Raw genomic sequence first — 552,868 nt, forward strand, 5'->3', positions numbered from 1 at the left:
TATCAAGGTTGCACTATATTTAAATCATACCATATATGCTTAGCATGCTTATGTTTCTGAGATATTTTTGCAACAGCAATAGGATGCAATAAGTTCATGCACCACAATAATCGTTTAGAGTACAAGATGATCTTGCTTAAGTATATGTTTCCTTGGTGTGGATAAGCTTCTTAAAGTCCTTAGTTGCCTTTCACAGTGCCTCTCAAAGTCAACACTTCATCAGATACTGTATATTTTGAGAGAAATATTTTTAAAATCATTGCACTTCAAGGTGAGTGTTCTTCAGGTTTAAATTCTTAAAAAATTAAGATCTAATCTTGTAGATTAAACACACACACTGGATGCTGAATTAATTTCAATTTGCTTCCAATTGCTCACTATACATATGCATATAATGTTGAAAGCCATACTTCAGTAAAACTGTGTAATACATTCACAAGAATCTATTATAGCGACCCTGTTAATTATCATGCTTAATGTCAGATATGTGAAACCTTAATAAAATTAAACAAAAATTAATTTTTTGCTCAAGAGAGAGGAAATGCACCATCATATGGTATATAGTGTGAAATTATTCTTAACACAAATTATCTACATAACATTTTGTCTTCCACATATTAAATAATATCCAGACTTGCTAGAATATCCCCATTTTTTAATGCATTTTTGTAATGACTGACTAATTCCTCTGAATTAGTTATTTAATATTCTTCTTGAGTGGTAATAATTTTACCAGCTGTTTGGCTTAAATTCTGTGCTGAATCAAACATGGAGACGTTGGGATTTGTGAACCTAATCAAAAAAAAAAAAAGTATGTTCTTTAACTGATGTTTTTTTCCTAATAATTTTCAAAAAGGGAAATCAGAAGCTCATAAAAGTATTATGAGCTGATTTGCTTGTAATACTTTTTGTGAATTCAATAAATCCTCTTTCCACCATGATTGGTGGAATTAAAATCCACAACTCCAAGCAAAAAGTTTAGACTGGTACAGAACTTTAGCCAAGTGGCGGGGGGGGGGGGACTGCTCAAGGAACATAACTAATTCAGAGGACATAAAAATGATTACACAAGAATGTAAAAAATGGAGATATTTTAGCATTAGATGTGAACGTTATTTTTACTAACATCCCAGCAAAGAAATATTGCAGGTGTTATTACCACAAACCAATAAGATTATTTAATAGTACTCTTGTACATCTCATCAAATTAATGTTAGAATTAGATTGACTCTAACATTTTTAAGTTGGAAGATAAAATATACATACAAAAGAAGGCCTCAGCACGAGTAACCTGTTATCAGTGATTTTGCAGATCTCCATGTAGAATTTTGAAGGAGAAGCCAGCTGGCAGGCAGCTTCAAGGCCTTCCCTATTGATCCATTTCATGGATAATTTATTCATAATTAGGAAAAATTACTTAAATTCAAAGAATATCTTACCAATATTTATCAGACTATTAAAGTTCAAACTTGAGATGCATAAAATGCATCAGCAAGAAAACAAAAATACTTCGTATGACAACCATACTAAGTGTCATGTGAGCTTTAAGCTAAACAAGCTAATGGTTTATTCAAAGATCCAACACCAGAATACATGTAATATACAAAAATAAGTGTAAATGCGTACAGATGAGATGAACGCAAGTATAAAGCGATAAACAGGCGCAAACAAGTGGCTAAAGGGAAACATCAAAGAAACTGAATTGGCAGAGCATATGTTAGGGTGCACCCAGGCATATAATGATAGGGACTTTGAATAAAGAAAAAGACTTTTACATCAAGAAATTTAGCCAGGTTGTGTTAAACAGAAATAAGAAGAGAAACAATAGGAGAACAATGGGATTCCCCACACACACAGCAATAAAATTAGGTATGAATTAAATGGAGCATTGGAAAGGGAGGAGAGAACAATAGGATTACAGATGCCTTTTATGACATGTCAGTAATTGAGAAAGACAAATTTATAGCCCTTGTTCTTACTTATTGTGAGTATGGACAAGAAAGTGGTTAAAAGGTTTGTAATGCAATGCTCATTTACTGAAATATTTATTGTGGTATATAAAGTGTACAGTTCAATTCCTAATGACCTATTTCCTATCATTTAAAGACATGATTAAAGCAAAATGTAAATGATTATTGAATTTCAGGAGTGAAAGAAATAAATAACTTAGTACAAAATTTCAATGAATTGATGTGGTGATGGTTGGAATTTTTCAATCAGATATCTTTAAAAGTGCCCAGCTGATTTTGTGGCATTATACTGTATATGTTAATATAATCTACTTTCAAATAGCCTTGAAAAGTTATCAATTAGGGTTTGGTACATAATTGTTTTTAATGTATATATGTGATTGGCTCACTAAAACTGAATTCTGTGAATTAAAATTATATGCACACAATTTCAAAGAGCTAATAAACTGACACTGGTCTGTCCCGACTATGTTAAAAATATACCTAGATATATTTAAATATAAGAAATATTTTGAGCAAGGTAAAAGGACTTGCAAAAATGAAAAAATAAGAAATTAAAATGAATAAGCATATAGTGAATGTGATTATATCTGTTCTTAAATGAAAAGAGTTTCCCAAAACTAAAAAAAGTGGACAAAAAGGGTACATTTTTATGAACATATGCAATTTGATATTCACTGAGGATTGCTACAAAAAATAGCAAAATAATTAGTTTTCCCTTCATTTACAGTATTTGCCTGTTGTTTTCCAAGTGGTTATATATGCCAGTATATTTCTACCTAATTTTCTTGTTGTAAGTTCTTGGTTTAGCTACACAAGCTACAGTTCATATGGTTTTTTGTTGTGTATTATGTCTATACAAATGTGAATTCATGTGTAGGTTGAAAAACCTTGAAGAACTCATGGCTACCAGCATCACTTTTATCTAAATCTTAAATGCTACTATGCATTCACAATCATGGCAACAAAAAAATATTGAAATAATTCAGCTTTTTCATTTATCAACATATATAACAATTTTATATACATGCACATTCTTATAAATTGTCTGCCAGCACTTCAAATGGCACTGATTCCTGCTTGAACTATTGTGAATAAATTTTGAATTTGTGTAAACTCATCCAGTTAATGTAATGGAATATAAATTTTCACCAAAAGATATTTAGTAGTAATTTTTTTTTATTTTTAATACTGAAAAATAATAAATAAATACCCAAACATCTATCACTATCTATAAGTGTTGGAATCTTAAACCTGTTATTACTCAACATTTTTTTCTTTGGAGGGAAATAACTATGGCAATATGCAATTATTTAACTGCACTGTCAAATACATGAAAGTACCTTGCAATAACATCAAAAAAAAAATTCTAAGATATAACAACAGTATCTGATCATCCTTAACAAAGATTTAAAAAAAAAAAAAAATGCTTCTCATGCAGTTTGAATTCATGGCAGAGTCATTAAATATTTCATGCTAGATGCCATACAATATGATGATGATGTTGATGAAATTTGTATTAATGTTTGATAAATGAAAACGTTCCATCTTCGGCATTATAAATGCTTGTCTTTAGATATGTTTTTGTTCATGCTTATTCACTAAAGCATCCAGTAACTTCAGCCGAGCTTTCAGATGCTGGGGGGGAAAAATAATTATCAATCTAATTATAAATGGATTTTTTTAATGCATATTATATATTCATAATAATGATGACATAAAAATACAATTGATAACTCTTCAGTGCAAATCAAAAATGATATGTTTTTTTTATTTATATATATATAAACATACTAATACTATTGAGGCAAATCATCAAAACACCAAGATTTGGGCTGATTACAACAAAACATTTTTTTTTGTTGTTGTTGTTAAACCACTACATCCTTAAATTCTTATTCAATTCATTTCAATAACTTTCTGAGACAGCTATAAATGTAAGGCAAAGTTAAAGGCTGATGAAAATTTAATGAAACTAACTGAAATTAATTTGACAGTAAATAACAGAGCTATGATGCTCAATACATTTTGTGTTGATGTAGAAGTTTATCTGTAGAAGAATAAGATAAATTTACCTCAATATGATACGTAGAACACTTCCATATATGATACTCTCCAGAAATTAAAACAAATAAAAGATTAACGCAAAATGATTACAGTAAAAAATCAATTGAAAACAATTCAAAAATTGAATTTTTAATTAGTTTTCAATTGATTTTTTACTGTAATCATTTTGCGTTAATCTTTTATTTGTTTTAATTTCTGGAGAGTATCATATATGGAAGTGTTCTACGTATAATACTGAGTTAAATTCTTCTATAAATGATATTAAGAAATAAACCGTCTGTTGCAGCTCTTCAAATCAAATCCTCATCAGTGGATCAAAACTTGTCCAATTTAGTTTTAAGATTAAATGTAAAAGATATCTGACCAGAGAAACAAGTTGTCCAAACAGAAGTCTCCCCACTGTCACCCACCGATGAGGAACCAACAAGCTCCAAAACAGTGCCATCTGGGGCAATATCCGCCAAGAATAAGTAACAGTAGTCTTCTCCATTGGTGAAGCATTACTTATTCGAAGTAGTGCAATATCATGGTAACTTGTGAAGGTATTCACAAAATGAGATGTATTTAATGATGCCAATTCCTAGTTTCTTAGTAGCTGGCTGTGTGTAGAAATGATGCACTTGCACCAACTTACACCTCAGTTAACTATTTTGCAACCTGAGTCTTATAGCCCTAAAGTGCTGTATAATAGTCTGGTTATAAAATTCCCTTGTTTTCTGTGAAATGGAGCAGCTGAGCCAAAGTGGTCACTGGATTAGAAAGATGGATGTGGCCAATAATGCTAATCTCACACCTGGAAGCAAACATATCATCAATGAAACTTTTCACTCCAAGAAAAGTGCTTCTCTTCCCACTACATATAAAACTGGGACTAATGAAACAGTTCAGTAAGATCACAGACAAATATACATCATTTCATTTTTTTCCCCCTTTTGAAATAAGTTTACAATAGGTCACAAAATCAGAGAGATGTTACCACACAATGATAATTTCACAACCTCTGTATATCTTAGAAATGAATGCAGGCTTAACATTTAAGAGTGTTGTGAAAGACTTTATATCAGTAATCTCTCTCTAATATAGTGCAAGGAAGCTCTAGGCTTTTGCTGCATTAACTAAAAGAAATTAAAACAATAACAAAATAAGATAAACTACCTATTTGGTTTCCTCCTCAAGTGGACATCTATCTGCCTAACCTTTCTGAATTTCTCCAGGCTGTCAGCCTGGAGAGCAAAAGAGAAAACCAAGTTTTTTATATGCAGAGGAGGCAATATTTGTAATGTGCTTGTGCCAAGAGAGATTAGAAGTCAGGGTAATCCCCAAAAGAGATATATCAACTTCCCTAGAAATCGGAGATATAAGACAATACTGAGTTTTAGAAGGATTGAAATGAAATCAAATCGGCAAAACTATGGATAGGATTTCCAGTCAATGGAAGAAGCTCTTTAATATACAAGAGGAAAAGAGTGGAGGAAAGAACTGAACCTTGGGGGCCACCAGTATTAGTGGAGAAGTTAGAAGACAGAGAGCCTTCTACCATCACCCTCAGTGAGCAATCAGAGAGAAAACTGGATAACCAATTACAAGAAACAGTTCGAAAACCATAAGTTGGAAGCGTGTTTAGAAGACCTTTATGCCAAACATGATTGAAAACCTTTGAGATATCAAGATCATTGATCAGACGGAAGGTTTCTAGGTAGTTTAAGAGTCGGCAGTTCATTGATTTCTCCATTACTTTAGAAAAAGTAAAAGTAATTGCAATGAGATGATAATTGGATGGGAGGGATTTGTCACCCTTTTTAGGAACTAGCTGGATATGAGCAAATTTCCAAGCAGAAGGAAAAACACCTGTGGAATAAGAAAGTGAAAAAAGGTGGCAAAGAGCAGGAGTAAGTTCAGAAGCACAGGTTTTAAGAACCAGTGGAGAAATACCATCAGGACCTGGAGCTTTCTTAGCATAGAGATTTGTCAAAATCCTTCTGACATCCTTTTGAGGGAAGACCACAGGAGGCATTGAATGGAGTGTGTTGAGAATGGTGGGAGGTGTTTTACCAAGATCATTAATACATGAGTTGGAAGAAAAATGGGATGCTAGCAGGTCAGCTTTATTCTTGGCTGAAGTGACAACAGAACCATCTGGTTTTGACAGAGGTGGGAGCAGAAATGAGCAAAAGTTGTGGCCAATAGCTTTGGCAAGAGACCAGAATGCTTGGCTACCATTAGAGCAAGAAGCAAGTTTTCTACACTTAGTCTGTTCAAAATCTAGTTTGGACTGAATAATAACTGCTTTACAATTTTTGCGAGCTTTGGTGTAGGCAGAAAATGAAACTGAAGAATTGGATGTAAGCCACTTGCAATATCCAACATTCTTCTCTTGAACACCCTTAGCACATTTATTGGAAAACAAAGGTTTAGATAAAGGACGAGAATTTAAAGTGGAGTGTGGGATAAAGGATTCCATTCCTACAAGAATAATTTCACTGACATGATCTGAGCAAACATTGACATCAGAAGTTTTGAAACAGTAATCCGACCAAGGAAAGGAAGAAAAGAAATCTCGCAGAATATCCCATTTTGCATTCTTGTAATGCCGAACAACACAAGGTTGGGAATCGCCATGAGATAAAGGCTCCATTGGAGAAGAGACAATCACCAAGTTGTAATTTGAGGTGCTTAAAGGACCATTCACTTTGACCGTGTACTTAAAAAGGTTGTTTGTGAGAAAGAGATCAGGCATGTTGGCTGTATGGTTAGAATTGTCCAGTATTCCTGTAGGTAAATGAACAATCTGTGCAAAGTTATTAGTAATCGCAAAAGTCTCAGTATCTCAACCAGCTGGGTCGGTGTTACTAGAAAACAGAAGCCAGCTGGAGTTGTGAACATTAAAATCACCAAGGAAAATTACCTCACTGTTTGGAAAGTTGGAATGGAGAAAGTTAAGTTGCAAAGAGCTCCAAGTGATTAGTGGGGTTGGGAGAACGGTAGAGACAACAAATTAATTTGACAGAATGAGGTAGAGAGATTTTAAGCCAGAGAAGATCGAAAAGAGGAGATTCCAAATTACCAAGTCTCTGACAGGAAATATCGGAATGGACATATGCACAAGTACCACCTTTGAGGCAAAAGGAATCTTACAGCGAATAATTTTGGCAACTGAGATGAGCAGTAGTTGAATCAACCGATAACTGAGATTCTGACAGAAAAAGTACATGGGGTTTGGCAGATTGTAAGTTGAAATGGACATCGTTGAGATTAGAATTGAGACCATGTATATTTGTGAAGTGAACTAGGAAGTGTTTGGGAGGTTTAGATCTTTTTGCAGATAAGCTTGCTCTATTAATTTCACAATTCATGGTGTATTCAACAGTAAGAAAAAGTGGGGGAACATGCTGTATGAAATAATGAAATTTTTGGATATCGCATACACATAGTAAAAATATGTTTGTTATTTGGTTTTTAGTTGCATTAGCAACTAAGGCCATATTGCTCTGGGGATATGTGGTGGTCATTCCCTGACCTTTCCGCATCCTCCGTATTTGGTGGGCACGGGCTCGAACCCCGGTCTAATCAAGAAGCGTGTGCTACGCACTGCTGCTCCTGCCTATGGAGGCGCCTGGTAAGAATATACCCAGCTCCTTGATATAATGTGGCCTCGACAATGCTTCCCCCACACATACAAACTACTTACACTCTCTCCAATCACTATCTGGCAGAGTAGAGGTAGCAAGATTACACTAGCTGATTCAGAAGCCTCCTAAAGAGTTGCCCATAGGTTCGGTCCAGTGTACTAACTAGCAGCTGGCCTGCGAACACCGTTTTAGAGCTGTACCCTCGAAATGTAAGGAAAATTGGATATCGTCATGATGTTCATCATACTGCATGATGGAAGGGGTGACCAGAACTTAGCTCTAGAGACCAAACATGGGTTCCACCACTTCAAGCCTCCAATAAGCAAAGTGGTGGTATTGCACCGGTTGATGAGAGTCATCTTGTCCAAACAGTAGCCGAGCACTCTAGTCTCTTGCCCATTTATACTCCCAGCTCTATTAAAACCTGATAGCTATATTACCTTCTCAGCTAAAGATGAAGCTGATTTACTATCATACTACTTTTTATCTAACTCTTGCACTGACGATCTTGGTAAACCACCTTCTGTTTCTGGTACACTCCACTCAATGTCTCCTGTGGCCTTCTGTCAAAAGGATGTTCAGAAGAATTCTGAATATTCTTGATGCCAAGAAAGCTCCAAGTCCTGATGGTATTTCTCCACTTGTTCTCAAAACCTATGCTACTGAGCTTAATCCTATTCTATGTCAACTTTTTAACTTGCCCTACAGTGTCAGAGAAGAGCCACATGGGGCTCTTCTCTTCATGAGGTTGAACTTTTTTAGTTTTGTTTTTTATTTCTTTTCACCAGCTGTTCTCTTAATTTTACTTAACTGTTAATAAAACTTCAATATATTCCATTGCTTTGCATTAAATTTCTAGAAAAACAAGCAGAATTAAATCTGTGTAAATTCAACTGAAATCCAGTCCAGTTCTATCCATTATTTCTGTGGTTGCCTAACAAAATTTATTGTTCTCATGTTTTAATTTTTTCATTTTTATCGCTGTCACATGTAAATGGTGATTTTGATTTTCATCATCATTACATGTTACAAATGAGGAAAAATAAGTGTTTATTCAATGCACCTTTACACTAGGCTGACACATAACAAGTTATGTGCATACCATACTTTAAAGATGTTATAAGTCCCATTCACAATATTTTAGCTATCAATTATGCATTCCCAAATTATAAAATCATTCAACAAACTAAGCACGTTATGTATTGATACACTAAACTGAACTTTCTTAAACTCATCCATAGGCTGCTGAGTGTCCTGAGAGATAAATGAATAATGCCCAAATTAAAATTTGTGCATTATTTGTACACTGTTTGGGGTATCTTTTAAAGCCTTTTACTTTGAAGTCTGAAAAAAATTTCTGAAGGTAAAGGGCATTCTTCACTACATCTTGAAAATCACTGCACTATAAAATACAATAGTTAATGCTAACACACATCCGCCAAGTTTTATAAATAAGAATTCACAAAACTCATCACAAATCTATTTTCTATTCAGAATACACCAGACTATTATTCTACAATGTTTCTTCCAAATTAATGACAACAATGGACTGCATTTTAATGTAAATTTTGAAAGTTACTTGAAATTTGATTAATCATGTCAGATTTTTTTTTTTTTTTTTTTTACACATAAATATATGAAAATATTAGGTGGAGGTGTTTCTGGTTTATTTTGTATTTTTACAGATTTCATAATTAGGTTATTTTTATATAAAAATATTGACAAAAACAGAAATATTAGTCTTTTTGTCAAGTACAGATTGCCACAAACTGGGTTAAATTTGTGCATTTTTGACTTCCTCAGTAAGCAGCCAGTTTTCGTGGCTGTTGTTCTTTTCAACATCTTGCAGTAGCAGTTGGACATCATATTGACAGTCCATCACCCTTGGTATATTTTTTCTATTTCTTTTATATCCTAATGGAATCCACACCCCCAACTCTTCACTTTAACTACTTAAATTTTATGTGAAATAGTTAAGATGAGAATGCAAGAAGAGTACCTTAACACTCATATTGCAGCCTAGTTTCCTGAGCTTCTCCAGCATGTCACGTACAACTGTTTTGTAATCTGGGTGTTTACTGTTTCCCAAAAAATATGTGTACTATATTTTTAAAGCCAGTTCAAGCATCTCTTCCAGTTTAGTTCATGGATTCTTCAAATAAAGTCTAACAGCAACTTGCAGATTTAAAGTCCAACAAAAAATTTCTGCTTTCATTTTTTTGTATGTCAGAATTTAGCCAGTGCAAATATATTTGAAACAATTTCCTTCTTTATTCAGGGCTTAGATTGACTCTTTCATTACACTTGATCATCATGCAACACAGCGGCAACCCCCCAAGGCAGAATGCGCTGGTCCCACAGGAACTAGTAGTTGTTGGTGACTCTATTGTCAGGGGAAACAGGAAACATGGTATGTAAAAAGGATAGGTGGAACAGAACCAGGGTATGTCTGCCAGGGGCAAAGGTTGATGACGTAGAGCGGATATCATCTTTTAAGGGCACAAAAGGTGATATTGTTGTACATACACGTTGGCACTAATGATATTAAGAATAGGAAACCGGCAGAATTACTTAACAAGTACGGGTCACTGTTGAAAAAAGCCGTGAATTAGGGTTGAATTTGAAAGTGTCTGCAATTCTGCCCAGACACGATAGGAGGGAGTATATGATGAGAGCCTTGTCAATCAATTCGGCCCTGGAAAGATTGTGCAAGGCTCAAGGGGTAGAATTTTTTTTCAGCTTGGTCTGTACTTGTTAACAGGAGAGACTGCTTCTACAGGGATGGGATACACTTAAATAGAAAGGGTGCAAAAATATTTGCTGATGGTATCGAGGCAGTGTTAGGTGGGTCGGAAAACTGCTAGCTTTGGGGGGGGGGGGGTACAAGGACTAATAGATTAACAGTAGCCACTGGCAGATGTGAAAGTGATTCTTGCACTGCTTCTATTAGAATGAGCAGCAGCCTGGAAAACAAGATGCAGGATATTTCAGAGACTGCTGGAAGTCACTGCGTTACAACATGGGTTGTGTTAGGGTAGCTAAGAATAGGAACAGGTGCATGTATACTTGATGTACACCGGATGCTAGGAGTTTGGTAAATAAATTTGAGGTATTGCTCAAAACATCAAAGGCAGATATTGTTGGGATATCAGAGACGTGGTATCATATAAGGAATGCAGAACTGGAATTTGTGGAGTACAATGTGTACAGAAAGGATAGACAGGATAGGAAAGGAGGAGGGGGTTATGCTATTAGTTAAGAAATACATAAAATCCAAGGAAGTGAAGCCAGTGGACATCGCTGGACAGTGCAGTGTCGAGTCAGTTTGGTGTGACATAAGCATTGGGAGATCAAAAGTGAGAGTAGGAGTGTGCTATAGGCCTAATGACTCTGATGAGTATAATAAAAAATTGTACAGGAAAATAGAGTGGGCCAGTAAATCACAGTGTCTTATAATGGGGGATTTTAATTTCCCAGATATTGACTATATAAAATGGAATTTGTGGGTTGGTCACTCACACACTAGCAAGGCTTTTGTGGATTTATTGGATGACTGTTTTCTACATCAGCATGTTCGAGAGGCAATTAGAGGGAGTAATACTCTTGATCTGATTATCAGTAGTGATTCTTCATGCATTAAGAATCTGCAGATAAAGGAACCACTGGGTGACAGTGATCACAGTGTGCTGAAGTGGGATTTACTCAATGAGGTAACTACCATCAGGGGTAAAGGGAAGGGTTATTGCTTTCATAAAGGCGACTACGATGGTCTGAGACAGTATTTAAATTCTATACAGTGGGACCAACTGATGATGTTACGAACAGCAAATTCAAAATGGGAAGCATTCCAAGAATTTATCTTGGAAGTTACTACGCTTTACATACCAACTAAGAAATATTATTCAAGGTTTAGGCCTAAATGGATGTCAGATGAACTAATGAGACATATGGCAGAGAAGAAAAATGCATGGGATACATATAAATTAATGAGTGACATGGAAGCCTATGATAGATATAAGCTGGTCTGTAACCAAGTCACAAAGGAGATTAGGCAGATTATAAGAAATCCTTGCCAAAGGATGCAAAGAAAAACAGAAAAGAGTTCTTTACCTATGTAAACTCTAGAAGGAAAGGGATGGATCAGATTGGTCCACTGATGGTTCAACTGTTGATGATCCTGCTCAGGTGGCTAACAAACTAAACGAGTATTTTGCATCTACATACACATGAGGAGTTATTCAGGAAGGGGAATGCCAGAAGTGAAGTAAACTCTGGCAGTGAGCTACATGATTTTGTAATAACTGAGAGGAAAGTGGAGGAGAAATTGTTGAAAATAAACATAAAAAAGGTACCCGGTGCAGATGGGATCTATCCAGTTATATTAAAGGAGGCAGCAAAGGAAGTAAGCAAACTCTTAGTCATAATTATGAGAGCTTCTTTAGACTCAGGGGAGGTACCCATAGACTGGAGATGTTCAAATGTGACCCCAATTCACAAAGGAGGATCAAAGGCTGACACAAGTAATTATAGACCTGTGAGTTTAACTTCTGTTCCAGGAAAATTAATGGAGGCACTTGTCTAGATGATCCCGCAGAGATCATCTAGACAAGACTTCAAATATAGCTCGGACACAGCATAGTTTTGTTAAGGGAAAGTCTTCCTGACCAACTTGATTGGATACTATGATGCAGTCACAAAAGAACTGGATGCAGGGAATAACTTTGATATTATATATTTGGATCTCAAAGGCTTCTGACACTGCTGCACAAATTGGAGCAGTGCAGCATTGGAGGCAAATTGCTGCTATGGATAAAGGGATGGTTGAGGGGAAGAAGACAGAGAGTGGTAATCAATGGACACTCCTCATCATGGACTAATGTTATTAGTGGAGTCCCTCAGGGTTCAGTGTTGGGTCCATTGTTGTTTTCTGTGTTTATAAATGATATTGATGATGGTATATCAAGCTTAATGTCCAAGTTTGCAGATGAGACAAAGGTTGGCAGGGTTGTTAAGGACACTACTCACAGTATGCTGCTGCAACAGGATCTGGAAAGGTTGAGCAGATGGGCTGCGAGGTGGCAAATGAAGTTTAACATTGACAAATGTAAAGTACTACATATGGGAAACAGTAACCCCAGAGCAACGTATCAACTCTATGGTACCACACTAAAAGTGGTAGAGAATGAAAAGGACCTGGGGGTAATTGTGCAGGCAGATATGAATTTTTCTTCTTTTCAGTGCAGACGGGCTGCAAGAGTAGCTCATGGTATCTTGTCAATGATATACAGCAATTTTTCTAGCAGGGATAAGGAGGTGATTATTCCCTTGTATAAGGCAATGGTCAGGCCACACCTGAGTACTGTATACAGGTCTGGAGGCCTCATTTAAAGAAGGATGCAGAGCTGCTGAAACGAGTACAGAGAAGGGCAACAAGATTAGTGAATGGAACAAAGGGTTGCCTTAAGTTTTGCAAATTACGGTGTCTGGAGACTAGGCACCGGCGAGGTGATCTGATAGAGGTGTATAAAGCCTTGAATGGTTTCAGCATGCTCAATGCTGATGGGATTCTTCCTCTTGCTCAGAATAATCACCTGAGAGGGCATAAATTCAAACTGAGAAAAGACAGATGTAGGATAGATGTGTAGAAATTTGCCTTTAGCCAGCGGGTAGTTGGTTGGTGGAACAGACTTCCATCCCTTGTTGTGGAAGTTGATAGCCTAAATAAATTTAAGGCTCAGTTGGACAGGTATTTTGAACGAAAGGAGGGGTGAAATGGGAGTGGGGTTTTTTTTTTTTTTTTTGGCTGATGTTGCATAAGCTTGCTTTCTTGCATCATATGTCTCTACTAATGCTAATTTAAACATAACTTTGTATGTAAGGAGTAACAGCACTTGTATTGATCTATTAGTAGTTCATCTTTAATGTTCTTTAAATCTGGTATCAGAAATTATCATGGTGGCCACCATTTCCTTTCCTGACATTCTCTTCTTGCTTGACTGCATGCACAGAAAACAAAGCATTTTTGCAGAGAAAGCAAGGCATTTTTGTGTAATCAAGTTGCTGGCCAAATAGCAGAACAAAAATTTTTAAATCATCCGCACTAGCTGACCATGATCATTGTACTGACTTTTTTCCCAAAGGAAGCTTAACATTTTCTTAGTTTTCTTTTAAGTGTGCTGAATGGGTTATAGGTATGTATATATATTTGTTTCCATTATGAAGAACTCATTTAAGGCCTTGCTTTGACAAGTCAATAAACAGCCTCCACTCTGTTGGTTGGGTAGTAGAAAATTCCAAAAAAAAAAAGTTCATAACTGCAGGAATTTTCTTGTAATATATCATTGAGCTGTCTTCTGAAAAATGGGGAAACAATTCTCAATTGGTATAAACAGCTGTTGCCTGTTTGGTATAAACTGCGGTGAATTTCTTCATCATAATAGTTCACATCATCCTCCAGATCACAAATGTCAGATTTTAGATGTTCAAGTATAACAGGTAGAGGTGGTACCAGTACATGATGTCTATACCATGGAGTAGTGGCCTTACAGCTGAAGTAACATTGGGAACACACTGTTCTTCGTGCCTGTTACATTCACAGAATAAAAGTAGCAGCCATTAATATGATCCCAGAGATCCCTCCGCATCATGGGAATGGCAAATGTTATGGCTTTCTTTTTTGCCTCATTTCCACAATCACAAGTTCTCTACACACTTTACCTTGGGGGAGACATTTATTTAATTCCAAAATATTCAACATAAATTTTTCATAAATGATAAGAGTAGTGATATAGGTTTGCAGTAACTATGTTATGATGAAATCATAATATAGTTACTGCAAATGTAGCAAAATATATTTAAATTATTAAGGCAACCACAAATCGCCATTGTCAAAGACATAGAATATGAAAATCACGTTAGAAGCAAATATTAGTTAGCATTACTGCACAGAAAACAACTGATTGTGGAAGAAAACCTTAGCAGGTTTATATTAGAGAGTCCCTGCATAACTTAGAGATGTGCTTTAAGCTAATGCATAGAGCTGTGCATTGTCTTGTTGTAATATAAAATTTCTTCCACAATGTGCAAGTCCAGAGGACATTGCATTATGTTCAAGAATGTTTTTATAGCCTCTTTTCTTAAGATTCCTTCAATTCTGACGGTGTCACCCATTCCAGATAAACAGAAGTAATCCCAGATCACGATGGAACTACCATTGACTTGACTGTACGGCACTAAAAAATTTATCACCATTTTTTTTTTTTTTTTTTTTGTGTAAACATCTTTGGTGGCACCTACTAAATTTCAGAGAGTAGTAAAATCAATTTGTCACGATTTTGCTCGCAGACGCATTATAAGGCTATGTAGGTCATTACCATGTTTCATCAGGGTCAATGTCGTCATTGTCTTGACACATCATCTTACATATTTCAATCGTTTTGCGAATCTAAATCTGATTCATACAATTTACGATATAGTATGAGCCCTTCATTGTCATTGTAGATCTTGACATATTTCATCTCTGTTTCCTCATTGCAAAATGGAATGTGCAGCATTGCCATCTCATGCTTGTACTTGTTGAGATCCTGCACCAAGTCAGTTTCAAAAGCGTATTATTCATGGATACTGTCGTTTCTTGCAGATCTCAGAGCTGTATGTGCAATTTGCGACAAAGCATGACAGAGTAACATGACAGTATAATTGTAACAATATAAATACTTGTATTGTTGCAATCATACTATTCAACAAATGGCTACAATCAAATGGATAATTAGGCTAAACAAATGATAACCCTACAAAAGAAAACTTCGTCACTAGCAGGAATACTCGCCAGGGCCTCTGCCTGGGTGTCTCCTTCTCTTCTCAGACAAGTATTCCTTTCTTTAATTCAGCCACACCTCACCTATGGAATCATCTCATGGGGTACCACCAGCCAAGAAAACCTTGCGAGAATCAACTCCATTCTCAATTGATGTGTTCATTTAATTTTGGGCCTTCCCTGGAACGCATCGGTTAGTTCGAGATACAAGGAAGTGAGGCTCCTAAGCATCTACCAGCTATTGCAGAAAGCCGAGGCGATCCTTGTTTACAATGCTATGAAGACAGCAGACTTCCCCTCTCTTCAGATCCTTTTTCATAACCACAGACGAAGAAAAAATATCATACAATCTAAGAAATGAAGAAAACCTGAAGATTCCGCTTTTCAGAAAAGCCATAGGTTAGAAAAGTATAAAATACAGAGGTGCTAAAACCTGGAACAAACTTCCTGCAAAAATCGAAAATGTCACTTCACTAAATCAATTCAAGAAACTACTAATTGAACACATCACTAGGGATGTCTGATTCAAATTACCTTCCACTCAACACCTGGATTTTAAAAACACCAACATGGAAATAATATACAAATGTTAAAGGAAGCAGTTGACAAATAGTTTGTAAATTTCTGTGCATGTATCTCATCATTTTTCTTTTCTCTCCTCATTTAATTGTAAAAATTCACAATGATGTTATAAGTAGTGATACTTTTCAAAGTCTTCTATAAAGAAATGTACAAAAACTCCAATTTATTTATGTCTTTCCTGTTGAACATTACCTGTACAATTTCAGAACTGTACATTTTTCAATTGTATATTTGTATATTCATAATTTTTTAAGGGAACACCCCCTAAAAAGCCACTGGCTTATGTGTTCTCCCTCACTTTTTGCTGTTTTCTCCCAAAAAAGTGTAACATAAATTAGGGATAAATAAATTATTATTATTAGCAACTAAGGCCATATTGCTCCGGGGATATGCGGTGGTCATTCCCTGACCTTTCTGTATTTGGTGGTCACGGGCTCGAACCCTGGTCTAATCAAGAAGCGTGTGCTATGCACTGCTGCTCCTGCCCACCTGGCTACAGAGGCACCCAATCATGTGGTAGTATAACTTGAAATTAGCAATCACATTCTGGTCTATGGGTTGTAAGACTAATTTCATATTAGGAAAGAGGAAGATAGATTTCATCTTTACCATCTCATCACTAATCCAAGCAGAAGAAAGCTTGGATTACTTTGACCTTGTTCCAAGAGTTGTTCTGCTATAACTTCTGCTCTGCATTCAAGATTTACCCCAGCCACATTAACCTGACAGAGAAAGAACTGTGAATTGCTGACAATGCTCCAGGTCACCCAGACAAACTTGATAAGATGAATTAGTGATGTGATGGTGAAGATGAAATCCATCTTCCTTTTTTCTAATATGAAATTAGTCTTACAACCCATGGACCAGAATGTGATTGCTAATTTCAAGTTATACTACCACGTGATAGGTGCACTATAGCCATAGCAGCTAATGTGCCAATAAACAACCATACCACACACACACACTACCACATGATCGCATTCACTAAATGCTTGGAGGCCATTGATAGAGAAAATGGTCCACTTTAAGGGAATTTTGCAAGTGCTTCAATGTCAAGACTGTAACAGACAAGTGAGTTTCTACTGTACAAATGTTATAAGAAGGAAGGAATGGCTTGAATGTATCACAGATTTTCCTGGATTGTAAGAGGACACTTGCAAAAAAAAGCAGGACTGTTGAGTTAAGTAACAAAATAAGTTTGGTTGTTGATGTTATTTATGGATTTTTGAAACAAAACCTACTTTGTTTATAATGTTATTTTGCTATCAGCACATTCAAGTTTATATTAGATGTGATTAGTGAAGTTCATTAATTGAAGGAAAGTAAAAAATGTCATTAATTTTTGAATTATCTCCTAAAATTGTCTGCATAGTTAGAGGATCTTGTGAGAGGACGTGTGATTGAAAAACTGTATGATAAAGTGGACATTCTAAGAAAATATGCTTTATTGTCAGTTGAGAATGGTATCTGTGACACTGGGGAGGATCATCTTTCATCAGAAAAAAAGTGTGTCAAGTGTGTGTGCTCAATATGTAGCCTGGCAAAAATGACTTCTTCATGGCTATTTTGAGCAAAGACTTGATTTCCATTGTTTGGCTTGTTTTTTTGATTTAATTTGTTTGGTTTTTCCAGATTTTAATCCATTCAGTTTTGTTGGCTTGTAGTCATTATGTAGTCCCTGGTGGTTTATTAGAAAGCATTTGAAAGGCTTTTGGCAGCTTGGTCAGCTAATTTCCTAGAACTCCAAAATGTCTCGGAATCCAGAAGAATCAAACTAATTGTTACTCACCACTAAGATGAGACAAACATGAGAGAATTTTTCTTACATGAGGGTGGGAAGAGTAATTCTCTTGCTGCAGGTTATATATGGCACTTAGAATCTGTGAAGATGATGCATTTTGCAAGGTGATATGTATCAATGTGTTTTGATGTTAACAATATGGCAGACAGTTCAACAGCATATATGCTGCATTCTACTGGGAGAGAGAGAGTGAGAAATTGCATCATTTGGTAGGGCTACTGCAGCTCCTACATGTCTGTCTGTTTTAGAGCCATCTGCATATAGAATGATATTAAAATTATACAGTGATCTAGTTCAAGGGTTGCCATAGGTCATTATTTCTGTATACATAAGCAAATAAATATATTTAATATAGTTATTTAATCTTTGTTTAGTAATTTTTTTTTTTTTAAATATGGATAAAATTGAAAGAGATACCTTGTAATCATTATATATACTTTCCATTGGCACTTTATCTTCTTTCTGGGCTTTCCTAAAATACAAAGAAAGGGCAGATGTAAAATTCCTACGTTGTACATTACAATGGACAACAAATTGAACCCTTTCTTTGCTTTTCTATAAAACTTAATAATATTTATATTTTTTGAATCTCAAAATGTAGTATATACCATTTTAAGAAATATTTTAAAATTATTTTACTGAAAAAATAGAGGTACAGCCACCCCTCGGCTTACGTAATACTCAACTTATGGAAATTCGAGCCAGCAAAAACTTTACATAAGTTTTTGCTTGCTGGTGCAAACTTAAAAAAATCGTGGAAACGAATTTTGCATCCCATAGGAATAACTGGAGGGACCGTGAAAATATAATGTGAACCCAATAACACGGTTTTTTCAGTAATTCGTTCCAAGACCTCAGAAGTTGAAAAATTTTTGCTATATAACTAAGCTATTAATCTCACTAAAAGGTCATTTTTATAATGGAAATTGCATTACACTTTCATCGTTATCATATTATTATTATTAGCCATGTGGTGCAAGGAAGCCAGAGGCTTATGCTGCATCAGCCAAAAAATTCCCGAGTTATTCTGAGAGAGAGAGAGAGAGAGGAATCCCTTTCATAAGTGCGGTGGACCCCAAGCCAAGTTTGTGGCAAGCAACAAGTGGTTTAATAGGTTCAAGCATCGTGCTGATTTTCAAAACATTAAAGTACGCAGTGAAGTTGCCAGTGACGATTCTGCAACTACACAGAAATTTTGTGATGTGTTGGAAAAAACCCCTTCTAAATCTCCACAGCCCTCAACTTCTGCAGTTGTGTGCTTATCGGCTGGAGAGTTTATTCTGGCAATGAAGCTCGAAAGGTAAAACTTGCTGACGTTATGCCTGTCTCCTCTCTCTTTTTGAAATTTTATAATTTTCAAATTTTTGTAATTTTGTACACTTTTGTAATTGTTCCTGCGCATGAGATAAAAAACTTGAATAAATAATTCTATTGACATGTTCATCGAACATTTCTTTTTTGCTTCAATCAAATTTGCGAATGCTGCATAAGCATTTAGAGAAATTCTGACTTACTTAGAGTTCCATGGAATGCAACCCTTACATAACTCGGGGAGTGGCTGTACTATACTTTTGGTGCAAGGTGACATAAAAGTCACAAACAAATGTTGAAATTCAGTGATCTGGGTGGATATTCAACCTGGTGGGTTGTATCCTATCTACTCACATAGGAACATCTTATTCAAAAAGCAGTAGTGGTGAATATTTGTTTATGTCCATTGCTGCTCCTTTTAGTCCTGGAAGGAGAGAGAGAGAGAGAGAGAGAGAGAGAGAGAGACTCCAAATGGAGTCTCTCTCTCTCTCCTTCTTCCCCCCCCCCAGGTTACCCAACCTGCAACACAAAGATAGGCACTGTGCCACTGGGTAACCAAGCAAAAATAAAAAATAAAGAATATACAGTCGAACTTGGTTATAAAGAGCATCAACATTTGTAGCCTTGCACTTTCTAAATTTTTTTTTCTAGTTATGTTCTTTTCCAGTGCCAATATGTAAACATATTTATTCTTTCATAATGTTGATACTGTTGAAGAGGAGAAAGAAAACTTTTTACACACTTCAACATTTTTTGCACCACGTTCTAATTCACAAATAATTCTGACTTTTAGGCGAATCAAGAGATGCTTTCTTTTATTAGTAGACATGTTTCCGAAGGAAGGGCTCATTTCTAAGTGATTTTACTTTAAAATGACAGTAAAGTGATCTGTATACAAAGTTCTTAAAAGTCCGATTTCCAAAATTCTTAGAAGTCTCAAAATAAATTTATGGTTCAGTGAATACAAGCCAATCTGTAAATAGGGTAAGACAAGCAGAACAGCAATGCACTATTGTATAGCCCCCGTCCCCGAAAGGCGAGATGATAAACTGGTCGCTAATCTGATTTTTCGAAAAAACCCAATTCTCTTTTTTTGACTACCAGAGCAATTAAGAATGTTTGTATAGTTACCAAAATTTGTATGGTATATCCATGTAGTACGCTTGTTATAACAGTGAGCAATTGTATGGGAATACGCATAAATTAAAATCATTATGGCTTTTTGCTCAATACAGCCATGATCTTGTTATTTCCATGCTTGTTATAACCAAGTTTGACTGTATTTCTAGGGAGTGGCAGTATGTTACAAGAGGTCATCAGTAAAGTGCATAAGCAAATCAGACTTTTGATTTTGTAAAGATTAATATTAGCACCAAAAGAAATGACATATATCACATTAGATACTATTTAGTCACTAAGTTTCTTGGAATTCTGGCCATTGCTTCATCAGATGTTGCATTTTTTTTTTCTGTGAAAATTTCGTAAACCACTGGGGTGTTTCAAATGTCCCAAGCAACCAATGAAGGTTTAATACCTTTTCCACAAAGCTGTGGTAGTAGCAATAAAAGTAAAGAACCAAATAATACCAGTTGAGAGCCTTTTAACTTAAATTCAGTCAGTTTCCTGTACAAAAATGCCCTTCAAAGATTATATCAAAAAAGCAGAAAGGCAATGTTATGGTTCAATGCTATGAACTCTCAACAGTAGCTAGTGGTTGGATACTGTCATATGCCTTCATGAATTACACCAAACAGTATGAATAAAAAACTATTTTACTGCATCTTAAATTTTTAAACTTTTACACAAAATAAGAAAATGCACAGATGTGATTTATTTATTATTATTATTTATTTTTTTGCAGTTATATGATAACTGTGGAATATATTTTTTCCCCCCAGTTATCGTATAACTGAAGAAATGAGTACTTTTATCCTATTGATGCAGAAAATGATATTAAAAGATGTTATAACAGATTACTAAACATGAATGTCAACATTTTTTCATGTGTGGACTTTACTGTTGTATGGCTGAGCAAACTTTGTGCCATGCACGAGATGAACAGATTGCTAAATATGGATTTTCACAATTTGGGGAAGCAATTATATTGAGGCATATTCTTCTTGGAAGTCATAAATTCTTATGGGTGGGATGCATATACAGGTGACCTCCGCTTAACGCTGATAATTCGTTCCGGAAAAACAGAGCGCTAAGTGAATCCGCGGAAAGCGAGCGCCACATTCCCATAAGGTAACATATGTATTTGTGAGTTGTGGTCGGTGCCATAGGATATTTCCCAATCAATAATAAACGATAGTGAAAAGATGCAAAAATATCGGTCAAAATATTTAATATTCAAATATTTGTACATATAAAATATTCTGCATTACATACGTATACAATTATGTGGTAACTACTTACGTATCAAAATTAAACTTAAAATTCCAATTAAAATAATGAATTTAATTGATTTAATTTAACTGATGAATTTAATCATGAAAAATGTGTTGATTTTGGGTTGAACTTTGGCCCTCTTCCAAATAAACTAAAGGAGTATTAATTTTAAATCCCCCGCAGCATTACCACCCAACAATAAAGTCAACCGATCCTTCGCCGCTTTGAAACCTAGCATGTTTTTTTTTCTTCTTTCAATATGAAACTTCTTTTAGGCATTCATTTCTACAAAAGTCCTGCTTCATCTATGTTATAAACTTGTTGAGAAGTATAACACACAATACCCCTCTTCAATAATTTTAACAAGTTCTTTTTTGAAAGTTTCGGCTCCCTGATCTGCACTTGCGGCTTCTCCCTGGATTTTAAATCTATTCAACCAGCCCTTACTAGTTTTAAATGGTTCCAATTTTTTTTTTTTTTTTTTAGATGAGTTTTCTTCAGATCATCATATAGGCTAATCTCTTTCTCTTTTTTATTATTTATAATATTTAACTTAACAGAATTCTGCATTGGATATTATCTTCAATAAAATTAAGTTAGTCTTTCCATTTAAATCCTAATAGCCGGCCTAGTCCTAGTTTCTTGCAGTGGAACAGCTATCTTTCCCGCTGCTAATATTAATTCTTTATTTTTTTATAATTGTTCTTACAGTTAAAGTTGCAAGTCCTAAATTATAGCACACATCCGCTTGTCTTTGACCGGAATCATTCGCTTCAAAACGTCTAATTTAATTTTCAAATTCAGTAGTATTTTTCTTACATTTATAGTCTTTGTACTGCGCCCAGACGTTGTTTCTTTTTCATTCTTATTGGCCATTATTAACTCTTCGAAAATGTAACTGCATAGGTTGCATTAATTATGATACAATGTTCAAGTAAACTGTCCATTACTCACGATGTCTAATACTGTACTGAGTGATGACTAGACTTCGGATAAATGCATATAACGCAAATATCACAAGCAATACATTAGCATTAGCATTAGTAGAGGCATTTGATGCAAGAAAGCAAGCTTATGCAGCATCAGCCAAAAAAAACAAAAAACCCACTCCCACTTCACCCCTCTGTTCGTTCAAAATACCTGTCCAGCTGAGCCTTAAACTTATTTAGGCTATCAACTTCCACGACAAGGGATGGAAGCCTGTTCCACCAACCAACCACTCGCTGGCTAAAGGCAAATTTCCGCACATCTATCCTACATCTGCCTTCCTTCAATTTGAATTTATGCCCTCTTAGGTGATTATTCTGAGCGAGAGGAAGAATCCCATCAGCATTGAGCATGCTCAAACCATTCAATGCTTTATACACCTCTATCAGATCACCTCGCTGGTGCCTAGTCTCCAGACACTGTAATTTGCAAATCTTAAGCCTTTCTTCGTAAGAGCACCCCTTTGTTCCATTCACTAATCTTGTTGCCCTTCTCTGTACTCGTTCCAGCAACCCTACATCCTTCTTGAAATGAGGCCTCCAGGCCTGTATACAGTACTCTAGGTGTGGCCTGACCATTGCCTTATACAAGGGAATAATCACCTCCTTATCCCTGCTAGAAAAATTCCTATATATCATTGACAATACACCATGAGCTACTCTTGCAGCCCGTCTGCACTGCTCAGAGAACTTCATATCTGCCTGCACAACCACCCAGAGGTCCCTTTCATTCTCTACCACTGTCAGTGTAATACCACAGAGTTGATACGTTGCTCTGGGGTTGCTGTTTCCCATGTGTAGTACTTTACATTTGTCAATGTTAAACTTCATTTGCCACCTCTCAGCCCATCTGCTCAACCTTTCCAGATCCTGTTGCAGCAGCATAGTGTCAGTAGTGTCCTTGACAACCCTGCCTACCTTTGTATCGTCTGCAAACTTCGACATTAAGCTTGATATACCATCATCAATATCATTTATGAATACAGAAAACAATAATGGACCCAACACTGAGCCCTGAGGGACTCCACTAATAACATTAGTCGACGACGAGCAGTGTCCATTGATTACCACTCTCTGTCTTCTGCCCCTCAGCCACCCCTTTACCCACAGCAGCAATTTGCCTCCAATGTTACACTGCTCCAATTTGTGCAGCAGTCTTCCATGTGCAACAGTATCAAAAGCCTTTCTAAGATCCAAGTATATAATATCAAAGTTATTCCCTGCATCCAGTTCCTTTGTGACTGCATCATAGTATCCAATCAAATTGGTCAGGCAAGACTTCCCCTTAACAAAACCATGCTGTGTCCGAGCTATAACTGAAGTCTTGTCTAAATGATCCTGCAGTGCTTCTTTAACTAGTGCCTCCATTAATTTTCCTGGAACAGAAGTTAAACTCACAGGTCTATAATTGCTTGTGTCAGCTTTTGATCCTCCTTTGTGAATTGGGGTCACATTTGCACATCTCCAGTCTATGGGTACCTCCCCTGAGTCCAAGGAAGCTCTCATAATTATGGCTAAGGGTTTGCTTACTTCCTTTGCTGCCTCCTTTAATATAACTGGATAGATCCCATCCACCCCAGGTGCCTTTCTTGTGTTTATCTTCAACAATTTCTCCTCCACTTTACTCTCAGTTATTACAAGATTCTCTAGCTTACTGCTAGAGTTGAATACACCTCTGGCTTTCCCCTCGCTAAATAACTCCTCATGTGTGAATGTCGATGCAAAATATTCATTTAGTTTGTTAGCTACCTGAGCAGGATCATCAACATTTGACTCATCGATATCAAGTGGACCAATCTGATTCATCCCCTTCCTTCTAGAGTTTACATAAGTAAAGAACTCTTTGCTGTTTTTCTTTGCAAAGATTTCTCGTAATCTGCCTTCGCCTGCCTAACCTCCTTTGTAACTTGGTTACAGATCAACTTGTATCTATCATAGGCTTCTGTGTCATGTGTTAATTTGTATGTATCCCATGCATGTTTCTTCTCTGCCATATGCCTCATCAGTTCATCTGACATCCATTTAGGCCTAAACCTTGAACAATATTTCTTAGTTGGTATGTAAAGTCTAGTAGCTTCCAAGGTAAGTTCTTTGAATGCTTCCCATTTTGCATTTACTGTTGGTAACATTATCAGTTGGTCCCACTGTATAGAATTTAAATACTGTCTCAGTCCATCGTAGTCGCCTTTACGAAAGCAATAACCCTTCCCTTTACCCCTAATGGTAGTTACCTCTTTGAGTAAATCCCACTTCAGCACACTGTGATCACTGCCACCTAGTGGTTCATTTATCTGCAGATTCTTAATGCATGAAGAATCACTGCTGATAATCAAATCAAGAGTATTCCTCCCTCTAGTTGCCTCCCGAACATGCTGATGTAGAAAACAATCATCCAATAAATCCACAAAAGCCTTGCTAGTGTGTGAGTGACCAGCCCACAAATTCCAGTCAATATCTGGGAAATTAAAATCTCCCATTATAAGACTCTCTGATTTACTGGCCCACTCTATTTCCCTGTACAGTTTCTTATTATACTCATCAGAGTCATTAGGCCTATAGCACACTCCTACTCTCAATTTTGATCTCCCAATGCTTATGTCACACCAAACTGACTCGACACTGCACTGTCCAGCGATGTCCACTGGCTTCACTTCCTTGGATTTTATGTATTTCTTAACTAATAGCATAACCCCCTCCTCCTTTCCTATCCAGTCTATCTTTTCTGTAGATGTTGTACTCCCCAAATTCCAGTTCTGCATTTCTTATATCTGTGTGACACCAAGTCTCTGATATCCCAACAATATCTGCCTTTGATGTTTTGAGCAATACCTCAAATTCATCAAATTTATTTACTAAACTCCTAGCATTGGTGTACACGCAAGTATACATGCACCTATTTCTATTCTTAGCTACCCTAACACAACCCATGTGTTTACTTGTACCGCAATGACTCCCAGCAGTCTCTGAAATATCCTGAATCTTGTTTTTGAGGCTTCTGCTCATTCCAATAGAAGCAGTGCAAGAATCTCTTTCACCTCTGCCAGTGGCTACTGTTAATCTATTTGTCTTTGTATCCCCCCAAGCTAGCAGTTTTCCGACCCACCTAACACTGCCTCGATAGCATCAGCAAATATTCTTGCACCCTTTCTATTTAAGTGTATCCCATCCCTGTAGAAGCAATCCCTCCTGTTAACAAGTACAGTCCAGGCTGAAAAAAATTCTACCCCTTGAGCCTTGCACAATCTTTCCAGGGCTGAATTGATCGACAAGGCTCTCATCATATACTCCCTCCTATCGTGTCTGGGCAGAATTGCAGACACTTTCAAATTCAACCCTATTTCACGGCTTTTTTTTTCAACAGTGACTTGTACTTGTTAAGCAATTCTGCCGGTCTCCTACTCTTGATATCATTAGTGCCCACGTGTACAACTATATCACCTTTTGTGGCCTTAAAATAATACACTTGATAATTTTTTAAAATGTTGATCTCGGAACTATATAACAAGTCACTGTACTGCAATTAAATTAGCGCGTGAGAGAATTTAACTGAGGCGTGGAAATATTTCTCAAGTCGGCTCTCATTTTCAAGCTATCGACTCCATCAAATGAAACGATTTCGTTAAATATGCCAAAAATGCAATCTGTAAAAGAGCGTTATAGTGATCTGTGACAGCGTTATAGTCAGATATACGGGTTATAATATAAGAACAGCGTTATAGCGAATCAGCGCAAAGCGAACCGTGTTATAACGGGAGCCTGCTGTAACAATATTTCTCTGCCCAGCATGGTATATTAACATTCTATTTGGGTGTAAGAAATAAATTTTGTTCATCCAGACATTCAAGCATCCACACAAAATGTGGAAATGTGTATTTTGCTATACGAACATTAAAAAAAAAAAAAAAAAAAAAATTGTTTGTACTCTGGGACAGCCACACAGAATCACGAGTTTATAGAATAGGGAGAATAGTAATAGTATTTGTCATACAGTACAGACTTAAAAAAAAATACTACACTTCCCCCCCCCCCCAATACACACAGGTAACTATCCAACTGACCTTTGAATTTATTCAAAATGTCAGCCTCAACTAGTTCCAGCAAACTGGCAAAAAGAAAACTTCCTACAATCTAATCTAAACCTCAATCCCTGTAATTTGAAGTTATCACCCCCCCTCTCCTAGTTCTGGAATTCTAGAATACAAGAAGAATAATGCCATATTTAGAAGTCACATGAGTGAGAACCATAGTTGATTTTCCAATGCACATATACCCTTAAATTTGAACACTGAGCTACAGCCATCATTTTGTTTTCAATGCAATACAAAATACAATAACTTGGGGGGAGGGATAAGTTCCTTTTATACATATGTAGAATTTCAATACACAACAGAATTCTCAAAAAATGAAATAAAATTTAAGTTCTTAATCTGGCAGTGGCTGTGCTGGACATCTCACATCCCTCACAAAAAAAAAAAAAAAAAAAGTAAATTTTTTTATTGGCTCAAGCTTAATGATTGAAACTTTTTCTACCTTCCTCAATACATACCCAGTTTTACTTGAGATATTTTTGAAGGCAATACTCTACAATTTTTGCAGAATAATTAGGTGAAAGTACCAAACAGAATGCTTCAATATTTTGAATGTACGTTGAATGATTACCATTATAGCTGAAGATAATCCATTGTTATATTTTCTAACTCTGAATATTACTTGGAACATTTTAGGACTTTTGGTGAATAACTGGCCGCAGGCAGAGGCAAAAGTGATTCTTGCACTGCTTCTATTGGAATGAGCAGCAGCTTGGGAAGCATAGTGCTAGGGATTTCTAGAACTGCTGGGAGTCATCATGGAACAAGTAAATACATGGGCTGCATTCACATAACTAAGAGTAAGAACAGGTGCATGTATACTTGCATGTACACCAATGCTAGGAGTATAGTAAATAAATTTGATGTTCTTGTCAAGACATCAAAGGCAGATACTGTTGGGATTTCGGAGATGTGGTGCCACACCGATATAAGGAATGTAGAATTTGGAGAGCACAATGTGTACAGAAAGAACAAATGTTTATATTTTCATGGCGGTCTCCAGGGTTCTCCCCATTAGCCACTGTAGCATCTGTATGAGGCATATATCAATGCCGACAGTGCAGTGTGGTAAGTGTGGGTAAAGTGTTGTTTGCCGGCTACTGGCATCTTTGGAGGCATGGGGCAGAAAAGAAGTTTGTTTGCTGTCCCTAGCCACGAGGAGGCATGCCAGGGTATACACAGCACACTGACGATATGCCCAAGAAGAGGTTCCTCTGAAGAGGAGCCTTCCCTTGGCACAAAAAAAAAAAAAAAAAAAAATTTACAGCTTGGAGGAAGCACCACAGCTGGTGCTGTGGTGCTTCCTCCAAGCTGTAAATATTTGTTTTCAGATGTAGTACTGTTCTGATGTTTGGGTTGAGATGACAATCAAAGAGACACTGTTTTAGGGGGTGGGGCTGCAGGAGACTGAGACCGAACAGCTTTCAGTTGATGCTCTCATGCCCTATCAGCGGAATAAGAATGTAACATTTAAGCCTGTCAAAACCATTGAATTTTCTGTTTTATAAAGATCTTAACTGCTGGTAGGAACTGAAATGTAGTACTTCCCAAGTCTGATTTGGTCCATTCCTCTTGCCTGGCCTCTGTTATGCCTTTTATGATACTGCCGTTACCTTCTTTTGGTGATATTTCTATATTTATGCTGAAATTGTTTATCCTAGCTGGTATTTGTCTTCTTCTGTGATAGTGTAGATAATGGTAGGCCATTTTGTACTGTATCAGTTGTTGTTGTTATTATTGGTGTAGATGTTTATTGGCACAAGGACAACTTGGGCCAAAATTTGCCTATTCTGGTATTTGGATAGATAGTAGTAGTAGTAGTAGTAGTAGTGGCACTTGATGCAAGAAAGCAAGTGTAGGAGCTTATGCAGCATCAGCCAAAAAAAAAAAAAAAAAAATCACACCATACCCTCCAAATGCCTGTCCAGTTCCTCCTTAAATTTATTTAACCTATCAACTTCCACAACGACAGATGGAAGTTTGTTCCAGCAATAGATGCTGGAAATTTGCTTTATTTGATTTTAGAAATATTCATATAACCTGGCTTGTTTAAGATAAGCAAAGAGCTCGTCCAGATTAGCATTGTTTCCCAACATGTGGGTTAGTGATAAAGGTTCTTGCATTTGCGTCAGAGAGGGGAGAGTATGATTTCTGATGTGAGAATGAATTGAACAGTCTAAGAGAATATGCTGGACTGCAAGTTGTGATGAATAATGCGTGCATATAGGAGGATCGTCATCCATGAGCAGGAACAAGTGGGTCAGGTGTGTGTGTGTGTGTGTGTGTGTGTGTTGTGTGCCCTTTGCATAGTCTTGCCAGTATTACCTCTTCATTATTATTATTATAATTAGTTATATGGTGCAAGGAAGCCCGAGGCTTTTGCTACACCAGCTAAAAAAAAAAATTTTTTTTCTGAGTTACCCCTGTTAGAGAGAGAGAGAGAGAGAGAAGAGAAGAGAAGAGAAGAGAATCACCAAGAAAGAAAACAATGATGACATCCAGCTCAGGACCCTGGGTGTGCAAAGCCCATACTCGCCAGATGTGAGCCCCTGGGGAAAAATGCCTGTTTTGCCTGTAGCTGGAGTTCCATAGTTGTGGTTTACGTTTAATTCAAACAATTTATTGTTCATATGGGCCTTCCAAATGTTTAACCACTGGTCTCTACAGATATGTTGGATATGTGTTAGTAAATATATATAGGGTACTTGGTAAGATGAAGGTGCGGTACTGTTTGGCTGCCTGGTCTGCTGTTTCGTTACCTACGATGCCAGCATGTCCCGGAATCCAACAGAAGCTTAGAGTATGATTCCTATTCCATAAACGATTTAGACGAGACTGTATTTCTTTTATTATGGAATGTGGGGTTGAGAATATATTACTTATTGTGGACAGCGCACCTATGGAGTCTGTATATATTAAACTACTGGTGTTGAGATGAATATTGATATTCTCAATAAATTCTCAATAAATCTTAATGCTGGATTGCATAAAGTTCTGCAGTATAGCTGCTGCATTCAGTCGGGAGAGATACAGACACTGTGAACAAAGGAAAAATTGCTGCAGAGCCTACAGCGCCGTCTGATTTTGAGCCATCAGTATATATTATGCAGCTCTGCGCATTGCTATAAACATGCCCTCCGTGCAGTTGTTTGATGTTACAGTTTTCCAGGGACTTTTTTCCCCACTGTTGGAAATATGTGTCACAGTAAGGTAGGTTTGTGGACAAGGGTGGATCAGATATTTTAGTTTCTTTGAGCGTGTTTTTAAAATGTGCGTTCTAGCAGTGAATCAACTCTTGTAGTCTAACACAATTTAGACACAATGGACACTGCTCATCGTGGACTAATGTTATTAGTGGAGTCCCTCAGGGCTCAGTGTTGGGTCCATTATTGTTTTCTGTATTTATAAATGATATTGATGATGGTATATCAAGCTTAATGTCGAAGTTTGCAGACGATACAAAGGTTGGCAGGGTTGTCAAGGACACTACTGACACTATGCTGTTGCAACAGGATCTGGAAAGGTTGAGCAGATGGGCTGAGAGGTGGCAAATGAAGTTTAACATTGACAAATGTAAAGTACTACACATGGGAAACAGCAACCCCAGAGCAATGTATCAACTCTGTGGTACTACACAGACAGTGGTAGAAAATGAAAGGGACTTGGGGGTGGTTGTGCAGGAAAGATATGAAGTTCTCTGAGCAGTGCAGACGGGCTGCAAGAGTAGCTCATGGAGTATTGTCAATGATATACAGGAATTTTTCCAGCAGGGATAAGGAGGTAATTATTCCCTTGTATAAGGCAATGGTCAGGCCACACCTAGAGTACTGTATACAGGTCTGGAGGCCTCATTTCAAGAAGGATGTAGAGCTGCTGGAACGAGTACAGAGAAGGGCAACAAGATTAGTGAATGGAACAAAGGGGTGCTCTTACAAAGAAAGGCTTAAGTTTTGCAAATTACAGTGTCTGGAGACTAGGCACCAGCGAGGTGATCTGATAGAGGTGTATAAAGCCTTGAATGGTTTGAGCATGCTCAATGCTGATGGGATTCTTCCTCTAGCTCAGAATAATCACCTGAGAGGGCATAAATTCAAATTGAGGAAAGACAGATGTAGGATAGACGTGCAGAAATTTGCCTTTAGCCAGCGGGTGGTTGGTTGGTGGAACAGACTTCCATCCCTTGTAGTGGAGGTTGATAGCCTAAATAAGTTTAAGGCTTAGCTGGACAGGTATTTTGAACGAACAGAGGGGTGAAGTGGAAGTGGGTTTTTTTTTTTGGCTGATGCTGCATAAGCTTGCTTTCTTGCATCAAATGCCTCTATTAATGCTAATGCTAACACCAGCGGGTTTGTTTTCAGTGGGGTTATTGTTGTAAAATATTATCCATTCAGGATAACATTTTAGTAGTGGTCAGAGTAGCGGTTGACTGGGATCATCTGGAAGCCTTTTAAGTCTGGCTGTGTAGGTGAGTAGTAACATTTTCCTCCTGAGATGGAGTGGAGGGTTGTTTGCCTCTATATAGAGACTTTGGACCGGGGAAGTTTGGAAGGCCCCAAGAGCAGTGCAAAGAGCACTTATTTAGTCTTATAAGCACACTTTTCCTAGCTAAGTCATAGATGATTATGCCATAGTGTAGACATGACCTGATGAGAGAATGATACAAGTGCAGAAGAGGGTATCTATCTGCACCCCATGCTATGGCAGAGATAGCTCTAAGTATGTTGAGTTTTTTCAAACAGATGGTTCTAAGATAACTTACATGCATGGAAAAATTTAGTTTCACATCTAGTGTTAAACCCAAAAAGCAGATATTGCTGGCGAGAAGGATCAGATGATTTCTTAATTTAAGTTCAGGTTCTGGATGTAATTTGCATTTTTGACAGAAATGGATCGCAATCGTCTTTTGTTCTGATAGATGGTAACCATTGTTGAGGTTTCTAGATTTATGCTGAAATTGTTCATCCTAGCTGGTATTTGTCTTCTTCTTCTGTGATAGTGTAGATAATGGTTGTAATTATTGTTGTAAAATATTATCCATTCAGGATAACATTTTACAACAATAAAGCTTATTTATGGAGAGCTGTAGCTGTCTCTCAATGGTATTAATGTTTGACGAATGGCATGATATCAAATCAAAATTTAAATCAAAATTTATTAGGGCCACCCGTTATTTCTAATACATGCCCATATATGTATTTTATCTGTAAATTGCGTGTGTTCCCGGGTGATTTGCCTGTTTTGCTGGGCGAAAAAAATCCCAGTTTCTGGGGTAAAACCTTGCTATCTATGCCTGAGACCGACTAACTCAGCCACGGAGTGAAAAAAGCCCATTAACGTTCCTTGCATCATTGACGGGATTCGAACCTGGGACTTTTCCACCTGGTGTGGGGAGGATGGTGACCATACCACTGTGCTACCCGTGCAGATGAATGGCATGATATGGCAAGATCGTCAACATACATATATATCTCTACGGTTCTAGGAATATTCTGTGTCATAGTGTTTAGCCTAATTGCAAAGAGGGTAGCACTAAGTATGGACCTTTGGGGCACCCCTTCTTCCTAGATAAAACATTCTGGTGATGAACTTGAAAGGTTCTGTGCTTAAGAAAATTCTGAATGAATTGTGGTAAGTGTCCTCTCAAACCCATGGAATAGAGCTCTCAAAGAATGCCATACCTCCATGTGGTATCAAAAGCTTTTTCGATGTCTAGACTGACCATCACTAGATGTTGGTTTTTAACATAAACGTTGCATATATTGGTTTCAGCTCTTATCATAAGATCCGAACAGGATCTGTTTTGGTGGAAACCATATTGGTTGCAATTTAACAGCATTTTACTTTCAAGGATCCATTTTAGTCTGCTGTCTATCATTATTTTGGGTGTTTCAAGACAGCTAGTGAGAGAAATTGGTCGGTAGTTTGATTGATTTGGCAGAAATGATTGATCCCTTCCCGGTTTAGGAAAAGCAAGAATTACTGTGTGATACCATGAGGAAGGATAACACATTCAAGGAAAATCCGACTATAGAATACTAGTAATAATTTTAAAGAAGTGTTATTGAGATGTTTGGGCATTATGTAATAGTCCCAGATGCTGCACTGTTTGCTGATCTGTTTAGGACTTCTTTGAGTTCGGTTAAGTTGAAGGGCTGATTATAAGAAAGAGGTTGTATGGTATTAAAAAATTTATTTTATATTTTTCTGCTGAGGTTTTAATTTTCAGGAATGAATTATCATATGTAGATGCTGCTGATATTTTACTAAAAGTTTCTCCAAGGAAATTGCCTATTTCTTTAGGGGAGTACAGTTCTCGTCCATTTGTAATCAGGATTGGAGCAGTAAATGGAAGGTATTTATTGTTTAATTGTTGGATTTTTTTTTTCCATATTATCCAACTGCTGGTGTCCTTCATGATGGTACTGGCAAATTTTATCCAGCAATCTTTTTTTTTGCTTTTCTTCTTATTTGTCTTGCCCTTGCCTTTTGTTTTTTATATAATATGAGGTTGGCTGTTGTGGGGGACCTACGAAACTGATTCCAGGCTTTATTTTTCTTTCTTTTGGCACTATTACAAGCCTCATTCCACCAGTGTTTTGCCTATCTGTATTGGTCTGCAGAGGATTGAGGAATTGTTTCAGAAGCTCCTGCCAGAATATATGTGCTCTGTGGCTTTGTCTATAGATTGTGTTTTTATAAATTATTATTATTATTATTATTATTATTATTAGCCATATGGTGCAAGGAAGCCTGAGGCTTATGCTGCACCAGCCAAAAAAAAAAAATTTTTGAGTTACCCTGAGAGAGAGAGAGAGAGAGAGAGAGAGAGAGAAGTAGAAGGAAATCACCAAGAAAGAGAGAAGAATGATGATATCCAGCTCAGGACCCTGGGTGTGCCAAGCCCATACTCACCAGATGTGAGCCCCTGGGGTAATTGATCATCAAAGGACACACAGATTGAGTATTTTGCCCAATTTGCTTTTCGGAACTTCCATTTTATTCTCTGTTCAGGACATTGAGATTGTTTTGTTTGAATTTTGCATATAATTGGAAGATGATCGCCTTTGTGTGGATCTTCTAAGATTGACCACTCCATACTGGGGAACGGTATGGGAGAGCAGATGAATAGGTCAGTTGCTGAGGTGGATCCTGTGGGAAGATGAATATAAGTGTGATGGCTATTATTTAATAAGGTTAACTGCTGTTGGTTCAGTAAGGTCTCAATCAGATGTCCTCTTTGATCCATGCAGGAAGATCCCCACAATGGGTGATGCCCATTGAAGTCACCGAAGAGACAGAAGGGTGTTGGCACTTGAACTATAAAATCTTCTAGTTCTTTTAGTGTGACAGGACTGTTTGGTGGAAGGTATATTGAAACTAGTGTTAGCGTTATTCCAAGAGCCACACGCACAGCAACAGCTTCCAAGTCGGTCTGTAGAGAGATAATTCGAGAGGTAATTTTAGAGTTAACTAAGATCGCTACCCCTCCATGTGCGGATCTTGCAGTATTCCTGTCTTTTCTATACATTGTGAGAGACGGTTACTTGCGAATTAAACTGGTTTCTTGTAAACAAACTATCATTGTATCTTCAAACAGGCCTATGGGGCTGGGAAATTCCATACTGCAATAATTAAAGACAAACACCAGCCAAGAAATAAAAAAAAATTTTTACTATAAAAATAATAAAATAATATAGGTTCCGTGTATACACTATCAGAAGACTAAAATATTACAATAAATTACGATAAAATAAACTACGATAAAACGTTAAAATAGTTGAAAATATACCGAAGCAATAAAATTATCTATAATTTTATTGCTTCGGCGGGGAGGCAGAAGTAATGCCACGAGTGGCCAAGCAGTTGTTACGTTAGTTGGGTTAGTAACTCTAATAAGAATAAAAGGAAAGTTGTCTTTTCTTAAAAAACTTAAAGAGAAACTAAGTGGAAATTTAAACAGAAGAGTGATTCCTTTAAAGAGCTCAGAAATCACTTGGCCACGGAAATGCTTGGCACCCGAGGCCGTACTGTATCAGTAGTTTGCCATTGATGACTTGGAGAGTGACCGTAAAGACGGTCCTACAGGCCCTTGAAATAACAAGGAGGAAAAAGTGTTGGGCTGGAGGATATCTCTTTACCCGGCTGTGATTAATCTTTTGGCCCCAAGCGCTGGCTGCTTAGCAAATTATTGGGATGAGAATACATTCATAATAGAACTTCAGAGTAGATGGCTTCATTCCCCAGGCTGTTTTTGTGATCTTGATCAGTTGGCCTGTTATCTTCTTTATTTTCTCAATGATGTATTTGACGTGGGCTATGAAGTTTAGTTGGTCATCTAGAATTACTCCCAGATATTTGTAGTTCCTGACTAGTTTAATTGATGTGTTATTTAACCTCATATTAGGTGGTCTATAATATTCCTTTCAGTAACATTTGTTTGGTTTTTTCCACTGAAATTTGGAATTTGTGCATGTTGCACCATTCAGACAGATCAGCTAGGATAGTATTGGCTTGCGCCAGGTTATGCCTAGAATTTTCAAATATGAGCACAGCCAGATCATTCACATAGTCTAACTTGATAGCACTGCTGTGGTGTAGACTGCATGTCTACAACACAACAATGCCATAGATTGTGTCAAAGACTGCATTCCAGCAATAGGGGCCTAGAACTGATCCCTGCAGGCAACCCCTTGTAACTTCTCTGGTTACTTTACATGTGCCTGCGGTGATGACCACGCTTCTTTCCTCAAAGTAATTTGCAACAAGTTGATATATATTGGAGCCGAAACTCTGGCCTCCCTGAACTGCTCCAGGATGCTTTGTCACCATATAGTGTCAAAGGTCCCTTTGAAGTCCACAAAGAGGCCGAGGATGTACTTGGAGTGGCTAGAGGTGGTTATGTCCATTACTTCTTTGATGGAATCTATAGTGCAGTGTCCCTTAGTAAATCCAAATTGCCTTGAGTAGTGCAAACTTCTATTATAGGCTGTTAGAAATCAGTGGACAATTAATTTTTCCAGGATCTTTCCCACGATTGGGAGCAGGGTGAACAACCTATAAGAAGACAGGTCATTGGTTGGTTGGTTGGTTTATCCGGGTTTTTTAGAAGTATTTTTAAATTCATTTTCTTCCAGGGCCTGGGGAAGGTTTCTTCTTTGAGGCAGGTGTTTGTTAGGTTTAGGATCATGGATGGGATACATGCGCAAATCTTCTTCAATACCTGCACTTCAACAAGATCATGCCCGGGACACTTTCCATTTTTCATAGACTGGATTCTGTCGCTATCTCTACTTGGGAGAATGGTTCCTCTTCCAGTGTCAGAGTTGGTGAGATGGAACCTCATGTTCGTTTGCAGCATACTCTCTGGGTACACGGCATCCATGATAATCCAGCAATGTGGATTATCTGGTCCAGAATGGCATTCATCGATTCCTCCCATGAGAGCATTTCCTGGTTTTGGTGTTCTAATATTGAGGAACATATTTCATTTGGGTGAGTCTTTTCAGTCACCAGTTTATATGATGTGCCCCATGATCTTAACTCAGGGTGTTCTGGACCAGTTTTTCCCAGGAGTCTTTTTCTTTATGTATTACATCGTGATATATTCTTCTGGCATCCATGTATCTTTCCTGGAGCCTGCTGATTTCTTCCAGGCTTCTGTTGTTTTGTTTTGCTCGTTGGTAGTCCCTGCAGACAGATGTTGTCTTTTCTCAGCAGGGTCAGCTATGCCGTCCACCAGGGCATGCGGTTTTTGCACCTTTGTCTCCACTTGACAAAACCGACATAATCAACTTCTGGACTTTGAGAGCCTGTACATTAGTTGGTAGGGCAGAGATTGTACAGAAAGCACATTTGATGTTTGGGGAACTTTCATCCCGAGTTGCCTCCTGGGCAATATGCAACCCAGTTCCTATTATGTTAAAACACAATAGGAACTAGAAACAGCAATTCAACTATCAACTACAGCTAGTATGTTAATCAGCAAAGCAAAATGACCAACTGGTCAACACAACTCAAATAACAAAAGATAATAATTATCATTGACCATTTGGCCTCATAGTGGGATGGGCAATCACATCTCCACCATGAGTTACCGTCCCCATCACGAGGAAGCAGGTCATTAGTATCTGGGTCTCGCTCTTCGCAAAAACACCAATCTATAGGAAGTGAGGAGGAATTATGCTGTTAGTTAGGAAACAAAATCTAAGGCATTGCATCCAGTTGGCATGGATAACCAGCACACTGTTGAGTCAGTTTGGTGTGAAATAAGCACTGGAAAGCAAAAATGAGAGGAGTACATTATAGGCCAGTGATGGCAAACCTATGACACGCATGTCAGCGGTGACATGCCAGCATTCATCAACACCCAACAACAACTATTCTCCCTGTCTGAGTTCAGTTCAGCTTTTGCATTCATGTGAACAAGAAGTATATTGAATTATTTTGTGCCAGTTCAACAATGCTGCTGTGATCTGATCTGATTGAGGTGTATAAGGCCTTGAATGGTTTGAGCAGATTCAGTGCTGACGGTATACTTCTGCTTGCTCAGACTAAGAACCTGAGGGGGTGTAGATTCAGATGGAGGAAAGACAGTTGTAGAATAGATGTAAGAAAGTTTGCCTTTGGTAAGAAAACAGTTATTATCAATAAGTTAATATCAATAAATATTTCTCATTTCTTGTGAAATTTGTAATTTGTAATACAAAGTTTTTATTTCTTTAATATTCTAGCCCTGTTATGGAGGAACCTCAAATTAAAAAATCCTGAATGAGTGATAAAGGAAGTGGTCAATGCTTTCAAGATGCACGGACTGAGAAGTACGGCATTATTGACAGAAATAGCTGTTTGTTTGTTATTTAGTTTTTAGGAGCATTAGCAACTAAGGCCATATTGCTCCGCGAATATGTGGTGGTCATTCCCTTGACCTTTCTGCATCCTCCGTATTTGGTGGTGATGGGCTAGAACCCCGGTCTAATCAAGAAGCGTGTGCTACGCACTGCTGCTCCTTCCCACCTAGCTGCGGAGGCACCGACAGAAATGTCAAATTATTGTGCATATTGTGCCATGAAACAGTAGTAAGCAGAACGTGGAATGTAAAAAGACATTTTGAAACAAATCATCAGTGCCTTTTGGAAAAAAGTGAGGAAGAAGGAAAGAAATACGTTTCTCAGCAGCTACACTGCAAAAAATGTCAATCAGAAAACTTCCTTAAATTCTTAAGAAGGCCTACGAATTTAACATTAGCAAGTTTCAGCATTGCTCCCTCCATAGCACAGCATGGAAAGACCCTCGGTGAAGGAGAATTTATTAAAGAAACTCTTCCAAAATGTGCACCTTTTTGTTTCAAGATATGCAAAATAAAGATGCTATTATTAAGTATATTTCTGATTTACCAGTCAGCAGAAATACCATTAAAGACAGAGTGATGACAATAATTTCCAACGTACAACATCAATTAAAAGGAGACTTAAATAATTGTAAATATTTTTCAATTTGTCTTGATGAAACTACTGATGTCACCTCATCGGCTCGGTTGGCCATCATTGCTAGATTTTCCGATGGTCAGACAATGACAGAAGAGCTGTAAAGCTAGAAACAGTGCCAATAAGTACATCAGGGAATGAAATATGCAACATTGTTCTGATAATGCTCTGTGACCTAACCATTGATACGTCTAAAGTTGTGTCTGTGATGGCAGATGGGGCATCCAATATGGTGGGGAAAAAAGGTCAGATTTGTGAAACTGTTTATGGAAGCCTATTGGACATCTAGTTGGGCCATTTCATTGCATTATCCACCAAGAGGTGTTTGTGTGTGTGTGTGTGTGTGTGTGTGTGTGTGTGTGTGTGTGTGTGTGTGTGTGTGTGTGTGTGTGTGTGTGTGTGTGTGTGTGTGTGTGTGTGTGTGTGTGTGCCAGGTCAGGATTCACAGAACTACATGACGTAATGACAGTTGTAACAAAAATAGTGAATTTAATAACTGCTTGACTCCTTTCACAAGCGAGAATTTTCTGCACTATTGCAGGAAGTTGAATCATCTTACAGCGGACTGCTTATGCACAACATTGTGAGGTGGGCCGAAAAAAGTACTTGAAAGATTTGTGGAGTGCTACGAAGAAATTAAGTTATATGTTGAGAATAAAAATTTGGAATAGTTTCCTCAGCTCAGTGATTGTACATGGAACAGCACACTGATGTTTTTTAAAGACCTCTCGGATCATATGAATGAACTGAACTTAAAGTTACAAGGTTTTGGCAAAAGTATTGGCATTATGTTTGGATACATAAAAGCCTTAGAAACTAAACTTCCAATTTTCAAACGAGATGTGGGAACTAAAACTTTAGTATTTTCCTTGACTAAAAAAATATTTCGAGTAGTTCAGCTTGGATGTGCAAAATGAAATGGACTCCTTGCATATAAAGTACCAGCACATTTTAAACTCAATAATTAATGAGTTCGGTGGAAGATTTAATCAATTCAGAAGTTTAGAACAGACAATTCAAATAATAAAATATCTGGATGTAGTAGTCTACACTACTATGAAATTAAATTATTTCCAATGTCTACAAATTGAAGGATTAGAGCTGCAGTTAGCAGAGTTCCAGGCCAGCATTTAGACTGAAGTGTTTGTTGACCTGAGATCTCAACTTGAGGATCTGAAAATAAATCGCCTGCAGAATGAAGAGTGCCACTATGAACAAGAAAGTTTGAATGCTTGGAACCAAATACCGGAAACTTTTAGCATCCTTAAAAATCTAGCAATGGCTTTACTCAATTTTTCCCTCTACATACTCTTGCGACACTTTATTCTCAGCGTTAAACAACATTAAAACGGACAAAAGAAACTGACTGACATATTAAATTAGTACTGCTTGCTTGGACTTGAAGTGCACAAAGTACCTACCTTCAATTTCAGACTTATCCATTAAGATTCAGCAACAAAAAAGTCATTAATCGATCTTAATCAAATCAAATGCCATGTGTTCCATACATTTTTTTTTTTTTTTTTTTTTTTTTTTTTCAGTTCAATTCAAAATTATTATTAAAAGTAGGGTAATTTTTAGTGCACTATTTTAAGCCCAATTATCAGTGTGCATATCGTTTTCTCTATTGTAAATCACAGATTTTTCTTTTACTTTTTCTCACTTTATACTTTTGCATAATTGTAGTTTTCCTCCTGTTTAACTAATGTGCTGTATGAAACTGTCTTAATAATGAATCTGTTTTTCATTATTATTATTTTACATGTGTCTGAGTTTGTTTTACTCTTATTTCATTTTTGTAATTATTTGATGTTTCAATTTATAATATGTAACACCACACGTGATTGGACTGTAATTTTTTTAAATAAATGAATATGTAAAGAATTGTTTCTCTTTTGTTCTGGTGGGGAGGGGGTGAAACACACCAGCATATTCAAGTTAGGCATTTTCCGAATTTTTGACACACACACACACCAAGCCTAAAGGGTTTGCCATCACTGTTATAGGCCTAATGAATATGAGGGAGTACAATGAACAACTGTACAGAGAAATAGAGCAGACTATTAATGTCTTATAATGGGGGATTTTAACTTTACAGATACTGGAACTTGTGGTTTGATCGCTTGGACACCAGCAAGACTTTTATGGATTTACTGGATGACTCTTTTCTACAGCAACATATGCGAGAGACAAGCAGAGGGAGTAATACTCTAGATCTAATGATCAGCAATGATTAGTATAAGTATTAGTAATGGCCATATGGTGCAAGGAAGCATAAGGCTTATGCTGCACCAGCCAAAAAAAAAATAAAAAATAAATAAATAAAAATTTAAAAAAATAATATAAAATTAAACAATAATAAGAGAAAAGGAAACAGACAACCTATGCATTTCCTTCCTCCTGTAGATAACTATCCAGCTAACCTTTGAATTTCTCCAAACTGTCAGCCTCTACCACCCATGTAGGTAACTTATTGCAATAATTTATAACTCGCTGGCTAAAATAAAACCCTGCAATCCAGCCGAAACATCTTCCCATGTAATTTGAATTTATGGCAATAGTTCTAGAATCATTTATAACCGTGAAAATTTTGTCCTCATTCATTTCACTTATGCCTCTCAGAGTCTTAAACACCTCAATCTCCTCTAAGGTGCCTAGTTTCCAAGCTCTGCAACTGGAAGAATATTCAAAGTCTTTCCTCATATGGACGCCCTTTTGCCAATCTCAACAGGTGAGTTACCCGTCTTTGGACCCTTTCAAAAAGCTCAATGTGTTTCTTTAGGTATGTCTCCATACTTGAACACAGCATTCCTAGTGGGTCTAACAACAGCTTTATATAATAGGATTATGACATCCTTATCTCTAATAGCAATTGTTAATATCAATAAATCATCGATAGAACACCATGGGCCTTCCTTACAACCCTCTACAATGCTTGGAGAGCTTCATGTCTGACTGTATCATAACACCCAAGTCCCTTTCCTCCACTACTGGTTTCAGTTCAACTCCACCAAATGTATAAGTTATTTTGGAGTTACTGTTCCCCAGGTGTAAGACTTTGCTAGATTAAAGCATAGCTGCCACTTTTCTTTTTTTTTTTTTTTTTTTTTTTTGATTTGGTAGTTGTTGGCGCATCGGCTTCTGTGGCCATATTGCACCTCCCAAGGTTTTTGCAGTACTTTGATCCAAGCCCGAGGCGGGAATCGAACCCGCGACCTTTGGGTTGCCAGGTAGGTGCTTTACCCACTCGGCTGGCCCGGTCGGCGCCACTTTTCTGACTATCCCTGAAGTCAATCTAGGCCCCTCAGAAGAATCTCTGCTTGGCAGTGATCATTAACTACTCTACCAATCTTTACATCATCTGCAAATTTAGGCATCACGCCCTCTATCATTTCATCAATGTTTTCAAGAAAATTAAAAACAACAGTGGTCCCAATACTGATCCTTGGGGAACCCCATTTTTAACATTAAACTCAATCTGAGAAATAACCATTTATCACAACTCTCTGCATCCTGCTATCCAACTAAGAATTTTCCCAGTAATTCCAACCATTCCAACTTATAAAATAACCACTCATGTGGGACTGAATCAAATGCTTTGCAGAAATCCAAATAAACAATGTTGAAATTATTCCCTAAATTCAGCTCAAGAGTGACTCTGTCAAATTCATGCATTAAGAATCTGCAGATAAAGGAACCACTACATGGCAATGATCACAGTGTACTCATATGGGATTTACATAAAGAGGTAACTAAGATCAGGGATAAAGGGAAGGGGTTTTTTGTAAAGGTGACTATGGTGGTCTGAGACAGTTTTTAAATTTTATTACTGTGGGACCAACTGATGATGTTACCAACAGTAAATTCTAAATGGAAAGAATTCAAGGAAGTAATCTTGGAAGCTACTAGGGCTTTCATACCAACTAAGAAATACTGTGCAAGTTAGTCATAAATGGATGTCAGATGAACTAATGAGACTCATGGCAGAGAGGAAAAATGCAAGGGGTGCATATAAGTTATCATATGACACAGAAGCCAATGGCAGATATTTCTGTAATCAAGTCACAAAGGAGGTTAGGCAGTCAAAGGCAGATTGTGAGAAATCTTTGGCAAAGGATGCAAAGAAAAAGAGCAGCAAAGACTTCTTTACTTAATGTAAACTCTAAAAGGAAGAGGCTGGATCAGATTGGTCCGCTTCATATCAATGGTTTGACTGTTGATGATCCTGCTCAGATAGCTGAAAAACAATGATCTGCATCTATGTTCACACATGAGAAATTCTGTAGGGAAGTGAAGAGCAGAAGCTTATTAAATTCTAACAGGGAAATAAATGATTTTGTAATAACCGAAAGCAAAGTGGAGGAAAAATTGTTGAAGATAAACATAAGAAAGTCACCTGGGGCAGATGGGATCTATATTAAAGGAGAGCATCGTTGGATTCAGGGGAGGTCCCCACGGACCGGAGATGTGCAAATGTATCGTCAATTCACAAAGGGGGATCGAAGGGTGACAAGAGTAATTACAGACCAGTTAGTTTAACTTCTGTTCTGGGTAAAATAATGGAGTCACTGGTTAAAGATGCATTGCAGGATCATCTAGACAAGACTGCAGCAATAATTCACACACAGCATGGGTTTGTTAAGGGAAAGTCTTGTCTGACAAATTTGATAGGATATTATGATGTGGTTACAAAGGAACTGGATGCAAAAAATAATTTTGATATCATATATTTGGATTTCAGGAAAGTTTTTGACACTGTTGCGCATGGAAGACTATTGTACAAATTGGGGCAGAATGGTATTAAGGGTAAGTTGCTACAATGGATAAAAGGATGGTTAAGTGGGAGAAGACAGAGGGTGGTAATCAATGGGTGCTGCTCTTCGTGGACTAATGTTATTAGTGGAGTCCCACAGGGTTCGGTGTTAGCTCCACTGTTGTTTTGTATATTTATCAATGATATTGATGAAGGTATATCAGGCTTAATGTCAAAGTTTGCAGATGATACAAAGGTTGGCAGGGTTGTTAATGACAATATGCTACTGCAACAGGATCTAGAAAATTTGGCCAGACGGGCTAAGAAGTGGCAACTGAAGTTTAACCTTGACAAATGCAAAGTACTGCATATGGGTAGAAGTAACCTCAGAGAAATGTACCAAATGTGTGGTACTACACTTAAGGTGGTAGAAAATGAAAAATACCTGGGAGTAATTGTGCAGTCAGATATGAAGTTTTCTGAGCAATGCAGACAGGCTGCCAGGGCAGGACATGGGGTTTTGTCAATGATATATAGGAATTTTGCTAGCAGGGAGAAGGAGGTGATTGTCCCTCTGTATAAGGCAATGGTCAGGCCACGCCTTGAGTACTGCATACAGGTCTGGAGGCCTCATTTTAGGAAGGGTGTAGATTTACTTGAGCATGTACAGAGAAGGGCAACAAGATTGGTGAAGGGAATGAAGGGATCCTCTTACCAAGAGAGGCTTAAGTTCTGCAAATTTCAGTGGCTGGAGACTAGGCACCTGTGCGGTGATCTGATTGAGGTATATATATGGCCTTGAATGGGTTGAGCACGCTGAATTCTGATGGGATCCTTCCACTTGTTCAGATTACGAACCTAAGGGGGCATAAATTCAAATTAAGAAAAGACAGATGTAGAATAGATGTGTGGAAATTTGCCTTTAGCCAGCGGGTGGTTAATTGCTGGAACAAACTTCTATCTGTTGTTGTGGAAGTTGTCAACTTAGCATTAGCATTAGCATTAGCAGAGGCATATGATGCAAGAAAGCAAGCTTATTCAGCATCAGCCAAAAAAAAAAAAAAAAAAAAAAACCACTCCCATTTCACCCCTCCGTTCGTTCGAAATACCTGTCCAGTTGAGCTTTAAATTTGTTTAGGCTATCAACTCCATCACTTGTTGTTGAAGTTGATAGCCTAAACAAATTTAAAGCTCAACTGGACAGGTATTTCGAACGAACGGAGGGGTGAAATGGGAGTGGTGTTTTTTTTTTTTTTTTTTTTTTGGCTGATGTTGAATAAGCTTGCTTTCTTGCATCATATGCCTCTGCTAATGCTAATGCTAAGTTGACAGGTTAAATAAATTTAAGTAAGGAGGAACTGGACAGGCATTTGGAGGGAATGGTGTGATTTTTTTTTTTTTTTTGGCTGATGCTGCATAAGCTGATACACTTGCTTTCTTGCATCACATGCCACTACTACTATTACTAACCCTAAGCTATAATTATAAGAGCATTCTTGGACTCAAGGGAGATCCCTACTGACAAGAGATGTACAAAAGTATCCCCAGTTCACAAAGGGCATCAAAGGATGACATGAGTAATAATGACTGGGGGAAATAATGGAGTCACTGGTTAAAGAAGCATTGCAGGATCATATGGTATCAAAAATTAATTTTGATACCATATACTTGGATTTCAAGAAAAGTTTTGATACTGTCGCACATGGAAGACTATTGCACATGGAGCAGTATGGCAAAGGGAAAGTTGCTACAATGGATAAAAGTATGGTTGAGTGGGAGAACACAGTGGTAATAAATGGACACTGCTCTTTGTGGACTAATGTTATTAGTGGAGCTCCACAGGGTTCATTGTTGGGCCAATTGTTGTTTTGTATATTTATCAATGATAATAATGAAGATATATCAGGCTAAATGTCGAAATTTGCAGATGATACAAAGGGTTGGCAGGATTTTTTATGACAGTAATGACAATATGCTACTGCAACAGGATCTAGAAAAGTTGGGCAGGTGGGCTGAGAAGTGGCAAGTGAAGTTTAACATTGACAAATGCAAAGTACTGCATGTGGGTAGCAGTAACCCCAGAAAAGTGTAGTACCAACTGTGTGGTACTAACCTGAGTGTAGTACCAATTGTTTGGTACTACACTAAGAGTAGTGGAGAATGAAAAAAGACCTGAGGGTAACTGTGCAGTCAGACATGGTGTTCTGAGAAGTGCAGACAGGCTGCCAGAGCAGGTCATGGGGGTCTTTTCAATAATATAAAAGAATTTTGCCAGCAGGGATAAGGAGGTGATTATCCCTTTGTATAAGACAACGGTCAGGCCACACCTTGAGTATTGCATACAGGCCTGGAGGCCTCATTTTAGGAAGTATGTGGAGTTGCTAGAACATGTACAGAGAAGGACAACAAGATTGGTGAGGGGGAACAAAGGGGTGCTTTTACCAAGAAAGGTTTTAGGTCTGCAAATTGCAGCATTTGGAGGCTAGGCACCAGCAAGGTGATCTGACTGAGGTGTATAAGGGCTTGAATGGTTTGAGCAGGCTCAATGCTGATGGGATTCTTCCTTTCTCAAATTACAAACCTGAGGGAGCATAAACTTAAATCAAGGAAAGGTAGTTGTATAATAGATGAGCTAAAATTTTCCTTTAGTCAGCAGGTAGTTAAGTGCTAGAACAAACTTCCATCTGTTGTAGTGGAAACTAATTGACAGCTTAAATAAATTCAAGGGAGAACTGTACAAACTGTTGGAGCAAATGGATGAGTGAAATGGGAAGTGGTGTCTTTTTTTTTTTTTTTTTTTTTTTTGGCTGATGCTGTCTGTTTAAGCTTTCCTTCTTGCATCATATGCCTCTACTAATGTTAATGCTAAAATACATAATTGGAAGACACATGAGAACTCTTGGTTGTTGGTTCCAGCAACCCTACTTGTAATAATTTTTATGTAGAGCTTTGTGAACTGAATGAATAATAAATGCCTAGAGTGTCAGTTATCTGGAATAACTGATGTCAGACCTCTTCCGGACAGCCAAATTTTCCGGATAATCGAACTGGAAAATTTGTCTGGTAAGATCTGTTATAAACAGTTAGTAAACTCGATCTTTCACTTATCAAAATAAAAATTTGCAAACATGACCACCACTATAACCGCAACTTACTGTACTACCATCAATAAAAAAAAGAAGAAAGATCAGCCATTCAAATTATTCCGGATAACTGACTTCCAGACAACCGACATTCTACCATACTCTATTTATTCAGGTTTTGTTTTTGTTTTTTAAATAAAAAAACTATCCAAGCTTTTAATATTAAATACTGCTGAATACATATTTCAGCATGTTGACTTTTGTAAGTAGTATAGCAAACAAAATTCTAAGTGTAAAAAAAAAGTGTCCATGCATAAGTTTGAAATATTACTTTCTGAACAGCTTTCTCTACTGAAAAATGGAAGTGACTATTAGTTTCATGCTCACACTTTAAGACTGTAAAGGTCTTTACATTAAAAATTGCAAAAATAAAAATCTCTCCAGTTCCTTCAGACACCTTTCTCAATCAAAATTAAACAAATGATTTAGTCATAGTGAGACTCTCAACAGTTTTCCTACCTGATTGTATTCTTGAATTTTTTTTCACTTTAAAAAAAGTGAAATTACCAAAAAAAAAAAAAAAAAAAAGCTGGAAAAGAACTGACTAAATTACCTCCCAGTATCCTTTAAAAACTGTTCTTCAAAATCTTTTAGCAACTTCCTCAATCTATACTTCTCTGATTTAGCTTTCATTTGCTGTTTTATCAGTTCACTTCTAAGAGATGGAAAAACATCAAAAAGTAATTATTATATTAAAATAAAATGAAAAGGGAGGAAATCTCATTATTAAATAATTTAAAATTTAATATATTTAAACTTATTTTTGTGCTAGCACTTTACATAAAGGTTACGACAATTATTTTGAAACTACGCAGGGCGGTGTTAACTAATTTTTATTATGATTAAGAATTTACAGGGAAAGAAAGCAAAACATCTATTTTTTTGAATGAATTTGCCTTGCTTCTACATTTATTTCCTAATGAAGAATCCCATATTTGTGTACCTTTGGGAAGACATTCTGCAGAATAAAACTGCTGTTCCCAAAGAGTGTTTCCCAAAACCTTTTACCTCACAGGACTGCAATTTCTGGGAATAACTTAAAATTTCTATCCTCATTATAAGTTTTGATTTTCTTTACATTATTGCTGTAACCAACGATATCGGTGTGCACGACGTTTCATCATAGATGCTGAAGTTCTAATTAGTCAGTTCATCCTAGGATGCGGAAGTACTAATAAGTCCGATTTTGGTCTGGTGTGAATTTGAGAAAAAATCCACAATAATCCCTCTGGAAATATTAGCGAGTGAATTGCATTATACATTTCAAACATCGCTGTATAGCTTGTCCTTGAATACAAATGAATTACTTTGAGTGACCGCCCTTTTACACATGTTTTATTGTGGACACTTCTTTCCAGTCAGTAAAATCATCAGTAGTCCTCCTTTATTGTACCTAAAGTAATTTGTTATGTTGGGGAAACGGTTTTTGCTCCTAACTGATGTAGCACTTTCCAATTTTTGCGAAGTGATTTATTTGAACATAACGTACATTAGAAGGTCATTAAAGAGTTGATAATTGGTGGGCAGCATTCCAACAAACAAATTTCTGTTTATATTCCGGGATGACCACACGGGAAGAGATCCCGAAATAGAGAGAGAGAATACAAGAAACCGCATAGCATTTAGCAGTCACTGACTTGATTGTGCGAAACTGATCATCTGTCAAAAACCACAGAAAAACAAGAGAAGTGATGGGGAGTAAATCTATTTTTCAGCAGAGTTTATCTTTTTATTGCAGCTCAGAACAGCATTATGACCGTGGATAGTGAATTTATTAGGCTTCTGAACCAAAACAGAATTTCTCCCTTTGCGATGATATCAAAGCGTAACAAGCAAATATCTTCTAACAATACTTTTTGAGCAACCCGTGATTCGTAATCTGTTAGCTTTGTATTGTTAGAAAATATTGCAGTTTTGTGAACAATACACATTTCAAGAAACAATCCGTTATTCATATCGAATGAATTTTTTTTTCTTCTTTTATACACAAGTTTTCGAAGTTTATGATGCAGCTATAAATAGAAATATTTTCTGGAAATTTCGTTAGAAGATCAAACTCAGGAAACTGCTGTTCCGATATTGTTTACTAAAAACAATTACAATAGAGCAAACTTTTTTTTTTTTTTTTATCAAATGCGCATTGCAGTGTTATCAGTTTTACACCAGTTTTTCCTGTTTCCAACAGATGAATTTCCTTGATTTTCTGTTCATAGTGCAATACACATTGAAGAAAGGAAATACGATCTGTTCACCTATCATAAACAGTTGTTGCTACTATTTCGCTTTATTGCTTCTTATGTCAACAACAGTAGCTCGCGGTTGTCTTTTAGTTTCTTTCCTCCCTTCCTGTCTCGATGTAGCTGTACGGGAGACGATGTCACGTGATATATATATTTCCCACGCTTCGCTCGTACCAAGCAAAGTTGTTTATCAGAACTGCTACTCTCTGTAAAAAGAAATTTGCGTGCTCTACATCAAGAAATGAAGTGTCGGGTTTCGTAAGCTCTAGGCTGGTTAGGGTGGGGGTAGAAAAATAAATTGAAAAGGCCTAAAAAAATGCATTTGATGACACATTTTTGTCATTTTCATGAAATTCAATAGAAGGTTTTGAAAACTGAAGTGGGAAAATTCAAGAAAACAGTTCTGGCTATATAGTGAGTTTCAGCTCTGTAATTAGAGTAAAAATTATAGAATTAACTTGCTGAACCCAGTTGGGGTTGGAACGTACCCCACCGGACGGGGTACGTTCCAACTGGTAAAATGCTATGTTAAAAGGTTGTGTTAAATGGTAAATAAAATTACCATTTAATACAACATATTCTCCAATAATATTTTCTTATAGCTGTATACAAGGTGTGACAATAAAGTTTTGAGAATAATTCATTTAAAAATTTTATTGTGAAAATTATACAGATGTGAGGCCATTGCCTTCAAAGCAGCCCCCTTCAGACTGTACACAAGCATTCCAGAGTAGGATCCATTGACCATAACATTTCTGGTACTCACTTTCTAGTATCTGTTTTAATACCCACATTACATTACTCTGAATTTCAAAAACTGACTGAAAATGTGTTCCTTTGATGACTCCTTTCAGTTGAGAAAATAAATTTTTAAGTTAAAAACTCTTTCACTACAATGGCGGAATGTGTGGGAGCACTGTCATGATGCAAAATCCACAATGAAGCAATTTCAGGTTGAACCCAGTTAACTCGCTTGCAAAGCCTTTCCAAAACTTGAAGGTAAAATTGTAAATTTACAGTTTAATTAGGTGGAACAAACTCTTTGTGGATGATTCCTTTTCGATCAAAAAAGCAAATTAACATGGTTTTCACTTTTAACTTTGACATTCTCACTTTTTTTGAGTCGCGAAGTAGCTCCCTTCCATTGTTGACTTTGCCTTTTTGTTTAGGGGTTGTAAGAAAATACCCAGCTTTCAACCCCTGTAATCACACGAGAAAGCAAATCTAGAACATATTCAATGCTTTCCAACATCTTCTGAGAATGTCGCAACCAAATTTTTTTCTGCTCATGAGAGAGGTTTTTCGGTACCAGCTTTGCACACGCTCTCCTCATCAACAAATTTTCGGTCAAAATTAATCTAATTTTGACTGAAAATTAATCTAAATTAAAGTAATTATCAGAGTATCTTACGATTCAGGAAAGATACCTATGGAATGGAGATGTGCAGATGATGCCTATTCATAAAGGGGAATCAAACAATAAAGTGAGAAATTACAGACACGTCAAGCTTGACTTCTGTTCCAAGGAAAATAATCGAGTCAATTTATAGAAGTACAGGATTATCATGACAGGAATACAGTTATAGAGAAATCACAACATGGATCTGTTAAGGGGAAGTCTTGTCTGACCAATATGATTAGCTACTATGATGCAGCAACAAAGGAACTAGATGCAAAATATAATTTTGACTTATATACTTAGATTTCATTAAAGATTTCGGCACCGTTCTACAAATTGGAGCAGTGTGGCATTAGGGGCAGATTACTGTTATGGAAAAAAGGGATATTTGAGTGGTGGGCACTGCTCTTTTGGACTAATGATATTAGTAATGTCCCTCAGAGTTCAGTGCTGGGCCTTTACCGTTTTCAATATTTATTAATGCTATTATTAATTAAGACATATCAGGCATACTGTCAAAGTCTGCAGTTGACACAAAGGTTGACAGGGTGATTAATGACAGGAACCAAGATGCAGTACTGCAACACTTCAAATAATCAGGCAGACAGGCGGAGAAGTGGCCCTTAAAGTTTAAAATCGATAAATGCAAGTTACTACTACATATGGGCAGCAGTAATTCAACTGGGTGGTTATCACACTCAAGGTGTTGGAGAACCAAAGAGACCTAGGGGTTAATTATACAATCCATCAAGTTCTCTGGCAGTGCAGACAGGCAGCTAGTACAGTCAGACAGTAAAAGGTTAAAAGTAGCCGCAGGCAGAGATGAAGGTGATTCTTGCACAACTTCTATTAGAATAAGTAGCGACCTGGAGCGAAGAGTGCTGGGGTTTTCAGGGACTGATGGCAGTCATCGTGAAACAGGTGGGTATATATGGGATGTGTTGGGGTAACTAAGAATAAGAATAGGTGCATGTATACCAATGCTAGAAGTATAGTAAATAAATTTGATGAATTTGAAGCGCTGGTCAAGAAATCAAAGGCGGATATTGTTGGGATAGCAGAGATGTGGTGTCACACAGATATAAGGAATGCAGAACTGGAATTTGGGGAGTACAATGTGTACAGAGAGGATAGACAGGATAGGAAGGGAGGAGGTGTTATGCTGTTAATTAAGAAAAACATAAAATCAAAAGAAGTGCATCCAGTTGATATAGATGAACAGTGCACTGTTGAGTCAGTTTGGTGTGACATAAGAACTGCGAAAGCAAAAAGAGTAGGAGTGTGTTATAGGCCTAATGACTCGAATGAGTACAATGAACGATTGTACAGAGAAATAGAGTGGGCTAGTAAATCAGAATGTCTTATAATGGGGGATTTTAACTTCCCAGATATCGACTGGAACTTGTGGGTTGGTCACTCACACACTAGTAAGACTTTTTTGGATTTATTGGATGATTTTCTACAGCAGCATGTTCGAGAGGCAACCAGAGAGGGTAATACTCTTGATCTGGTTATCAGCAGTGATCATTCGTGTATTAAGAATTTGCAGATAAAGGAACCGCTAGGTGGAAGTGATCACAGTGTACTGATGTGGGATTTACTTTTTTTGTTATTTGGTTTTTAGGAGCATTAGCAACTAAGGCCATATTGCTCCGGGAATATGCGATGGTCATTCCCTGACTTTTCCGCATCCTCCGTATTTGGTGGTGACGGGCTCGAACCCCGGTCTCATCAAGAAGCGTGTGCTACGCACTGCTGCTCCTTCACACCTGGCTACAGAGGCACAATTGGGATTTACTTAAAGATATAATTACCATCAGGGGTAAAGCCTCATTTTAAGAAAGATGTGAAACTGTTAGAATGAGTACAGAGCAAAACAAGGTTAATCAAGAGCATAAAAGGGTATTTGTACCACGAAAGACGTCAGTTCTGCAAATTGCAGAACTGAAGTATTAATAGTGCAAATAATTTCTTGTATTAATAGTGCAAACAGAATTGTTTGCACTATTAATACAAGAAAATTTGCATACTTTATACACAATTGGTAATGTGACTGGCAAAGGACTTTATGCGGTTTCTATTCATATGGTCAAGTTTACACTATATACATATACGAGAGGGTATCAAAAGGTTTGTACCCTGACCTAGAAAAAACATCAGTAGGAAGATGCCATTTTTAATATAAGTTGTCCACATATTCAATAACTAACATGTGGAATTTCATTTCCACTTGTGATCATACACAAGAGGTGGAGCCTGGAATCTGAGGAAGGATGCTATGGTTTACAAAGTGGAATATCAAGCAGTGATCAAGTTGCTGCATTTGCAGGACAAGAAAGCTCAGGAAATTGATGAAGAAATGAAAGCTCTATATGGGCAGAATTGTCCATCTTATGACACTGTAAAAAAAGCGGAAATGGGAGTTCCAGTGTTGCCGTACAAGTGTCTTTGACAAGAAAAGATAAGGAAGGCCATCAATGTCCACAGACATTGAGACAGTTGCAAAGGTTGAGCAGCTGGTGCTGAGTGATAGATGTGTGACAATTAATTTCATTGCAAATGCAGTGGGAATTAGTTATGGGTCTGCCCACAGCATTTTACATGACCATCTGTACATCTAAGGTCTCCGCACAATCAGTTCCAAGATTGCTGATGCCTTTGTAGAAGCAATGTCAAATGCAATGTTCTTGCAAACTGTTGGATTTGTGCTACTGCAGCACCCACCCTATTCTCTTGACCTAGCACCATCTGACTTTTTCTCCTTGTTTTGAGAAATGAAGAAACCATTGCGTGGACGCCACTTTAATTGATCTCAGGAAGTCAACAATGAATCGGAATCATGATTTCAGGCAAAAAGTGCAAACTTCTATGATCAAGGCATTAAACAACTGATCCCTAGAGGGAAGAAATGTGTTACTATACGTGGAAAGTACAGGGTTGTTAAAATTAAAGCTCTATATCCCTCTGTAGAGGGCTCTGGAGTGAGTTCTAAGGCTCGTACTGAAGAGAAATTTGAACAACAGTTACAATAAAGAATGCGCTCGCCATTTATTAGGGAAAAAATTAGTTACAAAATTTGTCACTATATGGCGCTGTGGCAATACAAATCACCTGAACAGCACTACAGTTGTTCAATGTGTGCTCCATTTTGGTCAACAAAAGTTTCCATTCGAAGAACAGTATTTTCTACAGCAGAACGTAACATGTCAACTGGAATAGCCAGCACATGACGTTTAATGCTGTCTTTCAGATCTGCCAGAATTTAACATCCTTCCCGATACACCTGGTTCTTCAAAAAACCACACAACTAGAAGTTGCATGGGGTGAGGTCTGGTGATCAGGGGGGCCAAGATGTCTGGAAACAATGACTGATGACCCATTTATCTCTAAAGTGTTGCCTTAGCAATTTTTGGACACAATGATGGATGTGGTATGGCACATGAATATGGTATTGTTGCAGCTCTGGTATTGTGTTTGTTTGTTATTTGGTTTTTAGGAGCATTAGCAACTAAGGCCATATTGCTCAGGAGATATGCGGTGGTCATTCCCTGCCCTTTCCGCATCCTCCATATTTGGTGGGCATGGGCTCGAGCCCACGTCTAATCAAGAAGCGTATGCGTAGCACACGCTTCTTGATTAGACGTGGATTGATTAGACCTGCCCACCTGGCTACGGAGGCGCTGCAGCTCTGGTATTGCAAAATTTGCCAACATTTCATATCGCTGTCCAGTGACGGAACAGATGCAGAGTCCAGTCGGTGTTACCATGTTCAAAAAAATATGGCCCAATCATGAATGTGGCCATAAATCCACACCACACTGTCACTTTTGGAGAATACAATGGGACCTCTTGGATCGATTTTCCTTCAAAAGAGGAAGGAAAATCGTTTTGAATATTTTCGTTAGATTCTTTTTAATTGTGTTAAATTGATTTTTAATCGCGTTAAATTGATTTAAATTGTGTTAAATTGGTTTTTAATTATTTTTTACTCTAATGTAAGTTTTCGATTTTTTCGTTTTAATTTCTGGAGAGTATCATACAGAAGTAGTCTACGTACTATATTGAGGTAAACACCTCTTATTATTTTACAAATACATGGATGTATAAGTTTGTTCTCTTTGATAACCTTTAATAAGAAATATTTATTTTGTTGCTTCAACTATTTCTTTATCTTTCATGACATTGGTGGAAACTTGTCCACAAAAAATTTCAAATTTGAAACTGCGACTTGAAGAAAATTGTGGTATCTCAGCATTTATACTTCTAAGAACAACATTTTTTCAATAGGAATTTGTGTACCATGTAGTCAAATGCAGCCATAAAGCACTTCCACACTGAGAAAAAGAACAGAAACTTTTACCCATGTTTTAGACTCTCCACAATCTTGGCAGTATTAGCATTAGCAAGGGCAAGAATGCAAGCCTATATGCAAGAATGCAAGCTTATATAGCATCAGCCAAAATAAACAAAAAAAAAAAAAAAAACCTTTTTTCACCCATCCCTTCACTCCAAATATTTGTCAAGTTCTGCCTTGAATGTATTTAAGCTATCAACTTCTACAACAACAGATGGAAGTTTGTTCCACCCGCTGGCTAAAGGCAAACTTCCGCACATCTATTCTACAACCGTCTTTCCTCAATTTTAATTTATGCCCTTTCAGGTGATTATTCTGAGCAAGAGGAAGAATCCCATATGTTTCCCCATATGTAGTACTTTACATTTGTCAATATTAAACTTCATTTGCCAGCTCTCAGCCCATCTGTTCAACCTTACCAGATCCTGTTGCAGCAGCATACTGTCAGTAGTGTCCTTAACAACCCTGCCAACCTTTGTATCGTCTGCAAACTTGGACATTAAGCTTGATATACCATCATCAATATCATTTATAAACACAGAAAACAACAATGGACCCAACACTGAACCCTGAGGGACTCCAGGGTTCAGTGTTGAACCCTGGAGAGCAGTGTCCATTGATTACAACTCTCTGTCTTCTCCACTCAACCATCCTTTTATCCATAGCAGCAATTTCCTTCCATGTGCAACAGTATCAAAGGCGTTTCTAAGATCCAAATATATGATATCAAAGTTATTCTTTGCATCCAGTTTCTTTGTGACTACATCATAGTATCCAATCAAATTAGCCAGACAAGACTTTCCCTTAACAAACCCATGCTGTGTCCGAGCTATAACTGAAGTCTTGTGTAGATGATTCTGCAATGCTTCTTTAACGAGTGCCTCCATTAATTTCCCTGGAACAGAAGTTAAACTAACAGGTCTGTAATTACTTGTGTCTCCCCCTTTGATAAGAAATATTTACTTGTGTCTCCATTGTCGATTGGGGTCACAATTGCACATCTCCAGTCCATGGGTACCTCCCTTGAGTCCAGGGAAGCGCTCATAATTATGGCTAAGGGTTCGCTTACTTCCTTTGCCACCTCCTTTAATATAACTGGATAGATTTCATCCATCCCAGGTGCCATTCTTATGTTTATCTTCAACAATTTCTCCTCCACTTTACACTCAGTTATTACAAGTTTATCGAGCTTACTGTCAGAGTTGAATACACCTCTGGCATTCCCCTCCTTGAATAACTCCTCATGTGTGAATGTAGATGCAAAATATTCATTCAGTTTGTTAGTTACCTGAGCAGGATCATCAACAGTTGAACCATCGATATCAAGTTGACCAATCTGATTCATCCCCTTTCCTTCTAGAGTTTACAAAGTAAAGAACTCTTTGCTGTTTTTCTTTGCATCCTTGTCCAAAGATTTCTCGTAACCTGCTTTCGCCTGCCTAACCTCCTTTGTAACTTGGTTACAGATCAGCTTATATCTATCATAGGCTTCTGTGTCACATGTTAATTTATATGCATTTTTCTTCTCTGTCACATGTCTAATTAGTTCATCTGACATCCATTTAGACCTAAATCTTGAACAATATTTCTTTGTTGGTATGAAAAGCCGAGTAGCTTCCAAGATTAATTCTTTGAATGCTTCCCATTTTGAATTTGCTGTTGGTAACATCATCAGTTGGTCCCACCGTATAGAATTTAAATACTGTCTCAGACCACAGGAGTCACCTTTACGAAAGCAAAAATCCTTCCCTCTACCCCTGATGGTAATTAAATCTTAAATAAATCCCACATCAGTACACTGTGATCATGCCACCTAGTGGTTCCTTTATCTGCAGATTCTTGATGCATGAAGAATCACTACTGATAATCAGATCAAGAGTATTACTTCCTCTAGTTGCCTCCCGAACATGCTGTAGAAAACAATCATCCAATAAATCCCCAAAAGCCTTGCTAGTGTGTGAGAGACCAACCCACAAATTCCAGTCAATCTCCGGGAAATTAAAATCCCCCATTATAAGACACTCTGATTTACTAGCCTACTCCATTTCTCTGCACAACTGCTCATTATATTCATCAGATTCATTTGGCCTATAACACACATCTACTCTCATTTTTCCTTTCCCAGAGCTTATGTCACACCAGACTCAACACTGCATTGTCCACCAACATCAATTGGATGCACTTCCTTAGATTTTATGTGTTTCTTAACTAACAGCATAATCCCTCCTCCCTTTCTGTCCTGTCTATCCTTACTGTACACATTGTACTCCCCAAATTCCAGTTCTGCACTCCTTATGTCTGTGTGACACCATGTCTCTAAAATCCCAACAATATCTGCCTTTGATGTCTTGACTAGCACTTGAATTGCCTATGCCTGAATGAGAACCATTCTCTTGTTTTATTCTGCTAGGTAATCAATTTTAAAAATGGAAGTGGAAGATTGAACTTTCAGCATAAGTGAGGATAACATGTCTTAATTTATCAGCTTACTTTCACAAGAAGTCTGCAATTCAGAAGCTCTTTACCTCGAATTCATCAATTTGTATTCATTCAAAACTTCTGGATCATTAACGGAATTTGAACCTGAGTCATAATCATCAGCTGTTTACAATCCACTGCAGGATGAAGGGCTTTCTAGTAACTTTCCAGTTTCTTCTGTTTTGTTTAATTGCCATCCATTTACTACCCACGAACTCTTAAATTTCATCTGTTCATCTCCAGTGTTGTCCTCCAGGTTTTCTTTTAGCTCCTCTTGGGTCCATTCTGTTATTTTCTTAGTCCATCTGTAATGTCTTCAAGCTATGTGTCCTGCCCAAGTCCATTTCAGTTCTTTAGTTTTGATAAGAATGTCCTTTATTTGTGTTTGCTGCGTGATCCATGCATTTCTCTTTTTATCTAACAGTCTGATTCCTAATATAATTCATTCCATTCTTCACTGTATAGTTTCCAGCTTCTCTTCTATTCTTTTGGTGAATGCCCAAGTTTCACTTCGATATGTCATGGTGGGGAGTATACATTGGTTCATTATTTTACATTTCAGACAAATTGGGATATTATTCTTCAGTATGTGACTATATTTCCCGAATGCTATCCACCCGAAATTTATCCTTCTCTTGACTTCCAGCCATTTATCATTATTACAGCTAATGACTTGTCCCAGATAAGTGGCATAGTAATTTGGGTTTGCCACCTGTGGTTCCCCCACATCTGCATTGTGTGTACTCTGTGATGGAATGCAGAATTACTGCATAAGCCAGAAAAAAGTGTAGTGGCTGGTTTATGCAGTATTGTGTTATGTTCTGTTGTTGTGTCTTTGGCTACTTGGCTGCAGGGCCCCTAGTGGGAACCTACATTTGCTGCCACCACCACTGGGAGGTGAGCCAGGCTGCCCTCATACTCTGGCTGATCTCCGCCAGGGTCGTCTAAGCTTTCTGGACGGAGACCAAATTAAAAAAAAAAAAAGTCAAAGTAGGCAAAAGGAGGAGGATGAGAAAAGAAGGAATTCTCCAGTGGTAAGAAGAAGTGGGAAGGGAGCGGTAGGAATCACTCCTGGTCTGGGAGCCCACTGATGGCCAGGGAAAGGAAAACAGTTTGTTTACAGAACAAGGAGGTCTGCAAAGTTGAGTAAGTGTAATGGGAAGTGTCTGAGGTTGATTGCTATCAGTTCAGTGCTGTCATTCCTACGAGGAATGATGTCCAGTTGGGTGTTCATTCAGTTCTGATAGTGGCTGGTGATGAAGGAAGAGCAGGGACGAGGAAAGATCATAATGGTTTCAGGAACGCCAGGTCTGGAAGTCTATGTTGTTGGGTCAGACGTGGAGAGATGATACCAATGCCTTTTGGAGACTGCTGAGGCGTATCTACCAAAAACTAAAAACGCTTCTTTTGATTTTAATAGGTTGCTTTCCGGACTGAATGTGGTTAAATTTATATCCAGCAACAATTCATTACGTAGGTCCAGGTAGATGTTACAAAAGTGCATTTTATGGTGGCAGTCCTCCAGTTCTTCGCATACACAATGGGCATTGTTTACAAGGCCAAAGTCCTGAAGTTGTTTTTTGAATGACCTATGTCCTGTCAGAAGAAAGGACATGGATCATTCAAAAAGCAACTTCAGGACTTTGAATGACCCAAGTCCTGTCAGAAGAAAGGTAGTATGTAAATTAGGGAAGAACCAGCCAAGTCTTGGTTTGTTGAGGTAGGAAACACTAGGTATAAATAGCTTGGTAGTACTACCATTGGCAGAATCATCCCAATGGATTGGCCACGGGAAAACAAGTTCCTGCCACGTATGTCGGAGTTCTTGTTTCAGATCTGCATCGACGATAGTTTTTATCCCCAGGAATTCAGTTTAGCATTAGCATTAGTAAAGGCATTTGATGCAAGAAAGCAAGTTTATGCAGCATCAGCCAAAAAAAAAAAAATAAAAATAAACATACATAAATAAATAAAAAATAACCACTTCCACTTCACCCCTCTGTTCATTCGAAATACCTGTCCAGCTGGGCCTTAAACTTATTTAGGCTATCAACTTCCACGACAAGGGATGGAAGTCTATTCCAGCAACCAACCACCCGCTGGCTAAAGGCAAATTTCCTCACGTCTATCCTACATCTGTCTTTCCTCAATTTGAATTTATGCCCTCTCAGGTGATTATTCTGAGCAACAGGAAGAATCGCATCAGCTTTGAGCATGCTCAAACCATTCAAGGCTTTATACACCTCTATCAGATCACCTCGCCGGTGCCTAGTCTCCAGACACTAATTTGCAAAACTTAAGCCTTTCTTCGTAAGAGCACCCCTTTGTTCCATTCATTAATCTTGTTGCCCTTCTCTGTACTCGTTCCAGCATCTCTACATCCTTCTTGAAATGAGGCCTCCAGACCTGTATACAGTACTCTAGGTGCGGTCTGACCATTGCCTTAAACAAGGAAATAATCACCTCCTTATCCCTGCTAGAAAAATTCCTATATATCATTGACAATACACCATGAGCTACTCTTGCAGCCTATCTGCACTGCTCAGAAAACTTCATATCTGCCTGCACAACCACCCCCAGGTCCCTTTCATTCTCTACCACTGTCAGTGTAGTACCACAGAGTTGATACGTTGCTCTGGGGTTGCTGTTTCCCATATGTAGTACTTTACATTTGTCAATGTTAAACTTCATTTGCTACCTCTCAGACCATCTGCTCAACCTTTCCAGATCCTGTTGCAGTAGCATAGTGTCAGTAGTGTCCTTGACAACCCTGCCAACCTTCGTATCGTCTGCAAACTTGGACATTAAGCTTGATATACCATCATCAATATCATTTATAAATACAGAAAACAATAATGGACCCAATACTGAACCCTGAGGGACTCCATTAATAACATTAGTCCACGATGAGCAGTGTCCATTGATTACCACTCTCTGGCTTCTTCCCCCCCCTCTCCCCCAACCACCCCTTTATCCATAGTAGCAATTTGCCTCCAATGCCACACTGCTCCAATTTGTGCAGCAGTCTTCCATGTTCAACAGTATCAAAAGCCTTTCTAAGATCTAAGTATATAATATCAAAGTTATTCCCTGCATCCAGTTCTTTTGTGACTGCATCATAGTATCCAATCAAATTGGTCAGGCAAGACTTCCCCTTAACAAAACCATGCTGTGTCTGAACTATAACTGAAGTCTTGTCTAGATGATCCTGCAGTGCCTCTTTAACCAGTGCCTCCATTAATTTTCCAGGAACAGAAGTTAAACTAACAGGTCTATAATTACTTGTGTTGCCCTTTGATCCTCCTTTGTGAATTGCTGTCACATTTGCACATCTCCAGTCCATGGGTACTTCCCCTAAGTCCAAGGAAGCTGTCATAATTATGGCTAAGAGTTTGCTTACTTCCTTTGCTGCTTCCTTTAATATAACTGGATAGATGCCATCCACCCCAGGTGCCTTTCTTGTATTTATCTTCAACAATTTCTCCTCCACTTTACTCTCAGTTATTACAAGATTCTCTAGCTTACTGCCAGAGTTGAATACACCTCTGGCATTCCCCTCGCTGAATAACTCCTCATGTGTGAATGTCGATGCAAAATATTCATTCAGTTTGTTAGCTACCTGAGCAGGATCAACAGATGACCCATCAATATCAAGTGGACCAAACTGATTCATCCCCTTCCTTCTAGAGTTTACATAAGTAAAGAACTCTTTGCTGTTTTTCTTTGCATCCCTTGCCAAAGATTTCTCGTAATCTGCCTTCGCCTGCCTAACCTCCTTTGTAACTTGGTTACAGATCAACTTATATCTATCATAGGCTTCTGTGTCACGTGTTAATTTATATGTATCCCATGCATTTGTCTTCTCTGTCATATGTCTCATTAGTTCATCTGACATCCACTTAGGCCTAAACCTTGAACTATATTTCTTAGTTGGTATGTAAAGCCTAGTAGCTTCCAAGATAAGTTCTTTGAATGCTTCTCATTTTGAATTTGCTGTTGGTAACATCATCAGTTGGTCCAACTGTACAGAATTTAAATACTGTCTCAGTCCATCGTAGTCGCCTTTACGAAAGCAATAACCCTTCGCTTTACACCTAATGGTAGTTACCTCTTTGAGTAAATTCCACTTCAGCGCACTGTGATCACTGCCATCTAGTGGTTCATTTACCTGCAGATTCTTAATGCATGAAGAATCACTACTGATAATCAAAATCAAGAGTATTGCTCCCTCTAGTTGCCTCCTGAACATGCTGATGTAGAAAACAATCATCCAATAAACCCACAAAAGCCTTGCTAGTGTGTGAGTGACCAGGCCCGAAATTCCAGTCAATATCTGGGAAATTAAAATCCCCCATTATAAGACTCTCTGATTTACTGGCCCACTCTATTACCGCGTACAGTTTCTTATTATATTCATTAGAGTCATTAGGCCTACAGCACACTCCTACTCTCAATTTTGATCTCCCACTGTTTATGTCACACCAAACTGACTCGACACTGCACTGTCCAGCAATGTCGACTGGCTTCACTTCCTTGGATTTTATGTATTTCTTAACTAATAGCATAACCCCTCCTCCCTTCCTATCCTTTCTGTAGACATTGTACTCCCCAAATTCCAGTTCTGCATTCCTTATATCTGTGTGACACCACGTCTCTGAAATCCCCACAATATCTGCCTTTGATGTTTTGAGCAATACCTCAAATTCATCAAATTTATTTACTAAACTCCTAGCATTAGTGTACACGCAAGTATACATGCACCTGTTCTTTTTCTTAGTTACCCTAACACAACCTATGTGTTTATTTGTATCCCAATGATTCCCAGCAGTCTCTGAAATATCCTGCATCTTATTTTCCAGGCTGCGGCTCATTCCAATAGAAGCAGTGCAAGAATCACTTTCACCTCTGCCAGTGGCTACTGTTAATCTATTAGTCCTTGTATCCCCCCCAATCTAGCAGTTTTCCGACCCACCTAACACTGCCTCGATAGCACAGCAAACATTCTTGCACCCTTTCTATTTAAGTGTATCCCATCCCTGTAGAAGCAGTCTCTCGTGTTAACAAGTACAGACCAGGCTGAAAAAAATTCTACCCGTTGAGCCTTGCACAATCTTTCCAGAGCCGAATTGATTGACAGGGCTCTCATCATATACTGCCTCCTATCGTGTCTGAGCAGAATTGCAGACACTTTCAAATTCAACCCTAATTCATGGCTTTTTTTCAACAGTGACCTGTACTTGTTAAGTAATTCCGCCGGTCTCCTACTCTTAATATCATTAGTGCCAATGTGTACAACTATATCACCTTTTGTGCCCTTAAAAGATGATATCCACTCTACAACGTAATCAACTTTTGCCCCTGGCAGACATATCCTGGTCCTGTTCCATTGTTCTTTGTTCTTTCTGATAGCATGGGAAAGCTCTGTGAAGGCTGTTCGGAAGTCAAGGAGGATCAGCCTGTTAATACTTGTAGTGCTGCTATTGATGTCTACAAGCCCGAGTCATATTTAATCACATCAACAGTTGTATCTGCAGGATAACGTTCCTAGTGCTGATGATGGCAGCACCATATGTTATGAGCCGTACAAAAACAGCTGAATAAAGAAGATGGAATGCAGTTCCCTTAAGATCCCAGTCTTTGCGGGTGAAGTGAGCAAGCATGTTGATATAATTTTTGGCCTTCACTTTTATGGACTTTAGATGTGGCATGTTGTTATTTTGTTTTTAGAAGCATTAGCACCTAAGGCCATACTGTTCCGGGAATATGTGGTGGTCATTCCCTGACCTTTCCACATCCTCCGTATTTGGTGGTCATGGGCTCGAACCCAGGTCTAATCAAGAAGTGTGTGCTACGCACTGCAGCTGCTGCTCCTGCCCACCTGGCTACGGAGGCGAGATGTGGCATGAAAGTTCTGCAATCATCTAGGGCAACACCTAAATATTTGAATGAACGTTGATTCTTGGGTGCATATCCTTTATAACGAATGGTTGGTGGTCTGTTGATGTCAAGACGTCCTTTGAGAAGTAGGGTTCTACTTTTATCTGTAGAGATTTCCAGCTAATTCTCTTCAGCCAAAACCGACAGGGCATTCAAGACTGTTGGCTCTGGTCTCAATAGCTGCACGAGTAGGGGCCCTCAACAACAATAACCAGGTCTTCTGAATATGAGTGCTGTGTGGTATGGGGGAAGTCCTGCAGGAGCCATTCTTTCAGAATCGCATTCCAAACAGCTGGCCCCAGAACACAGCCCTGTGGGCAGCCTCTGGTTACCATGAAAATTTATTTTCATCATAACTTTTCTGTTAGAGAAGTAATCTTTAAGACATCTGATAATGAAGGAGCAGCCAGATATTCTGGCTTGATGCAGGATCCCTGGCCACCAGACTGTGTCAAAAGCTCCCTTAAAATCTATAAAAAGCACCAGTACATAACAGGCATCAGAATTATCTGCTAAATTAGTGGTTTTCAGTAGGGCATCAATAATTCAGCACCCCTGCTTGAAGCCAAACTGGAGTGTAGAGGCAAGTCCTTTGGTTCATAAACAGACTGAAGACCGGTGAGAAGTAACCTCTCAAATACTTTTCCTAATACTGGTAATTGAGCAATTGGACGGTATGCTTTGGCTGTACCAGTGAGACGATTTGGATCTTTGAGTAAAAGCCTGAGGTAGGCACGTTTCCAACATGTAGGAAAGGAGCCTTCATTAAGACATGTGTTGAATAGTTGTTCTAGAACATCGGGTGCAACACACCAAGGGTGTTTGATGAACTCCCCCTCGATGAGTTCCAGTCCAGAAGCTTTTCCATTTTTGATTTTATTTATGGCTAATACAACCTCCTCTTCCGTGAAGGGTTCTTCTATGGCCGAGGGCAAGTAGCCCTGATTCTCAATGATGACATTTCTGTGTACTTGGGTGTCACAATCATGATTATCTTGGTAGATTATTCCATCTAGAATCTTGTTCATTGTCTCTTCCCATGAAAGTGTCTTCGAGGAGCCCTCAGAACAAATAAAATTTATGATATGCGTTGACCCTACTTTGTTTCTTATGAGCTTGTGAACCAAACCCCAAGTGATTTTATTGCAAGAGCATGCCAGGAACTTTGTTTGGCATGATAAATTTTGTTTGTGTATTCTCTCCGGATTACATTGCATCTTTTCTTGTACTGTGCTATTGCTTGCAATGGATGTGTTTTCTGTAACTCTTTCCTCGCACGTTGGAGAGAGGAGCGGAGATCTGTTAATTCTTCTGACCACCAGGGAACTGATTTTGGATATTGGGTACATTTTTTCATTGTGGCACATGATGCTTTATGGAGTAAGTCTTGCAGGAAATTAGTTTTCTGGTGGCTATTCATGGTTCGAAAGCACTCGTTGTTGTTGTTATTTGGTTTTTAGGAGCATTAGCAACTTAGGCCATATTGCTCCGGGATATGCGGTGGTCATTCTCTGACCTTTCCGCATCCTCCGTATTTGGTGGTGACGGGCTCGAACCCCGGTCTAATCAAGAAGCGTGTGCTACGCACTGCTGCTCCTTCCCACCTGGCTACGGAGGCGCCTCGAAAGCACTCAGCTGAATGGTCATGAAGGGCATATCGGATAATGTTCTCAAAAGTATCCCATTTGGCAGTTCTAGTGGAGAATCTAATGATATCATGAACATACATCAAATGAGCAGAGATACTAGATAAGTATATGAATCAAACTTTTCAATTACTGCTGCTTCGATTATTATATCCCTTTTTGTGGCATATTTGTTCTTCATTACTTTTGTTTTAGCCATATTCATATTTAGTCTGAAATCCTTACTAACTTTGCATAACTGATTAAGATTTTCCTCTAATTCTTTAGGATTAAATTGTAAATGGTTTAGATACTCTCCATTCACACTGACTCCTTTCTGCAACCAGTCTAATCTTCTGAAAGCTTCCTCAAGAGCAGCAGTAAACAACTTTGGAGAAACCCAAGGGGCTCACATCTGGTGAGTATGGGCTTGGCACACCCAGGGTCCTGAGCTGGATATCATCATTCCGCGCTCTCTCTCTCTCTCTCTCTCTCTCTCTCTCTCTCTCTCTCTCTCTCTCTCTCTCTCTCAGGGTAACTAGGGAATTTTTTTTGGCTGGTGTAGCATAAGCCTCAGACTTCCTTTAACCATATGGCTGATAATAATAATAACATTGTGTCTTCTTGTCGAACTCCTTTCTCAATTTTAAATTTGCTACTGTCTTTGTCTAGTCTAATAAAGGATGTAGCATTCTCATATATTTTCTTCAAAATCACCATTCTTCTCTTTATGGGGTATCTGTGTATCTTTATGGGATATCTGTGTATCAAAGGGGAGAGACAGGTAATTAGAGACCTGTAAGTTTAACTTCTGTTCCAGGGAAATTAATGGAGGCACTGGTTAAAGAAGCATTGTAGGATCATCTAGACAAGACTTCAGTTAGTCTTGTCTAGATGATCCACATGTGAACACAGCATGGGTTTGTTAAGGGGAAGTCTTGTGTGACCAATATGATTGGATACTATGATGTAGCCACAAAGGAACTGGATGCAAAGAATAACTTTGATATCATATATTTGGATCTTAGAAAGGCCTTTGATACTGTTGCACATGGAAGACTGCTGCACAAATTGGAGCAGTGTGGCATTGGAGGCAAATTGCTGCTATGGATAAGGGGATGGTTGAGTGGGAGAAGACAGAGTGGTAATCAACTGACACTGCTCTTCGGGAACTAATGTTATTAATGGAGTCCCACAGGGTTCAGTGTTGGGTCCATTGTTGTTTTCTGTATTATATAAATGATATTGATGATAGTATATCAGGCTTAATGTCCAAATTTGCAGGAGATACGAAGGTTGGCAGGGTTGTTAATGACACTAATGACAGTATGCCAGGCAGCAACAGTATCTAGAAAAGTTGAGCAGATGGGCTGAGAGGTGGTAAATGAAGTTTAACATTGACAAATGTAAAGTACTACATATGGGAAGCAGTAACCCCAAAGTAACGTATCAACTCTGTGGTACTACATTGACAGTGGTAGAGAATGAAAAGGACCCAGGGGTAATTGTGCAGGCAGATATGAAGTTTTCTGAGCAGTGCAGACGGTCTGCAAGAGTAGCTCATGGTGTCTTGTCAATGATATACAGGAATCTTTCTAGCAGGGATAACGAGATGATTATCCCCTTGTATAAGGCAATGGTCAGGCCACACCTTGAGTACTGTATACAGGTCTGGAGGCCTCATTTTAAGAAGGATGTAGAGCTGTTGGAATGAGTACAGAGAAGGGAAACAAGATTAATGAATGGATTAATCTTAATGGAACAAAGGGTTGCTCTTACGAAGAAAGACACGTTTTCAAATTACAGTGTCTGGAGACTAGGTACCTACAAGGGTTTTTTTTTTTTTTTTGGTAGTTGTTGGCACATCGGCTTCTGTGGCCACAATGCACCTCCCAAGGTTTTTGCAGTACTTTGATCCAAGCCCGAGGCGGGATTCGAACCCGCAACCTTTGGATTGCCAGGCAGGCACTTTACCCACCCAGCCAGCCAGGTCGGCCCCTGCAAGGAGATGTGATTGAGGTGCATAAAGCTTTGAATGGTTTGAGCATGCTCAATGCTGATGGGATTCTTCCTCTTGCTCAGAATAATCGCCTGAGAGGGCATAAATTCAAATTGAGGTTGTTGTTGTTATTGTTATTTGGTTTTTAGGAGCATTAGCAACTAAGGCCATATTGCTCCAGGGATATGCGGTGGTCATTTCCTGACCTTTCAGTATCCTCCTGTATTTGGTGGTCACGGGCTGGAACCCCGGTCTGATCAAAAAGCGTGTGCTACGCACTGCTGCTCCTGCCCACCTGGCTATGGAGGCGCCTCAAATTGAGGAAAGACAGTTGTAGGATAGATGTGTGGAGGTTTGCTTTTAGCCAGCGTGTGGTTGATTACTGGAACAAACTTCCATCTGTCGTTGTAGAAGTTGATAGCTTAAATAGATTCAAGGCAGAACTTGGCAAACATTTGGAGCAAGTGGATGGATGAAATAAGTGGTTTTTTTTTTGTTGAAGCTATATAAGCTTGCTTTCTTGCATCATGTGCCTTTGCTAATGCTAATCTATGCCTTGTCTTTCCAGTGCCCAAAATAACATCATTTGACTCCTTACGCTGTATGGAGTCAAATTCCTTTTCATAATCCACAAATGCCAGGCATAATGGTGTTTTATATTCATTTGCTTTCTCCATTAGCAGTGATATTACATGAAGGTGATCCATAGTTGAGAATCCTGTCCTAAAGCTAGCTTGCTCTTTCGGTTGATTCTCATCAAGTATTCTTTCTACCCTTGTGAACAACTTGCAGATGTGGGACAACAAGCTAATTGGTCTATAATTTCCAATTTCTGATTTATCTCCTTTCTTACAGCAAAATTATGATTGCATTATTCCACTCTGTAATTGTCACACCTTTCCTAATGTATTTTGTGAAGAGTCTTGCCATTTTATGTGTTATGTCTCTTCCTCCCAATTTTAACAACTCTACAGTAAATTCATCTTCACCAGGGTTTTCTGCTTCTTTATTTTCTTCAATGCATGTTCTACCTCATCATGAAGGATATCGGGTATGTTGTATGTGTTGCTAATTTGTGGTCCATCTTTTCCACTGCTGGCATCATTCTCTTACTCCTTATGTAACACTCTATATAGTAGTCTTCTGCTATTTGAATTATGCCTTCTCTGCTATTTATAAGTATACCATCACTATCCTTAGTTTCAGTATCATTTGTCTTTCTGCATTACTGCTCATGGCTGCTGATTTAAGTCCTTAATGCTTGTTTTACTTTTGTTGTGTTAAATCTGCTTATGTCCTCTCTCAGTTTCTTTCTAATGGCTTTGCATAAATCAGCCTACTCAATTTTGTCCTTTTCGGATTTGGATTTCTTTTTACCTATAGGTTTCTCAGGCTTTATCACTTTCAGAAAGTTATTGTATTCATCGCCGATATCCTGGTCCTGAAAGGTCTGCACAAGCTCAAACTTGTTCTTAAGTTCCAGTACATAAACTGCTCTATCTCCTCTTCTGTTATCTCAAAGAACTTCATATTATTTATTCGAGTCAGTTTTTTCATTTCTTTTCTTACATCTATATGAAGTGTTCATTTTACCATTCTGTGATCACATCTAATATTTACCTTGTTCAGGACAGTAACATCATTCACAATACATCTTGTTAGTGAGTATGAAGTCAATTTCATTAGATGTTAATCCATTTGGGCTCTTACACGTCCACTGTCTGTTCACTCTTTTCTTGAAAAAAAGTGTTCATTACTGACATTCCTCGAGATCTAAAAATTCTACAAGTCTTTCACCTCTTTCATCAATTACCAAATTTCCTATATTTTAACAAACTAAAGATTATAATGATTTATACACCAATTTCAGTGTACATTTCTTCAACCACTTTATCATCATGGCTCGATGTTGGTGCATAAATCATTATAATCTTTAGTTTGTACCTCTTAGAAATCCTGAGACTTGACACCCTTAGTGATGTACTTTTGAATTCCAATATGTTGTTTTTTATATATATTTATGGATCAGAAAGCCAACTCCACCTTTGCTCGTTTCACTGTTTCCATTGGTGAACAGCAGATATCTAACAGCAGTTACTGATAAACTTATAAGTGATTCATTTCTTCTTGTTTCTGCCAAACCGATAATATTCCAATTCATATTTTCTAATTATTTTTCCAGCTCTAATAACCTATCTTCACTGATAAGTAATCTTACGTTGTAACAGGTCAAGTTCAGTTTCTGTGCAAGGCAGCCTGGTCACATCCAGAGATTCTTAGCACACTCTGCTTCCACTCCGATCCTCTCACTGCCATAAGAGAGGGAGTGAAAGCCGCTGGGGACTGAGGGCCATTTAGTTCATCGTGTTATCATGTGATAGAGGGTTTGGTCTTTTCCTCTTCACGCTGACCAGATGTCTTGAAGAGAACCACTCTATGCCACCAAAAACTCTAACCACTCTGTTATGCCACCAAAGTGACATAACAGAGTTTACCATCAAGAAGGCGTGCATGAGTGGATTTGGGGGGGGGGGGGGGGGGGGCTGGCCAACCGGACTTCTCCTAAATCTTCTAAAATAGAAAGATATTGGAGTCATCAGTGTTTTAGACTGAGTGTCTGATAACACACAGAATTCCAGTTTCCCTCTAAGACCCCTGAAGTTAGTGTCACTCAATACTGATTGCTTGTTGTACTTTTCAATTAGATAACTCTGAAAAGTACTCAATATTGCTTTTCTCACAACTTCTAACCTCTTCTTTAAAACAGACTTTTCACTGACTTCTGCTGTTCTGCCATTTAACCAAAGACAGCCCCCCCCACACACATACACACCAAAATCTTTTATACTTCAGATTTTGCAATACAATAAACCCTCGATTTAATGGACTAATAGGGTAGAACGGGTGGCTGTTAATGCAGAAAGTCCATTAAATCGAATGTAACCTGGGGGACATTTTTTATTGTTCTTAATGTAAAAAAAAGGCTTTAATACAATATACAGTACTGTACAATATAGAATTGTTAAATTATAATAAAAAATATGTAATATTCTGTTGTAAATATAAAATGTTGCAATTTAGCCTTTGATTTAAGGATATTAGAGAAACAGTTTGTTTTTTTACACCGTAAATTTCACAAACATATGCTACTGAGACCTTGTTCTAATTTCTGTGCCACATTTAAGTTCACACACTTTCTTTTAACTCCTCTATCACTTGATATCATTTTAAATTGTAAGGATTGCAAAATTATTTAATAAATAGTCAATTCAGAAATCACGGAAACACTCTGTATACAACCTGACCGCATGATAGCTTGAGGCTGACCGAAACAAAGCGAGTCGGTAGACCTGCAGTTTTGTGTCCCGAATCATGTTCGGCTCGCAAGTCACTGCCTGCTCTTATCTGTAATCTGGAAAAATAGCTACTTGAACACGTTTTCAGAAAGAATAAAAAGCAATTTCCTGAACTTGATTGTAAAAGTAGGTAATTATCAAAACAATAATGGAAATAGGTAATTATTATTAATTTTTAATTAATAATAAAACTGAAGTTTTGTATAACCTAAAAAAAAATAATATGGTCGACAGTAATATGTACATTACTGTATTATTATTTGTCCGGTCCGTTAAATCATAGATCCGTTATATCAGGGTCTGTTAAATCGAGAGTTTACTGTACATCAAAAATCTTGCACATATGTCTTCTGAAATTTTACATTGTATTTCTTTTAATATCTTACTGCAAGATATTATTAATTAGCCTCACACTATACAAGTACTATGAATTGATTACACATAACAGAGACTAATGCTATTATCCTGCACTTCTATTTTGCAATGTAGACTACCACAGCACACCTGACTACCAATTTGTTAATGAAAATAATAAGATGGGGAAACTCTTTATCACAAACTATATTACCATACTGAGATGGAGAAAAGTCAAATCAATTTAAAAAAAAGATGCATTTTCCATTGCAAATCCAGAGAAATGGCAGCTTAGCTATGTAATTGCTAAGTTTAATTTCAGAACTGTTATTTATCTATTTTAATTACAATTATATCAACTGAAAATAAATTTAATTCCAATATGTACACTCTTAAAAAATAATACCCATGGTATCTTAATTTCATGTAGAATCTGACTCCCCCCTCTACTCAAGACAGAATTTAGAAAGACTATTTTAATTCTGAGATTGGAATCAAATGGATTACAATTTAAATTTGATTTAAATATTATCTCACAGAAAACTGTTTTCTTCAAATCAAATTAACATAATCTGCACTAACTGATGTTAAAACAAACATTAAAAATTCATACAAAAAGGAAATACTTACAATGGGAGTTCATGAACATTAGAGCTTTGATATTTAGTAAGTGCCCCATCAGTCCATTCACCCTCAGTTACTTTTTCAGGACTAAATTCTTGTTCATCATCTGCATTATCTTCAGCAATTTCACATTTACTCATTTCCTGTTTTAGAAAATAATTTTTATAGATTCTGAAAAATGTGTCAATTTAATATAATAAAATCCCATTAATATAGACAGTGTTTTAACAAAAATGATTTGATAAAATGCAACGTGGCAGCACTGCACGCATACCGGCTTAAAGGCTGAGTACAATGAGTAGTCGTGTATCATTGTATTCAGTGTGTCGAGGCACCACGAAGTAAACAACTACGTGTTTGTTGACTGCATCACAAAAAATGGAGTGGAAGAATATCAAATTCAACGAGAGCATGATGGAAATATGAAAAGTTAGAAAGGGCTTACAGAGATCAAGTTTTATCCTGAGCCCAAGTTTTCCGATGGCACAAGGCTTTTTTGGAAGGGTTTTTTTTTTTTTTTTTTTTATGAAAACCCCAAACACAAAAGGTATCAAAACCTATAGTACTTAGTACCGTGCATGGGTTGAAGGAGAAGTATGGGGGGGGGGGATGCCGGAAACTTTGCTCTAGAGACTAAACATGGGTTTCACCACTTCAAGCCTCCAATAAGCAAAGTGGTGGTATTTCACCGGTTGATGAAAGTCATCTACCACCTTGAAGTGTAGAGCTGTTTAAGATGAACCATGTGCAGGGAGACCTATCTCAACAACAACAGAGGAATATGTAGAATTATGTCTGACTGATGGTTGCGAGATTGATGGCATGTGAACTGAACCTGAGCCACCACGATATTTTAACAGAGCCAGCATGCACAAAATTTGTGCAAAAATGAAACAAAAAACTTACTGAAGAAAAAGCAAAATCAGAAGAACATTTGTCTCAATCTTCATGTTCATACTGAAAATGAGCTAGAGTTTCTTCAGCAAGTGATAACAGGTAACAAAATGGAATTTTGAGTAGGATTCAGGAATAAATCAAACTCAAAATTCAGACAGAGTGAATGAGCCAATTCAGAACCAAATCGGTGTTCATCTGGTTTTTTGATTCATACCTCAAGGTAAAACTGTCAAACAAACCTTCTATCAAGAAGTTCTTGAACAGCTATGGAACAGGATTCTACGCATTCAATCTGAAAATGCCAAAATGGATTTTGCATCATGAAAAATCTGCTCCGACATTGCATGATGTCTGTTACTGAGTTTTTGCCCTCTAAAAACATTCCAGTGCTCCTGCAGTCATCATATTCTTAAGATCTGTCTCCATGATTCTGCCTCCCTTTCCAAAAATCAAGAACTGCTTGAAAGGACATCATTTTGGAATGATCTAAAACAACCAGAGTACCATAACCAATGCACTGAAGGACCTCACAAAAGACTTCCAGCACTGCTTCCAGAGATGAAAGGAGAACTGGAGGCAATGTTTAGCTTCCTAAGGAAGATACTTTGAAGGAGAGAACCTTGAATTGTAGAAAATTTTATAATAAAAGATTTTATAAAATCAGTCTCATTAATTTTGTGACAGACCTTGTAAGTTCTAGATAATTTATGTTATTATTAGCTTTGTATGCATGAAATAGTTTTGAAGACAAATTCAGTACAAATTATTTTCAAAGTTCACTTGTGCATAAAATGTACTAGTTCACAAAAAACTAAGTGAAAATAATTAATGACACTTTGTACCCCATATTTTAATATGGTTGTGGCAGGATTCATTGGAGGGGGGGGAGAAGTTTTAAATGAACTTTACAGAAAAATTTGCTATCACACTCTGTTTTCCTCATTCTAGAATGAGTGTGCTTAAATGAAATCTCTCCCACGCCATACAACTGTATAGTGAAATGGCATCTTTTTACAAAAAATAAACAAATAAAAGGATTATGTCTGATGATGCACGTGGACTGAATTTATATACTCTGCATCATATTTACAATATGCAGTTTATTCAAATATATGATAAAGCCTTTCTTATAAATGAAGGAATGGAGAAGGATGGAAAGAAATGGAGAAAATAAATTACACATTTGTAAACTATAAATTTTGGCAAAGTCTGGTCGGCCTGTGACTGTTAGTAATCCTGAAATATGGCAGCTGGTATACTGGACGTGACCACCCAGGTGTGAACCAAGGTAAGTAGGGGTAAGGTGTGACACACACACACACACACACACACACACACACACACACACACACACACACACACACACACACACACACACACACACACACACACACACACACACACACACACACACACACACACAGAGAGAGTAATGCTGTCCCTCTGTGTTACTAGGCAATACTAGATAGTAGATGACTCCCTTCAACTGGTGCGGTACCACCAACTTGCTTATTGGAGGCTTGAACCGATGCTTAGCCTCCAATAAGCAAAGTGGTAGTACCTCACTGGCTGATAAGACTTATCTACCACCTAGTATTGCCTGGTAACATATTGGGATGTCATTCCTCCGTGTGGTGTGGGTACCATACCTCGACCTCTGCGTATACCTTGGTTCACACTGGGGTGGTCACCTCCAGTATACTAGGTGCCATATTTCAAGATTTGCACATGAGGGTTATATTCAGGGTTACTAACACTCCCACCACTGTGAAGGTGCAAGTAGAGGATTTGGCTGTCACAGACTGACCAGAATTTGCCAATATTTATAATGTTTATGAGTGTGTAGTTTATTTTCTCCATTTCTTTCCATCCCTCTCCATTCGTTCATTTATAAGAAATGCTGTATCATATATTTCAGTAAACTACATATCCTTAAATATGATGCAGGGTACATAAATCCATTATTTCTCAGTCTGCACGCATCATCACATGTAATCCTTTTTTTTTTATTTATTTATTATTATTTTTTTTAAAAAGTTGCCATTTCACTATACAGGGTATGGTGCAGGAGAGATTTGATTTAAGCACAATCATTCTGGAATGTGGAAAACATAATTAGTGTGACAGAGAATTTGAATGTAATATTCTTTTAAAACTTCTCTTTATTTTTAAACCCCCTCCCCAATGAATCCTCCTCTAGTCATATTTGAAATATTAGATACAAAGTATCATTAATAATTTTCACTAAGTTTTTTGTTGTAAACTAGTACATTTTATCACAAGTGAACTTTGAAAATAATCTGTTGTACTGAATTTATCTTCAAAACTATTTCCTGTATACAAAGGCTGTTATTGTTCGAGATAATGTATGTTAATAATAACACAAATTATCTGGAACTTATGAGGTCTGTACAAAACTAAGGAGAGAAAAGCTCCAGCAACCTCTCCCCCCCCAACTTTTCCATCATATAGAATGACTGATGTCTTTTGAGGTTACGATGGACATCCTGGTTAGATCCAATCTTCCTTACATTTCAAGGGTACTGCTCTAAAATTATGTTCGCAGGCTGGCCGCTGGATAGTCCACAGGACCGAACCTATTGGTAACTCTCTGGGAGGCTTCCGAATCAGCTAATGTATAATCTTGCTGCCTCTGATAGACAATGACAGTTGGAAGTCCTAATAGTGCGTATGTATGCGGGGGCATTGTCAAGGAGCTCGGTACATTCTTGCCATATCCAAGGATTTCATTATTTCACATAGCATGTCCTCCCCCACCCTTTCTTACTACTGAATATGTCACAAATTGTCAAACTAATAGAACAAGCTTATATGCGAAAAGATCTAAGCCTCCCAAACACTTCCTCATTCAATTCACAAATATATGTGGTCTCAGTTCCAATCTCAATGATGTTCATTTCCACTTATAGTCTGCTAAACCCCATGTGCTCTTTCTGACAGAATTTCAATTATCAGTTGAATCAACCACTGCCCATCTCAGTTGTCCAAATTATTCGCTGTATGATTCCTTTTGTACTTGTGCATATATCCATTCTGATATTCACAGTCAGAGACAGCAATTTGAAATCTCCTCTTTTCAATCTTCTCTGGCTTAAAATCTCTCTACCACATTCTCACAAATTCATCTGTTGCCTATATTGTTCTCCCAACTCCACAAATTACTTAGAACTCTGAATTCCTCTCTTTGAAACATGTCCAACTTTTCTAACAGTGAGGTAATTTTCCTAGGTGATTTTAATGTTCACAACTCCAGCTGTCTTCTGTTTACTAGTCACATGGAGCCAGCTGGTCGAAATGTTGAGGCTTTTGCAATTACTAATGACCTCGAACATGTTGTTCATTTACCTACCAGAATACCAGACAATCCTACATGCAACCAACACACTTGATCTTTTTCTCACAAACAACCCTTCTAAGTACATGGTTGGGGTGAATGGTCCTCTGGGTACCTCATATCACAACTTTGTGATGGTCTCTTCTCCAATGGAGCCTTTCTCTTGTGGCCATTGTCAACATCATCTTGTTTGGCTTTACAAGAATGCTGAATGGGATGATCTGCGAGATTTCTTTTCTTCTTTTCCTTGGTTGGATTACTGTTTTAAATCTTCTAATGTCAACGTCTGCTCAGATCATGTCAGTGAAATTATTTTCGTAGGGAAGAAATCCTCTATTCCACAATCCACCTTAAAATCTCATCCTTTATCTAAACCTTGGTTTTCCAATAAATGTACTAAGGCTGTTCAAGAGAAGAATGCTTCTTTTTCTCCCTACACCAATTTTAAAGAGTTATTAATCAGTCCAAACTAGATTTTGAACAAGTTAAGAGTATAAAACTTGCTTCTTGTCCAAATGGTAGTCATGCACTCTGGTCTCTTGCCAAAGCTATTGGTGCAACTTTTGCCCATCTCTATTCCCACCTCTGTCAAAACCAGATGGTTCTATTGTCACTTCAGCCAAAGATAATGCTGACCTGCTAGCATCCTTTTCTTCTAATTCATGTATTGATGATCTTGGTAAACCACCACCTACCATTCCCAGTACACTCCATTCAATGCCTCAAGTGGCCTTCCACCAAAAGGATGTCAGAAGGATTTTGAACAACCTTGATGCTAAGAGATCTCCAGGTCCTAATAGTATTTCTCCACTTGTTTTCAAAATCTGTGCTCCTGAACTTACTCCAGCCAGTTCCTAAAAATGGTGTCAAATCCCTCCCATCCAATCATTGCACTTCTACCCTTTATGAAGTAATGGAGAAAACAATTAACCACCAACTCTTAAACTATCTAGAAACCTTCCATCTGATCAATGCTTGCCAGTATGCATTCCATCAGTGTCAATCCACTGATAGAATACATACTGGCATAACGAATGTTAACCATATAGGGGCAAATTCAGAGGAAAAGTTTGGTGAAACTCAAGTAGTTGCTGTTGACCTTAAGATGGAAGCTTATTTAAAATACCTTTAGGCCAAACACGATCAAAAGCCTTTGAAATGTCAAAGGCTTTTGATAGTGTTTTTTTAACTGGGTATCCACTTTTCTCTCTGACCATTTACTGTGGGAAATGGCAGATGGCTCTGTTTACTAAATTCTCAACTAATTCTGGTGTTTCTCCCACTCTTTCATTTTCACCCCCACTCTCTTCCCCCTGTATATTAATGACCATCTTCCATTGACCAGAAATCCTATCCATAGTTTTGTTGATGATAGCACATTGCATTCCATCTTACAGTTTGAGAAACCTTGTCCTACACAAACAGCTTCAACTTCTCGAAATATCCACTACCAATTCCTTAAATGTTGATCTCCAGGTAATTCTCCAGTGGGACAAAGATAACTTAGTTGATTTTAATCCTTCTAAAACTCAGTCCCATCTTATATCACGAAAAAAGGATTCTTCAGCTCGTAGGCTTATTTTGATGACACTCTGATTTCTAGGCAAAATCATTTATCTTTTTTTTGTGGATTACCCTTGGTAATCCCCAAAAGAGATATATCTCTCTTGCTACAAGCACATTACAAATATTGTTTCCTCTGCATCTAAAAAACTTGGTTTTCTCTTTCACTCTCAGTGTTACTTTTCTTCCAAACAGCTGTTCACTCTGTACAAATTGCTAATCCGACATACCATGGAATATTGTTCCCACATCTGAGGTAGTGCCCCCAAAACCTCTCTCAGGCTTCTAGATTCCATTCAAAAGAGGGCAGACTCTAACAGTCTCTCCACTCGCTGTCTGATAGACATTCTGTTTCTGCTGTATGCCTTTTCTATAGATATTTCAATGGGCACTATTCTTCTAAATTGTCTTCTGTAATTCTCCTCTCTCTTCTAATCCAGTCCAAACACGTTTCACAACCAGTCAACATCCTTTTACTGTTCAACTTCAAACTGACGGAACCAACTTTTCTTCTTCCTCATTCAGAGGTGTGTGTGTGTGTGTGTGTGTGTGTGTGTGTGTGTGTGTGTGTGTGTGTGTGTGTGTGTGTGTGTGTGTGTGTCAAACATGTAGTTTCAGTTGATGGATAAAAATAAATAAGCTAGGTATGACGGATGCAAAACTCACAAAGCAGCAGTAAAGGATGCAAAGTTTATATAAGTATGTAAGAATTTAAAAGTCTGATACAGTTTGCATAGATTGAAGTGAATAATACACAAAGTGCCAAGTACTAGAAGGGTGAGATAGCAGAAAAAAGAAGTAGTAGTAGTAGTAGTAGTAGTAGCAGTGGCATTTGATGCAAGAAAGCAAGTGTATGAGCTTATCAGCCAAAACAAAAAAAAAAAAAAAAAAAAAAATCACACCATTCCCTCCAAATGCCTGTCCAGTTCCTCCTTAAATTTATTCAACCTATCAACTTCCACAACGACAGATGGAAGTTTGTTCCAGCAATTAACCACCCGCTCGCTAAAGGCAAATTTCTGCACATCTAATCTACATCTGTCTTTTCTTAATTTGAATTTATGCCCCCTTAGGTTCGTAATCTGAACAAGTGGAAGGATCCCATCAGAAGTCAGCGTGCTCAACCCTCAATCAGATCACCGTGCAGGTGCCTAGTCTCCAGCCACTGCAATTTGCAGAACTTAAGCCTCTCTTGGTAAGAGGATCCCTTCATTCCCCTCACCAATCTTGTTGCCCTTCTCTGTACACGCTCAAGTAAATCTACATCCTTCCTAAAATGAGGCCTCCAGACCTGTACGCAGTACTCACAGCGTGGCCTGACCATTGCCTTATACAGAGGGACAATCACTTCCTTTTCCCTGCTAGCAAAATTCCTATATATCATTGACAAAACCCCATGACCTGCCCTGGCAGCCTGTCTGCATTGCTCAGAAAACTTCATATCTGACTGCACAATTACTCCCAGGTCTTTTTCATTTTCTACCACCTTAAGTGTAGTACCACACAGTTGGTACGTTTCTCTCGGGTTACTTCTACCCATATGCAGTACTTTGCATTTGTCAAGGTTAAACTTCACTTGCCACTTCTTAGCCCATCTGCCCAAATTATCTAGATCCTGTTGCAGTAGCACACTGCCAGTACTGTCATTAACAACCCTGCCAACATATGTATCATCTGAAAACTTCGACATGAAGCCTGAGATACCGTCTTCAATATATTGATAAATATACAAAACAACAGTGGACCTAACACCGAACCCTGTGGGACCCCACTAATAACATTAGTCCAAGAAGAACAGCACCCATTGATTACCACCCTCTGTCTTCTCCCACTTAACCATCCTTTTATCCATTGTAGCAACTTACCCTTAATACCATTCTGCTCCAATTTGTACAATAGTCTTCCATGTGCAACAGTGTCAAAAGCTTTCCTGGAATCCAATTATATGATATCAAAATTATTTTTTGCATCCAGTTCCTTTGTAACCACATCATAATATCCTATCAAATTTGTCAGACAAGACTTTCCCTTAAGAAACCTATGCTGTGTCTGAATTATTGCTGCAGTCTTGTCTAGATGATCCTGCAATGCATCTTTAACCAGTGACTCCATTGTTTTACCCAGAACAGAAGTTAAACTAACTGGTCTGTAATTACTCATGTCACCCTTAGATCCCCCTTTGTGAATTGGGGATACATTTGCACATCTCCAATCCATGGAAACCTCTCCTGAGTCCAAGGATGCTCTCATAATTATGGCTAAGGGTTTGCTTAGTTGCATTGCCGCCTCCTTTAATATAACTGGATAGATCCCATCCACCCCAGGTGCTTTTCTTATGTTTAACTTCAACAATTTCTCCTCCACTTTGCTTTCAGTTATTACAAAATCATTAAGTATCCTGCTACAATTTGATAACTGTCTGCCATTTTCAAACCTTAATAATTCCTCATGTGTGAATGTAGATGCAAAATACTCATTCAGTTTGTTTGCTATCTGAGCAGGATCATCAACAGTCGAACCATCGATGTTAAGTGGACCAATCAGATTCATCCCCTTCCTTTTAGAGTTTATATAAGTAAAGAAATCCTTGCTGTTTTTCTTAGCATCCTTTGCCAAAGATTTCTCGTAATCTGCCTTTGCCTGCCTAACCTCCTTTGTTACCTGATTACAGAATAGCTTATATCTGCCATAGGCTTCCGAGTCGCTTGATAATTTATATGCATCCCATGCATTTTTCTTCTCTGTTACGAGTCTCATTAGTTCATTTGATAACCATTTAGACCTAAACCTGGAACAATATTTCTTAATAGGTATGAAATTTTTAGTAGCTTCCACGATTAATTCCTTGAATGCTTCCCACTTAGAATTTACTGTTGGTAACATCGTCAGTTGATCCCACTGTACAGAATTTAAAAACTGTCAGAGACCACTGTACTCACCTTTACGGAAGCAAAAACCCTTTCCTTTACCCCTGATGGTAATTAAATCTTTAAGTAAATCCCACATCAGTACACTGTGATCACTGCCACCTAGTGGTTCCTTTATCTGCAAATTTTTAATACATGAATGATCACTGCTGATAACCAGATCAAGAGTATTACTTTCTCTGGTTGCCTCTCGAACATGCTGCTGCAGAAAACAATCATCCAATAAATCCACAAAAGTCTGACTAGTGTGTGAGTGACCAACCCACAAGTTCCAGTCAATATCTGGGAAGTTAAAATCCCCCATTATAAGACATTCCGATTTACTAGCCCACTATTTCTCTGTACAATTGTTCATTGTACTCATTCGAGTCATTAGGCCTGTAACACACTCATACTCTTATTTTTGCTTTCGCAGTGCTTATGTCACACCAAACTGACTCAACAGTGCACTGTTCATCTATATCAACTGGATGCACTTCTTTTGATTTTATGTTTTTCTTAATTAACAGCATAACACCTCCTCCCTTTCTATCCTTTCTGTACACATTGTACTCCCCAAATTCCAGTTCAGCATTCCTTATATCTGTGTGACACCACATCTCTGCTATGAAAAAGGAGAAAAAATGTGAATATCCTATAAGTTATGATGAATTAAGAGAATTATAGGCTGAATTGCAAAGCCAATTAAAGGTGAGGGAACTGGAAAGTAATATGATTAATACCAAATGATTAAACAAATAAAATAAAAGGTAGGATAGCTGTCATCAGATATGAGTGGGCAAAAATCTGATGCAAGCTGAAATAAATATTGATCGGGGACAGGTATTTCATCAGGGGACTAACACCTGACCATGTATCAGGAACTGCATTTCTATACTTGTCCATAACAGTGGGAAAGAGACAAAATAAAGCAAAAAGATTAAAATTAGCACATTCTCTCACAGTATAGACAAGGTAGTCCCAATGCAGTGTCAATGATATAAAAAATTAAGGTAAAAATAGGGATAAAGCTAAAATAAAATATAAATAAGCATTTTCGGAGTAGGAAAAAAAGGTTTTTGAATTTAAAGTAGGTTTTAAGTAAATTTGGGGGGGAAAAATTTAGTGTTGAAATTTTGTGAAAATTAGATGAATTAAACGAAGAATTTAGAACAAGCACTAGGTATAGGGCAAGATATTAAATTGAGGATGAGGAAGGGATAAAGTAGTAATTAAATAAAGACAAAGATAGCAATAGAATGAGGATAGCTGGAACGTTCGTATCACTCTCGTACTGCACTAATAGTTTTACGAATGGGAAAAAGCTAGAAATAGAAAGTGGAAAGATAAAAAGTATAGAAAAAGATATTAAACATACTAGACTAGCCGGGGTTGTAAAGCCCAACCTTTCAGTAAGGGCGCTGAACAGAAGTAAAATAAGGAAACTAATACCAAATGCTTGTACTGCAGCGAAAACAAGAGCAAAAAATCATGTAAGTCCAAACAGGCATAAAAACGAGCTGAAACAGAAATTGAAAGTATAATGAGTGAATAGAGAATAGTAATGATACCTGGAATTTTCGAGTAATATGTAGCAGAAGGAAGGAGGCGAGAAAATATAGCACACATATATTTAATTGAGTAGATGAATGTATCAAAAGCAGTACCACATTAGCAACTTTGCTTCAGGCAAATAGCAATTTATAGCAGCAAAACAGACTTAATAGAGAGCTGAGAAGGAATGGAAAATAGTGACCTCTACAGTCATATTTAGATAAAATAAGTGCATAGAGATTTGTATTATCTCTACGATACAAATGTATTTCATCATTTGTATCTTGATGAAATACCTGACCATGTATCAAAAATCTTACATCAGATTTTTGCATTTTTGCTATCCCTATATTCGACGTATAACTAAATTTGCCCAACCATATCTGATGACAGCTATCCCCCTTTTATTTTCTTTGTTTAATCATTTGGTATTAATCATTTTATTTTGCAGTTCCCTCACCTCTAATTGGCTTTTGCAATTCAGTCTATACTTCTCTTAATTCATCATAACTTATAGGATATTCAAATTCTTTCTCCTTTTACAAACCTACATTACTTCTTTTTTTAATGTTATCCTCACCCTTCTAGTACTTGGCACTTTGTGTATTTTTCACTTCGATCTACACAAGTTTTATCAGACTTTTCAATTCTTACATATATATATATATACATACAGGGTGTCTCTAAAATACAAGTCATAATTTCAAGAATGAGTTACTCATATGTAGACAATAAAAATATTTTATATCAACATAGTTCCGGAAATGCTTGGTTTCCGAGTTTTGAAGGTCTGTCTATGACACTTAACTGTTCACATCATCTTATAGTAACAAAATGTGGACATTCTGAACAATTATAATTTCTCAGAATTCAGAAGGGAAAAAAAGTTACCCACCAGCATCATTTTTTGCTTTAAGGAATTTTCAGTTCAGCGGTGCTACCTTAAAACTCCTCAGTTCTGTTCAAAAGAGAAGAATTGAGTTAATTGATGATAATGCTTCACTAACTCATATCACTCTTAATCACACAGAATGAATGTCTGATGAATGTTTCAGATGAATGTGTTTTCTACAGATATTTCCATAAGTATCTATCTTCCCAGCAAGAATTGGCAATTCTGCCACATTTTCGTAACCTAGTTAGAATGTGGCAATTTGCACTTCATGGTATGTATTCACCAAGCTAACTTTTCTTATCACTAATAATGCATTTAACAAAGCATGTTCATGCAGGTGACAAGTTAATAAAAGTAATTTGATTCAAGGAAAACCAGGTTTATTCAGAATCGGCCATAAAAATAATCACTTGGTTTCAATTGGGTATAGGTCTAACCCTTCTTTAATTTTCATTAGTTCTCTAGTTCTATAAGATCAGCTACATGTTGTTCCAACATGTTAATGACACTTTGACAAATGAGAGAATTTTCTTATATCCATTGTACATTGCATTCTCCTTAAGTTTTTTTGTGCCGCCTGAAAATGAAAAAGATATTTCCATTGTTTAATTTACTCAAGCCTTTAAAAAAGGTTTATCTTTCAAACAAGCTCATTCACAGACATCTGGTTTAGAGATTTGTCAAATCACAATTGCCCCCCCCCCACACACACATAGGAATGCTTCCTTATATCAATAACTAGATTAATACCATGTTTCTCTATTTTGCATCTTATTTTTCCAACTGATCCACATCTTTTCTGAAATGGAGATCTATAAACAACAACAATACTTAAGGTGTAGCCTAACCAGAGCTTTGTATAATGGAATAATTATCCTCACCATCCCAATAAAAATTCCTGCACGCATACAGGTTTCCAGGTTACTACATGATGTCCTGGAGCCTGTCAGCACTGTTTAGAGAACTATGTATCAGATTGTACTATTATTTCTAGTCATTTTCATTATTAGCATTAGTTGAGGTATATGATGCAAGAAAGCAAGCTTATACAGCATCAGCCAAAAAAAAAAAAAACCTTCCCATTTCACGCATCCAGTCAGTCCATATGTTTGTCTAGTTCAGCCGTAAATTTATTTAAACTACTAACTTCCACAACAACAGATGGAATCTGTTCCAGCAATCAACTACCTGCTGGCTAAAGGCAAACTTCCGCAATCTATTCTACAACTGTCTTTCCTCAATTTGAATCTATGCTCCCTCAGATTCTTAATCTGAGCAAGCAGCAGTATCCCATCAGCATTGAGCCTGCTCAAACCATTCGTGACCTTATACACCTCCATCAGATAAACTCACAGGGGCCTAGTCTCCAGATGTTGCAACTTGTAGAACTTAAGCCTTTCTTCGTAAGCACACCCCTTTGTTCCTCTCACAAATCTTGTTGTCCTTCTCTGTACTTGTTCTAGCAACTCTACATCATTTCTAAAATAAGGCATTCAGAACTATATATAGTACCCAAGGTGTGGCCTGACCAATGCCTTATACAAAGGAATAATCACCTCCTTCTCTCTGCTAGCAAAATTCCTATATATTGACAAAACTCCATGACCTGCTCTGCACTGCTCAGAGAACTTCATATCTGACTGCATAATTACTCCCAGTCTTTTTCATTCTCCACCTTCCTGATTGTAGTACCAAAGAGTTGGTACATTTCTCTTGGGTTACTGCGACCCATATGGAGTACTCTGAATTTGTCAATGTTAAACTTCAGTTGCCACTTCTCAGCCCGTCTGTCTAACTTTTCTAGACCCTGTTGCAGTAGCATACTGTCTTTACTCTAATTAACAACCCTGCCAACCTTCGTATCATCTGAAAACTTGGACATCAAGCTTGATATACCTTTATCGATATCATTGAAAAATACACAAAATAACAATGGACCCAGCACCGAACCCTGGAGGACCCCGAAGAATTACTGATAGAAAAAGAAGCCGGCGTAGCAAATTTGGTGCAAATGGCATTGGAGGTAAAATCAAATCAATTCAGATGAAAATTCTAAACATCCAAATTTTACACAAAAAAGCATAGGGGAATGTATAAAGTTAGCGGAGCAATTAGAATCTTATTTTTTGAATGCAGATTCTTGAATGAAAGAAGCCCTAAGTTCAAAAGTGAGCTTCAAAATGCTTAGTTCCATGCAATGAAATTCACAAAGATTGGTGAATTTCATTGCATGGAACGAACCCAGTTTACTGATTTTTTAAAGAGAGCAGAAGATACACGAAATCTAGAATGGTGTATTTTTGTTAACGTTGTGTTAACGAAATGGTGTATTTTGTTAGCTTTTTTGAACATAACCCCCCTTTTTGTACATTTTCTTAGTCCTGTGTAACATGATTTCGCACAACACGACATTTTATGGGAACCTAATAACCATGTTACACGTGGGTTACCTGTAGTTGCAGAAAAGAAAAATGCACGGGATTCATATTAGCATTAGTAGAGGCATACGATGCAAGAAAGCAAGCTTGTGCAGCATCAGCCAAAAAAAAAAAAAAAAAAAAAACTCCCATTTCACCCCTCCGTTCGTTCCAAATACCTGTCCAGCTCAGCCTTAAATTTATTTAGACTATCAACTTCCACAACAAAAGATGGAAGTCTGTTCCACCAATCAACTACCCGCTGGCTAAAGGCAAACTTCCGCACATCTATCCTATAACTGTCTTTCCTCAATTTGAATTTATGCCCTCTCAGGTGATTATTCTAAGCAAGAGGAAGAATCCCATCATCATTGAGCCTGCTCAAACCATTCAAGGCTTTATACACCTCAATCAGATCACCTCACAAAAATATAAATTATCAGGTGATACAGAAGCCTATGGTAGACATAAACTAGTCTGCAATCAAGTCATAAAGGATGTTATCAAATCTAAGGTAGATTATAAGAACTCTGACAAAGTTTGCAAAGAAAAAAAGCATACACTTCTTTTTTTATGTAAACAGTAGAAGAGGATTAATCACATTGGTCCACTTGCTGTCAATGGTTTAACTGGTGATAACCCTGCTGAGGTTACTGACAAACTAAATAGTTATTTTGCATCTAAATTCACACATGAAAAATTCTTTAGGTAAAGGAATGCTGTAAGTTTATCAAACTGCACCAGGAAGCGGTAGAGTTTATTAAACTCTACTACTCCCTGGCAGTTATTACAAAGCCATTTTAAAATAATTTTGTAACAACTGAGAGGAAAATGGAAGAGAAATTGCTGAAGTTGAATGTAAGAAAGAAGCTGGGTTGGATGAGATCTGCCAGTAATATTAAGGGAGGCAGTAAAGGAGGTAAGCAAACCCTTAGCCATAATTATGAGATCATTCCTAGATTCATGTAGTGAATCTAGGTCAATGGACTGGTGATGAGAAAATGTATTCCAAATTCACTAGGGGGGGTATTCAAAAAGTAGCATGGGTAATAACAACAGACTTGTTAGTTTAACGTCTGTCTAGGGAAAATAATGGAGACATTGGCTAAAAGTAATGCAGAATCAGCTAGAAAGGAATGTAATTATACTGCAGAGTATGGAATTGTTGAGGGGCATTCTTGTCTGACCAATCTGATTAGATACTATGATGCAGTAACAAAAGAATGCAAAAATAAAAATTTTGATATCATATACTTGGATTTCAGGAAGACTTTTGATAGCTTTGCACATAAAAAGGCTGCAATACAAAGTGGAGCAATGTGACATAAAGGGATTGTTCAGTGGGAGAAGACAGAGTGGTTATCAATGAGCACTGCTCTTCGTGGGCTAATGTTATTAGTGGAGTTCCCCCCCCCAGAGTTCAGTGCTGGGTCCATTGTTGTTTTCGGTATCTATTAATGACACAGATGAAGGTATATCAGACTTAAGGTCTAACTTTGTATATGATAGAAAGGTTGGAAGGACAGTTAATGACAGTAATCAAGGTAAGCTTCTGCAACAAGGTCTATAAATATTAGGCTGACGGCCTGAGAAATTACAGAAGTTTAACATTGACAAATGCAAGGTAGTGCATATGGGTAGTACACTCACAGTGGTGGAAGAAAGAGGCCTGGGGAAATTGTGCAGTCAGCTATGAAGTTCTCTGAGCAGTACAGACAGGTGCAAGGACAGATCATGGGGTTTTGTCAATATGATATACAGAAACTTTGCTAGCAGGCATAAGGAGGTGACACTCTCTCTCTCTCTCTCTCTCTCTCTCTCTCTCTCTCTCTCTCTCTCTCTCGCTGTGTCTCTGTCTATCTGTCTGTACAAGGCTAAGGTACATTTTGAGTACTGTATACAGTTCTGGAGGTCTCATTTTAGGAAGGATATAGATCTGCTGAATTGGGTGCACAGAAGGGCAATGAGATTGGTGAAGAGAACAAAAGGGTGCTCATACCAAGAAAATCTTTAGTTCTGCAAATTGCAGCATCCAGAGACTAAGCCATTGTGAGGTGATCTGAGTGAGGTATTTAAGGCCTTTAATGGATTGAATAAGCTCAACGTTGATGGCATTCTTCCTCTTGCTGAGCTGAGATTACACATACACATGAGGGGGCTTATATCAAAATTAAGGAAGGATGGTTACAGCATCGGTTGTTGCGGAAGTAGGTAGTTTCAATTAATTCAAGGAAGAACTATACAAATCCTTGGAGGTGGGATGTATGGGTGAGGTGGTGTCTTTTTTTTTTTTCCCTTTCTTATGCTCAATCTTTCTTTCTTACGCCATTTTCCACTACTAATACTAAGATAAGATCAGGTGTAGGGGAGGAGAGGAATACAGAACTGTCTGATAGAGTAGAAAAAGACTGCATGTGAGAGATAGAGTGATGAAAAGTATTGAAGCTTATAACAGCTACAAGCCGATCTGAAATCATTTCAATGGACCCACAGTGTAATGCATGTGAGAATTTTAACCTACCTGATGTTAACATTACACCCTGAAAAAGTATTTTTATTTGTTATTTACAGATGAAACAGCTTTCAAGGTGAGAAGAAACTGTGCTAATTAAACAGGGAACCAGAAGATTATCTGTTGAAAAACATTTGAGCTTAAAGGCAAATAAAAGACTCCTTGGGTTAATGCATATATACAGGATGATTCACTACCAGTGCGACAAACTTTCAGGAGGTGTAGGGGCACAAATACGAATCAGAATCACATAGCATTGCAGGATCTGAAATGCCTTCGTCATGTGGTAGAGGACGTTGAACGGGAGATCGCGTGAACAGCGATCCCACTACAAGTCAGCATTTGCGAACCGTTTCTGTTGAAGAAACCAAGTAGCAAAAGTCCTCCGGAGTGGATAATCTGCAGGCTCCAATGATTGGACGCGTTGCAGATGGTATGAACTCATTTGGTTTGTTGACAGTATCCTCCATACAGTGGATTGGGAAATACCCAATCGTTGGCCTATCGCTCGAGTACTCTTACTCGGATTGCCTTCTGCAAGACGTAGGACATTCTCCTCATTGTCTGGCATCCTCGTCGTTTGCTCTCGATTCATGGTACCTCTCGTGAAACAACCAGTCTCACGTAACCTTCTGTGCACACATGCGAAAATCGTATGATGAGGAGCACGCCTGTGCGGGAAACGTTCCTGGTACAAGCGCAGAGCGGCGCACCCGTTACAGTCTGCAGCTCCATACGCGAGGTGCATGTCGGCCAGTTCAACGTTTGAATACTCGTCCATCCTACTGCCTCGGGAACCGGTTCGCAAATGCTGACTTCCAGCGGGATCGCTGTTCACACGACCTCCCGTTCAACGTCCTCTACCGCATGACGAAGGCATTTTGGACCCTGCAATGCTATGTGATTCCGATTCGTCTTTGTGCCCCCTACACCTCCTGCAAGTTTGTCGCACTGGTAGTGAATCACCCTGTATATATATATACCATTAAGAAAATACAGCACATGGAGGATTCTCAGGTAGATAAATACAGAACTGTCTAATAGATTATAGAAAAAGGATGAATGCAGAACTGTCTAACAGAGTAGAAAAGGGATGAATGCAGAACTGTCTAATAGAATAGAAAAAGTGATGAAAGAGTGATGAAAAGTACTGAAGCCTATAACTGCTACAAGCTGACCTGTAATCATATCATTGTACCCCCAGCGTAATGCATGTGGGAATGTTTTAACCTGCCTAATGTTAACATTACACCCTGAAAAGGTATTTTGCATTGAAATTTACTTATGAAACACCTTTCATGGTGAGAAGAAACTGTGCAAGTGCAGCAGAAAAACAGAAGATTATCTGTAGAAAAATCTGAGCCTAAAGGCAAATAAGACTCCTTGCATTGATACCATAAACTCACTAATTTTGAAGGAGGTAGCAAGAAAATGCACAGGACTATTAAGGTTAAATATGAGGGCATTGGACCTAGGGGAAATTCCCTTGGAATCTGCAATGCCAATGCACTGCAAATACACAAGGCCAATTCTAAGAGTGAAGTGGGTAACTACTGGCCAGTCAGCCTGACTGGTGGCATCATGAAGGCAATGATAAAGAGCACACAGGCATTAGCAGTGGCAAATAATGTAGGAAAATCTATATTATACAGCATAAGCAAAAAAAAAAAAAAAAAAACACACACCCCTCATCTGGCTTATTCATTGGCAGAGTTGAACTGACATTCAGGTGCCACTGTTGTTGTTGTTTGGTAGTTGTTGGCGCATCAGCTTCTGTGGCCATAATACACCTCCCAAGGTTTTTGCAATACTTTGATTCAAGCCCAAGGTGGGATTCAAATCCGCGACCTTTAGGTTGCCAGGTAGGCACTTTACCCACCTGGCTACCCGGGTTGGTTGGTTGGTTGAGTTTTATTGGCGCATCAGCAACTTAGGCTATAATGCGCCAAAACCTTGTAAAAAAAATTTGTAAAACATTCAGTGACCTAATGAATTAGGTCACTAAGTGAGGGTATAAAAACAAGTATAAACTGTAAAAGACAAAGATCAGTAAACAAGTAACAATAGTAAATCTTAAAATAATAAGATTTTTTTTAAATATGAGTAAAAAGGTTTACTGATTTTAGGAAACTAAAAATAGCAGACACATGGTCATTGTCGGATAAAATCTGACTGAGTGTATACGGCTCAGTCAGATGGTTAAAAGCGGTAAAACGAGCATTTCTAAAACTGGTACAGTCACATAAAATATGTTGAACTGATAAAATGGTGTCGCACTGCTCGCACATAGGAGGGTCATCAGCCCTCAGCAAAAAGGAGTGTGTAATATGACAGTGTCCTATGCGGAGCCGAGCAAGAACAACTTCCTCTTTGCGATCCCTGCGTAAGCTGGACCGCCAAGGATGGATCACAGGCTTAATTCGACAGAGTTTGTTTGTAGTAATCAGTTGATGCCACGAATATTGCCACTGAGATTGTAAATTATTACGGATCACTTGCCTGTAGTCTGTATAGGGGACTAACAGGTCAAGATTATCCGTCAGGGCTGCCGATTTGGCTGCAATATCAGCCAAATCATTTCCTCTAATCCTGATGTGACTGGGGATCCAGCAGAAGCGGATATCGAATCCACTTACATAGAGGCTGTATATTATCTGCTGAATTCGGGACAGGGTTGGATGATTAGTGTGTGACATCGCTGATAAAGCCTGTAGTGCACTCACTGAATCGGCATATATAATACACCGTTGGTAACGGTGTTTTCTTATGTGATCTAGAGATAACTCTATGGCATGCAGCTCTGCAGTGTAAATGCTGCAGTCAAGGGGTATCTGCTCTGATATGGTATTATTTGGAAAGACAGCAGCAGATCCCACATACGATTCTGACTTCGAGCCGTTTGTGTAGACTGGCAAGAAGTCAGAATGTTCTGCACAGTGTTGTAAATAGAGCTGAAGGTAGACAGATGACGGAGTATTACACTTCGTCGCAATCTTGAGCGAGAAGTCACATGCTGGTGTTTGTGCATGCCAGGGTTGAAGGGGCTCCTTTGGTGATCGAGCAACCTTGTCTACCGAGATGTTAAGCTCCTTGAGTAGCTCTTGAACATGAATGCCGAATTGGTGATTGGCGGTCCATCGTGTGTTGTAGAGATTTTTCCCATCGTGGCTCGAAAACGGATGTCCATGCGGGATGGTCTGGCAGGGACTTCAGCTTGAAGGCATATTGTAGAGACAACTGCATTCGTTGAAGCGACAAGGATGGTTCATTTGCTTCGACATACAGACTTTGGACAGGTGATGTTCTGAATGCACCAGTAGCAATACGAATGGCTTGATGATGGATGGGGTCAAGCCAATGAACAGTGCTATTTCTGGCAGATGCATATACCTGAGACCCATAATCTAATTTTGAGCGTACAAGTGCACAGTATAGACGTAGGAGAGTGCATCAGTCTGCACCCCAAGAGGTAGAAGAGAGAGAGCGGAGGATGTTAAGCCCTCTCGTGCACTTTGTGCGAAGCTGACGAATGTGTTGGACAAATGTCAGCTTTTTGTCAAAAATGAGTCCCAGGAATTTCGCCTCTGATACAACTGGAATGGTGCTTTGTCCAAGTCGTAATTCAGGCTCAGGGTGGAGGTTACGTTTGCGACAAGAGTTAAGACGGTCAATAGCTTGTTGTAGTTGTCTCTCAATAACCCTCATATTGCATGATTGAGAGAATGTGCTGAAGTCATCGACGTAGAGTGCACTGTTTATAGTTGGAGGAAGTTGTTCAGAAATAGAATTTATTTTAATGGCAAAAAGCGTGACACTTAAGACAGATCCTTGTGGTACCCCCTCCTCTTGGCAAAAGGGCCGCGAAAGGGAGGATCCTACACGAACTTGGAAATAACGGCAGGATAAAAAATTTTTAATAAAAATTGGAAGGTGGCCTCTCAGACCGAGGTTGTAAAGGTCTTTTAAAATACCAAATCTCCAAGTTGTGTCGTACGCTTTTTCCATGTCAAAGAAGATGGACACCAAATGTTCTCTTTTTAGGAAAGCATCTCGGATAGATGTTTCCAGTCTAATTAAGTGGTCCAGTGTGGACCTGTTTCTTCGGAAGCTGCACTGAAAGCGGGAGAGAAGGTCGTTTGATTCTAAATACCATAAGAGACGGGCATTGACCATTCTCTCCAATATTTTGCATAGACAGCTGGTCAGAGAAATGGGACGATAGTTTTTTGGACATATAGGATCCTTTCCTAGCTTAGCAAAAGCAAGAATAGTTGCCTTGCGCCAGGTATCCGGAAAATGCTCTTCAAGGAAGATTCTGTTGTACAGGAAGAGCACATGGTCCATGGATTCTGCTGAAAGATGTTTGATCATTTCATAATGGATGTTGTCTGGTCCAGCAGCTGTAGCCTTTGTACAGGCGAGTGCTGTTTTCAGCTCATTGATATTAAATGGCCCATTGTATGGGTGGGAACCCTTCGATGTGAATTTAAGGGCCTGTTTTTCAATGTTGTGCTTTAAGACCAGAAACTCTGGGGAGTAAGATGATGGTGCAGAGATGTTAGAAAATGTTTCCCCAAGAGCATTGGCTATTTCAGTAGAGTCTGCAATAGTACATCCATTATATTCAAGGACCGATGAGGGGTGTGCTGTGTATTTTCCCTTCATTTTCCGGATTTTTTCCCAGACCACCTTAGTACTGGTCATCTGGGTAATGGATGATGTGAAATGGATCCACGATTCCCTTTGACTCTGACGGCGGATGTAGCGTGCTTTGGCTCGGGCACGTTTAAATGCTAATAGGTTGACTGTGGTAGGATATCTTTGAAATATCCCCCAAGCCTTGTTTTGAGCCTTTTTAGCTGCTGTGCATTCTGGATTCCACCATTTTTCTGTTATGTACGTAACTGCATCATTGATAGGCTCCTGGCTGACTGCAGAGTTGTCAAACTTTGCCAGGTGTTGAAAGGCACTCCAGTCAGCTTGATCAAACTTCCACCGCGGTAACCTGACAGGAAGACAAGGTCTCCCAGTAATTAAGGTGGTTATCACAGGGAAGTGATCACTTCCATACCGGTTCCCTTCTACCTCCCAGGTAAGTGACGAGAGAAGAGAAGGAGAGCTGATAGAAAGATCAATGGCAGAAAACGTACGGGTAGGCATGTGGAAAAAGGTGTTTGTTCCCACATTAAGAAGGCAGAGGTCATTGTCAATGAGCATACGCTCTATGACTCGTCCCCTTCTACTAATGCTAGCACTACCCCACAGGATGTTATGTCCATTAAAGTCCCCAAGAAGTAAGAAAGGGGGAGGCAACTGCATTACGAGATCATCAAGGTCTTTCTGGCAGATGTCAGTACCAGGTGGCAAATATATAGAGCAAACGGTTAATAAAAACCCCACTGTTATTCGAATTGCTACTGCCTCTATGCTGGTAGTAAGTTGCAGATGCTGAAAAGGGGTATGGTTGCCCACAAGGATTGCGACTCCTCCATGAGCGGGGCCATCCCCAGTTCTATCCTTGTGAATGATAGTAGCGTTGTGCATCCTGGGGTCATCATTTGCCCTTAGGTAAGTCTCCTGTATGCAAAAGCAAGATGGTTTGTGCTTTTGCAGGAGTGCCTTGATGTCTTCTGCATTTTTCCGGAATCCACGACAATTCCATTGTAGGAATTTAGCCATTATTTTGGCTTGGTGGGTCCATCAGGCGGCTTCCGAGGTGCTGAGGGCTTACTTTTATCAGTCTTGGGTTTCTCTTTTTTGGGGAAGAATGGACGCTGTCCCGTGTCCATTTCTTCGTCCGCAAAGAGTTCCAAGACTGAATCTTCGTGTACCTCCTTCTGCTCGACATGCATGTTTTCTTGGGTACTAGGGGGGGGGGGACTACCCCTTTCTTATTCTTTTCTTTCGTAATTACCTTTGTTACTTGTGGAGCATTAGGAGGTACTGATATAGGAGTGACAGCTGATTGGTTTTTCTGTGCAGGTTTTTGAGAACTTAAGAGATAACGCGCAATGGGAGTGAAAGACTCCTTTGGAGGAGAAATGGTCATGTCCGTCTGAGTTCCGACGGAACATCTCCCTGCTACCTTCTGGGCGTAGGTAGGTCTGTTGATATTCAGGGGTTTCACCGATTTCCTTGCCTCCTGGTATGATATATTTAGCTCTGCCTTCAGCTGCTGAATTTCTTTTTCTTCTTTCCACCTCTGGCATGCTCGTGAGTAGGCTGGGTGGGCTCCCTCACAGTTAACACAGGTGGGTTTTGTGGTTGAACATGCTGTTGTTTTGCGGTCCTTTGCACCGCATCGAGCGCATGCAAGGACTCCACAGCAGGCCATTTGAGAATGTCCATACTTCTGGCATTTAAAACACCGTAAAGGGTTCGGAACGTATGGACGCACTGAACAATTGATGTATCCAGCTTTAATCTCATCAGGAGGTTTAGGAGAGTTAAAAGTCAGGATAACGCTCCTGGTTTTAACAATTTTTTCATCCCTTCGCGCAGTGATTCTCTTGACGGCAATGACTCCCTGTGGTTTTAATTCGGAGCAGATTTCCTCCTCTGTTACGTCGAGAAGGTCCCACTCCGAAATGACACCTCTCGATGAATTGAGTATTTTGTGTGGTGTCACTGTTATGGGTACTCCTCCGATTGCTGTTACTCGGAGTAGATGTTCAGATTGCCTGTCATTTTTAGTTTCAATTAAAAGGTCTCCAGAACGAAGCCTCTTAACTTATTTGGGTGAACCTGCTAACCCATCTAACCCTTTTTGAATAAAAAAGGGCGACATTTTACCAATCGGTCTTTCATTGGTAGAATGAATAATTAAGAACCTTGGGACAGGCCCTGATGGTAACTCGGTTCGCTGCCTCTTTTTAGCAATAATGCTATCTGTTTCTTTATCATTGGTTTCGGATAGGGACCGGGTTGGGGCCCCTGAAGAAATAGGTTTATCAGGATTCATAGAAATTTTATTTGGTTCAGTGCCTGGGCCCCCCACCCACCACGGAGCCCAAAGGGACGCCCACTACCCGGCATGCAATAAATGCGCTTGGGAGTGGGACGCCAGGGCTACCCAGACACCATACCCGCACCGCCGCCAGCCTGAATCCTGTCCCTCGGACCGTGAGGGTAGGGGCATGGCATTGACACGGTTGACCCTCGCAGGCGAGCCTACTAGCCAACTGATCCTAGCCAGGCCTTCCAGGACCTCCCGTCCTGTCGAAGCAGGGGCCAAAGTGGTGTATTGAAGCTGGACCCCTCAACCACCAGGATCCCCCTTTCCAAATTTCCACGGGTCGCAGCGCACGGCAAACACGCCGGATTCCATTGATGTAAGCCTGGAACCTGGGCTGTGGGCATTGGATCCCAGTGATGCTAGTCTGGAAGTCCAGCAGCATCACTGGGAGGTCCCCTCACCACGTACAGGTGCCCACGTCGAGGGGGGCTAGCCCGGTTGGCGACATTCAGGTGCCACCCTATATATAAGATACTATACATGTCTACCTATTCATTCCCTCCAATAGCCTTCTAGTTCTTCCTTGAATTTATTTAAGCCATCAACTTTCACAACAACAGATGGAAGTTTGTTTCAGCAATCAATCACCTACTGGCTAAAGGCAAACTTCTGCACACACACACACACACGCACACTCTGCCAACCATCCTTCAATTTGAATTTGCACCCTCTCGCGTGTGTGGTCCAAGCAAGAAGAAGACTCCCATTAGCAATGAGCTTGCTCAATCCATTCAAAGCCTTAACCACCTCAATCAGATCACCTCACAGGTGGCTAGTCTCCAGACATTGCCAGTTGCAGAACTGGAGCCTTTCTTGGAAATAGCACCCCTTTTTTACCACACCAATCTCATTGCCATTCTCTGTACTTGTTCCAGCAGCTGTTTTGGACCTGTATACAGTACTCAAGATGTGGATTGACGATTGCCTTCTTCAAATGGGATAATCACCCCCTTATCCCAGCTAGAAAAATTCCTTATATCATTGACAAAACCCAATGAGCTGTCCTAACAGCCTGATTGCATTGCACAGAGAACCTTGTGCTCTACCATAACTGTAGTACCACAGTTTGTACGTTAATTTGGATTTACTGTTATCCATATGCAAAACCTTGCGTTTGTCAACTTTAACTTCAACTGGCATTTCTCAGCCCATCTGACTAACTTTTCTAGATCCTGTTGCAGTAGCATACTGGCATTACTGTCACTAACCACCCTGCCAACCTTTGTATCACTTGCAAACTTGGACATTAGACCTGATATGCCTACATCAATATCATTGATAAACATTAAAAAAAAAAAAATCAATGGGTCCAACAATGAACCCTGGGGAACTTCACTAATAATATCAGTCAACAAAGAGCAATGTCCATTGATTACCCCCTCTGTCTTCTCCCGCTTAACCATCCCTTTATCCATAGCAGCAACTTGCCGCTAATGTGAACACTGCTCCAATTTGTATAGCAGTATTCCATGTGCAGCAGTATCATAAGTTTTCCTGAAATCCAAGTACAGTAGAGCATCAGTTATCAGGAATAATTTATGTCAGACCTCTTCTGAATAGGCCAAATTTTTTGATAAATTTAATTAAACAAGATTAAATCAATTTAATCTGACCTTATGATTAAATTAAATAATTAAGATTAATAAAATAAAAAAAATTATAAACTAATCTCGGAAAACAAAATATCCATCCAGGCATTTTTATGATTTCTATACAAAACAGGAAAATTAGAAAGATTTTTAAATGCTCTCAGTTTTTTTGACTTACCGACAACGATCACGGACAATCTGTGCATCCCAATCACTTTTGCACACATAGCAATTGTAACTTGCTATTTTCTCATCTTAAAACTTGGTGCAGGCATTTCTCTTTTAGTGCCTAGGGTTTTTCTCAGTAATGCTTTCCATAATAAGCCCTATCATCAACATTATAAATGTTTCCTTTCTCGTAATTTGCTTAACTGAAGTGAGCTTACTTTTAAAGGACACCGCTGTCAATTTGTCTGCAAAAAGTTATCTGCCTCGAATGTCTAGTTCACATAAACACTCAGTTTAAAATTTTTCAGCCAACCTGTGCTTGCCTTAAAATTACCTCTTAATTTTCGACAAAAATCCAATGCTTTTTCACAACACTGGGTCAGACACTGGTTGACCTAAACTTTGCTTCCGAAGAAAACAAAAAAATAAATTGAACTGTCTAAAGTGGCAATTTCAGGTTTCAACATAGTATTTTTCCTCCTAGATCCCCCTTCACTATCCATAATCGACACAAATTCTGTAATAGCATTGGAATTTTTCTTGATGTCGTAAATTGTTGGAAGTCCCCACATTAAACTCTTGGAGAGATTTCCTAAATTTTGACCTTTTTCTAATTCTATCAATAATTTCAGTTTTTTGTTGCAATGTTAAAACTGCGTGTTTTCTTTTCGTTCATATTTTATCGTAAAAAAATTAGAAAAATAATAAATCACCTTATCCATGCAAGCAAAATTTTTGTATATCAGTGACAAGACCCCATAAGTGAACAGCTCAAAGCAGCACTTCTTCAGGATGACTTAGATAGACTTCAACGATGGTCGGAAAAGTGGCAACTAAATTTTAATCCAGAAAAATGCAAGTTCTTACACTTGGGAAACAAAATAATTTGTATAATTGAATAAAATAAAATAAAATAAAATTGAATAAAAACAGTAAAGGAAAAAGAGATTTGGGAATTATGATTTAGTTGAACATAAAGTTCTCTGAGCAGAGTACATTAGCAGCAAGGAAAGGTCCACAGTGCCCTATTGATGATTTATTAAGCATTTTCTTGCGAAAACTGGGAAGTCATTAACCCGGCATGTAAGGCAATTGTAGGACCACATTTGGAATATTGCATTCAAGTATGGAATGGAGATCACACCTAAAAAAAGACAGAGTTGCTTGAAAGTGTTCAAAGATGGACAATGCCTGTGAGATTGGCAAAAAGGATGACCATATGAGTAAAAACTTCAAATATATAGGTACAGAGCTTGGTAACTAGGCATCTTAATTGAGTCTCCTCTAAGGATTAAGTTATTTCAATTTCATTTAAAAACAAAAAATATTATTTGGATAAATTTACTAATATTTCATTGTAAACATTTAAGAGTTTTCAGGTGTGGTGAAATCAATAAACAATATACATATTTCTAACAAGATTAACTCACTGACTTCAATTTAGTACCTCTAATGTTCTCTTATGTTCAGGAGACGTGAAATCCATAGCTTCATGCTCAAGAATAGGTTGGAGCTCCATTGAAGAATCCTTTCCTTTAGAGGATGATCGAAGAGAACTAAACCTAGAAATCATACGTTTCACACTTCTATAGCGATCATACAAAGGGTGCACAACCTCTCTATCTATTTTTGAAGTTGGTCTGCCATGAATGCTTTCAAATTTTAGCAATACCTTCTGAATAGCTAATTTTTCTTCCATGACCTCATCCCTTGTCATTTCCTAAAAAGATAAAATAAATAAAAAATAACTGGAATTACAGAGTTAAATTCTAGTGTGTGTGTGTGTGTGTGTGTGTGTGTGTGTGTGTGTGTGTGTGTGCACGTGCATTTACATATATACATGTGCATATATATATATATATCATTCCAAAAGAGTACAGTTACAGGGAGAAGTACTGCTTTATCTCACACAGACACACTGACATCTACCTTGTATATTAAATCTGTGCTAATATCCAGCATATGCTGCTTTCATCTATGTACATGGTATTAGAATTATTACTCGCCACTGATGGCACTATGAAATTCAGGAATGCTATGATACAGTGTCTTATATATTATGAAACCAAAATAAAGGATATACACCTAATTCTGTTTTTACACAATAGATACGTTCCTGAAAAATACGTGTAAAAAAAATTCGCGTAAAAAAAGCCATTGTACTTATGGAAGAAAAGAAGATTGGTTCCGGATCTAAAAAAATCAATAAAAATAATAAAAAAAAAAAAAAAAAAAAAAAAAAAACAAAAAACACATAAAAATATTCGTTTTAAGCTTATTATTTTATTTCATTTCAACAAAATACACATGTAATAATATGTAATGAAAATGTATAAAAATAAATTTGTATGCATATGAAATGAAAAAAATTCTTCATTAACAAAAAAAATCTGTTTTACACATAAAAAGATTTTATTCATTTTCACTTTCTGATAATAAACGGCGCATACGTTTGTGTATGACTGGAATATCACTGCTATCACGAGAAATGTTGTGGACATCATCTTCTTCCTCTATTAATGAAATTCTTTCTGTGATCTCTTGAGAAAAATCAGCACGAGTCTCCTCTGGTGCTGATGTTTCACCGGTTTTACGAATGAATTCAGTTATTAATTGTTGTGTTCGTGTTTTGGTTAGGCCGTTATATAATTCTCTGTAAGAGGCTGTCGACAACTTCAGTTCACGTTGAAACTTCCCAGTGCGTTCCTCATTAGGGTCATGTTTGACAAAATGATTACCTAATTTTATGGCCAGTTCCAGACCTTCTTTTATTAAATCTGCATTTAGAACAGGATCATTTTCTTCATTATCACTACGTTCTGAGGGATAAGGAGTCCCAAGGACAACCTCTACTATTTCATCTTCGCTTAGCACTTTGTCGGTTAACAATTCATCAATATCTTCAAACGATAGATCATCGAATCCTTCTCCACCAATTTTGTATGCCATTGTAATGATGTTGGGAAATCCGGTCGTATTAGGGATGATGGGATCTTTGCTTTTTACACATTGTGGCCAAACCGCTTTCCAACACGCATTTAAAGTTGCTGGTTTTAATTCAGTTAATGCTAATCCAACTGATTGATACAATCCATAATTGAGAATTTCTTCCACACATCAATGACTGTTAGTGTTTCATCATTCAGTTTGTCTAAAACATGTTGGAATGTTCGTTTTACATAGTATGTTTTAATTGTCGCAATTATACCTTGGTCTAGCAGTTGTATCAAAGATGTAGTATTAGGTGGCAGAAATAAAATTTGTACGTTTGGGTGTTCCAAGACAGGATGGCCGGGTGCATTGTCAAGAATCAGAAGAACTTTAAATTTGAGACCTTTCAAATTCATATAACGTCTGACTTCTGGGATGAAACATTTGTTGAACCATTCTGTAAAGATAGCAGTAGTCACCCAGGCCTTCTTGTTTGCCATCCAGTGAGCAGGCAGTTTATTGATATCTACACCTTTCATCAAATGTGGGTTTAGGACTTGATTTACCAGTAGTGGTTTCAACATACGATCTCCTGAAGCATTGGAGGAAAATAATAAGGTCACACGATCCTTAGCTACCTTAAAACCACCAGCAGTTTTCTGTGATTTGGCTACATACTTTCTGTTCGGCATTCGTTTCCAGAAGAAACCAGTTTCATCTGCATTCCAACACTTGATCAGGAGTGTATCCTCCATCTTCAATAATTTTTGCAAGTTCCTGCAGGAATACTTTAGCAGCCGATTCATCAGCAGATGCAGTTTCACCTTTAATTTTTATATTATGAAGAGCATTCCTTTTAAGAAACTCTGTCATCCAATCTGTACTCACAGAAAATTCATACTTTCTGTTTAACTGAGATGAAGTGCTTGGCTCCTTTTCTTTAATCTGTCTGTAAATTCTTAGTGCTGTTTGCTTGATGGCATTTCCATCTATGGTACTCTTTTTTGTGACTGATCTTCTAACCATATTACCAGAGCCTTTTCCATTTTTTCCTTGACAATATCTCTTGAATATGATGATGAATTAACATTTACTTTTGTTCCAGAACATACCGACTTCCTAATTGCAGCTTCATTTTTCTTAATACACACATGTAGTTCTTACGGTAGCTTCATGTATACCAAAATTCTTTCCTACAAACGTAGCCCCTTGTCCAGTTGCAAGACGATCTAAAATTTGAATTTTAAGTTCCAAAGAAATCGCTTTCCTTTTCATTTTGGTAATAGGCGAATTATTCGACATTATATAAGGGCTACCGAAAAATATCTCAGTTATATAAAAAAAAGGTATGAAAAATTTGTAAACTTCAATTTATTGACTATAGGCAAAATTAATAAATTTATATGTGCACAAATTTCACTAAAGATTCTTTCACTTTGAAATAGTTTGTTTGTTTGTTTGTTTCGGGATTTATTGGGCGCATCGGCAACTATGACCATAGTGCGCCAAATCACTTTGAAATAGAGCTTACTATTAAATGTCTTCCGAAGATACAATGCATGGGCGCCTCCGTAGCCAGGTGGGAAGGAGCAGCAGTGCGTAGCACATGTTTCTTGATTAGACCGGGGTTCGAGCCCGTCACCACCAAATACGGAGGATGCGGAAAGGTTAGGAAATGACCACCGCATATCCCGGAGCAATATGGCCTTAGTTGCTAATGCTCCTAAAAACCAAATAACAACAAAATACAATGCATGAATACCGTAGATGTGCACCAAATTCAATAAAAACGTTGATGATACCTAGACGTACACATTGGTAAACAAAAGCACGTATTTCAAAACGCACACACTAGCTGTTATCCAATCTATTGGTGCGTGTAATATAGAAATGATACTAATATGCCACAAATAAAAAAAAAATTTCTTAGAATTTAGGCAAAAAAAAAATTCATAGAAATCGTGTTAAATCAAATTCGTGTAAAAATAGTTCGTGCAAAAACAGAATTAGATGTATCTCTATTGAAAATTTCATATTTAGTAAGAATAAGCTTAGCTTTATGATGATTTAATTTGATTTTTGTGATTAAAAAAGTAAACATATTCTAACATAACAATAAGAAGACTACACATTTTGAAGGCAGCTTCCGACTTTTTTTTTTTTTTTTTTACCCCAAAAAATAACAAGAGAGTTTTGTGTACAGATCTACTCCTGATGATAGAGAAATGAGACCAAATGCTTCTTGTAATTAGATTTCATGCAACAAAGTAATGTCCACTCATTTCTAAAATTGAAAAATATTAATTTTAGAGAACAAACACATACGCCAATGAGCCAAAACATTATGACCACCTATACAAATCGAAGCAACTGCAGGTGAACTACGGCTGCGCGGGTCGGGGACACAGTATAAAAACACCTGATACTGAGCTCTTTATTCAGTATTACTCTTATTCTTCAGATGGGAAAGGCAGCAGATTTAAGCGAGTTTGACAAAGGCAAAATTGTAATGGCCAGACGACTGGGTCAGAGCATATCCAAAACAGCAAGGCTGGTGGGATGATCACAGTCAGCCGTGGTTAGTACCTACTGAAAGTGGTCCAAAGAGGGGGAACCCATGAACAGCCAGCAAGGTATTGGATGACCACAGCTCATCGATGCTCGAGGTGAGTGAAGGCTTTCCCGGATGGTACATGGCAACAGAAGGGCAATTGTGGCATAACTTGCTGGTAATTGGAATGCTGGTGACGGGAGTAATGTGTCACACAGTACATCGAATCCTGCTGAAAATGGGGCTGCGTAGCCGCAGGCCGCTCCAAGTGCCCAAGCTGACCATGGTTCACCAGCGACAGCACCTACAATGGGCAAGCGAGCATTGAAACTGGACCTTGAGTGACTGGAAGAAGGTCATCTGGTCCAAGGAATCATGTTTCTTGTTGCACCACGTGGATGGCCAGGTATGTGTGCATCATTTACCTGGGGAAATGATGGCACCTGGATGCACTTGGGACAAAAACAAGCCGGTGGTGGCAGCAGTGTCATGCTTTGGGCAATGTACTGCTGGGATACCCTGGGTCCAGTCATCCATGTGCCAGGCACTCTACTTTAGGTAGGTGGTAGACATCTACTTAGGTAGATGTCTACGACCTACCTAAACATCATTGCTGACCAGGTACACCCTTTCGTGGCAGGTCTTCCACTCTGGCAATGCAGTCTTTCGGCAGGATAATGTGCCATGCCACACCACCCGGACTGTTGGGGACTGGTTCGCGGAACATGAGGAAGACTTCCAGGTATTGCCCTGGCATCTAAATTCCCCAGACATCAACCCCATTGAGCATCGGTGGTTTATGTTGGAACAGCAATTCCGATCTGTGGCATCTCAACCACAGACCTTACAGGAGTTAAAGGATCTGCCGGTTATGTGTTGGTACCAGATACTACAAGACACATTTAGAAATCTTGAAGCATCCATGCCTTGATGGGTATGAGCTATTTTGGCTGCACATGGAGGACCAACATCATATTAGGTAGATGGCCATAATGTTTTGGCTCATCGGTGTATGTAAAGCATGATATATCATAAAATACAGGATACTACAAATTGCAGCATTAGAGCTGAAAAGTTGTTTATGGCTCTATTGCCCTTAAGTGATACTTGGTAGTTGAGTGAGAAGAATTTGTATATGCATAATAAAATCCAATTTGATTCATTCAAAAAAAAAAAAAAAAAAACTTCCCATATCACTTTTCATCCCCTCTAACAGTTTGTATAGTTCTTCCTTTAATTTATTCAAACTTCCCATCTCTACATCACCAAATGGGAGTATTTCCAACAATAAATCACCCGCTGGCTGAAGGCAAATTTCTACACATCTATCCTACAACCATCCTTTCTCAATTTGAATTTTTGTCCCCCTCATGTGTACAGTTTGCACAATAGGAGAATGACATTGCAGCTAGAGACTGTACTTGCGGTGCATAGTCTTTAGATGCAATTTCAGAAATGAAGCCTTTATAATCTCATTGTTCTTCTCTGCATCCATTCCAACAGGTACAGATACTTCCAAAAAAAGTGGCTTCCAGACCTGCTCTTCTGTATTAAATCACCCTGCCAACCTTCGTATCATCTGCAAACTTAAGACATTAAGCCTGATATATCATCATGAATATCATTAATAAATACAGAAAACTACAGCACCGAACACTGGGTAACTCTGCTAATAACATTAGTCCAAGAAGAGCAGTGCCCATTGATATTCACTCAGTTTTCATCCACTCAACCATTCCTTTACTGATAGCAGCAGCTTACCTTTAATGCTAAAAACTGCTCTTTTTGTAGAGCACCCTTTTATGAGTAACAGTATCGACAGCGTTTATGAAATCTAAGTATATAATATCAAAATTTTTTTTTTGCATCCAGTTTCTTTGTTTCTGTGTCATGGCATTTGATCAGATTGGTCAGACAACCTGCCCCTTAACCAATTCATGCTGTGGCTGTAGTATGAATTTGTTAACTGCACTCCTGTCTAAACTGTCCTGCATTACTTCTTTAACCAGTGACTCCATTATTTTCCTTAAAACAGAAGTCAAGCCAACAAGTGTGTAATGCTCATGCTTCCCTTTAATTATCCCCTTGTGAAATGGGGGATACCTTCACCAGTCCATAGGGACTCCCCTAAATCTGAGGATACTCGGATTTAGCCAAATCATGGCTAAAGGGCTTCTTACCTCTTTTGCTGCATCCCTTAATATAATTTTAACACATTTTTTTTTATTTAGCAAAAAGTAGGTTACTTTTTTGTATAAATTTTAAAAAGTTTTCAATTTCTTGCTTTTCTTTAAAAAACCAAGATCAATATACAGTTAGCACTGTGTCTGTTTTTATAATCAGAAAAGTTGTTAAAAAGTTGAATTAAATTATACATGCATCTGTTACTATGCAGGAATTTCACAAAATTGATTTGTATTGCTAACTATTAATCTGCCAGTTTTGTTAAATAATTAACAGAAATATATAAAATAAATTACAGTTTTGCTTGCTTGCTTTATATTATAATTTTATTAATTTATTTCCTTAAGAAAAGAGATTTAACTCAGATTTGAACCTCTCAAATCTGGCAGCAAAGGTTAAATTAAGGAAAAGAACCTTGCTAGATCTAGGAATTTTGCATATTTTGTAACTATATAATCTCTCTCTCTCTCTCTCTCTCTCTCTCTTGTTTTCCCCCTCCTCCCGAGGTAATTGCAAAAGGGTTTTTTAATTAAAGAATTTAATATGCAGTAGGACCACACAATCTTCCTGGGAATACTTTCTTTCTAACAGTTTACAGCAGGTGACAGGTTATCTAGAATTCACTTCCATTTCTCAGCTACCAGAACCAATTTAGAAGAGTGTTGTTTTGACTGCAACCTAATCCAGCACTCCATTTCATCTCACGGGTATTCAATGAAGTTAATGACTGCACTCAGATTTAGTCAGTCCAACTTTTTAACTTAACTGTCTATAAACCAGTCCTGTATGACATGGAGCAATGACACTGACAACAACAGGGCCCATTTCCATAGTACTACCACAGTACAGGCAGCATTAATTACCAGAAAAAAAAAGGTCCAAGTACAGGGACTCCGAATTTCAGGCATTACCACTAACAGGCCAAATGAACCCATAATGTCAGATTGCCTCTGCCAGAGTTCATGGCAGAGTATGATGCATTCTAACAGGGCCATCTCTGGGCAATTACCACACAACCAAATATGTCCATCAAAAAGAAACATCATAGAGAAAATCATTACTCCATACACCTTCTGCCACTTCTGAAATCCAGGAACATCAGTGACCATGATACTGGGCTTATGCAGCTAGCCTATCAGTCAACCCAAGACTATAAAGCAATCTACAGATGAATGACATGAGAGATGTTCTTGTAGCTTCTTGGACTAGCTCTGTGATGTCTCTGCAGATGGTATGAATGAGATGTGAACTATCTTTTAAGAGCACAAAGGGTGATACTGTTGGGGGGATTCACAGACTAAAAGGTTAAAAGTAGCAGCAGGCAGAGGTGAAGGTGATTTGGCGAAGGTAAAGAAAGCCAATATGAGAATGACGAGAAAAGTCAGATAACATACATGGAAAATTAGTTTCCCGATACAGCACTCTAGCACTGCTCGCTTGGTAAACAGACGGTAGGTGTTATCGGTCTGGAGCAAAGTCGAGAACGATATATTGATTGACAGATAAGCGTAGCAAACGATGTGCTGATTGGTGCGGGAACACAACACATTAACATCGGTTTAACAGCACTTAGAAGCATTAACGGTAACTTACCCTAATGAACGCTTTCCATAATGATGAAAAAAGGTCAGGTTACTTCCACTTGAATCCCATGGGAGCATGAATCCCTCCCAAAGTGGAGGCGGTAACCTAACCTTCTTTCTTTAGAATCACAGTCATATTTAGAAATGCATTCATTACCTTTTTATGATTGTATTTTTATTTTCTTGTTCAATAATATGCCCTAATGGTGAAAAAAGGTCAGGTTATGAAATATAACGAAAAATAAAGAAACCTTTTCCTTTTTTCGTAACTAAACCTAAATCAACAATATAGTAAAAACACTCATGAACGCCAAAAGTCTGCTTTTAATAATGAGAAAAAAACATAATGAAGAACATAAAAATGAACGGAAGGAAACTTTTATTTAGTTTTCATCAAAAAATTAACCAACATTTTATTTCCCTTACAAATTTCTTCCATCTTTAAAAGATTTATCGCTGCTATTACCTGTTTATCGTTCATCACAAAACTACTATGCACTGTTCTTTACTCATAAATACACAATAATGCCAACCAATGGCTACACAGTAGCTTGTCATCTGTCGTGCCAACCACACATCATTTCATTGTTTACCACGCCTACCTGTCAATCAATATATCCTTCTCGATTATTGCTCCAGACCGATAACACCTACAGTCTGTTTACAGAGCGAGCAGTGCTAGAGTCCGGTGTCGGGAAACTAATTTTCTGCGTATGTTTTCCGACATTTCTCGTTGTTCTCATGTTGGCTTTCTTTACCTTAGCCAGTGATTTTTGTACTACTTCTATTAGAATAAGCAGTGGCCTGGAGCGAGGAGTTCTGGGGGTTTAAGGGACTGATGGCAATCATAAAACAAATAAATACATGGGATGTGTTAGGGTAACTAAGAATAAGAACAGATGCATGTATACTTCATGTATACCAATGCTAGAAGTATAGTAAATAAATTTGATGAATTTGAAGTGTTGGTCAAGACATTAAAGGCAGATACTGTTGGGATATCAGAGACATGGTGTCACACAGATATTAGGAATGCAGAACTGGAATTTGCATGTTAATTAAGAAAAACATAAAATCAAAGGAAGTGCATTCAGTTGACATAGTTGGACAGTGAAATGTTGAGTCAGTTTGGTGTTACGTAAGTACTGGGAAAGCAAAAATAAGAGTAGGAATGTGTTATAGGCCTAATGACTCTAATGAGTACAACGAACAATTGTAGAGAGACAGAGTGGGCTAGTAAATCAGAATGTCTTATAATGAGGGAATTTAACTTCCTGGATATTGATTGGACCTTGTGGGTTGGTCAATCACACACTAGCAAGACTTTTGTGGATTTACTGGATGATTGTTATCTGCAGCAGCATGTTTGAGAGGCAACCAGAGAGGGTAATACTCTTGACCTGGTTATCAGCAGTGATCATTCGTGTATTAAGAATTTGCAGATAAAGAACCACTAGGTGGCAGTGATCACAGTGTACTGATGTGGATTTACTTAAAGATATAATTACCATCAGGGATAAAGGAAAGGGTTTTTGCTTCTGTAAAGGTGACTACAGTGGTCTCAGACAGTTTTTTAATTCTGTACAGTTGGACCAACTGATGATGTTACCAACAGCAAATTCTAAGTGGGAAGAATTCAAGGAAATAATCATGGAAGCTACTAGGCATTTCATACCTATTAATAAATATTAGCATTAGCAGAGGCACACAATGCAAGAAAACAAGCTTATGCAGTATCAGCCAAAAAAAAAAAAAAAAAAACCAAGCTCCGATTTCACTCCTCCATTCATTCCAAATACCTGTCCAGCTCAGCCTTAAATTTATTTAGGCTATCAACTTCCACAACAAAAGATGGAAGTCTGTTCCACCAATCATCTACCCACTACACTACAACTATTTTAACTCAATTTGAATTTATGCCCTCTCAGGTGATTATTCAGAGCAAGAGGAGAATTCCATCAGCACTGAGCATGCTCAAACCATTCAAGGCTTTACACACCTCAATCAGATCACCTCACAGGTGCCTAGTCTCCAAACGCTGTAATCTGCAAAACTTAAGCCTTTCTTCGTAAGAGCAACCCTTTGTTCCATTCACTAATATTGTTGCCCTTCTCTGTACTCGTTCCAACACCTCTACATCCTTCTTAAATGAGGCCTCCAGACCTGTATACAGCATTCAAGGTGTGGCCTGACCATTGCTTTATACAAGGGGATAATCACCTCCTTATCCCTGCTAGAAAAATTCCTGTATATCATTGACAACACACCAGGAGCTACTCTTGCAGACCATTTGCACTGCTCAGGAAACTTCATATCTGCCTGCACAATTACCCCCAGGTTCTTTTCATTCTCTGCCACTGTCAGGTAGTACCACAGAGTTGATACGTTACTCTGGGGTTACTGCTTCCCATATGTAGTACTTTACATTTGTCAATGTTAAACTTCATTTGCCACCTCTCAACCCATTTGCTCAACTTTTCTAGATCCTATTGCAGAAGCATACTGTCATTAGTGTCATTAACAACTCTGCCAACCTTCGTATCATCTGTAAACTTGGACATTAAGCCTGATATACCATCATCAATATCATTTATAAATACAGAAAACAACAATGGACCCAACATTTCACCCTGAGGGCCTCCACTAATAACATTAGTCCATGAAGAGCAGTGTCCATTGATTACCACTCTCTGTCTTCTCCCACTCAACCATCCCTTTATCCACAGCAGCAATTTGCCTCCAATGCCGCACTGCTCCAATTTGTGCAACAGTATCAAAAGCCTTTCTAAGATCCGAATATATGATATCAAAGTTATTCCCTGCATCCAGTTGCTTTGTGACCACATCATATCCAATGAAACTGGTCAGACAAGATTTTCCCTTATCAAACTCATGCTGTGTCCAACTATAACTGAAGTCTTGTCTAGATGATCCTGTAGTGCTTCTTTAACCAGTTGCTCCATTAATTTTCCTGGAACAGAAGTTAAACTAACAGGTCTATAATTACTTGTGTCCTCTTTGATACTCCTTCGTGAATTGGGGTCACATTTGCACATCTCTAGTCCATGGGTACCTCCCCTGAGTTGAAGGAAGCTCTCATAATTATGGCTAAGGGTTTGCTTACTTCCTTTGTTGCCTCCTCCTTTAATATAACTGGATAGATCCCATTAACCCAATGTGCCTTTTTTATGTTTATCTTCAATAATTTCTCCTCGACTTTCCTCTCAGTTAGCTCAAAATCATCTATCTCACTGCCAGAGTTTAGTTCACCTCTTGCATTCCCCTCCCTGAACAACTCATGTTTGAATGTAGATGCAAAATACTCATTTAGTTTGTTAGCCACCTGAGCCATCGCTATCCAGTGGACCAATCTGATTCATCCCCCTTCCTTCTAGAGTTTACAAAGGTAAAGAACTCTTTGCTGTTTTTCTTTGCATCCTTTGTCAAAGATTTCTCATAATCTGCCTTTGCTTGCCTAACCTCCATTGTGACTTGGTTTCAGACCAGCTTATATTTATCATAGGCTTCCATGTCACCCATTAATTTATATGCATCCCATGCATTTTTCTTCTCTGCCACATGTCTCATTAGTTCATCTGACATCCTAAGTAATTTAGGCGTAAACCTTGAACAATATTTGTTTGTTGGTATGCAAAAACTAGTAGCTTCCAAGATTAATTCTTTGAATGCTTCCCATTTTGAATTTGTTGTTGGTAACATCAACAGTTAGTCCCACCGTATAGAATTTAAATACTCTCTCAGACCTCCGTAGTCGGCTTTACGAAAGCAAAGGTGACTACTAGCTGCCTCGCAAACATACTGATGTAAAAAACAATCATCCAATAAATCCACAAAACCCTTGCTAGGTGTGTTAGTGACCAACCCACAAATTCCAGTCAATATCCGCGAAATTAAAATCGCCCATTATAAGACTGATTTACTGGTTGTTTGTTTGTTTGTTATTTGGTTTTTAGGAGCATTAGCAACTAAGGCCAAAATGCTCCAGGATATGCTGTGGTCATTCACTGACCTTTCCGCATCCTCCGTATTTGGTGGTGACGGGCTCGTACCCCGGTCCAATATGTGCTACGCACTGCTGCTCCTTCCCATCTGGCTATGGAGGGGCCCTGATTTACTGGCCCACTCTATTTACTTCTACAGTTTTTTATTATACTCATCAGAGTCATTAGGCCTATAACACACTCCTATTCTTAATTTTGATTTCCCAGTGCTTATGTTACACCAAACTGACTTGACACTGCACTGTCCAGCGATATCGACTGGCCGTACCTCCTTGGATTTTGTGTGTTTCTTAACTAATAGCATAATTTCTCCTCCCTATCCTTCCTGTACACATTGTACTCCCCAAATTCCAGTTCTGAATTCCTTGTATCTGTGTGACACCACGTCTCTGATATCCCAACTAATATCCCAACAAACACCTCAAATTCATCAAATTTATTTATAACTCATTCTCGTATTGGTGTACACGCAAGTATACATGCACCTGTTCCTATCCTTAGCTACCCTAACACAACCGATGTGTTTACTTCTACCACAATGACTCCCAGTAGTCTCTGAAATCCCCTACATCTTGTTTTCCAGGATGCTGCTAATTTCAATAAAAGTAGTGCAAGAATCACTTTCATCTCTGCCAGCGGCTACTGTTAATCTATTAGTCCATGTATCCCCCCCCCCCAATATTGTTCAAGGTTTAGGCCTAAATGGTTGTCAAATGCACTGATGAGACTCTTGGCAGAGAAGAAAAATGCATGGGATGTCTATAAATTATCAGGTGACACAGAAGCCTATGGCAGATATAAGCTGGTCTGTAATCAAGTCACAAAGGATATTAGGCAAAGGATGCTAAGAAAAACAGCAAGGATTTCTTTTCTTATATAAACTCTAAAAGGAAGGGGATGAATCAGATTGGTCCAATTAATATTGATGGTTCGACTGTTGATGATCCTGTTCAGATAGCAAACAAACTGAATGAGTATTTTGCATCTACATTCACACATGAGGCGTTATTAAGGAAGGGAAATGCCAGAAGATTATCAAATTGTAGCAGGGTGCGGCAAAGGTAAAGAAAGCCTGCATGAGAAGCACGCAAAAGTTCAATTAAATTTACCGGTAAAAGTACTTTGCCATAACGGCATTTGTATTGTTGCTCGCTCAGTAAACATACAGTGGGTGTTATCGGTCAGGAGTAGAAATTGAATCCCATGGGAGATTGAAACCCTCCTGAAGTGGAGGGAGCAACCTGACCTTTTTTTTTTTAGGATCACTGGTGGATTAGTGGATAAATTGTTTATTAAGGGAAAAAAAAAGGCAAAGGAAGCCCACAGGAGAAGCACGGCAAACTTCCAAAAGGTTTACCAGTGAAACTATGTTACGAACATTTTTTTACGACGCCAGAACTTCCAATATGACTCTGTTCATGATTCAATTAGTGATTATAAAGAAAAAAAGGTTAGCCACCCCCTCCACTTTGGGAGGGGTTTATACCTCCCATGGGATTCAACTTCTACTTCAGACTGATAACACCCACCATCTGTTTACCGAGCAAGCAACAATACAAATGCCATTAAGGTAAAGTACTTTTACCGGTAAATTTCATTGAACTTTTGCATACTTCTCGTGCAGGCTTTCTTACCTTAGCCCAGGGTGCTTAAATGATTTTATAATAACTGAGAGCAAAGTGGAGGAGAAATTATTGAAGCTGAACATAAGAAAGGCACCTGGGGTGGATGGGATCTATCCAGTTATATTAAAAGAGGTGGAGAGCATTCTTGGACTCAGGAAATTTGTCTTTAGCCATCAGGTGGTTAATTGCTGGAACAAACTTCTATCTGTCATTGTGGAAGTTGATAGCTTAAATAAATTCAAGGAGGAACTGGAAAAACATTTGGAAGGAATAGTTGTGTGAATTTTTTTTTGCCTGATGCTACATAAGCTCATACACTTGCTTTCTTGCATCACATGCCTCTATTACTATTACCCACTTTATGGTTCACTGAACACATTCTATGACTTGGAGGCTCTCCAAACTTTTTTTTTTTTTTTTTTTAATCATCTATGTGACATCCAACTACTACACCACATATAAGTCTAAGTTTCTCACAACCACCCATGCTGGATTCTAGTGTATAGCTGGTGCACAGGCAGACTGATGTGATTTATACTATTATGTTTGAACCAATGCAATATGGGACTTGACATAATTCACAATATATTAACACGCGCATGTGCACATGTACAAATGATAATAAAAATAAGTTTTAATTTGTGTAACTGCATTTTAACTTTTCAAGGGGCAAGTTTTTCTGAATATATGTTCAGGATGGGGATCATGATGCAGGCTCTGCATAATCAATTTGTTGTAGAACCTTAAAAATTTGTAAATGTGAAAGCTTTGTACAGAAATGCTTTTAACTATTAATTTGTTCTTATTCACCTCACTGTCTAATATTACAGTGAAATTATTATTAAAAATTAAACCAGAATAAGAAATCAAAAAAATTCATTAAAAATTTTTCAAAAAATAATTATAAAACAAATCAGTAATTATTATTTTTTGATGAAATAACATCAACTACATCTACTTATGTATTATCACTTTGATTTAATTTCATCAACTTCTGGTTTTTAATACAGAGAGCAATTTTAATTTTTAAGGTGTTTGGAGCTACATATTCGATGTCTTTCCAAAAAAGATCCTCCAATTTTAATTAAATATTTACAATATTTACCAAAATACATGACATACATTAATGTGTTTGGTGTTCCTAAACTCAGTTATAGAAGTCACATGAAACATTTTCTGCATATACATATCAGTATACAAAATGTCTATTCTGAAAATGTTCCAATGTTTCAGCCAGAGGTTCAGTGATGATGTACAGATTTTGTGCTTCGGTTGAACTTTGTGGATTATGCTGTGCTATTTTAAATCCTTTTATGTCGTGGTTCCCGAAAAGACAAATTTCAAATAATTTGAGGTAAAACTTGAGGTAAATTTTCCAGGTAAATTTTGAGTTCCCTTTATATACACCATAATCAGGTTCAAGCTTTCTAAAGATACTTTTCCAACATGTCACTTAGTTATGTTCACAAATGTGCTGATGTTCCGAGAAGCACTGAATCACGCATAACTCCTTTCATTTAATTTACACATATATTTTTCAAAGCTTACCTTCTTTTGAAAAGCAGTACATAATAGTACTATGTGTGTTCACAAAGGAACTGAATGCAAAAAATAATTTTGATATCATATACTTGGATTTCATGAAACCTTTTGATACTGTTGCACATGGAAAACTGCTGTACAAATTGGAGTGGTATGGCATTAAGGGCAAAATTGCTACAATGAACAAAAAAGAATGGTTGAGTGGGAGACAGCAGAGAGTGGTAATAAATGGACACTGATCTTCGTGGACTACTGTTATTAGTGGAGTTCCCCAGGGTTCGATGCTGGGCCCATTGTTGTTTTCATCAATGATATTGATGAAGGTATATATCAGACTTAAAAATGTCCAAGTTTGCAGATGATACAAAGGTTGGCAGGATTGTTAAAACAGTAAAGACAGTATGCTACTGCAACGGGATCTAGATAAGTTGGAAAATAGGCTGAGAAGTGGCAACTGAAGTTTAACATTGACAAATGCTAAGTACAGCATACGGGTAGCAGTAACCCAAGAGAAATGTACCAAATGTGTGGTACTACACTCAGGGAAGTGGAGAATGAAAAAAGACCTGGGGTAATTGTGTAGTCAGATAAGAAGTTCGCTGAGCTGCAGACTGGCTGCCAGAGCAGGTTATGGAGTCATGTCAATGATATATAGGAATTTTGCTAACAGTGACAAAGAGATGATTATCCCATTGTACAAGGCAGTACAAAGCACCTTGAGTACTATGTACAGGTCTGGACGCCTTATTTTAAGAAGGATGTAGAGCTTCTGGAACGAGTACAGAGAAGGGCAAGAACATTAGTGAATGGAACAAAGGGTTGCTCTTACAAACAAAGGCTTAAGTTTTGTAAATCACTGCGAGATGATCTGACTGAGGTGTAGAAGGCCTTGAATGGTTTGAGCAAGCTCAATGCTGATGGGATTCTTCCTCTTGCCCAAATTAATTGCCTGAGGAGACATAAATTCAAATTGAGCAAAGACAGTTGTAGGATAGATGTGCAGAAATTTGCCTTTAGCCAGTGGGTGGCTGATTGCTGGAACAAACTTCCATCTGTCACTGTAGAAGTTGACAGCTTAAATAAATTCAAGGCAGAAATAGACAAACATTGGTGGGGTGTTTTTTTTTGGCTGGTGCTGTATAAGCTTGCTTTCTTGCATTATATGCCTTACTAATGCTAATAGTAAAGTCTGCTGTGAAGGTGAGGAAGAAAAATCATCAGCATTAGACCAGTTATTTGGAACATGGATTTACTTCGTTTTGGGGATAAAGATAGTCTTGACCCAAAATGTATTATTTGTGGTGAAATTTTGTCCAAAGAAGTACAATGATACCTAGTAAATTAAAGAAACATTAAATTCTAAAACATCTGGTTAAACGTGCCTAGAATGTACTTTGAGAGACTTTTAAATAACCAAAGAAAACAGTCTGAATTTTACCAAAATAGCCAAAACTTCTAATAATACTCAAGAGGCCATCTACTTAGTAGCTCAGTTAATTGCTAAAAATATGAAGCCTCACACAGAAGCAGAGACACTTATTCTCTCTGCTTGCAATGCTATAGTAAGGACACATTTTGGAAGCAAAGCAGAAATTGAAGCTAAAAAATCCCTCTTCCTCTATAATACAATTACCAGATGGGTTAGTGATATGTCGGCTGATATAGAAGAAAGTGTATGTATCCCTGGAAGAAAAGAGAAATTTTTACACTCCAATTAGATGAATCAACTGGTATTGGAGGAAAGGCTCAACTACTCACATTTATTGTCCATAATGATAAAATAGTAGATTAGTTTTTTTGCTGTAAAATACTTGAAGAAACAACGACAAGCCAAGATATTTTCAATACCTTAAGTATCTGCTTGGAAACAAATGGTTTGTACTGAAAATCTTGTGTGGGAATTTGTACAGATGGTGCTCCATCAACGGTCAGCTCAGTGAAAGGAATTGCATCTTTAGTGAAGCAAGTTAACAGTGATGTCATAACAACACACTGCTTTCTTTATTGTGAAATGCTGGTTGGGAAAATACTGAATAATGATCTCAAAAATGTGCTAGACACAAATATGAAAATGGTTATCTATATAAAAAGTAGGCCTCTTAGATCACATATTTTTGCAAAGCTTTGTGAAGCAGTTGGGGCAAAACATGTTAATCTTCTCCTTCACACAGAAGCAAGATGGCATCCTAGAGGCAAAGTACTATCACGAGTGCTTGAACTGGAGGATGAGATTCATCCATTCTTTGCCATTTAAAAGCAAGGATAATTTTGTATGTTACTTTCAGATGATAACTGGTAAGCCAAATTGTCATATTTAGTTGATATCTTTAAACAAGGTTAATCCCAGTATGCAAGGCAAAGTTAAAAATATCTTATCTGCAACTAAGAGAATTAAAGTTCTGAGTCACCATGGTGAAGAGAAGCAATGTGCGTATGTTCCACACATTGCTACAACTAAGAATAAAGAAATAATACCACTAATTTCTGAGAATCTTGTAGCACTGGAAAAAACATTCAGTACTATTTTCCAAACTTACATACCAAAGACTGGTCAAGGAACCCATTTATTGCATCAGTTTCAAGCCATTCTAAGCTCAGTCTCATAGATCAGGAGTTTATTGAAATACATGATGGCAGTTTGAAATTAAAACATGGAGTATCTAGTGACAAATTCTGGATAGAGATGAAAGATGAATATCCTCATATTGCAAAGAAAGCTGTGGTAATTCTGTTGCAATTTTCTATATCTTATCTATGTGAGTTAGGATTTTCTGTGCTTACCACTATAAAAACTAACAAGAGGAAAAGACTACAAATTATTGAGGAAGAAATGAGAGTATGTCTCTCCAATATTCCACCTAATATCAAAAAGATCTGCAAGAAAAGTGAAATTCAGGCACAAGTATTTCATTGAAAAGTTACGTAAACCAAGCGTTTAAATAACTTCTATTGTACAGTATTGTTTTAATTTTGTGGTGATCTATAACCTGATGTTTATTTAGCACCTGTTAATTTTATAAAGAATAAAATTATTATATATAAGTATGTATATAATTTGTATTACGAATTGTAATTTTGTTTATAATTATATTATTATAATAACTATCATACAAGATGATACTCAAAAGTTCCCGAAATGTATTTATAAAATAAACTAGTCTCACCTTGGGTCTTATTTGCCACTGGCACCTTTGAAGTAGTCCCCTTAAGAGCACAGACACCGATCCCAGCACTTCTCCCATGATTTAAAGCGTCCTGAAAGTCCTTCTTCATCATAGTGTTCAACACTGCCTGCGATTCGATTTGAATATCCTCTAAGCTGTAAAATCTTTGACCCTTCAGCTTGATTTTCATTCTTGGGAAGAGGAAGAAGTCACAGGGAGCTAAGTCTGGCAAATAAGAGGGATGTGGGATGATTGTCATGTTATTGGATGCCAAAAACTGTGCCACAGCAAGATATTCCCGCACGTTGTCGTGATGAAGGACCCAGTTCTTCGTGTGCCACTCCTCTGAATGTTTCCTCCTGATGGCTTCCCTTAACTGCCTCAGGATGTCGCAGTAGAACTTTGCATTGACAGTCTGGCCAGGAGGGACAAATTCCTTATGGATAATTCCGTCAATGTCCAAAAAGCAGATCACATGGACTTCAGTCTCACTGTTCAGGTTTTCTTCAGTCAGGGCGAAGATGGTCTCTTCCACTGGGATGACTGTTGCTTGGTTTCTGGGTCTTGTCACCAGTGGCGACTGTAAAAAGGAAGTTTTGATCACTCCTGTCCCATTCTTGAAGGTCTCTGCTAACTCCCATGTGACGCTGCTTTTGGTTTTTATTCAGTAACCGTGGCATGAACTTGGCTGCAATCCTTCTCATGTTCAACTCATCTGAAACATGCCGTACGATAGTCCTACAATGCCACAAATGTTGTGGATGGTCCACCTGCGGTCTTCTCGGATTGCCGCCCGGACTTTTGCGATATTTTCCGGGGTGGCGCTCAATGATAGATGCCCCCAGAGTGATCATCATCATCAACTGACATTTGACCGTTTTTAAAATGGTTAAACCAGTAGTAGCTCTGCATCTGGCCTAAAGCGTTGTCACCAAAAGCTTGTTTCAACTTCTTATGGGTTTCTGCTGCTGTAGTGTTAAGAATGAAACAAAACTTGATGCAAGCACACTGCCACAGAAAATAAACTGTGCATAAAAATTCAATGACTCTATCCAGCCTGACGCCATGTGGCACACTGATTCACAAAGGATGCATGCAGTGTTAACTAGCACCACAAGTCCATACTAGATGTAGTTCTCGCACAACATTCAAATTTCAGGAACATTTGGGTAGCGCCTCATATATATATATATTTTTTTTTTAATATCAGATATATACAGAGAGAGAGAATCGGATCTAACAGGCAGAAAATTGAGTAGGGGTGGCCAAAAAATAAAAAAAAATTACTGAGGGTGCCATTATTAAAAAAATGGTTGGAAAAACCACTGTTCTAAACTATCATATCATACAATCTTTTAAACTAAATGCTTGCTCCATCCAACAAATTCTTTGGATTTGTTGGATGGAGTTGGATGGAGGAATGGCTGGATAGAGTCATTCCATCCAACAAATTTTCCATCCAACAAAAGTTTTGGTATAAAATTGTTTACTTAAAATTAGAAAGAGTAACATGTTTAGCTCTATCCTTCAAATGAATCAAACTTTGAAAATTTGTTTAATTTGCTAAAAAAAAAACATTTAACAGGCAAGTTCAGATGATATTAAATTTGATTTCTGGTTACAGTTTCTATCTGAATTGTTAGTACCCATAATACTGTTTCATTGTTGGTTTAAATTCAGTGACATGTATTGCAAACTATAATATATTGGTGCAGGGGAGATTGAAAGTTTTTAAAAAGTTAAAAGCTCAATACAGATCACAAAGGTTTTTGTGAAAGACAATATTGCCAATCTGTGCTATGACTCTTGGGTGTTCACAGAAAATTTCAGATTTGTAACTATATTTTTTTCCTTTACAGATGGCAATGAAGTGCGGAAGGTGAATGAAGATGGCGACTGTTCAGAGAATCAAGCACCATGCAGTTGCCGAATACCTTCATTTAAAGGAAATGTCACCAAAAGAAATCCATGAAGACATCAGCAAACATTAGGAGAATTTTGTCCTTCATATGCCATGGTCAAAAACTGGGTTGCAAAACTTAAGTATGGCTAAGACAGTGTTGAAGATGAACCCTGCAGTGGGAGTCCTATTAACGTGTTGACAGCTGCAAATGTAGATGCCATTCATGACCTGATCATGCAAGACCCCAGAATAACATTGAAGCACACTGAGACAACACTCCCCATGAGCAAACTCACAAATATTGTGGTGAATGTTTTAGGGATAAAGATTACTTTGAGATAAGTCCTAAAGCACTGAATGCAGAACAGAAGCACAAAGGTGAAATATTGTCACGAGACTCTGCAGCATTTTGAAGCTAATGAAGCTCAGTTTTGGGGGTGGCATGTCATTTTGGATGATATATAGGTGCAACTTGGACCCTGAAAAAAAAGAACAATTGAAACAGTGGATGCACTGTTTGAGTTGAGTGCAGAAGTTGGATGGGAAAATCATGGCATCCATCGTCTGGGATGCAGAAGGAGTGATCGTGGTTGATTGCCTGGAATGAGGTGCCACTATCAAAGCTGAGTATTATTCTAACCCACCGAGATGTTTCTTCAAGGAACTGAAGCTGAAGAGGCATGGAAAATTGGCTAAGGAGAGTCATTTTGCCTCGAGATACTGCACTGGTGCAGTGTCTTGATGCATTTTGTGATTCAGGCAACACTACATGGCTGTGGGTATGAACTGTTCAGGCTTGACGTAGCCGAGTGGTCAGGAGCAAGAGTGCATAGCACGCGTTCCTTGAGTGACTGGGGTTCAAGCCCGTGACTACTAAATACGATAAATATTGCCGACCAGGCTAGCCAGGTGGGTAAAGTGCCTGCCTGGCAACCCAAAGGTCGCGGGTTCGAATCCCGCCTCGGGCTTGGATCAAAGTACTGCAAAAACCTTGGGAGGTGCATTATGGCCAAAGAAACCGGTGCGCCAACAACTACCAAAAAAAAAAAAAAAAAATGAACTATTCCGCATTCACCCTACTCAACGGATTTGGCTCCATTGGACTATTTTCTATTTCCAATTCTCAAAAAGGACTTGAAAGAAAAATGTTTGACAGAACAATGCTGGGCTGGATGCAGTCAATAAATGGTTTTGGTTAAAATCTGAATTTTATTTGAGCAGGTTATGAAAGCTAGTGGATTGTGCCAGAAAGTGTGTTGACTTAAGAGGAAGGGGACTATGTTGAAAAATAAATTAGTTTTCAAAATTTTCCAACATTACTTCTATGAGAGGCTAGAAACTTTTCAACCTCCTTTTATAAGTAAGTTTTGACCCATCCTTCTAACATTAAATACAGTAACTATACAGTATTAAATACAGTAACTTAATCACAATACAGTTAGCTAAGCTAGTAGAAGTCCAGTCTGCCAGTAACAACAACCCAAGTTTTAGTCCCATTAAACTTTATATCCAATTGAAAACTTGCAGTACCATGGATCCACATAATGTGTAAATAAATTACTTGCAGTGCATTGTGGGGGCCTCAAGAATTTTAGGTTTGAGCACTCTCCTTAACCCATGAGGTCATCTGCCTGAGAGAGAGAGAGAGAGAGAGAGAGAGTGTGCGCATAATGAAAAAGCCTCACACACTTTGCCGTGTGTGTGTTTGTGGGTGGGGGCCATCCTTGGAGCTTGTACTTTGCTTATCTGAACTTTTCTAGACTCAAATTTAAACTGAAATTCATGCTGAACTTAAACAATATAAACATTTGGTAAAATTATTTCACTAAATTTTTTCAGTACTGCTTTTGTGAAGTATGGGTGGCTCATTCTTCAAGACTTCTGAGTTCAGAAACATCAAACATATTGATGTACACCATGGATTTTGGTAAATGTATAAAATTAAAGCTGGGGCATCTCTTTGAAAAGACCTTGTACACAAATTAGCCAAAAAAATATAAATCTTTGTATTAAGATGGGGGGGAAAAAATAAAAAACTGATATGGAATGATTATGTGTTGCCTTGTTGAGTATAAAGACCACACAGGCTGTCTGTTCGACTGGCGTAATTTGAAGCAAGAATGGGGTAAACATGTGAGCATCAGAATTAAAAAGGTCTTATAGTGGATGCACATTTAGCAGATGCCACAATTCAAGATACAAAAGACATAATTGGTTTCTATTTTTAGTCACGGAACACTTTTCATCTCACAATATATTTATGGAACACTTATGAAACACAAGTTTAGTGGAAGCCAAAGAACTGTTTGCTAATATTTTATTACATATGACGCACTGTCCATCAGGAGTATCTTTATTTGCAAAACATGCAAAGCCGAAATTCAAATAACTGTCATCATACTTTCATTTTGGTCTTTTATTAGTTGGTTCACTTCGATTTTTAGGGAACAAAAGGCTGTGATTGTTCATTCTCACTTTGAAGTGTGAATGAACAACAACTAGTATTGCAACTGTGGTCGTTTTCATTGACCACATTTGCAATACTAGAAGTACTTGCTTCTCGTTTTAAAGTTCCTTTTTTCGACCACAAATCTATGGTCATTTATTTTAATAATAATATTTCGAAATACTGATAATTATCAAAAAAAATTTATACAAGGAAGTGAGTTTAGTTATATCGGTTCGCTTCCCTCTCTCCTTCAACCGGTGTACTCCGGGCTAAATCACATACAAATGGCATATTAGATCACTACATTGCTACTTTTTCGTAAATGTCAAAAGCCCGCCAAATTAAAGTGTTCCACGGTCTATCTGATTATTAGTTTATGCCAGAATATCAATAGCAGAAAAAAAAAATAATGTTAAAAATTAGAATAATACAAAAGTGGTGTACGCTACAAATATGCAAAATTTGTTTATTTTATTTTTCTAGTTATTAATTACGATTTTTCATGGAACACTTGTTCACATCTCACGGAACACAATTTGGGAAACGCTGCTCTAAAGCATCAATCTCAAAGGATTTTAAGATTAAGATTAATTTCAAGATTAATGAAATTAAAGGCATAAATATGGGAGAAAAACAATACTTCAAGAGCAAAGCCATCATACTCTAAAAAGGACTGTATGGAAAAATAGGACATCCAGTGTGCAGCAAATAATATCTGAATTCAACCAAGCCCAGAACTGCCCATTTCAACCTGTACCATGCACAGGGAATTGAAGAAATTAGAACTGAAATTGAAGAAATTAGAACTGAAATTGAAGAAATTCCTATTTGGAAGCCACATGTTTCCAATAAAAACAGAAAAATCCACTTGCAGTGGTGCCAAGAATGTCATGACTGGACAGTGGAAAAAAGTCATATGGTCAGAAGAATCAAAATACACTTTGTTTTGCACTGATGGTAGGCAAAGAATGGAGTTAGAACTTCATTAAGTGATGGATCTCGTTTACCTTGTTAAGACAACCCAAGCATCCTTGTTAAGACAATCCAAGCATCATGGGGAATGTTCTGGTCTACTGATACTGGTGGAAGGTCAAATGTCACCCAGGGAGCACCTGAATTTTGTATTAGATCTATTGCACTCTGCAATGTTACACTTTTATTCCAATGATGATAACCACGTTATGGATGATAATGCAACAGTGCACATGCCAGAATTGTGCAAGAATGGTTTGGAGAATATCACACGGATTTCCACCATCTTCCCTGGTGCCCATATTCACCTGATCGCAATCCTATTGAGAATGTGTGGGATATGCAGGAGGAAAAAAAGCTATGCAGTAACACAATCCTATTCCTTCAACTTTGTCACAACTGTGTGATATTTTGCTGAAAGAGTGGTTACAGTTCGACCAAAACACGCTACAGAATCCACACCGTGCCACCCACTTGCTATTATTTGGGGGGGGGGAAGTGGCACAATTTGATAGTAAATAAAGGTTTGTATTATTTTGGTCAGTGTGTGTGTGTGTGTGTATATATATATATATAAATAATGTGATAATGCAACATTCTTCTCTATCAACAGATGAATGGCTTTTGGCCATTTCTCTAAAATATCCAAAATCTGTATAACGAGTTCAAATGTAATTTAAGTTGAACCTGCAAATTTAAATCAAGAGCACATTTGTTATTTCATTGGGGTTATATTAAAAAAAAAGGGGGGGGATGACCAATACCACATTGCAATATTTCTTTTTCATCCACATTGTGTTGTTAATTGTATTCTTTACCTGTTTAATTTTGTTTAATTTGTTTAATTTGTTTCATTTAAATGAATTCCCTTAATTACACATTATATTTCTAATATAATTATGGAGGATATTACATGGCTTTCAAAGTGTTTTAAATAAGGACTTTCAAAGTACAAAGTTTCAAAACAGATTGCACACACAAAATTAATAAAATTAATTAAACTTCAGAACTCATTATTATTGAATGTATACACATAATTAAGAGTTTTTTTCACATGGTGAAGTGTAGATTTTCAAATTGTCTACCATTTGTTTCTAACACTGTTCACAGAGCAAACAGATGATGGGATAACTGTATGCCCGTGTTTGATTTCATCCATTAATTGTTAAAGCATGGCTGGTTTTCCACCAATCACTACATCCTTCACATAGTTTCCACAAGTAGAAGTTGAGTGGAGTTAAATCACTGGAATGAATGCAGGGATATTTGAGACACCACACCAGACTGCAGCTTCTGATAAATTAAATGCCTTCCCTCCATGAATGTTTGGCTCATCAGAGAGCCAATATACACAATTACCATTGGTTCATCATACTACTGAACTTAAACCTAGCCCTGTCCAACAAAATAATTTTGTCCAAAAATCTTGTGTATTTGCCCATCTTCACTTTAAACCATCTAATTCACAAAACTTACCTCAGCAACTGGGATCATCTTCATTCATAACATGTAGCAATCTTGGCATATAAGATTTCCACTTACCTCTTTTAAGAATGCAGTGTCCCACAAGTATTTTCAAAGCAGCTTACCTAAAGCAGTGTGTCTTACCATATGCCTTATACCACTTCCCAACACACATTGCGACGTTATCCGAATATGTATCTGTTTCACAATACAGTGTGTGCAGGTTCTGCAACAGCAAGATCATGTATCCTGTTTAGCCTTTACAATATTTGTGTGTGAAAAGTTAGAGGGATGAAAACTTTCTTACAGATGGATGTTTAATGACAAGGCCATGTTTCACATTATGCAATCATTTAGGCCACATATAACCCTCCTGCTTCCTACAAATTGGAAAGGACAAGTCCTAAAGTTATTGTGTGGTTACATGCGATAAGGTGTTTGAGCCTTTCTTCTTTGCTAAGCAGTCAATTTTCTGGGCCCCTTATTTGGATATGTTTGAACTGTTTTTCATTCCACAGTTGCAAGATGATCATAAAAGGAACAATGTCATTTCCCAGCAGGATGATGCACCTCTGCACTGGTCTATTGAAGCGAAAAACTTCCTTAATCAAACATTTTAAGAAAACTGGTGTGGTCATAGAGGACCCATTGCTTGTCCCCAAGCTCACCTGCCTTCACCCCACCTGACTTTTTTGTGTGGCATGACATTAAGAACTTTGTATAGGCTCAACATCTGAGACATTAATAACCTGACCTGAAAAGGAGAATCACTGCTGCATTCAAATCAAATCCTGGATAAAACCTGGAAAAATTCTGGCTGCCCAATATCATATATGCCACATAAACCAAGGAGGCCAGGTTGAGATCCAATGAAGTTTGAATAAAATACATGAAGTAGTTTTCATGTTATTCTTTTTTACTTTTATGTCATTTTGAACTAATCACCCTGTATTTTCATGCTTCTAATGCCCATTCTTACTTAGACCAGTTTGTTCGTCTGCTTCTGCTTCAAATGCCAAAGTCTTGTTCAAGAATATTAAATATACCGAATATTGGGCATTATGTTGGTTGGCAATTAAGCACAATTTGTACTGATCATAACCAAGAACCAAGCTACTGAAGCAGTCTTGACTTGTGTAGCTTTGTGGCCTGAATTATGTATAGCCACACAGCACTGATTAAAAAAAAAAAAAAAAAAAACTGCCTGCACTTTCTTAACCTACATATATTGCCAAGTGTGGTACTTTCAATGAATATATTAAAAACAATGTTTTATAATGATGCACTGAGTATGTGTAATTCATCATACCTAGATGCTGATTTATGGAATTCTGACTTCTCAAACTGAGTTCCTATTAAGAGTAAATTGTGATGTTCTAGAGCCTCTGCTGTTGCAAGTTTGTGGGGAATTTTTATTTATTTATTTATTTATTTTTATGTTAAGATTGATTGTAAACCCCTCTGAAATACTTTTTTTTAAAAGGGTACCCACTGGGTTTTGTATTTACATATTTTCAATTTGGTAATAAAGTGATTTTAAATACATATATTGTCATATGTGTATTATACCAGGGCAGCAGACAGCTAAAATTCGGTATTGCAAAATTAGTGATATCCTCCATGCTGCATTAAGGTTTTACTGTATTATTTTTGGAAAATGACAGATTTATTACAGCTGTCTTAAAATTCAAATATGAATAATATTTTCTCCAAAGCAAAGAAATCTTTATGTTGGATCAATAAGTGCACAATTAAGAAAGTTTAATTATGACAAAAACAGTACCTCAAGTATTTCAGGTCTTTTACTTAATTTCCTCTTGTCTGATAAAATTCTTAATGATTCTTTAACAGATTCTTCTACAGTTGGCTTTGGTTTGTCTCCTCCAAATGCACCATTATCTGCTATTCTGGTAGCAGTCCCTTTACTATTGTTGTCTACAGAGAGAGAAGAATCTACCAAGGAAACCCATTCTTCTGAATAGGCTCCATGTTGTGCTTCCCCCCTTTCTACTGTGCTGCTTGTTTGAACTTCTTCTTTCAAATCTGTTTGTAAATAAAATTTAAAATTCTCACTCTCACAAACATAATAATATATGTTAAGAGATTTTTAAGCATATAAAATCTATCAACATTGTGCATGAATACATTTTATGGAGAATTTACTAGGAACACAACACTAATCACTGCTATGAAAATCAATAGTAGTACCGAATGCTAGTGTCATATGTCTATAGCACAGGCATTAAACAGCATCTCTTGTGTAGATTATGTAGTAAACAGCATCTCTTATATAGATTGTATAGTAAATAGCATCTCCTTGCCAGTCACTAAATAGCCAATTCTATGTACATACACTGCCAGTAGATATTACCAGCATTTTTTATAGTATGACTATGATGGTAAAATGGCAAAAAATTATCAATTACCAAAATATTACCAATTTTAAATGTGAAATGATAGTAATATTAACAGCCTGTGTTAATATTAATATTACTCAGCAGTAGCCACAGTGCAGTACTGAGAACACCAGATGAATAGATTTTTTGAATGTGTGTGTTTTTATATATCACTTCACAGGTCTTAACCATGGTTCTATTATTTTCAAAATTATCATGTTAAACTTTAATTAACCTGTATACTTTACTCATATAGACAATATATTTGCAGTCTTGAATTAACTGTTCATCCAGAAACACACTCACTGCACATCTTTTTACCTGAGATCCCAAAGAAAAGGAATTTATTTGACAAGTACCTGATATACCCATTTAACTAAAGCAGATCCCTGTATCCTAGAGAAACAAAATTTAGCATTTTCTGCTGTGTATGGGAGGAGGGGGTTAAAAAATTGTATTCATCCATAAGTAGCTGAGATAGAAAGATTAAAATTTTTTTGTTTGATACCTTGAAATCTCTATAGCAACCACACAAATTTTGATTTTGACCTGACAATTTAGTTTTTGTTTTGCAGCACTGAATGAAGTGTCACGATGGATAAAGTGGAATACAAAACAGTGACAAGGGAAAACACACAAACCAATCTACAAAGAATTGTTGCATATTGATATAAACAATTCAAATGTGGAAGAACCCTACTGCTTGAAGAAATCACAGGACTCCCAGCAAACAGTTGTAACAGAAGTTATTGTTGCTGTAAAGGAATTAGTGTCAAAGAACTAGCTGCAGAGCTCCAAATTAGTATAGACTGTGGAGAACATCATCCATCAACAGCTGCATATGAGTAAAGTGTCTGCTAGATGGGTTCCCAGACTTCTGACCTCCTTACTAGAAGAAGGACCAGGCACAAGGTACACATGAAATGTTGCTATGTGCCAGGAAAAACAAGGAGTTTTTCATGGCTAGTCACTATGAAGAAACTTTGAACCCAAAATTACATGAACATCAAAACAATGGAAGCATGCAGAATCACCTTGCCCCCACCAAATGCAGAGATGCAACCAAGTGCTGGTAAGGGGTGATGCTGTCAGTTTTTTTGGGATCAGCATAGTGTAATACTAACATATTACCTTCAAAAAGGCTGTACTGTGACATTCCAAGCTCCTCATAAAGCTACACTGCTATAAAAGAAAAAAAGATGGGGAAAGTTATCAAAAGGTGTGTGTGCCTGTTCCACGATAATGGCCCTGGCACATTCCTCATATGCTGCAGTGAGGTATGCCACGAATATGGATTTGAAATATCACTGCATCCTGCTTATTCCCCTGACCTTGCACCCTCAGAATTTCTTCCTCGTTTCTGCACTGAAGAAAACACTTTGCTGCTGATGATGACGTGATTTCTGTTCTGAATCTTGGTTTGGAGGACAGTTACAGGACTTCTACAAACCTGGCCTGCAGAAGCGTATTGAGAGGAAGCAAAAAAAAGTGTAATTTTGTCTGGTGACTATGCTGATAAAGTGTAATACACAATGTCTGTTTCAACCTTCTATCATAACTATTTCTAGATAACTACAGATGTTTTTTGAATCCCCTTCTTATATAATCTACAAAGTAAGACATCAGCTACCCATAGAAATAATATATTTGAATTAACTTTTTATATGGAAGCAAATCACTGCACCCCTTTATCTGTGATCTCCATGAAAAAGGTATTTAGGTTATTTTTATTTTATTTGTTATTTTTTTTTTTTTGGTTTTTAGGAGCATTAGCAACTAAGGACATATGGCTCCAGGGATATGCGGTGGTCATTCCCTGACCTTTCCGCATTTGGTGGTCACGGGCTCGAACCCCGGTCTAATCAAGAAGTGTGTAATACGCACTGCTGCTCCTTCCCACCTGGCTACAGAGGCGCCGATGGAGCTCAAAAACATATGTTCATACTGGATGACCTGGCAAGGATTTCAGTTTAAAAACATTATATATATTGGTAAATATTAATAGCTTGTAAAAATTTAAAACCATCTGACACATGGTCATTGTCTGATAAAATCTGAGTGTATAAGGCTCAGCCAGGTGGGTAAAAACAGTAAAACATATGTTTCGTGCTCTGATAAATTTAATACATTTAATTAAAACATATTTTATACGTAACACAGTGTCACAAGACTTGCACATAGGAGGGTCATCTAACTCACATCGAAGATGAGATGAGCATAGGAACAATAGACTCCTTTTTTGTGAGAAATAAGACAGTACAGCCACTCCCTAACTTACATAAGTTGAATTTTACATAATTCGGAATTTCCCTAAATGCTTATGCAGCATTCGCAACTATCCAAGCTGAATTTGATTGAAGCAAAAAAATTTTGGCAAACATGTAAATAGAATTATTTATTCAATTGTTTTATCTCATGCTCAGGAAAAATTATAAAAGTGTACAAAATTTCAACGTTATAAAATTACAAAAACAGAGAGGAGACAGGCATAACATCAGCAAGTTTTACCTTTCGAGCATCGTTGCCAAAATTAACTCTCCAACTGATAATCACGCCACTGCAGAAGATGAGGGCTGTGGAGATTTAGAAGGGGTTTTTACCAAGACATCGTAAATTATCTCTGCAGCTGCAGAATCGGCACTGGCAACTTCACCATATACTTTAATGTTCTGGAAACCAGTGCAATGCTTGAACCTATTAAACTGCCGGTTGCTTGCCACGAACTTGGTTTGGGGTTTGCCGTACTTATACTTAATATCATCATAAATACTTCTTGCTTTTGCTTTAATGGTTATTGGACTCAGGGGCACTTCCTTCTGAATCTGATTTTACATCCATATTATTAATAGCTTTTCCATCTTCGATTATAGCATCTGAACACTGTTTTGTGATCACTGTTGATCTTAGCATTAGCAGAGGTATATGTTGCAAGAATAAAAAGCTTATAGGGTACCAGCCAAAAAAAAAAAAAAAAAAACCACTTCCCATTTATTTAAGCTATCAACTTCTACAACAACAGATGCAAGTCTTTTCCAGCAATCAATACCCGCAGGCTAAAGGCAAACTTCTGCACATCTATTCTACAACTGTCTTTCCTCAATTTAAATCTATGCTGCCTTAGGTTCTTAATCTCATCAAGTGGAAGTATCCCATCAGCACTGAGCCTTCCCAAACCATTCAAGGCCTTGAACACCTCAATCAAATCACCTCGCAGGTGCCCAAGTCTCCAGATGCTGCAACTGACAGAATTTAAGCCAATCCTGGTAAGAGAACCCCTTTGTTCCTCTCACCAATCTTGTGACACTTCCTGTACTCATTCTAGCAACTCTACATCCTTCCTAAAATGAGGTCTCCAAATGCAGTGCTCAAGCTGTGGCCTGACCTTTGCCTTATACAAAGGTATAACACCTCCTTGTCTCTGCTAGCAAAATTCCTATATATCATTGATAAAACTCCATGACCTGCGGTGGCAGCCCATCTGCACTGCTCAGAGAACTTCATATCTGACTGCACAATTACCCTCAAGTCTTTTTCATTCTCCACCTCCCTGAGTGAAGTACCAAACAGTTGGTACGTTTCTCTTGGGTTACTGCTATCCATATGCAATATTTTGCATTTGTCAATATTAAAATTCAGTTGCCACTTCTCAGCCCGTCTACCAAACTTTTCAAGATCCTGTTGTAGTAACATACTGTCTTTACTATCACTAAATTTAGGCCTATATCTTGAACAGTATTTCTTAGTCGGTATGAAAAGCCTAGTAGTTTCCAAGATTAATTCCCTGAAAGCCTCCTATTTAGAATTCACTGTTTTTAACATCATCAGCTAATCCCACTGTATAGAATTCAAAAACTGCCTGAGACCACTGTAGTCACCTTTACGAAAACAAAAACCTTCCCTTTACCCTTGATGGTAGTTACATCTTTAAGTAAATCCCACATCAGTAGATTGTGATCACTGTCACCTAGTTGTTCCTTTATCTGCAAATTCCTAATGCATGTATCATCACTGCTGATATTCAGATCAAGAGTATTACCCCCTCCCGGTTGCACCTCAAACATGTTGCTATAGAAAACAATCCTCCAATAAATCCACAAAAGTCTTCCTAGTGTGTGAGTGACCAACCCACAAGTTCCAGTCAATATCTGGAAAGTTAAAATCCTAAATCTGAAATGCATTTATCCTTTAACATGTTCTTTTATACACGCGCACTGTCCCTTGAAATAGTATTCACTGTTGAAGAAGCAAGACCTAATTCTGTGCAATTTAATACTTCTTAATTAATCATCTTCATTTTTAAATCAATTTTGTTTTGTTTCCTAGCACTGTCAGCACTTGCACTTTCCATTGATCCCTTTCCATTCACCACTGTAATAAGTAAATGGAATAAAGAGAAGATTCTGAAATTTTATTTATGTTTTTTATATGATTGAAGATTTTGTGAAGGGGAACTCAACTCATTTCACCATAATATCGTAATTTAAAAACCCACAGAACTCCAGTTATCAGTATTATCACAAATGCAATAAGATCGAGGTTAGATTACATTTTCTGTTAGATTACACTAACAGAAAAGCCCAGTAAACCTGAAAGTGCAAATTGTTTTATGGTAGTGACCTCCAGAAACTTGTTTTAGAAAAATATCACAAAGGTGTTCAAAATTGATTCTTCTCTCTCTCTCAGGGTAACTCGATAATTTTTTTTTTTTTTGGCTGGCACAGCATAAGGCCCAGGCTTCCTTGAACCTTACGGCTAATAATAATAATATGATAACGATGAAAGTGTAGTGCAATTTCCATTATAAAAATTAACTTTTAAGAGAGATAAATAGCTTAGTTATATAGCGAAAATTTCAACTTCCAAAGTCTTGGAACAAATTACCAGGAAAAAAAAAAAAAAAAAAAAAACTGTGTTATTGGGTTCACATTACAATATTTTCACAATACCTCCATTTATTCCTACGGAATGCAAAATACATTTCCACAATTTTTTAAAGGTTGCACCGGCCGGTAAAAACTTATGTAAAGTCGAGTATTACGTGAGTCTGCAAGTGCCTGTACTGAATTTTAGAGGGATTAACCAGTATTATTTTCACTAATTTCTCCATGCAGTCCAGCTCTACAATCAAAAAAATGACTAGCTAAAATGTGATTTTCAATTATTTATTTTTTGTTTACATGAGCTAATATAAAAAACAGCATCAGAAAACAGTTTAAAAGCTCTAATGCAATATTTTTTCCTGGAAGAAAATATTCACAAAACCTTCCATCTAGATATTGACAACGTTTTTTTTACTTTAGAGCACCTACTTTGAATTCTTTGTTTGTCCTTTTGTGTGTGGATGGAGATGCAACATCCAAAATATCTGCAGAAATCCCTTCCTGATAAATATATTCTTGAAAAATTTAATTCTGTCTGTTCATTCTTCAGACTATTATTTATTTATATCAGATTTTTCTTTTAGTTCCATGTTGATAACTCCATAAAACTCCTTTAGTTCATTTAGTGAAACCTAAACCCAGTCACACCATATGAAACAGTTGGAAACTATCTTATTTATGAGTTTCCTTCTATCCCCTCCAATTTCTTCAGTAAGGTCTAACAATTTCTAAATTTTATCATCAGAAAGGTCTTTAATAAATCTTGTCAGCATTTCTAAATACTTCACTCTAACACACAGTATAAGCTACTTTGTGACTTTTACACTGAAACAACAATGCTACCTGCTCTAACTTTTGAATGTAAACATCCACTTAGTTTTTCAGATTGCCTTTATGAATTATAAACAGATAGCAGTACAGCAGGAAAACAAATTTTATAATCGGAAACACCAACAGTTCTGCCAGTTTCCACATTGGACCTGAGAAGGACTGGGGGTGGGGGACCTGCTGTTACCTATTGAATATAAGCATTGCTTTAGTTTTTCTTATTGTTTATGTGAAGCAGAAATAGATGGTGGCACAGTAATAATTGAGCCAGAATACGGAAAAAACATATTTCATAATCGGAAATGCCAGCAATTGTGCCAGTTGATATATTCGGACTAAAAGAATACAAAAAAAAAAAAAAAAAAAACCCTGCCTATGTTTACCATTGAATATAAACATAGACTTAGCTTTTCAGATTATATATATGAATGAAATGTAAATAGATGGTGGTACAATAATTGCACCAGCACAACAGGAAAACAAATACAAATTCTTAATTGGAAATGCCAATGAATGGCTGAATGCAATATTGTTAAAGTTAACTAAGTTTTCTTTGCCTCCCATTATAGAATTATCTGCAGATTGATATTTAAAGACTTTGTGGTTGAGATTTGAGAAGGTAAATCTGTTTGCAGGAGATGGTTTTTCAAACTTGAAGGTGGAATGAAGTGTGCTATCATCAGCACAACTATAGACTGGCTTTCCACTGAGTGGAAGACCATTAATGTACGAGTGGAAAAAGAACGAAACCTTGGAGAACACCACCATAAGTGGAGCAGTTAGAAGACACAGAGCCATCTATCATCAATTGCAGTGAGCAATCAGAGAAAAAGCTGGATATGTAATTGCAGTAAGCACTCAACAACCCATAAGACAGGCACTTGTTTAGAAAACCATGCCAAACATGATCAAAAACCTCAGAAGTGTCAGAAGTAACTGCTTAAGTTTCACCAATCTTTTAAATTAAATTTGTCCAAAGATGCATAACATATAAGCCATTATATCACTAGTGGATCAAGACTGACAGAATTATCAAAAGCTGCGCAATAGCAAACAAGCATCCTTATTTCAATTAACAAAGATAGACTTTCCTTCAGATAGATCACTGCTATCTGAAACTGATAAAGAGAGGTTTCCAGGTCTCCAAGACTCCAGTGGTGAAATTTCTTCAGATCACAATGAAGAATTAGCTCTCACAGTTTTGACATCCTTCTTAATTGCACAAACATATAAAATAATACAAAAATTATAAAACAGTTAGTCTAATTATGATCTGAAGAAATTTCACCATTGGAATCATACCATGCATTTCATGTTCAGGTTGAGTTCTGTTTTTCACTGGAACCTGGGGAGTTTTATCAGTTTCAGACAGCAGTGATCTCCCTGAATCGAGGCTTATCCTCATTAAACGAAGTAAGGAAAGGCCACTTGCTATTGCCCAGTTTGTTGAATATGTTTTAAACTTCATGTCAGGAAACAGTCAATGAAGTTGGAATTTGGAGTAGGCATCAAGAGTAATTTGGAATTTTGAGTAAGCTTCATCAAGGATACCAATGAATGAAATGTGCAAATGACAAAGTCATAATTCTGGATAGTCAGAAAATGAAAACAGCAATTCTGACCAAAATCTAAAACAAATGTTTGAACATAGCATGAAAATAAACCTTAAGGAGACATTAGAAGAAAGAGACAATAGCAATAGCAAAACGATTTGTATAATGATGACCATTATACAAATCTGAAACTGATAAAGAAACTTTTTGCTATCTATAAAAGTCAAAATAGCTTTGACATTTGATTAGGAATCAAATTTTAAACTATGAGAGCTAATCAAAGAGTTAGCAAGATGGCTGTTACAAAAAAACTAGCATTATTTACAAGTATTTGACAGTCAATTCCCACAAAAATCTCCAAGCTCCTCTCCCAATCCCAAACATGTGGAAAGCACCTGATACTATTAACAGTTTGGTTTTTGTTGAAAAATTGTAGAGAACACTTTGGTGTTCACAGAAGTTCTTACTGCATAAAAACATTAGCCTCTGGGTCTTTCCTTCATCAAGTGGAACATAGTCACAAGATGTAACTAACAACTTCATAATGATACCACTTCTGGACATTATTAAGGGAATGGGGGAGCCCATCAACACAGTCCTCCACATGTAGAATTACTCATTCATGCTCAGTAATAGCGTCACTGAAATACACAACTAAAACCAGCAGCCAGTTCATACACTGTCCATCATACATCATGCATGTTTTTCCATCCATGTCAAAATGACATTACCCACATGATAAAGCCATTTTGATAGGGCAATATATCATATACTTGTGCTTCTGAAAACATGGGAGCATTCCTTTCACATTTCAGCGTTAGTGTTATTAATGTTAGTACAGGTGGACCATCACTAATCCGGCAGTGTTGGGACCTGTGGGGTGGAAGATTAGTGAGTTTGCCGGATCGCCGGTGATTATTTTAGCACATACAGTTTACCCAGCGGCTAACTACCTCATCTGAGAGTGCGCTGACTCTCTTTAAAAATTACAGCTGTGAGTTACAGGCTCCGAAAAAACGATAAGTTTGCCTTTTTATTTACATAATTGTTATTTTATATTATACTTAATACGTAGTCTTATAGTTATAGTTACGCTGGTTATTTTTATTTTAATCTAGATAAAGAGTTTTTGTGGATTAATATTTAATATAGGTAAAACCGTTATTTCGTTCGAATCTTGCAGTCATTGTTTTTGTATACAAAGGGTACTAGGAAAGTTTTGCAATACAGCTTTGTTTATTTAATTTTTTCAAAGTAATTTCCTCTACATTCAATACACCTCTCCATCCTCCGAAACCAATCTTTAAACCAGTTCTGCCAAGTTTCACTAGGGAGTAAAGCACACTCGTTGTCCCAAGCCCGTAGAAGGTCCTCATCACTGGAAAACCGCCTCCCTTTTAGCTTCATTTTCACATGCGGGAACAGTGCAAAGTCGCAGGGAGCAAGGTCTGAACTGTAGGGAGGGTGCTCGAGAAGTTTCAGTCCTGTCGTGGTCAAATATTCGGTGCAGGCTTTGGCACGGTGAGCTGCAGCATTATCGTGATGGAGGTACCAGGTGTCCATTCTTGACTTTGGCCGCACATTCTTCATAGATTCAATGACTTTAGGCAGGCATTGTTCAGTATACCACTTAGCTGTGACTGTCTTCTGCTTGTCCAAAACGACACGTTCCACAATTCCACTCGATTTGAAAATTACAGCTATCATTTTCTTCTTTACAGACCGGGATTTTCTGACAATTACGGGTGTGTCGTCATCATCAAAGACCCAAACTTTGTTTTGAGCCTTGGTCGGCAGATCGTAATAGTACAGCCAAGTCTCGTCACCTGTCACGATGTTGTTCACATACCGAGATTGTCCCTTATCAAACTTTTTTAACATCTCCCGGCACCAAGTCACACGTCGTGTCATCTGCTCTTCAGTCAGTTGATGCGGCACCCAGAGAGAACAAAGTTTCTTCACATGCAAATGATCTTGCAGAATCGAACGAATTGCTGGTGCATTTAGGCCCAAAGTATCCTCTATCTGTTGGTAGGTCACTCGCCTGTTTTCGTCAAGCATTTTCCTCACAGCAGTAACGTTTTCCTCCGTAACTGACGTTCGTGGCCTTCCCGGCCTCTCAGAATCCTCCAGAGTGAAATTTCCCCTTTGGAATTCTCTATACCACCTGAATATCGCTGTACGATGTGGACAATCATCATCTAGTGCAAGAGTCATTTCTTCTAAGCACTGATCTATGGTTAAACCACGCACGAAATTATACCGCAAAACTGTCCTTATCTCATTTCGTGACCACGATGCCATCGCAAGCACTTTACACTCTCACTACTAATGAATAACTGAGCCCATCGACTTGGCGCGGCGGCTACTATGCACGTATGAGCATGTCTCAACATGCAGCAACAAGCAGCTTCCTGTGATTCATTGTTGCGTCATATTGCAAAACTTTGCTAGTACCCTTTGTATAATGGTAGGGAATTCAAATTTTTAACTGAGGTAGCTCTAACGTATAATTATATAGAGTAATACGCTTCACTGTTTCTATTAGATAGCGTAGTATTGACATTTAATTAATTTAATTTATTGATCTTATTAATTTAAAGTATCATGCCCAAAACTAGAGCAGCAAAGCAACCGGCACAAAGTGGCAGGAGTGCTGTGACTCGGGGGAGAACTGAGGGGGGCGATTCTCCAATGCATCACAGCCTAAAAAAATGTGCAACTTGTGAAATGTTTGCCGAACTCTCTGGAACGGAACATGATATTGCCATGGGGGATGTCTTTGTGTGCGCGCGATGTAAGGAGTGTAAGGAAATCAGGCGACAACTCAGCGTTGTTATGGGCCTATATGAGAGTTTGAAGAACAGGGTGGATGCCCTCGAAAGATATAAATTGAGGGGCCCATCAGGTTCTCAGCTGCTCACATCAACACCAGAGCTTGCACTTGGTCATCACACAACACAGCGGCAACTCCCCAAGGCAGAATGCGCTGGTCCCACAGGAACTAGTAGTTGTTGGTGACTCTATTGTCAGGGAAATGGGGAATATGCTTTGTAAAAAGGATAGGTGGAACAGGACCAGGGCATGTCTGCCAGAGGCAAAGGTTAATGACGTTGTAGAGCGGATATCATCTTTTAAGGGCACAAAAAGGTGATATAGTTGTACACGTTGGCACTAATAATATTAATAGTAGGAGACTGGCAGAATTACTTAACAAGTACAGGTCACTGTTGAACAAAAGCCGAGAATTAGGGTTGAATTTGAAAGTGTCTGCAATTCTGCCCAGACACAATAGAAGGGAGTATATGATGAGAACCTTGTTGATCAATTCGGCCCTGGAAAGATTGTGCAATGCTCAAGGGATAGAATTTTTTTCAGCCTGGACTGTACTTGTTAACAGGAGAGACTGCTTCTACAGGGATGGGATACACTTAAATAGAGAGGGTGCAAGAATATTTGCCGATGCTATAGAGGCAGTGTTAGGTGAGTCGGAAAACTGATAGCTTGGGGGGATGCAAGGACTAATAGATTAACAGCAGCCGTAGGCAGAGGTGAAGGTGATTCTTGCACAACTTTTATTAGAATAAGTAGCAACCTGGAGTGAGAGGTGTTGGGGGTTTCAGGAACGAATGGCAGTCATCCTGAAATAGGTGGGTATATGGGATGTGCTGGGTAACTAGGAATGGGAGCATGTATACTTGCATGTATACCAATGCTAGAAGTATAGTAAATAAATTTGATGAATTTGAAGTGTTGGTCAAGACATCAAAGGCGGATATTGTTGGGATAGCAGAGACGTGGTGTCACACAGATATAAGGAATGCTGAACTGAAATTTGGGGAGTACAATGTGTACAGAAAGGATAGATAGGATAGAAAGGGAGGAGGTGTTATGCTGTTAATTAAGAAAAACATAAAATCAAAAGAAGTGCATCCAATTGATACGGACTCAACATACACTGTTGAGTCAGTTTGGTGTGAAATATGCAATGCGACAGCAAAAATAAGAGTAGGAATATGTTATAGGCCTAATGACTCGAATGAGTACAATCAACAATTGTACAGAGAAATTAGAGTGGGCTAGTAAATCGGAATGTCTTATAATGTTGGATTTTAAGTTCCCAGATATTGACTGGAACTTGTGGATTGGTCACTCACACACTAGTCAGACTTTTGTAGATTTATTGGATGATTGTTTTCTGCAGCAGCATGGTCGAGAGGCAACCACAGAAAGTAACACTCTTGACCTGGTTATCAGCAGTGATCATTCTTGTTTTAAGAATTTGCAGATAAAGGAACCTCTAGGTGGCATGATCACAGTGTACTGATGTGGGATTTATTTAAGATTTAATTACCATCAGGGGTAAAGGAAGGGTTTTTGCTTCCGTAAGGCTGAGTACAGTGGTCTCCGACAGTTTTTAAATTCTGTACAGTGGGATCAACTGACGATGTTACCAACAGTAAATTCTAAGTAGGAAGCATTCAAGGAATTAATCGTGGATGCTACTAAACGTTTCATACCTATTAAGAAATATTGTTCAGAGTTTAGGCCAAAATGGTTATCTATTGAAGTTATGAGTAGATAATGAGAACTAATGAGAACTAATTATCAAGCGACTCAGAAGCCTATGGCAGATATAAGCTAGTCTGTAATCAGGTCACAAAAGAGGTTAGGCAGGCGAAGGCAGATTACGAGAAATCCTTGGCAAAAGATGCTAAGAAAAACAGCACGGATTTCTTTACTTATATAAACTCTAAAAGAAAGGGGATGAATCTGATTGGTCCACTTGACATCGATGGTTCGAATGTTGATGATCCTGCTCAGATAGCAAACAAACTGAATGAGTATTTTGCATCTACATTCACACATGAGGAATTTTTAAGGTTTGAAAATGGCAGAAGATTATCAAATTGTAGCAGGATACTTAATGATTTTGTAATAACTGAGAGCAAAGTGGAGGAGAAATTGTTTAAGTTAAACATAAGAAAAGCACCTGGGGTGGATGGGATCTATCCAGTTATATTAAAGGAGACCCTTAGCCATAATTATGAGAGCATCATTGGACTCAGGGGAGGTTCCCACGGACTGGAGATGTGCAAATGTATCCCCAATTCACAAGGGGGGGGATCGAAGGGTGACATGAGTAATTACAGACTAGTTAGTTTAACTTCTGTTCCGGGTAAAATAATGGAGTCACTGGTTAAAGATGCATTGCAGGATCATCTAGACAAGACTGCAACAATAATTCAGACACAGCATGGGTTTGTTAAGGGAAAGTCTTGTCTGACAAATCTGATAGGATAGTATGATGTGGTTACAAAGGAACTGGATGCAAAAAATAATTTTGATATCATATAATTGGATTTCAGGAAAGCTTTTGACACTGTTGTGCATGGAAGACTACTGTACAATTTGGAACAGAATGGTATTAAGGGTAAGTTGCTACAATGGATAAAAGGATGGTTGAGTGGGAGAAGACAGAGGGTGGTAATCAATGGGTGCTGCTCTTTGTTGACTAATGTTATTAGTGGAGTCCCACAGGGTTCGGTGTTAGCTCCACTGTTGTTTTGTATATTTATCAATGATATTGATGAAGGTATATCAGGCTTAATGTCGAAGTTTGCAGATGATACAAAGGTTGGAAGGGTTATTAATGACAGTAATGGCAGTGTGCTACTGCAACAGGATCTAGATAATTTGGGCAGATGGGCTAAGAAGTGGCAACTGAAGTTTAACCTTGACAAATGCAAAGTACTGCATATGGGTAGAAGTAACCCCAGAGAAACGTATCAACTGTGCGGCACTACACTTAAGGTGGTAGAAAATGAAAAAGACCTGGGAGTAATTGTGAAGTCAGATATGAAGTTTTCTGAGCAATGCAGACAGGCTGCCAGGGCAGGTCATGGGGTTTTGTCAATGATATATAGGAATTTTGCTAGCAGGGAGAAGGAGGTGATTGTCCCTTTGTATAAGGCACTGGTCAGGTTACGCCTTGAGTACTGCGTACAGGTCTGGAGGCCTCATTTTAGGAAGGATGTAGATTTACTTGAGCGTGTATAGAGAAGAGCAACAAAATTGGTGTGGGGAATAAAGGGATCCTCTTACCAAGAGAGGCTTAAGTTCTGCAAATTGCAATGGCTGGAGACTAGGCACCTGTGCGGTGATCTGATTGAGGTGTATAAGGCCTTGAATGGGTTGAGCACGCTGAATTCTGGTGAGATCCTTCCACTTGTTCAGATTACGAACCTAAGGGAGCATAAATTCAAATTAAGAAAGGATAGATGTGTGGAAATTTGCCTTCAGCCAGTGGGTGGAACTAGAAAGCTTGTAGTTGTAAGCTGTAATGCCTGGGAATGTTGTAAATGCCAAAATTTGTCAGCCAAGAGGATGGCTGTCTGAGTAATGGGATGGACACAACATCCTCTGTTTTGGTTAAAGGAATTGCTACAGCATGAGACGTGCAGTGACTCCAACCAGGTGCGGCAATGGTAATAGCAGGACCAATCATTAATCATGATATCGTGGTGTCATGCTGGGTTGACCAGAAGTGCTCAGAAATGGCTGAGTGCTCCACATCTGCTAAAAGGATGTGGTTTTTCGTGTTCAGAAACACGCTACTGAACCTCCTGCCAGTTTCCACAACGTAGCAGCCAGTGCAGTTATGGCAGGAAATAGATAGACTAATCCCCTCTGCAGCAGGGGGGGGGACTGATGTTTTTACTCTCCAGACAAGGGATCACAACTTCCTGTCTGGGAGTTGTAAGCACTTTATCCCATGAGCCTTTAAGACTCTAGAAATCTGTTGTGATAGGTTCGGGGCGGCCGAGGCAGAGTCATTACTGTGCATGGTCATGGTCCTGTAGATCCCACCTATCTAGGGCAATGGTGGGTTAGCTGCACCTTGCAAGATCTGTCTTAAACCCTAGTAATCGCAGTTTTGTTCGTGTGAACAAAAACATATCTTTACGTAACATTACATGTATTTTTAACTGCAATCTGTCATTTTCTTTTTCTTCTGTTTTTGCTCTGTTTTGGCACAATAATTTATTAATATTAATATGAATCCAGAGCATACAGGCCTTTCTGCTTATATAGCTAGTATCGTTGAATTAATCTTTCACTACTTATAACTATGTAAAAAGGGGTGGGGTTACTTTGTACACTTGTTAAAATACAAAATTTAGGGTACAAAGAAGAAATAATGATTAATATAAACATACTTTTTAATTCTTTTCTTGCTTTGCTTAACTCACTCATCATCTTCTTCACGTTGTGATAATTCATTTTTTCAGCATGAGAAGGCTGCAAAAGTTACAAATTATATATTGAACAGTTATATTTATACAAATTATATATTGAACAGTTATATATACTTACTCAATATTGTGAAAAAAGAAATTCTGTGTGCATGCATTTTTTAGAATGAAGCATATTTTTAAGAATGAATCACAGAAAAGTCAATCTGTACTTGATTTGTTTAGAAATTCCTCAGGATGCACGAAGTCATAATCTATATTTGATAATATGCCACGAGATATTTTTAACAAGCATTTTAAATACATCCAGGTATCAAATATTTGAAAATATTAGGTGTACTCTATTGTTGTTGTTGTTATTTAGTTTTTAGGAGCATTGGCAACTAAGGCCATATTGCTCCGGGAATATGCGGTGGTCATTCCCTGACCTTTCCGCATCCTCCGTATTTGGCGGTGACGGGCTCGAACCCCGGTCTAATCAAGAAGTGTGTGTGTGTGTGCTAAGCACTGCTGCTCCTTCCCACCTGGCTATGGAGGCACCAGTGTACTCTATTGTCTCAGAGGCATTTTACCAATTAAGCATCTATTACTTTCTTCCAGGTTTTAAAGGCATTTTTTTTTTACAACGGATTGTAATTTAGTTACTGTGCATTATATAAAAGGATGTTAAAGCTTACTGAAGAACATTAGCTGTATAAAAGTAATAGATAAATTTTAATGAACCAAACCAAAAAAATGTAGTTTTATAAACTCATAAATAAGTACAAGTTCCGTAAAGAAAATCATCATATGCTCTGGGCAAAATAATAGGTTCAAGAGAGAATTCACTGTACTTCCATTTTTCCCTGTCCCTCTCCTTCAGCCCAAAGGTATCCATTAACTATCAAATTGAAATTAAACACGTGCAGTTAAATTAGAGAGGCTCATCATCACCCACCTTTATTTATTTATTATCAACATTACCTGTGTCTCCACCCAAACTTAAACTGGGGTGGTTGTTCAATCCATTTTTTTCTCCCTTTCCTTATAGCTATTTATCATACTTCTATTTTTTTCCCACTCTCTTCAATTACTTCCTTATTTTTAATCCCATTTGCCCACTGCACTCTTTCGCCTCTCCTTCAACACCAACATTTCAAAACTTTAATTCTAATATTCCTATTTCTTGCTTCAGTCCTATAAAGTATGATGTTCCATACAAAACATTTAACTAAACATTTCTTTAACTCATTAGCCATTACATTTAACTAAACATTTCTTTAACTCATTAGCCATTACATTTAACTAAACATTTCTTTAACTCATTAGCCATTACATATAAAACATTTAACAATATCCATTATATGCAAACCATTTCACTAACCTCTTCTTTAACTCAATATCCATTCGTCTGGTAAATATTCATTGCCTCTCTCCAAATGCTACCTTTCCTATTGAAATTGCTGTGTTGAAATTCCTATTGAAATTGAAATTGTTCCTATTGAAATTACTTGTTAGCACACTGCCAAAATATTTGCATTTATCCTGTAATATCCTCTTATCATCATTTTAATAGTTGTTAAAATCATTTGCAAATCACCTATTCGCAAAATTTTACCCCCTAATATGCCTAAAAGAAGTGGAGATTTCTACAAAAAAGAAAATAAAATTTCAAATGTTACCAAAGACCAAATGAAGCAGGTTCTTGTTCCTAACAGATATTTCAATTTATAGCAAATTGGGGCCTTTAACTGTTCAATGATCTGAGAAAATAGGTTGTCGTAAAATAAGAGGTAAAGTGAGATATCCATAACAAGTACAGAGAAGGGCAACAAGATTGGAACAAAGGGTTGCCCTTACGAAGAAAGGCTAAAGTTTTGTAGATTACAGTGTTTGGAGACTAGGCACCGGCGAGGTGATCTGATTGAGGTGTATAAAGCCTTTAATGGTTTGAGCATGCTCAATGCCAATGAGATTCTTCCTCTTGCTCAGAATAATCACCTGAGAGGGCATAAATTCAAATTGAGGAAAGACAGTTGTAGGAAAGATGTGAGGAAGTTTGCCTTCAGCCAGCGGGGTAGTTGATTGGTGGAACAGACTTCCATCTTTTGTTGTGGAAGTTGATAGCCTAAATAAATTTAAGGCTGAGCTGGACAGGTATTTGGAATAAACGGAGGGGTGAAATCAGAGCTTTTTTTTTTGGCTGATGCTGCATAAGCTTGCTTTCTTGCATCGTATACCTCTACTAATTCTAATGCTGTCTATTTTTAAATTAAATATCTGTATAAGCTACATGATTAGTATATCAACAACATAACAAATAAGTGCTCAACACAAGAATTTTTAACTCTTTGCGCACCTCAGTTTAGCACAACTAAGGAAAAGTGATGTACATATGAAAGTAACTATACTCTAATTACTACAATACAACCAAGATATTATTTCTACCACTAACTTAAACACAAAATTAGTAAAATGTTAATAGCAAAAGTTTAAAATTTCTTTCTTGGCTCACAATAAGATAAGGTATCAAAAAAACTTTGATACCTTATCTTAAAGTAAGAACAAAAAGATCTTAAAGTAAGGGGCTAAAAAAAGGATAAAAATGACATCATTTGGGAACTTTGAAAATTTACTATTCATTAACCTTATGAAAACAGAAATTCAAATGAGAGAAACTATTGTAGTCAAATCATATTAGCTTCACATTGATTTAAAATCTTTTCGGCATAATTTTTGCCAACAATTATCAAAATAATGTACAAATTAGAAAACATTTAAGGCTCTTTTATTCATAAATCATGGAAGTTTTTAAGTGCCTTATACTATCAATTTGCTACCAATCAAGTAATGGCATCTTCATAGTGCTGTCACTCTTGCTTCTGCTCATCAGTTGGCAGTTATTTTACCAATTAAACTTTTAACAAAATAAAATATTCATACTTCAGAGAAAAGAAGAATTTACAACTACAGCTATTTACAAGCATTTTGCTGTATTTTATGATAACATGTAGATTTGAACATGTAGCAAGCATAACTATATAAGAGCTACTAAAAAACAGAAACAGATACATACAGGCTATACATTAATTCTAGTATAGCAAATAATTCTAATGAGTTTGAAGTACCAGTTAAGTCGTCAAATGCCGACATCATAAGTTTAACAAAAGTGTGTCAGTATTACACACTTTTGTTAAAATGTGGGTATGCAGAATTCAAATATAGTAATTATGATGTATATAGAAAACATAAACATGATGGCAGCAAGTGATGCTTCTGCTAAGAAAGCACATGGATTAAAAAACAGTAAAACTAGTAGACACAGGTTGGCAGGGTAATATTAAGTCAGAATGGTGTGCAAAATAGTGGGAAAACAAAAATGAGAGTCGGAGCCTGTTATAGACAAAGTTACTATGATAAGTACAGGTGACCCCCACTTAACACTGATAATTCGTTCCGGACAAACAGAGCGCTAAGTGAATCTGCACTAAGCGAGTGCCTAATTCCCATAAGGTAAAATATGTATTTGTAAGTTGCGGTCGGTGCCATAGGATATTTCCTAATCAATAATAAACGGTAGTGAAAAGATGCACAAATATCGGTCAAAATATTTAATATTCAAATATTTGTACATATAAAATATTCTTATAAAATAAAATATAAAATATTAGTGGTAACTACTTACGTATCAAAATTAAACTTAAAATTCCAATTAAAATCATGAATTTAATTGATCTAAATTGATTTAATTTAATTGATAAATTTAATCATGAAAAATGTGCCAATTTTGGGTTGAACTTTGGTCCTCTTGCAAATAAACTAAAAGGGGTATTAATTTTAAATCCCCCGCAGTTTAATTACCACCCAACAATAAAGTCAACCGATCCTTTGCCGCTTTGAAACCTGGCATGTTTTTTTTCTTCTTTCAATATGAAACTTCTTTTAGACATTCATTTCCACAAAAGTCCTGCTTCATTAATGTTATAAACTTGTTGAGAAGTATAACACATAATATCCCTCTTCAATAATTCTAACAAGTTCTTTTTTGAAAGTTTTGGGTCCTTGATCTGCACTTGCAGCTTCTCCCTAGATTTTAAATCTATCCCCTTACCAGTTTTAAATGGTTCCACTTTTTTTTTTTTTTTTTAGGTGACTTTTCTTCAGGTCATCATATTGGCTAATTTCTTTCTCTCTTTTTTTTTTTTTTTTTTTTTTTGTAACATTTAACTTAACTGAATTCTGTATTGGATATTATCTTCAATAAAATTGGTTAATGTCTTTCCATTTCAATCCTAATAGTCGGCCTAGCCCTAGTTGCTTGCAGTGGAACAATTATAAAAAAATAAATAATTAATTCTTTATTTTTTTATAATTGTTCAGTTAAACTTGCAAGTCCTAAATTATGGCATACATCCGCATGTCGTTGACCGGAATCGATTCGCTTCAAAACGTCTAATTTAATTTTCAAATTCAGTTTTTATCTTACATTTATAGTCTTCGTACTGCGTCCAGACGTTGTTGCTTTTTCATTCTTATCCGCCATTATTAACTCTTCAAAAATGTAACTGCGTTGGTTGCATTAATTATGATACAATGTTCGAGTAAACTGTCCGTTACACACCATGTCTAATACTGTACTGAGTGATGACTAGACTTCGGATAAATGCATATAATAAATAAATAAATTTTCTGTTTATACTCCGGGATGACCAAACAGTCAGAGGAGTTCACAAGGTAGAGAGAATAGAAGAAACAGCACCGTATTCAGCAGTCACGGGCTTGAACCCCGGTCACTCAAGGCACGTATACTTATGCACCCACGTGCCTGACCACTAGGCTACGGCGGCTAACGCAAATATCACAAGCAATATACTCGACCAATTTTTTAAATTGTTGATCTCGGAACTACGTAACAAGTTACTGTACTGCAATTAAATTAGCGTGCGAGAAAATTGCACCGAGGGTGGAAAAATTTCTCAAGTCGGCGTGGGAAATGTTTTAATGCTGTTTTGCTATTCATTTTCAAGCTATCGACTCCATCAAATGAAATGATTTCGTTAAATACGCCAAAAATGCAATCTGTAAAAAAGCGTTATAGTGATCTGTGACAGCGTTATAGTCCGATATGGGTTATAATATAAGAACAGCGTTATAACGAATCAGCATAAAGCAAACTGCGTTATAACGGGGGCCTGCTGTATAATGAAAAGTATACAGATATATAGAGTCGGGTAGAAAACTGAGAATAACTTATGAAGGGGAATTTTAACTTTCTAGATATCAATTCGAATTCATGGGTTGTCGACTCTCTCAGTAGTAAAACATTTCTAGATTTTTTGGATGACTACTTTCTACATGAACATGTTAGAGAAGCAACAAGAGAAGGCAATACTATTGATTTGATTATAAGCAGTAACTTTTCATGCATTAAGAATCTTCAATTAATAAAGAAACCTTTAAAGGGGTAGTGATTACTGAATATCGAGTACTGAATATTGAGTCATTGAACACTGACAAGTGTAAAGGGGAGGAATTTTCTTTTCACAAAAAGGTAATTATAATAGGGTCAGACATTTTTAAGATCTTTTCTGTGGAATCAACTGTCGGCTTGCTGCCGAGATTATCTGGAGTGCAACACTTTTTCGGGATCTACTAAATAGAACTTTCTTTATTGCTTAAAATTTTTGTTTTTTGTAACTTTTCAATTAAATTTAGTACTATGATTATTATTTGTGTTTCCCCCATTAAGTTGTGGAATTTGTTCATTACTTGCCAATTGAAGTTGTTTAAAAACTTTGCAAAGTTGACTTCTGCCATTGTGTTATATCAAAATTATTATTCTTAGTTATAGGGTGCAAGGAAGCCTGAATAAGGTAAATGTTGGAAGTGATCACAGAATGGTAAGATGTACACTTGATATAGATGTAGAAAAGTAAAGGAAAAAACTGACTTGAGTAAATAATACAAAGGTTGAGATAACAGAAGAGGAGGAAAAGCTGCATGTACTGGAACTTAAGAACAGGTTTGAGCTTCTGCAGACTGCTCAGGACCAAGATATCAACGAGGAATATTACAACTTTCTGAAAGTCAAAGTCCAAGAAACCTATAAGGAAAAAGAAATCCAAAGAAGAAAAAATTAGTCAAGAAACACTTGTCATGATGAACCGAAGGTGAGAAATGAAGAGCGAGATAAACACTGACAAGGAGAAAATTGAGTATACTGAGTTATGCAAAGCCATTAGAAAGAGACTCAGAGAGGACATAAGAAGATTTAACACAAGAAAAGTAGAACAAGCATTAAGGGAAAACAAAGGACTTAAATCAACAGCCATGAGCTGTTGATTTAAGTCCTTTGCATTTTTAGCAGAACATGGTACAGCCATAGGGAATGGCTCTGTGCATTCACTGCAAAGAAGCATGAGAAGATTAAATGCCAATTCAGCATTCTTATGGGATTGTACAAGAGGTTGAAGAATAGGGTTGATGCCCTCAAAGGATTAAAAGAGAGGGATCCATCAAGTACTTGGCCACTGAGGCCAATTTTTAAGTCTATGCCTCAGTATCACACACATTCTGCACAGCAGAGATCCTTGGTCCCAGAAGATTTTGATTTTGATTTTTTTTTGATTTGGTAGTTGTTGGCACATCGGCTTCTGTGGCCATATTGCACCTCCCAAGGTTTTTGCAGTACTTTGATCCAAGCCCGAGGCGGGAATCGAACCCGCGACCTTTGGGTTGCCGGGCAGGTACTTTACCCACTCGGCTAGCCCGGTCGGCTGGTCCCAGAAGAAGTAGCTGTGGCTGGTAACTTGACTGTCATGGGAAATAGGAAACATAATGTGCAAAAAAGGACAAGTGGAATAGGGCCAGAGTATGTCTGCCAAGCATATTCATAGCATGGGGTCCGCATCATCAATGAAGATGATGCGGAGCCCACAAAAGGTGATATTGTTGTACAACTTGGCACTAATGATATTAAAAGTAGGAGATCTGAGGTTTTTATTAACTGTAAAAGTACAGAGCAAGGTTGAGAAAAGGTTGCAAGTTAGGAATAAAACTGAAAGTGTGTGCAATTCTGCCGAAACATGATAGGAGGAAATTCACCATGAGAGTCATGTCAATCAATTCAGCCTTAAAAGGACTGCTTCCACAGTGACTGGATGCTGTTAAATAGAAGCAGTGCAAGAACATTTGTGTGTGCTTGGTGCAGAGACTGAAGTAATTAGGCACCAACTCAGTGTTCTGATGGGTGTCTATCACCCATCAGAACATTGACGTGTAGGGTATATGCCCTCGAAAAAATTAATATGAGGGGTGCATCAAGCTCTCAGCTGCCCAACTCAACGCCAGAGCTCATTCCTGTGCATCAATCAACACAGTGGCAATCTCCAAGGCAGAATGAACTGGTCCCACAGGAAGTAGTTATTGTTGGTGACTATTGTCAGGGAGAAGGGGAATATACAGGGTGATTCTAAATTATTGTCGGGATTTCTGTGGCCTATAATTTTCTAACTAAAACAACAAGATAAAACTGCTTACAGAATATGAAAGTGTACCTCAAAAAGCTTTATTACCTATAGAATCAATGCTGCAGAATGCTAAACAACTTCAACATGCACACCTTTCGTGGCATGTAAGAAGTCCAAGCGATATTCAATTTCCCTCCAAGTGTTCTCCAGCATTTGCGGTGTAACTGTTTTGATCACAGCAACAATTCTGAGCTTCAGTTCATCAAGGGAGGTCACAGTGGTCTTGTACACAATATCCTTCACACATCCCCACAGAAAGAAATCAAGTGGTGTAAGATCGGGTGAGCACGGAGGCCATGGAATCAGTCCACCATGCCCAATTCAGAGTCCAGGAAATGCATATCAAGAAATTCTCGGACAATAAGAGTTCAATGTGGCGGTGCACCACATTTTGCTAATGATTTTCCTACTGGGGTAACAAATGCAGCTGTAGCATGTCCAGATAGGTCACTGCTGTCACTGTTTTTCCTGCAAAGAAAAAGGGACCCAAACTTCCAAACGTGACAAAGCACACCAGACATTGACCTTTGGACTATCTCTTTCGAATTCTTGAATGGTGTGACGGTTTTCTAATCTACATATTCTACAGTTATGATGATTTACCCTCCCTGATATGTAAAATGTTGCATCATCACTAAACCTCCATCTCCAAAGGTAATTGACGTTTGACAAAATGTATTGGGCAAATTGGTAACGGCAGGGTTTATCGTTAGGCTTTAATGCCTGCACAATCTACAGTTTGTAGGCATGGAAGTGAAAGCAGTTATGAACAACCTCCAAGCAGTCGTTTGTGGTATACCTAACTGCAAATAAGCTCTCTAGTTGATTTTTTAGGTGTCGAAAAAAACGCTTCGTTGATTCGATCAACATCTTCCTACGAAGTGCTCGGCCTTTGCGCTCCTTTTTGGTGCAGAACACTACCATTCTCTTCAAGTTGCTTTAACCAATGTCGGATAGCATTATCTGAAGATGGATTTTTTCCATACTGCATTCTGTAATGACATTGCGTTGTGATAACGGACTCGGTTTCGAAAAACCAAAGTATGCACATCGTCTTCTTTTGAACAGTCCCATTTTGAAGTAATGCTGTTAATATCTCCCAGACATCAATGCGGAGAGTATGGCATTGCCAGAGGAGAGACAACTGGAAGATTGTTGTCTTCCAGTTGTCTCTTTTTTTGATTGTTTCCAATTTGAAAATTATAGGCCATGGAAACCCTAACAATAATTTAGAATCACCCTGTATTATGCAAAAAGGATAGGAGGATAGAAGCATTGTATGTCTGCCAGGGGCAAAAGTTGATGACACTGCAGAGCAGATATCATCTTTTAAGGGCACAAAAGGTGACACTGTTGTACACCTTGGCTTTGGTTTGGTTTGGGTTTTATTGGCGCATCAGCAATTAAGGCTATAATACGCCAAATCCAGGTCATATATTAAAAGATAAAACATTCAGTGACCTAATTAGTTAGGCCACCATGTCGAGATACAAAAGGTATAAAAGTAAAAAATGTATCAACAAAGAAATGACAATTCAATTTTAAATACGAGTAAAAAGGTTTACTGATTTTAAAAAGCTAAAAACAGCAGACACATTGTCATTGTCGGATAAAATCTGACTGAGTGTATAAGGCTTAACCAGATGACTAAAAGCGGTAAAATAAAAATCACGTTCGTGTCTAAAACGTGGACACTCGGTTAAAATGTGACGTATACTTAAATAGGTGTCACAGTTCTCACACATAGGACAGTCATCTGACCTCAGCAAAAATGCATGTGTAAGATGACTGTGTCCTATGCGGAGGCAAGCTAAAACAACTTCCTCTCTGCGATTCCTGCACAGACTAGACTGCCTGTCACCACCAAATACGGAGGATGCGGAAAGGTCAGGGAATGACCACCGCACATCCCGGGAGCAATATGGCCTTAGTTGCTAATGCTCCTAAAAACCAAATAACAACAACAACAACTAGACTGCCAATGTCGGATTACAGGCTTTATCTGATAGAGCTTGTTTGTGACTTGCTCATGCCAAGATTGTGCTACCCATACATGGGTAGCACAATACTTGTAGTCTGTATAGGGGACTAACAGGCACTAAGTGTTGTGGGGTTCTAGTGACCTGCCCACAACATCTGCCAGTTCATTTCACACAATCCCAATGTGGCTTGGAATCCAGCAGAAACGAATGTCGAAAGAACACTCAGACAGAGAGTGGAGCGTCTGCTGAATCCAGGTCACAAATGGATGAGGATTATACCTCACACCCGATAAAGCCTGCAGTGTGCTTAGAGAGTCAGTGTACACCATACACCTTTGATACCTATGGGTTTTAATGTGGTCCAAGGCTAACTCTATAGCATACAACTCAGCTGTATATATGCTGCATTCTTGGGGAATCTTTCCAGATATAGAAAGACCTGGAAAGATAGCAGCAAATCCAACAGACAACTCCGACTTCGAGCCATCAGTGAAGACAGGCAAGAAGTCGGAATATTCGGCCCGGAGGGCAGCGTAGAGTTGGTGGTAGACAGTAGATGGAGTTATGGTTTTACTCCATTTTTTAAGGGAGAAGTCGCATGATGGTAAGCAAGCATGCCAGGGTAGAAGTGGTTGCCTTGGTGACTGGGCAACATTGTCTACCATGATGTCCAGCTCTCTGAGCAGCTCTTGAACATGGATGCCAAAAGGCCTAATGACCTTAAGAATAAGAGATTTGTGGATTTACTTAACAAGTACAGAACAATGCTGAAAAAAAGTAATGATTTAGGGTTAAATTTGAAAGTATCTGCAATTCTGCCCAGACAAGAATAGGAGGGAGTTTATGATGAATTTAAGCATCTTTTGGTAAGAGGATCCCATCATTCCCCTCGGTACATACACTCAAACAAATCTACATCATTACTAAAATGAGGACTGCAGACCTGTACGCAGTATTCAAGGCATTGCCTGACCATTACCTTAAGTAGCTAAGGGATAATCACCACCTTTTCCCTGCTAGTAACAATTCCTCTATATCATTGACAAAACCCCCATGCCCTGCTCTTGCAGCCTGTCTGCATTGCTCAGAAAACTTCACATCTGACTGCAAAATTACTCCCAGTCTTTTTCATTTTCTACCACCATAAGTGTAGAACCACACAGTTCGTATGTTCCTCTGTGGTTACTTTTACCCATACGCAATACTTTGCATTTCTCAATGTTAAACTTCAGTTGCCACTTCTCAGCCCATCTGCCAAAATTTTCTAGATCCTGTTGCAATAGCACACTGCCACAGGAGCAAAAAAAGGTTGGCAGGGTTGTCATTAACAACCCTGCCAACCTTTGTATCATCTTGAACAAAATGCTGAAGCTATTGGGAGTGCTGTGGCTCAGGGAAGAACTGAGGGGGACAGTTTCCCTCTGAATCACAGCCTTTTAGAATGCACTGCTTGCATGATGTTTGTGGAGCAATCGGATACGGGACATGATATTGCCATGGGGGATGTCTTTGTGTGTGTGTGTGTGTGTGCACGATGCAAGGAGTGTAAGGAAATCAGGCGACAACTGAGCATTGTTATGGGCCTATATGAGAGCTTGAAGGACAGGGTGGATGCCCTCAAAGGATCTAAATTGAGGTGCCCATCAAGCTGTCAGCTGCCCACATCAATGCCAAAGCTTGCACTTGGTCATCATGCAAAACAGCGGCAACCCCCAAGGCAGAATGCGCTGGTCCCACAGGAACTAGTAGTTGTTGGTGACTCTACTGTCAGGGAAAAGGGGAAAATGCTTTGTAAAAAGGATAAGTGGAATAGGACCAGGGCATGTCTGCCAGGGGCCAAGATTGATGACGTTGTAGAGGGGATATCATCTTTTAAGGGCACAAAAGGTGATATAGTGGTACACGTTGGCACTAATGATATAAGAGTAGGAGACCAGCAGAATTACTTAACAAGTACAGGTCACTGTTGAAAAAAAGCCGTGAATTAGGGTTGAATTTGAAAGTGTCTGCAATTCTGCTCAGACACAATAGGAGGGAGTATATGATGACAGCCTTGTCGATCAATTCGGCTCTGGAAAGATTGTGCAAGGCTCAAGGGGGAGAATTTTTTCAATTTTTTCAGCCTGGTCTGTACTTGTTAACAGGAGAGACTGCTTCTACAGGGATGGGATACACTTAAATAGAAAGGGTGCAAGAATATTTGTTGATGCTATCGAGGCAGTGTTAGGTGGGTCGAAAAACTGCTAGCTTTGGGGGGGGGATACAAAGACTAATAGATTAACAGTACCCACTGGCAGAGGTGAAAGCGATTCTTGCACTGCTTCTATTGGAATGAGCAGATGCCTGGAAAACAAGATGCAGGTTATTTCAGAGACTGCTGGGAGTCATTGCAGTACAAGTAAACACATGGGTTGTGTTAGAGTAGCTAAGAATAGGAACAGGTGCTTTTATACTTGCGTGTACACCAATGCTAGGAGTTTGGTAAATAAATTTAATGAATTTGAGGTATTGCCCAAAACATCAAAGGCAGATATTTTTGGGATACCAGAGATGTGGTTTATTTGTTTGTTGTTTAGGAGCATTAGCAACTAAGGCCATATTGCTCCGGGTTATGCGGTGGTCATTCCCTGACTTTCCCGCATCCTCCGTATTTGGTGGTGACGGGCTCGAACCCCGGTCTAATCAAAAACCGCGTGCTACGCACTGCTTTTCCTTCCCACCTGGGTACGAGGTGCCTATCAGAGATGTGGTGTCACACAGATATAAGGAATGCAGAACTGGAATTTGGGGAGCACAATGTCTACAGAAAGGATAGATGGGATAGGAAGGGAGGAGGAGTTATGCTATTAGTTAAGAAACACATAAAATCAAGGAAGTGAAGCCAGTCGACATCGCTGGACAGTGCAGTGTCGAGTCAGTTTGGTGTGACATAAGTATTGGGAGATCAATATTGAGAGTAGAAGTGTGCTATAGGCCTAAAGACTCTGATGAGTATAATAAGACACTCTACAGGGAAATAGAGTGGGCCAGTAAATCAGAGAGTCTTATAATGGGGGATTTTAATTTCCCAGATATTGACTAGAATTTGTGGGTTGGTCACTCACACACAAGCAAAGCTTTTGTGAATTTATTGGATGATTGTTTTCTACATCAGCATGTTCGGAAGGCAACTAGAGGGTGTAATACTCTTGATTTGATTATCAGTAGTGATTCTTCATGCATTAAGAATCTGCAGATAAAGGAATCACTAGGTGGCAGTGATCACAGTGTGCTGAAGTGGGATTTACTCAAAGAGGTAACTACCATCAGGGGTAAAGGTTATTGCTTTCATAAAGGCGACTACGATGGTCTGAGACAGTATTTAAATTCTATACAGTGGGACCAACTGATGATGTTACGAACAGCAAATTCAAAATGGGAAGCATTCAAAGAACTTGAAGCTACTAGGAGCTACTAGGAAGCTACTAGGCTTTACATGCCAACTAAGAAATATTGTTCAAAGTTCAGGCCTAAATGGATGTCAGATGAACTAATGAGACATATGGCAGAGAAGAAAAATGCATGGGATACATAAAAATTAACATGTGACAAAGAAGCCTATGGTAGATATCAGCTGGTCTGTAATTAAGTGTCAAAGGGGGTTAGGCAGGCAAAGGCAGATTACGAGAAATCTTTGGCAAGGGATGCAAAGAAAAACAGCAAAGAGTTCTTTACCTATGTAAACTCTAGAAGGAAGGGGATGAATCAGATTGGTCCACTTGATATCGATGGGTCAACTGTTGATGATCCTGCTCAGGTAGCTAACAAACTAAATGAATATTTTCAATCAACATTCACATATGAGGAGTTATTCAGTGAGGGTAATGCCAGGGAAGTATTCAACTCTGGCAGTAAGCTAGATAATCTTGTAATAACTGAGAGTAAAGTGGAGGAGAAATTGTTGAAGATAAACACAAGAAAGGTACCTGAGGTGGATGGGATCTATCCAGTTATATTAAAGGAGGCAGCAAAGGAAGTAAGCAAACCCTTAGCCATAATTATGAGAGCTTCCTTGGACTCAGGGGAGGTATCCATAGACTGGAGATGTGCAAATGTGACCCCAATTCACAAAGGAGGATCAAAGGCTGACACAAGTAATTATAGACGTGAGTTTAACTTCTGTTCCAGGAAAATTAATGGAGGCACTGGTTAAAAAACACTGCAGGATCATCTAGACAAGACTTGAGTTATAGCTCGGACACAGCATGGTTTTGTTAAGAGAAAGTCTTGCCTGACCAATTTGATTGGATACTACGATGCAGTCACAAAAGAACTGGATGCAGGGAATAACTTTGATATTATATACTTGAATCATAGAAAGGCTTTTGATACCGTTGCACATGGAAGACTGCTGCACAAATTGGAGCAGTATGGCATTGGAGGCAAATTGCTGCTATGCATAAAGGGGTGGTTGAGGGGGAGAAGACAGAGAGTGGTAATCAATGGACACTGCTCATCGTGGACTAATGTTATTAGTGGAGTCCCTCGGGGTTCAGAATAGGGTCCATTATTCTTTTCTATATTTATAAATAATATTGATGACGGTAAGGAATATTGATTATGGACACTACTGACGCTATGCAGCTGCAACAGGATCTGGAAAGGTTGAGCATATGGGCTGAGAGGTGGCAAATGAAGTTGAAGGTGGCAAACATTGACAAATGTAAAGTACTACATAGGTTAAACAGTACTACATAGCAACCCCAGGGCAACGTATCATCTCTGTGGAACTACACTGACAGTGGTAGTGAAAAGGACCTGGGGGTAACTGTGCAGGCAGATATGAAGAGTTCTGAGCAGTGCAGACGAGCTGCAAGAGTAGCTCATGGTGTCTTGTCAATGATATACAGGAATTTTTCTAGCAGGGATAAAGTGGTGATTATTCCCTTGTATAAGGCAATGGTCAGGCCACACCTTGAGTACTGTATACAGGTCTGGAGGCCTCATTTCAAGAAGGATGTAGAGCTGCTGGAATGAGTACAGAGAAGGGCAACAAGATTAGTGAATGAAACAAAGGGTTGCTCTTACGAAGAAATGCTTAAGTACAGAAGACTACTCTACAAATTGTAGCGACTTGCCCTTAATGCTATGACATTAAGAGCAAGTCGCTGCAATTGATAAAGGGATGGATGAGTGGGAGACGGCAGAGAGTGGTAATAAATAAATGAACACTGCTCTACATGGACTAATGTTATTAGTGGAGTCCCCCATCCCCCACAGTTCAGTGCTGGGCCCATTGTTGTTTTGTGTATTTATCAATTATATCAATGAAGGTATATCGGGCTTAAAGTCCAAGTTCACAGATGGTACAAAGGTTGGCAGGATTGTTAATGACATTATACACGGTATGCTACTACAACAGAATCTAGAAAAGTAGTAGTAGTAGTGGCATGTGATGCAAGAAAGCAAGCGTATGAGCTTATGCAGCATCAGCCAAAAAAAAAAATTACAAAACAATCCCCTGTAAATATTTGTCCAGTTCCTCCTTAAATTTTTTAACCTATCAACTTCCACAACAACAGATGGAAGTTTTTTCCAGCAATTAACCACCCGCTGGCTAAAGGCAAATTTCCACACATCTGTCCTTCCTCAATTTCAATTTATGCCCCCTTAGGTTCGTAATCTGAACAAGTGGAAGAATCCCATCAGAATTCAGCGTGCTCCACCCATTCAAGGCCTTATACACCTCAATCAGATCACCTCGCCGGGTAACTAGTCTCCAGCTGCTGCAAATTTGAACTTAAGCCTCTCCTGGTAAGAGGATCCCTTCATTCCCCTCTCCAATCTTGTTGCCCTTCTCTGTAAACACTCAAGCAAATCTACATCCTCACTAAAACGAGGCCTCCACACCTGCACGTAGTACTCAAGGCATGGCCTGACTATTGCCTTATACAGAGGGACAATCACCTCCTTTTCCCTGCTAACAAAATTCCTGTATATCATTGACAAAACCCCATGACTTGCCCTGGCAGCCTGTCTGCATTGCTCAGAAAACTTCATATCTGACTGCACAATTACACCCATGTCTTTTTCATTTTCTACCTCCTTACTTGTAGTATCAAACAGTTGGTATGTTTCTCTGGGGTTACTTCTACCCATATGCAGTACTTTGCATTTTTCAATGTTAAACTTCAGTTGCTACTTCTCAGCCCATCTGCCCAAATTTTCTAGATCCTGTTGCAGTAACACACTGCCATTACTGTCATTAAAAACCCTGCCAACCTTTGTATCATCTGCAAACTTCGATACTAAGCGTGATATACCTTCATCAATATCATTGATAAATATACAAAACAACAGTGGACCCAACACCGAGTTAGGTAGATGTGCTGAGAAGTGCAACTGAAGTTTAAGTTGACAAATGCAAAGTACTGCATATGGGTAGCAGTAACCCAAGTGAAATGTACCAACTGTGTGTTAGAGAATGAAAAAGACCTGGGAGGTGGAGAATGAAAAAGATCTTGGGATAATTGTGCAGTCAGATATGACGTTCTGTGAGCAGTTCAGACGGACTGCCGGAGCAAGTCATGGAGTTTGTCAATGATATATAGGAATTTTTCTAGCAGAGACAAGGAGCTGACTATCCCTTTGTATAATGCAATGGTCAGGCCACACATTTGAGTACTGTGTACAGGTCTAGAGGCCTCATTTTAGGTTGCAGCATCTGGAGACTAGGCAACTACAAGGCGATCTGATTCAGGTGTATAAGGCCTTGAATGGTTTGAGCAGGCTCAATGCTGACAGGGGTATTTCCACTTGATTAGATGGCGACTCTGTAGCCAGGTGGGCAGGTGCTGTGCATAAATCTGCTGCAGTGACACAGACTTTGCCGTGACGCCGACCGGGCTAGCCGGGTGGGTAAAGTGACTGCCTGGCAACCTATAGGTCGCGGGTTTGAATCCTGCCTCAGGCTTGGATCAAAGTACTGCAAAAACCTTGGGAGGTGCATTATGGCCGCAGAAGCTGATGCGCCAACAACTACCAGGAAAAAAAAAAAAAAAAACTTTGTAAGTTGATAGACCGGTGTTCAAGCCGATGAGGTGTAGTCTTGAAATTGGAGTTTCCTTTCCCTCCCTGAAGTGTCAGGTTCAGCTTATTTAGTTGGTCTAAAATGTCTGCTAAGTAAGCAACTCTTTTCTTCCAAACTTCATCATTAAAGTAAGCCACAAGGTCATGTTTCCCTTGCACTTCCAGGAACAACTTGATTTCATCTTTCAACTCAAAGACACGATTGACAACATTTCCTTGCGACAACCAGCATACAGCAGTGTAGAAAAGAAGTACCTCGTGGTCAGAATTCATATCTTTACAGAGTTCTTTAAACAGATGAGTGTTGAGGGCTCCAAATTTAATGTAATTCACAATTTTGATCAGAGAATCAAGTACCTCTTGGAGAGGAGCTGGAAGGGTCTTACTGGCAAGAGCACATCGGTGAATCATGCAGTGAATATCCTTTGTTTGGGGAGCAAGTTCTTTCACTTTGGTCTGAAAGCCCAACTTTTACCCTAGCATAGTGGTGCTCCATTTATACAAACCCCACAGAAGTTTTTCCACTGTAGTCCTCCAGTTTCAAAAAAGGTATTTATCTTCTCCATAATATCTTCACCTTTTGTAGTAGTTTCAAGTGCACTACAAAACAGGAACTCTTCTTTGATGTCATCTAAATGAATATTTTTCACGAAGACAAGCACTGAGAACATGAACTTACATCCGTTGAGTCATCAACTTGAAAAGAAAACAATGGAGAAACTTTGATTTCATTCAAAACCTCCTCTTTCAGCATCTATGGACATATCTGAAATGCACCTCTGAATAGTGTTATTGGACAGAGATATTTGTCACATCTTTATCTCACTGGCTTCCCCAAGAAATAACTTCACCATCTTCAACATGCAGGGTTTGATGACCGTTTCTCCAATCGTGTAAGGTTTTTTTTTTGTTTGGCAATTTCCAATGCAACTTCATATGATGCTTGCACTGCTGCTGTGCTGTTGCGGAAAACTTCCTGTCTCTGATGTCTGGGACCAGTTTCATGGCGTCGAAAGAACTCCAAATCCTTTTTAGTATGTTCTGAATGCTTTGTCTCTAAGTGATGTTTCAGTTTTGAAGGTTTCATAGATTCAGCACTGAGAACGACATTGCACAAAATGCATTGTGGCTTCTCTATGCCATTGCTGATCAAGGTGATAAAGCCAAATTTTAGATAGTCTTCTGAATATTTACATTTTTCTCCATGGATATGGATTTAGCATGGACTGATAACGACCTACTGACACTCTTTAGATTTTATAAAGTGCAAGCAGTAGTTAACCCGCACTCGATAGTGAGTGACTGGTTTCTATTACGTGGCAACTAAAGGTGGTTGACTACTGGTGAACTAAGTTCACGCCAGTTTGCATTAGACGGTCCATCACAGACATTATTGAATTACATCACTGCAAACATGCCAGCGTCAGCAAAACATAAGGGGTGATCTCAACTGCGTTAAGAGAGCACTTCACCTTTATTCAACAGTCTGTATTCACACATTGAGACACTGATTAAAAATGAATTTTGATATTGAATTTTGCATCATAGTAAATATTTTTTTCAGTTTATAATTTGTAACATAGAATTTTATTCTAATGATAACACTGCATTTGTATATTTTATTTTTAGAGAGTGAATCAAGATTCACTCTCTTTTTTACTCTAAAAGCTGCAGCTCTAAAATTGATTCACAATCAATTTTAGAGGTGCAGCTGATATTAAATGGGAATGTTCTGGAATACTATGAACACTTGATTCTACTAACTGTTCCATAACTTCAAAGAGAGACAGCCTGTGGTTTAAGCTCAAAGTGCTAATAAACCTTGTAAGAGAATGGAAAGGAGTGGTGGATAAATGACTAAAGATTTCAAAAAACAGAACTTGTTCAATGCCAAATGAATACATTGGACTATAACAGCATTTCTCACCCTTTAAGTAGACTGTAGAGTACCACAAAGTATTCTCTAATTTAGGCACCCCAACAGAACAAAAATAATGTATGTACAGTAAACCCTCGCTAATCCAGATTAATTGGGTGGGGGGGAGGTCATCTAGAGGGGGAGGTCATTAAGCAATAATCCAGATTAGTGAAGTAAAAGATAGCCCTAAATGACAAAAAACTTAGAACACAAATAAATGGAAAATTTAATGATAGAGGTAGTGCTGATGAAAATAAATAAAAAAATATCACTGTAGAGCCTTTATTTAAAAATTATAAAAAGATAATACATTTATCTCTCGATAGATGGATAAATGTACAGTATTGTCTTTTTATACATTTATCAGGTAGAATTGCCATCGCATCCAACGCCACTGATCGTTGCTGTGAATACCACTTAAATACAGCTTCTTCCAGCAACACTGTGTGTGTGTGTGTGTGTGTGTGTGTGTGTGTGTGTGTGTGTGTGTGTGTGTGTGTGTGTGTGTGTGTGTGTTTTCAGTATTTGTGTATATCAACTCGCCTATCTTGCAACTGGCTGCAAAGATAGAGGTTATAATCTACATACAGTAAGACCCCCTGTATCAGAAAGGGATACGTTCCAAGACCTACCGTGGATGGCTGAAACCACAGATATAAGCGAACTCCTGCTAACCCCATATATAACGTGGTGTTCTTGTAAATACATATAATATATAATAAAGCTGCTGACCCCATATATAACAAAGTTTAATTGATAAATTAAACTTAAGTAAGATATTACCAACATTAAATACGATAATAATAAAGTACAGCAGACTCTCGATTTACCGGGATTGGATTAACCAGGACACTTCAAGACTCCAAATTTAAAAAAAAAAAAAAAAAATCAAGCAGAAATCATAAAATTCAAGTAATAACTAGAATAGGTATAAACAGATATTTTGCAAGTTGTAAATAAGTGACAAGAACTGGCATTATAAGTCATCATTGGGAGATAATGTGCCTATTATCTTGTAGTTCCCACTGTCTTCATACCTACTGCTCAAAACAAAAAAAGAAAGAAAGAAAAAAAGAGATCAAATGTTTAGTTTGATTTAGTGCGTCGTGTCGATTGTTGTGTTCCGTCGCACCGCAAAAGGACAAATTTTGTTTCATTTTTTTTTGTCAGAGATGTCGGAATATATATATATATATTTTTTTTTTTTTATAGTAACTTTATTTTCTTTTTTTTGTTTAGAAATCGCAAATTAAATAAAAAATTCAAACAAAAACTTGAAATTATTCAAAAGTTTGAAAACGGTGCATCCGTTAAATCTCTAAAGAACCATTATAATGTTGGTGACCAAACCATACACAACATTGTAAAAAATAAAGGGAAGCTGTTCGATTTAAAATCGACATCAAAAAAAATAAAGAGAAGCATCAAACTGAACACGCGAATAGTACATGTTAAGTTTTTTCGTGTTTTTTCCATTGTTAACTGCAGGTAACTGAATCAGTGGATACAGGGGCACAACTGTATATTTATATTTTTGTTGTACACGCTGTGTTTTGTAGTTATAGGAAATTGTATTGCAGTTTAGCTAACAGGATTCAAAATGGGGAAGTAATTAGCCAAAATATTTTAAAATATCTTGCCTTTAAAAAAATCTTGCAGTGGGGCAATGATGACTTCTAATTGAACTGCATTGCAATATCACAAATGAATCTGGGAAACAACCAATCCACATATGATTCACGAACATCTACAAGCTTGCCTGAAGTTATTGTACAGTTTAATTTAAGTGAATTAATTACTAATCCACTCTTTTTTGAAAATGTGTATGGAACAGGTTCTGTGACGTTCTATGTTATTGAGCAGCATCAACCATTTCTTGTTCTTATGTGATAAGATCTTCCACTGCAACAACACTGATTTTTCCAACAACTGCTTTCACTCATGCTGCTTTCCTCCACTGCAACAGTTGTGGAGCACATTTCACTAGTGAGAGGGTAGTGATATTGGGCTTCTATCACTGTGGTTACCTCATGCTCTCAATTTCCAAATTCTGTGATCTTTGGAAATGGGATTTTTTTGAATGATCAGGTCTAGTATACTGACATGCATGCCCTTACTGAAATCTTACTGAAATCACAACTGAAATCTAAAGCTGAATGCAGCCTGTCCATCCCTTGGAATGTAGGTACTTTAATTGTGACCACCATGTAGCACTTAAATTAAGAAGGTAATGTAATAAATTTATATACTTACTCTATATCCATGCTCTAATTCAAAGCTTTCTTCAAACTGTTTGATCTTCTTTTTTAGACCTGCATATACACAAGCAAGCAAGCATAAGTAACAGTACTAGGAAATTTAAATTGCAATGAAATTTATAAAGTAATATCCATCTTACAATAAAAGTTTAATAAAAGTAAGTAATTATTTCAAGATACAGTAAACAATAATCTTATTACTCTTATTTTTATTAAGAGTAAAAATAAGAGTAAATATTATAAGCTCACCGTAATTTTATGTCTATTTATTTGCATAATTTTCCAAAATTTCATGCTCAAAAGTTCACACAAGAATTTATTGATAACAAAAGGCATGTGGAAGTTTTCAATAAAAAATTTTATATATTTACTAAACTGTTTGAATTATTTACTTATTACAATAAATTCTATTTACCCTATAATTTTTATTAAAACATATAAGGTACAAGGGATTCCCACTTGTTCATACTCGATTTTTAAGTGGCATGAACTAATTATAACATAAAATATATAACTTAACAGCAACACAAAATGCAACAATACCAGTATTAGTAGTGGCTAGAAGACATACAAAAATTACAATATTTTGCTTACATTTGCTTTTGCTTATATTTGAAAGTGTCTGCAATTCTGTCTGGATACAACAGAAGGGAGTATACATGATTTGAGCCTTGTCAATCAATTCGGCCCTGGAGAGACTTGCTGCAATGACCAACTAATTTCTGGCTACAGATAAACTTTTGCACATCTATTCTGTAACAGCCATGCTTCCTCAATTTGACTTTGTCTCATCAAACCCCAAAAAGGTTTAAGCTAAGAAACTATACGCTTTCTTAGCTAGCTGAAGAATAGCCAGGTTCGCAAACTAAAAGCTTAGCATAAAGGTGCGGGGGGGGGGGGGAGAAAACACATTATTTGTCTGTCTTTTGTTGTTGTTTTGACTAGAATTCTAGGGTGTGTAAAGCGGGTGTTAGCAGAACATAAAAGCCACATCTCTTTTCAATAAAAATCTCAAATCTTTAATGAACATTATATACAGCATTTACATAAAAAATAAATAATTACATATAAGCATAACAATTTCCATATATAGTCGATTCCGGTTATTTGGGACACATCGGGACTAGTGCATTTTGGCTCGATTAAGCAGCTGCCCCAATTATCCGAAGTTTCACGTAAATAGTTAAAAATACAATGAAACCCCGCTTTACAATTGGTTCACCTTACAATTAAATTACGTTATGATGGACTCACCATAGTAAAGTACCATTCACTATACGATGTGTAGTAAGCATCGGTCACTGTGATCACGTTTGTGACTGAATTTAGTTTTATTAAACAGTGATTATAATTAGGGAAAATAGGAGGAATATTATCCATAGGCTATAAAAGTAAAGATATATATATATATTAAGCACAAATTTACCCTTTATTACCTTACCAATTAAAAAATTAAATGATATGTGAAAATCAGAAGAATATACGTGATAATCGGAATAATTAATATGTACAGTCAGTCCTCGTATAGCACGATAGTTGTGTTCCTAGAAATCCTAGTGCAATAGAAATAACAGGCCCTATGGGAAAAATAGGGTTAGGTGCTGACCACCTAAGATTGAACACACATTTGTAACCAAAACATTACCAAACACAATAAATAATTGTAATAAAATACTTATGTATTTTATTATGACTATTATGTAATAAAATATTGCTAATGCTTTTGCTTCTATTGTAAGCAAACTTGTTTTTTTGTTTGATTTTCTATCCAAACAGATGACAGCCATTCCATCTCTTCCAATTCTGTGTGTTTTGATCTAATGGATTTTAATTACCCTTTGAGTTGTTCCTGCTATGAAAGTTGTTTTTATTTTCTCTGCATTCTTTCTAATTCTCGGCGTTGCCTCATTTAGGCCAGTAGCATGTGCAATATCACATGGTCTTCATTTCGCTCAAAGTGTTTCAAAATTTCATATTTTTTCTCTATCAACAGAGGCAGACTGGCCATAAGCCTTACCGGAGAAACCACGGTGGGCCGGAGGCCAGAAGAGTATGGAAGCCGGTGTGATTTTGGCCATAAATGCTCGTATGAAACTGCTACAAATTTTCCCGGGTAAGAATTTTTGACCCAGTCCGCCTCTGTTTATTGATATTGCTTTTCTTTTTCTCTCTGAATCTGTAGTGTCTTCACCAGAATGCTTCCTTTTAAGTATTTTACTCATTTTTAGGGAATAAAGCACAATTACAAAATGAGGAGGCATGCTTGATACATATAAACAAAGCTGCGCGTGTGTGTGTGTAGCAACTGAATAAACAAAGCCGTAAAGGCAGAGAGACACTAACACCTCACTAGTTCATATTTTACTCAAGCACATTTCTGGGGGTTACTACCATAAAACAATAAAAACTATTTCCAGCTGCGTTTCTGCTAGTGGAATCTGTTATAAACTGGTAGTAAACTCGAACTAATTGCATTTGCGATAATATCAATAGCTGGAATTGTGTGGGTTTTTATGTTATTATGGCGAAAAGCGTTTTCCCTTCTCTGATATAAAAAACATAAATACATTTTCAGAATCTTCTCTTTAATGCTATTGTGTTGCAATTCAGTTGGGGTGATTCCGCATTCGACTGCCATTTCTTGTAAACACAAAGGCGAATCGTGCATAAGCGAATTCAGATCGTGTTATATACAATATTGTTCCCCTATTTATAAATCGCGTATGATCGAATTCGTGTAGTGTAAACATGTGTTATACGAGGACTGACTGTACTGTAATATGTACATACTAACTAGTTGACGTTTCTGTTCTCTGACATTTGCAAGTGGGGATTAAAATTTAAAACAGTAAAAAGATAAGCAATCAATAACAAAGAATACGGCATGCACAAATTTCAAATAACACGATACGTGCAAGTGAAAACGGAGTAACAAGTTACGAGGCTTTAAAAATCGGAATCAAGAGAAGATTCTGAAAAGTGATTTTTTTATATGATTGAAAATTCCATGGAAGTGTAAACACATTTCATCATAATAACCCAAAGAATTCCAGCTGTCGGTATTATCGCAAATTCAATAAGATCAAGTTTACTATCCATTTATGATAGATTGCACTAACGGAAAGCCCGATAAACAGGTGACTGCTAATTGTTTTATGGTTGTGACCTCCAGAAATCCGACTGAAATCCAACGTGGCACGGTCACAGACAATCGTAGGGTAATCTCCAGTGCTGCGGTCTCCTGCCCGATTGTTGTTGTTATTTGGTTTTTAGGAGCATTAGCAACTAAGGCCATATTGCTCCGGGGATATGTAGTGGTTTCCCTGACCTTTTCGCATCTGGTGGTCACAGGCATGAACCCCGGTCTAATCAAGAAGTGCATGCTACGCACTGCTGTTCCTGTCCACCTGCCCCGATTAAACGGCATGTTGTCCCAATTAAGCGAAATAAACCCTGGTTATTTTTTTGATTGGGTTCTGTTTTTTAAGATTTGCCCCAAATAAACAGCTGCCCCGATTAACCGGTGGCCCAAATAACCGGAATCCACTGTATTTGAACCATACTACAGTACAATACACTATCTCTCTCTCTCTCTAATCAACTATTCTCAATTTACAAATTATTAACTTCAGTTTGTATCAGTTATATCTTACTTATTATGAATCGTCAATGTTTACTCTATCATTCTCGTCCATTACTAATTTTTATCACTTACATCAGAAAAAATCATTTCAACTCTTATTACTCTTTTTATATTTTTTTCTAAGCTTTAACACCTGAAATGTATTACAACTGGCATCCTCTTACCTCAATAATATTCACTATAGATCACCCATCCTACCTTAATTACTCTCTAGTTATCATCTTAGTCATCCCCTTTACTCAAGAGGTTTCTCAATTAATAAAACTTCTTTCTCTTTACACCTCATCTGATATGTTATCTTGTGTTGGCACCTGGCCTAAACTAATGATATAGGTTAACATATCCTTACAATACTACCCCAATAAATATAATTTATTTACTAATTCCTTTATACTATTATTTTCCCTTTATTTACCCCTGTACCACACTTTCGTTATTTCAAAATTATTAACATTCATAACAAATTATCTTAACCTTAGTAACTAACTTGAGTAATGCAATATTAATGTTCTTTTTTTAAAAGAACTATCACTCAATTCCTTACAGAGCTAGATTACGAGTCCTTGAGTTCAGGATTCGAGAAAAAAACATGAACAGACTTATGTTCCGAAATGGACGCTACTTCCAATTTCCTTGCGTTCATGCTTCCTTCCTGGCAGACAGGTTTTCTTTCCCTTTCTTGGGTACTATGTTTCCTTAGTGGCGGACAGGCATACGTTCACTTCTGGGCACTCCGGTTTTCCTTCAAGGCTGACAGGCTTGCGTTCACTTCTGGGGCACTCTGGACATGACACACCTTGTGTAGAAGATATATTCACAAGTGTACATACTTGGCTCATTCTGTACAGTCAAAACTAGAACCCATGAGCAGGTCCTTTGCGAGTTTTCCTTCAGACTCTTTACAAGGGCCTACATTACTAAGCTCTCCTATCTTACTCTGTGCCCCCCCTGTGACAATTTCCCCTTACTCTGTGACAATTTCTTTATTTTCGTCTCGCATTTTCGTTACATTCCACTGTTAGGTGCCCCTAACAGCTGCGTATACCATTTCAACTACAAGATCAGTACTTCAATCGACGCTGTTTTCCATTGACATTTAGATACGTTGCAGTAGCAAGTACAGCTGTATACATCTCTTACTTTAGTTATCATAAATCAATTGTATCTTGTCTTCCGGAAATTATGAAAATCTGTGATTGATCAATAAAATATTTACAATAAAAAAAGTGCTTTTATTTCGTAATCAATATACAAATCAAAATACCTAAAAGAAATGTGAAGTAAGTTTCGCATAAACTATCTACGGTGCGTACTCAGCACACACGCCATTTTTTTTATTTGTCTCTCTCTTTAATTTAACAACTAGGGAAATATAACAGACACATTTTTTCATTATAAAATTTTAATATTGCGAATAAAAAATAACACGAAATATTTCCCATATCACAAATATCATAAAAACTATTACAAAACATTCCATAATATAAAAACAAATATTACATAAAAAACAAACTATTCTCTAAAAGGTACACAAAAATCACAGATTACATGAAAAAAAAATTATTACACAAATATTTACGAAAAATTTATTCTAAAAATTGCCATATGCAATTTACTTCTTTATTAATATTCGTTGTTGATCTTCTGCTTTGCTCAACAGGTGAGCGATGATTACAGAGGAATGATTTGATGTAACGATCCAGATCGAATTGAAGCAATGGTTTTCCATTTAGATGTATGGTCATCATAATCTGCAACGTGTTTAATTGTCAACATTATTCATTAATTCACTCAATATTATTCATTAGGCTGAAAGCTCGCTCGGCTTAAGCACTATTAATTGCAATGTTTCAAAGATAATTTTGGCTTCCTTAACTGAAAAGGCAATTTCACTTGATTTTAAAGATAAACTGTCTTCAACAAAATCTGTAAAATCAATTAAATTTTATTTCACATTTTATCAGAAAACTTAAATTTCTTATTCGGTTTTCACCGTTTTGCCAACAATATGAAAGTTCTTTTACATTCCACGATTTCGGGTAGCATATGGTTAAAATTTCTTTCAATGGTATCGTTATTTCCTTTATTTAATTTAAAATCACCCTGTTGCATTAATAACTTATCCTTTAAGGATAAAACAATGCATTTAATAACTTGTCACGATGTAAATTTTTTACTTTCGATTTTGATTCCTTCAAATTCTTTCCACTTCAACATGCTCTCAATTTTACCTTCATAATTTCTTTCAGGATTTTTCAAATTAGCAATAGCATTGATAGTTTGAATAATTAATTTATCTGCTTTTACCATAGTGAATCTGTTAAGCTTCTGAAAGGTAAGAGAGCTCCTGCAGGATGCTGCTCATTAGTGTTAAACGGTTAAGAAATTCCAGATTTAAAAGTCGTTAAGAAATTCCAGATTTAAAAGTCGGTTGGATAATTCCTTCAACCCACAATTGCTGTCAAGAAGCTACATCGTGGCCTGAACACACAACCGATCTTTATAGTTTCTGCATCAAGTTCTTTAGCAATCATCGTTAATTTGCACTGGCTTTTTGGAGATTGGTGATATAATGCATACAGTTTTTTTTTTTTTTTTTTTTTTAATTATTGCCTGTATGTCATTATATTTTAGAACATTTTCTACACAGTCAAAGCCTCGATGAAGTTTCAAAATCTGCCAACATTTCATCTTCGTAAAGTTTATATCTTAGCTGCCTCCCTCTACATTGCTACTGTCACTAGTTCTTTGAATACTGTGCTAAATGTCGGAATCACATGGATATCAGCTACCGTGACCATGTAAACATAGACAGGAGAAATTTACTGGAAAGCATGGATCATTTACTCACTTCTCCAAAAAACATATGCCTGTTTGTCGGAGTAAAGGGGAACTACAACACAGGTTGACCAGAAGCTATTGTCCGTGTGAGGAATCTTCTTCTTCGTATTGACTAGCGCAACTTCTCAGAATGCGGCTGCATAGATTTTAAGGACACCACTAACATTGTGAAATGGTAATCCCTTTCACCCTTAATTCGCACTTTCTAATTGCCTAAAGGCCACAGGTGAGAATAATGCATACAAAGTTGTCCCGTTCGTTATACAGAAATTTTCTTTGTTCAATGGAAACTATTTTAAATGTAATTACCAAGGGGAATTTTTAAAAAAAAAATCCTTATAAAGAAGTTGGTTAAACAGAGGTCCAACTAATTAAATCAAAAATGAAGCAGTTTTAAAATACATAATTGATCATCGATTGTGCCATTCAAATGCTGGGGATGTGGCCCCACTCACGCCACTGTAGTTTCGGCTCTGGATACTAAATAATTGCATTCAGAATTTCATTTGCAAAATAAATGATCGTCTCAACAATGGGCTCACAACTTTTCAAAAAAAAATAACAATGGGCTCTCGCAAGCCCATTATAGCTCACCACTGTGTGTGTTGTATGGTTATGTATTCTATCTCTGAATGCTGACCATACATGTATATTTGGCACCATTTACCTGTTTTGTAAGGATTATAAGTAAGTAATAAAATTTTAAGAGAGGAAAAAAATTTACTTACTATGTATTTTCTTTGTTAGATGCCTAGTGGACGCCAAAGTAGCTTGTTCTTCTTTAATACTGCAAAATACAGACAGTACCACACTGTAATATATACATTAATATATTAGGATAGTACATTATTGTATACAGGTAGGGTAAATTTTTCTGCATGTAGCAATGAGAAAACAAGGTTTGCTAATTAACAGAACTATCAGAAACTGTGGAGGCACTTCAATGCTAGAGACAAGTAAATTGTTAATTATTTAAAGCGTATACCATTATCCATACTATAGTTTTAATTTCAGACTTGAATTAAGAAAAATCCTTCAAAGCCTTCTAAGAAAGAAAGAAAGAGAGAGAGAGAGAGAGAGAGAGAGAAAACAGCAAATGTTTCGCAGAGAAAGCCAAGGGATGGTGGAGGGGGAGAAAGCAGCTTAAAACAGAATAGGCCAAACTCTATTAATCTCATAACCTTGGGTTTATGTACTGAATGACAGGTCTCTAAATGGAAAGCATTCAAATAATTTTCAAAGCTACTAGGCTTTTCATACCAACTAAGAAATATTGTTCACGGTTTAGGCCTAAATGGATGTCAGATGAACTAATGAGATATGTGGCAGAGAACCAAAATGAATGGGATACATATAAATTAACAGGTGACACAGAAGCCTATGGTAGATATCAGCTGGTCTCTAATTAAGTGACAAAGGGGATTAGGCAGGCAAAGGATGCAACGAAAAACAGCAAAGAGTTCTTTACTTATGTAAATTCTAGAAGGAAAGGATGAATCAGATTGGTCCAATTAACACAGATGGTTCAACAATTGATAATCCTGCTCAGGTAGCTGATAAACTGAATGAGTATTTTGCATTTACTACATTCACACATGAGGAGTTATTCAAGGAGGAGAATGCCAGAAGGGAGCTAAGTGATTTTGTAATAACTGAGATGATATTTCCACCACTCTCAGACTGTGCTTAACTGGTGGCCAATCATGTTCGATGACTCCATTTACCAACAGGTGCACGGCACGGCCATGGGTTCCCCAGTTAGTTCAGTCACAGGAAATATCACAATGGAAGAATTAAAAGGTCGTGCATTTACGAGTATACCAGATCCCATTACCTTTTGGTGTTGCTACATGGATGATGTGTTTGTAGTTATTCCCAGAGATTCGGGCAAACAACTCTTAGACCACCTTAACTCTCTATCACCTTTCATAAAATTCACAATCAAACTAGAGTCAGGCAATACCCTACCATACTTGAACACCCTGGTCTGATGTGAGGGCACACACCTGAGAACAATAGTCTATCGCTTGCCAACGTGTGCTGGCCAATTTACGTACTACCAATCAGCACACATGCACAGCCATCTTCTCGACACCACACCTGGTTCTGCAGATGAGAGGTTTGAGCCCGTCACCACCAAATACGGAAGATGCGGAAAGGTCAGGGAATGACCACCGCATATCCCGGAGCAATATGGTTTTAGTTGCTAATGCTCGTAAAAACCAAAAAAAAAAAACAAACAGCAGATGAGAGATGCACCGAGATTGCTAGGGTCAAGACAGATATTACAAGATGTGGCTAACCCACCAGTACTCTAGACAGGTGCGACCTACAGGCTCGTGACCACGTAGCAACTGACAGGACCGTTCGAGGTATTGACTCCACCGAGGGTGCCTTTATCCCATACTACCGTTCACATCAGGTTTCTACGGTCCTGAAATCTCATGGGATAAAGTGCGTACAACTCCCAGGCAGGAAACTATCATCCCTCATCTCCAGAGTGAAAATACCAGTTCCCAACTTACTACAGAGTGGACTAATGTACTGCATTTCTTGCCGTAGCTGCACTAGCTGCTAGGTTGGGGAAACTGGCAGAAGGCTTGGCAAACATATTTCAGAACACAAGAGCCATTCGCTTAGCAGACATAGAACACTTGGCCATTGCTGAGCACTTCTGGTAAGCCCGACACAACACTGACCCACACCACGATGTTGTGGTTGTCAATCGGTTCCGCCATTACTGGCGCTGCGTCTGGTTGGATTCACTGCACATCACCTTCTTTAATACTTCCATCAACAGAAACAGAGGATGTCGTGTTCATCCTATTACTGAAGCAACCATTCTCATTACTGACAAATGGTGGCAACTAGGGCTTCCATAAAACCGAGAAATTTCAAAACCGAGTTTAACCGAAGTTTACTCTTAAAACCGGTTTTAAAACTGATTTTCTCAGACTTAGGGAAAATAATTAAAAGCTTACAACACAGGTATTTATTTTATCTTGGGTAGACTGTACAAATCGTAATCAAATCTTTTAAACAAAATCTATCACCTCTTATAGTAAAAAAAATTTAAAAATTAAAATGCTCCAAAAAAGTAACCGGCTTGAGATTGTACAAAATTACAAATTGTATTCAAATCCTTTGAATAAAAACTATCTTCTCATACAGTAAACAAAAAAATAATAAATTTATTGCTCAGCTTTTTTCTGAAAATGATCCTTTAAAAAACACAGTATATTAAGCATTTTTCCTGATAGACTTGACCTTATTTTTGTGTTTTTGTGTTAAAGAGACTAGTGATCGAAAACACTCTCTCAGATTGGACACTTGTTAGTTTAATGGTCAGCAGTGCTCTATAAACTTTCTCCAGCTTTTCACTTCTACTGCTAGTTGCCTCCAAAAGTTTAAATTCTTTGCTGATTTCCAATTCACTCGGATATTTTGAAGGCTCTTCAGTTAATCTCTTTATTACACTATCATACTCTCGCACGAGTGTATCTCCAACATCAGAACTAGACGAGTCTTTGTTTTCTTCTAAAAGAACAGTTCGTTTATTTTCAGTTTCTTCATTCAATGCTAAGACTCCTTCGGAACGTTTTGCAAATAATCTCTGATAAATCTCTTCAGCATGCTTTTTCAAAACTTGCTTACTTGGAAAATCAAAAGTTCTTGAACCTGAATCTTCTTTCCTAAACTTTTTGGGGTTGTGTAGATAGCTCAGCAAAGCCACAATTTGGCAATTTTGTCTTGCTCTGTAACGCTGCAAAAGGCTTTGGTGAAACTTTAAAGCAAATGGGTTTTCTGCTGTATCAAGCTTAGCAAGCAAAAATTCGACTGAAGACTGCTTTAAGTAAGTCTGTATCTTCTGAGGTTATAGCCTTCAGAATCATTTCAACTGGTCGCAAAGTTTCACATAGCAATTCAAGTGTTTTCCAGTCATCGTCAGACACAGCTTCAGTTGACAGTACTGCACATAGAGCATTTGAAATGCAATTTTTCAATTTCAAAAATCTCTCAATCATATAGAATGTGCTATCCCATCTAGTCTTGCAATCTAATATAAGTTTATATTCTTTCCCATTAAATTTTGCTTTAACAAAATTTTGTAATATGTCATTTTTGGTAGGCGATTTTTGAAAAAGCTTGCAAATTTTTCTGACTGTTAATAGTTTGTGCAATATTGGCTATTGGATTGAAGAAATAAATGAGCTCATCGGTAAAGTCGGTTTGATAAAGCATGCCTTGCTGTCTTTCTTCAACTTCTTCATCATCACTACTTTCTCATTATTTTCATTTTCTTCATTGTCTTTGGGAGACTCAGACTGTGGCACCATAATTGATTTCTTTTTCATAAAGTACATCTATAACTGATAGATATATACAATGGGCTATACATTGTTGATGATTAGGTGTAATTTGCTTGCCAAACTTAATCATCATTGCTGCTCCATTGGTGGTGCAGGCAACAATATCCTCATCCAAGTTCAAACCAAATTCCTTTAAGTGTTCCTTCACAATTTGCTCAGTTCTTCTGCTATCAAGTGAACCATTAATTTCAATAAGACCTAACGACCAATGATTGTCTTTTGAATGCACATTTATATTCATATACCTTTTATTTTGTATAGACGTATATTCGTCTAGAGTCAATGAATACCGTGCACCCAAAACCAATGAATTTTTGAAATGCTGAATGAGTTCTTCTTTCTTAGTTTTATAATAATTCAGAACCATATTTTTAATTCCATTCACTGAGGCTGGTGGTAATTTATCGTATTTATTTCTCTGAAGGTGAAGGCTTGATTGTATAAACTCACTCTTGGCAATTGAATTTAAAGAAAATCCATCTAAAGCAGCTAATTTTGAAATCACTTCTTCCATAGATTTTTTAACGATAAAGTTTTCTAACGTTCTTACCATTTTTATGGGAGGTTCACTGTTATCTTGTTTAATGTCAATCTGATGCATTTTCTTTAAATGCAACATCAAAGATGATGTAGATCCTCCAGATGACTTCATTATCTTCTGACATTTCGAACACTGTGCTTCATCTTTGCTTTTTCAAGCAAAATAATTCCATACATTTGATTTCATCTTAGACATATTAAGAGTAATAAATATTAATTAGTAGGAATTTATATCATCGACAATTTTAAATAAAAATATTGAAGATAACAATGGCACAATACTATGCGTCACTCCCGCAAGCACTGAATGAAGACTCTAAACGAGGCAAGTTTCAAAATTTTCACGAAAGAAATTTTCTATTTATTTACTTGCAATTTTTTTTTTCCCCAATTAAATCTATTGTATTTTCAAAATTACATAAAAACTAAATTTGGTGAAGCTGCTTTTTGGAGAACATTTGATCGCAAATTTAATAGGAATAAAGAAGCAAAAAACTTTCTACGATTGAAATTTGATGCAATATTCAGTGAATCTGTTCTAGTGGGTAACCATCAAATAAGGCGCGTTCCATAACTTGCCTGGCGAACAAGATAGATGGAATGGAGAAATGTTGAACATTTTCTTTTATGCTATCGCTCCGACTCACTCGGTCATAAATGAGTACACCTGCATCGTTCCATGATACAGGTGGGAAGATAAAAGGTACCCCTCCTAGATTTGGGCCACTTGCCCATGAGATTCGCACCTAAACATAAAATAAAATAAAAACATGTTTAAAACATAAAGCAGTTGAACGATCCAGACAAATGAACAAACAAAAGAAAATGTGCGTAACAAAAAACTATAACTAAGAAAATATTCGAATCCGGTTTTAGAAGCTCGGTTTCGGTTTTAACAACTCAATATGAATACCGATTTAACCGGTTTTATAAAACCGGTTTGCAAGCCCTAGTGGCAACCTTGTCATACATCACAACCACAGACTTCAACTTCCAACAGTTAGTTGCTGCATCATGCAGTTCACTGTGCACGACTGCCATCACATGCTCTTAAGTTCTACATTCCCAAAACTTTCAATCCAATGGTTAACTGATGAAGGGCAACAAAGCCCGAAAGCTTTTGTATTACTGGTTACTGTATGTATCTGCATATTTTGTTTTTACTGTTTATCGTATGTATTTAACATTAAACCTAGTTTAACTACAACTCGTTATTATACTTTCCATTCCACTTTGTGCTACATAATGAAAATAGTACAAAAAGGGGGGTTACGTTCCAAAAGCTAACAAAATACATCATTTTTTATATAACTATCGGAAACTTTATTTTTATTAAAAATAGTAATAACTGAACAAACATCTTACAAACTGTTATACATATATGTCAGATAATGCACATTCATTTAATTTTCTTTCTCTTCATTGCTGCTAAGCACAATCAAAAGAGAATGTTTTCTCTTTTGATATCTTCACAGAATATCTTCACCTTTTGAACTTTCTTCTGCAGCATCTAGATTTCATGTATCTTCTCTCTGTAAAAAAATAAGTATTGTGGGATTGTTTGCTTTTGCTTGATAAATCTTTGTAAATTGCACGGTATGGAGCTAAGCATTTTTGAAGCTCCCTTTTGAACTTTGTGTTCCTTCCAGTTGAAGGATCTACATTTAAAAAAAAAAAAATGATTCTAATTGCTCAGCTAAGTTTATGCTTTCCGTACGCTTTTTAGTGTAAAATTTGGAACTTCAGAATTTATCTGTGCTATCATCCTCTGAATTGATTTGATTTACCTCCAATGCCATTTCCACCAAATCTGCTTTGTCAGCCGCTTTTCTACCAGTAATTCTTGAATGTCTTCAGTAGTCATATCATCAAAACCTTCCCCTCCAACAGACTTAGCAAGTTCTACTATTGCACCAATTCTGTTTTCTGCCGGTTGGATCATATTTCCTGAATGAACTGACTCTGGCCATACATTTTGCCAGCATGCATTTAATACTGGCAGTTTTACTTCTTTGAGCGATAAAGCTATGATTACGATACAGTCCACAATTGAAAAATGTTTCCATGCCTCCCTCCATCACTTTAACAGATTCAGAATCATTTTTTCCCAAAATCCATCATAACGATTTTCTGATGTAATAATGAGTTTTAAAGGTGCCTTGATCTAATGGCTGAATTAAAGAAGTTGTATTAGGTGGTAGGAACATTACTTCAACAGTTTGGATGCTTTAAATATTTTGGATGGCCTGGCAATAGTAATAAAATTTTGAAATCTACATTTTTTCACTTTAAATAGTTTTCCACAGATGGCACAAAACAATTTAGAATCCATTCTTTAAATAAATCGGCATAACCCCCCCCCCACACAAATTATGCCTAATTTCCTTAGAATAATTGTAATTCACAACAAAGAAATTATTCCAATATGCTTCTTAAGAACAAACTTTAGTAATAAATACCCGGAAAAATTTATAAATGATCAAACAAAAACCAAAATAACCTTAAAAGTTACAAATGGCAAGCTCTGAAGTCACAAATTTTTATGGTCTCAAACAAGCACAAGTTCAATAACAAAGAAAGGGAAATCCCCTAACAACAGGATTTCCTTTTTTTTTTTTTTGCATAACAATTAGTGAGTTAACAGCAATGATTCACAAAAAATAATGCAAATGTGGAAAAACTGCATCCAATATAATAGCAGGCTTTTCCCCACACAAAAGCTCAACAATACCGTGTTGTGTGCAAATCTCTAACCATGTTAGAGCAAAACTGTTATACAAGTAGCATGTTGTGCAAGTATTGCCGCAATTTATCAATCGTGTTAGAGCAAAATCGTGTTGTAGAAGTACCATGTTATATGGGAGTTGCTGATTATCCCGTTACTGCAACATAGTATCCAATCAGACTGGTCAGACAAAATTGTCCCTTAATAAATCCATACTGTGACTACAGTATAATATAATTGCATTCTAGGATGGTTCTGCCTTAATTCTTTAACTACTGACTCTCTTTATTTTCCCTGGAACAGAAATCAAGCTAACAGATTGGTAATTACTCATGTCTCCCCTCGTCCCCCCCGCCTTATGAACTGGGTGATATGTTTGCATCTGCAGTCCAGGGACTTCCCCTAAATCTAGAATGCTCTCATAATCATGGCTAAAGGTTTTCTTACCTCTTCTGCTGCCTCCTTTAATATAAGTGGAAGAAAAATATGAAGAAAAAAAAATGTTGTTTAAAATCAACAATTTCTCTTTCACTTTCCTCTCAGTTACCACAAAATCATTTTGCTCCTCCTCTGCCAGTATTTTATTTACTTCAAGCATTCTCATCTCTAAAAAATTCCATATGTGTGACTCAAAATACCCATTCAGTTTGTTAGCAACCTGTGCAGGATCATCAGCAGTTAAACTATTAACATCAAATGGCCCAATGTGATTTAAAAATTTCCTACTATTGTTAATTTAAGCAAAGAAGTCTGTTGCTTTTCTTTGCCAGAGACCTCCTTTGTGACTTGATTGCTGACTAGTTTATATCTACTGTAGGCAACTGTATCACCTGATAATTCATATGTATTACATGTATTGTATTTTTTTCTTAACCGCCACAAGTCTCATCAGTTCACCTGACATCCATTTAGGTCTACGTTGTGAACTATATCTCTTAGTTGATTTTAAAAGCCTAGTAGCTTTTATGATAATAACCTTGAAGCTTCTCTGCTAATTTTATATAATGAAATCAAGAGTATTGCTTTCTCTTGTTTCTTCCCTAACATAATGTCTCTTGTATAAAATGTAATTTGGTAGCATAATATATAACTTGACTTTGTGACATAACACATGTTGTTGCTTACCTGTGAATAGTTTAGTGCATTATTACACTTAGGTATCTCTTAGTTTAGTGTTGTACTGCCAAATTAAATAAAATTTTATTTAATTTAATTTAAACATAAATCATGCCTCAAACTAGGCAGCAAAGCAAAGAAAAAAGCTCAAAGTAGTAGGAGTGCTGTGGCTCAGGAGAGATCTGAAGATGCTAGTTCTCTCATGAATCACAGCTTAATAAAATGTGTTGCATGTTCAACATTTATGATGCTACCTGAATAGGATATAATACAACCAAAGGATGTCTTTATGTTTATATGTCTTTATTCAAAGTGACCCAGCATTACACTGGCTATCCAGCTGACATGGGTGGCCAGTGTAATGCTAAAATGGGAGCAGGAGTGTTACAGGCCAAATAACTGGGATGGTATAATGATGAGCTATACAAACAGAGCAGGCCAGTAAACCAAAATATCTTATAATAGGGAACTTTAACTTTCCATATACTGATTAGAACTTGGTAGTATTAGGTATTAGGAGTAAGTTACTGCAATGATAAAGAGATGTTTGAATGGTAGAAGGCAGAGAGTGGTAATTAATGGGCACTGCTCTTCTTGGAATAATGTTATTAACAGAGTCTCTCATGATTTTCAATGCTGATCCCTTATTGTTTTTAATATTTATTGGATGACTTCTTTCCATGCCAGCATGTTAGAGGCAATAAAGGAAAGCAAACACTCTTGATCTGATTATTGGCAGTGATTCTTCATGCATTAAGGATCTAGAGATAAAAGAACCAAAAGGTGGCAGAGATCACAGTGCACTGTTGTAGGATTTATCAAATACATAAAAATTAAGGGATGGGATTTTTTTGTAAAGGTGACAACAATGGTCTTAGACTGTTTTAAATCTTTCAGTCAGATCAACTTATTATGTTACCAATTGCAAATTCTAATTGGAACACATTCAAGGAAATAATCAAAGAAGCAATCAAGCTCTTCATACCAATCAAGAGATACTGTTCAAGTTTTAGACTTAAATAAATAACAAATGAATTAATAAGATTAGTAACAGAAAAAAAAAAAAAAGAAAATGGGATGATTATAAATTATCAGGAGACACACAAACTTACAGTAAGTGTAAACTAATCTGCAATCAAATCACAAAGGTGGGTAAGCAGGCAAAGGTACATTACAAGAAGTCTCCGACAAAGAGTTTTTTGCTTATATTAAAAAGGAAAGGAATGAACCAGTAGGCTCATCAGATATGAATGACATAACTACTGATGATCCTGTTCAGATCATTGACAAACTAAATAAATATCTGCATTTACATTTGTGTATGAAGAAGTTTTTAAGGATGGGAATGCTAGAAATACGAGGGGGAATCAAAAAGTTCGTACCCTTACCTAGAAAGGTAACTTCACAGGTACTTTAATTCTTTTCTATGTACTCTCCATCTATAGTAACACATTTCTCCCATATACGGATCAGTTGTTTAATGTCTTGATTATAGAAGTCTGCACTTTTTGCCTGAAACCACGATTCTACTTCATTGAAGACTTCCTGAGATGAATCAAAGCGGCATCCATGCAATGGTTTCTTCATTTCTTGAAACAAGAAGTCTGATGGTGCTAGGACAGGAGAACGCGGTGGGTGCTGCGTAGTACAAATCCAACAGCTGGCAAGAACGTTGCATTTGATATTGCTTCTACAAAGACATCAGTAATCTTGGAACCCATTGTGCAGATTGTTTGTTTGTTTTGGGATTTATTAGGCGAATCGGCAACTATGGCCATAGTGCGCCACCATCGTGCAGAGACCTTAGACATGTGCAGATAGATGGTCATGTAAAATTCTGTGGGCAGACCCATAACTAATTCCCACTGCATATGCGATGAAATGAATTGTCACACTTCTGTCACTCAGCACCAGCTGCTCGACCTTTGCAACTGTCTTACTGTCTGTGGATGGTGATGGCCTTCTTTCTCTTCGCTTGTCAAAGAGAAACAACCACACTGGAACACCCATTCCACTTTTTTACAGCGTCATAGGATGGACAATTCTACCCAGCACAGCTTTCATTTCTTCCTCAATTTCCTGAGCTTTCTTGCTCTGCAAATGCAGGAACTTGATCACTGCTCAATAGTCCACTTTTGTGAACCATAGTGTCCTTCCTCAGATTCTGGGCTCCACCTCTAGTTTACGATCACCTACAGGAATGAAATTTCACATGTTAGTTATTGAATAGACAACTTATATTAAAAATGGCATCTTCCTACTGATGTTTTATCTAGATCAGGGTACAAACTTTTTGATACCCTGATCTAGATACCTCGTACGCCGAGTTAAATTTCTGGCATTCCCAGAAATATAACTCAAAATATAACATTTTGAGATATCTAGAAGAAAGCAGTAGAAACTACTGGAGTTAAAAGTAAATAAGGCACCTGGGGCTGATGGAATTATAATAATTATATTATAATAAGCAGAGAAAGAGCTAGGTAATAACTATAGATCTCTAAGTGTGACTTCTGTTGAAGGTAGAATAATGGAGTCAATGATCACAGAAGAATTCCAGGATCATCTTGACTGGAATGTAGCTATTGCATGGCGATCACAGTACACAGTCATTAAGGGAAGATCTCATTGACCAACCTGGTTGGTTATTACGATACTCAAAGAAACTGGATGCAAAAAATTATTTTGACACAATACACTTAGATTTCATCAAAGCTTTTTATACTATTCTACATGAAAGACTGCTATACAGATTGGAGCACTGTGGTATTAGGAACAAGTTACTGCAAAGATAAAGGAATGTTTGAATGGCAGAAGGCAAAGAGTGGTAATTAATGGACACTGCTCTTTTTGGACTAATGTTATTAACAGAGTCTCATGCTTTTCACTGCTGAATCCCTTATTGTTTTTAATATTTATTAATGATATTTATGAAGACATATCTAGTGTAATATCAAAATTTGCAGAAGATGAAGTGTCAGTAGGGTGGTTAGTGGCAGAAATCAGAGTATGATGCTTCAACAAGAACTAGATAAATTAACCACAAATGAGCTGAGAAGCAGAAATTGAGGTTTAACATTGAAAGTGCAAGGTACTGTCATATGGGAAGCAATAATCCAGAATAACATAGCAACTGAATGGTACAACACCAAGCTTAATGGTATGATCTAGGGGTAATTATACAGTCCAACATGATGTTCTCTGAGCAGTGAAGGCAGGCTGTTGCGATAACTCATGGGATTATGTCAATGATATACAGTAATTTTGCTAGCAGTGACAAGGAGGTAATAATACCATTCTATCAGGCAATGATTAGGCTGCATATTGAGTACTGCATGCAGCTCTGGCAGCCTCATTTTAAAAAGATGTGGATATGCTGGAATTGGTGCAGATAAAAGGAACAGGATTAGCCATGGACACAAAAGGGCACCTCATCAAGCAAGGCTTCAGTTTGGCAAATTGTAGCATACAAAACTAGGCACCTACAAGGAGACCTGATTAACTGTTTGAAGTCTTAAATGGATTGAGTAAATGAAATGCTAATGGCATCCTAACTCTTGCTCAGATTAACTGTTTGAAGTCTTAAATGGATTGAGTAAATGAAATGCTAATGGCATCCTAACTCTTGCTCAGACCACACACATATAAGGGAACATAAATTCAAACTGGAAAAAAAAGGATGATTGCAGAATAGGCATACAAAAATTTGATTTCAGCCAGAAAGTGATCTGGTATTGTGAAGGTGGATGGGTGTTTGAATAAATTTAAGAATTTAAACAAACTATTAGAGGGGACATGTCGTACATATGTTTACCCTGTTTCTTTGCTGCTCCCAGACAATAGTCATCTCCACCCAGTAATTCTGTAATCAAGTACAGAAATCTATAAAATATGCCTGACGTGAATAAGTGTGTGTTTGTGTTAGTGGAAATGCATGGTCTGTAGTTTTATGTTATTTATGTCAGGCCTGTTTTAAAGATTTCTATACTTCATCAAAGAATTATGTTATTTAAGTCCTCTTTGCCAACAGGGAGCAGCCAACGCCTGGGCAGCTGCTGCCTGGTGCCCATCCCCGGCATAAGGAGCAGGGCCTTTGTCCAGCATTGACTTAGCATCCACCGGTGGTTTATCACACCAGAGGATGCTCACTCATGTACTCAGGTTGCCCAAGCCTGGGTACACAAAAAAAAAAAAAAAAAAAAACCCTTCCTACCACTGCATGTGCTTGTGCACATTTCCCCATGTACAAGTGAGTGTGCTATACCTGTAGAAAGTAAAAAATAAAAATTTTGAAGAGGAATTTGTAAAATAACCTGTTTTCTTTTTGTGAAGACCTCAAAGCAAAACTGTTGTAATATATTAAAATTTGTGCTACTGAATAATAAAACATCAAACTGCATTTCATTACTCACAGGGACAATATTATTCAGTTGCATTCTTATGAATTTATTGCTATAAATGATGACATTCTATTAATACATGGTACCAGATCCAGATCTCCTCCAAACCACTTGTAAACCTAATTGGCACAATTTGACATTTAAAGAACCATGACCAGTTATAATAAATGATGTAAACATCATAGGGAAAACCATCTACACCTATTTTCCATTAATGCAAATCTGACATTAGGGATGAAATACCTTGTCACAATCCCTATTTCACTATTTTCTCAACAATTTTGCCATATAGTATATAATTCATTAAGTACTCATGTATTTTATGAATTATATGAGAATTTATGAGAATTAGTACCCGAGTACTAATTCTCATAAATTGTACCTTATTATCCTTCCTTAAATGGTACATACATCCTCTGTATAAAATATACAGAGATGTGAATGGCAATAGATAGTTAAATTTATTATCTAAATTAAAGTTATACCATTTATTATGGTATAACTTAATACATATAATTTGATAGGAGATATGAAATTCATATAACGTAACTTGGTAGGAGATAAAACTAGATACTGAAATAGATATACAGTTGAACTTGGTTATAATGAGCATCAAGGGACCGACAAAATTTCCTTGTTATAACTGTTACTCACTATACAGTGATGAATTAAATCTACTTCCTATTTTTTTTATTTTTTTAAATTCTCACTAACTTAATAAAAAGATAGATTCAAAAAACAAAAGAAATATTAGAGAGAAAAAAATAATATTAGTATATACATACATATTATTTATATTAATATGCTTGTATTCTGTTTTTAAATCAATTCAGCCAACCATTCTCACATACAAAATTGCAGCATCCAAATTGTTTAGCAAATTTTTCCACTTGAGCCTTCAAGATTGTACCTATTTAAAATCCAGCATTTCTTTTTAGAGTGAACCATTGATGCAATGATGCTTCATCGGCTTTTGTAACCTCGCACTTTCTAATTTTTTTTATTTTACCAGTTATGTTCTTTCCAGTGCCGATATGTAAACATGTTTATTCTTCCACAATGTCATTACTGTTGAAGAGGACAAAAACTTTTTACAGACTTCAACATTTTTCGCACCACATTCTAACTCAAATAATTTAGACTTTTTCACGAATTGAGAAACACTTTCTTTTGTTAGTACATGTTTTCAAAGGAAGGGTTTGTTTCTAATTTTATTTAAAATGACAGTAAAGTGATCTGCATACAAAGTTCTTAGAAGTCCTCTTGACAAAATTCTTAAAACTCTCGAAATAAATTTATGGTTCAATGAATACAAGACAATCTGTAAATAGGGTAATGCGACAAGCGGAATGCCAATGCACTATTGTATAGCACCCATCCCCAAAAGGACAATATCATAAATCATCGGCTAAACACAAGCAATGAGGATGGTCATAAGTCGCCCTTTTGCCTATTCAAAGAATTGCGTTTTTTCGACCCCAAGCAATTAAGAATGTTTGCATAGTTACCAAAATTTGTACGGTATATCCGTATAGTGCGTTCATTATAACAGTGAGTGATTGTATGGGAATATACATAAATTAAAATCGTTATGGCTTTTTGCTTGTTACAGCCATGATCTTGTTATAAACAAGTTCGACTGTATATATAGTGTTATAACTGCATTGGGATATACGTTTAGTGTTATATATTTAATAGTATTGAAATTGAATTGAAATCATGACCCAGACCAGAGCAGCAAAGCAAATGGATCAAAGTAGTGGGAGTGCTATGGCTCAAGGGAGAACTGAGGGGAGTGGTTGTCCTCTGAATCACAGCCTTTTGAAATGTACTGCTTGTTTGATGTTTGTGGATCTATCAGGAATGGGACATGATATTGCCAAGGGAATGCCTTTGTGTGTGCTCGATGTAAGGAGTGTGAGGAAATCAGGCACCAACTCAGCGTTGTTATGGGCCATTATGAAAGCTTGAAGGAAAGAGTAGATGCCCTCAATTTAAATTGAGGAGCCCATCAAGATCTCAGCTGCCGACATCAACACAACAGCTTCCACTTGAACATCAGACAACAATGGCATTCCTCAAAGCAGAATGCACTGGTCCCACATAGTTGTTGTCGGTGACACTATTGTCAGGGAAATGGGGAATATATTGTGCAAAAAGGATAGTTGGAACAGGACAAGGTTATGTCTGCCAGGGGAAGAGTTGATGACATTCTAGAGCAGATATCATCTTTTAAGGGCACAAAAGGTGATATTGTTGTGCACCTTGGCACTAATAATATTAGGAGGAAGAGAACAGTGGAATTACTTAACAAGCATAGGTCAATGTTGAAAAAAAGCAGTGAGTTAGGGTTGAATTTGAAAGTGTCTGCAATTCTATCCAGACACGAAAGGAGGGAGTATATGATGAGAGCCTTGTCACTCAATTCAGACTTGGTGAGACAGTGCAAGGCTCATGGAATGTTTGTTAAGAAGCACATTAAGAAACAGTCTCTCCTGTTAACAAGCGCAGATCAGGCTGATCTGTGCTTGTTAACAGGATAGACTGCTTCTACAGGGATGGGATACACTTAAAAAGAAAAGTTGCAAAAATATTTGCAGATGCTATCAAGACAGTGTTATGTGCGTCAGAAAACTGATAGCTTGGTGGACATACAGTAGCTACTGGCGGAGGTGAAAGTGATTCTTGCACTGCTTCTACTGGAACAAGCAGCAGCCTGGAAAACAAAGTGCGGAGGATTTCAGAGACTGCTGGGAGTCATCGCAGAACAAGTGAATACGTGGGCTGTGTTAATGTAGCTAAGTAAAAGAACAAGTGTATGTATACTTGCATGTACACCAATGCTATGAGTTTGGTAAATAAATTTGATGAATCTGAGGTGTTTTTTTGAAACATCAAAGACAGATATCGTTGAGATACCAGAGAGGTGGTGTCACACAGATATAAGGAATGCACAAATGAATTTGTGGACTACAATGTGTACATGAATGATAGACAGGATAGGAAGGGAAGAGATGTTATGCTATTCGTTAAGAAGCACATAAAATCCAATGCAGCCAGTTGACATGGATAGACTGTGCAGTGCTCAGTGAGTATGGTGTGACATAAGCACTGAGAAAGAAAACTGGGAGTAGGAGTGTGTTATAGGCCTAATGACTCTGATGAGTATAATGAACAACTGTACAGAGAAATAGAGTGGGCCAGTATATCAGATTGTCTTATAATGGAGGATTTTAATTTTTCAAGATACTGACTGGAACTTGTGGGTTGGTCACTCACACATTACCAAGACGTTTGCGGATTTATTGGATGATTGTTTTCTGCAGCAGCATGTTTGAGAGGCAACCAGAGAGGGTAATACTCTTCATCTGGTTATCAGCAGTGATCATTCATGTATTAAGAATTTGCAGATAAAGGAACATCTAGGTGACAATGATCACAATCTACTGATGTGGGATTTACTTAAAGATATAACTACCATCAAGGGTAAAGGGAAGGGTTTTTGTTTTTGTAAAGGTGACTACAGTGGTCTCAGGCAGTTTTTGAATTCTATACAGTGGGATTAGCTGATGATGTTAAAAACAGTGAATTCTAAATGGGAAGCATTCAAAGAATTAATCTTGGAAACTACTAGGCTTTTCATACCAATTAAGAAATACTGTTCAAGGTTTAGACCTAAATGGATGTCAGATGAAAAATGAGACATGTGGCAGAGAAGAAAAATGTATGGGATACATATAAATTAAAAATTTACACAGAATCCAAGTCTGTAATCAAGTCACAAAGGAAGTTATTCAGGCAAAGGTAGATTATTACAAATCTTTGCAAAGGATGCAAAGAAAAGCAGCAAAGAGTTCTTTACTTATGCAAACTCTAGAAGGAAGGGTATGAATCAGATTGGTACACTTGATATCAATGATTCAACTGTTGATGATCCTGCTCAGGTAGCTGACAAACTAAATGAATATTTTGCATCTACATTTATTCAGGAAGGGGAATGCTGGAGGTGTATTTAACTCTGGCAGTGAGCAAAATGATTTTGTAATAATTGAGAGCAAAGTGGAGCAGAAATTGTTGAAGATAAACATAAGAAAGGCACCTGGGGTGGATGGGATCTATCCAGTTATATTAAAGAAGGCAACAAAGGAAGAAAGGAAAGCAAACCATTAGCCATAATTATGACAGTTTCATTGGACTCAAGGGAGGTACCCATGACTGGAGATGTGCAAATGTGACCCCAATTCACAAAGTAGGATTAAAGAGTGACATAAGTAATTACAGACCTGTTAGTTTAACTTCTGTTCTGTAGAAATTAATTGAGGCACTGGCTAAAGGGTCACTGCAGGATCATCTAGACAAGACTTCAGTTTTAGTTCAGATACAGCATGGGTTTGTTAAGAGGAAATCTTAACTGACCAATTTGATTGGATGCTATGATGTGGTCACAAATTAACTGGATAATTTTAATTTTGATTATTTTAATTTTTAAAAAAAAAATAATTTTGATGTCATATACTTGGAACTTAAGAAAGCTTTTGATACTGCTGCACACAGAAGACTAATGTACAAATTGAAGCAGTATGGCATTAAGGGCAAATTGCTGTTATGGATAAAGGGTGAGTGGGAGAAGACAGAGTGGTAATCAATGGACACTGCTCTTCATGGACAAATGTTATTAGTGGAGTCCCCCAGAGTTCAGTGTTGGGTCCATTGTTGTTTTCTGTATTTATTAATGATATTGATGAAGGTATATAAGGCTTAATGTCTAAGTTTGCAGACGATATGATATGAAGTTTGGCAGGGTTGTTAATGACACTAATGACAGTACACTACTGCAACAAGATCTAGAAAAGTTGAGTAGATGGGCTGAGAGGTGGCAACTGATGTTTAACATTGACAAATGCAAACATATCAACTGTTTGTAGTTGGTTTTTTTTTTTTTTTTTTTGGTTTTTTAGGAGTTTGTTTGTTGTTTGTTTTTTTGTTATTTGGTTTTTAGGAGCATTAGTAACTAAGGCCATATTGCTCCGGGGATATGCAGTGGTCATTCCCTGACCTTTCCGCATCCTCCGTATTTGGTGGTCACAGGCTCGAACCCCGGTCTAATCAAGAAGCGTGTGCTACGCAGTGCTGCTCCTGCCCACCTGGCTACGGAGGAACCTGTCAACTGTCTGGTACTAAACTCAGGGTGTAAGACAATAAAAAATACCTGGGGGTTATTGTGCAGTCAGATATGAAGTTTACTGAGCAGTAAAGATGGTCTGTAAAAGTAGCTCTTGGTGTCTTTTGACAGGACTTTACAGGAATGATATACAGGACTTTTTCTTGCAGGGATAAGGAGGTGATTATCCTCTCGTCTGGAGGCTTCATTTTATCAGGGATGTAGAGCTGATGAAACAAGTACAGAGAAAAGCAAGAAGTTTAGTGAAAGGAAGAAAGGGTTGTTCTTATGAAGAAAGTCTTAAGTTTTGCAAATTACTGTGTCTGGAAACTAGGCACCTGCAAAGTGATCTGAGTGAGGTATATAAGGCCGTGAATGGTTTGAGCATGAATGCTTTGAGCATGCTCAATGCTGTTGGGATTTTTCCTCTTGCCCAGATTAATCGCCTGAGGGGATGGACATAAATTCAAATTGAGGAAAGAAGTTGTAGAACAAATGTGTGGAAATTTGCCTTTAGCCATTGGGTGGTTGATTGCTGGAACAAACTTCCATCTGTCATAGAAGTTGACAGCTTAAATAAATTCACGGCAGTACTAGACAGACATTTGGAGCAAATGGATGGGTGAAATGAGAAAGAGTTTTTTTTTTTTTTGGCTGATGCTGTATAAGCTTACTTTCTTGCATCACATTCCTCTACTAATGCTAATACTATATAAATTGAGGTAAGGCTCCTGCTTTTACTTGCAGGGCATTTGTAGATACAGTTCTACATATCCTAGTTATTCCTAAAAGCATGGTATGCGAAACTGAATATAATTTGTTCTTAATTTTAACCTTGTTTGTACGAAACAATAGGTAGAAATACAGTTTTATAACATAAACTTGGAATTTTCTTATTCAGACTCCACTCTGATCTAGTCATTCTCTTAATAGTTACACTGAATGATCTAATTTTGTTAGCTAACTCTTTTAAATGATCAGAAAATTGTAGTTTATCTAGATATTTTAGACTTTTGACGCAATCTTTTTTGCCATATATTTTATAGTAGGGGACAATTATAATTAAAGGAATTCTTAAAAACCATCATTATAGTGAAGGTCAGATGATTGTGCACCTTGTATTTTTGAGGGAGGATGGAGGTGGGGCTGATACTATTTAAGCTTGCTTCCTTGCATAATTTGCCACTGCAGATACTAATACTAAAAAAAAAAAAAAAAAAAAAAATTCCCTCAATTTATCTGGATATATTATGATAATTTATATAACCAATGGACAAAGAGGGAAACAGTCAAATTTTACACATAACTTACCTTTTAGCAAAACTCTCTTGCTCAACAGGTGGAGAAGGTGGAAGATTTGGATCCAGATCTAAACTAATAAGTAGAATTCTGTTTAGTATATTTTTTTACTTTTCTAAGGTACATATATTTTTTAAGAAACTTAACAATTTGAACATAAATTCATTGTCATTATAGCATTATCTTTTGTCACATTATGAATAAATGATAGCCAGTGTATCTTTGTCACAGTGCCTATCAGCTTATTACAATTTGTGTTCAGTGTAGAATAATCTGAGCATCATTCTTATAGTTTCTGATGTGACTGTTATTGCAAGAAATTCCCAGGTAAATTTTAGTTTTTCTTATGCATATATATTTTTCTAGAGAGCTGTGGCTTGCAATGTGTATGAAATTACTAAAAACAACATTTCTGGTTAAATGCATTAGTCCATAATGATATTGATGAAGATTGTGATCATGAAGTAAAAATTATAGCTCAGACTTATTTGTGAAATACCAGAAGTGGTGAAGAGCATACTCCCAAATTCAGTAAACTATTTTCTGGATATTCTACACTATTACTTAGTCATATGCACTAGTTCTCCCAATTATTAGGATATCAGGAAGAAAAGGAAGGGGAATGACATCATAAGTGAGTCACTGACCCCAGTTTGGTCAATCACAGGAACTTAGTGACCTCACTTGTTAAGGGTTCTTCTGTAATTATCTACATAGATTCTAGTCCATTACCACTGACAGAAAAAAAAAGAAAAATAATAATAAAAGAAAAAAAAGAAAAAAAATTTTCTTACTTTGTTGTTGACTTCTTTGACTTTTCTTTTAAGAAAATTGAAAATCACCACCCCCAACCCAGATTACTTTGAAATGGTTTATGTTAAAAGCATAGGAGTATTCATAAGTGTGCTCCACTACCTCTGATACATATATTTTCCCACACCAGCATGAGGAGTTATTATTATTATTATTATAAACTTTCTCTCCTTTATCGGATTTTTTCTGCCCCATGATGGGTACAAGCACCAAGTGCATGGGGTGATTGGTTGCGGTCAGTTACTATTATTATTACTGTTGGTCGAGGAACTCTCTTACTATTCTACAGGTGTTCAGGATCGCAGCTTTCTGGAATTTCATGTAGGTCTTGGAGGCCTATTGCTGCTATGTTCTTATGGGGAAGCTTTGGCACATGCCAGTGGTTGACAGTGAGTGATTACCATTACTTGTTCCATATGCCACATTTATTTGACTTCCTGTCTTAGGTCTGTGTACCTTTTGACCTTTTCCTTGTAGGTTTTCTGCAGTTTGCTTGTGTTGGGCACTGCTACATTGATCAGATAGGATAGATAGCCTTTTTCTTCTTGTTGATGAGAGTTATGTCTGGTCTGTTCTGTGAGAACATCTTGTCTGTTATTATGGCACAGTCCTAGTAGTTTGTGAGCAGGGGTATCTGATACAGCCTAGGGTTCATACCCATAATACTGTAAACTTTCTTTGATCAACTGGTATTTTTGCAATAGCTTCTGATGCATTATTCTGGCCATCTGGTTGTGTCTGTGAATGTACTCCATCTGGGTGATCATCCTGTATCCCACAGTCAATTGCTGGATTGTTTCTGGGGCTAGGTTGGCATCTTCAACATATCATGTCAATCTGGATCCTTGGAGATGTATTTCCTGTAGTTCCTGGTGTTGATTACCTGGTGTTGGATGTTGAACATTAATCGGTCTCAGGGAATAGCTTCCCATTCATCAGCCATGCATTGGAAGCTGTCTTATCTATGTAGTCAAGATGGAGGTCAATGGAGGTCATGGTAATGTCTGCCGCGGAGTGTCTTCTTTGCCCATTTTTCTCTCTTTATTTCTTCTATCTGTGTGAGTGGGAGGGATCTCCTTGTTAAGGTTTAGTGTCATATGCACTTTCTCTATCTTTCTTGTGCCTAGGTAGATTGGTGCAGTGTTTACCTAGATAAACAAGCAGATTCTTAATCGCCGCCTTCTTCTTCTTTTGTTCAATGAGGTGGGTCAGTCCCCTCCCTCTTCTCTGGATTATGGTCAGCCTCTTGATGGCCAACTTCAGGTGGTGTTGGCACCTTTTGGTCATCATTGGCCTGGTTGATCTCATAATCTCCTCCAGCTTGGTGTTGGTCCAATCTATGATTGCGAAGTCTATGATTGTGAAGGAGTATATTAGTACTGGGACTACACAAGCGTTTATGACTGTGACTATTCAGCTTTGATTTCAGCAGGATTCTCAGTCTCTGATGGTATTCCTCGGTCAGGCAGGCCTTGATCTCCTTTGTGTTCTAACTGGTGAGCCTGCAACATCCCTAGATATTTGTAGGTCTCTCCCCTCTGTCATGGCCTCAATCTCTTCACAAGACTTCAGCAGGTAGTTCCATCTGACTGGATGTCCTCGATGCAATACATGGGTCTTGCATTTGTCTGGACCAAATTGCATCCCATTGTCAGTACTGAACTGTTCGGTAATTCAGCGTTGCAGTTGGAGTTGAGCAGTTGTTGCAGCATAGAGTTTGATGTCATCCATGTACATCAGGTGCGAGAGGATGTACAAGCACTTCCTCCCTGCTTTTAGGGCATTAGCATTAGTAGAAGCATATGATGCAAGAAGGCAAGCTTATGCAGCATCAGCCAAAAAAAAAAGGAAAAAAAACTTCCACTTCACCCCACCATTCGTTCGAAATACCTGTCCAGCTGAGCCTTAAATTTATTTAGGCTATCAACTTCCACAAGGGATGGAAGTCTGTTCCACCAACCAACTACCCGCTGATTAAAGGCAAATTTCCGCACATCTATCCTATATCTGTCTTTCTTCAATTTGAATTTATGCCCTCTCAGGTGATTATTCTGAGCAGGAGGAAGAATCCCATCAGCATTGAGCATGCTCAAACCATTCAAAGCTTTATACACCACTATCAGATCACCTCGCCGGTGCCTAGTCTCCAGACAGTGTAATTTGCAAAACTTAAGCCTTTCTTCATAAGAGCAACCCTTTGTTTCATTCACTAATCTTGTCACCCTTCTCTGTACTCATTCCAGGAGCTCTACATCCTTCTAGAAATGAGGCCTCCAGACTTGTATACAGTACTCAAGGTGAGCTACAAGACACCATGAGCTACTCTTGCAGCCCATCTGCACTGTTCAGAGAACTTCATATCTGCCTGCACAATTACCCCCAGGTCCTTTCATTCTCTACCACTGTCAGTGCAGTACCACAGAGTTGATACGTTGCTCTGGGGTTGCTGTTTCCCATATGTAGTACTTTACATTTGCCAATGTTAAACTTCATTTGCCACCTCTCAGCCCATCTGCTCAACCTTTCCAGATCCTGTTGCAGCAGCATAGCATCAGTAGTGTCCTTAACAACCCTGCCAACCTTTGTATCGTCTGCAAACTTGGACATTAAGCTTGATATACCATCATCAATATTATTTATAAATACAGAAAACAATAATGGACCCAACACTGAACCCTGAGGGACTTCACTAATAACAACATTAGTCCACGATGAGCAGTGTCCATTGATTACCACTCTCTGTCTTCTCCCCCTCAACCACCCCTTTATCCATAGCAGCAATTTGCCTCCAATGCCATACTGCTCCAATTTGTGCAGCAGTCTTCCATGTGCAACGGTATCAAAAGCCTTTCTATGATTCAAGTATATAATATCAAAGTTATTCCCTGCATCCAGTTCTTTTGTGACTGCATCGTAGTATCCAATCAAATTGGTCAGGCAAGACTTTCTCTTAACAAAACCATGCTGTGTCCGAGCTATAACTCAAGTCTTGTCTAGATGATCCTGCAGTGTTTTTTAACCAGTGCCTCCATTAATTTTCCTGAAACAGAAGTTAAACTTACAGGTCTATAATTATTTGTGTCATCCTTTGATCCTCCTTTGTGAATTGGGGTCACATTTGCACATCTCCAGTCTATGGGTACCTCCCCTGAGTCCAAGGAAGCTCTCATAATTATGGCTAAGAGTCTGCTTACTTCCTTTGCTGTCTCCTTTAATATAACTGGATAGATCCCATCCACCCCAGGTGCCTTTCTTGGGTTTATCTTCAATAATTTCTCCTCCACTTTACTCTCAGTTATTACAAGATTATCTAGCTTACTGCCAGAGTTGAATACGCCTCTGGCATTCCCCTCGCTGAATAACTCCTCATGTGTGAATGTCGATGCAAAATATTCATTTAGTTTGTTAGCTACCTAGGCAGGATCATCAACAGTTGCACCATCGATATCAAGTGGACCAATCTGATTCATCCCCTTCCTTCTAGAGTTTACATAGGTAAAGAACTCTTTGCTGTTTTTCTTTGCATCAATTGCCAAAGATTTCTCGTAATCTGCCTTTGCCTGCCTAACCTCCTTTATAACTTGGTTACAGATCAACTTATATCTATCATAGGCTTCTGTGTCACGTGTTAATTTATATGTATCCCATGCATTTTTCTTCTCTGCCATATGTCTCAATAGTTCATCTGACATCCATTTAGGCCTAAACCTTGAACAATATTTCTTAGTTGGTATGTAAAGCCTAGTAGCTTCCAAGATAAGTTCTTTGAATGCTACCCATTTTGAATTTGCTGTTGGTAACATCATCAGTTGGTCCCACTGTATAGAATTTAAATAATGTCTCAGACCATCGTAGTAGCCTTTACAAAAGCAATAACCCTTCCCTTTACCATGATGGTAGTTACCTCTTTGAGTAAATCCCACTTCAGCACACTGTGATCACTGCCACCTAGTGGTTCCTTTATCTGCAGATTCTTAATGCATAAAGAATCACTACTTACAATCAAATGAAGAGTATTGCTCCCTCTAGTTGCTTCCCGAACATGCTGATGTAGAAGACAATCATCCAATAAATTCGCAAAAGTCTTCCTAGTGTGTGAGCGACCAACTCAGAAATTCCAGTCAATATATGTGAAATTAAAATCTCCCATTATAAGACTCTCTGATTTACTGGCCCACTCTATGGGAGATCAAAATTGACAGTAAGAGTGTGCTATAGGCCTAATGACTCTGATGAGTATAATAAGATACTGTACAGGGAAATAGAGTGGGCCAGTAAATCAGAGAGTCTTATAATGGGATATTTTAATTTCCCAGATATTGACTGGAATTTGGGGGCTGGTCACTCACACACTAGCAAGGCTTTTGTGGATTTATTGGATGATTGTTTTCTACATCAGCATGTTCAGGAGGCAACTAGAGGGAAGAATACTCTTGATTTGATTATCAGCAGTGATTCTTCATGCATTAAGAATCTGCAGATAAATGAACCACTAGGTGGCAGTGATCACAGTGTGCTGAAGTGGGATTTACTCAAAGAGGTAACTACCATTAGGGGTAAAGGGAAGGGTTACTGCTTTCGTAAAGGCGACTACGATGGACTGAGACAGTATTTAAATTCTATACAGTGGGACCAACTGATGATGTTACCAACAGCAAATGCAAAATGGGAAGCATTTAAAGAACTTATCTTAGAAGCTACTAGGCTATACACACCAACTAAGAAATATTGTTCAAAGTTTAGGCCTAAATGGATGTCAGATGAACTAATGAGACATATGGCAGAGAAGAAACATGCATGGGATACATACAAATTAACACATGACACAGAAGCCTATGATAGATACAAGTTGATCTGTAACCAAGTTACAAAGGAGGTTAGGCAGGCGAAGGCAGATTACGAGAAATCTTTGGCAGGGATGCAAAGAAAAACAGCAAAGAGTTCTTTACTTATGTAAACTCTAGAAGTATGGGGATGAATCAGATCGGTCCACTTGATATCGATGGGTCAACTGTTGATGATCCTGCTCAGGTAGCTAACAAACTAAATGAATATTTTGCATCGACATTCACACATGAGGAGTTATTTAGCGAGGGGAAAGCCAAAGGTGTATTCAACTCTAGCAGTAAGCTAGAGAATCTTGTAATAACTGAGAGTAAAGTGGAGGAGAAATTGTTGAAGATAAACACAAGAAAGGCACCCGGGGTGGATGGGATCTATCCAGTTATATTAAAGGAGGCAGCAAAGGAAGCAAGCAAACCCTTAGCCATAATTATGAGAGCTTCCTTGGACTCAGGGGAGGTACCCACAGATTGAAGATGTGCAAATGTCACCCCAATTCACAAAGGAGGATCAAAGGCTGACAAGTAATTATAGACCTCTGAGTTTAACTTCTGTTCCAGGAAAATTAATGGAGGCACTAGTTAAAGAAGCACTGCAGGATCATTTAGACAAGACTTCAGTTATAGCTCGGACACAGCATGGTTTTGTTAAGGGGAAGTCTTGTCTGACCAATTTGATTGGATACTATGATGCAGTCACAAAAGAACTGGATGCAGGGAATAACTTTGATATTAGATACTTGGTTCTTAGAAAGGCTTTTGATACTGTTGCACATGGAAGACTGCTGCACAAATTGGAGCAGTGTGGCATTGGAGGCAAATTGCTGCTGTGGATAAAGGGGTGGCTGAGGGGAAGAAGACAGAGAGTGGTAATCAATGGACACTGATCGTCGTGGACTAATGTTATTAGTGGAGTCCCTCAGGGCTCAGTGTTGGGTCCATTGTTGTTTTCTGTATTCATAAATGATATTGATGAGGGTATATCAAGCTTAATGTCGAAGTTTGCAGACGATACGAAGGTTGGCAGGGTTGTCAAGGACACTACTGACACTATGCTGCTGCAACAGGATCTGGAAAGGTTGAGCAGATGGGCTGAGAGGTGGCAAATGAAGTTTAACATTGACAAATGTAAAGTACTACACATGGGAAACAGCAACCCTAGAGCAACGTATCAACTCTGTGGTACTACACTGACAGTGGTAGAGAACAAAAAGGACCTGGGGGTAATTGTGCAGGCAGATATGAAGTTTTCTGAGCAGTCCGGATGGGTAGCTCATAGTGTCTTGTCAATGATATACAGGAATTTTCTAGCAGGAATAAGGAGGTGATTACTCTTTATATAAGGCAATGGTCAGGCCACATCTTGACTATAGTATACAGGTCTGCAAGGGTAGCTCATAGTGTCTTGTCAATGATATACAGGAATTTTCTAGCAGGAATAAGGAGGTGATTACTCTATATAAGGCAATGGTCAGGCCACATCTTGAATATAGTATACAGGTCTGGAGGCCTCATTTTAAGAATAATGTAGAGCTGTTGGAACGAGTACAGAGAAGGGCAACAAGATTAGTGAATGGAACAAAGGGTTTCTGTTATGAAGAAAGGCTTAAATTTTGCAAATTACAGTGTCTGGAGACTAAGCACCTGTGAGGTGATCTGATTGAGGTGTACAAAGCCTTGAATGGTTTCAGCATGCTCAATGCTGATGGAATTCTTCCTCTTGCTCAGAATAATCATTTGAGAGGGCATAAATCAAATTGAGGAAAGTCAGATGTAGGATAGATGTGCAGAAGTTTGCCTTTAGCCAGCGTGTGTTTGGTTGGTTGGTGGAACAGACTTCCATCCTTTGTTGTGGAGGTTGCTATCCTAAATAAATTAAGGCTGAGTTGGACAGGTACTTGGAATGAACAGAGGGGTGAAATGGGGGTGGTTTTTTTTTTTTTTTTTCCGGCTGATGAACTATGAACTATAAAAACTGCATAAGCTTGCTTTCTTGCATCATATGACTCTACTAATGCTAACGGTTAAGTGCAGAGTAGGACATCGAGACTGATGGAGGGAACAAAATGGTCCTCTTACCAAGAAAAGTTTGTTTTAAATCAGATCACCTCAGTGATCTGATTGAAAACTGAGCATGCATGTTTGGCTCATACTATATACGCTTGCTCTCTTACATGATTTGCTACTACATATAAACACAGAATTGTTCTCAAATTAATGCCCTGAAAGACGAGATGCAAATTTTCACAAGTCCAGTCTAGTCTGGACTTGTTAAAATTCAGCTTCCTTTTTTAATAATTTTCTTCTTTTTTTTGACAACATTACTGTTCGCACTGCAATTTACATGTGTGGGATGAGAAAATCATGCTACAATTTAAAAGATCTCCTGTTGCTTAGAGAACTATTTACATTTGTCCCTAGTGAGCACAAACAATATTTAATGGCTACTCCTGCACCCCACGCCTCGAAAAATCCATCAAGTTATACCTCTAAACCAGCCTTTACATTAACTCAGTTCTGAGAATAGTGGTCATGAGGAGAGGGTGTTAGGAAACTGATAGTTGCCTTAGAAACAATAATTAGTACAAATATGGTATCATTTTAAATGGTTCCATCAAATTTCGGTTGCATACAGAGGTGGTCCCTTTAAGGAAATGGTTACTACTAGAGGTTTTACTGGAGATTAAATACACTTTGAACTTTCCTTTGTATTTCTTCACTTTATACCAGAAGGAGGAAAAACAAAATGTTTGCCCATTTATAAAGAAGTTCACTGCAAATTCCCCTTTTCATAACTATAAATTGTAAAATATGGTGTGTTAATAACAATAGAATAACATTAATTTATTTTAATCTTAAGTAATAACAGATAGCATAATAATAATATATTTTTGCTTACCATCTGTGTGACAAATAACTTTTGTATGCACTTGGTGACAATGGGGCCTCATAAGAACTATAAAAAATGAAAATGTTGAAATAAACGAATTAGTGATAAAACAAATACCAAAGTGAATGACTTCCACTCAGAAAGTGAATGCAGATTGTAAACTATAAGCAATAATGAAAATGAAAACATTTTCATTTATGTTTTCAGGTAATAAAACACATTTTACAATGCATTTTATAATTAAATAACCAAGAGAAATAATTTATGTTAAACTTAATTTTACACTAATAAATAGGGTTACAGTTAACTGAGGGCAAGGCTTCTAAATAGGAACTTAAAAAGCTCACTTGCTTTATAATTAACTATAACATAAATAGTTAATTATAAAGAAATACATATACACTACACTTACCCTTTTTATGAATTTGAGCCCTCCTTCAGAAACACTATCACTTGTTTATAGTATACGATATAAAACAGGTGGGCAGGGTGTACATAACAATATGATTTGCGCAATTCAGTGTGAGAGTGGACAAGACAAAATATTTAAGTGACTTTCAGTTGAGTACTCCTTCAGTAACAGTATTGCTTGTTTATAATATGCAATATAAAGCAAGTGAGCAGGGTTGTGTATAATATGCAATATAAAGCAAGTGAGCAGGGTTGTGCATAGCGATACTGTATATGTGGAATTCAGTGTGAGATTGGACAAAACAAATATTTAAGTAACTCTGAATGTGGCCTGGTACTCAGCACCAGATACGCTGGAATGAGTATCTCAGAAACTGCAACCCTGCTGGGATTTTAATGTATGACTGTATCTCAGGTATATCCAAGATTGTCCAATAACCAAATAACATTTAGTCAACAGCAACCCTGTTGGCCGGATGTTATTTGGGTCTGGAAATTTCTTCCATTGATATGAGAGGCCAACAAAGACCGACAGTACTTGTACTGGTAACAGGAAAGTTATAGTCATACTGGGTCAGCCATGGCTGACCCAGTATAACCATGATAACCAGAGGCATTTTAGAATACACAAATGATTGTACCTTGCTGTGGATGGGATACTGGGTTCCACTAATGTCAGGGCGAGAAAAACAATTACAGTGGGCTCAAAATGCCAGGTTGAGGATAGCAAAAACATTGCCTGTCTGATGAGATAATTCTGCCAAGTGCCAACAAAGAAGACTGGTAGTAGTAGTGGTATAATGGAATAGGAATATTGTCATGGTGCACACTGAGCCTCTTGATACCAATGTGAAGCAAACATTTGTATGCTACAAGTTACCTGGAAATTGCTAGGTGCATCCCTTCATGACTGAAGTGTATCCATCTTTGAAGGGATTCTGCCAACAAGATAATGAACCATATCACAAGGTCAGAACTACAGAGAAGTGCTTCCAGGAACATGATAAATTTAGTCTATTGTGGTGACCAATCCAGTCACCAGATCTCAATCAACTGAGCACCTGTGGGATGAGATGGAATTGGCTCTTTGGAGTAGAAACCAAACACCCACCAAATTTGTAACTGTGGAAAGCAATTGAGTCAACATGAACCAGCACCCCATAGCACATTTTCAACACTGAGTCTATACCATAACAAATCCAAGCTGATCTGAGGGCTATTAGGTAAGAGTGCCTAATAAAGTGACCATTCAGTGTATACAAATGAATGAGTACTGTGATTGCTCTATAACTGCATTCCTGTCAAAATGATTCTGTATTACTTCTTTAAGTACCGATTCTACTATTTCTCCTGGAATAGAAAGCCAAGCTTATAGGTTTGTATTTTCACATTTCCAATCTGTAGAGACCTCCCCTGAATCCAAAAGACAATTTCATAATTATGACCAAAGGTTTGTTTACTTCTTCTACTGCTTCTTTTAATATAATAGGATATATTCCAACAGGCCAAGATGCCTTATTTTTAGCTTCAACAATTTCTCTTCCAATTATAATTTGATATACTTATGGTGTCTCCATCCATATAAACTTCATATATCAATTTAGATGCGAAATATTTATCCAGTTGAAATGCAACCCGAACAGGATCTTCACTGGTTATGCCATTTCTAACTAAATGGCAAATGTCATTCCCTTTTCTTCTAGTGTTAATGTAAACAAAAAATTCTTTGCTACTTTTCTTTGCATTCTTTTTAGTCAAAGACCTCATAACTTTAGCTAGCTTAAACCCCTCAGTGACTTTATTGCAAGACTAGTTTATACTTGCTGTAGGTTTCTGCAACCCCTGATAATATATAATCAGTGAATGCAGAACCTTATATTTTTCTTCTATATTAGTCCCATCAGTTCATTTTACAGCCATTCAGGCCAAAACCTTGAACAATATCTCTTAGGCAGTATAAAATGCTTGGTATCGTCTACAATACTTCTCCGAACATATCCCATTCATAGTCTGCAGTTGACATCCATTAGATGGGCTAAGTGGCAACTGAAGTTTAAACTTGACAAATGCAAAGTACTGCATATGGGTAGAAGTAACCCCAGAGAAACTTATCAACTGTGCGGTACTACACGTAAGGAGGTAGAAAATGAAAAAGACCTGGGAGTAATTGTGCAGTCAGATATGAAGTTTTCTGAGCAATGCAGACAGGCTGCCAGGGCAGGTCATGGGGTGTTGTCAATGATATACAGGAATTTTGTTAGCAGGGAAAAGGAGGTGATTGTCCCTCTGTATAAGGCAATGGTCAGGCCATGCCTTGAGTACTACGTGCAGGTGTGGAGGCCTCGTTTTAGTGAGGATGTAGATTTGCTTGAGTGTTTACAGAGAAGGGCAACAAGATTGGTGAGGGGAATGAAGGGATCCTCTTACCAGGAGAGGCTTAAGTTCTGCAAATTGCAGCAGCTGGAGACTAGGCACCCGGCGAAATGATCTGATTGAGGTGTATACGGCCTTGAATGGGTTGAGCATGCTGAATTCTGATGGGATCCTTCCACTTGTTCAGATTACGAACCTAAGGGGGCATAAATTCAAATTAAGAAAGGACAGGTGTAGAATAGATGTGCGGAAATTTGCCTTTAGCCAGCGGGTGGTTAATTGCTGGAACAAACTTCCATCTGTCGTTGTGGAAGTTGATAGGTTGAATGGTTGGTTGGTTATTAGAAGTTTAATGGCGCATCAGCATCTAAGGCTATCATGCGCCAAGTCTAAGGTAATAAAATATAAATATGTAAAAATATAAAATAGCGTATCTAGTTAATATATTATGCACAGAAATATGGCATAAAACATTTACAATATGTTAAATATTTGGGCAACCTAAATAAAACTATGTAGATTAATCAGTTGTAAAAATCTAAAGACATCTGACACATTGTCATCGTCTGATAAAATCTGCCTGAGTGTATAGGGCTCAGACAGATGGTTAAAACACGAACGGCGTTCATTACTAAAATATGTACATTCGACTAAAATATGACGGATAGTTAAAATTGCTTTACAATGCCTACACACAGGACAATCATCAGCCCTCAGCAAATACGAATGCGTCAGGTGAGAATGTCCTATGCGTAGCCTAGCAAGAATTACTTCCTCCCGTCGGACCCTGCGCTGACTAGAATGCCAAAGCATTATTTCAGGCTTAATTTCATTCAGCTTGTTGGTAGGGCACCCATTCCAAGATTCTTGCCAACGCGCGCATAATTTTTTGTAGATCAGTTGCTTGCAGTCTGTATAGGGGACTGACAAGCGGATGCGACTTTGTGGCGTTGCTGATTTTGCTGCTGCATCAGCTAAGTCATTGCCTCTGATACCAACATGGCTAGGGATCCAACAAAAGCGAATATCGAAATTTAACTCTAAAAGGGAGTGTAATAGTTGCTGCACCCGACATAACACTGGGTGAGTGCTTTTTACATTGGATAAGGCCTGTAATACGCTTAGAGAGTCCATATATAGCATGCACTTTTGGTAGTGGTGGGTTTTTATATGATCCAAGGCCAGTTCTACTGCGTGTAGCTCTGCAGTGTATATGCTACATTCACTTGGAATACGACTACAGATTGTTTTACTTGGAAAGACACAAGCAGATCCCACAAACTCTTCAGATTTCGAGCCATCTGTATATACCGGCAAGAAATCAGAGTGTTCGGCAAGGTGTGTTGCAAAGAGTTGCCGATATATACATGGCGATGTGTTAGCTTTCAGCCAACTCCTAAAACTGAAGTCACAAGACGGAGATCGTATATTCCAAGGGGGAAGATCTTGCTTGACTGACGTTGATATATTGTCCAACGTGAAGCCAATATCATGAACCAGCTCTTGAATCCTGATACCAAAAGGCCGACTGGCAGTTTTACGCGTATTATATAGATTTTCCCACCGTGGCATATAAATAGATGTCCACGTGGGATGGTCAGGCAGGGATTTTATTTTTATAGCATATTGTAGCGACAATTGCTGACGTCGAAGCATCAATGGTGGTTCATTGGCTTCAACGTATAGACTTTGGACAGGCGAAGTACGGAAAGCCCCTGTGGCAATCCGAATGGCTTTATGGTGGATTGGGTCAAGCCACCGGAGTACAGAAATTCTAGCAGAAGAGTAAGCTTGGGAACCATAGTCAAGTTTAGAGCGAACAAGTGCTCGGTATAAACGCAATAATGTGCTTCTATCTGCTCCCCAAAAGTTGGAGGAGATAGCACTGAGCATGTTCAAACCCCTCATGCATTTTGCTCTAAGCTGACGAATATGGTGTAGGAATGTCAGTTTTTTATCAAAGATAAGTCCCAAAAATTTTGTTTCTGCTACCACAGGAATTGGATTTTGTCCAAGTCTAAGTTCCGGGTCAGGATGTAGATTCCGTTTGCGGCAGAAATGCACGCAAACGGTCTTTTGGGCAGAAAACTTAAACCCATTAGTTAAAGCCCAGGAACTAAGGTGATTGACTGCTTGTTGCAATTGTCGTTCAATAACTCTCATGCTACAGGAATAACAAAAAATACTAAAATCATCAACATACAAGGCACAATTTACTGATGGAGGAAGCTGTTTTGTAATGGAGTTAACTTTGACTGCAAACAGCGTAACACTGAGGACAGAGCCTTGGGGAACTCCTTCCTCTTGACAAAAAAGGCGGGACACACTGGATTTAACACGAACCTGGAAGAGTCGTTTAGATAAAAAATTCCTTATAAAAACAGGGAGGTGGCCTCTCAAACCAAAAGAATAGAGGTCTTTTAAAATACCATACCTCCAGGTTGTGTCATAAGCTTTTTCCATGTCAAAGAAGACTGATACCAAGTGTTCACGCTTTAAAAAAGCATCGCGAATCGCTGTTTCCAGTCGGATTAAATGGTCCAAAGTGGAGCGATTCCTTCGGAAGCCGCACTGAATCTTGTTCAAATGGTTGTTTGCCTCGAGGTAATATATGAGGCGGGCATTCACCATTTTTTCCAAAATCTTACATAGGCAACTGGTCAGTGCAATTGGACGATAGTTGCTGGGAATTTTGGGGTCTTTTCCTGGCTTTGGGAAAGCGAGAACGGTTGCTCTACGCCACGAAACAGGAAATTGATCCTCCAAATAAATTCGGTTGTAGAGATGTAGCAACAGCTCTAGAGAGTGAGATGAAAGATGTTTTATCATCTCATACTGAATTTCATCTGGCCCTGCGGCACTCACTTTCGAGGTAGCAAGTGCAATGGTTAATTCCACTTCACTAAAAGGCAGGTTATAAGTTTCGGCTTTGCTTGAAGGGAAGTTAAGTTTTTGTTTCTCCGCTTTCTTCTTTAACACTAGAAACTCAGCAGAGTATGAAGTTTCAGCAGATATAGTGGAGAATACCTCTCCTAGAGCGTTGGCAATAGCAGTTGGGTCTGCTAATGTACAACCATTATGTTGTAACATAGATGAAGGAGCTGATTTGTATTTACCCTTCATCTTCCGAATTTTATCCCAGACAACTTTGGTACTGGTCATCTGGTTAATTGAAGATGTAAACTTGACCCAGCATTCCTTTTGGCTCTGTCGGCGTATAAATCGTGCTTTAGCACGGGCACGTTTAAAAGCTATAAGATTTGCGGTGGTGGGGTAACGTCGGAATTTTCCCCATGACCGATTTTGTAACTTTCTTGCTTCTTTACAATCTTGGTTCCACCATGGCTTTGGAAAGCGTGGAAATCGGGAGGATGTTTTTGGGATTGCAGTTGCCGCTGCGTGGATAATACACTCTGTGATATACTTCACTGCTTCATCAATTGATTCTTGCTGAATTTGTACAGGATCAAATTCAGTGAGTAGTGAAAATTTACTCCAATCTGCTTCATCATACTTCCAGCGTGGAATTCTAAATGGATGACAAGGTTGTCCATTCACAATGGTAGATATTACGGGGAAATGGTCGCTTCCATAAGGATTCTGTTCCACTTCCCAGGAAAGCAAAGGTAGCAGAGAAGGCGAACAGATGGAAAGATCGATGGCAGAGAAAGTACGGGTAGGCATATGGAAATAGGTGTTTATTCCCATATTTAGTAACGACAGGCCGTTATTGTCGAGAAAACGTTCAACAATACGACCTCGTTCATTAGTTTCTGCACTACCCCACAGGGTACTATGTCCATTAAAGTCTCCAAGAAGGCAAAAAGGAGAGGGCAGTTGCGTAATAAGATCGTCGAGATCTACCTGGGAAATGTGTGTCCCAGGAGGCAAATATATAGAACATATTGTAAGTAAAGACCCTATTGCTAAACGAATGGCTACTGCTTCTAAGTTAGTGTTCAATTGAACTTGTGAGAAAGGGGTATGGTTGCCCACGAGGATTGCGACTCCTCCATGGGCCGGGCCATCCCCGTTTCTGTCTTTACGAACAGCAGTAAAATTTCGCAATATGGGGTCATCATTTGGCTTTAGGTACGTTTCCTGCAAGCAAAAGCAAACAGGTTCATATTTGCGCATTAGCATTTTGACATCCTCCATATTTCGTTGGAATCCACGACAATTCCATTGCAGTAGTTTAGCCATTATTACTTGGAATTAGTGGGACCGTTGACTGGCTTCCGAAGTGATGCGGGTTTAGATTGACCCGCTTTGGGTTTTATTCTGCCTTTGGGAAATTGAGGGCGCCCAATATCCATTTCTTCCTCCGGATGAAGATCTAGAATAGATTCTTCCACACTTTCAGCTTCTTCATTTACCTCCATTTCCTCCTGTACCTCACTAATAACAGGTGGGGTTTTTGTTTGAGGTGATTTTCCTTTAGGTGCTACTTCCTTAGTTGGTATTGAAATGGGAGTAGCGACTGCTTTATCTTGCTGTGCTTGTGTCAACAAGTATCTAGCTTGGGGTGCAAAAGAATCACATGGCGATATTGATATATCAGTTTGCGTCGAAATTGAAACCTTCCTCAAGACTGCTTGTGCATAAGATTTTCCAGTGTTTGCTGGTGTTAACTGTTTCTTTGCTTCCATATATGGTATGTTCTGTTCCGTCTTGATTTTTTGAATTTGTTTTTCGTCTTTCCATCTTTGGCATGCTCTTGAATATGCAGGGTGTTCACCGCCACAATTCAAGCATACTGGTTTCGAGGCAGAACATTCCTTTGTGTCATGTTCTTTTGCTCCACAGCGGGCACAAGCAGGAGATCCACGACATGACATCTGAGAGTGGCCATATTTTTGGCATTTGAAACATCGCAACGGGTTTGGAACGTATAGCCTTACAGGACAGTTCAGATAACCAGCCTTGATGGAAGTAGGCGGTTTAGGTGTATTAAATGTAAGGATAAGAACCCTAGTTGGGACTAATTTTCCCTCCTTACGCATAAATATCCTCTTAACGGCTGTTACACCTTGATCTCTCAGTTCGGTGCATATCTCCTCTTCAGATGTTTCAAGGAGATCCCACTCGGCAATTACGCCACGCGATGTATTCAATGTCCTGTGTGGTGATGTCTTAATTGGAATGCCCCCAAGAGATGTTGCTTGGAGAAGCAATTCTGAATGTCGCACTGAAGACGTTTCTACTAAAAGGTCACCCGATCTAAGTCGTTTTACCGACTTCGGGGACCCTGCCAGCCCTTCGAGACCCTTCTGAATGAAGAAGGGCGACATTTTACCTATTTCCTTTTCACCGGTAGAATGTATGATAAGGAATCGAGGTACAGGAGGTGGTGCAGCTTCTGTTCGGTGTTTCTTTTTTGATGACACATTATCTTCATCAATTTCAGGTAGGGACCTCGTAGAGGCCCCAGAGGGGTTTGAAAGATTTAAATTACTCATAAGAGTAAAGAGAAAATGTCTGATGCCTAAGTACCTCACCCACCACCGAGCCCAACAAGGGGACGCCCACTCGTGAACTAGCAGGTACTGCGTACACGAATGGGACGCCGAGTTCGCTTAGAGCACCATACCCACGTTACCAATAAGTCTTTATCCCGTCCCAGGACCATAGGGAGGGAGACTTATTGGAACGCAGTTGACCCTAGCAGTATAGAACCACCCGCCGATTGATCCCAGTCGAGCCGGTCCGGGACCACCCGTCTCGTCGAAGCAGGGGCCAAAGTGGTGTATTAAGGCTGGGCCCCTCAACCACCAGGATCCCCCTTTCCGCTTCCACGGGTCGCGGCGCACGGCTGCACACGCCGGATTCCAATGTTGTAACCCTGGAACCAAGGTATGGGCGTTGGATCCCAGTGATGCTAATCTGGAAAACCAGCAGCATCACTGGGAGGTCCCCTCACCACGTACAGGTGCCCACGTCGAGGGGATAGGTTGAATAAATTTAAGGAGGAACTAGACAGGCATTTGGAGGGAATAGTGTGATTTTTTTTTTTTTTTTTTTTGGCCAATGCTGCATAAGCTCATACACTTGCTTTCTTGCATCACATGCCACTACTACTACTACTACTACTACTTCCACTGAAAATAATTTAAAAACTATCTAAGACAATTGCATACACTGTTTCACGGCTACCTAATGGTTCCTTTATCTACGTAATGGTTCCTTTATGTATGAAAAATCACTGCTAATAATCAAACCAACAGTATTGCTTTCTCTTGTTTCCTCCCTAACATGCTGCTGTAGAAAACAATCATCCAATAAATCCTTAAAATTTTTGCTACTGTGGGATTAACCATTCCGCAGTCAACTTCTGGAGAGTTAAAATCCCCCATTATAAGTTATTCTAAATTACTGGGCCACCTCTATCTGTCTCCCATGGTTACTCATTATATTCCTCACAGTCATTTGGCCTATAATATTCCTAATAAATGAGAACACTCCTATTCTCATTTTTGATTTTCCACTGATTATGTCACAGCAATATTATACTAACTTGTCCACATCAACTGGTGTATTGACACATTCTATGTACTTCATAACAAAGAGCAGAACTCCTCCCTCCCTTTTCTCCTACCTGTATTTCTCTAAGCATTGTACACACCATATTCAAATTCTGTATCTCCTATGTTTCTGATATCCCTACAATGATCAGTTGATCAGTCTGCTGATGAGACTAGTGGGAGCCACATGTGTTCAAAGCCGCTAAGTTGACTTTTTTTATTTATTTATTTGAAATTACTGTTTTTGAAATTACTGTTTTGATTTAAATTTAGTAATATACTATTTTTTTGTGATTTTCTGATTGATTAATTTGGTGCATTTATTCTTTACTCGGCCTTGTAACTTGTAATTGCACAGAAAACCACAGTCAATTTCTGCTGGCATTGAATCGACAGTAGCATTCGAATCCACCACTATTGTTTTTGTATCGATATAGCAGATACTGGAAGTTTCTATGTAACTTGTAGCAGTGTAATCAGTATCAGCAAAGGATTATAAACTATAAATTATAGCACTACTTACATGCTTTAATAATTTAACTTGTCAAGTAGATCATAATATAGGATCATAAAAGGATCATAACAACTTAGATTTTATAAACGTAATGTTTTAACTTGATAGATATAACCACTTAAATTTTACAAACGGAACATTATAACATAATACATATAATTTAAATATTTGGTGCACTATAGTCACAGCAGCTTGTGTGCCATTAAACACTCACCCACACACACACACACCCCTTAAACTTAATAAGAGATATGAAATTCATATAATGTAACTCAGTAGGAGATAAAACTCAATACCGAAATATATACATATAAGTACCATGTTTCTATAATTTTAACTATATAACTAGCTGTGTGTGTGTGTGTGTGTGTGTGTGTGTGTGTGTGTGTGTGTGTGTGTGTGTGTGTGTGTGTGTGTGTGCGCGCGCGCACAGAGCGAGGTTGCGATTAGTGCAATTAATGAATCCCATAAAGTAGTCGCATTATTCGAATTTGCACTATTCGAAATTATAATTATATGTAAAATACAGTAATTGGTTCCAGCTCGATGGAAATAAGTAATGAAAAATTTTAAACATAAGTTTTTCTATGTTTATTAAATAAATATTACAGTAAAGGATAAAAAGAGTATACTTATAATTTAAATTTATTATTAACAAAGTCATATAGTACTGTAATTATAGAAAGCAAAATAAAAACAAAAAAAATTCTAAATATCATTCCTAAAGTTAAGCTTACACTGGGGAAAACATCTTTATTGTCTTTTGAAATATTTTAGCAGTGTAGACTGAACTGTTTTCTCCTTCTTTAAATCTTAGTACATATGCTGGTAGATGCAGAGTGCTTTATCCACATCTCGGCGAATTTGCATGCTTTGATCGAGGTTACGGTCAGCATCCATAATTTTTTGCTTCACGACTTGTACAGCTTGAAAGATATTGTTGAATTCCTTGAGAGTGAACTCCTTCGCTTGCACATTATCTCGTTCTTTGGCATCATCATTGGCTTCTTCAAATGCTCTTTGTTGATCTAAAAGTAGGAGATCATCATCAGTCAATTCTTCCAGGTGTGAATTGAACAGTTCCCAAACATAGTTATTTTCTAGTTCATCAAATCCAAGTTCTCTTTCAATATTTGTTATTTCTTCTATAACAGTTTCTTCAAAATCACTACTATTTGCACGAGACAAAATGCACTTCCACACTCCACACATGTTGTTAGCAGTTATCTGTTGCCAAGCATGCTGAATATTTTCTATTTCATGTCTGATGTTATAATTTTTCCAGAACTCTCTTAAGGAAATTGCATCTTCTCCTAGTTTTAGCAGTTGCCTGTTCAAATGTTTTTCTTATGTAGTAGGCCTTAAATGTTGCAATGGTCCCTTGATCCATGGGCTGCAACAAAGATGTGTTTAGCAGCAAAAAAATGATTTTTACATTTTCACATAATGAACCGAGTGTAGTTGGATGAACTGGAGCATTATCCAAAATTAGTAGAACTTATGCAATGCTGCTTTCCTTGCAATAGTTTTCAACATCTGGGCAAAAATAGCTTGAAAACCAGTCAGTGAACACAGCTTGGGTCACCCATGCTTTCTTATTTGATCGCCGAATAACTGGAAGTGATCTATAGTTGTAGCCTTTTAGAGCAAGAGGATTTTGGAGACTTTTAATTTAAATTCGCCTTGAGCATTGCCTCCCAATAAAAGTGTTAAGCAATCTTTACACACTTTAAATCCATGTTGAGTTTTTTCTTTCTTAGAAATGTAAGTTCTGCAAGGCATCCTTTTCCAGAATAAACTGGTTTCAATATTTGTTGATCAGTGTATCCACCATCTTCGATTATTTTTTTTAAAACATCAAGATATTTAGATGCTGCATCCTCATCTGCACTGGCCACCTCACTGGTAATTTTAACATTATGAAGCTGAACTCTATTTTTAAATCGATCAAACCAACCAGCACTTGCACTAAACGTTTCCTCTACTTCATTATTTTGTTCTTTCACTCTCTTAACCAAATTTAAAGCTTTTGTCTGAATGGCTGCTCTGCTAAGGGGAATGCACTTTTGATTGCAATCCCCAGCCCATACAGTTAAAAGAAGCTCCATTTCTATCATAGTAATACTTCTATTCCTTGTAGATGTTTGCAAACCACAAAAAGATGATGATGCAACTTGACATTTTTCTTTTATTTCCCCTGCGTGTTTCATAACATTCTGTGCCGTAGATTCAGGCATTCTAACATCCGATCCTATTTTACAGTTGCTATGACCCCGTTCACGTTGTTCAATCAAATTTCAATTTTTTGCTCTAATCTAATAACGAGCCTCTTCTTTTTTGCACTTGTAGTGTTTTTATCTGAAGGAATCTTCCTTTTGTCCATTTTGTTAAGGGCACTTCTAAAAACAATTAAAACTAACGTATATTACGACAGGCAGTAGCATGCACACACGAAGATAAGAGTAGCAGCTTCTAATGTGAGACTAATCGAGGCAATCATCTCGATTAGTCTAAATCGAGGCTAAAATCGATTAGCCTCAATTTTGGTTCGCATTAAACATGACCTGGTATCATTATACAATTTGCACTAAATCGAAAATCACATTATTCGAACTCACATTAATCGCAACCTAGCTGTATTGAATATCGAATCGAAATCATGCCTCAGACCAGAGTTGCAAAGCAAAAGGCTCAAGGTAGTGGGACTGCTGTGGCTCAGGGGCTGAGGAGTGGTGGTTGTGCTCTGAATCACAACCTTTTGAAATGTACTACTTGTTTGATTTGTGTTGAGGTGTCAGGAATGGGACATGATATTTCCAAGCTCAATGTAACAGGTGCGAGGAAATTAGTAGCCAACTCAGCGTTTTTATAGACCTTTATGACGGCTTGAAGAACAGGTCAGATGCCATTGAAAGATTTAAATTGAGAGGCCCATCAAGCTCCCAGCTGCCCATATCAACACCAGAACTTGCACTTGAACATCACTTGAACGTCAGCGGCAATTCCCCAAGGCAGAATATTCTGGTCCCAGAGGAACTAGATGTTTTCAGTGACTCTATTGTCAGGGAAATGGAGAATATATTGTGCAAAAAGGATAGTTGGAATAGGACCAGGGTACGTTTGCCCAGGACAAAAGTTGTCGAAGTTGTAGAGCAGATATCATCTTTTAAGGGCACAAAAGGTGATACTGTTGTACACGTTTGCACCAATGATATTAAGAGTAGGAGTAAGAATGACGGAATTACTTAATTACTTAGGCGGGGTACAGGTGAACGATGAAAAGACCCGCAAGTTAGGGTTGAATTTGAAAGTGTCTGCAATTCTATCCAGACACGATAGGAGGGAGTATATGAAGAGAGCCTTATCAATCAATTCAGCCCTTTTGTGGACTGTGCAAGGCTCATGGGTTAGAATTTTTCTCAGCCCGATCTGTGTTTGTTAACAGGAGAGACTGCTTCCACAGGGATGGGATAAACTAAAATAGAATATTTGCTGAATATTTGCTGAGGCTATTCAGGGAGTGTTAGGCGGGGTCAGAAAACTGCTACCTTGGGGGGGATACACAGACTAACATAGATTAACAGTAGCCACAGGCAGAGGAGGAAATGATTCTTGCACTGCTTTTACTGGAATGAGCAGCAGCCTGGAAAACAAAGCATGGGGGATATCAGAGACTATTGGGTGTCATCACAGCCCACGTATTTACTTGTTCTGCGATGACACCCAGCAGTCATCGCAGACCAAGTAAACACATGGGCTGTGTTAAGGTACCTAAGAATAAGAACATGTGCATGTATACTTGCACCTACACCAATGATAGGAGTTTAGTAGATAAATTTGAGGTGTTGTTCAAAACATCAAAGGCAGATATTGTTGGGACATCATGGTGTCTCACAGATATAAGGAATGCAGAACTGGAATTTGGGGAGAACAATGTGTACAGAAAGAATGGGAAGGGAGGAGGGGTTATGCTATTAGTTAGGAAACAAAAAAAAAATCTAAGAAGTGCAGCCAGTTGACATGGGTGGACAGTGCAGTGTTGAGTCAGTTTGGTGTGACATAAGCACTAGGAAAGCAAACTACTGAGAGTAGGCTATAGTCCTAATGACTCTGATGAGAAACTGTACAGAGAAATAGAGTGGGCCAGTAAATCAGACTGTCTTATAATGTGGGATTTTAATTTTCCCGATATTGACTGGAACTTGTGGGTCGGTCATTCGTACACTAGAAAGGCTTTTGTGGATTTATTAGAGGATTGTTTTCTACAGTAGCATGTTCGGGAGGCAACCAGAGGGAGTAATACTCTTCATCTGGTTATATCCAGATGAAGAGTATTACTCCCTCTGGTTGCCTCGTGTATTAAGAATTTTCAGATAAAGGAACCACTAGGTGGCAGTGATCACAGTGTGCTGATGTGCGATTTACTCAAAGAGGTAAATACCATCACAGGAAAAGGGAAGGGTTTTTGCTTTCGTAAAGGTGACTACAGTGGTCTAAGACAGTTTTTAAATTCTAAACAGTGGGACCACCTGATGATGTTACCAACAGCAAATTCTAAATGGGAAACATTCAAAGAATAAAGCTTGGAAGCTACTAGGCATTTCATACCAACTAAAAAATATTGTTCAGTGTATAGGCCTAAATGGATGTCAGATGAACTAAAGAGATTATTATTATTATTAGCTATATGATGCAAGGAAGCCTGAGGCTTATGCTGCAAGAAACAAAAAAATAAATAAATAAAATTTCTGAATTACCCTGAGATGGGGGGAAGAGGGGGGGGGTCAGAAGTGGAAGGAAATCATCAAGAAAGAGAATGATGATATCCAGCTCAGGACCCTGCATGTGCCAAGCCAATACTCATCAGATGTGAGCCCCTGGGATAGATATAAATTAAAAGGTAACACTGAAGCCTATGACAGATATAAGCTGATCTGTAATCAAGTCACAAAGGAGGTTAGGCAGGCGAAGGCAGATTATGAAACATCTTTGGCAAAGACTGCAAAGAAAGACAGCAAAGAGTCTTTACTTATGTAATCTATTTGATAATTGAGAGCTATTAAATGCTCGATAATTCATATATTCTATTATATTATAATTCAACAGGGATTACCTTTATTTTAGATATAGGAAGCTTCTTTTCCAACTCTCCTAGTCCAACTCGCTAATAATTCTTCAGGATGACGATATAAATGGCTAACCGCACAGGCTAACCTCGCACCCAGGGTCTGGGTGCAAGGTTTGCCTGTGCGGTCTTAGCTCCTTGAAGCTCTTGGAAAAGAGAAGTTTTTCCTGATTTATTTTCTGATTTATTAGCTTAAATTGTCATATTAACTTATTTTATAGAGTAGCTTTATATTCCTAGTTACGATACTTAGTTTAAAGTTTAACTTAAACAGAGATTTTGTAGGTATTACTTAGTATCAGTAACGGTATCAAATCCACGTGTTACAAATTGAACGAGAGGTCTTTTTTTTTAACCAAATTTAGTCGATTTATTAACCAATTGTTATATCAAATTATCTTCTATAAGTAGATTATAGACCTAGTCAGGATCCTTAGTTTATTCTAAATTGAGATAGCGAGATTTGGAAGCTAATCAATACTTACGAGTACCGTTCGAGAATTCCAGCCATTTTTACACGATAGCATAAGCTTAGTGTAGTATAGTGCATATTATAATATTGTCAATTAATCAGTAAATCTATTAATCTTGATAAACTTTATTGTCAATTAAATTGTATTTTTAACTCTATATATATATAACAACTTAATCGTAACAAATAATTAATACATAACTATAGTGGTATACGTGATACGGAAGTTGTATAAAGGGAACTCGTAGAAAACACTAGATACCGAAAAAAAATATATAATATAACTGTTTTGGGATATAACTTAAGGATTTAATTTTTGTTTTGAAATTTTATTGAATTAAATCGGAATCATGACTCTGACCAGAGCAGCAAAGCAAAAGGCTCAAGCTAATGGGAGTGCTGTGGTTCAGGGGAGAACTGAGAGGGGCAGTTACCCTCTGAATCACAGTCTTTTAAAATGCACTGTTTGCTTGATGTTTGCGGAGCAGTCGGGTACGGGACACGATACTGCCAAGGGGGATGTCTTTGTGTGTGCACGATGTAAGGAGTGCAAGGAAATCAGGCGACAACTCAGCGCTATTATGGGCCTTTATGAGAGCTTGAAGGACAGGGTGGATGCCCTCGAAGGAAATAAATTCAAGGGCCCATCAAGCTCTCAGCTGCCCACATCAACGTCAGAGCTTGCACTTGGTCATCAGGCAACACAGAGGCAGCCCCCTAGGCAGAATGCGCTGGTCCCACAGGAACTAGTAGTTGTTGGTGACTCTATTGTCAGGGAAACGGGGAACAAGCTTTGTAAAAAGGATAGGTGGAATAGGACCAGGGTATGTCTGCCAGGGGCAAAGGTTGATGACGTTCTAGAGCGGATATCATCTTTTAAGGGCACAAAAGGTGATATAGTTGTACACGTTGGCACAAATGATATTAAGAAAAGGAGACCGGCGAAATTACTTAGCAAGTACAGGTCACTGTTGAAAAAAAGCCATGAATTAGGGTTGAATTTGAAAGTGTCTGCAATTCTGCCCAGACACGATAGGAGGGAGTATATGATGAGAGCCTTGTCGATCAATTCGGCCCTGGAGGGATTGTGCAAGGCTCAAGGGGTAAAATTTTTTTCAGCCTGGACTGTACTTGTTAACAGGAGAGATTGCTTCTACAGGGATGGGATACACTTAAATAGAAAGGGTGCAAGAATTTTTGCTGATGCTGTCGAGGCAGTGTTAGGTGGGTCGGAAAACTGCTAGTTGGGGGGGATACAAGGACTAATAGATTAACAGTAGCCACTGGCAGAGGTGGAAGTGATTCTTGCACTGCTTCTATTGAAATGAGCAGAATCCTGAAAAACAAGATGCAGGATATTTCAGAGGCTGCCGGGAGTCATTGCGGTACAAGTAAACACATGGGTTGTGTTAGGGTAGCTAAGAATAGAAACAGGTGCATGTATAATTGCGTGTACACCAATGCTAGGAGTTTGGTAAATAAATTTGATGAATTTGAGGTATTGCTCAAAACATCAAAGGCAGATATTGTTGGGATATCAGAGACGTGGTGTCACACAGATATAAGTAATGCAGAACTGGAATTTGGGGAATACAATGTGTATAGAAAGGATAGACAGGACAGGAGGGGAGGAGGGGTTATGCTATTAATTAAGAAACACAAAGTCCAAGGAAGTGAAGCCAGTCGACATCGATAGACAGGGCAGTGTCGAGTCAGTTTGGTGTGACATAAGCATAGGGAAATCAAAATTGAGAGTAGGAGTGTGCTATAGGCCTAATGACTCTGATGAGTATAATAAGATATTGTACAGGGAAATAGAGTGGGCCAGTAAATCAGAGAGTCTTATAATGGGGGATTTTAATTTCCCAGATATTGACTGGAATTTGTGGGTTGGTCACTCGCACACTAGCAAGGCTTTTGTGGATTTATTGGATGATTGTTTTCTACCTCAGCATGTTCGTGAGGCAACAAGAGGGAGCAATACTCTTGATCTGATTATCAGTAATGATTCTTCATGCATTAAGAATCTGCAGATAAATGAACCACTAGGTGGCAGTGATCACAGTGTGCTGAAGTGGGATTTACTCAAGGAGGTAACTACCATCAGAGGTAAAGGGAAGGGTTTTTGTTTTAGTAAAGGCGACTATGATGGTCTGAGACAGTATTTAAATTCTATACAGTGGGAGCAACTGATGATGTTACCAACAGCAAACTCAAAATGGGAAGCATTCAAGGAACTAATCTTGGAGGCTACCAGGCTTTACATACCAACTAAGAAATATTGTTCAAGGTTTAGGCCTAAATGGTTGTCAGATGAACTAATGAGACATGTGGCAGAGAAGAAAAATGCATGGGATACATACCAATTAATGGGTGACATGGAAGCCTATGATAGATATAAGTTGGTCTGTAACCAAGTCACAAAGGAGATTAGGCAGGCAAAGGCAGACTACGACAAATCCTTGGCAAAGGATGCAAAGAAAAACAGAAAAGAGTTCTTTACATATTTAAACTCGAGAAGGAAAGGGATGAATCAGATTGGTCCACTGGATATTGATGGTTCAACAGTTGAGGATCCTGCTCAGGTGGTTAACAATCTAAACGAGTATTTTGCGTCTACATTCACGCATGAGGAGTTATTCAGGAAGGAGAATGATGTAGGTAAAGTAAACATTGGCAGTGAGCTGGATGATTTTGTAATAACTGAGAGGAAAGTGGAGGAGAGATTGTTGAGGATAAACATAAAAAAGGCACCTGGGGTGGATGGGATCTATCCAGTTATATTAAAGGAGGCAGCAAAGGAAGTAAGCAAACCCCTAGCCATAATTATGAGAGCTTCTTTGGACTCAGGGGAGGTACCCATAGACTGCAGATGTGCAAATGTAACCCCAATTCACAAAGGAGGATCAAAGGCTGACACAAGTAATTATAGACCTGTTAGTTTAACTTCTGTTCCAGGTAAATTAATGGAGGCACTGGTTAAAGAAGCACTGCAGGATCATCTAGACAAGAATTCAGTTATAGTCAGACGCAGCATGGTTTTGTTAAGGGCAGGTCTTGCCTGACCAATTTGATTGGATACTATGATGTAGTCACAAAAGAACTGGATGCAGGGAATAACTTTGATATTATATATTTGGATCTTAGAAAGGCTTTTGATACTGTTGCACATGGAAGACTGCTGCACAAATTGGAGCAGTGTGGCATTGGAGGCAAATTGCTGCTACGGATGAGGGGATGGTTGAGTGGCAGAAGACAGAGAGTGGTAATTAATGGACACTGCTCATCGTGGACTAATATTATTAGTGGAATCCCTCAGGGCTCAGTGTTGGGTCCATTATTGTTTTCTGTATTTATAAATGATATTGATGATGGTATATCAAGTTTAATGTCCAAGTTTGCAGATGATACAAAGGTTGGCAGGGTTGTTAAGGACACTACTGACGCTATGCTGCTGCAACAGGATCTGGAAAGGTTGAACAGATGGGCTGAGAGGTGGCAAATGAAGTTTAACATTGACAAATGTAAAGTACTACATATGGGAAACAGTAACCCCAGAGCAAAGTATCAACTCTGCGGTACTACACTGACAGTGGTGGAGAATGAAAAGGACCTGGGGGTAATTGTGCAGGCAGATATGAAGTTCTCTGAGCAGTGCAGACGAGCTGCAAGAGTAGCTCATGGTGTCTTGTCAATGATATACAGGAATTTTTCTAGCAGGGATAAGGAGGTGATTATTCCCTTGTATAAGGCAATGGTTAGGCCACATCTTGAGTACTGTATACAGGTCTGGAGGCCTCATTTCAAGGATGTAGAGCTGCTGGAACGGGTACAGAGAAGGGCAACAAGATTAGTGAATGGAACAAAGGGTTGCTCTTACGAAGAAAGGCTTAAGTTTTGCAAATTACAGAGTCTGGAGACTAGGCAACGGCGAGGTGATCTGATAGAGGTGTATAAGGCTTTGAATGGTTTGAGCATGCTCAATGCCAATGGGATTCTTCATCTTGCTCAGAATAATCACCTCAGAGGGCATAAATTCAAATTGAGGAAGGACGGATGTCGGATAGATGCGAGGAAATTTGCCTTTGGCCAGCGGGTGGTTGGTTGGTGGAACCGACTTCCATCACTTGTTGTTGAAGTTGATAGCCTAAACAAATTTAAAGCTCAACTGGACAGGTATTTCGAACGAACAGAGGGGTGAAATGAGAGTGGTGTGTGTTTTTTTTTTTTTTTTTTCTTTTGGCTGATGCTGAATAAGCTTGCTTTCTTGCATCATATGCCTCTACTAATGCTAATGCTAAATTTTGCAAAACAGGTGGAACATCTTCCCCACTGTCAGAACCGTAGTGTTCAGACCATGCGGTCTCAACAATGAGCGCTCAAGACTTGTCTTCAAACACCATACCTCTGGCAGCAAGGAAACCATTACATGGATTGGCATAAAATTATATTTTGAAGGTCTAAACTGTTTAATAAATATGGGCCGATTATTTATTTTGGTCCTGTAGCTAGAATTTAGAGTTAAATTTATCTGACAAGATAAATTTAACTCTAAATTTATTAACTCTAAATTTATCTTGTTAAAAAATCTGACAAGACCAAAATACATTTCATCACCATTCCACATGTCGAGTACTGGTAAAATAAACTTAACCAAATATGCAAGGGAACCGACATGAAAATCATAGCAAAACTCTTGAAAAAATTATACACATTCTTCAGAAATCAACCTTCAAACACCACATTCCAATCACAGCATGACCTCGTATACAGCATCCCATGCAAAAATTGCGACGCTGTTTATGTAGAATCTACCATGGGCGTAGCACAGCTTCAAGCAAAACAACACGAAGCTTCTGTGGGGGGCGGGTCGTTCAAATGCATTGGAACTTTTGTTCCGCGCAATAAATGAACGACATTCATTCAGCTTTAATGAAACAAAAATTATAAATATTCAACACAACTACCACAAACTACTTATTGCAGAAACCTTAGAGATGAAACTACATGAAACTTCAATCGATATCCATAGGCCATTCCTATTGTCCAACGATCGATCACTTATACGCATGCGTGAAGAACAAACACTACAGCATAAGACAAAAGTTTCGGATTAATTGTGAGTTGCTCTATTCCTGTGAACATGACACCCGACAAGTTCTAGTCCGACTTAAGGAATGTAGAGAATAATCCCCCCCCCCCAATATCCAATTTTATTAGACCCCTAAATTTAACTCTCAATTCTAGCTACAGGACCAAAAGAAATAATCGGTCCATATTTATTAAACAGTTTAGACCTTCAAAATCTAATTTTATGCCAATCCACGTAATGGTTTCCTTGCTGCCAGAGGTATGGTGTTTGAAGACAGAAGTCTTGAGCGCTCATTGTTGAGACCACCCGGTCTGAACACTACGGTTCTAACAGTAGGGAAGATGTCCCACCTGTTTTGCAAAATTTATTATATTGCCATCCTCAAGGATTATTAGCGAGTTGGACTAGGAGAGTTGGAAAAGAAGTTTCCTATATCTAAAATAAAGGTAATCCCTGTTGATTTATAATTATGTAAACTATAGAAAGAAGGGGATGAATAAGATTGGTCCACTTAACATTGATGGTTCAATTATTGATGATCCTGCTCAGGTAGCTGACAAACTGAATGAGTATTTTGCATCTACATTAACACATGAGGAGTTATTCAGAGAGGGGAATGCCAGAAGTTTATCAAACTCTGGCAGGGAGCTAAATGATTTTGTAATAACTGAGAGTAAAGTGCAGGAGAAATTGTTGAAGTTAAACATAAGAAAAGCAGCTGGAGTGGATGGTATCTATCCAGCCATATTAAAGGAGGCAGCAAAGGAGGTAAGCAAACCCTTAGTCATAATTATGAAAGCTTCATTGGACTCAGGGGAAGTACCCACTGGAGATGTGCAAATGTGACCTCAATTCACAAAGGAGGATCAAAGGGTGATACAAGTAATTACCGACCTGTTAGTTTAAATTCTTTTCCAGAAAAATTAATGGAGGCACTGGTTAAAGCATTGCAGGATCATCTAGACAAGACTTCAGTTATAGTTCGGAGACAGCATCGGTTTGTTAACGGGAAGTCTGGTCTCACAAATTTGATTGGATTCTATGATGTGGTCACAAAGGAACTGGATGCAAAAAATAATTTTGATATCATATACTTAGATCTTAGGAAAGTTTTTATTACTGTTACATATAAAAGACTACTGTACAAATTGAAGTAATATGGCATTAAGGACGAATTGCTGATAGATAAAAGGATAGTTGAATGGGAGAAGACAGAGAATGGTAATTAATGGACACTGGCCTTCGTGGACTAATGTTATTAGTGGAGTCCCCAGCTTTCAGTGTTGGGTCCATTGATGTTTTTTGTATTTATTAATTATATAGATTAAGGTATATAATGTTTAATGTCTAAGTTTGCATACGATACGAAAGTTAGCAGGGTTGTTAATGACACTAATGACAGTACACTACTGCAACGGGACCTATAAAAGTTGAACAGATGGGCTGAGAGGTGGCAACTGAAGTTTAACATTGACAAATGCATAGTACTGCATATGGGTAGCAGTAACCCCAAAGTAACATATCAACTGTCTGGTACTACACTCAGGGTGGTAGAGAATAAAAAATACCTGGGGGTTATTGTGCAGTCAGATATGAAGTTTTCTGAACAGTGTAGACAGTCTGCAAGAGTAGCTCATAGTGTCTTGTCAACGATATACAAGAATTTTTCTAGCAGGGATAAGGAGGTGATTATTCCATTTTATAAGGCAATGGCCAGGCCACACCTACAGTACTGTACGCAGGTCTGGAGAGCTTAATTTATGAAAGATGTAGAGCTGCTGAAACGCATAGAGAGAAGGGCAACAAGATTAGTGAATGGAACAAAGGGTTGCTCTTACGAAGAAAGGCTTAAGATTTTCAAATTACAGTGTCTGGAGACTAGGCACCTGTGAGGTGGTCTGATTAATGCGAATAAGGCCTGCCTTGAATGGTTTGAGCAAGCTCAATGCTGATGGGATTCTTCCTCTTGCCAAGATTAATTGCCTGAGAGGATATAAATTCAAATTGAGGAAAGACAGTTGTAGAATAGATGTGTGGAAATTTGCATTTAACCAGCGGGTGGTTGATTGCTAGAACAATCTTCCATCTGTAGTTGTTGAAGTTGACAGCTTAAATAAATTCAAAGCAGAACTAGACAAACATTCGGATCAAATTTATGGGTGAAATGTGAAGGGTTTTTTTTTTGCTGATGCTGTATAAGCTTGCTTTCTTGCATCATATGTCTCTATTAATGACACCATGTTTGTGATATCCCTACAATCACTGCATTAGATTACTTATCCAATAGCCTCCATAGCCAGGTGGGCAGGAGTAGCAGTGCATAGCACACGCTTCTTGATTAGACCAAAGTTTGAGCCCATGACTACCAAATACAGAGGATGCGGAAAGGTCAGGGAATGACCACCGCATATCCCCGGAGCAATATGGCCTTAGTTGCTAATGCTCCTAAAAACCAAACAAACAAGGGGGGGGGAACTTATCCAATAAATCATATTATTCAAATTTATTTACTTTGCATTTGTTTACAGGAAAGTGTATAGTGTGTCACTTTTGCTCTTAGTAACCCTAGCACTGCTCATATATTTACTTTTCCCTAATGAGGATCTTAAACCAGCCTTGTAATAGGTCACAGCCTGCAGTGATGTATCCCAACAGAAAAACTGTGAGAATCACTTTCCCCTCTACTTGCAGCAGCTGTTCAACTATTAGTCCGGATTTGATTCTCTGCTAGACATTTACGGTACATACTTTTAATTTTCCATTTTACTTACTATATATATTTTTATACTAATATGATGGTACTATATTTTTTGAAATTTATATTAAATTTGTTTGTTATTAGTATTCTCAATTCTGCATTCTTCATGTTTTTTTTGACCATTTTGATAAGTTGGGTAATGTTAAAATTTCACAATATTGTAAATTTCAAATTAATGAGGATTTCTGTAATTTAAAAAAAAAAAAAAAAAAAATTCTTTTATTGTTCCCTTGAATTTTAAATTCAGGAGGCTTTAATGTACTAAATTATTTGCTATATTTCAAAATTCACAAGAGGAATAACATTCTCAGGTAACGAAGGAGGAGTGCATAAGAAGACTGCATGCTTTCAAACTGTGCTTACTACTACATAACTGACAATTGTTATGTGCTCAGTTTGTAAGCTGTCAGCATTCATACATCATACACACTCTTCCTTTACCTGTAAACATAATTCTATATGTTAATTTTGAAGCATAGTAAATAATACTGAACTAATTTAGGTTTAATTATCATCTGAGATATTTTTATTTTGGAACATATGATTACAATATACTTTCATTTAATCATGCGACAGATTGCTTTTTTATTTAATCATAATAATATATATTTATGTTTTAATATACCATTAAGTGAATAACAAATTTTCATTCACTAACTACTGAAAATAATTTCTTTGCTGACCTTGTCTTTCTTAGATGATGGGGGAATGGTGAAAGGACTGCACATTCATCATCATCAAATCCTTTTAATGTTGGCCAACTAAAACGATGTTCTAAAGCATGAGAATCTAAGAGAAAAAAATAAATTTCATTTATTACATCCTATAATTACAATAATATTTCATGATAAGGGTGATTGAATTTGGTTTGATCTTTTAGTATCAATATTGCAGTGATATTTCATTGGTTTCAGTTAATCAAAATACTTTTCAACCATTCTTTTGCATTCTCACCACAGTAATTAAGTCACTAATAATGACTTAATAATGACTTTGTAGATAGTGACACTAACACTATCTACAAAGTCAGATAAAACCAAGGGAAACTCAGAAATGAAATACAACAAAAATTAAAATATACTCTTAAACGTTTTTCAAACTAATAGCATGAATAATACAGTGTGAATTGCTACAGATCTGTTTTCTGTATGTATATATGTGAAAATGTAAGTTTCAGAATAACTCTGAAACTGATGCACAACTCTCACCTGGATATGAGAAACTTGCACTAGTATTTCCAGCTAGTGTAAAATAAAATTGATATAATTTGCATGTTGTAACTATTTTTACAATTATTATTGTAGTGTTTTTTTCAGCCATAATCATGTGGCATTAATTGTACTCCTTGATGTTACATAATCGTTGCAATCGCTGATCAGAGTTGCAACACTAAGGATTTCTGTAAATTTAGTAAATTTCTTAATAAATTCATTTGTACATAGAATTTGAACCTAGTTTATTCTGCTTATAGTTGAAAGCCAATGTCAACTAAGCTATGGTTACCAATTTGCTTGGTATATAATCATATGATAGTGTCTGTCTGATATATTAATAACAAATGGAATAAAATCTGAATATATCTACCAGATGATGAAAATCAGTGATGTAACTAATCAGTTATTCGTTTTTTTAGGATAATAAAGGGTTTACAGTGATCCGTGTGGGATCACTGTGATCCCACATAGATCACTGTAATGATTTAAGGTCAAGAAATTTAAGGCATCAATTTAAGAAATTGATGAAGAGGCTTAATGTCCAAGTTTGCAGATGATGCAAAGATTGGCAGGGTTGTTCATTGCAAAATTGATGGCACTACAACAGTAGCATGCATCAATACTTTTCATTCCCTCCAATAGTTTGTCCGGTTCTTCCTTGAATTTATTTAAGTTATCAACTTCCAAAACAACAGACGGAACTTTGTCCAGAAATCAACCAGCCATTAGCTGAAGGTAAACTTCTGTACATCTATTCAGGAACCGTCCTTCAATTTGAATCAATTTATGCGCCTTTGTGTGCGTAGTCTGAGCAAGAGGAAGAATCCCATCAGCACTCAGTTTGCTTAAGCCAATCAAAGCCTTAAACACCCACCTCAATCAGATCACCTTGCAGGTGCCTAGTTTCAAGATGCTATAGTCTACAGAACCAAACCTTTTATCGGTAAGACCATCCCTTTGTTCGCCTCACCAATTTCATTGCCCTTCTCTGCATCCGTTAGAATAGCTCTAGATCCTTCCTAAAATAAGGCCTCAAGACCAATATGCAGTATTCGAGACATGGCCTAACCACTGCCATATACAATGGGATAATCGCCTCCTTATCCCTGCTGGCAAAATTCCAGTATATCATTTACAAAACACCATGAGTTGACCTGATAGACTGTTTGCACTGATCAGAGAACTTCACATCTAACTGCAAAATTACCGCCAGGTCTTTTTAATTTTTCACAACTCTGAGTGTACTACCACCCAGATGGTATGTTACTCTGGGATTACTGCTACCTATGTGCAGTACTCTGCATTTGTCAATGTTAAGCTTCAACTGCCATATCTCAGCACATCTGCCTAACTTTTCTAGATCCTGTTGAAATAGCATACTGTCAATACTGCCAAGAACCACCGTCAACTTTTGCATCATATGCAAACTTGGACATTAAGCCTGATATGCCTTCACCAATATCATTAATAAATATAGAAAACAACAATGGACACATTGTTGTTTTCAACCCTGGAGAACACCACTTTATTTATTCATGTAGGATGCAGAATAGATGTATAGAATTTTGCTTTTAGCTAGTGGTTGGTTGATTGCTGGGAAAACTTCCATCTGTTGTCTTAGAAGTTGATAACTTAAATAACATTAGTCCACGAAGATGATGATTACCACTCTGTCATCTCCCACTCAACCATAGCAGTCACTTACCCTTAATGCCACACATCTGCAATTTGTACAGCAGTCTTATGTGCAACAGTATCAAAAACTTTCCTGAAATCCAAGTATATGATATCAAAATTATAGCATCCAGTTCGTTTGTGACCACATTGTCGTATCCAATCAAATTGGTCAGCCAAGATTATCCCTTGGCTGACCAATTTGGTCCTGCATTATTTCTTTAACTAGTGACACCATTATTTTTCCCAAAAGACAATGTTAACTAACAAGTCTGCAATTACTCGTGTCACCCTTTGTGAATTGGAGACACATCCGTACATCTCTAATCAATGGGAACCTACTCTGAATCCAAAGACACTCTCCTATTTATGACTAAGGGTTTGCTTACTTTCTTTGCTGATTCCATTAATATATTTAGATAGATTCCATCCACCCCATATGTCTCTATATGTATGTTTAACTCCAACAATTTCTTTTTTCACTTCCCTCTCAGTTATTACAAAATCATTTAACTCACTTAACATTATTACAGTTTAATAAGCTTCTGGCATTCATTTACCTAAAGAATGGCTCGTGTGGGAATGTAGATGCAAAATACTGATTCTGTTTGCACATCGATATCAAGTGGACCAAAGTGATTCAATCTCTTCCTTCTAGTGTTTACATTAATTTTTGCTGTTTATTTCTGCACCCTTTGCCAAAGATTTCTCGTAATCTGCCTTAGCTTGCCTAACCTCCTTTGTAACTTGATTACAGACTAGTTTATACATACCATTGGTGTGTGGGTGTGTCATGTTATAATTTATATGCTTCCCGCGCATTTTCTTTTCTGCCAAGAGTCTCATTAGTTCATCTGACATCCAATTAGGCATAAACTCTTGAACAGTATTTCTTAGTTGGTTTGAAAAGCATAGTAGCTTCTATCATTAATTTCTTGAATGCTTCCCATTCAGAATTTGCAGTTGGTAACATCATCAGTTGACTCCACAGTACAGTACAGTACAGAATTTTAACACTGTCTGAAACCAATGTAAACACCTTTATAATAGCAAAAATACTTCCCTTTACCCTTGATGGTAATTACATTTTTAAATAATTTCTCACATCAATGCAACGTGATCAGACCAAGGATCTCTCTCTCTCTCTCTCTCTCTCTCTCTCTCTCTCTCTCTCTCTCTCTCTCTCTCTCTCTCTCTCTCTCTCTCTCATTGCCTCTCTAATATGCTGCAGTAGAAAATAGTCATCAAATAAATCCACACGAAGTCTTGCTAGTGTGTGAATGACCAACCCAAAGTTCTAGTCCAAAGTTAAAATTCTCCATTCTTATATAAGACATTCTGATTTACTGGCCCACTCAATTTCACTGTACAGTTCTTCATTCTACTCAAAGTCATTAGGCCTATAGCATTAGCATATGATGCAAGAAAGCAGTCTTATGCAGCATCAGCCAAATCATCACATTTCAACCCTACATTCGTTCCAAATGCCTGTCCAGCTCAGACTTAAATTTATTTAGGCTATCAACTTCCACAACAAAAGATGGAAGTTTGTTCCACCAATCAACTATCCACTGGCTAAAGGCAAATTTCTGCACATCTATTCTACAACCTTCTGTCCTCAATTTGAAACTGTGCCCCCTCAGGTTCTTAATCTGAGCAAGAAGGAGAATCCCATCAGTATTCAGTTTGCTCAACCCATTCAAGGCCTTATACACCTCAATCAGATCACCTTGCAGGTGCCTACTCTCCAGACACTGCAATTTGCAGAACTTAAGCCTTTCTTGGTAAGAGCACCCCTTTGTTTCCCCTCACCAATCTTGTTGCCCTTCTTTGTACTCATTCTAGCAACTCTACATCCTTCCTAAAATGAGGCCTCCAGACCTGTACACAGTACTCTAGGTGTGGCCTGACCATTGCCTTGTATAATGGGATAATCACCTCCATGTCCCTACTAGAAAAATTGCTATATATCATACCTTTAACATCTGTTTTCTTTAAAAAATAAACAATGGCAGATATTATCAGAGTTCAATCCAAACAAGAATGAATTAGATACCTTAAAGTTTCCAAAAAAAAAAAAAAAAAAAAAAAAAAAAACAACTCTCAACTTTAAAAACACATACACTTTCAAAACAAAAAAAAAAAGAGAAACATTTTTAAGTAATATCTCACTACCTTTATCTTCTATGTACCAAAACAACTGATTCGATTCACTTAACACACAATGCAAACTACACAAGATTCAGCTTCTAGTAAAACTTCATAACATCTTTTTAAAAGTCTCTTCTCTATAACTAACAACACTGAAAACCAAGAAGCAGTCAATTCAATAAACATAATAAAGAATGCAAAAGTTGTGCAAAACATATGAACAAGCAGCATAAACAGACACTAATACCAACTAGTGTCAGCAGCTCTTATCTCCTTGGGTCTCTTTCTGTTTAGCCCTTATTTTAAATTAGGTTTAGTTTTTTGGACAATATAGCATTAGCATTAGTAGAGGCATATGATGCAAGAAAGCAAGCTTATTTAGCATCAGCCAAAAAAAAAAAAAAAAACACACACACACCACTCCCATTTTACCCCTCCGTTCGTTCGAAATACCTGTCCAGTTGAGCCTTAAATTTGTTTAGGCTATCAACTTCAACAACAAATGATGGAAGTCGGTTCCACCGACCAACCATACGCTGGCCAAAGGCAAATTTCCGCACATCTATCCGACATCCGTCCTTCCTCAATTTGAATTTATGCCCTCTGAGGTGATTATTCTGAGCAAGAGGAAGAATCCCATTGGCATTGAGCATACTCAAACCATTCAAAGCCTTATACACCTCTATCAGATCACCTCGCCGGTGCCTAGTCTCCAGACTCTGTAATTTGCAAAACTTAAGCCTTTCTTCGTAACAGCAACCCTTTGTTCCATTCACTAATCTTGTTGCCCTTCTCTGTACCCGTTTCAGCAGCTCTACATCCTTCTTGAAATGAGGCTTCCAGACCTGTATACAGTACTCAAGATGTGGCCTAACCATTGCCTTATACAAGGGAATAATCACCTCCTTATCCCTGCTAGAAAAATTCCTGTATATCATTGACAAGACACCATGGGCTACTCTTGCAGCTCGTCTGCACTGCTCAGAGAACTTCATATCTGCCTGCACAATTACCCCCAGGTCCTTTTCATTCTCCACCACTGTCAGTGTAGTACCGCAGAGTTGATACGTTGTTCTGGGGTTACTGTTTCCCATATGTAGTACTTTACATTTGTCAATGTTAAACTTCATTTGCCACCTCTCAGCCCATCTGTTCAACCTTTCCAGATCCTGTTGCAGCAGCAGCATAGCGTCAGTAGTGTCCATAACAACAACACTGCCAACCTTTGTATCATCTGCAAACTTGGACATTAAACTTGATATACCATCATCAATATCATTCATAAACACCGAAAACAACAACGGACCCAACACTGAACCCTGAGGAACTCCACTAATAACATTAGTCCACGTTGAGCAGTGTCCATTGATTACCACTCTCTGTCTTCTGCCACTCAACCATCCCCTTATCCATAGCAGCAATTTGCCTCCAATGCCACACTGCTCCAATTTGTGCAGCAGTCTTCCATGTGCAACAGTATCAAAAGCCTTTCTAAGATCCAAATATATAATATCAAAGTTATTCCCTGCATCCAGTTCTTTTGTGACTACATCATAGTATCCAATCAAATTGGTCAGGCAACACCTGCCCTTAACAAAACCATGCTGCGTGTGAGCTATAACTGAATTCTTGTCTAGATGATCCTGCAGTGCTTCTTTAACCAGTGCCTCCATTAATTTTCCTGGAACAGAAGTTAAACTAACAGGTCTATAATTACTTGTGTCAGCCTTTGATCCTCCTTTGTGAATTGGGATTACATTTGCACATCTGCAGTCTATGGGTACCTCCCCTGAGTCCAAAGAAGCTCTCATAATTATGGCTAGGGGTTTGCTTACTTCCTTTGCTGCCTCCTTTAATATAACTGGATAGATCCCATCCACCCCAGGTGCCTTTTTATGTTTATCCTCAACAATCTCTCCTCCACTTTCCTCTCAGTTATTACAAAATCACCTAGCTCACTGCCAATGTTTACTTTACCTACGTCATTCTCCTTCCTGAATAACTCCTCATGCGTGAATGTAGATGCAAAATACTCATTTAGATTGTTAACCACCTGAGCAGGATCCTCAACTGTTGAACCATCAATATCCAGTGGACCAATCTGATTCATCCCTTTCCTTCTTGAGTTTAAATAGGTAAAGAACTCCTTTCTGTTTTTCTTTGCATCCTTTGCCAAGGATTTTTCGTAGTCTGCCTTTGCCTGCCTAATCTCCTTTATGACTTGGTTACAGACCAACTTATATCTATCATAGGCTTCCATGTCGCCCATTAATTTGTATGTATTCCATGCATTTTTCTTCTCTGCCACATGTCTCATTAGTTCATCTGACAACCATTTAGGCCTAAACCTTGAACAATAGAATTTGGACTGCCTTCTTTGTTTTTTTTTTTATGCAGAATGGAGATCTTTCATAAACAAGAATATTACCAAAATTCTCAAAATTGTTGCACCATCACCCTGTAAAATAGGTAAAATCATTCAAAAGTAAAAAAAAAAAAAATTAAATAGAAATGAAAAGATTAGCAATTTTATTTTTAGGTAATGCCCCACAACATCCTTCAGATGAAATTTTATGAAGCAACAATAGGAACATCAAATGCCTTTTCTTACCTCCTAGCACCACAGGCCTTATACAACCTATGAATCGAAGAATCCTACTCAGCTGAGTGCACAGCAACAAATATAATATTATGTTTTTACACTAAAATGTATGCCATACGGATAGGCTATGTAATGGGCATGAAAAAAAAAATATATAATAATAAATAATAATAATTGCTGGTCCAATTTTAATGAAATATAGGAAGGCTCAATAAATCATTCTAAATAAGCCAAATATAAAATTTCACGAAAATCCATCCACTGAAAATAGAGTTAATTAAATGACGATGAACAGACAAAGAAATAAAATTTCCAGACTTCTACTAGCCTGATTTTAATGAAATTTGGAATTACTCTACACATCTAACAGACTAATTATAAAATTTCATGAAAATACATCAAATGGATGTCAAGATATTACATGCAGATGGATGGACAAAGAAATAATTGCTTAATTTCTATTTGTCTAATTTTAATGAAATTTCAGATGGGTCAACAAATTTTTCTAAAAGATCTAAATTCATTCATTAAGCATCAAATTAGTACATGCAATTGAACAGACATGGTGAAGACAACAGGTGCATTATGCATATATGCTAATGCACCTAATTATAACATAAAAAGTACTTTTACAACTGAGCTGCAAGTTAGTGTTCTATTTTATTTGAATTCTTTATAATCCATCTTGTTTGAAAAAAGTTTTTAAATGGTGATGATAATACTTATTGATTTTGATGGGATCAAAGATTGGAAAGGGTGTCAAAATGTGTTGCACAACAGTAGAAAAAAAGATTTTAATTAGGGTAATATAAAATGTAGGCAGAAGATAAAACAGTAATAGTATTCCAAGGAAAGAAATATGTAGGTCAAAAAGGAAGTGAATAAAAATATGTAATTACATGAAGGCAGAAGTTTCTTTGATATTCTTAATAAATTTGCTAATTCTGAAAAGGAATTCCAAAAAAAATTTTATGTACTAAGAGAAATGAAGAATGACATTATGAATGACAATCAACATTACCTTTACTGAACAAAACAAAAGGATCCCATCAGAATTCAGCGTGCTCAAGGCCTTGAATGGGTTGAGCACGCTGAATTCTGATGGGATCCTTCCACTTCTTCAGATTACGAACCTGAGGGGGCATAAATTCAAATTAAGAAAGGACAGATATAGAATAGATGTGCGGAAATTTGTCTTTAGCCAGCGGGTGGTTAATTGCTGGAACAAACTTCCATCTGTCGTTGTGGAAGTTGATATGTTGAATAAATTTAAGGAGGAACTGGACAGGCATTTGGAGGGAATGGTGTGATTTTTTTTTTTTTTTTTGGCTGATGCTGCATAAGCTCATACACTTGCTTTCTTGCATCACATGCCACTACTACTACTACTACTACTACATTTTTGATTGCTTCAAAAAAGACAATATGATTTGGAAGGAAACAATATAATTTTTTTCTTTTTATGTTACAAGATTTGTTTGTAGTACCTACATACAAACCTACTACTACTAATCTCACATAAGCTGAGTCACTATTACTATTAACCTTCTCAAGACGACAATAGTGCTCTTTAGAAGAGGACTGAGAATTAGCATTAGATTCTTGGTTTTCTTCTTCTCACATAAGCATTAAGCTTCTTTTATTTAATTCAATTCATTTAAATTGCATATCAATTATCATTTCAAGAGCATTCAATTTTTTCCCCCAAATTAATTTTTTAATTACCTGTTAATTATTATTAAGTAACATTATAAACAGATGTATTATGGAAATTCTTCAAATATAATCTTTACATATATTTATTAAAAAATAATCATATATTCAGAACAAGCAGCATAAACAGACACTAATACTAAGTAGTGTCAATGATAAATTTCAAATAATAACTCATTTTAATCCATACAGAACTTAAAACCTTTTGGCTGAATGAACTTGTAAAGTAGATACAAAATGCTCTCCAACAAGCATGCATCTTCATTCTCCTCCAAAAGTATTGCAAAACTGTATCAAGGCTGGGAAATAAACATTTCATATCCCAAACTGCCTATATCACAATGAATTTTTTTGATTTTCTGATATTAGAGAAGGTGAAAAGTAATAATGCTACCAATTTTAAACACACACACCAACCGTTTATGACTGATTGAATAATGAAATAAAATAAAATAAAATAAAATGATAGAAAAGACTGTAAAATAATATTTACAAAAAACTTTTAATTATTTACAAAAAACTAAACTATAACAAAAATAAAATAAGTAAATAAGTTAAAATGCATTAAAATATAAAAGCAATAAAAAGAAGATAAAAAAAAAAAAGCATTATTAGAGCTTTCGGAGGTGTCTGCCTCCTTCCTCAGTAATAGTGAGACTTAAGCGACACATCCTTAAATACCAGGTTCACAGCACACGTGGATGACCAGGCGCATACTCAGCATTCCTTTCACTTGTACCAGAAAAATCTGCCATTGCCGAGCACTATTGGGAAAAACAACACCAGATCTCCCCCGACAATGCTATCATCCTTGACCGGGCGCATAGATTCTGGGACCGCAAGTGGCTGGAAAGTCTGTGGATTGGATCCTCTGGTAACAATAGCATGAACAGAGACAGGGGAGTTAGGCTTCACTCCCTTTTAGAGGCGGTGGTTTTGGCCAGAGATAAACGTTTTAATTTTCCACGTCTCCAGACGTGGAAAATAATCTCATATTGTGAATGCCTTCGCAAGTTGCCTTGATATTGCACTACCTGCAATAACAATGTTTCGCCAGTGGAGAAGACTAATGTTATTATCAGCGGTGCCACCACCCCTGTGGTATTGCCTGTGGTGGTGGTACCGCTGAGAAACATAATATCACAAGGGAAAATTTAAAAAAAATTACAATCTAAAATTCATATCTGTGAATATGAAAGCTTTCTAAAATCATTAGGGCATGCACAGTTTTCAGCTAATAAAAAAAAATAATAATAATAATAAAAATACTGGTAGAAATATGATCCAATTCATGTTATACTGTATTATATATGAAGTTGATGAAAACTTTTTACTCCTCATAACTCCTATCCCCTATATAAGACGGATACTATGTTATAAAACAGTTTACTATTCAATACTTACCTATTCCATCTTCATTATCTGTTATGAGATCCAAACTGGATGGTGGCACATATTCTTTGTTGTTGATTTCTAACGCTTCATTATTAGACTGATTCACTCTTGACTCAGGATTCTCTTCACAGATAAAGTTGTAAGGTTCAGAACATGTTTCAATAAATGGATCTAGAAAACTACTCTCCTCATTACAGTAATTTTCAGATTGTTGGTGAAAATAGTTATGATCATTAGAGAGTAAATTTTGTGTACTGCATTCAGGTATCAACATAGATTTCACTTCAGTAGTTATGTTCTCAAAGGTTCTATCAGGTGACTTCCTATCTTCTACTGGATTGTTAACATTAACCATTTCTGTATCATTAGTTGGTAAGAGCTTTGCCTTGCCTTGTATATGAAATCCATTTATATCAAAGAAATGTTGCTTACAAGTGTCATCACTATTCACACTTACCAAATCTGTTTCTTCTGAATTCAATTCACATTTCTGATGAAAAATAGGATGTGGTAAATATCTGCTTCTTGGCTGCAATACTTGTGCCTACAGAAAAGTATTGAACTTCTTGATTAATGATGATTAAGAAAGCTACAAATTTCAAATATAAATCTTATGAAGTTAAATATAACTTAATGTTCAATTTAACATACCAATAGTATAATTTGAGTATAATTAGGTAGGAAAACTGCTAGCTTGGTGGGGGGGGATACACAGACTAAAAGGTTAACAGTGGCTGCAGACAGAGGCAAAAGTGAATCTTGCACTGCTTCTATTAGAGTCAGCAGCAGCATGAAAAGCAAGACAATGGAGATTTCCAGAACTGTTTGGCGTCATAGTGGAACGTATAAATACATGGGCTGTGTTAGAGTAACTAAGAGTAGAAACAGGTGCATGTATACTTGCATGTACACCAATGCTAGGAGTATAGTTAATAAATTTGATGAGCTTGAAGTGCTAGTCAAGACATCAAATGCAGATATTGTTGGGATATCAGGACAGGAAGGGAGGAAAGCTAATGCTGTTAGTTAAGAAACACAAAATCTAAGTGCATCCAATTGAACTGGTGAACAATGCAATGTTGAGTCCATTTGGTGTGACATAAGCACTGGGAAAGGAAAAATTAGTGTAGGTGTGTGTTCTAGGCCTAATGAATCTGATGATTATAACGAACAATTATGCAAAGAAATAGAGTCGGCCTGTAAATCAGAATCTTTTAATGGTGGATTTTAACTTTACAGATATTGATTGGAACTTGTGGTTTGGTCACTCACACACTAACAAGACTTTTTTGGATTTATTGTATGACTGTTTTCTACAGCATGTCTTTGAGAGACAACCAGAGGGAGTAGTACTCTTGATCTGATTATCAGCAGTGATTATTCATGCATTAAGAATTTGCAGATAAAGGAACCACTGGGTGACAGTGATTACAATGTACTGATATGGGAATTACTTAAAGATGTAACTAATATCAAGGCTAAAGGGAAGGGCTTTTTCTTTTGTAAAGGTGACCTTTTCATTCGGAGGGGGTACTACACTGACAGTGGTAGAGAATGAAAAGAAACTGGGGGTAATTGTGCAGGCAGATATGAAGTTCTCTGAGTAGTACAGACGGGCTTCAAGAGTAGCTCATCGTGTCTTGTCAATGATATACAGGAATTTTTCTAGCAGGGATAAGGAGGTGATTATCCCCTTGTATAAAGCAATGGTCAGGCCACACCTTGAATGCTGTATACAGGTCTGGAGGCCTCATTTTAAGAAGGATGTAAAGGTGTTGGAACGAGTACAGAGAAGGGCAACAATATTAGTGAATGGAACAAAGGGTTGCTCTTACGAAGAAAGGCTTAAGTTTTGCAAATTACAGTGTCTGGAGACTAGGCACCAGCGAGGTGATCTGATAGAGGTGTATAAAGCCTTGAATGGTTTGAGCATGCTCAATGCTGATGGGATTCTTCCTCTTGCTCAGAATAATGATATGAGAGGGCATAAATTCAGATTGAGGAAAGACAGATGTAGGATAGATGTGCGTAAATTTGCTTTTAGCCAGCGGGTAGTTGGTTGGTGGAACAGACTTCCATCCCTTGTTGTGGAAGTTGATAGCCTAAATTAATTTAAGGCTCAGCTGGACAGGTATTTCAAATGAACGGAGGGGTGAAGCAGAAGTTTTTTTTTTTTTTTGGCTGATGCTGCATAAGCTTGCTTTCTTGCAACATATGCCTCTACTAATGCTATTGCCAAATTCCAACTAAGAAATACTGTTTAAGGTTTCGGCCTAAACAGATGTCACATGAATTAATGAGGCTTGTGGCAGAGACAAAAAATGTATGGGGTGCATATAAATTATCAGGTGACATAGAAGCCTATAGCAGATATAAGCTTGTCTGTAATCAAGTCACAAAGGAGGTTGGGCAGGAAAGGCAGATTATGAGAAATCTTTGACAAAGGATGCAAAGAAAAACAGCAAAGAGTTTTTTACTTATGTAAACTCTAGAAGGAAGGGGATGAATCAGATTATACCACTTAACATAGATAGGTTGACTTTGACGATCATGCTCATGTAGCTGATAAACTGAATGAGTATTTTGCATCTACATTCACACATGAGGAGTTATTCAATGAGGGGAATGCCAGAAGTTTATCAAACTCTAACAGGGAGTTAAGTGATTTTGTAATAAGTGATAGCAAAGTGGAGGAGAAATAGTTGAAGTTAAACATAAGGAAAGGCATCTGGGGGTGGATGGGATCTATCCAATTATATTAAAGGAGGCAGCAAAGGAAGTGAGCAAACCCTTAGCCATAATTATGAGAGCTTCCTTGGACTCAGCGTTCCCCATGGATTGGAGGTTTGCAAATGTATCACCAATTCACAAAGGGAGTTCTCAAAAGGTAACATAAGTAACTATAGACCTATTAGTTTAACTTGTGTTCCCGGGGAAAATAATGGAGTCACTGGTTAAAGAATCATTACAGGATCATCTAGACAAGACTGCAGTAATAGTTAAGACACAGCATGTGTTTGTTAAAGGTAGTTCTTGTCTGACCAATTTGATTGGATACTATGTTTGTTTGTTATTTGGTTTTTAGGAGCATTAGCAACTAAGAGGCCATATTGCTCCGGGATATGCAGTGGTCATATCCTGACCTTTCCGCATCCTCTGTAGGCGCCTCCGTAGCCAGGTGGGAAGGAGCAGCAGTGCGTAGCACACGCTTCTTGATTAGACCGGGGTTCGAGCCCGTCACCACCAAATACGGAGGATGCGGAAAGGTCAAGGAATGACCACCGCATATCCTGGAGCAATATGGCCATAGTTGCTAATGCTCCTAAAAACCAAATAACAAACAAACAAACAATAGCATCCTCTGTATTTGGTGGTGATGACGGGCTCGAACCCCGGTCTAATCAAGATTGGATACTATGATGTGGTCACAAAGGAACTGAATGCTTAAAATAATTTTGATATCATATACTTGGATTTCTGGAAAACTTTTGATACTGTTGCACATGGAAGACTGCTGTACAAATTGGAGAGGTATGGCATTAAGGGTAAGTTGCTACAATGGATAAAGGGACGGTTGAGTGTGAGATAATGAAGTAAAATAAGTCAACAAGGCACATAAGAAGTTCTAACGTCAGAAATTGTGAGATAATGAAGAATCTATTGCTAGGTTAAAAACCATATATCAATTTTTCAAGAGAAAATACTCTCTTGTTTAATAGTTAAGAGGTAATTGGATGAATGGAAACACTTAGTGCAAACAACTGATAATGAGAATCTTTGGGATATTGTTTATAAGTTGTTTCAACAAATTGTGGAGGTTTTGAAATTCTAGATTGGCTAGGCAGTATTAATGTTATACTTGATCACCTAATCAATGGCTCTCATTATCATGCAGATGAAGTTGAGTATTCTGGCTCACATCTATCCCTGGGGGCTCACATCTGGTGAGTACGAGGTTGGCATACCCAGGGTCCTGAGCTAGATATCATCATTCTTCTCTTTTTTGGTGATTCCCTCCTACTTCTCTCTCTCTCTCTCTCTCTCTCTCTCTCTCTCTCTCTCTCTCTCTCTCTCTCTCTCTCTCTCTCTCTCTCTCTCTCACTCACTCACTCACTCTCACGGAATTCAAATTTTTTTTGGCTGGTGCAGCATGAGCCTCAGACTTCCTTGCACCATATGGCTAATACTAATAATAATAAAAAAAATTTAAATTGTTATTATGTTAGTGATATTCAGGAGAAACCTTTTTCAATGGAATATCTCGATTTATCTGTTGGCAAAATTTGTAATAACAGGTGTCCTGGTATGGACCTCATTGAAGGGGAAGTTATTAAGCGTTTCTTCAAACTGTTTCTTGAACACCTTGTTTCCAACAAATGTCTGCCTGCATGAAGGAATTTTTCCCTCACCTTGGAACGTTGCCCTTCTTAAGATCATTTTGAAATCACCTGAGAAACCTAAAACTGAGCCCTCCTCTTATGGTTCAATTGCTCTTCTTCCAGGTTTGGGCAAGGTCTATGAACGTATGCTTTTTTTAGCAAATATTGCAATATACATAAGAAAATTTGGGACTCTCAAACAAACAATATGGATTTACTTCTGGTCATGGTGCAGAAGATGCTTTGAAGTCTTTTGTAAAACTGGTTAGAGATTCAAATGCTAAATATGTTCTTAGCATTTTCGTTGATTTTGAAGCAGCTTTTGATAGTATCTCTTGGGATAGTGTGTTATTAATGCTTCGCCTAGCAAAATGCTCCCATCAGCTTTATCACGTCACTGTGCATTATTTTAAGGAAAGGTCTTTCACAGTTAAGTCTAGTTAGAATTCAGTAAATATATCTACCATTCCAGGATATCCACAGGATCTGTTTTCTGGGCCACTTATGTGGAAGTTAGTCTTAGAAGATTGGTTACAGAAAAAATATGATCATGTTCATATGATTGCATATGCTAACGACTTGGTAATCCTGGGTGAAGGCACTTCACAGCTGCAAATCGAACAAGTCTAATGAAATAATAAAAGATCTGAGTGCCTGGTGTGACTTCCATAAATTAACAATATCAAAGTCAAAAACAAAAATATTGTTGCTAAAGGGGAAACCTATCTGTTCGTAGGGAACCTCATGTGCTAATTGGTTGTGCTAAGTTTAAAGTCAGTTAAGAATATTAAATTTCTTGGAGTATTCACATACAGAGATGCTAGATTTGATACACATATCAATTTTCTATCTGAAAAGGTTACAAAGTTTGTTAACATGATAGCAAGAATTACTAGGAAGGATTGGAGTATTAGAGGTAGGGCACTAACTCTTCTTTATGACTGTGTTTTCCATCCTATTGTTTCTTATGCTATCTCAGCTTGGATAGACTGTGTTAATTAAAAAAAAAAAAATGTAAGAAAACTGTATTCCATTCAGAGGATAATGCTCCTGAAGATGGCTCTAGTTTGTAGAACTGTCTCCACTGAGGCATTACAGATTTTCACAATGAAAATGCTAACTGATTTACAGAGTAATGACTTTCAATTATTCGGTGTGGAACTTCTTTTATTATTTGCAATCTTGAATTGGATTTCGCAAATGATCCTAAGAATGAAGCCAAGCGAATCTTAGATATCTTAATGACTCTTTGGAATTATAGATGGGTTAACTCAAATAAGGGTGAAATAACTCATAGGATATTTCCCTTTGTTGTTGATGTTTTACTTGAAAAATGGTTTGTGCCTAATCTACAAGCTATATTTTTATTAACCAGTCATGGCTCATTTTTAGCAAAGCTGATGCAGCTGGGTGTTTGGGAAAGGTCACATTGTCTGTAAATCTCTGGAGACATGTTTTATATTATTGTCATGAGTACTCAGATCTCAGAAGGGAATTTTTATGTGCAAATCCTAACCTTGCTCACCTGATTGAGGCTCAATTAATTAAGATTGAGCAAAGATTTCAGGCTTTTCAAAAATTTTCCTGGAATTTATTTCAGAGAACATCTGTATTATTTGAACTTAATGAAAAAATATAATGACACCATGAAAAATAAGACTATTTTTCATGGTGTGATTATACTACAAGTACCATTAAACTCTATATGTAATCTAGTTAAAATCAGTCCCACAAAGCAGAACTCTGTAGCCAGGTGGGCAGGAGCAGCAGTGCATAGCACACACTTCTTGATTAGACCAGGGTTCGAGCCCGTGACCACCAAATACGGAGGATGCGGAAAGGTCAGGGAATGACCACAGCATATCCCCGGAGCAATATGGCCTTAGTTGCTAATACTCCTAAAAACCAAAATAACAACAACAACTAAGCAGAGCAGTGCTTGTCACAAACCGTATCACTTTCACCCAGTCATTACATATTGCCCACACTATTTTCATCCAATCCTCATTCATCACAGATAAAGCAATGATGTCAACTGCTGCAACTATCCATACCATATAAGGAAATATCAAGGAAGAGGTCAAAAACATTTATATAAAAAAAAAGTTTTCATTGTTAAAAAATTTCGAAATTCCATGAGAGACTTACTCTGCAGGCTGATAGCCTGCGAAGTAAGTATCTCAACAGATCTGTTCAGTCCACACATTCTCTGAAAACTTATGGAATGTGACAGGAGTGAGGAATATGACAATCATGTAAATGTTACTAATCATTTGACCATAAGAACTTTTTCAGTGAATTTTACTTAATGCAATGCTATTGTGAATAATTTCTGTAAAATTATAACCTTGAAAATGTACACGATTATAATAAATATAAAAATTTCTTTAAACAACTGCTAAGATGACACTTACAGGAGACAATCGTTCTTTATTTTGCTTGATTTCACAATATTCTATGTCAGTGTGAGGGAGGTGTCTTCTGAGTTGACCCTCAGGATCAAGCAAAGGTTCTGAGGAGATGTAAGATTCTATTTCTCTTCTTTTAGGTTTAGGAGGGTGTGGACTAAGTTCCACTGTATCACTCTGAACAGAAATTTTCCTAATAGATATGGCTTCTTTTACCTGACATTCACTGGGAAATATACTCTGTTAAGAGAAAATTACACTGTATTAAAATTATGAATAGCACAGATATTTTTACTTTCATGAATTAAATTTCATTTGTACACAAAATTTTTTTGTTAGACTGTGTAATAAATACATATTTGTATGAAGACCAACAAAAAAAAAAAAAAAAAAATGTTCACACATAATTGATAGGTGTAACTATTTACTTCGTTGTTTATTTGAAATTTTTAAGTATATCAACTCTGATTATAACGCACATTATGTAAGGAATATACCGTATTTCCTCATGTATAAGATGCTCCCATGTATAAGATGCACCTTCATTTTGGGGCCCGAAATTTGAAAAAAAAAATGTATTACATAAAGTTATTGAACTCGAGTTTTATTCATCATAAAATTCATACAACTCCTCATCACTGTCAAAACTCCCATCCATTATCTTGTCCTCATCTGTGTCTGATGACGAATCACTGTCTTCATATATTGCCTCGTCCTCAGTTCCATCTATGGCATTTGGAATGCCACACTTCTTAAATGACTTGACAACGATCTAAAACTTGATATTATCCCAGGATCTTTTCACCCAGGTACAAACTTCTCCTATATTTGGTTTATTCGCTCTTCTTGTTAGTGTCAAATTGAACCCAGAAGACTTCATTCACTGGTTCCATTCATCTCTCATGGCAGCTCTGAAGGGTTTGTTAATGCTGACATCAAGTGGTTGGAGCTGGGATGTCAAGCCTCCAGGTATGACGGCAAGTTTTGTTTTTTGCTCTGCAGCAATCTTCTTTGTGTTTTTCGTTATGTGTGTCCTGAACTGATCAAGCACCAATAGGGCAGGTTTGCGTAACAGCCCACCTGGTCTCCTGCTCCAAACTTTCTCAAACCAGACCTTCATCCCATCTTGATCCATCCAACCTTTGTCATGAATGTGGACAATCACTCTTCGAGGAATGTCTTCTTTTAGCATTGTTTTGGGTTTGAAAATCAGCATAGGAGGCAGCTTGGTTCCGTCGGCACAACAAGTTAGAACAACTGTATAATGGCTCTCTTCGTGTCCACTTGTCTTCACAGTTAGTTTTCACCCCCCTTCTTATCAACAGTTCTGTTAATTGGGACATCAAATTGAAGGGGGACTTTGTCCATATTTGCAATCTGTTCCAACTCAAACTGATGTGTCTTCCGACAATGAATGACAAAACGATGAAATTCTTTTAAGGGCACAAAAGGTGATATAGTTGTACACGTTGGCACTAATGATATTAAGAGTAGGAGACCAGCAGAATTACTTAACAAGTACAGGTCACTGTTGAAAAAAGCCATGAATTAGGGTTGAATTTGAAAGTGTCTGCAATTCTGGCCAGACACGATAGGAGGGAGTATATGATGAGAGCCTTGTCGATCAATTTGGCCCTGGAAAGATTGTGCAAGGCTCAAGAGGTAGAATTTTTTTTCAGCCTGGTCTGTACTTGTTAACAGGAGAGACTGCTTCTACAGGGATGGGATACACTTAAATAGAAAGGGTGCAAGAATATTTGCTAATGCTGTCGAGGCAGTGTTAGTTGGGTTGGAAAACTGTTAGCTTGGGGGGATACAAGGACTAATAGATTAACAGTAGCCACTGGAAGAGGTGAAAGTGATTCTTGCACTGCTTCTACTGGAATAAGCAGCAGCCTGGAAAACAAGATGCAGGATATTTCAGAGACTGCTGGGAGTCATTGCGGTACAAGTAAACACATGGTTTGTGTTAGAGTAGCTAAGAATAGGAACAGGTGCATGTATACTTGCGTGTACACCATGCTAGCAGTTTGGAAAATAAATTTGATGAATTTGAGGTATTGCTCAAAACATCAAAGGAAGATATTGTTGGGATAGCAGAGACCTGGTGTCACACAGATATAAGCAATGCAGAACTGGAATTTGGGGAGTACAATGTGTACAGAAAGGATAGACAGGATAGGAAGGGAGGAGGGGTTATGCTATTAGTTAAGAAACACACAAAATCCAAGGAAGTGAAGCCAGTCGACATCGCTGGACAGTGCAGTGTAGAGTCAGTTTGGTGTGACATAAGCATCGGGAGATCAAAAGTGAGAGTAGGAGTGGTCTATAGGCCTAATGACTCTGATGAGTATAATAAAAAATTGTACAGGGAAATAGAGTGGGATAGTAAATCACAGTGTCTTATAATGGGGGATTTTAATTTCCCAGATATTGACTAGAATTTATGGGTTGGTCACTCACACACTAGCAAGGCTTTTGTGGATTTATTGGATGATAGTTTTCTACATCAGCATGTTCAGGAAGCAACTAGAGGGAGTAATACTCTTGATCTTATTATCAGTAGTGGTTCTTCATGCATTAAGAATCTGCAGATAAAGGAACCACTAGGTGGCAGTGATCACAGTGTGCTGAAGTGGGATTTACTCAAAGAGGTAACTACCATCAGGGGTAAAGGGAAGGGTTTTTGCTTTTGTAAAGGCAACTATGATTGCCTGAGTCAGGATTTAAATTCTATACAGTGGGACTAACTGATAATGTTACCAACAGTAAATTCAAAATGGTAAGCATTCAAAGAACTTATCTTGGAAGCTACTAGGCTTTACATACCAAATAAGAAATACTGTTCAGGCCTAAATGGATGTCAGATGAACTAATGAGACATATGGCACAGAAGAAAAATACATGGGATACATATAAATTAACTGGAGAAGTCTAAGGGGAAGTCTTGCCTGACCAATTTGATTGGATACTATGATGCAGTCACAAAAGAACTGGATGCAGGGAATAACTTGGATATTATATACTTGGTTCTTAGAAAGGCTTTTGATACTGTTGCACATGGAAGACTGCTGCACAAATTGGAGCAGTGTGGCATTGGAGGCAAATTGCTGCTATGGATAAAGGGGTGGTTGAGGGGGAGAAGACAGAGAGTGGTAACCAATGGACACTGCTCATCGTGGACTAATGTTATTAGTGGAGTCCCTCATGGTTCACTATTGGGTCCATTATTGTTTTCTGTATTTATAAATGATATTGATGATGGTATATCAAGCTTAATGTCCAAGTTTTCAGACGATACGAAGGTTGGCAGGGGTGTCAAGGACACTACTGACACTATGCTACTGCAACAGGATCTGGAAAGGTTGAGCAGATAGGCTGAGAGGTGGCAAATGAAGTTTAACATTGACAAATGTAAAGTACTACATATGGGAAACAGCAACCCCAGAGCAACGTATCAACTCTGTGGTACTACACTGACAGTGGTAGAGAATGAAAGGTACCTGGGGGTGGTTGTGCAGGCAGACATGAAGTTCTCTGAGCAGTGCAGATGGGCTGCAAGAGTAGCTCGTGGTGTATTGTCGATGATATATAGGAATTTTTCTAGCAGGGATAAGGAGGTGATTATTCCCTTGTATAAGGCAATGGTCAGGCCACACCTAGAGTACGGTATACAGGTCTGGAGGCCTCATTTCAAGAAGGATGTAGAGATGCTGGAAAGAGTACAGAGAAGGGCAACAAGATTAGTGAATGGAACAAAGGGGTGCTCTTACGAAGAAAAGCTTAAGTTTTGCAAATTACAGTGTCTGGAGACTAGGCACCAGCAAGGTGACCTGATAGAGGTGTATAAAGCCTTGTATTGTTTGAGCATGCTCAATGCTGATGGGATTCTTTCTCTTGCTCAGAATAATCACCTGAGAGGGCATAAATTCAAATTGAGGAAGGACAGATGTGAGGAAATTTGCCTTTAGCCAGCAGGTGGTTGGTTGGTGGAACAGACTTCCATCCCTTGTCGTGGAACTTGAAAGCCTAAATAACTTTAAGGCTCAGCTGGAAGGCATTTCGAACGAACAGAGGGGTGAAGTGGAAGCGGTTATTTTTTTATTTTTTTAAATTTTTTTTTTTTTTTTTTTTTTTTTTTTGGCTGATGCTGCATAAGCTTGCTTTCTTGCATCAAATGCCTCTACTAATGCTAATGCTAACACATGACACAGAGGCCTATGACAGATATAAGCTGGTCTGTAACCAAGTCACAAAGGAGATTAGGCAGGCAAAGGTAGATTATGAGAAATTCTTGGCAAAGGATTCAAAAGACAAACACCAAAGAGTTCTTTACCTATGTAAACTCTAGAAGGAAAGGGATGAATCAGATTGGTCTACTGGATATGATGGTTCAACAGCTGGGGATCCTGGTCAGGTGGCTAACAAACTAAACAAGTATTTTGCATCTACATTCACACATGAGGAGTTATTCAAAGTGGAATGCCAGAGGTGAAGTAAACTCTGACAGTGAGCTAGATGATTTTGTAATAACTGAGAAAAAAGTGGAGGAGAAATTGTTGAGGATAAACATAAAAAAGGCACCTGGGGTGGATGGGATCTATCCAGTTATATTAAAGGAGGCAGCAAAGGAAGTAAGCAAACCCTAAGCCATAATTATGAGAGCTTCTTTGGACTCAGGGGAGGTACCCATACACTGGAGATGTGCAAATGTGACCCCAATTCACAAAGGAGGATAAAAGGCTGACACAAATAATTATAGACCTGTGAGCTTAACTTCTGTTCCAGGAAAATTAATGGAGGCACTGGTTAAAGAAGCGCTATAGGATCATCTAGACAAGACTTTAGTTATAGCTCGGACACAGCATGGTTTTGTTAAGGGAAAGTCTTGCCTAACCAATTTGACTGGATACTATGATGCAGTCACGAAAGAACTGGATGCAGGGAATAAATTTGATATTATATATTTGGATCTTAGAAAGGCTTTTGATACTGTTGCACATGGAAGACTGCTACACAAATTGGAGCAGTGTGGCATTGGAGGCAAATTGCTGCTATGGATAAAGGGATGGTTGAGGGAGAGAAGACAGAGTGGTAATCAATGGGCACTGCTCATCATGGACTAATGTTATTAGTGGAGTCCCTCAGGGTTCATTGTCGGGTCCATTATTGTTTTCTGTATTTATAAATGATACTGATGATGGTATATCAAGCTTAATGTCCAAGTTTGCAGACGATACAAAGGTTGGCAGGGTTGTTAAGGACACTACTGATGCTATGCTGCTGCAACAGGATCTGGAAAGGTTGAACAGATGGGCTGAGAGGTGGAGAATGAAGTTTAACATTGACAAATGTAAAGTACTACATATGGGAACCAGCAACCCCAGAGCAACGTATCAACTCTGTGGTACTGCACTGACAGTGATAGAGAATGAAAAGGACCTGGTGGTAATTGTGCAGGCAGATATGAAGTTCTCTGAGCAGTGCAGACGGGCTTCAAGAGTTGCTCATCGTGTCTTGTCAATGATATACAGGAATGGAATTTTTCTAGCAGGGATAAAGAGTGATTATTCCCTTGTATAAGGCAATGGTCAGGCCACACCTTGAGTACTATATACAGGTCTGGAGGCCTCATTTCAAGAAGGATGTAGAGCTGCTGGAACGAGTACTGAGAAAGGCAACAAGATTAGTGAATGGAACAAAGGGTTGCTCTTAAGAAGAAAGGCTTAAGTTTTGCCAATTACAGTGTCTGGAGACTAGGCATCAGCGAGGTGATCGGATAGAGATGTATAAAGCCTTGAATGGTTTGAGCATGCTCAATGCCGATGGGATTCTTCCTCTTGCTCAGAATAATCACCTGAGAGGGCATAAATTCAGATTGAGGAAAGACAGATGTAGGACAGATGTGCAGAAATTTGACTTTAGCCAGTGGGTAAGTAGGTGGTTGGTGGAACAGATTTCTATCCCTTGTTGTGGAATTTGATAGCCTAAATAAATTTAAGGCTCAGCGGGACAAGTATTTCGAACGAACGGGTTGAAATAGTAGTGGGGTTTTTTTTTTTTTTTTTTGGCTGATGCTGCAAAACCTTGCTTTCTTGCATCATATGCCTTTACTAATGCTAATGCTAAATCGACAAAATGGTGGAGGAAGTTATTTTCTGGCTATTAGAAGTCTCAATTGTGAACAGCTTCATCGTGATGAAGTTGGTTTCGAAATAAGTTGCTTGTTCAGCTAATACAAGATATCCAAAATAAGAATGTTTTTTCTAGAAAAGGGTCATAAAGTTCAGATGCTAAAGAGAGATTGAATGGCCATCCTCATATTGTAATGAAACAAGAAAATCATGCAGTATGTAGTGACAGAACGGTTAGTGGTGGAAGAAAAAAAAGTTCAGTATTGTGAGACATCATGCTCCAGAAAACCAGAATTGCATCCTAGTGAATGTTTCAAGAAATACCACACACACTAAATTTATATAAATAACAAATATTTAAAATGTCCAAAACTTATTTCAATGTTCTATCAATCACTTTTATTACAATAACTCATGCAAACTCGAAAATAAATAATGTTTTTTTTTTATTATTATGTAAACCCCAAACATGAGAGGCATTAGAACCTACAGTACTTAGTACCATGGATGGGTATTTTGAACGAACAGAGGGTTGAAGTGGACGTGGTTTTTTTTTTTTTTTTTTGGCTGATGCTGCATAAGCTTGCTTTCTTGCATCAAATGCCTCTACTAATGCTAATGCTAATACTTCCTTCGTCAATTGACACTGCTTATCGTGGATTAATGTTATTAGTGGAGTCCCTCAGGGTTCACTATTCGGTCCATTATTGTTTTCTTATATTTATAAATGATATTGATGATGGTATATCAAGCTTAATGTCCAAGTTTGCAGGTGATACAAAGATTGGCAGGGTTGTCAAGGACACTACTGACACTATGCTACTGCAACAGGATCTGGAAAGGTTGAGCAGATGGGCTGAGAGGTGGCAAATGAAGTTTAACATTGACAAATGTAAAGTACTACATATGGGAAACAGCAACCCGAGAGCAACGTATCAACTCTGTGGTACTACACTAACAGTGGTAGAGAATGAAAAGGACCTGGGAGTAATTGTGCAGGCAGATATGAAGTTCTCTGAGCAGTGCAGACAGGCTGCAAGAGTAGCTCACGGTGTCTTGTCAACGATATACAGGAATTTTTTTAGCAGGGATAAGAAGGTTATTCCCTTGTATAAGGCAACGGTCAGGCCACACCTAGAGTACTGTTTACCGGTCTGGAGGCCTCATTTCAAGAAGGATGTAGAGATGCTGGAACAAGTACAGAGAAGGGCAACAAGATTAGTGAATGGAACAATGGGGTGCTCTTACGAAGAAAGGCTTAAGTTTTGCAAATTACAGTGTCTGGAGACTAGGCACTGGCGAGGTGATCTGATAGAGGTGTATAAAGCCTTGAATGGTTTGAGCATGCTCAATGCTGATGGGATTCTTCCTCTTGCTCAGAAAAATCACCTGAGAGGGCATAAATACAAATTGAGAAAAGACAGATGTAGGATAGACGTGAGGAAATTTGCCTTTAGCCAGCGGGTGGTTGGTTGGTGGAACAGACTTCCATCCCTTGTTGTGGAAGTTGATAGCCTAAATAACTTTAAGGCTCAGCTGGACAGGTATTTCGAACGAACAGAGGGGTGAAGTGGAAGTGGTTATTTTTTATTTATTTATTTATTTTATTTTATTTTATTTTTTTGGCTGATGCTGCATAAGCTTGCTTTCTTGCATCAAATGCCTCTACTAATGCTAATGCTAATGGGTTGGAGATTGGGAAGATGAAAGAAGATATTTGTTGACATTGGACGTGAACTTCTGTAGACTGTAATTTTCAGGAAATACGTATGAAGGAAGGTTGTTCCAGAAAACAGCAGTTGAATGAATAAACGAGGAAGATGAAAAGTTGGTCCTGTGAGTTTGAAGTTGGACAGTAAATGGATGTTGGCTGGTGACGGCACATGTTCGGACTGTTTTGAAAGAGAGAGAGAGAGCAGGAATTATAGAAGCCAATTCAGAAGAACAGTGCCCATGGAAGTATCTGTAGAAGAGGCATGCAGCAGAAACAGTACGTCTATGAGACAGCGAGTGGAGAGACTCTGTTAGAGATGAATCATTAATTAACCTAACTGCCCTCTTCTGAATGGAATCAAGAAGCCTGAGAGAGGTTTTGGGGGCACCACCCCAGATGTGGGAACAATATTCCATGGCAGGGCGGATTTGCAATTTATACAGAGTGAGCAGCTGTTTGGAAGAAAAGTAACGCCGAGAGCAAAAAGAGAAAACCAAGTTTTTTAGATGCAGAGGAAGCAATATTTGTAATGTGCTTGTGCCAAGTGGAGTGTCACGAAGGATAAGCATAGGAGCAGAAGAATCCTTTTTGCGAGATATAAGACAGGACTGAGTTTTAGAAGGATTGAAATCAACTAAGTTGTCTTTGCCCCACTGGAGAATTACCTGAAGATCGGCATTTAAGGAATTGGTAGCAGATTTTCTAGAAGTTGAAGCTGATTGAACAGGGCAAGGTTTCTCAAAATGGAAAGTGGAATGCAATGTGCTATCATCGGCAAAACTATGGATAGGATTTTCAGTCAATGGAAGAAGGTCATTAATATACAAGAGGAAAAGAGAGGGGGAAAGAACTGAACCTTGGGGGACACCGGAATTAGTGGAGAAGTTAGAAGACAGAGAGCCATCTACTATCACCCTCAGTGAGCGATCAGCGAGAAAACTGGATAACCAATTACTACTAAAAACAGTTGGCAAACCATAACATGGAAGCTTGTATAGAAGACCTTTATGCCAAACATGATCGAAAGCCTTTGAAACGTCAAGAGCAACTACTTGGGTTTCACTGAACCTTTCCACCGAATTAGTCCATAAATGAGTAACATAAGCCAGAATATCACCAGTGGATTGACACTGACAGAATCCATACTGGTGATCGTTGATCAGACGGAAGGTTTCTAGCTAGTTTAAGAGTTGGCGGTTAATTGATTTCTCCATTACTTTAGAAAGAGTAGAAGTAATTGCAATGGGACGATAAGTGGATGGGAGGGATTTGTCACCCTTTTTAGGAACTGGCTGGTTTGAAGAGCTCATATTCAGTATTCATTTAATTTTTCATAAACAATAAATAATGTATGAAGAGCTCATATTTGGTATTTATTTTTTTCATTTTTGTGAAGGACATGAACAGGAAGACAGCAGAAATAATGTTGGACCACAAAGGGTTAACACATTTCATGCCAGTCTAGCAGAAAGCTGCTTTGAGTGAAAATACCAATTTCAAACATGTTATATGTCACTCTAGCAGAAAAATGCTTTTTAGTGAACATTTGTTTTTCTCATTTGTTGCATGTACTGCCAATGGCAAAATTTAAACATGCAAAAAATTTTGCTCCACACTTCGAAAGCCAGCCACGGAAGCACATGAAATGCTGGTTAGAATTTATGAAAATGATGCTATGATGAAAAAATGGAAAAGAACATAGACACCAAGCCAAACTTGTTAATATCAAGCTGATTGCCTTTTTTGACAATTAAGGGATGGCATTACAAGAATTCATTCTGATAGGTGTCATTACATATGCAGCCTGCTACCAAGAAGTTTTAAAACAGTCAAAATGCAATCTGTCATAAATTACCCAAAAATTGGTGTATTAATTGGCTCTTTCACCACAAAATAAAGTGCCACACATCACTCACAGTGTAACCATTTCTGATTCCGATTCCTGTTATACAGCATTTGCTGAATTTTCCTGATTTGGCACATGCAACTTTTGCCTTGGCAATACCCAAAATTAAAATCGGACAAGAAAAATGATTTGAGTAAATTTAAGAAATCTAATCAAATATGATGGATGCCTAAAAATACTCACAAAACAACAAGTATATAGTTGTAGAAGGGGATTAAATTGAAGAATATTAATAATGTCAAGGATTATCAGGACACTGTTTATTTGTACCTTATCAAAGCATCTGGCTCTGCTCCACAATAGCGGTTACTATACGAGGTGTACAAATAAACACAAGTGGTATGTTATACAAATTCCTCCAACAAATATTGGTACAGAGATTGTCCAATAACTGACAGGTTGGTCATTCACACACAAGGGCTTTTATTGAGTTAATGGATGACTGCTTTCTACAGCAGCATATTAGAGAGGCAACAAGGCAGAGTAATATTCTTGATTGGATTATCAGCGGTGATTTTTCATGCATTAAGAATCTGCAGATAAAGAAACAACTAGGTGGCAGTGATCACAGTGTACTGATGTGGGATTCACTAAAAGATGAAACTACCATCAAGGGTAAGGGAAGGGTTTTTGCTTTAGTAAAAGGTAACTACAGTGGTCTCAGAGGGTTTTTAAATTCTATACAGTGGGACCAACTGATGATGTTACCATCAGCAAATTCTAGATGGGAAGCATTCAAGGAATTAATCATTGAAGCTACTAGGCTTTTCGTGCCAACAAAGAAATACTCTTTGAAGTATATACTTAAATGGATGTTAAATGAACTGATGAGACTCATGACAGAGAAGAAAAATGCATGGGATGCATATAAATTTTCAGTTGACACAAAGGCCTGTGGTAGATATAAACTAGTTTGTAATCAAGTCACAAAGAAGATTAGGCAAGCAAAGGCAAATTATGAGAAATCTTTGAAGGATGCAAAGAAAAACAGCAAAGACTTCTTTATTAATGTAAACCCAGAAGGAAGGAGATGGATGAAATTGATTCAATTGATATTGATGGTTCAACTGTTGATAATCTTTCTCAGGTTGCTGAATGAGCATTTTGCATCTACAGTTACATATAGTATAGAAGCGGATTCTAGAAATTTATCAAACTGTAACATAGATGTAATGGTTCTGTAAGGCCTGAGAGAAAAGTGGAAGAGAAATTGCTGAAGTTAAACACAAGAAAGCCTCAATTATATTAAGGGAGGTAGCAAAGGAAGTAAAGAAACCATTGGCCACAATTATGAGAGCATCCTTGGATTCAGGGATGGTCTCTGCAAACCAGAGATGTGCAAAAGTGTCAATTAATATTCACTAATAATATTAGTCCACGATGAGCAGTGTCCATTGATTAACACTCTGTTTTTTCCCACTCAACCATTCTTTTATCCATAGCAGCAACTTTCCCTTAATTCCATATTGCTCCAATTTGAAAAGCAGCCAATTACAGAACTTATGATAATTAAGACAAATGAAACCAGAGAAACTCTCATAAAATTATTCTGAAGATTTTTTTGCAAATATATTTCCTACGTAAATAATCAAGTCATTATTTTGAAAAGTTCAATGTGTAATCACTGTAAATAACATTTTTGTTTAAGTAAAAATTCAGTCCTGCAACTTTTTTTATCCTACTTTGTATAAAATATTTAATTTTTAAATTAAAAATTTATTTGCTTTTACTTATTTCATCTAGTGTTTTAAGTATTGTTTCACTTTATTAATTAATGATATTAATTTATCTTCTACAAAATTATATAGACTAAAAAGCAAAATTATCTTGACTAGAAAGCAAAAAAAAAATATATATATATATTAACTTACATAATTCCAAATACAGACTATAACACTTAATTGCATAACGATTTTTTCAAAGTAAATTATGTGATTATCCGAGATGGTTGATTGGTTGGTTGATTTGAGATTTATTTGGCGCATCAGCATATATGGACACAGTGCACCATACATATGGTAAGTATGGATGTTATTTCTTGCAGGTAGGGATAGGTTCCTAACTACGGCTACAAAATTATTATTATTTTTTTAATTAGCTAAACGAGGTGATATATATTAATCCTTTTGAATTAGATAGTATGAATCAGAGCTGTAACACTCTGATTCATACTTTCGTTATCAAATATTAATATCAACGTTCTACATTGATATTAATATTTGTAAAATATTAAGAGGAGTTTACCTCGATATAGTACGTAGAACACTTCTGTATGATACTCTCCAGAAATTAAAACGAAAAAAATCGAAAAACTTACATTAGAGTAAAAAAATAATTAAAAATCAATTTAACACAATTAAAAATATTAAAAAGAATCTAACAAAAATATTCAAAATGATTTTCCTTCCTTTTGTAATTTTACCTGACTGAAAAGTGCAGGAATATTGTATGTTCTGGCCTTCAATTCCTTTAACTGAGCCATAGTAATGTAGTCGGGTTTTTTTTTTGATACGTGGTAAACACACGCTCTTTGAGTAGACCGGGGTTCAAGCCCCTGCCTGCTGAATACGGTCGATCTGCCAACCCGCACTGGACCAGCGTGGCAGATTATGGTCCATTTCCCTCAGCATGAATTGTTGAGGAGGCTTCCATCCTGCAGTGGGTTGATAATGGCTGCACTTTACTTTTTTTTTTTTTTAACATTTTATTGTATTGATTGACCAAATTGGTAAACAGTGCCAAGTCTACTTCAAGATAAGTGGAGGTATCTGAAACAACTGAATCTAACTTATTAATATAATCAGGTTTATCTAGTATTACCACTGTATCTCCTTTATCTGCCCTCTGTATAATAATGTCTTTATTTTCCCGAAGTTCTTGTAAAGCTGAACTGTCATGTGTATTCAATTTAGGAAGTCGCGTTTCTTTTATGTTATTCATTTGGTTAACATGTTGAATAAATAAATCTTTTTTGTGGAACATTACGAAGTCTAAATTCAATATCAATTACGCATTGTTTTTTAGGTAGTTTTCGAGGTGGTAAATTATAATTTAATCCTTTGGATAAAAGTGAAATCTGGTCCTGCGATAGCGTACACGAGGAAAGATTTGTAACCTGTTGATATGTCGGTTCGTTGAATATTGGGTGAGGGGGTGTTCGTGAACTAGCTGACGTATTCTGTGGTAGTACGTTGTGTGTCTGGGGGGGGGGGGGTCACCCAACTCGCATGTACTTGGTCGTAAACCCGCAACGTGTTAGAATTCGCATGAAGGTGTCTTGACCTTTCCGATAATGTTTGCAATTTATCTACGTCTGTTTTTTTATTTCTGAAGCCTGTGCTTCCCATCGCAAATCTATGGAGGTCTTCAATACAGACCAATTGTTCGGATGCAGATGTAGCTGCAAGGAAGGAAAATCATTTTCAATATTTTCGTTAGATTCTTTTCAATATTTTTAATTGCGTTAAATTTATTTTTAATTATGTTAAATTGATTTAATTGTGTTAAATTGATTTTTAATTATTTATTTTTTTACTCTAATATAAGTTTTTTGATTTTTTCATTTTAATTTCTGGAGAATATCATATGGAAGTGTTCTACGTACTATATTGAGGTAAACACCTCTTATTATTTTACAAATATTAATCCTTTTGAGAAAAGTTATGCTGTTTGAGATATTTATTTTATTACCCAAGATTGAAGCAAGTGTAAGAGGGTCTTTCGTTATGTCAGTAGTGAGAAGGTTCTGGCTTTCTCTTACATGTTTTGTGCATTCGATAAAGATATGTTTCACGGAAAGTGTAGTGTTACAGTGATGACACTGAGGGGGAGTCTCTCCTCTTAAGAGATAACCATGAGTAGTGTTAGTATAACCAATTCTCAAGCGAGCTAATATTACCTCCTGCTGTCGAATTGAACTGAAGCTTGAAGGCCATCGCTCAAGATTTGGTTTAATACTTCAAAGTTTATTGTTAAGCTGTTACTGCCATGATAACTTCCACTGGTACATGCATTTTTCCTGGATTATTGGTAGTGTTAGTACAGCAGGCCCCCGTTATAATGCGGTTTGGTTTACGCTGATTCGCTATAATGCTGTTCTTATATTATAACCCGTATCTGACTATAATGCTGTCACAGATCAGTATAACGATCTTTTACAGAATGAATTTTTGGCATATTTAACAAAATCGTTTCATTTGATGGAGTCGATAGCTTGAAAATGAATGGCAAAATAGCATTAAAACGTTTCCCACGCCGACTTGAGAAATTTTCCCAAGCTCAGTGAAATTTTCTCACACGCTAATTTAATTGCAGTACAGTGACTTGTTAAGTAGTACTGAGATCAATATTTTAAAAAAATATCAAGTATATTTCTTGTAATATTTGCGTTATATGCATTTATCCGAAGTCTAGTCATCACTCAGTACAGTATTAGACATCGAGCGTAACGGACAGTTTACTTGAACATTGTATCATAATTAATGCAACCAACGCAGTTACATTTTTCGAAGAGTTAATAATGGCCAATAAGAATGAAAAAGCAACACCGTCTGGGCGAAGTACGAAGACTATAGATGTAAGAAAAATACTACTGAATTTGAAAATTGAATTAGAATTTTGAAGCGAATCGGTTCCGGTCAACGACAAGCGGATGTGTGCCATAATTTAGGACTTGCAACTTTAACTGTAAGAACAATTATAAAAAAATAAAGAATTAATTTTAGCAGCAGGAAAGATAGCTGTTCCACTACAAGCAACTAGGACTAGGCCGGCTATTAGGATTGAAATGGAAAGACTAATTTTATTGAAGATAATATTCCAATGCAGAATTCAGTTAAGTTAAATATTAAAAATAAATAAATAAAAAAAAGAGAGAGAGAGAGATTAGCCAATATGATGATCTGAAGAAAACTCACCTAAAAAAAAAAAAAAATGTGGAACCATTTAAAACTAGTAAGGGCTGGTTGAATAGATTTAAAATCCAGGGAGAAGCTGCAAGTGCAGAAGGAGCCGAAACTTTCAAAAAAGAACTTGTTAAAATTATCGAAGAGGGGTATTATGTGTTATACTTCTCAACAAGTTTTTAACACAGATGAAGCAGGACTTTTGTGGAAACGAATGCCTAAAAGAAGTTTCATATTGAAAGAAGAAAAAACATGCCAGGTTTAAAAGCGGTGAAGGAGCGGGTGACTTTATTATTGGGTGATAATGCTGCAGGGGATTTAAAATTAATACCCCTTTTAGTTTATTTGGAAGAGGACCAAAGTTCAACCCAAAATCGACACATTTTTCATGATTAAATTCATCAATTAAATTCATGATTTTGATTGGAATTTTAAGTTTAATTTTGATACGTAAATAGTTACCACATAATTATATACGTATGTAATACAGAATATTTTATATGTACAAATATTTGAATATTAAATATTTTGACCAACATTTGTACATCTTTTCACTACCATTTATTATTATTAGCTATATGGTGCAAGGAAGCCGAGGCTTATGCTGCACCAGCCAAAAAAAAAAAAAAAATTCCCCGAGTTACCCTGAGAGAGAGAGAGAGAGAGAGAGAGTGGTAGAAAGGAATCGCCAAGAAAGAGAAGAATGATGATATCCGGCTCAGGACCCTGGGTGTGCCAAGCCCATACTCACCAGATGTGAGCCCCCCAGAGTTAGGAAAAATCCTATGGCACCGACCGCAACTCACAAATACATATGTTACCTTATAGGAATGCAGTGCTCACTTAGTATGTCCAATTTTTAGCGCTCACTTAGCGCTCTGTTTTTCTGGAACGAATTATCAGCATTAAATGGGGGTCACCGGTATATCCAATTCTCAAGCGAGCTAATATTACCTCCTGCTGTCGAATTGAACTGAAACATGAAGGCCATCGCTCAAGATTTCGTTTAATACTTCAAAGTTTATTGTTAAGCTGTTGCTACCATGATAACTGCCACTGGTACGTGCATTTTTCCTGGATTATTGGTGTATAGTCTTCATGAGGGACTTTCCACTTGCTGTTGAGTGGTAGGTTAGTCGATTTTGCAGCATTGTCTGCTAGTTCATTCCCAGGAATTGCAATATGTCCTGGGACCCAGCAGAAGCATATGTTTCTCCCAAGTTCTGATAATGTATGCAAAGAGGTGATTACTTCTTTTACAACTGGGTGAGTGATGTTCATGGTGTTCTTCAGTGCTTGAAGTGCACTTAAAGAATCTGAGAACTCGATGTAATTCAGTGAAACCTGAATTGCTAATAGTTCAGCTGAGAATATACTGAACTCACATGACAACTGATATGCTAATGTGATGTTTGGGAAAATGCAACGATTCCAACATGTACTAAGACAAAGTTGGGAATCTGATCCACTGTTGCATGGTATAGTTGCAAGAAGTTTTTTCTATGTAAAGTAGATTTATTCTATTCATGAATGCGTAAGTCACATGAAAGTGGAGTGATGTTCCAAGGAGCAAGAGAGAGAGAGAATGGGAGGGTACACGCCACATTCTCTAAGGTTAAATTTAGTTCTTCTAAGAGGTGTTTTATTCTCATACCCAAAGGACGATTTGCAGTATGGCAGTTTTGGTATAACCTGTTATGCTCTGATGTGAAAAGTATTTGCTAGTTTGGGTGTTCAGGCATAGATCTAATTTTACATGCATAGCATAGTATCAGCTGTTGTTTTCTGATGGAGGGGGGGGGGGTTCATATGCTTTGGCACGTAAACTATGTATTGGAGACATGTGATATGCTCCTAAGGCAGTGTGTATTGCACTATGATGGATAGGGTCAAGCCAGAAAAGGGCACTGGGTCTTGCTGAGCTATACACCAGTGCTCCGTTGTCAAGCTTCAATCTGATTAAGGCTCTATATAATCGTAACAAGGTAAGGTGATCAGCTCCCCACTTAGTTGCTGAAAGAACCTGGATGATGTTTAGCTTTTTCTGACAGGATATTCTTAGTTTTTTATGGTCTAAAAAGGTAAATTTGTGATCTAGTGTGATTCCTAAGAACCGTATGGTGGGATGAACTGCTATTGGTTTGGTTGTCCATTTAATAGTAGTTTGGGATGTGGGTGGAGTTTACATTGGCGACAAAAATGGATGCTTGTTGTTTGGTTTTTTTTTAGGAGCATTAGCAACTAAGGCCATATTGCTCCGGGAATATGCGGTGGTCATTCCCTTGACCTTTCCGCATCCTCCGTATTTGGTGGTGACAGGCTCGAACCCCGACAAAAATGGATGCACAACCTTTTTTTTTTTTGGGGACAGAGTTGGTAGCCAGTTTGTGTCCATGAACTGATTTTATTTATTGCCCCTTGTAACTGTCTCTCAACAGTATTCATGTTCTTTGCATGACACGAATGCTAAGATCATCTACAAATAGTGCAGTCAACAGTCTTCGGAAGTTGTTAGCAATGGTGTTTATTGCAATTATAAAAAGTGTAGTGCTTAGAACTGAGCCTTGGGGAACTCTTCTTGTGAGTATACTTGGGATAACGAAGTTTTAGCCGACCGGGCTAGCCGAGTGGGTAAAGTACCTGCCCGGCAACCCAAAGGTCGTGGGTTCGATTCCCGCCTCGGGCTTGGATCAAAGTACTGCAAAAACCTTGGGAGGTGCAATATGGCCACAGAAGCCGATGCGCCAACAACTACCAAATCAAAAAAAAAAAAAAAAAAAAAAAACGAAGTTTTAAATCTGACCTGAAATTTGCATTTGTACAGGAAGTTCTGTATGAAAATCGGTAGATAACCTCGAAGTCCATGGCTATGTAATTTGCGAAGAATGCCACACTTCCATATGGAATCATATGCTTTACTGATATCAAAGCAAACCATTACATGGTTTTGTGATCTGAGGAATGCATTCTGAATGGAGTTCTCCAGTCTTACTAGTATATCTAGGGTTGATCTGTTTTGCTGAATACCAAATTGCGCAGCACGTAGGAGATTAAAGTTTTCTAGGTACCATATCAGCTGATGGTTTATCATCTTTTCAAGAATTTTGCAGAGACAACTAGTCAAGGCAATGGGTCTATAACAAGTGGAGTTTGTTGATCAAGGAATGACTGCAATGATTCAGCATTTAGTTCCTGTATCATTGAATAGTGGATATTGTCAGGTCCTACTGTGCTGCATCTAGATGTTGACAGAGCTCTATAGTGGATAGTGAATGGTAGGTTGTATTGTCCTTTCCCTTTTGATGAGAAGTTTAATTTTTGTTTTTCTGTATTTGTTTTAAATCTCCTGAAAGTTGGTGTATAACTTTCCATTGATGATGTTTTAGCAAAAGTTTCCCCTAAGATATTGGCAATTTGTACAGGGTCAGAAATGTTCTGTCCCCTCCATTCCATGATAGGCACAGGAGTCGTCTGGTATTTGCCACTTATTTTTCTGATTATTTTCCAAATTTTGTGTGTAGGGGTTTCTTGATTGATGGTTGAAGTAAAGCAGATCCAAGCTGCCTTTTTATTACTGCGTCTAATGTACTTTGCTCTTGCTCTGGAACGCTTATAGTGGATAAGATTAGCTATAGTTGGACTGTGGCAAAAGGTATTCCACGCTTTACTTTGCTCTTATTTTAGCCGTATGACATTCATAACTCCACCAGATATTTGGGTGCATCGGCAATTTTGAAGAGGATTTTGGTATTGTCTTTTCAGCTGCACGTAATATTGCTTTTGTGACATAGTCGACCACTTCATCGGTTGGGGATTCTTGGATTATATCCAGGTTAAATTTAGCTAGAGTTTTATAGGTCTGCCAATCTGCTTTATCAATAAGCCACTGCAGAATTTTAGTAGGTTGATAAGTGGGTTTGTTCATCAAATCAATTATTATGGGAAAATGATCACTATGCAAAGGATCATCATTTATTGTCCACTTTAGAGTAGTATATATAGGGTTGCTGAACAGATGGGCAAGTCTATTGCAGTATTAGTTCCAGAAGGAAGGTGAACATATGTTAGTGATCCATCATTTAGAAGAAGAAGAAGGTTGTTATCATCTAAACATTTTTCAATTAGTTTTCCCCTTTGATCTATGTGATTGTTACCTCATAGTGTGTGATGTCCATTTAAATCTCCCAGAATAAGGAAAGGTGTGGGAAGCTGGGCAATGAGACTATTTAGATTGTTTTGTCGGACGATATCACTTGGTGGAATGTATAGGGAGCAGATTGTAATGTGAATGTCAGCAGCTACACAAACAGCTACTGTCTCAAGTGGAGAATTCAGTGAGACAAGATTGGAAGGAACATGTGGGTTTACTAAAACCACTACACCATCACGTGCAGTATTTTGATGGGTTCTGTCTTTTCTAAAGAGATAGTTTTGGTGTATCTGAAGGTTTTAAATACGTCTCTTGAAGGCAGAGACACACTGGCATATATTTAGAGGTAAGATCATATATGTCATCAATATTGGCACGGAAACCACAACAATTCCACTGAATTATTGTATTCATTATTTGTTTCTTGTTACGTTGTAGTTCTCTGATTTTCACTTTTGTTTTTATCTTTCTTTGGAAAGATAAGGCTTTCCCGTGTCCATGTCTTCTCCGACAAAAATTTCTAGAATACAAAAATTTCTAGAATACAGTCATCTGCAGATTTTTCATTAATATCCATTTTCTCTTGATGTCTGGTAGTTCTGATTTGTTTTTCTTTGCATTCTTGATCTGAGGGATGTAGTTTTTCACTTGGTATGGATATTGGTGTATTGACTGCCTGAGTTTGGGTTGTACTGTACACAGTTTTGACGTAATTTGAGAAAGACTCTTTTGGGGGTACTGATAATTCAGTTTGCACTGCTGTTAACTGGTATGTTTTGGTGATTTGGGCGTATGTAGGTCTGTTTGGATGGGTTGGTGGTGAGATGATCCGCTTTGCTTCTTGAATAGGAAACATTGTGGTTTGTTTTGTATTTCTGAATAAGTTTTTCATTTTTCCAGCACTCACATGTTTTAGCATAGGCAGGGTGGTCTTTTTTAAAGTTTGGGCATATTGGTTGAGGGACAGTACAGGCTTCGCACTCATGTTCTATTGAACCGCACTTTGCACAAGTAGGAGTTCCCCGGCAAGCTGTCTGGGAATGCCCGTACTTTTGACATCAGAAGCACCGTAGTCGGTTTGGAATATATGGCCTGACATTGCATACCAGATATCTGGCCTTAATGGATGTTGGATGATGTGGTGTGTTAAATGTCAAGATGAGATTTCGTCTAGGGATCAGATTGCCAACTTTCCTGGTGGAGATTCTTTTTACTTGAATTACTCCCTGATCTTTGAGTTCTAGCATTTCCTCTTCAGATACATCTAATAAATTCCAGTCTGAGATCACTCCTTTTAGAGGTGTTCAGTGATCTGTGGGGTGTCACAGTTACTGGTAAACCTGCAAAGAGACTGATGTTCAAAAGTCACTCAGAATTTTTGGCATTGGAGGTCTTGATAAGAATATCTCCTGACCTCAGTCTCTTTATGGACTTGGGAGATCCAGCTCTACTTTCTAGTTCCTTTTAGACTCTGAATGGTGAGAGTTTTCCAATTGCATTTTCACTAGTTGAGTGAACTGTCAATAAAGTTGGAACAGGATGTGTCTCAGTTTTCTGGCGTTTGGAAGTTCCTGCAATGGAACTATCTTTCTTTTTAGATGTCAGTGGTGTGTCTGGCAGCCCAGATAAGTCAGAGTTTGATTAATCAGAGTCATGATGTTCTCTTTTTGGCCCAAGGAGATTATCTTTTTCTCCCAGGTTACCAGCCCTGCCACGTGGAGGCAAGAGTGGTGCCACCTAGTGACTCAAGCGAAGAGAAGGTTAGTATGTACTAAAAAGGGGGTTAAAGAAAGGTACTTTCCTTTCTAAGTTATATTATTTTAATAAATCTATTTAATTCTAATAATCAAGAGTTAATGGACTTACAAAACTCAGGAGAAACGTATATATGGTAAAGCGTATCAGATAATCACTATGAAGAGGCACTGTGGTCACTAATATCGCTTGGCACTCGAGGCCAATTATTCAAGAAACCTTACAGGATTATGGATCAGCAGTTGCCATAGCACCAAAGATGAATGTGTGGGCAGTATAAATATCTTCCATATCCATGTACATAGCGATTTGTTTATGTAATGATACATTATTAAATAGCATAAAGAAATTTTTCATATCTTTTCATTTACTGAAGACAAAACAAACAAAAAAATATATATTTTACAGTAACTTTAAGTAAACCCATCAAAACAAATAGTAATGAGAATGATAATACATTGTCTACAAAGTGACTAAATGACACGCAATAAGTTTTTTAAATTAAAGTTGTACAACAAGGAATTTTTTTTTTTTTTTTTGCTCAACCTCGGCTCCAAATGATTTTTCATTTGCAAACATGAGACCAACATCTGAGAGGCCACAGTAATGAACCCCCATTTCATCACAAGTCAATTAAATATTCCTTGCATATCAAGTTGCTTAGCTAAAGCTTCTGCTTTTACAAGGAGTTGTCTAGAAATTGGAGTGCTATGAGAACAGGCTTGGGTGTACCAATGAAATAGGACTTCTATATCTTTTCCAGTTGATTCTTTTTGTTGTTTCTTGCTTGGATTAGCATTTCCTATAAACTGATCGATGCTCATGCTCTTAGCACTCCAATTCCAGGGCCGCTCCTCCTCTTGCTATTTCATTTTTTGACTGCTTACTGGCCAAGTCCTTGATAACAGCGACTTGCTCTCTAAGAGTTAAGCCCTTCCATTTCTGTGACTTCACTGGGTAAAAATAAAATATTTAAAACATGTTTTAACTTCCCCATTCAGTGTCCTTGATTCAAGAAAGTGCTTGTTTGTTTGTTTGTTTGTTATTTGGTTTTTAGGAGCATTAGCAACTAAGGCCATATTGCTCCGGGATATGCGGTGGTCATTCCCTGACCTTTCCGCATCCTCCATATTTAGTGGTGACGGGCTCGAACCCCGGTCTAATCAAGAAGCGTGTGCTACGCACTGCTGCTCCTTCCCACCTGGCTAAGGAGGCGCCTGTCAAGAAAGTGCAACTGACTGTAAGGCAACATGGAGCTGATTTACAACACAAGGAACGACCTTGTTACAACATGGTCGTTCCTTGCACTTATGTAATGTGGGAACACTGACACATTGTATTTATGTCTATGTGTGAGAAACATCTTCAAGAAACAGAAAACTGAAAACTATTAGTTGATGTAAAATTAAAAACATAGAAGATTTAAAAAATTTATCAAACTGTAGGAAAACAATTAATCAGTACATCTGAAAAAGTAAACATGTGTAGACTGGAAAATGTGGCATGAATGTTGTTTTTAATGCAATATACAGGCAACCCCCCCACCCCCATAACACATTCTTCTACAACACAGTTTTGCTCTAACATGATTGATAAATTGCAGCAATCCTCACACAACGTGGCATTTTTCAGTTTTTATGTGGGAAAACCCTGATATTATGTTGGATGTAATTTTTCAACATTTCCGGTTTTTTTTTTTTTTTTTGGTTTTTTTTGTGAATCCCAGCTGTTGACTCACTAGTCGTTATGCAAAAAAAAATATTGGGAAATCCCCATATTTTATTTTATTTTAGGGAAATCCCATGTTACTACAACCTGAGCTATTGAACTTGTGCTTGTTTGAGACCATAAAAGAACTGTATTGGAATAATTTCTTTGTTGTGAATTCAATTCCAGCCCTAAATTATGCCTAAGGAAAGTAAAAAAAAAAAGCATTGCTCAAAAGAAACTTCATTTCTCTAGAATCAAAGATACAAATTTTGGATTGTCATAAAAAAGGGAAAGGTATCATATGTTGCAAAAAGTTAAAAATTAAAAATTCAAATGAACAGAAAATTAGAACTGCAGTTACTGCAGGATCTTTTATTTCCACAAATACGACAGCTCATCCCCGAGCGTCAATAACTGGAAAAAGCACTCAGTATTTGGATTGACGATAGCAGTAAATAACTGATCCCATTAGACGGAAATGTAATTAAACAAAAGACACTAAAAAATTATAACCATTTAAAATAAAATGAATGTTCTGTTAACCCGGAGTTCATTGCAAGTAAAGGTTTGTTTGAGTGATTTAAAAACCACTTCTCATTAGGTAACATAAGAATTCAAGGAGAAAGTGCATCGGCTGATAATGAAGCTGCCAAGAAGTATGCAGAGGAATTTCAAAAAATTACTGAAGAGAACAGATACACATCACATCAAGTTTTCAATGCCGATGAGACAGAGCTTTGGTGGAAAAAATTGCCCAACAGAATGTTTATTACAAAAAAACAGAAAGCTGCACCAGGTTTTAAGGCATTAAAAGATCATGTAACGCTATTTATGTGAGGTAAAATCAGGAGATTACATGATGCTAGTTTTTATTTACACCTTTCATTGCACAAGGATTAGAGGATATATAAACTAGCATAGATTTTATCATGTAATCTCCTGATGTTACCTCACATAAGTAGCATTACATGATCTTTTAATGCCTTAAAACTTGATGCAGCTTTCTGTTTTTTTAACTGTTGTATTAACCTAATACAACTGTGGTTGTATTAGGTTAATACCAAATACAACTTCTTTAATTCAGCAATTAGATCGAGGCATTATATCTACCTTTAAAACTGATTATATCAGAAAACTGTTATAATGGATTTTGGAAAAAATTGAATCCAAATCTATTGAAGTGATAGCAGCATGGAAATATTTTTCAATTGTGGACTGTATCGGAATCATAGCTGTATCGCTTAAAGAAGTAAAACAGTCAACATTAAATGAGTGTTGGAAAAATGTAAGGCCAGAGTCAGTCCATTCAAGAAATATGGTTGAACCGGCAGAAAATGGAATTGGCTCGATAGTAGAACTTGCTAAGTCTGTAGGAAGGGAAGGTTTTGATGATATGACTTACTGAAGACATTCAAGAATTACCATTAGAAAAAAGAGGCTGGTGAAGTGGATTTAGTGGAAATGCCATTGGAGGTAAACCAAATCAATCCAGAGGATGATAGCGCATATGAAAATTCTGAAGTTCCAAATTTTATACTAAAAAGCATACAGAAAGGCATAAACTTATCCAAGCAATTAGAATATTATTTTTTGAATGCAGATCGTTCGACTGAAAGGAGCACAAAGCTCAAAAGGGAGCTTCAAAAATGCTAAGCTCCTTTCCATGAAATTTACAAATATCTATCAAGCAAAAGCAAACAAACTCAGATTACTGATTTTTTAAAGAGAGCAGAAAATACATGAAATCTAGATGGTGCAGAAGAAAGCTCAGAAGGTGAAGATATTCTGCAACAGAGGAAACATTCTCATTTGTACTTAGCAGCAATGAAGAAGAAAAAAATTAAATGCACGTATCTGGCATACATATATATATATCACAGTTTGTAAGACATTTGTTCTGTTATTACTAATTTTAATAAAAATTAAGTTTCCGATAGTTATAACCCCCCCCCTTCTTGTACTAGTTCTTAGTGCTGTATAACCAGTGGTGAGCTGTGAATATTTTAACAATGGGCTTGCAGTTTTTCCGACTTTCTACCGAGTAATTTTGATCGGTCACGGAAGTGACGTCATCAGCGGCTTCCACTAGAGGCGCTTCCCACGCTCGCACTACTAGTAATGTGATTTGAGCACATGATGCATTTTTCGTGACCGGTATGATATCTCGAGTCAGGGGTTGATTTAGTGGGGTGGATAGATGCGGCTTATTACCCCCCTTAACCATGCGTATAAGTGAATGTGTAAAACGTTTCTAGGTCTATCAAAAAAGAAAAAGAAAAAGAAAACTTAAAAACCTGGTTGTCATGCCTCGCCTTACGATGATAACTGAATACAATAGTGTCTGGAGTTCTCACTTTTTAGAATTTTTGAATAGTATGACATCACAATCATGCTTCCTGAAGTTACTACTGCAGTAAGTATGATTACAACAATACAAATATTTGTAATCACTTTCTTTTTTTTTCGTCTCGCATTTTCATTACATTCCATTGTTAGGTTCCCCTAACAGCTGCATATATCACTTCAAATACACGATCGGGTACATCAATCGGTGCTGTTTTACAGAGATATTTAGATACATTGCACTTGCAAGTATACATCTCTTACTATAGTTATCATAAATCCATTGTATCTTGTCTTCCAGAAATTATGAAAATCTGTGAATGATCAATAAAAAAAAAGCTCTTTTTTATTTTGTAATCAATATATACAAATCAAAATTCCTAAAAGAAAAATGCAAAAGGATGTTTTGCATAAACCATCTACCACGTGTGCTCAGCACACGTGCAACTTTTTTACTGGTCTTTTTTTTAACAACTAGGGAAATATAATGGATAAATTTTTTTCGTGTTAAAATTTTAATAATGCGAATTAAAATTAACATGAAATATTTCCCACATCACAAATAACATAAAAACTGTCACAAAACATTGCGCAATATAAAAACAAATATTACGTAAAAAACAAACTTTCTAGAAAAAATACACAAAAAAAATCACAGATTTCATGAAAAAAAATTATTTCACAAATATTCAAGAAAAATTTATTCTAAAAATTGCCAATTTACTTCTTTATTAATATTTGTTGTCGATCTTCTGCTTTGTTCAATAGCTGAGGGATGATTACAGAGAAATGATTTGACGTAATGATCCGGATCAAACTGAAGCAATGGTTTTCCATTTAGATGTATGGTCATCATAATCTGCAATGCGTTCATTTGTCACAATATTATTCATTATGCTGAAACCTCACTCAGCTTCAGCACTGCTAATTGCAATGGTTTCAAAGGGATTTCTGGCTTTCTAAATTAAAATGGAACTTCACTCGATTTTAAAGATAAACTGTCTTTGACAAAATCTCTAAAATCATTCATTTTTATTTCATATTTTATCAGAAAACTTAAATTTCTTATTCGGTTTTCACCGTCTTGTAACCGAGACGAAAGTTTTTTTTCACATTCCACGATTTTGGGTAGCATATGGATAAAATTTCTTTCAACGTTATCGTAATTTTCTTTATTTTTTAATTTAAGATCGCCCTGTTGCATTAATAACTTATCCTTTAAGGATAAAATAATGCATTTAATAACTTGGAATGAGGTAATTTTTTTTTTTTACTTTCGATTTTGATTCCTTCAAATTCTTTCAACTCCAACATGCTCTCAACTTTAGCTTCATAATTTCCTTCAGAAATTTTCAAATTAGCAATTGCATTGACAGTTCGAATGATTAATTTATCTGCTTTTACCATAGTGATTCTATAAAGCTCCTGAAAGGTAAGAGAGTTCCTGCAGGATATCGATCATTAGTGCTAAATGGTTAAGAAATTCCAGATTAAAAGTCGGATTAATAATCCAGAATATTTAACTTCTGATTCAAAACGTTTGCACAAAGCGGATAAATTCCTCCAACCCACAATCGCCATCCGCAAGCTACATCACGGCCTGAACATATGACCGATCTTTACAGTTTCCACATCAAGTTCTTTAGCAATCATCCTTAATTCGCGCTAGTTTTTTGGAGGTTGGTAATAGTTTTTTTTTTTTTTTTTTTTTTAATTATTGCCTGTATGCCATTATATTTTTGAACATTTTCTACACATTGAAAGGCTCGACAAAGTCTGAAAATCTGCCAACATTTCATCTTCATAAAGTTTATATAATATCTTAGTTGCCTCAACCCCCCCTCCTCTAGTTGCTACTGTCACTTCTTTGAATACTATGCAAAAAGTAGGAATCACACGAATATTCATCTACTGTGACCATGTACACATAGACGGAGAAATTTAGTGGAAGTCATGGATCACTCACTTCTCCAAAAAACATATGCCCGTTTGTCGGAGTAAAGGGAACCACAACGCAGGTTGACCAGAGGCTATTATCAATGTCGGGAATCTTTTTAATCCTCTGACTGGCTATGGAAAGCATATTGAATAGCGCGACTTCTCGGTATGTGACTGCATAGGTTTTACGGACACCAGTAACATTGCAAAACGGTAATCCTTTTCACCCTTAATTCTCACTTTCTACTTAAATTGCCTAAAGGCTAGAGGTGAGAACAATGCATACAAAGTTATCTCTCCTAATCCGTTCGTTACATGGAAATTTTCTTCATTCAACGGAAACTATTTTAAACGTAATTACCAAGGGGTAACAAAAAAAAATTTGCTATAAAGAAGTTCGTTAAGTTCGTTAAACAGAGGTCCGACTGTAATTAAATAAAAAATGAAGCAATTTTAAAATACATAGCCAATTGATTGTGCCAGTAAAATGCTGGGAATGGGGCCCCGCTCACCCCACTGTAGTTTCAGCTCTGGATACTCAATAATTGCATTCAGGATTTCATTTGTAAAATAAATGATCGTTTCAACAATGGGCTCGCAAATTTTCAAAAAAAAAAAAAAAAAATGGGCTCCTGCGAGCCCATGCAAGCCCACCACTGTGTATAACACGGTTTCAGACTACACAAGATTTTATAGGAACCTAATTACCATGCTATATAAGGGTTACCTGTATTTAGAAAAAACGACCATTTAATTAACTGTTACAAAATGTGTTAGAAAAAGCAAAATTTGACTCAGCTCAGTTATACAAAAAAAAAAAAAAAAAAGCATTATATGCAAATAAGCATTGTGCAATTAAAAAACAAATTTGTAATAGAAACATGAACAGTTTGTGATTTTTACTTTTTATGCAAATAGGCATTATATACAATTCAAAGTGTTATGCAATTAAATGTTACGGTCTGTATTATGGCAAACCAAAACATACATCCACATACAAATGATGCCAGTAAAAAGTTTAGAAATAAAAATAAAATAATTCAAATCTGTTTCAAATTTAAGTAATTTTCATATTTCAGCTGCTTACTTTACATAAATGGACATCATGATCTTCACTACTTTCATTACCAAGAACTATTTCATCATGATTATTAAAATGACAAATCTTATTTCCCCAATGTAAGGACGGATCTTCATTATCAATTACTAATGCTTCTTGTGAACTGGAATGGAACTGTGGTGGCGATTCTGTTTTTTGCAATTTCCGATCTTTTCTTTTTCTTTTAATAGTTACTAAAGTGAAAAAATAATAAAAAAAAAAAAGAAATAATAATTTCTTTTTCTTTTAACTGTTACTAAAAAAAAAAAATAATAATAATAATAAACCAAATTTACACTTTTTGCCAATGAATTTTGTAGCTAAGTGCAACAGGTTATGCTTGCACTACAGCAACCTGCAACAAAACTGCAAACAAAACAGTGTAATGATCTTTAGTCAATTATACTCATATAGTTTGAAATTATATTTTTAATTTGCTCTGTTATATAGTATAGCCAGTTTTTTGTTTTTCCTTCATTTGTTTCAGTCCCCTTAAAATTTTTGTTAATTTAGTTCTTTTAATTTCACCTGTTCAATTTTAGTTTGATTTCAAAAGTGAGTTATGCTTTATTTTTTATTTCCATATTTTCTCTATATTTCTCTATATTTTAGGCTTGCCAATTAATTTCAGGTTACACTGTATTCATATTCTCTCTGATGCTTCAGGTTTTAGAGAGTGCCTACTGTATTTTAGCACACTTTTAGTTTATTGTTCTTTTTTCAACACTTGGGGGGTGGCATTTTCAAATTTCATTTTCAAAAGAAGAAATAACTGAATTTCTGAAATTCATGGAACCACACGAAGAAATTAAAATTACAAATATGCTAAAATATACTGTCTTAACACAAATACAGAATGAGAATACACATAACAAATAAGAAAATATACTGACATATCAATATTGAATTAATTTGCTTATTTGTTATCCTTACCATTGTTGCTTACATATTCAGTAACTACAATATTCAAAGATAACTCAAAATGTCCTCCTGTAGTTTTACAAATCATATATGGCAAGGCCAGTCATAAATGGCAGCAAACATAATATAGTATTAGTGGCAAGCTTATAAATCAGCAAAAAAAAATTTTCTATTTCTCCTAATTATTTTTTTTAATCTTTCCTTAAATTTAATCAAACTACCCATTTCCACAACACCAGATAGAAGTTTTTATTCTAATACTTAATTACTTTCTGCTTGAAAACAAATTTTCTCACATCTATCCTGCAACCATCTGTTTTCAATTTAAGTTTATTTCTATTATGATATCTGAGAAAGAGTTCGGATATCATCAGCATTTAATTTGTTCAATCTTTTCAAAGCCTTAAACACTTCAATCACATCTCCTCACCAATGCCTAGTTTCCAGGTGCTGCAATTTGCATAAATGAAGTCTTTTGTGTCTCTTAGACTAATCAATGTTGCTCTCCTCTGAAATCATTCCAGAAGATCCACTTTCTTAAAATGAGGTCTTCATACTTCTATATAGTATACTTAAGATGCAGCCTAATCATTGCCTTATATAATGGGACAATCTTCTCCTTGTGCCAACTGGCAAAATTTCCTATATATCGCTTATAGAAACCAATGAGTTGTCCTAGTAGCCCATCTGCACTGTGTTGGACCATTCAATTACCCCTAGGTCTTTTTTGCTTCTCACCACATTGAGTGCAGTACCACCCAATTTGTATGTTATTCTGGGATCACTGCTACCATATGTAGTACCCAATATTTATCAATATTATACATTTCATGTTAAATGCCACTTAATAATTTTTTTAAAAAATTGCTCATGTTAAATGCTACTTCTCAGCCATTCTTGTTCCTACTTTGTTTGTTATCTGAAAACTTAGACATTCAGCTTGACATGACTATATCAATATCATTAATAAATACTGAAAGCAATAAAGAGCCTAGCACTAAAACTGAGGGGCTTCATTAATAACACTGGTTCAAGAAGAGCAGTGCCCATTAATAAATACCTTTTCTCTTCTGCCACTCAACCATCTCTTTATTCATAGTAATAACTTGCCCCTAATGCTACAATGCTCCAATTTGTACCATAATCAAGTCTTTCATGAGAAACAGTGTCAAAAGCCTCACTGAAATCTAAATTTATGATGTCAAAATTATTATTTTATTTTTATTTATTTTTTTTTTTTCATCCAACTTCTTTGTTTGCTACTTCATATTAGCTAATCAGATTTGTCAGACAAGATCTTCCCTTAACAAATTTGTGCTGAAAATGCTGCATTAACTGTATTCCTGTCAGAATGATCCTGCACTTCTTTAATCATTGAGTTCACTTTTTTTTTCCTGGAACATAAATCAATCTTCAAGGTCTGTAGCTACTCACTTCACTCTGACTGCAAAGAGTGATGTGAATAACTTCACTTACTTCACTTTCAATCAAACAGTGAGGTGAGTATAGTTGCCCCTTTCTAAATAGACATCTGCACATCCCCAATCTAATGGGACTTTCACTGATTATTAAAAATTTTGAAAAAGTAGTTTGCTACTTCCTAAAAATTTCTCATAATCTACCTTAGCTTTCCTACCCTCCATAGCAACTTGACTCCAGACTACTTTATATTTACTATAGGTTTCCATGCCCCTGATAATTTATAATCATCCAACACATTTTTCTTTGCTGCTGCTGGCTTCATCAGTTTATCTGAGATACATAAAAACTTTAATAGTTTTTACAATTACTTCCCGTATGCTTCTCCCATTTAAAATTTTCAGCTGGTAATATCATCAACTGTCTAAGACCATTTTATATCTACTTTTATGAAAACAAAATCCCTTCCTTTCACCTTTGGCAATAATTATATCTTTAATTGATTGATGTTCGTTTCACTTTAATTGATGTTCATTCATATCAATATATTATGATTGGTGCCACCTAGTAGTTCCTTTATCTACTTTATCTTAATACACAAGGAGTCACTTCTGATACTTAGATCAGAAATATTGATTTCCCTTGTTGCCTCTCTAAAATGCTAGCTGAGAAAACTGTCATCTAAGACATCCAAAATTGCTCTGCTACTGTGTGAGTGAATAGCTCACAAGCTCCAGTCAATATATGAAAAGCTAAGATCAACCCCCTCAATTTTTAGACATTCTGATTTACTAGCCCATTCTATTTGTCCGTATTCTTAACCTAAGCTTTATATACATCACAGTCATTTGGTCTGGAACATACTCCTACTTTAATTTTTTTTCCAGTGCTTATAATACACCAAAGTGACACTGAACTACTTAATGTGCTTCTTAACCAAGATAATAATGCCAACCCAATGGAGATAGCCCCAGTCCTGTCTATCCTTTCTGTATACATATTGTAGTCACCATTTTGACATTCCGCATTCCATTTCTGAGGTGCACCACATTTCCAAAATCACTACAATGTCCACATTCAATGACTTAATGAATACTTCAAATTCAAATTTATTTACTATATTCCTACCATTATATGTATACATGGTAGGAGCTACAAGCATGTATACATGTACCTGTTTTATCTCTTAATAATCTTAACTCAGCACATATATTTGTTTGTCCCATGAGGATCCACAGCAGGTTTTGTACAATTACCCATGCCTTATTTTTTCGGGCTGCACGTAAGGCGATTCCATAGCCAGGTGGGCAGGAGCAGCAATGTGTAGCACACGATTCTTGATTAGACCGGGGTTCGAGCCTGTGACCACCAAATACAGAGGATGCAGAAAGGTCAGTGAATGACCACCGCATATCCCAGGAGCAATATGGCCTTAGTTGCTAATGGTCCTAAAAATCAAATAACAAACAAACAAACAGCTGCACATTCCAACAGAAGCAGTTGGAACATATTCTCGAGTTCTGTTGTAACTCGGGAATATGTTCAAAGTCCTCAGAAGACTCACCATCTGGTAAGAATTTGCATTTGCCTTAATGCCTGTCTCACAAAAATTGAGTTTAGCAAGGCTGTTCTGCAGACTCCAAAGCCTGGCTGAGTAAGATGATGACCCAAGAGTATGAGCATGAATTATCATTTTGTTTATTAAGCTTTACATCAAGATTAAAATTTTTCATCTGAGGAGGGGGGGGGAAGGATAATACAGTATTTTATTTTTATTTCTTTTTTTAGATGAAAAAAAAAAAAAAAAAGGAGATTTCAGAGTCAATGTGGCATTCTACATATAGGTGCTTCAAAAGCTATTGAAGTGCATTCTCCGGTGAGGTTGCAATTTCAAGATAAAGGCAGCTGGTTCATATTGCCCAACACCCCCACTCACTCCACACTTGATCTAAAGACATTTCTGATAAAATGTGGCACTACAGCTCAACCATCCACCTACACTCCTAATCTAGCACCATCAGATTTATTCTTCTTTCCCAAGGTGAAAACTACTTTCAAAGAAAAGAGATTTCAGGATGTTAAGGACATAAATAAAAACATAGCCACCAAACCAAACATCATCTCTGTGGACACCTTTGCTGACTCTTTTCAGAAACCTCTAGAATGGTGTAATAAGTGCACTCAATCAGGTGATTACTCAATGATTACTTTGAATAAAATAAAACAATTTTTGAGCTCTTTCACTTTGTGTTCTTTTTATTGCACCAGTCTGGTAACTTTATTATGACACATCATATCGAAGGATTTGTCGTTCCTACATTACGCAGTAAATTATACAGAAACAATCAGCACTCACATTCATATTCTTTCAAAAAAATCATAGTCCCACTTTAGAGAAGATACTAAATTGTATTCACATTTTGTCTGATGTCTACCACAGGAAGTCCTTCTAACATATATGTTATTGGTAGTAATGAAATCTCACTGTTCATTCGCTACACATTTGATAACATAATAAAAGTGGTAACACTTAACTGCTGGCTTTTGGAAGGCACATCTCTAGCAAATTAGTAAAGATTTATCTTATAAATTTTCGTTTTAATGAACAATTAATTAATTAATTAGGTTCCTAAGTAAAATAAGAAAAATCATAGGTAAATATTTGTACTTAATTCCTTTAATAAGCACATTGCAACAAACATAGTAATATACAATATGTGGATAAGCTATGTGATATGTATAAAAAATAATAACTGTTCGATTTTTATTTATCAGATTTTAATGAAATTTGGGATGGCTTGACACTTTTAAAAAAAAAAAGACAAATATAAACTTTTGTGAAAATCCATCCACTGGGAATCAAGTTGTTATACACATATCAACAGAAAGCCATGGTAAAGACAATATATAAATTTTATGTAAATGCAACCAACAACTAAAAATATCCTACTTAGAGAAAAGGCACACCTTTTTTTAATAATCAAAATTAAAATCATACAATGAAAATATGAATTTCAGTCTTCTAAAATTTTATAATTTTAGTCTTAACTTCAGTGTAAAAAATTAAACTAGAATTAAGGAGGCAAGTTTTGCACATATTATAAACCTCTATGCTATTTATTCAATTAAATTAAAAGCAACTGCTTTTACTTTAATTTTATAAAAAAATTAAATTTCATACAAAGTGAATTTCATAAGAAACAACCACCCAGTTATAAATACAACATTCTATTTTTATGACATTTATAATATTACTGAAGTAGAAAAAGTTCAATGAGAAATGATCTAATTACTTCGAATGAATAGTTCTTTCCATGGGGAAGATCTGTTGTGATTAATTCAAATTACTTACACTCTTTACACCCTGATAAAATGTTTTGCTATTCCACAATAACATTATAGCACCGTTACCAGAGCCTTGATCACTTGCAAACCAGAATAAAATCTGATAAGAACAAATATAATTTACCAAAGAGACTCTAACGTGAAGAATAGTATTAAACTCCGTGACTAATTTGTCAACTGCCTTATTATCAATTATTAAAATATGAACATTATGATAGTAATTAAAATGTAAAAATTAATAAATTTTGCGTAACTAATAGGACATGTGCCCTTTCATTAGTTATATTTGCAGAACACAGTTTACAGTTAATCCATTAAAGTATGTAACAATACTTAAGATATTAGCATCTTGTTTTTTTATTTGGTTTATGTGATATATCAGTAATATCACACAATGGTGATACTGAGGGCAGCTGTGATTGAATTGCTTTCTGAGAGCTGCTAAGTGGAATTTTCTTAATTTCTTAAAAATTATTGATTTTGTTATCTATTGTTTAAAATGTGTGGTGCAGCTGTTATGTTCACCATCTGATAAAGTTGGTGAATTTGTTCTTTAGTTGCTTTTCAAACTGATTAAAAAACTAGGACTTCTGCCATCACTGTTATTGTATGAATATGAGAGCAATCAAATTCTGCCACCACTGTATTGATATAAGAACAATATAAATGCTACTCAGTTTTCTTCTATGTCAACATTAATTTTAAGTGTTTTTATTAAGTTCATAGTCTATAAATTTATAGCAATAAAATGTGATTTTTTATAATGCAACTGTATCACAATACATAAAATAAGCTGAGAATTGTGTGGTGTTATTATTTTCTTATCTCTTAGTTTTGTGTGTTATTTTTAAATTAAATTTTGACTAAAATCCTGTCAGAGATAAGAACAGCAAAGCAAAGGGTTCAAAGTAGTGGGAATGCTCTGGTTCAGGGTAGAACTGCCCTTAGCAATTCTTCTATGAATCAGGATTATATTATGTGCACTACTTCTTCCTCTTTACAAAGCACCCTTTAGCTGGATAGGATACTGTCAAGGGAAAAGGGGGGGAATGCCTCTGTGCATGTTCACTGTAAAGAATATAAAAAGAACAAATTCAGCATTATTATAGGCTTATTTGAGGACTTTAAAATATGGGCCGATGTCCTTGAAGGAATAAAAAAAAGGATTCATCAAGAACAGCTGTCCAGCTTATCCCACGTTCCAGTATCAGACAACACAAGCACATCCTCTACAGTGGATGTCGCTGGTCCCACAGGAAATGGCTATAATTAGTGATTCTACTGAATAGGACAGGACATGACGGCCAGGAAGCTGAAGTTAATGAAGTAGAGCAGTAGTGTCCAACCTACGGCCTGTGCAGAAAGTCAACTAAAACAGCATTTTAAATTTTGTTAATTATTTGAAGAACCGTGAACATTCGATGCGAAAATAAGTGGAAATAAATGAATTTAAAAGCCTGTGCCATCTATTGCAGCAAATATGTGAGTGTTGAAGTTACGAAGCCACGTGTTGGTTAGTGAATTGTGTTTCTTTTATGTATTTTTTGTATCAAATATGCGCATGTCCAACCAGAGGCGCTTGTATATGAGTACTATCAAAATTTTCCCGGACACCAATTATGGCGCATCTTCTGCTTGACCTTTGTGGCTGTGAAAAAGTGTGCGTGCAGTACACTTCATGAAAATGTACCACGCTAATTTTTCTCGAATCACTCAGTGCAGCCCACGAAACAAATCTAGCTCTGAATATGGCCCCTGTAAGAGAAAAGGCTGGACACCACTGATAGAGCAATTATCTTCTTTAAGAACACAAAAGGTGATACTGTTGTATACATTGGTACTAATGACATTAAGAATAGGAGTTACTTAACAGATACAGAGCAATGTTGAGAAAAAGTCACCAAGTTAAAATTAAATTTGAAGCGTTTCCAACTGTGCCCATACACAGCAGGAGTACACAATGCCTTGTCAATCAATATGGTCCTAGAAAGACTTAGGCATACTGAAAAAAAATTCTATCCAATGGGACAGAATTTTTCTCAGCATTGGTTTTGCTTTTTAACATGACAATGTTTCTACAGGGGTGGGATTCATTTAAATACAAGGAACTCAAGAATACTGGCTGATGCAATTGCAGCAGTGCCGGGTGAGCCAGAAAACTGCTAACCTAGAGGGATATGCAGATTAATAAAAGCAGCTACAAGCAGAGGTCTAAGTGATTCTTGTGCTGCCTCTAAGGAACATGCAGCAGCCTGGAAAGTGGGGTGTCAGAGATTACCAGGCCTGATGGGGTCTTCATAGGACATACAAATACATGGCCTATGTTTCAGTTACTAAGAGCAAAAAAAAAAAAAGGTGCACATATATTTGCTTGTATACCAATGTTAGAAGTATAGTAAAACAATTTGATGAATCTGAAGTACTGGTTCAGTGAGTCATCAAATAGAGAGATTGCATGAATATCATAAATATGGTGCCACTAAGACATAAGGGATGCAGAATTTGAATATAGTCAATATAGTGGGTATGGGGTAGGAGAGGGGATTATGCTCCTGATTAATAAACACACAGAATAACAGGTGCTGCTTTTGTTAAGGTAGTATGTCCAGTTGAAACTGCCAGTGCAATGTTGAGTCAGTTTGGTATCATACAGAGTAGGAAATCAAAAATCAGAATAGCAGTCTGTTATGGGACAAGTAACTGACAAGCATGTTAAAGAACTGCATAGAAAAACGAGTGGGCCAGAAAATCAGAATGTCTTATAAAGGGGGATTTTAACTTCTCAGATACTGACTATAACTTGTGGGTTGATCACTCATACAGTAGCAAGGCTTTTGTGGATTTACTGGATGACTGCTTTATACATTAGCATGTTAGAGATGCAACAAGAGAAAACAATACTCTTGATTTGATTATCAGCAGTGAATCCTCATGTATTAAGAATCTATAGATGAAAGAGCCAGAAGGCAACAGTCATCATAATACATTGATGCGGGATCTGCTTAGAGATATAGACTACTATTAACAGTAAAGGGAAGAGATTGTAGTTTTTAAATTCCTTTCAGTGAGACCAACTCCTGATATTACTAACTGAAAATTCTAAATGGGAAACATTCTGGGAACTAATCATAAAAGCCACGAAGTTTTTAAAACAACAAAGATACTGTTCAAGGTATGAACAGTATCTCAGTAACTAAATGGAAGTTAGCCGAACTGATGACACTAATTGCAGAAGAAAAATGCATAGTTTGAATATAAATTATCAGAGGACATAGATGCCTGCAGTAAGTACGATCTACTCTGAAATCAACTCACTAAAGGGGTTAAACAAACTAAAGCAGATTATTCAAAGATTTTGGCTAGGAATGCAAAAAAAAAGTAGCAAAGAATTCGCTGCTTAAGTTAACACTAGAAGGAAAGGGATAAATCACATTGGTTTACTAGATATAAATAGTATAAATATTGATGACCCTGTTCAGTTTGCTGACAAACTAAATAAATATTTTGCATCTACATTTACCATGAAAAGTTTTTAGTGATGGGAATACCAGAAGTAAACCAGTTATAACTGGGTGCTAGGTTAAACTGTAGAAGACAGACAGTGGTAATAAATGAGCACTGATCTCCTTGGATTAATGTTATTAGTGGAGTTCCTTGGGGGTCAATGCCCCATTGTTGTTTTCAATATTTGTCAACAATATGGATGAGGGTATATCAAGCTTATTGTCTAAGTGTACAGACGATACAAGGGTTTGCAAGGTGGTTAATGACAATAATCAAGGTATAGTACTGCAATGAAACCTAGAAAAAATTATGCAGAGAAATGGAAAATCATGTTTAACATTGATAAATTCAAGGGGAATATAATCCCAGAATAACATACCAATTAGATGGTGCCACTCTCAATGTGGTGGAGAATGAAAGAGATCTAGGTGTAATTGTAGGGTCTGAAATGATAGTCCTGAGCAATGCAGAGAGGCTGCTAGCACAACTTATGGGCACACTGATGTATCAATCGAATTGACTGAAGTGTTTGAAACTTTGTATGGATTGAGTAAACTAAATGCTGATGCCATTCTTACCCTTTCTCCAACAACACACATAAAGGGGCATACACTTAAATATAAAAAGGATGGCCACACGGTAGGACACGTGTGAAATTTTGCATTCAGCCAGAGTGACTTGTATATACCACCAAGTTGTTTTGCTAAAGTGGTTAACATGAATACATTTAAGAAAGTAGCAGACAAAGTATTAGATGGGATGTTCCCCCCACCCCCCCTGTCCGATGCTATATAAGCTTGCTTTCCTGGCATCATTTTCCACTACTAAGAATATTAATGTCAATACAACAATATTACTGCATAAACATCAATACAACAATATTATTGTATACACATCAATAACACAATCTTATATTACTTGTATTCTGAATGCTTAATCATCTGAGAGACAGATGATTAAGTAATCAGATATCTGCTGAAAAAAGAAACACAGTTGGTTAATTTCCACCTGTTGTAAAATTTACAAAGGTATTTTCTGTGTGACAAAGCAATCTGTGATCGACATGAGGATAAGGCATACTATCATAAATATTAAATATTCATATTTTTTTAAACTGAGTACCATGTGTGGCTGAAATATTAATGAAGTTATTAACACTTCTCTCTATAACCATTCCAAGAGCATGAACAACACTCTCTTTTTTAACATAATTAACCTGGCAACAGGCAAGCAGGACCTATCAGGTGTCTTATGAGAAAACTTTTCAGCATTATTAGTTCAAGATGGACCTCACAGATGCTGTGTGCTGGTTTTTGCAACTTTTTATGCTTGGTAGGTATGCAGCACCTCACAGATGACACTTGACATTTATATCTTGATTGCATGTTGAAATACTGCTCTAGTTTAAGGTTTCCCAACAGTGTGCTCTGAAACTCTGTAAACAGTTTCTGATTCTTGAAGGAAACCCTTCAAAAATTTTGAAGAGTAAGTACCTGTAAGTAGATGAGAACTCTTGACAGAGTTTATTCCCAGCTGTGAAGTAAATAGGTACTCCACTTTCTCAAAAACAGAAATGACTAAGAGTAATATCTATCTATCTACATACATACATGTACATATATACCGGGTGGTTATAAAATAAGTTTCCCTATTCAGGAGACCCCAGTGTAAAAGTTATTCGAGTTAGCACTGTGAAAATCAGTGGGTATGTCTTTTAGGGTATGGGGAAGTGATTTGTAGAAGAAAAAAATTAGTTCAAATTTCCGTCAGGGGGAAACGGCGCTGCACATATGTAAAAGTTATTTACTTCAAGACATGCATGCTGCTTACACAAATGACATCCTGTTTGATAAAAGCAGAAAGGCCAATGCCACCATTAATAGCCATTATGGCTCTTACAAAAAAGGAATGCGCTCTTTTAGTAAAACTGTTCTACCAGAATAATAGAAATGCTAATGCAGCACTACGTGAATATTGGAAACTTAAAGGTTTGCATAAAGAACCCTTGATGTCAGTGGGGGCTTCAAAAACTAATAAAGATATTTGAAGTGACTGGGGAGTTAGGTGTAATTCTAGGCAGGGGACGAACATATATCAGAATGGAGGTAGTGGATGAAGTGGCAGTTGCTTTGTTCGTTTGTTATTTGGTGTTTAGGAGCATTAGCAACTAAGGCCATATTGCTCCGGGGATATGCGGTAGTCATTCCCTGACCTTTCCGCATCCTCCGTATTTGGTGGGCACGGGCAGTGACAGTTGCAATGAACTCCAGATCAGAATGCAAAACACTACCAGTCAGTAGTGCCAGAGCTGTGTCAGGAGACTTGAACTTTCCATGGTCTACTGTGCATAAAGTGCTTTGAATAATTTTATGCTAGTTCCTGTATAAAGTTCACGTAGTGCAAGAACTAAAGTCTTGTGATCAGCAACAACGAATATACTTTGCTCTATGATTTCTGACTTGTATGGAACTTGACGATACATGAGCTGAAATGATTTTGTAGTCTGATGAGGCACATTTCATTCTTCATGGGGCTGTAAATGCACAAAACTGCCAAATATGGAGAACCTCTCGTCCATCTGCTGTGCATGAAAGATCACTACAATGTCCATACATTACAGTATGGTGTGCATTCATAGCAGAGTTTATAATTGGACCATTTTTCTTTGAAGAGTCTACGGCAACTAGTGCATGGTACTGCACTCTTCTAAGAGATCACATTATTCCTACTCTGCAAGAAAGGCAATGCTTGGAGACCATAGTGTTTGTGCAAGATGGTGCCCCTTCCCACATTGGTCGACAAGTGAAGGAACTGCTCCGTTCAACATTTGGAAATGATTACATCATTTCTAGAGACTTTCCGCAGTTCTGGCCAGCCGGATCACAGATCTCAATCCCTGTGATTTCTGGCTATAGGGATACCTGAAAGACAGAGTTTACCATGGTGGCAAATTGCAGTCCTCCGTTTTCAGAATGTCATCTCAAATGAAGAAAAGCACATAGAACAATATCTGTAGATTTCTAAGTTTTCTTCCTTCTAAGTATTAAAATCTAATCCTAAGTTAATTATTCCATCTCATGTTTACAGTGCCAATTTCTTTCCTGGTGGCAGAAATTTGAACTATTTTTTTTTCCCTTCTACAAATAGCTTCCCCATACTCTAATTGACATACTCAGCGATTTTCACAGCACTATCTCTAACCGTTTGGACACTAGGGTCTCCTGAATGGGGAAATTTATTTTATAACAACCTGGTGTGTGTGTGTGTGTGTGTGTGTGTGTGTGTGTGTGTGTGTGTGTGTGTGTGTGTGTGTGTGTGTGTGTGGCACTTGAAAAGGGAAGTGCCTGACAGTTTCATGCATATACCTTATATTTATCCAGTTTTTTTTGTTTTTTTTTTATTTGGCAGAATTAATAAAAGTTTGTGCTTGTTTCTCCTTATATACATAATATATAAATAGAAATAAAGGCGTGAAATTTAAAAATTTAATTTTGATCCCTTATCAAACTTTATAAACAGGAAAATGGAAGCAACTAATCCTTACATATATTTTATATTAAAGGAGTTTTCTTATTTTAAATACTATTAAGAATTTTTGTTTCATTAAAAATGTGTATAAGACAAGATTATTAAACTTTAAAATTTTTAATTATAAAATAAAAAATTACAAATAATAATTAATGCAATCCATTCACTAAAGGTCCAGCATTAGAACATACTGTAAGCATAATTTTATAAACCAAAAAGTTTTTCCTGAAATAAAAATAAAATCTGTATATGTCACAAAAATAAGCTAGCCAAATCACCTTCATTATCAAAGCTTCTGTCTTTTCCAAAAAGGTGTTCGGTAACTGTCTCACTTATTGTCCGCTCAATTAAGCTGAAAAGAAAAGAAATATTTTACTCCTATGCTTAGATTATCTAACTGAATTACTGTGCTTGATGAAGAATTTTAAACACCGTGATATCAGCATCTTATAAATACCAAAGTTTTATATCAATGGAACATTATTAATGAAGGGGGAAAATGATCCCCTTGGAGATAGATATTCATTCCCCGATATAAAAAGTATATTTCCTCTCAAATTATACACTGCATTATCATTGATATCCAGGCACTTGCATATCTAAAGTAAACACTTATTTACAGGAAAACTAATAATATGTGCTGAAACCTTTAGCCTTCATGACAGCCTCTATTTTCTGTCAAACACTCACCACCAGTTTCTATAAATGTCATCCAATACTTTCTGCCATTTGACCTTCCAAGCAGTGACAAGTTCAATTGTTTTTTGGGCAGTCTCTCCTTACATGCATCAGAGTAGCATTAGCAGTGGTAAATGATGCAAGGAAGAAAGCCAATACAGCATTAGCAAAAAAAAAAAAAAAAAAACATATGACACTTTTCGCCTATTCATTCCTTCCAATTGTTTGTCTAGTTCTTCCTTAAATTTATTTAAACTATCAACTTCCACAACAAGAGACAGAAATTTGTTCCAACAATAAACCACCCACTAGCTAAAGACAAATTCCACACATCTATTCTGCAATCGTCCTTCCTCAACTTGAATTTGTTAACCCTCATGTGTGGTCTGAGCGAGAGGAAAAATCCCATCAGCAGTGAGCTTGTTCAGTCCATTCAAAACCTTAAACACCTCAATTAGATCATCTCATAGATGCCTGGTCTACAGATGATGCAATTTACAGAACTGAAGCCTTTCTTATTAAGAGCACCCTGTTCCGCTCACCAATCTCATTGCCTTCTCTGTATTCATTCCAGCAGCACCACATCCTTCCTAAAATGAGGCCTCCAGACCAGTATGCAGTACTCAGGATATAGCCTGACCATTGCCTTATACAATGGATTAATCACCTCCTTATTGCCGCTAGCAAAATTCCTGCATATCATTGATAAAGCCCCATGAGCTGACCTAGCAGCCTGTCTACACTGCACAAGAAACTTCATATCTGACTGTACAATTATCACAGATCTTTCTCATTTTCCACTACTCTGAGTGTAGTACCACACAGTTGGTATGTTACTCTGAGGTTACTGCTACTCACATGCAGTACTTTGCATTTATAAATATTAAACTTCAATTTACATTGATCAGCACATCTGCCCAACTTTTCTAGATCCCATTGCAAAAGCATACTGTCATTAACCACTCTGCCGACCTTTGTATCATCTGCAAACTTGGACATTGATAAATATACAGAACAATGGTCCCAACACTGAACCTGAAGCACTCCACTAATGGACACTGCTCCACGATGAGTAGTGTCCATTCATTACCACTATCTATTTTTTCCCACTCAACCATCCTTTTATCCATAGCAGCAACTTTCCTTTATTTCCATACTGCTCCAATTTTTACAGCAGTCTTATGTGCAACAGCATCAAATGCTTTCCAGAAATCCATGTATATGATATTAAAATTATTTTTTGCATCCAGTTCCTTCGTGTCCACCTCACAGTATCCAATCAAACTGGTCAGGCAAGATTTCCCCTTAAAAACCAATGCTGCATTTGAACTATAACTGCAGCCTTTTTTTTTTTTTTTTTTTTTTGTGAACCCCAAACACGAGAGGTATTAGAACCTACAGTACTTGGTACCGTGCTTGGGTTGGAGGTTGAGAAGACGAAAGAAGATATTTGTTGACACTGGACTTGAACTTCTGTAGATTGTAATTTTCAGGAAATACGTAGAGGAAAGGTTGTTCCAGAAAACGGCAGTTGAATGAATAAATGAGGAAGATGAAAAATTGGTTCTGTGAGTTTGAAGTTGGACAGTAAATGGATGTTGGCTGGTGGCAGCACATGTTCGGACTGTTTTGAAAGAGAGAGAGAGAGCGGGAATTATAGAAGCCAATTGAAGAACAGTGCCCATGGAAGTATCTGTAGAAGAGGCATGCAGCAGAAACAGTACGTCTATGAGAAAGCAAGTGGAGAGATTCTGTTAGAGATGAATCATTAATTAACCTAACTGCCCTCTTCTGAATGGAATCAAGAAGTCTGAGAGAGGTTTTGGGGGGCACCACCCCAGATGCGGGAACAATATTCCATGGCAGGGCGGATTTGCGATTTATACAGAGTGAGCAGCTGTTTGGAAGAAAAGTAACGCCAAAAGAGAAAACCAAGTTTTTTAGATGCAGAGGAAGCAATATTTGTAATGTGCTTGTGCCAAGAGAGAGATTAGAAGTTAGGATAATCCCCAAAAGAGATATATCATTTTTCCTAGAAATCGGAGTGCCACTAAAGATAAGCATAGGAGCAGAAGAATCCTTTTTGCGAGATATAAGACAAGACTGAGTTTTAGAAGGGTTGAAATCAACTAAGTTGTCTTTGCCCCACTGGAGAATTACCTGAAGATCAGCATTTAAGGAATTGGTAGCAGATTTTCGAGAAGTTGAAGCTGATTGAGCAGAACAAAATTTCTCAAAATGGAAAGTGGAATGCAATGTGCTATCATCGGCAAAACTATGGTTAGGATTTCCAGTCAATGGAAGAAGGTCATTAATATGCAAGAGGAAAAGAGTGGGGGAAAGAACTGAACCTTGTGGGACAACAGCATTAGTGGAGAATTCAGAAGACAGAGAGCCATCTACCATCACCTTCAGTGAGCAATCAGAGAGAAAACTGGATAACCAATTACTAAAAACAGTTGGCAAACCATAAAATGGAAGATTGTTTAGAAGACCTTTATGCCAAACACAATCAAAAGCCTTTGAGATGTCAAGAGCAACTACTTGTGTTTCACCAAACCTTTCCATTGAATTAGTCCATAAATGGGTAACATAAGCCAGAATATCACCAGTGGATTGACACTGACGGAATCCATACTGGCGATCGTTGATCAGATGGAAGGTTTCTAGGTAGTTTAAGAGTTGGCAGTTAATTGATTTCTCCATTACTTTAGAAAGAGTAGAAGTAATTGCAATGGGACGATAACTGGATGCGAGGGATTTGTCACCCTTTTTAGGAACTGGCTGGATATGAGCAAATTTCCAAGCAGAAGGAAAAACACCTTTGGAATAAGAAAGTGAAAAAAGACGGCAAAGAATAGGAGTAAGTTCAGGAGCACAGGTTTTGAGAACAAGTGGAGAAATACCATCAGGACCTGGAGCTTTCTTAGCATCAAGATTCATCAAAATCCTTCTGATATCCTTTTGATGGAAGACCACAGGAGGCATTGAATGGAGCATGTTGGGAATGGTGGGAGGTGTTTTACTAAGATCATTAATACATGAGCTGGAAGAAAAATGGGATGCTAGCAGGTCAGCTTTATCCTTGGCTGAAGTGACAACAGAACCATCTGGTTTGGACAGAGGTGGGAGCACAGATGGCCAAAAGTTTCGGCCAATAGCTTTGGCAAGAGACCAGAATGCTCGGCTAGCCTGTTCAAACTCTAGTTTGGACTGATTAATAACAGTTTACAACTGTTGCGAGCTTTGGTGTAGGCAGAAAATGAAACTGAAGAATTAGAAACAAGCCAATTACGATATGCAACATTCTTCTCTTGAAAAGCCTTAGCACATTTATTGGAAAACCAAGGTTTAGATAAAGGACGAGATTTTAAAGTGGAGTGTGGGATAAAGGATTCCATTCCTGCAAGAATAATTTCACTGACACGATCTGAGCAAACGTTGACATCAGAAGTTTGAAACAGTAATCCGACCAAGGAAAAGAAGAAAAGAAGTCTCACAGGTCATCCCATTTTGCATTATTGTAATGCCAAACAACACGAGGTTGGGAATAGCCATGAGATAAAGGTTCCATTGGAGAAGAGACAATCACCAAGTTGATCTGAAGTGCCTAAAGGACCTCTCACTTCGACCGTGTACTTAGAAGGGTTGTTTGTGAGAAAAAGCATATTGGCTATATGATTAGGATTGCCAGGTATTCTTGTAGGTAAATGAACAATCTGTGCTAGGTCATTAGTAATTGCAAAAGTCTCAGCAACATGTACATGATCCTGCATTACTACTTTTACCAGTGACTCCATTATTTTCCCTGGAACAGAAGTTAAACCAACAGGTCTGTAATTACTCATATCATTTTTTGATCCACGTTTATGAATTGGGAATACATTTGCACATATCCTATCCATGGGGCCTGAACTGAATCCAAGGATTATCTCATGATTAGGGCTAAGGGTTCCTTTACTTCCTTCACTGCCTCCCGTAATATAACTGGATAGATCCCATCCAGCCCAGGTGTCTTTCTAATGTTAAACTTCAAACATTTCTCTTCCACTTTCCTCTCAGTTATTACAAAATCATTTAGCTCCCAGTAGAGCTAGAGCTTGATAAACTTCTGATATTCCCCTTCGCTAAAGATTTCCTCATGTATGAATCAGAGTCAATAGGCTTATAACACACTCCTACTCTCATTTTTGCTTTTGCAGTGCATATATTAAACCTTTGACTCAGGTTTAATATATGCACTGCAAAACGTTTCACTGATCTCCCATGAAACTGTTTGCACTGCCTTAGAGTTTGTGCTTCTTAACCCCCCTCCTATCCTGTCTGTCCTTTCTATATACATTGTACTCTCCCTATAATCATATTCTGCATCCCTTATAACTGAGTGACACCATGTCTCTGAAATCTCCACACCTTGAGCGATGGCCTTCTAGCTTCAGTTCAATCCGACAACAGGAGGTAATATTGGCTTGTCTGATAACCGTGAGTTAAATATCACTCACGGTTATCTTTTAAGAGGGGGGGAGATACCTTCTCAGTATCATCACTGTAACACTATGCTTTCAGTGAAAAAAAAATGGCCAATTAAATGCCATTGTGAAGCTTCCTCCAAGGGCATGGTCAATTCTAAAAAATCAGCAGAGAATCTATGCTGGCTGGACCATCCATAGATTCAGGGAATATTTCCCTGAATCTATTGGTAATTTTGAAACCCAGTTACAAAATGTTACCAATGCCACAGATTTGGTCATACAGCCAAGCAGTGCCAGGAAAAAGCCCTGATCTGTGGCCACTGCACAGTCACTGGCCATGACTATAAAAACTGTAACAGCAGAACCACACAACCTGAAGCCTACCAGTGGAGTAAGTTGGCCAAAACAGATTTCACCAAAGTCTTAGTGACAATAATTGTCCCAGCTATCAAAAAATGGTAAAACAGCTTAAACTGAGAACCAATTTTGGGCCTTAATTTAAACTAGACTTGAGACAGGGCTCTAAAGTTCATCCAATTAAATGCTCAGAGAGCACATACAGTTGTGGATTAAATCAAGCTTAAAGAAGAGAAAAATAATATAGATATCTTGATAATCCAAGGGCCATATATTCATCAGGGTAGGGTTCAGTTCAGGGATACCATAGAACATACAGAATAATAGAATCTTCACATGAAATCTCACTAACAATAATAATTAGAAATAATTAGAAATCCTTCTCTTACAGTTACAAAGGTTAACTCTTTATTCTTTATGCACAAATAATTAGTCAAACAGGATCCTTTCATGTTGTATCCCTCAACTGTAGGCCAGGAGAGGATATAAATTCCAGCATTCATTATCTACAAAATGTACTGACAGTTCTTCCAAATTCTAAGATAATAGTTTCCATGGATGCCAATTGTCGGTCAAGCCTCTGGCAGGCACAGCAGTACAGTTGACAGACCAAGAACACATAATGGCCAACTACTAACAGACTACCTAGCCACTTCTACCCTAGAAGTAATAAATAAAGACCCCACAACCTAGCTACCTACAGTAGTACACTGTGGGAAAGTGATATAGACATAATTTTGGCCAATGCTTCCATATCTACCAAAATTACAGATTGGATGGTCCAAGAAGCTTGGACCACCTCACTCCATAGGACTATAACTTTTACCTTAAAGAGACAAATAGACAGCCAGACACAGCCACCACAAGATATAATCAGATATAACTTAAAGAAAGCCAGCTGGCAGACCTTCACAGATGAAATCCAAAACCAAATAGAACAGCAGCAGACTTAGATGTTTCGGCCTAAATGAATGTCAGATGAACTAATGAGACAGGTGGCAGAGAAGAAAAATGCATGGGATACATATAAATTAACACATGACACAGAGGTCTATGATAGATATAAGCTGGTCTGTAACCAAGTCACAAAGGAGATTAGGCAGGCAAAGGCAGATTATGAGAAATCCTTGGCAAAGGATGCAAAGAAAAACAACAAAGAGTTCCATACCTATGTAAACTCTAGAAGGAAAGGGATGAATCAGATTGGTCCACTGGATATTGATGGTTCAACTGTTGGTGATCCTGCTCAGGTGGCTAACAAACTAAGTGAGTATTTTGCATCTCCATTCACGCACGAGGAGTTATTCAGGGAGGAGGAATGCTAGAGGTGAGTTAAACTCTGACAGTGAGCTGGATGATTTTGTAATAACTGAGAGGAAAGTGGAGGAGAAATTGTTGAAAATAAACATAAAAAAGGCACCCGGGGTGGAAGGGATCTATCCAGTTATATTAAAGGGGCAGCAAAGGAAGTAAGCAAACCCTTAGCCATAATTATGAGAGCTTCTTTGGACTAAGGGGAGGTACCCATGGACTGGAGAAGTGCAAATGTGACCCCAATTCATAAAGGAGGATCAAAGGGCAATACAAGTAATTATAGACCTTTTAGTTTAACTTCTGTTCCAGGAAAATTAATGGAGGCACTGGTTAAAGAAGTATTGCAGGATCATCTAGACAAGACTTCAGTTATAGCTCGGACACAGCATGGTTTTGTTAAGGAAAATTCTTGCCTGACCAATTTGATTGGATACTATGATGTGGTCACAAAGGAACTGAATGCAGGGAATAACTTGGATATTATATATTTGGATCTTAGAAAGGTTTTTGATACTGCTGCACATGGAAGACTGTTGCACAAATTGGAGCAGTGTGAGAAGACCAAGAGTGGTAATCAATGGACACTGCTCATTGTGGATAATGTTATTAGTGGAGTCCCTAATGGTTCAGTATTGGGTCCATTGTTGTTTTCTCTATTTATAAATGATATTGATGATGGTATATCAAGCTTAATGTCCAAGTTTGCAGACGATACGAAGGTTGGCAGGGTTGTTAAGGACACTAATGACAGTACGCTGCTGCAACAGGATCTAGAAAAGTTGAGCAGAGGGGCTGAGAGGTGGCAAATGAAGTTTAACATTGACAAATGTAAAGTACTACATATGGGAAGCAGCAACCCCAGAGTGACGTATCAACTCTGTGGTACTACACTGACAGTGGTAGAGAACAAAAAGGACCTGGGGGTAATTGTGCAGGCAGATATGAAGTTTTCTGAGCAGTACAGACGGTCTGCAAGAGTAGCTCATAGTGTCTTGTCAATGATATACAGGAATTTTTATAGCAGGGATAAGGAGGTGATTATTCCCTTATATAAGGCAATGGTCGGCCACACCTTGAGTACCGTATACAGGTCTGGGGGCCTCATTTTAAGAAGGATGTAGAGCTGTTGAAACGAGTACAGAGAAGGGCAACAAGATTAGTGAATGGAACAAAGGGTTGCTCTTACGAAGAAAGGCTTAAATTTTGCAAATTATAGTGTCTGGAGACTAGGCACCTGCGAGGTGATCTGATTGAGGTATATAAAGCCTGAATGGTTTGAGCATGCTCAATGCTGATGGAATTATTCCTCTTGCTCAGAATAATCACCTGAGAGGGCATAAATTCAAATTGAGGAAAGACAGATGTAGGATAGATGTGCAGAAGTTTGCCTTTAGCCAGCGGGTGGTTGGTTGGTGGAACAGACTTCCATCCTTTGTTGTGGAAGTTAATAGCCTAAATAAATTTAAGGCTGAGCTGGACAGGTACTTGGAACGAACGGAGGGGTGAAATGGGAGCATGTTTTTTTTGGCTGATGCTGCATAAGTTTGCTTTCTTGCATCATATGCCTCTACTAATGCTAATGCTAATAACAACCAGTGCTTTATTTGTAAAAAAATGTGCCAGTACTCATTCTTTGCTATCAGGAAAAATTGTAAATTAAAAGGACATGAAAAGTACTGTACTCTAAAAAAATATTTCCTGATATTGTTACTTAGTAGTAATGTTTTTGGAATAAGAACAATAAATTAAAGTATATTAACACAGTTTATCAAGCATAAATTTATTATTCAAGTACATAAAAAAAAATAACTAAATGTTTAAAAAATAAGTAATAGGTAAAAATTAGTAAAACAATAAGTAAAAATAATGTCATAATAAAGTTTTTATAGAATATTCCAAATTTTTATCGAGTTCTCGTCCAACACACTATGCCGACTTCTTACTATTTGTGTCTGTTGCTGAATGACATTTCTGAAGCAGCCATGAATTAACATATTTGCTGGATCAAAGCATGTCAGCAGTGAGCCTACAATTTTAATTAAGAAATAGTAGTGAAGAAATTGTTTTTGTCATCAAAAAAAAGTAAGGGCTGAGAGTCATATTCACTGTGAAAATCCTCATTCACATTCACTCGATGAAATTGGTATCGTACTCAGAGCATTCATTAAATGCTCTTCAATTTTTCCAAAACCGTCTTTTTGATTAGGTATTCCCAAAATGGATGACTTATATCTCTTTCATTTAACTGAAGCATAATTCAAAATTTTCTAACTTCGTTCTCACTAAATGCCAATATTTCATGTTTAGAAGATTTAATACCTTTGTTGTCCTCATTTTCCTTCTCTCGTCATCAATATTGTCACTAGTTCTCAAATTTGAATTTATTTTTTTTTTTTTGAAAATGTCCAAAATGTTGGTGTCATTCAGATATTCAGCTACTGTGACCATGTAAACAGAGATAGGGAAAATTTACAGAAAAATATGGATAATGCACTTTCACGAAACAACAGATGATTATTTGTCAGGGTAAAAGTAAATCACTCTCTCCTGATTCTCGACATGGCACTTACAGTTGATTCACAGTGGTGTCCAACCTACGGCCCGTGTGGAAAGTGAATTAAAGCAGCATTTTAAATTTTGCTAATTATCAAAAAAATTTTCTCATAAAATGTTTTGTTTAGTAAATGTAATCATGTATTGTACTTAACAAAATTTTTGAATTTTTTCAATTTCAGGTGTAAAAAATTATTTTTATTTATTCACCTTATATTCATCTTAAGCACTGATCCTTTCAGGTTGTAAATTTTCTAAAGTGAGTATTTAAAGGCAAAAGTACAATATTTTTTTGAAAAACAAAAGAAAGTCATATTTTTATAATTTTAATAAAATCTAAAAAATAAATTAGTGACATAGATAAATTAGTTACACATAAAAGTATGGGGAATTTCCATTTTTTATATATTATAGCCTGACAATAAAAACAGAAACTTCCTTTCACATGTAACAAGATATGGAAAATGTAACACAATAATGTTTCTTGAATCACTCAGTGCGGCCCGAAAGAAATTAACTTTGAATATTGCCCCTGTAAGGAACAAGGTTGGGCACCACTGAAGTAGAAGGTGAACCAGAGCCCATTGGGAATACCCCTTGATCTGCTCACTGTTGACCAGGGCGACTTCTCTGTATGTGGGACAGGTAGTCGGATAGGTTTCACCAGGTACCACTAAGTTGTAGAATGGTAATCCCTTTAGCTCTCTCAATTCTTGCTTAGCAGTAGCACTAATTTCCTAAATTGCCTGCAGGCCAGAAGTTCGAACAGTGTGTACCCAGTTAAGTCTCTCCTAAGCTGTTCGTTATATGAAAATTTTCTTCACTCAACTGAAACTATTTTAAATGTAATTTCCAAGGGGAATTCAAAAAAAATTTCCTATAAAAAGAGTTCGTTAAACAGAGATCCAACTGAGTAATTTAGAATTCTAAAAATGGTTAAAAAGTTTTATATAGAAAATATCTATAGTAAAATATCGACAGTGAAAAATGCAAATTTAATTAAATAACTTGAAGCTTATTTGAAAAGTAGGTAAATGTGAAAAAATTTACAAATATTACAAATTTCGAAGTGTACTGCATCCAAATGTCACACGTCACTGTTAATAAATGTTCCGGTATGCTGTACCATTGTGTACCATCCGAAAAAAAAAAAAAAGCACTGATAACAACTATAGCCCAGATGAACACAATCTAAATGTCACAATTATGCTTCAAAAAGCATCCAATCTAGCAATACCCAAAAGAAAAATGCTGTTCCCTGGTGGTACCCTGAACTTGATATACTCCGGCAAAGGGTGCACCAGGCCAGAAAACACTTCCAGAGAGCAAGGGCAACTAGGTCTCAGAATGAAGTTGATGCTCTGAGAGATTCCTATAGGACTCTCAGACTGCTCTAATAAGAACAAAAAAGAAGGAATATTGGCAGGCCTTGGTGAGGACATCCAGTAACATCAACCCTGGGGGGGGGTCTACAGGATTATCACCAACAAACTGCCAAGCGATGACATGTTGAACTCTAAAATTAAGGGGGATGGAACCCCAACTCACACTTGGGCAGACTCCGTAAATAACATATTAGATCATTTATTCCAGTCTGAGAATCAGGGGTTAATCCAGGATCGGAGTGACATAATGGTCAACAATGTAAATTATAGCAATAGGTCAACAGAACCACCCTTCACCATGGAAGAACTTCAAACAGCACTCTTAAAAACCGAAAACAATAAGTGACCTGGACCTGGCTTAATTAAAATAGAAACCATTAAAAAGTTAGCAGAAATTTCTCCTGATACTCTACTGAACTTATTTAATCACTGCTTTGGCTGAGGGTGTATTCCCACAAGCATGGAAACTAGTTATAATTAGATTAACGTTAAAGAATCTGGAAAATATCCTACTGAACCTAAATCATATAGACCTATAGCTTTATTCCCTGTTCTAGGAAAAATAATGGAATGCCTACTCCTCTATAGACTTAATTTATATTATACTGAAGCCAACCTAAATTCTGAACGGCAATTTGGTTTGAAGCAAGGATCCTCAATGGAGGATGCCATGCACTATATCCTAAGAACAGTAAATAATAGTGATCAAAAGTACATGCTGGTAATATCTATTGACTTTGCTGGTGCATTTGATACTCTGTAGCCAAGTATCCTCAGAAGACTCCGCCAGACAAATGTACCACAAAAATCTATATCAATGTATAAACACACCTATCTTGGTAAGACGTGTAGCAGTAGGCACACAGTTCCAATAAAAAAAAAAGGCCCAGTTACGAAAGGTTGTTCACAGGGTTCAGTACTAGGTCCATTCTTTTGGACCTCTGTGCTTGATGAATTCCTGACAAAAGATTTAGGCCCTACAGAGAGGGTTGCCTTTGCTGACGACCTTGTCTTATTAGTAAAAGGTAACACCAGAAGGGTGATGGGAGAAAGAGCAAACGTGGCACTCAAACAACTGCAGGAATGGGTGCTAACCCAGATACTCATAATTTTGGCATAGAAAACTAAATGTATCCTACTGAAAGGAAATCTAAATATAAGACAACCACCAGTGATAAAAATTGGTGATACCTCAATTCACATGGTCCAAGAATTGAAATATTTCAGGCATAATTCTAGACTTCAAATTAAATGTTCTATTCACACCTGTCATACTTGGCCAAAAAAAGTCCAAAACTAGGCCAGAATGATTGCCAGAATCAGCCGGAATAATTGGGGGTCTCAAGCACAGAACCTTGGCACTCATTTACAAAGCAGTGTTTTTACCTGTAACCTCTGATGGTGCTGGCATATGGTTCCATCACACAGCCATAGTTAGAAATAGAGAAAAATTAAATAGCATTAAAAAACAATCTTATTAACAATAACTAGAGCATGCTGTACAGTTAGTATCCCGGAAGTGCAAGATTTGGCCAGTACCCTTCCATTGCACCTTGAAATTGCAAAAATTGCTTTATTATAGACTTAAAAAAGGAATCCCTATGGGTTTCCTAGGCATAACCCCAAACCTTAAGGCAGAGACATTAAGGCAGAGAAACAACAAATTGCCACAAAACTACATCATATACGATGTATATGATGTAGTTGTGTATGGTTCAGTTCTAATCGCAACAATGACTATTTCCACTTAGTCTGCCAAACACCATGTACTTTTTTTTGGCAGAATATCAGTTATCGTTTGATTCAACAACTGCTCATCTCGGTTGCCCAAATTATTCGCTGTATGATTCCTTTCGCCTTAAAAGTGGTAATTGTGCATATGTCCATTCCAATATTCTCTGTCAGAGACTTGGTAATTTCAAATCTGCTCTTTTCGATCTTCTCTGGCTTAAAATCTCTCTACTTCATTCTGTCAAATTCATCTGTTGTCTCTACCCTTCTCCCAACTCCACTAATCACTAGGAACTCTTTTGACTTCCTCTCTTTTCGACTTGACTTTCTCCAGTCCAACTTTCCTAACAGTGAGGTAATTTTCCTTGGTGATTTTAATGTTCACAACCCCAGATGGCTTTCGTTTTCTAGCCATGCAGACCCAGCTGGTCAAGATGCTGAAGCTTTTGCAATTACTAATGACCTCGCACAGATTGTTCATTTACCTACCAGAATACCAGACAATCCTAACCATACAGAAAACACGCTTGTTCTTTTTCTAACAGACAACCCTTCTAAGTACACGGTCAAAGTGCACTCACTTTGGTCCTTTAGGCACCTCAATCACAGCTTGGTGATTGAGAAGAAATTTGAAGACATTTGAAAAGAGCTTGGTCTCTTTTCCAATGGAGCCTTTATCTCATGGCTATTCCCAACCTCGTATTGTTTGGCATTACTAGATCACCTGTGAGATTTCTCTTCTTCTTCTTTTCCTTGGTTGGATTACTGTTTCAAAACTTCCGATGTCAACGTTTGCTCAGATCATGTCAGTAAAATTATTCTTGTAGGAATTCCTTTATTCCTCACTTCACTTTAAAATCTCGTCCTTTATCTAAACCTTGGTTTTCCAATAAATGTGCTAAGGTTGTTCAAAAGAAGAATGTTGCATATTGTAATTGGCTTGTTTCCAATTGTTCAGTTTCATTTTCAGCCTGTACTACAGCTCGTAACAATTGTAAAGCAGTTATTAATCAGTCCAAACTAGATTTTGAACAGGATAAGAGTAGAAAACTTGCTTCTTGCCCTAATGGTAGCCGATCATTCTGGTCTCTTGCCAAAGCTATTATTGGCTGCAACTTTTGCCCGTTTCTGCTCCCACCTTTGCCAAAACCAGATGGTTCTACTGACACTTTAGCTAAGGATAAAGCTGACCTGCTATCTTCCCATTTTGTTTCCACCTCATATATTAATGATCTTGGTAAACACCTCCCACCAGTCCCAGCACACTCCATTCAATATCTCCTGTGATCTTCTATCAAAAGTATGTCAGAAGGATTTTGACGAATCTTGATGATAAGAAAGCTCCAGGTTATGATGGTATTTCTCCACTTGTTCTCAAAACCTGTGCTCCTGAACTTACTCCTGTTCTTTGCCGGCTTTTTTTCACTTTCTTATTCCAAGGGTGTTTTTCCTTCTGCTTGGAAATTTGCTCATATCCAACCAGTTTCCTAAAAAGGGTGACAAATCCCTCCCATCCACTTATTGTCCCATTGCAATTACTTCTACTCTTTCTAAAGTAATGGAGAAATCAATTAACCTCTGACTCTTAAACTACCTAGAAACCTTCCATCTGATCAACGATCACCAGTATGGATTCTGTCAGCGTAGATCCACTGGTGATAATCTGGCTTATGTTACCCATTTATGGACAAATTCAGTGGAAAAGTTCGGTGAAACACAACCAGTTGCTCTTTACATCTTAAAAGGCTTTCGGGAATGTTTGGCATAAAGGTCTTCTTAACAAGCTTCCTTCTTATGGTTTGCCACCTTTTTTTGTAATTGGTTATTCAGTTTTCTCTCTGACTTCTAACTTCTCCACTAATGCTGGTGTTCCACAAGGTTCAGTTCTTTCTCCCACTCTTTTCCTCTTGTATATTAATGACCTTCTTCCATTGACTGGAAATCCCATCCATAGTTTTGCTGAAGATAGCATAATGCATTCCACTTTCCAGTTTGAGATTAGTATACTGTACCTCACATGTCACATCCATTGTTACATAGAAAAAACTGAACAGGCATAAACTTGACCAACAGCTAGTCACACTGTGTGCACAAGTCAACTTTGCATCTGCTATGTGATGCAGCTTGGTTTGGCCTTAAATTCTGTAGCTCAAATAATTATGCAGCCCATGAACAATTATGATCATGCTTTATTGAACAACCCTTGTATAGTTGTACATACCTGAGAGAGAGAGATCCATGTCTTCAGAAATTTTTTATGCTGTTTACTATTTATAATTCATGAAAAAAAGAAAAAATCAGTTAACATTTCTTTTTCTACATGTGTTAACTTCATAATTAAGAATGAAGTGCTAATACTTATTTCATTTCATTTTTTTGAATGTACATCTTCTACTAACAAGTAGAAGAAACAAGTGAGGAAAAACATTTAAGCTATAACAAATATTAACATAAAATATATATGTAGATTAACTGACCTTGATAGAGATATTAAATCTTTATATAAGTAATAAAAGTGATTATTTCTACAATTAGGAATAACTTACTTTCTGCATATAGGAATCCTAATTGCTATATGTAGGAATGGTTTTAGGATTATTCATATAAGAAAGAATAAGTAAAGAGTAACCTAATGGTTCTAGAAATATAAGAAATAAATGTAACTTGAATCTTTATTTGTGATGAATAATATTTAAAATGAGAGATACTTTTTTTTCTATAAACATACCAAAGAATATATAAGAAATGTAAAAGATTAAGTGGAAGTACTGAACTATTAATCAAAAGGTAATCCAGTGTAACATTCAAGATGAGCAAGAAACAACACTGAATGGCATGATTTTTTTAATGTTTCTGTTGGCAAAATAATTCTTTAATAAAACAAACAGTAAAACAGCATAAAAATAAATTGAATTTTAATGAAGTTTAAATTTAAACTGAATATTAATGATGGAATGCATAATTTGACTACAAATTTCAGGATACAGGCCTTAAAAGGAGCAAATTATACTAACCCTTCTACCATGGTTATGTGAGAATTATTTTCAACTTCTGTCAAGCTTCCATATTTCACAGGTTGAAATTTTTCTAAAGTTGGCATTGGAAATAATGGAGTTTCCAATGTGAGAGAAGATGCTAATCCTGAAGGTACTTCTGTTAACTAGATAAATGAAAGATTTAAGGATCTATAATGCATTAAATAACAAATAAAATAATCTGTAGGTAAACATATTTATAAAATAAATCATGAATTATTTAACATATAGCAAAAATTCTAAAATATAATAGCAGTATAAAATAAAGACAGTCCCTGACAGCAACAATTAAATACCTTTTAAATAATAAAAATGGAAATCTAATCTCCACCCAAGTGATTCTTGGCCAACGGTTCATGAACCCTTGGATGATATCCAAATGTGTACGCTATTCTGGAAGTTGTATATTTCACAAGTAAAGAAAAAACCGATGTAGAGAAAGTTTCAAATAAAAGTGGAAACAAAGTTATGGCCAATGGCCAACAAAGTTATGGGGGGGGGACTCTGGGGAACCCTGGGGAACTCCGCTAATAACATTAGTCCATAAAGCAGTGTCCAATAATTAGTCAGAAGCAAAGGAACAAAGCACCATTAATTTGGCTATTCAGGATTCAGTGATGCAGATGAGATAAAGTTTGGGGTGGGTGGAGACTTGTATGAATTGATGACTATTCATTTGACTATTTATGTGCACTGATGTAGTAAAAGACAAGAAGGACATGTCATGTGAATGAAGGTATTTAGACATGCCATACACATGGAGATACACTAGTGGTATATGACTTTCATCAACCGGTGAAATACCACCACTTTGCTTATCGGAGGCTTGAAGTGGTGAAACCCATGTTTAGTCTCTAGAGCAAAGTTTCCGGCATCCCCCTCCCCCCCAATACTTCTCCTTCAACCCATGCACTACTATAGGTTTTGATACCTTTCATGTTTGGAGTTTTCATAAAAAAAAAAAAAAAGACCCATTAACATATTGTGGCTTTGGGAGTGTTACCAGTTATAAACTTCTCATTCCTCCAGGCACATCTGCAAGAAGAGAAGCAGAGACAGTAAGATTACACAGTAGGTGATTCCTACATCACTGCTTACAGATTTAATCTGGTGGACTATCCAACAGCCATCCTGCAAAAACAGCTTTAAAGTTGCATCTTCACATAAGGAATTTTAAAATTCACCATAATGCCTATCATAACTTCGAATTATGAAGTATAAGGGTATTCAAGTTTTCAGAGCTCTCCCCCCACTCCCCACCACCATTTGTTCCTCCTGGGCATGTTTTGGAAGAGTCATTTATAGCTTTTCTGTTGATTTTATTATTATTATTTATTTAATATTATTTTTTTTTTATGTCTGAGGATATGTTTTTCTAGACTCAGGTGTCCAGAATCCAAATGACCAATATGTCAAAGTGTTCTGTGTCAGAATGGGAGTGAACTGGTATCCTTTCAGCAGAAGCAAAGCTTCAGTTTCAACTCTGTATATATATCCCAAATCAGCACAGCACCACAACATTTTGTATTCAAATTTCTACAGTGCCCAATATTTCTTCAGTTGTAAAGGGGAACATAACAGACTTCTCCCACTACTGAATCTATTATATTCACAACTGCTCAAAATATTAAATCTCCATATATTAATCAAAATGGATGCAAACCAGAGCAACTATCCTGTTCATTGTTTTAAATACTTCTGTCTCTCTTTCTTCTTACCTGCACAGTGAAGTGTCTTTTCCCAGTATCTTACAATTGCTTGTTACCATTCCTTCGGGACATGAAATGTATCAGATTCCAACAAAAATGCAATTAAACAATATGCAAGTTGTACAAGGTGAAAATCCTGGAATTACTCACAGGGAAAACCCTACTCCCTCTGGCCGAGATCAGCCGAGATCAGCAAACTACAGCCCCAACTGAGGAGACTTGTAAGATTTCCAACTGCCTCCAAGAAGATTTGAACTCAGCCCTCTCCAAACAATTGATGGAACATCATATGGTCAAGAAGGACCAAAGCCAACTGTCAACACTACTTATCTGTCTAGAGAGAAAGAGGATTTGAGAAGTCAGTACAATGACCATGAAATCCACACTTTCCCTTCCAACCAGCTAGGAGTAGTGTGGGGGGGGGCATCACAATTCCCTATGGTTTTGTAAATGCCATACACTAAATTTTTTGAGTACACACTACATTCTGCAATGCAGCTAAACATGGCTCCAGCCAGGTCCCAGCCTCTCAGACTCCTCATGGAGGGTTTGGATATTTCAATTACTGGAATATAAATTATGCTTTATATCTGTTAGAAAACAGATGTGCAGGACTTAGAACCAGCAAAACAATTCAAAGAAATTATCTTTTTGTGGAAAATGTACCTCCCAACCCTCACTGATAAGAGATACCATTGTCTTATCATACAGAAAAAAAAAAAATCTAATTCAAATTTCTACAGTGCCCAATATTTCTTCAGTTGTAAAGGGGAACATAACAGACTTCTCCCACTACTGAATCTATTATATTCACAACTGCTCCAAATATTAAATCTCCATATATAAATCAAAATGCATGCAAATCAGAGCAACTATCCTGTTCATTGCATTAAATACTTCTGTCTCTCTTTCTTCTTACCTGCACAGTGAAGTGTCTTTTCCTAGTATCTTACAATAATGCATAATTAGCTTTAAATTCTTGAATTCTTGTTTGTTGCCAGAACAGCTGATACTGATAAGATGTTCTGATAAGATACTGATAAAACATAGCAAAGTTTCAAATGAGAGGAAAGGTATAGCTTGGGATAAAAACCTAAATAACTTCATGGGGTGTGTCAGGGTGGTAAACTACAGAAGATTACTTGGTCTCAACTGTGTCTATAGTAATGTCAGAAGTGTAGTCAATAAAATGGCTGAATTTGAACTCCTGGTTAGGATAACTAATACTGATATAATAGGGCTAACAGAAATGTGGTACCATCCAGAAATCAGTGATGACGAGTTCTAGTGTGGTATGCATAGGCAACTCAGTTTACGAACAAGTTCCGTTCCAAGATGTTGTTCGTTATAAGTTTTGTTCGTTATGTGTATCTTGCATTCCTGAACTTTTACGATATGTATTGTATACGCTAGCAGCCATTTTAAAGCATTAAAACCATGTACTAAATATCGAAGGGTTTATACAATACATTTTATTATAATGTATGTATGCACATTATGGTTTATCATATACAATATGAAATGTAATAAAACAGGCCTACGTGCTCTGGATTCATAATGCGAAAATTTATTTTTATTTTGTTACACAGAGCATTAATAAAACTACAATAAATAAATTAGCTTTCGGCTGGGTGGCAGCCTTCATCGGATTAAAATACTTGAATGGCAGTTGGAATAGAGATGCACTGCCAGGATGGTGCGTGAGGCACGTGGTTAATTGTTTGTTGATGTTTGTGGCTGTGACGTATGGTGGTGACGTGGCCAGCGTTTGTCTATGGATAGAATTACTGACTCTGTGATGGGGTTAACTTGACAACCACTGTTCCTGTTCAAAGCGGTGTCCGAGCATTTTATATTTAGCGATTCCAACCAGGTACGCCTCAGGTAATGGTGGGACCTGTCCACAACCACGACATCGCGGTGTGGGTCGATGTCGTGGTGGGTTGTCCAGACATGCTCGGCGATAGCTGAGTGTTCTACATCTGCCAAACGGATCGCCCTTTTATGTTCTGAGAGACGTTTCTCGAGTCGACGTCCAGTCTCTCCAAAGTAGCAGCTCGTGCAGTCACGGCAAGAGATGCGATAGACCAAACCACTCTGTAGAAGGGTGGGGACAGGTGTTTTTATGTTGGAAAGGAGAGAACGCAGTTTCTTGCCTGGGAGTTGGATGCACTTTATCCCATGCGATCTTAGGATTCTAACGATCTTCTACAGAGTGGTTTGGTCTATCGCATCTCTTGCTTACTGCTCTGGAGAGACTGGACGTCAACTCGAGAAACGTCTCTCAGAACATAAAAGGGCAATCCGTTTGGCAGATGTAGAACACTCAGCTATCGCCGAGCATGTCTGGACAACCCACCACGACATCGACCCACACCGCGATGTCGTGGTTGTGGACAGGTCCCACCATTACCTGAGGCGTACCTGGTTGGAATCGCTAAATATAAAATGCTCGGACACCGCTTTGAACAGGAACAGTGGTTGTCAAGTTAACCCCATCACAGAGTCAGTAATTCTATCCATAGACAAACGCTGGCCACGTCACCACCATATGTCACAGCCACAAACATCAACAAACAATTAACCACGTGCCTCACGCACCATCCTGGCAGTGCATCTCTATTCCAACTGCCATTCAAGTATTTTAATCCGATGAAGGCTGCCACCCAGCCGAAAGCTAATTTATTTATTGTAGTTTTATTAATGCTCTGTGTAACAAAATAAAAATAAATTTTCGCAATATGAAATGTAAAATAAAATAAGAAAAGAACAAAAAACAAGATATCGTACTTGTTAATTTTAATTAAAAACATACAGTTACAAAATAGAAATAAAGAAAATGAGTACAGCACTAACATAATATATGTACTGTACATATATATGTATTCAACTTTTACTCATCAACTTCATAACAGTTCAATATTTTTCACTTAAGTGACACTAGGTGCAGATGAGGTAGATGTAAGGGTGTCTGATAATGAAAAAACAGCTGGGTTTTCCACTTTCTTTTAAAATATGTTTTTATAGAAGAATGCACAGTTAGTTTATTTTTTCTTCAAAAAATCTCACTGTAGCATGCTAGAGTCATAAACGCCTCTTTTTCACTATCGCAATTCTTGCATATTTTCATCGTCTTCTTCAAAGATTGCTGTAAATGTTCTGGGAGGCTGTGGAATATCAGGTTCTTCTGTTACTTCAGAATTTAGATGTTTCTCTATTTCAATTATTTCATCGGTTGTTAATTCCTCAAAATGTGAGTTCAAAAGCTCTCACATCAGTCACATCAAGGTCGAGGTCCATTTTATTCCCCAGTTCAACAATTTCTTCACCACAGGTTCTACTGGCTCCTCAAAGTGACTTAAATTATTCACAAACTGTGGACACAAGTTTTTCCACACACCACTTAAGTTTGTTTGCTTCACATCCCCCCCTCCCCAGGCACCAGCAATGTTTTGCAATGCATTATAAATGTATGCCTTCCAGAAATCCCTCAAGTTCTTCTCCTCTCTGTCTATAAAAGCAAAGGCTTGAGAAAAGGTCCGCCTCGGGTAATATGCCTTAAAGGAGGCTTGGTACATCGGTTGAATAATAGAGGTTGTATTAGGAGGTAAAAAAACAACCTTAATTTTATCACTGAAATTGGCTATGTAGGATGGATGGCAGGGGGATTATCAAGTAGTAATAAAATTTTGAAGGGTAAATTTTTAGAAGCACAATACCTTTTCATTTCCCTCACAAAACAGTTTTTAAACCAGTCTTCAAACAGTTCCATTGTCATCCAAGCCTTCCTATTAGATTCCAGATAACAGGAAGGAATAACTTCACTATTCCTTTTCAAGCCCTCAGGTTTTCTGATAAATACACAAGCAAAGGTTTAAGTTTATAATCACTGGCTGCATTACCACCAAGTAAAAGAGTTGGTCTTTCTTTTGCAACTTTATGTCCAGGTGCACATTTTTCCTCTCTAGAAATGTATGTTCTGGAAGGCATTTTTTTCCAGAAAAGTCCCGTTTCATCAACACTGTACACTTGATGAGCACTGTAACCACCTTTTACTATTATTTTTTCTAGTGTCTTCAGGAATTCACTTACAGCTTGAGTATCTACACTTGCCAATTCATCCTGAAGTCTTAAATTGTGCAACTTAATTCGCATTTTAAAAAAGTGAAAACCACCCAGAGTTGATTGAAAAACAGTCACTTGCATATTCAGGTAAAGCTCTTTTCTTCAAATAAACTCCTAGCCTTCTCCTGCATTATTAATGAGCTGAGAGGCACATGGTTGCCTCTCAAACCACAAACTTAAGTTTTTCGATCTCATGCAACAAAAAAAAAAACCTTTATTTTTTACACTTCTATTCTTAAAACAGGAGTTTTAAGAGTAGAAGTTAAGTTGTTTCCTTAACTGCCTCCACAATTTCTTTATCTTCAATAATTGTTGCAATACTCTATTGGTTCACACCATAATGACGAGCTATGTCCACCTGCTTCTGACCTCTTTCTGCCCTATTTATGCTGTCTAGCTTAGTTTCTAAACTAACGCGCGTCTTTTATTACTACTACTATCAGCACCAGCACTTCTATTTCGCTTTGGACCCATGATCGCTTAAATTTTTTAAAGTATATTTTTAAGTCACCAAATGCAGAACTGCACTTAATGGTGTCTGTGGCAAGCGTTTGCCACCTTGTCCACAGTACAGTACATTAAATCCATTGTGCCATGGACTCAGTGAGAGTTACAGTAGGGATCCTACTCTACTAGAGAAAGTGTGCCTAATATGATAGCCACTCCAATCCATTCTCTTATTTATTTTCAATAATCCTACTATTTATAGAGACACACAGCTGAACTACATACAGCCAAATGAAACATTGTATTTTAACAGATACATTTATGAGTACAGACATAACAAGTTCATAGCAATTTTCCTTCCCCATAGTCAACATCTGAAAGTATTTTACAACAGCAAAACAAGTACATATATAACAAGTTAGGGCTATGGTGAACACATAAGGAATTATATCCAAAAGAAACTAACTATCTCAGCAAAAATTCATGTTTGTAATGAGAAATGCAAGTTTTGTGGAAACAATGAGCAAAAATAAAAGGACTTTAAATAATAAATGATGAATAAGAAAGGAGAAATGAATTAATTTGTGTGCAAATAACAGAAAAATCCTAATATCCTAGACCTTATCTTTATGCACTCATTATTTAACGGCGCCTCCGTAGCCAGGTGGGCAGGAGCAGAGGTGCGTAGCACTTTGCTTCTTGATTAGACCGGGGTTCGAGCCCGTGATCACCAAATACGGAGGATGCGGAAAGGTCAGGGAATGACCACCGCATATCTCCAGAGCAATATGGCCTTAGTTGCTAATGCTCCTAAAAACCAAAATAAATAAACAACATTATTTAACCAGTGGAGCACTATGCTGGGAGGGGGGGAGGCAAAATCGGAGCACTCAATAGCAAGCAGAAGGACAGAAGATCCTGAGCAACTATTGTCATACAGAGTCAAACTTTCTTTAGTGTTAATGCATGTATTATTTTTGTTTGATATTAAAAGGCAAAAAAGTTAGGCTGTGGAAAAAGACTGTACTCAAATAGCTATAAGAAATGCAATTCTTTTAACCAATAAGGTCTTAATTTTTATTTGAAAAAAATTTATACTTTTGAGTATTATTACTATAAACAGGTTTTTTTTTTTTTTTTTCCTAACACCATACAGTACACTTACAAGCCATGCTTTTCCTTTTCAAACAAACATTAGTTAATAATTGCCAATCATTAATAAAAAAATATATATATATAAAAAACAGATAACAAAAAATTAAAACTATCCAACTAATCTTTGAATTTCTCCCAAGCTGTCAGCTTCAACTACCCATGGAGGCAATTTCTTTCTATAATTAACAACTTAATGGCTAAAAGAAAACTTCCTACAATGCAGTCTAAATCTCTCTGCCTGTAATTTGAATTTGTGACCACTGATTCTGATCATTTACAATTGATTATAATTGTTTTTAATGATATATTCATAAGGCAAATATTCACTTGTTTCAAGTTCAAGTTGCTTGTTATGTCAGTGTTAGTTGTCCTAATTAGGAGTTTATATTCACTTATGTTACTTATAACTTGCCTGACATTACTGTAGACACAAGACAGTGTTCTTGCATAGCTTGCTATTCTAAAACACCATTTGATGTGATTTTTATTTCCCCTAGCATTGGCTTCCCATTCTTTCGAAACATTGCTGCCCTCACCAAATCTTTCCAGTGATCAGCTGTTGAATCTAAAATAAGAATTTTTGAGATGTGTCAAGTGTTACTTTGACTCATATCATCAAATAAATATAAATCTATATTATTCCTATCCCCCTTAACTATCAATGCTCCTGAACCTTTTAGATATTCTCGATAATACTGACAGAAACCCATGCACCATCTCTGTTCAAATGTATTCCATCTCTACAAAATATATTCCTGTTTCCCAACGTTGAACTCACACTATAATATTACTCAAACTATGCAATGTATGTTGCTTCCCGATGCTCCCAATCAGTAACAGTTCAAATGAAAACTACAGTCAATCAAACTGTCTTTCACTACACTGCATCACATTCATCAAACATACTTTTCTTTTCTCTGCCATTAAATTTGAACTCAGAACATAATAATGATAATCACCTCAGCAACTTTGTTGTGCATGCATTTCTCAACTGATGCAAGAAACGATAAGCCCACAATTAAGAAATGCTGGAAGACCATGAAACATTTTGCCAACAGCCCAAGGGATACACCATATTTAAAAATAAAAATGAAACACTTAAATTTCTTTATGTGATTAGCATTTATTCTGATATGTGGAGTCACTGGTCAAATTTTAGAAATGAGAGGTTTGCAATCAAGGAATGCACACTAAGCATCAATGACAAAGTGATTATAATGTATAGTAATGTGAATAATAATAGCTCTCAGCTATGACTGGGAGCAACGAGTGAAAGGTAAGCATTACAAGGTATGATTACCAATGGACCATCCACTGATATCATAGCACAAGTTTGATCTGCATCAGGAAATACACTGTTTCAGGTGTATAGCAAAGTTCCAGTGGATGCATCAAACCAACAACTGTAAAAAGTAAAATTTAAAGATAATGTGTAAAGTAAAGATTGAAATTTCAGTATTTACTTTAAAATTAAATAAAATTAAATATGAAAAAAATCTTAGATTTTTTTAGCAGATTTTATACAACTGATTTTTTAATAAACACACTATTTTATATGCTCATATGATGAACTGTTAATTAGTTGGTCATCTAGAAATCTGGATCTTAAAATCAAATTGCCTTTCTAATTACTGATCATTATGAATAAATTTCCAAGTGAAAGGCTCTCAGCTGATTATATTTGCCACCAATAAGGCTTCTCTAATCATGTAAACCATTGTTTCACAAAATACCATACTTCAGTTACTAACTGGTTTTGTACAATGTCCAACCAAAGCTACTGACCCAACGAAGAATTCAATGGTGGATGATGTAAACTTAAGAACTGTGTAGTGACATACATTGACATAAGTCAACTCTTAAATATTAAGAATAAAAAGACATTCAAGAGTCACACAGATTAGAATATAATTCTGAGTTTATTTTGGTTTAATCATTAGAGTATATAAATTATATTAAGAATAACACAATTAAATGATATAAGCTTATGATAAGACCCCCAAGCTATTCAACTTTCTGCCCCACTTAAGACATTTTGATTTCTCTTTGGAAATCGTTTAAGTCTGGAACGTTGGAGTAAAACAGATGGTATTGTGGAATGTAAGGAAACTGAAAGGATAGCGTCCTTTCAGTCCACAAAGCTATTAGTCACACTCTAATGTACCAGGTGAGGGTCCAATGATGTGGGTAATAAAGTTTAGGAGTTGAATGCCTTGCCATAAACTTATACAGTTGAACTTCGATTGTTCGTCACCCTATTTACCATCAGTCTCTGTTAACCATCACTTAACCCCGCTACGCCATAATGCATTGTGATACTGACACCATGTGTCACTCAGTCTTTGTTTACAACTCACTGTATATGGTTATACTTTAACCTCTTGTTTCATATTTTAATAATTTTTATTTAGGAAACACATTGAAATGACAGAGAAACGTAAGAGAGTAGTGTTGGGATCATCACAAAAAACTGAAATACTCAATCGTCTAAGAAAAGGTGAAAGTGCTACAAGTATAGCATCGGTTTATGGAATAGGAAGAACAACAGTAAATTAAACAAAGTGTGATGCAGACAAAATTGAAAACCACATGTCGAAAACGGAAACCACTGACAGTAATATTAAAAGTCATAAAACAATGAAGCTTGCTAAAAATGAACAATTGGATACTGCAACGTTTCAATGGGTTGTTCAAAAACATAGCCAAAGAATTTCATTGTAGGGACCTATAATAATTGAAAAAAGCCATTGAAATCAATAAAAAACTAGGCGGAGATCCTTCATTCAGGCTAGCATCAGATGGTTAGACAAATTTAAGTTTCGCCATGGTATTCGACAGTTGTCGATCCAGGGTGAGAAGTTAAGTGCAGATAGCACAACAATTTCTGTTTATCGTGTAAAATTACAGAAGGAAATAGCTGATCGAAGTTTGGTTAAAGACCAAATATACAACTGCGATGAGACTGCCCTTAACTGAAAGGCACTACCTCAACAGACACTGGCTCAATGACTGAACATATGGCACTGGGATAAAAGATGTAAAAAGATCATATCACTATAATGGTATGTGCTAATGCCAGCAGTAGTCATAAATTGCCTTTGGTTCTTATAGGAAAACCAAAAAAGCCTAGATCATTTAAAAATATTAATTTAAATGCTTTTCTAGTTAAATATTTCTCACAAAACAATGCGTGGATTCATAATTGGTTTCATAAAATATTTGTAACATGTGTAAGATAAGGCATCAAAAGGTTTACCACAATATGCAATGCTACTGATGGACAATGCACCTGCTCATCACATACACATATGTGATTTAAAAAGCTATGATGGCAAAATATCATGTCACTTTCTGCCAGCAAACACAACATCTCTCATTCAACTAATGGACCAAGGTGTGATGGAGAGTACAAAACGTAGTTATCAAAAAATTTTCATTCAAAAACCTGTTTCGGCAGAAAATAAATTAGATGTGATAGAGTTTTAGAAAAGCTACACTATAAAATATGCAATTTTCAATGTCTCTGATGCCTGCCAATACAAAGAAGCTGGAATAAGTTGTGGCCAGAAATATATTCAAGTGATACAGAAACCATTCCAAAAGAAACTGAAATTTTGAAGTTTTGTTTGGATGTTCCTAGTTTAAAAATATTTTGATGGAGGAAATAAATGATTGGCTGGACATGGACAAAATGGATGTCGGATGCGAAATTTTAGATGACAATGGAACTGTGCAAAGAGTGATGGATGACAATTTTGGATGATTCTGAAACTGAAGAAGAAGAAAAAGCTGCTGCTGATGGAACAACAAACATAATTAGCCAATGTGAAGCTAAAACTATGTTGTCAAAGTGCATTGAATGGTTGAGGTACAAGAAGAAGCAGTGCTACTCAAATGTTACTTTTGCGTAAAATTAGTAACATTGCCTCCCAAAAGGCTCAAAAGGGATAATGAAACAAAAGAAGTTGACTGACTTTTTTTAGAAAAGAAATTTAATTATGTAATATTGTTTTCTTTTAAATTTCTTTAACACGTTGACTGCCAAGGTTTATTTGGGTAAACTGGTCTCCGACGCCAATTTGAGGCTTATGTTAAATTATTCAAAACCCAAATTATAACATATATTCATCCAAAAACTCATAAAAAAAGCTTATTGTGGCAAAAAAAAAGCATCAGGAATTATCGCATAGTTGGCGTACGTAACAGAAAATTCTTCATGGCAGCCAACTACAAGTTAACTCGACATGTTGTAACTTGCAGAATTCTCTTTAAATCAATCTGTGCTGTGCGTAAATCCGCTGCAGTGACAGACTTTGTTGTGAATAATACTGTCATATTATTCAGCGCTAAGAAAAACCATCGGATGTCTCAAAAAAAAAAACTGCATTATATATTATAGAAATATATATGCATAACACACATCCTTTTCCCTCAAATTAAGGGTTTCTCTGAATTTCGGACATTTTTTGGCAGAACCCGTAACTTGACAGAAAAGTTACACTGAATCTTTGATTGGAGAAAAAATTCTAAATGTTCCAAGAAGATTAGGTCTGAATGTAAAATTCATTATTTAGAATTTCAGTTGGCTATACCACCAACTGAAAAAAAACCACGCCCGACTAAGCCGTGTTGAGAATATACGAGAAATAAAAAATGTTGCGGAACACACTATTATTGTCCAGTGCACTAAGAGAAGCTAGCTCTTTGCGTGAAGAAAATATTTTTTGTGAATAAATTCTGTTTTCTGACATAGTGGTTGATTTTTCATTCTTATCCCAGAAGCCAACTGTCCATCAGTTGCATATATCTGCTATGAATATACTCGTAGCTGCGCCTGAAAGGCAAGTCATACCAGTCTGAGCTAACTCGTAGTTAGCAGATCTTCAAATACGAATTAACTCGTAGTCGGCACTCAACACGTTAATGACATCAGAACAATGTTGTATGTAATATTGTTTTCTTTTAAATTTTTTTATGACATTACTAGACGAAATATTATGTCAAAATATATTAAAATAGTCAAAATATTAAAAATAGGTATGTATGTAGAGATATCTGTACTATGATTTTTTGATGACCTGGTAAAAAAAATAAATAATAATTAAAGTTTAATTAAATTCATTAGGTTATGTATTATGTAATAAAATAAACAAGTTATGTGACCAGGTCTATTATACATATAATGTTTATACATATTCTATTATCCATTTATTCAATTATCCATCATGGTCTCGGTCCCCATACCCTGACGGACAATCGAAGTTCTACTGTATATAATTATGCCATTCTCAGTGTAATTAAAGCTCAATCAAATCATGCAGATTCTCACCACTAACAGCCATCCACTTCATCAAATAACAGAACATAAGACATTTCAGTATTCTCACAAAACCAAATTCCTGCTAAACAGGCTTATATCACCCTGGTGCAGACATGTGGCAAGGAGGACCCCATTGTGTCCTGCTGATCATTTATCAAACAATGCTTGCTGAAACAGAATGGTTTCTTGCATAGGGCAATAATGAGACTGTAGTTCAAATTATGTCCAGCACATAAGGAAGCCACACTGAAGAAGAAAAAAAGAAAAACAAATGATGGCTTTTGACGCGCACGCGCGCACACGCTACAGTGAAAGAATGGCCATACTAAAGAGAAAGGGCCATATTAAAACATCCTTCCAAGAAAACAAAGATGAAAAAATTTCTCACACATTCATTCTCTACATTCGCTGCCATTTGATTGCCATCGCTTGGCTGCTTTTAAAAGTGATGATCAATCAATCTATACATGGATGAATGCTTCAATAATAAAGTTCTTCACAAGAATAACAATACCCAAACATTACAGCTGACAAAGGTGATACTGCTCCTTTTATTTTCAGGTCCTTTCTAACCCTACAAAAACTTAATAATATCCTTTATTACTAAGCATAGAATATGAAGCTACAATCAAAAAATCCTAACAATGACTGTCTATTGGGACTATATCTTCCCAAGTGCTGTTTTTTTATACTTTATATATTACTAGAAAATCCTAGTGTATTACACAGACAATTTGCAGACAGAGCTGTTCCTCAGCTGTCAGCAAAATACCTTTCCAATAGTGACTTTGCTCCAGTAGGTTGACAGTAAGAGTGCAATTAAAAATATAATTAAAAAAACTACCTGTTTTGCCAAAAAAAGACTTGTAAATGGTGAAAAAAATTCATCAAATTTCCTTACCTTATGTTAAAACTGACGAACAAAACACACACACATCTGGATAGCTTCACAAGATAAAATAAAAAATAATAATAATAAATACCCATTGTCACCGATGAAATGGGTATTTATTATTATTTTTTGAAAAAAAATAATAAATTTTGAAAAAAAAACTTTGAAAAAATATGGACTAGTTTTTCATTTTACATTTAGCAAGCTTGACTGTCCACATTCTTCTGCCCTTTACAACTATCCACTGCTAAAACCAGTATCAGAAAAAATAGAATTTATAAGTAGTGAGAAGCCAAATGCTTCTTTTCTATAGATAAAAGTACAAAAACATAGAGGTATTTCCAAGTTAATATCTGGAAGTGCTACTAATTTATACTATAAATTAGCTTTGGTGGAAGCAATTAGCTTGTTTCTTCCAAAAGTATATATCAAAACTTTACATGTGGATCAAGTATGCTTTTACTTTAGTTTGTGGCCCACGTGATACCCTACAAGTCCACATTTTAAACAGCCAATAATTCAGAATATTTGTCTGTTACAAAAGAGGGAAGGTTTTAATGTTAAATTACATTATTATGTTTGATTTTCTTTTAGCCAACATGTTGTTAATTAAAGGAATAAGTTACCTCTAGGGGTAGTTGAGGTTGTAAGTTTGGGGAATTCAAAGGTCAGCTAAATAGTTGCTGATGTGAGAAGGGAAACACACATGTAGCTTCCCCCCCTCCCTTTTTTATAGATTTATATATATATTTATTTATTTATTAATTTTTTTTTGTCAGCAAAAGCCAGTATCTGCCTTGTACTATATAGCTAATACTAATACTATACACTAATCAAAATACTATGTACATCAAATTTGATGCTGAAATTCAGGTCCATAATCTTTGCTAAGTAACTATGCAAATAATATATAACTAAAATACCTTTTTCCTGTCAGGCAAAGTGGGACAAAATGGCTTCAAAGGTATTTCACTTAAAGGATTATAAGAATCATCTACTGAAAACACTTCTGTGCCATCTTCAAATATTATTTGATAGTTGCTGATAAAACATGCAACTATTTGATTAGTTAATGACTGTTCTTTAAGTCCATTAAAGTCATCTGTAACCCTGAAATGTTTGAAAACCAACAATTAAATTTGACACAAAATATCAAATAACATTAATAGTAATGTAATAATGAACAGCTATGATTCTAATAAAATCCATAAATGACATCATGTAAGTTCCGCTAACTAGTAATTAAAGAATGCCTACTTATCATTACCCTTAAGAAAATTAAGTTTAATCAGAACTTAAACAAGGTGTTTAATATTACAACAATAAGTGCACTACTTAACTTAAAACTACTTACAGGCACTAAATCTATGTTCCATTTAAGGTGTACTGTGTACATTCTGTTAGCAGAATGCCAACAAATCAAAAAAATGCCAACAGTCAGTAGCATAAATAAAACCTGCAGCAAGACAGCATTGCCATTAGAATAAGTAACAATCAGAACACCTGAAGGAATGTCTTTCTGCCTTACAAAGCATCATGATATTTAAGCTCCTCAAATTACCCACTGAAAACTCTGGTACCATATTTCAAACAGCAATTTTTGAAACAACTTGCAGCTTAGGGTGGTCTGAAACTGACATACATATTAATGAAGTTTTCAGATTAAGGATAAAATCAGAAATTTGAAAGTAAATGGTTGGAAATTTAAATCCATAAAGATTTTAAAATAAGACCAAATTAAATTCCTGGACAACTCATCAACATGCTCATTCCAACTGCACAAATGGTGTGGAGGTGGTGGCTAAACAATTTCACACTAGAGGACCAAAAAAACAGAAAAATCAATATATCAATGTCCATGAATTAAAATACTGACCAATAAAATAAATGTAAAAATGAAAAATATAAAAACAGCTGGAAAAACTTTTTACTTTCAATCTTTAGATTTCCTTTATTCCTTAATAATTTATTCTTAATAAATTAATTTTAAAAATTTATTTATTCTTTAATAATAATAATTTGGTTGGTATATGCAGGGCATTTGAAAAGTTCTGAGACTGGACACACAACAGCACTATACAAAGGGTACTAGGAAAGTTTTGCAATACAGCTTTGTTTATTTAATTTTTTCAAAGTAATTTCCTCTACATTCAATACACCTCTCCATCCTCCGAAACCAATCTTTAAACCAGTTCTGCCAAGTTTCACTAGGGAGTAAAGCACACTCGTTGTCCCAAGCCCGTAGAAGGTCCTCATCACTGGAAAACCGCCTCCCTTTTAGCTTCATTTTCACATGCGGGAACAGTGCAAAGTCGCAGGGAGCAAGGTCTCAAGAAGTTTCAGTCCTGTCGTGCTCAAATATTCGGTGCAGGCTTTGGCGCGGTGAGCTCGAGCATTATCGTGATGGAGGTACCAGGTGTCCATTCTTGACTTTGGCCGCAGGTTCTTCAAAGATCCAATGACTTTAGGCAGGCATTGTTCAGTATACCACTTAGCTGTGACTGTCTTCTGCGTGTCCAAAACGACACGTTCCACAATTCCACTCGATTTGAAAATTACAGCTATCATTTTCTTCTTTACAGATCGGGATTTTCTGACAATTACGGGTGTGTCGTCATCATCAAAGACCCAAACTTTGTTTTGAGCCTTGGTCGGCAGATCGTAATAGTACAGCGAAGTGTCGTCACCTGTCACGATGTTGTTCACATACCGAGATTGTCCCTTATCAAACTTTTTTAACATCTCCCGGCACCAAGTCACACGTCGTGTCATCTGCTCTTCAGTCAGTTGATGCGGCACCAGAGAGAACAAAGTTTCTTCACGTGCAAATGATCTTGCAGAATCGAACGAATTGCTGGTGCATTTAGGCCCGAAGTATCCTCTATCTGCTGGTAGGTCACTCGCCTGTTTTCGTCAAGCATTTTCCTCACAGCAGTAACGTTTTCCTCCGTAACTGACGTTCGTGGCCTTCCCGGCCTCTCCGAATCCTCCAGAGTGAAATTTCCCCTTTGGAATTCTCTATACCACCTGAATATCGTTGTACGATGTGGACAATCATCATCTAGTGCAAGAGTCATTTCTTCTAAGCACTGGTCTATGGTTAAACCACGCACGAAATTATACCGCAAAACTGTCCTTATCTCATTTCGTGACCACGATGCCATCGCAAGCACTTTACACTCTCACTACTAATGAATAACTGAGCCCATTGACTTGGCGCGGCGGCTACTATGCACGTATGAACATGTCTCAACATGCAGCAACAAGCAGCTTCCTGTGATTCATTGTTGCATCATATTGCAAAACTTTCCTAGTACCCTTTGTAAGCGGCTCAAGTGGAGCAGTAAACAATGGTTGGGGACTCTTCATTAGATCTAGTTTAATGAAGTGTCCCAACCCATGTTAACATTGAAATTGTGCAGAAAGTAAAGGATGTTGCATCTTGATGAACAAAAACAATATTTCATACACTTTAAAGCAAGATGCAAGACTGAAATTGGGAAAAAATGGTCAGGAAATGACGTAGCTTATCCAGAAAACATGGACTTCAGTATGACATTGGTATTCAAGCCTTAGAGATAATATTAGCCCAATTACAGCAAACTGAAAACGTATACAAGAATACTGCCATCTTTGTAACACATTTTCACTTCATAAACTTCTCCGATTTTTGATAGAGATCTCACTCTTGGCATTTAACTAAGAGGATAAATCCATTAACAACATGGAGGTTAAACAAGCTATGTATGCTTCTCTTCAGAGAAGCATATATAACTAGCCATCAATGGATGAGTCACAAAAAATTGCCCTTTTGCATGCATTAGAAAAGTGCATATATATGAAGGCTACTATTTCAAAAAATAAATTATACAAAGGTTGCTATTTCAAAAAATAAATTATACAAAGGTTGCTATTTCTAAAAAGAAACTGACCCTAACAATTCCAAGTAGTTCCAATTCAAAGTAACAGGTACAGTCTCAGAACTTTTTAAACGCCCCACATAAATGAGAGAGCAATCAATCTAAACTTCACTGCATAAAACCACTGTTTTTATGGTACCATTCACAACACCGATGATTCTGGGAGTTTGAAAATCATAATTTTTGTAAAAGTGAAAGGTCATTCCTGCAAGCCTTTTAGATGTCACTTTATTAGAAGGAAATAATACCTTGAACCATAGATTTCATGTGCTGATGAAGATCAGGTGAGAGGATTTTTCAGCATTTTCTTACAATACCTGATTCTATATAAAATACAACTGGTTCCTTTAAACAATATATGATTGTGCACTCTGTCAAAATTATATGAACTCATTTTCATAATGCAGGAACCTTGATTAAATTCAGATTAAACTTATTTTGAAATGGAGTAAAAAAGTATAAGTTGTTTAAATTAATAATTAAAAAGTGTAATAATGCAAAACAAGTTTTATTTCTTAACGCTCAAGATATACTGTATTAACATTTGTCAAAACAATTTCTTTAAAGAGTCAATAAGGAGTCACACGTAGTCAAAACTGCCAATGTTGCCCACATATCAACTACAGGATGGTCAATTTTTATTTCTATCAAAGGGGGCTAAAAATTTTCGAATTAAATTTCTGGCAGGCTCTGAATAAATACCGGTCTTAGGCCATAGTTGAAGGTTTATGTTGCTTCTGTTGTTTTTCAAATTTTTGCTTCACAAACAAACAATGAAACTACTACTACACACATATATATACACTCAAACACACATCTAACAGCTCATATGCAGTACGTTAGAATATTTCTCAATTTAACTGTGGAAATGTCCTAACCTGCTATGCAACAACTCTAATAATTATATGCAGATTCCATGGGTTTAGTTAAAATTAACTAGATTTTTCTAGGGATTCTTCTGCAAGGGATTTATCCAGTAAAGTCATTACAAGCTTGGGCCCTAGAGTACAGTAATTTTATGTAACTTTCTAATTTTTTTAGGCTGTGGTGCAACAACATCACCAGTACTATAGAATAATATGCACTTGGATTTATCCAAAAGTTGGGATAAACTAAAAGATCTGTGGACTGATCAAGTCATTTTCACCTGTTATAGACTGCTAGCATTTGGACCAGTTGGCGTTTTAATTATATTGGCCTTTTAGGTGCTCGTGTTTTCATGGTGTCAGTATTTTGACTTATTAATCATTTCCACGTTTTGGCATTCTACTGTGGAAGTATTTTAACCCATTCCCTTTACGTCAATGGGAAATTATGGGAGTGAAGTTGAAATTTCACATGTTTATTTAATGAAAAAACTTTCTAGCCTACAGGCCAGTAAGGTTCCCGGGGTTGACAGCATTTACCTTTTAATCTTAAGAGAGGAGGCCAGTGAGTGCACTGAACCTTGAGGCTCATTATGAGAGCCTCACTGGACTCAGGCGAGATTCCGCTGGATTGGAAAAGTGTCAACATATCTCCAATACATAAGGGCGGTTCTAAGAGTGAAGTGGGAAATTACCAGCCAGTTAGTCTAACTTCAATAGTAGGGAAAATCATGGACACTATGATCAAGGGTGGAATTCAGGATCACTTAGATATAAATGGAATTCTGAAGGATACTCAGCATGGTTTTGTAAAGGGAAAATCATGTTTAACTAATCTGGTTAGCAATTTTGACAGGGTCACTCAAGAGCTGGACTTAGGGAATAATTTCAACATTGTTTATTTGGATTTCAGAAAAGCATTTGGCTCAGTCCCACATGAGCGGTTACTTTATAAGCTGGAACAGGGTGGAATCCCGGGGAAAATCCTTAGATGGATAGCTGGATGGTTTCAAGGCAGGAGGAAAAGGGTTGTGATAAATGGTTATTCCTCAGATTGGGTTGATGTAAGAAGTGGGGTTCCCAAAAATCAGTATTAGGACCTCTGTTATTTTTGATTTTCATAAATGACATCGATAAAGGGCGTGATGTCTATATTTACAGATGATGTAAAGACTGGTAGAGTAGTTAATTATTGCCGCCAAGCAGAGCTTCTTCAGAAGGACCTAAATAGACTTCAGGGATGGTCAGAAAAATGGCCGCTATGCTTTAATCCAGCAAAGTGTAAGGTATTGCACCTGGGGAACAGTAACCCCAAAATAACTTATACACTTGGCGGAGTTGAACTAAAGCCGGTAGTGGAAGAAAGGGACTTGGGTATTACGATATGGTCAGATATGAAGTTCTCTGAGCATTGTAGAATGGTTGCAAGGAAGGCCCATGGTGTTCTATTGATGATTTATCGAACAATCGCTAGTAGAAATAAGGGCATCATAATCCCATTGTATAAGGCTATTGTAAGACCACACTTGAAATACTGTGTTCAATTATGGAGACTGCACCTAAAGAAAGATTGTGCTTCTTGAAATGGTCCCAAGACAGGTAACTCGCCTAGTGAGATCGGCAAAAGGCATACATATGAGGAAAGACTTCGAATATGTGGGTTGCAGAGCTTGGAAACTAGCACCTTAGAGGAGACTTGACTGAGGTGTTTAGGGCTCTGAGAGGCTAAATTAATTAATTAAATTGGCATCGTTTTGGTTATATCGCATATTGCTGTTGTTGTTATTTGGTTTTTAGGAGCATTAGCAACTAAGGCCATATTGCTCTGGGGATATTGCGGTGGTCATTCCCTGACCTTTCCGCATCCTCCGTATTTGGTGGTCACAGGCTCGAACCCCGGTCTAATTAAGAAGCATGTGCAACACACTGCTGCTCCTGCCCACCTGGCTATGGAGGCGCCTATATCTCATATTGTGAGTGCCTTCACAAAGAGTTGCCATGGTACTGTACTACGTTAAAATGATGCTTTTGCACTAACCTACATGTCAGTTATTCTACCTCGTAGCATGAGACCTTTGCCCTTAAATATTTTATACGCTCTGAGAGGAATAAGCAAAATGAATAAGGATGAAATTTTCACAGTTATAAATGATTCTAAAACAATGGGCCATAATTTCAAGTTACAAGGAGAGTTATTTAGACTGGATTACAGGAAGTTTTATTTTAGCCAGGGAGTTATAAATTACTGGAATAAGTTACCTACATGGGCGGTAGAGGCTGACAGTTTGGGGAAATTCAAAGGTCAGCTGGATAATTACCTAAGGGAGGAGGGAAATGCATAGGTTGCCCATTTCCTTTTCTCTTATTAATTATTATTATTGTTTTAATATTCTTCTTATTATTTTTTAATTTTCTTCTTCTAATTATTATTATTTTTCTTATTATTATTATAAATTTGTTTTTATTCTTATTATTTTATTTATTTTTTGTTATTTTATTATTATTATTTTTTATTTATTTTATTTATTTATTTTTTTTTTTGGCTGATGCAGCATAAGCCATAGACTTCCTTGCACCCTGTGGCCATTACTAATACTAATACATTCATTATTCTTACTGTTGCTGTTCTGGCTGTCCGCATTATGAATTTTGCCACTGAGACTTTAAACAATTTGACTGCCTGCTGAGTTAACTATGAAGTTGACACTTGCTTTAAAAAGTTCCATAGGGCTGAAACTTCATGCTCTAAAATACTCAAGTGTAATTTAAACACCTTTCAGCATCACTCATATTGTGAATTTCACTGTCACTGGGCTGATAGTGCAACTCCTCTAGACTATCAGTTCTTAACCATTTTTTTTAACATTGAACATAAGCAAACTACTCTTACATGTACAACATACCACAATTTGCTGAACTAATGGGTAGCAATGAATTTATTGAACAATGAAATTATTACAAATTTTCTGTGACACAACTCCTAGCTTTTTGTGATACTAACTGAGAACTATTGCTCTGAATTACTTGAGTCAAAAAGAAAATTTAATACAGCTAACTGAATTTAAGACAGAAAGGAAAATATTTCCATACAAAATATGCAAGGGCTGCCATACTCATTTATTTAAAATAAATTGAAATAGTAAATAAAACTTTCCTATAAAGGAAAGTTTATTCTTTATTTTTGTTCATAAATGAACAAAAATAAAGAAAAACATGTTAGTCCCAAAAATTAATTTGTAATATTTTTATAAGAGCCTCCTCATCACCCTTTATAAATTGTTTCTTATAAAATATTATGTTTTTGCTCGCTGTATTTTGATTTACACATTTACTAAAAAAAAATAAATGATACAGAAAAAATTTTTATTAAAGTTTCCCAAAATTAACACAAAATATTATCTAAAAATTACAGACCCTATTAATAGCATATTTGTAATATCACTTTACATGTAAAATGCTAGATGTGCTTTATGTGATTGGTGTGACTAGTATTAGATTACGTGACTAAGTTTGTTTGTTTGTTATTTGGGTTTTTAGGAGCATTAGCAACTAAGGCCATATTGCTCCGGGAATATGCGGTGGTCATTTCCTGACCTTTCCACGTGACTAAGTAAAAATTTTAAACAGACCACTAATGTATTTGGTACTTTCAAGCCTTGTAACAAAACAATATAAATATTGTTACTCCAAATAAAATTTTTGCCTATTCACTAAAATGTAAATATATTTGTATTAGTAGAGGAAAATGATGCAAAAAAGCAAGTTTATACAGCATCAGTCAAAAAAAAAAAAAAAACTTTCCCATTTCAACTAACCATCACCTCCAACATTTTGTCAAGTTCTTTCTTGGACTAATTCAAGCTATCAACTTTCACAACATCATATGTAAGTTCGTTTAAGCAATAAACCACCCACTGGCTAAAGCCAAACTTCTGCTCATCTATTCTACAACCATCTTTCCTCAATATGAATTTATGTAACCCCGGGGGCTCACATCTGGTGAGTATGGGCTTGGCACACCCAGGGTCCTGAGCCGGATATCATCATTCTTCTCTTTCTTGGTGATTCCTTTCTACCACTCACTCACTCACTCACTCTCTCTCTCTCTTAGGGTAACTAGGGGAATTTTTTTTTTTTTTTTTTTTGGCTGGTGCAGCATAAGCCTCAGGCTTCCTTGCACCATATAGCTAATAATAATAATAATAATAATAATAATAATGTCCTCCCCCCCATATGTGCATAATCTGAGTAAGAAGAATAATCCCTTCAGCATTCAACTTGCACAATCCATTCAAAGCCTTAAACACCTCAATCAGATCACCTCACTGGTGACTAGTCTCCAAATGTTGCAATTTGCAGAACTGAAGCCTTTCTTGGCAAGAGCACCCTTTTGGGTGCTCTTGCCTTTTGTTCCCTTCATCAATATCATTTCCCTTCTCTGTACCTAATCCAGCAGCTCTCCTTCCTTTCTGAAATCAGGCCTCCGGACAGGTATGCAAGTACTCAAGATGTGGCCTGACCACTGCCTTGTACAATGAAATAATCTCCTCCTTATCTCTGCTAGCAAAATTCCTGATCATTGGCAAAACCCCACATACTATCCTAGCAGCCTGTCTACACTGCTGAGAGAACTTCATATCTGACTGCATAATTACCCCTCCCCCAGATCTTTTTTTATTTTCCACTACCCTAAATGTAATAACCACACAGTCAGTATATTAAACTAGGATTATTGCTACCACGTGTAGTACTTTGCATATGTCAATGTTAAACTCTAATTGCTTAATTTTTCTAGATCTTGTTGCAGTAGCATGTAATCATTACTATCATTAACTACCCAGAAACCTTCACATCATCTGCAAACATAAGACATCATCTGCAAACAGCCTGGTATGCCTCCATCAATATCATTCATAAATTAAACAATGGATCCAGTGCCAAACCATGGGGAACTCCACTGATAACATTAGTCCACGAACAGCAGTGTCCACTAATAACAACTGTCTTCTCCCATCTGTCCCTTTATCCAGAGCAGCAACTTGCTTTTAATGCTACACTGCATCATAATATCCGATCAAATTGGTCAGACAAGATCACAACTTGACAAAATCCTTCTGTAACTGAAGTATAATTGTACTCCTGTTTGGATGGTCTTGCATTATTTCTTTCACCAGTAACTCCAATATTTTCTCTGGAACAGAAGTTAAACTAACAGGTCTGTAATTACTCATATCACCATTTGATCCCCCTTTGTGAAATGGGGGTATGCTCGCACATCTCCAGACTCTCATGAGTAAATGTTAGATGTAAAATGCTTATTCAGTTTGTCAACAATCTGAACAGGATCATCAACAGTTGAACTATTGATAACAAGTAGACCTATATGTCTATTTTTCTTTGCATCCTTTGCCAAAGATTTCTCACAATCTGCCTTAGCTTGCCTAACATCCGTAGTGACTGGATCTCAGACTAGTTAATGTCTAGCATAGACTTCTACATCATTTGATAATTTATATACATCTCATGCATTTTTTTTCTCTACAACAAGTCTCATTAGTTCATCGGACATCCATTTATGTCTAAGCCCTGAACAGGGCTGCCGCAAGCAGGTAGGCAATGTAATCGTCACTTATGGGTGGCAGTTCAGGAGGGTGCAAAAAAATTTTTGACACATACAAGTCAGACCTCTGTTTTAATGAATATCTTAATAGCCAAATTTACTATTTATCAATTTTTTTTTTATTTCCCCTTAGTAATTATATTTAATAAATATTGTACTAAAGTACATATACTAAAGTATATCATTATCAACTGATCCAGGTAATTGGCCAGAAAATCTGACAATGAAAAAATCCAACTATCTGATTCAAAATTATCCTACTCAAATTAAAAATAGAGAATATCCTTCCGATTTAAAGTCAAAGAAAATTTTTACGTGTTTATTATATGAGAATTCTGAAAAAACAGAGAAAAAGGTCAAAGATTACTTTATTCATTATCGAGAAATTTTATGGTTGGCAACTGTGTACTTTTGGGCCAGAGACTCTGGCTTTCCCATAATTTCTCCATGCTCTAGCTCAGGTTTCAAGTTCTCCGGCTGGCCCAACAAAGGGCCAAGCATCAATTATAAAAACAGTTAAATTTGCAGCCTACAATAAAACTTTTTCCCCATGAATACTACCAAACTACTTTTTTTGTGTGAACCATATGTGAATGAACTTCCTATTGGTCGGCGGGCATGTGTTTATTTCCACCTTCCACTTCATCTTTTACCTCAATGGTAACAACTTCAACTACAACTCACTAGCAACCTTAACTTACGATCTTTGATTAAAATATTGTGCCCCTAAACTCAGTGTTCAATAAGTACTACGGAGAAGCCCTATACTTACTAGTACGATAAGTTCAATTTGTATTTACATTTATAATATAAAAGTAATATATAATGTATTTTATTATTTTATTGGTTTTGCGTAAATTTTCTTATTGGTTTGTTTGTTAAACTGCAAATTCTTTAATCCTCTATAGATGTCAGATTCTGGAAGTGATAGTGATGAAAGGATAGAAATCACGGAATAAATCGAAATGCGGGAAGGCTCTATATGGAATCAGTTGTTGTTGTTTGATTTTAGGAGCATTAGCAACTAAGGCCATATTGCTCCGGGATATGCAGTGGTCATTCCCTGACCTTTCTGCATCCTCCATATTTGGAAGTGACGGGCTCGAACCCTGGTCTAAACAAGAAGTGTGTGCTACGCACTGCTGCTCCTTCCCACCTGGCTACGGAGGCACCCACGGAATCAGTATGGCATGCAGATCGAAACTGCATACAAGTCAAATTAGTGAAGGCGGAGCTGGGTTTTTTTTTTTTTTTTTTTTTGGTAGTTGTTGGCGCATCGGCTTCTGTGGCCATAATGCACCTCCCAAGGTTTTTGCAGTACTTTGATCCAAGCCCAAGGCGGGATTCGAACCTGCGACCTTTGGGTTGCCAGGCAGGCACTTTACCCATCTGGCTAGTCCGGTCAGCAGGCGGAGCTGTGTACTCATGTAAATTTTAATATGGAATGCCAGGAATTTATTGAATTCCTTAAACAAACTAAACATATCCCATTCTTAAAGACTGCACAGGATCAAAAAAAAGCATAATTTAAAAAAATAAATATAACTTTTTTTGTAACTTTGTTTTATGAAACTTCATGAAATAAAATTTTAAAAGTTTATTAAACTTATTTATCTGTCTGTATATAAAATATTACTTTCAAATTTCAAAAGTCAATCCCCCCCCCAAGTCTGTGAAAGAGTTAGCAATCCTACAAAATTCTGTATTTTGCTTTTGTTGCAAGATATTTGGCGATTGTAAAACCCAACTAAGTAATCAATTTGGATTCAGTAATTGGAGAAATTTATCTACTATTTTAGGTAAGCATGAAACAAGTGCAGTACATATTAAAAATCATAAAAAATGGTTTGATCTGGCACAGTCACTAAAGACAAACATTACAATCAACACTAGAGAACAGCAATTATATGATATAGAAAACAAGGTATTGGTATTCGTTGCCACTGTGTGGGAGGACATGCCAAGAATATCTACCCACCCCACCCCCACTAAACAAACATCATATTCAACAGATATAGGCTTCACAAGCAAATTACCTATAACAATGGCTACAAAATTCTGCCAAGCAACATAAAGTCTCTTTACATGTTTGGTAATGTGAATTTGTTATTTTATAGATAATCCTAAAAGGGAATCCACATTCTGTAGAGCTGCAAGACCAGCCACACCCACACTTCTCCATCAAACTGTAGTATACATCAATAATAGTATGTAATAATGAGTGACTGTTCTGACTAGTCCTCGTCTCTTTCCTGAGCAACTTACTGGAACCTTATACTTGAAGTTTCTCAAAACAGCCTTACCTGAATTGCAATAAAGTGTTCTCAACAACGACTCACTCAAAACTACAGGTACACCTTGTTTAATAACAGTTCCTTAAAACAAATATTCAGTTTGCAATATTTGTGCTTTTTTTTTTTTTTTTTTTTTTACAATTTTGTAAGTATCAATGAGCATCATTAGTAAAATGATGTCTGAGTTGGATGCAACCATTAGCATCAATATTTAGGTGGGACAGGAGTTTAAAAAAGAGTTTTAGAAACACTGCCTCAGATTATAAATTTCAAATATTAAAAGGCACTGGAGCAATCTACGAAATCATCTTTTGGTATTAATATTAGTGACACCATACAAGGAAGCAAAGCTTATACAGCACCAGCCACAACAACAACAAATACCTCATATGCTCATTCCTGCCAATAATTTGCCCAAATCTTCTTTAAATTTATTCAAACTACCCACAATATTATATGGAAGTTTAATTACATTATTCCAATGATCAATTACACTTTGACAATGCAAATTTCCATACCCTATTTCGCTTTTCCAGCTCTTCCACAACATTACCAACACAACATTCTACCATATGCAATTCTTATTATATTATATGTGACAGAGCTTTGCAACTTATGACCACAAGCAGACCAAAATATCTCTCCGACTCAGACCAGAGATATTTTCATTAAATGGTGGGTTAAATATGGCCCGGGGGGGGGGAGTCTAACAGTAGGACATCCCAAGTATACAGCATAAAGAAGACTTTCAGGTTAATAAAGCAATAAAATGCATCTACAGTGGCTAATCTTGTTAAACATTCTAGTCTCTACTTCACAGCTCAAAAAGGCAGTGATATAACAACAACATCGAATTTTCAACCCTTTTGTAATAATGTGCTAATAAGTACAATTCTTATTATTAAAAGAAAATACAATTCTTATTATTAAAAGAGAAATTTTTACCAAGAAATACAATTCTCTTTACTAAAAGACAACTTCTAGGCAAACAAAGCACAATACATAGTGACAGCCAGAATCAGTTGTTTTAAATACAGGTGACCCCCGCTTAACGCTGATAATTCGTTCCAGAAAAACAGAGCGCTAAGTGAATCCACGTTAAGCGAGCGCCGCATTCCTATAAGGTAACATATGTATTTGTGAGTTGCGGTTGGTGCCATAGGATATTTCTTAACAAATAATAAACAGTAGTGAAAAGATGCACAAACATCAGTCAAAATAATTAATATTCAAATATTTGTACATATAAAATATTCTGCATTACTGACGTATATAATTAAGTGGTAACTACTTGCACATCAAAACTAACTTAAAATTCCAATTAAATCAATCATGAATTTAATTGATCTAACTTGATTTTAATTGATTTAATTTAATTGATGAATTTAATCATGAAAAATGTGTCAATTTTGGGTTGTACTTTGGCTTCTCCCTGGATTTTAAATCTATTCAACCAGCCCTTACTAGTTTTAAATGGTTCCACATTTTTTTTTTTGGGTGAGTTTTCTTCAAATCATCATATAGGCTAATCTCTCTCTCTCTTTTTCTTTTTTTATAACATTTAACTTAACTGAATTCTGCACTGGATATTATCTTCAATAAAATTAGTTAAAAGTATCTCCATTTCAATCCTAATAGCCGGCCTAGCCCTAGTTTCTTGCAGTGGAACAACTGTCTTTCACGCTGCTAAAATTAATTCTTTATTTTTTATAATTGTTCTTACAGTTAAACTTGCCAGTCCTAAATTATGGCACACATCCGCTTGTCGTTGACCAGAATCGATTCGCTTCAAAATGTCTAATTTAATTTTCAAATTCCGTCTTTTTCTTACATTTATAGTCTTCGTACTGGGTCCAGACATTGTTGCTTTTTCATTCTTATCTGCCATTATTAACTCTTCGAAAATGTGACTGCACTGGTTGCATTAATTATGATCCGATGTTCAAGTAAACTGTTCATTACGCACGATGTCTAATACTGTACTAAGTGATGACTATACTTCGAATAAATGCATATAACGCAAGCAAAAAACTTGATCATTTTTTAAAATGTTGATCTTGGAACTACATAACAAGTCACTGTACTGCAATTAAATTAATGTGCGAGAAAATTTCACTGAGCATGGAAAACGTTTTAATGCTGTTTTGCTATTCATTTTCAAGCTATCGACTCCATCAAATGAAACGATTTCGTTAAATATGCCAAAAATGCAATCTGTAAAAGAGCGTTATAGTGATTTGTGACATTATAGTCTCAGATACAGGTTATAATATAAGAACAGCATTATAGCGAATCAGCGTAAAGCGAACCACGTTAAAACGAGGGCCTGCTGTACAGTAGAACCTCATAAATCCAGAATCCTCAGCACCCAGCACATGCTGGATTTTGAAAATTACAGTTTTTTGAAGGTTGTATACTTAGCCTAAGTATTTAGGGGTGATTTTCATTAGACAATATAATAGATCTGATTATTATATTGTCTAATGAAAAAAATGTCAACTGATTCACTGGATCAATCTGACAATCTGACGCAAGAAAATTTATCCTCTATTACAGATGAAGCCTTAGACGAAATGGCACCCTCTACATCTAAAGACATATTTGAAGGGGATCAACTAGAAATTTTTTTTTCCTTTTTTATGTTTATATACTAAAGTATGTTTATGTTTTTTATGTGAAAATTGCATTCTTAATTTCTCTATTTCTTATTTAGCTTCATTATTTTTGCATTAAATGTATTTAAAATAAAACTTTCTAAAAATCAAAATAAATGATGCACCTTCAATCCTCGAAAGTGGTTATTCTGAAAGCCTACTGTTTAACATGAAAGAGTATGATTAATAAGTATAATGCTGAACTAATATTGAATATCTTGCAAAATGAATTACTTCATATGTTGAAAACACAAGGTAACAATGACATACAGTCTAAGAAATAAATAAAATAGAAAGAAACTGGAAGTTTGGAAATTATTAATGGAATACAATACATAAATCCAGCATTTTTATTACGTTCGACTAACCTATTTTCCTCTCTGCCATTTGTGTGTCTTTGACTATCCTCAGAGAAATATTCAACAAGTACCAGACTTTTGAGGTTATACTGTACAATGATTTTACACACAAATGCACACGCACGCACAAGAATAGGCACATTTTGGCCTAAGTTGTCCTTGTGCCGATAAACATCTACACCACAACCAACCAACCAACCCACACACACACACACACACACTGAAATATAAAATTTTAATTTAAATGGAAAAAAAAAAAATTAATACAGAATAAAGAAAGAAAATACAAAAGGATAAAAAATTTTTAATGTCAGAATACTGAGCTGAAGTGTTCGCCAACCTGGAAGAAGTAATAAGAAGAAAGTGGAAGCATAAGAAATGAAGATGCTGAAAGAATGCAAAAAATATTAATGATTTTAACAATGTAATGATATACATAATCAATATGATAATGATTACATTCACGGTATAATATATAAAATACTAGTTATCACTATTGATGTTTAGACATATAATTTGTAGATTTTCTGCAAATTTCATGTTTTTTTTTTTTTTTTTTAATATTTAGTGGAAACATGTCTTGAACTGACATAATTTGTAGATTTTCTACAAATTTCATGTTTTTTTTTTTTTTTTTTTTTTTTTTTTTCATATTTAGTAGAAACATAACCTGAACTGATATAGTTGGTTGCATTTAGATTTTCTATGACCACTTTAAACACTCATCCCAGGCCTTACATTAATAATTCCCCCTTAATTAAAGTGACCATACATCCCAGATTATGTGGGAGAGTCCCGAATTTAAATCATTTGCCCTGCATTGCAAACTGTCCTGTAAAATATCCCAGATTGGACATGATATCCACCATAAGAAAGTGGCTTTTTGAAGAGGTATCATAAAAAATATGCTGATGATTCAAAAATAAAAGAATGGAATGACGAAAGAATGCCAACAGATATGAGGTGGGTCGAAATATTTAAATATTTTGACACAAGGAACATACCGTGCAGACATTTGAAAAGAATAATTGTATTTGCATATCTGCTTTATGTTTGCCGGGAACCAATGGTGCAACAGAAAGAGTTTTTTCAGTAATAAATAAGTTGTCAATGTCAGAAAAAACACAACTGACCGCAGAAATGCTGAAAGGAATACGACAAGTTAAGTGCAATTTTGCTAATTTTTATGAAGAATTTGCGAAGAAAGAAATAGCAAATAATGAATTATTAAGAAAAATTCACTCCACGGAAAATATATTTAATTATATTATTTAATTTCTATTGTTTTTATTGTTAAAATAAGTATGTATTATTATTATCATTATTTCACAGAATAATAATATAGGTATTTCTGTAAAATAAAACAAATATATGTGAAAAAAAAGAAACAAATATAGGTTATATATATATATATATATATATTTTTTTTTTTTTTTAAGAAGTGTGATATTTTATTTTATAAGTTTAGTTCAAAGAAGTAAATGCATTTAATTTATATTTTGCATGTGACAATGTTTTTTATAAATAAAAAATTAAAGAAATATGTGTATATTGTTTTTTTTGGGGAGGTGTAAATTTGATGTCCCGCATTGGAATACTATGGATCCAGTCACTTTACCCTTAATGCTAAAAAAAAAAAAAAAAAATCCTGTCTAAACATCAATGCTTGTAATGACTTTCTTTACAACGTTTTATGCAATAAAAAAAAATGCCAAAAAGACACGATAATACATATTTAATATATTAAAACTATACATTCTAATTAGCAAGTGAAGAAATGTTGTTTATCCAACTAGTACAAATTAAAACAGCCTTATTTACCTGAAAAGGTTAGGACCAAAAACAATTCCTAAAGCTGACGCTCCCATCCTGTTTTGTTCTTCATGCTCTGTGACATTTACTAAAAAACGGACAAGGTATTTAAGAACACTGAAATTGACTACTGGTAGCTTTTCCACTAGCATTTTAAGATGGTCAGCACAGCCTTTATCATTTGTGCTATCTATAAAAAAAAAAAAATTAAATAAACAATTAAAAAAATAAATTTTTTGTAGATGGTATTATATATAGCATTTTTTTTTTTGTGATCCTTTTTCTCAAAAAGATGAGAATACATCAAAAGTTAAAATGCATTATTTATTTATGCTTACTTTAATAAGCTTGTTACATGGCCATGACAGGTAAATCCTTATAATGTACCGTATACCAATTCCTGTTCCTGCATAATTCAAAATGCACTGAAAATATCATAATGCCTTAGAGCAGCAAGAAGCAAATCACAACCCACTGGCATATATAGCACACACCAAAGAATTTTTGTGAGTAATAAACATTTTTTTGCGTTCTCATTATATTTTTTTTTTACTTTCTTAAAATGAAGTGCACTTCTTTTCAAAAGGAAAGAACACGAATATATATAGGGTTCAGTTATGTATGCAAATACAAATAATAATAAAAAAAAAGCAATATTTATTCTTTTTATTATCTGTAGTGAGTGGCACACTTTAAATAAACTCTGTACATATTTTTTTATATTCTTTGGTTTGGAAATGAATCATTTTATTATATGCATTTGTGCACTATGAGAGGCAATCATTGAGTAATTACCCTCACCTAGAAACATTTCAGTTAGGAATTTGAAACTCAGTTGACAATTTCATCCTTTCATGTAGATACTTTCTAGAGCTATACAGTTTTCCCATTTTTGGATAAAGCTCTTGAACAGAACTTCTTACTTTGAGCAGTAAACCAGGCTTCCACTTCATTATATACTGTCTCATCAGTCTGAAACCTGTGGATCTGGAGTGGTTTCTTCATTTTAGGGAAGAGGAAGACATCTAAAACAGAAGTCAGGAGATTCACGTGTACTCTCGCACCCCTCTGCGTGCGAGAGTACGCGTGAACAGGTGAAGTTTTTACTGGCTCCAGAGAAGTTTTGCTTTTTTATTGACTTAAACTGGCATATTAATTTATTTTTTAAAGTTGCTTTATGTTCCTAGTAACAATACTTTAGTTTAATTTGAATTTAGATAGAGATTTTGTAGGTTATTACTTAGTATCGGTAAGGGTATCAAATCCACATGTTGAACAGGTTTTCCAGCTCCCGTGAATGCAAGTTTTTAATTATGCTTAGCCACTTTATTAACTTAATTGTTAGATTAAATTATTTCTATAAGTAGCTTATAGACTAGTCAAGCTCCGTGGTTTATTTTGAATTTAGATAGTGCAATTCGGAGAGTAAATAATACCTCGTGTCCGTAGATTAACCATTCGTAACTTGTGCCATCGTTATATGATTCAAAGTGCACACTGAACTAGATAGCGTAAGGTCTAACGGAAAACTAGATAGCGTAAGGTTTAATGGAAAACTAGATAGTGAGTATAGTAGTAGAAATTAATCCATAAAATTTATTAATCTTATTAAATTTCATTGTCAATTGAATTGTACTTTACCTAAATAAATATAGCGACATAGTTTTTACAAACATAACATCATAAATTAATACATATAAGTTGACAGGGGATAAGAAAGTCATATAACATATCTCGGAGATAACATTCGATACCGAAATACATATATATGCATCTAGCATCAAGAATCTGCAGATAAAGGAACCACTAGGTGGCAGTGATCACAGTGTGCTGAAGTGGGATTTACTCAAAGAGGTAATTACCAACAAGGGTAAAGGAGAGAGTTTTTGCTTTCGTAGAGGTGACTACAGTGGTCTGAGACAGTATTTAAATTCTATACGGTGGGACCAATTGATGATGTTAATCAACAGCAAATTCAAAATGAAAAGCATTCAAAAAATTAATCTTGGAAGCTACTAGGATGTTATTGTTGTTATTGTTATTTGGTTTTTAGGAGCATTAGCAACTAAGGCCATATTGCTCCGTGAATATGCAGTGGTCATTCCTGACCTTTCCGCATCCTCTGTATTTGGTGGTGACGGGCTCAAACCCCGGTCTAATCAAGAAGCGTGTGCTGCTCACTGCTGCTTCTTCCCACCTGGCTATGGAGGCGCTGGAAGCTACTAGGCTTTTCATACCAACAAAAAGAAATATTGTTCAAGATTTAGGCTTAAATGGATGTCAGACGAACTAATTAGACGTGTGACAGAGAAGAAAAATGCATGGTATACATATAAATTAACATTTGACACAGAAGCCTATGATAGATATAAGCTGGTCAATAACCAAGTTACAAAATAGGTTAGGCAGGCGAAGGCAGATTACGAGAAATCTTTGACAAAGGATGCAAACAAAAACAGCAAAGAGTCATTTACTGATGTAAACTCTAGAAGGAAGGGGATGAATCAGATCGGTCCACTGGATATTGATGGTTCAACTGTTGATGATCCTGCTCAGGTAGCTAACAAACAAAATGAATATTTTGCATCTACATTCACACATCAGGAGTTATTTGGGGAGGGGAATGGCAGAGGTGTATTCAAACTCTGGCAGTAAGCTAGATAATCTTGCAATACCTGAGGGTAAAGTGGAGGAGAAATTGTGGAAGATAAAAATAAGAAAGGCACCTGGGGTGGATAAAATCTATCCGGTTATATTAAAGGAGGCGGCAAAGGAAGTAAGCAAACCCTTAGCCATAATTATGAGAGCTTCCCTAGACTCAGGGGAGGTACCCATGGACTGGAGATGTGCAAATGTGACCCCAATCCACAAAGGAGGATCAAAAGGGAGACAGGTAATTACAGACATGTTAGTTTAACTTGTGTTCCAGGGAAATTAATGGAGGCACTGGTTAGCATTAGCATTAGTAGAGGCATATGATGCAAGAAAGCAAGCTTATTCAGCATCAGCCAAAAAAAAAAAAAAAAAAACCACTCCCATTTCACCCCTCCGTTCGTTCAAAATACCTGTCCAGTTGAGCTTTAAATTTGTTTAGGCTATCAACTTCAACAACAAGTGATGGAAGTCGGTTCCACCAACCAACCACCCACCCGCCGGCCAAAGGCAAATTTCCGCACATCTATCCGACATCCGTCCTTCCTCAATTTGAATTTATGCCCTCTGAGGTGATTATTCTGAGCAAGATGAAGAATCCCATTGGCATTCAGCATGCTCAAACCATTCAAAGCCTTATACACCTCTATCAGATCACCTCGCCGTTGCCTAGTCTCCAGACTCTGTAATTTGCAAAACTTAAGCCTTTCTTCGTAAGAGCAACCCTTTGTTCCATTCACTAATCTTGTTGCCCTTCTCTGTACCCGTTCCAGCAGCTCTACATCCTTCTTGAAATGAGGCCTCCAGATCTGTATACAGTACTCAAGATGTGGCCTAACCATTGCCTTATACAAGGGAATAATCACCTCCTTATCCCTGCTAGAAAAATTCCTATATATCATTGACAAGACACCATGAGCTACTCTTGCAGCTCGTCTGCACTGCTCAGAGAACTTCATATCTGCCTGCACAATTACCCCCAGGTCCTTTTCATTCTCCACCACTGTCAGTGTAGTACCGCAGAGTTGATACGTTGCTCTGGGGTTACTGTTTCCCATATGTAGTACTTTACATTTGTCAATATTAAACTTCATTTGCCACCTCTCAGCCCATCTGTTCAACCTTTCCAGATCCTGTTGCAGCAGCATAGCGTCAGTAGTGTCCTTAACAACCCTGCCAACCTTTGTATCATCTGCAAACTTGGACATTAAACTTGATATCCCATCATCAATATCATTCATAAACACCGAAAACAACAACGGACCCAACACTGAACCCTGAGGAACTCCACTAATAACATTAGTCCACGTTGAGCAGTGTCCATTGATTACCACTCTCTGTCTTCTGCCACTCAACCACCCCTTTATCCATAGCAGCAATTTGCCTCCAATGCCACACTGTTCCAATTTGTGCAGCAGTCTTCCATGTGCAACAGTATCAAAAGCCTTTCTAAGATCCAAATATATAATATCAAAGTTATTCCCTGCATCCAGTTCTTTTGTGACTACATCATAGTATCCAATAAAATTGGTCAGGCAAGACCTGCCCTTAACAAAACCGTGCTGCGTCTGAGCTATAACTGAATTCTTGTCTAGATGATCCTGCAGTGCTTCTTTAACCAGTGCCTCCATTAATTTACCTGGAACAGAAGTTAAACTAACAGGTCTATAATTACTTGTGTCAGCCTTTGATCCTCCTTTGTGAATTGGGGTTACATTTGCACATCTCCAGTCTATGGGTACCTCCCCTGAGTCCAAAGAAGCTCTCATAATTATGGCTAGGGGTTTGCTTACTTCCTTTGCTGCCTCCTTTAATATAACTGGATAGATCCCATCCACCCCAGGTGCCTTTTTTATGTTTATCCTCAACAATCTCTCCTCCACTTTCCTCTCAGTTATTACAAAATCATCCAGCTCACTGCCAATGTTTACTTCACCTACGACATTCCCCTTCCTGAATAACTCCTCTTGTGTGAATGTAGATGCAAAATACTTGTTTAGATTGTTAGCCACCTGAGCAGAATCCTTAACTGTTGAACCATCAACATCCAGTGGACCAATCTGATTCATCCCTTTCCTTCTTGAGTTTAAATAGGTAAAGAACTCTTTTCTGTTTTTCTTTGCATCCTTTGCCAAGGATTTCTCATAATCTGCCTTTGCCTGCCTAATCTCCTTTTGTGACTTGGTTACAGACCAACTTATATCTATCATAGGCTTCCATGTCACCCATTAATTTGTATGTATCCCATGCATTTTTCTTCTCTGCCACATGTCTCATTAGTTCATCTTACAACCATTTAGGCCTAAACCTTGAACAATATTTCTTAGTTGGTATGTAAAGCCTGATAGACTCCAAGATTAGTTCCTTGAATGCTTCCCATTTTGAGTTTGCTGTTGGTAACATCATCAGTTGGTCCCACTGTATAGAATTTAAATACTGTCTCAGACCATCATAGTCGCCTTTACGAAAACAAAAACCCTTCCCTTTACCTCTGATGGTAGTTACCTCCTTGAGTAAATCCCACTTCAACACACTGTGATCACTGCCACCTAGTGGTTCATTTATCTGCAGATTCTTAATGCATGAAGAATCACTACTGATAATCAGATCAAGAGTATTGCTCCCTCTTGTTGCTTCACGAACATGCTGATGTAGAAAACAATCATCCAATAAATTCACAAAAGCCTTGCTAGTGTGCGAGTGACCAAACCACAAATTCCAGTCAATATCTGGGAAATTAAAATCCCCCATTATAAGACTCTCTGATTTACTGGCCCACTCTATTTCCCTGTACAATATCTTATTATACTCATCAGAGTCATTAGGCCTATAGCACACTCCTACTCTCAATTTTGATTTCCCTATGCTTATGTCACACCAAACTGACTCGACACTGCCCTGTCCATCGATGTCGACTGGCTTCACTTCCTTGGACTTTATGTGTTTCTTAATTAATAGCATAACCCCTCCTCCCCTCCTGTCCTGTCTATCCTTTCTATACACATTGTATTCCCCAAATTCCAGTTCCGCATTACTTATATCTGTGTGATACCACGTCTCTGATATCCCAACAATATCTGCCTTTGATGTTTTGAGCAATACCTCAAATTCATCAAATTTATTTACCAAACTCCTAGCATTGGTGTACACGCAGGTATACATGCACCTGTTTCTATTCTTAGCTACCCTAACACAACCCATGTGTTTACTTGTACCGCAATGACTCCCAGCAGTCTCTGAAATATCCTGCATCTTGTTTTTCAGGCTTCTGCTCATTTCAATAGAAGCAGTGCAAGAATCACTTCCACCTCTGCCAGTGGCTACTGTTAATCTATTAGTCCTTGTATCCCCCCCAACTAGCAGTTTTCCGACCCACCTAACACTGCCTCGACAGCATCAGCAAAAATTCTTGCACCCTTTCTATTTAAGTGTATCCCATCCCTGTAGAAGCAATCTCTCCTGTTAACAAGTACAGTCCAGGCTGAAAAAAATTCTACCCCTTGAGCCTTGCACAATCCCTCCAGGGCCGAATTGATCGACAAGGCTCTGATCATATACTCCCTCCTATCGTGTCTGGGCAGAATTGCAGACACTTTCAAATTCAACCCTAATTCACGGCTTTTTTTCAACAGTCACCTGTACTTGCTAAGTAATTCCGCCGGTCTCCTACTCTTAATATCATTAGTTCCAACGTGTACAACTATATCACCTTTTGTGCCCTTAAAAGATGATATCCGCTCTACAACGTCATCAACCTTTGCCCCTGGCAGACATACCCTGGTCCTATTCCACCTATCCTTTTTACAAAGCATGTTCCCCGTTTCCCTGACAATAGAGTCACCAACAACTACTAGTTCCTGTGGGACCAGCGCATTCTGCCTAGGGGGCTGCCTCTGTGTTGCCTGATGACCAAGTGCAAGCTCTAGTCATAAAATCTATCCAGTTATATTAAAGGAGGCGGCAAAGGAAGTAAGCAAACCCTTAGCCATAATTATGAGAGCTTCCCTAGACTCAGGGGAGGTACCCATGGACTGGAGATGTGCAAATGTGACCCCAATCCACAAAGGAGGATCAAAAGGGAGACAGGTAATTACAGACCTGTTAGTTTAACTTGTGTTCCAGGGAAATTAATGGAGGCACTGGTTAAAGAAGCATTGCAGGATCATCTAGACACGACTTCAGTTATAGCTCTGACACAGCGTGGGTTTGTTAAGGGGAAGTCTTGTCTGACTAATTTGATTGGATACTATTATGTAGTCATAAAGGAACTGGATGCAAAGAATAACTTTGACATCATATATTTAGATCTTAGAAAGGCCTTTGATACTGTTGCACATGGAAGACTGCTGCACAAATTGGAGCAGTGTGGCACTGGAGGCAAATTTCTGCTACGTATAAAGGGATGGTTGAGTGTGAGAAGACAGAGAGTGGTAATCAATGGACACTGCTCTTCGTGGGCTAATGTTATTAGTGGAGTCCCTCAGGGTTCAGTGTTGGGTCCATTGTTTTCTGTATTTATATGATCTTTACTGATGTAGTACATCAGGTGGTATATCAGGCTTAATGTCCAAGTTTGCAGATGATACGAAGGTTGGCAGGGTTGTTAATGACACTAATGACAGTACACTGCTGCAACAGGATCTAGAAAAGTTGAGCAGATGGGCTGAGAGGTGGCAAATGAAGTTTAACATTGACAAATGTAAAGTACTACATATGGGAAGCAGTAATCCCAGAGTAACGTATCAACTCTGTGGTACTACACTGACAGTGGTAGAGAATGAAAAGGACCTGGGGGTAATTGTACAGGCAGATATGAAGTTTTCTGAGCAGTGCAAACGGTCTGCAAGAGTAGCTCATGGTGTGTTGTCAATGATATGCAGGAATTTTTATAGCAGGAATAAGGAGCTGATTATCCCCTTGTATAAGGCAATGGTCAGGCCACACCTTGAGTACTGTATACAGGTCTGGAGGCCTCATTTGAAGAAGGATGTAGAGCTGTTGGAACGAGTACAGAGAAGGGCAACAAGATTAGTGAACAGAACAAAGGGTTGCTCTTATGAAGAAAGGCTTAAATTTTGCAAATTACAGTGTCTGGAGACTAGGCACCTGCGAGGTGATCTGATTGAGGTGTATAAAGCCTTGAATGGTTTGAGCATACTCAATGCTGATGGGATTCTTCCTCTTGCTCAGAATAATTACCCGAGAGGGCATAAATTCAAATTGAGGAAAGACGGTTGTAGGATAGATGTGCGGAAGTTTACCTTTAGCCAGTGGGTAGTTGATTGCTGGAACAAACTTCCATCTGTCATTGTAGAAGTTGATAGCTTAAACAGATTCAAGGCAGAACTTCACAAACATTTGGAGCAAGGGGATGGGTGAAATAAGGGTGTTTTTTTTTTTTTTTTTTGGCTGATACTATATAAGCTCGCTTTCTTGCATCATGTGCCCTTGCTAATGCTAATGCTAAAATGCTAATAAGGTGATTGCTGAATATTTTTAAAACCACACCTGATTTTACTGTGTCTGGACCTCTCCAAAGAAGCAGTAGACAGCAATGTATCATGCTGACGTCGCTGCCATGGAAGGCTATATCACCATGTTGTATATATATCAGTATTAATGGTCACCAAGAATGTACATGTGTTCACAGGCTGAAAACCCTGGAGTAACCCACCATGGGGAAATTCAACACCCTTCACCTGAGAGTGGCTAACTACAGTCTTGAAAGAAGAGGATTCTAGAAATTCTCCCAGCTGTCCCAGAAACTGAACCCAGATGTCTCCAAACAAGTGATAGGTATCAACGCATAATGCCAACTAGGCTGCCATGGAAGGCTAATGACACTATAGTAGTACAAAAGAGAACTACTATAGTCTTCTGGGCTACAGGACTTTCCACTATTTTCATCCATGCTATTTTTTTTTTTTTTTTTTTTTTTTTTTACCATTAATCCTAACTAGAGAAAGTCCCCTTTCTTAGGTAGCATCAAATAGTGTGTAGCGTGCAGTATTTTTAATGCTTACTAGACACCATCAATCCATCTTTCTCTTAGTCTGCCTCAAAGACTGTTAACATTAATTTTTGCTTTAGAAATCTATGCAGCTAATCTACCTTTTCCAATCTGTTCTACATGAGCATAACATCTGGTTTATTTTACTTACCATTTTGATTGGATATTATTTACCAAACTTTTTTTTTTATTTACTACCACCATGATAAAACAGTGATAAAACCCCCCATTTGTAAGGTGGTTCACTGTTTCCACTGTCAGTTCATTTATTTTTTTTGAAATTCTTATTATTAAAAAAAAAGAAAGTTACTGATGCAGGCCAGAAATATCACATTACCTTTAACAGCATTTAAGAAAAACTGGTGCATGGATAACGGAATAATTGGATCTGGCAACTCTCTCAAAAACAATTTCAGGAGTGCAGCAGCAGATGGAATATCTCCTTCTGTTTCCAATGGGGCATCCCCTGACTGATCAAATGAAACCTTTAATCGTTCTATCAACCGGGCATTACCACTGGTACGAAATAAACCTTCATAATTCATTCCTGAAAATCATAAAACAAACATTATATATAATGGATAAACCTTATTACCACATAAAGAACATCATGAAGTTACCTAGCAAGAAATTAACTTTCTAATGAATGATTTTTATCTTTGTTCGCAATATTTTTGACTAGGTATTAATCTATTCATTATCTACACATATATTGAGTCTATGTAGTTATAGATTTGTTAACCCATAACTCTGGAACCATAGGAACTGTTAAGAAATAGGTTTAATATGGCACCATTCATACAGACATAATAAATACATGTGTTTTTCCATTTCATTTCAGGAGAAGAGCATGAACTGTACAAGGCATGATCTTGTTGATGTAGTAGTGTTCAAGCACAAGAGTGTAGTAGAGAGGGAGATCATGCACAAAAGTGTAGTAATGCACATGCATTTTAGTGAGGCTGGTTCAAGACTGCACGATTGTTAAATACTGATAATGATGTTTTAATTGTCAAAATAATTAACTGTGAAATCCTCTGATTTATGCTGTTGTGTAGGAGTATTCTTTAAGGCCCAACATACTGAAATGGTCAAACAACAACATAAACAGTCCGTGCATTTGATGGACTGTGGTTAAAGCCTGAGTGACAGGCTTGAACCACTGAGTGAAATGTGCTCGAACCACTTGAAACACTAAATATGGTTAACAATTGTATTCACCATAAAAATGATTAATTATAAAATCTTCTGAAAAAATTCCATGTGTTGATCAGATCATCCTCACTGAGTATTTGAGCAATATTCCTTAATGCAATGAAAGCTAGATTTTAAACCCCAGTTTCCACAGAAAAGCAACACAGACATTTTTTTCATACCAAGTGCAACCTAAGCACTGTTGCTTAATTAGCAACTGTTCATGAAGGGCCCACTGCATTCTTTATCCAAACTGACACCATCTTGAATTTCTCCAGTAACTGGCACAAACAACAGTGGATAAACAAATCCATTCTGGGTGACAAGCAATGAATGTATCTGCAACTTCTCACTGAATGGCACCTCTGCATGATTGTCTTTAATCGGTGCCATCAGCCACAATCACAACAGAAAGAAAAAATGTGAACAAACCATACATCTTATGGTTCCAGACATATGGGAGATACTTGTATATGAGCAATTCTTATGTCATATTATATTAATGAAAACCAATGAGATGCATTTCAGTGCACCTACTTCTCTACTGCACTTTTTCTGCCATGTGTGTCCTTATTATGCATGGTAACTCAAAAGTAGCTTTACAACCTTAGAGGTCTATAACTTTGTGTATTTTGAACTTAGTAAAACATAGTCAGATAGCTGCATATAAACTCATAGACACAAACTTATATTACATGATGAGCAGAACTCGTGTAATATAAAGATTCATTATTACTTACTTTTTCTGTATGTGTGTTAGAAATACGCATGATTAAGTATAAACTTTAAAGTTTTCTTTATACAAGAAAGAGCATTAGCATAATCACTTACTCTGGTTTGCTGTTTATCTATTATTTTATAAGAGTATTTCAATTTCAATAATCAACAATTATAAAGTGAAAACTGAAAAAAATAAAGGGAAAATACTAATCTTCTTTGACATTTTGCCATGGAAACTCTGGAACCAGGTGAGTCAAAAGTTTGGTTAGTTACTACAGTTTGTTCATAGCACTGCATTAAGAATAAACAGCAAGTTAAAAAAATGAGCTCTGGAAACCTTTTACACATTGTGATATTTATGTTTATGAACAAAGAGGAATATGGATACTGTTCAGATATTCTTTCAGTAAAATATTGTTTGTAATAGTGGGAATTCTGAATATTTCTTTTGAAAGAGTTATTTGTCTGAAAATAGACAAATTGAACAACATTATCAAATACATTCATATGGATCTAAAAGTGATTGTTTGGCAAAGCTTTGTGGTATCTTTTCATTCAGGAAGGAAGAAAAAAAGGGAATTTTAAAAGACAAAATGTTGTGTCAGACAAATAACTCCTTCAAAAGAAATATTCAGAATTCCCACTATTACAAACAATATTTTACTGAAAGAATATCTGATGTTTGTTTGTTTGTTTGTTTGTTATTTGGTTTTTAGGAGAATTAGCAACTAAGGCCATATTGCTCCGGGATATGCGGTGGTCATTCCCTGACCTTTCCGCATCCTCCGTATTTGGTGGTGACGGGCTTGAACCCCGGTCTAATCAAGAAGCGTGTGCTATGCACTGCTGCTCCTTCCCACCTGGCTATGGAGGCACCCAAGAATATCTGAACAGTTTCCATATTCCTCTTTGTCCATAAACATAAATATTACAATGTGTAAAAGGTTTCCAGGGCTCATTTGGTTCTTCATGGTTTTTAACTTGCTGTTTATTCTTAATGCATTCTATGATTTTAGGAAGTTCAGTGTTAGCTGAGATAAAGGAGGTATGGGATTTATTTTATTAGCTGTACTTTTTTGCTGTTCAAGAGATTAAAAAGATATTTCGATATTTTCAAAAAAAAATTTAAACTTTCTGTATGTGGCTAGTCAAGCAAAGCCAAGCAGCAACCAGTATTTTAAAGTGCAACAAGGAAATTTTGTAAATTGTAATACCTAAAGTACTTTGCTAAATTGATATTATCCTCCAGATTATGTTGAAGCATTGGGTCAAAAAAAAAAAAAAAAAGAGAGGGAAAAAAAAGATTGTTTTAGCTGTAGGAAGTTTTAAAGATAGCCACCAATTTAGTTTTGTTTATCATTAGAAGTTGAAGTTATCAAAAGAGTAAACTGATACAAATTTATGTTGAATAGATTTAATGTAAATTACTTGTTTTTCTAAAATATACTTCGATCTATTTTGTTTTTCCACAATGTTGTCTTGCATTTTAATTTATATTACGACAAACAAAGGACATTATAAAACAAGAAACTAAGCATTTCTAAATCAGTGCTGACCACTTTTCAGCAACACTAGATAAGTTTAGTTAATTAACGACTGTAAACAATAAATTAGCAAGAAGCATTCCTATCCAAATTTTATTTTAAATTTTGTTAAGTGCTGCAGTAGACCACTCTGAACCATCTTGAAAACCACACTGTTCAAATGCAGGCATTTACCATATGCTGATTATTTTTTATGTTATTTTGTATTAGAAAGTAAGGTAGAGTGATATGCTAAAAGATTTTGTTGTCACATGTCCAGTGCTTTTTTTGTAAAAAAAATAGGTGCTGGTACTCATTCTTTGCTATCAGGAAAAATTGAAAACTAAAAGGATGTGAAAAGTACTCTAATAAATTTTTTCCTGATATTGTTACTTTAGTAGTAATGTTTTTGGAATAAGAACAACAAATTAAGTATATTAACATTCAGATTATTAAGCATAAATTTATTATTCAAGTATATAAAAAAAATAAGTAAAAAATAAGTAAAATAATTTCATAATAAAGTTTTTGTAGAATATTCCAAATTTTTATTAAGTACTCATCCAACACACTATGCCAACTTCTTTTCTTATTGTTTGTGTCAGTTGCTGAATGATATTTCCAAAGAAGCAACGAAGTCTGCTGAATCAAAGCTTGTCAGTAATGGGGCTACAATTTTAAGAAATAGCAGTGAAGAAATTGTTTTTGTCATCAACGAACCTCTGGTTGAGCTGACGATCAGATTCATTTGTGTGAAAAATCCTCGTTCACATTCACTCGATTAAATTGGTATCATACTCAGAGCTTTTTATCAAATGCTTCAATTCTTCCAAAACCATCTCATCAATTAGGTATTCCAGAAATCCATGAAGTGTATCTCTTTCATTTAACTGTAACCTAATTGACAATATTCTAACTTCATTTTCACCAAATGTCAACATTCATGTTTAGAAGGTTTAATACCTTCATTTTTCTCATTTTCCTTCCCTCGTCATCAATATTGTCACTAGTTCTTTGAACTAGTTAAATTAAAAAAAAAAAAAAATTTTTTTTTTTTTTTTCTTTTTTTGAAACTGTCCAAAATGCTGGTGTCATTCTGATATTCAGGTACTGTGACCATGTAAATAGAGATAGGGAAAATTTGTGGGAAAATGTGGATAACGGACTTCCACAAAACAATAGATGATTGTTTGTCAGGGGAAAAGAAAATCATTTTCTGCTAATTCTCGAATATTGCACTTACAGTTCATTCAGAGTGGTGTCCAAACTACAGCCCACAAGGAAAGTGAACTAAAACAGCATTTTAAATTTTGTTAATTATCAAAAAAATTTTCTCATTAAATGTTTTGTTCAGTAAATGTAATTGTGTATTGTACTTAATAAAATTTTTGAATATTTTCAATTTTACTTTTACATGTAACAAAATATGAAATCGGTATTGTCATAATAACATCAAAAGCAATCCTTTCAGTTAAGAATTATTTCAAACCTGAAATAATTCTTAAATAATTCTTAAACGCTTAACAGAGTTTAACTGGCAGAAACTATATACCTCCAAGGGAAGCTTTATCCTGCTTAGCTCAGGAACTCAGATAAGAAGCACTGACCAGGGCATCAAAATAAGTTCGGATTACATCAAGAACATCCCCGTGGTTCAATTGTGACATCAAACTCGCTTTTCATTACAAGCAAAAGGCCTACTGACCATGGAAAAGAACCAATAATCAACAAGATCTCATCACATATAAAAGGGAAAGAGCTTTATGTTTAAAACAAAAAAGAATGGCTCACAGGAAGCTGATCATCGACAGGATGCGACTCTCTAAAAGAATACACGCATTTAAGCTTGTTTGTTATTTGGTTTTTAGGAGCATTAGCAACTAAGGCCATATTGCTCCAGGGATATGCAGTGGTCATTCCCTGACCTTTCTGCATCCTCCATATTTGGTGGTGACAGGCTCGAACCCCGGTCTAATCAAGAAGCGTGTGTACTACGCACTGCACATTTAAGCAAAATCAGTCTGCAAGGGAAGAGAAGACCTTCATGGAATGGGCAAAATTTGCCTTCGAGCAGCCCAATCAGCCACATAATCAGTCCGTCTTTCCAGTGGTAGGATCTACAAGTTACCCTGTATTCTCTAATTTCCCCATCTCAAGAGACCAACTGATCGAGATCATAAAGAAGCTACTGCTAAAGTCAGTAGTAGGTCCAGACGGGTTTCCACTGTTCATTTTGCAAATATGCAGCGTTTACATTGTTGATATTCTGGTGCATATTTTTAATCAAATCATCACTAGCGCAGATCCCCCCAGAAATTTGGAACGTGTACCAAATTTCTGGGGGGAAATTTCTTTGTGCCCTCGGAACCAAAATGTAAGCATCCGAAGGACTACAGGCCATCACCATCACATGTGGATTCCTGAAACTCTTCAAGAAGGCCATTAACACTGCATTTACAGAACACTGCTTCAACCACAGGCCTCCCTACCGCCACACAGTAATCAAAAGCAGGTCTACTATCAAGTAGGTAGTACCAAGCTACTACCTACTTGATAGTAGGTAGTAGCTTGGTACTACCTACTTGATAGTAGACCTGCTTGGTAGCTTGGTAGCTACCTATTTGATACTTGGCACACAAGAATACAAAGAACCCTCGGCGCCGGAGCGCAACTTCATGTCGTCTTCTTCAATGTAAAAGCAGCATATGATTGTGTCAACATAGATACATTAATACATATCTTGGAGAACTATTTCAACGTGAGTGGTAATGCTCTACGAATTTTACAAGCAATTCTAAAATCTAGACAGCTTCTAGTCACTCATCAAAACTATCAATATAGGTGCCTGGTCACCAGAAGAGTAGGCGCTTCCGTAGCCAGGCGGGAAGGAGCAGCAGTGCGTAGCACACGCTTCTTGATTAGACCGGGGTTCGAGCCCGTGACCACCAAATACGGAGGATGCGGAAAGGTCATGTCCCAGAGCAATATGGCCTTAGTTGCTAATGCTCCTAAAAACCAAATAACAAACAAACAAACAAACCAGAGGAGTAACACAGAGAGGAAGGGGTCGCTTCCCCCCTTATTGTTCGCTGCAGCCCTTGAATCCTTCCTTGCATCACAAGACTTTCTGTCTTATGCAGAAAACATAAAATTCTACATATCATCATCTAATCCTATTCAAGCAGCTACCATCAATCAGCCAATTAAAAAATACAACAAGATTGCATCTAGAAATGTATCTAGATGCAATCATTCTAAAACTTAATCATGCTAAATCAGCTCAAATGACCTTTACAAACAAAAGGTTAAGGAACAACAAACAAATCTTTATTGCAGGGAAACCTGTAAAAAAAGTCATTTCAGTAAAGACTTAGGCTTTACGTGGGATGAGGGCCTCACATTTCAGCAGCATCTTAGTGTCACCAATACAGCAATGTGGCTGCTATGCCAAGAGCTCACAGAAATACATGATTCTCAGCTTATCATTCAATATGTCTAATGATGCCTTTATCCCATTCCATTATATTCCTCCATCATATGGTCCTCAGCACCCAAAACTCACTTCATCAAATTTCTCAGGTTAGAGTACTGGATCCTTAAATGGCTTAATAAAATAACAGGGAGACAGTATACCATCTCTAGATCGGTGCTCTACTCCAATTTAGAAGTGATACATTGAAAACAGCAGATTACTGGCCAAAATATCATAACACTCACTAAACTCATAACCAGATGCATAGATTCCCCCAGAATGGATGACAGCGTTGGGACTCCCAGGACAGCAGGACTCTGCCAGGTGGGGGGCCTCGGCTTCCTCTTCAAACATGGCTAGACAATCTAGGTTGCCTGAGTACGATGTTCTCCAGAGACACTAGCCAGCTTATCAACAGACTAGTAATTGATCTAGACAAGTTCTGTGACTCAAAAGGATACAGATCAGAGAAACTACATGAAACTTTCACACGGATAGAGCTATGACATCTACTCCCACTGTAAAAGCTGTACCTAAATTTGTAAATTTGTTTACTGTTAAATCGGGTACTGAAATTTGTAAATATTTCATATTTATGGCTGTTATTATGTAAGTTGACCTTGTTACATCCACTGATTCATATTTTTCATATATAATATAAAGGATATGTGGTGGTCATTCCCTGACCTTTCCGCATTCTCCGTATTTGGTGGTGACGGGCTCGAACCCCGGTCTAATCAAGAAGCGGAGGCGCCCAGAAAAAGTTGGACACCACTGTTTAGAAGGTTGACCAGAGCCCATTCTCAGCATCAGGAATACCCCTTGATCTGCTCACTGTTGACCAGCATGACTTCTCTGGAAGGGTACAGGTGTTTGGATAGGTTTTACAAGTACCACTCGGTTGTTGAATGGTAATGCCCTTAGCTCTCTTAATTTGTGCAGCAGCACTAATTGCCTGAAGGCCAGAAATGTGAATTATGCATACCGAGTCAAGTCTGTCCTAATCCGTTCATTATATGAAAATTTTATTTGCTCAATGGAAACAATTTTAAATGCAACTTCCAAGGGGGATTCAAAAAAATTTGCCATAAAAGGAGTTCGTTAAATAGAGGTCTGACTGAGTTATTTAGAATTCTAAAAATGGTTATAAAGACTTATATAGAAAATATCTTAACAATAGACAGTGAAAAATGCAAATTTAGTTAAATAGCTTTAAGCTTATTTGAATAGTAGGTAAACATTTGAAAAATATTACAAATTTCGAAGTGTACTGCATCCAAATGTGCTGGTAATAAAGGTGCTGGTTTGCCATACCATCCCAAAAAGAAGCACTATACATATGTATCAATGTACAGCTGATGGAACAAGTACAGAGAAGAGCAACGAGACTGGTGAGCGGAACAAAGGGGTGGTGTTACCAAGAAAGGCTTAGGTTCTTCAAATTGCAGCTTCTGGAGACTAGGCACCTGCTAGGTGATCTAATTGAGGTGTATAAGGCCTTAAATGGCTTGTGCAAGCTCAATACTAATGGGATTCTTTCTCTTGCTCAGATTACTTACCTGAGGGGGCATAAATTCAAATTGAGGAAAGACAATTGTAGAATAGATGTGCGGAAATTTGCCTATAGCCAGCAGGTGGTTGATAGTTGGAAGAAACTTCCATCTGTTGTGGAGGTCAGCAACTTAAATAAGTTCAAAGAACGAGACAAACATTTGGAATGAATGGATGGGTGAAATGGGAGGTATTTTTTTTTTTTGGCTGATGATATATAAAGCTTGCTTTATATAGTATCAGCTATATATTTGTCATACAAAGCTATATGCATTTCTTGCATCATATGCCTCTACTAATGCTAATTTGATAAGTTCGTTAAACATCAAACAAGACACAACCCTAAACAAAGGAGAAAATTTCAAACTTATATCAACATACACACAATATTACACTTAAATAATGAGACAAGGACATGTGCCCATAATAAAAGTAAATATTGACTGAAAACTAGTATCTTCAAAGTTTCTACTAATAACTACTACACTTCAACATAATTGATTATCTCCAGTCATGTAGCACACTGCTCAATGAAAGTCAATGTTCTGTTAAATTCACTCTAGCACATCAGATATCACAAGATCAGCAGTAACTTTTTCATTCTTCTTCTTCAATTTATGTCCATCTGTTGGAAATGATAGGTGCTAAACATGATCCATAATAATAAGCCAGAGTCAAAATCCAAAGGTATGAGATCTGTAGATCATGCTGGCTATGGAATTTGACCAGCAACTCTCACAAATTACTTCATGATTGCAACTGCAGAATGAATATTTCCTTCTGTTTTTCATACAATAATTTGGAAAGTTTATCCAAAATTGAAGGCTGCGAAAAGATTTTTAACACAAATTAGCAAAAAAAGATGTGCAACTTTTTCGCTTCAAAAAAAAAAAAAAAAAAAAATATATATATATATATAATAATTAATTTACTGACATCAAAGGTGACGGCAGCTTGTGTGAAAGTTGAATTCTGCCTGGATAGAATCTCAGTTTCTGATTCATTAATCACTATAACAATATACAGCAGTTTAGTTACATTAGCATTAGTAGAGGCATATAATGCAAGACAGCAAGCTTACATAGCATCAGCCAAATTAAAAAAAACAACAACCTCCCCATTTCAACAATCCATTCACCCCAAATGCTTGTCTAGTTCTGCCTAGAACTTATTTAAGTTGTCGACCTTCACTACGACAGATGGAAGTTTGTACCAACTATCAACCACCCGCTGGCTAAAGGAAAATTTGGACACATCTATTCTACAATTGTCTTTCCTCAATTGTAATTTATGTCCCCTCAGGTGAGTAATCTGAGCAAGAGGAAGAATCCCATCAGCACTGAGCTTGCCCAAACCATTCAAGCCAGCATACACCTCAATCAGATCACCTCACAGGTGCCTAGTCTCCAGATGCCACAATTTTCAGCACTTAAGCCTTTCTTGGAAACAGTAACCCTTTCTTCCATTCATCAATCCCATTGCCATTCTCTGTACTCAATCCTTTTTAAAACGAGGACCCAGACCTATATGCAGTACTCAAGGTGTGGCCCAACCACTTCCTCATACAGGGGGACAATCCCCTCCTTGAGGTGATTGTTACATATATAAAAAATTATAGCATAAATAAATCACTTCCTTATAAGTTTAACTTTTACTTTTTAATGATGTAGTATGTTTGTAACAACACTCTCCTTCCTTTTCTCCACTTATTAGTGTAGCACAAATAACTTTTTTTTTTTCAGGGGTTTATACACTGTGCCAATTTTGTTTCTTAAAAGTCTTCTGCAATGCTTTATTAATCGCATTCAAGTTTATTTATAATTGTAGTAGTATTGGCCATATAGTGCAGAGAAGTCACAGGCTTTTGCTGCAATGGCAAAAAAAAAAAAAAGCCAACCAAGTAGATAGGAAAACAAATTATATGCTTCCCCTCTCACACAGGTATGTATCCAGTTGAGCTTTGAATTTATATTTATTCAAACTGTCAACCTCAACAACATGTAACAAGTTGAGAGGGCAACTTGTTCCAGCTATCGATGATTCACTGGCTAAAAGAAAACTTCCTACACTCTAATCTAAACCTCAAGCACTGTAATTTGAATTTATGATCCCTAGTTATGGATTCTTTAGAACAGTGAGAATTCTAACTTCATTCATTTTACTAATCCCTCTCAGAGCCTTATAAACCTCAATCAGGTCACCTCTAAGATGCCTGGTTGCTAAGCTCTGTAGCCCATATAATTGGAGTCTTTTCTCATACAGTCATCCTTTTGTGAATCTCATCATCAGCACCCTTTCAAGAAGCTTGATGTCGTTTTTCAGAGTTCTCCATACTTGGACACTTTATTCCAAATGTGGTCTTACGATTCCCGTATACAGTGAGATTACGACTTCCCAATCTCTAAAGGATAACGTTCAATAAATCATTGATAGGAGGACCATGAGTTTTCCTGGCTGCCTGTCTATGCTGCTCAGAAAATTTCAACCCCACCAAGTGTATAGTTTATTTGTGGGTTGCTATTCTCCAAGTGTAAGACCTTGCATTTGGCAACATTAAAACATAGCTCTCACTTCTCTGACCATCTTTGAAATCTGTTCAAGACATCCTGAAGGAGCTGCTTGGAATTGATCATTAACGACTTTGCCAATCTTTACGTCATCTGCAAATTTTGATCTCATGCTTTCTATCCCTTCATCATACGATTTATGAAAATGAGAAACAATAGCGGTCCAAGAACTGATCCTTCAGGGACCCCCATTCCTGACATTACATCAATCAAAAGAATATCCATTAATCACAACCCTCTGCCTTCTGCCCTGCAGCAATCCATCTTAAAATCTTACAAGTAATACCAACCTGTTCAAGCTTAAACAGTAACCTCTCATAACAGACCAGGTTTTCAAATGCTTTGCTATAATCCAAATAAGTCGTGTCATGTCGAAATTATTCCCTAAATCCAGCTCGTGAGTAACTTTGTCAATATAGCCTACTAAGTTAGTTAAGCATGATTTATCCTTAAAGCCCTGTTGTGTGTCCTTATGAATCTCCCTGTATTGCACTCTTAATCACTGCCTATGAGATTCTTTCTTCCACTGAAGTCAGACTAACCAGTCTGTAGCTATCAATGTCACTCTTAGAATCACTTTTATTTATTGGCGATACAATGGCACTTCTCCAATCCGAAGGAATCTCCTCAGAGTCCAAAGATGCCCTCATAATTAACCTCAATGCCACCTGTTCATTTGTGCTCTCGCTCAAAACTACAGGGTATATGCCATCAACTCTGAGAAACCTCACGTGCCTTTATGCTCAAAAGTTTTTCTAATAAATTTCATATGGCTTGGCCTCACTCACAAAGTCTCTTCTCAGCATAAAGGGTCTTTCGTCAGTAAAGACAGATACAAAATACCTGTTCAATTCATCCACAGCATCAGCTAAGTTGTCTAAGACTTTCCCACACTCAATGCACAAGCATCCAATTTGATTCGCTTTTTTCTTCCTTGTATTCATATACACGCAAAAATTCCTTGTACCCATTCTTTGCTCTCTTAGCCAATGCTTTCTCATTCCCAGCCTCCCTGACCTTACTTGTAGTACCATTACATATCACCTTGTACCCATTGTAGGCTTCGGTACTTTTCATCACTCTGCAACTGTCCCATGCTATCTTTTTCTGCCCTATTTGACCAGCCAGCTTCGCAGTCATCCATTTCAACATCCTCCTCCCACAATATTATCTTAAAGATATGTATGCACTCATGGCTTCTGTGATTTTTCGTTTAAAAAGTATTCCATAATTCAAATGTATTTGCCATCCCTCAGAAATCTACCCAATCCACAGATGCCACATAGCACCTTAAACTGTAAAACTCCCCTCTTCTGAAATTAAAACTCATGCTTTACCTTTAACTATTGCAGCATCTTTCTTCATTTTCCAGATGACAATTGCATAATCACTTCCTGACAATGGAGAAATTGTGCCCCGGAGAGATTGTGCAAGGCTCAAGGGGTAGAATTTTTCCTGGCCTGGTCTGTGTGCTTGTTAACAGGGTAGACTGCTTCTACAGGGATGAGATACACTTAAATAAAAAGGGTGCAAGAATATTTGCTGATGCTATCGAGGCAGAGTTAGGTGGGTTGGAAAACTGTTAACTTGGGGGGGATACTCGACTAGTAAATTAACAGTAGCCGTTGGCAGAGGTGAAAGTGATTCTTGCACTGCTTCTACTGAAATGCAAGTGAGCAGCAGCCTGAAAAGCAAGGAAATGGGGATTTCCAGGACTGCTGGGAGTCATAATGGAACAAGTAAATACATGGGCTGTGTTAGGGTAACTAAGGGTAGAAACAGGTGCATGTATACTTGCATGTATACAAATGCTAGGAGTACAGTTAATAAATTTGATGAGATTGAAGTGCTAGTCAAGACATCAAAGGCAGATATTGTTGGGATATCACAGATGTGGTGTCACACAGACATAAGCAGTGCAGAATTGGAATTTGAGGAGTACAATGTGTGTACAGAAAGGATAGACAGGACAGGAAGGGAGGAAAAGTTATGCTGTTATTTAAGAAACACAAAATCTAACGAAGTGCATCCAATTGATGTTGGTGGACAATGCAATGTTGAGTCTGTTTGGTGCGACATAAGCACTGGGAAAAGGAAAATGAGAGTAGGTGTGTGTTATAGGCCTAATGAATCTGATGAGTATCATGAGCAATTGTGCAGAGAAATAGAGTGGGCCAGTAAATCAGTGTCTTATAATGGGGGATTTTAATTTCCCACAAATTGACTGGAATTTGTGGGTTGGTCACTCACACACTAGCAAGGCTTTTGTGGATTTATTGGATGATTGTTTTCTACATCAGCATGTTCGGGAGGCAACTAGAGGGAGTAATACTCTTGATCTGATTATCAGTAGTGATTCTTCATATATTAAGAATCTGCAGATAAAGAAACCACTAGGTGGCAGTGATCACAGTGTGCTGAAGTGGGATTTACTCAAAGAGGTAACTACTATCAGGGGTAAAGGGAAGGGTTTTTGCTTTCGTAAAGGTGACTATGGTAGTCTGAGACAGTATTTAAATTCTATATGGTGGAACCAACTGATGATGTTACCAACAGCAAATTCAAAACGGGAAGCATTCAAAGAAATAATCTTGGAAGCTACTAGCCCTTTCACACCAACTTAGAAATATTGTTCAAGATTTAGGCCTAAATGGATGTCAGATGAAATAATTAGACATGTGGCAGAGAAGAAAAATGCATGAGATACATATAAATTAACAGGTGACACAGTTAACCAAGTCACAAAGGAGGTTAGGCAGGCAAAGGCAGATTACAAGAAATCTTTGGCAAAGGATGCAGAGAAAAACAGCAAAGAGTTCTTTACTTAAGTAAACTCTAGAAGGAAGGGGATGAATCAGATTAGTCCACTTGATATCAATTGTTCAACTGTTGATGATACTGCTCAGATAGCTAACAAACTAAATGAATATTCTGCATCTACATTCACACATGAGGAGTTATTCAGGTAGGGGAATGCCAGAGATGTATTAAACTCTGGCAGTAAGCTAGATAATCTTGCAATAACTGAGAGAAAAGTGGAGGAGAAATTGTTGAAGATAAACATAAGAAAGGCACCTGGGGTGGATGGAATCTATCCAGTTATATTAAAGGAGGCAGCAAAGGAAGTAACCAAACCTTTAACCATAATTATGAGAGCTTACTTGGACTCAGGGGAGATACCCATGGAGTGGAAATGTGCAAATGTGACCCCAATCCACAAAGGAGAATTGGGGTCACATTTTGGCTGATGCCTCCCTATCAGCAGAATATATATATTAAAAAAAAAAAAAAAAAAACACCCTTTTAAGAGAAAATTGAGGTCTGCCAATCCCACATCACCATTATCAGGGGCACGTGACTTTTGTCTTGGGGCCAAAACATATAAAGTGCTGAAGGTGCATCGGATGTACCTTCAGCATTTTCAGTTAATTTATGATGATCAGTATTTATGTTCTTTTTTTTTTTTTTTTTTTACATTTAATAACTAAATACAAAAATCTAACATTATTATTATTACATGACACTAATAACATTGTTATATATTGAGGAAGATACATAAAACATCATAAGAAAGCAATACAAAAAAATCCAGTATTACTAAAAATGGACATTTTCAAAACTCAATGTGAAAATATATATTCATGATGGTAAAACTATTACGAAAATATATTTCATGATAGTTTTAATCTGAGTAGGTGGGGGAGAAAGCAGTATAAAAATGAAAGGATAACACATAATGCAGTTCAAACAATCTTAGTCAACACTGTGCTGTGTAGGTGCAATAACCTGTAAGGACTGTTTTTATTTTTAAATGGAATGATAAGTTTGGAAGAAGTGAAACTTATACTTAGAGCTCCCTACATGGCTGCAGGCCCTACAATATGAAGTAATGGGCTACACGCACAACACATAGGCTCAATGTGGGCCATTCCCCCACCTTTATTAGGTACATTTTACATTTTATGCCTGACTGAGTAAAAAGGTTTTTTCCTATGATAATTCATTTTACAGCTTGCTTTTTTCTTTTTTTTTTTTTTTAATAGTTAAGTTCTTTGTAATCATACTGTGCTTACAGAGAACATACTGAAACCCTAAGCCAGGCATGTATGGTTGATGAGACTCCAGACAATATTTCAGCAATCCGAGTTTCATCTATTTGTTGCACAATTAGAGAAAATTCATGAATTAAGTAAAACCTAATTACCGTATTTCCCCATGTATAAGACGCACCTTTTTTCGAAAAATTTGCGGTCTAAAAACTGGATGCGTCTTATACAGTGGTTGTAGATTGTTTTTACTTGCATTTCCCGCTTTTTCGCACTTGCTGTCTTTGCACTTGTTACCGGTATATTAGATTACGTTTTGCCATGTTCTGCCCAGAAATGGCTCAGAAAAGATTTTCGTACAGTGCCGAATTCAAGTTAAAAGTGATCCACTTTGCAAAAGTGAATGGAAATCGTGCTGCTGAACGTAAGTTTGGTTCTCCTCCTCCTCCAACTGAGAAAACAATCCGAGACTGGCTATGGGAAGAAGAAACCCCTACTGAAAACACCACGAAAACACCTGATTTAGAGAGGGAATTGAAAATATGGATTGAGGAGCAAAGGGCAATTGGAATTGCTGTGTCCACAAAGATGGTTCAGCATAAGGCAAGAAGAACTGCTGATGAAAAAGAAGTTATTGATTTCAAAGGAGGACACAACTGGTGCTTCAGGTTCATGAAACGGAACAGACTAAGCATGCGTACACACACCAGACTTTCCCAAAATATGCCTGAAAGCTATGAGCAGAAGGTCCTTGAATTTCATCGTTTTGTCATTCAATGTCGGAAGACACATCAGTTTGAGTTGGGATAGATTCCAAATATGGACAAAGTCCCCCTTCAATTTGATGTCCCAAGTAACAGAACTTTTGATAAGAAGGGGGTGAAAACTAACTGTGAAGACAAGTGGACATGAAAAGTGCCATTATACAGTTGTTCTAGCTTGTTGTGCCGACAGAACCAAGTTGCCTCTTATGCTGATTTTCAAATGCAAAACAATGCCAAAATAAGACATTCCTCAAGGAGTGATTGTCCACGTTCATGACAAGGGTTGGATGGATTAGGATGAGATGAAGATCTGGTTTGAGAAAGTTTGGAGCAGGAGACCAGGTGGGCTCTTACGCAAACCTGCCCTATTGGTGCTTGATAAGTTCAGGGCACACATAACAAAAAATACAAAGAAGATTGCTGCAGAGCAAAAAACAAAACTTGCCGTCATACCTGGAGGCTTGACATCCCAGCTCCAACCACTTGATGTCACCATTAACAAAACCTTCAAAGCTGCCATGAGAGACGAATGGAATCAATGGGTTTTATTGGCGCATTAGCGACTAAGGCTATAATGCGCAGGAACCAATGGATGAAGTCTTCTGGGGACAATTTGACACCAGCAGGAAGAGTGAAGAAACCAACTATAGGACAAGTTTGCACCTGGGTGAAAAGATCCTGGGATAATATCAAGATTGAGATCGATGTCAAGTCATTTAAGAAGTGTGGCATTCCAAATGCCATAGATGGAACTGAGGACGAGGCAATATATGAAGACAGTGATTTGTCATCAGACACAGGTGAGGACAAGCTAATGGATGGGAGTTTTGACAGTGATGAGCAGTTGTATGAATTTTATGATGAATAAAACTGGAGTTCAATAACTTTATGTAATACATTTTTTTTTTTCAAATTTCGGGCCCCAAAATTGAGGTGTGTCTTATACATGGGGAAATATGGTATATGCAAACGTTGAATGGCATTGTCACATATAAATTATTGACATCAAGCTGCCTTTACTGATGAAGCACATTCCTCCAAGTGGTAATGCCCTCTGGCATCGTGACATTGATGTGCCGCATGGAATCAAACTTCTGACACGTGCATTTCACATTTCATGCAGCAGGCACTCCTGTTACTGACAGGCTGGCCAATTTTATGCATTCAATGGAATGCAAATAGACTTTTCAATTTGCATTTCGCTTGCTGACAGATCTAAAGGGAGTTTTAGTTTCAATTTTTAATTAAAAATGTATGTTTTTAAATATAAAATATGGATTTTTCTCAGTTGTGTTCAGAAAAGATTGAAATAAAGGTGGCATCAAAAAAGTGAACAATTCTAATTATTTTTTTGCTAATTTTTTAAATGTCCAAGCACACAGAGAAAGAACAATCATTCATTCAACTGCTGACAGGTCAATAATGAACAAAATAATGAATGAATTATTTTTAAAAAAAATTTAAATGTAGTGCCCATTCAGAAATGTAATACTATGTGCAAATGTTTCAGAATGAATTTTTAAAACAAAAACAAAATTATTATTAGTGTGTGTGTGTGTGTGTGTGTGTGTGTGTGTGTGTGTGTGTGTGTGTGTGTGTGTGTGTGTGTGTGTGTGTGTGTGTGTGTGTGTGTGTGTGTTAGAGAGAAAGAGATTTTTTTGTCTTGGTGTGGAATATCTCATTCCATGCTAATGACAGTGGGTTAAAACTCAAAAAAAAATTTTTTTTTTTTTTTTTTAATGAATATGTGTGTGTTGTTTTGAAGAGTGATTAATAAATGTTTTATAAATAATTTTTAATTGTAAGCCATATTTATGTTTTGTACAATTTCAAATTGTATTTATAGTTTAGAATCATTTTTCAAATTGCCTATGACCAGGGATTACAATACCGGTCAAAATCTTAATACCGGTATTTCGGTATTTTTAATTAAAACCGGGATAGCGGTATTCCAAAAACACAAACATTTTTCTCAATAAATTTTTATGACATTAGGTGCAATAAAGTAAGGAAAAAAACAAGTACTGTAATTACTTAAATTCATGTTTTTAATAAAATAATAAATATTCTGAAAAAAAAAAATTAAAAATGCAGTTATTCTAAAAACAAAAAAAATACGTATTTATACTGCAAAATTTAGTTACGTTTAAGCATTCATTCTAACTGTCCGAATAAAGTGAGCTCTTAAGGAACATAAGCATATAGTGTTATCATTTAAACTGGATCTAATTTTGGTACATATTTGATTAGCAGCAGAAAACGCCCTTTCCAATTCTATGCTGGATGATGCTATAGTACTAGATAGTCGTAGACGATCTCAATCCATATTTTCTAGGCTTAATTTCTTATTTTGGAAAGAATTTGCAGAACACTGATGTTCTGTTCCATGTTGATCTTTCAAGGTTGAATTCTGTTCATCATTTTGTGCAGGAGAAAGATGTTTTATTAAGCAAAGTATAATTTTCATTATAGTATCTTTACTGAATCTGGCAGAGAGCAAAGAGTGGGGTTAAGGTATAAAGAAGAGAGCAAAGAGTGCAGTTAAGGAATTCTTCACACATATAAATGCAAAGAAGAGAAAGTCAAATCAGATCGGGACTCACATGTAATTGCGTCGGATAATATTAGATACCCCAGCTGAAATTGCAGATAAACTCAACAGTAACTTTGCATCAATATTTAGAGAAGAAAAACCCTTTACGTCAATGAGCACATATGGGAGTGAAGTGTAAAAATATGTAATTAATGAATTTCACATGATTATTTAATGAAAATAACTTTTGCACCTATAGGCAAGTAAGGCTTCTAGGGTTGTGGCATATACCCTATAATTTTAAGGGAGGCGGCAAGCGAGTGCATTGAACCATTGAGGCTAATTATGAGAGCATCACTGGACTGAGGAGAGATTCCATTAGATTGGAAAAGTGCCTATGTATCGCCAATACATAAAGACGATTCTAAGAGTGTAGTAGGAAATTGTGGAACCGGTCAGTCTAACTTCAGTAGTTGGAAAATCATGGAGGCAATGATCAAGGGTGGAATTCAGGATCATTTATATTGAAATGAAATTGTGAAGGATACGCAGCATGGTTTTATAAAGGAAAATTCATGTTTAAGAAATCTGGTTAGCTATTTTGTCACTCAGCGTCGCTCAGCTGGATTTAGAGAATCATTTCAACATTTTTTTATTTAAATTTTCAGCAAAGCATTTGACTCAGTCCCACATGAATCTGCAGATAAATGAACCACTAGGTGGCAGTGATCACAGTGTGCTGAAGTGGGATTTACTCAAAGAGGTAACTACCATTAGGGGTAAAGGGAAGGGTTATTGCTTTCGTAAAGGCGACTACGATGGACTGAGACAGTATTTAAATTCTATACAGTGGGACCAACTGATGATGTTACCAACAGCAAATGCAAAATGGGAAGCATTCAAAGAACTTATCTTGGAAGCTACTAGGCTTTACATGCCAACTAAGAAATATTGTTCAAGGTTTAGGCCTAAATGGATGTTAGATGAATTAATGAGGCATATGGCAGAGAAGAAACATGCATGGGATACATACAAATTAACACATGACACAGAAGCCTATGATAGATACAAGTTGATCTGTAACCAAGTTACAAAGGAGGTTAGGCAGATTACGAGAAATCTTTGGCAAGGGATGCAAAGAAAAACAGCAAAGAGTTCTTTACTTATGTAAACTCTAGAAGGAAGGGGATGAATCAGATTGGTCCACTTGATATCGATGGGTCAACTGTTGATGATCCTGCTCAGGTAGTTAACAAACTAAATGAATATTTTGCATCGACATTCACACATGAGGAGTTATTTAGCGAGGGGAAAGCCAGAGGTGTATTCAACTCTAGCAGTAAGCTAAAGAATCTTGTAATAACTGAGAGTAAAGTGGAGGAGAAACTGTTGAAAATAAACACAAGAAAGGCACCCGGGGTGGATGGGATCTATCCAGTTATATTAAAGGAGGCAGCAGAGGAAGTAAGCAAACCCTTAGCCATAATTATGAGAGCTTCCTTGGACTCAGGGGAGGTACCCACAGACTGGAGATGTGCAAATGTGACGCTAATTCACAAAGGAGGATCAAAGGCTGACACAAGTAATTATAGACCTGTGAGTTTAACTTCTGTTCCAGGAAAATTAATGGAGGCACTAGTTAAAGAAGCACTGCAGGATCATCTTGACAAGACTTCAGTTATAGCTTGGACACAGCATGGTTTTGTTAAGGGGAAGTCTTGCCTGACCAATTTGATTGGATACTATGATGCAGTCCCAAAGGAACTGGATGCAGGGAATAACTTTCATATTATATACTTGGATCTTAGAAAGGCTTTTGATACTGTTGCACATGGAAGACTGCTGCACAAATTGGAGCAGTGTGACATTGGAGGCAAATTGCTGCTGCTGCGGATAAAGGGGTGGCTGAGGGGGAGAAAACAGAGAGTGGTAATCAATGGACACTGCTCGTCGGGACTAATGTTATTAGTGGAATCCCTCAGGGCTCAGTGTTGGGTCCATTATTGTTTTCTGTATTTATAAATGATATTGATGACGGTATATCAAGCTTAATGTCCAAGTTTGCAGACGATACAAAGGTAAGCAGGGTTGTCAAGGACACTACTGACACTATGCTGCTGCAACAGGATCTGGAAAGGTTGAGCAGATGGGCTGAGAGGTGGCAAATGAAGTTTAACATTGACAAATGTAAAGTACTACACATGGGAAACAGCAACCCCAGAGCAACGTATCAACTCTGTGGTACTACACTGACAGTGGTAGAGAATGAAAGGGACCTGGGGGGTGGTTGTGCAGGCAGATATGAAGTTCTCTGAGCAGTGCAGACGGGCTGCAAGAGTAGCTCATGGTGTATTGTCAATGATATATGGGAATTTTTCTAGCAGGGATAAGGAGGTGATTATTCCCTTGTACAAGGCAATGGTCAGGCCACACCTAGAGTACTGTACACAGGTCTGGAGGCCTCCTTTCAAGAAGGATGTAGAGCTGCTGGAACAAGTACAGAGAAGGGCAACAAGATTAGTGAATGGAACAAAGGGGTGCTCTTATGAAGAAAGGCTTAAGTTTTGCAAATTACAGTGTCTGGAGACTAGGCACCAGCGAGGTGATCTGATAGAGGTGTATAAAACCTTGAATGGTTTGAGCATGCTCAATGCTGATGGGATTCTTCCTCTCGCTCAGAATAATCACCTGAGAGGGCATAAATTCAAATTGAGGAAAGACAGATGTAGAATAGACGTGAGGAAATTTGCCTTTAGCCAGCGGGTGGTTGGTTGGTGGAACAGACTTCCATCCCTTGTCGTGGAAGTTGATAGCCTAAATAAGTTTAAGGCTCAGCTGGACAGGTATTTTGAACGAACAGAGGGGTGAAGTGGAAGTGGTTTTTTTTTTTTGGCTGATGCTGCATAAGCTTGCTTTCTTGCATCAAATGCCTCTACTAATGCTAATGCTAATTTGGTGGGTCTGAAGGACACTTATCATTGAATATGTTTCCGATGTAACATGACTGGTTACTTGAGTGGTTACTTTATAAGCCGGAACAGGTTGGAATCACAGGGAAAATCCTTAGATAGGCAGCATGATAGCTTCAGGGCCGGAGGCAGAGGGTTGTGATAAATGGTTATTGCTCAGATTGGAAGTAGTAAGAAGTGAGATTTCCCCAAGGATCAGTATTAGGACCACTGTTGCTTTTGATTTTCATAAATGACATCGATGAAGGGATAGAAGACATGATGTCTAAATTTGCAGATGATATAAAATTGGTAGAGTAGTTAATGATCACTGCCAAGCAGAGCTTCTTCAGAGTGACCTAGATAGACTTCAGAAATGGTCAGAAAAATGGCAGCTATGCTTTAATTCAGCAAAATGCAAGGTCTTACACCTGAGGAACAACAACCTCAAAATAACTTATACACTTGTTGGAGTTCAACTAAAGTCAGTAGTGGAGGAAAGGGACTTGGGAGTTACAATACGGTCAGACATGAAGTTCTCCAAGCATTGTAGGGGGGTTGCATGGTGTTCTATCAATGATTTATCGAACATTTGCTAGTAGAGATAAAGACGTCTTAATGCTGTTATATAAAACTATTGTTAGATCACACTTGGAATACTGTGTTCGGGTATGGAGACCGCGCCTAAAGAAAACATCAAGCTCCTTGAAAGGGTCCAGAGACAGGTAACTCGCCTGATGAGATTGGCAAAAGGGCGTCCATAAGAGGAAAGACTTTGAATATGTGGGTTGCAGAATTTGGAAACTAGGCACCTTAGAGGAGACTTGATTGAGGTGTTGAGGCTCTGAGAGGTAAAAGTAAAATGAATGAGGATGAAATTTTGACGATTATAAATGATTCTAGAACTAGGAGCCATAATTTCAAGTTATGGGGGTGGGGAGATGTTTAGACTGGATTCCTATAAGTTTTATTTTAGCAGGCGAGTTATAAATTGCTGGAATAAGTTACCCACATGGGTGGTTGAGGAAATTCAAAGATCAGCTGGATAGTTACCTATGGGAGGAGGGAAATACATAGGTTGTCTATTTGCTTTTCTTTTATTATTATTTTTTTTATTTAATTTAATTATTATTTTACTCTTTTCTTTTTTTTTTTTGCTGGTGCAGCATTAACTTAGGCTTCCTTGCACACCATGTGGCCATTACTAATACTAAATAATTTGCTTTCATATTGTGTCCGCTTTGCAAATCCTGAAGAACCTGTGATAAATTTGTACATGTCTGTGAAATATGAAGTTTCGACGCTGTATCCAATTCTCTAGCTATTTCAGAATTTTGATTGCCAAGAGTTTCATCATAAATTTTATGTTAGCATCTGCGATTAAAAGATTTGTTTCTTTGCAGCGTAGTGCATCTACCCCTAACTTTATAGGCATTAATGTAGATATAGCTGCAGATAATAAATTATATTCATCCTCACAGAAATAAATACTTGAATCTAAATTGATTAAAGCTTTCTGCACACAATATAGTATCTCAACTCAAAAAAAAAAAAAAAAAAAAGATTTTAAGCATGGACAATAACTGTTCCAATGAGTCTTGGAATCTAATTGCATGAAAATTTATTTCCTAAATTCTGCTGCAGTATACTTTTGTAAATATTTATCAGTTTTGGTTGGTGGTTATTAAATTACATAAAGGTGATTTTATGACCTTTATGTGATTAAATCATAAACAATTATTTTTTAAATTAGTACAGAAAAAAAAAAACGTTTTTTTTTGTATCAATACCGATATTTGAATACTGGAAAAAAAATGACCGGGATCCCAGGGTCTCGGTATTATAAGCCCTACTTATGACTGAATTTCAGAATTAAAAATGCTCCACAACATGCAAAATTTTTTCACCCCTAAACTCTAAAAGAGTACTAAGCATGATCACTAAAAATAAGTACTGAATATTTTTTTAAAAATTAAAAGCAATTTTTTTTTTTTTTTTTATCAATATGCATTTTATAAAACATTTTTATGTATTTTCTAAGACTTTAAAAAAAGTAAAATATGCTAAATATAAATACTGTATTAAAAATGCTAATATCATCACATTAACAAAAAGATGGCTCAGAATACATAATACAATTATTATAGTTACAGTCAAAAAAATAAAAATTAACACTAACCATGGTTTTGAATAAAGTGACAAATTCGAGTAATAACATATGGAACAAAAGAATCTGCTGGAGACCTCTGATTTAAAACCTCAAGAGATGTGCCAAATATTTTAGTCTGTGTAACTGGAGATTTCTTCCTTGTTAAGGGAGAACTTAAGAATTTACGCATCCTTTCAATGCGACTCTCACCAGCATCTTGTGCCTAAAAAAAATACATATGCATTAAAAAAAGTAGGCATGCATTCACAGTCAAAAAGGAATGAAAATCGTTTATAATAAATAAGAATGAACTGAAAGCAAGTTGCTATATTAAAAAAAAAAAAGTGACTTTTTTTTTAATATAGCAACTTGCTTTCGGTTCTGTTTTAAACATTTCACACAGTTTACATGCCTTATCTGAACACTGTAAACCTCACATGATAATCTTGACTGATATCAGAAGCTTGCTTATTCATTCTCTTCCTCGTGGATTTGTGATATGACAGTTCACTTCCACACCACAAATCCTGCTGAAAAAAAAGCCTTAATATCACTTCAAATTGATAGCACTGGCTGTTCATACAGATTTGAAGCCATTCAACAACACGGGGTGATTAACTATTGCTTCAATAAAAAAATAATTCAAAAAACAAATGCATCTCCATCTTCCTCTTATTGCTTCAAACAAAGAGCAACAGTGATCCACCAAAGCAGTTGTTCAAAACCTTAGTTTATATGGAACCCAATAAGATGACACTTTATAGCCTATCATCGCTCTAATTTCTGAAAAACTGACCAGGTAACACATAATAGAGTCCAAAAATCTTAATCAACACTTTGTAAGTGCAGTAATAACAATAGTTCCTACAGTTCCAGCCTATGGTTCTATTTAGCAACTTTGTTTTTAAATGGAATGATAAGCTTGGGAGCTACATATGATGAATCTGATCACTAACTGCTTCCCCATTTAAAATTTTTTTAAATATTATCATCTCCCTCTAGAAATATAATTCCTAGGAAAGTGTCTATTACTTCACAGCAGAACTTCATTATCACAATCCTCTATGTCTTCGTGGCACTGTTCTGCAGCATAGAAATACAATGTTATGAATACCATACTTTCAAAATTATATGAATTATAGTTACCTAATAATCAGGGCCGGATTACAGATGAATTGGCCCCGGGCCATATTTAAATTTGAGGCCCCTTTAATAAATAAATATATATATTGCACATACATATAAATACAAATACTACGTAGGTTTTTATTTATATTGGAATAATAATTCTTTAATAAAAATGTAAAATAAGAGGTCAAAAATGTTTTGTTTTTTGACTTGAGAAATAAAGTAATAATAAAAACAACTTTAATAGAAACTTTTAACTTATTTATTGTACAATAAAAAGGTATAAGAATAAAATTTAAACACTTAATAAGTTAAGTTTAAGTATACTCACGTTTTCTTAGTTTATTATTATTATTAGAAATATTTAACACTACTTTAGAAAATATTTAACTGAAAATGAGGCCACTCTTCGGATGAGGCCCCCGGCCATGGCCAGCTTGGCCGTAGTGTTAACACACCCCTGCTAACAATAGACTTTGTTAAAAAAACAACCCTACTCCATTCATGTCTCTTTTGTATGAAAACTACTGCTATTAGAGAAAGTACTGTAAAGATGTTTTCACTGCTATTTAGTGGTCCTTTAACTGCATTTGCTAGAATTTGACATACTTTACTTAAAACTGAGACCTGAATATCAACTTTTGACTCAATGGCATAGCTATCATTATTGGAAGAATGTCCACTACAAACCTCAGGGGACCAATATGCTATTATTAACCCGTACAAACTATATTTTAAAGTTAATTACTACATTTATATGTAATAAAATATTTAAATTGGAGTACTTTTTTTCATAAATTGTTAATTTCCACTTTTACATTTCACCAATCTTCTGAATGGCAGTATGCAAAAGTGGAAATTAACAATTTATGAAAAAGAATTTTTTATAGAAGTTATTATTATGTTTACTTTAAAAATTAATTGACAAGTTCATAGTTATAATAAAGTTTCCCTGTTTAACTGCTTGTGATAACTGCGTCATTTTCCCACTCTTTCAATCACATTCTTATAACAATGATTTTTGATAAAATGGGCACTGCACAAAGGCAAACCTTCTCTAACACAAAAAAAGGAAAACTAAATTTTACTAGTAGCTAAGTTTCATTTTCCTTTTAATGCTTCTTTATCTGATCACAAACATTGCTGTTGTATCTGAAGCAAAGCAATAACCACGCTAAGCACAGCTGTTGTATCTGAAGCAAAGCAATAACCACACTATTTACAAAAACAAAATAAAAACAACTTTAAGCAAAAATGAAAGAAAGCAGAATACATACTTTCTTCATACACATAATTTCATCATTTTTTTCTAAAATTTCCTCATAAGGTTCTAAGTTAAAGGATTCAGTAAATCTAGGCATATGCACATTTTCAAAATTTGTTTGCTTCACATTTCAACTGGGCTTTTCAAATGCAGCATTTACTGCAAAAATGCTTCTATTGCATATTTAAATGTGTACACTAACAAACATTTCTTTTGTAATGATTGAGATGTCAATTTTAAAATGAACTTATCAAAATACTACATGCTATTTGACTGGCAACTTTCCCAACAACTGCACAGTTATACAGGGTGTCTATAAATTATTCATATTTTGAAGTTCAATTAAAATTTCATTTTAATAAGTATTGTAAAACAGTTTGCTCCACATAACAAACCAACTCAAAGAATTTATCACAATTTCTTATCAGACAATTGCACTTTGGTAAACCTCCCCATGAGCATCTTTGGTAGCACATAGAATGTCAAGACAATAGCCGATTTCATTCCAAGTGTTTTGAAGAGCATCTCTTGAGAAATGCAAGTCACTGCCTGTTCATTGAGAAATGCAAGTCACTGCCTGTTAAAAGACTGTGATGTTGTTAACATCACAGTCTTTTAACTCTGTGATGTTGTTAACTTTTTTGCATACACCTTGTCCTTTATGTCACCACATACAAAGAAATCCAAAAGTGTGATATATGCGGAAAGAGAAAGCCATGGAATCGGACCATCCCAACAGATCCATTGGTCAGGAAATTTTTTATTGAGGAAATTGTGCACATGCAAGCTCTAATGTGGCAGTGCCCTATCTTGCAGATAGAACACACATGGCTGCATATCTTCTAGCTGGGGTGCAGCATACAATTTGAGCATATCTAGGTAATTTTCAGAGTTCTCAGTGCTTTCATGGGAAAAAAAAGGGACCCAATAACCTGGATGAAGGCTAGTGCACACTGCACATTTACGTTGGGACCATCACACTCATGTTCATGAACTGAGTGGAGATTTTCAGATCCCCACATGCAAAAATTTTGTCTGTTAACTTCGCCAAGCAGATGGAATGTTGCTTCATCGCTGAAAACAAGTTTCCAGAAAGTGCTCATCTTCGTCTATATGGTTGAAAATGTGAACAGAACTGGCACCATTTTAATGCTATACTGTCATAATGCATGCTGGGACCAAGGCTACCAACTGCATGAGAAAAAAGCTTATTGAGTTGCTCTGATAAATGCATCAAACCATTTTAAGATACCTATTACAATAAATTTTAATTGAGCTTCATAATCAGGTGACACCCTGTATTTTATATGCAAAGCACCTTTCTGGTAATGAGAAGTACACCACTGCCACATAAAAGTGAAAACAATGCTTTCCTGCTCCATCAGCATAATCTTTCTACATAACTGATAAAATGTGACTTTACTACCAAGTAGCTCCGCACAATATTAAGTTTCAAAAAGTTTCAATGTTACAAGATTTGATGAGGTACTGTATGCAGATTATAAGAAAAATTTAGCTGTTACTCAAGACATTTGTCATTTAATCAGGATTAACATTAACTAACATTAATACTTTCAAATGTTTCCATCCTATGATGTCTTCCCCCCCCCCCTTTTTTTTTTCAATTGAGCAGACATTTTGCTCTCTAGTTGCTCACATGTAATAGTAGATGGCTCACTGCCTTGAGGTTCTACAAAGTGAAACTACCTCAAGGTTTTATTCTTTCATCTATTTCTTCTATCTCATATATCACTTCACCTTCTACTCAGTGAGAATACAATCTTTCTTATTCTGCACAAACAACTACATGTGGTCTTTTCCAGCACAAATTCCTTAAATGCTCATGCTTAAATTTTCAGTTAAAATTTGTTTGTTTCTTTGTCCATAATGAGTTCTGATGCAACCGTTCTAATGCTTAAATAACAATCACTTGTAATCAATGTCCTTACCTGGTCCACATTTTCATCAATTTTTTTCCTGAATACCAAACAGCCTGATCATTCACTATCTTCCACATTCTCTCTTCTTTCTAAAAATCTTTTATGCCATTCAAACTTGTGAGCTCTTGACATAGTATCTTCCTTATAAACTTGACATAACTCATAACTTTCAGTTGATGTTTTCTTTAGTTTTATTAAAAATTCAAGGTTCATTGCTCAATTCTTTTGCCCATCAATTTTCCAGAAAATGCAAAAACACAAGGTAATGAAAACCTGTTTCACTGCAAAGCAAATGAGCATATTAAAACATGACTTGGCAAAGAGAAAGGTTCAAGGTCAACTGCTGTGCCTTTGTTTCACAGGTGGTGCTTGCTGTGCATGCAGTCTCATTATTTAATAGCCATACCTTGTATAATGTTATTCTTAATTAATATTTAAATTAAAGAAGACTTTGTTCTCCATCAAGCAGATGCGCACACAAATTTTAGACAAGCATGTGTAATGTATAATATTATCGATCAATAAATATGCCAATAATAATATTATTAAATTTTTTCCTACAACCATACTTTCCAATTCTAACATGATTAATCATACTGTAATTCTGGAAGTGACCGAGAATTAACTAAATACTTCATTTGGACTTGTTATCGTTTAAGTCTAATTTTTAAAAATATCTTATATACTACACATGCATTGCTTACTTTATACAAGGACATGCTTTGAGTTAACTGTAACTAATTTCTGTTATTTCTGCAGTATAAACAAATATGGCATCTAATCATTTACCTGATTTGAAGTTGTCATTTCAATAATATCAACATCAGCACAAATTGATGGTTTCCTCATTCTTCTAATTTCACCGTTCAGTACAATAAATTCAGAAATGGGCTAGAAAAGTTTAAAAGTGAAGAACATAAATTTTTGATGTATGGTAAATTAAAATAGGCATAAAGCTGCATTAATAAATATTATCTTTATTTCAAACATAATTACTAGGTATAATAAGCAAAATTTAATATTTTAAACAAAATTAACAGTATATAACAAACTCCCATTTGATATTGTAGAGGTGGGTAGTTTGAATAAATTCAAGGAAGAAGAAGATACAAACTGTTAGAAGTGATATGAAAAGTGATTTTTTTTTTTTTTTTTTGGCTGATGTTGCATAAGCTTGCTTTCTTGCAACAATTCCCATTACCAATAGTAAAGGATATTAATAAATACAAGACTCAAAGTAACATAAATGAACATCAAAATATGTAAAAAAGAATATATAGGAAATAAAATAGAATAACCAGAGAGAAATTGAGACTCAAATAAATCAGATATTAAATAAAAATGCAGTAGTAGACAAGAATTTCTGATATCTGATAAACATTGGAAAATATTGAGATTCCACTTCTGTGACTGGCTTTCTAAGGTTTCTTTTTATTGTACCAAAAATGGTTAAAAAAAAAAAAAAAAAGTAAGTGAAACAGTATATAATTATACTATTATATACTGTTATATCTGAGAATAGCACAGAGATTAAACAAAAATACAGCAGTAGATTGCATTATTGTTTAATCTCGGCTGCCTGTGTAAATGGTTCCTCCCTCTGACCAGGGTACATCCAATTGTCTTTTATGACCAATAAACTGATATTTATTTAATTATTATTCAGCATACAAGTTAGTGCAATAGCATCATTTCTGTACATAGCCAACTACTTAAGTAGTTAAAAATTAGCATCATTAAGTAAATCTCATATTGTAACTTCACAACGAGTTGCCATGATATTGCACTACCTCGAATAAGTAACGCTTCACCATAGGAGAAGGCTATTGTTACTTATTTTCAGTGGATACTATCACCCATATAGCACCGTTTTGGAGCTTATTGGCTCCTCATCAGTGGGTGGGCAGATACTCTGGTGTTGTGATGATGACGACCCAGTTGCAAAGTACAACTCCACAATATGAGATATGCTTGATGGTGTGGAGCAGTAGTTCTCAAAGTGGGTGCCAATTACTCTTTACAGGGGTGCCACGACATCAAATTTAGCATCGGCTTACATCTTGTCCGTCGCTACAAAAGGTCATTGATTTTCATGCAACTGTGTAAATTAGAAGTCGTCATGAAATAATTGCTGACCGCACTGCAGTCTTTATGCACATACACCTACATATATGGAACAGCTGAGCTGAGCCGAGCTGTCTGTCGCATACACTGTATTTGAAACAGCACCACCAAAAAAAAATATTCTGCCAGCGCCCATTGCACCTGGTGCTAGGGGTGCTGGGAATTTTTCATAATGGATTTAGGGTATCTTCACATTAAAAAGTTTGAGAACCACTGGTGTGGAGTAATTTGTTGTTGTTGTTATTTGGTTTTAGGAGCATTAGCAACTAAGGCCATATTGCTCCGGGATATGCGGTGGTCATTCCCTGACCTTTCCACATCCTCCGTATTTGGTGGTGACGGGCTTGAACCCCGGTCTAATCAAGAAGTGTGTGCTATGCACTGCTGCTCCTTCCCACCTGGCTACGGAGGCGCCCCATGGAGTAATTTAGATTACAGAATAGTTTAGGGCTAAAGCCTCAGGTTACGTAGGGAGTTAACTAGCATACAAGTTCGTGCAATTGCATCATTTCTGTATGTAGCCAACTACTTAAGTAGTTATAAATTGGCATCATTAAGTATATCTCATATTCTGAATACCTTCATGAGTTTTTATTTTTATGAAAATCCCAAACACGAGAGGTATCAGAACCTACAGTACTTGCTGCTATGCATGGGTTGAAGGTTGAGAACACTAAAGAGGATATTTGTTGACATTAGACTTGAACTTCTGTAGACTGTAATTGTCAGGAAATACGTATGAAGGAAGGTTGTCCCAGAAAACGGCAGTTGAATGAATAAACAAGGAAGATGAAAAGTTGGTTGTGTGAGTTTGAAATCTGACAATAAATGGATATTGGCTGGTGGCAGCACATGTTCGGACTGTTTTGAAAGAGAGAGAGCGGGAATTATAGAAGCCAATTCAGAAGAACAGTGACCAGGGAAGTATCTGTAGAAAAGGCATGCAGCAGAAACAGAACGGCTATGAGACAGAGAGTGGAGAGATTCTATTAGAGATGAATCATTAATTAACCGAACTGCCCTATTTTTAATGGAATCTAGAAGCCTGAGAGAGGTTTTGTGGGCACTGACCCAGATATGGGAACAATATTCTATGGTACGATGGATTTGCGATTTTTACAGATTGAACACCTGTTTGGAAGAAAAGTAATGCCGAGAGAGAAAGAGAAAACCAAGTTTTTTAGATGCAGAGGAAGCAATATTTGTAATGTGCTTGTGCCAAGAGAGATTAGAAGTCAGGGTAATCCCCAAAGAGGTTTATCATCTTGCCCAGAAATCAGAGTGTCACCAAAGATGAGAAAAGGAGCAGAAGAATCCTTTTTTGCAAGATATATGAGGGTACTTCAATCAAGAATCGCCCTGACCTAGCTGCAGAGGTGCTAGCCTGTTGATTCTTGGCACAGGTTTTAGTCCTTCTCTACATAGCCACCATGCAGATTTACACATTTTTCCCATCAATGGATGAGGCTACGGATACCATGAACCATGACTCTGTTGCAGAAATGAATGTCTCGTCATCATGGAAGTGGGTCATCCGAAGATATGATTTGAAGGAAGGAAACAAGAAGAAGTCTGATGGTGCAAGATCAGGTGAGTAGGATGTATTGGGCAGTATTTTATATCCACAAGTGGCTGCTTGTGTTGTTCCAATTTCAGACGTGTGAACTGGGGCATTGTCTTGAAGCATTCTCACACCTCTGGACAGCATGCCATGCCTACATGTTTTGATTTTCTCCCATAATTTTGTGAGTAAGTTGGAATAATAGTCACCTGTAATTACTCTACCTTTCAGCAGGTAATCAGTCATTATTACGCCTTTCTCATCCCAAAACACTGTCAGCAAGACCTTTCCTGCTAATACTTCGACCCTTGCCTGCTTGGGAGGTGGCGAACCATGATGTTCCCTTTGGATGGACTGCTTTCTACTTTCAGGTTCGAAATGGTGTATCTAACTTTCATCCTGAGTGATTAGATGAGAGCAAAAGTCTTCCTCATTTTTTTGGCACAAGGCTAACAACTCTTGTGATTTCTGTTGTTGATCAGCCTTCGGGAAACAAGTCAATAATCGGGGAATCCATCTTGCACTCCATTTCCGTAAATGGGCTCTGTTGAAACAGAGCCACAGTAATCTTCACCTCGTGGGACAATTCATGCACAGATATCCGGCAATCTTCCATGATTAACAAATCCACTTTTCTGATCGTGCTGTCATCAATGGCGGAATGGGAACGACTTGGAATGGGCTCAAATTCTACCGATGTCCAACCACAAACTGTCTATGCAAGTGCTTCACAATGCCATAGGATGGGTTTTCATCCTTATATACAGCAGTAATCTCCTCGTGGATTTCTTTAGGAGATTTCCCCTTCAAGAACAGATACCGGATTACAGTTCTGACTTCAAATTTGTCCATGATGCTACTTCATCAGTTCAGCTCTGTAAGAGAAACACAAATTAAGACAGGGCTGAAATGTTATATTAGCATAGGCATATGATGCAAGAAAGCAAGCTTATGCAGCATCAGCCAAAAAAAAAAAAAAAAAAAAAACCCTTCCACTTCACCACTCCCGTTCGTTCGAAATACCTGTCCAGCTGAGCCTTAAATTTATTTAGGCTATCAACTTCCACAACAAGGGATGGAAGTCTGTTCCACCAACCAACCACCCGCTGGCTAAAGGCAAATTTCTGCACATCTATCTTTCCTGAATCTGAATTTATGCCCTCTCATGTGATTATTCTGAGCAAGAGGAAGAATCCCATTGGCATTGAGCATGCTCAAACCATTCAAGGCTTTATACACCTCTATCAGATCATCTCACCGGTGCCTAGTCTCCAGACACTGTAATTTGCAAAACTTAAGCCTTTCTTCGTAAGAGCAACCCTTCGTTCCGTTCACTACCCTTGTTGCCCTTCTCTATACTCGTTCCAGCAGCTCTACATCCTTCTTGAAATGAGGCCTCCAGACCTGTATACAGTACTCAAGGTGTGGCTTGACCATTGCCTTATACAAGGGAATAATCACTTCCCTATCCCTGCTAGAAAACTTCCTGTATATCATTGATAAGACTCCATGAGCTACTCTTGCAGCCCGTCTGCACTGCTCAGAGAACTTCATATCTGCCTGCACAATTACCCCCAGGTCTTTTTCATTCTCTACCACTGTCAGTGTAGTACCACAGAGTTGATACGTTGGTCTGGGGTTCTGTTTCCCATATGTAGTACTTTACATTTGTCAATTTTAAACTTCATTTGCCACCTCTCAGCCCATCTGCTCAACCTTTCCAGATCCTGTTGCAGCAGCATAGCATCAGTAGCGTCCTTAACAACCCTGCCAACCTTTGTATCATCTGCAAACTTAGACATTAAGCTTGATATACCATCATCAATATCATTTATAAATACAGAAAACAATAATGGACCCAACACTGAGCCCTGAGGGATTCCACTAATAATATTAGTCCACGATGAGCAGTGTCCATTAATTACCACTCTCTGTCTTCTGCCACTCAACCATCCCTTTATCCATAGCAACAATTTGCCACCAATGCCACACTGCTCCAATTTGTGCAGCAGTCTTCCATGTGCAACAGCATCAAAAGCTTTTCTAAGATACAAATATATAATATCAAAGTTTTTCCCTACATCCAATTCTTTTGTAACTACATCATAGTATCCAATCAAATTGGTCAGGCAAGACCTCCCTTTAACAAAACCATGCTGTGTCTGAGCTATAACTGAAGTCTTGTCAAGATGATCCTGCAGTGCTTCTTTAACCAGTGCTTCCATTAATTTTCTTGGAACAGAAGTTAAACTCACAGGTCTATAATTACTTGTGTCAGCCTTTGATCCTCCTTTGTGAATTGGGGTTACATTTGCACATCTCCAGTCTGTGAGTAGCTCCCCTGAGTCCAGGGAAGCTCTCATAATTATGGCTAATGGATTGCTTACTTCCTTTGCTCCCTCCTTTAATATAACTGGATAGATCCCATCCACCCCATGTGCCTTTCTTGTATTTATCTTCAACAATTTCTCCTCCACTTTACTCTCAATTATTACAAGATCATCTAGCTCACTGCCAGTGTTTACTTCATCTACGGCATTCCCCTTCCTGAATAACTCCTCATGTGTGAATGTCGATGCAAAATATTCATTTAGTTTGTTAGCTACCTGAGCAGGTTCATCAACAGTTGAACCATCGATATCAAGTGGACCAATCTGATTCATCCCCTTCCTTCTAGAGTTTACATAAGTAAAGAACTCCTTGCTGTTTTTCTTTGCATCCCTTGCCAAAGATTTCTCCTAATCTGCCTTCGCCTGCCTAACCTCCTTTGTAACTTGGTTACAGATCAACTTATATCTATCATAGGCTTCTGTGTCACATGTTAATTTATATGTATCCCATGCATTTTTCTTCTCTACCATATGTCTCATTAGTTCATCTGACATCCATTTAGGCCTGAACCTTGAACAATATTTCTTAGTTGGTATGTAAAACCTAGTAGCTTCCAAGATAGGTTCTTTGAATGCTTCCCATTTAGAGTTTGCTGTTGGTAACATCATCAATTGGTCCCACTGTATAGAATTTAAATACTGTCTCAGACCATTGTAGTCACCTTTACGAAAGCAATAACCCTTCCCTTTACCCCTAATGGTAGTTACCTCCATGAGTAAATCCCACTTCAGCACACTGTGATCACTGCCACCTAGTGGTTCCTGTATCTGCAGATTCTTAATGCATGAAGAATCACTACTGATAATCAAATCAAGAGTACTGCTCCCTCTATTTGCCTCCCGAACATGCTGATTTAGAAAACAATCATCCAATAAATCCACAAAAGCCTTGCTAGTGTTTGAGTGACCAACCCACAAATTCCAGTCAATTATCTGGGAAATTAAAATCCCCCATTATAAGACTCTCTGATTTACTGGCCCACTCTATTTCCCTGTACAGTTTCTTATTATACTCATCAGAGTCATTAGGCCTATAGCACACTCCTACTCTCAATTTTGATCTCCCAATGCTTATGTCACACCAAACTGACTCTACACTGCACTGTCCAGCGATGTCGACTGGCTTCACTTCCTTGGATTTTATTTCTTTCTTAACTAATAGCATAACTCCTCCTCCCTTCCTGTCCTGTCTATCCTTTTCCTTTCTGTAGATGTTGTACTCCCCAAATTCCAGTTCTGCATTACTTATATCTGTGTGACACCACGTCTCTGATATCCCAACAATATCCGCTTTTGATGCTTTGAGCAGTACCTCAAATTCATCAAATTTATTTACCAAAATCCTAGCATTGGTGTACATGCAAGTATACATGCACTTGTTCTTTTTCTTAGCTACCCTAACACCACCCATGTGTCTACTTGTACCCCAGTGACTCCCAGCAGTCTCTGAAATATACTGCATCTTATTTTCCAAGCTGCTGCTCATTCCAATAGAAGCAGTGCAAGAATCACTTTCACCTCTGCCAGTGGCTTCTGTTAATCTATTAGTCCTTGTATCCCCCCAATCTAGCAGTTTTCCGACGCACCTAACACTGCCTCGATAGCATCAGCAAACATTCTTGCACCCTTTCTATTTAAGTGTATCCCATCCCTGTAGAAGCAGTCTCTCCTGTTAACAAGTACAGACCAGGCTGAAAAAAATTCTACACCTTGAGCCTTGCACAATCTTTCCAGGGCCGAATTGATCGACAGGGCTTACACCTTTAGTATAGAGGTATGTATGATGCTATACACAAAATATCATGACTCTGTGATATGTGGAAGTAAGTGAGGGCAATTCTTTATCGAACCACCCTTGTAAGACAGGACTGAGTTATAAAAGTATTGAAATCAACTAAGTGATCTTTTCCCCACTGGAGAATTACCTGGAGATCGGCATTTAAGGAACTGGTAGCAGATATTCGAGATGTTGAAGCTGATTGAGTAGAGCAAAGTTTCTCAAACTGGAAAGTGGAGTGCAATGTGCTATTAGCATTAGTAGAGGCATATGATGCAAGAAAACAAGCTTATGCAGCAGGGAAAAAAAAAAAAAAAAAAAAAATGCTCCCATTTCACCCCTCTGTTCCTTCCAAATACCTGTCCAGCTCAGCCTTAAATTTATTTAGCCTATCAACTTCCACAACAAAGGATAAAAATCTGTTCCACCAACCAACTACCCGCTGGCTAAAGGAAAACTTCCGCACATTTATCCTACATTTATCAGCAAAACTATGGATGGGATTTCCAGTCAATGGAAGGAGGTAATAAATATACAAGGGGAAAAGAGTGGGGGAAATAACTGAACCTTGAGGAACACCAGCATTAGTGGAGAAGTTAGAAGACAGATAGCCATCTACCATCACTCTCAGTGAGCAGTCAGAGAGAAAACTGGATAACCAATTGCAAACAACAGTTGGAAAACCATAAGATGGAAGCTTGTTTAGAAGACCTTTATGCCAAACAGAATCGAAAGCCTTTGAGGTGTAAAACACAACTGTTTATGTTTTACCGAACTTTACCATTGAATTTGTCCATAAATGGGTAATATAAGCCAGAATATCAACAGTGGATCGACACTGATGGAATCCATACTGGCGATCGTTCGTCAGACATTAGGTTTCTAGGTAGTTTAAGAGTTGGCGGTTAACTGATTTCTTCATTACTTTAGAAAGAGTAGAAGTAATTGCAATGGGATGATAATTGGATGGGAAGGATTTGTCACCCTATTTAAGAACTGGCTGGATGTGAGAAAATTTCCAAGCAAAAGGAAAAACACCTGTGGAATAAGAAAGCGAAAAAAGGCGACAAAGAACAGGAGTGCAGGTTTTGAGAACAAGTGGAGGAATACCATCAGGACCTGGAGCTTTCTTATCAAGATTCATCAAAATCCTTCTGACATACTTTTGACAGAAGACCACAGGAGGTATTATCAAGATTCATCAAAATCCTTCTGACATACTTTTGACAGAAGACCGCAGGAGGTATTGAATGGAGCATGCTGGGAATGGTGGGAGGTGTTTACCAAAATCATTAATACATGAGTTGGAAACAAAATGGAATGCTAGCAGGTCAGCTTTATCCTTGGCTGAAGTGACAATAGAACCATCTGGTTTTGACAGGTGGAAGCAGAGATGGGCAAAAGACCAGAATGCTCAGCCACCATTAGGGCAAGAAGCAAGTTTTCTACTCTTAGCCTGTTCAAAATCTAGTTTGGACTGATTAATAACTGTTTTACAATTGTTGTGAGCTCTGGTGTAAGTAGAAAATGAAACTGAAGAACTGGAAACAAGCCAATTACAATATGCAACATTCTTCTCTTGAACAGCCTCAGAACACATATTAGAAAACCAAGGTTTAGATATGTGAATTTTAAGGTGGAATGTGGAATAAAGATTCCATTCCTGCAAGAATAATTTCACTGACACGATCTGAGCAAACATTGAAATCAGAAGTTTTGAAACAGTAATCCGACTAAGGAAAAGAGAAAAGAAATCTTGCAGGTCATCTCTTTTTGCATTCTTGTTATGCTAAACAACACAAGGTTGGGAATAGCCATGAGATAAAGGCTCCATTGAAGAAGAGACAATCACTAAGTTGTGATCTGAAGTACCTAAAAGGACCTCACTTTGACCGTGTACGTAGAAGTGTTGTTTGTGAGAAAAAGATGAAGCGTGTTGGCTGTATGGTTAGGATTGTCCTGTATTCTGGTAGGTAAATGAACAATTTGTGCAAGAGCATTAGTAATTGCAAAAGCCTCAGCATCTTGACCAGCTGGGTCTGCATGACTAGAAAATGGAAGCCAGCTAGAATTGAGAACATTAAAATCACCAAGGAAAATTAACTCACTGTTAGGAAAGTTGAACTGGAGAAAGTCAAAGAGTTCCCAGTGACTAGTGGAGTTGGGAGAACAGTAGTGATAACACATGAATTTGACAGAATGAAGTAGAGAGATTTTAAGCCAGAGAAGATCGAAAATAGCAGATTCCAAATTACCAAGTCTCTGACAGGGAATAATGGAACGGACATATGCACAATTACCACCTTTGAGGCAAAAGGAATCATACAGCGAATAATTTGGGCAACTGAGATGAGCGGTGGTTGAATCAACTGATAACTGAGATTCTGTCAGAAAAAGTACATGGGGTTTGGCAGACTGTAAGTAGAAATGGATATCACTGAGATTAGAACTGAGACCACGTATATTTGTGAAATGAACTATAGAAGTGTTTGGGAAGTTTAGATCTTTTCCAGTTGCCATGATAGCACAATAGTGGTATTGCAATATCATGGCAACTCGTTGTGAAGGTATTAACAATATGAGATATAGGTAACGATGCCAATTTATAACTACTTATGTAGTTGGCCACAAGAAATGATGCAATTGCACTAACTTGTACACTAGTTAACGTCTTACATAACCTGAGGCTTTAGCCCTAAACTATTCTGGAATCCTAATTATTATTCTTAACAAGAGCAACAATCCTAATGTAACACAATATATGAATATTAAAAACAATCTATTATTAATGTATTATAAAAAATGCACTGATTATAACATCCTGTGATAATACTGTAATATCCATTGTCTTAAGAATCTGTGGGTTTTCAGCACTTTGGTAGTTATCTTCAATTTTGTTATTAATATGTTGAGAAATGGGACTTGCTTGTTTTTCTTTTTCTCCACTTAAAATTCTATATTGGAGTGTTCCTAGTTTTTTTTTTTTTTTTTAATCAAGTTACACCTTAGCATAGGTCAATACAATTAAAATATCATCCACATATTTGCCTAGAATTTAGGTTTTTAGTATCACAGAATTAAGTACATCTGTTTCAAAATCATCCACGAATATATATGCTGATAGTGGCGATATAAGTTACTAAGCGAAGTCATGTGCTTTGTTCTAAGAATTGTTCTGTCCAAATACAAAGTATAAGCAAGGAAAAATCACAGATACAACCTCTGAAGCAAAACAGACCAGACTGTGCAAATTTGAAAGAATATAATTGGAACTGTAAGTTTGTCTTCAAGTTCTTGCTTCTCTAAGGAAACATTCCTTAGAGAAGCGAGGAAACGTCATCTCTAAGGAAACATTTGTTCCTACTGTGCAGTATACAGTTTAAAAACTATAAAAGCTTATTATGAAAAAATTACTGATAAATGAGAAATACCAACTAAAGTGGAAAAAGAAGCAGTAACAAAAGTGGTTCTGAAATGCTATGTGAAAAAATATAACCCTTTCCAGGGGCAGTCCCAGGTAAGGACTAAATGAGTTACAGTTTTAAAATTCTATACAGTGGGCCCATCTGATGTTACAAACAGCAGCAAAATCTAAATGGGAAACATTCAGGGAAGTAATAGTAGAAGCTACTAAGCATTTCATACCAACTAAGGAATTGTACAAGACTTAGATCTGATGTCAGAATGGATGTCAGATGAACTGATGAGATTTGTGGCAGGAAACAAAAATGCATGGAATGCATATAAATTATCAGGTGAAACAGAAGCCTATGCAGATATAAACTGCTCTGTAATCAAGTCACAAAGGAGGTTAGGCAAGCTAAAGCAAATTATGGCAAGTCTCTGTAAAAGAATGACAATGAAAGCAGCAAGGACTTCATTACTCATATTAACAGTAGAAGGAAGGGGTTAAATCACATTGGTCCAATTGGTGTCAATGGTTTAAGTGTTGATGATCCTGCACAAGTTGCTGATGGACTGAATATGTATTTTGAATCTAGATTTACACATGAGTTCTTAAGAGAAGGGAATCCAGAAGTTCATCAAATCTAATAGAGAGATAAATGATTTTGTAGTAATGGAGAGGAAAAGGGAACAGAAATTGTTCAAGCTTAACATAAAAAAGGGGCCTAGGGTGATTGGCATCTATTCAATTATAATAATGGAGGCAGCAAATGGGGTGAGAAACTCCTTAGCCAAAATTATGAGAGCATATTTGGATTCAGGGAAAGTCCCTATGGATTGGAGATGTGCAGATATATCTCAAATGCACAAAGGGGCCTAAAAAGGTTGTTGTTGTTGTTTGTTAGTTAGTTATTAGCACATCGGCTTCTGTGGCCATAATGCACCTCTCATGGGCCTAAAAAGGTGACATGAGAATTAAAGACCTGTATACTTAATTTTTGTTCGTTCTACAGAAAATAACAGTCACAGATCAAAGAAATAATGCAGGTTCATCTAGACATGAATGAACTTATACTGCAGTCACAGTGTGGATTTTTTAAAGGGAAAAATTGTCTGACCAATCTGATTGGATACTATGAAGCAGTGACAAAGGAAATGGATGCAAAAAATAATTTTGATATATACTTGGATTTCAGGAAAGCTTTTGATATTGTTGCACATAAAAGACTACATTACAAATTGTAACAGTATGGCATTAAGAGCAAGTAACTGCTGTGGATAAAGGGATGATTGAGTGGGAGAAGACTAAGAGTGGTAATCAATGGACACTGCTTCTCGTGGACTAACATTATTAGTGGAATCCCGTCGGGTTTGCTGCTTAGCCCACTGTAGTTTTTGATATTTATTAATGATCAGGCTGCAGCAAGATTCAAAAAAAAAATTAGGCAGATGGGCTAAGAAATAGCAGTTGAAGCTTAGCATTGACAAATGCAAGATACAGCATATGGATATCAGCAATCCCAGATTTAAGTACCAGATTTGTGGGACTACACTCAGGATAGCAGAAGATGAAAAAGACATGAGGGTAATTGTGCAGTGAGATATGAAGTTCTCTGAGTAATGCAGACAGGCTACCAGGTCAGCTCATGGGATTTTGTCTACAATATACAAAAACTTTGCTAGCAGGAATAAGGAAGTGATTATCCCATTGCATAAGAAAATGGTTAGGCCGCATCTTGAGTATTTTCATATATACTTGTGTGTACACCAATGCTACGAGTTAGGTAAATAAATTTGATGAATATGAGGTATTCAAAACAACAAAGGCAGATATTGTTGGGATATCAGAGACGTGGTTACACACAGATATAAGGAATGCAGAACTGGGATTTGGGGAGTACAACATCTACAGAAAGGACAGATAGGATAGGAAGGGAGGAGGGATTATGCTATTAGTTAAGAAACACATAAAATCCAAGGAAGTGAAGCCAATCGACATCGCTGGACAATGCAGTGTCGAGTCAGTTTGGTGTGATATAAGCAATGGGAGATCAAAATTGAGAGTAGGAGTGTGCTATAGGCCTAATGACTCTGATGAGTATAATAAGAAACTGTACAGGGAAATAGAGTGGGCCAGTAAATCAGTCTTATAATGGGGATTTTAATTTCCCAGATACTGACTGGAATTTGTGGGTTGGTCACTCACACACTAGCAAGGCTTTTGTGGATTTATTGGATGATTGTTTTCTACATCAGCATGTTCAGGAGGCAACTAGAGGGAGTAATATACTTGATTTGATTATCAGTAGTGATTCTTCATGCATTAAGAATCTGCAGATACAGGAACCACTAGGTGGCAGTGATCACAGTGTGCTGAAGTGGGATTTACTCAAGGAGGTAACTACCATCAGGGGTAAAGGGAAGGGTTATTGCTTTCGTAAAGGTGACTACGATGGTCTGAGACAGTATTTAAATTCTATACAGTGGGACCAACTGATGATGTTACCAACAGCAAGTTCAAAATGGGAAACATTCAAAGAATTAATCTTCGAAGCTACTAGGCTTTACATACCAACTAAGAAATATTGTTAAGGTTTAGGCCTAAATGGATGTCAGATGAACTAATGAGACATATGGCAGAGAAGAAAAATGCATGGGATACATATAAATTAACACAGAAGCCTATGATAGATATAGGTTGATCTATAACCAAGTAACAAAGGAGGTTAGGCAGGCGAAGGCAGATTACGAGAAAACTTTGGCAAAGGATGCAAAGAAAATTAGCAAAGAGTTCTTTACTTATGTAAACTCTAGAAGGAAGGGGATGAATCAGATTGGTCCACTTGATATCGATGGTTCAACTGTTGATGATCCTGCTCAGGTAGCTAACAAACTAAATGAATATTTTGCATCGACATTCACACGTGAGGAGTTATTCAGCGAGTGGAATGCCAGAGGTGTATTCAACTCTGGCAGTAAGCTAAATAATTTTGTAATAACTGTGAGTAAAGTGGAGGAGAAATTGTTGAAGATAAACAAAAGAAAGGCACCTGGTGTGGATGGGATCTATCCAGTTATATTAAAGGAGGCAGCAAAGGAAGTAAGCAAACCCTTAGCATTAATTATGAGAGCTTCTTTGGACTCATGGGAGGTACCCATAGATTGGAGATGTGCAAATGTTGTTGTTGTGGGGGTTTTCTGGTGCATAAGCTGCTTTGGTTATAATGCGCCTATTCCTTTATTGTAATAATATATGAGAATTTCTTGTTATGTCAGAAGAGGCAAAAATCAGAAATGACTAAAAACTCCAATTTTCTTCAGAAAGTTAAAAAATTCAGGGATATTTGCATTGTCACCAATGACATTCTCTAGAGTTATTGGTTTGCGAAGGTTAACCAAAGATAGCAGGGTTGTATTTCTGTCTTGATTATAGTGTGGGCATTCAATAAGAATGTGTTTCACAGTCAGATTTTAGAAAACAATGTGGACACTGTGGTGGATCAGGAGATGTGCAAATGTGACCCCAATTCACAAAGGAGAATCAAAGGCTGACACAAGTAATTATAGACCTGTGAGTTTAACTTCTGTTCCAGGAAAATTAATGGAGGCACTGGTTAAAGAAGCACTGCAGGATCATCTACACAAGACTTCAGTTATAGTTCGGACACAGCATGGTTTTGTTAAGGGAAAGTCTTGCCTGACCAATTTGATTGGATACTATGATGCAGTCGCAAAAGAACTGGATGCAGGGAATAACTTTGATATTATATATTTGGATCTTAGAAAGGCTTTTGATCCTGTTGCACATGGAAGACTGCTGCACAAATTGGAGCAGTGTGGCACTGGAGGCAAATTGCTGCTGTGAATAAAGGGGTGGTTGAGGGGGGAGAAGACAGAGTGGTAATCAATGGACACTGCTCATCGTGGACTTATGTTATTAGTGTAGTCCCTCAGGGTTCAGTGTTGGGTCTTATTGTTTTCTGTATTTATAAATGATATTGATGATGGTATATCAAGCTTAATGTCCAAGTTTGCAGACAATACGAAGGTTGGCAGGGTTGTTAAGGACACTACTGACGCTATGCTGCTGCTGCAACAGGATCTGGAAATGTTGAGCAGATGAGCTAAGAGTTGTTGTTGTTTGGTTTTTAGGAGCATTAGCAACTAATGCCATATTTCTCCGGGGATAAGCGGTGGTCATTCCTTGACCTTTCCGCATCCATATTTGGTGGTCACAGGCTCGAACCCCGGTCTAATCAAGAAGCGTGTGCAACGCACTGCTGCTCCTGCTCACCTGGCTATGGAGGCACCATGGGATGAGAGGTAGCAAATGAAGTTTAACACTGACAAATGTAAAGTACTACATATGGGAAACAGCAACCCCAGAGCAACGTATCAACTCTGTGGTACTACACTGACAGTGGTAGAGAACAAAAAGGACCTGGGGGTAATTATGGAGGCAGATATGAAGTTCTCTGAGCAGTGCAGACTGGCTGCAAGAGTAGCTCATGGTGTCTCAATGACATACAGGAATTTTTCTAGCAGGGATAAGGAGGTGATTGTTCCCTTATATAACGCAATGGTCAGTCCACACCTTGAGTACCGTATACAGGTCTGGAGGCTTCATTTCAGGAAGGATGTAGAGCTGATTGAACAAGTACAGAGAAGGGCAACAAGATTAGTGAATGGAACAAAGGATTGCACTTACGAAGAAAGGCTTAAGTTTTGCAAATTACAGTGTCTGGAGACTAGGCACCGGAGAGATGATCTGATAGAGGTGTATAAAGCCTTGAATGGTTTGAGCATGCTCAATGCCAATGGGATTCTTCCTCTTGCTCAGAATAATCACCTGAGAGGGCATAAATTCAGATTCAGGAAAGATAGATGTGCAGAAATTTGCCTTTAGCCAGCGGGTGGTTGGTTGGTGGAACAGACTTCCATCCCTTGTTGTGGAAGTTGATAGCCTAAATAAATTTAAGGCTCAGCTGGACAGGTATCTTGCATCATATGCCTCTACTAATGCTAACTTCATACAAGTCTGTAAGACTCATTTTATGAAGGATATGGATCTGCTGGAACAAGTGCAGAGTAGGGCAACCATGTTGGTAACGGGAACGAAAGGGTGGTCTTACCAAAGCAGGTTTCAGTTCTGCTTCAGTTCTAAAGGTGCCTAGTATTCAACTGAATACTAGGCACCTTTAAGATAATATGTGGTTTTTTTATGGCTTTGAATGGATTGAGCAAGCTCAATGCTGTTAGTATTCGTCCTCTTGCTCAGACTACACACGAAGGGGCATAAAATTCAAATTGACAAACGATAGTTACAAGTCAGATGTGTAGAGGTTACAGCAAGCAGGTGGTTGATATATTGGAACAAATTTCCATTTGGTGTTTTGGAAGTAGGCAATATGAATAAATTTAAGGAAGAACTAGATAAATTATTGCTTGTAATGGACAGGTAATGAGAGTTTTTTTTTGCTGATGCTTTAAAAGATAGTATTAGTAACGGCCATAGGGTGCACCAAACAAAAAAAAAAAAAAAAAAAAAAAAGTAAAATAATAGTAATAATAAAATGAAATAAAATCAATAATTTATAAATAATAAAAGAAAATGAAATAGACAATCTATGCATTTCACTCCTCCTATAACTATCCAGCTCACCTTTGAATTTCCACAAACTGTCAGTCTCAACCACCCACCCATGGAGGCAATTTATTCCATTAATTTATAACTCACTGTCTAAAATAAAACTTCCTGCAATCCTGAGTCTCCCCCTTAACTTGAATTTATTGTCCTTAGTTCTAAAATCATTTATAGCCATGAAAATTTCATCCTCATTCATTGTACTCTCGCCTCTCAGAACCTTAATCAAGTTTCCTAGTTACCAAGCTCTGCAACCCATATATCTAAAGTGTTTCCTCATATGGATGCTCTTTTACCAATCTCACCAGGCAAGTTACCCAGCATTGGACCTTTCAAAAAGCCGATGTATTTTTTTAGGTGCAGTCTCCACACTTGAACACAGTATTCCAAGTGTGGTCTAACAATACCCTTATATAGTGGGATTATGACATCCTTATCTCTGCTAGCATATATTCAATAAATCATCGATAGGACACCACTGACCTTCCTTGCAGCCTGTCTACAATACTCAGAGAACTTCACAACTGACCATATCATAACTCCCAAGTCCCTTTCTTCCACTACTGACTTTAATTCAACTCCACCAAGTGTATAAGTTATTTTGGGGTTGCTGTTCCCCACGTGTAAGACCTTGCATTTTGCCGAATTAAAGCATATCTGCCACTTTTCTGAATATCCCTGAAGTCTATCTAGGTAACTTTGAAGAAGCTCTGCTTGGCAGTGATCATTAACTGCCCTACCAATCTTTACATCATCTGCAAATTTAAAGATCAACGTCATTTAAGAAAATCAAAAAAAAAAATCAGTGATCTCAATACTGATCCTTGTAGAACTCCACTTCTTATATTAACCCATTCTGAAGAATAGCCATTTATCACAATCCTCTGCCTCCTGCCTTGAAGCCATCCTGTTATCCATATAAGGATTTTCCCTGCGATTCCAACCTGTTCTAGCTTATAAAATAATCACTCATGTGGGACTAAGTCAAATGCTTTGATTCATTACATATGGGTCCGATCTGATTTGTCCTTCTCTTCTTTGTATTTAAGTATGTGAAGAATTCCTATTCCCAATCTTTGCTCTCTTTGCCATCAATTTCTCATAATCTGCCTTTGCCAGCCTAACCTTTTCTGTGGCACTATTACAGATCAATTTGCAGCTGTTAAGCTGTTATAGGCTTTAGTACTTTTTATTGCTGTGTAACTTTTCTGTGCCATCTTTTTCTGCTCGAGTAATCTGGCAACTTCATTATTCGTCCAACTTTGAATCCTCCTCATGGGATATTTTTTAATGGTATATACACATTCAAGGCTTCAGTGATTAATGTTTTAAATGTACCATAATTCAATTGTATTCACAATTCATAATTCAATTGTATCTACCCAGTTAATAGAGGCCATGTAGCACCTTAAGCCATTGTAATTTCCTTTCCTGAAATTATAACTCATTCCTTTGCCTTTAACTGCTGATACCTCTCTCTTCATCATCCACTGTAGAACTCCGTGATCACTTCCTGCTACTGGTTCCTGTACTGTCAGCCCTATTATGTCATCTGGTTCGTGGGTGATGATAAGGTCTAGAATATTCTTTTTCCTAGTACCGATGTCCAGTTTCCTTCCCATCTCTCCAATCAATTAGAGGTAAATTAAAATCATCCATAATAAGACATTCATGCTTACTTGACATTCCATTTGCATGTAGAGGCTCTCATCATAATCTTCACAATCACCTGGCCTGTAGATTATTCCCACTCTCATTATACCTTTGCTTCCAACTATCTTACACCACACAGATTCTATACTAGCATGAAATATTGAATCTTGGAAAGTTTTTGTCACACCCAGGCTGCTTTTCATAAGAAGCATGTACCCCACCACCCCTTCTGTCTGCCCTATCCTTCCTAAATATATTGTATATACTGTACTGAAATCCATCATTCCCTATTTCTATGTGGAACCAAGTTTCGGTAAGCCCTATTATATCAATGTTACTTGTGTTGAGCGTCTCCGTAGCCAGGTGGGAAGGAGCAGCAGTGCGTAGCACACGCTTCTTGATTAGACCGGGGTTCGAGCCTGTCACCACCAAATACGGAAAATGCGGAAAGGTCAAGGGAATGACCACCGCATATTCCCGGAGCAATATGGCTTTAGTTGCTAATGCTCCTAAAAACCAAAATAACATAACTTGTCCTAATCGGTAGTTCGAATTCACTTATTTTATTGACAATAATTCTGACATTACTGTATTATTGACATTGCTTTCTTGCATCATATGCCACTATTATTATTACTACTACTACTAACTCTCTTACAGAGGCACTAAATTAAAAAGTTGTGTAATAATTTAATTTAATTAGATGGGTCAGTGTAACCTTGACTTTAGAATAAATATCCTTACTACTGGCTGTTATAGCTGGACAAATTGCATCCCTTAAGCTACAAGAAATCGGGGGGGGGGGGGGGTATATACTAGTGAGATGTGCAATAGACAGTGCAAAGATTTATCTGTTATTATAAAAGATTACAACCATAGTAATTCAATCTGACTTACATCCAGCATTGTCAGCCATTTACAAAAATAATTCAGTTATTATCCAAGCCTTATGATTTGCAACACACTGCTCTTTGACTTAACAGTTGTAAATATTGTATATAGTTTGTCATTAATTGTGTTTGATTTTGACTTTTAAATTGTATATAAGTTATTTTTATGTTACACAATATTAACTTATGTCCACTACAAGTGATTTGGATATTATGGATGAAGACTTGTTAACAGCAAATATTGAGGGGGTGTGTGTGTGTGTGTGTGTGTGTGTGTGTGTGTGTGTGTGAGAGAGAGAGAGAGAGAGAGAGAGAGAGAGAGAGGAAATATGCTCTGTAGTAAAAATATGACCAAAATCGAGGTATTCTCTGGAAAAACTATTCCCAGAACACCTGTTAAAACAAGATTGTCATCATTCCCTGGTCTTGTGCAAGAGACTGATGGGAAAAACTTAAAAAGGAAATAGTCAAAAGGAAAAGGTGCTGATATAAGTCAAGAGGTGCATTCAGACTCTACCGTTCAGGAAAAGGATAAAACTCGAAAAAGAAAAGAAGACAGTATAACTGAGAACTGAGAAACCTGAAAATGAAGGATTTGAACATGTCCAAGAAATCCGTAAAAGATTGAAAAGGTTTTTTATGGGATGAGAATAGTAAAGTCCCGATGGCAGCAATTCAAATAGTAATGGACTTGTGAGATAACTTGCAAACAAAGGTTTATAATGTTTTCATGGAGAACATGGTTCTAAAAGACAGACTTAAAAGGAAAGTGGATAAAGACAGTGAAAGTTATTCTTCAAAAGTCAAGACAAATTCTGATACCGAGAACAAAGCTCCGAAAGTTATGATTTTAAAGCAGTGACTGATAGACTGAAAACCAGTGATGAAGTGAAAACTGAAATTTTGCGTGAATTGAGGCCAACGTTATCCACAGTTAAGGTCAGAAATATAAGACCTACACCTGACAGAGCTGTCATTATAGAAGCCGGGAGTGATGGTGATACTGATAAACTTAGAGTGTTCGAGAATACAAGATAATGGTTTGAAATATGTGATTCCTAAGCTTACATATCCTAAGATAGTGATATTTGATGTCGAGCCTGATGTTGAGAAGGAAAAATTGCTTAAACACTTGTGGTTGAAAAATTTTAAAGGTAATAACAGAAGTGAAAAGAAGTTTTTAGAAGGAATTGAGGTTCAGGTTGTTATGTTGTTGTTGTTGTTATTTGGTTTTTAGGAGCATTAGCAACTAAGGCCATATTGCTCCGGGATATGCGGTGGTCATTCCCTGACGTTTCCGCATCCTTCGTATTTGGTGGTGACGGGCTCGAACCCCGGTCTAATCAAGAAGCGTGTGTTACGCACTGCTGCTCCTTCCCACCTGGCTACGGAGGCGCCTAAATAATTGGGTAGTTCAAGTGTCTGCTGTATTATGGCAAATTATTAAGGAAAGAAGAAGATTGTATGTCTGTTGGACAGCCTGCATATTCAAAGAATATTTTTACAATATTTCAATTTTCACAAAATTTTCGTGAAAATCCAATTATCGTCCCATTGCAATTACTTCTACTCTTTCTAAAGTAATGGAGAAATCAATTAACCACCAACTCTTAAACTACCTAGAAACCTTCCGTCTGATCAACGATCGCCAGTATGGATTCCGTCAGTGTCGATCCACTGGTGATATTCTGGCTTATGTTACCCATTGATGGACTAATTCAATGGAAAGGTTCGGTGAAACACAAGTAGCTGCTCTTGACTTCTCAAAGGCTTTTGATTGTGTTTGTCATAAAGGTCTTCTAAACAAGCTTCCATCTTATGGTTTGCCAACTATTTTTAGTAATTGGTTATCCAGTTTTCTCTCTGATCACTCACTGAGGGTGATGGTAGATGGCTCTCTGTCTTCTAACTACTCCACTAATGCCGGTGTCCCCCCCAAGGTTCGGTTCTTTCCCCCCACTCTTTTCCTCTTGTATATTAATGACCTTCTTCCATTGACTGGAAATCCTATCCATAGTTTTGCCGATGATAGCACATTCCATTCCACTTTCCATTTTGAGAAACCTTGCCCTGCTCAATCAGTTTTAACTTCTCGAAAATCTGTTACCAATTCCTTAAATGCGGATCTTCGGGTAATTCTCCAGTGGGGCAAAGACAACTTAGTTGATCTCAACCCTTCTAAAACTCAGTCTTGTCTTATATCTCGCAAAAAGGATTCTTCTGCTCCTATGCTTATCTTTAGTGACACTCCGATTTCTAGGCAAAATGATATATCTCTTTTGGGGATTACCCAGACTGGCACAAGCACATTACAAATATTGCTTCCTCTGCATCTAGAAAACTTGGTTTTCTCTTTCGCTCTCGGCGTTACTTTTCTTCCAAACAGCTGCTCACTCTGTATAAATCGCAAATCCGCCCTGCCATGGAATATTGTTCCCACATCTGCCAAAAAAACCTCTCAGGCTTCTTGATTCCATTCAGAAGAGGGCAGTTAGGTTAATTAATGATTCATCTCTAACAGAGTCTCTCCACTTGCTTTCTCATAGACGTACTGTTTCTGCTGCATGCCTTTTCTACAGATACTTCCATGGGCACTGTTCTTCTGAATTGGCTTCTATAATTCCCGGTCTCTCTTTCAAAACAGTCCAAACACGTGCCGCCACCAGCCAACATCCATTTACTGTCCAACTTCAAACCCACAGAACCAACTTTTCATCTTCCTCATTTATTCATTCAACTGCTGTTTTCTGGAACAACCTTCCTTCACACGTATTTCCTGAAAATTACAGTCTACAGAAGTTCAAGTCCAATGTCAACAAATATCTTCTTTTGTCTTCTCAACCTCCAACCCAAGCACGGGTTGGAGGTTGAGAAATACCTCTCGTGCTTGGGGTTCACATTAAAAAAAAAAAAAAAAAATTACCACCACTGCTCTGTATTCTCCCACTCAACCATCCCTTTATCCATAGCAGAAATTTGCCTCCACTGCCACACTGCTCCAATTTGTACAGTAGTTTTCCATGTGCAACAGTATCAAGAGCATTCCTAAGATCCAACTATATGATATCAACATTATTTTTTGCATCCAGTTCCTTCGTGACCACATCATAGTATCAATCAAATTGGTCAGACAAGATTTCCCTTTAACAAACCCATTCTGTGTCCAAACTATAAGCAAAGTGTTGTCGAGATGATCCTGCAGTGCCTCCATTTCTCAGAACAGAAGTTAAACCAACAGGTCTGTAATTATTTGTGTCACCCTTTGTAAATTGGGGTCACATTTGCACATCTCCAGTCCATGGGTACCTCCCCTAAGTCCAAGGAAACTCTCATAATTATGGCTAAGGGTTTGCTTACTTCCTTCGCCGCCTCCTTTAATATAACTGGATAGATCCCTTCCACACAAGGTGCCCCTTTTTTATGTTTATCTTCAACAATTTCTCCTCCACTTTGCTCTCAGTTATTAAAAAATCATTTAACTCACTACCATAGTTTAATACACCCCTGGTATTCCCCTCCCTGAATAACTCCTCATGTGTAAATGTGTAGATGCAAAATACTCATTCAGTTTCTTAGCTATCTGAGCAGGATCATTAACAATTGAACCATAGATAAGAAGTAGACCAATCTGATTCATCCCATTCCTTCTAGAGTTTTCGTAAGTAAAGAACTCTTTGATGTTTTTCTTTGCATCCTTTGCCAAAAAGCCAACGATTTCTCGTAATTTTCCTTTGCATGCCTAAAGTCCTTTGTGACTTGATTAGAGACCAGCTTATATTTTCCATAGGCGTCTGTGTCACGTGTTAATTTATAAGTATCCCATGCATTTTCTTCTCTGCCACGTGTCTCATTAGTTCATCTGACATCCATTTAGTCCTAAACCTTGAACAATATTTCTTGGTTGGTATGAAAAGTCTAGTAGCTTACATGATTAATTCTTTGAATGCTTCCCATTTAGAATTTGCTGTTGATAATGTCATCAGTTGGTCCCACTGTATAGACTTTAAAAACTGTCTCAGACCTGAGTGGTTACCTTTACGAAAGAAAAAACCCTTCCCTTTACCCCTAATGGTAGTTACCTCTTTGAGTTAATCCCACATGAGAACACTGTGATCACTGCAACCCAGTGGCTTCTTTATCTGCAGATTCTTAATGCATGAAGAATTACTACTGATAATAAAATCACGAGTATTACTCCCTCTGGTTGCCTCCCGAACATGCTGGTGTAGAAAACAGTCGTCCAATAAATCCACAAAAGCCATGCTGGTGTATGAATGACCATTTAGACTGGATTGGGGAAGTTTTATTTTAGGGAGTGAGTTATAAATTACTGAAATACGTTACCTACAAGGGTGATAGAGGTTGACAGTTTGGGGAAATTCAAAGTTCAGCTGGAGTGAGGAGGGAAATGCATGGGTTGTCTATTTCCTTTTCTTCTATTAATTATTTATTTTTTTAAAATTTTCTTCTTATTTTTTTTTATTTTTATTTATTTTATTATTTTTTGGCTGGTGAAGCATAAGCCAGTGGTCTCCAAAGTGGGGAGTGCGCACCCCTAGGGGTGCACGAGATGATCCATGGGGTGATTTGGTAAGCAGAGCAAGTGATGCAATCCTTCCATTTGGAACAACATACCTATGTGAGGTGACTTCCTCTGCAATGACTATTATTAAAACCACATTTAAAAATAAACTTAACTTGAAACCAGATCTTCAGGTAGCTCTGTCCCAAAATATGAAACCAAGATACACAGCAATAATGAAAAATATTCAAACACATTGCTCCCACTAAAAAATGCTGTTGATTTATTTACCACTTTGTACTTTAATTTCAATTACATTTTGTTTTGTATTTTTGCATCGAAAAGATAACAAAAGATAAGATCTTTTGTGATCTTTTCAAATTATATGTGATTTTATATATTTTATTCTAGATATAATGCATACCATGTAAATTATTTATAAATAAAACAATTAGTATTACTTTACATTTACCACACTTGTTACATTAATTATTTCATATCATAACAAAACAAAACAAAATTCAATTTAATTTTGTTTTGTATTTTTTTTATTTGTGATCTTTTAAACTTATATGTGAATTTACAAATGCGATTTTAGATATAATGTAAATGATTTATAAATAAAAAATATATATTAAACTTATATATTTAATTTTTTATTCTGGGGTACATGCTAGTCCTTTTAAGTAAAATAAGGGTGTGTGACCAAAAAAGTTTGGAGACCACTGGCATAAGCCATAGGCTTCCTTGCACCATGTGGCCATTGCTAATACTATAATCATCCAATTGCAAATCCCATTTACAAAGATAATCTCCAAATAAAGAAGCTGTCATTCAAGCGTTGGTTATTGTTGTTATTTGGTTTTTAGGAGCATTAGCAACTAAAGCCATATTGCTCCGGGGATATGCGGTGGTCATTCCCTGAACTTTCCACATCCTCCGTATTTGGTGGTCACGGGCTCGAACCCCTGTCTAATCAAGAAGCGTGTGCTATGCACTGCTGCCCCTGCCCACCTGGCTACGGAGACACCCCAAGCTTGTTGTTATTTGGTTTTTAGGAGCATTAGCAACTAAGGCCACATTGCTTGGGGATATGTGGTGGTCATTCCCTGACCTTTCCGCATCCTCCGTATTTGGTGGTGACGGGCTCGAACCCCGGTCTAATCAAAAGCGTGTGCAACGCACTGCTGCTCCTGCCCACCTGGCTACGGAGACACACCAAGCGTTGGAATTATTGGCATATTCAAAATGCAGCTGTTTTACTCTTTTACATCTAGGTGATTTACTCTCGCCTATAACTAATGGCTTCATCTTAATTGTTCCCGTCATGTTGCATGTTAAAAGAACTGTAATCCTGTCCTTGATCTTCTTTCCTGCAGATGCAGAGCAAATTTTAAAAATCATTCAATGGTCTGGGGGTAACCCTATAGTATAACCCTATTTCATCTGTATTAAAAATGTCTTCAGGATTATAATTGCTTAACGCAGTTTGCAAAGAGGTTTTCAACCAGGAGTCAGCTGCAGAACCATCAGAATCCTGTTTTTCTCCATGAAGTTTTTTCACTTCACAGAGAAAAACAGGATAATCATAAACAATATCATGCCTCGTCTTCCATCTTGTCAGCCATCCATCAGACACCTTGAACTCTGTGTAGTTTTTCAGCAAAATCATTAGCTTTTTAAAGAAGAATGTTACAACTGCTTGGTGCATTAAATGAGCTGGCTTGTTTGAACCAAATGAACAGAGCTTCATCTACTGTTTGGCATTTCATTTCACGCTTCCTTTTTCTGGTTTCACTAATTCATATTAGTGTTTAATGTGTGACGTGATTTTAATAATTTTCATAAAGATGACTGAGGCAATCCTCATTTTACTGCCGCTTCCCTTTGAGGACATACTGCCTAAGTTTAATTTATCGTATGTTTCTATAAATTGTAACTTATCCTTTACACTCAAATTCACTCTCTTTCTGTTCACTGACATTTTTTTTTTCTTTTGGGTAGTAAAATTTAAAACACAGTAATAAACACGTGTCAATAACAAAGCACACGGCACACAAAATTGGAACTAACACGACATGTGCAAGTGATATGAAGTTTAGATATAGAAATGAAGAGCAAATTTCAGTGAAGGGGAAGCACATTTCATATAATAATGTGGAAACACAGAATTCCAGCTATCAGTATTATTGCAAATGCAATAATATTGAGTTTACTACCCGTTTATGCACTAACAGAATTTCACTAACAAAAAAGCCCAATAAACCGGAAACTGCAATTGTTTTTATTATTTTATGGTTGTGACCTCTATAAATGTGACTGCCAGAAATGTGCTTTAGAAAATATCACAGAGATGTTCAGAATTGATTCTTATAACCAAAGATGTGATTCTAATAAACAATGAAAGTGTAGTGCATTTTATAGTTTTGAATCAGTTCTTTGGAATTTGATTCTATAAAGTGGCCGATTCTAATAACCAATAATCAATGTAACAGGTACTTACTGTATCTCTGAGCAATGCAGACAGGCTGCTAGAACAGCTTATGCGGTTCTCAGCAGATGGGCTTTGAATGGATTTAGTTATTTTTAATAATGATAAATACAGGGTACCCCATCTGGATAATAGTAATACCCAGAATATATTACCATTTGGGTAGCACCAAACTCAAAACAGTCAATAATGAAAAAGATCTAAGGGTTATCATATAGTCTGATATGAAATAGCTCTAAGCAATGCAAACAGGCTGCTATAACAGCTCATGAGGTTCTGTCAATGATATACCATAATTTTTCCAGCACGGAAAAGTGATCATCCCATTGTATAAGGTGGAGTTAGGCCACATATTAAATACTGTATACAGGGTTGGAAACCTGTATGCAGTATTACAGATTTCATGAAGGACACATCTTTGGAAAGGGTGCAGAGAAGGGCAACAAGGTTAGTTGGCGGAACAAAAGGATATTCTTACCAGAGAAGTTGGAAGTTCTGCAAACTGCAGTCTCTGAAAACTACACATCTGCATGGCAACCTAAGTGAAGTGAAGTGTATAAGTTTTTAATAGTGTTAAGTAAACTAAGTAAATGCTGATAATGAAATGCATCTTTATATAAATTTAAAAAGGATTTGCATTACATTGTTGCCAATACCAATACTAAAAATGTAAAAAAAAAAAAAAAAAAAAAATTGTCTAGAGCACCTCACTGAGTTTCTCCAAACTTTTTCATTGACTTTGTCAAAAGGTAAGATAAGGGGGCACAAATTTAAATTGGAAAAGAATGGTTGCAGATTAGATGTCTGTAAATTTGCATTCAGCCAAAAAGGGCAAACAACTTTGGAATAAACTTCTACTTAGTGTTGGGCAATTAAATTTAAGAAAGGTTTGGACAAGTTATTGGAAGAGAGGAGAAAATTAAGTTTTTTTTTGGCTGGTGCTATATAAGCTTTGCTTCCTTGCATATACACTAATGCACAAATGCAAAAAAACAGAGATGAGCTCATATTTTGTAAAATAAGTGGCATAATGATTTTATTGTAATTCATTATGCCACTTATGAATGGCAGAATATGAGTAATTTTTTTCAAATATCAACAAAATCGAAAATATGAACATTAACTGCAAAAAATTAATGTTAAACATTCATAAATACCGCATTTCAAACCACGCCTATAGCTATACAACACAGTGTACCCCCGTTTTACGATATTAATCCGTTCCAGAGACACCATCGTATCGTGAAAATATCGTAATGTGAGGTAATTCATTTCACGACTTCGTAAGTTGAAATTTTCGCTATATAACTCTCTGAAAGGTCGTTTTTATGGTATAAATTGTATTAGTTACCAATTCAAATCATTGAAATGCATTACCCTTCACCGTTACCATATGTTCTGTTATAAGAATCAATTTTGAACGACTCTGTGATATTTTTCTAAAACACATTTCTGGAGGTCACTACCATTAAACAATAAAAACAATTTGCACTTTACAGTTTATTGGACTTTTCAGTTAGTGCAAGCAATTATAAACGGTTGTAAACTCTATGTTATTGCATCTGCAAAAATATTGATAGCTGGAATTGTGTAGTTTTTACATTATTTTGGTGAAATGTGTTTCCCCTTTACTGAAACCTTCAATTGTATAAAAAACAAATAAATTTTTAGAATCTTCTCTTCATTCCTTTTTTTTTAAAGCTTCATAAACTTGTTACTCCATGCAAATCATGTTAATTGCAATTTGTGTGTTCGTTAAAAAATTCTTATGCATGCTATTGAAATTTATAAAGAAAAGAAGATTATTTTGGAAACAAACACCTCTTGAAGCATTTTGGAAGAAGATGACTCGTGCAACAAACCAATGAGTGCCGAAACAGTGATTAACGAGTGTGCATTTCAATGATGATGAAGAATAAGCATTCTTTAACATTTGTAAGTCGTAAATAATTTCTTTATTATTATAATTTGCTTGATTTTACAGGCTACGTTTTCATTTCTTTAGAAAAATCAATCATTGTTTAAACAAACTAATTAGCTAACTAATTTCATTGTTGAGAACATAACCCATATTTTTAACATTATGTATATGGGAAATAAATTCCCACTTTAAGAGCGTGCAATAAGAACAAACTAACTTGTAAAGTCAGGAACTACCTGTATTACCCAAAAAAAACACTTGCTTCAAAACCTGACTCTTCAGCTAAAGGACATAAATCGAGTAAGGAAGAGTGACATTGCTTTTGTGCAGTAACACATTCGGGAATTTAAAGTTACCACTAGTAATCATAAGAAAATCTGCTAAGACCTGCACTCTTAAAAATGTGAACTTCAATGCCCTCCCAGCTAAATACACATCACAAAAATCAGCTTGGATGAGCTCAGATCTTTTTAAAGATTGGTTTTGCATCTCATTCGTTCCCTTAATTAAAAAATATTTAGGGGATCAAGGACTGGAAGAAAAAGTGGTTTTATTCATTGATAATGCTCCAACTCACCCAGCAGAAAAACAACTGAGATCTGGCAACATCTTTGTAAAATTTTTGCCACCCAACATTACTGCACTATTACAGCCTATGGATCAAGGAGTTATAGAGGCTGTGAAGCGACGGTACAGAAAGAAGTTGATAATCTCACTGTTAGAACAACAAGAGATGCTTGAAGGAAAATCAAACTCTATGGATCTTCTTAAAAATGTCAACATAAAAACAGTCACTTATTTTTCTGCTTCAGCTGGGAATGAAACTGACAAGACTACCCTTATCAAATGCTGGAAAAACCTTTTGGTGACACAACTAATTACTGACAAGTCTGTAATTAGTTGTGTCACCTTTCGATCTCCCTTTGTGAATTGGGGATACATTTACACATCTCCAGTCCGTGGGGTTTGTTTGTTATTTAGTTTTTAGGGGCATTAGCAACTAAGGCCATATTGCTCCGTGAATATGCAGTGGTCATCACTAACCTTTCCGCATCCTCCATATTTGGTGGTGACGGGCTCGAATCCCGGTCTAATCAAGAACGTGTGCTGCGCACTGCTGCTGCTCCCCACCTGGCTATGGAGGCATCCCAGTCCGTAGGGACCTCCCCTGAATCCAAGGATGTCTTCATAATCATGGCTAAGGGCCAGCTTACTTCCTTTGCTGCCTCCTTTAATATAACTGGATTGATCCCATGTTTAACTTTTTATGTTTAACTTCAACAATTTCTCCTCCACTTTGTTCTCAGTTATTACAAAATTTAACTCCTTGTTACAATTCGATAAGCTTCTGGCCTCCACTTCCGTACAGATTCCTCATGTGTGAATGTAGATGTTGTTATTTGGTTTTTAGGAGCATTAGCAACTAAAGCCATATTGCTCCGGGGATATGCGGTGGTCATTCACTGACCTTTCCGCATCCTCCATGATTAGGCCGGGGCTCGAACCCCGGCCTAATCAAGAAGCATGTGCTACACACTGCCGCTCCTGCCCACCTGGCTACGGAGGCGCCAATGTAGATGCAAAATACTCATTCAGTTTGTCAGCTACCTGAGAGTATATATATTTACTTCAGTTGTTTTTGAAGTGCCTCATTATTGTTTACTAATGGAGTAGGTTAAAAAAACAAGTTCACCATATCCAACTGCAAACAATCAACATTGGCACACTTACCAGCCACAACTAGCTGATGCCTTTAAAAAGTGCCACATTGACATCGCTTGTGTGCAAAAGACAAAGCGGATAGGATCAAAAGTTAGATAAATAGGAGAAGGATATAAAGTGCTATACTATGGAAGAAAGGCCAGGCTCCCTATCACAGCTGTGATCATCAGTCAGAACTACCATGACAACATCACTTAAGTCAAGCAGATTTCAGATCACTTAATTTCAGTTAGGATCGACACTGGATACAGCACCCTGCAAATTATCTCATGCTATGCCCCACAAACCGGGTGCTCAGACAAGGAAAAAGATGAATTTTGGAACAGCTTTGAGACATATCTCCAAACATTTGACAACAACGAGATCCTCCTCATAAGTGGAGAGCTAAATGGACATGTAGGCCACATTAGACAAGGCTTCGAGCAAGCCCATGGCGGACGAGGGTATGGTGTGCACAATGATGATCAGGCAATTGCAAACACCTTTTTTAAGAAGAGGCTCTCACATCTCATCATTTACAGCAGCGGTGGTCGTACCACACAAATTGACTACTGACTCCTGAGACAGCGCGATCTAAAGCTGGTGACCAATGCAAAAGTCACCATCAGACAACATTGCGACCCAACACTGACTACTGGTCCTCGACTTCCAGCTACAACTCCGCTTATTCCCCAAAATGTACACAACTGAGATAGAATGCATTAAGCAGTGGAAGTTACTCGAGCACCAAGTCCAGTTGAGAATACTGCTAAGCACATTGCAAATGGACCCAGGCCAATGCCCGCAATCATATGGAACAAAATGGCTGCACATATCAACACTTGCAACTGTCCTAAAAACTACAAAACCTGGCTGATGCTACATTGACAAACAAGTCTGGTGGTGGAATGATCATGTACAGCAAGCAATTAAAGCGAAGAAATGTGCATACAAAACATGGCTAAAGACAAAAAGTGGTGATGACTTTTAATGCTATAAGGAGCTGAAAGCTACAGCAAAGCTGCACAATACAAGGATTTGCATGATGAATTAGAGACACATTTGGAGGCGCAAATAAGATGTACAGACTAACTGCATAACGCCACCACTCAACCCAGGACATTGGACACATTGTAAACATCAAGAATGAGAACCAGCAGCTGTTACAAAATCCAGCTGATATCCTATGCTGCTGGAAGAACTATTATATGAAAATATGCAATGAGGAATACCCGCAGCAACCAATCCCAACTACTATGCCGATTCCAGGACCAGTGCTCCCTATCACAGCTGACGAGGCAGCAGCTGCAATTAGTAAAATGAAGAATGGAAAAGTGACAGGCTCAGACGACATATCAGGAAGCCTGGAAGCTACTTAGGCTGTCAGGGAGCAGAACTCTTCAATAAGATCACTGAGCAGAACGAAGTGTTACCAAGCAGGGAACAGACTTCCATCCCTTGTAGTGGAGGTTGATAGCCTAAATAAGTTTAAGGCTCAGCTGGACAGGTATTTTGAACGAACAGAGGGGTGAAGTGGAAGTGGGTTTTTTTTTTTTTTTTTTTTTGGCTGATGCTGCATAAGCTTGCTTTCTTGCATCAAATGCCTCTACTAATGCTAATGCTAAAGCTGGCAGACAAGTATCACAATCCCAATTTGGAAGGGAAAAGGCGACATTAGCAACTGCTCGAACTACAGGCCAATACATCTGCTGTGCCACACAACAAAGATCTTTGAATGCATACTCAACGCACGCATCAGCAATATCATCACAATCTCACAAAACCAGTGTGGCTTCATAAAGGGATGCAGAACAATAGATGCTGTTCGTGCTGCTTGTTTGCTGATGTAAAGACACCATGAAAAGAGAAAAGTGGTTCACATGGCATTTTTAGACCTAGAAAAATGCCTTTGACAGAGTGCCATGTGAGCTCATATGGCACACACTACGATCCCATGAGTGCCTGAAATCTGCATCCACTGGATCCAGCTGCTGTACCAAAATGTCACCTGCTCAGTCCACTGTACTGTTGGCACCTCATTACCATTTGCCATCCATGCAGGTGTGCATCAAGGCTCTGCCCTATCACCGCTTCTCTTCATTCTTTGTATGGATACAGTGACAGTGCACATCCAGACTCCTCACCCTACTTTATGCCAACGACTGTGTCCTGGCACATGAAACACGCCAGAGCCTTGAACAGCAGATACAAGAATGGAAATCACATTTGGATAAGTTCGGATTGCGATTGAACATCGAGAAGACAGAATATCTAGAATGAGGTGCCCAGACAGATGGCTCAATTACAATCAATGGACAGACATTAAATAAGATCACCCAGTTTAAATTCCTCTAATTGTGAACATTACAAGACACCCAGATGCAAGTCAATGCCACCTGCCTGAAGTGGCAGCAAACCACCACAGAGTCCTGAGCTACTGCAAAATCCCAAGATACTTAAAATCAAAAGTTTATAAGATGATCATCAGACCAAGTGGCGTTGTATAGGGCAGAATTCTGGCCAGCAACAAAGTAGCTTGAACAGATCCTGCATGTCATGGAAATGCGAAATCTCAGGTGATCACTCAGCCTGACTAGACTTGACCACATCACAAAAGTGGATATATGAAGGATTCTTGGTACAGCCCCTATACATGAAGCAAGCCTGAGATGGTAAGGTCATGTGCTGCGTAGCAATGACAATGAAGAAAAGACGGCACTAAACCTAATCTTCACATTAGTGGAAAGACTAAAATGTGTAAGATTTGCTTTCCTTTATATTAAACTTTGTTATGTTTTTGTATTATAGAAGTTTCTTATTCTCTGCCAAAACCTCACATCCGATCACTAAGATAGTAGAGTTGAAGTTGATTAGGAGGTAACTGCGGCGTCAAGTAATTAATTATCTAATTGCTTGACGATATCACAATGCTAAAGCTCAAACTGCGAGACAGAGAAGAGAAATAGCCTTCTCGTTCTGTATCTTGAGGGTATACGAGGCTTGTCCTATTGAAAACCACTAGACGAAAGCAGGTAGATATGCAAAAGCGAATATGTTAAGTATAATGAAATGACCAACCAAATGAAGAAGATAAAAATAACCCAACTACACTAAGCCAATAAAAGTATGGTGGTGGTGCCTAGTCTGGCTACTTCTGTTACGGCCACACCCTAGAGCTCGCGTTGGCGGAAAAAGAAAGTCGGACAAATAGGGAAGCTTAAGAAAGTAAGCAAGCGAGCTCAACCCTGCAAACCCACAAAATAAGTAAGTAAAACCAAGAGAGAGAGAGAGTAAGTGAGTGTGGGGGGGTAACACCACCCTTGACGTGAGAAAGCCTATGTAAAAGTCTATAGAAGCACCCTTGAAATAAATGTTAAGATAATCATAGATACACAGTTTAGCACTTCACAAACAAACTTGCTAAAGCATTTAAATTTTATTTTTAGGTAACCCACAAAATAAGTAAGTAAAACCAAGAGAGAGAGAGTAAGTGAGTGTGGGGGTGGGGGATAACACCACCCTTGAAATAAATGTTAAGATAATCATAGATACACAGTTTAGCACTTCACAAACAAACTTGCTAAAGCATTTAAATTTTATTTTTAGGTAATAAATTGTATACAAAAGTTATTCAAATGAGGACTGCAAAACCAAAATAAAATGGTTATGTTTAGTGATTTTGTTCAAGCATTTATTTTACTGTTTTCAATAGCTTTTTCAGGTAATTTAGGACTGCTTTTCCAGTCTACAATATCATAAAAGTACTGAAGTTGCACTAAAATTCATCAGCTAAGTGTCTACCATGAATTATTTTCCCTTTTATCATTCTTTTCAGTGTTAGGGCTAGCGCACTATGCTAAGCATGGCTAGGCAGCCATACATTACTACAGTGCATTAGGCCTAACTGACTGCATATGTTATGATTATTGCACAAGTTTTTAGGCCTAATTCATAGGTTTGCTGCTACTGCAAGGTCACAAGTATAAATTTCCTTATGTTCTTGTTCCTTATAACTTGTTCTGATTTCTACTGTCTCAAATGCACTAACATAAAGCAATGCAAGTTTAAAAAGGACGTCAAAAAGACTGTGGAAATGCGTAGATTGCAATGTGTCCACCAAAGCACACTCTGACACTGCCTCCTATGGAGGCTTGCAACAAGGCCTCTCTGAATCACCTCTGTCTGTGCATGATTAATGAGTAGAGTTTATGGTTAATTCTACAAAACAAATGATTAGTCATTTTAATAAATTTTAAATGCAGATATCTATCTCATATTGATCACACAACCTAGTTTTGTGACATCACTGACAATTTATTATCAATGGCTTCCAGGTATAAAGCTGTTGAAACTGCAAACTGAATTTCTGCAAGAATTGCTCTTAGTTGAAACCAGGCATTTCAACAAGTTGCTGCTTCGTGATTCTGCTCAAAGGGATATATTCTGCAATCTCGATGATCTTTTTTCTTTCTTTTTTCATACCAATTCTCATGTACCACATCTTTAGTCAGTAATAGGAAGAGACTGTTGTTATTTGGAGCATTAGCAACTAAGGCCATATTGCTAGGTGCGGTGGTCATTCCCTGACCTTTCCGCATGCTCCGTATTTGGTGGTGACGGACTCAAAAATAGGAAGAGAGCTGATGCATCAGCTCCCTTCCTCTCTCTCTCTCTCTCTCTTAAACAACAATTAAACCACTTAATGGAAGTAAGTCTTTCTGAGTCAGTCCAGCCTTGAATATTATACCTTAAAATTCTGGAATTCATTTTTCTAGTGCCAACAGTCTGGTTCAAGCCTGTGTTACAAATGCGAACTTTTCACCAGCCATCAGTGTACAAATATTCTCAGTATGATTAGAGAGACAGTCTCATGCTTTGATTATCCTTCGAAAGAGAATATTCTTGAGTTGTCGGACCTTTTCCCCACTTATATGATTGGAAGGGTGTAATTTTGTAAACCATCTCTTTTGACATAATCATACTTTATTTATAAAAAATGTATGAGAATTTCTATTCATAAAAAATAATAAAAAAATAAAAAATAATATAAAAAAACAAGTTTTTAAAAAATATACCTTAATTCCGATAAAATATAAGGTGTGGCCTTAACCCCTGCAACATAAAATGCCTCATTTTAAAAAACGGTAAAGGCCACACCTAATTTATCGGAATTAATACTATATATTATTTATATTATTTTTATAATATATAAATTTTTATATTATATTTTATTAAGCACTGTAATGTATACATTATTGCAAATTATGCAAAAACTAATGATATGCTTGTCAGATTACTGATCGAAGTCTGTTGGGAAAACGATGTCTACATGGCACTATCTGCAGACCTTTTTTTTTTGGAAACAGTCAATTATCAACATGTGGCATTCTTGTAGCCATACACCAAGGTAGAATGTGATCTATAATCCAATTTTTGAATGCAAAAGGAATAAAAATTGTTGAAATTTTTCAAAAAATGCTGGCTCAGTATGAGTCAATGAGAAGTTTGCAAGCAAGTGAACAGATTTAAGAATGGTGTTGAAAGTGCTGAAAATGCTCTCTGAACAGGGAAAGAACATAGTATCATGACACTAGAAGTCACAGCAGCAGTGTAAGAACTTATACAAAAACCCACTGCGTTACTACTGAAGAAATAGTCAGTGAGCAAGGTCACTTGTTGATTCAATGCATAGCACCATTAGCGAGGGACTGCACTTTCAAAAAGTGTGGCGATGGATTCTTTGGCATTTTACACCAGGATTAAATGGATGACAACTTAATGGGGGGATTCCATGTTTATTTGATTCTGACATAAGAGAGCTTATCACACTGTGTGGGGATGCAAGGCACAAAGTAGTCTGAAACAAAATTCCCAAATATTGTATTAAAATTGATTGACATGTCCCATAAGAAATACTAATTTAACTAGCAACTTCCCAGATAGTTAGTGATCACTTCTGATAAGACTATGAACACAAATCATTGGCTTTCAAATGAGCCAGATGGCCAGAGCAAGCAAGGATCATCATTTATAGGCAAGTAGCTAAACTTTGCAAACTACTTAAATGTATTTAAATGACACATAGCATCTTCTCTAAAAGCTGTTTAACATTTTGTGAGTTTCTGTTGTACTTCCTCCTGATTTAAAAATTTTTCCCTATTTTTAAAATCTGCTGAAGTTCACTGCTCAGTAAAATCACTCATTTTAAAATAAAAAGAAATACAAACACGTTCTTATCAATGTGCAATAATTCAGACTGACCACAGATAAAAGGGTGATTCATGCATTACAATATCTAAATGAATCACCAAATTATTATTATTATTATTATTAATAGCCATATGGTGCAAGGAAGCCTGAGACTTATGCAGCACCAGCCAAAAAAATTTCCAAGTTACCCTGAGAGAGAGAGAGAGAGAGAGAGAGAGAGAGAGAGAGAGAGAGAGAGAGAGAGAGAGAGAGAGAGAGAGAGAGAGAGAGAGAACGGAATTACCAAGAAAGAGAAGAATGATGATATCCAGCTCAGGACCCTGGGTGTGCCAAGCCCATACCCACCAGATGTGAGCCCCTGGGGTTAAATAGTTGTGAAAAGTTATATCCAGCAATGCCCCAGTTTCAAGATACAAAGTCAGTACCTGAATTTTTTTTTTTTTTTTATCACTACTCATGCTACTTTAACTTATTTAACTTTAGCAGCTTTCATCTAAATGATTTTTGTAATCATTCCAAAATTAATACTTTACAAAGTTTTGAACAAAATGGAACACAATTTATAAATAATTGTTTATTCATATTATGTCTCATTTAATTAAGAAGTATTTATTTTATTTGTTTACAATTTATTTATTATTTTTTTTATTTAATGAATGCAGTATTCCACTTACCAGAGAAAATATAAAGAATAAGCAGATGACAAAGCAATGAAATTAAAAGACTCTTCTGGACAGTAAAGTTATAAAAGTTGATATTAAAACAGTGTTTATAAGAACAATCTGCTATCCAGAAGAACTCTGATAATACACTGCATGAACAACTAGATTCACAGTGCAATATGGGAAAAGTAGAGATTTGCTCATGGTTGCTTTAGAGTTCTACAGGAAACTAATCGCAAGGACAACATTCGTTTTAGTAGCTCTTCTTGAATAATTAAGTATCAAGGATATCAGTACAGCTGATGATATTCCTGGGAGCTATGGTATCTCAACAGTAATCCACTGAAATATAAGAAACATTAAAGACTAAGATTTATTTAATACTGAAATCATTAACTCATATTTTATTACAAAATAAAGAATAATGTGGAGGGGGATGGGAAAAGGGAAAGAACATGGATATGAAAGCATACTGAAGTAAAACATAAAAAATATATACAAATAATATAAAATAACAGTGTAGTCTTAGCTACTACTGGTCATGGCATGAGGTACACCTGTTCTATAGAGAGAGAGAGAGAGAGAGAGAGAGAGATAATCTTTATTACCCTTCACGGCCATAAAGCCAGGGGCTTACAGTTTCCCAAACTTCCGGGAAAATTGAACAATTATTTACAAAAAGGTAATTTTACAAAGAAAACATTATAATACAAAGGAGAGAACTCCTTACGAGAGTTAATCTGATTGAGCTGGCTTAACATCAAGATAAGAGCACCAGCTCAATCAGACAGGAACAGATGCAAGGTACACATCAGTCATTGCTGATTAGTCCTACTCATCATAATTTTTTTCCGGTAAGTCCGGTCAGCAGCGAATTTGTTGAGGTCGGCGGTTTTGCTTGGGTTTGCTTGAGCATCTGCTGAGGAAGGAACCTGTCCGAGAGATGGAGTCGTGCTGAATGCGAGTAGAGATCGGGATTGGCCCTAAGGGCAGCAGGGGGATCCTCCAGCCACAGGTATCCCAGAATGAAGGTGTTGCCATTATGCCTGTTATCATCTTGACTGTTGCTAGGAGGTGTTGGTCGTCGACTAAGGTGGGAAGCCGTGGAATTCCGAGAGAGTTGGCAAGCTGCGTGGTACGAATCTGAGCTGGAAGGTTGTGCTTCCTGTTGGCCCACTTTAGGAGCCAGAATTCTGTGGCAAAGAGTGGTTTCTTTATTGACGGTGCCGCTGACGCCCAAATTTCAGCAGCATAGAGTAAAGGTGGAAAGATAACTGTTCTTATGTACCTCACAGTTATCTTTTTATCTGTGATATGAAGGAGATGTTGTTTTGCTATCCACCGGAGTCTTGAAGCACGTGTGAGGAGCATGTCGATGTGGGCGTTGAATCGAAGTTTTGGGTCGAATACAACGCCCAGATCACGATGGCTGGACACAATTGGGATGAGGGTGTTGCCGACCGAAGGCTGGAGAGAAGAAGGCGTTTGCTTCAATGAATACACCATGAATTCGGACTTAGCAGGATTGATCTTGAGCCCAAACTGGCAGAGGTAAGATGTGACTGTGGTGAGAGTGTTGTTAATTTCCACTTTTACCAGATCTAGGTCTTGACCTGGGATGATGGGAGTGAGTATCTTGATATCGTCCGCATAGCTCAGTAGACATCGAGAATGTGCAACCAGTGGGAAGATAATGGATGAAAATAGAAGGCCCGAAATGACCCCTCCTTGTGGGACTCCTGCGGTGACGGATCTAGTAAGGGTGCGATCTCCTGTATGAAGCTTTATAACTCTGTTATTCAGAAGAGAGGAGAGAAAACATAATAAGTTCCCTGTGATCTGGAAGTGGCATTCCAGGAGAGTGAGAAGTTGGTTTACTTGGACGGCATCAAATGCAGCCTCAATGTCTAAGTAAGTCACAGCTAGTTCCTGCCTATTCTCCAATGCTGACAAGATAGTATTCGTGGTGGCTAGCAGATTGGTGATCGTTGATCTGTTTGGAAGGGAGTAGTGAATTTGGGCTGGATTACTGGGCAAGATCTGCTTAGTGAGGATGGGAAGTAAGGCCTTCTCCAGGAGCTTCAGCAGGCTGGAGGAGTTGGAGATGGGTCGGAAGTGTTTAGGTTTCGATGGCGACTGAACTTTGGCTAAAGGTTTGATGAGATAGTTTTTCCACTGCTGTGGGAAAATTCTGTTCGAGAGTAACTGGTTGAAGATAATTAAAAGTGGCTGAATAATGTACGGACTTAGGCATTTGAGCATGAATTGGGGAACTCCATCATCACCAGTGGTTGACGAGGCAGGTAGAGAATTGATGGCTACGATCAGCTGTTGTTTTGTAATCTGAATGTTGTTCAACACTTCTTGCTGGATGGGCTCTGTTAGTAGAGCTAGATCTGAGTTTGGCATAGGATTACGGTTAAATCTTGTGACGAAATCGAGCCACAATTCAGGATCAAGTTGTAAAGGAAAATGAGGGTTCACTTTCTTGTATGGGATTTTTCCTTTAGCCAGCTCACGGTTAACGTATAATTTGATTGCCTCGGATTTCAGGCGATTAAATTGAGCCCGTGCCCTTGAATAAACGATACGATCATTGACATTTTGCGACTGTTTCCATGTGCGATGGAGCTGTTGCTTCAGCTGGAAACTCATTTTGAGTTCAGAATTCCACCAAAGTCTTGTATATGGACTGATTGTGATCTTTTTGGAGGCAGCATATTTGGCAACCGTGTTGATCCAGTTTGTGAGAATGTTCACAGCTAGTTCTGGGTCACAAGTCTCTAAGGCCACCCAGGGAATGAGAGAGGCGGCTCTGATGCACTTATCTACGTCAAGTAAGTTGGGGCTAGTGATGTCAACCTTTGTTGTTGTCCTTCTGGCTTCTAATTTGGGGGCTGGCAGATATGCGGTCACATGTATTGGGACATGATCAGAGTCAAATGACGTTTCTGTAATGTAATCAAGGGTACAAGGGAAAGAGGCTAGAACTAGATCTAAGAGGTTATTCCTCCTAGTTGGAGCTTCATTAATAAGTTGTAGGTCAGCACATCTCAAGTGTGCCAGAAGATCCTTTTTCAGATTAGATAGGTGAGGAGGTAAATTGAAATCACCACAAACTAAGTGAGAAGCTGTGGGATGCAGCTGATTGATTAACCAGTTGGAAACTTCAAGGATGACTTGCTGGGACGGCTTTGGGGGTATATACAGCACACAGACGTCAAACGTCACGAAGTTGTATCCTAACGTAACGAGGATTGCTTCATAGTTAGGAGAGTTACTGGATTTATTATCCAATAGCTTGAAAGCGGATTTCTTGTAGAATAATGCGACGCCTCCACCCTTGCGTGCAATCCGAGATGTGCAATCCTATATGTACAACATACTTACAAATACAATTACATCATAACTCAATGCTTTACTACAACTTTCTTTTATCTGAATGGATAACAAATAGTCAATCTAATGGAAAAAAAACTTATCTGCAAAAAAAAAAAAAAAAAAACCTCACATGAAATTCCACTCTCACTGAATTCCCTCTTCATAACCTGCAATTATCCAAAGTAAACTTATTGTTTCCTAAGCTGCTGCTTTTTTATTAATTTTCTTGAACACTACTAATCTCACCTTACTGCTATCATTTTTTATTCCATTCTATTAAATTCATTTGCTGTAATATGTAAATCATTCCCACCATTCTAATTTTCTCAAGTCTTAACTTAATAAATAACGATATAGTTTACCTCAGTTCTTTTGTGGCATATAATTTATTTGTTTTTCAACTTAAATTCATATTTTCCATACAAATAAATTCCCTTTTTTACAGTCATCTTTTGCATATCACATTGCAGTATTCTTGAGTATAGAATAGCAAGGGCACCACTAATCAATTACATTCTTGATGTAACAGATTGGGGCCTGGAAAGAGGTCATTATTTAGTTGCATCAAAAATAAGATTCCTCTCCCACCCATTTATCCACATTTATTACACAAGTAATAAATTACACAAGTAATAAAATGTGGACAAATGGAAATTGATGAAAATATTGAAAAGTTTTTTTTAACATTAGCATTAGCATTAGTAGAGGCATTTGATGCAAGAAAGCAAGCTTATGCAGCATCAGCCAAAAAAACAATAATAATAAATAAATAAAAAATAACCACTTCCACTTCACCCCTCTGTTCGTTCGAAATACCTGTCCAGCTGAGCCTTAAACTTATTTAGGCTATCAACTTCCAAGACAAGGGATGGAAGTCTATTCCACCAACCAACCACCAGCTGGCTAAAGGCAAATTTCCTCACGTCTATCCTACATCTGTCTTTTCTCAATTTGAATTTATGCCCTCTCAGGTGATTATTCTGAGCAAGAGGAAGAATCCCATCAGCATTGAGCATGCTCAAACCATTCAAGGCTTTATACACCTCTATCAGACCACCTCGCTGGTGCCTAGTCCCCAGACACTGTAATTTGCAAAACTTAAGCCTTTCTTCGTAAGAGCACCCCTTTGTTCCATTCACTAATCTTGTTGCCTTTCTCTGTACTCGTTCCAGCATCTCTACATATCTAGAGAAGAATGACTGAATAATTTACAGGATCTGTGTACTCAGGATAATAGCTAACTCTAGCTCAGAGTTGTTGTTGTTATTATTATTATTTGGTTTTTAGGAGCATTAGCAACTAAGGCCATATTGCTCCGGGGATATGCGGTGGTCATTCCCTGACCTTTCCACATCCTCTGTATTTGGTGGTCACGGGCTCAAACATCGGTCTAATCAAGAAGCATGTGATTACGCACTGCTGCTCCTGCCCACCTAGCTATGGAGGTGCCCTATTGTTGTTGTTCGTATTCGGTTTTTAGGAGCATTAGCAACTAAGGCCATATTGCTCCGGGGATATGCGGGTGGTTATTTCCTGACCTTTCTGCATCCTCCGCATTTGGTGGTCACGGGCTCGAACCCCGGTCTGATCAAGAAGCGTGTGCTACACACACTGCTGCTCCTGCCCACCTGGCTACGAAGGCGCCAGGTGCCCTAGCTCAGAGTAAATTACACATGAAGAATTAGAGTGTTAAATATCTGCAAGACTAATAAAACATCAGGCAAAGATAGCATTAACTTAGTACTTTTGAAATTTGCTCATAAGACATATACAGAAAGATTTTTAAAATTCATAAAAATAGTCTATGAAAGGCAAAATACCTACATACAGATGGTGGAGAGTAATGGTTCTTCCTCATTTTTAAAAAAGGTAAACCCTGATAACAGCAATAATTAAAGGAGTATAAGCTTATTAAATTCAAGATATAAAATCTATGCTAAGATCATAAAAATAAACTAACTGATTTGAATCTAAGATAGTCAAGGAGCAACAGCCATCAGCACAGAAACATTTGTCTCCAGGACATATGTTTCTGTGCTGATGGCTACTGCTTTTTTTTTGTGACGGTATGCAATGGTATGGCATACCGGCACCTTTATTAACAGTGACGTGTGACATTTGGATGCAGTGCACTTTGAAATTTGTAATATTCTGTAATTTTTTTTCACGTGTTTATCTACTATTGAAATAAGCTTAAAATGATTTAACTAAATTTACATTTTTCACTGTCTATTGTTAAGATGTTTTCTATATAAAACTGTATAACCATTTTTATAATTCTAAATTACTCAGTCAGACCTCTGTTTAATTATTTTGAATTCCCCTTGGAAGTTACATTTAAAATAATTTCCGTTGAGCGAGAAAATTTTATATAGCAAACGGATTAGGAGAGGATGAACTCGGTACACCCTGTTCGCATTTCTGGCCTTCAGGCAATTAGTGCTGCTGCGTGAATTAAGAGAGCTAAAGGGATTACCACTCTACAACTTAGTGGTACCTGGTAAAAACTATCCGACCACGTCCCACATGCGGAGAAGTCACACTGGTCTACAGTGAGCAGATCAAGGGGTATTGCCAATGGGCTCTGGTCTACCTTCTACTGCAGTGGTGTCCAAACATTTCTCATACAGGGACCATATTCAAAAAAATTCAAAGTTAGATTTCTTTAGCGTGTTACATTTTCCATATTTTGTTGCATGTAAAATTGAAAATATTCGAAAATTTTATTAAGTACAATACACAATTACATTTACTGAACAAAACATTTAATGAGATTTTTTTTGATAATTAACAAAATTTAAAATGCTGTTTTAGTTCACTTTCTGGGCGGGCCGTAGGTTGGACACCTTCGTGAATCAACTGGTAAGTGCCCTGTTCGAGAATTAAGAGAGGGTGATTTTATTTTACCCCGACAAATAATCATGTCATTTTGCAGAAGTGCGTTATCCACATTTTCCGTAAATTTTCCTTATTTCTGTTTACATGGTCACAATACCTGAATATCCGGATGAGCCCGACATTTTTGACAGTTTCAAATTACAAAAAAATAAAAAATAATAAAAAAATTCAAATTTAACAACTAGTGACAATACTGATGATGAGAGACGGAAAACGAGGACAACAAAGGTATTAAACCTTCTAAGCATGAATTGTTGTCATTTGGTGAAAATGAAATTAGAAAATTGTCAATTAGGTTACAGTTAAATGCAGGATTTTTGGGAGGTACCTAATTGAAAAGATGGTTTCGGAAGAATTGAAGAATTTGACGGATGCTCTGAGTACGATACCAATTTCATTGAGTGAATGTGAAAGAGGCTTTTCACAAATGAATCTGATTGTCAGCCCAACCAGAGTTTCGTTGATGACAAAAACAGTTTCTTCACTACTGTTTCTTAAAATTGTATGCCCACCGTTGACCTGCTTCGATCCAGCAAAATGTCGATTCCTGGCTGCTTCAGAAATGTCATTCAGCAACCGACACACAAAGAGGAAGAAAAGAGGTCGGCATAGGATGTCGGATGAAAACTTAATAAAAATTTGGAATATTCTACAAAAACTTTATTATAAAATTATTTTTACTTATGTTATTTATTTTTACTTATTATTTTCAGGGGCCATAATCTAACAAAGGACCCTTAAAATGTCACTCGGTTGTCTGCCTGTCCATCCGTCTGTCACAGCATTGTATCTCTGGAACCACTCAACCTATTGACTAGAAATTTTGCATGGGTTTGCACATCAAGTGGGCCAACATAACGCCATATTGATCATTGTTGACAAAAATTTGTCCGAGAAATGGAGGGGGTTAAAATGTGGGGGGATAAAAATGTTGTTGACAACCTATAGCTACACCATTGGAAAGAGCTCAACGAGTATGTTTAAAATATAATTTTAAAATATTTTTTTAATTAAAAATGGCGGCACCAGAGAGGAAAATGTGAGTAATTTTCGTGTCCCCCTCTCTATTTCCGTCGCTAATGGAGCTAAAAATTTAAAAATCACATTAGAAACCAAATGGCCGCAGCCCACAACCCACTACCATTATAACCAAAGAACATCTGTTCTTCAGCTAGCTTGGACTGGGACACCAGAAATGACCCATCCCCAAGAATTAGAAAACTCAGGAAACAAACTATACCAAAATAGACTAACATGGACAGGACCCATGTCCCATGAAAGATAAATGGAGATGACCAACAAACTTAGACACCCCACCAGCTGGGTCTATGTGAACAAGACACACTCCTGAGAACTGTAAGGCTTAGGAAATAAACCACACTAAGGTAAAGGACTAACATGGACGGGACCCAGGTCCCAAGGATGACAACTCGGACATGACACCAGATTGGACACCACCAACAGGGTCATTGTATAGTTTTCCTGCAGACGCTTGTTGGCAATCGCACCAGGCCCCCTTGCCTGGTGCCTTTCTACCCCCTCCCCCCTGCACCAGGACAGCCACCCCTGGCGCCCCCCTACTTTCTCCTGGTGAGGCATGGGCCTGCCTGACTGACTTCTGGGGTTGCCTACTCTATCATCCTCATATTTCTGCCTTAACCCCCCCAGCCTTCAGTTTCCCACCCACTCTATCTTTATGCTAGCAAATGTCCCACACACAAAAACTTAATTATGTCAAAATTCCCATTCGCCCATTCTTCGGCCTTTATTATGCAAGCATTATCCCTCTCACCTAACGAGAATGTTGTTGTTTGGTTTTTAGGAGCATTGGCAACTAAGGCCATATTGCTCCGGAATATGCGGTGGTCATTCCCTGACCTTTCCGCATCCTCCGTATTTGGTGGTGATGGGCTCGAACCTCGGTCTAATCAAGAAGCGTGTGCTACGCACTGCTGCTCCTTCCCACCTGGCTACGGAGGCGCCTCTCACCTAACGATCATCAAACTGATGATGATGGATATATGTATCTGTCTGTACGTACGTACATATAAATGAGCGCGTGCGTTTTTTTTTTTTTTAGGTCCTAGCCTCTGAAATCTCAGGAAATTAGGTGGCAGGACCTGCCACAGTGAAACTAAAACTACTGGGTTCCTGGTCTGCCTCCACGGGGCGAAGGTGGGGCAACGTTGGGCCTCAGCAGGGGTCCAGCGGCTAAACGACCAGATGAACAACGGTACATGACACTACATATATACAATATCCATGCACTTTTAAACCTCTGGCATTTCCAGCAAACTGGTACACCCACAATGAAAGCAACGCAGAGATGGGGGAAACCCCTGGTGCCGTCTGACACTAAATACACCTTACACCTTAGCTATGTGTTATTCAATGCTTATCAAGGGAAAACTATTCCGATCGAAATCTATAATTTATTTTTGTGTTAAAATTAAAACACTAATTTTTTATTGCACTTCGATAGCACGCTTCTTTCTCATAAAGATCCCATAAAGGTACTAAGTAACTCTCCTTTTGGTGACAAAAAGGTTCCTAAATAGTTAGTTAATAATTCTATAAAGGTCATTTATAAATTTTGCGACCAGAAGTATTTTTAATAATTTTCAAAGCTGGAGTTGTCCTGGCAAGGGGACAACTCAGAAAGCCAGTGTTGAGGCAGTGGTGGAGGAGAGTTGCTTCTCCCCCGAGACTTTAATTGCTTCTCCAGGAAGAAGTCGGAGTCGCTTCTCCCACCCTTGGCATTCATAACAACTGGAAAGACTCAAACTGACAACGTTTTCATTATTTCCTAAGTTTTAGGCCAATCCGGGGTACTAGAAACTTTTTTCAGTTACCATAAAGCTCTCTATTTGAGATACTACACTAACGACCATTCGTGTCATCCTGAGTGCCCGGCACTCAGTAGTTGACCGATTTATTTACTTATTTTGCATAAATTCAAATTAAGAAAGGACAGATGTAGAATAGATGTGCGGAAATTTGCCTTTAGCCAGCGGGTGGTTAATTGCTGGAACAAACTTCCATCTGTCGTTGTGGAAATTGATAGGTTGAATAAATTTAAGGAGGAATTGGACAGGCATTTGGAGGGAATGGTGTGATTTTTTTTTTTTTTTTTTTGGCTGATGCTGCATAAGCTCATACAATTGCTTTCTTGCATCACATGCCACTACTACTACTATTTTATTCACATTTTACTTATTTTTCTATATATACTTGAATAATTCATTTATACTTAATAAACTGTGTTAATATACTCAATTTGTTGTTCTTATTCCAAAAACATTACTACGAAAGTAACAATGTTAGGAAAAAAAAATTTTTAGAGTACTTTTCACATCCTTTTAATTTTCAATTTTTCCTGATAGCAAAGAATGAGTACCGGCACCTAATTTTTTACAAAAAAAGCCCTGCTGATGGCTATTTCTCCATTAAAATTCTAGTTGAAAAACACCTAGCTTTCATAGACTAAAATAAAAGTTTTTAATCATATTAGCAAGATAATTAAAAATTATTAAAGAAGTTTCTCTAAATCAAATAATAAAAGCCATATATAACATCTGTGAGAAAAACACAATTAGAAGAGTTAGACAAGGATACTGCTTCTCATCTCTTCTTGTTAGCATTTACATAATACAAATTCTGTGATGATAAACTAGAGACCAAGTCCGTGGTAATATTCTTAGAGGAATATTAAAACAAAATAATGAACATATTTTGACACCCTGTTCACGGGTTATCAGGTATTAAGGTAAAGATCCCATAAAGGACAAAATCTGCACTGAAAACCAAATCCTAGAATGGGGTACTGCCAATTAACATATATGGATTAAAAAGGCAGACTCCAAGATAACAAATTACAACAGAGCACCTAAAAAGACTTATGCAAAAGCATATCAGAATAAGAATTCACAAAATACTAGTCAGGCCTTTACTTATATATGGAAGTGAGGCTTGGACCATGTGTAAGAATGATAAAATAAAAATAATGACTGCTGCTGTGATGCAATTCATAAGAACTGCTGGCTATAAGAGACGTGACAAAAAAGAAATTAGGATATACTGGAACAGAAGAATTCTTCAAAAACAGGTACAAGGATAACCAAGGGTTACAGTGAACAGTGATGAGTGTGATGGTAGATAAAAATGTGAAAGCATTCGAGGCATCTCACAGATCCTAACCGCAAAGTCCAGAACTGCTAAAGTGATTTGTGTGACACTGAAAAAACCTCCAGAATGGGAAGGTGATTGTAGGAGACAACGTAAAAAAAAACAACTGATAATGTTCCCGTGTAAATAATGTCCTCACAGGCAGTATAGTAGTGGTAATCTTCACACTGTATGGAAAAGTCCTGTTCAAATCCCATTAAAGGTGCAACAAATTTTTACTCGCTTTTCTCACACCATGGCCAGCTTAGTTACCCAAGGTGTAAGGTGAGAAATTCAAGCTTTTATCTCCTAGAAACTGCTTATAGTGTGTCATGCTTAATAGCAGTCAGGTTTTTATCTAACAGAAAGACAAACCAACTAAAGAACACACAAAATTTACACACAATATGCCATGGGTATATGAATTTCAGCTCAAGTAACACTAATATGAATTTTACTTTTAAATAACACTATATAATTGCAGATATGGCCAAAAAAAAAAATTTTTTTTTTTAAATAAAGCAGTTATTGTTTTAAATACAAAGTCCCTATTATGTAATACAAGCCTACAAATTTAGCTACTCTCTTGTCATTTGTCAGATACAAGCTAATTGAGAATTCCATATTGATATTTCGTTCTGCCAACCTTTGACATAGAAATAGGGAAGCAATCCTCAAAGTTACTAATAACTTTATCCGTGATAGTCACTTGGATTAGGATCAATGTTAGGATCATAAGTGCAGATTGACTGGTACCAAAGTCACAACCAATGCAAATGAGTTGTATTCATTTAAACAGTTACAACAGAAGTAAAACTGACACTGTTAAGTAAGTTGCACCCAGGATGTACTTGCAGATCTATCAATCGAATCAATTAAATCAAATACTTTATGAAGCCATTTGGAGTGAATAGATGGGTGAAATGGGAATTATTACTTTTTTATTTTTTTTTTGGCTGATGCTGTATAAGCTTGCTTTCTTGCATCATATGCCTCTTCTAATGCTAATGTTAAAACTGCCAGTTCTGTCAAAAGGCCAGTCTCAAATTCCCCACTTTTTGCTTAGTTCTGCAATGATATGGGCAGCGACCACACTTAGCCCCTGCACTATGTTAGCTTTTGCACAGTAAAGTCCTACATTACCTGTATTAGCTGCAAGAACTTCAAGTGCTTCTGCATGCCACCTGCAACCACTGAGACCCATGAATGAGTAAAAATCTTTTCAAATTATTCATTCTACTTTCTAGGTTTAGGATAAATCATCTTTTCATCTTCTTGATATTCCACTACTCCAGCTGATATTTTTGTCCATACTGTTTTCTCCATGCTATTGACAATTTTTTTTAATTTACTTTGTAATGTCCTCATTTTTTAATTTATCTCTTAATGTTTTTTTAGGGGATAAAGTAAAAAACAAATTGAGTAATTTATGTTTTTATTTCTTTTGTATTTTTTTATTTAATTTTGCTGTTCTGCCTTCTGTCTCGGCTACATAGCTTATAATTTAACCCCATGGGCTCACATCTGGTGAGTATGGGCTTGGAAAACCCAGGGTTCTGAGCTGGATATCATCATTCTTCTCTCCTCTCTCTTGCTTTCTTGGTGATTCCCTTCTTCTTCTGACTCTCTCTCTCTCTCTATGACTAATAATAATAATAAAGTTTACTGTAGTTTTATACATTTTAACTTTAAACACCCTGATTAATGTTTGGATGGTTCCAAATTATCTTAATCAAGCCTCCTGATATTCTACTCTGTTTTAATACTTACCCTAATTTTTTCTTGAATTATTCCTGAACTATTTATCTGCATTCCTAGATAGCTAAATTTCATTACTTTTTCTATTGCTTTCTCTTCTAATTTGGATCTCTGTGATTCTTTTGCTTATTGATATTTCGTTCTGCCAAGGATATTTGTTAGGATATTTGTTTTTCCTATGGATGATATTATGCTCTTTTGCTTTCTTAGTAAAATTATGTATAATTTTTTTGCAAGTTGTTTTCTGCCATTGGTACTACATTATCTGCATATCAGGTTATACATATTTAATTTTTTTTTATTCTAATACTTCATTAATTCATACACAATAAGGCTAAAGAGACTAGGACCCAATGAATCTCCTTGCCTTATTCCTTTAGTTATTTCTATTTCTTTTTGTCCTTGCTCTGCTTCAATTATGCACTTATTGTGTGTGTTGATTTGTAATTGCTTCTATTAATTGTTGAGGAACTTTTAGCTTTAAGATTTCTATTACACCTGTTATTATTACTCTATGAAAAGCTTTTATTAAACCTACAAAATACATTAAATTATTAGATATTTAATATTAAAATAACACAAATAAATTACTTTATTATACTCTAAATTTTTTTCTATTATCCGTTTGACTACATACATTGCATTAATGCTTGATTTATTTTTTGTAAACCCTTGCTACTCATCACTTAATTCTATAATGTTATTTAATATTTTTCTGATATTACATTTGTATATAGTTTAAATGACAAGTTTAATAAATTAATGTTCTTATAATAATAATATCCCTGTTAATAAGTTTAATAAATTAATATCACAATAATTTTCAGACAATTGCTTCTCCTTTTTTATATGTTGGTATAACATTTTTTCACCAATCACTTGACACATTCTTTTCTTCAAAAAATTTGCTTCGATATCTCAATTAATTTTATTGTTAACTTTCCTCTTCCACATTTTAGTAACACATTTATTTTGTCCATATCTGCACTTTTTCTCTTCCTTAATTTTTCTATTATTTCTTTAATTTGTTCCACACTTATTCTGGAAATGGCTATGGAATGTAATGCATTTAATTCTAGAAATGCTATATAAATTAACAAATATTAGAAGTATCTTCCCATTTGAATTGTCTGAATTCATGTTTGCAAAGTAGGGTGATGTCTACATCACACATCAAAACAAAATGTACAGTTGTTGATGTTCTTCATAACTATTTTCTTGAAACAGATGACAGCTTTCGGTGGTTAAAAAACCCTTTCCACATTAATATCTAAACAATGCCAAATAACGTAAGTTTCAGAAGAAAAAGAACAGCTAATGCTTCGGATGCTCCCCCCCCCTAAGAATACAGTTTCAACAAAAGCCACTGACACTATGCCTTACTGGGCAAAGCAGCACTACATCTAGTAAATAGTGACATACTGACCTGCACAAAAATCCTTAGGTTTCTGTACATATTTTGTCTTACCACCTTCATATTCTCTCTCTCTAAGTTCCTATCAATTTGATTCAACCACTTACTAGTTAACTAATTTTGATATAACAGGGAAGTAAGCCCATAAAGGCAAGTGAATGGGGTAATTGTGAGAATCAGCATTATTTAATACTTAACCTTATTCAATGAACAGTGTGCTTTGTAGCATTTTTTTCACATGACATGTTTTGTCATACTATAATAGTGCGCTACTTTCAAACAAATAAAATTCCCCAAAAGGAAAGTATTTTCATGTTAATTTCAAAAGTGTTACCATCAGTATCATATTACAGCCTCACAGACAAAACAAACACCAATATGGATAGAAACAACTTTCCAGATTCAAGCAGATTTGCAGGTGGTAGATGACTTTCATCAACCAGTGAAATACCACCACTTTGCTTATTGGAGGCTTGAAGTAGTGAAACCCATGTTTAGTCTCTAGAGCAAAGTTTCCGGCACCACCCTCCACCCCATACTTCTCCTTCAACCCATGCACGGTACTAAGTACTATAGGTTTTGATACCTTTCGTGTTTGGGGTTTTCATAAAAAAAAAAAAAAAAAAGATGCTTTACTATTAATATTGGCAACACAATGCAAGGAAGCAAAGTTTACATAGCACCAGCCAGGAAATAAAAAAGAAAGAAAGAAAACACTTCCTTTCCCTATTTCTTTCAATAATATGTCCAAACCTTCCTTATATATATATTCAAACTATCCACCTCCACAATGTTAGGCAGAAGTTCATTCCAACAATTGATTACTGTTAACTTCTGATACTGTTTCGCATAAGAGACTGCTATAGAATTGGAGCAGTGTGGTATTAAGTGCAAGATACTGTTATAGAAAAAGGGATGACTGAGTGGGAGAAGACAAAGTGTTTATCAATGGGCACTGCTCCTCTTGGACTAAATGTTATTGGTCTCCCCAAGTTCAGTGCTGGGGAGACCCAGCACTGAACTTAATTATACTTAATTAAACTTAATTATACTGATAAAGGTATAACAGGCTTAATGTCTAAGTTTGCAGATGAATCGAAGATTTTCATGGTAATCAATCACAATAATCAGGGTATCTACTGCAACAAGATCTAGAGCAGTGGTTCCCCACAAGTGGTTTGCGAACCCCTGGGGGTTCACCAAAGTGTTCCAAGGGTTTGCGCTAAATATTCTGTAATGGAGTCTGCTTAGTTTACATAGATATATTTTTGTAAACTACAAAATAGTTTAATATAAATTTATTCAGTTTAGTTCAAAATTTATATTTAGTTGTGGTTTGGGTCATGCTCCATTACATAGTTAACATGCGCGACAAGATGTTAGTGGGGGTGGGGGATTTGTTCCAAATGTGCCGATATGTATCACACTGTCCGGCTGTGGTAAAAGGGTTATAAAAATTACAACTAATAACAAACAAAGATAAAATAAATTAAATAAAATTAAATATAAAGTAAAGAATTGCCAATCAAAGAAACCATATCTCCTACAATTCCTTATAATTAGTTTACTATCTTATAGTATATCATGTTAAATAAATGTTTTCCATATTCATTTTTTTCACAATATCGCCTTTCACAATTTTATATTATTACACAATATCGCCTATAAAAACATAGCAATGGAAATATTTTATAATAAAAATTCAGAACTATTATATGATTTCAGAGAAATCGTATAAAAGACTTAGTGGTTCGCAATAAAAATATAATGTTGAAAGGGGTTCGCGAGTCAAAAAAGGGTAAGAACTGCTGATCTGGAGAAATCAGATAGATGGCCTGGGAACTGGCAATTAAATTTTAATATTGAAAAACACAAGGTACTGCATATGGGGAGCAATAATCCCAGATTAACATAATAGCTGTATGGTACTACAGCTAGTATGAAAATTACATGGGGAGGGTTTTGATTGGTTTGATTTTATTGGCGCATTAGCTACTAAGGCTATAATGCACCAAATGGGGAGGGTAACTGTGTAGTCATATATGAAGTTCTCTGAGCAGTGCAGACACACTTTTCCAGGCCAGCTCATGGGTTTTTGTCAATGATATACAGGAATTTTGCCAGCAAGGATAATGAGGTGATTATTCCTCCTTTGTAGGCAATGATTAGGCCACCACATCTTGAGTACTGCATACAAGTCTGGAAGCTTCATTTCAGGAAATCATTATTATTATCATCATTAGCTATAGGATGAAAGACGGCCAGAGGCTTTTGCAGCACCAGCCAAGGGAAAAAAAAAAAAAAAAAAAAATTCCTGAGTTACCCAGAGAGAGAGAGAGAGAGAGAGAGAGAGAGAGAGAGACAGTAAAGTCAGAAGAAGAAGGAAATCACCAAGAAAAAGAAGAATGATGATACCCAGCTCAGGACCCTGGGTGTGCCAAGCCCATAGATGTGAGTCCCTGGGGCATATGGATCTGTTGGAATGGGTACAAAGAACAACAAGATCAGTGAGGGGGATGAAAAGGTGCTATTACCAGAAATGGCTTCGGTTTGCAAGTTACAGTGTTTGGAGATTAGGCACCTGCAAAGAGATCTTATTGAAGTGTTTAAGGCATTAAATGGATTGTTTAGGCCTAATGCTGTTGGAATTCTTCCCCTTTCTCACACTACACACACATGGAGCATAAATTGAACTTGAGGAAGTATAATTTCGGGCCCAATGTGTAAAAATTTGTCTTCCATCAGGAGGTAGATTGTTACTGTTGGAACAAACTTCCATCTAGTGTAGAAGTAAGCAGTTCAAATAAATTCATGGTGAAATAAAGATAACTGTTAGAGGAAACAGACAGGTGATATGGGGTGTGTGTTTTTTTTTTTTTTTTTTTTTTCCTGTATACATTTGCTTTCTTGCATCATTTGCCATTACTAATACTAACATTAACTAATTATGCTACTCTTCTCTAAACTCTCTCCAATGGATCAATGTGCTTCTTAAAATGTGGGTTTCAAACACACATTTTAAGTTTTTATACTCTGTACTTTGTATTTATCACTATTAATCCTCCATTTTGCAACATATCTTCTGAGTTTATCTACATCCTCTTGAATTAGAATACTCTGGTTACTGTTATTAAACATTGTACCATCTTTGAATCATACACAAACTTAGACATCAAACTGGAAATATCTTTGTCAATATCATTAATTTTTAAAACAGGAAGGGCCCAACACCAATCCCTGCAAAATACCCCCCCCCACGGAGTTGCCCCTAATGCCACAATGATACTGTACCACATATATGATTTTATAAATTGGAACAAAGACTTTACTGAGGTCAGGTCAGGCCAGGCTGGTGAGGCATTATTGCCCTTTAACAAAGCTCTGCTATGATTACCTTATATCTGCACTCATATCAGATTGATCTTGCATTACTTCTTTTAACTACTTGATTGCAGTATTTTCTCTGGCATAGAGGTTAAACTTATAGGTCTTTAGTTACCCACTTCACCATCTGAATCACCCTTATGAATAGGAGATATGTCTGCACATCTCCAACCTGCAGATATTTTCCTTGAATTGAAGGACACTTTCATTAAAATGGCTGAAAGTTTAACAAGCTCTTTTGCAGTTTCTTTCAAATAATTGGATATTTTCATCAGCACAGATGCTTTTTTCACATTAAGCTGCAGCAATTTCTCTTCCACTTTACTCTGTTATTATAAAATGACTTAACTCCCAATCATTATTAGACAGGCTTCTGCTAACCTAATCTCCAAAAACACTTCTTTATATTTAGACCCAACACTCAGTAACATCAGTATAGGTGATCACACCACCTATAGGCTAGAGGAATGGCACCCTACTTATTTGTCACAGCAATTATCTTCTGGTATTTGTCTTTCCCTCAAAACAAATTCCAAACTAAAGCCAAAAGGTGTTGATATGTCTGATTGAAAAATTATTATGTACATTAATGGTGCTTGCCATCAACTCGAAACTAATTTAGTTAATTTTGCAATTCATGTAAACATTATCCAATAGTGAATTTATTCAAAAGTGTGACCTAGGGCTCCCAATGTTTGGTGGCCCCAAAAAGTTCAAATACAAATCCACACACTTTTTTTTTTCTTCTTTTTTTTTATGGTTGGAATCCTAAGTGATTACATCTACTAATGCGACTTTGCCCACATGGCCCTAAATACTGCTGGGGTTAGACGGGAAGAAATTTAGAGACACTACTTCAATTGCTAAAGCCAGGAAGAAATTCTCGCCTTCTTGCGGGGGGGGAGAGAATCGTCCGATGTAAGACGGTAATTTTCAAAACGGGAGTGAAGTATTAATATTATTCCATAAACAACGTAACCCCATTCAAAGCCAACATTCAGATGCTCCCCAGAAACCACACAAGCCAACAGTAAGTGCGTTGTTGCCTCCCCCGTACTGCGCCCTAGTAAATGCTGATGCTGTATAAGCTTGCTTTCTTGCATCATATGCCTCTACTAATGTGACTTTGCCCACACATATATCTGCAACCAATAATTCATTTATTTATTTTAATATATTTTTTTGGTTAGTCTTTACAATCTGGTACCCCTTTCAATTAATCGTTGCGAATAACAGTGATCGATATGCCTAGCCCGCTGTAGTTAGTCTTAGTTCGGATGTTTATCCTTCCCTCCCACACTTGCCGCTGTTTAAAAATCGGGAACTCGTTTTCCGCTTTTAAAACGGCACGTGGAGGGGGGGGGGGAGACGGATAAACACCCTAAGACTAACCATAGCGCGCTAGGAATGTCAATCACTGCTATCGCAAGGATCAATCGGAAGGGGTATCAAATTATAGACTAACTTTTTTTTTTCTTTTTTTTTTATACTTAAGTCAAGGTTTCCTATGTTATTCTACGAATAGTTTGTAACTAATTCTCTGAGTAATCAAGTTCAAATGGCAGGATGATCTACAATCAGTGCAAAAAATATACTAAAGAGAGAGAAGAAGAAATGCAGTTAATGCTAGTAAACAATCTGGAAATTTAAGCAGCTAAAGATATCATTCAGACGATACGAGTGACACGATAAAGATTGCGGTGTACACTTACCAGCAAGAAGTGTATCTTCTGCTTTCAAAATTATTCACAAAAAGACGTAGTTATCATGTAAATAATTCCCACGGCTGGCAAACTACAACACTAAGAAAACTCAGTTATCTTCCAGAAGCCAACGGAAGTATCATATCAGAACATCACTTCACTGTTCAGTATCAATATGCGCAGGCGTATTCTATAATATACGTGCCCATACAAATCAGCTTCAAAGGTTCCGCCGAACTACACGTGTTTAACGTACTTAGTGTATATACAAGACCGGCTAAGACTTCAGACAGTCAAAGAAATGGTTTGGATCAGTGTTTCTCAGCCTTGTGAGCAGTAGAAAAATCTGGAAAGGGTCGCCAAATATTTGAGTAAACAAAGATCGCAATTAAAATAAAATAAATTATAATATTATGTGTAAATAATGAATGGATTACAGATATAATATTGATCTGTAAAATCTGGCAAATTCTTCTGCATTTTAAAACTGCGATAACTTAGATTTCTGTATGGGATAAGATTGCTTTTCTAGTACACTTGGTATCCTCACCGGCTGGAAAAAACCTGCGTTCGAGTCCTGTCAATGACGCAATTAATTTCTATGGTTTTTTACCATATCGTGGCTGAGTTAGTCGGTCTCATCTGAGGGTAGCATAGGTTTTTATTTTCTTTTCCCTGAAACGCGTTCAGCAAACAGCAAATCGACCACAGAAAATGCGCAATTTATAGACATAATACATACGGCAATAATTATTTTATTGCCTAAGTTGCCTGATGATGCTAAAACACTACAACAAACCACCATAAAAAAAAAAAAAAAAACAGTCTGTAAAATTCATTGGAAAGGTAATTTATTCTAGTTTTTAGAATGTGTATTCATAAGATTGTGATGGTTCAACATAACCTCCATTATTACTGATACTAATTGGAGGCCTCATTTTAGGAAGCATGTAGATTTGCTTGAGCGTGTACAGAGAAGGGCAACAAGATTGGTGAAGGGAATGAAGGGATCCTCTTACCAAGCGAGGCTTAAGTTCTGCAAATTGCAGTGGCTGGAGACTAGGCACCTGCGCCGTGATCTGATTGAGGTGTATAAGGCCTTGAACGGGTTGAGCACGCTGAATTCTGATGGGATTCTTCCACTTGTTCAGATTACGAACCTAAGGGGGCATAAATTCAAATTAAGGAAAGACAGATGTAGAATAGATGTGCGGAAATTTGCCTTTAGCCAGCGGGTGGTTAATTGCTGGAACAAACTTCCATCTGTCGTTGTAGAAGTTGATAGGTTAAATAAATTTAAGGAGGAACTGGACAAACATTTAGAGGGAACGGTTGTGTGAATTTTTTTTTTTTGGCTGACGCTGCATAAGCTCATACACTTGCTTTCTTGCATCACATGACACTACTACTACTACTACTACCAACCCCGGGAGCTCACATCTAGTGAGTATGGGCTTGGCACACCCAGGGTCCTGAGCTGGATATCATCATTCTTCTCTTTCTTGGTGATACCTCTCTCTCTCTCTCTCTCTCTCTCTCTCTCTCTCTCTCTCAGGGTAACTCGGGAATTTTTTTTGGTTGGTGTAGCATAAGCCTCTGGCTTCCTTGCACCATATGGCTAATAATAATAATAATAATAAATAAGCGCAGTACAATTTTGCAACTCCATAAACACCTTCTCCAGTAGTTTTTCAATTAAGGCAGTACGAAGATCATTTAAAGAGCGAGTTTTTTAGAGAAGTAAACCACGCTTTTAAGATATCCCCCATACAAAAGAGTCCAATGGGGAAAAATCGAATGAGCGACCTGGCCAAGTAATTAGGCAACCTCTGTTTATCCATTTGTTTGGGAGGGCTTCGTTTAAAAATTGTAGAAAAGTCAACGCGCTCCATCTTGCTGAAAAATCGGCTTGGCTTCAATTCTTACTTATCTTGGTTAAGGAGGGCAAAAAAATCCTGTAGCACTGCAAAATAATTATTGCCATTAACCACGGTTTCTTCAAAAAATAAAGGACTAATTATTCATGTTTTCCCACAGAGCACCAGACATAAACTTTTGGGGAATCTCTTTCATGTTCCCAGACTTTTTGTGAATTTTGTGTCGCTCAAACACGGTAATTATAGCGATTAACCTTACCACTAATCTGATACGTTGCTTCATTACTAAACATTAGGTAGCAAAAGTGCCATTTTCAACATTTCGAAATTACAGATGAGTGTTTATAGGGAAAACTTTCTAACTTAAAGGCAAGTAAAACTCCTGCTGTTGATGGTATATGCTCGGTAATTTTGAAGAGCCGTCCAGAGAATGCATTGAACCGTTGAGATTAATTATTATAGCATCATTGGAGTTGGGAGCGATTCCTTTCGACTGGAGATGTGCCAAAGTATTGCCAATACATAAAGGAGGTTCTAACAACGAAGTCGGTGACTACAGATTAGTGAGTGTGACTTCAATGGTAGGTAAGACCTTGGAGACAATGATAAAGAGTGATATCCAAAGTCAATTTGATGACAATGGCATTTGAAGGACACGCAACAGGATTTTGGTAAGAGAAAATCAACTAATTTGATTAGCTATATTGACACATTTACTCACGAGCCGAATGTTGTAAATTTTCGATATAGTTCATTTGGATTTTAGCAAGCATTTGATTTAGTCCTTCAAAGAGGAGAAGAGAAATTGGAAACTGGAAAAGAACTTGTTGAAGTTAAACAAAAGAAAGGAACTTGGGTTGGATGGAATCTTTTCAATTATATTAAGGGAGGCAATGAAGGCAGTAAGCAAACCCTAAGCCATAATTATGAGGGCATCCTTGTATTAAGAGGAGGTCTTCGTGGACTGAAGATGTGCGAATGTATCCTCAAATCATAGGGGGATGAAAGAGCGACACGAGTAATTACAGACCTGCTAATTTAACAGAGAAAATAATGGAATCACTGGTAAAAGAAGTAATACAAAATCATATAAACAAGGCTGCAATTACACTTCAAACATAGCAGGCGTTTGTTAAGGGGACATTTTGATTGACCAATTTGATTGGATGTTACGATGTGGTCACAAAAGATGCAAAAAATAATTTTGATATCTTATACTTGAATTTCAGAAAAGCTTTTAATACTACTGTATAAATTGAAGTAGTGTGGTCTTAAGGGCAAGTTGCTATAGATAAAGGAGCGGTTTAGTGGTTACACTGCTCTTCTTGGACTAATGTCATTAGTGGAGTCCCCCAGAATTCGGTGCTGGGCACAGTGTTGTTTTCTATATTTATCAAAGATATTTATGACGGCATATCAGGCTTAATGTCCAAGTTTGCAGATGATACAAAGCCTGGCAGGGTGGTTAATGACAGGAATGATGGTATGCTACTGCAACAGGATCTAGAAAAGTTAGGAACATGGGTCGAGAAATGGCAATCGAAGTTTAACATTGAAAAATGAAAAGTACTGGATATGAGTAGCCATAACCACAGAGTAACGTACCGGCTGTGTGGTACAACATTCAGGGTAGTGGACAAGTAAAAACCTGGGGGAAATTGTGCAGTCAGATATGAAGTTCTCTGAGCAATGCAGACAGGCTGCCAGGACAGCTCATGGGGGTTTTCTCAATGATATACAGGAAGTTTGCTAGCAGGAAAAGGAGGTGATTATCCCATTGTATAAGCTAAACGTATAAGTCAGGCCAAATCTTGAGTACTGTATACAGGTCTGGATTCCTCATTTTAGGAAGGATGTAGAGCTGCTGTAACCAGTACAGAGAAGGGCAACTAGATTGGTGAGAGGAACAAAGGAGTGCTCTTACCAAGAAAGACTTCAATTCTGCAGATTGCAGCGTCTGGAGACCAAGCACCTGCGAGGTGATCTGATTGAGGTGTTTAAGAATTTGAATGGATTGAGCAAGCTCATTGCTGATGAGATTCAGACTACACACACGAGAAGACACAAATTCAAAGTGAGAAAGGGAGGTTGCAGAATTGATGTGCAGAAAGTTGACTTTAGCCAGGGGGGGGGTGGCTGATTGCCGAAGCAAACTTCCATTTGTTGTTGTGAAAGTTGAGAGCTTAAATAAATTCAAGGAAGAACTTTTTTCATTTTTTTTTTTTTTTTTTTGGCTGATGCTGTATGAGCTTGCTTTCTTGCGTTATTTGCCACTACTAATGCTAATGCTAAGATTCTAAGTTGGATCGTAGGGCGGTTGCATGCAGAAGGCAGAAATTTGTGATTAATGCATATTCTTCATATTGGTGTGACATCAAAAGTAGGGAACCTAAATAGCATCGAAGGACGTATAGAGAGCATGACGGCAAAATTTTCAGATGATGCAGATTAGGAGAGTCATTAATAATCACTGCCAAGCAGCACTCCTTCAAGATGATTTGAAAAGGCTTAAAGATGGTCAGAAAATTAACAGGTACGTTTTAATGTAGAAAAGTGGCTTTACACTTGAGGAATCTTCTTCTTCTAGTCACATAGCTCCCTGAGGAGCTGTTGTGTCCACCGACAAATTCCTCCAACTACATCGATCGTGTGCCGTACGAGCAGCACCGCAAAGTGTCATGCCCAGAAGTTCACTTCCACCCCACTTAGTTGCATTTCTTCCTCTGCACCGCTTTCCCTCGGTTTTTCCTTCCATTCTATTCTTCAACAGAAAGTTTTCCCTTCTAACTCTATGACCAAAAAACTTGAGTTTTCTTCTGTTGATGCTGTGAAGAAGAATTTTAGGAATAGAAGTTTCTGATCACTGTAAACAGACGACCAGGAAAGCTTCCTCCTCAACATTGCCAGTCTCTTCGTTTAATACGCGCCTTCCAGTTCGCAGCTTATCATTAACGGAATCAGTCTATTTAAACTTCTTCATCTGGTACCTATAGAGTCCTTTCAATGATTTATGAAACAATGGCGTACAGAGAGAGGGGGGATCACAATCCCACTGTACATATAAGGCAATTGTAAGGCCTCACTTGGAATACTGAGTCCAAGCATACAGACCTCATTTAAAAAAGACATTGAGCTTCTTTAAATGGTACAAAGACGAGCAGCCCACATAGTGAGATTGGCAAAAAGGCGGCCATGCCAGGAAAGATTTCGAATTTGTGGGTTACAGAGCTTGGCAATTAAGAACTTCTGAGGGGGACCTGATTGAGGTCTATAAGGCTCTGAGAAGGGACAGTAAAATGATTAAAGGTGAAATTTTAAGTTATAAAGGATTCCAGAACTAGGGGTCATAAATTCAAATTATGGTGTAGTGAGTTGTTGATCACTGTAACAAGTTGCCTCTGCAGGTAGTTGAGGCTGACAGTTTGAAAAAATCCAAAGGTCAACCCAGACAGTTACTTACGTTAGGAGGAAAACACATAATTAGTCTATTTTTTAATCTCTTTTGATTTTTTTAATTTATTATTTTATTACATTTGAGTGTTAAAAAGCTGCATGCTTTTTTTTTTTCAAGGGTTGATGAAATGGGCCGCGTTATTATTATTATTATTATTATTATTAGCCATATGGTGCAAGGAAGCCTGAGGCTTTTGCTGTACCAGCCAAAAAAAAAAAAAAATTTCTGAGTTACCCCTGAGAGAGAGAGAGATTATGTCTGTATCAAAAATAAATTTTTCTGTTTATACTCCGGCACGACAACCAAGTCAGTAGAATTTACAATAAATCATCAATACAAATATTTATTGTATTTAGTAGGCACAGGTTTGAACGCTGGTCCACTCAAGGAAAGCATGCTATGCACTCTCGCTCCTGACCACTCGGCTACGTCAGGCCTAGGAAAATATGCTATCAAGACATAATTTACAGTAAAGTTACTTGATTTTTTTTCTCTATACTTATAGGATGTTATAGGTCCTGAATTTATTTCCATGGACGTCAGTGCTCCTCTACATAAGGTTAAGCTGTCCGACGTATTCTTTCAAATTCAAATTATTATATTAGGGCCACCCATTATTTCTAAATATACCCATATATGTATTTTGTCTGTAAATTGCGTGTGTGTGTTCTCTGGTCAATTTGCCTGTTTTGCTGGACCAAAAAAAACCCCCAATTTCTGGGGAAAACCTTGCTATTTACCCCTGAGACCGACTAACTGAGCCACGGAGTGAAAAAGCCCACTGAAATTCCTCGCGTCATCGACGGGATTCGAACCCGAGCCTTTTCCTCCCGGGGGAGGACGGTGACGATACTACTGTTCTACACGCGCAGACACTCCACTGTGACAGAAGGAGTTTTTTTTTTTTTTTTTTTGGTTTTTAGGAGCATTAGCAACTAAGGCCATATTGCTCCAGGATATGCGGTGGTCATTCCTTAACCTTTCCGCATCCTCCGTATTTGGTGATGACGGGCTCGAACCCCGGTCTAATCAAGAAGCGTGTGCTACGCACTGCTGCTCCTTCCCACCTGGCTACGGAGGCGCCAGAAGGAGTTGTGCTGATATGTTCTCGGCCAATAATAGAAAGAAATAAGATAATCTACACACTTTCTATAACGATGGTCCAGCATTTGTAATACGTTTTATCTCGTACTATCCAGTTTGTAACAGGAAAATTTCACATTTCATAAGCGATATTTATCAAAAATTATTAACAGTGTTACTATTGTTAAAATGCACTTTTATGAGCAATTTTTACTGCTCAGAAAAGAACAATGAAAAGTCCGTTATTTGTTATTTATTTACAGACAACTCACACACAGGGCACACAGACCCTAGATAATGGTGAGAAGACCATATAGATAATGGTGAGAAGACCTAGATAATGGTGAGAAGACCATTATCTAGGGTCTACATAGATGCTACATGCAACTATCAACTAGGCAGATTGCAGAGAAAGGGTAAATCCTGTACATTAGAATTATGAGACATCATTAAAGAAATAGTCACAGAAGCCATGAATGCATAAATACCATGCAGGAAATATTGCGTGAAGAGGATGTTGAGATGGATGAATACAGAACTGGCCAATATAATGTATGCAAAAAAAGATGAGAAAATTACAGAGCTGTTGTTGTTGTTGTTGTAGTAGGGTTTTATGAGCATTGGTGACAAAGGCCATACTGCTCCGTATATACTGTCTGTAAATTGTGTGTATTCTGTGGTCGATTTTCTGTTTGCTGGACAAAAAATTTTGGTTTCCGCGAGAGGAAAATACCATGCTACTCGCGTCTGAGACCGACTAACTCAGCCACGCTGTGAAAAAGGCCCATAAAAATTCCTCGTCATCGACGGGACTCAAACTCAGGTCTTTTCCACCTGGTGTGGGGAGGACGGCGATTCTGCTAACTGTGCTACCCACGATGGCAAGTAACAGAGCGATGAATGGTAAAGAAGTCTACAACAGCTTGTAGGCTTCGTTGATCTTATAGTTGTTGTAGGCCTTTTTAAGACTCTAACAGAAAAGGTTAGGGTGGTAAAGGCTGAGTATGAAAGAGCACTGACTAAGACAGCAAAGAACCGGGGACAAGGCGTTTTTAATGAAGATAAATACAAAGAAAAAGAAGAAAGGGAATCAGATCGAACCCTTGAGGGTGTGGACAAGTCACAGATAATGTTTCTGATGAACTGAATGGGTACTTTGCATAGGTTTTTGTTGACGAAATACGCTTCATGGTGAGGACAGATTGTGCGAATGAGGCTGAGATATATGAAATTAGCGATTTCACAATTACAGATGATTGTTTAATAGAAAAATCTTTCAAGCCCAAAAGCAAGTAAGGCTTCTGGCGTTAATGGCATATATCCAGAAATTTTCAGAGAGTGCATGGAACTATTAGGGTTAATAATGAGGGCATCGCTGGACTCGGGAGAGATGTTACAACGTAGGTAAGAAGTTTTTGGACAGGAGAAGTTACAACGTATCGTTCCAATACATAAAGGTGGTTCTAAGAAAGAAATAGGTAACTACAGGCTTATCACTTTGACTTCAGCGGTTAGGAAAATTTTGAAAGCAATGATTAAGAATGCAATCCAGGTGCATTTAGATAGACATGAAATCTGAAAAACACAAAACATAGTTTTGTTAAGAGAAAATCATATTTAACTGACCTAGTTAGCTATTTTGACACATTTACTCATGAGCTGGATGTACGGAATAATTTTAATACTATATAGTTTATTTGGATTTTAGTAAGGCATTTGACTGAATCTCTTATGAAAATTTACTTTATTAAGTGGAACAAGTAGGGATCAAAGGAAAGATTCCAAGTGGATCGTAGGGTAGTTGCAAGGCAGGTATCAGAGGGTTGTGATTAATGAATATTCTTCATATTGGTTTAACGCCAAAAATGGGGTCCCCAAAGAAAATTTCTTGGACCACTGTTGTTTCTGATTTTTATAAACAACATGAATGAGAGGAGAGAGAGAGAGAGAGAGAGAAAGAGAGAGAGAGAGAGAGAGAGAGAGAGATGGTCAAAATCTGTAGGCAATGCAAATTTAAAATCATCCTTCTTCAGAATGATTTGAAAAGGATTCAAGGACGGACAGAAAAAAAAAATGGTATCTCCGTTGAAATGCAGAAAAATACAAGGTTTCTATTCCTTACGGTTGAGGAATAGAAACTCCAAAATAACTTATACACGAGGTAGGTTTGAATTAAAAACAGAGCAGGAAGAACAGGATCTGGAATTACGATACGAGCGGATATGAAGTTATCTGAGCAGTGCACACAGGCGCCCTGGAAAGCTCATGGTGACCCTCCTATTTCTAGTTTAGTGTTTGATAAATTATCGATAGAACGGCACCTGGAAAACTATGCCGAACTATGGAAGCCTTACTTAAAAATAGAGATTGAGCTTCTTGAAAGGGTACAATGGTGGGAAACCAATGTGGTGAGATCTGCAAAAAGGGGACTATATGAGGAAAGACTTTGTTTATATGGGTTACAGAACAAGGTAAACAGACACCCTTAGAAGGAACCTGATTGAGTCTATAAGGCTTTGACGGGGGCAGTAAAATTCAATTAATAAAGGCGAAATATTCAGTTATAAAAATTCTAGAACTATACGTTTAAATTACGGGGCAAGAGGTTTACTCTGGACTGCAGGAAATTTTCTTTTAGTCAGCGAGTTATTAATTACTGTAATAAGATGTCAGTTTTCCTAAGATCTCAGCTGGACAGTTAACCACGTGAAGGAAGGACTCACATAGTGTATTTTTTTATTTATTTTTTTTTTTTTCAATCTATTTTATATATACACTGGTGTTCAAAGAAAGTGCATCACTTAGGAATTTCACATTTCACATTTTTAACCTTTCTTGTGATGATAATTTACATTAATGACTACCCTTACTAACAGAAATATAAACAAAAGATATTTATTAATAGTTAAGGCAAAGCTAGGTAATATTTGACGGGTGCTCTCAAAATATTCCAAAATGAGCATTTGCAACCTCTCTCTCAGGGTAACTTGGAAGTTTTTTTTTTAGCTAGTGCAGCATAAGCTAGTTATTTAGTTAGTTATTTGGTTTTTAGGAGAATTAGCAACTAAGGACATATTGCTCCGGGATATGCAGTGGTCATTCCCTGACCTTTCCGCATCCTCCGTATTTGGTGGTGACGGGCTCGAACCCCGGTCTAATCAAGAAGCGTGTGCTACGCACTGCTGCTCCTTCCCACCTGGCTACGGAGGCGCCGCAGAATAAGCCTCAGGCTTCCTTGCACCATATGGCTAGTAATAATAATACAACAGTTTTGGTAAACACGACAATTATGGCTGGAATGTTATCAGAAGCCCTCAACTTGCTTCAGTTTATCATTTTAAACGGAAAACAAAATGAAAAGTTCAGTTAGTTAGTTATTTGGAGCATTAGCAACTAAGGCCATATTGCTCCGGGATATGCGGTGGTCATTCCCCGACCTTTCCGCATCCTCCGTATTTGGTAGTGACGGGCTCGAACCCCAGTCTAATCAAGAAGCGCAAACTAATATTTAGTTGAACCGCCTCTGGCCCTGATGACAACAGCACACCGTAGAGGCATTGACAAGGTCAATTTCTGAAGAACAATCAACTGATAGTTCGTGGTTCCAAACACCATTTATGGCTTCCTGAAGTTCACGAAGGGTCTTTGGTTTCTTTCCGGCAACTGGATTCTACACGATGCCAACAGTTCTCTATACGAATCAGGTCTGGGCTGTTTCTTGACCAGCTAACAGTTGTCATGGGCCGTTCTTCCAACCATTTCCATTTTTTCACCTGTAACAAATGTAAATACATTACTGTCGAACCTCTAATGTAGAAATGAAGCTAAAGTAACTAAGATGTGCCTACTTAAACTTTTCGCCCGATGACAAGGAGCAGAGTCGTCCTGAACGATGCAGTTACTTGGCAGTTTGAAATGGTCTCTAATGGTTGGCAGCAATTTGCCTTCCAATATAGCTAAGTATCCATTGGCATTTACGGAACCTTTTATAAACAAACTGCATGTGATACGAAATGCACCCCCATATCATATGGCCGGTAGGAAATTTCACTGTAGCCACCATACAGTCTGGGTAGTATTCTTCACCACATCTACGGCGAATCGTTTGTCTCCCAGAGACATGCAGGTTGAATTTCTTCTCATCCGAGAAAATAACTGACTTCCACTGCTCGGGGGTTCATTCGACACTCAGTACGTGACACTCGAGGTTTGCTGCGGTTCGCGCTCAGTTGTGGCCCGCCTCCTCGCGGCGTAGACAGGTATCAGGACGCACCACCCAGGTGCTTAGCATTGGCATTAGCATTAGTAGAGACATATGATGCAAGAAAGCAAGCTTATTCAGCATCAGCCAAAAAAAAAAAAAAAAAAAAAAAAAAGCACAACCACTACTCCCATTTCACCCCTCCGTTCGTTCGAAATACCTGTCCAGCTGAGCCTTAAATTTGTTTAGGCTATCAACTTTAACAACAAGTGATGGAAGTCTATTCCACAAACCAACTGCCGGCTGGCTAAAGGCAAATTTCCGCACATCCGTCCTTCCTCAATTTGAATTTATGCCCTCTCAGGTGATTATTCTGAGCAAGAGGAAGAATCCCATCAGCATTGAGCATGCTCAAGCCATTCAAAGCCTTGTACACATCTATCAGATCACCTCGCCGATGCCTAGTCTCTAGACTCTGTAATTTGCAAAACTTAAGCCTTTCTTCGTAAGAGCAACCCTTTGTTCCATTCACTAATCTTGTTGCCCTTCTCTGTACTCGTTCCAGCAGCTCTACATCCTTCTTGAAATGAGGCCTCCAGACCTGTATACTCAAGTGTGTGGTACTCAAGGTGTGGCCTGACCAATGTCTTATACAAGGGAATAATCACATCCCTATCCCTGCTAGAAGGTGCTTGTTGCTTCCTGATAGCAAAGCGGCCAGAAACAACTAAACAAACACATACACGGCACAAACATAGCATTACACACATTTCTGGCCTTTCTGCAGAGTTTTTGTAACATCACAGTGTACCACGACGGAGTTGAACTAGCGTTTGGGAGCCAATTTACATAAGACACTATACATGTCTACATTTGACATGCTCCTTACACCAAATTAATCGGGCATTTTTCATTTTTTTTTTTTTTTTTTTTTTTTGTGTAAGGAGGGGCTTCTTCTTCTTAGAATGACGGGCTACAAGTTCATTTTTGAAGAGGCGTCTTCTGACTGTTACTGCACTTGCTACCACTCATATATGTTCTTCCCATTCTCTTTTCAGCTCAAACGAAGAAGCTTTACGGTTTTTAAGGCATAAACGCTTCAAAAGGCGTTTGTAGATACTCGTTTGCATCCGGTTCCTTTTTTCCTATCAGCAGAACCAGTATTCTTGAGTTTGGAAAGAAATCAACTCACTGTCGACTGATTACAAGACACTCTATAAGCAATATGATGGGAAGAACATCCTTCTTCACGTAAAGCAACAATAGCACTCTTTCTTCGTGGCGCCAACTGCGTAACTCGCCATCCTGACACAAGCAAGGAATGACTGCAACGCTTGCAGAGCGTGCTTATACAATATAGCTGAAACAACAGCTGATGCAATATTACGTGATCAGTTACGCGTGTAAATCTTATCTGATGCAATCTGTAAAAAAAATATTGCCATATACTTACGTTATTCGGACGACAATTACAATTTTAAGGGTGATGCACTTTCTTTGAACACCAGGGTATATATATATATATATATATATATATATATACAGGCAATCCTCGTATAACACGGTACTTCTACAACACGGTTTCGCTCTAACACGATTGATAAATTGCGGCAATCCTCGCACAACATAGTACTGATATAACAAGGTTAGAGAATTTCGGTAAACCTCGCATAACAAAATCTAAATTATGATATTAGGGTCCCCTGTAAATGATTACATCTACCCATATATTTGTTTTTTTGTGTAAATTGCGTGTGTTTTCTGGTCGATTTGCCTGTTTGCTGGACGAAAAAACCCCAGTTCTGGAGTAAAAAATCTTGTTATCTACGCCTGAGACCAACTAACTGAGCCACGAAGTTAAAAAAGCCCACTAAAGTTCCTCGCGTCATTGACGGGATTCGAACCCGGGCCTTTTCCACCCGGTGTGAGGAGGACGGTGATGATACCACCCAGACAAACCTCGCATAACACAGGCGCCTCCGTAGTCAGGTGGGAAGGGGCAGCAGTGCGTAGCACACGCTTCTTGATTAGACCGGGGTTCGAGCCCGTCACCACCAAATACGGAGGATGCGGAAAGGTCAAGGAATGACCACCGCATATCCCGGAGCAATATGGCCTTAGTTGCTAATGCTCTTGAAAACCAAAACAACAACAACAACAACCTCGCATAACAACAAAAAAAAAAAAAAAAAAAAAAATTATTTATTAGGGTCACCCGTAATTGATTACATCTATCCGTGTATTTTGCGTCTGTAAATTGCGTGTGTTCTCTGGTCGATTTGCTTCTTTTGCTGGACGAAAAACCCCAGTTTATGGGGGAAACCTTGCTATCTACGCCTGAGACCGACTAACTCAGCCACGGAGTGAAAAGAGCCCATTAAAGTTCCTCGCGTCATCGACGGGATTCGAACCCGGGCCTTTTCCACCCAGTGTGGGGAGGACGGTGACGATACCACTGTGCTACCTGCGCAAACAAACTTCGCATAACAGGATATTTTTGAGCTTTTGTGCGGGGAAAACCCTGCTATTATGTTGGATGTAATTTTTCAACGTTTCCACTCTTTTTGAATCCCCGCTGTTGACTCGCTAGTCAAAAAAAAAAAAAAAATCATTGAGAAATCCCTGTATTTTATTTTGTTGGGAAATTCCGTATTACGTTCAGTGCTATTGAACTTGAACTTGTTTATCTTGTGGAAAAATCTAGATTTCAAAGTTTTATTACCATTGGATAGCACACCAGGCCATCCAAAAGATTTAAGTCATCCAAACGTTGAAGTTATGTTCCTACTCCCACAGTCGTACTGGGTTAATACAACTTCTTTCATTCAGCCGTTAGATCAAGGTATTATATCCACCTTTAAAACTCATTCCATCAGAAAATCGTTACAATAGATTTTGGAAAAAATTTATTCCGAATCTATTGAAGTAATGGAGACATGGAAACATTTCTCAATAGTGGACTGTATCAGAATCATAGCTTTATTGCTGAAAGAAGTAAAACCGTCAACGTTAAATGCGTGTGGAAAAATGTATGTCCAGAGTCAGTTCATTCAGGAATTATGATCGAACGGGCAGAAAACGGAATCGGTGCGATAGTAAACTTGCAACGTCGGTAGGGTAGGAAGGTTTTGATAATATGACTACTGAAGCCCTCGTGGGTAGCACAATAGACAGAATCGCCCTCCTCCCCACACCGGCTGTAAAATACCCGAATTCGAATCCAGTCGATGAAGGGAGGAATTTTTATGAGTCTTTTTCACAATGTGGCTAAGTTAGTCGCGCTCGGACAGCATGGTTTTTCCTCCCGGAAACTCGGGTTTTTTCCAGCAAAACAGAATACTGACAAACTCAGGACAAACGCAATTTATAGACAATATACACAGAGTAACATGGCCTTAGTCGCCGATGCTCCTAAAAAAATAAAAATATATATGATTACTGAAGATATTCAAGAATTACTAGTAGAAAAAGAAGCCGGCGTAGCGGATTTGGTGCAAATGGCATCGGAGGTAAAATCAAATCAATTCAGATGATGATATCGCCGATGAAAATTATAAACTTCCAAATTTTACACTAAAAAGCATAGGGGAAGGCATAAAGGTAGCCAAGCAATTAGAATCTTCTTTTTTGAATGCAGATTTTTGAATGAAAGGAGCGCAAAGTTCAAAAGAGTACTTCAAAAATGCTTAGTTCCATACGATGAAATTCACAAAGATTTATCAAGCAAAAGCAAGCAAACCCAGATGATTGATTTTTTAAAGAGAGCAGAAGATACACGAAATCTAGAATGGTGTATTTTTGTTAGTTTTGTTAATTAACGAAACTGTGTGTTTTGTTGGCTTTTGGAACGTAACCCCCACCCCTTTTTGTACTCTTCTTAGTCCCGTATAACACGGTTTCGCACAACACGACATTTTACAAGAACCTAATAACCGTATTATATGGGGGTTACCTGTATATATATATATATATATATACATATATACAGGTAACCTCATAAAACCTCGTTGTGGTTTTCTGAGTAATGCGGTGGTGTGATGCAGTGAAATTGTTTTTACAACTTAAAGCTGCCACCAGAGGTTCCCAAACTTTCTCGGTTCACGGTGCCCTTAGTGTCTCAGCAATTTTTGCACGGCGCCACTAGGCCAAAAGAAATACCTAACCGTTCCATTTATTAAATAGTTACGCCCAAACAACTTAATAAGTAATGCTGAAACTGTGATAAAGTTGAAACCGTGAACCACCTCGAGCTTGTATAGTGTGTAGAGTCTAACGGCACCAGGGGTTCCCCCCCCCCATCTCCGCGTGTTATACATTGTGGTGTGATACAGAACACTGTAGAGGTCAGAGGTTTAAAAGTGTGTGGATATTGTGCAGTATAATGTTTTGTACTGTTGTTCATCAGGCCTTTTAGCCGTTGGGCCCCTAATGGGAACCACCGTAGTTCGAGCGGTGTCCGACAGATGTCGAGTATCGCTGTGTTTATCGCTGTTAGCTACCACACACATTATTTTGTGAAGAACTGAATATCAAACAGAAAGATAAAATGGCACGACAATTCAAAATATAAAAATGTCTAAAGTAGCGCAACCGATCCTTGTAACCTGCAGGTAAAGAAACCTTATAATTGAATAAAATATAATCTAGAAAACATGATTAAAATATAAATGATTGCCACTAACATATGTTTGTTTTGTTTTACGCTTAATGTTTTTTTTTTCCCCAAATTCTTTCATCGAGCAGTTTTAGAGCATGGTTTCAATAGCTAATAAAAAAAATCAAATAATAATAATAATAATGCGCGTAGAGCTTGATGTACATGAATGGCATCAAGCTCTATGCGGGAACTGAGAAGCACCTCCAGCAACTACTCCAGATCACCGAAAAATTCAGCAATGATATTAGGGTGGAATTTGGTCTAGACAAATGAAAGGAACACGGATTGCACCAGGGAAAATTGGTCAACCGAAACTACCAGATGCAGACCAATAAAGAGATCGAAGCCATGGCAGAGGGAGAGGTCTACAAAAACTTGGGGATGATACAGGCTCAGCAGTTGCAGCACAAGTAAATTAAGGCCACCGGACGGAAAAATACCATCAGAGACTGAGAAGATTGCTGAAAGCAAAGCTGAACGGAAGGAACACGGTTAAAGCCATAAACAACTACGCAGTCACAGTGCTAACATATTCCTTCGGGGTCATAGAATGGACTAACACCCAGCTGGAGGATATCATGAGAAAGATAAGGCAATGATGACCAAGAGCTGTCAACACCACCCGAAATCAGCCGTGGAGAGACTGACAATTACCTGGAAAGAAGGAGGAAAGGGCCTGATAGAGCTCATTGAGCAACAGAAGACAGCGATTGCTAACCTGAAGGATTACTTCCAGAAACACACAGCCCCACTCCACCAGGCCATAAGGAAGATAGACAAGGGCTATACGCCACTCAACCTAAGCGAGGAGTCTACGCCCAACCAGGAGGCACAAACGAAGCTACAAAGATGGGCAGAGAAGACACTCCATGGCAGACACTACAATAATCTCCATCACGATCACATAGATAAAACTGTTTCCAATGCATGGCTCAGGAGTAGGACGCTCTTCCCCGAGACTGAAGGATTCATGCTCGCCATCCAAGACCAGATAATCAACACCAGGAACTATAGAAAATACATCGCCAAGGAGCCCGGAGTGGCCGATGACACATGTCGACGATGCCACCTGGCTTCAGAAACGATCCAACACATCACCGCGGGATGCAAAGTGGTCACCCAGACTGAGTACACTCATAGACACGACCAGGTAGCCAGGATAATACATCAGAAGCTAGCAAGGAAATACCAGTTGATCGAAAAGTGTACCGTACTATAAATATGAACCCCAGGCAGTACTAGAGACCCCAACCACAAGCTGTACTGGGACCGCGCCATAATAATGGAAAGGACAATCCCGCACAACAGACCGGACATAACCCTTGTGGACAAGAAGGAAAAGGCTACCTATCTGATTGACATAGCTGTACCCAACACTGGCAACCTGCAGAAAACCCTTGGGGGAAAAATCAGGAAGTACACGAACCTAAGACAGGAGATCAAAGAGATGTGGCATATGCACAAGTAACGATCATCTCGATAATCGTGTCAACCACCGGTATGGTGCCAAAGACCTTGTATAACAGCCTAGCAGCAATCAGTCTCCCAGCGAACACCTCCAAGGAACTCCAGAAAGTCGCAATCCTGAACACCTGTAGGATGGTCAGAGAGTTCCTCGAACAACAGTAACAGCAGACATAACAACAACCACCCTGTGTACTTGGTAGCAATACCCGCCAAGAGGTGGAACCCCCAATCAGGGAGAAATAATATAAGAGCAATAATAATAATAATTTGTTATTTTCCATGATGGGGCTTTCACCAGTGTCAGATATTAAAGAATCAGAAATTTACGAATTTGATCGATTTCAATGAACAACATACGCATATAAATAGTAGAATATAACAAAACATCTAATACACAGTATATACAATATATATGCATTAGATGTTTTTGAAAAACAAGCTCTATTATCAAAATATTAGTACATCGAGAAACAATCATATAATTGACTAAAAACACAATTTTAACATTCTGTTGGCTCCTTTTCGCTTTCAGTACGACAAAAAGCCCACAGCAGCTTTACAAAAAAATCTCCGAAATATTTCAGTAGAAGGCTTTTGACATTCCTTACGTAGGAATTCTTTAAGGCATTTTCTGAAGTCGGCCTCCATGGTCGATTTCGCACACGTCTTACCTCACCCCACAGATACTCAATGGGGGCTAAGATATGCTGTGAGCAGCCTGTTACAGTGGTAGCATGTTCTCTTCAAACCAACTCATCAAACACTGCGCTTCATAGCAAGGAACACTGTCTTGCTAAAACATGTACGACCTTTCACCGTTAAATTCTATCATCGAAGCATTGTCTGGAATATCATCGTAGGACAATCACCATCCACAAGCATCAGTGGTCCAATTCCATACCATTAAAAACATTACTACACTATTACTCTTCCATAATTATAATTCACAGTTGGGAATGTTTCCGTATAGAAACGTATACATACGAAGCGTTTCCATACGGAACGTTTCCGAACAGTTCGTTCCGTATTGAGACGTTTTCCAAGCAGTCGCCAGAACCAGATTCGCCGTTAGACTGAAAAAATACAAATGATTTATCAATCCAGAGAATATATTAGTGCAATTATTCGATAACATTTGATCATTACACTAAGTCCGAAAATGTGACAAGCAACTACTCTACTCTGGTATTTAGCTTGAAGAGGAACATTCAGCATTTTAAATTAAATTTAATTAATTAAGTCCTCAACATGTGTTCGTGTGAATTTTTCTTCAGTCATACGGTAATGTGTTTATTCTTCAGTTGGTTGAAAGCTCAAAGGGAAAGCAATCTGAAGATAGTCTTTTCCAGCCAACCGACTCCACAGGTATTTATTAATAAGCATTTTTCCTCCCAGAAAATTTCTAAATAGTTTAACAAATATATATAAAAGGAACAAGGCTACCACTCCAATGAAAGCCACAATATACCCATCTAAGTTATCAAGGAGTACTGGTAGGTTAAACTAACCCGCTCCAGAGGAAGTACAGTCGAACGAAAACAATATCATTGTTTGTTAATAATACCAATATTGTGAATAAGTTGCTTTTCCAAATGTGGCTATTTTTCATTGCTGCCAGCCCTCTACATAGAAATAAGCACCTAAATAGGCCGTAGTTAAAGACTCGAAACGAACAGTTAACAGAAAAAAGCACAATTTAATATGCCTGAAGAATATGTAGCACAAAATGAGACACAGATAGGTGTTTCGTGTCATTCTCAAAAGGCAGAGGTAATCTGTTCACTATGCTCAAGATTGTCTGTTATGCATGTGGATAATCGGAGAAACGAACAAAAATGAGGAAATGAGAAGCTGCATAATATGGTGACACTGATACGAATCAAATCGAACCATGGATAGACTTCATTGTGATAAGAGGGGATGTACTGATACGTTCTGTGCCAATAATAAAAAGAAACAAGATAACCCACTTATATCACACAATTTATTCAAAATATTCGTCTTTCAATTCCACACACTTTCTACAACGATGTTCCAGCATTTGTAAACTTCTCAAATAGAAATCGAAAGACCGCTCCGCAAACCAGGCTTCTGTTGCTCGTATGACACCATCATTTAATTCAAATTTGATACCCTTTAAATGTTATGTTCGTGATATTTGGGAAGAGGAAGTAGTCCGAGAGTGCAAGACCTGGGAATATGGAGGTACGATGAAAAAGCATGAAGCCTAGTTCCGCTAATATGGCATGAGTCTGATGCGCTGTGTGTGTGTGTGTGTGTGTGTGTGTGTGTGTGTGTGTGTGTGTGTGTGTGTGTGTGTGTGTGTGCTGGAGCATTATACTGAAAAAATAGCTCTCCTTGGGTAAACTTTCCCCTGCGTTTGGCCTTCAATTTCTCCTTCAGTTTTTCCATATGAATAATGCTCAACGTTACTGTTACACCTTTTTCCTAGTAGTCTATAAACAAAATCCCATCCTTATTACAAAAAATACACACAGAGGCCATAACATTCCCAACAGACTTCTCAGCGCGGAAGGCTTTTGGACCGGAGGTGGGGGATCACTGTGCCACCACTCCTTCGAGTGTTCTTTGGTCTGTGGATCATAATGAGTCAACCATGTTTCATCCACGGTCACAATTCGCGCCAAAAATCATTGGCACCTTGCTCAAAGTACTGAAGAATGGCAGTTGAAGACAAGACACGCTGTCACTTTTGATCAGAATTATTATTATTATTATTGTTAGCCATATGGTGCAAGGAAGCCTGAGGCTTATGCTGCACCAGCCCCAAAAAAAAAAAAAAAAAAAAAACTTCCGTGTTACCCTGAGAGAGAGAGAGAGAGAGAGAGAGAGAGAGAGAGAGAGAGAGAGAGAGAGAGAGAGAGAGAGAGAAAAGGAAATCACCAAGAAAACAAGAAAGAGAAGAATGAAAAAAAAAAGCTTCGGCATGTCCAAAATGTCAGGCATGTTCCGAACATGCCTAGGGTCTAAGCTATCCGTATAGCAGAAATTCGTGTATCAGACAGTAGTATCATGGTATGAATGCAACATTTTCAGGCATTGTCGCTGAACTGGTCTTTCTGTCTTCTCTGCATCCTCGGTGTCAAAAATACTCATTTTAAATTTTGCAACTAGCTTTTGATGGTTGAATAACATGTACATTCGTAACGTCGCCAACATATCAGCATGAATTTTCTTTGGTGTTTTTTTTTTTTCCCCCTAGAAAAAATAAAAATGGATATTAGGGCTTTTTTGAGGCGAATGGGCTGTTTAACATAAAAAGAAATCCTTTTTCAAAATTTGACACCCATTTATCAAAAAAAATTGGAAGTGGGTCGGGCCGAAAATTTATCAGCACCCCTTCGTACAATGCTGTCGCGTACCAGATGCCGAGCAAACTGATCAGAGAAAATTAATAAATTCTCCAGGATAAAATTTAAAAACTGCGAGATAATAGTTCGTAGAGGCATTGTATAGTAAAATCGTTGGCGGTAGAAGCAATATAGAAGATACTACAGAAAAGCTGATTTCTTTAATACATAAATTATCTATTTTCATTAATAAGACAAGACATAAAAGGGCAAGAAGAAGAGGAACAGACTATTAAAAGAATAAAACAAGAATCAGAACACCTTTCACAAAGAGCAGTATGATGAATGTAATCCCTACTAGCAATCTGCAAAAAAAGAAAGGATAAAATTTGTAATTTTCTTAGAAAATTAGAAAGATTTATATTTTCTTAGCAAATACAGAAAATTAAGAAAATTTATAATTTTATTGCAACAGCACAGAATAGTGGTGCTCAAAAAATGGTATCAATCGAAAAATTCACCGAATTTCTGTGAAATCTGGCAATACAGTATATCATATGTTTTGTAATACCATTACCCTATTGCATCATCCATTTCTAGCAAGTTCTCTTAGATGAAATTACGTGCCATATATGACTGTATCGCCTTAGCGGCAGTATAAATAGAGTGCATATACCACGATCCCACTATTCTATGTTATTGCAATGGCTTAAGTTTTCACAATCAGTACCATGTAGAAAAAGTGTTGCTGCTGCTGCTGCTGCGCTGAATGCAGAGGGACGTTCTGCGGATGAAACAGCTAAAAGGATTCACTGTACAAATAAGTCAACAGTGGTACGTTTATTACGAAAATCATCAGAAACTGGCAGAAAGAAAGGAAGTGGACGTCACGAATATCTTCGGCAGCGCAGGACAGATTTCTGGTCCGTCTGTGTTCCCGAAACACAGATCTTCATCGACAGATCTCAAAATAGCATGGGAGGAGGACACAGGAATAAAGGCAAGTACTGCTGCAGTACGTAGCCCCTCTTTCTCATCAGATTAGTAGCACGTCACCCAAGAGGGAAAAAAAAAAAACTTTTTACGCAAAAAAATGCAAGTCCATCGTCCAAAGTGGGCAATATAGCATGCTAGTTGGTCTTAGGATGAGTGGAAATGTATTATTTTTTTCTGATGAATCAAAATTCAACTTGTATGGTTTGGACGGACAGCAAACTGTCAGATGAAGAAGAGAAGTATTTCATCCTGACTGTATAGTCTGCACAGTAAAAGATTCAGCATGTCAAATGATATGGGGCTGTATTTCACATACAGGGCGTCTTGAATTTGTAAAGGATACAGTGAATACTGAAGTGTACAAGAACATTCTTGAGACAAAATTACTTACTGCAATTAGAGATCACTATGGGGATGTTGCCAGTTGCATTTTCAGGACAATTCTGCTCCATTCATAGAGCCAAAACTGTAAGAACCGATTCATAAAATTAGCAAAAGTTCCAAATTTATGAAAGGTCGCACTCTTCCTTAAATAAATGTAATTTATTTCGCTGTCTTTACTGTCCAAAAATTATTGAAAGATAAATTAAATCGCACAACAACATAGATTGGGTACAATCCACACCGCCAACGAATAAAAATTGTTGGAACAAAATAGGTGTTTCAGTAATGAAAAAGAAACCAAATACACTCAGAGAGCTGCAGGAGACATTAATCTGTGTTTGGTATCATGATATTTCCCAGGAATACATTCAGAACCTCATCCAGTTGATGCCACGACGATGAAGCAGTCATCAAAGCAAGGAGTGGGCAAAAGAAATATTAGAACATTTTGTTGTGTTTTTTGATTATATAGTTGGCTGTCGTCTTAGAATGAGCAAAGTAATAAAAAACTCATTCCTTTCATAGAATTTTTGTTATTAAATGATGTAACATGCGGTTATTTCTTAGTACATTTAACTATAAGACATAAAAGTCAATTTTTCTGCAATCAATAGTTTCATATGTGTATTGTTATTATTAATTTATCTTCTTTCAGCTATTTCTAAAGGTTAGTTGCCAGTATAAGGACAAACAACCTAAAAAATGAGGTGATGCAATATTTTTTGAGCCCAGTGTATGTTAAAAATTCAACAATAGCATTATCATTAATAGATGCATATGATGCAAACTAGCCAAAAAAAAAAAAACCCTTCGCATTTCACCCATCCATTCGTTCCAAATATTTGTCAAGTTCTGCTTTTAATTTATTTAAGCTATTAACTGCCACAACGACAGATGGAAGTTTGTTCCAGCAATCAACTACCCGCTTGCTAAAGGAAATTTCCGCACATCTATTCGACAACTGTCTTTCCTCACTTTCAGTTTATGCCCCCGGCATATTTGTAATCTGAGCAAGAGGAAGAATCCCATCAGCATTGAGCCTACTCAATCCATTCGAGGCCTTATACACCTCAATCAGATCACCTAGCAGGTGCCTAGTCTCCAGACACTGCAATTTGAAGACTTTAAGCCTTTAGTTCTAGCAACTCTACATCCTTACTAAAATGAGGCTTCCAGATTTGTACGCAGTACTCATGCTGTGGCCTAACCATTGCCTTCTACAAGGGGATAATGACCTCCTTATCACTGCTCGCAAAATTCCTGTATATCATTGAAAAGACCCCATGACCTACTCTGGCAGCCTGTTTGCATTGCTCAGAAAACTTCATATCTGACTACACAATTACCCCCAGGTCTCTCTCATCCCCCACTACCCATGGTGTAACAACACCCAGTTGGTACATTTCTTTTGGGTTACTGCTACCCATATCCAGTACTTTTGATTGGATAATTTGATTGGATACTATGATGCAGTCACAAAAGAACTAGATGCAGAGAATAACTTTGATATTATATATTTGGACCTTAGAAAGGCTTTTGATAGTGTTGCACATGGAAGACTGCTGCACAAATTGGTGCAGTGTGGCATTGGAGGCAAATTGCTGCTATGAATAAAGGGATGGTTGAGGGGGAGAAGACAGAGAGTGGTAATCAATGGACACTGCTCATAAGTTGTTGTTTAATCATCCACCGGAGTCGACAGAACTTTATTTGCAAGTGGTCTATGCGCAGTAGAAAGGAGAGCTTTTGATCAAAAATAATGCCCAGATCTGTAGGTTGTTGGACGACAGAAATAAATCGCGGATCCTCTTAAAATGGGTTGCACTATTGTTGGGTTCCGTTTGAGAGAGAAAGTCAACTGATTTGACTTCTCAAGATTGATGTGAAGTCTGAAACCGGAGAGAAAGGCCTCAAGATTCCGGAATTTCTGAAGGATTAAGGCATTGATGTATTCAGCAGTGTCTCCAGGGCTGATGGGAGTAAACAATTTTATGTTATCGGCAAAGGTGATGATATCAGTTCGGCCCGTCACGAACGGCACGAGAACAGCTGAGGACAAGATTCCGGACAGTACCCCGCCTTGTGGGACTCCAGCTGTAATAGTCCTGGTGTAGCGAAGATTGCCATCGCGAACAATAATGGTCCTGTTCTCAAGCATTGTCTGAATAAACCAGAGCACGTCTCAATCAATGAGATAATAGTCACGTAGTGGCCTTGCCAACGCGTAAACGGATATGGACTCAAATGCTGCCTGGACGTCGATATACGTAACGGTGATTTCCGAACGGTGTTCAAATGCCTCGAGGATCTTGGTAATGATGGTGACTAGATTTGTAGCGGTGGATCTTGACCAGGTAGCATAGTGGATCTGCGGTAGCTGTTGTGGCATAATTTGGATGATTAATGTTCTCAGAAGAGATTTCTCAAAGAGCTTTAATAGGCTTGATGCAGAGGAAATTGGACGGAAGTGACTGGGCTGAGAAGCAGAGCGTATTTTCGGTCTTACTAGTTAGACATGCCACATTCTTAGTTAGTCTCACACAGCCCATGTATTTACTTGTTTCATTACTCCCAACAGTTCCTGAAATCCCCAGCAACTTGCTTTCCGGGCTGATGCTCATTCCAATGGAAGCAGTACAAGAATCATTTCCATAACCTCTGCGGGCGGCTACTATTAATTTAGTATTAGTATTAGTAACGGCCGTATGGTGCAAGAAAGCCTATGGCTTATGCTGCACCAGCCAAAAAAAAAAAAAAATCCGAACAAAACAATGATAAAAACAAAAATTAAATAAATAAATAATAATAATTAATAAATAAATAAAAATAATAAAATGAAATTAAAAATTAAATAAAAAGGAAATTAATCCTATCATCCTATGCGCTTCCCTTACCCGAAAGTACTATCCAGATGACCTTTGAATTTCCCCAAACTGTCGGCCTCTACCATCCATGAAGGCAACTTATTCCAGTAATTTATAACTCGCTGGCTAAAATAAAACTTCCTGCAGTCCAATCTAAACATTTCCCCGCGTAACTTGAATTTATGTCCCCTAGTTCTAGCATCATTTATAATCTTGAAAATTTTGTCCTCATTCATTTTACTGATGCCTCTCAGAGCCTTAAACACCTCAATCAAATCTCCTCTAAATTTATTCGTCTGTGATTCCCTCCAAGCTAGCAGTTTTCCGACCCACCTAACATTTCCTCGATAGCATCAGCAAAATATTTTTGCACCCTTTCTGTTTACGTGTATCCCATCCCTGTAGAAGCAATCTCTCCTGTTAACAAACACAGACCACGCTGAATTCTGCTCCATGAGCCTTGCACAGTCTCTCCAGGGGCCGAATTGATTGACAAGGCTCTCATCATATACTCCCTCTTACCTTGTCTGGGCATTTCTTTTTTTTTTTTTTTTTTCATTTATTTGTACACACAATTATTACATATATATACAATACTTAGCAGAAGATATACATATATACAGTTTTATATACATTACCGGGCAACTAACTACTATTATTGTTAGGCCACCCGAATAATTAAATTCATCTGCCGTGCTCTGTGTCTTACGTCTGTTAATTGCGTGTGTTCTATGATCGATTTGTCTGTTTTGCTGGACGAAAAACTCCAGTTTCTGGGTGAAAAACCTTTGTATCTTCGCCTAAGACCAACTAACTCAGCCACGGAGTAAAAAAAGCCCATTAAAGCTCCTCGCGTCATCGACGTAATTTCAACCCGGGCCTTTTCCACCCCGTTTGGGAGGACGGTGACGATACCACTGTGCTACACGCACAGACACATTAATGGGCAGGGTTGCAGACATTTTCAAATTTAACTCGTGACTTTTTTTTCAACATAAGATGTTAATGTGAAATATGAAGAACAAAAATTAAGCCGCCTGAATCGTTATCATAGTGAATTTCACTGTGTACAAAGTATTACAACTAAAATACATAAGTTAAACTCGCACACAATAAAACTACTTAGAGACTGGCAATGTGTCTGGATTCCATATGACTCTTGTCTTTGTCTTATCTTTCAAGCATAATCAGGAAAGATTGAAAGCTATTACTAGCCGTTCAAGATAGAAGACCCTGTGTAGTTCTTGTACCCTGCAAATAGACTGTAGTTTACCTATCCTGTAGATAGAAACGATTGAGGGAGGCTATACAGGTCTTTTATCCTGTACAGTTAATTCCAGATCTTTCCTAATGAAAGGATTCGATATGTAACATAGAAACTTCGTCAATTATTAAACTATTATTTCTGTTTAGCGAGTTTTACTTATTTTAATACTCTGTTACACAATAAAATTTACTTGATAACAACTTAGTAATTTAATTAATATTTCACATTAATTCATTCAACCGTCAAGATATATCCTTCCCTCAAAGCTTCAACAATAAGCATTTTGATTTCTAAAATTCTGGCATGCAGAGGAAACTCAACATGTAAGTCTATTCGTTGTAAGAAGCGGTACTTAAAAAAAAAAAAAAAAAAAGTCATTAAATACTGCTTTTCCTATATAGCCTCACCCATACACATGTTCTGGACCGTCCTTGTATATTTAACAGGAGAGAAATGTGATACATCCAAAAATCGAAATTACAAAAATGTTCAGAAACTTAGGCAAAAATAAGATGAAAATATATCCAAAACTCTCATGGTATAACACATTTGTACCACCTCGGAGGATATCTGCTTGTATGTTTAATCTACAGTGCTTGAATAAATATGGTGAATACTGTGTATGACAAATTTTCACGTTTGGGCAAGAAACAATTCTTTGTTTCAACAACTTTAATGAAACCCCAACCGTTATCTTTTTAACACGCCATCTTTCCTTCTCATCTTAAATTGTACATGATACAGTATATAAGGTCAATAAGACAGAGAGTGAAATTAAGAGACGATAACATCGGTAGCGACAATTCCATCTTAGCGACAAGTGCGGCTCAGTCTTCGTAACTGATGCTAGTCACGATTGTCCTACCTTCCCGCAATCAATGAAAGAAGGCTGAGATTTTCGTGCGATTAACCATAATCGCAACCAGTAAGGAATATCTACGGTTATTAGGGTGAATTATATTTCCGTTTACATAAAAAAGTATCTTGTTTTGTATCTTACTGTTCATTTCTGTTCAACTATTTACACGCTACCGAATTAACAAGACAGCTTGTGGTTATTGATTTTTTTTTCTGTTATCAGACAATGGCATCCTAAACCACTGTCATACAGTCACAATATGAATGCTACCGAAAATCGATAATGGATACATAAGTAGTTGTAGAAGCAGTAATGTTACCTATAGTATCATACGTATATATCACTGCAAATATTTATAAATTATTGCCATTTGTAAACTCTATCCATTAAGCTGGTCCTGTTTATCGTGGTTTACAAAGGAGTAAAAAAAATTAATCCTTTAGAGGTAAACAAACAATTCTTTTCTTTTTTTGCCGTCTTTTATATTATTTAATTTTTTTTTTACATTTGTTACAAGCAAATAATTTTAAAAATACTTAAAAGGATCAGTAAGAGAGGTCAGTAATAATAATGCAGATAGAAATATTCCATATGGAAATTTTAGAGACTGTTTATTCCTGGGTCACTAACAAGAGAAGAGAAAAGAACAAGTTAGTTAATTTATGCAGTACTTTACATTTCAGGCGCGTTAACAAATAGTAATAATTCACGATTTATAGCAAAAATAATATTAATAAATAAAAAGCAATGACTTTTATACTACTCACTAATCAGTGAATTATTACCACCTAACTAATACCGTGTTGAGTCACCGCTCTCACCGATAATAGCAGCTATTCGCCTAGGCATTGGTATCCATTGGATATCTGAAGTCGTTCATAGGGATTTGCAGCGCCATGCTGCCTGCAAGGCTTTTCACAGTGTCGGAATTAGTAACTGCAGCATGTCGATACGCCTCACTTCCCATTTCCAAACATTCCACAGATGTTCAATTGGATTGAGGTCAGGCGAATTTGGAGGCAAGAGGAGTGATATCTTCACTGTGTTCCTCGAACCACTTGTGCGCAGTGCAGGCCCGATGACACGGCGCATTATCGTCTTGGAAGAACCCGTTTCTGTCCAGAAAAAAAAATGCAAAGTGGCAGGGTGCGCATGGTCTCCTAAGATCTGCCGGTAGACCTCACCAATTCAAGACCCTAAGAAGACAGTATGTCAACTCAATATACACCAAAAACAGTCATCCTGGTAGACTCTTGTTTGTACCCAATGCGATCCTTGAGGCTTGGTACACCAAATAATAAGGACACGCCCGATATCATCGAATCTATCACCACACAAGGCACCTAGAAACTGCCATTTGGACAGACACAGTGATGAACAGAATTCTTGATCAACTGATCTAGGATAATTGCTGAGAACCTTCCCCAGACCATGACGAAGCCTTGACCATCATTCTTCACGACCTATTGCCAAGACCAAGGATGTCACAACAGTGACATCCTTGGAAGTCTTGAGCTTATTGAGGATGAGGAGAGGTTGTTTAACGTCCTGGTTCCTGACCTCCTCCATAGGCTTTTCAACACCTGCCATCGCGAGGTCTGCTTGTCGGACTTCTGGAAATGTGCAAGCCTTCGCCTCATCCCTAAAGATCTAGCTGCTTCAACTATTCGCCCACTCACATAACGACAATTGCACTTCTCCCGATCCTGGGCAAGGTGCTTGAAAGACTTCTGCTTTTCAGGATCCAGACCAAATATCAAGACAAACAACTCCAATCCTCAAACGAATTTGGATTCAGGCCAGGGTATTCCACAACAGATGGCATGCTCCAGCTAAACAAAGCTCAAGAGGTCTCCGATTCAAATATGTTTTGGCTCTATTCATAGATTTCAAAGCTGCTTTTTACTAGGTCTGGTGGCCCAGCATCATCATACGGGTTAGGCAAGATGGCTACTTCTTGGATATATACAGATTATTAACAGCAATTTCACTCAAAGAACAGTAACTATCAAGATCCCCTTCCACCAAATTACCAGTTCTACTTCCAGAGACTGTTCCCAGGGCTCCATCTGAGTCTGGACTTGTGGAACATAGTGTTGGACGAATGGCTATCCAACAACCTTCCCAGGGCCACCATGTCTCTTGTATGAAGACGACCTTTTTCTACTTGTCGAGGGTTTTTCTGGCAGCCCAAGAGGTGCAAGCCAAAACAATCTTAGCTGCTCTCAATGATTGGTCCAGGACTCAGACGCTATCTGTCACTTCTGGCAAGACTAAAGCACTCCTGATCAAAAGTACCTTCAGCATTAATAGACCTCCTTTCTTCTGACTCCAAGGATGAACTAAAGATGAACACAGTTGCAAAATATCTCGGAGTCCTCTTCGACAGAAAATGGTCATTTTTTTTCTGCCCCTCAAATACATCAAGGGTAAGGCTAAAGATACAACGCCATGCTAACAAGAGTGACTAGGACTGATTGGGGATCGAAGCGGGAACCCTATGACTACTATATTCCACAGTCTTCCTTCCCATGTCACATATGGAGTCCCAGCCAGGTTCTGCAGAATTGAGCGAGTCACTTTTGCCAGCAAAATAAACCAAATCCAGAGTTTTATCTTCTCAGGTCTACCTGAGCCTGCAGAACGACTTCCACTCCCCCTCTTCAGGTTATCTCAGGCTGCGTTCCACTTGATTTGCACGTTGCCTTCTGTGGTCTCGCACATGCCTCCAAATCCGACACTCCGATCACTTTCCAGGGAATTTTCACCAGCGCAAGCGAAAACCTAACTGCTGAAAAAGAGAGACGCTGGACGGAAATTTCAAGCATTTGGAAAGCCTGCTGGACTGTGGAAACTAAAGACGCGATCACGAGGAAATTCTTCTCCAATGTTTCCTTCCCCACTAAATTGGAAGTAATCTAACCTGATTAGATTACTTCCAATTTAGAGACCACTTTTATCCTGACTGGACATGGGTCCATTAAAGCTCGGTTTCGTCAGCTTGGCGCCAGAGAAGAGCTACCTAATGCTACAGTGCAATGCCTACCTCGACATCAGGTAACAGCTTCTCCTCCAAATCAGTCTTCCAGATCTCCAGCCATATCCTGCCCTCGTTGAAACTAAAGATTCCTTCAATGCTTTCTCGTGCTTTTTTCACGGCCTTGTTTAAGTGGAAGAGATGCCTAAAATCTGCTATTTCCAACACTCCAACCATTCCACTAGCTCCAGATTAATGTATGTTCACTGGATAATCCTGGATGCCCCTACCTGTTCTCAGACTTATGACCACTGCAAACCCTTTTTGGAGTAGGCTCTCTACCTTCTGCTGACGCTCCCTCTGGACATAGCCTATTATGTTCAGAGGGAGCGTCAGGGTCCTCCCTCTCATCCCTGATAACCCCGAGGGGTTAGCAAGAACAAGATCGGCTGCTGAAGCCATCTCCTTAGCGTGGGATCTTGCTCATACTTCGCCTTGGGATCCCACTATGCCGTGACCCCAGCTTTACCTTCCTCTGTTTTTTCTTCCCCTTTCCCTATTTTCCTTTCATGAGCTCTCTCCTTCCTTGCTTTGCTGGGCGATTCAGAATACGACAGGCATCCCTCTCCTGACCTGGCCTGCCAGGCTCCCTATGCCGTGGTTGCTGGAATGTCCTTTCCTGGTGAAGAGGTCTTTCAGTAACTAAGTGGTCTAAGTGGCCAGATGAACAACACACTAAAATATTGCTCACGATACCCACAATAACCACACCCGCATCTCGCTTGAGCTTCTTCACAGTGAAACTTTTATACGGTTTTGTGGGGACCACTAGTGCTGCTGACAGATACACACTATGTCCACTAGACTTCCCCAGTGAAACAGTGGTCCATACGTACCAGACGATCCTAGTTCTTGCAAACAAAACATGCTCCATGCTAAGCAACCACTGCCCCCTGTCTGTTAAGTGGTCATTATGCACGATGGGTCTACGGACTCGTGTTGCTTCCAACACACACACACACACACACACACACACACACACACACACACGAAAGCGTCCGTCGGCATGTTGCACGAGATATTTGGACTCATCCTATGGGCACACTCTTTTCAAGTCTTCTAGTGTCCAACCAGCGTATTTCTGATTCCGAAGCATTCGCTTTCGACAATTATCAGCGATGAGGAGAGGGCAGGTCTGTAATTAAGGGTATACGCCGTATACCCCTGGATTTTTTTAGGTGAATAGCGTATACCTTCTGGTTTTTGAAAGACTTTAAAAAACAAATATTATTAAAATATTTAACATTATAACATTCGTTGAGTATACCTTCTGCTAATTTTAGGACTACAGCACTGGGAGAGGATGTCTCTCGAGTCGTCTTCTGTAGAATCTCAAACGTGTTAGTGTTCAGCGCATCGTCATTTGGGATACTGTTCTTGCATTCCTCATAACGTATTGCGATGTCAACTGCCACACAGTGACTTGCCGTTGAGCCTGTACAACACACTGCGCCCTTCGCTCACTACGAACATCCACCTTGCATAATCCTTTACAGTTCTGTAGGCGGGAGGTGCTCAGACCCATTCTTTATACACCTTAACCACAGTGGACAGTGAGCAACCGACAAGAGGTGTCATTTCGATATGGATGTACCAGACGCACAATTATGCCCTTTCTTTTTAAACTCGTGGATATCTTTACTACGTCCCATAACTGATATTTTATCACTTTGATTTAGGCCGACTGGTTCGTACTCTAAAGTACAAAGCCTGTTAGCCTCTTTATACTGTGAGGTATGCGGCATGGTCCATTACGGATGGGGTGGTTATAATTCAGTGATCACTGAGTGCATGAGCGAACCGAGAACATTTCATTTTGCGCATCCGCCGTATTACTCATTCATTCATACAATCAGCGTACAGCAACAAACACAATATCCATTGCTTCAGCTACAATTTACAGTACATATAGGGATATATATATATTTTTTTTTTTTTTTTTTTTTCATACATGTAATATGCGTAGAAAATAATTGGCAGACTTCTACTGTTAATGTTATTACATGAAGACGGACGGACAAAGAAATAATAATTTCTATTGGTCGAATTTTAATTAAATTTGGGATGATTCAACAGTTATTACATCCACTAGGAGCTGAATTATTACATGCGAATAGATAAATGGACGATAGCGAAGATAACATGCACTTTACGTCTATGTGCTGACGCGCTTAAAAATTAATGCAGTGCATATTTATACGGTAGTACTGATCGTTCCTTCTAAAAAAATAAATAGCTTTATATATAGGAAAAGTTACAAGTGAGAACTTTGTTTCCCAAGAAATCAAAATTGCAATAAAGGCACTTCAAGTACTGTACAATCATTTATATTTCTATTATTCATGTTTATAACTGTAATACATTTTGATATCTCGTTATCCACCAATGCAAATGTGGATGACAAGAAATCAAAAAAAAAAAAAAAAAAACACACCACACATCACAAACAAAATAAATGCTCGCACAAGACTATGATTTTAAGATTAGAACGGTATTCAGCTCGTATGTGGCACACCTAAGGCTAAATCAGCCGGAAGGACTAGCCAGAAAACGAGTTTCCCTGAAATAACCCGGGGGCTCACATCTGGTGAGTACAGTATGGGTTTGCACACCGAGGGTCCTTAGCTGGTTATCATCATTCTTCTCGTCCTTGATGATTCTCTCTCTCTCTCTCTCTCTCTCTCTCTCTCTCGGTAACTCAGATTTTTTTTTTTTTTTTTTTTGGCTGGTTCAGCAAAAGCCTCAGGCTTCCTTGCACCATATAACTAATGATAATAATATGCAAGTCTTGATTGATTTCCAAAACATTTCTTGCTCTCATGGACAACTATAGTTGTGTTTCTGTGGGCTTGCGTTGCAATCGTAATATTATTTCTTAGAAATGAATCAGCAAACTTTGGTTAGTGAAAGGCACTACATTTTTCTGTAACACTAAAAATAATAGGAAGTTTCAGAGGTGCATATTTCGCTGTGTGAAATGAATTCAATAAAGGGAGTAACGCGGGCTTAGTGACGAAAGTCAAGATGGTTTTGGAGGTAAAGCTGTAAATGAGAAGTGCCGTCGTTGGTATCAGAAGTTCAGGTCTGTTGTTACAGCAGAGTCGACAATGCACGATCAGGACGACTTGTTGAACTGAATTCAATGCTAATCCGAAATCCACATTTCGAACCAATCCTATCGTAACAGGTACAGAACTTGCTGAATAACTCACTTCGACCCATTTCGCCGGTTAAAATGACTGCGAAAAGTGAGAACATGCATTTTCTCCAAAAAAATCTAACTCTATTTGCATTTCTCTACATAACTGTAATCAAATACCGTTTCCGGATCGAATTTATTGTGGACGAGAAAATAGGTGCGTTACAGCAACATTAATGTTGTAGACAGTAAATTAATCTCGAGGATTCTGCCACATCACAGCCAACAGCAGAATATGCTTGGTGTGGTCTATTTTGAAATGACGAATAAACCCAAGAGACGATCACAGCAAATGGCCGTTGTCAATTTGCTAGAAACTAAATGTTCTGAACGCGCGACCACAATAAAATGCCCTTCTTCGAGCAATTCAAATCGAATTTTGTTTCATCAGAACAACACGCTACTTCCAAAACTGAGGGCTTTATTGGGAAAAAAATTCCATAGTTGCTGCATTCCCAAGCCCTTGCACCATCAGACGGCACCTACCTCTCGTTTGTAGAAGTCTTGGTCGATTTCCGTCGATGACTGGAGCAATTACTAAAGTCCTTTTCAATCAGGCTGTCGATCTCAAGCGGAAGTAGTAGGGTGTTTTCTGTATTCGACCTTATTCAGGCGTTTTCAGTCCGCACAAGATGCAAATCGGTAGTGAACACATTTCTACATATGGTACGGATATGAGCAACGGTGCTGATAGAAAAATAAATAATAACAATAATAATAATTATTATCTTTCTATACATTAAAATAATTTTCCTCCTAATGATATTTATTCAGCCAATAGGAGAAGAGATGTAGTGCACTACATGATAACTCATTGAGAAGGATGAGCACAATATGAGCTACAGATGAAATGAAGCCTTTCACACTACGATCGTAGTTTTTCTTTTGAAATTTATACTCGTCTCTGCTTTGGAGCTGTGTAATGATGCTTTGCAGCTACACCTCAGCACGCTTGATTTCTGTTTTGTAACTGTTAATAATAATAAATAAATAAATAAATAATAATAAAGAAATAGCCGCAGGTTTCGAGGAAATCAACACCAAATTCTCCGCTTTCTTTGACACAAAAACAAAAGGATTTTTGATCTTAAAAATTCTAAAATATCATCAGCTATTTGACTTTATTGAAATTACATGGAATTAGGAGGACTATTCTGTACTTTTTGCGGTCAACATGATTTAAACTGCTTAATTAATTTAATGGAATCGATGCTTACAGCAAGACAAACTTTGCCCTAAAAACGAGTTGCAGTGAAATTGCAATAACGAGGAAACTCTTTGTGAAGGAAAAGCAGTTTGTTCTTCTGTGGGATTAAAACAACTGCATTAACTAGTTAGATGTTATGCTAAAAGCGCCAAAGCAACTAAGGCGCAATTATTTTCCAGTGAAACCTTCTAGCTTACCTACTCACGCACGCTACGGATTACTGGAAGGTATATGTCTGCCTTGACATAAACCTTCAGACAAACCTTCAGTCTGTTTATGGTCACTTTATAATTTTCTACGTGTGTTACATTCGGACGGTTCAGGTTTGACCCCAGGTTTGCCTCTCTGAGAGCAAACTATCGCGTTCATGGCCACCTTTAGGAAGGAATACTGTTTTAAGCAAATTAATAGAGATTAAGAAAACATATGTCCATAGCTGCTAGACAGATTCTACATAGGTTGTATTGTCCATAGAAGTCTATGGTGATACAGTGGGGGGAGGTAATAACGGCTTTATCAAGGAGTAAAGTGTCTGGATGTACATTATATACCCGTCACATGCACTGGTAGCCTATGCTGCAAGGTACTGCTCGGTCAGAAGCCGGGTAATTACACAGTTCTGAAATGTTTAATGCGAACATCTGGAAGGTTTGTTGGCACAAATACACCCTCGGTCACCGAGATGTAGATAACATTCCTCCTTCCATATGCTAAAGTCGATAAAGTCTTGTGGAGCGTCGGGTTCAAGATATTATTCAATTACTGTCCAAAAAATCTCTTAGTATCGTACGCAAATTGACTTTTTAGTGTCCCATTTTTCCTTCAAATTTTCCAAATAAATATTGTATTTTTACAATGCTTGCAGCCCTCGGGGACCTCCCAAGTGTCTGTACTAAATACCAAGGTCGAGTGCGATCGCGTCGAACCGTGCCCAGTCCTAAACTTATTTCATTAATTCTGATTGTCTTTCAACAATGCACTCATCATTGAACGACGCCACTGTACAGGATGTCCCTTTTGAAGGTCCATGATTTTAAAAGTTGGTTAAAATTCATGTGATGTACATATAACAATGTAGTGGGAGACAGTAAAGGAGTATATGGTCAAGTTTCATTTTTGATATTTTGAAATGGGCTGTGACGAGCCCGCGGCGCTACTGTCGTTTGTGTAAAAATGGCGTCAGTTTAAAAGAAAGCGCAGGCAGCAGCATGGTTTTCAGAGAGCAAATTTGTTGTCACGGTTCAAAGGCAATTCAGACGTGCGTTCAACAAAGATTTTTTTTTTTTTTTTTTGCACCTGACCAAAGTCTATACGGAGATGGTACAGGACATTTTTGAAAACCGGTAGCGTGCAGAAGCAACGTGAGGAGGTCGTCAAAGCGTCTCGGAAGAGCGAGTTGTATACAAGCGGCTGCGTTTGTACGCCTATAAACTATAAATGGTTCAAGAAATCACAATCAAAAACCAAGGCGACAAAACTTCGCATTGATATTCTTGATCGCATCGACCAAAATCACGATTTCTTGAGTCATGTAATGTTTTTCGACGCGGCAACATTTCAGGTTTCGGGAAAAGATAACCAACACGATATTCAAATATGGGGTTCTGAAAACCGCACTGTATCCAAGGGCACATTGGAGAAAGCACAAAATTGTGGCCTTATGAAGGACATGATTATCGCACCGTTCTTCTTGGTGGATACCGTTACAGGAAATGCATACCTAGACATGCTGAAACAATATACATTTCCTCAGACTGCACACCTACAGCCCAACAATCTTCCAGCAAGATGGAACACCGCCTCATTGGAGCTTGAGGGTGCGCATTGCTCTGAACGACACGTTCCAGGACCGTTGGATTGGAAATGGTAGACCGATAGCATGCTCCCTCCCCAATCGTTCATCTGACATAACTCCCTTAGATTTCTTCTTCTGAGGCTACATGAAAGACATGACTTATTCCACCAAGGGGTTTAACATCGACACGTTATGCACAAGCATCGTGCAAGCAATTGCATCCATCTGAAATTCAGTAACGTTTGGACATTTTTGGTTGCACCAAAGGAGCACATGTAGACATCTTCTGACTTTTTTTTATTATAAACTGTTTTAGTTTTCTTTCCCAATAAAAGTTATTAACATTTCCTAGCGCACTGGGTTTTCTTTTGCGAGATATTTAAAATCAAGGACATTCAAAAGGGATACCCTGTATTGCATGCTTTACTTTCTCAATATTATTAAGAAAAAAAAGAAATTAAAGCTCCGACTGCTCTTTAAATCAACTTCGGTGAATTTAAATAATTATTAGAATAGAGGTAGGATTACCAAAGAAAAGAAAGGAGGAAAGCGTGAAGCGCATCGCATCAGACGATGCAGTTTTATCTTTAGTTATGTGCTTTCTTCAAAGTTGGTGCTTAATGACCCCATACTAAATCATTCTTTGGTAGAAATGAGAACCGAGCGGTATCTAGATAGAGCGTTTCATTTACGATGCATTCTCAAGTTCATTAATCATATTTGATGGTGTCAGGATATGGCAGTTCATAGCTCGGCAGAAAATCTGTGTCAGCAAAGAGAGGGTAGAAGGGAAAACATCTAAAAATCAAGGGTTAGTAAGTAAAATAAATAACAGTTCATAACTAATCAAATTCAGTGAAAAAAAATCTCCAGATTTTTGTTGCTATTTATTTATTTTTTCTGAAGTGTAAAAACTTAGATTAGTGGAAACATTTTTACCACGTTTTTTAAAGAACTACGCTAGTTTTGATATGCACAGCCATTCACCGACTTACGTAAGGGTTGCGTTCCGCGGAACTCTACGTAAGACGAATTTTACATAAGTCGGATATTCCCTAAATGCTTAAATTCAGCACTCGCAACTATGCGCGCTGAGTTTGATTGAAGCAAAAAATAAATGTACGACGAACATGTAAATAGAATTATTTATTCAATTATTTTATCTCATGCGCAGGAAAAATTGCAAAAGTGCACAAAATTACAAAATTTCAAAATTATAAAATTAAAAAAAGAGAGAGGAGACAGGCATCAGGCATAACGTCAGCAAGTTTTATCTTTCGAGCATCGTTGCCAGAATTAACTCTCCAGCTGATAAGAACACCGCTGCAGAAGTTGAGGGCTGTGGAGATTTAGAAGGGGTTTTTTCCAACACATCACAAAATATCTCTGCAGCTGCAGAATCGGCACTGGCTACTTCACCCTTTGTTTTGGAAACCAGGGCCTTGCTTGAACGTATTAAACCACCCGTTGCTTGCCACGAACTTGGCTTGGGGTTCGCCGTACTTATCCTTAATAATCTTCATAAATGCTTCTTTGTTTTGCTTGAATGGCCATTGGACTCAGGGGCATTTGCTTCTGAATCTGATTTTCCATCTTCGATATAGCACCTGAACGCTGTATTGTGATCCCTGTTGATCTTAAATGCGTTGATCTTAAACGGGCAGTTACATCGGTGGACAGAAATGCTCTTACTCGTGAAGTAACTAAGTACAGAGGATAATTACTGGATCAGTTGTGGCTATAGGGGTTATTTAGCATAAGCGCCACAGCAGCTGAGCCTATAAGGCGACATTTACGGCAAACATTAAAGTATATGTAAATTTACAGTATTTTCTTCAAAATCTGAGGTTCCAGAGAACTGTGACCCTCGCCCACGACCTGCTAAGCCACAGTCTTGAAAAATCAAAACGAGCATCTATTGCAGAGTTTATTTAATCAACAATATACAGAAAAGAAAATGTACTCCAATTCTGATATAGACAGAGTAGGAATACAAAATGTAAGATCGCAATAACTTACATAAAATATATAAATTTATGAGATATTTAATTACACTTAAAAACTGTGTAATCGAGAAATGGTCAAAAGTTAATTTATGGAGTATTTTAAATATGTTCTTTATGCCCAAATCTGGCATGGAATTTGGTCAAAAAAAAAAAAAAATTGTGAAAACAAAAAAATTTATGAAATGCTTTGGATAATAAATGTTTGCCAAGGACTATCTAGCTACCTTATGCGAAGTGCTACCTTTTGGGTAGCACTTCGCATAAGGTAGCTGGATCCGACCACTCTGTTGAACAATTTCTGGCTAGTAACAACATATAGTCCTGGTTGCCATCCTCTGATTTCTTTTGGTTTCCAAACTTAAGTTTAAACTCAAAGGGAGGAGGATTTAATTCTATGATACAACACCATACCAAATTTTGTCTCGCTTCATCGCTGCACAAGTTACACCACGTTCGCTATCTGTTCTGTTAATTTTGTCAAGCAGTATACTATGCTACGGCAAGGAGCACAGAACCGACTAAATTCCAGAAATACATAAGTTGTGCACTAAGAATAGATTTACGGAAATTTTATAGTTTATAGTGTTGCTTCAAAACAATTTCTCATTGTGATTTAAACGATTATCTCCCCTGTAAGGTAATTTATTGTTCTGAACTTCCAATAAGAATTCCCCATAAAAGTCCTTAATAATTCACAGCTGCTTTCTTTCTTTATAACATGGATTTTAAATTATTAATTACGAGTATGAGTCATCATACTAATAAACAACAGATAATGCTACGTTGTTAAAGGGGGAAATCAAGGTCATCATAATAAAAAAATAAATAAAATAAAGTTTTTGAAAAAAGGAACTTACCATATGTAGAATGATAATATCTTAACAAAATGCCCTAAATAGTAAATAAATTTTATGAGATTGAAAGTACTAGTATAACTGAAAGTTCAGCGAAGTGCACCGTCCTTTATTCGTAACGAAATATTACTGCCCCTATATTATATAGGGTGACCATACGTCCCAATTTAGCCGGGACAGTCCCAGATTTTAGACTGTTGTCCCGGCAAGTTTAGTATATGTCCCGGTTAAAAAATATTTTTATTTCAACTGTAAATTTTTTATTGGTCTATTCCGTAGAGTTTAAGTAACACTAACTTCCTAAGGAATTTATGGCTTCCGAGTTACTTAATAATAGAATTATACACAAATGTAGAATCTTACGCAAACAATAAATATGGAATAAATAAATTATCATGCTATACCAAATCTCACACACAGCAGTGCTATCTATTACACAACCAGACAGTGAACCAGGTAAACCATACGGCAGCCTGTGGGTGTGCCTGGCAGTCTGCGAACTTTTCTCTAGCACGGTACTAAGTACTATAGGTTTTGATATCTTTCGTGTTTAGGGTTTTCATAAAAAAAAATATATATATATATGTTTCATTAAAAAGTATCTATTATTTAAAAATCCACTGAAGAAGGCTTAACTATAATAATTAATAAAATAATTTTAATTTTCAGCAATATCAACGAAAAAATGAAAATGGACTTTTAATGACGTGCATACCAGGGGCTCACATCTGATGAGTATGGGCTTGGCAAACCCATACTCATCAGATTTGATGCAAGCTTGCTTTCTTGCATCAAATGCCTCTACTAATGCTAATCATCCTCCATCCTTTGTTGCCTAGTTATTCCAAATAAGGTATGTTCAAATCCATAATTGTTTAAGATTGCAGAGTATCTCAGTATCACATTATCAGTTTCATCGGATAGTAAATTAATATTCAAATCTCCTACTAGTATGGTATTATCAGCCTGTATGTCATCCCATTACAAAATTATGTTATCTAATTCTATTAGGAAGCTGTTTATAGAATCTGATGGTGGCCTATAAAAAGCACAAATCATGAATGTGTTTTCTGGATCTTCTCCTAATAATTTGACACAGCAGTTTTCACAAGACTGAGTTAAGTAAATAATAATAATAATAATAATAAGACGCGAGCACTAACGTTGTCCCTGATTTTCTTCTCTGGAACACATTTTGTCCCGGTTTTGCTCCAAAAGTATATGGTCACCCTAAGGCTACATAGCTTTTTTAATGATGATGATGCCAAGTGACGATTAAGTTTTAAGTTTAAAATGAAATAGCTTCTTATAGCGCAGTGATTATTGTTACTCAGCCTTCGAAAACACACCACACTGGGGAAACATGCGTCAAGGTGGTGACACCCAATTTAAACAAAGTAGTTCTGTTTCTGAAATACCCAAGGCAGAGTAGACGAGGAAACCGAATTGATAGAGAAAAATGTACAACTGGAAGCAAAAACTAACCATAAAGAACTTTTGAGGGAGAATCGAAACGTAGATAGTACCCGGACATGTAAATTTAGGCCTTCGAAGTATCTCTTGTTCTTAGTACTCATGGACAGCTAGTGATATATATTTTGATACAGACATGAAACATAAATATCAGTGTGTTTTGTTTTTTTCAATAATTATGTTTTATTTTCCTTACGCCAACCCTGGTATAGTCCTTACTTCTTTCTGTAACATAGGCTATATAGTGTCATACACAGCTGTGTTAAATATAGGCTGTATAAGAAACATGTAAATGCGGCACTGTCAAAAAACGAATGCGTCATCTATCTGTAACAACAAGCATCACATCGGTCTGTTTATACTGTATACAAAGAGTACTGTACGTACTTATATTTCAGCCTGACAGGTGTCTGTCTCCCTTCTTTGCTTTGCAATGTCAGCGTTAGCTCAGCCTTGAAAAGCGAGGGTTAAGAAAAGTAATGATTGAAATTAGATTAAAATTTCTGACGATTAATTTTCAAGGAACACACAACATCCTGAAAAAAAAAAAAAAAAAAAAAAAATAGTATATGTTTCAAGAATAGGGATAAAAATGAATGTGAACTGTGGAGGGCAGGTAAAATTCAAAAACATTACCGGTTTTGATTAATATAAATTATGTTTTTGGTACACGCAGATGAAGTACGTATATTGGAGTATGGCCGAAAGAAATATTCAAAGCATATTCATATCAGTGTAGCATATTATTTTTAATTATAAAACTGTTTTATTAGCACTGTATATTGTAATTTCATATCTTAAATAAAGTCTGAATTTAATATAAATAATAAGCAATCATTATCTGAAATAAATATTTAAAATAATTATTAATATTATTATTTTTTAAGTTGCTTGCCACTTCTCTGGAATTCCATTTTTGTTTTTCCATGGTTGTTTCTTAGCATCTCTAAGCTATCATTCTGCAGTTGACACAGTCGCTGCTTACTTATTAAGAGAATAATTTTCGTGCCACTTGAATATAAAAAAAAGAAGATATTTTTGTGTTTCACGCGAGGGGGAAACTATATCTTCAGCATCGGTATTTCCTGGTACCAGGATGACGGTGCTGAAAGCTATAACAAAAAGCTATACTGGAAGGTAACTGAAGCTGTACCTCGTGAAAATTTGGAATGAAAACAGTGCCAGGCTAATACACATTAATACGATAGTATCGAGTTTTCTCAATACTGACCCTTTCAACGACTGGAAAAAAATTGCAATCACACATTAACGCAACAAAACTAGAGTTTTCTATTACAGAAATTTATAAATATGTTTACCGATAATGGCAGTCTATTTGTCCTTGAATAGTATACAGTCTGTGAAAACGGCATTAGTGCCGATAACAAAGATATGAGGAACTATTATAGGTGTATAACGCTAATAAATGTACATGAGTTACAATTAAACAATTTTAAAATGCTCAAAAGGATTTTTTCTTCATTGTTCTTCTCGAAATAATGCTTAAAAATTAGATTCAAAACTAGTTAGGGTTGAATATATGAACTGTCATTTGGAATTCAACTGGCAAATAAACAATTGACAAAAAATTAATTAAAAAAAAACAACATCATTTTTGAGAAATCCTTTAATTTATTGTAAGCAATTTTGCTAAGTGCAGAGCACTAAATAGTGAAATAATTTATTAACATATCCATATAAATTAAATAGCAATGGGAATATTTACGCTTTGACCCACAGGCTGTATTTACGGCGCCTGAATGTTACGCATTATTTTTAATGCATGAGAGAAGAATGAACGAGACCAGGAAATAGATGGGGAGAAAGCGACAGTAGCGGGAGGTCTCTACTGAAACGGAAAACTCAGCTGGGAGTTTATGACGCGTTTCCAGAATGAAGTGAATGAAAAAGCCTTGATAGTAAGTAGACGTTTGAGATCTCAAAATTATGCATGTATCATTATTCTTATTATTTATATACATTTAATTAAATATTATCGAAGCGAGTTTGTATATAAATAATAAGAATAATGATACATGCATAAGTTTGAGATCTCCAACTTATACATGTATCATTATTCTTACTATTTATATACAAACTCGCTTCCATAATATTTAATTAAATATGACACTTTGCATTAGGTGAGCTCTGTTAAAAATTATATGCTTTACTAGAAAATTACAGAAGTAATGTTTACGGATTATCCTGTCTCAGTCCACAGTGATAAATAAGACATTAGCATTAGTTGAGGCATATGATGCAAGAAAGCAAGCTTATACAGCATCAGCCAAAAAAAAAACAAAAAAAAAACCCTTCCCATTTTACTCATCCAATCACTCCAAATGTTTGTCTAGTTCAGCCTTAAATTTATTTAAGCTATCAACTTCCACAACAACAGATGGAAATCTGTTCCAGATATCAACTACCCGCTGGCTAAAGGCAAACTTCCGCACATCTATTCTCCCTCAGATTCGAAATCTGAACAAGCGGAAGAATCCCATCAGCACTGAGACTGATCAAACCATTCAAAGCCTCATACACCTCAACCAGATCATCTCGCAGGTGCCTAGCCTCCAGACACTGCAACTTGCAGAGCTTAAGCCTCTCTTGGTAACAGCACCTCTTTGTTCCTCTCCTCAATCTTGTTGCCCTTCTTTATACTCGTTCTAGCAAGTTCTACATCCTTCCTAAAACGAGGCCTCCAAATCTGTACGGAGTACTCAAGGCGTGGTCTGATCATTGCTTTATACAAAGGGATAATCACCTCCTTGTCCCTGCTAGCAAATTCCTATATATCATTGACAAGACTCCATGACCTGCTCCAGGAGCCCGTCTGCACTGCTCAGAGAACTTCATATCTGATTGCACAATTACTCCCAGGTCTTTTTCATTCTCCACTTCACTGAGCGCAGTACCACATAGTTGGTACGTTTCTCTTTGGTTACTGCTACCCATATGCAGTACTTTGCATTTGTCAATGTTAAACTTTAGTTGACCCTGCCAACCTTTGTATCATCTGCAAACTTCGACATTAAGCTTGATATAACTTCATCGATATCATCGATAAATACAAAAACAACAATGGGCGCAGCACTGAACCCAGTGGGACTCCATTAATAACATTAGTCCACGAAGAGCAGTGTCCACTGATTACCACTCTCTGTCGTCTCCCACTCAACCATCCCTTTATCCATTGTAGTAACCTGCCCTTAATGCTGTACCGCTCCAATTTGTACAGCAGTCTTCCATGTGCAACAGTATCAAAAGTTTTCCTGAAATCAAAATTATTTTTTGCATCCAGTTCCTTTGTGACCATATCGTAGTATTCAAATAAATTGGTCAGACAAGACCTCCCCGTAACAAACCCATGTTGCGTCTGAACTATTACTACAGTCTTGTCTAGATGATCCTTTAATGCTTCTTTAACCAATGACTCCATTATTTTTCCTGGAACAGAAGATAAACTAACAGCTCTATAATTATTTGTGTCACCTTTTGAACCCCCTTTGTGAATTGGGGATACATTTGCACAACTTCAATCCATGGAGACCTCCCCTGAATCTAAGGATGCTCTCATAATTATGGCTAAGGGTTTGTTTACTTCCCTCGCTGCCTCCTTCAATATAACAGGATAGGTTTCCATCAACTCCCAGCTGCCTTTTTTTATGTTTATCTTCAGCAATTTCTCCTACACTTTACTCTGCGTTATTACAAAATCATTTAGCCTTTGTTAGAGCTTAGCCAACTTCTGTCCACCCCTTCCTTACAGAATTCCTCATGTTCAGTTCCTTATTAATGTAATGATAAGTGTAAGGATGCGCTAATTTTATACACTTTTAAATAAATTCCTCTCAGAGAAGCTATCTATGCTTCATACATTAAATTTTACATTAATCTCTTGAATGAGTAATTCCTCTAACTGGGGGATTTAGAATTACGGAAAACTTTTCATTTATGAAACAGAGCAACGATCCAATAAAAAAATAATGGATAAAACTGAAACCCGGAAGCAGGAACAATGAAGGGCATCATGGTTAAAAAAAATAAAAACCTGCCATATGATTCGAAAATGGAGATCAATATTTTAAAAATACAAATTCATGAGATATTTCTAGATTTGTAGGAGAGAGGGGGGATTAGTCTTCATGGTCATAAGGACAGGGATTAACAACTACCAACTCCGGAGGATTCATGATTATTAATAAAGAAAATAAATATAATATATCAATGTGTCTTCAGTATTTAAAATTATTAAATCATAAAAAAAAAATCCTCACGGAGGTGAGTTCTGATTGAGATATCCTAACATTGAGTCAAGAACTCAAATCCAATCAGACTAGAAATAACACAATCAGGCCATTTGTATGACATTCAGAATAGGTCGCTGAAGGTAACGTGCAGTATGTCCAAAGTGCAGATTTCACTGGTGAGTGGGAGTCACAACAACAGTGGCTGTTCGCGATGCCTTGGCTTCTTTAGCATCAGCATTAGTAGAGGCATATGATGCAAGAAAGCAAGCTTATGCAGCATCAGCCAAAAAAAAAAAAAAAAACCGCTCCCATTTCACCCCTCCATTCGTTCCAAATACCTGTCCAGCTCAGCCTTAAATTTATTTAGGCTATCAACTTCCACAACAAAGGATGGAAGCTGTTCCACCAACCAACTACCCGCTGGCTAAAGGCAAACTTCCGCACATCTATCCTACATCTGTCTTTCCTCGATTTGAATTTATGCCCTCTCAGGTGATTATTCTGAGTAAGAGGAAGAATCCCATCAGCACTGAGCATGCTCAAACTATTCAAGGCTTTATACACCTCAATCAGATCATCTCGCCGGTGACTAGTCTCCAGATACTGTAATTTGCAGAATTTAAGCTTTTCTTCGTAAGAGCAACCCTTTGTTCCATTCACTAATCTTGTTGCCCTTCTCTGTACTCGTTCCAACAGCTGTACATACTTCTTAAAACGAGGCCTCCAGACCTGTATACAGTACAGTGGCCTGACCATTGCCTTATACAAGTGGATAATCAACTCCTTATCGCTGCTAGAAAAATTCCTGTATATCACTGACAAGACACTATGAGCTACTCTTGCAGGCTGCACTGCTCAGAAAACTTCATATCTGCCTGCACAATTACCCCCAGGTCCTTTTCGTTCTCTACCACTGTCAGTTTAGTATCACAGAGTTGGTACGTTACTCTGGGGTTATTGCTTCCCATATGTAGTACTTTACATTTGTCAATGTTAAATTTCATTTGCCACCACTCAGCCCATCTGCTCAACTTTTCTAGATCCTGTTGCAGCAGCGTGCTGTCATTAGTGTCCGTAACAACTCTGCTAACCTTCGTATCGTCTGCAAACGTGGATATTAAGCTTGAGATACCATCATCAATATCATTTATAAATACAGAAAACAACGATGGACCCAACACTGAACCCTAAGGGACTCCACTAATAACATTAGTCCACGGTGACCATTGATTACCATCTGTCTTCTCCCACTCAACCATCCCTTTCTCCATAGCAGCAATTTGCCTCCAATGCCACACTGCTCCAATTTGTTCAGCAGTCTTCCATGTGCAATAGTATCAAAAGCCTTTCTAAGATCCAAATATATGATATCAAAGTTATTCTCTGCATCCAGTTCCTTTGTGACCACATCATAGTATCCAATCAAATTGGTCAGGCAAGACTTTCCTTTAACAAAACCATGCTGTGTCCGAGCTATAACTGAAGTCTTGTCTAGATGATCCTGCAGTGCTTCTTTAATCAGTGCCTCCATTAGTTTTTCTCGAACAGAAGTTAAACTAACAGGTCTATAATTACTTGTGTCGCCTTTGATCCTCCTTTGTGAATTGGGGTCAGATTTGCACATCTATAATCCATGGGTACCTCCCCTGAGTCCAACGAAGCTCTCATAATTATGGCTAAGGGTTTGCTTACTTCCTTTGCTGCCTCCTTTAATATAACTCGATAGATCCCGTCCACCCCGGGGTAGCCTTTTTTATGTTTATTTTCAACAATTTCTCCTCTACTTTCCTCTCAGTTATTACAAAATCATCTAGCTCACTGCCAGCATTTAACTCACCTCTGGAATTCCCCTTCCTGAATAACTCCTCATGGGCGAATGTAGATGCAAAATACTCATTTAGTTTGTTAGCCAACTGAGGAGGATCATCAACAGTTGAACCATCAATATCCAGTGGACCAATCTGATTCATCCCTTTCCTTCTATAGTTTACATAGGTAAAGAACTCTTTGTTGTTTTTCTTTGCATCCTTTGGCAAGGATTTCTCATAATCTGCCTTTGCCTGCCTATTCTCCTTTGTGACTTAGTTACAGAGCAGCTTATATCTATCATAAGCTTCCATGTCACCCATTAATTTATATGTATCCCATGCATTTTTATTCTCTGCCATATGTCTCATTAGTTCATCTGACATCCAGTTAGGCCTAAACCTTGAACAATATTAATTCTTTGAATGCTTCCCATTTTGAATTTGCTGTTGGTAACATCATCAGTTGGTCCCACCGTATAGGATTTAAATACTGTCTCAGACCACCGTAGTCGTCTTTACGAAAACAAAAAACCTTCCCTTTACCCCTGATGGTGGTTACCTCTTTGAGTAAATCCCACTTCTGCCCACTGTGATCACTGCCACCTAGTGGTTCCTTTATTCGCACATTTTGGAGAGGAGACAGTACAATGAACTGGTCTGTTTGGTTGCATTAGGAGAGATTGGACCTATCTTTAAAAACATTAGCGTAGCTACCCTTTTTCTGGCCCGGAGGCAAAGAACATGCTCGGCCCCTACTTAATTATTGAAAATTTCAAAAACAGGAGACAGCCAAAGACGCCGGGCCCCTAAAGAGCCCGGGACCGGAGGCAATTGCCATGCCTGCCTACACGGTAGCTACGCCACTGGTTAAAAACCATTCTTCTGCAACTGCTTTGTTCGGAGTTGGAGAAGATCCGCATCAAGATTCTGTATCTGACTGAGCATTTGATGAGGCAGAAATCTGTCTGAAAAATGGAGTACTATTGACGTCATTATTTAGTGTGCCATTATCGAGTTATATGGCCTCTAACTTACGTGTCTTCAGGTTGTATAGATTAAGCACCCTTGGAGTCTCAAAGTCAAATTGTTAGCCTACAGTACAGCGACGAAAGCGGCCGGATGATCAATATAATGGTTCATGATCACCAAAAAAATTCCAGCAGGTTTGTCTATCTCCAGGATGAAGCACCTGGAGACACAGAACATGTAAAGGCTGCAATATACCCCAAAGGAAACTTTGACTCATTTATAACGTTGTTGCTATCTGAGAGTGTTATCCATCACTTATTCAAGGATTGGTTCAGAAAGTCTGGTTCAGATTCTAACTGCTGTCTCTAACGAGACCAAATATGGTTATTTTTCCCTCTTAGGGAAATACATTCCATGATCTTGTATCGGGCGGTTATAAATATGCTCTAAAGAAAGTCAACTGAATCATTTGAGAATCCTCTCAGGGAACCATGACATTCTCTAAAAATAATTCCCACCTTAAAAATGAAAATTTCATCAAATCAAGTGTGTCTATAATCTTTGAAAGGAAATGTGAGGTTGATTGGCTTATAATTGATTTTTCATTCTTTAAAAACACTGGCAAGATTAATGCCTGCTTAAACCAATACCAGTAAATTCCTCTGTAATAGTACCTTTTCAAGACTTTAACAAAGGTAGATGTAACATAGAGAGGCACTTCTACCTTTAACATAATTCTAAAATCTAAAAATAACATTATGCAGCTTTCTAATAGATACTAAAGAAACACGAGTTTCTTTGTAGTACTCTATATGTTTGGAAGCTACTGAATTCCGTTTTTGTATGAATGGAAGGCAAATTCGAATTCTACCAAAAACTGGCAAATATTGCGCAACTGAACTCAAGGTAGTCGAGGGAAGTAGAATGCTATTGCGACTATTTTTTGATGAAATTACAAATTATGTGATAATCACCTCTATCCACCAAACTTATTTGGATCAAGTCAATATATAATTTTATAGTCTTCTTCTTCTTCTTCTTCTTCTTGGTCCTTAGCTGGCAGCTGGGGGAGGCGGTTGGCCACGCAACCAGTATGCTGCTGTAGGTGCCGCAGGGTTTCGGACTTGCTCTGTGATGTTCTTCCATACTTTACGATCCATGGCGTCAGTCCTGGCCTGGTTAAGGTCGAGACGTCGGCTCTTCAAGTCATTTTCCACTTGCTTGGCCCACGTTTTCCTAGGCGCGGTCCGTTGGATGCTCCATTGGGTGGGTCGTTGTCTCCAAAGGAGTGTGGATGGTATTCTGTTCGTGCCCATTCTACATACGTGGCCAAACCATCTAAGCCTTCGCTTCTGGATTTGGTCGGCAATGGTTGATTGCTGTTGGCATCTGGCGCGGATGGTATCATTAGTGATGCGGTCACGAAGTGAGATGCCCAAAATCTGCCGCAGGCATCGCATTTGGAATACCTCAAGTTTGTTTAAATCTAGCTTGAGACAAATCCATGTTTCTGATCCGTAAAGGAGAATGGGCAGGATCAAAGTCCGGAAGAGTCGGATTTTAGTCTTTGAGGAAATGTTGGTCCTCTTCCACAGACACCATTTGAGCGAGGCGACCGCAGTGGCCGCCTGTCCAATTCTGCTGTGGATTTCCATGGTGGATGCAACTTTCTTCTCCTGGACCAGCGACCCAAGGTATTTAAAGTCCTGCTCTTGCTCGATCTGGACGCCTTCGAGATAGATGGTGGCTTGCGACCCATCTGTTGTCAGGGCCTTTGTCTTATCAGCATTGATCTTCAAACAGTATGGCCGGGCAATGCGGGCAGTGTCGTAGAGGATGTCCATGGCTTCAGAGTCGTTACCAGCAAAGATAGCACTATCATCGGCAAACATCAGGTCAGTCACATAGTGATCCTTGTCATATTGTATGCCCCGTCTGTTTCTGAATGCTTGCCTCATAATGGCGTCGACCACAATGTTAAAAAGCAACGGGGAGGCTACATCCCCTTGGCGGACTCCAGTTTGGATGGTAAATTCCTCAGATAAATCGTTCTGGATGCGCACCTGGCTGGTTAAACCATTGTATGCAGTTTGGAGGAGTGTGATGACTTTTCGAGGTACATGTTCCACCTCTAGTAGTTTCCATAAGGCAGGCCGATGGACACAGTCGAAAGCAGACTTAAAGTCAATGAAAACAATGACGGTTCGCTGTCCACACCGGATCCTCTCCTCCATCAGCTGACGGATGGCAAATATTTGATCACAGCATCCTCGCCTGGGTCTAAATCCCGCCTGTTCTTCTCGACTGGCTTGCTCGCGATGTTTTTGCAGCCTTGACTGGATGATCTTCATAAAGACCTTTCCGATGATGGAAAGGAGGCTGATGCCACGGTAGTTCTTGCAATCCCGGTTATCACCTTTCTTGTGGATCGGTACAATAATGGCTTTCCTCCATGTTAGCGGAATTTGTTCAGTGCACCAGATGGTTTTGAGCAGTGAGTGTAGTCGGCGAAGCAGTACATCTCCCCCAGCTTTGATCGCTTCTTTGGTGACTTGGTCCACTCCTGGTGCCCTGCCATTCTTTAGGGATTGTATGGCTGCTTTCACTTCTTCTACTGTAGGCTCAACATCGACCATGGAGACTTCAGGGGGATCAATCGATAGTGCGGCTTCTGGCGGTCCCTGAGGTGGGTCATGATTATACAATGCTTTGAAGAATTCACTCCACCGTTGCAAGCGTTCGGACGGTGATCGCACGAAGGTCCCATCAGCATTCTTGATGTTGTCATTAGTCAATTTGGTCTTTCCACTCAGACATCTGAGGGTGCGATAGAGAGTGCGGTACTCGTTCTTGGATGCCGCCACTTCAAGATCGTCTGCCACTTGATTCCAGTATGCTTCTCTTTCCGCTGTCATCCTCTGTAGGACTTCTCGGTTTAGCTACCGGTACCGTTCAAAGTCGACCAACTTTGCCTGCTTCCATTTGTCCACGAGGTCGAGGCACTCGTCTGATATCCATGGTTGCGTTCGACGTCGGGCAGGTGGACATAGGGGCTTGGCACATTCCAGGATGGCATCAGAGATCTGCTGATGCAGATCTCTGATGCAGATCTTTATAGTCTTAGTTGACAATAAGTTTACCGTGTTTCCTAACAACCTGATAGTCTTGGTATCGAATGAAGATTAAGAATTTTTATACTATGAAGAATTATGATATAACATTTAAGATGATTTTAGTCTTAAGAGCTTTTATAAGATTAAAGGGAAACCATGGCCGAATGGATGTGACATTCTACCCATAATAAACGAAACAAAATTACCAACAGCAAGCTATATCTTAAGGGAAGGGAGAAAAGAGAGCATTCCATATAATTTCAAAATATCATTAGAATATATCATTTCAAAAAAAAACCCAGAGCTTACTTAAATACGATGTATGGCCAATTTTACAATGCCAAAGTGTGAAAGAAAATTCTTATTTACTTTTCTAAAAATTGTACACTTGACAGAAGCTACATTGCTATTGACGTAAATGCGACATATATGCAACATAAAAAAGATAAATACAGCATTTCAAAATAAAAAAGGGAACTGTCTGATACAATCAGTCCTCATCTAACTAAAATAAAACGAGAATAATCAGAATAAATCAATAATATATCACTTTGCGCATCATTAAATTAATAATGTGATGTCATATGCTGCGTTTTGGCTTCAGAAATGGTTGTCTTTCATTGCTAGAGTGGCCATGACAAGAGTTTGCGTCATCTGCCCACACTCGAAGCCGTGGTGGTCCAGTATCCTTATGCACCAGTTTAAAGAAAAACAACGGATACATGACCAATTCAAGAGATCACCCACAGAAAGTTCATAATCAGTGTACTCAATAGCCAGATACAGTTTCCAGAAAACCAAAAAGCAGGCTATAAACTCGTTCATGGAGAAGAGCCATAGCGTGTGGCCAGCGATCACATCCAGTCAGCAGAATCGTTAGACCTGGCCTAATGGTGCGATCATGTAACCCGGTTCGTCAAAACAGACAGTGCAGTTGTGGACTCCCCCTGGAACAGTGCACACTACTCAATAGCCAGATACAGTTTCCAGAAAACCAAAAAGCAGGCTATAAACTCGTTCATGGAGAAGAGCCATAGCGTGTGGCCAGCGATCACATCCAGTCAGCAGAATCGTTAGACCTGGCCTAATGGTGCGATCATGTAACCCGGTTCGTCAAAACAGACAGTGCAGTTGCGGACTCCCCCTGGAACAGTGCACACTAGAAATAACTAATCTCACTAACGTGACAATTGGCAAAGAGGAGCTAATCAAAGCCATCAACGTCCAATAAGAAATCAATGGGAAGTGATTCTATTCCCACCTTTTGCCTTAAAGTTGCCTCCTACTTCATCAGCGATGAGCTGACAAAGTTGTTTAACAGAATTTTACAACAGGGAGTCGTCCCAAAAGCTTGGCTAAATTATAGAGTCATCCCAATTCCAAAGGTGCAAAATCCGACCTCTGCTGCTGCCTATAGGCCTATTTCAATCTCCTCCCCTTTTCTCAAATGCCTGGAAAAGTGCTTGTTTAAAGTGGTTGCCAATCAGATCCTTACCCAGAGACCTCACCATACACATTACGCGCTCTCATAAAGATCGCCGATAACATGCATACAGGCTCTGAATTTGAAAACCCTTCAAACCTGGGAGAAAAGCTATGTTATGCATTCTGTTTTTCTTGATCTGAAAGAGGCCTCTGACTCAGTGCAAATTAAGCCACTTATGTGTCCCCCCCCGGAGAACTACTACGGTTTCACGGGTAATGTCTCGAAGCTCCTCAGAAATTTGCTGACCAAGAGGTGCCTTACCTTCCAGCAAGGGAATAACTGCATCACAAAACAGGTGGAAGTGGTATACCCCAAGGTGGATCGTTGTCGGCACTGCTTTTTTCAGCGATATTTATTCCACTAATGAATGAAATATCTGCGTTTATGGCCTACACCAACGACATTGTATGTTGCCTCTCAAGCCCGGCTAACACCTCACCGACACGGAAGAGGAGTACCGAGCGCTCTCCCAGTATGCACAGGACCTCTTCACAAGGAGAAGGGTGTTAATTGCCATACATCGAGACTGATAGTACAGTAACATAAACAAATCGCATAAGACACAGACAACTCCTGGAAAAGAAAACTGTGGAAGAAAAGAAAATGAACGGAAAAGAAAGGAATAAAGAAAAGAAGAAGAAAAAAAGAGAATCAACAAAAAAAAGACAGGGATTGCCCCATGAGTGTCCCAACCTGAATCAAGTGGACAAGAATAGAGACAACAAACTGCAGCCTAGCTCCCAAAGCCTTACGGCAGCCTGAAGAGGACACCCTAGCCCCCTTCACCTTTAAACCCTACTCCAACGGGGAGACGATTCTCTCGTCCCCCACCCTCATTTCTACTCTGGTGGGGCATGGGCATGCCACACTGAAACTTGGGGCTGTCTTTCCTATTGGCCCCATACTTCTATCTTTCTCCCCCCAGTCTTCAGTTCCCTCCCCCTCTCTATCTTCACGCTAGCGAAGCCCCACACACCTAAATTTAAACACATTCAAAATATCTTCGCCCACGTTCCGGCCCAACTCAAGCGACGTCAACCCCACGATTCACGTTGGCATGTGTATGCACGTTGTGTGTACATATGTGGATGTGTGTATATATGTACTTGTATACACACATGCATGCAATATAAATACAATATAATTTTTTTATTACTATTTTATTTATTTATCTTTTTCTTTTTATTTTATTTCTTTATTTATTTACTTTTTTTTTTTAAGGTCCTAGCCACTGAAATCTCAGGAAATGAGGTGGCAGGAGGCCGCCGTAGCCTAGTGGTCAGGCGCGCGGGTGCATAAGTACACGTGCCTTGAGTGACCGGGGTTCAAGCCAGTGACTACTGAATACGGTGCTGTTTCTTGTATTCTGTCTATCTTGTGAACTCCTCTGACCGTTTGGTCGTCCCGGAGTATAAACAGAAAATTTATTTTTTTATTTATTTAACTTAAGTCTACTGGGTTCCTGGAAAAGAACTCTCCTCCACGGAGAGTCTGCCAACACGGGGCGAAGGTGGGGCAACGTTGGGCCTCAGCAGGGGGTCCAGCGGCTAAACGACCAGATGAACAACAGTACACTGCACTACACATATGCAATATCCATACACTTTTAAATCTCTGGCATTTCCAGTGAACTGGTACACCCACAATGAAAACTACGCGGAGATGGGGGAAACCCCTGGTGCCGTCTGACACTAAATACACCTTACCTCACCAGACCAGGCAGAGGAATTATCGAATTCTGTCATCCTGAACAAATATCTGTCCTCTTTCTGTGAGTACGCTACCTATTTTGGGCTTCAAATAAACCCTGTCATCTTCTCACCTAGAGCACAAGCAGACCTCAATCCAGCAGCCACTCTGCAGCCCTCCATTGCGGGGCATGTTCTCGTCGCCACTCATTCCGTAAAATTCCTAGGAGTGGTAATGGACGAAAACCTAACGTATAAGGAACAAATCCAGCAACTGCGTTCAAGAGCATTACGGGGTTTCTGGGGTATGAAACTTGATCTTTGTAGAGCGCACAACAATGAAACAGTCAGAAAATTTCTTCTCTACTACCTTAGTTCTATCATCAGTTATGGTATTGAAGTTTGGTCGGCTGCTCCTATGTCCAGTCTGAAGACGCTCTGTGGTCTGGAATTCTGGGTCCTGAAGTGGGCCAACAATTGGGCTCATCTACCCCACACAACCCACACAACATCAAAATCACAGCTCTGCATAAATCTGAGATACACCCCGGTCCAGCACCTGGCATATGCGAGGAAGCTCACAATGGTGCTTAATCTGTGCTCCGCTGCTCTCGACTTCGTTAATATCTGGGAAATCGTAGGCTGGAAAATCCCTGGTAGAGCCCTCAGAAACCGTTCAGTGCTCTGTTCTAAACTGCAGAAGCTCTCGACCTTCAAGCGGCACTTTCCGAACAGCATCATCGGCGCGCTGAACTCCGCAAACATTGATTTGGATGTGTGGTTCAGAGATTCTGTCTACAGAGAAGAAAAGCGAAAATCCATAGTCAAATGCAGTCAGCATTCCTGCAACTGTCAGCGGAATAACTCCCAGTGAATGTCTCAAGACTGTCTGAATGTGCTGCAGCTTGTATATAATAACTATAAAATCTATGTACTATAATGAATGGAATATAAGCTCGGCAATCTATTATAATAACTATAAAATACATTTATTGCAATATTAACTGTGTATATTGCACTGTTTATGTATGCTATGTATTTGCTGTATACCCACGTAGTTTTTTTATATACGGAATGTAATGTGTCCAGTTAATTGTAAGATTCCTCTGGTTGCCTGTAGCGGGAATCGTGTCCTACATTTCTATGAATAAATAATTTTATTATTATTATTTATAATGTAATTAAAAGTTTGATTATTTATTTTTGTGTTTGATTTACCTACGTTATTGTGTTCGTTTCTTACTAGAGTAACTGCGAAAACACTAAATGTGATTACTTATTGCCTATATATCACCTGCATATTTGAACAAATCAATTTTTAATTCAAACTTCTGTGTTTATATTTTTTTAAATAATAAATTACATTTCATTGATACAAAATTCACATGTATATATATTGCCGTTTAAACACATAATAGTTAACTACTAACTGGTAATAGTTTAAAACGTGTTTACGTATATTTCAGACACGTACTGTTTTACTATAATTATGTACAAACTAAAAACTTTCAAATAATGAGCAGGCCAACATGCTCGATCAAAATTACTGCATGTTTCTTTTCTAGACAGTAATCGTGCACTGCACCTAAAATGCCAAGTTGTTCTTTAATATTTTCGCTTGAAATTCTATGTACGAATAATAACTTCTCGGTAATATTGATTTATTCTTGTTGCTGACCTATTAAATGGAGACGCAAAAAAGTTGACTCATATTCTAGTAGAATGTTACAAAAAATACTAAAATAATAAAAAAGAAGTTTTTATCAATTAAACAATTTTGTAACGATACAGAATTTTGGAAATGACCTTCGTCAATTGTTCTCACTTTTCACGTACTGTTTATTGTTCTTTGCTCTAAAAGTTTAACAGAATTATATTTTCATGATGAAACAGTGATATGACGCATGAGCATTGCACAATTTCCTGGAAAATAAAGGCTTTCATATTATATGAAGCTAGCATGGATGCTGTCATCGCATACCCACACGCGCGTTCACACACACACACACACACACACACACACACACACACACACACACACACACACACACAGATAAACCTTCCTTTGCGAGCCTGTTTCAAAATTATTGAATTATTCCTTATGCTTTTTAATTTCCTCATGTCTTATCTGCCCAAATAGAAACACGTTAACAGCTATCAGAGAGAAATAACTGTAAAAGTGACACATTTAATTCTGAAGCAGCACTGAAAAAGAGAAAAATATTAAATATAAAAGTTGTCGTGTATCTTTTTTCGGATGGGTGAAGAACTTTCCTATGAACCTATTAATTCATGGATGGATGGATGGAGGAGAGAGAGAGAGAGGAGATATAATGCACCTACATCCAAAACGGAGGTTGCTGCAATATTTGTTGGAGAAGACGGGGAACTATCTGCAAATAGACATATGAATATATCCAACAGGTGACTGCTGTAGAATTATATCACCGCTAAACAAGAATGGTGAAGACAGAAGGATCTAGATTAAACTATTTACGCCATAATCAGAAAGATGGCGTATGTTACGCCGGATACAACTAGTATTATGCATTAGTGGATTCCCAACTCAATTATTTAGTCAATGTAGGGACACGAGCAAATCTATCTGATAAGGATAATAAACAACTTAATTAACAGGATTTTGAATGTAACATCATCAGTTGGTCCCACCGTACAGAATTTAAATACTGTCTCAGACCACCGTAGTCACCTTTACGAAAGCAAAAACCCTTCCCTTTACCCCTGATGGTAGTTACCTCTTTGAGTAAATCCCACTTCAGTGCACTGTGATCACTGCGACCTAGTGGTTCCTTTATCTGCAGATTCTTATGCATGAACAATCACTACTGATAATCCACAAAAGCCTTGCTAGTGTGTGAGTGACCAACCCACAAATTCCAGTCAATTATCTGGGAAATTAAAATCCCTCATTATAAGACTCTGATTTACTGGCCCACTCTATTTCCCTGTACAGTTCCTTATTATACTCATCACAGTCATTAGATCTATAACACACTCCTACTCTCAATTTTGATCTCCCAATGCTTATGTCACACCAAACTGACTCGACATTGCACTGTCCAGCGATGTCGACTGGCTTCACTTCCTTGGATTTGATGTGTTTCCTAACTAATAATATAACCCCTCCTCCCTTCCTATCTTGTCTATCCTTCCTGTACACATTGTACTCTCAAAATTCCAGTTCTGCATTCCTTATATCTGTGTGACACCACGTCTCTGATATCCCAACAATATCTGCCTTTGATGTTCTGAGCAATACCTCAAATTCATCAAATTTATTTACCAAACTCCTAGCTTTGGTGTACATGCAAATATACCTGCAGAGTTGCTTCTCGGTTGCCTCGTAGAGCTTGATTTCGTCCAGATACATCAGGTGGGTGAGCGTGTACAGGTTTTTCCATCCTTCTTTGAAGTTATAGTCATACTTGCTGCTGTTGAATATGGTGGATAGCATGTTGAGCGATAGACAGAAACACAGTGAGCTCAGGGTATTTGAAATATTCCTCTCCTGATGGGGATCGGTCTGGTTGTGATGTTCTCGACCCTAATGATGGTACTCCATTTCGCCATCGTTGCTTCTAGGAAGTTTGTCACTGTCGGGTTGTAGATTTTCAGCGCCTCTTATAATCAGCTATGAGGTACGGAGTCGAAGGCCTTGCGATAATCGATGTAGGCCGTGTACAGATTGCGGTGCTTCTTGTAGGCTTGCTCTATAATTGCAGTATATATGGTTAATTGCTCCTTGCATCTTTTGCTCATCCGCTTGCATCCTTTCTGCTGTTCTGCATTATAATTATTATTAAAATAAATAAAAAAAACGTTCTTGTTTGTACTCAGGCACGGACAATCAGGTCAGTAGAGTTTTCAATAAATCAATTAATACAAACTTTAATCGTATTTAGCAATCACGGGCTTGAACGCCGGTCAACTCAAACAGTGGTGTATTATTTCACTTCCGTTCCTGTCCACTAGGCTATGTATTGCTCATATCATAAGCATAGAAATGGAATAGAGTGTTGGAATGCATGATTGACCTAATAGATATTTCCAGTTTTGTATTTACAGTTTTATAAAATATGAATGATTTTTTTTAAAAAAAGGCTACATGTGATAATCGCAAAACCAACTTATGCAGTTAATTTTGCCGAGCTGCTCTATATTCGTCATGGCATATGGTAATAAATTATAATCATAATACTGATGACAGCATTTGCACTATATATAATTACACTGATATTTTTAAATAAACATGCGTGTTTAAATTAGATTATTTGCTGCTGATATTTAAAAATAAGTAGCTATTAAAGTGTTTTATTGGCAATTACACTCTAATCAGTACAAGGTAGCACAAGTCTATAAATTTTCTTTCTGCATGCATTCTGAAGAAAGATTCTCTACTTCCAGAGGCTAAAAAATAGACTAGGCCTGTCAGGTTTGCCCAGGGAACTTCTTAATGATGGAGTGTCATCTGTGAGGTATCGGTCTGTACTTCGTTGCATATTAATCCATAAGTAGACTATGGAGAATCCACTTTACAACTGAACTGTTGCGACTTCGTGATGCGGTTCTAAGAGCCAAAACCCCTAGAAATGCTTTTATTTGTTTTGCAGGAGGACTGAGAACCATATTTGAGATGCATAAAGACAAATAAGGCGCATACAGTTCAATAAATATTTCAGGACAAGGTTAAGGCTCCTGCTTCCTACTTATTTCTCTTTCGGTCCATACAGCTTTGTAAGTTTCCGCTTTAGCGTATATGAGGCGATACAAGATAATCGTTTCACTTTAAAAACTAGAATTATTCCTCCTTAATTTCTATGGAGGGGCATCTACGTTCCCATATTCTCCACTGTGGTTGTCCCATGATTTTAACTAACAGCGAAAAATAGGTTTCCCACACACGTCTATTTAGAAACTGTAATCTTTAGAAGAACCTCAAAAGTTACACTGTTTTTGTTTAAAAATACAAAAATGCAAACTTGGATCTTTGTATTTCGGTCTACAACTTGGAAAGAAATATTTCATTAAAACTACAGCTCATTAGAAAAGAAAAAAGAAGATCGTCAGTTAATGGGAAACGAGTTCCATCAAGTCATCCGGTCACATTAATGCGAAAAACAGATATACGGGTATACCAGTATAGTTTGAACCTACGAGGCTGAGCATATTTTCAATTTCAGCCTCACAGTTAAATCCTCTATTCAAAGAGGTGGAGCCATTCTTGGCAAAACAGATTATACAGTATAAACGTCATTATTTTCTGCTTTTAAATAGATTATTTTCTCTTTGCATGCTTCGGAAAATTGGGGAACTAATTCCGAGAGCAGCAACCCTTCAAAGTGTTATGTGAATTTTTTGTTTTGTATAATTAACATACAAATATAAATTTACTTTTCGAATCGATTCGTAACATTTTAAATGCACGATAATTACACAATTTCATTTTAACAATATGTAATATGCACGTTAATAAATAAAATACTGCACTATGAGAATTCTAACGAATAACCTAGTAAAACAGCAGGCAAAATATTGCCAATTAAAAAAAATACAGTAATAAATAAAGGCATAACTTGTTTCTTGGAACTTCTACGACAGCTGTCTCTATATATTTCTGAATGACTTATAAACACTGAAAAATACAACTCGGTATTAAAATCATTAGCTATTCGGTTGCTGCTTGTGAGAAATTTTATTTATTTATTTTTTTCATTTTTTGTTTTATGTTTCCTGTTTAATAACAGGAATCATATATTTTATATTTATTTATTTATTTTTCAGTTGATTGTAAGATACAATCGCCCCTTTACGGCGTGCAAGCCAGAGGGGTATATTTACAATGCAGAGGATAAATTTAGAAAAATATTTACAGTTTAGCAATAAAGGAAATGTATATTAATATAAAAATTTTGTTCTTCATTTCTGGATGTCTTCGTAGAGGAGCATTCGCAACACTAAAATTTATTAACTTCGTACTCGAATGTCGTGATGACAGCATAACAGGAGTACTAAAAGACGATGGATTCCAGCTAGTAGTGTTGCAATTCAGTTGTTTGTTCGTAGATGGTCTTTCTGTAGGCCTTATCGGAGCACAGTTTTTCACAGTTAACATGCAACCGGTTTAGGGTTTCTATGGTATTTAGTGGGAACATCCTGTTTAAACTTTTCAAGGAGTTTTAGATTAGAGCGAAGTGGCTTAATTTTCAGGCTGCCCGATTGCCTCTGACTTCGTCGGTGCGAGATGATGCCTGTAAGTACTGGCGCATCATATCTTCCTCTCAATAGCTTGGCCAGTACATGAATATTTGTCTAAATGACAATAAACATCCACGGTGTGCTCTCTATATTTGCATACAAAATGCTTCTGGAGACAGTGAATTTTCATTTTATGATTTCATTTGTGCTGTCCCCGCTTTTCCACTCATACTCATTTAGAAACCAAACTACATTACCGTTAGACCCCTTTTCTTTTACTGAATAAATTGTTATCCGCGTGAAAGACATGTGAATACTAGTCCAAAGATGCATCATCATGCCCATTCATCACTTTTAGGTTCATTTGTTTATTTATACACATTAATTCCACTACAAATTTCTCGTTTTGTTTTTACCTTCGCTTCAACCGAAACAGTGCACAGATAAGCAATTTCTCAAACTTTATGAAACTGTTGCATAACTGCAAACTGCTTACATTAGATTCGCAATTCTAATAACCTATCATTATTGCCAACGAAACTAATTTCGATATAACCAGCATTTGTAAAAGTATTTTTCATAATCATATACAGTATTATCTAATACGATAGAACATTAAACTACCAGCGCAGCTAATCTAAATGCTATCATAAAAATGTAACATAAAAGATAAACTTAAGTGAAATGATTTTTTTTAGGTGTCTGATGTAGAAGTTGAATGTCTAATAACAATCTTTGTAGTGAGAAAATGTTCTAAGTGCTAAAACAATTAAGGCTGTGAGGCATCATTATATTGTGTCGCTACATTGTGTTTCATTGTGGTTTATTTATCTGTTTGCTGAACTAAAAATTCGAGCTCCCGGGAGATAAAACTATGCAACCATCGCCTGAGACCAACTAACTTATATCTCAAACTTGATATCGTAAGGTATAACATAAGCACTAGACAGAGTAATACGTATTACTGAATTAGCTTAGCGTAGTATTGTCAATTGAATTTATTAATCTTATTAATTTTTATTGTTAATCAATTAAATGGTATTTAAATCATGCCCCAGACTAAAGCAGCAAAGCAACAAGCACAAAGTAGCGGGAGGGCTGTGATTCGGGGGAGAACCGAAGGGAACAATCCTCCAACGCATCACACACTTAAAAAAAAAAAAAAAAAAAAAAAAAAATGTGCAACTTGTGAAATGTTTGCGGATTCTGGAACAGGACATGATCCAAGACATCCAAGGAGGTTGTCTCTGTGTGTGCTAGCTGCAAAGATTGTGAGGAAATTAGGCGCCAACTCAGCGTTCTGATGGGCGTTTATGAGGTTTGAGGTGTACGGCAGAGGCCCTGCAAGAAATTAATGAGTGGCCCATCAAGCTCTCAGCTGCCCAACTGAAAGCCACAGCTCACTCCTGTGCGTAAGGAAACACAGTGGCAATCTTAAGGGCAGAATGCTCTGGTAGTAGTAGTAGTGGCATGTGATGCAAGAAAGCAAGTGTATGAGCTTATGCAGAACCAGCCAAAAAAATAAATAAATAAAACACAATTCCCTCTAAATGTTTGTCCAGTTCCTCCTTACATTTATTTAATCTATCAACTTCCACAACGACAGATGGAAGTTTGTTCCAGCAATTAACGACCCGCCGGCCAAAGGCAAATTTCCGCACATCTATTCTACATCTGTCCTTCCTCAATTTCAATTTATGCTCCCTTAGGTTCGTAATCTGAACAAGTGGAAGAATTCCATTAGAATTCAGCGTGCTCAACCCATTCAAGGCCTTATACACCTCAATCAGATCCCACAAGGGCTAGTTATTACTGAATTAGGTCCCACAGGAGCTAGTTATTGTCGGTGACTCTACTACCAGGGAGATGGGAAATATATTATGCAAAGGGATAGATGGAACAGGATCAGGGTATGTCTGTTTATGATCAGGGTATGTCATCAGGGAGAAAAGTTGATGTTGTAGAGCAGATATCATCTTTTAAGGGCATAAAGGGTGATACTGTTGCACAAGGTTGGCACGAATAACATTAAGAGTAGATCTGCCGACTTACTTAACAAGTACAAGTCAATTTTGAAAAAAAGTTGCGAGTTAAGTTTAAATTTGAAAGTGTCCGCAATTCTGCCCAGACACGATAGGGAGGAGTATATGATGAGAGAGCCTTGTCAATCAATTCGGCCTTGAAGAAACTGTGCAAGGCTCTCGGCTAGAATTTTTTTCAGCGTAGTCTGTGCTTGTTAACAGGAGAGACTGCTTCTAGAGGGATGGGATACACTTAAATAGAAAGGGTGCAAGAGTGTTTGCTGATGCTATCGAGGCTGCGTTAGGTGGGTCGGAAAACTTCTAGTTTGGGGGGGGGGATTCACAGATTAATATATTAACAGCAGGCAGAGGTAAAAGGGATTCTTGCACTGCTTCTATTAGAATGAGCAGCAGCCTGAAAGCAAGGTGCTAGGGATTTCCAGGACTGCTGGGAGTCATCATGGAACAAGTAAATACATGGGTTGCGTTAGGATAACTAAGAGTAGGAACAGGTGCATATATACTTGCATGTACACCAGTGGTCAACAACCTTTTTAAGTGAAGAGCCATTTTTGATCTAATAAAAAAAAAAAAGAAAAGAAAAAAGAATCCAAAGAGCCGCATTTCAGCTCAAGCTAGGAGGGGGATTTTTAAGAAATGGAATAGAGTGGGAAGGTGTTTTATTAAAAATATATATATATTTTGAAATATTATTTATTAATAAAATTCTAGTTAATGTGACTTTTGCTGCTGAATTTCTTGAGCGAGCCTCTCAACATCAGGGAAGTGTGCCGTAATTTTCATCTTTAAGCATGCTGAGAGACTCGCATTGTTCAGACGGTTTCTTCATTTATTTTTTAATATAGTTCATGTTCGAAAATATATGCCCGCAGAAATTCGTAGAACCAAAAACTGAGAGAAGCCCAAACGCAAATATTTTAAAATCGATATGTCTGTTAAGCTACACCACGCATCGAAAACAATTTGGTCTTGATTTTTCAACTCATCTCTCGGCATCCATTTATGTAGAATTGCAAGGGCAGCCTTTGCCTCTCCAAATCCTCAATTTCAGTTTTAAGCCATTTTAGTCTTGCACTCCACATGTCCTTGATTTTTAAGTCCTCTAACTCCATTTCAAACTTTGCTTCAAGTGGGCTAAAAGTTAAAGAGCAACATGCGGCACGCGAGCCACAGGTTGCCGACCCTGATGTACACCAATGCTAGGAGTTTAGTAAATAAATTTGATGAATTTATGAATTTGAGGTGCTGATCACGACATCAAAGGCAGATATGGTTCGGACATCAGAGACGTATTGTCGCATACATATAAGAAATGAAGAATTGGAATTTGGGGATTACAATGTGTACAGAAAAGATAGACAGAATAGGAAAGAAGGAGGGGTTATGCTGTTAGTTAAGAAACGCATAAAATCTAAGGAAGTGCATCCAGCTGACATGGGTGGACAGTGCAATGTTGAGTCAGTTTGGTGCGACATAAGCACTGGAAACGGAAAATTGAGAGTAGGACTGTGGTATAGGTCTAACGACTCTGAGTACAATGAACAACTGTACAAAGAATTAAGAGCGGGACAGTAAATCAGATTGTCTTATAATGGGGGATGGATTTTAACTTTCCAGATATTGACTGGAACTTGTAGATTGGTCACTCGCACGCTAGCAAGGCTTTTGTGGATTTATTGGAGGATTGTTTTCTACAGCAACATGTTCGAGGGGCAACCAGAGGGAGTAATGCCCTTGATCTGATTATCAGCAGTGATTCTTCATGCATTAAGAATCTGCAGATAAAGGAAGCACTAGGTGACAGTGATCACAGTGTGCCGATTTTGGATTTACTTAAAGACGTAATTACCATCGGAGGTAAAGGAAAGGGTTTTTGCTTTCCTAAAGGTGAGCACAGTGGTCACAGACAGTTTTTAAATTCTGTACAATAGAACCAACTGATGATGTTACCAATACCAAATTCTAAATGTGAAGCATTCAAGGAAGTAATCTTGGAACCTATTATGCCTTTGCCAAATAAGAAATACTGTTAGAGGTTGAGACTCGTGGCAGAGAAGAAAAATGCATGGGATACATATAAATTATCAGGTGACACAGAAGACTATAATAGATATATATAAGCTAGTCTCTAATCAAGTCACAAAGGAGTTTAGGCAAACGAAGGTAGTTTATGAGAAACCTTAGGCAAAGGATGCAGAGAAAAACAGCAAAGACCCCTTTACTTAAGAAACTGTTGGAGAGGGATGAATCAGATTGGTTCACTTGATATCGATATGGTTCGATTAGTGATGATCCTAGCTCACAAACCGAATGAGTATTTTGCATATACATTCACATATGAGGAAGTCTGTAGGAATGTGAAGGCCAGAAGCTTATCAAACTCTAGAAAAGGAGCTAAATTATTTTTTAATAACTGACAGCAAAGTGGAGAAGAAATTATTGAAGTTGAACATAAGAAAGGTACTTGAGGGAATGGGATTTATCCAGTTATATTAAAGGAGGCAGCGAAGCAAGTAAGCAAACCGGCAGCCATAATTATGAAAGCTTCCTTGGACTCAAGGGGGGGGGGGTCCCGATGGACTGGAGATGAGCAAATGTGTCTCCCCAATTCACAAAGGGGGGGGGGGAATCAAACGGTTACACGAGCATTTAGAGACCTGTCTGTTAGTTAACCTGTTCCAGGGAAAATATTGAAGTCACTGGTTAAAGAAGCACTGCAGTATCATCTAGACAAGACTGTAGTAATAATTCAGACACAGCATGGATTTGTTAAGGGGAAGTCTTGTCTGACAAATTTGTATGTGAGCAGTATGGCATTAAGGGCAATGGATAAAGGAATGGCTGAGTGGGAGAAGACAGAGAGTGGTAATCAATGGACACTGCCCTTCGTGGACTAATGTTATTAGTGGAGTCGAGCAGGGTTCCGTGTTGGCCCCTTGTTGATTTCTGCATTTATGAATGATATTGATGGAGGTATATCAGGGTAATGACCAAGTTTTCAGACAATACGAAGGGTGGCAGTAATGACTATACAGTACTGCAACAGGATCTGGAAAAGTTGAGCAGGTAGGCTGAAAGGTGGTAACTGAAATTTAACATTGACAAATGTAAAGTACTAAATATGGGTAACAGTAACCCCAGAATAACGTACCAGCTGTGTGGTACTACACTCAGGGTAGTGGAGAATGAAAAGGACCTGGCGGTAATTGTGCAGTCAGATATGAATTTTCTGGGCAGTGTAGACAGGCTCAAGAGTAGCTCATGGTGTCTTGTCAATGATATACAGGAATTTTGCTAGCTGGGATAAGGTGATGCCCCCCCCTGTATAAGACAATGGTCAGGCCACACCTTGAGTACTTGTTATTGAGTTTGTTGGTGCATCAGCAACTGTGGCTATAATGCATAACTTGAGTACTGCATATACATCTGGAGGCTTCATTTTAGGAAGGACGTAGAGCTGCTGGAACGAGTACAGAGAAGGACAACGAGATTGGTAAATGGAAGAAAGGGTTGCTGTTACCAAGAAAGGCTTAAGTTCTGCAAATTGCAGCGTCGAGAATAAGCACCTACGAGGTGATCTGATCGAGTTGTATAGGTTGAATTGTTTGGGCAAACTCAATGCTGATGGGATTCTTCCTCTTGCTCAGAATACTCACCTTTGAAAGACAATTGTAGAATAGATGTGCGGAAATTTGCCTTTAGCCAGCGGGTGGGTGATAGTTGGAACAAACTTCCATCTGTTTTAGTGGAGGTCGACAACTTAAATAAGTTCAAAGCAGAACTAGACAAGCATTTGGAGTGAATGGATGGATGAAATGAGGAGGGTTTTTTTTTTCTCTTATGGATGATGCTATATAGTATAAGCTAGCTTTATTGCATCATATGCCTCTACTAATGCTAATGCTAACTCAGCCACATTACGAAAATACGTCCATAAAAATTCCTTGTGTCATTAGCGGGATTCGAATCCAACCCCCTTTTTCATTAAAAATATGATCCATTCCGGTCGCTAGAAAGCAATTATGCCTGTTGGAATATTATGTCTTATAGAGAAGTTAGGCTCGGCCAAACATAAAACGCATTTAGAAGAGCGACTTCAAGCATTATGTGACCCATGATAATATTCCAACAGGCAACTGCCTTTCTAAAGACCGGAATGGGTCATATTTTTAATGATTAACTCACTTCATCCAGAAGCTCAAAATTTGTTAGCTACGTGTTTCCTCTAGTGTTTTCAACTCTTGTGACAAAAAAGAGCTATCATAAGTCACTGAAATAAATTTATTGTACTGTACTTTAAACAGTGAATTTATTTTTATACCACGTAAAGTGATATAATTTTGTAATAAATAACGGAACAATGAGATTTCAGATTAAATTCCGAAATGAAATTACCCCAAGGGTTCACATCTGGTGAGTATGGGCTTGACACACTCAGGGTCCTGAGCTGGATATCATCATTCTTCTCTTTCTTGGTGATTCCCTTCTCTCTCTCTCTCTCTCTCTCTCTCTCTCTCTCTCTCTCTCTCTCTCTCTCTCTCTCTCTCTCTCTCTCTCAGGGTAACTCAGGAATTTTTTTTTTTTTTTTTTTTTGGCTGGTGCAGCATAAGCTTCAGGCTCCCTTGCACCATGTAGCTAATAATAATAATAATAATAATAATAATGACACCATTTTGGAGAAATGAAATAATGAATTTCATTTTGGGGGTGTAGTGTGTTCAAGAGAGAGATAGCGGGGAGTGAAGGGGGTGAGGGATTATGTTACTCATCAAAAGCTACCTGAAAGAAAAAATTTCCAGAAGGTTTTAAATTAGAGTTACACGCTATTATTCTTTGAAGTCACTGTAATAAATTTATTGTACTTCAAATTGATGAATTTTTGTTATTCGAGATACATATTGAGATAATTTAGTAATACATATGAATAATGCGAAGAAAAGAAACAAGGTTTGCAGAGCCTAATCAAATCCAAGCAGAAGTCGAGTCCGTGCGGTGTGAGATTTTTAGTGGTAAAGGAAAGATGATAGGATGCGTTACAGTCCAAGCAATACAACGATTAAGATAAAATTTTCTTTAGGCAACTTGAGTGGTAAAGTAAGAGAGAGAGAGAGAGAGAGAGTGCATCATTACGGGCGACTTTAATTTCTGTCTTATAGACTAGGAATTGTGGACATGCAGTGTACATAGTGGGATTAGTCTACTGAATTAGTTAGATGATTGACCGGTAGTAGTAAAACTTGAACAGGCGCAATATAGCCGAAGCAGCTTTTGCGACATAAAAACACAAACAACACCAGCAAGATGGCTGTTATTCATTTCAACACGATAGCGAAAGCGAAAATCGATTAAATATCCTTGACCTAGTTCTCAACAAGGATTAAAGCAGTATCAAAAATATGACAGTTCAGTAACCGACAGCGAAGAAAATGATTATAATATCATAAAACGGTTTATACCTAAAAAAATTTCTATGATCAAAGGGAAATGGTTGCGCTTTCATTACAGGAAGATGAACTCGGTGGGCTTATGTATTTCTAGAGCTCTAGAAACACATAAGTCCACCTAAACACATAAGAAACATATTACTATCAAATACCGTTCTTACTGTACGCTATTTGATACTAATGCATTATGGGAAGTGTTTAAAGGATTTATATTAGAGCCCATAAACACATCCGAAGTACACTAAGTGGAGAGAAATCGTGGGATACCTTCCTAGTAACTGTTAGGCCTATCTATCTCCCGGATAAGGGTAGTCACGCACAAGTTCACAAAACCGTTTCACAGGTATTTCCATCCATGCTTGCTGCACCGATGTCCATAATTCCGTCGCATTCCTGGGTGGAGGATCCAAAGCTCGAATGGACCACAGCATCCCAAAGATGCTCACAGGGTTCATGTCCGGTGAACGGGGAGGCTATTCCACGGTGGTAAAACCTGCGGAATGCTCTTCGAACCACGTTCTATTCGCCACGGTTCTGTGGGGAGGCGCATTGTCCTCCTGGAAGAGTCCAATGCCTTGTGGGTGCACGGTGGCCATGAAGGGAGGCAGATGGGCTGCAAAGATGGCCACGTAACCTGGACCGTTCAGAGATGCGTCTAGACGTACCAGAGGCCCCAACGTGTGCCAGTTGAACACACCTCAAACCATTACCAATCATCCACCAGCCTGAATAGTTCCTTGTTGACATGACGGGTGCATAGCTTCATGCGGTTTCCGCCAGATACGCACCCTCCCGTCCGCTAGAAATAACTGGAGACGAGACTCATCGGACCAGGAAACCCATCTCCAATCATCCAAGGTCCAGTGTCGATGTTCTTTCGCCCAGTTGTGGTGTAGAGTCCTGTGTCGTGGTGTTAGCAATGGGACTTGGGTCGGCGACTTTCGTAACGCATTGCGGCTAATGATCGCCCGATGATCTCGATGGAGACTTTTCTGGCACCTCCCTCGTTGAAGTCGGCGGTGATTTGTGCCACTGTCGCTCTCTGGTTGGCTGAAACAATGCAAGACAGACGTCGACGGCCACGTTCAACCACCACTTTTCTCCGCCCACAGCGCTGTCCGCGATGAGATGTTATTGCAGAAATGGCTATTCTCGATACACTCTTGATACTGTCGAATGGGAATAGTGAAATTTCTGTACCACCTCGGCGATAGAGTGACCCATGCATCCCTTTTTCAAAGTCGGTTACCTCGCCACGTTTATCCGTGGCGAGGTAACCGACGGTAATACGAATTACCGTCTAAGTGAATACTTAGACGAGTTTCCCAGGAACCAGGCATCCCATGAATTCTGTCCTTTCACTGTACTGCAAAAGCAGTGCCAAGGTGGGAAGTGAGAAGAATACTTAGACGGTAATACGAATTACCGTCTAAGTGAATGCAGTGTACCTATATACCTGCCAAGCGGTGGGTTCGTCCACTAGGGAGGGGCTGACAGCGTCGAGTTTCCCAGGAACCAGGCATCCCATGAATTCTGTCCTTTCATTGTACTGCAAAAGCAGTGCCAAGGTGGGAAGTGAGAAGAAAGGACTTAATGAGCAAAAGTAAAAGTGCTGCCACAGTTACAGTATATCGCGTGACCATGGTTCATAACTATAAGAGATGTGATAAAAAAAAGTTCAATTTTGTAAAGTTTGATTTTTTTAACTTGAAAATGAAGTGTTGTAGTGAGTTGCGACTTATCGTAACGTGTGCATCATCCATTTATCTGCAGTCAGTCGGAAACAACTCACAGAGAAAACAAGGTGTTTTATGTGTTCTTTTCATTTTAAAATGAATACTTTTATTAAGCAGCGAATTTTCCACAAATTTTGTTTCAAATTAGGGAAAAGTGCAAGTGAAACCCAAAAATGATAAAAACAGCTATCGAAGAAGACGTTATGTGCCGTTCGAAGACTTTTCAATGGTTCCAAATGTAGAGCAGATAAGTCAACTGAATCTTCGACAGACCACTTGTCTGTCGAAGATGACCTTTGCTCTGCCGGCCCTATAACTTCAAAAAACCAGTAATCCAATCGCTCGTATTTATCATCTAATCACGAGTTATCGATCTTTAACTATTTGAGAAGTGGAATGAAACTGGTATGTTTATTGGACGTGTCAATCAGTTTTACACCAGATTTGGGAATGCAAAACATTTCAGCCAGGTTGGAGCTTCGCATTCTCAATTTCGCATTCGCCTGCAGAGAGAGATAGCAGCGAGTTCTCTCATGTCAGGATCTTCGTCAAAGTGTTGCAGCTGACCTGCACTTTGTTCGTTCCATCATTTGTGATGGAACGAATCATAGATGCATGACAATGACCCGCAAAAAAGGCCCAGTCCTCTCCAAGTCCTAAACAAGCAAAACAATCTCAAATATGACGGCCATGCTTATCGTATTTTCTGACTCAAAATTCATTATGAATTTGTCCTGCATGATCAAACAGTGAACCAGGAATACTAAAAAACAGTTCTACGGTGACTGTGCGATGCTGTTCAAAGAAAACGTGCTTACATTATAACAACGCCCCTGCACACTAGGGGCTTTTCATTCAAGAATTTCTTGCGAAGCACTCCATTACTGTGGTCTCCCATCTGCCATATTCACTGATTTCACAAACTGTGATTTCCCCCCCCCCTTTTTTTTTGTTTCCGAAGCTTAAAGCCTCATTGAAAGGTACAGATCTGAAACTACTAAGGAAATAATTCAGAGAGCGACACGGCTATTAGCAATTCCAAAAGAATCCCATCAGGAATACTATCAGAAGTTGCAGAAGCGTTCAGTTGGTATGTATAGTGTCAAAGAAACCTACTCCAAAGGAAATCATCTGAACAGATCTGAATAGACGGTAGGCTTAATTTCCCAAATATTAGTTCAATTCCCGAACTTGCAAAATATGAGTAGGAAATATCGTTGGCGAAGAAAGCCAAGTACGGCGAAAAGGATTTCTACCCATACATGAAGGCAAAGAAGCAGAACGTAAATTCGATAAGCCCTTGCAAGATTAAAGTGGTGGTTTAATCGAAAATCCTGTCGCAAGTCGGTCGAACTGAATAGGTATTTCGCAACTATCTGCCCTCGTGGGTAGCACAGTTGGCATAATTATCGTCCTCCCCACAAAAGGTGGAAAAGACCTGCGTTCGAATCCAGTCGGTGACGTGAGCAATTTTTATGGGCCTTTTCCACAACGTGGCCGAGTATGTCAGGGAGAATATTTTTTCTCCCGGAAACTCGGATTTTTCGTCCACCAAACAGTAAATCGACCACAGAACACACGCAATTTGCAAACAATATATACGACGCAATATGGCCTGAGTTGCTGATGCGCCTAAAACCCAGCAACAAACATAGATGCATTAACAATGCAGCTATCTTTGCTATTGAAACCACATTAGTGACAAGGAGGAACACTAAAGCTGAGTTGAGCCGTTGTAAAATACGCGACATAATGATATCAGAGAAGCACCTATTCGACAAGCTACTGAGATTGAGAAAGAGAGAGAGTATAAAGCCGAAGGGAAGGATGGTGCATCCCAAATACCTAATTTATTCTTTTTTTGTTAGGGTATTATTATTAATTTTTAAAACGTTTTTTTATTTATTATTTACATACAGTACATACAGACATTCCTGACATTCAAATTTTTAACGGTTATTATAACCTTGAAGCAGATTGCGAGGCTTTCACGATTAGAATGTTAGTGGTAGTGGATACTGCACTTGCTCTGACACGACCCTGCTAGAACCAAGTTGCCACTTTTCATAGACTAACAAAGTTTGAACGACGTTCTAAAATACCCTGAATGATCACTGAATTATGACCACCTACCTAATACTTCGTAGATCCTCCTTTACAGCAGCTATCTGACGTGGCATTGATTCAACAAGATATCGGAAGCGTTCGGGAGGTATGGCGAACCGAAATGTGTGTAATGCGGCTAGCAATGCAGGTATGGAGGTGATTGATGTATCCAGACGCCTGATATGCCTTTCCATTGTGTCCCACAAGTGCTCTATGGGATTGATATCGGGGGAGTTCGGAGGCTAATCGATATGCTGGAAGTCAAAACTGTGTTCCTCAAACCGTTCCTGCACATCAAGTGCCCGATGGCTCGGCGCATTGTCCTCTTGGAAAACACCATCGCCATTCGGGCAAAAGTGTAACATAGCGGTATGTACACAGTCACCAAGCAGTTCACGATAGCGGAGACCACTGATACGTTGTTCCACATGCACCAGGGGTTCGCGTTCCTGCCAGTGAAACATGTTCCACACAATACAACCGCCTCCATCTGCCTGCACTTTTGATACCAAGCATGATGGATGAAGGGCCTCAAGTTTTTGACGCCAAATCCGTACACGACCATCCACGGTGTGGAGTAAATAACGTGACTCATCCGACCAGCACACCTTCCAGTCTCCTAATGTCCAACTTGCATGCTCTTTGCATCAAGCGAGTCTTTTACGCCGATGAACCATGGTTAGGAGAGGATGCCGTAGGATTCGTCTGCTGGTATAGCCCATACGGGAAAGCGTGAGACACATGGTCATGCCAGATATTGTTCAGGGTTGGCCCATGTTGTATTGGGTAGTCAACTCTTCAACAGTGCTGCGCCTGTTCGCCTGTACGAGTCATCAGACCGGGCTCTCATCTCTAACACCAACCTTTTGCCAACCTTTGCAGTTTTGCCGTCGGGTCGTTATTTGACCATTTTGACGCCAGTCCTGGTGCACTTTAACAACGGCGGCTCTGAAACACCCCACCAGTTCAGCCGTTAGGGAAATCAAGGCACCAGCTCGTCGAACTCCCACAATCTGTCCTTTATCAAAGTCTCCTATAAATTCTTCCTTTTGCCCATCAGGCTCGGAATTTTACTACCTACTGAACCATTGGCACCTTATCTATGCTACGTAGGTCGACTAACTGCGCATCTCGTACCTCACGTTGTCAACGGGTCTCAAATTCAGTTTTCATAGGGGTGGTCATAATTCAGTAATCACTCAGTATATGTTCCCAAAATACGTATTATGTATCGACATTGTGACATCTTTACTAACAATAACAAATGGAATATTAGTAAGAGAGGAGCTAATCGCTCCTCTTAATTGACCGATTATATTATTCAGGAAGTGACCCACATTGATTTAACTGATTGTGCCATGCACATTATATCTAAAAGGGACCAACTAAGAACGCCAGCCATGGATCCCTAAGAACCTATATCTATGCCTTAGACCGACTAACTCAGCCACGGAGGACTGGAACAACAAAAAAATATCAGTCCCTGGGTGTATCCTATTATAGTGAAAAAGAGGGGAGATGATTGCATCTAGCCATTAGTAATTTGAATTAAATCTTTAGATCCAGGGACTGTTCCTTTAGACTGGAGAAGTATCAGTGTTGCCCAGTTCATAAACGAAGAGCCAAAAGAGTGATGGGCAACTATAAACTATGGAGGTTTACTCCTATGTTGGTAAAATTATGGAATCTGTGGTTAAAGAATAGGTCTCAGCACGGTTTCGTGAAGGGAAGATCTTACTATGATATTATGAAGCAAGTGGATGTGAGAAACAATTTTGGCATTATATACCTAGATTTTAGTAAGGCTTTTGATACAGTTCCTCATGAGCAGTTATGGTGTAAACTAAAGCAGGTCAGGATAACAAGGAAACCCATTAGTGAATTAGAAATTGCATGTAGGATAGGAAACAGAGTGGTCAGAAATGGGTATTCTTCAGCGTGACTGGAATAAAAATAAACCAACCAACCAACAACAATTATATTTTAGGGTTACCCAGAATTTCTCCCATATATTCATATATGTATTGTGTCTGTAAATTTCGTGTGTCCTCTGGTCGATCTGCCTGTTTTGCTGGAAGAAAAAAACCTTGCTATCTATGCCTTAGACCGACTAACTCAGCCACGGAGGAATGGAACAACAACAAAAAAAAAAAAAAAAAAACAAATGAGGGTCCCCTGTAAATGATTACATCTACCCATATATTTATTTTGTCTGTAAATTGCGTGTGTTCTCTGGTCGATTTGCCTGTTTGCTGGACGAAAAACTCCAGTTTCGGGGGGGGGGGAATCTTGCTATCTACGCCTGAGACCGACTAACTCAGCTACGGAGTGAAAAAAGCCCACTAAAGTTCCTCGCGTCATCAACGGGATTCGAACCCGGGCCTTTTCTACCCGGTGTGGGGAGGATGGTAACGATCCCACTGTGCTACCGCGCAGATGGACTGGAACAACAAGTGGGGCTGCTCAAGCCAAGACCTCTCTTGTTTCTTATCTTCTTATATGATATTGATGAAGAAATACGCAAGTGTTTAAGCGCCAAAGCGACTAAAGCTATGAGGGATAATTATATTCTGTCTGTAACTGCACGTATTCTTCGATCGGTCTGCTGGTTTTCTGGACGAAAAACACGAGTTTCCAGGAAAAAAAAAAAAAAAAAAAGAAAAGAAAAGAAAAGACCATATAAACTTCGCCTGAAACCGACAGCTGAGTTGTGAAGGAGCTTATAAAAATTCCTTGCGCCTCGGGACCTTTTGCACCAGGTGAAGGGAGAGGTGATTATAACCAATATGCCACGGGCAAGGTATGAAGAAGTAGGGAAGAAGTTGTCAAAGTTTGCTAATGTCTTTAAAGGGTGGGAGGGTGTTAATCATTTAACCACACTATACTGCTTCAAAAGGATTTAGGCTGCTTGCAAGTATGGGCTGAAAAATGGCAGCTAAAGTTTATAGTAAATAATACTTAATTATTTACTATAATTAATACTACAATAATACTCCGGCACGACAACCAAGTCAGTAGAGTTTACAATAAATCGTCAATACAAAAATATTTATCGTATTTAGTAGTCACGGGCTTGAACCCCGGTCCACTCAAGGAACGCATGTTATGCACTCTCGCTCCTGACCATGTATGCAGTGGCAGCAGATGTAAAAGCATCTCTGCGACTATTACTCCTACCTCTTAAACCTCTCTCAATAATGTGCTGGGGGTAACCTTCTTTGCACCCTCCTTAGAGGTTCTAAATATTTCTTTAGATATAGAACCTCTAGGGAAGGTCGCACCATCGGCTTATAGAGAGGAACAATGACCTTCTTCTGTCTGCTTGCACGGTTCCGATAAATCATAACTGAAACACCATGTGCCCTTCTTGCTGTCTACTTACACAGTATATTGAATGTCTTGTCTTTCTTTATTGTAATCCTCAAGTCTTTCTCATCCCGGACATCCTTTAATTCCTCTTTCCTTAAACTGTCCTGCCATTTTTCTGTTCCCCAAGCGCAATAATCTGCATTTAGTATCATTAGATTGGTGAAAAGGAAAGCATTATCGCTATAAAAAACGACTTAGATGTCGTCTGCAAAAAACTTAGCAACTATACACCTTAGGGAAGAACTGATTGGGGAATTAGTGAAATGAATGAGAAAATAATTGTCTGAGAAAAGATTGTCAGAGGTTCCCAAACTTTCTCGGTTCATGGCGCCCTTAGTGTCCCAGTAATTTTTTCACGGCACCCCTAGGCCAAAAGAAATACCTAACACAGTGGTTTTCGACCTTTTAATATATACCTATATAATAATTTTATTTTTTATATAGATGTACTAAATAAAGATCAATTATAGATCACTACAAAATTAAAAAGATACGGTACAATGGATACTGTACACCTTTTTATAATGAAATAAATGTACAAATTTCAAAAAAATATAAAATAAAATTATAACTTTAAGTAACTTAAACCGAAATTACACGGCACCCCAAGAATGTTGTTGCGGGACCCTAGTGGTGCCGCGGCACCCCGGTTGAAAACCACATTCAGCTAATGGAACGTTGGAAAAGTTCCTGTAAGTGTTGCCAAAGCAGCGAGTTTAGCAAAATTCAAGGAAGAATTGGATAGCAACGTTTTCACGACTGGAATAACATGAGTTTTTTTTTTTGTTTGTTTGTTTGTTTGTTTGTTTTTGGGTTTTTGGTAGATAGAGAATAGCTTCGGTTCCTTGCATTTTCAGAAGTGAAACTATAAATTCTAAGCCCCCATTTCCGTCTGGTTACCGATTGCCCCACATGGTCCTAAAAAAATCATACTAAACCAGCCTGACGGTTGGTTTGATATAATTTTTTAAGATCAGTCGTAGTGGACCTGGCAGTATGGTAGTTTCGCCACTAACCATTTTAATAGCAATAACATCCCGATAGTTGTAATGAAAGAGGCATTTTAGAACACATAATTCATCGTACCTTATCATGAATAGGCGTCACCGCTGATGATCAAATCAAGTTCCACTCCTATCTGAAAAAAAAAAAGGTACCGTTAGAGTGGGCTCAAGAATTCGTCTTCCAGCATATCGACTGGCCTCCGAACTCCCCGGATATCAATCCCATAGAGCACTTGTGGGACACTATGGAAAGGCAGAAGTGAAAGAACGTTGCCTAATCTGATGCATACTGGTTTCTGCTGCATCACGCTGATAGGAGGACTGTAATATAGCGAAAACAGTATGACACGAGTTATCTGGAAACTGTTTTCCACCAGGCGCACACTTTCATGGTTGCAGTGTATCCGGTGGAGTGTTATCCTGATGCAGTGTTTTAACAGAATAATACCTTTACTTTATTATTAATTAATTAATTAATTATTAATTAATTAATTAATTAATTAACTCTTGATCTATACGAAGTTTGTTTCAATTATATATATGCACACAGATATACACTGAGTGATCACTGAATTATGACCACCGCTATGAAAACTGAATGCGACCAATTGACCACGTGAGGTACGAGAGTGCGCAGTTAGTCGACCTACGTAGCATAGATAAGATGTCAGTGGTTCAGTAGGTAGTAAAATTCCGAGCGTGATGGGTAAAAGGAAGGATTTATCGGACTTTGATAAAGGACAGATTGTGGGTGCTCGACGAGCTGGTGCCTCGATTTCCTAAACAGCTGAACTGGTGGGGGTATTCGAGAGCCGCCGTTGTTAAAGTGTACCAGGACTAGCGTCAAAATGGTCAAACGACCTGAAGGTAAAACTGCAAAGGTCAGCGAACGGTTGATTTTAGAAGTGAACGCCGGGTCCGACAACTCGTACAGGCGAACAGGCGCAGCACTGTTGAAGATCTGACTACCCAATACAACATGGGCCAACCCGGAACAATATCTGGCATGACCATGCGTCGCACGCTCGCCCGTATGGGCTATACCAGCACGACCCCAACGGCATCCTCTCCTAACCAAGGTTCATCATCGTAAAAGACTCGCCTGGTGCAAAGAGCATGCAAGTTGACGTTAGAAAACTGGAAGGTGTGCTGGTCGGATGAGTCACGTTATTTACTCCACACCGTGGATGGTCGTGTACGGATTTGGCGTCAAAAACTTGAGGCCCTTCATCCATCATGCTTGGTATCAAAAGTGCAGGCAGATGGAGGCGGCTGTATGGTGTGAGGCATGTTTCACTGGCAGGAACTTGGACCCCTGGTGCACGTGTATCAACGTATCAGTGGTCTCCGCTATCGTCAACTGCTTGCTGACTGTGTAAACCCCGCTATGTTACACGTTTTCCCGAATGGCGATGGTGTCTTCCAAGATGACAATGCGCCGAGCCATCGGGCACTAGTTGCAGGAATGGTTTGAGGAACACAGTTCTAACTTCCAGCATACCGACTGGCTTCCGAATTCCCCGGATATCAATCCCATAGAGCACTTGTGGGACACTATGAAAAGGCATATCAGGTGTCTGGATACACCAATCACCTCCATACCTGCATTGCTGACAGCTTGGTTGGCCATACCTCCTGAACGCTTCCAACATCTTGTTGAATCAAAGCTACTTCGGATAACTGCTGTACTGGGGGCAAAAGGTCATAATTCAGTGATCACTCAGTGTATATACAGTATAATAAAATTACACACATAGATAAATGTCTCTCTCACACACACACACACAAATTTATATTACATAATTTTTGACATGTCACAAGGATAGAACTGTATAGAACTATTTCCAGGAACATAAAAATGAATTCAGCCTACTGCAGTGGTCTCCCTAGTCACCAAACCTCAATCCAATTGTATCTGTGGGATTAAATGGAACAAGCTCTTAGGATTAAAGATCCGCAACCATCCAATTTATAAGAACTCTGAGAAAAAATTGAGTTAACAAGGATCAAGGCTATGAGGCAGGCTATCGACACCTCGTTGAGTCCATGCTTTGACGAATCCAGGTTGTTATGAGGCTAACCTGTGACCTGCCCACTGTCAGATAGGGCCATATAATAATGTGGCCACTCAGTGAACAGTACATATTACAGTATTAGTATTAACCGCCATAAGTTTGCCCTCTTCACCAGAATTGTATAATGTCTGTTGAAGTGTTACCGGGGCCGATTTACATGTGCGATTTACTTAAAGACCGATTTACTTAAAGCTTCAAAACCAGGAATACTCACGGCAAAAACCCTATATCCAAAGCCTGGAAACAGCCTCTCGAATGAAGGGTACCTTAGCAATTCCTCCAGTAGTTACGGAATCAAACCCAGACCTTTCCAAACAAGTGGCAGATGGCAATGCATCATGCCAACCAGGCCGAACGGTGTGTGCTAGTGTACAGTGCACTGCTACTCAAAGCGTGGTCCATGGACCGGTGAGGTTCTGCGACGAATTGGAAATTAGTCGCGGACGTTAACCGAAGTAATTCAGTGACTCAACGTTTTCAAAAGGTTTATAAGCGCAAAAAATAATAATAATAAAATAAAATTAAAATATATATATATTTTATATAGAGTATAAAAAATTTATAAGAGGTAAAAAAAAGTAAGAAAATAAGTAAAATATATATGAGGAAAAGGAGGCAAGAAAGTAGGTAAAAGCAATCTAAGGCAGCAATCTAAAAGCAAGCTAAAATAAAAAAAAGTAATAAAGAAAGGAAGAGAAAAAAAGATATGAAGAAGAGTATAAATAGTTTATAGGTAGAAGAGAGAAAAATAGAAGGGAGGAAATAAATGAATTAGCGGTCTCTACTGTGTCAACTACATGCCATCTATATAAATCGTCCCTCCTTTTTCTACATTTGTTTATTTCAGTTTCCATAAATTTTTAACCAAAATTTTTAATTTTTAGTTTTTGGTAAATTTAGCAAAAATTTACCAAAATATTTGCTAAATTTTCTCCATATGCTTTGACTGTACCTTTATTGGGATGTACAGGGGATCCTCGTTATCCGAGGATAATTGCTTCCAAAAAATTCCACTTAAAACGAGGCCCAATTTTCGTAATGTTTATTATTTAAATAAAACTAAATGCAACTGTGAATAATATTTTAAGAGTTTAAGATTCTATATCTGTATAATATCGGTGTAGATACACCATAGGCAACTCTTAAAGAAAAACTATGATAGTGGTGTGAAAAGCATCATTTCATCTGTATCTCATATTGTGCTTATCCTTCACAATGAGTTGCCCATGTATTGCACTACCTCGAATAAGTAAAGCTTCACTAACAGAGAGGACTATTGTTACTTATTCTCGGTGGGCGCCACCACCCAGATGGCACCGTTTCAAATTTAGTTGGCTTTTCATCGGTAGGTGGGTTCAGATGCCCTGGTATTGCAAGTGAAGCGTTACTTATTCGAGTTAGTCCAATACATGGGCAACTCGTTGTGAAGGATGAGTAGATATTGTGTGTCTACACCGATATTATATAGTAATGTTTATCACGTACTTGTACATAGTAAAAAATGGATGAAGAAACTGAAAAATGAGAAAATTATTTTATTAGACATTTTTTATTATAATATGTTACACAATGTAAGGTTAAGTAAAGTTTATTTAAGTTGCACTATTTTTCAGTTGTACGAATAAATAATGAATCCAGAAGTTGTTCGTGTTTTTTTTTTGTTTTTTTTTGTCATAATTTTTCAGATAAAATTGTGTCGTGGCATTTAGTTATGTCTTTAACTTCAAGCTAAACATTTGGTGCACGATCATGAAGAAGATCGTTCTCACAAAAAAAAAAAAAAAAAAAAAAAAACTGGTCAATTTTCTCAGGGAAAAAAAAAAGTTTTAATTCTTTAACTTTCACATCCTCGTAACTGCGGGGCTCGGATACCGGGGACCCCCCTGTATTTTACATCAGAAATTGAGACACGTTATTGCCGTTTCTACTTGCAACCCTTGTGGTTGACGCTCAGCCGTCAAGGCAAAGACACCATATTCTAAGTTATATCGAAATATTCAAATATTCTTTCTTGTTCTTCTAATTCTTTATATATATATTTGTGTATATTTTTACCTCTTTTCCATTTTTCCTCTCTTTTACCTATAAATTACTTTTCGCTCTTCTACTCATAAACTATTTATACTCTTCTTTTTATATTTTTCTCTCTTATTTCTTTATTATTTTCTTATAACTGTCTGTTAGGTTAGCAGTTATTCTGCCAGTAAAGTGCTAAATTTTGGATAAATCATTACAACTTTATTACAATTTCTTTATCCAGACCCATTGGCTTATTATTAGGTCCTGTTACTGACAAGTAACAAAACAGATAACTTTTGTTTATTATTTATTATTCGGATGTGCTGAATGGTGCTAACCCATGACATCGTACATCAATGTATCCTATTAGGATGATTGGCAATAATTTTAGTATTAATATATCATCAATTTCATTTTTTCCCTTCATCTTTGGAGGCTTCTCTTTTGGTTATGCGCTGGTCCCACAGGAGTTAGTTATTGTTGGTGACTCTACTGTCAGGGAGACGGGTAATATATTGTGTAAAAAGGATGGTGGAACAGGACCAGGTTATATCTGCCAGGGGCAAAAGTTGATGATGTAGAGCATCTTTTATGGGCACAAACGTGTTGTACATGTTGACACCAATGACATTAAGAGTAGGAGCTGCAGATTTACTCAACAAGTACAGGTCGATGTTGAAAAAAAGCCGTGAGTTAGGATTAAATTTGAAAGTGTCTGCAATTCTGCCCAGACACGATAGGAGGGAGTATATGATAGCCTTGTCAATCAATTCGGCTTTGGAGGGATTGTGCAAGGCTGTTAGGGTAGAATTTTTTTCAGCGTGGTCTGTGCTTGTTAACAGGAGAGACTGCTTCTACAGGGATGGGATACACTTAAATAGAAAGGGTGCAAGAGTGTTTGCTGATGCTATCGGGAAAGCTTTAGGTGGGTCGCAAAACTGCTAGCTTGGGGGAAGGGATTCTGAGATTAAAAAGTTAAAATTAGACGCAGGCAGAGGTGAAGGTGATTCTTGCACTACTTCTATTAGACTGAGTAGCGGCCTGGAGCGAGGGGTGTTGGGGGTTTCAGAGACTGATGGTAGTCATCATGAAACAAATAAATGCATGCAATGTGTTAGGGTAACTAAGAATAAGAATAGGTGCATGTATACTTGCATTTACACCAATGCTAGAAGTATAGTAAATAAATTTGATGAATATGAAGTGCTGGTCAAGACATCAAAGGCAGATATCGTTGGGATATCAGAGACGTAGTGTCACAGAGATATTAGGAATGCAGAATTGGAATTTGAGGAGTACAATGTGTACAGAAAGAATAGACAGGATAGGAAGGGTTATGCTGTTAATTAAGAAAATCATAAAATCAAAGGAAGTGCATCCTGTTGACATCGATGAACAGTGCAACGTTGAGTCAGTTTGGTATGACATAAGCACTGGGAAAGTAAAAATAAGAGTAGGAGTGTGTTATAGGCCTAATGGCTCGAATGAGTTCAATGAACAATTGTACAGAGAAATAAGAATGGGCCAGTAAATCAGAATGTCTTATAATGGGGGATTTTATCTTCCCAGATATTAACTGGAACTGGTGGGCTTGTCACTTGCACACTAGCAAGACTTTTCTGGATTTATTGGATGATTGTTTTCTGCAGCAGCATGTTCGAGAGGCAAACAGAGGGTAATGCTATTGATCTGGTTATCAGCAGATAACCAGATAATTCGTGTATTAAAAATTTGCAGATAGAGGAACCACTAGGTGGCAGTGATTACAGTGTACTAATGTGGGATTTACTTAAAGATATGATTACCATCAGGGGTAAAGGAAAGGAAAGGTAACTACAGTGGTCTCAGACATTTTTTTTAATTTCTCTACAGTGGGACCAACTGATGATGATACCAACAGCAAATTGGAAGTGGGATGCATTCAAGGAATTAATCGGGAGCTACTACACTTTTCATACCTATTAAGAAATATTGTTCAACGCTTAGGCCTAAATGGTTGTCAAACGAACTAATGAGACTCATGGTAAAGAAGAAAAATGCATGGGATGCATATAAATTATCAGGCGACACAGAAGCCTATGGCAAAAATTAGCCAGTCTGTAATCAAGTCATAAAGGAGAATAGGCAAGCGAAGATAGATTAAGAGAACTCTTTGGCAAAGGATGCTAAGAAAAACAGCAAGGATTTCTTTACTTATATAAACTCTAAACGGAAGGGGATGAATCAGATTGGTCCTCTTGATATCGATGGTTCGACTGTTGATGATCCTGCTCAGAAAGCAAACAAACTCAATGAGTACTTTTCACCTACATTCACACATGAGGAGTTATTAAGGAAGGAAAATGCAAGAAGTTTATCAAATTGTAACAAGGTGCTTAATGATTTTGTAATAACTGAGAGTAAAGTGGAGGGAAAATTGTTGAAGTTAAACATAAGAAAGGCACCTCAGGTGGATGGGATCTATCCAGTTATATTAAAAGAGGCGGCAAAGGAACTATGCATACCCATAATTATGAGAGCATCCTTGGACTCAGGGGAAGTCCTCACGGGCTGGATGTGCAAATTCACAAAGGGGATCGAATGGTGACACGGGTAATTACGGACCAGTTAGTTTAACTTCTGTTCCAGGTAAAATAATGAAGTCATTGGTTAAAGAGCTGATATAGGATCACCTAGACAAGACAGCAATAATTCACACCCAGCATGGGTTTGTTAAGGGAAAGCCTTGTCTGACAAATTTGATTGGATACTATGATGTGATTACAAAGGAACTGGATGCAAAAAATAATTTTGACATCATATACTTGGATTTCAGGAAAGCTTTTGACACTGTTGCGCATGGAAGATTACTGTACAAATTTGAGCAAAATGGTATTATGAGTAAGTTGCTAAAATGAATAAAAGGGTGGTTGAGTGGGAGAAGGCGGAGAGTGGCAATCAATGGACGCTGCTCTTCGTGGACTGTTATTAGCGGAGTACCCCAGGGTCAGGTGTTAGGACAGCTATTGTTTTGTATATTTATCATTGTTATTGATGAAGGTATATCAAGCTGAATGTCCCAGTATTCAGATGATACAAAGGTTGGCAGGGTTGTTAATGACAGTAATGGCAGTGTGCTACTGCAACAGAATCTAGAAAATTTGGGCAGATGGGCTGAGAAGTGGCAACTGAAGTTTAACATTAACAAATGCAAAGTACTGCATATGGTAGAAGTAACCCCAGAAGAATATACAGACTGTGTGGTACTACACTTAGGGTGGTAGAAAATGAAAAAGACCTGGGAGTAATTGTGCAGTCAGATATAAAGTTTTCTGGGCAATGCAGACAGGCTGCAAGAGCAGGTCTTGGGGTTTTGTCTATGATATACAGGAATTTTGATAGTAGGGAAAAGGAGGTGATTATCTCTTTGTATAAGACAATGGTCAGGTCACACCTTGAGTACTGAGTACAGGTCTGGAGGCCTCATTTTAGGAAGGATGTAGATTTGCTTGAGCGTGTACAGAGAAGGGCAACAAGATTGGTGAGGGGAATGAAGGGATCCTCTTACCAAGAGAGGCTAAAGTTCTGCTAGGTGATCTGTTTGAGGTGTATAAGGCCTTGACTGGGTTGAGCACGGTGAACTCTGATGGGATCCTTCCACTTGCTCAGATTACGAACCTAAGGGGGCATAAATTCAAATTGAGGAAAGAAGTTGTAGAATAGATGTGTGGAAATTTGCCTTTAGCCAGCAGGTAGTTAATTGCTGGAACAAACTTCTATCTATCGTTGTTCCGTGGCCAGGCGCATAAGTACACGTGCCTTAAGTGACTGCTAAATACGGTGCATTTTCTTGTATTCTGTCTATCTTGTGAACTTCTCCGACCGTTTGGTCGTCCCGGAATATAAACAGAAAATTTATTTATTTAAGTTCATACCTTAAATAAATTCAAGGAGGAACTGGACAAACTTTTCGAGGGAATGGTTGCGTGAATTTTTTTATTTATTATTATTTTTTTTTTGATATATTAATTTTTTGTTGATGCTACATAAGTTGCTTTCTTGCATCACATGCCTCTATTACTATTATAGCTCGAGGGAACCATACATTTTCTTTCAGTATTAAGTAGGCTGTTTTCCACTTTTCTTTCTAATGTACACAGCTTTACTCTCTTGTTTATACATTATATATATATATATATATATATATATATATATATATAATTCTCCATATTTTCTTATTACGTAATATCACAGTCTAATGTAATTTTAATCGTTTATTCGAATATTAATTAGTTCCGTTAAATTTATTATACATAATATCATTCCCAATTTATATACCTTTATTTTATATCTTGATCTGTACAAAATTTATTTCCATTGTACATATATGTACACACACACACACTTATATATATATATATATACACACACAATTTCAATTACATAATTTTTGACAGTTCTAAATTTAACAAAATTCAGAATTTTTTTCTAAATGATATCTAAAACACCTGTTAGTAACACATTCTAATACATAAATATATAATAACTTCAGGAGAATAGAAAAGGGGTATTAAATCAAATTACAAAAATTCAAAACATTACTTTTACTTTTCAGGGAAAAATCCGGAAGTGAAAAATTTCGCATGGCACGTTTGCTACTGATTAATACTGGAATAATATTATGGCGCAGGAAATGTTACAGTAAGCAGGCGCAATGCGATCACAGCGACACAAATTTAACTGCTAGCCTTGAAACACCAAAATTACTACTCTGAAAAACTAAAGGCCTAGAATAGACACACACATACACACACATATATTCCATATGTAAACCGAAGTTACATGTTTCCTGTTCGCTAAATACAATATTTACTCATACACACACATAAATGCATGTCACATACATACCAGTAAGTGTATATCCCACACTTTGCTGCAGAAGGTGAATTTAATTATTTTTTTTTTTAATTTTTAAAGTAATAATTCCTAATTAAACCTACAAAGTCAACTAAATCATCCGTAAACGAACTTTTTATGTTATTCAAGTAATAAATTGGAAGAAACTTGATAAAAGATCGGTTATAAAAAATGATTTTATGAATGAATTTTATAATTTTTACTAGAACATTCAAAACAACAGGGAAAAGTAGAGTACTTACGATTGTGGGTAATCTTACAACTGTGAACTCAATCTTCGGCCATTCTACATGTCTCCAGTAGTAGAGGTGAACAAATGACAAACGATATGGAAATATTAGGTCAAATATCTAAATGCTGTTCCGCACGTGCCGTCACTCAGAGTGAATGGCTCCCGCTCGTCGCAGCGCGCATCATTCTCCAGCTTCAGCTCATGGTTCGATAACATGCACCACTGATGAGACTTTCAGTGTCAAGGCTGCTCTACTGCTGTTGCTGCCGCATCCACTAGAGTGCGCATCTGGTGCAGCAGTGGAGATACCCCTCCCCCCCCTCAACTTCCATCTAAGAGATGTAGGAAGGAGAAAATAATCGGCATCCAGCGGCTTTCAAGGAAGCGGAAAAGAGCAGAGGTGAAAGAAAGACAGTGCAACATGGGACTTACAAATTCGCTATTGTAAACAAACATTAAAAAAAATATCGATTACTTATGCTGTTCTTTTTATTACTATCAACAGGAATTATTTCTCAATAGTATTACGGTGTTATTTTCGTATGAGCGATATTTAAGGGAAATGCTTAGTCGAAATCCACAGAAATTAAGATCCAGAAATATTTAAGAAATATGAAATAAATCCAAATATTTCATAAATATAAATCATTAAAGTTATATTTATATTATCTCTTAGAATAATAATAAAAATAGTGATGCTACGCAATAAAACTTACTTAAGATAAAATAAAAATTAAGATAATTCAATTTGATCACGGTACAGTGGGATCGTAACTGTAGTATGTAACACAGATACTTTACTAATGTGTGATATGTATCATTTGATTAAAAAAAAATAATAAATAAATAAAATAGTGAGCGAGAATCAGAGAGAGCAGAAGTTTACTGAGAATTTAAGTTGGCGTTCCTGTGATTTATTTCGTAACCTTTGAACTTTGACGCTTTATTGTGGAGTTTGTAGTGGGGGGGGGAGTCAGTATTACCCATCAATTGGCATATTCACCGTATTGCAACCGTGCCTGTGTGTGCGTGTGTGTGTGTGTGTACGGGCGATTTTCATATGATTTGGACTGAAAAACTCCAAATAACCCACTGGAAATAGTCCTGCTACCTCAGGCTCAGGTCGACTAAATTAGATCCTGACTGAAATGGCTTTCTAAAAATTCCATTAATCTCTGTCATGATTCGAACCCAGATCTCTCCACACGAAAGTTAAGAAGCGAAACCACAGAGAATCTGAAAATTTAAGAAGATGTAGAAATAAAAATAAAGGTTAGGGAACGTAACATGAAATATGCAACTAACTAGGATGAGCTGAAATAATTTTAATTGCCAGAAATCTAAATACCACGAATTCTAATTCAAATTTTCATAAGGTAGCCCTATTTATATAGGGCTTTTCTTATATAGGATTTTAATTATGTTTATGATCATTCAGAACAGTATACTTGAAATATCCACGCAAAAAAAAATTGGGATTATTATAATAGATTATTTTGTTCTATTCTTTTCTGTTCCACACACTTCTCTTATATTAAATGTGTTTTAGGTAAGTAATGAATACTCACAGTACTATTCAATAACCATAACTTAACTTGGTTGATTTGGATTTTATTGATGCATTAGCAACTAGAGCTTATAATGCGCCAACATAACGCAGCGGTTTCCACTTTATAAGTAACTACTATTATCCAGAATGGTGTGGGCATAATATGCGAGATCAAGGACAAAAAATCAACACAAATAAAATAAAATTACAAATATCATTTCAGCGAGAAGCTAAAATGCAGTCGTTCTGCAAACTCAGCTAGTAACAATTATTAATAAATAATCAGGAATACAAGGAATTATAAATAAATTTAAATACAGTAATTGAATTTCCAGTTTCTAACGCTGGCTACATTAAATTGCTGTGTGTGTGTGTGTGTGTGTGTGTGTTAAAACGCAGATCAGGCAGCAGAACAACCAATAAATTCAAATGTAATTGATATGAAGATTCCTCTGCAAGACTACAAAACCATTATACGAAAAACCTACTACTCTACTCCCAATCGAAAAATATATGGCAAAAACACAGCAAAAATAAACTTATATAATTAAGATCCAGATATCCTTCTGGACTTCCAACGCTAGGAAAGTTATAAAGAAGTGGTTCTTGCAGGAGCACGCATTAGGCACTCTCATATAGTGTCCAATGCGTCATATAACTCATCTTTACTTTCTCAGAAACGAAGGTCCTCCACTGTGTATTCAAAACATATTTTACAGGAACCTATAACAATGAAGCACATCTTGGAAAATGAAGCAAACCTAGATGAATTTTTCTCATTTCTAAAGAAAATAAAGATGTTTTCTCACTTCTAAAAACTTACAAACTTGAAACTATTATATTAATTTGAAAGGCACAATATGGCCGCTGTAGCCCTTATGCCAAAACCTTCAATAATAACAACAAAAACAATTGCAAGCTATCAAACAACAACAAGAGATTTTGAGAACAAGTAGAGAAATTACCAAGAACTGGAGCTTTCTTCTTATCAAGATTGTTTAAAATTCTTTTAACATCCTTCTGTCGGAAGGCCACAGAAGGCTTTGAGTGGAGTATGTTTTGTATGGCAGGAGGTGATTTTTCAAGATCATCGATACAAGAGTTAGAAGAAAAAGTAGAAGATGATAGTAAGTCGACTTTATCTGTAGCTGGGTGATGCAACAGAACCATAGGTCTTTAACAGATGTGCAAGTACAGACTATTAGAAATACCTCATCTACCGGTGGTATTATGTGTGTAAATTGCATGAATTTGCTAGTCGGCTTGCCTGTTCAAAATCAGTCTCATAATATGGAGCTACTTTCACGAGTTTCCTTGGTTGTTGCTGTTGTTGTAGGGTTTTTGCTTGTGTTCTGAGGTCGATTTTCTATTTGCTGGATGGACGAAAAACCCGAGTTTCCGGGAGAAAAAAAGCACGCTACCCTGACCTGAAACTGACTAACTCAGCCACGTTGTGAAAAAGGCCCATAAAAATTCCTCAAGTCATCGACGGGACTCGAACTCAGGTTTTTTCTGTTCGGTGTGGGAAGAACGACGATCCTACCAACTGTGACCACCCACCAGAGTTGCTTTAGTATTGAACTACGCATTTTAAATAAAATGCATTATTCCAGTGGAGAAGTGCTTATTAAAATTGTTAGAGTAATACCAAGGCAACTTATGGCGAAATATCTCCAGAATATGAGATCGGTGTACTTAGGAGCAAACTTTTTTTTCAATTTTACTTACAGTCTGAGTCTATGTTCTAGCTGTACAATTTTCGAAGAATGAGGTCTGCATTTATACTCTAGTATGGATGATTGTGTTTAAGCATATAACTGCATATATGAATATTATATAGGAGTTGAAGAGAAATTTTCAAACCCAGATAATATGATTTAGGAACGTATAAAAGATAAAAGTTTACTCCGCATGAATTCAAAGAATAAAATTTATTGAACGGCAGTTTCCACTCTTTGAGATACAGTCCGGATAACGGGCATAAAAACTATATACAAATCAGCAAATTAAATCGAAGTAAAAAATAAATTTTACTTCAATAAATTTTTTGATTCGTATTCACACAGAGTAGTGTTCCATCTTTCATGCCTTCGTGCAATAAGTGCATATATACGTTTCAAGTGATTGAGAAACTAAAACTAAGGCAATCTTAAAAAAAAAAAAAAAAAAAAGATTCAATAATATAAACTGATGAATGTTTGTAACTAAGTCAGAAACAATTTACAATCGCTAATCATATTTAGCAGTGACTCGGGTTTAATCCACTGTCCACTCAAACTCGCTTCCATGCTTGCCCACTGGAGTACGTCGGTCCTCAAATAACAACAACAAACAAATGCCATCATACTGAAACACAAGGTATCACATTATTAGAAGCACCTGTTTCTATATAGTCCGCTTCTTCCTTTAATAATTCCAGCATACCTCTAATGTAACAACTTAATGTAGCAAACAGATTTTTACGAGTAATATCCCCGCTTTTCGATGCCATTTTATAAATGAAATGTCGGTATGCGTTAATCTTCAACTCTAACTCCCTGCTGTTAATATAATCTCTTAGAGGTGATGCCTGTTATGTACGTAATGAACACGATAGAAGCGTCCCCAAGCAACTTGGGCAATCGATATTTTGCAAGGTCACCAAACAGCACATCAATACCGTACTATCCAGAGTTATACTGGATTTACTGGTTATTTCAGTATGTTAACGTAACATCGACTCACTCCTATATGAATAAACTTGATTTAATAAACTGCACTGTGATTATTTATTTATTTCTTATTAGGATAATCGAGATTCACAATAATGATCCGATACCTTTTTCTGTGTAGAGAACGTACTTAAATCAAGTGAAAGTCAGCCAAGAAGTGTAGTAAGAAACTACTACATTTATTTGAAATTACTGGCAAAACTCGCATTGATGTCCATCATTTTCCCATACAGGGGCCATATTCAAAGTTAGATTTGTTTCGCGGGCCGCACTGAGTGATTCAGAAAAAGGAAGTTTCTGTTTTCATGTGAACGTTTTTCATTTTCAGGCTATATAGAAAAATAATTTAAATTTCCAAACACTTTTATGTGCAACAATCTAGGCCAGTGATTTATTTTTCAGATTTTATTAAAATTATGACTAACTTTTGTTTTTTTAAAATATACTTTACTTTTGCCTTTATTTTAAAAAATACTTTACTTTTGCTTTTAATTAAATGTTCACTTTAGAAAATTGACAACCTGAAAAGGATCACTGCTTTTCAATGTTAAGATGAATAAATAAATATAATGATACACCTAAAATTGAAAATATTCGAAAACTTTATTAGGTACAATACTCAATAACAATAATAATAACATTTTCTGAATAAAACTTAACATTTAACCAGAATATTTTGGTTGATAATTTGCAAAGTTTAAATGGCTGTTTTAGTTCACTTTCCGCGCGGGTCGTAGGGTGGTACCACTGAGTTAAGCATTATATGAAAAGTTAGATTTGACTTTTTTATTTTATATATTACTTAATTTGTAATATATAAAATAAGGCATTAAGTAATATTAAATTAAATGATACATTAACAATTAAAAACACTGCCTAATATATTTATCCTACTGTATTATTAGATATCCAGGCTTTGCCCATATAAGTATTTCTTTGATTGCAGCAGTACTGCTTTCTTTTTCCTTTTTTTTTTTTTTTTTTTTTTTGATTCTTCAAGCTTTAAAGCCGCAAGGAGACTGATGTGAACTGTACACACACTACTGCTCAAACGTTAAGGAACATTTAGTATTAGCATTAGCATTAGCAAAGGAACATGGTGCAAGAAAGCAAGCTTATATAGCATCAGCCAAAAAAAAAACCTATTTCACCCATCCACTGGATCCAAACGTTTGTCAAGTTTTGCCTTTAATCTATTTAAGCTATCAACTTCTACAACGACAGATGGAAGTTTGTTCCAGCAATCAACCACCCGCTGGCTAAAGACAAACTTCCGCACATCTATCCTTCACCCGTCTTTCCTCAATTTGAATTTATGCCCTCTCAGGCGATTATTCTGAGCAAGAGGAAGAATCCCATCCGCATTGAGCATGCTCAAACCATTCATGGCTTTATACACCTCAATCAGATCACCTCGCAGGTGTCTAGTCTCCATACACTGCAATTTGCAAAGTTTAAGTCTTTCTTCGTAAGAGCAACCCTTTGTTCCATTCACTAATCTTGTTGCCCTTCTCTGTACTCGTTCCAAAAGCTCTACATCCTTCTTAAAATGAGGCCTCCGGACCTGTATACAGTACTCTAGGTTTGGCCTGACCATTGCCTTATACAAGGAGATAATCACCCATTTATCCCTGCTAGAAAAATTCCTGTATGTCATTCACAAGACACTATGAGCTACTCTTTCAGACCGTCTGCACTGTTCAGAAAACTTCATATCTGCCTGCACAATTACCCCATGTCCTTTTCATTCTCTACCACTGTCAGTGTGGTACTACAGAGTTGATACGTTACTCTGGGATTACTGCTTCCCATATGTAGCACTTTAAATTTGTCAATCTTAAACTTCATTTGCCACCCCTCAGCCCATCTGCTCAACTTTTCTAGATCCTGTTGCAGCAGCATACTGTCATTAGTGTGATTAACAACCTGCCAACCTTCGTATCGTCTGCAAACTTGGACATTAAGCTTCATATACCATCATCAATATCATTTATAAATACAGAGAACAACAATGGACCCAACACTGAACCCTGAGGGACTCCACTAATAACATTAATCCACGAAGAGCAGTGTCCATTGATTACCACTCTGTCTTCTCCCACTCAACCATCCCTTTATCCATAGCAGCAATTTGCCTCCAATGCCACACTGCTCCAATTTGTGCAGCAGTCTTCCATGTGCACCAGTATCAAAGGTCTTTTTAAGAACCAAATATATGATATCAAAGTTATTCTTTGCATCCAGTTCCTTTGTGACTACATCATAGTATCCAATAAAATTTATCAGACAAGACTTCCCGTTAACAAACCCATGTTGTGTCCGAGCTATAAATGAAGTATTGTCTAGAGGATCCTGCAATGCATCTTTAACCAGTGTCTCCATTAATTTCCCTGGAACTGAAATTAAACGAACAGATCTTTAATTACCTCTGTCTCCCTTTGATCCTCCTTTGTGGATTGGGGTCACATTTGCACATCTAATCTACAGTCCATGGGTACCTCCCCTGAGTCCAGGGAAGCTCTCATAATTATGACTAAGGGTTTGCTTACTTCCTTTGACACCTTCTTTAATATAACTGGATAGATTCCATCTAACCCAGGTGCCTTTCTTATGTTTATCTTCAACAATTTCTCCTCTGCTTTACTCTCCGTTATTAGAAGATTATCTAGCTTACTGCCAGAGTTGAATACACCTCGCATTCCCCTCCTCGAATCTGTGAATGTAGATGCAAAATATTCATTTAGTTTGTTAGCTACCTAAGCAGGATCATCAACAGTTGAACCATCGATATCAAGTGGACCAATCTGATTAATCCCCTTCATTCTAGAGTTTACATGAGTAAAGAACTCTTTGCTGTTTTTCTTTGCATCCTTTGCCAAAGATTTTTCGTAATCTGCCTTCGCCTGCCTAACCTCCTTTGTAACTTGGTTAGAGACCAGCTTATATCTATCATAGGCTTCTGTGTAACATGTTAATTTATATGTATCTCATGCATTTTTCTTCTCTGTCACATGTCAAATTAGTTCATCTGATATCCATTTAGGCCTAAATCTTGAACAATATTTCTTTGTTGGTATGAAAAGCCTAGTAGCTTCGAAGATTAATTCTTTGAATGCTTCCCATTTTGAATTTGCTCCCACCGTACAGAATTTAAATACTGTCTCAGACCACCGTAGTCACCTTTAGGAAAGCAAAACCCTTCCCTTTACCCTGGATGGTAGTTACCTCTTTGAGTAAATCCCACTTCAGCACACTGTGATCACTGCCATCTAGTGGTTGCTTTATCTGCAGATTCTTGATGCATGAAGAATCACTACTGATAATCAGATCAAGAGCATTACTCCCTCTAGTTGTTTTCCGTACATGCTGCTGTACAAAGCAATCATCCAATAAATCCACAAAAGCCTTGCTAGTGTGTGAGTGACCAACCCACAAATTCCAGTCAATATCCGGGAAATTAAATCCCCCATTATAAGACACTCTAATTTACTGGCCCACACTATTTTTCTGCACAATTGCTTATTATACTCATCAGATTCATTAGGCCTATAACACACACCTACTCTCATTTTTCCTTTCCCGGTGCTTGTGTCACACCAAACAGACTCAATATTGGATTGTCCACCCACATGAATTGGATGCACTTTCTTAGATTTTATGTGTTTCTTAACGAACAGCATAACTCCTCCGCCCTTCCTGTTCTGTCTATCCTTTCTGTACACATTGTATTCCCCAAATTCCAGTTCTGCACTGCTTATGTCTGTGTGACACCATGTCTCTGATATCACAACAATATCTGCCTTTGATGTCTTGACTAGCACTTCAAGCTCATCGAATTTATTAACTATACTCCTAGCATTGGTATACATGCACTTGTTTCTACTCTTAGTTACCGTAACACAGTCCCTGTATTTACTTGTTACACTATGACTCCCAGCAGTCCTGGAAATTCCCATTGCCTTGCTTTCCAGGCTGCTGCTCAATTCATTTCAATAGAAGTAATGCAAGAATCACTTTTACCTCTGCCAGCGGCTACTGTTAATCTATTAGTCTGTGTATCCCTCCAAGCTAGCTGTGTCCCGATCCACCTAACTCTGCCTCGATAGAATCAGCAAATATTCTTGCACTCTTTCTATTTAAGTGTATCCCATCCCTGTAGAAGCAGTCTCGCCTGTTAACAAGCACAGATCGGGCTGAGAAAAATTCTACCCCTTGAGCTTTGCACAATCTGTCCAAGGCCGAATTGATCGACAAGGCTCTCATCATGTATTCCCTCTTATCGTGTCTGGGCAGAATTGCAGACACTTTCAAATTCAACCCCCTAACTCACGGTTTTTTTCAGCATTGTCTTGTACTTGTTCAGTAATTCTGCCGATTTCCTACTCTTAATATCATTAGTGCCAACGTGCACAACAATATCACCCTTTGTGCCCTTAAAGATGATATCTGCCCTACAACGTCATCAACCTTTGCCCCTGGCAGACATACCCTGGTTCTGTTCCATCTATCCTTTTTGCACAATATGTTCCCCGTTTTCCTGACAATAGAGTCACCTACAACAACTAGTTCCTTTGGGACCAGCGCATTCTTCTTTGGGGGTTGCCGCTCTGGCAATAGGTACCTCAGAGGTTTGGCAATAGGTACCTCAATAGGTACCTATTGAGGTACCTCAATCAGGTACCTCAATAGGTACCTGATTGAGGTTTATAAGGTTCTGAGAGGGATTAGTAAAATGAACAAAGAGGTAAACAAATCGAAAACCTTTTATTAGATTATGGCAAAGATTTTAATAAATATTCGTATTAATTTGTCTTAATGATACGCTAATTAAACAAATTTCGAATGAAATTACAGAGATATAAAAAAAATTAATGAGAATTTATAAAACAGCAGCGCAGCACCATTTACCTTCTTTACAAGCAATCGTGGGTAGCACGGTTGGTAAAATCGTCGTCCTCGCTACACCGGGTGGAATACTGTGTTCAAGTATGGAGACCTCATCTGAAAAAAGATATCGAACTTCTTGAAAGGGTCCAAAGACGGGCAACTCGAATAGTGAGATCGGCAGAAGGATGACCGTATGAAGAAAGACTCCGATTATGTGAGCTACAGAACTTGGCAATAGGTACCTCAGAGGTGACCTGATTGAGGTTTATGAGGCTCTGAGAGGGATTAGTAAAATGAATGAAGAAGGAATTTTTACTGTTCTAAGGAATTGCGGTATTGGGGAAACCCCTGGAGCCACATTACAAATAACACTATGTTCTAAAAATTCCAGAATTAGGGGGCCATAAATTCCAATTATAGGGCTTGAGGTTCAGATTAGATTGTAGGAAGCTTTTCTTTAGTCAGCAAGTTGTTGATAGTAACAAGCTGTAACAAGTTGCCCTCGCAGGTAGTTGAGGCTGACTGGATAAATTTAAAAGGCAACTGGATAGTTACCTGAGACGAGGGAAGCATATAATTTGTATTTTCTTATCTACTTGGTTTTGGTTGTTTTTTTTTTTTTTTTTTTTTTTTCAGTGCAGCAAAAGCCTGTGGTATATGGCATATATTATTACTATTACAACATCGATAAACTGCGTGTATTCTCAAGTCTGTTTGCCTGTTTTGCTGGACGAAACACACCAGTATCCGAGGAAAAGCTTTGCCATTCTCGCTTGAGACCTCAACGCATGGAAGTGGTGGGTCCATCTGGTTTTCTTAGAAAACCATAACTCAATGAATGTCATACTGAATTCGCTTTGCTTTCAGTGGTAGAGCATATTGAAAGTAATCTAGCTATTCGGAAATCTCGTTAGTAAGTTTCAAACACTTGGGAAGCAGGGCCATATTTTGGTGTTGGTAGGCCCAGGTATTCTTCATTTGGTATTCACAGGAGATACTTTTCATTTACTACATTAAATTAAACGCATTAAAATTCCCTTGCACTAAATATATTTTTTTAATTTTATTTTTAAATAAATTCTAAAGAATTACTTAAATGTGTAGTTATTTCCATAAGATTCTTCTTCCAGCAATAACAAACTCGTATTACAAACTTTGATGACATTGTTAATGGGTTTGTGAACAGAAAAAGTCAGAGAAAGAATTTATCTTAGAAAACTGGGATTAAAAATTAGGTTTTGAAGAATTTTATTTTTGGAATAAAATCATTGAATTCCATTTGAATTATATTTTTTTGGGTTCGTTTTCCTTTTGTTTTTTTGTAAGCTCTAGGCGCGGTGCCTAATGGAAAACGCACTCCTGTTGGGAAGTGTGATAAAAATAGTTTATTCATTGGAGGAATAAACTAGTATTCATTAATCCGATCGCAGCTGTTCTAGAAAACTATCTAGTGAACGACTACATCAGATTTCAAGGTTAACGTTTAGATCAGAATCGTAGGCTCTGACATCTAATGACATTTTCCATTGATGATTGAAACACTGCTACTGATTGTTCGTCGCGATCTCTAGCTTAACTAGGAGAGGCAGAGGAATATTTCGGTACAATGGTTTACATACGAGGAAGGGGGGTATCAAAAACTTCGTACCCTGACTTGGATAAAACATTAGTGGAAGATGCCGTTTTTAATATAAGTTTTCTACATATTCAATAACTAACATGTGAAATTTCATTCCAGTAGGTGATCGTACACCAGAAGTGGGCCCGGAATCTGAGGAAGGACGCTATGGTTGACAAAGTGGAGTATCGAGCAGTGATCAAGTTCCTGCATTTGCAGGGCAAGAAAGCTCAGGAAATTGACGAAGCTATGGCAGGATTTTCCGTCCTATGACGCTGTAAAAAAAAATGGAACCGGGAGTTCCAGTGCGGTCTTACAAATGTCTTTGACGAGTCAAGAGAAGGAAGGCCACCAACATGCACAGACAGTGAGACAGTTGCAAAGGTTGAGCAGCTGGTGCTGAGTGACAGACGTGTGACAATTCATTTCATCGCAAATGCAGCGGGATTTAGTTATGGGTCTGCCCACAGCATTTTACATAACCAAACTATTATTATTTGTATTATTTTTTTTTTTAGGCCACCCAAATAATTAAATTCATCTTCCGTGGTGTGTCTTGTGGCTGTTAATTGCGGTCGATTTTGCTGAACGAAAACCTCCCAGTTTCTGGGGGGGAACCTTGCTATCTAAGCTTGAGACCGACTAACTCAGACACGGAGTGAAAAAAGGACATTAAAGTCCTTCGCGTCATCGACAGGTTTCGAACCTGGGCCTTTTCCACCCCGTGTGGAAAGGACAGTGATGATACCACTGAGTTACTACCCGCACAGACATTTTACATGACTAAACCAAAAAAAAAAAACAACAACATATTATGATATTAGGGTCCCCTGTAAATGATTATATTTATTTTGTTTGTAAATTGTATGTATTCTCTGGTCGATTTGCCTGTTTTTCTGGACGAAAAAACCCCAGTTTTTTTGGGGAAAGAATCCTTGCTATCTACGTCTGAGACCGACTAACTCAGCCACGGAGTGAAAAAAGCCCATCAAAGTTCCTCGCTTCATCGACGGGATTCGAACCGGGACCTTTTCCACCAGGTTTAGGGAGGACGGTGATAATACCATTGTTCTACTCACGCAGACACATTTTACATGACCAAAAAAAACCAAACTATTATTTTTAAGCCACCCGAATAATTAAATTCATCTGCCGTGCTGTGTGTCTAATGTCTGTAAATTGCGTGTGTTCTCTAGTCGATTTGTCTGTTTTGCTGGACGAAAAACCCCCAGTTTCTGGGGGAGAAACCTTACTATCTATGCCTGAGACCGACTAACTCAGCCACGGAGTACATTTTACATGACCTGTCTCTATCTATCTATCTATGTTCTTTTCTGGTAACCCCAAGACTTTCGTCCAAATCCACCCCCAATCCTGTCTACTACAAACTCTGAGTAGAGGCCCGAACACATGCCATGCATGCTGCACCCAGGCCACCCCGCCACCGTGAAGCAGCCAACACACAGGCAGCTGTCTCCCGGTGACCGTCCCCAACAAGTAGATCCAGACCTGGGTCCACTATAGGCCTCACTGTACAAATTAGCAGCAACTCCACGCCAAAGCAAGAATCCTGTGGCCAACCATCTCTGACTTGATACAAACGCGCCACAACGAAATTCCTGAAAATGATGAAAACTGGAATGACATCAGAACTAGAGTGCCATCTGGCTATCAAATCTCGCACCTGCGAGATTTCTTTAAAACCCTAATCCCTGGTGGGGGGGAGAGACACACACGCTCCCTTCCCCCTTGCCAACCCTATTTCCCTCTGGTGAGGCATGGCCATGCCCCACTGAAAAAACGGGGGGTCACCTTCCCTATCGACCCCTCTGCTTCCTATTTCACCCCCTAGCCTTTTGTCTCCCCACCCAAATCTGTCATCTCACACAGCGATTAGCCCTACATCAAAATTCTAAGCCACACCTAAATTTTTGCCCGACCCAATTAGGCTTTATCAAGACCTTCAGCGTAAAGCCCCAAATAGTGCTCCACAAGCAAAAACCTAAATTCTCAATAAAACATCCTCTCGACTATTTATTTTTCTAATTTTTATCTTATTTATTTTGGTCCTAGCCACTGAAATCCCAGGAAAGTAGGTGGCAGGACCTGCCAGAGTACTGTTTCAATCACTGGTTACACCCGGCCAGCCTCCCCGTGGCTGGTATTGGTAACGTCGGGCCCCACTAGGGGGCCCGGCGGCTAACAGGCCGGATGAACAATGGGCACAACATACTACATAGTACATATCCCACTCACTTTTAAATCTCTGGCTTGACCGATACAGAGAACATACGCGGAGATGGGAGAACTCCCAGGAACCATTAGACCCTCAACATACCAAATACCAAAATACCCACCTGCGGCAGTGCTAAACAGGTGGGTTCCAACAGGCAGCCCATACCTGAGTGCCAGAAAAAAAAAAAAAAAAAACCCTGCTACCACTTGGGAATAAATACAGGGCAATCCCACACCAGGCAATAAATCAAAAACCAGCATCGTGCACTCTGGCGACTCACCAGAACGCATGCAAAAAAAAAATAATAATAAATAAATAAAAATAATAATGATAAATAAATAAAAATAATAATAATAAAATTAAATAAAAAATAATAAATAAATAAATAATAATAAAAAATAATAAATAAAATAAAAATAAAATAAATAAAAATAAAATTAATTAATTAATAAATAAATAAATTTAAATAAAAAAATAATGATAAAATAAATAAATAAATTTAAATTAAAAAACAATGATAAAATAAATAAATAAATTTAAATAAAAATAATAATAAAAAAATAAATAAATTCGGAGACTTTACACATGTGCAGATGGTCATTTTACATGACCATCTGCACATGTTCTATAGTCTCCGAACGACGGGTTCCAAGATTGCTGACGACTTTGCAGAAGCAATGTCGAATGCAATGTTCTCGCCAGCTGTTGGATGTGTAATGCGGATGTCGAGAATGAGTAGATACTTTTTTGATCGGTTGGTGACAAATGACGAATGCTGGGTGTACCAGTATGATCCGGAGACTAAAGGCATATCAAAACAGTAGAAGTACACCTCCTCCTCCCCACCTCCCTAAAAGGCAAAGATCACTCCATCTGCGAAGGTGATGTTATCCGTGTTTTGGGATAGAAAATGGGTTATCCTGTCAGATTACCTACCTCGTGGTTCCACACTTACTGCAGAACACTACAGAACCCTTTTGAAAAAGTTTCGCGATGTTTTGAACGTGAAAAGGGCATGGAATTTTAACCAACGGTGTCCGTCTTCTGTGAGACAATGCACCGGCTCACACGGCCGTTGCCACCACCACCAACTTTGTTGCCCAGTGCGGCTTCAAACTACTGCAGCACCCACCCTATTCTCCTGACCTAGCACCGTCAGACTTCTTGTTTCGAGAAATGAAAAAAACCATTGCGTGGAAGCCGCTTAAATTCGTCTCTGGAAGTCATCAATGAAGTGGAATCGTGGTTGCAGGCAAAAAGTGCGAATTCTATGATCAAGGCATTAAACAACTGATCGATAGATGAGAGAAATGTGTTACTATACATGGAGAGTACATAGAAAAGGATTAAAGTTCCTGTGAAGTTTTACCTTTCTAGGGCTATTATTTCTAGGTAAGGGTACGAACCTTTTGTTACCTCCTCATATTGTTGGTTATGGCATTTCCATTAAGACGGTAAGGTGTAGCGTTGACGTTATCATGGCCGCAAAAGTCACCCGATTATAATCTTTTAGAATTTTATTCTTTGTGACCATTCCAAAACAACTAAATTTCAACACCCCATAATTTAGATTAACTTTGCAAGATTTTACGTGGCAGTCCCAAAATATTATCGTCAACGAAAATATTCTATAAATTTAAAATATTAAAAATATTTAAAAGTTTGTGAATAAGTCGATATTCGTAAAAGCACCTCTACTTCCTGCTCAACACAGGGTGCTCAATTTGTAAGGATATAACAATGGTTCAATTACCTTCGGGGTCCGATTTTGTTTGTGCACAGTGAAAAGAAAAAAAATAAAGTAATAGTGTTACAGACTTAATAATAGTGATGAGTACAACGGACTCCTCTATTAACAAATAGAGTAGGCGAATAAATGAGAATGTCTTATAGTATTCACAGTGTTAGGGCGCCTTCCGTGGTTTCCCACATCTGCACCATATGGAGACGGGTATCACTGTGAGTATCACTCTATGGAGACAACGAGTATCACTGTGAAAGCCAGAAAGTGTTATGTGTTATAAATGAAGTATATTTTATTTATTATTATTATTTTTAAATTTTTTATTTATTATAGATGCCAAGAAAGCTGGCCGGTCCCGGCCAGCTTTCCTAGCATCCCCACCACTCATCACAATACTGTACAGATATTTACAGACTTACATCACTAATTCCCGCTCCATTACAAGATATTGAAGATTTGCACTTCATGTTCTGGCACAAGTATAAGACATTGAAGAGCTGAAGTTCATATAAAATGAATTTGAAGTCACTGCTACGGAAAGTAGCTAGTGAGAAATTTCCAGCAGTGCTATTTCAATGTAATGTCCAGTCTGAGAAAGAAAAGTCTTTTTAATAAATGAAATATTACCCGGAAAGCTGAATTCCACCCTATGGAAGTATTCTCCTAAGTGAATTGCAGTCAGACCGGAAAAGTATTATCATCAGAAAATTGTAGTCAAAAGATGAACACAGATCTATTGCAAATGCGCCATCTTCATAAGTGTTTAAATATGTTTAATTAGAGGTTGGCGTTTCCAATAGACTACACCAATAGACACCGACTTTCCAATAGATACCGACTTAAAAGACCAATCAGTGATGAAATGCACAACCTGAATCACTTATCCACGTCAGATTCCCACTGAGATCCTTGGTATTTCTATTAACACTCAAGTCGATGTTAAAGCCGAACGACAAAGAATTTGGCAAGAGTTGATCAACTTGTGGCAGGGTAGGTGGGATGACACAACACTGGGCAGTGTAACGCGTAAGTTTTTTCCTGAAGTTGACTCTCTTATGGATAAAAAATCTACAGTCTGGTTTAGCCTTGACTTGTTTACCTCCTATTTGATATCAGGACACGGATCATTAAATAAGAAATTGTTTAAATTTCGCTTGTCTCCTACGGAACTCTGCCATTGTGGCGGTGTGGAAGATTGGCAGCACGTGTTGTACTCTTGTCCCTCATACAATGAATTTCGAGTAATTCTGCAGAATGCAATTCCCAACTTTTCATCAGGATTGGAACCTAATTTTGTATCAAATGCCACGAGTTACCGCGCTCTTCAGGATTTTGCTAAGGCAACCTTCAATAAAAGGCTCGCAATTCTTTCTGCAATGACTACACATGCGAATGTTTCAAATTCAGCTCAAGACTCTTCACCTTCACTGCAATGACGTCCATTTTCTCAACAAGATCTACCGCTCTGGACTTGTGCTCTGTGTGTGTGTGTTGTGTTTTTTTTTTTTTTTTTTTTTGAAACTCTACAAGTGTCCTACAACTGAAACTCAATTTGGCGATGAAAATTCCTGTGCTCCTTTGTTCGGATGGCTGTTAACTGACTGTGACTTTGTTATTGGTGATTAACTGTGACTTTGCTACTAATGACTGCAGGACTTACTGGATTTAACCTCAACGGTTTTTAAGGTTTGTTTAAGACTTCTGGGCTTGTGCAAAGTTTTGTTGGTTGAATGGGTACTGTTATCCTTAATTATTTTCTTTGAACTTGTTTTTTTTTTTTTTTTTTTTTTTTAATATGCATGAGATTACTTTCATTGTTTACTTTGAAATTATCTGTGTTTACCTCAATCTGTTGAGGTTTTCTTTTGTACAGTATTTAATCTTTGTATATTTGTATAAGTTAACGAGGCGGAGATGAACTAACGTTCCAGGTTCCGCCCAAGACAAATAAATACATACATACAATCACTTATCCTCGTCGAGTACTCAGACTTGAAATACCACTCGGTGAAGCACCTATCCTCGAATACTCTGCCTTTACATGCCACTCAGTGAAGCATTTGTCCTCAATTACTCCGCCGTGAAAGAGCATTCAGTGATGAAATGTGGACTAACCAGGGATGTTTGTCTGGCCTATTTGTAGTAGTCGTTTTGAATCATTAGTGATCATCTAGCAGCTGCCAAAGCTCGTGCCTGCAGTATCAGGAATTGCTGTAATCTAATGATGCACAAATGAAACAGCTCACCTTAGGATATCACTTTGTAGGAACTGGTGCAAAATGGAATTTCAATTTCAGTATGATTTAGCCGGAGGATCAACTCATGCAGCAAGGATTATTCAAGAAAATTTTATAGCTGTCATGGCATTGTTGAAATTGTTTTCAATATGATGTTGCATGGTTCACGTTTCAGGGTAGAAACAGTCACCTACTACTGAAGAGGATGTTAGTTTTCACTCCATAAAGGATACAATAGATGTGAGTTTTACACGAGTGTCATCTGTGGTTACACATCTTTCAGTTTGATTGCCGCAACTGACAGAAACATTTTACAGGTATCAGTTTTAGTCACGAAAAACTTAAATGTGCTACGTCCATTTCACCAAGAAAAATTTGATGTCCATGGAGCTACTCAGATAATTTTATCAGCATTGTTCTTGCTCCATTTGCAGCAGGACTCGTCTTGAAAACTTGTACAGCAAAAGTTTGGAAAGCACCCAAGTCTGCCCTTGGCAGACTTTGGTGCTTTCCAGAAGTCAGTGTTTGCACACTGGCTGCTCCATCAATCAATTCCTCTCATAGATCCTGGTATTCGGGGAACCTATACAGAAGATGTACCCAGTCTTCTCTCTCTCCACAAGTACACTATGAACGTGCTGAAATACCTAAATCGTTTAATTTTCCAAAGAAGGACCCATGTCCTGTAAACAGGAACGTTGAATATAGATTTGGTTAAAACCAACTTGGCATTCCCTTCCCGAACTGTTTGATGCTTGGAAGAAACATTTTGTTTATTAAACCCTTGGTGCAGTAGTTCCATCTGTTTTGTCACCGATAAATAAGATGAGTCCATTATCGTTTCCTCTCCTCATTATAACCATCTTCACCACGAATTTCAATTGATATTCGCTCGTATGGCTGTCTACGCCACAGATAGAAGAACAGTGATTTGAATACTAAGATCAGATCCAGCGGCAGCCATCCTGTTATCACCTGCAAGGCCTCATTTGACACAGTCCTACAAGCATACTAAGTTGTAACAACATTGTCCATTGAATTGAAGATATTCTTCTAACATTTGCCTTTTGCAACGCACAATCTAGCCAGACATATGCACCATAGCTAGAAATTGGCAAGAAGATACACTCATAAAATAGATTCAGTGCCTTGCCTTTTATCCCTCACCCCTACCTAGTTACACGGCCAATCATACCAACAAATTTACGAATCTTCTCAGCGATATAGTTGATGTGTGAGAAAAAGCGTAACTGTCTATCAATCTTAACTCCTAGGTATTTGATAGTTTTCACACACTGTACACTCACTCCAACTATCTGGCATTGTGGATTTCCTGTAATAGACAGGTATCCTTTTAACAGCACAGTTTTGCTATTTTCTGTTGAAATTACAAGTCTGTGCAATTTGCACCAGGTATTCAACTCCGACAACATAAAGTGCGATCGTTCCTCTAATTGCAGCCTCGATGACCATCCACTAGCAAAACTAAGTCATTAACATACGCGATCATAACAACGTTGTTATAGTCCAGTTTTAACCAATGGTTTAGGACTAAATTCCACATTGATGGGCCAAGGACTCACCCTTGTGGTCAAGTCTCTTACACCTTGTCTGGTAATACTCCCACATGCTGATTTAACTAACTGTTCTGTCGCAGAAGTAATCTCTTATAACAGAGTAGATCTGTGGTGTGCATTTTGCTTGACGTAATGCCATAAGAACACCATGCCAGTATATGCTATCAAATGAACCAGCGAAATCTACAAAGATACGTAGACAATATTTTTATCTACATTAGTGTACAGATTCCACCAACTTGAGCAATGCACCATCAGTTCCTTTCCCTGCTGTAAACCCATATTGGTTTTCAGACCACTCACAGTTTTCTTTAGCGCACTCCATAATTCTACCTGCTAAGAATCTTTCATAAACTTTTCCGACTCCGTGTAATTGAAGTATTGTGTTGGGTGTCCTGGCTTTGGCCACAGGGCCCCTGGAGAGACCCCACGTTGCCCACACACACACACACCACTAGGAGGTTGCCAGGCTGCCCATAATTCTCTGGCTAGTCTCCTCCAGGGCGCCCGAGCTTCCTGGAAAGAGACCAAGTAAAAAAAAAAAAAGATAAGAGTACAGGATGTACTGGAGAGAGCAAAGAGGAAAGGAGGTACAGATAGAGCAGCGGAGGAGGTAAGGAAAGGCATCCTCCACAGGTTGGGTGGGATTTCTACACCTAAGCAGAAAGTGGAAGAAGAGGGCTCTCAAGAGGGTTGAAAGACAGTCATGTATCAAGAGAGATACGGATGAAACAATTCAAGCGACCTGAGTGTCAATTCCAGTAGGTAGAAGTGGTCACAATCTAGGTGAAGATGTTCACAGTTGGGTTGAGACAGTCGAATCTGGACGAATCTGAGGTGGAGATGTTCAGTATATGAGAAAAGGGTGTCGATCAGTGTGCATTGGTCCAGGACCAATGCACACTGATCCTCTTCTTCTGATGAAGAGATCATGGGCGAAGGCAGAGAAAGTGTGGTACTGGTCTTTCTCATTGACCAGAAGATGTTCATTTCTTCGAGGCAAGGCATGTATCTTTGTTATGAGCAACGTTCGCAGGTCCTCGTAGAGCGGGAAAACATAGAATAGGTGATGCCAGTCTTCTTTTCACCACAAAGATAGCAACGTTCGCAGGTCCTCGTAGAGCGGGAAAACATAGAATAGGTGATGCCAGTCTTCTTTTCACCACAAAGATAGCGAGGGTCATCCACGATGTTCATAGAAGCAAGTTTGTGATTTATGGATTCATGGCCTGTAATCAGGAAAGTAGTGTATAAACCTGGGCTGTGCTATGCTGGAGCTTTAGGGTAGATCTGGGCTATTTGAGGTAAGAATTTTTTAGTGATGGAGCCATTGGGGTGGTATTCCATCTGTTTTGCCAAGCGTTAGGAAAGTGGACTGCAAGGCACTTTTATTCTTCTTTGATGGTGTTTGTAGTGATATCCAGGATGGCGGTAAGTGTAAAGTGTGTTTGCGGTCAAACGGCACCTGGGGTTTCCCACATCTCCACATAGTTTACATTGTCGTGTGATACAGTACACTGTAAAGGCCAGAGATTTAAAAGTGTAATGTCATGTACCGTTGTTCTTCTGGCCATTTAGCTGCCAGGCTTCAGCTGAGGCCCGACGTTGCCTGCACTTCGTCCCATGGAGGCGGACCAGGTAAACCAATATTTTAAATAAGTACTCTCTCAGGTCCTGCCACCTAGTTTCCTGAGATTTCAGTGGTTAGGACCTAAAAATAAATAAATAATAAATAAAAAATTTTTAAAAATAATAATAATAATAATAAATAAAAAATAAAAAAATAATAATAAATAAAAAATAAAAAAATATATAAATAAATAATATATATATATATATATATTAATAATAATAAATAAATAAAAATAAATTATAAAATTTGAGAAGTGATCGCGTGGTGGTAGCGCTAGAATTGAGAGGCCGAAAATAGCGGACGAATATAATTTGACTGTAATTAAATTTGGATGTGTTGGGCTTTCGCTTACGTGCAGGTAGAATGGGATGAGACCGAAAGGCTGGAGGGCAACAGACAGAAGAATGGAGTCGATAGGGAGGGTGACTCCAAGATTTGGTGGGGCATGCCCATGCCTCACCAGAAGGGAAAGTGTGGGTGGCAAGGAGATAAGGAGACAGAAGGGCTGTCAGTCCCCCCCCACCAGGGAAAGGGAAGAAAAAGTGGGCCAGGCAAGGGTGCCGGCTCAGATCGCCAATAAGGCTAGTGTGCAGAGAGGCTCTGCAGGTTCTTCAGTCGGTGGAATGTCATTTTTGGGACACTGTCCAGTCCGAGATTTCCAAAAGTCCAATTTATTTTTAGCCATTCATGGTTAGGATCCTGTCCGAGGTTATTAAGTCCACTCAGTTTGGGTGTGCATTTGTGATTTTTTTTTGGTCCTTCTGCTATGAGGCCAGATCCCTGCAAGTTTGATTTGTTCTGGTGGTCCTTATTGGTGTCAAATTGTTTTTCAGATTATGGGCAGCTTTGATGGGTACTTGCATTCTCTTCATTGTGGTGGCTGCGGCTGGGGGAGGTCCGTCTTCTGTTGAAGAGGTCCTGAGCGAATTTTGTTAGCGCTTTGTAGTTATCTTCTTTTTCCAGGATGAGGTGCTCCTGGTTTCGCAGTGTGAATCGAATTTCAGTGATGAGTCGGCAGCATAGATCTTCATACAGGTGGCAGTGATACATGAGGTGTTCCCATGTTTCTGTTTGGCCACAGTGACAGAGAGGAGTGTAACTGAGTCGGAAGCCTGATAGCTTGTATCTGAATTCACCGTGTACAGTGAGCAGGTATGTGACCAGGAGTCCTGGACAGATCAGTGTGGGTATTTTGGATATACTGTCTGAATTGTCGGCACGAATTTCCGGGTGATTTCACCTTTGACTGAGTTTTCCCAGTGGGTTTGCCAGGTCTGTTGGAGATGCAGTGTGAGTCGCTTCTCTTCCATTTTTGGGTCATTGGCTAAGTCAATCGTGTAGTTCAGGCAGGTGGACGTTTTTCCTTTGGTGAGGTGGTGGAGGATTCCCTGATGAACGATCTAAAGGTCTGGGGGGAAGGCACCGATCAGGACCTGCAGCGCATAAGTACTGACTGTCCTGCAGGCTCTGGAGATCGTTAGCAATGTATCGTCTATAGTTTTCTCCTGTTGACCGCGGTGGTCGCTTCGTGGTTCCAGACTCCGGAGGCGTATGAAATTATTGGCAGGAATACTGTCGTGTAGAAGAGGGCGAGGGTTCTTTTCCTCGAGCCCCAGTCCTTACGGGTGATTATTGCAAAGAGTGCAGAATAGTTTCTGATTTTATTTCTGATTGATGTCAGATGTTGTGTGAAGGATAGATTCCTATCGAGCATGACTACCAGAATGTTTTAATTCCCTTGCGAGTTTGAAGGTTACCCCCTGGACTTTGATTTGGTGAGGCCTCCTAATATCTAGGGTTCCCTCGAATAGGATTGAACATGTCTTGGTTGGACTGACAACAACAAACAATTTCTCCAATTGTTTGTTGTTGTCAGTCCAGTCTTGCAAGATAGTGACTGCTCAATTTGCGGATTTCTCTGTTGTGTTCGAGTGTCCTCAGCAAGCATCAGAATAAGGTCGTCTGTATAAGCCTGGGAGGTGACGTTTCCAAAGTTGAGATGTAGGAAGCCGTCTAGGACGATATTTCAAAGAAGAGGGCCCAGAACGGAACCCTGTGGGCATCCTCTGTGTATCGACCATGATACGGAGCAGTATAGAGTAATGAGTGTGACTGGCCTGTCTGAGAGGTATGTGCTGATGTATTTGTAAAGATTTGCTGGCAGGTTAGCCTCCCGGAGCCTGCCGAGAACGCTTGGCCACCAGAGGGTGTCAAACGCCCCAGCAAAATCTATTGCGATGAGGAGGAAGTACTTTCTGTTGGTTGTGGTTGAGGCGCTAACAATATTTTCTAATGCATCTATGGTGGAGTGTCCTTTTCTGAACCCGAACTGATTTCGGGATTGAAGTTCTGCGTTTGAGTAGTGGGTTTCTATCCGATTTTGTAGAAGGTGTTCCATTAGTTTGCTCAGTATGGACAGTAAGGCTATGGGTCTGTAGGACCTCGGGAAGTTCCGTCGCTTTGTTGGACTTTTGAGGATGAGCCGAAGCTTTGCCGTTTTCCAGGTGTGTGGGAATTAGCCTTTTTTTTAGGCACTGGTCAAATAAGTTTAGTATTTTTTTCTGGGATAGTCTCAACTGGCTTTTTTACGATATCCGGTTCTAGTAAATCTGCGCCTGGTGATTTCCTGTTTCTTAGTTTGGCGGCTGCAATGTCCAGTTCGATCCTGGTAAAAGGCTCCTCCTCTTCGATTGTTGTATAGGTACTATTTCTTAGGCAGAGCGATGTTTGTTCTGGGGTTGTTGAGTCCAGGTGTTTCTGGAACATGGCATCTAGGATATTAGTGATGGATTCCTGCCACGTTTTGGTGTACTCCCCTTCTTGGTTGCGAGGATGACCGCCTCTGGAAAGTTTATTTGTGGTCACTCTGTAGACCACTCCCCAGGGGTTGTCGTTTCCAACTGTGGATACTAGGTGCTCCCGGAAGCGTTGTTTTCGTTCACGAATCTTTGCTATATATTGATTTCTGGCCGTGCGGCACTCTTGTCATAGTGCTTCCACATCTGCTGCAGGCCAGCTACGCCTGGCACGTTGAAAATTTTTTCGGCAGGTGTTTACCACACGTCTGAGTTGTAATTCTGGGGACCACCAGGGAACATCTCCCGGAGTAGGTTTTTTCCGCTTTATGGAATTGTTTGCTGCATTATTATTATTATTATTATTATCCGTTTTTTTCCATAAGGAAACCACCCCGGGACGGCAAAGTGCCAGGAGGGTGCTAAGTACATATCAGGGTACGAGATACTACGTGCAGTGGGTTACATATACTGAACACGTAGTCTCGTCCCTAAATATTATATACACATTTTATGTTTAATATATACAGTATTTACACATTGATGATTCTGTACATACACTATACAACTGATATATTTACAATTCACTAATAATTCCATCTATAAATTACATATTAACATAACTGTTACAGAAGGTATATTTTTACAGTCAACAAATTATTATTGTTCTTAAAGCAGAAAGTTTCTCTTTTACTCTAAATTCTTTGGTACTTTGCAGCCGATTCATATTTTGGTAAGTCTATACGAATCCTGGAAGATCTCTTTCCGGTATGTTGCATCCTCACACAGTTTTTCGGCATCTATGTGTAGTGAGTTAAATATTTTCGCTGCATTTGATGGGAAGAATCTTTGCAGGCTACTAAGATTGTTCAGGACTGAACGCAGTGGATTGTTTAGTTCTCCGCAACGTCTAGCAGTGGCACGCGGTTTAACTAGAATATTATCCAGGACTGGAGCATCCACTCTGCCTGTGAGCATTTGTGCGAGAGTGTGTATGTTCCTGTTAATTGTCCGCTGCATCCAGGGTGTGATGTTAAGGTTTGAGTAGAGAATGGCCCTTGAGATAGTAAAAGGGTGGCCAGCAACTCTGTTAAGCCATCGCAAGAACCAGTACTCGATCCCAAGGACGGACTTATAATGTGAATCTGGAGCTGAAGACCAGATTTGCGAGGCATACATTGCAATTGGCAGGACACACATTAAAATGTACTTGGTCGCTAGCTGAGGATCCCTAATTCCTACCAGTTCCTGTCTGGTAGCCCATAAAGCGGCGAATATTTTTGTCTTCATATGGGCGAAGTGTTGAGCAAAGGTGAGTCTGTCATCCCACTTAAGACCCAGGTCCAGGTGAGAGTGCACTTTTACCACATTAGACCCGTTCACAGAGATCGAGATGTCATTTTTATTCTGCTTGCAAGTTATGGTCATTTGGGCAGACTTCTGCGCATTAATACGGAGCCCGATGCAATCCAGGTAGCTCTCAAATTCTCTGATTGTGCTATTTGCCATCTGACAAATACCTTCTGCTGATTCATGGTCTTTGGAAGTGATGAAGAATTTTACATCGTCAGCATATGTTATAAAATTGTAGTACCGTGCAAGAAACGGCTCCAGGGCGGCCGCGAAGAGAGTAGCCGAAAGAACTCCCCCTTGTGGCACTCCTGGCGAGATGGTAAAGCAAGATTGTAGCTTTTGGTGCTTAACAATAAGTTTCCTATGTTCTAGCAGGCTGGTTATTATAGTTAACAAATTTCCTCTTACATTAAAATAATTCTTTAAAATCGCAATGAGCGCTGGAATTGAGACGTTGTCGTAGGCTGCGGAGATATCCAAAAAAATAATATCAATTTGCTTTTTCTCATTTAGTGCTTTCTGCACGCGAAAAAGGGTTTCCAGCAAGTTTGTTATTGTTGATCTACCGGAAATAACTGAGTGCAAATGTGGTGGTCTATGGCTGAAGCAGTGTTGATTGATGGTGGGAAGCAGCGCTTTTTCGAATACCTTCTGTAGGGTGCAACTGACAGAAATTGGTCTGTAATCCTTAGCCAATTTTGGGTGTTTAATCTTTGGTATTGGGGTTACAATGTAATTTTTCCAGGCTTGCGGGAAAGCTCCTCACCTAATGATTTCCTGATAGATGTGCAGTAATAGATCTATTATAAATGGGCTACTTATTTTAAGGATGAACATTGGAAATTTGTCTGGTCCAACAGTGGCCTTATTGGGCAGATCGTTGATTGCTTTCATTACGCTCTCTTTGGTGATTTGTATTTCACTCAAAGGAGGTCTTGTTGGTTCCTCTATTGCCGAATGGTTTCGCTTGGTTAAATCTTTCAGGAATTCAAAAATTTTGTTACCATTATCAGTGCTCTCAATTTGATTCAGTCCATGCAGGTTACTAAAAGTGTTATTAGCCCATTCCTTGAAAATGCATTCGGTCATATTCTCTGTGCTATTTCTATTGCTAGTAATTCTTTTTGCTCTTTTTAGTTTATTATGAACAACACTGCAGTGTGCCTGTCGTTTTGCTTTGATGAAATGTGCTCTTTCTTTCTTATAACGAATGTGATCGGCAGGATGACCCGTTCTTTGCCATTTTCTATACAGTTTTTGCTTCCTGAGGAAACTTGCTTTCAGTTGTGGGTTAAACCATTCTTTTGTTCTCTCAGATATTTTGATTTCTTTTGCTGCTCCTTCCAATGCTGTTTGGTATAGCTTTTTAGTGATCATTTCTAAAGCTTCGTCTACTGGCTTTTCTTGCAGGTCATTCCAGTTGTAACTAGTCAGGTGACTGAGAATGACCTCTGCATTAATATACTTCACGGAGAAAAGATACTTACTTTGCTTTTCCCAGTTCGTGTGGTTACCCTGCATGTATTTGTGTATCTTCAGTGCTGCTTCTATTTCAATGGGATTGTGGTCCGACTTAAATTTTATGCAGTTTTGCGCTAGCCTTATGTCTAAGGAACTATGATACAACAGGTCAAGTTGCTGCATTCCCCTTGTCACTGGTGTCGGAAGCTGCGTTAAGTGCAATGCACCCAATGTAGCATCCAGCTCTTTCTTGGCCTCCCTGTGTTTCGGAAAAGGCAAATTAAAATCTCCCGCTATTATTGTGTCGACTGATGGCTTTAGATTTGCAGCAAGCCAAGCATAGAGTTCGTTTCTTGTCTCCTTTGTGTGCTCAGGTGGGAGGTATATGATGCATAACTGTATTTTCACGTGCTCTTTTGAAAAGGTAACGCAAATCCCTTCAAAATTATTTGAATTGGTTTTTCGTTCTCTTATAGGCTGGTATTTATTTTGGTAGCAAATTATAACTCCCCCTCCTCGCCTATCTGTTCTTCCGGTTCCCACACATTTGCAGTTTGCTGCCGCAGTTAGCCGATCTAACTGTTTTCCATTTCCCAACCAGGTTTCGATTAGGCAAATGAAATCCAGGTCCTCGTACATCATCATCGTTTGTAGGGTGTGGAGCTTATTTGAGATGCTCCTCACGTTTTGTACAAACAGGTGGATGTGATGTTCTGCATTCTCAGCTGGGGGTGGTTTTCTTGATTGCTATTGAGCCCGATTCCTTGCATCATTTTTAACCAGTGGTCTGGCCCATCTGTCTCTGTAGGGCTTGACTAAGGTACCTACTGGCCAGGCGCTTACGTCTTGTAGGCGAGTTGCTTTATCTGGTGGACAAGAGATTATAAAGGAGGAGTAAGCAGGGTGTCGTGTTTTCACTTGCTTGACTTCCACAGTTATCCCATGTTCGCCCTCACACATGGCTTTAATGTTTCTGGGCTGTGTTGTGGGTCCCAGCCTTGATACAAAAATTTGCTCTCTGGTTGCAACGGAAGTAATGTTGTACATTTCAGAAAACCGTTTGTTTGTTTCAGGTGTGTTACAGGAAGACACGTTAATACTTTCTCTGTGAACTGGATTACGTCGTCGGCTGTCCTCGGCGAGAGTAGGCATGAAATTTTGGGATGGGCGGGTTTTTCTACCCTCAAAAGTGTTATGCTTTTTAGGTAGCATAGTGATGTGCGCATAAGTGAGTGGGTTTGCAGGAACATGATTTGAGGGGGAAGATGTAATTCTGGAGTTCGTACTCTTGGAATACATGCATGCTCCAATCATTTCAGTTGATTCCTGTTGTCCTAATATTTCTGAGGCTTCTTTATTTTGGTTTCGACTTTTCCTAGTGGAATGTGTGGAGCCATTTCCTTGTGCTGCCCCTAAAGTTTCACTGGGTTTGGTGCTATTGCTTGCGAGGTCCTGCTGCAAACAGACAGTTCGCGGCTGGGCTTGAGATTCACATATTATTTGGCTGTCTTGTAGTTTTGCAATTCTTTCTGATATGTTTTCCCCCGAATTCAATTATTTTCTTGTCTTCTGTTTGTGATTTTCAATGCTTTCTGTCCTCCTGTACAATCCATGCATATCACTTCTACTTTTCTTTGGGTAGCTCTGCCTCGCATAGCAAGTTTCGACGGTTACGGGAGCCGTTGAGCCACCTTGTGCAACGAGGACGGATTCAAAGCATCCTAGCTTTTCCTCCAGTCGTTTAAGGGTGTGCAATATTTTACTGTTTTGTTCTTTGAGAAGAAAATTCTCTTCCTGCAGTTCCTGTAGCATTTTATGTACAGGGATGAAATTGCTCGCGAGGTTTTCAGCGTATTCCACAGCCTGCATCGAAAAGGGGCTGATGCAGTCTGCAAGGATATCCTTTAATTCCGTACGCGAGACATATTCTTTACGGTTCTCTTCCTGCCTTTCATCCGCGCTATGATTGCTCCTCTGTCTAGCGAAACCCCCTTCAGAGTGCTCGCAGTCTTCCGGGCAAATATCGCATCCCAAGGTTTCAAAAATTGATCCTTCAGGATGGCCCAAGATGCCATTTCCAAGGTCAGTCTGCGAGAGGATTTCTTTTGTTGCTTGTTCAAGGTCATTAATCTGTTCTGTGCAAGAATCTTCACAAATGACTTCATTAGGTAATTCTTCATCATTTTTCCCTGTTTGTTGCCTACAGGCGTTACATTCAAACTTGCGTTTTCTAGTTTTGTTTAATTTCTTAATATCTACAGAAGTACAATCAGGCTTATTGCAATAGTTTTTGTGACAAGTAACGCATTTAATTATGAAGTCATCATTGGTCAGACATATGCAGCAAGTAAGCGGCACGGCTGATGCGCTGAAATCTGTCATTCTGAAATGCAAATGGGGGCTGGAATTTCAGTAATTTCGAGGCAGGTAGTCTTTAGTACAACAAGATAGGGCACTTCTATCGTTCGATGACTAGCCTATGAAATATGCAGGTGGAAATGGGGGAGGTTTTAATCCCTAACTTTGTCACCGCTTGACCTTGTTCAGAGCTTAAGTGCCGTATTGCCTTAAGCAGAATATTGCTATGTTCCGCTGCACTGAATCGCTATAAACCAACCGTTCCTTTCAACTATTACGCGAAGTATGAATGCTTAAAATCAAGATTAGACATATTACCTGTTCAGGATTCCATTAGTAGACACTATATCCAGATTCCACTTCTCATAAGCTCTCTGTCAATATGCAGTTCATTTATGATCCTTTCAGGTTAACTTAGGTATTTGAGTATTTTTAGGAGCACATAATTCAGTAACTCACTGACCTTCCACTGCATCTGTGATGAGCTTGACAATTTTAGCTTGGTGTCTGTCTGGGTCTAGTCCTTCTGTGTCAAGTGCTTCAGCAGCTGTACGTAATGACTCCTGGAAGACAGGCCAGTCTGCCTTCTCAACAGCGTACCTCTGTTGCATTTGTCTATGTACCGTTTATCTATTTAGAGTCCGGTTTAGTTGAAAGGTAATTTTTCGGTGATCAGATGAGGTCCAGTCTTCTCTGACAGTTCGGAATGCGATGTTGTCCGCTAGAGATCTGGTGGCCAAAGTAACATCAATCGGGCCTCTCATCGTGTTTGAAAATGTTGGTAGGTTGTTCGGTTTCTTAAGGATCATGTAGCAACTGTTTTCCAGATACTCCTCCAGGTGTTGTCCATTTACCGCGCCGCGTCGCTCCGGGGTTTCACTAAACCACACCGGCGAACGACAGTTTGTATCGGCGCCCATTCCGATTTTAGCGTTTGGGAATTGCTCCATAACATTTTGCAGGTAAGTTATGGCTGGGAGGATATCTTCTCCTGGCCGACAGTAAAGTGATACTGCATAAAATTCGCCCAGTGCAGTGATGGTGTGGGCACATACAGCCAAGGAGAGACAGTAATTTGTGATTTTGGTGACTGTGTAGTCTGGATTTCTGATTAGGATGGCCGCCCATGGCGTTTGTCCATCAGTTTGCACGATTTTATACTTCAGGGGATATCCCCTGACCTCCTTGCTGTGCGTATATGGTTCCTGGATGAGCAGGATATCCATGTTTTCCTCGTTTGCTGTCCTGGTCAGCTGCGCGGCGACCGCTTTGGACCTCTGGGCGTTTAATTGCGCAAATAGTGCCCTGTTGGTTTTATATGGTCTAAGATGTGTAGCTATAATCGAGTCTCAATTGATATGTACTCCTTGCTTTTTGGTATAAAGGGCACTTATTGTCCGTGATGGAGTGATCTGCCTGCAGCTTCTGCAATTCAAAAAGGACGAACCACGTAGGTGGTTCGTCCTTTTTTTGGGCATGATTTAAATTCGTGGCCTCGTTCAGCGCAATGGCCACATGTAGACTAGGTTTGGTCACAGGCACGTGTAGTGTGCCAAAAGAGGCCACATCTAAAGCATTTGGGTACAGCCATGTGCTCCCTGTAGGGGTGGCTGCCCCAGTTTATAAATACTTTGTTATGCTGGCTGAAGGTTTTCCCCGCAGCTGGGGATAATTCCACGACCCAATTTGTGACAGTGCCTGATCTGGATCTCGTTTGATGTTTTGGTGTTATTAGGCTTGTGGGTTCCATGTCCGGGTGATCTCCCTGGAGGTTTCTTGTATATAGAGTTAATTCTGCAACATTTCTAGGGTGAGGTCTTTATCCGTAACTCATCATTCATGCTTTAGTGTCCTTCTTAATCATAAAGCCTGTCCGCAGAATGTTGTCTCTGCTTCCACTATTTATTAGAGTCTAGTCTCGGAGGTCTATAATTTCTAAGTTTCTCCATCTTATCTCTTGTAATGCTGCTACACTTATATCTCTTTAATTCTTTCTCCAATTTCCTGCTTGTTCCTGGTTGGTTCAAACTTCGGACGTTTCATGTAGCTTCAAAAGTCTCTTTAATCCTTTTGGCATGTGGAGATACCTCCGGGGGGAATCCACTAATATTACTAAGAAGTATTTGAGTATTTGGTGGATGAATTTTTCACTGAGTCCATGAGCTGTCGAAGGGCATCTTCTGCCCGAAACCGAACTGGTTTGGGAACCGGAGGTTTGTACTGTCATAGTGTTTTCCAATTTGGATAAGAGAAGACGTTCAAATATTTTGTTTAAAACGGAAAGGAGTGCTATAGGTCTATAGGACCTTGGTTGCCCAGGTGGCTTACTTGAGTTCTTCAAAATGAGGTGTAGATTGGCCTCTTTCCAGTCATCTTGTTAAAGTCCAACTTCCGGGCAATGGCTGTACAGGCTGAGGAGATTTATTATTATTAATAATAATAATTATTATTATTATTAGCTGTATGGTGAAGGGAAGCCTGAGGCTTATGCTGCATCAACCAAATAAAAAAAAAATTCTCAATTACAACGAGAGAGAGCGAGCAAGCAAGCGAGAGAGAGAGAGAGATCCTCTGCTTGCACCTTCACGATAGTGAGACTGTTAGTAAGCCTGAGCATAACCCCCATATACAAGCACATTGTGGGTGACCACCCAGCTGTGAACCAATGTAAGCAGGGGTTGAAGTGTGGCGTCCACACCACATGAAGGAATGTCGCCTCTCTGTGTTACCAGGTAATACTAGGTGGCAGATAACCCTCATCAACTGGTGCAATACCACCACTTTGCTTACTGGAGGCTTGAAGTGGTAGAACCCATCTTTAGTCTCCAGAGCTAAGTTCCGGTCAACCCTTACCCATATCTTCCATCATGCAGTATGACTGATGACTTTTGATGCTATGATGGACATCACGGCGAGATCCAATATTCCTTACATTTCGAGGGTACAGCTCTAAAACGGTAGTCCCAGGCCAGCCGCTAGTTAGTACACCGACCGAACCTATTGGTAACACTTGAGTAGGCTGCCGGATCAGCTAGTGTATAATCTTGCTAACTCTACTCCACCAGATATTGACTATATATTATTTAAGTTATTATATTAGGGCCACCCTTATTTCTTACATCTACCCATATATTTATTTGTCTGTAAATTATGTGTGTTCTTTGGTCGATTTGCCTGTTTGCTGGACGAAAAAACACAAATTTTTGGGGGAAAGCCTTGCTATCTACGCCTGAGACCGACTAAATCAGCCGAGGAGTGAAAAAAGACCACTGACGTTCCTCGCGTCATCGACGGGACTCGAACCCGGCCTTTTTCACCCGGTGGGGAGGATGGTGACGATACCATTGTGCTACACATGCAGAGAGTGTAACTAGAGGGAATCTGAGTAGTGTGTATGCAGGGGGCATTGTCGAGGCCACGTTATGTCAAAGATCTGGGTATATTCTTACCATGTGTACGCCATATCCAAAAATTTCATTACTTCATACAGCAAATCCCCCCAACTTTTTCTTAATATTGAATACACTATGAATTGTCAAACTAATAGAGTAAGCTTATCTGTGAAAAGATCTAAACCTAACAAACACTTCCTAGTTCATTTCACAAATATACGTGCTCTCAATTCTAATCTCAAAGATGTTCATATCCACTTGCAGTCTGCTAAACCCCATCTATATTTTCTGTCAGAATCTCAGTTTTCGGTTGTTCCAATTACTGCTCATCTCACTTGCCCAAATTATTCGCTGTATGATTCCTTTCGCCTCAAACGTGGTACCTGTGCATATGCCCGTTCCAATATTACCTTTCAGAGACTTCATAATTTGTAATCTCCTCTTTTCGATCTCTCTGGCTTAAATTAAAATCTCTCTACTGCATTGTGTCAAATTCATCTGTTGTATCTACTGTTCTCCCACTACACTAATCACTTCGAGCTTTTCGACTTCCTCTCTTTGCAACTTGACTTTCTCAAGTTCACCTTTCCTAACAGTGAGGTAATTTTCCTTGGTGATTTTATTGTTCACAACTGCAGCTGGCTTTCGTTTTCTAGTCACACCAACCCAGCTGGTCGAGATGCTGAGGCTTTTGCAATTACTAATGACCTTGCACAGATTATTCATTTACCTAAAAGAATATCGGACAATCCTAACCATACAGCTAAGACGCTTGATCTTTTTCTCACAGACGACCCTTCTCAGTACATGGTTGAAATGAGTGGTCCTTTAGGCACTTCAGATCACAACTTGGTGATTGTCTCTTCTCCAATGGGGCCTTTATCTCATGCCTATTCCCAACCTCGTGTTGTTTGGCATTACAAGAATGCAAAATGGGATGACCTGCGAGATTTCTTTTCTTCTTTTCCTTGGTCGGATTACTGTTTCAAAAATTTCTGATGTCAACGTTTGCTCAGATCGTGTCAGTGAAATTATTCTTGTAGGAATGGAATCCTTTATTCCACACTCCACTTTAAAATCTTGTTCTTTATCTAAACCTAGGTTTTCCAATAAACGTGCTAAGGCCATTCACGAGAAGAACGTTGCATATCATAATTGGCTTGTTTCGAATTCTTCAGTTTCATTTCTGCCTACACCAAAGCTTGCAACAAATGTAAAGCAGATATTTATCAGTCCAAACAGATTTTGAACAGGCTAAAAGTAGAAAACTTGTTTCTTTCCCTAATGGCAGCTGAGCATTCTGGTCTCTTGCTAAAGCTATTGGCTGCAACTTTTGCCCATCTCCGCTCCCACCTCTTTCAAAACCAGATGGTTCTGTTGTCACTTCGGCCAAGGATAAAGCGGACCTGCTAGCATCCAATTTTTCTTCCAACTCATTTTTTTTATGATCTTAGTAAAATACCTCCCACCTTTCCCAAAACGCTCCATTCAATGCCTCCTGTGGTCTTCTGTCAAAAGGATGTCAGAAGGATTTTGACAAATGTTGATGCTAAGAAAGCTCCAGGTTCTGATGGTATTTCTCCACTTGTTCTCAAAACCTGTGCTCCTGAACTTACTCCTGTTCTTTGCCACCTTTTTTAACTTTCTTATTCCAAAGGGTTTTTCCTTCTGCTTGGAAATTTGTTCATATCCAGCCAGTTACTAAGAAGGGTGACAAATCCCTCCCATCCAATTATCGTTCCCATTGCAATTAGTTCTACTCTTTCTAAAGTAATGGAGAAATCAATTAACCCCCAACTCTTAAACTACCTAGAAACCTTCCGTCTGATCAACGATCGCTGGAATGTATTCCGTTTGTGTGGATCCACTGACAATATTCTGGCTTATGTTACCCATTTACAGACAAATTCAATGGAAAAGTTCGGTGAAACACAAGCAGTTGCTCTTAACATCTCAAAGGCTTTCGATCGTGTTTGGTTTAAGTCTTCTAAACAAGCTTCCATCTTACGGTTTGCCAACTGTTTTTTGTAATTGGTTATCCAGTTTTCTCTATGATCGCTCACTGAGGGTGATGGTAGATGGCTCTCTGTCTTCTAACTGCTCCACTAATGCCGGTGTCCCCCAAGATTCAGTTCTTTCCCCCACTCTTTTCCTCTTGTATATTAATGACCTTCCATTAACTGGAAATGCTATCCATAGTTTTGCCAATAATAGCACATTGTATTCCACTTTCCATTTGAAGAAACCTTGCCCTCCTCAATCAGCTTCAACTTCTCGAATATCCGCTAACAATCCTTAAATGGCGATCTCCAGGTAATTATCCAGTGGGGCAAAGACAACTTAGTAATTTCAACGCTTCTAAAACTCAGTCTTGTCTTAAATCTCGCAAAAAGGATTCTTCTGCTCCTATGCTTATCTTTGGTGACACTCCGCTTTCTAGGCAAAATGATATAACTCTTTTGTCGATTACCCTGACTTCTAATCTCTCTCTTGGCACAAGTACATTACAAATATTGTTTCCTCTGCACCTAAAAAACTTGGTTTTCTCTTTTGCTCTCGGCGTTACTTTTCTTCCAAATACGAATGTACAGTGTGAACGTACATTTGTACAGTTCACACTGTACAAATCACAAATCCCCCATGGCACTGCCCCCAGATGTGGAATATTGTTCGCACATCTGGGGGCAGTGCCACCAAAACCTCCCTCAGCTTCTAGATTCCATCCAGAAGAGGGCAGTTAGGTTAATTAATGACTCATCTCTAACGGTCTCTCCGGTCACTATCTCATAGATGTACTGTTTCTGCTACGTCTTTTTTACAGATACTTCCATGGGCACTGTTCTTCTGAATTAGCTTCTATAATTCCTGCTCTCTTTTTCAAAACAGTCCAAAAACGTGCCGCCACCAGCCAACATCTGTTTACTGTCCAAACTCTCGTAACCAACTTTTCATCTTTGTTGATTCATTCAACATGCCGTTTTCTGGTACAACCTTCCTTCTTATGTCTTTCCTGAAAATTAGTTTAGAGTTCAAGTCTAATATCAAGAAATATCTTCTCAACCTCCAACCCAAGCACAAAAAAGTACTAAGTATTGTAGGTTCTAATATCTCGCGTGTTTGGGGTTTTCATTAAAAAAAAAAAGCCACAAATAAATTATTGAAATAAAAACAGTGGAGGAGGAAGACATTGAGCGTCCTGAAAGGATCCAAAGATGGGAAATTCGAATAGTGAGATTGGCAGAATGACCATATTAGGAAAGACTCCAATTATGTGGGCTACAGAGCTTGGTAACCAGGCACCCCAGAGGTGACCTGATTCAGTTTTATAAAGCTCTGAGAGGAATTAGTAAAATGACTAAAGGTGGAATGGAATTTGTTCTATTACACTGTTTCTGAAGGTTATTTTTAAACACTATTTCTAAAGGTTACAAGCACAAAATCTTTACTTAGGATACGCTTTACTGATGAGAGTAGATTCAGTCTCAGCAGCGATTCTGAATGTGAGTTAACCTGGCGAGAGGTTGGTACACGGTATCACCATGCAAATGTCACTGAAAGGGATCGATATGGCGGTTGAAGTGTTCTCGTCTGGGTAGGTATTATCTTGGATGGATGTACACAACTTCCGATACTTTAAGGCAGTACTGTAACCAGTGCATGCTACTATACTGAGGTTCTCCTTCCCCATGTGTCTGTTCCGAGATGCCATTGGCCACGAGGTCGTGTTTATCAATGATACCGCCACACCCCATCACACTGCAGCTGTTGATATGCTTTTGGAAAGTGAGGACATTAGTCATATGGATTGGCTTACCCGTTTCCACCGATCTAAATCCCATTCAACACATATGGTACATTCTGGGTTCTGGTGGGTGTGGATGTGCCACTAGGCACATCCACACCCACCAGAAAATGTTCACCAGATGAAGATGCCGCTGACAGAGGAATGGATGTTACCACAAGAACTTATCAACATTGTTCTAAATATGGACAGGCAGTGCAAAGCCTGCATCAGCATTAGGGGTGGCCATATCTCCTACTGAAGACCATCTCTTCCATGTGCTCCATCTTTGACAGTGATGCATGTGTATCATGGTAGCTAGTACTATGTTGCCATTTTTGAATAAAGTCCCTCTGTACTAGGGGTTACAATACCGAGATCCCGCTCATTTTTTTCCGATATTCAAATACCGGTATTGATACAAAAATACTGGTTTTTCGATACTAATTTTAATGAAAAAAGTTTATAATTTAATCACATAAAGGTTATAAAATCACCTTTATGTGATTATGATGTCCTTATCTCTACTAGCAAATGTTCGATAAATCATCGATAGGACACCATGCAACATTGCAACCTGTCCACAATTCTGGAAGAAATTCATGTCTGACCATATTGTAACTCCCAAGTACCATTCCTCCACTGCTGACTTTAGTTCAACTCTACCAAGTGTATATGTTATTTTGGGGTTGCTGTTCCCCAGGTGAAAGACCTTGCATTTTGCTGAATTAAAGAATATAGCTGCCACTTTTCTGACCATCCAGGAAGTCTATCTAGGTCACACTGAAGTTCTGCTTGGCAGCGATCATTAACTACTCTACTGATCTTTAGATCATCTGCAAGTTTAGAGATGACATTCCATATCCCTTCATAGATGTCATTTAAGATAAACAAAAACAGTGGTCCCAATACTGATCCTTAGGGAACCCCACTTCTTACATTAACCCAATCTGAGGACTAACCATTTATCACATGCCTGGTGCCCTCAAGTCATTGTGCTAATCATCTAAGGATTTTCCCTATGATTCCTGCCTGCTCCAACTTATAAAATAACCACTCATGTGGGACAGAGTCAAATGCTTTGCTGAAATTCAAATAAAAAATGTCGAAATTATTTTCTAAATCCAGCTCACAAATGACCTGTCAAAATGGCTAACCAGATTTGTTAAACATTATTTTCCCTTTACAAAACCATGCTGTATATCCTACAGAATTCCATTTCCATCTAAATGATCCCGAATTCCACCCTTCATCATTGCCTCCATGATTTTCCCTACTGCTGAAGTTAGACTGGCTGGTTGGTAATTTCCTGTTACACTCCTAGAACCGTCTTTATGTTCCAATTTACACCAATCCAACGGAATCTCTCCCGAGTCCGGTGATGCTCTGATAACTAGCCTTAATGGTTCAATGCACTCACTTGCCACCTCCATTAAGATTATAGGGTATATGCTATCAACCACAGGAGCCTTACTCGCCTGTGGGCACAAAGGTTTTCTCATTAAATCAACATGTGAAATTTCAACATTACATTTTTTCAACTTCACTACCATAATTTCTCATTGACGTGAAGGGTTTTTCTTCTGTAAATATCGATGCAAAGTAACTGTCGTGTTCATCTGCAACATCGGTTGGGATATCTAATACTATCCCACGCAATTACATATGCGTGTGGTCTGATTTGTCCTCCTCTTTGCATTTATATATGTGAAGAATTCCTCTTTGCTCTCTTTATTCCTTATCCCCATTTTTGCTCTCTCCCAGACTCAGTAAAGATACTAAAGTGAAAATTATACTTTGCTGAATAAAACGTCTTTCTCTTTCCGAAAATGATGAACATAATTCAACCGTGGAATAGAACATCAGTGTTCTGCAAATTCTTTCCAAAATAAGAAATTTCCCGACTCCAATGAGATTCTAAAAGATGAACTTGAGTCGGAAATTAATGAAATACTTTTGCTAAAAAAGTTCAAAAAACTATTTTTGCTAAAAAATTTCAAAGCCTAGAAAATATAGACTGAGATCGTCTGCGATTATCTCAGTACAATAGTACCAGAATAGAATCCGAAAGGCCATTTTCTGTCGCTAATCAAATATGTACCAAAATTAGATCCATTTTAAACAATCATACTATTGTTTAAAATTACATATGTTTCTTAAGAGCTCACTTTATTCAGACAGGTAGCGTTGATGCTTAAACATAACTTTTCAGTAACAATATGTATTTTTTCTTTTTTAGAATAACTGTGTTTTTAATGATTTTTTTCAGAATATTTATTATTGCAATAAATGTTTATTTAAAACTTGAATTCAAGTAATTACAGTACTTGTTTTTTCCTTACTTTATTGCACCTAACTGTCATCAAAATTTATTCAGAAAAAAGTTTTTGGAATACCGGTATCATAAATTAAAAATACCAAAATACCAGTATTAAGATTTTTACCGGTATTGTAAGCCCTACTCTGTACTGTTTTGTTTCCATTGTTGTGTCAGTGTTGTTTCTTTCATCATTTCTGTACTTCACGAGGTTTCAGGCCACTCATATGATGTTACAGGTGAAAACCTGACTGATCCTTAAATTTTGCGTACCAGTGTATAAAGAATTTTAGAACCAGGAGCAATATATTGAAATTACAGGGATTGAGGTTTAGATTAGATTGTAGGAAGTTTTCTTTAAGCTAGTGTTGTTGATTGCTGAAACAAGTTGCCCTTGCAGGTAGTTGAAGCTGACAGTTTGAATAAATTTAAATAAACACAAATATGCTTCTCTCCTCACACAGGTACATGTGAGGAGAGAAGCATATTTGTATTTTCTTATCTACTTGGGTTTTTTTTTTGCCAGTGCAGCAAAAGCCTGTGGCTTTGTTGAAATATGTGGCAAATACTATTACTATCTAATCTGGCTGCCTAATATTCTATGTCCAAATCCAATTGATGTCTGGGACATGTTGGAAATGGCAGTTCTCTGACACACAATACAGCACATATCTGGATTTTTTTCAAATCAAATGTGGAACTACAGTTCCTCAGACACCTAGTGAAATGCATGCCATGACCAGTGCAGATTGAAAATTCTGGCAAAAGTTGTAAGTTCCTAACTGATAAAAGTTTAAAATTTTTTTGGCAAGTGAATGTACATGATGATGTCCTAAACGAAAGTGTGTATAGTGCTCCCAAAATATGCAATTATACATTTTTACCTTCGCAAATGGAAAGGTCTTTCAACCTCCATACAGTAAGGGCCAAAGCTCATTTAGCTTATGCCTAAATGTGGTCCTGCTTGTAACCTCAGTACTAACCCCAGGGGCTCACATCTGGTGAGTATGGACTTGGCACACCCAGGGTGCTGAGCTGGATATCATCATTCGTCTCTTTCTTGGTGATTCCCTTCTACTTCTCTCTCTCTCTTGGGATAATTCAGATTTTTTTTTTTTTTTTTTTTTTTGTCTAGTGCAGCATATAAGCCTCAAGCTTCCTTGCACCATATGGCTAATAAATAAATAAATAAAAAAAACTCCTAATATTTACCAGCACCCATTTTCAAATATCTTTCAATAAAGTCAAATTTTTAAAACTATTTTATTACCAAATTAAAGATATGAGTAATAAGATGTATGATAATAAGGATACTATGATTAAGTTCAATGTTCTGTGGTTTATTTACTGAATCAGTAAATTGTCTTCCAGTGATATGCTTTTTATATTTTTCATATCATTTATCACTGTTTCATTTATAATGTCTTTATATGATTACTTATATCCATAATAATATGAACATGTATGGATCATTTTGATTATTTTGGGTAAATCTGTTTTTTTTTTTGGTAGTTGTTGGTGCATCGGCTTCTGTGGCCATAATGCACCTCCAAAGGTTTTTGCAGTACTTTGATCCAAGCCTGAAGCGGGATTCGAACCCGCGACCTTTGGGTTGCCAGGCAGGCACTTTACCCACCTGGCTAGCCCGGTCGGCAGTGAATCTGTTATCGGTGCTTATAACACCCTCATTTTCAATGTCAATAAGTTGTTTGCAAAAACAAATTACTTAAACTTCGTATGTAAAAATTAACTCATTTAACTAAGTGGATTTCTAGTTGAGACCTTTTGATTGATACATGATTTATCATTGTACATGGAAAATTCAAAGGCAGTATTGTGAAAAATTTTGAGATACTAGCCTGTGTCAGGAATGGTTTTATTAACACAGCAGATTGGATACTTGTATTAAAAACAATAAAAAATTCTACATTTCTGCTGACAGTACAGGTTTGCGTTTTCTCAGCAGCAATTTGTAGTCAGCATAATACAACTCAATGGCCCTGTTCACATTGCACCTTAATTAAAAATCACTGCTCCAGCGGAGAAGTATACTATTTGTCAAAAACAATTTTAGCAAGTTCTCTTCCACTTTCTCAGTTATCAAAATATCAGTATATAAAAATTACAGGGAGCTAAATAATATTGTAATAACTGAGAGGAAAGAGAAAGTCAAAATTACAAGCACATCCTTGAATTGAGCAGGTCCCTATGGAGTGGAGATGTGCAAATGTATCCCCAATTCGCAGAATTAAGGGGTGAAGTAAGTAATTGTTATGTTATTTGGTTTTTTTAGGAGCATTAGCAACTAAGGCCATATTGCTCCGAGGATATGCGGTGGACATTGCCTGACCTTTCCGCATCCTCTGTATTTGGTGGTCACGGGCTCGAACCCCGGTCTAATCAAGAGTCTATTTTGAGAACGAGGGTAGCCTGTGCAGATGTAGCTTTTTGCTGCTCCTGGAACAGAGAAGTTTTTTCTGATTTATTTTCTGTTTTATTAACTTAAATTGGCATATTAACTTATTTTCTAGAGTAGCTTTATATTCCTATTTACGATACTTAGTTTAAAGTAACTTGGATAGAGATTTTGTAGGTATTACTTAGTATCGGTAAGGGTATCAAATCCACGTGTTTACCGTTCGTAAATTGCTGCCATTGTCACGCGATACAAAATATCTCGAACTAGATAGCATAAGCTTAATATAGTATAGTATAGTACATAATATTGTCAATTAATCAGTAAAATCTATTAATCTTGTTGAACTTCATTATTAATTAAATTGTACTTTTAACTATACATATAACGACTTAGGTTACGTAACATAAATAATTAGAAAAAATAAATAATTAATACTTAACTTGATACGGAAGTTATATAAAGGGATTTCGTAGATAACACTCGATACTGAAACATAAATATAGCATTATAACTGTGTTGGGATACAAGTTTAGGGTTTTAATTTTGTACTGAAATTGAAATTTTATTGAAATTAAATCGAAATCATGACTCAGCCCAGAGCAGCAAAGCAAAAGGCTCAAGCTAATGGGAGTGCTGTGGCTCAGGGGAGAACTGAGGGGGGGGCAGTTGCCCTCTGAATCACAGCCTTTAAAATGCACTACATGCTTGATGTTTGTGGAGCAGTCGAGTACGGGACATGATACTGCCATGGGGGATGTCTTTGTGTGTGCGTGATGCAAGGAGTGTAAGGAAATCAGGCAACAACTCAGCGTTGTTATGGGCCTATATGAGAGCTTGAAGGACAGGGTGGATGCCCTCGAAGGATTAAATGTGAGGGCCCATCAAGCTCTCAGCTGCCCACACCAATGCCAGAGCTTGCACTTGGTCATCACGCAACACAGCGGCAGCCCCCAAGGCAGAAGGCACTGGTATCATCTTTTAAGGGCACAAAAGGTGATATAGTTGTACATGTTGGCACTAATGATATTAAGAGTAGTAGACCGGCAGAATTATTTAACAAGTACAGGTCACTGTTGAAAAAAAGCCGTAAATTAGGGTTGAATTTGAAAGTGTCTGCAATTCTGCCCAGACACGATAGGAGGGAATATATGATGAGACCCTGTCAATCAATTTGGCCCTGGAAAGATTGTGCAAGGCTCAAGGAGTAGAATTTTTTTCAGCCTGGTCTGTACTTGTTAACAGGAAAGACTGCTTCTACAGGGATGGGATACACTTAAATAGAAAGGGTACAAGAATGTTTGCTGATGCTATCAAGGCAGTGTTAGGTGGGTCGGAAAACTGCTAGATTGGGGGGATAAAAGGACTAATAGATTAACAGTAGCCACTGGCAGAGGAGAAAGTGATTCTTGCACTGCTTCTACTGGAATGAGCAGCAGCCTGGAAAACAAGATGCAGGATATTTCAGAGACTGCTGGGAATCACTGGGGTACAAGTTAACACATGGGTTGTGTTAGGGTAGCTAAGAAAAAGAACAGGTGCATGTATACTTGCATGTACACCAATGCTAGGAGTTCAGTAAATAAATTTGATGAATTTGAGGTATTGCTCAAAACATCAAAGGCAGATATTGTTCGGATTTCAGAGATGTGGTGTCACACAGATATAAGGAATGCAGAACTGGAATTTGGGGAGTACAATGTCTACAGAAAGGATAGGAAGGGAGGAGGGGTTATGCTATTAGTTAAGAAATACATAAAATCCAAGGAAGCCAGTCGACATCGCTGGACAGTGCAGTGTCGAGTCAGTTTGGTGTGACATAAGCATTGGGAGATCAAAATTGAGAGTAGGAGTGTGCTATAGGCCTAATAACTCTGATGAGTATAATAAGAAAGTGTAGAGGGAAATAGAATGAGCCAGTAAATCAGAGAGTCTTATAATGGGGGAATTTTAATTTCCCAGATATTTACTCACTGGAATTTGGGGGCTGGTCACTCACACACTAGCAAGGCTTCTGTGGATTTATTGGATGATTGTTTTCTACATCAGCGTGTTCGGGAGGCAATTGATTATCAGTAGTGATTTTTCATGCATTAAGAATCTGCAGATAAATGAACCATAGATGGCAGTGATCACAGTGTGCTGAAGTGGGATTTACTCAAAGAGGTAACTACCATTAGGGATAAAGGGAAGGGTTACTGCTTTCGTAAAGGCGATTACGATGGACTGAGACAGTATTTAAATTCTGTAGAGCGGGACCAACTGATGTTGTTACCAACAGCAAATTCAAAATGGGAAGCATTCAAAGAACTTATCTTGGAAGCTACTAGGCTTTACATACCAACTAAGAAATATTGTTCAAGGTTTAGGCCTAAATGGATGTCAGATGAACTAATGAGACATATGGCAGAGAAGAAAAATGCATGGGATACATACAAATTAACACGTGACACAGAAGCCTATGATAGATACAAGTTGATCTGTAACCAAGTTACATAGGAGGTTAGGCAGATTACGAGAAATCTTTGGCAAGGGATGCAAAGAAAAACAGCAAAGAGTTCTTTACTTATGTAAACTCTAGAAGGAAGGGGATGAATCAGATTGGTCCACTTGATATCGATGGATCAACTGTTGATGATCCTGCTCAGGTAGCTAACAAACTAAATGAATATTTTGCATCGACATTCACACATGAGGAGTTATTCAGCGAGAGGAATGCCAGAAGTGTATTCAACTCTGGCAGTAAGCTAGAGAATCTTGTAATAACTGAGAGTAAAGTGGAGGAGAAATTGCTGAATATAAACACAAGAAAGGCACCTGGGGTGGATGGCATCTATCCAGTTATATTAAAGGAGGCAGCAAAGGAAGTAAGCAAACCCTTAGCCATAATTATGAGAGCTTCCTTGAACTCAGGGGAGGTACCCATGGACTGGAGATGTGTAAATGTGACCCCCAATTCACAAAGGAGGATCAAATGCTGACACAAGTAATTATAGACCTGTGAGTTTAACTTCTGTTCCTGAAACATTAATGGAGGCACTGGTTAAAGAAGCACTGCAGGATCATCTAGGACAAGACTTCAGTTATAGCTAGGACACAGCATGGTTTTGTTACGGGGAAGTCTTGCCTGACCAATTTGATTGGATACTATGATGCAGTCACAAAAGAACTGGATGCAGGGAATAACTTTGATATTATATACTTGGATCTTAGAAAGGCTTTTGATATTGTTGCACATGGAAGACTGCTGCACAAATTGGAGCAGTGTGGCATTGGAGGCAAATTGCTGCTATGGGTAAAGGGGTGGTTGAGGGGGAGAAGACAGAGAGTGGTAATCAATGGACACTGCTCATCGTGGACTAATGTTATTAGTGGAGTCCCTCAGGGTTCAGTATTGAGTCCATTATTGTTTTCTGTATTTATAAATGATATTGATGATGGTATATCAAGCTTAATGTCCAAGTTTGCAGATGATACGAAGGTTGGCAGGGTTGTCAAGGACACTACTGACACTATGCTGCTGCAACAGGATCTGGAAAGGTTGAGCACATGGGCTGAGAGGTGGCAAATGAAGTTTAACATTGACAAATGTCAAGTACTACATATAGGAAACAGCAACCCCAGAGCAATGTATCAACTCTGTGGTACTATGCTGACAGTGGTAGAGAATGAAAGGGACCTGGGAGTGGTTGTGCAGGCAGATATGAAGTTCTCTGAGCAGTGCAGACTGGCTGCAAGAGTAGCTCATGGTGTATTGTCAATGATATATAGGAATTTTTCTAGCAGGGATAAGGAGGTGATTATTCCCTTGTATAAGGCAATGGTCAGGCCACACCTAGAGTACTGTATACAGGCCTGGAGGCCTCATTTCAAGAAGGATGTAGAGCTGCTGGAACGAGTACAGAGAAAGGTAACAAGATTAGTGAATGGAACAAAGGGGTGCTCTTACGAAGAAAGGCTTAAGTTTTGCAAATTACAGTGTCTGGAGACTAGGCACCAGCGAGGTGATCTGATAGAGATGTATAAAGCCTTGAATGGTTTGAGCATGCTCAATGCTGATGAGATTCTTCCTCTTGCTCAGAATAATCACCTGAGAGGGCATAAATTCAAATTGAGGAAAGACAGATGTAGGAAAGACGTGAGGAAATTTGCCTTTAGCCAGTGGGTGGTTGGTTGGTGGAACAGACTTCCATCCTTTGTCGTGGAAGTTGATAGCCTAAATAAGTTTAAGGCTCAGCTGGACAGGTATTTTGAACGAACAGAGGGGTGAAGTGGAAGTGGTTATTTTTTATTGATTTATTTTTTTTGGCTGATGCTGCATAAGCTTGCTTTCATGTATCAAATGCCTCTACTAATGCTAATGCTAAGAAAACTTGTGCTACGCACTGCTGCTCCTGCCCACCTGGCTACGGAGGCACGAAGTAAGTAATTACAAACCTGTAAGCTTCACTTCTGTTCAAGGGAAATAATGGCATCATTTGTAAAAGAAATAATGTTGCTAGGCAGGAATGAAATTATACAGAAGTCACAGTATGGATTTAAGGGATGTCCTTGTCTGACTAATCTGATTGGATATTATCAGGGAGTAATAAAGGAACCAGATACCAAAAATTATTTTGACATCATATACTTAGATTTCAGAAGAGCTTCTGATACTGTTGCACATAAAAGCTGCTGTACAAATTGGAGCTGTGTGGCATTTGGGGCAAGTTATTGCTATGATTAAAGGGACAGTTGAATAGGAGAAGTCAGAGTAGTTATTAATGAACTTTGCTCTTCTTGAACTAATGTTATTAGTGGAGTTCCCCAAGGTTCAGTGCTGTGCCCATAGTTTTCAATATTAATGATATATCAGGCTTAACGGCTAAGTGTGGATGATAGAAAGGTTGGCAGTTGGTTAATGACAGTAATCGTGGTATGCTACAGCAACACTGTTACTGGATCATTGAACAAATGTTAAATATTGTGAATCTTCAAGAAAATATCTTCTCAAAATCTCTTACACGACTCATTGCAATTTTTTAAAAAGTGATCAGAAGAACACAAGAAATTAGAGCAATTTTTGTATAAATGTGAATATTTGACATATTGGTTAGTTTCACATGTGCTATTGACCACAGACACAAAACAGAATAAATTTATAAAGACATTTATTATTAAAAACGAATTTTCTTTAGATAAAACATGAATGGTACAGATATAAACAATACAGGGAAACCATTACATACTGAAAAAAAAAAAAGAAAAAAAATCTAATCTGTTTATATTATCACTTCTGATCATTACATTAAATTGGTAGCGCATGTGAAATTGGATTAGTGATATCTGAACTCCACTAATATTTTATAATGGATAGTGCTACTTTGGAAGAAAACCGGCACAACTCAAAAATTTGTGATTTTTATTTTTTTGCATGAAACATAATACAAGTGTTATATTTTTATATGGAAAAGTGTCACAAAGTTAACTCGCACGTTCGACCACCAGAGGGCAGTCATGTCAGTTTCAAAATATAGAAACTTGTTCAACCCTTCGTGGCAACATTCACATTTTCAGTCATTTGGAAGTCATCGTACAGTGCACATGTACGTCTATGTTCAAAGCTGTCACATTTTGAGAAGTGGCCATTTCTCATTTAAGTTTTTGCAAGAAAAACATCATATTTAGAATTGTGTCAGTGTTATTTATAAAAAAGTAAGTGAATGAACTATTTTTATTTGATCAATATTGCATTATGTTGAGATATGCCAGTTTTGTTTAAAGAATGAGGTTAGATTTTATTTGTTTTACTGTTTTATTTAGACTTGTGTCATTCTTCTGCAAAATTAATGATAATAATCATTGTAATGGAGGTCCTACTTGACGTAATATTTTGACTTGTGCCACTCTTGAACAAAAAAGACTCGGCAATAATTGAACATAATAATTATTGTTGTAATCCTATTTGTCTGTTTTTGTTGCAACAATGCTGTCTGGCTCAAGAGGTAGGCTGATTTTGAAATTAGTTGCAAAGCAAAATGAACAAAATGCTACTATTTGGCAACCACAAAACACTGTTGAAGTTGATATGCAGCACAGTGGCGTTTCTGAAAATGGTTAGTTTTTGGATATTTATTTATTATAATATAGTTTTGCATATTATTGTCAAATGTAAATCAATGTCAAAAGAGGGTATGGATCAGAAATATGCATATTTCCTAAATATGCATAATTTAAGCTTTTATTATTTTTTTGTTACAGATTATTCGACATGTAATGAAAACACAGATGATTTTCAATTCAAGTTTCCAGACAAGGGTGATCACAATATCCCATCCAGTAATGTTGTAGATTTAGATGAAATGATGAAAGAAAACGCTGACTCCGCATTTTAAAGAGTGATGTACAGAGCAGTATTCGTGATGCTTTTGACTCCAACGATACAGACACTAACCCCGATTTTACTGACTCTTCTTCAAGTGAATTATGTGAAAGCTCCAGTTCGGATTCTGAATCCGATGAAGGAATAGCCGATTGTAACAAGCCTGCAACAAGAAAAGTTTCATTCCCGTGCAATGTGGAGAACAAAAGTTGAAAGAGAAAGAGGAACATTCAGAAATGGAAAAAGAATACAAGCAAACTTCTACGGAATAGTGGTAAAAGTTACCAGTCTACAAAGAAAATTAAAAATAATGATGAAACAACTGAAAGGGCAATGGTACCAAGAGATGCCTGAAGATTGTTGTCCCCATGTGATGAAAAGTGTAGGCTGAAATGTTTCAAAAAATTTTCTGACGAATACTGGAAAATAGCAGATTTACAAAGATTTATGTCATATTTGCAGAAATTTTATTGCTGCAAACACGACGACTGTGAAACCGAAATACTGCTATCGGAAGACAGTTGCTGTCATCTTAATACTTCTTTTTATTTCGATCGCAATGGTGAAAATGCAAGGGTTTGCAAACAGCTCTTTACTGCTACATTGAGCATCAGTGGAAGGATGGTTTGAACTAGGGCTCACAATACCGGTAAAAATCTTAATATCGGTATTTCAGCATTTTTAATTTATGAAACCGGGATACTGGTATTAATACAGGTATTCCAAAAAAATATATTTTTTGAAATAAATTTTGATGACAATTAGGTGCAATAAAGTAAGGAAAAAACAAGTACGGAAACTCCCCAATTTACTGAAATTCGACTTTACGCAAGTTTTTGCCGGCTGGTGCAAACTTAAAAAAAATTGTGGAAACGTATTTTGTATCCTGTAGGAATAAATGGAGGTATTGTGAAAATATAATGATGTGAACCCAAATACACATTTTTTTTTTTTTTTTTTTTTATAATTTGTTCCAAGTCATTACTAAGCTACTTATCTCTCTAAAAGGTCATATTTATAATGGAAATTACACTACCCTTTCATCGTTATCATATGTTCCCGTTATAGGAATCAATTTTGAATGCCTTTGTGATATTTTTCTAAAGCACGTTTCTGGAGGTCATGAACAAAAAATAAAAACAATTTGCACTTTCCGGTTTATTCGGCTTTTCTGTTAGTGCATCTGTGGGTTTTTTACGCTATTATGGTGACATGTGTTCCCCTTCACTGAAATCTTCAATCATATAAAAAACAAATTTTCAGAAACTTCTCCTCATTCCTATTTACGTATTACAATGGTGAAGGGAAAGTGACCAACGAAAAGTGCAAGTGGTCGTAGTACCAGGAAACCAAACAAAATTGATTTTGAAATGAAGATGAAAATAATTAAGTACGAAGCTGGACAAAGTTTGTCATCTATTGCAAGGGAATTAGGTTGTTGTTGTTATTTGGGTTTTAGGAGCACTAGCAACTAAGACCATATTGCTCCGGGGATATGCAGTGGTCATTCCCTGACCTTTCTGCATCCTCCGTATTTGGTGGTCACGGGCTCGAACCCTGGTCTAATCAAGAAGCATGTGCCACGCACTGCTGCTCTTGCCCACCTGGCTACGGAGGCGCGGGCTGAATTAGGTCTCACTGCTTCAACAGTGAATACTATTTTAAACGATAGTGTGCGTATAAAAGAACATGTCAAAGGATCAATGCACTTAAGATCAACAGTGATCACAAAACAGCGCTCAGGTGCTATATCGAAGATGGAACAGCTGTTAATAATATGAATGGAAAATCAGATTCAGAAGAGAGTGCGCCCCTGAGTCTTCAGCCCCATTGAGCCCCAATGACCTCAGGGACACTCTCTAAATTCAAACAAAAGAAAGATGTATTTATGAAGATATTAAGGATAAGTACGGCGAACCCCAAGCCAAGTTCGTGGAAAGCAATGGGTGGTTTAATAGGTTCAAGCATCACGCTGGTTTCCACAAAGTTAAATTATGCGGTAAAGTCACTAGTGCCGATTCTGCAGCTGCAGAGAAATTTTGTGATGTGTTGGAAAGAATTATTGATAATGGCAGCTATTCAATGCAGCAAATTTTTAACATTGACGAGACTGCTCTGTATTGGAAAAAAATGCCGGATCGAACATACATTGCCAAAGGGGAAAATGCAATACCAGGTTTCAAGGCGTCAAAAGATAGGGCCACGCTCTTGCTTGGGGCTAATGCAGCAGGAGATTGCTGATTAAAACCACTACTTGTGTACCATTCTGGAAATCCTTGTGCATTTAAGGGCATCAATAAAGTCACCCTACCCGTGCACTTCTGATCGAACCAGAGAGCATGGATAACAATATCTCTCTTTGAGGATTGGTTTAAATGCTGCTTCATTCTCAAGGTTGAAAAATATTGTAAAGACAACGACGTTCCTTTTAAGATTTTGCTTCTATTAGATAATGCTCCCGGACACATCCTACACATCTAGACGATTTCAATTCGAAAGTGAGAGTCATATTTATATGTCAGGGTGTTATTTCGAATATAAAAGCATACTATTTACGCACAACATTTGGTCAGGCATTGTCTGCAGTAGATAATAAGAAAGATTTTACGTTAAGAGACTTTTGGAAATGTTACAATATTTACCACGCCATCTTAAACATTAATTAAGGCCTGGGCAGAAATTACTAAAAGTTGTTTAAATGGCACATGGAAGAAATTATGCCCATGGCATGTTAAAGGCTTCGAAGATTTGAAAAAGATGAATCATATGAGGAGGTTACAGATAAGATTGTAAAGGTTGCAGAGCTACTTCAGTTGGAGGTTGATGCCAAAGACGTGGAGGAGTTAATAGAGGAAGAAGAGAAAGAATTATCTAATGTAGAACTTATTGACTTGCAGACAGCGATAGTGAAAGAAGAAAATGCAGACAAAGCTCAAGATGAACCAAATGAGGAGCCAAGACACTTCATCACCAGAGAGATGGCAATGGCATTTCGTGAAATTACATCGGCAATGCCGAGGTTTGAGAAGATGAATCCTGACTGTGAACGTTTCTTAAAAGTTAACAGAGGGATGAATGATATGCTTGCTTGCTACAAAGAAATCTACGATGAAAAGAAAAAAGCCACCGTCCAGTCATCTATCAATATGTTCTTTCGTAAGGTTGAGCTGCCGACTTCTAAATCTCCACAGCCCTCAACCTCCGCAGCAGCAGCAGCGTACTTATCAGCTGAAGACATTGATTCTGGCAACGATGCTCGAGAAGTAAAACTTACTGATGTTATTCCTGTCTCATCTCTTTTTTTGTAATTTTATAATTTTGAAATTTTTTTAAATTGCACCCTTTTGTAATGTTTCCTGCGCATGAGATAAAAAATTTAATACATACAATAAATAATTCTATTTACATGTGTGTCGAACTTTTTTTTTTTTTTTTTTGATTCAATTAATTCAGAGAGCTCAGTTGCAAATGCTGCACAAGCATGGGGGAAATTCCCCGACTTATGTAAAATCCGATTTACGATTCCTTTATTCCCTCATCTTCAAAAACGCAACCCTTACGTAAGTCGGGAGTTCCTGTAATTACTTGAATTCGTGTTTTAAATCAAACTTTTATTACAATAATAAATAATCTAGCAAAAATTATGAAACAGTTATACTAAAAACAAAATAAACATCCACACTACCAGTGGTGCTTATTTTGTTATTATATGTGGATGCTTATTACTCCGAATAACGTGAGCTCTTAAGAAACTCAATAGTGTTATCCTTTAAACTTTATATAATTTTGTTACATATTTAATTAGTGGCAGAAAACGTCCTTTTTGGTGCTTTGTACTAAGATAGTCATAGATGAGTTGCAGTTTAACCCCCCCTTATTCCCTCATCTTCAAAAAATCTTATTTCCTTTTCATCAAAAATAAAAAATATTTCCTTTTTGAATTTTTATGGCACTAAATCTATATTAACGAAAGAAAGGGACTGACTGTTAAGCATGGTAAGGAAACCAAATCTAAGTTTTGGGCCATTGTTATGATTTTCGCACAGCAGCTCCCCTCAAGCACTACACCCCACAAGCTATCTGACTGCGTTAAAAAATGAGAATTTCCAGGAGCTGAGGGATATCCCCCCCCCACAAGTATACAGGGTGTCTCAAAAATATTGGTACAAACGTTTAGTGGAGGTAGGTAACATCTAAAGGAATGTGAATCGCATAGGAACCCATAACCAGAAACATCACTGTAAGTCGGTACACAGCGCTGTTCATCAGTTCGTGAGAGGGAAAATTTCTGGTTTACTCATTCAAGCAGTAGTCGCTGCACGAAAAGCATCCATCGATACACGAACTGCCAGCTGGCAGACATGCACCTAGTGTATGGATTAGCAGAGGACCCACACGGTGTGTGCCCCCATGCAGCACAATATCGCTTCGCAATAAATGTGTGGGCAGGTATGGTCAGTGACTGCTTAGTCGGCCCATACCTGTTACTATCCCACATGACCTCCGCTAAATATCGGATCTTTTTTGAACAAGTTCTACCAGGGTTACTTGACGATGTTCCAGCAAATGTGAGATGCAACATTTGGTTTCAACAAGACGGGGCGCCTGCCCATTATGGAAGGTGTGTTCGTGACCATTTGAACAGGCGTTTTGGGCGTCGATGGATTAGCCGTGGTGGACCCGTTGCCTGGCCCCCACGCTCACCTGATTTATCAAGTCTTGATTTCTTTCTGTGGGGGCCCTCAGATCTATTGTGTATGAATCGCCTGTGGAGACAGAAATGGATCTCGTGGTGAGACTCGTCTGCGCTGCTGCTACTGTCAAAGAAACTCCAGGTATGTTCGACCATGTCCGCCAATCCATGCTGTGTCAGTGTCACACATGCATTGCGTCTCATGGTGGAACCTTCGAGCATCTGTTGTAACATCATGAAATGCATCCATCTCCTACTCCATTGTTAATATTATGTCAAATAAATGTTTGTCACTAATTACTGTCTTGTGTCATTTCTGCTTCTTGTTCCTCTGCTATTACTTTCCCGTGACGTTTCCGGTTATGGGTTCCTATGCAATTCACATTCCTTTACATGTTACCTACCTCCCCTAAACGTTTGTACCAATATTTTTGAGACACCCTGTATAACAATAGAAAAGTGTCCCATGGTTGTATATAACCAACCAAGGTTAGATTTTACATATGGTCAAGTGTGCAACAAGTGAGGACAGAATTACAATCAGAGGAAAACCTGTAAGTAAGTAGTCAAAGCAGCTGCATGAAATCCAGAAACAGGGTCTCAAAAATTTGAATGCAAATAAGTGAGTCAGCAATTGATAAATTTGCAAACCAAAAGGTTCTCCTGTACCACTTCAGAAGTTAAACAAACAAGCCATAAATTCTGAGAATTCAAATAAAAATTTCAAATCATTAACTTAGCCCCTATGTATTCCTGTAGAATAAAAAATGTTATGCATGATAATGTCATATTTAAGTTGTTCTGGGTAAATTCCTGAAGACATAAGTATACTAAGTCCATAAACTGCATGTATTCTGTGGTTGGTATGAAAAATCTGGAGGGGAGGGGGCTACTTCCTCTGCCTGAGATTGGCTAACTGCAGCACCAACTTCTGAAGCTTTTAAGAATTCCTCTAGTCTCCAATGGAATTCATATTCTGGATCTCTCCAAATGAGTTAAGCACAATGAAGCCATTATATTGTCACTGAGGACAGATAAGATGTCTTAGTTGCAGATCCACTGTTGTAAATTTTATCGTTGTAATTTTTTCATTTTAGGCACAACTTCTTTCAAAGAAAATAAAATTAATTTTTTGGCTTGATTCATTTAACCATGATCATGTAGTTACATAATTTGAAATAACAAAAATTTAAAAGTTGTTTCAATGCTGGAATACCAACATCCAAAATACGAATAATTAATGGTGACAAAAAACACTTGTTGAATAGCCCAGGACAGAAAGAGAGATATGAACACAGCCACATGGTGGCAGGCAAGCAGAATCTGCTCACACGAAACATGCATGTCTGCAAACAATTATCAAAATTGTTTATTTGCCATTCAACTACTGGATCCCAGAGGAGAGTGTGTTAAATTGAAAGTTTCAAATTGGGAAGATTGCCTTAGGCCACAGGTGTCAAACTCCAATAAGAATGGGGGAGGGGGTCACTAAACCTTATGAGGATCAGTGCTGGCTGCATATTGACTTGACTTGAAAACGCATTGGTTTTCAATATTTATATGCATTTATATTTATTTATTAAATACATACATGCATAGAAATCAAAAAGGAACTATAAATAAAAAGAAACATAATTTTATGTTTTAATATTGAATAGATTCAAAATCACTACAAAAGATATCACAACAAAAAGATTAAAAATTAATTTATTGTTTGCTAAAAACTTGGCATCTTTCGCAAGAAACTATTTTATCAATATTGGGTATAAGCTTTTGTGATAATGCAGCGTTCAGTATGGATGATAAATGCTCAGTTGTTAATCTCCTATTGGAAAATAATCTAGAATATTTCCTAATTAAATTTTAATCTGATTCGGGCTGTACTCAGGAGTGTTGTGGGCTACGTGTTTGACACCTCTGCCTTAGTCCATGGGCAAACATCAGATTTTGCCAGCAATCAGGAATATCGGTGATAGAAGCATTTCAGACATTTCAAATAGTATGTGGCAACCAAATGATGTTCGAATCAAAGGTGTATAAAGTGGCATTACAGGTTCATGGATGTTTGTGAATCATGGGAAGACAAGCTGTGCAGAAGAGATTTCCTTATTCTGCTCTGCAACACTGCAGAATAAGGAAGAAAGTGAACAGAAAAAGAAGTTTGTGCAGCCTGATCACTGCTGGTTGGTTGGTTGGTTGTTTTGGTGTTTATTGGCGCATTGACAACAGAGATCATAATGCACCAATTCATTTGTTATATTATGTTCTTTGTATGCATATTCATCCTCTATATCTTGATTGAATGCATGGGAGTTAAATATTTTCTGTGATTATATACACTCCATCTTTATTTATAGTAAATGGTAGACGTTGACTGTCTACATGAATCTGAAAATGTTTGACACATGTTCCTTGTCGCTTAGGATATCTTTGAGAGTGATGTTTTGATTTCCTTTATATAATGGTGAGAAATTCTTTTGTCGATCATTTTCATAGGTTGGGCATTCTATCAGTATATGTCTGATTGTTTGGGTAGTACTGTCAGATGGTAGAGATGACCATAGAGAAAGTCAAACTTTCAGTTGGTTCAAACCCTTAATGAGGCTGCGCCATGTCATTAAGCATCTGAAGATGCACTACATTTACTAACACATTATATCAAGAATGTTAATACAGGAACAATATGACAACTGCTTGAAAATCAGTGGTGTGCTTATTAATGTAGCAAGTAATCTGGAATTTCTTTAAAAAGACTATCATAGTAATAAAACCTACTGTTTTCTTTGTATGATCCCCAAGATAAATATGAATTCTCCATATGAAAGTGGACAGCACCAAGATCTTCTGGCAGGGTAGCTGAAAAGGGAAGATTATGCTGGAGGTCTTTCAACTGACAGCTGTTTGTTTGTTATCTGGTTTTTAAGAGCATTAGCAACTAAGGCCATATTGCTCCGGAGATATGCAGTGGTCATTCTCTAACCTTCCCACATCCTCCGTATTTGGTGGGAAGGGGCTCGAACCCCGGTCTAATCAAGAAGCGTGTGCTACGCACTGCTGCTCCTGCCCACCTGGCTACGGAGGCGCCATTCAACTGACAGCAAATTACGTACTATGCTGAAGGTGTTGCAGTCAATAAGATGTACAAGGTGCTGCTCATTTAAAGAAGGAAATTTGCTTAGAGCATCTCAAATTTTTGGGCAACTTAGGGCTAGGTGATACAGTATGATAATCCCCAAGCACATCAGCCATTACTTGAAACAGCTGCAACTATTTATTGTGGCACTTTCCCTCCTCAACTCAAAATTTTAATTGTTTTTCTACAAATGAATGGCTGTCACTTTCACCCATGTTGCAGAAGGTCATGTATGATGGCTACCAGAAATGTTTA

At 37.7% G+C, this 552,868-nt stretch overlaps 2 protein-coding genes across 2 annotated transcripts; both read right to left on the reverse strand.

Annotated features, from left to right (window-relative positions):
* Positions 1–3,224: 3,224 nt before the first annotated feature.
* LOC150081576 (uncharacterized) lies at positions 3,225–305,674 on the reverse strand. The gene is made up of 20 exons (XM_090380248.1): positions 305,633–305,674; positions 305,536–305,546; positions 305,202–305,388; positions 290,610–290,755; positions 275,384–275,457; positions 262,377–262,582; positions 234,742–234,975; positions 227,958–228,492; positions 217,883–217,988; positions 193,943–193,999; positions 185,402–185,464; positions 166,507–166,565; positions 159,290–159,348; positions 138,525–138,606; positions 123,431–123,690; positions 96,705–96,977; positions 70,393–70,529; positions 46,574–46,675; positions 18,283–18,337; positions 3,225–3,608 (listed from the first exon to the last, which is right to left on the reverse strand). The coding sequence occupies exons 1-20, from the start codon at positions 305,672–305,674 to the stop codon at positions 3,543–3,545; spliced, it is 2,754 nt and encodes a 917-aa protein (XP_090236374.1). The 3' UTR covers positions 3,225–3,542.
* Positions 305,675–315,006: 9,332 nt separating this feature from the next.
* Positions 315,007–498,583, reverse strand: LOC150081577 (protein FAM13A-like). The gene is made up of 7 exons (XM_090380249.1): positions 498,372–498,583; positions 395,228–395,557; positions 359,054–359,155; positions 353,963–354,155; positions 330,803–331,012; positions 321,813–321,993; positions 315,007–315,019 (listed from the first exon to the last, which is right to left on the reverse strand). Exons 3-7 carry the CDS (start codon positions 359,111–359,113, stop codon positions 315,007–315,009), a joined length of 657 nt encoding a protein of 218 aa, XP_090236375.1. The 5' UTR covers positions 359,114–359,155; positions 395,228–395,557; positions 498,372–498,583.
* Between the last annotated feature and the right edge of the window lie 54,285 nt (positions 498,584–552,868).

Source organism: Mastigoproctus giganteus, chromosome 8 (assembly GCF_048544385.1).
Source record: "Mastigoproctus giganteus isolate SK-2022 chromosome 8, ASM4854438v1, whole genome shotgun sequence".
NCBI lineage: Eukaryota > Metazoa > Arthropoda > Arachnida > Uropygi > Thelyphonidae > Mastigoproctus > Mastigoproctus giganteus.

Bases quoted from the DNA above. Each gene is read 5' to 3' on its own strand.
- LOC150081577 (XM_090380249.1), bottom strand. From the start codon at position 359,113: ATGAGGAAACCATCAATTTGTGCTGATGTTGATATTATTGAAATGACA. The intron at 331,013-353,962 runs GTTAGTGTTAAT...TATGATTTTCAG, and splicing joins TCACTTTATTCAAAACCATG to GAATGAATTATGAAGGTTTA. The intron at 321,994-330,802 runs GTAATGTGATAT...TTTTTTTTATAG, and splicing joins TTTCTTAAATGCTGTTAAAG to ATAGCACAAATGATAAAGGC.
- LOC150081576 (XM_090380248.1), bottom strand. From the start codon at position 305,674: ATGTACACAGTACACCTTAAATGGAACATAGATTTAGTGCCT. The intron at 194,000-217,882 runs GTCAGCAAAGAA...CATTTTTTATAG, and splicing joins CATCATCTAAGAAAGACAAG to TTCTTATGAGGCCCCATTGT. The intron at 70,530-96,704 runs GTACTAAATTGA...TTTCTAAAACAG, and splicing joins AACATAAGAGAACATTAGAG to GAAATGAGTAAATGTGAAAT.